Source organism: Harpia harpyja, chromosome 5 (assembly GCF_026419915.1).
Source record: "Harpia harpyja isolate bHarHar1 chromosome 5, bHarHar1 primary haplotype, whole genome shotgun sequence".
In the NCBI taxonomy this organism is placed as follows: Eukaryota; Metazoa; Chordata; class Aves; order Accipitriformes; family Accipitridae; genus Harpia; species Harpia harpyja.
In genome coordinates, this window is record NC_068944.1 from 39,323,242 (window position 1) to 39,899,957 (window position 576,716).

General features: G+C 39.3%; 4 protein-coding genes and 2 long non-coding RNA genes across 8 annotated transcripts; 2 read left to right on the top strand and 4 right to left on the bottom strand.

Annotated features, from left to right (window-relative positions):
• Positions 1-19,119: 19,119 nt before the first annotated feature.
• LOC128142188 (uncharacterized) lies at positions 19,120-24,426 on the bottom strand. The gene is made up of 3 exons (XR_008235293.1): positions 24,079-24,426; positions 22,759-23,033; positions 19,120-19,378 (listed from the first exon to the last, which is right to left on the bottom strand). It is a non-coding gene; the product is annotated as an uncharacterized LOC128142188 (long non-coding RNA).
• A 7,124-nt stretch (positions 24,427-31,550) lies between these two features.
• On the top strand, positions 31,551-425,529 carry NKAIN3 (sodium/potassium transporting ATPase interacting 3). 2 transcript variants are annotated; one of them, XM_052788441.1, is made up of 7 exons: positions 31,551-31,825; positions 224,315-224,452; positions 233,841-233,921; positions 329,770-329,967; positions 399,203-399,263; positions 418,698-418,781; positions 422,467-425,529. In XM_052788441.1, the coding sequence occupies exons 1-7, from the start codon at positions 31,772-31,774 to the stop codon at positions 422,478-422,480; spliced, it is 630 nt and encodes a 209-aa protein (XP_052644401.1). In that variant the 5' UTR covers positions 31,551-31,771; the 3' UTR covers positions 422,481-425,529. The 2 variants fall into 2 exon arrangements, with proteins under 2 accessions (XP_052644401.1, XP_052644402.1); XM_052788442.1 differs by lacking the exon at positions 418,698-418,781.
• Positions 425,530-443,993: 18,464 nt separating this feature from the next.
• Positions 443,994-459,643, bottom strand: GGH (gamma-glutamyl hydrolase). Its single transcript, XM_052787705.1, has 9 exons — positions 459,451-459,643; positions 458,799-458,913; positions 457,474-457,524; positions 454,218-454,302; positions 450,797-450,935; positions 449,803-449,909; positions 449,609-449,699; positions 448,190-448,327; positions 443,994-446,078 (listed from the first exon to the last, which is right to left on the bottom strand). Exons 1-9 carry the CDS (start codon positions 459,590-459,592, stop codon positions 445,957-445,959), a joined length of 990 nt encoding a protein of 329 aa, XP_052643665.1. The 5' UTR covers positions 459,593-459,643; the 3' UTR covers positions 443,994-445,956.
• A 190-nt stretch (positions 459,644-459,833) lies between these two features.
• TTPA (alpha tocopherol transfer protein) lies at positions 459,834-478,036 on the bottom strand. The gene is made up of 5 exons (XM_052788268.1): positions 477,762-478,036; positions 468,828-468,981; positions 467,352-467,545; positions 464,663-464,773; positions 459,834-462,670 (listed from the first exon to the last, which is right to left on the bottom strand). The coding sequence occupies exons 1-5, from the start codon at positions 478,008-478,010 to the stop codon at positions 462,491-462,493; spliced, it is 888 nt and encodes a 295-aa protein (XP_052644228.1). The 5' UTR covers positions 478,011-478,036; the 3' UTR covers positions 459,834-462,490.
• Positions 478,037-483,479: 5,443 nt separating this feature from the next.
• LOC128142401 (uncharacterized) lies at positions 483,480-502,241 on the bottom strand. Its single transcript, XR_008235382.1, has 3 exons — positions 502,150-502,241; positions 501,992-502,024; positions 483,480-485,160 (listed from the first exon to the last, which is right to left on the bottom strand). It is a non-coding gene; the product is annotated as an uncharacterized LOC128142401 (long non-coding RNA).
• Positions 502,242-503,190: 949 nt separating this feature from the next.
• YTHDF3 (YTH N6-methyladenosine RNA binding protein F3) lies at positions 503,191-528,404 on the top strand. 2 transcript variants are annotated; one of them, XM_052786979.1, is made up of 5 exons: positions 503,191-503,543; positions 505,669-505,693; positions 511,110-511,195; positions 512,587-514,179; positions 525,729-528,404. In XM_052786979.1, exons 1-5 carry the CDS (start codon positions 503,520-503,522, stop codon positions 525,750-525,752), a joined length of 1,752 nt encoding a protein of 583 aa, XP_052642939.1. In that variant the 5' UTR covers positions 503,191-503,519; the 3' UTR covers positions 525,753-528,404. The 2 variants fall into 2 exon arrangements, with proteins under 2 accessions (XP_052642939.1, XP_052642940.1); XM_052786980.1 differs by lacking the exon at positions 511,110-511,195 and having other exon boundaries at positions 503,460-503,543.
• Positions 528,405-576,716: the final 48,312 nt, after the last annotated feature.

Genomic DNA, 576,716 nt, shown 5'->3' on the forward strand with positions numbered 1-576,716 from the left:
TAAAGCTTGTTGAAGTACAGAAGCCTGTGCATTGATGGTGGTGTACTTTGGATTAGGCCTTAGTGCGGATGTGAAAAGACAGGTCTGTGCCTGAAGTGTTTGCAATTAGGAACACAGCATGTAGATGGAAAGATGGATGCAACAGAGAACTTTAAATTTATCTATTTATTTTTCATTTGAACTTTTCTCATTTGAGTGAGCAATTCATTCACAAGGTGTCTTATGCCAGCTTATACTGATAAATGCAAGAAATTTGTTTTGGAAGATTCTGAAAGCTTTTAGAGATAAAGCCTTTATTCGTTCTTCCAGCCTGATGTTCTGAGAAAAGGGTTTAAATCCTAAGCACTTGCAATTCTCCAGCAACATGCGATAGACTCAGGTTGAAAGCACTATAAAACTTGTTTACAAGGACTCAAAGAGTGAAAAATTGTTTCATTTAAAATGCTGCAGAGGAAGTAGCACCTGACAGCTCCAGAGCCTGATTTTTTTCCTGTCTCACAGCAGGGATAATGCACCAGCGTGGACATTCCTGTCACTTCAGAAAGCCCTTACGCCAGCTGTGCACGTGTGGGCCAGATAACACAAGAGGGATACAAGGCAACGGACAAAACTATTTCCATTCCATTCACCTGCTTCTTCCTGAGTTTTGTGGTTTTAAACATCACAAAGGAAGGTCTGCTCTAGTTTTTCTCCCATCACTGTCTATGTTGAGGGTAAGAACAATGGTGGGACAGACAGAGCTATATCCTGTATTCTTCCTCCTAAAGTAAGACAGGTAGCAAAGAGAGGGAGATGGATCTCATGAGTCTATTAACGTTGTGGGGCTCTGATACCTATTTATTTGCTTTGTCCTGTACCACTCTGATACATGGAAAAACTGAAAGAGCTGTTGATGCTGAAAAATGTTCAATGTCAGGTAAAGAAATCTGAAATTCTTGGTGCTTGTCTCACCCTCCTGCCAGTTGGCATGAATTTGGTCTGTGAATTGTGTTTGCACTAGCACAGATTAGATAAACACACAGGTTCCATGGAGCAAAGCCTTCCTGGTAACAAGTACAACATGGTGGCAGGTCTCATGTTCTGGGATCAAGGCTTGCTGTTATGCCCGTTAGACCAAACTTTGACTGTATATACAATAAAAAGATAATGTTGTGCAGAAATGGTCAGGCTGGTGTTCTGGACCCTGGCTCTGCCCACATGTATTAGTTATTTTGCCACTTGCTTACACCAATCAGACCTAGACAGAACATTGGTTTGCAGTGCTCTGCATCCCAAACATTGAAAGATAATGCTTAAGAGTGAGAGTCAGTGTCTCACAACTATTAAAGCAAAAAGAAAACTTTCACTGCCCCATTTTGTCCTTCTCTATGCAAGACACATAATGAATGTATACAACAGGCTTATTTGCATGCTTGCAAGTAATGTGGATTTTGTAAACTGTAGCATGTTCAATATATTCTGCTTCAGATCATGTAGGAGAAATGCAAGAAGCTGCATAAAACATAATTGCAGCTTGAAGTGAGGAGGGAGAAGATGGTTCTAGGAGGGCCCAAGGGCAGCATTAGTACTGACACTGCTTTTTTACTGGCTGTTGGTCTCACCACATAGGCTTCTCAGTACCTTTGGGTTGGGGAAATGGGTTGCTTTTTTTTTTCCCCTCAGTGCAGACCCATCAGCCATGAGATGGGAAACAGGAAAAAAAATCATGTGGTTTTTGTCCTCAGCAGATTACACTACCCTTGGTAGGTGAGGATGGCAATTCTGCAGGCCATCTGTGTGTCTGAGACCATGGTTCAGCTGGACGAAACTGTGACAAGAGTTGCCAGGGCAGGATATGAGGTGGGATATCTAATGCCTGCTAGTTCTTGTGCCTTATGTTATTTTCTAATCTGAATGAAGAACAAAAAAATAAATGCACACAATAGTATTGTGCATCTAAGACTCAGTTTTAGCTCTGCAGTTTCAATAACTGTACAGACCATAATGTGCTTTAGGATATGTCAGATGCGTTCTCATCTCCACTACGCCTGTTGTGCCCTACTGGGACTTTGCTGACCATCACAATTATTTGTACCATCCCAAATTTCAAATCCTCTGAAATCCACTGATTCCTACTGTGACAGAGTAGAGGATCATTATTATACACCTGCTCATATGCCTTTGGAAAAAGAAGAGCCCCATTAAAGGAAAGAGTGTTTTGTGCATGTCCAAGATCTTGCTTCCTTGTTCAGTCTGTTTCTTTCACATGTATAAGCACCGTCTACCCCTGGGCAGCTGCACAAAATTCATCACAGACCAGGTTCTTCTTGATGATTTGGTTTCCTTCTAGTAGCCATCTAGGGGCAAATGCTTCTCAAACCACTGGGTCTGAACAAAAACCCTACAACATTTGGAGCAATTTGGATTCAAAATGTTTGGCTTGGATCCATTTCTATATTTCACTCTAGAGCCCTTCTTCTTCATTAGGAGTGCATTAGCTGTAATATTTTCCTTGCGCCACTTCTGGTGCCTACTCTTGCCTGTACAAAAACTCTAAGAAATTTCGTGATACTCTGAGCATCATTACTGCAACCAATGCAGAGTGGAAACCCTAGCTGAGCTGGTCAGCTTCTTTCTGCTGATCCATTCTGACAGCTTCTAGAATGTTTTCTGAGGTGTTAATTCTCCTTGTTTTAGAAAGGCAGCAAAATCAAATGTTATCTAAAAAGCAGTGCTTGCGAGCAGCTCTGAGTTCTGAAAACAAAGTTTACCAACAATTTAAATCAGCAGTGCAACAGGTAATGAGAGATAAACATGGTATACTCTAATGTGGCTCTCAGCAGAGCTGACTCTCAACTTGGTTTCTCTGTGTGTTTCTTAATCTACCAGTACAGTTCCAGTGTCAGTTATGTTTTTGGTGGCTGACGCTGCAGGTCCTTACTATTTGTTTTACTTTGCTCATTTTGGAACTCAACATTTGCATTGTGAAACCATTCAGACTCATGAATTAAAGTGTCTCCGCAGAACACTCAGGAGCAATGCAAGTCTGCTGCATGGCTGTCATATAGGACATTGATTCAGTCAGGCTTCTGTCACACTTCCAGGCTATTTCCATTATATGAAGAAAAGAGAGTAATCTGATAATAAATACGGTTCTGTCATGTGTGTTTTCTTGGGTGGCTGCACAGGACAGACCTATAAATACCACCTTACATAATGCTGTATTATTTCACTACAGGCTGATCTGCATGGCTAAGTGCAGGACTGTTAGGCAAAGTTAGCACATCCACATTGTTCCACCTGTTTCATGTTCTCTAACATGTCTGTAGTCCTGAAGAGTGTGTGGTGGCTTTACATGCTGACACCCAGATTTCAGGAAGGGGAGGATTCCAAAAGGACATCTGTATGTACAGGATGCTGGATACTGCTGTGGGACCATAACTTACAGTTTTGTGACGGAAATGAAAGCTAGAGAAAGGAGAGGTAAGGGAACCTTCTCAGTACATATTAATTTTTAATTTATTGCTAACTATGAAACTGACTGTTGTCTCCATAAGAAAACATTTGGGTGAGATTCCCCTCAGTGCAGAGCATAACAAGGAGTATGTTAAAGGCAGACCAGCCACAGTATTTAAAAAACATTGAAATTTGATAGTTAGCAAGTTTTCAACCCTGGATTAAAATTAAACATTCAGATTAATTTGGGGCTCAAATTTCTAATTAGAATGCAGGGGCAAAAAGCAGGGCAAATCATCCTTATGTAAACATCTTTTCCCAAAGATCACTTCATTCCATCTGCAGATACCTTGCAATGCCTTGAGTTTAAAACAATAACAAAAATTATCTCTTGCAGATTGCTATTTAATCCTCCCTAACTCTTTTTTCTCCTTTATTTTTATCTGTATAGCTCTGTTTCTTACTATAACTTTCTCTTTTAGCAGGATTCCCTTTCTGCTGCTTATAGTACCAGTAATTTCCCCACCTAATATTTCCTTCTGCTGTCTGCCCCCCAGAGAACTCTTTTTACTTCTTATTCAGCTGTAAAGTCAATGCTTCAGTTTGATCAACCAGTTTTGTGGTCCCTGACCCTGTTATATTGTAAGCAGCATCTTAGAAACGCATTTCTGTTTCGATCACCTGAGAAATGTTCAGAACTACGTATGCTCGATCTTTAGGAACACCTTGATGTGTGGGTACATGAATATTTTCCCTTCTGGCTTGAAACGTTTCCAGGCTGCCAATTTTTAAAGTACTCAACAAACCAGTTGGAAGAAACAGATGATCTTTTTTGCCATTAACTTTCTCCTGTTATTTGGCAGAGTTGCCATCAATGAAAAAGAAGTGTAGAAACAGGAGGACAGATTGCATCCATTTTAGAGTCCCAGGATTGTGGCTTAAGAAGACATCAACTGCAATCTCCTTTTCTTTTTTTTATGCTTTCTCCTCCCCTACTTAAGTGTTCCTAGAAGAGTGTTCCCATTTTGGTGTCTTTCACAATCTTTTTTAATTAGGCACATAAGTGCCCATAAAAACCTTGTAGAAAACCCAAAGCACAGAGCAGCACTTTTATGTAACCCTACTGCCGGATGGCAAGCTGCCACCTCCTGCCCCCACTCATCTCCTCTGACTGATCATTTTGGCACTGCCTTACTTTGACATGAGACTTACTTAAAAGGCAACATTTTGCTTTTTGGAGTTAAATTTTCTCTGATTATAATTTTTCCGCGGATGCTTCCATTAACTTTGCTTAGGATGCTTAGGATGTATGCTGATCATGTCTGTACCTGTTACTTATTGGTTGGCATAATGTTGTTTCTTTGCTGGCACTGTATGTTGTGTGTAGTTGTTCTGTTGCTTTGACCTTGAAGTCTGGCATTTCAGAGGCTTCCAGATGCCACTTCTCCACATACTCAATAGGAATCTGTGGATGCCTCACTACATTTTTTGTGTCCAGTTCTGCTGTGGCAAGACTTATGGAAACTGATCCTATTGCACAGGTAACAGGAACACAGGCATTTCAAAGAAAGGCACAACTTGATATTATGTCTCGTTGTAATCTTATACTAATGATATATCTGAGGAGAAAGGTTTTGAAGGTGGCAGCACCCTAGAATATTTCTTTTGAATGTAAGATCATGAATAGCTGCACCTGCACTGCCCTGTAAGCACACCTACTTTGCTGTCTTGAGGCCACCTTTTCTGACCTTTCTACATATTGATGTATCTGGAATGCCAGAAGAACAGAGGACAACCTGGTCTTTTCAGAACCCTCTGCTGTGCCCTTTCAGGCCCTCTGGATGACCCTCCTTTGGGAGTACCTGGAACCTCCCTGGAAGGAAGTATGGCAAAGCCAGCACCAGTGCACCTCTTCTTCCATGATACGAGTTAGAGCACATAGCTTCCTTCAATGCTGGTTGACTGCACAGCCACACAGAAATGGTGTGCCAGGCAGGAGAACTTTTCTCTGTCCCACAGAACAATTCTACCTGCAACTCTTGCTAAAGAGCCTGTTTCATCTCCTTCATAGGCCAGCACTGAACCAATGCTTCTTCAGACCCTTGGCTTTTGAAAGCAATATAAGCCCCTTTCTCTACCCATACCTGTATCTACATATTTGTTCTCATTTACACTTTGAAACTCATTCAGAGATACTCTACTTCTGAGCTGGAGCATACACATGTATGAGTTTAGTTATTGGCAGACATGAAGATTGAAATTCTGTGTTTATTCAGCTAATGGGTGGAACATAAACATGTATTCTTATAGTGGTTGAAATGTTCTACAGCTGGAGGGACCATCGCTAGACTTGATAGGGTAGTTTACTCACAGTGTCTTTGGAATTGCCTGCTGACAGATTGGCACAATGCAGTTTTCTTTTTTCAGCTGCTTAATTACGTATAGTTCTGTGTCTAGTACCAGAGCAAGGGATGTTCTCACAGGTGAAGCAAAACTGAATGCACATCCAGCTCTTAGGCAGTTGCCTGAGTATGTATATTTACATGCAATACACCAGTGTCAGTGTTATTTGGTTTTGCTTTGAATGATCCTGGATGCTTAAGTTTCCAATGAAAGCAGTTCTTCCCACTTACATTGAAATTGTGGACCTGTTTTTTCTAATGCAGTTAGAGAATGACTGTGACTCTAATTCCAGTTTTCATGCTTTTGAATACCTACATATTCTCCTGTGACTTTGGCTTCAATTAGTTGTATTGATTCAGGTTTATAATTTTGCACTAACACAGAACTGTGTTAGAAGCAACTTCAAAACTAAGATTGCCTTATTGAAATTACATTGGTTTCGATGTGGATTTCAACAAGTAGATTCCTATGTTATCAGTTTATATGCCTGAGCTAATGGTAAACGAATCTTCCACCTTATGAATCTGATGAACATTGTATTCATTGGTTTTACATTGGTAACTGGTAATGCATTTGTTGTGGATGTGACCTCCCAGCCTCCAAAGTGGATCACAGGGATTTTCTCACTCAGAGGTGTATCTTTGTGTTTCATGTATGTGTCTTCCACAAACTAGTCTAATCCTTTTGAGACCATGGAAACTTTTGGTATCCATGATATCCAATGACAAGAATTTCAACTACACATAGTGTCCAGAAATCTCTCCTCTGGAGTTGGGGTGGGGGGTTTGCACCTTCTCTATACCTCTTATGATTTTATAGATCCCTGTCATAGTCCTCTCAGTTATCTTCTTTCCAGTTTGAGAAATCCAGGTTGACTTAATTGTTCCTTGCCTGACAGCCATTGCCTAATTTTCATCATCACTGTTGGCAATGATGCCACTCTTCCAGTTCCATTATGCTCTCTTTGGGTCTGGGATTACTGCCTACCATATTAGCGCATCACTACATCTTTTTGTTTTCTTTCCTACTTCTTTCCAAAGTATTGGTCATTTTTGCTTGGTTTTGTTTTTACCACTGTGAGGCAGTGAGATGACGTTTTTATAGAACTATTTACTATAACTCTGAGATTCTGTTCCTGAGTGGTAATAGCTAGCTGAGAGCTTCTCATTCGCTTTATAAAGTTAGAATTGTTCATTTTTTTCCTGGCATTACTTCACATTTGTCTCTATTGAATTTCATTTGTCATTTCATTGCACAGTATTGTGAAGTCCTGCAACTCCTCTTAGTCAGCCTTCATTTTTACTTCTGTGAATGATTTAAACTTTGTCACTTTGATATTCGTGATCATTTATGAATATACCAAATCATATTAGCTTGAGTATATGTCTCCTATGGGAACTCCATTGGTGACTCTTCTCTTTTGTGAAAATTAACCATTTGCTGTTCTCTTTAGTCAGTCAGTTAGCTATATGAAGACTTTTCCTCTTATCCCAAGGCAGCTTTTTTCTCTAGGAGCTCTTCAAGGGGGTCTTCATGAATGTCTTCTGGAGATCTAAGTAGTTATACCCACAAGACTGACATACCTCTCCTTGACTCCTTTGCAGAACTGGCAGAGATTTGTGAAACATTACTTCCCTTCACGAAAGTCATATCAGCTCTTCTCAAATATGTCATAGTATTCAGTCCCAGGCATATGCAGTGAACCAGGTCCTGAGTACCAAAGCACTCCAAAGAAAATGTGCTGGAGATAGTGTAATGATAATATCATGATGCTATTTAAATAATGTAGCATTTTTAAACTTAACAGAAGGGAAGAAATTGTAATATTAAATTTTTAACATGTTTTAAAATCTTAAGAAACTCTAACATGTGATGAGTCCTAAATATTATTCAAGAATCAGAGGTAAGTTGCAAAGAAATGAGGCTGTCACATCTACAAATAACCACCTCAGTATAAGTTAGGGCCAGAGGAATGCTGCCTGGGGCATCTCATCACCTGTGTAAGACTACTTTAATACAAATAAGGCAAGTAGATGCAATGTCTCGTGGTTAGCTCCTTTTCTTGCCAATGCCTGTCTCCTTTGATTCTTCTTCCCCCGGCATTTCTATCTTTGCCTGTGTATGTTAAACACTTAACTTATAAGCCGTAATACAAGCATTCAGAAATCCAGCTGAAAGGTCTACAAAAGTCTGTGTTACTGTATCTCCTTTAGCAGTCTTTGTGTACTTTTCCTGCTTGTTGTTTGGGCTAGAAGCATTCTGCTCTGTGCTTTTGCAGTACTTGGTGTAATGGGGTCATGATCTTTGAGCAGAGTTCCTGGATACTACTGAAAGTTTTTCAGGGTTTATCCAGATGCCCACTAATTCTATTCAGTCTTGCAGCATTTTGCGCAGTACAGCATTATTCCTCTGACGTTCCCTGGATACCTCCTGGATGCACACCATGTTTGCTGACACTGAGGCAATTTTAAGTGAGAGGTTACACCCTGCAATGCTTATTTCAGCTGTTTCATAATTGAGTCCTTTAGTACCGGTCCTGGAGTTTTGTTACTATCCATTGTGTCACTGACCAAAACTTTTTCTCCTCACATTTCAATTTGAGACAATATTGCGGTGCATCTGCTATTGTGTTTCAGTGTGGGCCTCTGCCTGAGCTTCTGCAAATTGGAGAGTCCTGCATGCAAAAGATGGATGCGAAATCTTCCTCTAACTTTTCCGCTGTGGCCTTATCTTGTGTGCTCTGTTATGCCTTCATCACCTGTTAGCCTTACAGACTATCTGGTCAGCATCCTCTTCCTTGTGTATTTGAACAAGATTTAATAATAGTTTTAAAGCTTTTTGAGAATTGTTCCTCAGACTTTTATTGGCCTGCCTAATAGGATTTTTACATTTAACCTGTCAGAGTTTGTTATTTTCTATTTTTATTGTTTGGAAATAATGTCAACTATTTTAAAGAAAGCTATCTTAATCTAATAGGCTTCCTTGGTGAAATGTTTAATCCTGCTAATCTTTCCTGGATATTTGAGGTGTCAGGAGAAGAGGAAGGAAGATTTTAGTAGATGCTGAAGGGGCTTTATGGTATCTCTACATACTCACTGCTTTAAGAATGCAGAATTGGTTTTGTGGTATCATTAAGCAACATTTTGAATACAGATTCTTATCAAAGAGAAAAAAAATAATACTGGACTTTCTGAGCATATATTATGGTTTTAGCCCTCATCCCCATGAGTGACTATTATGTAGATAGTACCATTTAAAGTTTCCAGTTTAGGAGCCAATGGACTAGAAAACAACAGCGTAGAAAATCCCCAGGACTATTTCTGGATACGAAAGGAAAAGACAAACAGACCCTTTCAGACAGCCAGTGCAATATCTTGTTTTCACTGTAGTAGCTCTGTCCTGTAGTGTGACAATCTGCCAAGCAGTACCAGATGTCCGAGCTGCTGCTTTGGTTTGCCAGTGAAGACAGAATCTATGGTGCAAATGTGCAGTTATTTACGTACCTACTTCAAACCTGAAAGCTGGCCAAATGAGATGAAAGACAATTCCTCTTTCTAGATGCTGCTCAAAATGTGTATCTGGTTTGCAGGAAGCAACCTGGCAACAAGCATTTGCTATTTTACCTCAGGTGCAAACACACTGGGAGAGGGATTTACTTTTACTGTGTGTGTGTACAGCAGCTAGCATGGTAGGGTCCTGATTTATGGCTGATATTGTTAGGTACTGTTGTAGGCTAAATAATTATATAAATAATTTATTGTAGCAGGAACTATGGCAGGGGGCATTCACAACTGCTTGTATAATTTCCCCTACTTGTAACCACGTATAACTACAAAGAACAGCAAGACTGAAGGCTCGTTTACAAGTTAAGGATAATAAGTGAGAGTACTCTATACTGTCATCACAGCTGTTTTGCCACTGGCTGTAACATTTCTCTCCCTCTCACTCTCCCATTTCTCTTCACTCATCTTTCAATTCACCTTGAAAGGCACCAAGGATTATGTATGGTAAATTCTGCTAGCTCGCTAAATTGGCAGTGGTGATACTAATAAACTAGCACTGTTACAGCTCAGTGCTGCTACCAGCAACAAAATCCATGTTCTGGTCTCCTGAAGTCTTCTACATTCCCACAACACTATTGCACACCAAAGTATAGCCTGATTTGATTTTTCTTCTCTGCACCTGCTTATTTTTCTGATAGGTAGCAGGGGACAGGAGTAAGAAATGATCCTTTTCACTATTTGAGAACAGAGTCCCCCGTCAACAGAATTTTTTGCTAGTTAAATACTGGTACATTTACCTAAATGGGGAGAATTTTCCCATCAGTTGCCAGTTTCAGAGCCTGTACGTACTGAAATTCTACCATCAAACTTGGAACAAGAACTATCATACAGTTACTGCAGCTTGTCATGATTTTCATTGCTCCCATAATCTATAGAAGGATTTTGTTACCTGCCCAAGAGAAAACGGTGAGTCATTACTCAAGATGCTGCATGTGCAAAAGGGAAAGGAAATTGAATAAGTAAATAACTAGCTTTTAAGGAAGCTGTTGAAAAGAGGAAAATAAAGAATTGAGAATGTTGTATGGAAAATCATTTCCCTGAAATTAAAAATGGTTTGCAGTGGGGAGAAGATAAGAAACTAATTATGCAAAGATTAAATTTGTTAATTTGCTAATAAACTATATAAACATGATTTTTCAGGGATCATACAAAATTTTTTTGAATTTTAAAATTCATGTGCCATAGATCACTGCATTAACTTTTAATAAATATAGACTTGTTTTCCTATTTCATGTTGAGGAGCCACTTATTTTTATCAGGAAATACTTTCTGGTTCTCAGTTGCTCCCTCACACTGACTCAGTTTCTATCAAAATGTGGCTTGGCAAATTTGAACAGCTGTGAGTGTAAGAATTCCCCCTTGTTTGTCCATACAAGCCTTGACAACTTTTAATTAAATGTGTGTATCAGCTCTCATAATGGACCTCTGATACATGATTGGGGCCCCTTGGTACTTCCATAATAAACTCAGGAATTTTTGCCAGGGTTTAATGATTTCAGGAGATACAGTATAACAATTGCTAGAGCACACCATGGCCTGTCCCCTGCCATACCCATGCTCAGCATTTCTAGGCTTGAAAATCTAGGCTGTATTTCTGTCTCCTCCTCACAAGTCTGGGGCACCAGAGTGAGGTTTTTACTGACTCCCAGTGCAATCTGCAAAAGGTTGGGATGCTGCAAAGTGGACCAGTTAAGACAAACCTTTAGGAAGCGATGCAGCCATTAAGGCAGAAGGTGTGCCTGCCTTTTCCTGGCGAAACTGGGTGGGTGGGGACCTCCAGAGCCCCTTCCACAGAACGCATCCCTCAGCTGTCCTTGTACAGCGAACTGTGATCTGCTTGGGGCACTCCCACAGTGCCTGTGGCTCTGTAAGAGGAGACGGTGACTCACAGTAGTTATGCTACAGTTATAAATCCAGAACAGCCAATTTAGCATCTTCTGCTGATGAGGCAATTGAGTACTGATCGCAGACTTTGCAGTGTGGTGTAAGTTCTGTGGGTTTTTTTATTAAAAATGAAACCCCAAGTATGGCTTGAACCAGGTGGAGGTTCAAGTCTGGCTGTGGACCAGCTGTTTGACTCCTTCCTGAATAGGAAAATAAAATAACAATTTCATGTAATTTTTACACTTGCAATTTTATTGTGCACAATTTACATGGGAAGCAGCCCCTTTCAAAGTAGCACAGTCACTGATACACATCCTCAGTGCTGCAGTCCTATGGCTCTAGGCTTGCGTGCAGCTTTGTTTCCAGGTGTAGTGACCAGAGACAAACCATTATGAATACAGATACCCCTTGTAACTGTACCAGGGGAAGCACTATAAAGATTAGCAACTGTAGAACGAAACATATTTACTTATATTTAAGAGGAGGCAGTAGGACCAAGCTCGTTGAAGTATGTCAATCAGAGAGTACTTGCAGGTAAATCCAAAGCTATATGGGATATAAAAATTCCCTTTCTAATTTAAATACTCCATTTTCATTGCTGTAAAATCTGATATTCAAGACCGTCTCTAACACAGGACAAGAATCATACCAAGTTACAAAGGACCAAAATGATGGACACTTTAGAGGCTTGAGAGTATGTATCTCAGGAGGTAAAGATGGAGATATGTAAAAACAGATAATGTGAATTCACTTAATCATTAAAAGCAGAAACATATTATTAGAAATTATAGCCTAGGTGCAATTTACAGCCCTTCCTTGCTGCTGCTTCTCTGTTTTGTGTTACTATTCACTATACTATTATACTACTACATGATGTTTTGGTTATGACTTTTTTTGTCTTAGGGAGAGAAGCAGAGAGATGGAGTAGCTATAGAACTCATATATTGCCCTTTGAAATCAGATTATGTATGTGGGGTTTTCTGGAATGTCCCCCTTTCTCATATGATACTCTACTGTACTGAGCAGTAGTTTTAAGAGACATAAACCACCTATTAGGTTTGGGATTTTTCTTTTTCATTTCAAAATGCACTCCCAGAACATGCTTGTACCTGTGTAACAACCGTAATGTAGCCATTGTCTGTTTCTAGCTAGACAATGTTCAGGTCTAAAGCTTGGTGTAATTTATCATCCTCACATTGAAACGAATTAATAACCCAGTTGAGTCACTACAATTCCTTTCCCAGACCCTTCACACTTTTCTGTGTGCCTTCTGTTGTATATTGCCTTGTTTTAAAATCAGTCTATTTCTTGTTGCAGCATTATCTTTTCCCTCTTTCACATATACTTCTTCCTTCTGTCAAACCTGTTTCTTCTGTGAATTATTCCTGCCTTGCTCTTCTCGACTGTCATCTTTCTTCATCCATCTGTACCAGATCCAGTCTGTGTCTTGTGCAGGGACTTACGCATCTTAGATTTTGAGCCATTTAGGGATAAAAAGATCTCACTTAGTTTAAAGTGAGTTAAGCTTCCTCAGCAATTCTGTATAAATGAGTAATAATACATCATTATTGACCGTATAATAAACCCACAAACACAGTAAAGAGATAAACTTGATGACCAATAGATCTTTTCTATCTCTAACTTTTATTAATGAGTCCTAAAAAAATGCACTGCTCATTAAGTCTTAATGCTTAATCATGCTAGTGTCACTAAATAGAAAATGTATATGCTCCATCTGGATTATTACAAAATGCAAGAGAAAGGCTAAACAAATTCTACTTTTAATTCATTCTTTTCTTTAGCACAATAAAGTAAATTAAAATCAATGATTAATTGTCTTTGGGAACATCATCATCAGGGCTGAATACATAAACAATGCACCAAATGAAAAGCTATTTAATCACATTCTTTCCTGTGTGTGTGTCAGTCAGTATATCATGAGCCAATAAATGCCATTTATTTTATTCAAAAAAGGAAAAGAAATGCATTTATTCAGTTTGAGTGTTTCTCCCACTTCAAACCCGCTTAATTTTCTTTGAAGTTTCTTTATTTAAGAAAATGTATAAAAATATTTTAAAATGTTTAAAAACATCTGGCATTGTATACAACTTTTGGCAGTATCTTAACTAGGCTGAGTGCAGTGCAGGGCATCTGTCTTCACACAATGAAACATGCAGAGTCCCAGGGAGTTTGAAATGCTCTTCCTCTGTGCCCAAGAGTGTACAACTAGTTTGTCCTTCCGCCAGATGCTTGGGTGTGTTTGGGGTTCTTTTCAGTTGGAATAGGAATTTCTTTTGACTGTTATTTTAAAATGGTCTTTCTCTTTTTTTTAATGCTGTATGTTAGTGCCTTTACATTAGCTATGTGAAGGCCCTCTGGTCATGTGTCTCATGCTACTCTTCAATAAACTGTCCTCAGCTTGCATAGTTGTACATGCCTATACAAGGATGCTGGTAATGCATAACTGACGTGCATGAGGGAATTACTGTTGTGAAGTGCTATTCTACATGTGGTTTTAAGGAGATTTGGTATATTGATTTTTGCATATGCATTTCATACAGTATTTCAAATAAAAATGATACCTGTATTACAAAAATGCACAGAAGAGACATGATTTATTGTCCTGAAATAGACTGATTTGGAAATGGAGAAATAAATTGCACAGAGGCAAACTTGATTGATAGTGTGGATTTTAGCTTGTTGATTTAGGAAAAGCACTTTTAATCAAGCAGGCGTTTACTGGTATGCAGGTCAGAGGTTTGAGCTTTTCTCCTCAGCCTACTAGTACTGAATCTGGTACAAAGTTTGATAGTAGAATGCATCTGTCAAGGTTCAATTTATTTCTTTTCATATCTAGGAATAGAAACGCAATTGTATGTCAACCCTGAATAGTATGGGAAAGAGACTCCAAAAGCTTAAACGGGGTTTGCAAAGCTGGTAGCATCTGATCATTCATCTTTATTGTCCCTCCCAACACAAACAGAGAGGGTGTGGAATCTGTGAAATTTATATTTTGTGCCTTTTGTGCATTTGGAATTTCAGTGGTTATTAACTGACCAAATACCCCTTTCCCCTTTAATCACACTGCTTCTTGTCTGTGTGAGGAAGCAGTGAGAGTCTCCTCGGGTTAAAACCCATTAAATAATTTTGTTATTTTCCGTTAGAGACACCTTAAGAGTAATTTCTTTTATGACGCCTCCAGAAAACTGCCATCCAGTAACAGGTAAGGTGGCTCAGTTTATGGATATTGGCACGTTTGTAAAATAGAAAAATTTTTGAGGCAAGAAACTTTTTTAGACATATGTGTGATCACGACTTAGCACATAGGGTGTTGAAACTGTGTGGAAGCTTTGTAATACACAACTGTAATGCAAATAAAAAATAACAACTTTTTCCCCCCCGACGTCTCTTAAATGGGACACAGACTGCATGGTCAGGTCAGGCTGTACATCCAGCTGAGAGTTTGCTCCACTGTGGCTGCAGCTACGGGAAGTCTGGTTTCCAGAAAGACACACACACACCAGCCCCTCCAGTTTTACCATCAACCACTTTATGCAATATCCAATTTACTTCTTGTGGTTCTTTTTTCCCCATGCTTCTTAGCTGACTTTAATCTCCTACAGAGACAACAAATCCAGCATACTGTCTGTTACTAAAAAGTTCTCTAAGAGATTGTTATTAGTTTGAATAGTAGTCCATCGTGCCATCTGATCAGTAAGGTGAAAAGCTTTGGCAGTTAGAAGGCACGGACACTGAACTCCTGACATCTCCTGAAGTGCGTATGGCTGAGAACTTCCCCGCCTCCCACCTTGTATAAATATGGACCATGTAAGAAGAAGGGGAACTGACTGATGGGTGTCCTGGCACACAGGGACTTTAAAGGACTAGAAGTTAAATGTCTTTCAGTACAAAGTAATCCTAGGAAAAAAAAAATCAGAAAGATAATGGGGAAGTGGAAATACAGACACTATAAAATCAAAGCTAAATAGAATTTACATTTGATGGTGTGTTTGGGCCTGTATGTAGTAAACTCTTTTTACTTTTTTGTTTGACTTGCTCGATACCTTCGTTGGCAGTATAAAGAACATGCTCTGATGTGATTGCTGAGGCTGATCTGGACCTGCAGCTTTCATTACTGAAGCTGGAGGGCCTGTCTGATTCTTTTCAGTTGGAATACATTGTGGCAAATGAATACATTGTGAAACAGGTCACATGTAAGGAAAGAGAGGGTAGAAAAGGGGATGGAGTCTGCCATTTGGACTAGTCAAACAAACTAGCTAACAGCTAGTGTTTTAGCTAGCTTTTGACTAACTGTCATATCTTTGAGATGTGCTGGTTTTGTAGAAGTTCAGTATCCTATATTGCAGCTTCTGTTTCAGAATCTCGAAACATTTGCCACTGTGAAGTTACATGCACACTGTTAACCTCAATAGTCCTGTTGTGTAGTGTGCTTCATTTCTTTGCACTTGCTAGAAACTACTGCAAAGTTGACTTTCCAGCCTCATGACAAGAAGTGAGCTCTAAGAAGGGTGAGGACTTAGAGGCCACAGTTCAACTAGGGTCCCCTTGTGCCACTGCAATCGTTAAAATTCAGTGCAAGTGAGAGCAGTCTGAAACATTCTCATTTGCTCTGCAGTCAAATCTGACTTTAGCTTGCTCAGGCTAGTGGCGGGAAGGCAGCGGAGAAGCAGTTGAGAATTGCTCCTCCTTTCCTCTTAACTGGTCATCACACAGCTGGCAGTACATTTCCGAGCATGCTGCCTCCTAGTCCTGGGCATATAAACTTGGGTTCCTGGGATTTCAAACATCCATAATTATGCACTTAAAATGTATTGTTTCCAGATGGTAATGCAACCAGTTATTTCAAACAATGAAAAATCCAGTGATTTAATTGTTTGTGACAGATGAGTAGGAAAGCTGAAGGAATAGAAACATGTAAAAAGAATGCTATATAAGGCCATTGGTAAATTTTAAATATAAAGAATTTTGGTAGAAAGGTGGGTCTATAGCCTTAAAAAAACCCCTTTCCTGCCAATACAGATTTGAGGTAATCGAGACATAAAAGTTTAGAATAATTTCAAACACTTCTCATGTGCACAGGTATGATTAAAGTTGTACGAGCAAAGGAAACTGCACATTTTTCTTCTTGAGTGCAGAATTTGGTTCTAAGGCTGGAACAGGGGATGAGCAGAATTTTTTCAATTTCATTGTTCCCTGCAGCATGTTGATTACAGCAAGAGCACCTTGAACTTTCTATGTATTTCATGAACCCAGAATCATCATCAGTATGAGAAAACACATACAGAACACATCTCTTCATCGGTTCTTGTCAGTAAATTCTTTTGGCCAAATGTGACAGTACAATAATATGATTTTACAAGTGTAAAGAATGTTGCTCAGCTCTATGGATCGGTAACACGCTGCACCCTTATGACCTACAGGTCACAGTGTTTAGCTGCCTCCAAGAAATATCCTCTTAACTTCATGCCATGGTAATTAAGACAATAAGGTCATCCTGCATTATGAATTCTCACTTTTTCCTAGTGCTGGTTACCCCCAGTAGCAGTGACAACAGTTTACCCATCTCAGGCCTTCTACCTGGTTTATGCTTTCCTGAAAACACATTGGTGTGAGCAGGCTACAGGTCAGCACACTGTCCCAGGAGTCCCCTGGTGAATCCTCTCGCAGCCCTGTGACCACCACAGCAGCGTTACTCTCATCAGTGCGGTGGGCTTCCTGCCAGGGCACTGGCTCAGGGGAACCCACCCCATCCCATCACCGACCACACAAGGAACTGTCAACCATGCAATTCCTGTACTCTTGACTGAACAAGTGTCTGTCACGTAACAGGGGTGACTTTTTGATCATGTGAGAGATACTCCATGTTCATGGAAGAAGATGGGGTAATTATGTGCTTTACATGCCATGCACAAGCTATGTGGCTTCTCCTGCCCAGATAGCCCTAGGAAGTGAACTTTCTATGCACTGTAACATTATCAGATAGCCATCAAGTGCTTGTATACTCCAAATCACAAGTGATTTCTCATTTCCATCAAGTACATGTTTTAAGCTATCACTGAGCAAGTGTTCCAGTATACATAAACAATAAAGAGAATAATTTTATTTTACTGAAAAGCATTTACTTTTCTTAGTTTTTTTTGTTAGCGGGCATATTTGTGAAACAGGAAAAGTCACACAGCCAAAGAGCGCACAGCTCGCTCAGAGCAGAAGCAGCCTGGAGGTGCGTGCGTTCACTCCTATTCTGTTCTTACAGCAATTTTAAATGAGATATACAGACTCAGGATTGTATCAGCAAATAAGGGCCGCTGGGACAGTTAAGAGAGTCACACATCAGGGATGATCTGACTACACTTCCTTTCCAGGCAGAGAAACACCAGCTGCCAGAAGAGCAATGGCATAAGATATGCTGTGCCAGTTCTCTGCATTAATTGGCTACCCCAGCTTTAGAGCTGCTTTGTGTCAGCAGCACAGTGCTAACCAGCTGCAGCACATATCTGGATTTGGTCTCCACATCTCTTCACAAAAGCTGCACTACTGACTGCACCGCTGTTGGCTTTTAAACTGCCTATTTACTACCCGAGACCTCATTACCAGTCAACACTCCAGCCACTCTAACAGTGTGGGTTTTGATTGCCTTGTCTAAGCCTCCGATTCAGTGTAGCTTGATCTGCTTTGGTTCTGTTAGCATAAGCAGAAATAACCTAACAAAGTCGGGATGGGATGCGATGCTTTAACATTGCAATTCTGCAAGCAGTATAGCATTGCTGCCAAAAAGAACAGCCCTGCCCTTTCCCAGTTCCCAAATTCTTGTTCTTGTCCCTGTGTTGCTCCCTGCCTGCTGCCAGTATAAGTATTTGCATTGCCAAGCAATGAACTAAATGAGAGAATGGGTCCACTTCAAAGTTAACTTGAAAGAAAAAATAGTAATGATTAATTTTAATCCAGATTAATTCCAACTGTTTTGCTGTTCAGCAATGAGAATGCCTTTGTCAGCCTAAAGAAGAGGGCAACTGGGAGGGCAGCAGTTTGTATTTAGAGGCAGATGAAGGGCAAGGCTGCTGTTCTTGACTTACACTTTTCATAGAGTTGTGGTATAAATGTGATCCTGTTCTCAAATGCCCTTAAAATGGCACTATTATTCTGTTCTTATTGCTCCTCATCTCTCAATCCTCACTTGAGGTCTTTTCAAAAGCATTCATTAAGGTGTTTTTCTTGGCCCTTGTCATCTGAAGTTTAACCTGGAGTACAAAGCTCTGTTCTCCCTGGATTCATCATGACGGGGGTTGGAACTAGACAGTCTTTAAGGTCCCTTCCAACCCAAACCATTCTATGATTCTATATCGATGTTCAACAACTGAAACATGTTTCTTGACAATACATAACACAGAAAACATACTTTGCATGGGGCTGTCTTTTCAGAACATCTTTTGCATGTGCAGTGACACTGGTTTCCTGGTAAGTGCCAACTTTTAACCAAAAAGCAAGGACTACTCCTTTTTTTTTGGCTCCCAGAGATGCACCTAGTCAAAAAGAGCATGATATTGCTGGAATCAGGAAGAATGTGGATGTGCAGACATGAAAAAAAAAAAGCTGCACAATTCCACCACCCAGATTTTAGGTACTTTGCTTCAAATCCTATTCCAAAAGAAAGACTAATGAGCGTAGTCCCTCACCCAGAGGAGCAGAACTTGTTGAATGAGAAGATGCCATCTTTTACACAGCTGCTTCTCTCTTACCACTTTCTTAAGAATTCTTCTTTTTTCTGCAGAAAAGAGCTATCAAACCTGGTAATGTGTTTACATAACAGCAAACATTTCATCTCAAATTATAGATTTATTTCAGGTTTCAATATTTACTGTAACATTCGAACCACAAGAGTTCCCTCACAGCCAGAAAACAGTGGAGCTTCAAGTGATGAGTTCCCGTGTGTCCCCGGCCTGGTTCATATTACCTTTCTGTTCCTTGGGGCTAACAAAACCCTTCACAGGCAAGAATGAACCACAGGTAGGTCAAATTCATATCCAGAAGTTCACTGCAGTTTCATTATATTACTGTTAAGTTCCATGTTCCTGCTGAAAAGATGACATTTTCTATTGAATAGTGACATTTGAAAATATAAAACTAACATATTACATTTTTTCTGAAATATTTGATTCAGCAAACAAGTGACAGACAGGGATATTTCTGGTTTCATTGGCTTTTGAAGAAACATTATACAAATTGCTATTTGCTCCCAAGTTTTAACCCCTTTTTTTCCTTTACATAGGCAAGTGGATAAAAAAGCAGAAATATGAGCCGTTTAAGACAACAGCACAAAAACTTTTCTGAGTTTAGTTTTTTTATGTTTACCATGGAAACATTCTTTGAGACATTACTTAAGAGCCAAACAGGGATCAGTTAGTGGAACACAGTCTCTGCCTTGAAATTTTATATGAATATATCAAGACATATCAGAAAACTTTCTTAAGGATAAATAGCAGACTCGCAACTTGCTAGACACGCAAATGCAAACGTGGCCCTCATTTCAGTTTGAAAACTTTATATGAAAGTCCACTGCAAAAGGCAATCTCGGACAGAAGCACTTAAACTTTTTAACACCTCTAGCAATCGCTGCGTCTGTATACAGCTTTGTTAACTACGGTATTAAAAATGAACTGGGACTCCAGTTAACAGTCACAGCACTGTAAATTTGTTGTGGCGCATTAGAGAATCTGGCCCGGTGCGTGTCACAGTTGTTTAATTCATCTAAGGTTGGCCGGGTGTCTTTTTTACTTAAATGTATTCACACCCATGCAAGCTGTCAAATTGGAATTACACTTAAGGGCTCAGACGGAGGTGCAGCTGCAGAGCGGCGATGGGGGCAGGGAGAGGAGGGGCTCGCACCACTCCCTCTCCTGCTGGCCCGGACTAAAAAGGATGCCTCCTTAGCTGTTGGCCTGGTCCTGTCTTCCCTGAGTGTTGACTGACGGTCTGCTTGACCTGGCTTCTGTCTGGAATTTACAGTTTCATGTAATCTTAAATGACTTAGGGATACCATTTTAATTTAGCAATGGGTAAAAATCAGGCATTGAAGAGAACAGCCTTGCAGCTTTAAATGACCGAGATACCATCTATCATCACAGCCCTGTTCTGTCTACTGCTAGAGCAAACTCTCTTCATTAGAGCTGGGAAAAGTATTTGTAGTAAAGCATTTATTCAGATAATTTAGCCTTTTATTTTTTTGCTTTTTTCCTATTGAAATTTATCTGCAAACAGTCTGATTTTTATGTGCTGGCCTATTATTCAGAGTTATTCAGTGAGTTCTTTATGCAGCTTCATTAGAGTTTATGCACTGCTCCTGAATTGCTCACTCTGGCCATTTTTCTCAAGTATGAGCCAGTCATAATTTGCTATTTGTTCAGGGGAACATTCAAATAAGTTTCCTAATGTTGCTTTCATTTTCTTCCGAGCATCCTGGAGGACTGCCTAACTTAGGGCAGGATCGTTGCTTAGAGGCATTCATGCTGTCCAGAGTTTTCATAAAAGTATCCCTGGTGACACAATGGCTTTCTGTCTCTGACACATCTCCTTCCCTTCACTCCTCGTACTGTCTTTGTGTTAGAATTTTTGACAGCTTTCTATGATTCAAAGGGACTTCCTGGTATCCTATAGGGTCCTGGTATTGCAAGTATCTATGTGTTATCCACTTCCCTTCATTAATTTGTCAACTCCATCTCAAAATTAATTGGCTTAATTTGTTTCTCCCAATAGCCTTGGGAAAGTTGTTCTAGAATCTCATTCCTTTGCTGGCTGGAGTCCTCCTAATTCCCAGCATAAAGTCGTCATCAAAATACTGCCTGCTACATTAATCTTTGCATCCCGGGACTGAGTTTTGGTTTTTTTTCTTTAAGAGCCCTTTTATAGCAAGTACAGAGTTTGATGCAGTAGTGAAAATTTCCAACAACATATTTAATTTTAAGCATAGCACTATAACTTTAAGGAGTGTCAAATGAATGCAAAACTATATGACTACATTTTCTGTATTAAAATAACTAACTAGTACCCAACTTCTCAGACAGTATTGGTCATCCAGGCTGAAAATTCATCAGTACTACCTTCTTGATCAGTACATAGTATGCTTGATTATGTTTAACAGTCAGAGTGTGTGCTATCAGATTCTGGAGCTGATTCAGCTTCCATTCAACTGATGTGTTACTGTTACCCTTACACACCTAACAGCTCTACTTTGTTGTGGGGAAGACTCGGTTTATTTTTCTTTATGCAAAGTAAGTTTCCTGTAATCACTTGATTCCTGGAGTTGGTCTTACACAACTAACATATATTAGCAAACGTGATAAAATCATCATACTTGGTAACATGTATTGCCAGTATGTATGGATATTGAACAGCATGCTTACACACTGGCAATTCAAAGTCTACAACAGAATTAGTAGGTTATGGAAATATATCTGCAATGTGTAGGGAACTGATAGAGAAAACCAAGAAGGAGTGTATTTATTTACCTCTATGCATGGATCGTTAACATGGAAACTCATAAATTCTGAACTGTCTGTGAAGATTTGTTAAAATCTCTAAAAATAATGTCATAGGCTGGTCTCAGACAAACCATGAGCCTGAAGAAGAGGTTCGCTTTGAAGGTTAGGGGGATACTTATGTTGTAGACTTTAGGTTATTATAAGCATCAAATTGCAATACAATTTAGAGACAAGGCTAGGAGCCGAAGTTCCCCACATTGCAAGTGGTAGAAATCTTGATAGGAAAAAGTCTCTTTAGTTGTTAAATAGACTAGAGCCGAGAGTGCCTCTCACCTTCCTCCTTCCCACAGCTCCTAGAGAAGGATCATTTCAATGTTATGAAGGTTTACTCACTGCACAGGTAATCCAGTAAGTATAACAAAGGAGACTCCGGTCTGTAAATTCCATGTAAGTACATATATGACAGTGGAATATTGTCATTTTATTATTAATTCAGATATTCAGAGGCTAATTATGTTCCAAGGAACTCAGCTATGGAAACTGAAAACTGAAAATGTATGTATTTCAGAGCGACACATAATTATATACTTCTAGTTTGCCCTGTCTATCTTGAATTACTTCATGCAAATCTCATTTTCAAGGATTATGTATAAAGTAAAATTAGATGAACCCTTAAATAGCTAATATAATATAATTATGGAATTATTGTGTGTGTGCATAGCGTGCACATAAGATCCAGCTGTTAATTAGTAAATCAGATTGATTTAGCAAATAGAAATTTGTTCTGATGAAAAACTGGAAGGAGGGACAATTACTTCCTAGAAAGTTATTGTTTGTACTATGAACTCACTGAAAGGAAAAAATGAACATGGCAAAAAATACTCTTATGAAAACACCAATTAAGTCATATAAGTAGGAATTCATTGCTCCCAGAATCTAGTCTGATGGCTTTGTACAAAAAGACACGAGGTGTTTACCATGCATATGGATTGTGTAATGGTAAGGCAGCTTTATGTAGTCAGATCTTCTACTTGTGTATATCACTGCATTTCATCTGACACTAATGGAGTTAGGGTAGTTTGCATCAGATGCAGATCTAGTTCCTTAACCTTTCTTTTGAGGGATACAGCTGGCTCCAGAGAGTTAAAAATTCAGTCAGACAGCATACAGTTTCCCTGAACCAAAATTCCCCTAGTGCATCTCCTTGGATGGATGCTGTTCATAGGCTTTATCCAAATGGCAACCTTGCACTCTGTCAAAAAAGAAAACTTGAGTTAAAATATTTCAGCTTTGTAGACATAACAAAAGAAGATTTTTTAAACTACAAATATAATAACAATAATTTAGGTAAATTTTGTTATTTGGCATCAAGCGGACAAGTCAGTTTTGCCTTTCTTATGAAAAGCTGACATTTAATGCCTGAAAATAGCTGGAAAATGAGTGTGAATTACTCAGAGAAAAATATTGCCTCTACTAAAGCTGACAACAGAAACTTTAAACCAATTGCATAGAACAACCTGTCATCTCAGCCTACAAGCCCTATTCAGGCCTTAGCAATGTGTTCATTGCTTCCCAAAGTCCAGTTGATTTCAGTGGGAGTTCTGAACGTATCCAGAGCAGGAGGTACTGCCCACATTTCCTACAGTGGCAAAACCTGTGCTGTGGCCTGTGATGGTTTATCACTGATCCCCAGATTCAAAATCTAGTTCACCAAGTCACAAAAGCTGAGCAGAGCATGAATGTAGCAAGTGTCACAAGAATATTTCAGACCATCCTAGCATCTAAAACCCTTTGGTTGTGAATAACACAGCTGGTATCAGTGCCGCCTTTTAAAAACATAACGCAAGAGCTCCAGCAAGCAAAGGAAAACAATCCATGCTATACCCCATTTCAGATGATATAAATTCAGCTTTGCATTTCAAAGGACTTTTCTATACAAACATGTACACGGTGAGAGAGCTGAAACATTTTTAAACAATGATGAATGGATCACTGAAAGTGTTTGTCATCATGCATCTGCAGCTGGACACCTGATAAGCCGTTCATGATTTCAGTGGGAAAAAAAATGCATGTTCTCCTTTGCATTTATTCTCATCAGGGAAATGTCAGCAAAAATACTCTCAGTGTATCTGCATCCATCTAAAGAAATGCTTCACCAAAAAGTATCTTTTATTACCAAGAAATACTCTGAGGATAGAAAAAGCTTGGTTTATTGTGTAAACGCCCTTTATCCGTCTTTCAATGGTTGTTTACAACAAGCTTTGTTGTAAACTCCATTCTTGTAAACTCCACTGTACCTCGACTCAAGTTTTCCCATATTAAAATTGAGGATTGTAGCAATGTTTATTCACACTGAATGGTTCAAAATGGATCACTGACCTGCAAACAAGAAGAAAGCCTTATTATTTGTCAGCTTTTTGTTCCTGCAGTTAATATGAGAGACAGTTGCAAAGATCTTGTGCTTTATTCTAGTCTGGCTGTTACTGGCTAGAGGGATGTGGTAGCATGTATTATACCAAAAAAAAAAAAAAGAAAAGGTAAAGACAGAAAAAACAAACCCAAAGCTGAGCTGGAGTCTACTGCTGACAAACCAGAATGAGTTATAGGGAGTCAGTCTGTGTACTGAAGGCGCTCATGTTTTCAAAACTGCTTTCATATTGTCAGGGCACCGCCAGCCCTGCCTGTCCTGGCCACCCCCCTGGGGGTCCCCCCACCCTGCCCACGGCCCAGGACCCCGTGTCAGCACCCCAAGGGCTGTCAGTCCCTGCCGCAGCAGGGCCGGTCTCAAGGTCCCCACAGCCTGACCCTGCCTGGCCATGAGCCCGACCTCTGGGCTGATGTCCTGTCCTGGCATTGACCCGTCCCCAGCCCCATGGACCTGCCTGGCCACTGAGGGGCTGTGCCTGACCCCGGTTCCCCACACTGGGCCTGAACATTTAAAACACTATTTTTAAAATAAAAAACATCTTTCACAATGAACATATCTTTCCATTCCATAAAGTACTTGCATTTTAATGAAGAATACAGTTTCCTAGAGGCAGGTGTTAACATTGAAATGGAAAATTAGATCATTGTATTGTGTATCTGCCTTCAGAAGGATAAATTGAAAATAGGATTTACTAAAAACACTGATAGTATCTTGAAACCCTCATTTGTCTTTAAAGGTATATTAAATTTCATGGGGTTTCTAGTTTGCTTGAGGTATTTCAAGACTGCTTGGGGAATACACAGTGGAATGTTTTTCTAAGCTATTACAACTGCATGTCTGCCTAAAGTGTGACCTGTTGATAGCTATGTGGAGGTGTATTTTGATCCCTGTAACCTCTCTCGCTCTGGGAAAGCTTATAAAATAATTACAAAGCTTCTGATTCCCAGTCTTTCTGCATTAAATGCCAAAATTAAAGGTGAAATCTGAGGCCACGGGAATCTGTTCTTAAAACTCCGATTCTGCAGACCCTGAATGTACTTACCTAATCTCTGCACAATATCTAGGGCTACTCTCAGTGTTTAAAATTAAGTAAATACACAAATCTTTCCAGGATTAGGGTTATCCTCTGACACTCATTTTTATCAGTAATTTCCTCTGAATGATACTCATGATCAAAGATGGCAAAGCCAGGCATGAAGGAAGTGTTTCTGCTACCATATGTGATTATTACTGTAGTCCAATGGGCATAGTTAACAAAACACACCTCCTTAAGCCGAGGTCAGTGACCAGGTAAGTTTGATGCAGGTTGAGGAAAACTCCAGCACAGGCAGACAAGTAAATGGCTTATTAGATGGAATAGTATACACCATTAAAGAGCTACAAGAAAAGTCAAATATTATGAATTTCATCTTGTCCTCTTGATATGAGATCCTTTAACAATGGTTTTAGTTCTTAAAAACTAAAATGTTCATATCTTTTATTCTGAAGAGTATAACCTACCAAGGACTAAACCTATAAGAAATGGAAGTCTCTACTACATAGTTGTAATATCTCTTACAGATATTTGTGACGATATTTTTCTATAAATGTGAACCACCTTGGTTTTCTGCTTTGAATGCAGAGAGATTAAAAGCACAAGCTCTGACGGCCTACAATTAATGGCTTTAGCATAAGGAATCATACAACTATGTCAGGGTATGGCCATGTCTACATGAACGTATCATAAAGCTTTTGAGTACATGCTTTCTTTTCAAGCACACTAAATTTGCATCCATACAGCACATCTTGTTAGGCATTAAGCTAGTCCACAGGGCTTTTTAGTGCTTAGACATTTTTTCACCTACTTGGCATGCACAGTGCTATATTAGGGCTATCTTCATTATGAAGCTGGAAATGAGTTTCTACGGTTATTTGACTATCAGCTTCTCTACCCAATTCATGGGTAGAGAAATCTATAAAATACAGTCCTTCCTCTTTGCTTTGTACATTATATTATTCTTATATTGCATTCTCTGATGTGTTCTAGAAATCCTATGCCTTCTCATAATCATACTTCATTTTTAACCTCCTCCCAACCCAGGTTCTCTCTCCTGTATCTCTCCTATGCCCAGTGCTTTCAGCTGTAGGGCAATTACATCCTAATAGCTTAGTTCCTTGTGCTCCTATGGAAGTCATGTTCTACAGCATTCTCTTGTTAATTAACATTTTTTTACTGCTTCCCTGACCAGGTAACAGTTTTTTGCTTGTGGAACCTTATACTCAGGAATAAATTTGCTTTACACAACTGTCCTTTTCATTTTGAGATCAGTTTTGGCTAGCTAGAGTACAGAAATTGCAAAATAATTCAGGAACATCAGAAAGCAAAGAGCAAAATTTTAGAGATTCATAGGCCTCTGAAACTTCTCTGCAACTAAGCCCCATGCAGCTGCTCGCTCACTCCCTTCCCCGTGTGGATGAGGGAGAGGATCAGAAGAGTAAAAGTGAGAAAACTCATGGGTTGAGATAAAGACATTTTAATAGGGAAAGGAAAAGCCATGCACGCAAGCAAAGCAAAACAAGGAATTCATTCACCACTTCCCATCGGAAGCAGTTCAGCCATCTCCAGGAAAGCAGGGCTCCATCACGCCTAACGGTGACTTGGGAAGACAAACGCCATCACTCCGAACATCCCCGCTTCCTCCTTCTTCCCCCAGCTGTATATGCTGAGCATGACGTCATATGGTCTGGAATACCCCTTGGGTCAGTTGGGGTCAGCTGTCCCAGCTGTGTCCCCTCCCAACTCCTTGTGCCCCCCCAGCCTCCTCGCTGGTGGGGTGGGGTGAGAAGCAGAAAAGGCCTTGACGCTGTGTAAGCACTGCTCAGCAGTACCGAAAACATCCCTATGTTATGAACACTGTTTTCAACACAAATCCAAAACAGAGCCCCGTACTAGCTACTGTGAAGAAAATTGACTCCACCCCAGCCAAAACCAGCTCATTCTCCACCCTTGGCAAGCAAGCCCCATGTGCCTGGGCTGGCAGACGGGGCATCCAACGTGGGGCTCGAAGGGTTTGAGCTAATGACGGGTTTGAGATAATGACAGGTTTGCTTGGATCTAGCAGGTGCTTGATCGAATTTATAGCTGTTATTGCTGTTCAGCTATTAATTGACAGGCTCCTGTGCTTGCCATGGGGCTTGCTTGCCTTGCTGTATATTAGAGTCTGGTGCTCATTAGTGGCTGCTTTTTGCTTTTGCTGCCTGCTCTACTGCTGCCCTGCTTATCATCTTACTCTGTTGTGCCTGGGAACACTTTGATAACAGCAACGGCGATGCGGCTGATCTGGCAGATGGCCAGGGCATCACTGCTGTTTCTGTGCTGCTGTACTGGACAGGCTGGAACTCCAGTGTGAACTCGAGTTAAAGGGACTGTGACCTGTGGATGAATCCACATGGGAGGAGGACTCCCTGAAGCATCTGTGGCCATGAATAAGCCCATGCCAGAGCAGGTACGTCTTGAAGCATCTGTGGCAGTGGTTATGTGTGTGCTGCAGCAGGTATACCTCTGAAGGGACCGTGGCCCAAGGATAAGTCCACGCTGGAGGAGGTACACCTCAAAGCATCTGTGGCTGTGCATGAGGTCATGCTGGAGCACCTCAAAGCGTGTGGCCATGGATAAGCGCACAACAGAGCAGGTACTCCTCTGGAGGGACTGCAGCCACGGTAAGGCCAAATTGGAGCAGGTTTACCTCTGAAGGGACTGTGGCTGTGGGTAAGGCCATGCTGAAGCAGGTATATCTCTGAAGGCATTGTGGGCCATGGAGAAGGCCACGCTGGAACAGGGGCACCTCAAAGCAGCTGTGGCTGTGGATAAGTCTATGCCGCAGCAGGGATACCCCTGAAGAGAGTGTGGCTCGTAGATAAGGCTCCACTTGGAGCAAGTACACCCCTAAGGGACTGCAGTCTGTGGATAAGTCCAAGGCAGAGCAGGAGCAAGGGGAGGAGTTCAATGAAATGTTAAACCCTATAGCCTGGCCCAGAGGAACCAGGGATGGAGATTGTAATGGATACACCTTTAAATTGCTGTAACCGATGATTTGAGTTGCATGTTATAGGAATTACTATAGCAGGAACCACCTAAAACAGTGGAGGACGAGTCTTACAAGAAGCAGTGGAAGTGCAGCAGTGACCCGACCTGAGCTGGTTTGGTGCCCAATAACTCCATGCAATACACGATCTCTCCTGTCCTGAGTGACCACCATAACAGATGGAGCCCAAAGTCATGGACTCGATGAACTCCATGGACATTTTGTGGACATTTTATGGGCATTATATGGACATTTCACAGGGGTGGTCCATAGATTGAGGGAATGATATCTGTGTCTTATATCAAAGGATGGGAAGGAAGGTGGTGGTTAATGAGGTTGTATTAGGTAGTGTGGCACCTGAGCATGACATAAATGGTATGGAATAAGAGGTGGAGAATGTGCTGGTTTTGGCTGTGTGGGGCTTAGTTGCTGGCTGATGTTAAACCACAACATCAGTGAAGATGGGAATTTCCATTTACAAGGATGGGAAGAATGCAAGTGGTTTGGAAAAGTTTGGGTTGGTTTTTCGGGGTTTTTTTTTGCTTTTTAGATGTCACTTCTGAGACTTACTTTTACATGCTCTGAAAGTTATCATCAGCTCTGGAATTCAAGTTCAGTAACGCACAGATTAGAAATTGTGAAGATGGGTGAGTTAAACTGTTTATACAGAAATACCCACTATTGGCTTTCTCTTTTTTCTGTTTTTTTTTTTTTTTGTTTGTTTTTTAAAGGAATTTTCCATCTCTAATAGTCTGGAAGACAGCTTGAACAGTGCTTGCCTCTGAAACAGTAATACCCACTTGGTTCTGCAGGCTGCTAAAACAATAGCTTGGACAGGTGAAAAGTGCCTTGTGTATCTTATCCAGGTCTTCAGAGAGTTCTGCCTTAACAAAGAACATGGGTTAATGTCAGCTACTACCCTAGTACTGGAAGGTATCTTCTTGCTTGCGAAAAGGAAAGGTAAGGATTTAGCTCCTTCTCAGAAGAGCACTACCCCTGGGGAGAAATAGAAGGGGAAAAGTTATGGACCTCATCCCACTGATGTACAAGCAGGGGCTGAATATGGTGAGTACAAGTAAAATCTCTTCAGCACTAGCTCTTTTATCTGCTTCCTCACCCACCCTGCAATTCTTATTATTAATCTCTGTATTATTGGGCTTAAGTAAAAAGCATCTGGTAGTGTATTAAATACTTCAGTGAAGTGCAGAGAGATGATGCCTGCTCTAAGTTCTCTGTATAGAAAACCAATTATCCATAAAATTTACCAGTTCAGGCTGGCACAATGTATTTTTGGCAACTATCACCTTTTCAATTTACTTCCATATCTTCAAGTATTCATCCTTCAAAATATGTATGTTCTCAGAACATGTAACTTTAGTGAATTTTAGCCCCAGGTGGAATTTTATCTTAAAAGCCATACATAGAAATATAAATCTCAGGCTGTTTTATTTAAGTTTTGTGTGTTGTGCAATGTGGGTTATATTTCACACTCCTCACATACATACCTTGTCAAATACATATCCTGGATGAGTGGAATCTGGTTCTTACTTGTCTTTCTTTTGTTCCTTCAGTTTGGTATATAAAACTATCTTAATGCTTTCCTACTTAAAAGGGAAGTGGTAGAAAAAAGCAGCTTTCCAAATCTAATCTGACACAATACTATTTTGCAGTAGTTTTGTAATTATTTGACTATTGTCACTACTATTTAATGCATACATTAAAAGTTGTATGTAGTTTGGGGATACGATACTGTGTATTTCATAGAGACATTAATCAGATATCTTGCTAAAATGCCTTGCAGAAGGTAGTTGTTTTTTTTTTTTCCCTCAGGGCAAGCTTCAGTGTTCTTTGGCGGAAGTCTGTGTATCATGGAACAGCAGCTCGTAACAGCCTGTAGGAAAGCACTGTCTGGTCAGCAGAACATGGCACTTTTGCCTTAATGCCTATAAAAAATAATCTGATTTACCCATACTTTGTTGGAGATGGAAAAAAAAAAAAAGGTAGTTGACACTTCATCCATGTATCAAAGTATTTTTACGAGACAGCGTGCATATTTGTATCTATTACTCCTCCCCAAAACATGACTTGTCTACCACCAAAGTGCATATATAGATGTAGGGAGGGCAGCGTCCTCACTGACCCTGTTTCTCTCAGCTGCCCACGGAGAGGCTCCGGGAGAGCAGCGGCTAACCACCCCTCTCCTCGCACGCAGGAATTCTTTGCAACTCTCGGAGTCCATTTACCTCTGACGAGAGAGAGCGTCGCCGGGGCCGAGCCCCTCTCCCCCGAGGCCCTCCCCAGCTCACACCCGCGAGGGGCAGCGGGAGCCGGCGGGCTCTCTTGGCACAATGGCGTTGCCAGGGAGGGAAACCCCCTCCCCCAGCGCCGCCCGCCAGCGGCCGAGGAGGGGATTAAACAACCCGAGCGCCGGCCTCGGACACCCAGGCCCCTCACCGCCGCCGGGGAAGCCAGCTCGCCCTTCCCGCGCTCCGGCGCCGCGCAGGGGGGCGGAGAGGGAGGGAAACGGGCTCCCTGAGGTACCTCCCGTCACCCGCTTGCCACCCGCCCTGGGAGCCGGCACCCAGCCTCTGCCTGAGGGACTCCCTGAGGAACGGGGGCCCGGCTGCCTCCCCCCCGCCCACCCTGGGACACCCCCCACCCTCCGCCCCCGGCACAGCGCAGGCCGCGAACAATAGCCCGCCGCCCGCCCCCGGGCTTCCCCGGCCGCCGCACGGGCAGGCTGCTCCGGGGCCGGCCCCGCCCCGCCCCGCCCCGCCGCTCGGCGGCCGTCGCTCCCCTGCCCCTCCCCGCCTCAGCCGCCCAAGTCCCTTGAACTTTCCCCGGGCGCTCGCAACAAGCGGCCCGCGCCGGGCTGCCTCGGCCGCCGCTGCCCGCACGGCCCCCTGCCCCTCCCGCCGAGTCCCCCCGCCAGCACCGCCTGCCCGCGGAGCCTCCAACAGCCCCGCAAGCCGCCCGCCCGGGGAGCCTCCGCGCCCCTTGCCCCGGCCCGGTGCCCTGAGGAGAGCCCGCCGCCGCCCCCGCTCCTCTCCCCCCCACACCTACTACGGCGCCCCGCTCCCCTCCCGCAGCCGCCCCCCGCCCTCCCTAGCACGCCCACCCGCGGCACCCCTCCACTCCACCCCACCCCACCCCACCCCACCCCGCCTCCCCGCCCGCGTTCCCTCTGCCCACCCCCGCTCCGGTCCGCACACGCCCACCCCCGTCCCCTGCCCCTTCCCCAGAGCCAGACCCGCGCCGCGCCGGGCAGAGCCCCCTCCCCGGGGCCGCGCTGACCTCCGCGCCCTCCTTCCCGCCGCCGAGGAGAAACCCCCTCAACAAAGGAGGGGGAGCAGCGAAAGGCGGGCGACGCGCACACGCCCGGCCGCTCCGTCCGGATGCGGTGAGCCCCCCGCTTCGCCTCCGGGGCCGCGTCAGCGCGGGAGGGAAGAAGAGGAGAAGCGGCGGCTCTCCGGCGGCGCGGCGCGGCCAGCTGCCACCATGGGCTGCTGCACGGGGCGCTGCACGCTGATCTTCCTCTGCTCGCTGCAGCTGGTGAGTGCCCGGCCGCCCGCCCCGGGGCACGCTTCGGCTTCGCGGGGGGGCGGGAAGGGACGGGCGCTCTCCCCCTCCCCGGGCACGGCCGCCGGGGCGGCACGGAGCGGCGCCGCCCCGGCTGCGGAGCTGTCCGCGCCCTGTGCGAGCGCAGGCGGCCGGCCCCGCTCCCGCCGCCCCGACGGCCCGCCCGCTCCTCGCCCCCCGGCTGCCGGCCCGTTAAGTTTTGCGGTGCGACGCGAGGAGGACGCGGCGTGAGGCGAGAGCGGCCCCGCGGCTGGGGAGCGGGGAGGCGGCGGGCCGGGGCGGGTGCCGCCGTGCCTCAGCCCGGGCGGCCGTCAGCGCTCCCTGCCTGAGGGAGAGAGACTCCCCCGCCCGGGCGTCGCTTCCAGGCGGCCCCGCTCCCCGCGGGTGCCGGGCAGGGGCTTCCCCCGTCTGCGGAAAGTAGACGCCGAGGAGAAGAAAGAGGAGGACGGTGCCCCCGCTCGGCCGGCAGCCGGTGCCCGCGGGGCGGACGGCGGCTCGGGGCCGGCGCGGCGGGGCCCGGGCCGGGCCGGGCACGGCACTGCCGGGCGCTGCCGCCGCGGGCCGCCCACCGCCCGTGTCAGCGCCGGGGGGTGTGTGGGTGGGGGTGCGTGTGCGGGAAAAACACCGTCATCGCCACCTCTTTCCTCTTTCTGTTTTTCTTAACCTTCGTAAAAGCGGCATCTGCCGGCCCCCTCCTGTGACTTTTCTTGGGATTCCTTGCCTCTGATCAAATATTCCTCGGTGTGCAATGGAAACAACAGAACGGTGCATCTTCTTCTCTTTGTTTACTTGAAGTTGGCATATTTGTTTCAGAGAAAAGAGTTGTCGAGACAAAACACTGCCAAACAGTAATAATGCTTCCTCTGGCTCATTAGCCGGATGGTAGAATAATGCTCTTCCTTTAACAGTCGTCCCTGGTCCCGAGAGTATTTTAAAAGATTTTTCTCTTTTCTAGTGACTCAGAGTCATCATTTTGCCACATGATCTTTCTTAAGATGAGTGCTGTTCCTTGTGTGTGTGTGTGTGTCTGTAAAGAAGAAAAGTGGGATGCATTCACTGTGGGGTTTTTTTTTTTTCTTAATTTTTTCAATTCTTTGCTAATCTTTCTAGTGTTCTGTTACAGCACTTTGAAATCGCTTCTGTTTCAGTGGTAATACACTTAAATGCAATACGTACAATTACTTCATTTGGAGATCCTCATTCATTTTCATGGCTTTATGCCAGATTTGCAGCCTGTGTAAACTGGTGTACCTCCATTGTTTCCAGTGTGAGTCTGGACTGTATTCAGATGTACTTTTTAGTGTGGCGGAGCTAAGTGTGGTTTAAGTACTTCAATGGCACAACCTTGCCAAAAAGCAGAGAAGACGTGTGATTTGTACTTTTAGTGTGAGGAAAGGTTTGTTTATACATTTCTGGCCTTTTTTTTGTCTTGTTTTCCATCAGTTTTGCAGATAGTGTCCTATTGACTGCAGCAGAATCATTCCTGATTTACTTCAGTGCATGCGGGAGGGGAAACAAACCCTTTTTCTTCAAATATATGTCTTCGACAGTTATGAAGGTTATAATAACTGTATTTACTATTCTGTAGAATTACTTGGAGGCTATAAAAATTGAAGTAAAGTGTGAATAGCCACCATAATCTGCAGAGAAATGCATATAAAGTCTTTCAGAAAAAGATTCATATTTTATAAAAGACTTATCAGATGATATAACAACTTCCAAAAATGACTTTAATGTGTAGTTTTTTCTACTGTACTTACCTGCTTTATAATAATGTTCCACTGTCAAATCCATGTCTTTCAGGCACTGATAAATGTCTGTATGGCAAAATGCTTTCATTTTAATTTATTTTCATTTAAAAATAAAAGTCATGTTTTAGAACCAAGAAGTAATCTAGTAGACATGAACTTAAAGCTCAGGTACTTTCTGTGATCTCAGTGGTGGTAGTGTTCAGTTTATGTCTGTAGAAGTTGTCGCCACAGGCGGTTTTAGCTCTTTTTCTAACATCTCAGAGGTCATGAGTATAAAGCATGCACAACAAAACTGCATCCCTGGACTTCGCTGTGATTAAGCGAGATTTATTTTACCTTGTGTCAATTTATGGAGAGGTGAAAGAGGTATTATTGACTGTGGACAACATTTAGATTAAATGTTACAAAACTCAAAGCTCTTGTAGTGCTAATTTGGAGCATTTCAGAAGTACTGATGATTTATATGACTTGAAGAAAAACTTTAGAAAATGAGACAGATGGGCACGTATTTTAAAAAAGGAAGTTGTTCACCTTAGTCGTATTCTGGTCATGTCAGAAAAGGGCCTGGGAACAGTTCAAGCTTAACCTTAAGATTAACCTTTAGATACTACCTGAGAAAGAGGTATCTTATAAAACACAGTTGGCAACACCCTTTATAGCACATGTGTACTATGTAGATTCTCTTTGGTATAAGATTATGTGAAATAAAAAAGCCAAATTCCCGGAAACATGTTCAAACCAAAGATTTGGTTCTTGTTCTAAAGAAAGATGCGATGTTTAGTGCCCTCAAAGCACAGTTTCTCGATTCCTTAAAACTGTCGTCTTCTCTAACTTTTGCCTAGGCTGCATGTTTATGTGTTGCTGGGATGAAGAATTACAAGGTGAAGAGAACAACAGTTATTGCATGACAGTCGATAAAATGCCCTTTCTCTAATGATAACACATTAAGTGTATTAACTTCAAGAAGATTCGTTTGTAATTTTCACTGCTGTTTGTCAGTTGGACAAACAGTAATAAATGACAACAAAAGTAGTTTTCAGTTATGTTTTGATCCATGAAAGTGTTTATGTTTGACTGACAGCTTTTACATTTTGTAACAAACACATTTTAATGTTGAATTCAGTAATCTCAAGGACAGTCTGTAGTTAGTCTTCTGTCATTTAGTGATAACCCTGTTCTTAAACGTGAATCCATATCATTATGTGTAATACAGGATTCTGGAAAAAATCACCAAGATGGGAGGCTAGGTAGCACCGGTTCAGGAAAAGCTGTTAGCTGCATGGTTTCCTTGAACCTCTGCAGGTGGATTCTGCTTCTGAAAGCCAAGGGAATTTTGCATAAGAACTACATTGTGCACCCCAAAAAAACCCCTGTGATCTTTTACTTCCTAACTGAAGCATTGTCATATGCCATTTCCAAAGTAGTCAAGCTAAGAACTCAGAAGTGTCTGTGTATTTCTGTGCATAAATATGTCATTAAGACTATTAGGAACTATGTATACATCAGGAAAATATATCATGAGGATATATGAATCCTTTGGATTACAGCCATAATTCTCACTGGTGCCACTAGAAGTCTCAGATGTTGGCCTTGTCTGTACTAGAAAATTAAAGCAGCTGCCAGAGATGGTGCCTGTGCTAGTATAGCCACCATGCCATAAAATACTGCAACATGAAAATGTTTGGAAAATAAATTCAAAAAATATTGAATTCCAGAAGGGGTAAATTGACAACGAATTGCAGAGAGATTTAGCTGTCTGAATCCAATTGATGTTAATATGTGTCACACAGTGAAAACCTTCATGCTACTTTGAAAATGTGTTTCTGAGCAACTACCGTTGCAGGATAATTTTGTTTCAACTTTTATAGTAAGTGTAAGTTTTTGGTACCTAGAAGTACACAGATATACAAACACAAAGAACTCTAAATAATGGAGATCGTGAATGAGATTTTCAAAGCAGCGAAGGGAAGATTAATGGAAAGCATGTGGCTAAGTCCCCTTCATTGCTTTGACAATGTCATTTCATGTGTTTATCCTTGGACTTCCCTGCACTGTGTTCGTTGTTTAGGTCTTGATTTCGAAGTGTATGTTTTATCAAGTATAGTTAGGATAAAATAGGCTGTTCCCTATTTAAGCTGTTACTTTCCAAGTAATTTAGGTGTCAACAGACCACACTGGGAAATGATTCCAGTGAAACACAGCTTCTGCGTATTAATGTTTTGACTAGCAATGGTTTGGGGAGTGCAGTTGGTCATTTTAACAGACTAATTCCTCTTTATATTCAGAAGATTTATGTTTGTGATTGCCATTAACATTAATTATACTGATGTATGTAAATCCTTATGCTTGGAGATGAGACTATATCCATTAGACTGAACAGTAACATTTCATCATTTGTTACTGTACATAGCGGAATTTCAGCAGTTATGTGGGGAAGTGATATATGCCACGCATAGATTTTAATCTCATTTTAAAATGCTTTATAAATCTGGAAACTCTAATTTATGATTTTGGCTCTCAGTGCTTGTATGTTAGAACTGACAGATAACAGTTATTCAGTTACGGGATTCAAGGGATTTGATAAATTTGAGAAAGTAAAATCCTTGAACCAGTAAATTGCTGCATCTTTTTATGTTGGTAAAAGAATCACTGGCCCATTGATCTGGAGATGAAGCATCTGTCCACTGATAAAGGAGGAGGAAGTATGAGGGGGTGCCTATTGTACTAGCAGGGGTGGAGGAGGCTTGGGATTTTAGCCCCGAACAATGCACTGGCTGCAGGATGTTGCCCTTTCTGTTAAGGCAGCTGACGTGGGGATGGTGTTTTGCTCTGCTAACTCATACGACATCCCCAAAATGTGTAACTGTTGCTGGCGGCTCTGCCTAAGAGGCTGATACGCTTGTTGTACAGGTGTATAATTGCATTTAACATTAAGATTGGAAGTAATACACTGCATCCAGTAGAACTACTTGAGTTAAATCTTTGCAGTCCAAAAAATGTATGAGACTATATCATTTTTAGGGTCTCTCTCATCAGGGACAAAAGAGTAACAACAAGCAGTAAGTGTTTTTTACTTTGTGTTTTTGGTTTATTTTACAAAATTCTTGGGAGATACCTGTTGGTAAAACATACATTCCCAGTGCATCAGCACTGCAGTGTTTAACCACACCATGCACCAGAAATTCAGCCTTAGTAATGAAATCCCCTCCTGACAAAGCTACACGTAATACTTCTTTCAGTTCTGTGATCCAAAGTTGGGAATTCAAAACTTAAGGAACCCTGAACTGTCAGAGCTCTCTGAAATTTCTGAACTGGGTGAATGTCTTAAAGAAACCATGCAGCTCTTGCTTGTTTTTATGCTCTGTTAACCACAGCAGGCTATTTTTCTACAATTCCTTGCTGCTCTATGACTGACAGTCAATTGTCATACAAACATTTAATGAATATTTTTACAGTGATGAAGTGAAAGGGTTAGAATTTCAATTATAGTAATGGCAATTAGTTCACTAAAAATTGGGAATTATATAGCTATCCTTCCTGTCTAAGATCAGTACATTTTGGAAATTATTAAGAACTTTGGAATATGCTGCTGATCTGCTTCTAAATATCTGCTGTGTTCTGCCAAGACACAATTCTTGGGACTAGGAAACAAAGACTGCATTTTTGGAAATCATTGAAATTCAGAAGGATGGTACTGTTGAATCCAAATGGAATTTGGGTAGGACTTCCAGAACTTGGACACACAATACGTTTATGTTTAGAGATCATATGGAATCTACTGCACTTGTAGTTGATTACGTGGTGTTTAAATCTTGCTGATTTAGTGAGGTTTGGGTCTGAAATAAAAAGTTGTAAGGCTAGATAATCTTAGGAAATGTTTTCAACCTGTATGTATCTTACATACATCTTATAGGTATAAAGTGCGTCTTTTTAGTTTTGGGCCCAATCTGGTAAGTTGACAAATGAGTAATAAAATACAATTCTTTAATTTTTCAGGTAAAAGTGTTGCATTTTGGCTCCTCTATGATATCCAAATTACATTTCCACATAAATAAATGAATTTGATTAGGTAAGCAAAGAGAGAGTCAAAGCAGTTGCATGGATCATTGACCCTGATACTGCACACGAAAAGAGGGTGGAGGTTTTGGACTTCACTTGAATAGGATCAGAATCAATTCACACATTCAATACAGATATGGGAAAAATGGTCTCTTCTTGGATGTGCTCAGTGAAAAGAGGAGAGGCAGTGGACCCAGGATGCAACAAAGGGGAAATTCTGATTAAATATTAGGAAAAAAAATTCACAGTCATACATTGGATCATGTTTTCCAGAGAAGTTGTGGAAACTCCATCCTTGAATAAATTCAAAACCTAGCTGAACATAGCTCTGAAAAACCTGATCTAACTGAAGTGTATCTGATGTTGAATTTGGCCCTGCTATGAGTAAATGTTTTCTCAGATGAGCTCCAGAGATTCCTTTCAACTTAGCTTGTCCTGTGATTATATGATCTTACTAGAGCATAAGGAATAAGGGCCTTCAATTCTTTATTAGGAGGGTATTTAAAATACACAGTAATTTGGGTTGTTTTAAAATAATTAATTTCTTGATTTGTTGTGGGCATAATACTGTGGAAATAGGTTTGATATGGCAATAACAATTGTAGTCTACAGTTGTATCTCTTGGTATCAAACTTCAGTGTTAAATTAAATGAGAAGTACCTCTGATGGCCTTGTAATTTATTATTTTGCAAATAATAATTCTGTGATACAATGTAGTATGTCAGATCTTTTGAACTCATTAGTATTGAAGCAAAATATATTTTATTCATTCAGTCCTGTAATTAATTGCTAAGCAGTCATTTTGGGGCTAAAAGCCTGTTATTTCTATCTGTACAGGGAAATGAATGCATGTTTTTGGTTCTAGACGAGTAATATGAAGGAGCAGTAATAAGTGACCGTGTGGTTCAAGAGACTGATGATATGATACAGAGTTTTTCACCTGTAGGTCACTTTTTGAAATTCATTGCAAGTTAGATGAGGGCAAATGTCATTATGGTTTATATGAAATGTTAGCAGTCTTGATACAGCATCAGTATAAAAATATAATCTCCATATTAATCCTACTTTCCACCTTTTATGTTATACTAGGAGGGTCAAGGTTGGTGGCCATGCTACTGTGAAGACCAAAGTGATCTTTTTGCTAATGTTTTCTTCAGGTCATCTTTACAGGGGTGCTAGCTGGACAGCGTAATGAAGTTTGCACTGCCTTTGTTCATACTGGACATGGTATCTTTGCTAGGGATGTCAGCATAGGGAGGCATTTGTAAGCTTTGTGAATCACATTAAATCAAAATGAAAAATAATGTTAATTGCACTGATTTTGTGTAAATTTCCTCTTTTTGATTGGTCAGAAAGAAGAACATTTCTTACTTTTTATTTAGTATATTTTGCCTTGAAAATAGAATTCAGGCAATAGCAAATGGAAAATGTCTCACTTCTTTGAATCTTGAAGCAGCTCAGAGTTGTCTAAGATGTTCTAAGTTTTCTCCTCATCTGTCAAGAACAGTTAATACATACCTTCCTAAAGGGTATGCCAGCAGGTTTCAGATCATACACTGCTACACTTAGCAAGACCTGCAACTCCTTGACAGAGCAGTGCCAGCAGCACTATGACACGTTTTAGTATGTCATGGGCTTTTTTTTTTTCCGTGTGTGACCAGCAAAATCTTTGTAATCTCGCTACGGATCTGTGCCTTTGGTAGGTCTGTAAAAGACAGTGGTAAGCTGGATTTAATCACTGTTCTCTGATCTCAGGTACATACAGAGTGCTTAAGACCCTGGTAATAAAAAGGTAGTAAAAGATTTTATTTTAGTCTTTTTACTTTTTACTATACTTCCTTATCATCTTGTCTTTCTTCAAACACAGCCATACCTTGCATGTAATCTCAGCTCAGATGGATTTTTTAATGCTGTGGTGATTTGGGACTCATTCTTACGAGTTGCTGAATGCCCTCCAGCTCTCATTAAAGTTGCTGAAAGTCATTCTTTTACATATAGGCTCTTTATAGTGATACATTCAAGCAAAAGCAGCAGTGAACCCCTTCTACCTAGTGAATGCCAGCATTATAGTAAAAGGAGAGGAAAAAGAAGAGTTTGCTACTTGATACAACAACCAGTTTCTGCCAGACAAATATCCCTTACGGAGATTAATATCACAAAGTAGTAAAATTGAAAATTTTATGAAATGCAAAATGAAGATAATTGTAAACCAGTTATTTATGTTGAGGGTGACTCTCTTGAATAATCACAGTTGGTTCTTCCACAGATCTCTCCAAAGGGGGTTGAGAGAAAGTTTTTTTTATTTCATTGGTACAGAGTTTTGGCTGAGAGTAAGTATAAATATATATGAAGAGCATATGTTTGACAATGAGCCAAATGGAACTTCCCTGAGGAGGGTTTTGACAGACACCAAAGAAGCTACAGATAAAGCAAAGGAAGAATAATTAGGAGATGAACCATGAGCAGAAAGATCCTGAAATGCTTTTGTAGTGAGGGACATTATGCGGGAACATGGGATGAAAAGTGTAGGAAGGTGCAATTAGATGAATGTAAAGAAAGTGGGACATGGAAGCCCTCTTCAGCAGACAGATGAAAGTTGGCTCTCTGTGTGGGAGGAATTCTTGTCCAAGGTTTCACTGAAAACAAGATCTTAAGAAAAAAATTTTATCTGTCTTTTCCAACATGCTGCTGCTGATAAGCCAGTTTCTCACTGTTCTATTGTAAAGTTACTGTGTTAGTGTCAGACCTTTTGAGTAAAAAGAGCCAAGGAAGCAAAACCATATTATTATGGTATTTTCTAGGAGACTGGAATGAATGGCAGTCTTTCTCATCCAACTTGAGTTTTTGCCTTTGGTTGAGCCTTGAATACTCTGTGCTGTTATGGGAACGCTGCAGCTTCACTGCCCTGTCGGCAGCTCCTGGAACCTCACATGAGCAAAGTGCATCTGTAGCTTAGGAGCGTGCAGCTGAAGCTCAGCACAAGCTGCAGGGGAAATGAGTAGACAGGTAAATCCTTATCAGCCTTGTGCATCCTTACAAAAGAAAAAAAACAAACAACTAAATGCAGATTTTTAGATGGATTGAAAAGAGTTCATAATATGTCTAAATGCATTTTGGAAATGGGATTCTGTTAAAATGGAGTGCATAGAGAAAAATCCTTTTGGAAGTTTAGTCTCCACAATCAAAGAATAAAAAGCTGAAGAATTCTAAAGCTGGAAACTGGAGTGCATTATAATACAGGAATAACATCATAAAAATATATAGTTCTACATCTGCTTGTGAGCTGTTTATTTTTTCCTGCTAAAAGCTTGCTGTATCTTTCTACTGCAGAGTGAGCAGGGTGTTTCATTTCTCTAATATGTATTTTTTTCGTGAAATAAGTAGACATCATCAAGGTAAGTGTGTTTAGATTTCAACTGGAACAGAAACTTTGCTGCTCCTGCAGATCGAATAATGTTCATCATAGAAACCTGAAAAGACTCTTTGCCCTCTAAGGTGGATGGAGCTACTCAGAAAACTAAAGAGAGATGGTCTCCTTGTGGATATCCCCTGAGCTACTGAAGATTCTTTAATCAGTCTATAGTCAGCCAGCTGTACATTTGTAAGATGCCTGTTTTAGTGTACCCACTAACAAGTGCATTCAGGAAGCCTTAAAAATGGCCAGATTTGGAAAATATTTTTGCCAATTCCCACTGTTTCTAGTTAATTCATATGTTGGTGAAAGTCGCAGATTGGTGCTCAGCCTCATCCTTCTTATAAACCGTTTCTTTTCTCATCAAGATGGAAACTCTTGGCTCCAATGGCTAGCTGTGAAATGATACGCTATTTCCATTTTCCTGTTCCTCTTTTTTGTTGAGCCAGATGATTTGTTCCCAACTCTCCTCTCAACTATTTCAGAACAAGTTCCAAGTTCTGATCTTCATCTGTTTTATCAAGGTAGGATTCAGACCCTGTTCCCCCCAACCCCAAATCAGTCAAGACTGTTAACATTTACTTGTGGATGTAAATGGGCCCAGTGAACATCAGGTTTAAGTTTCTCCCCATCCTGAAAATATCCTTCACTTCTGTGGTTGAATTCTTCCATAACTGTGGCTAAAAATACTGCATCATTCTAGAGAACTGGAAGGAATGGCAAATGTGTTTGCAGTTACAAATGACAGATAGAATTCCTCGGTTAAAACAGATAGGGTAATTAATGCTGTTTAGCAGAGCACTTTCAAAAACAAGGATGAATTTCCAGTCTTAAGACTCTACATGTGTATTTCTCTAACTTCTCTTCCAGAATTATTAAGAAAAAGCAAAGGCATGCAGAAATGCATTTATGCTACTGTGGTCCATTTCTCTTCACTTGTAGGAAAATCAAGTGTGTGGTTGTTATCTGATTGATCTGCATCTATACAACGTGAGTAAGATTTCTTTTAGTCTAATCCACAGTTACTTGTGGTTTTTCACATCATATTGGTTGCACAACATCATAAAAAGGTCTAGTTAGTGCAGAAAAGAAGGCAATGTCAATGAATGACATGTGATAAATGAACTAGTAGTATCATTTACTGTAATGCTGTTGTCAGAGAACTTGCAACAGGAGTGTTGGAATGGAATGGAGAAAGTGCTTCCAAGTCTGAATTTACAATGACAAATTAGACGTATGAATGACAGTAGCCTAAATCCAAACTTCATTCAAATGTCACAAATGAATTTAAGTATATCAAAGTATATTAGATGCCATGAATGGCTTTAAGTTTTATTACTAATGTATAATTTAATCATAGTGGTTTGATGAGAGCTGAAGCTGACTGAGTTGTGCCAGAAGTAACCACAAAGTGCCCAAGTTTATTAAAATTGGATTGATGAAGCCCTTCATTTCTCTAATATGTATTTTTTTCATGAGTTAAGTAGACGTCATGAAGATAAGTGTGTTTTGATTTTAATTGTAACCAGTTAGATCTGTTAATCTGTGTGACTGTAATCACTTGAATGCACTGATGACTCTTCCAAAATGTAGCCTGTGCAGCTGAGATGCGGTGTGCTGCCTTGCACAGCAGTAATGCGAGGTGCCTGAAGCCTTGTCCTTAACTGCAGGGTGGAGCAGCCACACCAGGTTGTCACCGAGTCCCATCACATAGGTACCTGCACTTTGTTGCTTGTTCTGTTGTGGGACAGGTGCATTTTTGTATCCATGAAAGGTTCCAGGTTTCAGCATTCAGCCAGTATGTGATACTTACTTGCACTGAAAGCTGAAGAACTGTTTCTGCAGAGCCTTGTGGCCAAAACAGTGTCAAGGTTAATCCCAGATCTCACTCAGCAACAGAGATTCTGGCCTTTTGCTTGTACAGGTAATAATTTAATTAATTGTTATTTATCTTTCTTACGTATTTAGTTCCCTTGGCCTATCTGACCTGTGAAATTCTTGGCCATGTGAATCTCTTAGTTTTCTGTGAGATTTCTAGGCTGTAGTTAGATTTCTAGGCTGAACTGTAATTAGTGCATGTGCCAGACATGCCGGAGTGCTCAAATACTGCTGGGGTTTCACTCTGCTTATTCATCTGTTGAGACACTGAAGTAATTAATGCCCCAAATCCGGTGCTGGATTTGCACTTTTAAAGATCATATGAAACACATTGCAGCTGAGATTGGCTCTGGACTAGGATGTGTATCTGAGATACACCTTGCCTCAAGTGCTTACAGACCAAAACAGGTAATGGAGTTAGAAAAGGAAGCATGCAAATGTTTTGCTTTAGGCCCTACAGAAAGTCTCTGGAGCCCTAGTTCAGGCTGTTCTTCTACTTAGTGCTTCTTCATGTTTCTGCATACAGTTACCGTAATTCCTTTTTCATATTGGCCACAACTGACTGTGAGCACGTTAACATTTTGGTAGGCAAGTTCTCAGTATTTGGGTGGGCTCACATTGAAGAATACATTTCTTTTTAATTCTGTACTGTTTGCAAAGTGGTTTAGAGGTGCTAGAATTCATTGCAAAGACAAAAATCTCTTTCTGTTTGAGGAGGAATGTAGTAACTATGGATTCTCTTTTGGAAAGATTATTTTAAGGTGTTGACATATTTGAGTTGATCCTGACACTATTAGCTCTCCTGCAGAATGAGACTTGCAAATATCTACACTTGCACTGACCACATGCTTAGTTGGGGATTCACCCTTGTGTTGTCACCTCTGGACACAGGCACTTGGAGAAGACAGGAGTCAGTATCTTAAGGGTGTTCTGGAGAACAGGAAAATAAATGAGTGTCCCCAAAATGCTGGAGCTGACCATATGCATACAGGGAAGGGACAATTTTGAGTCAGGGAAGTTTTGTTTTCTTTCTGCTGATAGATGGAAGCACCGTTTAATTTGCACTAGAAGAACCGTGAGTTCATGGTTTTCTTGGTATGTTATCTCTGTCAGCCCATTTGTTCAATTTTCGGTAACTGGAATTGGCTAAGAAATTACAGCATATTCACTGCAACAGGAAGGAGAAATCCTAATCTCTTGGGAGGCAAACCTTCGTTTTTGCATGTACCTTTTTCTCTGAATGACAAAAGCACATCTGACAGTGAATTCCAACTATCTAGGCAGAAGAGTAATTTCCAAGGCAACCCATTCACATTCAATTCTCTTCCTCTAAAAACAAAGCAATAAATTATGCTGGTGTTTAAGGGGTAATCTCTGTGGCTTTAAAGAACATAAACTATCGGACACATACCAGTCTGACTGTGCTAAGTGTTGAGCACCTCCTCTAAGGGAGTGAGTAACCTCATCTCCCATCAAGAACAGCAGGAGTTACGTATACTCGTGTCCTTCCACTCAGGCATCACTACCCGGAGGGATCGAGCTGTAACCGAGGCATCTGTGCCACTGACTGGGCTCGGTAAGTGCAGGCACTATTAGAGGGTACCATTAGATGAAGTCATTGAACCATTAGGAAGCCTGCAAAAATGAGTACCCTCTTCTAACCTGAAAAGTGTTGTGGTTGAGAATATACCCATTGGACATCCTCAAGGGAAGATTTCTTTCGCACATACTGACTCTGTCAGTGTTACCAGCCAGCATCTCACTAGCACGAGACTTAGCTTTGTAACATTTCACGGATCTCTACATCATGCTGAGTAGTGCTGGTCATCTATTATTAATATGCTTGCATTTTTTTGCTAGGCTAGAAGTGTCTTATTATCTGTTTTCTTATTAAATCCTCCATTACTTTAAGATGCTTTCAAGGTCTGTTCTGCTCTCATTTTATTAGTTGGGAACAAAGGCTTTTCAAATGTCAGAAGCTAATATATGCTGATTTCTGGATAAGCAAGAAAATACCTCAGATTTTGAGGCCATTTTATTATATAATGATGTCTTTAAGCCTTATACACAGTTTTTATGGAATATTTCCCTTTTTCCTATTTTGAGTGCATATGTATATGCAGTTACAGTTTTGCATGAGAAATACTGGCTCTATGGCAAGGTGAGACTTTCTCCTGTTATCGTAACGCAGTTATTCTTTGGCATGCATATAGACTCAAAGAACTCTTAAGTTAGAGAAGTAACCTTGTGTTTGCTTACACAAGTCGATGGAGACAGTTGCATGTTCATTCTGCTTTGAGATGGTGAGAGGCAAGCCAGTTTGCATCTGGGAGCCGTGGAGTTAGCATGGTGTGGTGCCTTGGTTAATGAGCCTGCAGAGAATATTGTAGCTCAGGCATAGTACAGTGCTAATGCATTCACAAGGCTTCTGGACAGAAGCTGGCCTGTATGTGGACAGCCTGGAGTATAGGCAAAGCAGTCAGACCCACTCTGGAAAAGATACGCACCTTGGTAAGGTTAATACTGTTACAAAGTGCTTATTCTCTAAAGAGATGTTGTTATCTGAGTTTCTCAGCTACTGACTTCGAGGTATTTTGTGTTAATTCTGATGGAGGAATTGCTACCAGAGAGCCAAAAGGAGTTGAGATGATGTTGTCACTGAACAACCTTAAGCAAAGTTTGGACTCCAGTGATTTCCATCTGCTAGATCACCTATCAGGATGATTAAAACAACCAAATCAGACACTGGAAAGTTATTGATTAGCATACAGAAGAGGGAAGAAAAAAAAGAATAAGAGAAAAAAAAAAAGAGTAAGAAAGACATTCTAAGGATATTGAAACTGAATGGTTACACTAGATATATTTATTTGAATCCATTTTAAACTTCCTGTGAGCAAAGAAACCTGACTGAGTTTTGTCAGACCAAGTCAAAACTAAGGTCAGATTCTGTAGTGTAGGCTGGGGTCACAGCCACCCTTTGACCAGCTCAGAGAAGTAGCTGATGTACACACACCATAGGTCCCTTTTTGGACTGCGTGCTTCATTCCTTTCTCATGGGGGAAGGTAACAGGGCCCTTGTATGTGGGTCTGGGGTATAATCAGGATATTCACCTGAACATGGGAGCTGGGTCAGTGACCTGTCAACCAGCCTCATTTAGATTTTTGCATTGATCAAAGTAATAGTAATAATAGTTACTACCCTGTCTGAGGCCAGCTGGCCTAAAAAGAGGAGAGTTAGCAAAATGTGAGGACACACAATCTTTGACATGCTCAGGATGTGAGGCAGCTCTTGCAAAGAGATACACTTGGAGAGCAAACTGGATCCACCAGTTATTGTTTTGTTTGATTCCAGCTTATTGCTTTGATGAGAAACTGATTTGTTCATCCCAGTCAGGTTTCTCTCTTGTCTTGGTTATTCTTGGGCAGCAGAATGGAATGGGTCATCTTAATCCATAATGCTGTTGTAATGTGATTTTAGGATTGGGTGAAAGGTAAGAATGAAGAGGAGTATCATGACAGAGGAGAAGTACACCAGCAGAATCTCAGGAGTGCTGCATTAATATCCTGCTGCTGGCGGTTTATCTGGAGTGGTTTTGCCGTTGTCCCCCTGTGGCTGAAGCTCAGCAGAGGGACAGATTCTTCGAACCGGGTCAGAAATTGCATCGTGCTTTCCAGAGTTCCCCTGCAAATCTCTTGCTATTTTGATTTCTGGAGTTCTGTTTTCTAAAACTCTACACAGGAGCTGTTGGTGGAATAAACCTTCCCCTTATTTAGCTGATGCAGGACTAATTTTAAGTGCACCACTTTTGCTCTGTTAGTATCTAGATTCATTCTTAGCTTACCAGTCAAATGCCTAACACAGACATTGAATTTTACCAATAACCCTTCCTGCTTAGTTGATCTATTTCTTCTGTCCTCTTAGCAGGTTATTTTTAATCTTTTGGGAACTCTGAACTATTTTCCACAGCTATGCTCAAAAGTGGATTTGTAGCCTTTTACTGCCATTGCTGCTAGCAGACCTTGCTTGAGGCCATAGGGAAGTCGAGACAAAGCCAGGGAAGAAACACAGACTCATGACTCCCATGCTCATGTCTTGAGCACAAGATCACCATTCGTCTTTTATAAGCCTTTCTTGTCTGGTGCTTTCAAATTCTCAGGAAAGTTGGCACTGAGATTGAAGTGTTCATGCTTTTTCATAGCACAAAGATAGATTTTTCCTTGGGAAAGTTCGGTCATGTCATGCTTGTCTGTTTATGACCAACAAGGTGTGTGGTGATGATAAAACTGAGATTATTATCACTTGCTTTTTCTATTATTAGAACATGCAAAACTCACTTTCTCTGGCTCTCTAGCCTCTGTAAATCCATTAACGTCAATGGAGTTATGGTCATTTGTACTTGCTGAATATCAGTTTTAAGAGATGACAGCTGAATACTTGATGGTAAGTGTCCTTCACATATTTGAAAAAATTGCTTTGACAATGAATGTATATTTTTAAATATTTCTTACCTCCACATTTTAATAAAATGCTTAATAGGGTTTGAGATTATAATGGTGTCACTGGTTTGAAATATGTATTTTTTTAGTAGTTGCTCATACCACTATCTTCATTAGGGGGTTTGTCTCTCTACGCATTCTGCCTCTTTCATCCTTGTCCTATTTTGGAAAGTGTAAAGATTTCAAATGCTGTAGAATCCTCAAAGTTTTTAGCAGAAGGCTGTTGTCACAGGGAAGACTCATGATAGTCCTGTAACTTCTGACCTTTCCAGAACATGTTTTTATGTCTCCTTTGAAGCAGCATGGAGGGGTGATGGTAAGGAAGTTGAAGATATGGCCAGCAGAAACACAGGTATGTTCAGGAAATAATATTTCCTTCATTATTATTGAAGGAAAAAAAACACTTCAAAAAAATAAGGACGTGACCCAAAACGTATTGGAAATCAGTGGAACAGATCTCACTGATTTCAGGTTTCAGAGTCAGCTCTGCACATAGTTTTCTGCAATGCTTTTTGTGTTTTCTTTTTTCAGACACTTAAATGCACTTTATTAGAGTTGCTGCAAGAGGCAAAATTTAGGCTTCCCTCACTGTGGTTTATTAAAAATCTCAACCATAGGATTGCATTAACAGAATTCTTTGCATTTAGCACTCTTACTTGACAGGGTAGAAACTTACTTCTGTCTAGAATCATTGTCTAAAGACCTTTCCAGAGGTGTCAGGAGAGGCATATTTCTTCTGCGTTCTTCACCTTTCAGAAGAAAGGAAGAGCTGTGAGCCATTTTCTGAAAATGTAAGACAAGGTTTTTGAAATACGCGTAATATCAGTTCTTATCTCAAGGAGTGGTAAGAACTGGGGCAGTGGGAGTATCAACAAGAAAGGCGAAACATTGTTTTAACGATGTTTTCAGATTCAGGTGCACTTTTCCATTTATGCAGGTGAGGAAAGCTTTGGCTTGGTTGTTCTCCTTTTGAAAAATAACAGAATACTCTCACTGAATTTCTTGGGAAAAGGGTTACAATTCTGGTTTGAACAGTGCACATTTTCCCCTACCCTGTCTCATTCAGGAATTATTTTTGCTTGCAAAGTATATATATTATATGGGTTAAACACTGCTCCATCTTTACTTTTTCATGAAAACAATAAATTTCTCAGGGATTAGGGGTTCTGTTGCAGGGATGTTTGATCAAGAACGTATCATTTGTACAGTGGATTCTGTCTTGAGGCAGATGATCTCTTGTGGCTGCTTCTGACCCTGATTTCAGAAATGGCTAAAAGGAAATGCGCACCAGCTGAAGAAAAACTCGTAAGGACTTGCAACACTATGTTGGATATAAAGATCATATAATAAAGACCCTGGAACATGTGGATATTGTAGTGATACATATCGCTTAGGTTTTGTCTAAGTTGCAGGCTGCAGTCTTAGCAGTACTGGCATAGCTTCATTACAAGAGCCTTTTGGTGTAGATGTGACATATGCCAACAGGATTTTCTTTTTTCCTATAGGCTGTTATACCACCTCTTTAAATGTATAAGCTTAGCTAAGACAGCTCTTAGCTACTGATGCAACCATGTCTGTATCAAGGGCTTTGCCATCCTAGAGCAGTTAGCTGTGGTGTTGAAGTTTTCATGTGAGCTAATAGAAGTACGGGGCAGTTATGGCACAACTTTGTGATGTAAACTGGATAGTACCTGCCTATGCAAAAGTGAGCAACGTATTCAGCAGCTATCAGTTCTAACATATGAATGTGAAAGCTGTCTGTGCTACTCCTATTCCATGCAAAGTTATAAGGCAACTCTTTTTCCTTTTAAAATAGTGACTTAAATGGTATGTTTTGAAGAGTGAGAATCTCATTAATGGCAAGCAGAAAATTGTGCACATCATTTGAACACCAATAATCAGAAATGCCTTTTGTTAATTATAATTAGGTCAAATATGTTTGTTTTATGCATGTATTATGTTGCTTTAAAAAGTAATTATCAAGGGTTCTAAAGTGGCAGAAAAAAAACAGCCGAAAGGATGGGAGGAGAAAGAATACATGTCTGCTTTTGCATGTGAGGGTCTTGTTTCTGTTGCTGTATCATTCCAGCCTTACTCTTTTAAAGTATCATCTGACCTCTGATAAACATATTGATTCCAGGGGCACTCCTTGTTGCTCAGATTCTAAATAAAACAACTCAGTCTGCTGGGGTCAGCTTCTTTGCTTCTATGTCTTTAGTCTGGAGAGCTCACAGTTTCGCACAAACTTGATAAAAGGCCTATGTCTGCTGAATGTCTGGTGGTGACTTAGAAACCTGTTTTCTCAGTCTTGGATTTTATGATAGTTTTCTTCCATATACATGTTGTTCTGTTGCTATTTACTGAATGTACAAGGATGACCATGCGTTAGACTACCCAAAGCCATTTACTGAGTGGGTATTTTTCACATTTTTCATATTGAATCGTATTTCATATTGAATCATCCCAGTCAGCACGGGTTCATGAAAGGCAGGTCCTGCCTGACTAACCTGATCTCCTTCTATGACAAGGTGACCCGCTTAGAGGCCGAGGGAAAGGCCGTGGATGTTGTCTGCCTGGACTTCAGCAAAGCCTTTGACACCGTTTCCCACAGCGTTCTCCTGGAGAAACTGGCTGCTCATGGCTGTGACGGGTGTACTCTTCACTGGCTAAAAAACTGGCTGGATGGCTGGGCCCAAAGAGTTGTAGTGAATGGAGTTAAATCCAGTTGGCGGTGGGTCACAAGTGGTGTTCCCCAGGGCTCAGTATTGGGGCCAGTTCTGGTTAATATCTTTATCAATGACCTGAATGAAGGGATCAAGTGCACCCTCAGTAAGTTTGTAGATGACACCAAGTTGGGCGGGAGTGTTGATCTGCTTGAGGGACGGAAGGCTCCACAGAGAGATCTGGACAGGCTGGATTGATGGGCTGAGGCCAATTGTATGAGGTTCAACAATGCCAAGTGCCGGGTCCTGCACTTGGGTCTCAACAACCCCATGCAGCCCTACAGGCTTGGGGAAGAGTGGCTGGAAAGCTGCCCAGTGGAAAAGGACCTGGGGGTGTTGGTCAACAGCTGGCTGAGTATGAGCCAGCAGTGTGCCCAGGTGGCCAAGGCGGCCAATAGCATCCTGGCTTGTATCAGTAATAATGTGGCCAGCAGGACTAGGGAAGTGATCATCCCCCTGTACTCGGCACCGGTGAGGCCGCACCTCGAGTACTGTGTTCAGTTTTGGGCCCCTCACTACAAGAAAGACATTGAGGTGCTGGAGCGTGTCCAGAGAAGAGCAACAAAGCTGGTGAAGGGTCTAGAGAACAAGTCCTCTGAGGAGCAGCTGAGGGAACTGGGGTTGTTTAGCCTGGAGAAAAGGAGGCTGAGGTGAGACCTTATCACTCTCTACAACTACCTGAAAGGAGGTTGTAGCGAGGTGGGTGTTGGTCTCTTCTCCCAAGTAACAAGCAATAGGACAAGAGGAAATGGCCTCAAGTTGCACCAGGAGAGGTTTAGATTGGATATTAGGAAAAATTTCTTCACCAAAAAGGTTGTCAAGCACTGGAACAGGCTTCCCAGGGAAGTGGTTGAGTCACCATCCCTGGAGGTATTTAAAAGACGTGTAGATGTGGCACTTGGGGACATGATTTAGTGGCGGACTTGGCAGTGTTAGGTTAACAGTTGGACTTGATCTTAAAGGTCTTTTCTAACCTACGTGATTCTATGATTCTATAAAAACTCAAGTTAGAGGAACTATCAAACCTCAAGTAAGCCATTACTGAGGCCTCAGGGCAGTATCAGCCTATTTTTGTCTAACCTAATCATAAAAAATGTCTAGTTATGGAAGTTTTGTCATTCTACTACTTAAGTTGTATTACAACTAGAAAATGTGTCACAGTGCCTCCCAGTGACATAGATTTACTTGGGAATGTTAGGACAAGTGTCCCCTTCTCTCATTAGAAGCTTCTGGACCCATGGCATGGCTATGCTGCTCATTCACACTGCTGTTAGATCCAGTCCTGGAGTATGTTAATCTCTTTTGCTGCAATTTAAGACAATTATTTCCACTTATTTTCCCTATTGATGTGCAACTTTCTTCTCTACAATAGCCCTTGGTGGTTTTGGTTATTCTGAATATCTCTTTCCATTGTTTTCTTCAGATGGAACAGTTCAAATTCCTCTTTGGTTATGCTTCCTTGTTCCTGATTGTTCCTCTTGCCCTCCTCTGGATTTTTACCAATTGGTCCAAGTTGTTCTTGAAATACGCTTCCCAAATATGAAGCCACGCCTCGAGCTGAGGCCTCTAAGTATAGAGAAAGAGTTACTGTATGTATTTTACAATTCTTACTCTTATTGGTACGTCTCTCTCTCTCTCTCTTTTTTTTTTTTTTAAGTAGTGGGACACTGATGAGTCATTTGGTTTATCTACTGTAAACTGCAGTCCTTTTCTTCAGAGCAGCTATCCAGCCTGCTGTTTCCAATCTGGTATTTATGCATATACTGGTTTACACTGTATTCGTACCTACTTGCCATACTGAATTTCCTTCTTCATCTTAGACCATTCATCAAAATAATTTTAAATACTGTCTTCCCTTCTAACATGACTAACAATGGTTCCTGCCTTCACGTCATCCATAAACTCAGTAAGTATATGTTTTATTCTAGCAGCCAAGTCACTGCAAGATAATCTGTAAGATAATTTGCTCAGAGGAACCAAGACAAACCCTCCAGCAAGCCCAGTTAGTCTATCTGTCAATGACCATTGGTCAAAATTCTGCTGTTACTACAGAAATGGCTTTGGCTTTTACAACTTCTTTGAGGAACCATTCTGCTGATGGATCCTGAGAGATGATCTATCTGAGAAAGTGTAGCAAGAACATCTTTGCTAATCTAGCAAGGGAGGCTTCAGATTATGCTCTGGGCATGAGCTGGCAATGTGCACTTGCAGCCCAGCAAGCCAACCGTATCCTGGGCTGCATCAAAAGAAGCGTGGCCAGCAGGTCGAGGGAGGTGATTCTCCTCCTCTACTCCACTCTTGTGAGACCCCACCTGGAGTGCTGCATTCAGTTCTGGAGTCCTCAGTACAGGAAAGACATGGACCTGTTGGAGCGGGTCCAGATGAGGGACAAAAATGATCAGAAGGATGGAACATGGCTCCTGTGAAGAAAGGCTGAGACAGTTGGGGTTGTTCAGCCTGGAGGAGGCTCTGGGGAGACCTTATTGCCACCGTTCAGTACTTCAAGGGGGCTTATAAGGAAGGTGGAAACAGACTTTTTAGAAGGGCCTGAAGTGATAGGGCAAGGGGTGATGGTTTTGAACTACAAGAGGGTAGATTCAGACTAGATATAAAGAAGAAATTTTTTTACAATGAGGGTGGTGGAAGATGAACAGGTTGCCCAAAGAGGTGGTAGACGCCCCATCCCTGGAAATATTCAAGGTCAGGTTGGACGGGGCTCTGAGCAACCTGCTGTAGTTGAAGATGTCCCTGCTGACTGCAGGGGGAATGGACTAGATGACCTTGAAAGGTCCCTTCCAACCCAAACCATTCTGTGATTCTATGTTCCCTGGTGCTTGTGGTCAAAGTCTAGAGCAAAGTTTAGATGTGGGGGGCAGTAAGGAAGTGCCTGGTGGACAGTAACACTTCCCCTGTGAAAGCAACAGGACTGGGGGCCCATTTCAGGTGCCAGTACATGATGGCAGCCTTTGCACAAGTGACCATGAGACTCTGGATTTTAAAATCCTGAGAGAAGTGAATAAGACTTGCAGAATTATAAACCTAGTCTTCAAGACAGCAGATTTTGACTTTCTCATGAATCTGCTTGGGAGGATCCCATGGAGATGCGCTGAAGAGCAAATGGGAGACAGGAGAGCTGGTTTATCTTCAAGCACAATGAGAGGGGGGAAAAGGCTGTTTAGAGGGACAGTGGTTGTCTCCATCCTTGCAGATATTCAGAACTGGATGTTACAAATAGGTTTTATAGGAAAGAAGTTCTTTAGCAGCTCTGCCTCAGCAGTCCACCAGTAATTCATATATAAGGAAGCTGGAAGAGGTTTTAGAAGAATAATGAAGTGGTTAATGCAGATATTGCCAGTGGAAAAGCCCACATATTTGGAGAAAAAAAAATACTCAAGTGGCAATTTAGACTTTAATTAATTTTCAGTGTCATGCATTTATTTTCTTTCACCTTAGGCTGCTAAATAAATATTCTTGAAACCTCACAGTTAATGATGAATGTTTTCTCTTGTTGGCTTTGTGAGTATCTGCTAGTAAGTCTTTACAAAGGTATGTTCTAAAGTAATTTGCAGGAGAGATCTTCCCCTCGGTTGGAGTTTAGCCAGGAACATTGCTTATAATATACTGTTATAATATGGTGGGAAAACATGGTAAGACTTACAGATCTGCTGTAAGTTCCTAAGGGAAAATCTTGGCACTACTGGACTTAACGTTTTCATAGGTGTTTTCTTCCCTAATTCCTCATCCTAGTTTTTGAGAAGTTCAGTCACACAGTTTATTCAGTTTGAAAACTGTATTGTATCTGTAGTGTGGCAATCTTTAGGGGGCTCTAGGATTTTTTTTTTTCTGCATGTCGAGCACAGCATTTTGACATTGCGTCCTACTGGTTGGGGTTCTTTGAAGGCTCAAAGCCCACTGGAGTTTCAAAATATGTTTCTAGTAAGGGCTTATTTTTAATTCTCATCATTATTTCTTAATTTTCAGGATGTGCTCTGTTCTTTACAAACAAATAAAAAAGACCAGCGTCTTGTTAATGACTTTAAGGTCAGCATGTCACCCCTTTGGACCTACAAAACAAATGCTGATGCTGTTGCAAGGACCATCACAAGCACCAGGTTAAATACACTAGGAACTACGGGTTCTTTGGGATCAAAGGTTCATACATGATCCTGATCTTTCCTGACTGGTGAAAAAACAACCATAAATAGAAGCGGTCAAAGGAATAAATGAGGACATGTGCTCTTTTTTATTATCCCAGTAATTCAGATCATTCTGCTCAGTCAGTGGAGTTCAAAGAGCCCAGTTTCAGAAAACTGACAATTTACTACTTAAATTTTAATCTCTTAGTTTGTACAACATCTGGCACTATGGGGCTGGAACACTGAGGCACATCCGTAATAAAAATTCATAGTATTTTCTACCTTGTGTAGATTAGAGTCTATGAACCATATAAACATATAAGGTATGCAATATAGTGGTATGTTCTGTGTCAGTAAAGGTAAGGTGTAAAGATCAAACTTTATACATCAACTTGTGGAGTGTCTCCATTAATACATTGGTTTAAGGAGAAACTACACTACGTGGTCACCTATTTCTAACAGTCAATAAAATGTGGTCCCTGTGGGATATCTTACATATTAATGATACCTCACTGTTCAGCCAGATGTTTTAACAGCTAGAAAAGCAGCAGGATTTTTGGTAACTACTGATAACAGATCTGTCAATATTTTTCTTTTTAATCTTCTTTTTAATGCAAACTATAAAACTTGATGCTGTTGCCATACAGAGTGAAATATTACATATTGCCCTACTGTATTTTTTTAACTTGAAAAAATTAGAACTAGTAAAGAAACAAAAGTCAAGAAAAGCTTCTTTTTTTAATAGGCAAAAATACCATTAGTAAGAATTTTTTTGGCAGAAGATCATAGAATCATAGGATGTTTTGGGTTGGAAGGGACCTTAAAGATCTAGTTCCAACCCCTCTGCCATGGGCAGGGATACCTTCTGCTAGACGAGGTTGATCAAAGCCCCATCCAACCTGGCCTTGAACTCTTCCAGGGATGGGGGATCCACATACTCTCTGGGCAACCTGTTCCAGCGCCTCACCACTCTCACAGTGAAGAACTTCTTCCTTACATCTAATCTAAATCTACCCTTTCAGTTTAAAGCCATTACTCCTTGTCCTATTGCTACATGCCCTTGCAAAAAGTCCCTCTTGAGGTTGCTTGTAGGCCCCTTTAGTTACTGGAAGGCTGCCATAAGGTCTCCTCGAAGCCTTCTCTTCTCCAGGATGAACAACCCCAACTCTCAGCCTTTCTTCATAGGAGAGGTGCTCCAGCCCTCTGATCATCTTCGTGGCCCTCCTCTGGACTCACTCCTTCAGAAATTCTGTTGTGGTGCTTCTCTAAGAGTTGACATCTCTTGACATACCTTCAGTCTTCTCTGTGGATATCTGGATGACTTCTGCATTGTGTAAAGTGACATACTTTCCTCTGTTGTCATATTATATGAATCTCTAGTCTTAATGAATCATGACATATACAGTACAGGTGAAGAACACCTAGAAGAAAGAAGACAGCTGCACAAAAATTGCCAAGAAGCATTAAAAAGCACTGTCAAATTCAGTTTGTTTGAATTTTATGCAGAATATTTTAAACTGAAAAGTTAAATTTTTACCTAGTGTGAAAATTGTAATTTATTCAAAAGTGTGTCTGTGGTCTAACGGTTATTACAGAGAAACTTCAGCCATCCATGTAAAAAGTATGAGCATGTACATATGTGGAACAGGAAAACAGAAGTTTTTTTTTAGAAGAATGTCACTAAAGCTAAACAAGTTACTGTATGTGTGTGTGTGTGTTTGTGTGTAAACACAGTTTTTGGTTGCTTTCTGCTGCCTACCTCCCCATGTGGTTGACTCTTGGGAAGGAATTGTTCCTTGAGGAATTGTTCAGTCAATCCAGAAAAGCAATGGTATGAGGGATTGGGGGGTCTGGACTTGTAGAAAGCCCACCTGTTTTGTTTCTGATAGGATTTTAACAGTGGATTTTCATGGAATAGTTTTATTACTGTTGAATCAATATTTTTGGATTAAAAAGTCTTCCACTGTAAGATTTTTTGACCAGTTTATTATTCATGTGCAACATTTAGACTGCATTACTGCAACTGTCTCTAATAATTCCTTAACAATCAGCATATACTTAAGCACAAGCCTGTGAGCAGCATCTTTGATAATATTGAATGCAAAGTTCAAACATGAATTTCAGCTGTCACTGGATGGGCTGCTATCAATTCTGGGTAGGTTCAGCATTTGAAGCAAATGTACAGGGAAAAGATTCCCATACTGAAAAACAAACTAGTATTTGTTATCTTGTGTAGATTAACAGGCACAAAATTCAAGAGATTCATGTAGCTGAAGTTAAATGGATGCAAAAATGTATCTAAGACTGGGCTTTAAGCTATGAATAATTGTGCCTTACCAATTTTATCAGTGGTTTTTTTTAGTATAAAACTGTATTTTCCCTGAAAGGGATTGATAAGCAAATTGTGGATGTGACATAAGGGCTAAATAGTGAAACCACTTCATACTTAATGTATCAATCTTACCATAAATTGGCTGGAGACTAGTGTCTGCAGGAAAATTACAGTAGGCACCAAAAAACCTGGCAACTGCATTTTCAAATTTATAGATGGAAATAAAAAATAAGTAATTGTTGGAATTCTATGTTGTGTGATATATGCTTGCCTAGTCTTCCTTTTCTTTCTGCAAAGGGATTAATGTATAAGTATATGAAAAAAGACAATTTTTGTGCATTTGAGCTCATAAACAATTTTTCATCCGCCTCTTATTTCTTAATGTTTTCTTTAGGACTTGCAAATATTTATTTTTAAGAGGTTTCTTAGATTATTCTTTACTATATGTGGCTCTCATTCTTTCTGTCTCCTATTAAATGTAATGTGGAAGGTCAGACTCTCAGGTTGCAGCAATAACAAGGGGATGTATTTCAGTCAGTGTTGGATGTAGTTTCTTTTTGATGTGAATGTAATTTACTAGGTTTCATATATCCCATAAAATAACTCATGACAGCTACATGCTAAAGCAGATAGCTTTTCTTCCTTCCGTAAGCCTTTGACTTGGCTGTTCTCTCCACTGCCTTTGACTAAATACAAAATTTGTGCTAACTCTTGCCCAATAGATGTTCAGAAAGTATATTACGAATGTGGCAGAAACCCGTGAAAATATTTTCAGGGATCAGTTGACTCCCAGGTGGTGTTCATGCTGACAGAGATGGAGATGATTTATGTGAAGGTTTGCTCCTTCTGGGGGCAGGACCAGTAGTTATTTCAGCATGGGTGAAATGCCTGTACTTACTAGTAAGGTGATGGTTTGAGATACGTGATGACAGTGGCTTCCCCCTTCTCCCCTTAAAATCCACCCTGTCCAAAACTTCCCTAGCCTTTTTGCCATCACCTTGACAGGTAGTCCAGTGGTTCCCCACTTTTTTTTAAATCAAAGGACTGTGTATCCTTTCTGAAGAGGCAGGAAGTTGTAGAGTGTTACCACAATTCTCATGATTCAAGACCATGCTGAATACTTTTTTTTTTTAAATAATCTTTTCCCTAGTTTTGCTTGTTTCTGTGCTTATGTGTAGAAGATCATGCATATATTCAAAAAGCGAGTGGACAGGGTACTCCAGGGCATGGTTTAGGGGGCATGGTTAATGGTTGGACTCGATAATCTTGAAGGTCTTTTCCAACCGAAATGATTCTATGATTCTATGATTCTATGATATATAATTAAAACCATATATATTCCCAATTATTTTGTAGACAATTTTCTGATGCCTTTTGAACCACCAGCTCTGCAAGTTCTCTCTAGACTGCTAACACAGTTCTAACAGAGCAAAAATGTTCACACTGGAAATAATGATGAACTCTATAACAATAGCAGGGTTATAACAGAGTTTATTTTAGCTATACACTACATTTTAGTGAAGTTTCCAGAGTGGCCAGGTGTGAGAGAAATGCAGTATTAGAAGATTATAAACTAGGAAATATGAATAAGGTCAAAACAAAAGCTGGAAACAGCATGCTGAGTACATTTATGAAGCTGAAACTATTCAGAAAATCGCAGGCAAATTGGGTTCCCCTTGCTCTATGTGGGGTGGATTCCCAGCATGATTTTTCATTTATGGAAATTGTAGAAGCCTAAGGAGTACAAATGCACCATATACCCTCTTTAGTGAGAGAAAATTTGAATGAACAATGCATGACTTGGTCAAACATAAGGACAAAGTGGAGACAAAAGGTATGTTTTTGCATTACAGACCTGACTTCTTTGTAACTAGTTGGTACTAAAGCAGCCTCCAAAACCTGTTGGTTTATACATTGCTTTCTTCTGATTTAGTTAAGCACAGGCAAACTATTTTTCAGAGCTGTTTTTCAGAAACTATTTTTCAGGGTGCATTTATGATAGGTGTAAAACTGCAGATATTTCCAGTCATGATTTTTTTTGCAGTAAAGCAGGTTTATCCATGACTATGACAGTTTGTATATTGCTTGTTTAGTACCTTCTTGAAGACAAGCAGACAAGCTACTTGGGCAGTAGAATGGAGAAAGCAGGTGTTACGTGTTGTGCTTCGATAATCAGCTTCACTGTAGTAAAGCCAGAAGGACTCAGAAGTATAAAAATTAGATCTAACAGGAATACATTCACCATAATGGTTAAACATTTGAACATATGAGAAGAGCTGGAGGCTGTAACCGGGTCTTGTAACATTTTTCAGTGAGTGAATTCAGTCTTCACTAGTGTTACATCTGATCTACAGCTGTGTCAAGGGAGCAGTGTCAAGGGATGCAGCATCTGTGTACATGAAGATCCAACCATGGCCAAATTCTACTCACTTGCGAAAGAATTCAAATGAGTAGTCTTTATGGTGACAAGTGTTACCTTTTCCTGCTAGTTTAATTAATATGCACCTACCATTTTTTGTATTAATTATTAAATTTCTGTTCCACTGTTGCAATCAAGTAGTTTAAGACTATTTCTTGGTAATTTGAAGTTATGTATACAGTCCAGGTAGTGCTAAGAAGGAACTAATTTTCTTGCTTTTGCTGTAAGTTTTCTTTGAAAATATTTTAAAATTGAAATTCAAAACCCGATTTTGCATGTTTTCTAATTGTTTGAACTGAAAACAGCAGAGTTAGCCATTGGTTATCATTTTAATATTGTACTGGAGTTCTCTTTGAGCAGAAGTACTGTATCTTAATGAAAATGGCATTACATAATATGAATTACTTAATAAACACATTTTTCATGAGTAATAGCAATTTTAGTTGTATTTCTTACCAAAGTTGATTTTAATCAAGTGAATAAGATAAATACGCTTTTTTCTCTTCAGTTTCTTATTCTCTTCTGCCAAATATACACATACAAATACACATACACATGTATGCGTGCATGTTTATTTACTTTCTAGCTCATACCATTACTTGCTGTCACATAGGTGTTAACTAGCATGGTCAGAATTTCCTGTTCTTTTGTTCTGGTTAGTTTGTAGTAGTGCTGAACTGTATGGGAACGTGGGCAATAGAGAAGGTTAATGTATCCCCTGTAAATGTCACAGTTTCTGACACGCAGGTATATTTTGAAAGGCTATTAATATTTGTGTCTGGATCAAGCTGATAGGGTCAGGTCCAGAAACAGTTGCAATAATGCTTATTGTCTTCAAGAACACTGATGATGCTAGTTGGAGAACCTAGGTGAATGCTGGAGCTTTTGGTTGGAGTTGGTTTTGGTTTTGTTTTTTTAATTGGTTGGTTGGGGGGGCGGTGTTTTTTTGGTTAGGTTTTGGGTGGTTTTTTTTTTTTTCTTTTAATACTTGTATGCATCCCTTGAAACTCTGGCACTGAGATTCGATGCAATGACTACCAAGGTCAAAGATCCAGGGGCCAAGTGGCAACTTCTTTCAAGAAAAAACCAAACCAACAAACAATAAAAAGGTTCAAATGAGTGGGTTTTTATTTTTTATTTTATTTGCATGATAAATGCCACATTGCCTTGCTTTCTGTCCTGAGACATACCTGTATTTTTCCATGAAGTGGTGATGAGTCTTCAAGATTTAAAATCTTTGGAAAGTAAGACAAATATTCTGAACTAATAATAATCACAATTACTCTCTTGTATGGCATGCTTTACTGACTCACTATAGTTTTCACATGGCAAGTATTGGTGGGATATAGTTCCTTAAGGGGGTTAAATTTTAACCTCCTTACCATGAAGTGGTGGGTATTTGAAGATTCAAGTGCACTGGATACAGATATTCATAAAACCACCATGAATATAGGCCCCTGTTATTCTGCACAGATTCTTGCATGGAAGAGTCCTGTTGTACTAATGGAGAACTGGACACTTCTCTTGAGCTGATCTCTTCCCTAAAACCTATTAAGATAGGTGGATTTGGATATGGGGATGCAAGGTGAGCATAGGGCATATACAACCTTCACATTGGTCTACTGGAAAACATTTGGAAATTCAGTACATTAATGGATTGTAGACTGGCAGGCCAAGCTTTAGGCTCTGGAACAGGTATGAGTATTGCTGGACTTATGGGTTGCTGAAGTTAGAAATGTTTTGGGGTGAATATCCAATATTGACTAAAACCACAGAAATACCAATTCTCAGTGAAGAGGGTGTCCAAAATATGGAAAAGAAGATGGATAAGAGGGATGTCTCTATGGATCAGAACTGCTATTTTTTAGGCTAGTGTATGTTTACATACCCTGAATCTTCTGTAGTTCTCCAATGACAGCTTTTTATTGCTTCTTAGCAGCTTAGTATGACTTAGGCAGAAAGCAGTTGATGATGCATGAGAGAAAATGGTATCCACTAGGGTTGTTTTTTTTCCTCTTCATTTTAACACACTGCATATGGGTATCTTCAGTGTCCCATTTTATGTATTTTTACTATCAGTGCAGAGAAGTGGAACAAATGTGAGCAAGAATGGATTTCATTTGCTATTCTACTACCGTTATCCTGTTAGTACTTTATTACTTACTGAAAACCTATCTTGAAGTAATGGTATGGTGCTGCTTAAGAGCAAAGATGTGATTAATGGCAAGGTTTTGATCTTTTTTTCTGTTGTAATGGGGGAGTGCTAACTTAAAGCAGAAGTTATGTCATTTACCTTACTCACTGGGAGTTTAATGTAAGCAGCGTGGAAGATGCCTGCTGTTTGCAGTAGAGCTGATGACGTTACTTATTAGACATATTTTCTTCCAGTGGATGGAGGCAAATTCTGCACATAGAGATCTCAGTTTTTACATATCTATGCATTATTCAGGCTAAGTGATTAAACAATTTATGTGGATGTATTTCAGGCTCTTGGCTGTTTGGAAGGCACTCATGGTGGTTGCTCTAGGTATCAGAGCTACATGATCAGTTGCCTAATCACACGGGATAATCTCCATTTCCCAGCTGGATGATCAGACCTTACTGGGCATGCAACAGTGATGAAGCAATGTGATAAGGTCAACATTGTCCTTTCCTTTTCCCATCAATCACTGATTGACCTTTCCAATTCCCTGAGACAGTGGATGGCCATGGCTAGGACAGCATTGCCAAGTCTTTGGGGAGGTTGTTCTTGTACCTGCTGAAGTGGTCACTTTGCACTGAGGCATTCGCTGTGCTGGAGAGATACCAAGAATTGCATGGAAGTACATTATCCTGTCACTTGTGAATGATGATGTTAACACTGGAAAGGGTTCTGGATGTGTTTTCAGGGCTGCTTATACATTTCAGTAATTGCCCAAAATATAGCCATCAGCCTGGAGAAAAGCCTGAACTGCAGGTGGTCTGATAAGCTCCAAAATATGGATTTATGTTCTTCTGTGTCCCCAGCAAACTGAATGACACAGATACCCCTGCTTCCCTATCCTCTTCTAATCCTTCTTTTCTTCTCCATTCATACAAATATTCACTGTCAGAGTCAGACTAGGTGACAACCTAGTGTTTAGAGTCATGGGTTTGATTTTTCAAATGCTGAAGAAGAAGGAATTGAGCTTGTCTCCTATAGCCTAGGCAAGTGCTCTCACTGCTCTGGAGAGGAAACAGGGAACTCCCGAGGATGATTTAAAAAAACCAGTGATGGATGCTGCTCTGCAAAAGTGACTCTAGAAAGTGTGAAAGCTCCAGTGTGAACATCCAACTCTGAAGTACCCAAATTAGGATATTTCAGATCCCTATAGTTTCTGGATTCAAACTGATTTAGGCATGAACTAGATGTCAAACACTTCGTCCCTCTGTAAGAAAATTTGGCATAAAGCAGAAAATTACATTTTAAAGCACCAAGGGAGACCTAAGGAAGCAGCTGTGGCTGACACTGAGGTTGGGCATGTTGCAGAAGCACTAGACAGACAGCGATATATTTCAAAAGTCAATTTTCTTTAATGATAACAAAATGTAACAGTCAAATTGAACAGGAATGTTATGTTGTGTTGAGATATGACAGCCGGATTGGACAGGAATATTAGGCCATAAACACTGTGACGAACACAACTTATTTACAGGTTCAGGATGTCAGCTGGGAACTATCACTACATGAACAATAACCAAATCTAAACTTAGAATGATGACTCAAAATGCGCAATCACTCAGCGATACGGCGAGGCACTCAGTTCCAGGAAGTTTCCTTAGGTGGTGTCCCGATCTAAGGGGAGAGTCTCCAACTGCAGACCCACTGTTCTGAGGAAGACTGGCTCAAAGGGGTCTTCTGGTGGGCTCCATTTGTACCCTAAGTCGAATCGGGGCTTGTGGTCATCTATGGTCAGCGGTCTAGAAACTTCTCTTGACCAAGGCGTTTCATTGTCCGAGGGCCTTGTCAGTTGACCGAAGGGCCTTGCCTTTCCTATCCTTGACTGAGATGGTTGTCACCGGTGGCTGAGGTGTGTTAGTGACCACAGTCACCACGACGGCCAGGTGGCTCAAGCCCAAAACCCCAGCTTCTAGTTTTAACTCCTTCCTTTCAGCGGCTGAGAAATTTCAGTCTCAGTCAGGGCGGGTGTACCTGCCACAGGGAATAGTCATTAACATTCCCAACAATACAGAGTTTATCAGATTCAGAGTTAGGCATCAAAATCCTCACAGCACTTTTAGTCTGTAATCTTAGAATTGCTGATCTAGCTGGTTTTGTATTCTTAAGATGTTTCCTTTGAAGGCAGCAGATCTTTAGGGGATCACAGGATCACAGGTCCTATATCAGGATTAACACTCAGTTCATAAAATTAGTTTATTGAAATCAGTTTTGGCATTACATATTTCCACAGTGCTCATGGGGAAAAAACTTTATCAACAGAAATGTTGCAGAAGCAATGAAAAGGCAGTGCAAGGCTGACTGAAAGGAAATGTAGCTTAGAATCTCAGGGAAAAACTGTGGGTGGTTTTGCTTCTCTGTCTGACCAAACTGACCTTGGGACCTTCTCCAGTACTTTGAACTTCTGCCCACTGGTATCTTTGTACTTTTTCCCCATGCTTCTCCTGTAATTTCTGGATTCTGGAGTGCTCTTTCATAACATACAACATCCTTGCATCATCCCATCAAAAACTCACCTTGGCTTAAGAAAACCCAGTATAAGCCATAACTTACTTCCTACCCACCAGGATATATATATGTCTGGTGTAAGGAGCTGAGGAATTGTCTTTCCCTTCCTTTCTTAGCCATACTTGTACAACACATGCACTGCTTCATTCTTAATCCTTAGCATACCATGTAAACTGCTTTACTGAGGTCCATGGTTTACTATTTATGCAATTACTTATATGCTTTATATACAAAAGCAAATTCCATGTCAAGTTACTTGCATACCACAGTGAATGCGGAGAGCAGGGCCAGCAATTCTTTGCTCATTTCCAGCTGTGTTTCCTGTCGTAAGCTTAAAACAATTGTAGGTTGGATAAAGTAAGACCTAAAAATTAAAGCAGATTTACATCAAAGCAGAATTAAATAGTCCAAGAGCTGCAGCACAAAACTGGGCTATCTTCTTCATCATTCATGGCACCTATGTGGCCCATACATGCCATCAGGTAAGAATGTACATCTGGGCTAGGCATAAGAAATTATCTTCTTTTTTGCTACATGATTTAGCATGTTTACATGTGGATATCCATATATTTTAGATCATTTAAGAAAGACTGAAAGGAATTAAATATTTTTTCATGCTTTTTAAATAACTGGTGCATGGACTTGAGCTATCCCAGTGTGTATTATTGTCTGGCTTCATTCCTGTGGTTTATCTGAAGTATACTACTGATGTTTTTCAAGAGAAAGGTTTATTGATTATTATGGTGCTCTCAGGGAATCATTACTGTCTTTCTAGCACAGGTGCCTGTAACCTTTTGAGAACTGACTTGTATTTAGAAGAATTGTCATCTGTTTGATCTCTGAAGAGCCATGAGAGGATTAGAGGTGACATGGACATGGCACTTTTTTGATAAACAGCTTTTGATTGAGCTGAAATGCATTTTGCTGTGCTTTTAATTATTTAAGATGCACTTAAAAATGCAAAAGCAAAAAGAGAAGGAAATCTGAAGAAGCTATTAATGACCCCAAAGCAAAAACAAAACCAGAGCATATAAAGGAGAAGAAACAGTCTCCTGTTAAATAGTTCTAACAAAGACAGCACCGTTAAACAAGCTCTGTAAATTGTAACTATTATTTTTTTTTCTCAGAGAGATACAGGAATTCACCAAGACAAGAATCCAAAAACTTGATACTGGCTGCTGAAACCTAGTCTGATAGAGTGTACTCAAACAATTTAGAAGATAATTTATTTGCCCAATAAGATGGATTACAAAAGTGATGCTATTTAGATTTTAGGATACATTTTAAATCTTTGCAGCAGTTTGTAAACATTAATGAGTTAATTCTTGCAGCCTGAGTTGGGTATATGTATTTTTAAGCATAGATAGGCTATGCATAACTTTGGTCAAATTCACAGGGTATTTTAATCTGACATAAAAATAAATATAAAAATTCAAAAATTGAAACAGGTTATGTAGCACTTCATAAATAAAACATGATAAGTTTTCAGTGACTTAAAAACTGTACATCAATGTTAGTGGCCCATGAAGACTGCAACATAATGAGAAATGATATAGAAGGGAGCCTTCTCAAAAGACTGTTTGCATATGAAAGCTCCATCTCTGGCCGAGTGAACTTTTCTAGGCAAGTTTTCTGCAGGCTTATTTAGTATCCTAATTATTAAGCTGTAGTACATGAGACATTATTAATTGATGTCCTCTGAGTGGTATCTAAAGCCACTTAGTCCAGCTCTGTGTTACCAAATTGTCTTTGCTTTTATTAACACAGTTAAAAATGACCAAAGAGGAAACCATTTTTTTTCATTCAGTAAAAAACTGGAGCAAATTTGTTTTTATATTGATCTGTAATAATAATGCATGTATGTATTTATTGGAACTGTCAGCAAGGCAAAGAAAGGTTTTTGCCCATTTGTCATCACAACTCCTTTCTGAAGTATAAACAGAATGATTTCTGCTTTAGAAATAGAGAAAGGAGTGTGGGGAGATATAAATTCATTAAGGATGAAGTTTATGTTACAATTTTGAATTTATAAAAGTTTGATTAAGAACAGTTTTGTGTTAATTTTGGTGAGAGCATACATTACTGAAAGCTTTAGTATTATTTATCTCTACATTATGTAAAAGTAACAAAGTCAAGTAATAGCAGGTGCTTTTTGGTTTTCTGAGGATAAAACACTTTAGAATTATTTGTAAGCAGAGTAGATATAAAGACTTTGATTTTCAACCCAGGAAATATCTTAACAAGTTCTTCTGCAATAAAGGCAATACTGTCTCTTGTCTTAAAGTCCACCATTATCAGAGGTTAAGTTCCTTCTTGAAATCTACAGTAAAGAGCTCTTTACTGTAATTACCTTGAAAACATGAAAGATGAGAATATTAACACATTTGCAGCTTTGGGGCACAGATTAAGAGCTTGTTTTCCATCTCTCTGTCTTTTGATCTCTGGATTTGAAATGCATAGAGAGTAAATCTAAGTAATATTGTAAGAACCCTGTCACAAATGTGTTTATCCCCTTGGGAGACAACAATTAGGTTAGAAAGATTCCAATTTAATTTCTTAATTTGCCAAAAATTTACTTGTTCCTGTTACAAGCGTGAATTGATTGTTTGGAATATGTAAGAAGCCTGTAAATAAAAGTTTGACTTTTTCCATTTTTGTTTTTGCAGTTTTGAAACTGTTAAATAAGCTTTTTGCATTTTTTTCTAGCTTTGCAGAAAGTTAATAGGCATTTTATGTCCTGAACATTATCTATGAATAGAAATTTAATCTTAAATTTTCAGTAAATAACATATGTCAGTTTTAAAATACATGAAGAGAATTAGTGCTTTATGTTGGAAGAATGTTTTCTATATATCAGATGTTCATGTAACCTTTAGAAAAGACAGCACTTCAGTTTTCTGAAGTGTAAGGAAACTATTTATACTTTTATTCCATATTGCAAACACTGGTTGAAATAAAACAGAAGTTGAAGGTAAAAGATATACAGAGGATTATATATTGTTTTAAGTATATACAATATATATTAATATATTGGTATAAGAACTCCAACCAAATAGCTTAAATAACTTCAGTAGAGCCGGGGCAGAAGCAAAACTGACGTTACTGAATGCATATGTTTTGTATGATATGGAGGATGTTTTTCAGGTTTATAAGAAGGCCATTTGTTTTTTGCAATATTTTAAAACAAAAGAATTCCAACCTGGAACAATATCGCATCCTTGGTGTTCACTTTGGTGCAGCTGCCATTTTCTGAGCATTAAAAAGTAATATGGACAATATCTTCTGAAAAGATGATCATGGAGACTTTCAGAAGTCTGGGCTGGCCTGTAGCCCAAAACCAAACCCTGTTTTGTTTTCTTACAGAATCTCTTGATAATCAAGAGAGTCCCTGATCTTGGTCTTATTTTTAGAATGTCCATATAACATAGTGGTATGACCAAAAGCATCCCAATTTGGTGGATCATTACAGGTGAAGGCACCTAAGTGCAAGCAAGATCTGATCTCAATTTGAGTCAGCTGTTGGGAGCTCAGTACTTCTGACAGACAGTTTACAGGTAGCTAAGGATCTAGAAACCTAGATCCAGTCACAAGTTTGTGAAGACTGTCGCTGTAATACAACATCTAAATAATAGTGAAGCTACGAATCAACCAAAAAAGGTCAACGAGGCTGAAGCATAATGCCTACATGCAATTGGATCGAATTAAGAATGCTTAGGTGACCACAAAACTCAGGTTTCCTAATGTTTCAGGGCATTCAACAGCTAAAATCAAATGTATTTGAGCATTACATTACATTAAATTTTAAACTCTTTTAAGTAGATTAAATTTATTTCTCATTTTATTTCCATTTGGCTTTTAAGAAAAAAATAAAAGCAAGTTCATTATTGTCTTTTTTTTTATTGCTGTAAATAGTTAATTCAACAAGTAAGTTAGGGAATATTTTATGTAATATGTAACTGAATAGGGAGAGTAAGTATTTGTACGGCTAGTATGTGGTCAGGTCAATTTAAAATACTGTTTCTACGGAAACAGTGGAAATTCTTATTTCATGTGACCATTCAGGGTAATAAAACCTGATCTCACAAATATTTATAGAAAATGTACAGAAGAAGGTGAGAACATCATATGAAGAATTCATGTATAGAACTGAGGAAATATTTTCAGGATATTTCTTATTCTTATTACTTCCCTTGCTGTGAATTCTCTTAAATTCAAAATCCCCCTCCCTTAATTTATGTGTAACTAAATTACACATAGCCCTGGTTAATATTTCAAAATATATTATGGAATTTCAGTGGGTCTAGCAATAAATAATTAATTTTTAACCTTTACATACATTATATTTTCAAAATATACTCAAAGTATATTTTGTATTTAATACTTTATAAAATACCATTGTATATGAATCTTAATGTAGCCCTGAGTTGTTTTTTTTTGCAGTATACAAGAAAAGGCATTTAATGTCTAAGTATAGTTAAACACAAACTGGAGTTTTGAAGCTGAGAGCTGGGCTTGTTTCCTAAATGATCTAGAAGGGCAATTATCTTTTACAAACGAAAATGTTGGCAATTGCTGCAGTAAGTGGCTGTTGGGAAGCCCTGTACAAGAATTGTCGCCTTCTTTGGAGCATTTTAAGTTTCTTTATTTAGACCCAGTAGAGAATTGTTGGAAGAAAAAAACCCCACATTTCAGTTCTTAGCAGCCATCTCCCTTAATTGACTGGTTATTTCTGTCAAACAGAGGTTTTTAGTGCAATGGAGTGACGAGGCTGAGGAGCTGTCAAACACTCTGTTTCACAGCAAATGGGTTCGTGATGGATTAGCCCTGTGCCTCCTACAGGAGCGTGACAGGCCCGGATCACAGGAACTGAGGTCCTCTGCCACCATGCAAACAGGTCAGCATCCCAGGGAGAGCAATTGGGATACCATCAACATCCAGTGGTCTTCAAGGCATGAATTCAGATCTGGAAACAGTCCCCTGGATAACTGTCCTTTCCAATGTACTTCAACACAAATGAACTTTGTATTATCATTACTCCTCACACATAAGGTTGCCTTGACCTCAAAACTTTGTTTCCTCTGTAGGCAGATATTGGTATTTCTCTGATCTTGCTTACTACTGGCAAATTTTAATATCCCAGTCATATTGCTGTCTGTCTTTTGATATGTCTGCATCTTTTATTCAGGAGAGCTGTTTGATACTGCTAATTTGTGGTACATTAACTGTGGGCTCTTTTATTGTAATGATACTCAGAAGAACAATAACCTCACAGCACTTTACAGGAACCCAATATCATGTGTTCAAGTGACTTAATTGCAAAGCTCATGTTTTTTCATATGATTTTGTCTTTGTATTTAAATATGTATAAAAGGTACAATAGTCTATAAGTGATATATGTTACAAATCAAGTAATGAAACCACATCATCTCGTATATAGGATGCTATTCAGAGAAGATTAACACATTATAACTACCCTGGGCTTGACATTAGTATGTTGTATACACAGGAACTCTTACTTTCCTATTCTGTCTTTTTTTGTTTTCTATGTGGCATCCTCAGTAAAGTGTCTTGCAGTGAAGTCTTTCAGTCTCTTAACTCAGCCTTTTGAGCTTCATCTTCTCCTATCACCCATCTCCTTTCTGCAAAGAGGGGGAAGAAGCTTCATTTCTAAGGAGACCCTTAATCAACCATTCTATTCTCATAAAAAAAGTATTGGTATTGCTTTCAAGTTAGGCTGTTTAGGTACAATTCGCTGTAAGTTTCCACTGCTGAAACAGAGGGGAGTCTCCCTTCAGGGCAGCAGTTACTTTATTATTCATGGCTCCATGCTGGCCCCTTCCAAGAAGATGCCTATTCCCAGTTGTCAGGTTTCTTGGTATGATGTGGAGGTCTTCCATTATATGAATCCCCAATGGTCAAACGTTTGGGTTTTTTTTCCCCATGAGTTATACGTAGAGAAGTATCTTCCTAGGTTTTGAAACGTGCTAGTTAAACTTACGTCACCAAGGTCCAAAGGAAAAGCATCCATGAAAACTTGCATGCCAGAGCTAACCACCCTGCAACAGGATCTAAGTGGACTGGTTACATTCTTGGAAGGAGGAACTCACATCAGCTGTGTAAATTCCTGCATTCTAGCTCAGTGGGAAGAAAAGCCTTCCAATGCTACCAAGGTCTTACAAGACCTTGTTTTCTGTTGTACAAAGGAACGAGTTAGACTATCACCATGGTCCAGTTTTTGTCTCCCTCAGAGAAAACCACTTCCTTGCAGGATGCTAGCAGATTCTGACTGCATCTTTATCATGGACATTAAGCATATACACATGAAAAATAACTTTTTTTTTTTTCCTTTGCCATGTGGTACTCATATGTTTCTACAAGATATTTAAATTGATAGGATTTTTTCAGTTTTTTTGCCTTCATCTGGGATTATTAAAATATGTTATACTTTAGGTGTCCTCTTTTCTGTGCAATAGCATTAAAATCAGTTAGGAGGAGATAGTTACTAGTAATACTATTTGCCTAATCTACAAGGTTTAGAATATAAAGTATTGCTGTGTGGCATCTGAAAGACATTTGGTACAGCCATATGGTAACAGGGGATTCCTTCTTTGGATGAGGTGCTGCTAAAATGTTTGCCAGTGGGTTGGTAGAAGGGAGAGACTAGCAGTCATCAGCACATTTCCAGACGACAAATCATTTAGGCTTCTTAATTCAGGCTTCGGGAAGAATGAATGAAACTCAGTGTCGTGAAAGCCTGAGAGATTCAATATAAATACATGCAAAGCAATGCACACTGGACGGAATAATTTGAGATGCCTTGGATCCAAATTCTTTGTGTCCACACAATTAGATAGTTCTAACAGCCTGGCTTGTTCTTTTTTTTTTTTTCTTAATCTCAAGGAGACTCTATGTCACTTTGCTTTCTAGAACTAGTACTCTCATGGTACTTAGCAGTAATTACTAAGGGTACTAGACTAGTACCCTTGTGGTTTCTTGCTAATAAGGTAGCTTCTCTAACACCAGCTTCTCTCAAAGGAGGCACTTCATCAGCAGGATTGTTTGGGAGCTCAAATTGGAGGCATGGCCCTTGAGGAAACATTTTGGAGCCTGTGGTTCTTGCACGGTACACCAAGTGTGCACTCAGCAGCAGTGGCCAAAGGCGAACGCATGCTGAGCCAGCTACCAGAAACATAGGAGCAATTGTCAACAGGACTCATTACCTTAACATTAGTAGCTCAGTTATATAGGTGAGTTACTGCTTTACTAAAATAGTGAGATGGCTGCAGTTCCGTACTGTTCAGCTGAATTAGCAGGCAAAATTTAATAGTGAGCTACTACACAAAAGAAGCAAAGGGTCACAGAGAAAGCATCAGTGGACGAAGGCTGGAAGCAATGTTTACCTAGGGAGATCTAATTGGTACTCAGGTGGTTAGGAACAGGGATGGCCAGTTTTAATTAGTCCTTGGAGACCTGAGAAACATGTGGCAAGCTACTTACTGTTCATTTTGGATAGACAGAAAATACAAAATGCCCAGCACTACACTTGAGGCTGTAATTAAGGGTTACCATTTTTCATGCTGCTGTTTACTCAGTCACTAATTGGCACAGCCATGTATTTTGATCTAAGCAAGGTTTGTTTACCTAGCTGTTATTAAAGTTTCTGGTTTTCAGTTTAGACAACAATAAATCAAAACCATGGTAAAAGTACAAGAAAGACACGGACATTTTGGAGTGGGTCCAGAGGAGGGCCACAAATATGAACAGAGGAATGGAACACATTTCCTATGAAGAAAGGCTGAGACAGTTGGGGTTGTTCAGCCTGGAGGAGGCTCTGGGGAGACCTTATTGTGGCCATTCAATATTTCAAGGGGGTTTATAAGAAAGGTGGGGGCAGACTTTTTAGTAGAGCCTGTAGTGATAGGGCAAGGGGTAATAGTTTTGAACTACAAGAGGGTAGATTCAGACTAGATATAAGGAAGAAATTTTTTACGATGACAGTGGTGAAAGACTGGAACAGGTTGCCCAAGGAGGTGGTAGATGTCCCATCCTTGGAAATATTCAAGGTCAGATTGGACGGGGCTCTGAGCAACCTGCTGTAGTTGAAGATGTCCCTGCTGACTTCAGGGGGGATGGACTAGATGACCTTGAAAGGTCCCTTCCAACCCAAACCATTTTATGATAAAAAAAATCAGTCAGTTTACCTTCATCAGTCGATTTTGTACTACTGGAAAGCAGTTCAGGGCTGATGACCTGAAGCACTCCTCTGTTAAAATTCTGCATACAAAATGGAGTTTTACAGCCCTGCATTGAGTTGCTTCTTTTCTCCTCCTCACTCCTCTGTCATCAAGGAAATCCCAGGAATTATTTAAAAAAAAAAAAAAAAAAAAAAAAGCTAAGATTGTGGTGATGGCTTTCTCTTTGATATTCCTGTCCCAAACTAACCAGATATATTCTAACTTCATAACCAGCTCCTATCCAAAATAAAGTTTTGCTGTGTAGGGATATTTTTTCTGAAAGACCCAGAGGCAGTGTACTCAGAACTGAAATCTCATATACTATCTGACATAGCCACCAATTCAGTATCATGCCAGCTAAAAGAAGTTTTTCTCACAGTAGGTTACCTCAGCATGCTCTAGCAAGGAAAAAGCTCATCATTCCTGTATGGGTTTGTTCATGGGAAAATTATAATTGGTGAAATGTGGAATAATCTATTACAGATTTACTATAGATTTGATTTTAGAAATCCCTGTATTCGTTTCTCATGAGTAATATTTAAACTTCAGTTCTACTTTTGTATCTTTAATACTGCATCATTATAATGTATGTAATAACTAAAGCATGGGCTTGTATGGGCTAAATGATATTAATGTTAACAGAAGCACAGCTAGACAAACCACAAGTGTGCTTGGGTATGCTGTCTGAAACAAATGAAGCGGAAGTTTACTACTGTGAGTTTGCAATGTGAGATACAGTAGTGTCTCATTTGATTGCAACTGATGTTTAGGCATGTCCACTGGGTGCAAATAAATCTAGACATCTTTTGTTTGTACATTGCAAAAAAGGGATCTGACTCTTTTTAGTGTATCCTGAGGGAACCGGTACCCTGTTGGTACAGAAGGGAAGGAAGCACAATGCATCCTCTGTGTCTAAGATGGTATGGGTTGGTTTTCCCATCCTATACATGGAGGGGGTAAACCAAGGAGGGATGGCAGCACTCTGAGGCATAGTTCCTAGTAAGGCACTCTCCCTGTTTGCTATTTCTTTGTGAGACTGTACTCAAATTTAATGTGGTACTATAGTTAGGGATTTTGAGGCATTTACTGGGAAAATATTTCTGCTGAAAAATATGTTTTCTGGTCCCACCCCCCCAAGCACACCTGTTTGCAGAAAGAGTCTGGTTTAGATGGAATTCCTATACTGGAGGAAAAAAAAATTAGTTGTGAAAATGTCTTCTTTTAGTACTTTGAAAAGATTTTAAATGAACAAATAGCAGAATAGTGTTCGTAAGCCTTAGGCTGAGAAGTCAGCTCATCTTGTGCTGTCTGCTGCTGATAAACCATAGTTTCTCTCTGCTGTGTAGTCTTGAATGAACACAAACCCACAGATCACATGTACAGCATTGCATAAAATATCCCTTCTGGGCTTTCATCTAGTAATAAGAGTACACAACAAAGGTATATGTAGTAATTCTGAATAACTTCTGCACTTTCCTACTCAAAGTCTCCAACTTAAGGCTTTTTCTTAATGACTTAGTCTGCCAATGGCATCTTAAAATCTTTGTTTCAATTTTTCCCTTTGGAGAAAGTCCTAAATGGTTCCTTTCCATCCATCCACCCATCCAGTCCACCAGATCTTCACTCTCCCTTGAGAAGTGTTGCTTTCATCAGCTGGTCAACCTTGTAGTCACCTGTTCTTACTCTTAGTTCTCCACCTCCTGAACACTGAAGAACATTAGACAGATTTCTGTCTCTCTCGCATGCGTAGAAGTCTCCTAAGTCACTCACAGCAGGAATAACTACTACAGATGTGCTCTTGATTCCAATACTGGCAAAGACTGTGGAAAACCAGAGGGAGATGGTAGTTTCTGAAGTATAATCAGTCATTATAAAAAGCAGAAAAATAAATTGCATGATTTTGCAATAGCTCCACAATTAGGCTATTGCTGTATTTACCTTTATATTCCTATCAGATGAAATCTTTGTAAGAAGGTGTGGCAGAGTCTGGGAGGGCAGGAAAGACATATGGTTTTGCTAGGTTGGGGGGTCAGAGGAAATATTGTTTAGGAGAAGTTTAACAAGCATGCTGGGTGTACAGAGCTGTGATTCTTTCCGCTATTTGCTACTTACACTGTGACTGTGTTTACTAGTTACACTATCACTATGGCATATTTTTTTCAAAATTAACAGTAATAATGATTTTGTACTCCAGGACGGGTATTTCCCTGAAATGTACGTGGCATTGTGGGTTAAATAAGAAAGTAAATTATGCTCCTTCAAGATTATGTCAAATCTGCTGGAATTTCTTCACTGTTGGTTGAAGTTCTTTTTCTGTCCCTACAAATGTACCTATCACCGAATGCAATAGTTAAGAAAACAGACAAATTTTCTGATAGAAATTTTATCTGCTTCTAAAAGTGGGGAAAAATGCTGCAGAATAACTGAGACAATATTTTTTTTTAAGTTTATTTCAAATTTTCACTTGCATTCTTTTCATAAGGACTAGGACCTTTTAGAAACCAGGAAAAATAATAAAGCTTCATTTTAATGAGGACACATGGGTTAACTGATGAACTTGATGAACTGATGAACTGGAGCATCATCCATTTGCAGTTTATGCTTACCTCATTGTATATTTTTTCCCTTTGCTTGCGTAAGTCTGATGTTTTGGAACTCAGCATTGTCCATATGGATGTCTGTGTTATTGAAGAGGTTTTGATTGTGCATCTGATTTCTGTATCGCAGTTTCAGTTCCAGCCACGTGTCCCCCAGTGTGCCAGGAGAATGACACAAGAGCGCTCATGGCATGACCATAGCATTTCACTGTCACCTTCCATGGCTGCCCTGTTGCATGAAAGACAGCTACCTGCAGGAGTTTGAAAGCTTCCAGTATTTATGTATGTGTACAAGCACACATTGAGGAAACGGATTTAGTAATTTGCTCCTTGATAGGAGTTTTCTATGATTTGCTGGTCCTGGGGTGGTGCCATTCAACAAGGAAGCATAGGTGATTTGACTTTACTCTTTGGGGGTTTTTCAAGTTATTGGAGCTTTTCATGTGTACATGAACAAGGTCAGAGATTATGGCAGTATTTATGGACTTGATTCAGAGGGACAGCATACTCATTGTCTGTCAGGACAGGAACCTGTAAAGTAAAAGGCTAACGGATATGCCAAGCTGCTTTTGTTCTTCCTGTGTGTTTGTTCTGTGTTGTAGTCTTACTTGTAATTGTAGTTTCCACTCTGGTGCTGCGTAGTACTTCACTCTTTATGAGTACATTGCAATCTGTCAATCTTACGTTGCATTTTACTTTCTCAGAGAACTGTAAGGAAATATGAAAAATTTGAAATCAGGTTATTTACAGAAGACAATTCTAAAATATTTGTTACAGTCATGTCCCTGCTTGTTTTCTACTTGTGGGTGCTCACCAGGCTGTTGTATTGGGCCCATGACTTTTAAGATCACTGCATCTGAGGAATATTCAGAAACTGTCCTTATGTTTGGACTATGGGATACTGCACTTCCCTGTGGTGTGGAGCTCTGAGACTGGCTGCTGTACAACCAAAGATCAATGGTGAGAAGTCAGTTCCTCTTTACAGAGAATACAAATACCCCTCCAGAGCTCTGTGCTCATGGACATGCTGCATTACTATTTCACTTTGTAAGGGTCTTATGACAGTGTAAGCCGTATACACTCTATCATGCACACAGTACAAGTGACACTGAAAAATGATAGATGTCGACCCACAAAATCTTCCTCATTTGGCTTCCTGACAGCCTGTTTGGGGCTGCTCAGTGTCTTCTGCAGACCATGCTCCCCTCACTGGCTCGTGGTTGCAGTTAGAGCCTGCTTTTCTGTAGCAGTCTCATACTTTCTCCTTGAAATTTTCCCTCCTCCAATCTTCAGTGAGTTAGAGTCACTAGAAAAGCAATAGCCCTGGACTGGTGGTCTTGGTTGTGTTACTAGGACAACATTGTGCTACGAGGACAGGATCAATCAATTGCTGATGGGTCTTTCAGGGACAGATGAAGGGAAAGACACAACAAGTATCATACAGGAAACCCTTTCAGCAAGGTTGTAAACAGGAAATTGGGACTTGAAGTAGATTAATTTCTGTGTAGTCATAGTTTTGATGCATTTTAAGGATGCCACAGGCTAAAGCTTCAGGATAAAAAAGAATTACTATTTGTTGGGAAAATGTATCCAAATACATTTTTTCCAGTTTTTGATTTAACATTTCTTTTGAAAGCAGCTGTAGTCTTTGGTGACTAATCCTGTGACAACTAAAATGAAATGTGTAGAAGTGCTGAATTATCTCTGTCTCAGCACAATGAAACTGGACATACTTGCTAGTGTGAGTAGATCTTTTCCCTTCTAATTTTCTAAGGTTATCACAAGAGTCTTGAAATATAGCCTATTTGTGCAGGTCTAATTTCCAGCCAACTCAACCCCTACTTCTTGGGTTTTTTTAATATGTTTTGTACAAAAAATAAATTAGGTATTTGGAAGGAACTGTCGTGGTTTAACCCCAGCCAGCAACTAAGCACCACGCAGCCGCTCACTCACTCCCCCCCCACCCAGTGGGATGGGGGAGAAAAATCGGGAAAAGAAGCAAAACCCGTGGGTTGAGATAAGAACGGCTTAATAGAACAGAAAAGAAGAAACTACTAATGATAATGATAACACTAAGAAAATGACAACAGCAATAATAAAAGGATTGGAATGTACAAATGATGCGCAGTGCAATTGCTCACCACCCACCGATCGACACCCAGTTAGTCCCCGACCAGTGATCCCCCGCCCCCACTCCCCCCAGTTTATATACTGGACATGACGTCACATGGTATGGAATACCCCGTTGGCCGGTTTGGGTCAGCTGCCCTGGCTGTGTCCTGTGCCAACTTCTTGTGCCCCTCCAGCTTTCTCGCTGGCTGGGCATGAGAAGCTGAAAAATCCTTGACTTTAGTCTAAACACTACTGAGCAACAACTGAAAACATCAGTGTTATCAACATTCTTCGCATACTGAACTCAAAACATAGCACTGTACCAGCTACTAGGAAGACAATTAACTCTATCCCAGCTGAAGCCAGGACAGAACTCACTATATTTCAAAATACCCAAGTGAGCCTTTTCCTACAGAGATCATGCTATTTAATTGCAGATAACATTGCTGCAAAACTGTGGCTCTTTTTCAGGTTTTGTAGTTTAACATGTTCGACAGGGACGGGTCCCTAACTGAGTAAAACCAAACAGATGGCTGCAGGTGACTGACCTTTTGCTCTCATGTGTTACTAATTTTCTCTACTTTGGAGGGGAACTAAACAAATGCAATGCTGTTTTGCTGTTCCACATATTCCATATACATGGTAAAGGCAGGTGATTTAAAATCTACAATGTTTTCTCTGACTTGTGGCTGAGCTGAACACTTCATTATTTGTTCTTACATCTTCCGTTTCCCACCTGTTACTTTTTTATATATATATATATACATGTTGTACATTGTCTTAGTAAATTTCTTGGAGCAGGTACTATGTCATTGCTGATTGTTTTGGTAATGCCTTCAGTGAAGAAACCCCTGTTTTTTAGGTGCTTCTTCATTAAAATAAATAACTTTACGCCTTATAATGATAAACCCCTCTATTTACAAGAAAGATGAAAAATAGTGTCTGAAAAGAATGTTGATAGTTTAATTTTAATTGGGTTTGATTGGATTATTTGTTAGTTTGAAAAAAATCATAAAGTATAAACTTTATGTCCAGTTGTCAAGCCTGAACTCTACTTCAGATTATGTGGATATAATCTGCATATGCACATTATGCTGCTTCAGGCTTGGATATTCACAAGATAGAATAAACAAAAATTAATAAAAAAGCATATAATGTAGGCTGTGGGTTTGGGCAGGGGTTTTTTTTGGTGTTATCAGAGGGCTACTCTTTTAAAGCATAAGGAGATCATCCTGCAATTAAACCCCCAAAGTTTCTACATAGGAAATGATTTTTTAAAATTGTAGATCATGGCGATTAGCCTAAGTACTGTGAGTTTAGTAGGTACTAACAAAAAAGGGGGTGGCAGCTTTTTTTGAGTGTGGAATTGTTGATCTAGAGTGAGGATACCAGTCCGGTGCCTTGAAGAGTGGTTTTGGAGCCAGTTTTAGCATTTGCAGTGATGACCTTGCACAAGAAGTAGCATTTGCAAAATTTGGTGATGGATGAAGCCAGGAGGCATTGTCAAATCAAAGGCAGCATGGCTGAATGGAGAGAAATGGTTTGAAATGCAACAGTGCAAAATGCGAGACCTTGTATTTAGGTACCCTTATTGGGATTTACTGCTCTTAACATAGAGCTACTTTGTTGCAAAGAGCTGAGGAAGAGAAAGACATTATTTTATCATTTGCTAAAAAATGTCTATAAGCAGTTAGGAAAAAAGTGCGCTAGTAACAGGCTGGTTATGACGACCCATAAAGTCCCTTTCAATGTTCCTGTATCAGCTGCTGATTTAACAAATGCACTTACTGTTTGAAAACAAAAGTGAATACAGAAACATTTGCTGAATACCTGATGTCTTTAATATAATGTATATAGTTTTACAAGCAGTATTTTGAATAAACTAGCATGTAGTGCGTGACGGAATATTGGCACTTATAATTCATTCTTTATTTCTTCTTGCTTAATTCAGTGTTTCTAAATGGAGAATTATCAGGTGATAATATTCAAATGATTAATTTTTTTCCCTTCATATACTTGCATGCTAGAAAATGCACATACAACTTTATGGCTGCTTCGGAGAAGACTCTGCAGCTTGTAATTGTGAGACATCAAGCTTCAGGGAAAGTTACATAAAAAAGAAAAAATCATCCAACTTTGGAATAATAGATGGAATGTGATAGGCTACCCTATTGCCTGGAGCTTAGTGTCTATGTTTCTGTATTGATTGAAACACTTTAATTTTGCATTCTGTCTCAGTTACAATTGTGCATTGAATACTGCAATTCTAAGGAAGAGACTATTCTAATGAAATGATTTTTTTTTTTTTAAGTGAATTGTTTAATGATACACGTTTGTGTGATTACTTGGAACTCTTAACTTATTTTAGAGCTCCAGCAAATGAAACACAAGATAATTTATATCATATAGTGGCGTTCATACAGAGTATCACAAAATGATTCAGAAGGAAGTGACTTCTAAACAACAGAGACAAAGTAAGCCTTTAAGGTGTGATTTAAGGAGATAGATTGCCTTTGTGGTTGAGAAGGGAGGACAGGATTAAATTACAGACAAAGGAGGTAGAGAAAGCAAAAGCATGACCTTCCCAGCTGGGGAGGCATGAGGGACACCAAAAGGGGTGAGTGGAACACCATGAGAAGAGGGGGTGGGTGAGCGTGAGATCAGAGCGATCAGAGGAGAAGGTCAGCAAGAAGTTTTACATTACAGAAATATGTTTTTGAAAACAATACAGCTTTTTTTCCTTTAGGTTCAGAGGTGGACAGGCTAAAAATGGGAGATACATCTTCTTGTCTCACAGAGTAAGATATGTATTTGGCTGAGGCGTTTCTGGTGTTTTTAAAGCTAAGGGTAGAGAGGAGGGAGGAAAATAAAAAAAGAATGGTGGTGAGCTGGGATGTGTTGAAGAAGGCAGTCCTACAAGCCACTGCTTCCTCCCATGTTTAGTCCTTAAAGAAAAATATATCTTATCTTTGGCTATTGTATATAGTTTTCTTTCTTAAGTATCAGGGAGCAAAAGATATAATACTCCTCTGCTGTTTAGCCTCATATCACAAAATACCTCCCATCCTATTCTTGGCTAAAAGTAAACATAGCATGAGAAATATTCAAGCACAATTTATTTTATCTGTTGTTTCTGGTAAGATACCCTGTGATAATTCACTGTAGAATAATCCTTGAAATAATTTTTCTGCTGTCACTTCGAGCTGTTGAGGGAAGCTCAATGTGATGGACTTTGGGAGTTGGATTTTTCCAGTTCAGTCCAGCAGATCCAGGTTGCTGCGATCCCATGCTCCTTGGTCCCAGCAGTAGAAAGGCTGAGTGCATATTCCCAATGCACACACAAAGCTAGCCACCAGCAAATTAACACACACAGGGGGACAGTGCTGGGTCTGGCACCTCATGTGTAGTTGTACGCTCACGCGACATGAACAATACAAATGTGCTGATCCTGTTCTTTGCATCTGGCTAATAAGACTCCAAGCATGCTAGTACATCTCACGCTCATGCATCCATACATAAAGACACACACACACACAGATGTCTCCAGGCCTGTGGTTCCTGAGAATAGCCCACTCTCAGGCTCTCCAGACCATGCTTTTTCTGGTAGCTGGCTCCCAGACCTCTTACCCTACCCGTTGGCTAGTCCAGCACAAAGTTTGCTAACACCTCACACATGCACTCATACACAGAACAGAAAGCACATTTAGGTATAGTTACAGAGAAAACAGTTAGGTGTAGAGTTTAATAAGACAGGGTAGACTGGTGATCAGGTGCTGGGCTTGGCCAGACAATTGTACTGACCAGCAGCTTGCTTACGCTTGGCTGGGCCCTTTATCTCCTCTTCTCTCCATTTCTCCATGCTTGTTCTGCCTGCCCACTTTTATCTCTCTTGGTCTCTGTCCTTGCCTGCTTCCCAAATAAAAAACCTGTCCCTAATTATTTTTCCCTTGCTAATCCCAGTTGCACTACATCCATACCCAAATCTGATATTACTGACAGCATTACCTAGGTCTTCTCAGCCTCATATGGTATCACTAATATGGCCACCTGCGTACTCTTGGCCTTGCAAGACTCTTCTCCTCAGAGGTCCCCAGTACTCCTCTCCACTTCTCGGAGAAGTTTGGCCATTTCTCACATAGCTTCCCCTTAACTAACCATGCAATCCAACCATCCTTCATGGCACTATCTGTACCTTCTGTCAGCTTCTCACCCTGGTGTTTGTTACTGTCCAGCAATTTCTTGTGTTATCTCCAGAGTTCCTTGTGTTCTCTTCACTTAGCTAAACATCAGGTCAAGGACTGGTCATCTACCTGCATACCATAACAAGAACTTCTACTGAAAACAAATTTACTGCAGATTCAGGTGGGACAAGGTTCTGAAGCCTTTTGTATCAGGCGAATAGCAAGGATGAATGAACATCCCCCCACACCCCAAAAAGGCATTGCAGCTTTAGACTGCTTGTTCTTCTATTTGAATTTTGTGTGTATCTGGGAGTAACTCCCGTAGATATATCTGTAGATATAGACGCATTTTCACTTTCACTGCCTATTTGAAGTGAGATCCTTGTGAGAACCTGGTGGCTGGTATAATTTTGTCTTTAATGTATAACCATACAACCCTTTTTTCTTAATCACGTATAAAACATTATTTTTCAATGTGGTGTAAAAAAAAGCAGTTATACTTCTGACATGTTTACCATTCAGTGTGTTGTGATATGCTTTGGAAATGAGGTATTTTTATCATTATCAAAGGGTAATGTTGGCATTATACACTTTAAAGGTTGCAGTTGTACATCTGTTCACTTTAAATAGGGAGCAGCGCATTCTGTAGTATCTGTGAAATTACACGATGGTCATCTTTGTATTGTCAGCTTTAAGCAATTTGCAGCTCTCTTGAAACTGTTGGTATTTAATAAAGTAGAATCTTCTACTTCTATCTTACTTTATAACAGTTTTTCTTCACACATTCTTGTCACGAAAAACCTGGCACATAAGCATATACTTTCTGCTGTCATGTGGTGGAATTTGTAATTTGCCTAGGAAACATAAACTGTTTTGCTTTTAATGTACTTTAAATAGCTATCAAGCATATGTAGAAGATAAACTATATACATCAAGAAATTCTGCCCTTGGTCCAGCCCACTGAATGGCAATTTAAGTTCTGTTTCACTGCTCAGAGAAGCTTATACAACTTTTACTGTTTTAAAAAGATCCCTTGAATTAGATTCACTATGTTCTTTGAGAGCATGGGCTATTTCATCAGAAAATATTGAGGAACTTTTTGCATGACCAAGTGCTACAACTAATGGAAAATATCTGCTGCATGTGTTTATTCTGAAATCTAGAGTACCTCAACCCTTCAGTAGAAACATAAACAAGTATCCCGAGGTCTACCAATGTCTGTATAGGATGCTGATGAGAAATTTTCTTTGTAAAATAAGTCATTAGTCAACTTTTGCTTTCTGAACAAAAAGTTTTAGATTGTGTGAGTGATATAGTAAATCACTCTGGATAAGTCACTTTATTGAAGTCAAATTGGAGATTTATAAATAGAGAATAATTTGTATTTAATACTGATCGTTACATGCCTCATCTGGAAAGTTCGGAAAAAAATTAGTTGTTCAGCTATACTGTTGTTGAAACACAAAAGACACTTAAGTAGTATTGTGGTAGGTTTATTCATAATTGTGTTGTAAGACAAGAGTTTCTTTCTACTTAGGAAAGTAAGTGCCCAAGGGCACGTATATCAGAAATTTCATGAGAATTCTTATCAATGATTAACAGCTCGAGGGTGAAAAATTCGATCTCACCAGTGGGAACCTTGTAGATAGGAAAAGCTGTATTCACTAAAAAAGGAGATGCTTTCTCTTATATTCCTTCAAATAAAAAAACAACAACTCCTAACAGACTTTCTACAAGGGTATGTGAAATATAGTCTTTTTGTCCAGTCATCTTTGTCAAAAGCTTTGGCCTCTGTGAATGCATTTGACTATGTTTTGAGAAAGTACAAAATCATTCGGTAGCCTCAGACCTGCTAAAAAACTAGGTTTCTAGGTCTTAGCTTTTAAGATAGTGTAGAAAAGTGCACCATGGTGGAACCTGAATTTTATATGCTGTTTCTGAATGAAGAATTAAGGCAAGTCTGCTTTGTGTGATTTATGTAAAAAGGCTTCTGATGCATTGTTGGCCCTCAGTAATGCAAAAGTGTGCATATGCTAAGATAAATGTAAATGCCTGGCAGAATTCAAGAACAAGATGAACTTGTGTTTTACAGAGGACGCCCAATGCCTGGTGTTAAACTGTGAAACTTTGTACATTCCCTTTATGCTAAATTAGGCTCTTTCTCATGTAATTCCACCTTATTTTATTGTCATTCATTGTCTCTTTGCTCATGCTCTCAGATGCATTTATAGCATGACTCTCATGTGGGTTGAGTAGCATCCTGTACTTTAGCTGGTATTTACAAGCAGGAGACTTGCTTTATCGGTTGTCAATTGATTTTTCTGTTGTTCATTTTCATCCTTCTGCTAGAGGAATGGAAAGGTTGAGCAACGTGTTAAAGTGCAGGGATGATGCTTCAAGAGAGGGGTAACGGATCACGGTGGATCATTAAGTGGAGAGTATATTCCAGTCAGATAGAAGAGGTTGAGGAAATTGCAATCACAATACTGAATTAATTTACATGAATACTGGCAGCTGCTGCTTTGCTGCTTTTAGTAATTTTTCTTAAGACAGAAGACACTTTTCAGAAAGGCTCATGGAAGAAGTAGAGCAGAAGCAGGATTCAGACCTGGTATCACAGAGCTAGACCAACCATACTGGAAGAAATGGGAATCAAGTTTGGCTCTAAGATTAGGCCTCTCAGTGCATCTGGTTATATTTTGAAAATCATTAGGTGTTTCATACGCTAACTTTTATGAGAAGGGCAACACAGGCAGTGTATGTGCCCACCAGTAGAAATGAGAGGCTGCACCTGCTGACATGCTTGCATTGGATAGTAGGAGTGAAGCCATCCATTCGTGCCTGCTGTTTCCATGCTGTTTCCATGTTCAACTTCCTCTTCCTGCGTTGGAAAGTACAGAGAGAAACACTCAGAAAAAACTCCCAATGCAGGTAGTGACTGTGTGAATGTCAGAGAGGGGGCACTTCATTTCCCTCTGCCTCAACAAAAGAAAAATCCAGGGAAGCAATTCTACTCAGTTGCATGTCATTCCCTTCTTTTGTACCAAATTTGCACACAGTCCATTTCTTTTGTTTAAAACCAGTCACCTATATTGCACAATTTTGGTAACCCTGAAAAGTAAATTCAGATCACAAATCCTCAAAGCAGTTAATAAAATCACTGCAACAGACCTCCCACTGAATCCTGCTGGGGCTCCTGAGAAAAATAATTAATCTCAAACCTACTTATTTCAACATTGTTCACTCACTGAACAAATGTGTGGAAAAAAGACCTTCCTGAAATAATTACCTAGTTCACAGATTATGGTTCTGACTGAGAAAATTACTTAGCGATAATGGAGACGCCAGACCAGTTTTCTTATAATTTTCCTAGTGTAGATTCCACAAAGGGAAGAGTTAAGCACAAAAGCTGATGTCACTGAGAAGATGTATTATTACTATCGTTATTATTTTTATTTTTGTAGCGATATTTAGGAGCTTGTATAAATCAGGTTACCACTTTGCTAAGCATTTTGTATGCAAATAGTGAAGAGATTGGCTCTTCCTTTGCAGGGTTTACATCATAAATAATGAGATGAGGGATCCAGCAAATTAATGAGCAGCTGAGTTCTCTTTGAGAAAAAAAAAGGATTAAAATTGTGGTGCTTTGTCTAGATTGTTTTCCCTAATTTTGAAGTATGCAAATTTTCCATTGTTTTTGCAAATTTTTGGGGAAGCAAAGTTCAGTTCTCTCTTGCAAATTTATAGCACAATATAAAAAGTATGGCTTGTGAGGGGCTAAAGGTATGTGGAAAGGATTTTTCATGGCCTTAGTGATTCCTTCACCAACAGTGAAGGCTGCACTGATCAGAAAAAGTAACATGAGCATAGCCCCGTAGCTGGGCAAGTTGTGGGCCAGTTCCTGGCCAAGCCTGTCCATCCACAGGGGAGGAAGCAGAGCAGCCTCTGCAGCATGGTTGCATTCCCAGTCTGCACAGGTGAGCGAGAACTGAAAAAAAGGTGGGAAATGGGCGGAACCTTGGGTTTATGGTTGTCACTGTACGACATAAGAAACCCCTTGTGCAAAGATTTTCAGAATACATAACTGTTGTCCCATTGTGGGAGATCTAACACCAACACCTTGCATCAGCTGTAGAAAAAAGGCACTGCTGCTCGATCAGGTGTTCCTCTCCGGTCCAAGCATAAGGACTTGGTACTTGGGTACTGTTGTTCACTTCCCGTTTCTTATCATTCTTGTCTTTCTTGCTGTACTGTCTTTCAGAAATAAAGTAGAAATAAATGGACTGGGTTCTTAGCATGTCCATGTGACCATTTGATATCTGTCTTTAGTGGGGTGTGTGGTTTGATTTTTGAGTAAGAGCATCTTTCTCAAGAGCAGTGTCTCTGCAGTCAAGAGCTCTGTGCCCTGTTCTGATGAGCCATCTGGATGTTTTATTTGACTTCTAATAAATTTCTCTAAGGTTTGATTTTGCCCTCATCTAAAGAATGGCAGGTAATTCTTACTGTGCCAGGGAAGTCTGTAAGGAGGCTTGATATCCGAGACTAGGCAGCAGTGTAGCAGAGCAGGTTTAAAACCATGGTGTAGTGCCTGTTCACTCAGCGGCAGAAGCTTTGAAGATGAACAGTGTGATATGTGACAATACCCTGCCGGCAAAGGTGTCATGCCACATGCTGTTTCTGGCTGTACCAGTCAGCAAAGGAGCTCTGATGGCTGCAGCCATAGGTGCGTTGGCCAGTGTTTGTGTGCTGAGTTTGCCTACAGGCACCGTTAACTGAAGGTAATTCTTCTTTTAACAGGCTTAGCTATTCTGAAAACGAATTGGACTACACCATGGAAAACATTTCATTTGGAAATATTTATTTGTAGGCAAGTGAGCTGTGAAAATATAAATCTCTTGATAAACTCTCCCTGCTGTATCAACATTGATGGTACACAAGGCAATTTCTTGCTGTGCTGTGTTCTTTCATGGGAACCAGAAAATCCCAGGAAATACTCAGTTTGTCTTTAAAGCACAGCACTAATGATCTTGTAACAAGTTTACATCTGACACAGGAGCAACTTCGTCAGTGTTTGCAAATGTTTTATTCCTCTTGCTAAATAAGTTCTAGCAGTAACTCATTTGAAATTTAACAGGAGACTTGTAGCAGCATACAATAAATTAACTATTAATTCAGAGGATCATTTTTTGAATGCTAAAATTTCAAAACAATTAACTTAATAATGATTTTTCTTATTGGTTCCATCCTCAACACATTAACTGCTCATTACATCTTTGTATTGTCTATTGATCCATCTATTATACCAGTTTATTCCATTCTCCTGCTTACCGATTGCACCCATGAGCCTGAATTTATTGGAACAGTTAAATGACATTTAATGCACTGTAGCTGGGAAACAGAGCCAGTAGACAAACCTATTATTATACTAATGGAGTTTTTTGAATTACATCTCACTAAGCTCAATGTTATCTTCCATGGTATTCTCAAACCCAATGACAGGTGGGATAGTTTAATATCTTCTGAGCTGTGTACATTTCTGACCTGTTTGCTTAATGAACCTGTGGTTTCAGACATTGTTTTCCTTTTTTTATAAAGAAGCTTAAATGTTTAAAACAGTCATAAACAAAACAAGCAAGCAGCAAAATTGTTCTGGACGGTGGAGGTAGTTTTCCTTTCAGACATCAGAGGAAGCAGCAGTATACTGCCCCTATTTCTGAATAAATCAGAATAAAATTAGTCAGAAAAATCCTTCTAGAAACACAAAACAATACTAGTATAAATGAGGATGACTCACCTAATTTCTGTGGAATTATGTGGTTAAAAAAAGAATCCTGTCTGTGGATTGAAAGTTACATCATTTCAGAGAGGTAGGAAAAACCCCACCCCAGAGGGACCTTCGCATGTCTTTGCTGAGAAGCAAGAACAAATGCTTTAATGTCTAAGTAAAGTAAATAGAAACGTTTGATCTCATATATTCCTGACTTAAGTTGCTGTTGATTACCTTTGGCAAGGACTCAGTATAAGTTTGAAGAAGGTTAAACAAACACCAGTCCACCAAATCTTTTCCAATTCAGATCATTCCTCTTTTCTTCTTATGAAATTCAGCTGGCAGTCACATTAGAGGCAAGGCAATATTCACGCCTTGGCACCCATTGTCCTGTAGATAAACATATGCAGAATGACCAACCTCATTTTGTCCAGTGAATAAGCAAGCAAAAGCTGCCAGTTGGCAGGAGATGAGGAAAACTAGTTCCTCTGCAGTTGAGTAACTCCCTTCGTGTTCGCTGGGCACGTGAGCAATGAACCACTTAGTTAGGTTTGGCTTTTTAGCTATAGAAAGATGATGGCCCGCCTTATTTGTGGTACCATCAACAAGAAAACAAATCTCTTTGAGAATATGAGGAGATTTACTTGTAAATATAGTATTAGCAGTATTAGCTTAGTTCTTGCTGGCCTGATGGAGGCAGCCATGCAGTCAGGCTCTGCTGCTGAGGCCCAACATACTATGCAGTTAGTAAAATCCATTGCAGAGGTGACAAAACCTCTCCTGAGTGCGAGGTATCCACGCAATCCTGACTCTATTCCTTTGTAACAGAGTTTTTCATTCTCTCGCACTGTGCATTCATGGAAGCGGTTTGAATCCCCCTCCCTCACACAGGGGCAGGCTCGTGGCTCCTCTCTGGTGCTGGAGCAGGGAGGCTGCTGGACAAAGGAACTCGAGAGCTTTTCCTTTTCATGATCCAGGGGAACAGAGTTACTCAGGTCCTCTTTCGTTGATGAGCTGGATGAAAGAGGGGTTATTGCAACAGCCACAGCCTACGTGGCGCTGCCTGCCTGTGTCCTTTGTCACAGAGCCTGAAAAGAATATATTACTGGAGTCAACAGTTGTCTTGGGTTGTCAGTCAGCCCTACAGCAGCCTGTTTGGAGAGAGTTGAGGCTGGAGAGTCACCTTCCCCCCATCCCCCCAGCTTTATTCACGAGGAGTGTTCTGCAGAGGTGTCAGGAGAAGCCACAAGCAACATTGGAAAACAGACGGGAGACCTTGCTTAGGATTCAGCAATAAGCTGAATGAGATGACAGAGCTTGATCTGCGCCTTTCTGAAAATCAAATAGATGTACCCCATGGATCACGTGTCATTGTGAAATAGGATGCACCTGCCCAAGACTATTTCACCTTTTCCAAAATCTGTTACTTTCACTTCTGCAATTGTTTCCCTTCCTGTCACACACATTTTACTGAAATATCACATCTGCTCTCCCAGTAATAATTCCCATGAAGGCATTTGACAAGCCCTTTAATATCTGAGGTCATAGCATGGACTGTCCTGGGCCTTTTAAGGAATTTACTCCTATGGGACTTAGAAATGACCAAAGGAGATTTACAGTCATTCTTTACATGTATAGAGAAAGCCAGTCTTTGAGTAACCTATCTCAAATTAGCATTACTGGCAGCTTGGCAGGGTATTAATAATGTAATTACTTTTCCCAAAATCACCTGTGCTAATTTGAATGTATAAAACTACTTTTTTCCCCTAAAGGAGACTTAAATATGATCTATGTGGATACGTTTTGGGTTTGCACTCCAGATTCATTCGCTGTTACTTTTAGTTGAAATATCAACAAATGAGGTTGTAAGAGCACATATCTTTTCAGTAGTCTGTCAAGAGCAGTGTCACTTAATGTTAGGAGTATTTAGATGCGGTTCTCTCTGAATCATTCTGATTTTTATGTAAGTAAGAAAGTCCTTCTGGAATTTGCACAGAATTTCAATGCAGTCCGGTACTGGAGGACATCCAAGATCAGAAGATACATCTAGTGAAGACATTAAATAGCTATCTCAGCCTAGTAAAATGACAGAACAGATTTAAAAAGGATGAGGATCCTCTTAGTGGCTTCTTGTTTTCCACTTTGAATTCTTGCAACTCTTGGTCTCCAATATTTTTTCTAACTTTAATTTCTATACTGTTATGCCACTGGGAAATATTGGTGTCAAGAAAATCAGCATGGCTTATCTGTGACATTCAAGGTGACTTTTTTAAAAAAGGGTGACAAAATGTCTAGCAATCACTGTAAATCTATGTTAGCTGAATTAGAAAATAGTTTCAATACCAGGAACTTGGCAGGACTTTGACCCAAATTATTTCACTGCAACCTTGGTGATAAGAATAAAAAATATATTAATCCAGGAGAGGGCTGAATTATTTGTTATAGGCAGTTTTATGTAGAGTTTTTCTTTCTAATGAACAGTTCACCAGCAGATGAAGCACAGCTTATCTGTTATATTTACTTCCCATAAAAGTAAGTATAATATAAATATAGAAGTATAGACTTCTGCCTTTGATGACAGTACATTTCTTCCATTTGCTGTAGAGCAGCTGGTGTGGTTTGCCTTCCCAGTTTTTAAGAAAAATAAGAAGTGATCAGTCCTCCATTTCCTTAGAGCAATAACTGAAGAACAGACCTGGAGTGTTGATGTTCTTTTTGCAGAAGATAGCATTGATCCTACAGTTTGTGGGTGTCATCTCAGCTGTGCTGAGGAGACTCAATTTTTACTGACTTCATTATCAACAGTCATTGATTTTTGGTGAAATCAGCTAATGTTCAAGATACTCAGCACGAGGAGATGCTTGATACCTTTCGGGACTGAACTATTCCCGTAACCCTAGATTTAAAATGCCTTTTTGGCCATGAGGGAGAATGAGATATATGACACTTAATGGCTGTTGGGTAGATGCTATAGGCAGCATTCTTCTCTCACATAAGCACAAAATATTTATGTTTGTGTTTGCATATATAGTGCCATTTGTGAATGGTGAGTATGGTCATTTCACTTCATTTGATTAATTGCCTGAGCACCAGGGCTTTTCCCAGGACTTTTCAGGTAGCTCTTGTGTATTCCCTGATTGGCACATCTGATAAATGCAGTAATTAAACTGTATGGTACTGTCCATGCGATCACTTATTTTTATCTGTCCCATTTGCTTATCTATGTCTCCCCCAAAGCTCTGAGTGTGGATGAGAGAACTGCTGAGTGTTCAGTAAGGTGATATTTATGTGTCTACATATGAAATTGACTAAATTTGCATCCTTTCACTGCCACCCTTACTCACTCACCCCAATCATGAACCGGCCCATTGCATTCAAGAAGCAGCAAATGTAATTCACACTCCCAAATGAGACTCTTTCTGCTATAAATGTATCCCTTTCTGCAGTATACCTTGTTTTCCTTTCTGTCCTCATGTTGAAGTGGTATTTAGATGCTTTATTTGAGAAAGCTAATGATTTTCTCAACTCTTTCCACCTTTTTATCACCATCACTTCCAAAGTCAGATGGGCCAGTCAGTTTAGGATAGACACGGTTTACCTGAATTACAATTATAAGAAAATTCATGTGACTAATTTTTCATCTTCATTCTGCAGTGCTACCCTCCCAAAGCCAAGGGCAGCCTAGAGGGTGTTGTAAAATAATAGGAGATGTCTTCATGTAAGCTTCATTAGTTGATTTGTTAGAAAGGGATATTCTCTTCCAGCATTATGGCCAGTACAAAATTCACCTAATTTGTCAAATTGAAAGTGGTCATAGGAATATTTTTCATAAGGGCTTGCCTGAGGAGTAAACACTTTAGAGCAAGGCAGGTTAAGTTGCCAAGTAACTAAGGAAAATAACTGAAAGGTGCAGGGCAGTTGAACATGAATCTTTTGTTTACACTTTCTTCTTTTATTTACATTTTTATTTTACATTTCTTGAAATAAATTCTCAAATTTGGAAGGAATTGTTCTGTAAGGTAGATGTAGATACATCCCCATTTCAAAACTGCTGTCTTGCTTTTGGTGATATTAGCATTTCTTTTATTAACTGCTTTTCTTCAGATCTGAGCTTGCTCATCTGGTTTCACATCTTCTGTATGGTACCTTTTTTGCGATTCTGGCTTGTGCAAAATCCATGTGCATGTCTTCATCGCATAAAGGTTGCAAAATAGCCACTGTTTTAGCTTGTCTTATGCTGAAGTCTAGGACTTTCTTGCTGTCTTTTGTTCCAGCTGTAGAGAGTCAATGGGATGCCAAAATAGGTGAACAGTTATCACATCACATGAGGTTACCTTTTTCATACTTTTGGCATGGCTCTGGTCTACAAGAAAGGGAAGGAGTTTGAGGAGAGTTGTGAAAATGCTGGGGACAGTAGTGGAACCACCCTCACGGGCTGCAGCGTCCCCCCTGCGGTTCCTATGTGGCACTGCTATTGCTGCCTTGTGAAGCACCGAAAGCCATCAGGCTCTGTCACTGCTGAGTTGTCTTACTTGTATTAAAGTCCATCAGGAGTAGGGAATTCAGTGCTTAGACCATACTGCTCAACAGCAGGTTAAAAATGATGGTGCCACTCACTTCTTGTGGGTAAAGGCATAACAGGAGAGGGATTATGGGAATCTGATCCAAATTCCAGAGGCTGAGGGAAGATACACCAGAACCTCCCACTATAATAATAGAAATTCCATAATTTGCCATTGCTGTGCTGAGGTTTGCTGTTAGCATCTCTGCCAAAACAGATTATATTTACTTTGGAAAATTAGATATTTGTGTGGGTGCAACTGAAGAGAAATGCATGAAGCAGCTATAGCAAAACTGTGTGGATGCACAATTTGTAGAATAGCCATTCCCGATTAGTCAAATGGAAGATTGCAGTGCAAAATAACTTTCAAGCTTAGACAAACCATTACACATACTCTAATGTTAATATCATGCTGAACTTTCTGAAGTTCATAAAGCGTATTGTTGGAACTAATTAATATGCTGCTTTTTTTAATACTCCAAAGACCTGAAGTTAGTAGTTTGATAATTAGACTGAGTTTCGTATTTAGACACAAATTGAAAACGATTAGAAATGCTGAGGTACCATGCAGGTCAAGTGTGCACCATTATTTGAGCTATTTAATGCATTTTAATGGTAGCTGATAAGGTGCAAAGTGCTTTGTAAGCCAGACAGAGAGGTTCTTTTCCATTATACATTAAATCTGTAGGCATAAATAGATTTACATTTTTCTAATTCGGTTAAAGAAACTGAAACCCTTCATATGATGCTACAACAAGTAACCGACTACTGCTGACATCAGCATCTCCTCATGACTAGGTGTGTTAAGCTTTTCAGGAATGAGTTGTCATTTTGTACTTTGTGCTAGTGTGAAAAAGACAGGTGATTTTTAACAACACTACACCATGTGGAATAGCTTTGCAGAAAGCCTGTTTTCTTTAATTTTCAAGGGCTTAAGTTAAGCTGCCTTTTTCTTCTGCTGCCTGCTTTCAGTTCCATCTTCATCTGCTGCCAAAAGGTATTCAGCTCTGCCTGAGGTCTGTGTCAAGAACAGCTTTCATGCAATCTTCTGTCAAATATAAGCTAAGGATGGACATGCTCTGCAGTAACAATAGCAACAAAGTTTCAGAAATCTTAAAATATAGCAATAAAAATTTCAGAACAATTTGTGTGCTGTCTGTTCGAGACTTGAGTTTTTGAAGTTTTGGACACTCATCCCCTGCAAATCAAACCCTTTCAGTATCTCAAATAATGAAAACTTCAGGAATGAAAGTTGTAAGAATAACCTGGCATTTTGGAAAATGTTGGAAAAGACTTTTCTTCCAGCACTTCCAACTACTCCACCTGCCAACCGTTTCTAGTAAATTTTCCTTAGTATTAGCATGTCTCCAGTGCTTAGAACTTACATAGTTTTCTGAAGGGCTATGTTGCAAGTCACTATGGGAAGAGGAAAGGATAACAAGTTCTCATTTGTTGCAGTGGTGTTTTTGCTATTTTCAAGGAGGAATGAAAACTGATGCTGACCTGTTCTGAAAACAGCAGCTTCTGAGGAGACAGACACCTCCAGCCCTAGGGATATCATGATACGGAAGAAAAGAAGAATTGTTTCCAATGTCAAATTGTACGGTATTTAGAAGCAGGTCCCCTTTGGGTAGGTTTTTAATTTAAATTGCTGCAAGGGAACTTCCACTCACTAGGGAAATAGGTCATGTGTAGACTGTCTTTGAAGAGAATACATTCCTCCTGGGGCCTTTTTGGTGCGTGTAATGAGGAGAAGCTCTCACAGCCTAGTGGCAAGTGTGAGACAAAGGGAATGAAAAAATTCTGGTCCTGGTTTGACTATCTTTTACACCTGTAGAGGATATTTAACAGAAAAGTTAAGTGTTATTTGGTCCTACAGTATAAGACTTACATGATTTGTATATTCAGGGTCAAGTTTCTAGACTGTGCTATCTTTTATCCTCCTACAGGTGTGTATTAGTTGGCACAATGCTTTAGGGATGCTGAGATGATTAACAGTTAACTTCCTTAACCAGTTTTATTTAACTGTGAGTGCAGTAAAAAAAATCTCACTTGTATCATTGAGAGCTTCATGCAAGAACCAAGTTGTTCCCCTCTTTGTCTGCATAGGGCAAATGAGAATGTATGATCCCAGAATGACCATGAAAATAGAAACAAGTGGAGTCTAAATAGTGTTTTCTAACCCTTTACATGATGGCATTCTTTGCATTAGTACATTGTGACTAGGGCTGCGTATGCATCATGGTTGAATAAAGAAAGGATTTGTAATTGGGAAACAGTTGAGAGATATGTCTTGAGGGGAAGTCAGTGAATTGCAGCTAATACAAACCCTTCTTTCACCAAGCCTGATCAGTTTTTGTTGTGTGGATACTAACCTTTATGACGGTAGCAGAGACCAAGCTGTCAGTTGGAATGCGGTGGTCAGTAACTATTGAGGTAGTGGGGAGAAATGTCTGGAGGTATTAAAAAATATTAATGGTGGAACAGAATGTGGGATCCATGTGGTTATCCATAGCTGGGGGAAAGAGGAAAACTCTGTGCTCTGCAAAAATGGGAGCAGAAAGGGCTCATCTTCAGGAGCTGAAATTTAGTATGGTTTGAGAGGTTGATGTCGTATGCAAAACCAACAAGGAGTGCCAGGTCAATGCCATACAAGGACAGATTCCAGATTTCAGTTCTGCTGTCTTACACCTATCAGAACAACTACTATTAAAGACAAAAATTTAGAATAGCATTTGCAAATAGATTTTTTTTTTCTCGTGAAATGGAAGACTTCTGTGTTTTTTTTTTTTAAATGAAAAAATGCTTAAAACATTCAACTTTATCCCCCTATTTGTATCTGCAGTGAAGGGAAAGACCACAGAGCTGTTCTGGATGTTGTAACTTTTTTCCTTCTTCTCTTTCCCCCCCTTAATATTTTTCTGATGTTTCTTAGCTTTTTTAATTTCTTTCATTCATATATTTATTTATTTATCTATTTTTGGTGAAGCAAATTTTTTTGGTTGACTTACTGGTCATCCTAGACCATCATGCTTAGATTTGCATTGAGTAATTTACAATCCATGGGGAAAAAAAAAAAAATTCCTTATCTGTGATTTTTTAAAAATATTTTCATTGAGATATTTGTTGTTGAAATTATTTGCTGAATAACTTTTAGGAGCAGCTGAAGGTCACTGGCTAGTGTGGAAATAGCTTGTGTAAACATTGCAAAAATTTGGCAGTGCATATGAATTTGTATATACGTATTCACGTTATCTATGTTTATATCTGTCAATAAGTATTGCCTTTTTGACTGCAAAACTTTAAATCAAAAGTACAGGTTCTATTTGTTATAGGTGAATAAGGGATGATACAGCATTTGACATATTCAGTTATGCTGGCAGTAAGTCTCGTGTACAGAGAGCCCAACAGAAGTTGGCAGTACCCACAAGTCTTTTGAATTTTGGCCAGTCTATACAATGTATTTGGTTTAAAATAACTATGGGAATTTTGTGTTAGTTGTCTGATGTAAAGGTTTTAAGATCACAGTCATGCAATGATCTTTGCAGAAAGATAACAAAGGAGATCACTGTATTGTAATCCTAGTGTTGGATTAATGGAAAAAAAATGGTAGGAATATATTAGTGCTATTAGTGCTATTGTTTGCAAAGTTTTTAATTGTCATAAGATATCTACACATGTTTAAATCTGCAGATTTAGAAAAAATAATAAACCTCATTCAGCTTTTTTATCTCTATAGCTTATCTCAGTCCTTCCACAGTATTTGTGTCCTCAGTGATGTACACAATTCTCTCAAAATCTAATATCATGAAGTGTGTAATTATGTTGGTGCACCAATAAAAGTCAGATCAGGTCATGAAAAGAAGTTAGCTCTTCTTTCTAAGAGAAAGACAGAAAGTTGACCTACGCAATTCATTAGACCTTCTGGAGGAGAGTAGCGAGTGATGGAAAAGTAATAGTTTCCAAATGGTAGCTCTGGGAATATTGAGAGCCACCAACAAGAATGCAAACAGCTGGGAGTTCAATTTATGCCATTCAATTTCCAGTCATTAATATGCTTTAGTGTACAAGAGTAGGACATTTAAGGACAAATATTCTTGTTATTATGGTGTTTATAGGGAAATATTATATATAAAGGCCTGAGCTGATGTTTTTTTGAAAATGCATACAAAAAAGTTCCAAGTCTTTGAGGTTTCGCAGGGAAGTTTGAATATTCATGATGTGGCTGCTTTACTGCTTTTTTATTCTTAACTTACAGTTTAATGAACTATAATGGAGACAAGCATGGAGTCAGATCCCTACAAATGCAGAAGAAATGTGTCAGGGAGAGAATACCCTCTGCTTTGATGCCGCATGGATTTCGCGGATGACTTGGGGCCACGGAGGGAATCACTGTGCAGCACACGGATGCAGTTCTAACAGTTTCTTTTCCACCACTCCCAATTCTTTACTACTCTCACACACAAACTAAAGATGCTTCCCCTGTCTAAATAGAAAGAAACACATTCATTGCATCTGTCATCCCTGGTATATTCAGTCATGTGTTTAATCAGGTTCTTACTTCTATCTTGCTGTTTTTCAGCCCAACTGAAGCAGCAGAAAGCATTCAGTGATGTACATAACAATGTGGAATTGATGCCTGCTGGATTGGTGTCTCACCATTCTTCTCAGTTTGACAGTTTATTATGTTGCTTTTCTCATTTTCTCCTGCACATATATTCCTCCTATATTTCTCTGTCATGTATACACACCCTTCATACCTAAAACCGGATGACAAGAATGTATACTGAATATGTAAATAAGTTAATAATTTCTATATTTGGTGCATTTTATTCCATTAGTGAGGGTATTAAAACAAATTAGAACATTACTTAATATGGTGTAAAATTATTACCACATTGAGCAGTAAATTAACAAGATAAAATTTGCAATAATGCCTTAAAGGTGAAATGTGAGAGCTTTCAATAAAAAAAGAAAACGGGGAAAAAAAAAATCCTTCCTGGTCCTTAAATCATTATCAGAGTATATAGACAAACAACCGTGACAATTACATTTTATTACAGATGCCTTAAAGATCTCTTCCTTCATTACTGCTTTATCAAGGCTTAATTGGGTGCCCATCCTCACTAGACCTGATGAAGCTTATGCAGGGAAGATGGCTCCAGGAGGGCAGACCCAGAAAAGCGCACTGTCACTGGGTGCAAAACTTACCTCTCATCTTTGGGCACTAGAAATGACCTCCTTTTCCTTATCTTGTGTAAGGTCGAAGACATTTCTGACTACAGAATGAGACTGCGGACTCCAAATCCAGAGATGCAGGCAGCGCAGGCGATAAGGTGCCAGTTCTCCCAGGAACCATGACAGTCAGCCTCGTACCTTCAGTGTCTGTGACAGGGAGGGAGGTGCAGGCACTCGCCATCACTCACTGCTGAGTGTCTGTAAGGTGCCAAAGATCTGACAATCCTCCTAGCAAGCCTGAAGTCATGACCCCAGCGGTGCCTTTCTTATTTATGTGTTGGCGGTTTTATTTTAAATACAACTCATACTGTAGTTCCAAAGAAAAATGCTGCCTGAGAGCTCGAATTAAATCTAATCTGAACAATATGGCAGTTTATGTCTAAACAATGTATACAATACACCAAGCATGCACACGGAATACACTGATATGATTTTAACTATCTTTTGGATGGGTGTAAAGTCTGTTTTCCGAAATACCAAGGCAGCTTAATACCTTCTAAAATGTGACCTTAAAATTTATGATCTTGTATTCTTAAGTCTGTGTGTGAGCATTGTTACCTTTGAAAGAGGGAGGCGACGCGTTGCTTGGATGCATTTACAAACATGGTCCAGGGTGCAGGCTCAGGCTCTGCCTCTGGTGTGTGGTCATCCCTTACCACAGCTGGACAGCTGTGACTCTGCCTGACTTATGACACTATTTGCCAGAAGTCCACTTAGGAAAAAGACTAGGTAGAGGATTCATTATTCTCATTTTATCTTGACTCCTGTGGTAGTTAATATGATCTCAGTAGAAATTGTTCCCGAGTCAGTAGTGTGTTTTTCAATGGAGTTGACTATTTGTTTTCCCAAAGACTCAGAGTTTTTAATGCCGTTGTGATGTCTTAGCCACAAAATGTCCTTCATACAGAAGCCACAGGATTTCCATGATTCAATTCCTTTTTCTAAGTCCAGTAGGCTTTTCTAAATCACAGCATGTTTCTTAAAATGCATTTGAGGGTCTGTAAAGAAAAGGGCTTTGTTCTGTGGTGCTTTGTTCTTGTGTATGTATAAAGTCCTTTGTTCCTACATGTGTTCTTTATACCAGCATGCACGCAAGTTTTTATTCAAACTTCTGCGTTGTTGCTGTTCTAATGCAGGCTTCTGGTGTTCAGTGAAGATTTTGTTCTTTATGAATAAATTCAAGTCCTAAAGGTATCCTGCCTGATTAAGAGTGCACTTAACTTAAAAACAGTAACTTCTTTCCCTTGTACAGAATAATTTTAGCAAATATTTACTGTGTAATGGATGCACAGAGAAATGAATCAGCCAAAACCTTTGCTAATATCTTGTCCATTCAGCATTACTGTTTATTGCAAGCACAACTCCAAAATATGCTTGAAATTGTACAGAAAGATAAAGAAACAGTCTCTGCTTGAAGAAGCTTAAAACCTAAATAGATCGTATACAAATGATAAGACGTTTGTGTCTTAAACTTACTTAAAACTTAAAACGACTTAAAAATGAGAGGCACTTACTGACACAGCTTCTGTCCAAGGTCCAGAGAAGGGGGAAAGCTAAGGTATAGTGGTAGCAAATGTGTGTGCGTATTTAAAGGGATAACTGCAAAGAGTCTGTTACAAAACTGATAGATTTCTTTTGATAATCTAGTGATAATAATTTTTATAATATCTGGCATGTTGCCTTTCCTTTGTAAATTGAGGTTGCAAATTAAAAATGTATTACCTAGATTGACAAGCAAAGTGCTTCCTGATCGTAAGACTTGCAGCCAGTAATGTATGGTTGCTATACCTCTTCGACCTGTACAGGAAATCAACAGAATCTGCCTGACTAGGAGAAAGATTTGGACTGCAAAGCACTAGATGTGCATATTTATTTATTTAATATCTGTTTTTTTTTTAACATCTCCCCCACTGTGGCAGCATCAGGCTGTAGAGGTACGCACTTGTAAACCTATTTGCAGATGTTATTGTACATGGTTTGTGGAATGCACAATTTGATGTAGTATGCTTCTCTTTGCAGATGTCTTTGTCTGAAGGATTTGATTGAATGAGTTGTCATATCAGGAAACTCAGTAAGTCAATTTGTTATACTGATATTCCTGTAAAATATGTGAGGACCGAGCCAAGTCCTTGCTGTCTTCCAAGAGGTGTTTCAACAGTCCTGTCTGATAAATCAGATTGAATTGCATTCAGTAAGTGCTGTAGCTTGAATTTCCTTCCACTCTAACTTTAGCTAAACTATGAAGGCAGGATTATACAAAATTGCATCACAAACCGCATGGCTTGAAGTATGAGAAAATGGAAAGGAAAGAGACAGAAGAAGATAAGGGTATCTTTGATAGTTATCAGCTATGCAGCCTTTGGTCCTGTATATCTGTAAAGAGTGTATATGGCTGAAGTCTTAAGAAAACTGCTCTGTGAACAGAAGGAATAATTAAAATGTCACCTGTACAAAATTATGAGTGGAAACAGTACTGCCTATTGAAATATACTTAATTATTGCCAGGCACCTGGCAATTTCATTCCTTTCCACTGTAAAAACCACAATATCTGAACTGACTACGAGTAGAAGCAGCAGGTAGCTGTACCGTGTTAGCTTATATGAAAAAGATCAAACTGTATCTGGCAAGGCTATCACTAAATGGCCTTTGTATGTTATTACATTATCAGTACATACTGTGAAGGACTGGAGTGCAGAACAGTACCGGAAGTTGTATAATTCCTTTATTGCATCTGAATCAGAATCTGATGGATAAAATGGGCCCATTTGCAGTCCTGAGCAACAGGTCATTTTAAGGCTTGCTAACCCTAAAGGAAGCCTGTGAGTCTTGGCCTAGAAGTGGGAAGAGAAACAATTTGCAAACCATCTGAGGAGCATGAAACTGCTTTCTGTGTCTGCAGCTGACCCTTCTGATCCTTACTTGCTCTTTGACATTAGCATCTGAAATAATAGTTTTGCAAAGAGGATCTAGGCCTGGGTAACCCAGAATTAACTTTCTGCAGTGCATGGACTTGCTGTAAAACTGAAGTGCATCACAGAAGAGCTGCAGCTTATTCAGTGTTTTATGTACTATAGGTAATTTTGATGATGGGGTTTTAAGATCAACAAGTACTTGAATAGAAGAACATAGTTCTGGCTTCTGCTATTAATCACTTTATGGCCTTAGATCTAAAATTATTATTTATCATTAGGAGGAATTCTACTCATGATGCACAAAGTCTTTGCTGCCTTACTCATTGTTTAGGCCAGGGTCACTCTCTGCCTGGAAGAATCCACCCTCACTTGGACCTAATCCAAAAGACCTTAATACAGTTTGTATGCAGCTTTTCTTTAATTTTTGTTATTTCGGGTAAATAATTAAAGCTGGTTAGGAATTTCACAATATGGATATTTTGGAATGAGAAGAAGATTGCGTTGCTGAAACTATGGTTTTCCAGGAAACACAAGCTGCAGTTTCTCTTGCAAGTGAAAGGCTGATTTGACTGTATACACAGAAATAATCATGTGATAAGGTGTTCACTTGGGACGTGGGAGATCCTGTCAAAGCCCTGATGAGAATCAATCAGAACGGAAGGTTGTAGTTTGGTCTTCTCCATCTTGGGCAAGTGCCCTGAAGACAGAACTATTTATTGTCCTTATGGAAGGATGAAAAAGGTGTTGGTGGAATAAATCTCTCGCCCTGCCCCCAATTTCATGGAAACTTTTGAAAAGTCATTAAATAGATGCAATTTTTGGTCAGATTTTAATGGGATAAGACTTTGCGTTTAACTCCATCTTTTCACCAGTTTCTCACACATATGTATCATGCCCTACTTCTCTCTAGAACTATTATTTACGTTCTTCCAGTCTCCTCCCATTGTGGTCTTAATTGTGTTTATAACTGTATGCCACTGAAGCTGTAGATGTAATTAGTAAGAACGATTTGGGCAGAATTTAGCCCATCAGACAGGCCTTCCTTTTGCTTTTATTTCTGAATGGCTTTCTTAAGAAAGATAAAGTTGAATGTATCTTAAGTGTGTTGAAAGTATCTTATCTGAGTGAGAGAAAAACAAAGATGTTCTTAGAGCGTGTTGATAAAATGTAGACAGCTAGCTAACGTAAGCGGGTAAAATCCTTTTCCTTTAAACACAGCTAAGCCAGTTTATGCCAGCTGAACTTCTGGTGTAAACATAGTTTTTTCTGTTTATATATAGTTCTGCTGATCATAAAAGGAATTGGAATAATCAAGCCTGAATTTTTGATGCTACATAAGAGGATCTGCACCGTTTTTCTCAGTGCATATATGCTTTCCCTGCACTCCTTACTTCCCAGTGCTGATTGCAGAAGGATCATCTTTACAAGGGAAAATACAGTTTTGACCTTCTACATCCATTTAATTTCTGCCCTCTCCAACGGGATTTCCAGCAGGGCTGCCAGGTGTGAGTTAGATTTTCATTCATTATCAGGAATAAAGCAAACACCGTTACATCAGTATCAGATCATCAAACAGCTACCACGCAGGAGTTACACTGGGCTTTTACTATCCTGTGTCACTGCACTCTAGTGACCTGAAAGCTAAATGGTTTGTTTTGCTATAAAGCCACTCAGCATCTCCTCTTTGCTTTTCGGCTCTGGTGAATGAAATCATGGGCCACATTTAGAGCTCATCTCTATTGACCAGGTCATTGTCCCCAGGCAGCTGTTGTTTGCGAAACTGCATCGTGATAAATGGGACCTCAACTTTAAAGCTGCAGCCCAGGGATGCTGTGTGAGGGGGAGGTCTGTTGGTAGCCCGTGCTGCTGCCTGCGTAGGGAGGCTGGCAGATGCGTGCAGAGGAATTGGTCCCTTGGCCCAGCTACTCAGGCACCTGAAGTGAAGAAGGAGGGTTCCTTAAGGATTCTCTCCTAGAAGGAAAAGGCTTCCAAAAAAGTTTGTGCAGCAGAATGATTGTTGGAGAGGCAGGAACGCAGTGAGGCCTGGGAGTGGGCCCAGAACACAAAGTCACAGATGTCTCTCCAGTGGATCACTTGAGTCATGCCCAAGTCATGGGGGCAGTGGAGCATTTGATTAAGCCTTCCCTGTGGAATTGCTTTTGAGTGAAGTTTAAGGCAGGTACCTGAGCACAGCTAATACCTCATTTTTGATTTCTTCTGGTTACATAGCATCTGGAGGAGATCAGAGAATAATGTAGCTTCTTACACCATCAGTTTTCATTGGCATCCCTTGCCTCTGACCCTAGTGTAAACCTTTACTGTTTCCCTTCTCTTTTCTACTCTATCTTTCTGGCTTCTGCTGGGTATAAATAGATGGTGCTTCCAAGGACTGTCAGGTACCCACTAAAGTACCATGAATGGAGAGGCTTTGTTGGTGATCATTCCTTGCAATGGGCTTTGGAAAGATACGTGCTATTTCTCTTGTACTAGTTTGTCCTTCCTTCGCTCTTTTAGCTGGGCTTCCTTATGACCTTTTGTATTGGCTTTGTGTGGCAAGGTTTTGGTAGCGGAGGGGGTTACAGGGGTGGCTTCTGTAAGAAGCTGCTGGAAGCTTCCCCTGTGTCCGACAGAGCCAATACCAGCTGGCTCTGAGACGGACCCGCCGCCGGCCAAGGCCGAGCCAATCAGCGATAGTGGTAATGCCTCTGTGATAACATATTTAAGAAGGGAAAAAAAAGTTGGGACAGACGGAAATGGCAGCCGGAGAGAGGAGTGAGAACATGTAAGAGAAACAACCCTGCGGACACCAAGGTCAGTGAAGAAGGAGGGGGAGTAGATGCTCCAGGCACTTGAGCAGAGATTCCCCTGCAGCCCATGGTGAAGACCATGGTGAGGCAGGCTGTCCCCCTGCAGCCCAGGGAGGTCCACAGTGGAGCAGATATCCACCTGCAGCGCATGGAGGACCCCACGCCGGAGCAGGTGGGTTCTTGAAGGGGGCTGTGACTCCGTGGGAAGCCCGTGCTGGAGCAGGCTCCTGGCAGGACCTGCGGATCTGTGGAGAGAGGAGCCCACGCTGGAGCAGGTTTTCTGGCAGGACTTGTGACCCTGTGGGGGACCCACGCTGGAGCAGTCTGTGCCTGAAGGACTGCACGCTGTGGAAGGGACCCACGCTGGAGCAGTTTGTGAAGAACTGCAGCCCGTGGGAAGGACCCACGTTGGAGAAGTTCATGGAGGACTGTCTCCTGTGGGAGGGACCCCACGCTGGAGCAGGGGAAGAGTGTGAGGAGTCCTCCCCCTGAGGAGGATGAAGCGGCAGAAAATAACGTGTGATGAACTGACTGTAAACCCCATCCCCCTCCCCCTGTGCCGCTGGGGGGGTTGGTAGAGAATCCGGGAGTGAAGTTGTGCCCAGGAAGAAGGGAGGGGTGGAGGGAAGGTGTTCTGAGATTTGGTTTTATTTCTCATTACCCTACTCTGGTTGATTTGTAATAAATTGAGTTAATTTTCCCCAAGCTGAGTCTGTTTTGCCCATGACAGTAATTGGTGAGTGATCTCTCCTGTCCTTATCTTGACCCACAAGCTCTTTGTTATATTTTCTCTCCCCTGTCCAGCTGAGGAGGGGGAGTGATAGCACAGCTTTGGTGGGCACCTGGCATCCAGCCAGGGTCAACCCACCACACCTTTCTTACCTATCCTTTTTTCACTCTTCCTGGTTTCTTCAGTACTTTGCAGAATTTGTTCACTTTTCTCCCCTTCCTCATCCCCAGCCTCTTCTAACAGAGCCCTGTGACCAAGTAAGAGTTTTAGAAAGAAAAAAGAAGGGATTTATTTGCCCTTTTTACATTTAGTTTTCTACTTTTAAAATTTTTTTCTCATTTTTAGAATTAGAATTAGTTATTTTTCACTATCATTTTATTTTCTCTTTACTCACTGGAGTTATTTATTTGAAAACAGAGAATTTAGAGAAGTAGATATGGGTAATTGTTGCAAGAGTCAGATAATTGCATTTGTCGTACTCTGCCACATGATAGGTTTGGCTTGGGAAATCCTGAGTTGGGGCTGGAGATGTCCTGTAATCAAGAGCAGATGATAGCAAGATTGGATGCTTCTATTACTCCTGCATCTCCTCTAGAAGTTGTCTGCAATGCTACACAAATAAGGGAAAGAGAAACCTTTGTAGCGGAAACATTTGTTTACTCCTGGCTGTTAGACTTTGAAAAAACAAATGTATTGTACTTTCTTTTAGCCTTTTTGAATTGGAGCATCCTCTCTCTTCCTTAGTGTGCCCAGCCACTTGGATTGTCTTAAAAAGACCTTTAAATTATCTACATATTGAAGATTGCTTCCCTTGTTCCTGACAATGCCTCTGAAATTTTGTTTCCTTCATAGATGGCCTCTTATTTTCTGTCTTGTTGATCTCTGCTCTGAAAAATGAGGCGCGTGTTGAGTTTGTCCTCTCTGCTCCTAGAAGACATTGAGAGGAGATTTTTTTCCCTTATTGATCCTTTAAATAACACTTTCTCTCCAGTCCATGCAGTTTAGCTGATCAATGATGTGGCACAACAGCTATAATGTGTGAGTTTGTAAGAAAACCACATGCTAGAAATGGTTTGTCTAGCCCACTCACCAGACTATTATGTATAACTTCTCAAATAATCCACAAAACACCAATACAGTATTCATGGGAGAAAATCCAATTGACTCCATTTCTTCTGCATCATTAACAGACTAAGCATGCACAGATATTTATTTAGATCACATAGCATGTTTTCTAACAAAGCAAAACAGTGATGTCCTCTAAATAGCAATGACAACAGTGCTGCAGAACATACAGATTCCGCCATTGTATGCAGGGTGGAATTCTAATCTGTACTCAAATCAGTCACCATGCTCTCATCCTCGGTATCATGAAGGGTTTGCTTACAAAGTGTATTTTCAGTGCAGTGCTAAGGTATGCATTGTCAATATTGCCCTGAAGGCTGAATCCCTTCCTTAAATTTTGAAAATACAGACTTTGTTTAACAGTGTATTGCTTATCAGCTTTTGCAGAAGTGGTGCTGTAAGATGAACCCTTTTAAGGCAAATATCATCCCTGAAAATCACCTCTAATACAGTTTTATATACAAGGTGAGAGCCTTCCAAAAGACTGAATCAAATTAATTATCTCTAGCTATGTAGCACTGCTCCCATCTTACTGAACTGACAGCTGAAGTGAAAGGCACGCTCAGGCTCCACACAGCTGCTACATTATTCTGCATCTCTGGAGGAGTCTCAAGGGTCAAAACCCAAGAATATCTCTGCTGTCAAAGGAAAAAATGGGCAGAACTTTCAGCTTTCTGAAAGTTCCTAATGCCCTTTTGCACTTTGACCCATAAAATGGGGTTTATTGGCAAGTTGTAAAGGGATACAGCCTTAGATATATTCTGCTGCAGATTTAACATTATTGCTGCCCTTATGCAGCTAATAAGCAATGTTGTGGGAATTAGGACACTGTTGCGGCCAGAATCTTGCTAAGTGGCTTCAAAAAGATGCTTCTATCAGCTTAAATGAATAGCTCCTGCCTACCCATTGTAGTTTAATTAGTGCGTGCTGCCTTCAGAGCTGGCCTAGTGCTAACTGTATGGGAAGAAATTTCACCTGCAAATACTAAACATGCAGTTGGTGCACCTGCTAATACCAAGTTGCAGGTTAAAATGCTTTCTTAGCCAGGGCTCTGAACATGGGTTGGAACAGGCAAGAACTGATGTAGAAGTTATTGGAAATTCCTAGAAGAATGCGGGGACAGCCTGTGTGATGTGGTGTTGTGGGTTCTAGGAGAGGATGTCATTAGAGTGACAGGAAGGTCTTTAAACTTACTAAAACATGTGGGAAAGAAAATTCCTTTCAGATTGAAGGGAAATAGCTAAGAGTGAAGGATTCAGAACTTCAATAGTTAATCTTTTGTAGAATCAGGGCATCAATTTCAAATGAATTTGCCTGGTTTAATACTCTAAATAAATACATTTAGATACATAGAGATATTAGAGGTGTATTGCTCTGTATATATATACATAGAGATCATAAAAGTTAAAATTTCAAAGTTGCTCCTTCTGGCAGCCTGTGACTTTTTCAGTTTGTTTTTTTTTTTTAAAGAAAAACACCTCAAACCCTAAGCCCAACCTAGATTAGAAAAGCCTTTTCAGGATCCTGCATTGTGTTCCTCTTGATGATGGTGGCACCTGTTAACCCCTGGAAGTATCTGAACAACACATGCCAATATTCACTATCACAGATTGTGGTTATAGTCCACATAATAGAATTGTGTCTTTCTCAAAGGCTCTTGATTCTTAGCACAAAGATTAGTGACCTCTGAAAATACCGTGAAAAGAAAAAGTTGTGAGGTGTAAGTCACGTAAGGTGCAACCAACCCTGCAGTGCCAGCAAGAAAGAATGAGAGAATGGTGCAAAATTACAAGTTGAAGAATTACTTATAGTGGGCTCCTGAAAGATATGCACACATTCTCCACTGTGTTGTGCATGAGTATATATACAAATACCTGAATACCAAGGCATTCAGAGTTCGTGTGGTATGATTGATCATAGCCATCACTCAAGTCCTAAAGGACAAGTAAAGTTTTTCTTTGACATTTGCTTCTGTACTCAGATCTGACAGAGAATTCATTTTTATAGGCATTTTTCTTTTTCTGCACTTCGTGAGTGGTTATAACCCAGAACAGAAAAAAGCAGAAGAAAAAATGAACTAGAATATGTCTAGAATCATGGAACAGTCTCATTCAGGAAGGTGCTATGTAGTTCTGAGGGAAACTATTTCAGAGGTGGTTATGTGGTTGAAGGTTTTTCAATGGTGAAAATTGCTGAGATTTTTGTCACTTTTTTTTTTAATAAATGAGAACAGGATAGCTCCAGAAGAATCTAATACCATCAGTATTTAAAATTGCTTCATAAAGTACAAAAGCCAAGCAATAAAGAGACTTGTACTGTAAAGTACAGTAGAGGATGGGTCATGAACAGAGGAGTAAAAACACAGAGATGATACAGGGCCATTTCCCTTGGCCAGAACAGTTTCTGTAGGGCAGGCAGGAGAGGGTTTTTGCCAAGGCCTGTAGTGACAGGACAAGGTGCAATGATTATAAAATGAAAGAGGGTAGATTTAGATTGGACACAGGAAGAAATTCTTTATGATGAGGGTGGTGAGACACTGGAATGGATGACCTTCAAAGGTCCCTTCCAACCCAAACCATTCTGTGATTCTATGATTCTGTGAATACCAGTCCTTGATTTCATCAGGGCCACTGAAGGAATGTAGAGGGACACCTAGAGGAAAGGACAAGGTGCTGGGGCAGTATATTGAAAAGCTCCCTCACAGCACCTCAATACTGAAGGATAGTAATAATCAAAATATTAAGCTATGAATCACAGCCATACAGCAGAAGATCCTAATAAGATTTTTCTCCCTCTTTAGCTGAACAAAACTGTGGAATTATTGAACCACTTAGATAAGAACTGAGCACTTAATTGATTATTTTTTTAAGTCAAAAGGAAGGGAGAATTAATGGCAGACTAAAGTTGATAGCACTTCTCAAAATTTATTCCAGTGTGACTTGGTTTTGAATAGAACCTAGAAACCAGTTTTGATTTTTTTTTTCCTTTTTTTCAAGCATCTTGTCATAATAAAGGCCAGGCTGAAAAAACAGAAGAGATTATGCCATGTCCACATTCATTGGGCCCTCACAAGTTGTTCTGGAACAGGGAGTTAGCAGCCCTCTCAACAGACAGGTAATTGCTCTATTGCATTTGCAGTCAGCTAAATAATACATAGCTACCTTATCGGCAGACACCTTAAGCCCCATTTGTCAGGAAACCGGTAAAATACCTTCAAAAGACAAGACTAAAATTCATGGACTTAGTAGAAATGTTGGTGTTGGCACATAAAATTTTCCCCATGCCCTTCTCCCAGCTGAAGTGGTCCTGTGTTGCAGTTGGTAATTGCCTCTCTTTTTTCTCCCTGTCCCATAGGACAAACAAGCTTTTCATCTGTCTCCTTGCTAGATTTGCTCTGCTTCACAGATGCCAACCATACTCTTCTCGCAATCAGTTATCAAAATGATTAACATAATTAAGTTAAACTCAGTGCAATTGTTCCCAAATTGTATTTAGCCTGAGGGTTGTTTTGCCTTGGAAGTGGAGCTGGTATTTCCAACCCCCTTTTTTTTTAAGTATTTTAGTTGCTTTCCTTTGATTTCTTTTTTTCTTTACAGATGAGAACTCTAGATGACTGTAACTCATTTCATGGACCTGTAAAAACTCAGCATCAGAGGTAGTGACTTGCCTTAAAAGCACAAAGTCCTTTTCCTCTGAGCAGTGCATGGAGTTATTGATGAGATATTGTTAAGGGTTTATAATAACTGATCAGTAGTATAGCAACTCAGCCAATGCAAACAATTACTGCTGTGGTCTTTAGAGCTATCAAACATATTTTGTGGGTGAGGTTTTGTATTTCTTTATAGGCAGAGAACAGGGAGAACAGTTTTTTAAATGTCTGTGGTTGAATAAAATTATGGCTTCTCCTAACTGAACTGGCTGCTTAGACAAAGAGCAAACAACATGAGTTTTAGAACATGAGTTTTAGAACAGTCACATCGGTAAATAACACCCCTTTTTGCCTCTCCTATTGACACAGATTAACATTAGCCTAGTTGTCCCTATTTTTCATAATTACTTGTCTTTCAAATGTGTTTCTGTTCCAGAAGTACCACAATGCTTCAGTAAGTCATAGTCCTGTTGTATTAATAGCTGAAGAGAGCTGTACTGAGACAGTCCCTGACCTGACGTTCTGGTCATTTAAATGGAAACTGCATCAAACTCTGGTGATTGTACTAGTGTAACATAAACTGACATGAAAGCAATTTTTGCAAAACTCCATGTAGAACATTATTTTTGTTAGTGTAGCCATTTCAATTAAAGGCAGATGGAGTAAACTGAAATAGCTTCATTTATATATGCTTAAGCTGTGTAGGTAGATGACTCTGCACTGATGGAACAAAGTATCTTAAATTGCAAAATTAATTAGAAGAACAGAGTGTTGCAATTAATCTTACCCTATAACATTGCTGAGAATGAGCAACTGCAAGGGAGAATATGGAAGAGGAGGGAAAAAGAGAGACTGGAGGAAAAATGTAGTGGCTATTTGAACTTGCTTTCTACTAGTTAGTCACTACTTCCAAATCCGATGGGGTTTTTTTGACATGTGAATGATGCTGCTAATTATGCTGGCTGCCTGTTCAGTCAGTCTGGGCTTGTGTCCCCAAGTGCTGCTGTTTGGTGTTACTGTGTAGAACTTGCATTCAATTATTTGCAGTAATTTGGGGCACAACTCATCTTCTAGATGATTCTTCATGCGACAGGGCTTGAAGTGGTTCCTTTTGTTTAGCAAAACAAAACTGAATTCTAATGAGAAAGTTAATGTATTGGAAAATTACTCCAAATGGAATAAAATCGCATTTTGCTAACTAATTAAATTTATTTTTCATCCTTTAACATAAAAAATATAATCATTTCCAGAGCTTGGTATTTCTTTGCTTTCAAGGCCTTCGGGGGATGTATTGGCACTCACTCTGTCTTCCTTGCTCTCCATTCAAAAGACTGTTTCAAATGCAGACCTATTTTCTCTGTCTCACTTCTCTTTCTATTGCCTGGTTTCTTTGTATTAAGGACTCTTGCTTTCCTTTGCAATCTATAGTACTTTTATGCCATAAATCTTTTTTTCCTTACACCATTAGAACATGTAATCTAAGTTAAATCAGTGAGCTGTTAAACATTTGATTTGAGTTTTCTCTGATTTTAAGTTCTTGTGTCAGTGGGAATCCTGAAGAGTTCAACATTTTTTACATTTACTATAGCTTACCATTAGTTTTGATTTCATCTTGCAGCTATTTACTTGGAGAAATAAGAACACTGGATAAGAGGTCCATCAAGGGAGTCAGAATTGCCTTTAAGATTTGAGTGCTTCTGTGTCACCTTCTGGTCTACAAATGAGTGGCTTTTGGCAATTTTCTTGCTGGGCCATAAAGGCAGCAGGTAGAACTCAGAAATCTACCTAACTTACTACATTGTAGAGCAGTCATGAGAAAGGGTCTGAAAAAAAATCAGTGCTTTGATTCAGCCAACATACTGAAATTTGAATGTTCAATTATTGGCCTGAAAACTTATCTGGGAGTCCTGTAAACCCAGGCTTTCTATAAAATGCTCCTTGTTGCAGCTCTCTTACAAGTATCATGATAAATAAAATCTTTCATTATACTTCATTTTCTGATGGCCTTCAAATTTAGTCAAAGTTAGAAGATCATTGACAGGTGGTGTTTTTTTAAAAATACTGAACAACTTTTTTAAAAACCAAAAAGATATATAGTTTAGTGGTGTTTGAACACAGGCTGCTGTCTGAGTACATGACCTAATCTCTTGCTGATTACTGATGTTACAGAGATGTCTGAGTTGAAGAGATCTTTGAATCTTGTATCTAGTCTTCCAGTCTTTTCTTGCTTTTTCCCATTTTATGGCCTAGCATCATGAAGCTAGAGAATGCAAACTACCATGAGTCAAATGCGATGGCAGTTCTGGGCCTCCAGGCTGGTCCCTCTGATTTTATGGGCTTCCTCACACGTGAGAATGGATAGGTTCCCGAAGTCTGGGACCTGTCAGGGCTGAAGGCTTTTGGTTCCCGTCATGAACAACATAATGGAAGGACTTGCTTCCAGGTGCCCTTCCAAGATCTCAGCATGGTCTGGCCTTGCACAGACTCGTGGCAGAGAGACCTCTCAGAAATTGCTATTCAGCTGTTGGGTGTCAACCTCCTGGCTCTATGCAGGAAGGCCTAGAAGTCATGAGAGCCTCCAGGACAACCAGGATTACCAGTGAAAGCTTATCAATAAGGTAATTCCATGAAGCACTTCAATTTTGGTTAAAGACCATTTTTAATGAAACACATTTTTCTAATTGGCTCTTGTGTTAGGTGCAATTTTAGCTTTTGATTTACTAAACAAGGAACAAGTCCAAGGCTTTAATCTACCTTTCAGACTAAATAGTATATGATGGAAGTTTTAAATGAAAATACCATTGGATTTGGATGTACTGCAAGACCCTGACATTCTCCTCTTGCATTGTTTGTGTATACTGGCATTTAAAGATTGAGAATGCTGTTCCTTGAGGATATATTTTGTAATCTCAGCTCCATTCAGGAGCATCCAAAATTTAGATTATTCCAAAAGAATAAGGAGAATGAAAAGAGATGTGTAGTATCTTTGACTCTTGTCCTGGTTTTGGTTGGGATAGAGTTAATTGTCTTCCTAGTAGCTGGTATAGTGCTGTGGTTTGGGTTCAGTATGAGAAGAATGTTGATAACACACTGATGTGTTCAGTTGTTGCTAAGTAGTGTTTAGACTAAGTCAAGGATTTTTCAGCTTCTCATGCCCAGCCAACAAGAAGACTGGAGGGGCACAAGAAGTTGGCACAGGACACAGCCAGGCCAGCTGACCCAAAGTGGCCAATGGGGTATTCCATACCATGTGATGTCATGCCCAGTATATCAACGGGGGGGAGTGGGGGTGGGGAGAACCACCGCTTGGGAACTAACTGGGCATTGGTCAGTGGGTGGTGAGCAATTGCATTGTATATCACTTGTATATTCCAACCCTTTTATTATTATTATTTTTGTTGTTTTATTATTGTTATTATTATTGGGTTCTTCCTTTGTGTTCTGTTAAACTGTTCTTATCTCAACCCACAAGTTTTACTTTTTTTTTCCAATTCTCTCCCCTGTCCCCCTGGGGTGGGGGGGGGGAGCGAGTGAGCGGCTGTGTGGTGCTTAGTTGCTGGCTGGGGTTAAACCACGACAACTCTACTCACTTGACTCAACAGTTTTTAAGAAAAACTAATGATATAAAAGAAATCACTGTGGGTATATTCAGACATAATTCACCAAGTAAAGTAGAAACTCTATTGTATTATATGTCAAAACAACACAGCATCTATAAAGTGCTAACTAAGAACTGATTTTCATATTAAGAGATATTCAATCCCAAATGGGGTTTTATAATTGACTTTGTAAAAAACCCATCGAGACTTTCTTTGGCTTTGGCTTTGAGTAGCACAAATTTATGACTATTTCTTGGAAATGTAGCTTTTTTTTGTTACTTGCCATGATGGTTTAAGGGTTTCAACTCAAATGAAGTGTTGTGCTCTACAAAATGTCAGTGATTGGATTCTTCCAGAACTTTCTTGCTCTTTCAATGCTTACAGACTATTTCTGCAATGTTTCTCTGCTTGCTTCTCTAATGTTGGCTGCTATATGTATTTGTAATATGGAATGGAAGTTGCTTAAATATTCATACAACATTGTCGATTTACCCTTTTCTCCTCTTTAGCCTCTATTGCCCCACCAGAGACCCTTCCCGGGGGGAGCTGGGGATGCTTCACTCCCTGCCTTCTTGCTTCAGCATGAGAACAGGCCAGAAAGGGTTTACTCAGAGGAATTAGTACAAGGCCTTCCCTTACCTTCTTCTGAACTGTAATTCACCTGCATATCCCCAGCCCTTCATCAGGTTCAGCCAGACCAGTTTTAGTGTGAAAAGCTACTACAAGCTTTCAGGTAGCTCTGCTGTTAAAATTATTGCTACTGTTGCTATTTCCAATAAGATTATCAAAATGTCTTAATAGTTACTTATCTGACCTTTATTCCATTCAATTCTTGGGGTAGTGAAGTTTAGAGAGCCTGATGAGGGGAAGAGAAGAAGAGGCTGTGTAGAAATTTCACCCCTCTGTCATGAATACGACAGTGTAATAAATGCAGCTATGCATGACTTGCTGTTTTAATTAGTGGCCTGTTACAATACATGTAATGAGCCTAGATGGAAGGAGTCCTAACCTAGCTATTATCGTGTACATTGGGCTGAACATTTCTCTGAAATCAGCTTAAGTTTTGGGCCTTTTTAATTTTTAAAAATTAATAATTAATTGGAGCAGTGGTTAATTAAAGTACAGCAGTGGTGTTAAGTTAGCTGGCAAATCCTTTTTTCTAATACTCTAACGGGAAGCATATGCTTTGGTCACATTCCCTGGTATTTAGAAGAGAACTTCCAAACTGTCTTCATTAGCTGTTGTTTTTATTATGTGCAGTTTTCTACAAGAAAACAAACCAGGAAAAGAAGACATTAGCAGATGCAAATTGCCTCTGTTCCTTTCCATAGCTGTAGGTACCACAGACTCAGAGGTGTCTGAAACTTCAAGCGAACTCTTCTTAACAGGATGAAGCACCACCTTTATTGCCATTTAGAGCTTTTTCTAAAACCAGTGGGAATCTGTTAAAGGGCACCCTCTGATGAACAGTACCGTATCAGGGGTGATTGCCAACTTATTGGCACCAGCCTGACCACAGCTTCACTGCTAGCATGTGTGAGCAGTAATTTATGTTCAGAAAGTAAAGGCAGGGAAGCTGTCATGAGAATAGTGGGGTTTAGTTTTGTTGTTCAGTAGAATCACAGGGGTTGTTTCATTGATGTCTAATAGCCAGTTCTTCTTTTGAGAATAGGGTGACCAAGGGAAGGTTATTTATTATTTTTAAATTTATTTTAGCTGTGCTACCTTATTCAAAGTCCCAGTAAAAATTTAGACTATGTTCTTCTTAAGCATCCAGATTGTGCTAGACCCTGGATAAGGAATCCCAACAGGCTTTGAATCCTTGTCACTAATTTTTAGTGAACTTTGTGCAGGTGCATTTTTACATCTGACCTGAGACATCAGAGTTAGGTTCTACCTGTGTCTTTTGAACAGAATTCAGAGAAAAAATGGGGGGGGGGAAGAGCAGAGAGGGTACAGAGCAGAAAATATTGAGCAGAAATGTCTCAAAGAAGTGGTAGATGGATTTCAGTAGCAGCAGTTGTGACTGTGGGACATCTTCGGGGAAGATGGTAGCTGTATGTAGATATCAATGCCAAAGAAATCTTATATTGAAAGAGTAAGTCATGAAAGTAATCAAGTCACTCATAATGCATGAGCACTAAATAGCAGTATCTGTGTGGTAGTCCTGTTTTCTTTTACAGCTTTGGCATTTGCTTCTAGTACTTTGCGATTCTCCAAGAACTGCTGGATAGCTTTCCATTCACACTGGCTTGCTCAACATTTGAGAGTCCTTGCAGCTTGTTGGGAAAAAACAGAGATTAAATACAAAGTGTAAGACTTTACTCCTTCTTTAACTCCAGTTGAAACTAGCTGGATATCATTTAAGTAAAAGTATCTAGATTTGGACCAGCTATAGTCTTTGGCACTCTCTCTGAGCAGCGTCTTGAACATTTAAAGAATAGTCATACACACTTAAATACTGGGAAGTAAGGATAGAAGTGACATGCCCAGGCAGATGTTGTAAGTCAGTGGGTAGAATTGCTGCCCCTGCTTTCCCTTCTGTCTTAGAACACCACCCATAGTTTTCAGGAAAAGAAGGAAAGCCACCAAAGAAAAGCTGAACAGGGCTGTCAGTCCTGGTAAAAGTCTGTGGAGGGAGTAGAGAAAGGAGAAAGGACCATCTCTTACTTAAGCTCCAGGGTTGATAATGTGAAATAATATTTATAGGATGAGATCTGTAGGTTGCTTTAGTTATAGTGACATGGGACAGGTATCAATTAGAGAAAATTTCCATAACATAATTAAGAGATAACACTTTGCTGCTCTCTTTTTTTTTTTTTTTTCTTTCACTTGAAAGTTCTCCATTGATTTTAATTAAGCTTGTCTTGGACTCATGACCATAATCAATGTGATTTTTTTTCCCAATTTAACAGCTAGCTTTGCTCATCAAGGAACTTTTCCCAGGTGTAACATGCTCTAGTTATGAAGCTTCATTCTGTGCTATTCAACTACTACTTCCTAGAATGACTTAAAAATGCCTTCAGAATATAGGGCTAGAGCTGGAGTGTAATTTTTCCAAATTAGTAAGTGCATGTTCTCAATTTTCTGTGAATGCTTTATTTTCCACAAAAAGCAGATACTTTAAATACTAGGTGCCTATTGGAAAACACCTGAAAATACCTTTTTTTCCTATGCCATCTTATTAAGAGAAAGGGAAAAAGGGGCACTTGCTAAACTCTTACTTGTAAATTTGAATACTCATTGCAATTTTTGTCATAGCAATTTGAGCAATCTACTTAGAGTTTCTGGAATCAGCATAAGTGCTTTTAATCTACCATAGTGTAGAGAATAATCCTGCCAAAGGAACCATTCTGGATTGTTAGTTAAACCAAATTATGTATGCTTGAATTCTGAGGAAAAAATGTTTCCTTTGTAAGGAATTTTTGAGTTCCCTTTGTAAGGGATTTTTGAGTTCCCTATGAATGTTTTTGCTAAAACTCACATCCTGATCCCTATTTCTGTAGTGTCTCATCATTCCTATAGCAGGAAGTAACACCTACTGCCACTGACTTTCAATAGTTTTCTTCACTTTGTTGCTTGAGGAATTTCAGGCAGTGACCCATAGTATGGGCTCATGTCCTTCATGTCTGATTAAATTTATCTAAGAGACAAAGGATCCACTAGATGTGCAGATAGTCAACAACTTTGTAGTGGAGGACAGCATGCTAATAAAGCCCTTATGCAAGTAGTACTCAGTTCTTTTGAATATGTGGCTATTAATTTCCTCATGGAAATACTCAAGAGCACTTATCTGCATAATCAGTGCCTCACAAATATTAACTAATTTCTTCTCACGAAACTTTAGTAGGAGTTATTTCTCAAGTAACTCAATTTTCTAATTTTTTTTTCCCCAGGGTAGATATTTCTTTCCATTGGAAATTTCTTGTTGTTTAAAAAAAATAGATCCTGGGAGTCTCTTACCTGAGTACCAAACACGGGAAGTGGAAGAATAAATGGTTACCTTGAAAAATGTAGATCAAATTACTTCCAAGAATATCCTTTAATTCAGGTACTTTTAAACTTCTGAATATTTGCTGTAACATTCTTTCATAAGACATAGTGATTTGAAGCTCTTTATGTTCACAGACTGAGTATTTGAATAATTTTTAATATGTATAGTTTAATAGCACTGTGAAATAAGGAAGTACAGTTACTCCCATTTCACAGACTGTGAAGTATCAGACTCTCAGCTAATGGATTTATATTGCTCTGGGGTCTGAGCTTCCAGCTCTGCTTGGTACTCCACTGAGCCATATCCTAAATTTCATCCAGGCTAACTTTAAGCACCTAGCTGAAGTGCTTCAGCAAGAAAAGCCTAATCTTACTCTTCAGTCAATGGATAATTAGAGACCTCTGTATAGCACAATTTATTACGTTTAAAGTGTGAGGTGCCTAAATGCAAATGAAAGGTAATGTTATGTACTGACTTATTGCCATTGATTGCAGAGGGAGACTTACCGTCTTCCCTTAAATTTAGCTAAGCTTAGTACCTGAATTGCCTCAGCAAGTAATCCAAAACCAGCAAGGAAGATTGTGAGGAGCAGAGACTGACAGCCAGCCATGGGCTAGAGCTATTGGTATGAGACCTTTGCCCTTGTCTTCTAATGCAGCTTTTGTATAGTGTAAATATAAGGAGTCTCTATGCCAGCATTGCAAAACAGATCTGTCTAAATAAACGAGGAAGAAAATAAATCCCTGTGACCCTGACGTACTTCTACAGGCCCCAGAGGCTCTTTGATTAAGTAAAACTGTCACCTACCAGTGTTATCATTTCACTTTCATTTTACTCATTAGTCTTTCGTACTGCTAACAATAAGACATATTTAATGGGTATGTTAAGTCACTTGTAGCCCTTTATCTGTAGATTGCTGGCTCACCTCCAGCTGCTGTAAAAGTGATTAAAACATGTTATCATCTCATGGCTGCTCAGTAGCTGAGACAGTCCAAGTCCTCCACTGGTGTATGAACGCCCACGTCAGCTAGGCTCAAAGGAGTCTTCATCCAGTTTCTGCCAAATTCAGAGCCTGGCTATGACATGTGGAAATAAGTCAGTGATGCCGCATGCATCAACTCTGATCCCCATTTCTGTCCTGTGTCCAATCTGTGCCTGAGAGGAGCTCTTTGTTCTTCAAGGCTACCAGTCAAGGAACTTCTATGGACTGAATGATACCTAATAAACATTTTTTGCAAATCAGGAAAAACTTAACTTTTAGCTTTTAATTATTAGGGATCATATCTCAGTTAAAGGTCACTCTGGTCCCACAGCTCTGGAGGTTTTGTTTGCTGTCTAGGATCGTATGGACTGCCTCCTGGAGCTGCCACCGGGACGTGTTCAGTGTTCAGTCCCTTCCCTGGGAGCTGCTACTGTGAGATCAGAGATTTGAGGCTTCCAAGGGAAAGCTGGGTATTCATGTGTTGGATGGATCTTGGCTCCTGGCTCTTAGCAAAATTCCAGTTGAATCAAAGCTTCACAATAGGGAGGCTGGAGGCATAAAGAAGCTCTACTTAAATTGACGTTTTTAGCATTTCCAGATTGCCTACCATGAATTCAAGAGCATGGAAACCTAGGGAGCTTTCAAAGAGGCTTGGCGACTTTAACAAAGAGGAAGGGCTTGATCAACTAGATGAGTTAAAATTTCTGGATTTGTAGTTTTCATGATGAGAACCTGAGGATCTGGATCCTTATGCTGGTAGAGGAAAAATTGAAATTTCCCCTTTGAGCTTAACAAGAATGAATTATTCTTTGAAATGTCAGAATTCCCTGTGAAAAGGGAATTTTAACTTTTGAGCAGCTTTACTGTAATGGCCTATTCATCAGCTTCTGAACTAGTTGTTAAATGGCCAAGGAATGGCCTTTTTTATCTTCAAAAATTCAGTTCACTTAATTTTACTCTACCTTGGCTCTTATAAGTGCAGTAGTAGTTTAGTTTCTGCTTCTAGTTTTTTAATTTCTCTCCGACTTTCAGCTAAGGGAGGATGTGTAGAGGAATCATAGTAGTTCAGGTGGAAGAAAAATGTGTCAGCTGTCTGAATACAGAAAGTATTAATTAAGAATATGCATTATAAATACACTTTTTTTCTAGAAGGCCACAAAATTGGTTGGCTGAAGCAGATAATTTTTTTCTTTGCAGTGGGAGTTAGGAAGCGATGTAGATTTTAGTGCTCAAAGTACTGTGAGATTAATTATAGTCCTAAAACCATCAGACTTTTAGGAAACAGAACCTGATCCTTGAAAAGAATGAATGGCTCCTGAAAAGAGAGAGTGCAATTCGAGTATGCTGGTAAGAGGCTGAAAAAGAATGGCTTCATCTTCTCTTAAAAAAAGACTCAGTATCTCACAGGATTAGGGTCCTTATTCTTGTTAAGGATATGCATCTTGAAGAGTGAATGTGAATTGAGATATGGCATGGTTGGGAGCAGGTAATATATTCCTAGGTCTGTTGAAAGGCATAAAGCTTAGTTTAAAAATAATTTAGATAAAGTTTTATTAATAAAGAAAAAGTTGAAATGTTTATAACATTTACAGAAACCTTTTGGTATATTAAGTTAAAAAAGTTATTTTGCTTACTGAACCTCTTGATTATGCAAAGAAAAGCACCAGTGTATTATATTCATTGAACCATTAAATGGGAGTCCAGCAAGTGATTAAAATTAATAGGTCAGCATGAAACTTGGGTGGATGCAGAGGAAAAAGCCCAGGGTGACTAGCTGTCAAAATGCTGCATCTGTTTTTCAAGGTGAATGGTGTAGCCCAATTTTTTTATAATAGTCTTCCTATTTGGGCTTTATTATAATTCATGTGCACTTGTCATCTTTAAAGGGTTAGATTAGAATTAAATGGGAAATGTATAACTATTCTTTGTAACAATATGCCATGGAATATATTGCTAGTTAACTTAAAAAATAAAATTGATTTCCTATTCAGTGGTGGTAGTTTCTTGAACTAATAGGTAAGGCATAATAGGTAAGTTATGTTTGCATTAAAGACCTACACAGATGTTTGCTGTAGGTTTGATAGCTTGAAAGCTGTAGGAGAGATTGTAGAGCCAAAGGAAACATACAGAAGAAGAAGAAAATGAAACAGCTATATGTGTGCTGCACTCGGTAGAAATGAACAAAATGAAATAGTGTGATCGCAGTTCCCGATGCTATCTGAATAGACCGATGCTTTGGCAAATGAGAAATACGTAATGTCAGGCAGGAAGATGTGGTGGGTTGCTGCTTACTTCATTTATAAATTTTTTTGAGAAGAATGGTGGAGCTCCTGGGTATGAAGATTTTTTAACCCATTTGCTGCTGAATAAATGACAGATATGTCTATTAGATGGCTCCACACTGTGCTAGTGAATTGTAGTGGCCACCGCTTTTGGTGAAATGCTAATGGAACATCTGCAGCACAGCAGGGTGCAGGCTGGGCCTGCAGTGAAACGATTATACTTTGCTGCAGGTTCTAATCCTTATTAGTGAGTATTTTGGAGTCCTAGCTCATTTACCTTTCTCATTTATGACAGTAGACAGCTTTCCTATTTCTATTATACCTTGTTGTGGCTAAGCCTTACATATGTGATGTCAGTAACTCTGTATATCTCTTCTGCATTCCAGGGACTTCAGTTAAACTTTTGGTATGAATAATACATCTATTTTGAATTAAAATGAAAGAGCACTGGATAGACACTGAATATTTTTATATCATGTTCTAAGTCAACAATCTGAAACAGGCACTAAATTGTGAAAAGCCTGACATAGTTTAATCCTTTAGTAACAAAAAAAGGCACACAGCTCCATGTCTGAGTTTAACTGAATTCAAATGACAAGACTGGATTCTCATCACAGTTAAGCAGGTATGAGTCTGAAATAACTTTCCTGAGAGTGTTATTGTGGCTTTACACTAGTGTAATGGAGAATTGAATATGGATTTTGAACTTAAATCCTTTCACCTCTCACTTAAATTTAAAAGTAATTTTCCTGAGCCTTTTGCTATACCAGTTCTTAAGTCTGGACAGCTTATGCCAAGTGCATGATCCATTTGAGTGACAGCAGGAATACTATCTGGAAACTAGGCAAGGATGCCAGGCAAGTTTACAGATGTGGGTAGTACTAACTTAACTCATGTTGAAGCCTTCTGTGAACACACCTGCAGTGCACCTTGTCTCCTTTTGAATCACCACAATATTCCTTCCTAGTGTAGTGAACTGCCTTCATTTTAAATCATGTATATTGCCTTCCGTAACAAACCACAGACTGTTGGTGTTAACAGGGTAGATGGTGATGCATTGATTATTGGTTTGACCTAATTAACTCCATGATGTTAAACAACAGTCAGTGGTAGAAATAGCTCACAAGTCTGTCTTTATTAAAGAAAGTCATTGCATTCAGATCCTGTAAAATGGTATTTTGCTCCTGCTGTGCATTTTTCACTATAATTCTTAGGAATTCATTCAAATTCATCTTTGAACCTGAGATGCCACATTGCACTGCTGGTAGGAGGTGGATAAGCATCTCTTGAGGCACAAGTCCTAAAGTCTTCTCTTTGCCCTAGAGGGATCTTGTAACTGCAGACATGGTCTTCTAGCATACAAGAGGAGAGGCTGTGTGATGCTTTGAGGTGCAGAGCTGTACCTGGTCTAAACTTTGCATGGCATGGTGTGCCATCTTGATGCGGGCCCATTGCAAAACCGTGCAGCCATGCAGGAGAAAGAAGAATTTGTTTCAGGAAATTCACCCCTTTCATTGGTTGAAGTATTTCACTTCTGAGGAAACAGGAAGATCTCAGTGTGGCTGTTGAGCTGCCTTAGGTCAGGTAATCTTGACAGGATGATTTTGTAGGCAAAGCAATAAACCTACTTTTGTTAAAGCACTTGGCATGGACATTGGTAATGAAGAATGTGGCCCTTCATCAATATTTAATCTTCATTATCCAGCTGCTTCATGCATGTATATATATGTATGTATGTTTATATACATACAATCCTTATGCTAAGGATGCTTATGTTAATGTTCCTTAATAAATGTTAAGGAACTCAGAAAAGGCTTACCCACAGCTTACCTACAACCTGTCTGAATGATGGTGCTGTTTATTTTCAGACATGTTTTCACTTATCTCCCATTTCTGCTTTCTTCCCCACCTTTGTAAATCCAATCTTTATAAATCATCTAGGAGGGTACAATACTGTCACTTTTATCAATTTAGCTCAGCTGAGATCCAATGTACTATACATTGGCACAAAAATCTATCAGGGCTGGTCCTTTCAGGTATGTATTAGCCCCCGAACAGACTTAATGAAGTAAGGGCTCATTAGGAAGAGGTAAGGTAATTAGGAAGAGAATTATCTGTGACTTGCAAAGGAAGTTTCCAGGCTTTCTCATTTTTTTTTTACAGATTCAGAATTGCTGAAGAAATAAAATAATTTTCTGACCGGGAACATTATGCTTCTTCGAAAAATAATAAACGTGGATTATATTGCTATACAAGCTGTGCTTTATTAAGGGTAAAAATAATACTGTGTAATTGTGTAGTTCATTTTGAATAGAAACCACAAAATTATTTGCAAAAGTGACTGTGTTTTGCAAAATGGAAAATTAAGGACAGAGGTGTTAAAGACCTGCATTTTAGAAGCATGGAGGATTTAGAGATCCACTTGAAGTCTTGGTGAGCTGTAAGTGCTCAGCACCTCTGAAAATCAAACTTGTCCAAGTACTTAGCCAACCCAAGAACAGAATTAGATCTCTTCACCCTCTTGTCTATGTTCAATCCCTTAGACCATGTGTATGTTCCAATATATATTTAATTACTAAATAATTACAAATCCATATGGTAATTGGTTTTAGTTCTCTTTGATGTGGATTGTGAAGAATTATGGGTAAGTGCCAAGTGTCTTGGGAGGTCATAGACGGTCTCGTGGGACTGTCGCCATGGCAACACTGATGGATGCAGAATTTCCAAGCAATGGGTTTACAAAGGAGAGGGAAAAAGACGACTCTTACGCATTGTGCAGGCTGTCAGTATCTGTTCAAACACAGGGAATACAGATGGAATGCTTCCTAATAAAGTTATTATTGTATTGTCTCAGCATAATAATGATGCACTAAAAACTATTGATTAGCAGCTGAAAGCTAGAAGTAAAGTCAAAGCAGTGGGTATGTAACTCTGCCATATCCTAATTTTCTTTGTAGTTGCTATTCTATCTGTCCTGTGACTGCTGCAGTGTGGCTGTGCAGCTAAAGAAGCTAATGTTGGAAAAGCGTTAAGGTTTTGGTTTCATTTGTATTTTGATTACTGAGCAAGTGGCCAAGTCTTCAAGTGGCCACTTAATTCCTGCTGTGAAGACTAACCATGTTTAGAGATGGGCAGGAACTTTTTGACAGAGTCTTGGTCTTCAAAGGCACCAGTTTATTGAAGGCCAAATATTTACATGCTTTTATAAACTATCAGCAAAACGCAAGCATGAGAACCTTCTGAGTTTTCTAATTTCCAGGAAGCTGTGCTAGATGCATTGCCTCCCAGTCAGCGATTTTAAGACTTCCAGTCTCCTTCCTGCGAGCTGGGAGGTGGGGATGTAGGGATCTGGGAGAGCCGGAGCTCCAGGGAGGGCTCTTGTAGATTCAGCTCTGGCTTTGGAGCAGGAAGCTCCAAACTCCCTCCCTGACAGGGGTCTCAGGTCTCCCAGGTTACTGATGGTGCAGCTCTGGAACTGGAAGACTTGAGGAGCCTCAGTAATCCTGAATCCTGCCTGGGGTCATAGTTCCTAGACCTGCTGGGTTCCCACTTCTTGTTGATCCAGGGTGCTGCAAAATCTGGTGGTCTTCCCGGCTATTTAAGTACTGTGGTTTGATTAGAATAAATGGTATTTTTTTTCTCCTCCTCTGAGGAGTTTCAGGAAGTCTAGTTTCCGTTTTGTGTCAGAATAGATTGTGTCACGATTCTGCATGCAGATCTCCCATTTTCCTCTAAGCAAGATTTCTTTCTTCTGCCTTCTGCACTGTCTGCTCTGAGGGGAAGGGAGAAGGGAGAGGAAACAAGGAGAGCAATAGCTTCATCTTTGTAAGGGGGGAATTCCCATATCGCAGTGAAATGCAACTCCAAAAAGAAATAAAACAAGGAAATGGACAAGTAGGATTGAAAATTTCATTTGCTAGCTTCGGATTTGGAGTTGCCCTGTGCTGAAGAACAAGTGCAAGACCCAGCTGTAAAGTGTAAGGAAAAACTGTCACTCCAGACCATGTGCTGACCTTTCCCTTTCCTTATTATATTTATTCATTGAAGGCTACGCTTGGCAATCTGCAATGCGTAACTTTTGTTCCTGTAAATCTAAATGGTGGCCATAATGTTTTCTTTGTTGTTTTGCTTCTGCTTCTTTAGATTTCAGCCTTTTATAGTGAGCTCTCTTTATATCTCTAGAGACCAACCAAGAATTGTTTATCTGAAATCCCCTATTATAAAGATAATGTGCCAGTTTAAAGTGCACTGTATTTAGAGATATTTGGACCAGTGATTATCTACACATTAAAGTCATAAAAGAGGAAAATTAAGAGATAAACACTGCAGGAGGTATATAAATGGATACTTAAAGGCTTTCAAATGGTCCTTCTTGCTTTCATATTCATATTTCTTAGCACTTTATAACTTACAGCTGGCAAAATGTTTGTCACAGAATGTTTTGCCAAGAGTTAAATCCATCTAACCCTCTGACCAAGCCTCCTAAACTAATAAACATTAAGTCCTTAGAAAGCATATTTGTAGGGCAAAGACTTTATTGTTTCTTTTTGCTTCTGTGCACAAAGCTGTTACTTCTCTATTTGCTTTTCTGTCTGTCATACGTTCTCTGAAATTTAACTGATACAAAGCTAATGGTACAGGATTTTTTTTCAGTAAAACCTTGGAGTAAAAAATATAATCGAATGCCCTAATCCTGGATATAATGTGTGTCCTGTGAACTGGGATGTGTGTGTGTTGGAGATAGCGTCACTGTTAGTCTCATCTGCTTTGTGGGAAAGCAAACCGCTGGTCTTTGAAATGGCTGCTATAGATACTTGGATTTTGAAAAGACCACCACATGAGTTTATGGAATCATAAATAGGACAAGAAGGGATTGCAAGGCTTCATCCACTCTGTCTCTTGGGTATGATACAGGACCAAATAGGCTTACTCTGTTCTTGATAGGTATTTACCTAGTGTGCTCTGGAAACATCCAAGGGTGGTAATTCTACAATGCTTTCATGCAGTCTGCCTCATTGCCTGACTGTCCTTGCCACTAGAAAGTTGTACTTTCGCCTCAAGTCTTTTCTGCTTGTCCCCTGCTGCTTTATAAGCCATTACTTCTCTTTCTATTCTCAGAGTGGATAGGGAGAGTAAAACATTGCCTTTCTTTTTACAACTGCCCTTTATATATTTGAAGACTGTTATCCTGCCTCCCCTCAATCTAAGCAGAGTCCTGATTTTTCTTGATCTTTTGATCAAGTTTTCTAGATCTGATCATTCTTGCTGTTTGCTTTTAATACCTTTTGGTAGGTCCACATCTTTCCTGAAGTGTCAAGCTCAAAACTGTGCAATGCTGCAGAGTGTGTTCTACCCATGCACAGGTGAGCAGGAGATTGATTAACTTTGTGTCTCACTGATGCTGTTCCTCTTTTATGCATTCCAGGTAGTGTGAAACTGTTGGCAGCAGGAGAAGGGAAAGAGGAGTTTTCAAAGGCCAAATGTCTTTCACCTTTCTTAAACGAATGGTCCATCAGACAGCATTGGGCTAATCACATGAGTAAGACACAGAGGATTCTGACTTCAATAAATGCTATCATTTTATGTCATCTCAACATTTGAAAATACATCGAGGGAATTTTAATGCATTTTTCTATCTGATTTTAATTTAATATAGTTTCAGATCTGGCTAAGTAGAGATAAGTATGCTGGTTATTTCAAAGTTTACAAAGTTGCTAGGTCAGTATTTTGCAGCCAGGGTTCCATAATAGTCATCATAACACTAGAGCTCTAACAAAGTGGAATATGCAACTGTAATCCATGGAGAATTGTATTAGCATTTCTGCATTGCTAATTGTGACAATACTAACATACTTCAATTTGATAAGAATTTCATTAATGCAGCTCGGGCCTGTGTCCTAGTTTCACATTGCTTTAATATTAATGACAACATGCCTGAGACTAGATCACATTTAAACGTCAGTAGAATTGGTGGGTGGACCAAGATGAGAATAAATTATTCACATACAAACAAGTGCATTAATGATTTTCTGTAAGACTTTTAACTTTTGGGAATGGCACTTGTATACCTGACAAGAAGCACTAAATATGTCTGGCAGGAGAAAACTGCAATATGGCTGATTTTTTTGTCAGTCTACAGGGGTAACATTTGTCTATTTAGCTTTCTTGTGTAAAGGAATAATTTAAATCTAACCTCAGACTGTAAATATCAAAGATATTTTAAACAAAACAGGCTTTTTAAATCAATTTGGGGAAAGGTCACCTATAAATATTTCATTAGCCAAATTCATTAATTTCAATTACACATAGATTGAATCTAATCCAATCACTCTTCATCTCAACGACAATTAAAATATAAAATGGACTGAATCCACGCTGTGATATTTGAAGCCAACAATTAATAAAATAATATATCAAATGAATTTTACTGTGCAGTGTTGCTTTTTATATGAAATACATTGATATTAATAAGGACAGGTCAATTTAATTCCTATTCAACCTTGCTAGTCTTGTAATGATATGTTTGGCCTGAATATGAAATTTGGCCCAGTTTTTTTCCCAGGTCCCTTTGATGTAATGATATACAATATGCAAAGAGAAAAGCAAAAGAGTGATACAAAGATTTTCTGTGCTAGCAAATCTAACAGAGAAGATGAAATACTGAAGACCTGTGAACGAAAGACATGACAGGCTTCTTTCTTGTACTCCTCCCAGCCCCCACTAACTGTGTTTTTTGTCTGAATGAGTTATTAGTTTCTCCCCGAGTTCCCTTCATCTGAGTGACACACTGCATGTATAAGATATCAGGAATGTGAAGCAAAATGTAGAATTAGCCTATTGAAATTATGCATCTGTGTTCAGCTTTTTTTTCCGTGTTCAGATTTCATGTTTAGATTTTCTCAGCCTGACTGTCGTGTGTAGCTGTCACTGAACTGTCACTTACCATTGCCTGGATAAGTGTTTTAATTAACTCCCTGTGCCCAGGAAAGTGGAAATTTCAAATACTACAGTTTTGAGAGGGCCAGCTCTGGACTGCAGATACATCCTCAAAGTGCTCAGCTGAGAGCTGGGGGCAGACTGTCCTATAAGCCATCTGAACTATTTTAAAAAAGAAAGAGGTTATTTGTTTTCAAAGATATTAAATGTAATACATATTTTCTTCATGTATTGCTTAAAACTGTATTGCACAGTCGGTGGGATTATGAAAACCGTGATGGAAAATGCACTGAAGTCAATGGGAGTCTCTCCGTTGGTTTAAGATCAGACCTCTAAGAAGAGCTCTGTTCTGCCATGGAGGATACATTGGCCTCACTCTCCAAAATGCCAGCTATGGTGGGACTGTTGCTCTGGGATCCAGTCCTGAAGTGAATGGAGCTGATGTGCTGCTGTATCATAAACCCAGATTTTGTAAAATCTCCTTGCTCCATGAGTATGTTGTGACACTGATTTCTGAGAGGAATAAGACATATATAGTTACTTATGCACTGTGTGTGAATACCATCAGGCTTCCACTTCCAAGGTGACATTAGCGCTGAATTTCGTCTAAGGTACAGATGTACTCCTGAGAGAAGACACACCTCAGTTTTCTGTGCCAACATTGTAACTAATGAAGTGGGCAGCAGTGGCGGGGTAAAGGATTCCTGGTGTCTCTGGGATCCATCATGGAACTCCAGAGAGTGCTAATGGTGACTGGAAATGAAGTGGGTGAAAGATGGTTGGGATGAGCTCTGCACTCAGCCAGTTGGACTTGCCTGTTTCAGACTGGAACCAGCTGGACATTAAACTTCTCATAGAGTTGTTAGGGAGATCCTCTGTTGCTCTCATTCCCACCTTTATTCTGATGTTTATCTGTTGTTTTTTAAAATGAAGCCTTCATTGTCTTTTCAGTGATCAGCTTTGATGGAAGCATTTAAGTTTGCCAGCAACATGGTCTGTAAAGACCTGTTAGGTAGGACTTCTTTTATTCCTGAGCTCTGAGTTGCAAATGTCTTCCTGTACTCAATGAATTGTCTTGCTACTTTCAGAAATATCTGTAGAGAAACCAGTTCCATGGGTCTCTTCTAGCTTAGTGTATTGATTAGTTATGCACGCATAACTGTAGCAAGATAGTCACAAATGTGTGTGCTGATTGTGATGATAATTTCTCATTACAATGTTGATTTTTCTGTCTTCCCAAATTAGAAAAAGGGCCAGGAGTGATGCAAAGGAGAAAAAAAAAAACATAACAGTCAGTTCAGCCACATAAATACTTTAACAACTCTATACTAGTATTGCACAAATCTTGATTCAGCCAGCAAAGTGTAAAAAGTAAACATGTAGTATGCTATGAGAAGTAAATTAGATTTTAAAAAATCAGGTTTAATATTTCAGAATGAGATTAGCGCAGGGAAGAAGACTTTTAAATATGATTATAAGATAGCTGCTATGGGTTATTTACTTGATTTGGGATGTTGAGAAGAGGAGAATGTGATACTAATCTTTAATATAATTTAAATTTTGGGGAGGGAGTTCAAATACTTATGACATTACTGATTGTGCTGAAGAGTGTAGAAAACAGGGCTTTATCCAATATGTAAATCTAAAAAAATGCTTGGCATAGGTTACAACCTCTGCAATTATTTTTATGAAATGCCTGTATAAAAGGAAGCTGAGTTGAAAGACTCTCAGTCATTAGCCTAATGCTGCAGTAGCTGATATCCTCAAACAGTTATTTTACCATGTCTAAAGATTTTCAGTGTCTGTTCTCATTGGTTTATAAAAATCTCTTCTTATTTAAATGCTTATTGATATAGTGAAAAGTGTGATAAGGTCTCAATTACATGTCTTAGGTCTAGAAGACTGATATGTACACAGTGTGTTTGTCCACAACCATAAACCAACATAGTGTTTGCCCTTAGTCTAGAGACATCAACACTTGAGATAATTGGAACTGTTAACTGTTTCGGTTAGAAGCATAGATTTAAGACTAATTACTCTAGGCTGAAAGATTATTTCACTGATGACCATGATAAGAAAATTATATTTCCTTCACTGTGTTGATGATTTTGTTTCTTGTATAGTTGAAGACTCCAGCTCCAGAAAAGGAAAAGCTCAACCTTGCCAAGACATAGGTGAATATTTCTTCATAACCTGACTATGTTTCATGAACTGACTGAATCTTACTTCAAAGGCCTGGAATTATGATCAGACCTGGGCTGTCTCAGATTACAGAACTAAGATGTATACAGTTCATCTGTGGTTGTACATAAAGAATTTCTTCTCTTCTGAGTGCAGCTTTTGTCTGCATAGTTTACTTACATATAATGGACAATTACTCTTTTGAAATCACTTACAATGCAGACTAACCGACAGAAATATCCTTTGAGCTGAGATTTTTATTGGCTGAGTTGCTACATCAGCTCAGTAGTTTTCTGAATCTAAGTCATTATCAAAATCCAACATATTTAGTTTTTAATCTAGGGTACATCTTCACCTGAACATAGAAAGTTCTGAGAAGTTTATTGATGCTTTGCTAAAATATTGACGTAATAAATAGATATGCCTCCTTCTTCCCCAACTAAAGGACCCAATGAAAAGCATCAAGGTGAGAATGGTGAATCCAAAAATAAACACTGACTGTGAGAAGTAGCTGACATTATTCCTCTGAGAGATCCATGCGTTTTTAAGGTGTTAGTCTTTGTTTTAGAGTGCTTAAACTTAATGTAGTGGAAATACTGGTTAACAGAGTAAGTTAGTGATTTCAAAACTGTAGTTTAACTACAGTTGCCAAATCAATGTGTAAGAGACAGTATCTAGAGCAAAATGAACAAATTTATCTAGTCAGGGACGCTCATTTAATTATCGACTTGACCTGGGATGTTCAGATTGTTCTTGATACTGAATATCACTTTTACATATAAGGGGCTATTACTGTTTCACTGTGGCACAGTTTCTAGCCTGCTGATTAGAGTACTCTTGGGCAAACAGTCTGTCTGAATCCCTGTGGGCAGGAGATGACTGTTCTGCTTGTAAATTAAACAGCTTTTTCTGTTCTGGATACTGTTTTGAGTCAAATCACGTCCACCGGTATATTTCTGAGAGCAGGACCCAATGAAGGGTCTCTAGAAGGTGTGGGTAAAGCACTATGTGCATTAAGGAACTGCATTATTTTGAGCAGGACTGTGGTGGGGTTATATGTAAGGAAGAACCTTTATGTACAGGTCATGCCAAGCTGTTCAACACTGACAAAATACTGGGGCACATTTATCCCAGAACACAGCTTTAGCCACCTGAGGAATTTTACTAGCAAAAACTTAGATGATAAGTAGGTGTTCAGGGTATCTTACACCTGGATATCAACACCCAAGTTTTGTAAAAGAACAGTAAAGTTCTGTTTATGTTATTCATTCATCAGGTTTCTGTTCCTGGTTTTGATCAAGCAGTGCTGGGTGAAGCGTCCGAGGTAGAAATATGTGTGAGATACGGATCCTAGCAGGCTGAGGAGGTTTCAGTCACATTTCAGATGAATAACCAGTGCAGGTTCTAGTGTCTTATTTAGACAGATGATTGCCCTTCTGGTAATGGTCTTTTGAAGGGATACAGGAGGAAGACTGAGGAATGCCTTTCTTCTGTTTAAGCTGCATAACTGTGCAGTAAGTAATGTGTCATTGGATCTGAAATGAATTAGTGATGCATGCACGGGAGGAGGGAGATTGTAGACCCAGAGTATGCATGTACTGAGGCTGAAAGCAGAAATAGCGTGGAGAGAGGGACGATGTTTTCGTAGCCTTGATCAGCGCAATTTCTTTTGGTCTACACTACAGAATTTTGCTGGCCTAAGAAGCTGCAGGGTTAGATCATTAATTGTAGAGTCTAATGGCTGATAACCTGGGCTGCTGTTCATGAAAAAGTTTTTATATTCTAGAGGTAGTAAAAGGCAGTTCCTTATTCAAAGCCCTGGTTAAGCAAGAACATACTTTTTTTCCACTGTTCCACTGTGTTTGTTAGTTAAAATGTTTTGTTCTGTGCTTTCTCAATGAGGAAACTAAGCATTTTTCTTTGAGTTTGGCAGAGTGGTCAGGACTCAGTGTAACTTTTACTCATCACCAACACCTGAGCTCTCTTCAGTAGCCAACATGGCTAATGTTTGTCATATATTTCCTCAGCAGTTTCTTTATCTTCACCCCATGAAGCAATGGATCAGCAGTATCCTTCAGTCACTTCACTGTCCGTGATGATTGAAACTTGCTAAATTTCTTATTTTTAATTAAGTTCCTTAATAGATACACATTATGTATGTGCCAGATGTTGAAGCAGTATCTTCTGTTCTAGGAAAAGAAAGTAGTAAGACCTGTGACTTTTCATAACTATTCAGAAAGTTCATGCCCAAATTTCCAGTCACATTCCCAGTCTAGATGAGTTTTGTCTCCTCAACCTTGTGTTGTGCCACAGCAGATGCTGTCATTAAACACAATTGTCATCTTGCAATGTTACCAGTTCTTGAACTTGAAGGGACAAGGTCTTGTACCTGATTTGAAATCTCATGGAAATTGGTAACAGTCAACAAGAAAAGGGCTTGATTAGCTCATAGTAACATATTCTGCAGAGGACATGTGTTGTAGTGATCTTTACTAGTTGGCAATTCCTAAGCATTGAGGGCTGCATGTCCATCTGCATCCCATTACCATGGTCCAGCCAAGATATGATGAAAGTGTGAGCAACATGAGTCATGTCAAGAGTCATCCATGTTACAGTGGCAAAACTTGTGTTTCTAGGAAAGATGAAAAACATTATTTGCTGCTATAGAGGAGGTTGGTTTCAGGCAAGAAACCAGGAGTGAATAAATGAAGGGCTTAGTATCTGAAAGGGTAACCAAAAGAGACTGTATTGTGTCTTCTCTTTTTCATGACCATAGCAGTCTCATTTGGTGCAGTCTGAGCAAGGAAATTTTAGAACTTTTCTTTTTCTGCTTTCAAATCCTTTACGCTCTCATTATTACTTCAGAAAAGTTCTGTACTTTTATTCCTCTTGCAAAGAAACCAGTACTAAAATGAAGACAATGCTCCCCAAGTTATTTTATGTTTCTGAATGTAGTATCTAAAATAGTCCACAGAATTTGAATAAAGCCATTGTTGTCTACATTGAGGTTGTTACAAAAGAAAAGCAGAAACTCTCATGGTGCTGGTGTTGGAAACCTACTTTTGAAATTATGTTAGTAAATTATAAATAACTATGTAAATAATGCTTAAATTTTTATATATGATTGAATACCTGAAAATAAATAGATATTTCTGATTTTTAAATACATCTGTAAATATATTGGAGAGTATTTGTTGGAGAACATCATATACTATACTTAGTATCATTCTCCACTCTTATCAGGAAGAAACTGAAGGCAGGTTCAATGAGATTTAGTGTCTGGTCAGTATTACTTCGGGGAAGGGATTCAGACGTCATGTTCTCAGCTGACTGCACTAAGTCACTGTAATTTTTTCTATCCTATTTAATAAGTGGAAGATAAGAATAAAAGCACGTGGGAAGACCTGCAGTGAGAGCAGCAGTTCCTTAATTATACTTGTATCAGCCCTGGAATTTGTGTTGGAGTGAGAATAAGGAAAGTAAATTAATAGGAATTTGTATATGATACAAAATAAGCAGCAATAAAAAAATCAACAAAACAAACCCAAATGCATTTCTTTTACTAGACTGACATTCATTGAGAACAAATATAAACTTCTCTACTGGTGACTCAGTTTGATATTAAGTGATGGTACAAACATGTTCTGACCAGTTAGAGAAAATCATCAGCAGCAGCAACAGCAGTGGTAGTCTCCATGGTGACAGAAGACCTAACAACAGACCAGCTATTTAAAAGGGAGAATAATGCTTTTTGTTGCTTTTAAAAGAAAGGAATGTCTCTATGATGATTTGAACAGTTTTGAATCTCTATTTATTCACCTTTGGAGAACTAAGCATGCAGGACAGCAGTACTCTTACTTCTTTTTTTTCTTTTCTTTCCTACATCCCCTCCTCCTCCACATTTTTTCTCAAGACGCTATCTGGCAGCCTGCTTGGTGAACTTGTAGAGCACAATTCACTATTAGGTTTCAGATCATCAATTAAAAGACTTGAAATGGTTTCTAATTTGGGAAGGAAGTTCTCTAGAAAAAATATTTAGGCTGTAAGCATAAGTTTGTGGAAAAAGTGAGAGATCTTAGCCAGAACCGTCAAACTTAGGAACCTAAAAATAATTACTTAAATCCATCCTGAAGCATGTTAAATATTTGAAAGTATTTATGTCATGACCTAATTCCCATGTGCTGCAAGACAAACTGCCAAGGAAGACAGCCGGCCTGGCTGAACGGGGAGCTTTTGCTAGGAGTCAAGAAAAAAAGGAGAGTTTATCATCTCTGGAAGAAAGGGCAGGCAACTCAGGAAGAGTACAGGGATCTTGTTAGGTCATGCAGAGAGAAAATTAGAAAGGCAAAAGCTCAGCTAGAACTCAATCTGGCCACTATTGTAAGGGACAACAAAAAATGTTTTTACAAATATGTTAACAATAAAAAGACAGCCAAGGAGAATATCTATCCTTTATTGGATACAGAGGGGAACATTGCCACCAGAGATGAGGAAAAGGCCGAGGTACTTAATGCCTTCTTTGCCTCAGTCTTTAATAGTGAGACCAGTCATCCTCAGGGTACTCCGCCCCCTGAGCTGGAAGGTGAGGACGGAGAGCAGATTATACCCCCCTTAATCCAGGAGGAAATAGTTAGTGACCTACTATGGCATCTGGACACTCACAAATCTATAGGACCCGATGGGATCCATCCAAGAGTACTGAGGGAACTGGCGGAGGTCCTTGCCAAGCCACTCTCCATCATTTATCAGCAATCCTTGTCAACGGGAGAGGTCCCAGAGGACTGGAGGCTTGCCAATGTGACTCCCATTTACAAGAAGGGTTGGAGGAAGGATCTGGGGAACTACAGGCCTGTCAGCCTGACCTCAGTACCAGGGAAGATTATGGAATGGTTCATCTTGAGTGAGCTCACATGGCAAGTCCAGGACAAGCAGGGGATCAGGCCCAGTCAGCATGGGTTCATGAAAGGCAGGTCCTGCTTGACCAACCTGATCTCCTTCTATGACCAGGTGACCCGCCTAGCGGATGAGGGAAAGGCTGTCGATGTTATCTTCCTTGACTTCAGCAAGGCCTTTGACACTGTCTCTCATGGCATACTCCTTGAGAAGCTGGCGTCTCATGGCTTGGACAAGTGTACTCTTCGCTGGGTGAAAAACTGGCTGGCTGGATGAACCCAGAGGGTTGTGGTGAATGGGGTGAAATCCAGTTGGCGGTGGGTCACAAGTGGTGTTCCCCAGGGCTCAGTATTGGGGCCAGTTCTGGTTAATATCTTTATCAATGACCTGAATGAAGGGATCAAGTGCACCCTCAGTAAGTTTGTAGATGACACCAAGTTGGGCGGGAGTGTTGATCTGCTTGAGGGAAGGAAGGCTCTACAGAGGGATCTGGACAAGCTGGATCGATGGCCGCGGCCAATTGTATGAGGTTCAACAATGCCAAGTGCCGGGTCGTGCACTTGGGTCTCAACAACCCCATGCAGCGCTACAGGCTTGGGGAAGAGTGGCTGGAAAGCTGCCTGGAGGAAAAGGACCTGGGCGTGTTGGTCAACAGCCTGCCGAATATGAGCCAGCAGTGTGCCCAGGTGGCCAAGAAGGCCAATCGCATCCTAGCCTGTATCAGAAATAGGGTGGCCAGCAGGAGGAGGGAAGTGACTGTTCCCCTGTACTCGGCACTGGTGAGGCCGCACCTCGAGTACTGTGTTCAGTTTTGGGCCCCTCACTACAGGAAAGACGTTGAGTTGCTGGAGCGTGTCCAGAGAATGGCAACCAAGTTGGTGAGGGGCCTAGAGCACAAGTCTTATGAGGAGCAGCCGAGGGAACTGGGGTTGTTTAGCCTGGAGAAAAGGAGGCTGAGGGGAGATCTTATCGCTCTCTACAACTACCTGAAAGGAGGTTGTGGTGAGGTGGGTGCTTGTCTCTTCTGTCAGGTGTCCGGAGATAGCACGAGAGGAGATGGCCTCAAGTTGCACCAGGAGAGGTTTAGACTGGATATTAGGAAAAATATCTTTACTGAGAGGGTTGTCAGGCATTGGAACAGGCTGCCCAGGGAAGTGGTTGAGTCACCATCCCTGGAGGTATTCAAAAAGCGCATAGACAAGGCACTTCAGGACATGGTTTAGTGGGCATGGATGATGGTTGGACTCGATGATCTTGAAGGTCTTTTCCAACCTAAATGATTCTATGATTCTGTGATTCTAATACAGCATACCTACTGCCATTCCAAGGGTGTTTTGCTAGAAGCAAGGAAGTGAAGTGTAGTGAAGTGAAGTGAAAAAACTGTGCACACAGCTGTTTATCATTACGACAGTAGATTTACCTACTGGTGTTCTTACTTCCCACTTTCTCTTCTCACTCCAGTTCTGGTGAGAATTAGAGACTTTTTTAGTGGACATTTCTTAGCTTCACCTAGAAAAACCTTCTGGAAACCATTTCCAAACACCTCAAGGACGAGAAGGCGATTGGGAGCATGGATTTACAAAGGGGAAATCATGCTTAGCCAGCCTGTTAGCCTTCTACAATGAGGTGACTGGCTTGGTGGCCCAAGGGAGAGCAGTTGATGTTGTTTATCTCTACATGAATAAGTGTTTTGACACTTTCTCCCATAATATTCTCATGCACAAGCCGATGAAATATAGGTTGGAAAAATAAACAGTGATCTGCATTGAAAACTGGTTGCATGGCTGGGCCCAGAGAGTTGTGATCAGTGGCACAAAATCCAGTTGGAGGCAAGTCACATGGTGGTGACTGGACTACTGATAGGGGTCAATACTGGGGCCAAGCTGTTTAACATCTTCATTAATGATCTGGACACTGGGACATATAGTGTACCCTCGGGAAGTTCACAGACGCTGTAAAACTGGGAGGAGTGGCTGATGGAGGAGAGGGAATGTCCTGCCATTCAGAGGGACCTGAACAGGCTGGAGAAATGGGCAGAGAGGAATCTGATGAAGCTGAACAAGGGGGAATACAAAGCCCTGCATCTGGGGAGGAATAACCCTCGACACTAATATATGCTGGGGGCTGACTGGCTGGAAAGCAGCTTTGGAAAGAAGGACATTGGGGTCCTGGTGGACAATAAGCTGACCATGATCCTGCAATGCACCCTTGCGGCAAAAAAAGGCCAAAAGTACTCTGGGCTGTATGAGGATGATAATTGCCAGAAGGTTGAGAGAGTTGATCCTTCCCCTCTACACAGAAGTGGTGAGGCCACAGCTTGAGTGCTGAGTCCAGCTTTGGGCTCCCCTGTAGAAGGGAGATGTGGATTTAGCAGAGCAAGCCCTACCTTTACTTGGATGATGAGGGCACTGGAGCATCTGCCATATGAGGAAAGGCTGACAGACCTGGGCTTGTTCAGCCTGGAGAAAGGAAGGCTTAGGAGGGATCCATCAATGTGAATAAATGCATGATGGGAAGGAATGAAGATGAGGGAGAAAAGCTTTTCTCAGTAGAGCCCACTGACAGGACGGTGTGTAATGGGCACAAATTTAAAAAAATAGGAAATTCCACTTGAACTCAAGAAAATGCTTTTTTATTGTGAGGGTGGTTGAATGCTGGCGCAGATTGTACAGAGAAGTTGTGGAGTCTGCATCTGTGGAGACAGGGGTTTTCTATTACTTTTCTTTCAATCTTCCCTTACCCTGCATGTCCTTGATACATAAAATACATATTGATGGAGCATTTAAATCTGTATGAAGTACTGTGGACTCTTACCAGTAGTGAACTACCCCTGACTTACCTGGTAGCATTTCCAATGCACAAGGTAATACTGGGTTTATTATTTCATTGCAAAGTGCATGACTGGGTGGTGCAACGTGATGCTGATAGAACTGCTTAATGACACAGCTTCATCCTATTCCCACATATTTGCACAATTTATATTTGTGTAAAACATCATTTCTGGCTGGTGGATTCATAGCCTCTGCCATATGACAACAGTGCAATCCTGGAAATTAGATGATAAAGGACAGGCCTGGCTCTAAATAGGGGCAAATTAGGCACAGTGCTTATGGTGGAAAAAAGCAGACAGACCACTTTATCTAATCACAATCCCTGAAAAGTCAGATTGTCAGCTAGTGCTACCATTACTTTCGAGTAATAGATGAATGAGGTGTTATCTTCTGCTGAAGTAGGGAGAGAGATCCTCACAGACATTGCTTCAGTTATCCTTTATATTTCTGTGACTGCCTGCTGCTTCTCCTTCTTCTCCTTTCCCTACACTTGTTTACCTAAAAGGAGTGGCCCAGTCCTTGCCCAGGTCGTGAGGCATCTTCTTTCATGGCAAAGCTCATGTTATGTATCTCAGAAGCCTTGAGCTGGCTCTTCGTAAAAAGAAAGTAGCACTCTTTTGTGTCTCAATCTTACTGTCTGTGATGGTGTCACTATTTGTCATATTAATAGCAAAGACAAATCATTCTAGCTTCAAAATAATTTTATGTTTATTGCTCTAACCTTGTTGGAAGTATCAGTTGCATTATGAAGACCAAATTTAGAGATGTTGGCCTCAAATACTTCAAGCGAAAATAATTATGAATGCAGTTTTCACAACTTCAGTTACTATCCTTGCTCTTAGGTATAAAAGATGATCAAGGTAGGAATTTATATGGATGCAGAGACATACTGTGGCATAACTAACTAGCACAACCAATTTCTAACACAAGTTCATACTCACATATTTTCATTCATGATTTTACAGAAGCTTGATTAATTTCCTCATTTTTTCCCTACAGATTTCTGTTCCCTCAGATCCACTGTTGTGGCAGAAGTCTTTTATCAGTGCACCACTTACCTTAGGATCATTATTACCTCAAACTTCAGGTATTACTGTGGCTAAGATTTTCTCTCCACAGCTAGTGGTGAATGACTTGGATGTTTCTTCCTGTTAACTCGTATGCTGGTATGGGATCATTCTCAGTATGTAAGAATTAAGTGCTGAGGTCTGAACACTACCCTGCCAGTCAGTCAGGTAAATGCTTTTTTTATTAGCCGAGTTAAGCACTGGTGAAATCAGTAGCATGTTCTGTTTATGGTCTAGCCAGGAGATGGCTCTGCCTAGCCGTGCCTAAGGGATATTTGTATTTCTAGAGTGAGGTAGGGGTCAACTGATAGTCTTGGGAGAGGATTATGAAAACTTGATATTGTAATTAATTATCACATTCATGAATCATGGGTAGTCTTCAGGTGAGTGTGAATACAAAAAGGAATTCCTAAGGGAAAATGGGTATATGCTTATAAATCCTTTTGGAGATGGTCCTCACTCAGTGAAAGTGATTAATGGGATGAAGGTCATGGCTGAGAACTGGATCCAACTGCCCAAGAATCCCAATAGCTTTTTAACTGGATGGAGCAGAAAGGAAAGCTCTCGGAGGTAAAATGAAGAACAGATGGATTTAAACAGTTCTTTTTTACATCTCTGTAAAAAGAAAACTTCTTAAATTTGTTTCAGATCTGACTTTAGTAATTTGTTAATAAATTGTTCATAAGATAATTTTATTCTTTGTATTTCTTTTTTATGGTTTTAAAAAGGTGATTTAAAGTGGTGGGTTATGCAGTAGCATTGCATGGACACTGCAATATCCTGCAATAGTATCCCACAATAAGCAGGAGACTCTTCTACTGTCTAGTACCCTGCCATGTCGTACAAGCTCAGAAATACTGAGAAGTAGTAGTGTTCTCTGTGAAGGTGTGTGGGCTGTTTCAGCATCTGGTCAAACAGATTTCTTGTTTGGGAGACAGAGGGACAAGCATTAGCCAGAGAAGAGCTGTGAAGAATGTAGGAAAATGCTGGAGCCCTTGGGATCTCCTGCATATCACTGTTTAGGTGATGTGTTACAAATATGCTGTGGATATCCTGCAGTTTATCATCAGCAAAATTCATGAGTCCTATCTAGGTGAGTGCTAGACTATCCTATCTACTTAGCTGCATAGGAGTCATCTATGGGAAGATCAAGGAAACTAATCAAACAAAAGCACCACAAGTGTCTCCAGCTTAAGTATAAGAATAATGTAAGTAATATTTGTCAAAGGACAAACAAGGATTTTGAGAAATACTTAGTTGGAGTGCTCTCATAAAATGAAGTGCATGCGCAAACTTTCATGGTATCAGGATTCTTCTGAAGAATAGAGCAGTCAAAGAGAGCAACAACAGAAAAGGGTGTGAGAAGAATGGACAATGTCTCTCTTGCCATGTGTCTGAGTTTGAAGGTAGTGGCAACACAACTTACATCAACTTAATGCCTTTTTGTGGAATAGCTGTGTCCTTCAGATGCAGTTTCAACCTCTCTCAAAGAATGGATAATGAAGGCAATTTAATTTTCTTATTTTGAGTATCCAGTTCTGATTTTTGATGTGCCTACAGTCTTTTTCACATTTTAAAGATATCCAAAGTTAGAATTCCATGAATTCATCTATGGGCTAGTATATTTATTTGGTCAGTTTTCCATTTTAAGGACACTGACATAAAAGGCACAAGCAAAGAATGCAGAGAAGTAAAACAGAACAGCAAAATCATGTTCTCAGAACAGCATCATAGTTAAATAAACATTTTAATAACATTGCTTTTTTTCTGTCGTCACTTTATTCTTTTTGATGTGTCAGGCACATTCAGAGCAAATTTCTGTACAAACTCTGGTTAACCCAAGAGTTCTTACCATGACACGTACACTGTACTGGAGTCCATGAGCGTGCATTTGCTACTGCCTAAGGGGCAAGAATCCAACAGCTGAATGCACAAATACACATTCTTCTTTCAGATACGTTAAAGATATCTGATGTCTGTCTGTGTTCATCCTCTCCACAGTCTTGTATTTTAAATCATTATTTGCTTGTGATATATTGATTGGTTTTTCTCTATTTTTTATCAGCCATAATATTTTATGTATTCAGGTAACTTGACACTAGAATCTCATTTATTTTCTGATAACTGTTGTTGGTAATTACTGTGAAGACTGACAGTAATAGCGGCTTAGAGTTCTAATTATCTTGGTTTTAGAGATTAAAAAAAAAAAATTGAAACAACTTTAATAAAAAAGTGAATTAACTTTTTCTGCGAAATGTAACCGTTCCGATTATAGTTGACAAGTAATTTGCTTAGATAGTACAAGAAACTCCAATACTTTTGTGTAGCTGTAGTAACAAATAGAGGGAGATTAATTCAATACTCAAGAAAGTACAAATGTTTTTCTTAATGACAAACACCATGTGATGATAGATTTATTTCAAATCTTTGACTGTATCTTGGCTTGACAGGCTATTCATCAAAATTGACACTTGGAAAAGAGCACTGTTTGGAGGGAAAATTTAATCACTCTTGAAAGACCACAGACACTGTTCTTATGATAATCAGAGGTACAGTAGGTTCAGAAACCCATCCAAAAATGAGCATTTATTGTCTGTACATGATATGTCAGGGACTTATGCATTCACAAAGAATGTACTTCGCCTCTCTGAGAACAAAGTCCAGCTGAGAACTTTCATCTAGTTTAATTTTCAAGTTTGACTTTTCTTCCCAGAAGACCTTGTCTCTGAATGAGTCTCTACTCAAGCCAGCAGAACTTGAAGAAGAATTTTCAAAGCATGTGTCTGACCAATATTACTTTCCTATATCTCTACAAATATTTTTAATGAACTGCTTCTGTGTCAAAAGAAGATGATGCCATGCCTTTTAATTTGGTGACCCAGAAAACTCTGTGATGTTGATGTGACCCAAGGGCTTGTGCATTAAAATTAATCTGTGACAGACACTGCATATTAACATGATACTTGATGCCTTGTCATACTAGTTTTAGACTTTATATTTTTCATGCTGTCTCTGATCCTTTCTGGAGGGCAGAGTTCGTGCCTTAAAGGAAATGCAAGTGTGCACCATGCACGTTGCAAACCTAGACAAAATTGCTTTTATTTCTGTAAAAGCACATACTTCCGGTTGCTGGAATTGCAGAATGGCTAATTCTAAATGTGGATGACTGTCAGCTCCAGATGATTGACCTGTTTCTGCAGTTTAAAGTGTTTAATGAGACACAGATAAGCAGGATGCTGGTTGCCTGCAAGTTTTCCTTTCAAAAGCATTTATCACATTGTTCCAAAGTGAGACTTTCAAGTATCATTCACTTAAACTGGCCTCCAACTCAATTGGCAATTGCTGTCTTTAGCTTCCTACCCCTGGCCACCTCAACATCCACATTTAGCAATAGGTGCCTTTCTTTCCACCTATGTACTGTAGACCTACAAGATGGATGAGGTGAACAAAGCTGAACAGAATCTTACCATTTCTAGTAGGAGCAACACAGAATTTTACTTCTCTTCTGGCAGCCTGTGCTAACTTAATGTGTATGAGCCTGTCCCTTCTTTCCCTTTTTTTTTTTTTGCCTTATGCTGGCAGTTCTCTCATCCAGCAGTAAACCAGTTCAGCTTACTGATAAGGCATAAAATTAACTCCGTGTAATGAAAAAAACCTTAGTTTGATGCCAGCTCACTGGACTGAATGGGCTCACAGTCTGTCACAGCAGCATCAGCTAGTACACAAGAAAAGGACTTAGGGTGGCATAGGTACCTGCGCACCCACAGCCTAAAGCTAGTCCTGTGTGATAAGCTCATATTCATTGTCATGACAATTGTGACATTGTTTGTGAGTCAGTGTCTCTCAGCAGTTGTGTAAGTATTGGCTTGGTTATTCAAGTGGCAGGAAGATTCATGGTTCTATCTTTAAATGAAGAAGGTTGAAATTGTAGTGGAGAACATCTTGATACTGACCCTTTGGGATTCCAAGTGTTGTAAAACTATGTGCTGACCTTCTTTTTGTATGGATTTTGTCTGCACAGACAAGCAGTAGACTGGCATGCTATGTGGACATAGACCAAAGATGATTAGTTGTTGCAACAAGTCCCACACGCAGTGGTCAAACTCCCTTACCCTGTGAAGAAAACATCGATAATGGTCTCAAATCTTTACAAATGCCTTAGACTTTGGGAACTCATGATCTAGTAGAATTTGTGGTGGCCATTTAAAAAAAAAGCAAAATCAGGTGGCATACTGTCAGGCTATTGTGTAGTATGTTATTCCATATGAAATTAGAGTTTAGCTGTTACATAAAATGGCATTGTGAAAGTCAACCCCAACATTGCTATTTCTGCATGATGTTAACAGATAACAGCAGATTAGAGATTTTATTTTGGGAGTGTTTAGCTTTATTTATTTTATCAGCAAGTCCCTTTTATACTTAAAAAAACCCCCTTCTTATGAAAGAATTTAAGGACTTTTGTTTATTTTTACCATTGCAGAGGACATCTGGAGGAGTGGTTTCAAGACGAAAATTTACAGTCACCCCAGTTTTGAAAGTTAAAGTCAACATACAGCTAAGTCACCATATTTTTACTCAGTTGTCACATATGATGTCCTCCTGAGAAATGTTGGTTTGGGATATGTAGAATACTTAAAAAACCCAGTGGTGTCTTAACTGTATGTTATTTGTGTGTGGAAAGGATGGTCACTCAAAATGGTAGAAACAGCATTCTAATTACTTAGATGATGTAGGTCTTCTGATTTGAAGCATAAGCTGCATTATAACATTGTCAACCTGCAGAACAAGAGCTTCTTGGTGAACAAAGTTACAGTACAGATTAGTACTGAGAAACCAGAAGTGAAGTACAAACTGGCAACATGATTTAGTAATAGGGGAAAAAAATGGTCAAAGAACTTCTGGGGCATATAACAGTGCTACAGTTTTATGGAGACCTGATAGACCCAACCTCTAGGAAGGTATACAAAGTGCATAATGCACTGGAAGCTTTTCTTGTTGTGTGTCCTGGATAAAGGTGGAGCCAAGTGCTTGTTAAAAGAAAAGGATTTGGGCTACTTTCCTCCATCCCAGACTATCCTGAAGAAAAATATAAGGCACTTCAGTAGGCACATTTTTTTTTACATTGACCTGTGATGTCATGTGGACACGAGGAGGGTACCAGCCTAGGCACTGGGGTGAAAGGTGGAATGGTTGCAGCTCCTATTGTGCCCATGACCCAGGATCCATATGCACAGCTGAAGTGGGCGAGATATAGTCTTGGTCACTCCCACCTTGGAGGTAAATTCAGTGTGCAGCTGGATGGATGCACAACAGGAGAGTGGTGTGTGGCCAGCACACTCCACCTCATAATCCACATGTTCAGATTTTGTTTCTTAGCATTCTGTGAACTTGTGAGGGTTGTGGCTCAGGTGCCTTATAGGTGCCTTTCGATTATGATCTTTGTGCAGTAATGATCCATATTCACTTATACGGCACTATCACTTGTTCCCTTTTTATGCAAGTGAAATAAATTTTCATGATTTAACCTTTCATGTCAGTGTTTCCATGATCCATTAACACTGTGAACTGTAAATCCATAATACATAAAGATGACACTGTTTTTTAAAAGAGAAAACCAGCTTATTTTTGGAATGGAGAGCCTAATAACTTTTAGAGAATTAAGTGAACAAATCAGGCACTGGAAAGCTGAGATGGCAACATCAAACAATATAATGAACAGAGCAATCATTCTAGGAACAACAGAAGAACAGATAAGAGTGAAGTTTATCTTTGCCCTTAGGGAAACACTATGAAACAAAATACAGGATTGCCTGTTTTCATTAGTGAGTTTAAAAAAAAGAAAACGCCTTATCAGTTATGGGAAAGAAAATTTGTTTTGCTTTTTAGATTAAATTTCCTGAGGCCAGAGAAATATATAATGTATATTAAAGTTAGTACTTAGTGGATTTTTTCTGTGCACAGTCTTTATTTACTTTTGTTAAAATGAGATTGTAACACTGAACTTTGATCAGTAGATTCTGCATCTGTTTGCTGTAACTCCAGAGTGTATGTGAGAAGAAACTTTGGGGATGAAAGGCTTTAGTACTTGATGAGTTAGTTAGTTAGACTGATGGATATTATGTCCTAATCACTGAGAATCTGCAGAATCATATACAGTCAAGTTTTAATGCAGAAAAACTGCGCAAAGATGAGTTTTGACAAAATTTTTCTAAAATCTGAATTTCAGATTTAAATCACTGGTTTGAATTTTCTTCAGTCCAAACTAAAGGAACAGCTTACACAAACCTCTACAAAATAAGCCATATTCATTCACATATTGGTATATTGCACTTTTTGTCTTTCTGACTATTAACACGTAAGCTCATCTACCTGAGGTCTCGTGTAGCTAGCAAGCTACAGCAGGTATCTCAGTAGTAGACCATGTCTAAACATCATAATTAAATCAGCATTAAACAGCCAAGCAGGCTCCTGAAAGTGCTCCTCTGGCTATGTTTCAACAATCATAATTCAGGAGAGTGGTTTTCTCTAAGTTATATTTGATCTAATTTACTTTCATTAATTATTATACAATTAGTACATGAAGAAATGCTAAATTCTTGCCTCAAGCATCTCCCAGTCAAAAGGCCTGACCAGTTCTTACTCAAATTAATGGAAAGGCTACCATTGGCTTTAATTAAATTTATTTAGAATTTTAAGACACTATTTCTGGGATTGTTGGAATGAAGAGATGGTAAAATGGAGAGCTGGTGGGCTTTTCAGGCTTCTTAAGAGGCAAGAGGATGGGAATGCCAAGAGCAAACAAATGGCATGGGTGAGACACAGTTCTTCAGTGCCAAGTTAGGTAAGGCCTGTCATTTGTATCAGTACGTTTCCTGATACTGATCCCACTGCTAATATTTTCTTCCCTGAGTTTTGAAACATGTCCAGAATGGTATTAGATAACTTCATCTTCTGTCTTCATCTCCTATCTTTGTACAAGATAACAACAATCTTCATTATAAGCCTGCACATAATCAGTTACAAGAAAACCACATTTAACTCCCTAGAATCATTCTTGTGATTCTCCTCTTTTTATGTTTCCCCTTCCTTTTGTCTGCAGCTGTTACCTAGGTCTGTAAACTCTTTGGTGCTGAGATCCTCTTCTGCTTTATGCCTGTAAGTGCTACCATTCCAGTAGACAGAAATGGAGCCTAACTTTCATCTGTGCCTGCAAATGTTGCAATAAGAGCATGCTTTTTCAAATCCTACCTTTACCCAGTAAGAGCAGAAGATGGTAACTATATCCAGGTCATTATCCATGAATATTTTTATAAATAGAAACAGCGAAATCCATTCGATGAGTTTTGAAATCCTGCACTCAGTCAATGTTCATAAATTTTTGAATGGATAAAGAGTCATTTGAATTTATTAAAGTATTAATGAACATCATTGACTAAGTTAACATGAAAATATGGGGAACCTTTCGTAAATGAAGAAGCACTCATTTATATGTGAATACCAATTTTCCTGTCCAATAATGTGTCCCTGCTGGAACATGTAAGAAGTACAAATAGTCATCATGTTAGGAGACACAATACTATTATTTTAATGAGTAATACAAAAGCACAAATAGCAAATGTGAAGAACATTGTGAGGAGTAAGATGTAAATGATATAAGCATCAGTAATATTTTCGCATAAAGGGTACACTGAACTATTTTGTTTTAGGAAAAAATTTGTAAAAATCTATATATCCTTTAGAAACAGAAAAGAAAAGCAGCTGAATTTAGTGAATAAATTTTATTTTTTAATAAACTTCTTTACTGTTCCCAAATTTTAAAAAGGTGAGGGAAAAAAAAAAAGGAGCATTACCAGGACTATGGGGTTAAATGGATCCAATGAGGAAAAAGTTTAGGGAGATATTATTGTTAAAAACCCCCACACTTTTAGAAGTTACTATCTTCATACTAGAAATTTGGACTAGTAACAAACTGTTACACAGAGAAATTGTTGCTCAATACCATCTGACATTTTTACAGTAGTCTTGATTCTCCAGTTGTTATTCTCCTGTTGCAGTGAAAGGTTCAAATTATATTGTTGCCTCCAGATTTTATACTTGCTTATGAATACTGCAAATAAAAATTTTCATTTTCACTGACACTTATGTTTGTTCCTCTGTTCATATAAACTCAAAGACCTCTTGCCAACTTTGTATGTTCTTTAGTGGAATCTTTTATTTTTTTTTCCTTGCCCCTGTTGTACCTTCCTGACTGAATGTTGAGTTGGATCTGTAGAGTGTAGAAAAACAGGGAGTGGATGGGAAACTCCTTTTCTGAAAGGTGTATAAGTTCTTAAGCATTTACAAGACTAAGCTTTTCTTCATTTGGGAAAACTTAATTATCCTTTTATTTATTCACTGCAGCATTTTTGTGTACTTCCTTTACTGGTCACCAACAGGGCTCAGAAGATAAAAAAATTAAAATATTACATTTCTATGACTTTTTTTAGCTGATTAAAAGTACTTAATATTCTTCAGATCATTAATAAAAAACCAACAAAACCAAACACAACCTCCTGCCTCCCCCCCAAACCAAGCAGCCAGGCAAAGCAAAGCAAAGCGTTATACTTTTCTGCATTTGGAAGAAAACCTAGAGCCTAGTGACCTCATCTTCATTTCAAGTTCACTTCTTACTGATACGGATGAGAAATGACACTGCTGAATATTTCTGAAGATTAGATCATGTGTTAGTACCAAAGTTGGAGCTGGATGAAGAGATACTTTTAATGTGTTAAGTATTCTCTAAGAAATCTTCAAGCTTTTTGGTTTGGTTTTTTTTTTGAGTGTTTCTTCTACCTTGCATGCTTCATCACTGCTCTTAAGGAAAGAAGCATGTCCTTCCCCCTTGCAACTAGTAGTGTAGCTGCAAAAGCACATAGTGGAGATATGGTACTCAAATAATACCTACCTACTGGACTAAGACCAAATTTGAAGCATCTCTTTCAGTTTCTACCACACAGAGTTCTCTATTTTTGTATCAATAACTAAAGATTGACTAAAGCAAGAAGCCAGGATAGGGATCTCCAACATCTCGTAGACAGTAGGACCTCACTTTCTCACTGTCTTTAGCTGGAACATTTTCATTTTACTCTTAAAGCATGTGAGACAGGCACCATGGCCCAGAGGGTATCACACTTAACAGGCATGTGGGTACATCAGGCTCACATTCCTACCCCAGTGAATAGTTTGTTAGTTATACAAGGTGGAACAGGTCATCCCACCTACAATGACCAATAACCTGATCGTTAAACACATGCCCCTGGGCCTTCAAAACTAGTTGAACATTTTGCAGCCTGTGTTAGGCAAATTTTCATGTTCAGGAGCAGTAATTTTAATGTTGATCATAATGGCTGTATGGGGTATTTTTTCTCTAACCCTGCTGTGGACATGGCTGGGAGAAAACCCTTAACAAAACTGAATTCATGTTTTTGCAGAGAGTTTCATTTTCATCAGATTGGCTTCTTCTTGGAAAAATGTCTTCCTGAAAATCTTTCTGAAAGCAAGCACTGGATACTTATTGGCATGAATCCTGCAGGAATTTAAATGGTCCTGTGAAGTAGGCTGGGTTTTATACCAGTCTCCCCAGGCAAAGGAGAGAGAGTTACATCTCCCGTGGAGTTTGTGGATAACTTAGTAATAATAGCTGGATTTTTGACTGAGGAGCACTCTCCGAAGGTTTAGCAGGTAGTGAGATGTGACCCCAGCCGGTGACACTAACTATAATTGCTTCATGTTGACTTTGTGCTGCCTCACAGGTTTTTGGGGGCCTCCATCTGTTACTCCCCACATTGCAGGTGGATTGCCATCTCCTTGGGGCAGTGATTACCTTTTCACAATATGTATGCTTTGGTTTATACCAAAGGGCTAAGCAAGTCCCGATAGTGGCTTTTACATGCATCTGCAAAATAAATAATGGAGCCCCAACAGTACAAAGTATTTTCTGCCGGGACTATTTGCTGGTGATATGAGAAACCTTGTTACAGAAATGCCACGGGAGCTATTCTGTTTTGCCTCTGCCTGTGCATCTTTCCTCTCTCCAGTTTGTTAGGAGCATGGCACTTGTCTCAGATGTGCAGAGCGATTCAGTGACTTGCTGGTATTTGTACAATGAGCCAGGGAGAACACATGAGAAGCAAAAAGTAGGTTTCTCTGTTCCCTAGGCATAGCCTTTACAATACATATCTCTCTCACCACTTCTCTCCTTTTTCCTCCATTAGGTACTCTTTCCCTCATGCGGCTTAGCTCAGCTGACCTTTTTTCTCTCTTGTTGCATGGGGATATGGGATCTATTAAAACTGAAAAGGAGGCACAGAAATATCTGAACTCCTTGTGTTTTGACATCGTGTTTCTGGTCATGGGATTTTTAGAAGTGAATAGACTATTCTTTTTCCGTACAAAAGGTATAGTAATTTCCTACTTTCAAGTATGACTCATGTAGGTAGAGTCAGGATGGCTTACTATTCAGAGTGGTTTCTGATTCTCTGTTTACAATTTTATTATTTCTCTTCTTCCTTCTTCATGTTTTGCTTTAGATTTTTCTTAAAACCCTGACTTTATTTTGTTGTTTCTCCAGGTTTCACTGTCATGTAAAAATAATAAGAATACTCATCCCTCTGTACCTTAGTTGCTGTTTGGGCTTTCAGGTGCGTTTGGTGAAGAAATCAACACAGTCTGTAGTTGTTTAACATACCCGTAACTGAACAAAATGGTCAAAAAAGGCAATCCTACACTTTACAGATATGCTTTTCAGTAGACATGCTCATGACTAAAACGCAACTCTGCTCTAAAATTTATTTTAATCAGGGCAGAGGCCAAATTCTCTTCTGATTTGTTACAGCCTCTTTCCCCCAAAACTCCATCTCAGAACAGGCACAGGATTTCACATTGCTCAAATGCTAAAAGGGAGAGCTTGTAAGGCTGTGCGCAACAGTATCCTGTGGGAAATTTCACCTAAATTTTAAATTCAGAATTTTAATTAAAAACATGTTTAAGTTCTCTTAGTTTGCTCCTTCTTTTCCAGACTAGCTAAACATGACTTTGCTGTCATGCTAGCAGCTGGCTTCAAGATGCTTTGTTCATAGCAATTTGTTATGATAAGTCAAATATATTATTGAATATTTGACCTGAAATCTTCTATGTTGTCAGTCTTTGCCATGCATTGCTTGCAATGTTTGTATCATAGGAGGGTTTTTCAGTATTCAGTCAGCATGATAGACAAGGATAAAAAGTGGTATAGTACAGAGCTGTTATCAAATGAAAATCTGTTTCTGCAAGGATTTGGTATTTTATTTTACTAACCATGTGCAAAGTCAGATACTGTGGTGACAGTACAGTCAAGATGTCTAACCCTGTAGTATTCTGGGACAAGGTTCTTCTTGGCAACAGTGTACAACTTCCCTTTAAATAGCAGGAATTGCCAAATGGTGACAAGTAGACTTAGAGAAGAACGTAGAGAAGTGCGAGCATGCATTTTAGAGTTTTTTATGCAAGAGACGATGTGTTTATAATCAAAACTGTGAAGCAATGCTCATTTGTTATGTGAAGACAGGTTTATTTTTGTTCTATCATTATGAGTGATAGCTGTAAATTGGATTCAGTCTGATATCTTGATTCTTCTTTTTACATAAAAAGGAAAATTAAATTTTTAATACAATTTGCACAATGAGTAATAAAGTGGCGTGGGAAACAGAGACCAAAGAACTGTCATATGAAAGGAAATTTTATTTAGTCAGGTTAGGATCTAATTTTGAATCTAATCAATAATGACAAAATCCCTGAGGACAGGCAAAAAGCTAGAGTAAAAAAAGAAATTTCTTTTACACAAAAATCTCTTTTAACCAGGAGACAGTTGGAATAACGCCCAATTGTATATACACGTGATCAAAACCTATCAGTTCTGCATTTGTTCAAGGTACAATGTATGTGTTCAAAGTCAAACCAGATTTATTTTAACATCGTAAACATTTGGGCATAAGTGTATAATCACAAACAAGGCCATTGGTGCTAGAGACTGTACCATGCAGGGAGTGACTGGAGGTCACAGCTACCTTGTCTGGGCATATTCTGCCTGCAGGTGACATACAGCAGAACGAGTATCCATGGGAGTAATGGGGACCTGCACATACGGAGCATAACAGCTACTTAAACTGTGGAAAATACTTTTCCTGACTTCACGTGGTATGTTGAGTGGGTGGGGAAGGTAGAAGGGAGAATGCTGAATTTCATGTTTCTGTCCCCTTGAACATCCAAGCCTCCTGTAGCAAGAGGTACTCCCTCCCCCTGGCCCCAGTGCCTCCTACCTCTTTCCCTTCACCTTCATGAGAATGATTTTTGCAAGCATCTGGCCAAAAGTGGAGGAGAGGCAGGCTATACTTGTGGTAACCCGGGCTGTGTTCAAGGCACAGGGCCAGCCTTCTGCCTGCCCTGGCTGTGCCCGAGGTGCCCCGCATCCTACTTTGCCACAGTGGAGACCCAGTTTCTGCTCTGTGCAGCCGAGCGCCTGCGTTTTTGCTTTTTACTCTGTAAACTCTTTGAGACTGGCCTTGCCTTCTAATGAGTTTATATGTGAATTCTCTGTATGAGCTTGTGGATATCGCACAATACACTGTGACCTCAGCAATAGCCTCTGGATGCTAATGTAAGGAGCTAATTATCATGATGATTGAGTCTTTCTTAAATGTCACTGTATGTGTTTGCTTTGTACAAGCAGACAAATGAAATCCTTAACCTGGGCTATTCAAAATCTAAATGAAGACACAGAGAGGCAGGATGTACTGTGAAGACTGAGGAAGGCTTTGTCTCAGAATTTAGTATGTGCTATGTGTTTGCTTCTTCGGGGCACCAAGGAAAAATTACTCTTCAGGAGAGATGGGGTATGAAAAGACCAGTAAATCAGGATGACGTGTAAAGTACAATGAACAAGAGGAACTGACAAAGCAGGAGAAAATCTTGTTGAGGCTTATTTCATTGGCAGGGTTTATTAGTGAAGGGGAGGTAGAGGATGAAATATGATGGGCTCTGATATTCATCCTGTAATTTAGTGTGTGCATGTGCACTACTGTGTTTTCTTCTTCCCCACATTATGCATAATTCAGATATTCCATTCCATTCTGATAAGGATTCAGATTTATAACAGTTTTAATTTCTAATCTACTCCTGGTGCCTATTATGTCTATATATTATGTCCATATATTATGCCTATTATGAAAAGCCCATTCTCTCAAAGCCTGCATATATGCTGTTCATGGTCTGTACACCAAACATCTGTTGATATGCTTAGGAGATAGGGTTTGCAGCTCCTGAATAAAAGCCTCTGGAACATTCTGACACTTAATGCATGGAAGTTCAGCACTCAGACTGATTGCAGGGTATGACCCTGAAAGCTTTAAATGACCTAGTAAGTATTTACTGCAAAACCATCAGGTAATGGGTGGAAATTGGCTGAATGGCCTGTTTCACCATTTGCTAGTATAACTAGCTCTATTTAGTATTGGGAGCAAGAATAAAACAATATTCTACTATTGATACTCAGATTTTCAAAGATTACTGTACAATTTTGATTCCTCCTCTCTCCACAGTCCTATCCTTTGGAGCCATAGTGTCTCATTTTTCTTATTTCTTTGGGCAGTAGGGACTGTCTCCTATGGCTTTATTGAAGGGACCATCTGAATGGCATCTATGTTCATAAAGTTAAGAGGGAATGCTAGGTGTGTAATGGTGTCGTGGTTTAACCCCAGCCAGCAACTAAACACCACGCAGCCGCTCACTCACTCCCCCCCCACCCAGTGGGATGGGGGAGAAAATTGGGAAAAGAAGCAAAACCCGTGGGTTGAGATAAGAACGGTTTAATAGAACAGAAAAGAAGAAACTAATAATGATAATGATAACACTAATAAAATGACAACAGCAATAATGAAAGGATTGGAATGTACAAATGATACGCAGTGCAATTGCTCACCACCCGCCGACCGACACCCAGCCAGTCCCCCGAGCGGCGAATCCCTGCCCCCCACTTCCCCGTTTCTGTACTGGATGGGACGTCACATGGTATGGAATACCCCGTTGGCCAGTTTGGGTCAGGTGCCCTGGCTGTGTCCTGTGCCAACTCCTTGTGCCCCTCCAGCTTTCTCACTGGCTGGGCATGAGAAGCTGAAAAATCCTTGACATTAGTCTAAACACTACTGAGCAACAACTGAAAACATCAGTGTTATCAACATTCTTCGCTCTGAACTCAAAACATAGCACTGTACCAGCTACTAGGAAGACAGTTAACTCTATCCCAGCTGAAACCAGGACAAATGGGAACTAGGGAGGTTGTTGAAAGACCTTTGGATGGATGCGCATTTTTTTAAGTACATATGTTGCGGCCCTCTCTGAAAGACTAGCTTCAAATATTGATAGAAAAATAATAGTTTTTCATTATCTTATGGGATAATGATTAGAATTTGTTTAAAAGGATAAGAAAATAGACTTTTTAACATAACCATTGTAAATGAAGTTATGTATGAAGTTCAAAAACTCAAATATATCATTACTCTGACAGACTTAGGAATCCTAATGGAATTCAATACAACTATATGCAGTTTCAGGCATTTAAAATACTGAATGTAAAACTACAAAGACATAAAGGAATAATTTGTATAAGATGCCAGTCAGAGTAGAAATACATGTTGTACAAATTTTTCCATTTGTCATAACTGAAGGAAAAGAGAAGAGACGTCAAAACACACTTTTGGAAATGTGGTTTATTTTAAGGGCAAGATAAATGAGTTATGACTCATGAGGTCCATAATGAGAAAGAGAATCTTTCACCTCAAAGTCCTTCATCTAAATCCCAGTCCAGGTTGCTGTAGTCGCTATCACCTGAAGTCTGCTGGGGATCTTTTTATCCTGATGATAAAAACCAGCATGAGGTACTTAAAACAGGAAGATAAGCAAGTGGATAGTTGTAGAGACTTTGTTACTTTCTGATGTCCTGCAGTAAGCTAAAACTCTTTTGAGTATCACAGTGCTACCTCTCTGATACATATTCTGTTTGTCCAGCATTTTTTATGTCTAGATTTCTACATCATAATCTTTATCACGGTCACTGTGAGACCAGAGGTCATCCATGAGAGAAAGTATGTATCCAGTAATTATTGCAGGTCATTTAGAGCCAAATGCTTTGTTGTACAGACTTGCTGCTTCTCCTTTCTCAGGCACGGTATAAGGCAGATTGTCACAAGCAAAAATCATGTTTCTTTTCTGCCATCTAAGGTTTGAATTCATGGGTTTGAAGCTTCCCAAAAGTCCAGCTGAATGAAAGAAGGCCAAAGCTCTGTTCATTTAGTCTACAGCTAAAACTTGCAGTTTGCTAAGAATGTCTCTGTCCTCATGATCTGCTGCTTTAGTCAGCTTGCTGTATTCTGATTTCTTTCCGTGTTAGACTGGAAACATTAACAAATGGGGAAGGCATAAAATATTTAAAGCCTATAAGGCACTGCAAACATCAAAATGATCTGTTCCACATGTGTGGCATTACACTAAGTCTTTTAGGGCAGCATTTGCAGCTTGTTAGCTATAGCCAGAATTGCTGTTTTGTTATAATTCACTGAAGTCCATCACGGAAGTAAAAATAAACTTTGGAATATACTTTACAATCCTAGTCTTCCTTTCTCACTTACTTTTGGGTAATGCATGTTGGATTCCAAAAGAGAGGGTAAGGGATTTACTGCATTGCCTAATAAGTGACTGAAAATGATTGAACTGGAAGTAAACCTTGGAAAAGCTCTAAATCCCTCCACTCATTTGGCTCTTGCTGTTTCTGTATCTTGCTGAGTTTGTTTGTATGAGCTGAAATATTTTTATTTAACTGAATAGGAGAGTAAGTCAACCTAAGGTTATAAAACTTCCGTTTGGGCCTGAAGGAAACTCATTAATGTCCACAGCATGTGGTCCTCTCACACTAGGACTGCCACCTGTCATCGGCTTAGCCTGAAAGCTTTGACTAAAAGAAATGTGTGGGAGGGTACGTATATAAATTGCAGAATAAAAAGAGTATTGCTGTCCCTAGGGAGGAAGTGGAGAATATTGAATCAAAATGTCTTTTAAGCTTCCTCCGCCCACTGTCCAGTTAAAGCATATTTAGAATTTTGTGGCTTTTTATTTTCCTTATCTGCAGTCTCTCCCTGTGCTATATCTTTGGGCTAAGTTGACTGGAGTTCAGAAAGCAGAAAAAAGTAGTGGCTTAAAGTGTGTAAGAACCTAATAATGAAAAATGAAGAAGAATTAAACAGAACTGTAATAAGCCCCACCAACCTGGGGAAGTCCCTTATTAATAAATCAGAAGAGCAAGGGATTCAATAAATGAATCAAAATATGTGACCTGTGTCATTACTAATAACACTCTGCTTAAAGGAAGGGGTTTTGTAGTAGAAAGTATTGTTAATAAAGAAGGCTCTTTGCGACCATTGGGATTTTTTTTCGTAATAACAGCGATGCCAGTTGGCACCGGATTTCCTAGGTAATTTTCTACATTTCTAATGAAGTACCATACCGAAGCTACTGTAGGGACGTGTGCACTCAGGTTTTTGTTGCTTTTGTTTTTTCAATTACCCTCTTCGATGCAAAAGGTCAAACGATAAGTATTTGACTTGGCTGAATCTCCTGTGGGTTCACAGTGGAAGTTCCAGCTTGTTTCTTACCAGAAATGGGTTCCAGGGAGGCTCTTAGCACAGCTGTAGCTGTCAGATTGCACACGTGGAGGTGCAGCAGAGTTTGCATGGGTGAGGTTTCCTCTACCCGTTTCACAGAGGGTTCAGCTAATAGGTCAGGCTCTCAAGTGGTGTAAACCTGTATTGCTCCAGTCTTATTGTGGAGGTAGAATGACAGGTGCCAGCTGAGGTTTTTGCATCCTTAACATCCATATGTACATCAGCAGAGGGCTGATAGACCTCCAGGCTCCAGCTGGCATGTCCAGCCCTTTATTGCTGAGAGCTTGGTGGTGCTACAGAGGTTCTCATCGATGTCTCAGAGCTTCAGCCTTAGCATTTCTCTGCTGTACTGCAAGGTATTTTGCCTCCTTTCAGTCCCACAAAGAAACTTGCTTTCTCACTGTTACAGGTGTAACCTGATGTGTTCTCATGTTCCTTTAGCATAGGTTGTAACTAGGGCTATCTGAAACTTCCACAGAAGCTTTGGTGTAACGGTGGGTTGCTGACCTGCCAAACCTGAGGTTGGACTGTATGTCCTGGCTGCACTGAGTTATTCCACTATCAGCAGACTTTTCTACCAAGAGTACTAGAATTTGATGTGAAATTAAATTAAGATTGAAAATCTTTAATTTCTTGTTAAAATTAATATTTAGTCCTATATGGTGGTGGACCAGGGATGGCTATTCCTAGTGTCCTGACCCTTTCTACTGTTAAAGAGCATACTGTTTTCTGATTTGTTGCTACCTGAGGAGAGATGAACTGATCAAGCATGAGAACTGAACGGAAGGCAGCCACAGTCAGTCCTTTTGCTTCTTAAAAAGCCTGTTCTCAGAATTTCTAGTTCACTGGAAAATTTTTTGGGGGAAAAAAGGTTCCATTTGGATTGAAAACAAATTCTGAACAAACATAAATGTTTTGTGAAAAAGCAATCCTGCATTTTAGCCAGATTTGTTCTGAGTAGATCCCCCTCGTTCATGATGTAATCGCTTGTATCTCACATTTTTTGTACATTGCAGGTAAAAGCCAAACCCTCAGTTCAGTTAATTGACTTCAGTGATATTCCAGAAGGTACAAACCAAAGCATATTGTGTCTACTTGAGAACTTCTTTTTAAATCATTCATTCACTCTACTGAACACTGCAGTACAAGCAGAAAAGGAGGAGAAAGCTGCTGTTTTCTTCTGCATTCTTTTTTTTTTTTGAGAGTATGAACTGGATGTTAATCTCTGGCACAGAAACATCTGAATATTTAAAGAGAAGAAAAGGTTGCTTAGACACTTTTCTGATGAAGCTTTTTTGCTTTTATTTTTCTGTCCTGTTTAATTGCATTTCTTTTTGCGAGGAAATTTTCCTTTGAGCTTCTTTCATATGGCATAGAAGAAGAATGAGCATGACAGTTTATTAACTTTACAACATTTCTTGGCCTCGTTTTCAAATATGAAGAGGAGACATTTTTTGATCATGTAATTTAACTGCCGTTATCTTTAGACTTATCTGAGTATGAGGCACAATATGCCTAGTTACATGCCTTCATATTTCAACATCATATAATTAACAGCCCCCTATGTGATAATTATTTAGGAACAGATTCTTCCATGTTAGTCAGATTGAGTTGTATGTTACTGAAAAGTAGTCCCATTCAGGGGAATACCTTACCCTATTGCAACAAATAAGATGTTATTTAGTACAAGAACTCGACCCAAAATGATTGTGGAGTGAGTCATTAGACAGAATCATAGTGTTATTAAGTCAATAGCTTGTTAGGAAGATTTTTTTGCCAGCACATCATGACTTACAGTTATTCCTCCTGAAAAATAACTACAGAAAATTTGCTATTCACTGAAATAGTTTGGATCCTGCAACATTTGGGACAATACAGTTATGTAACTAAACTTAAGACATTTATTGAATAATCTTATTCAGATTCATAAAGATGAAACCTATATATATCCAAAGGTGGAGTGCAAAGACTTCTTTCATCTGGTTAAGTAAAGTACTTACATAGGTGTGTTCTTTTTCATAAAAATCATGTTCTCTTTCTCACTAATAAGTCTTTGCTCCTCATTCTACCTGTAATTAATACAACAGTTGCAGGAAGAATTTATCACCGATTCTGCTTTTCACCAAGGAATCACAGTTTATTTACTTAAGGCAAAGAAATATTTAAAACCTAGCAGATTACCTTATATTTCAAATTGCCCTTTGCTCATCTACATAGCATGTACATAGTACATAACATAGTATCTTGTTATTTCTGTATGTTAGACAAATGTTCAGAAACCACCTGAGTAACTGCAGTATTTTCACTATTGATCATATAGTGATTTTCTGTCCCCTTTGTGTGGGTTGTATCTCTATGAGAGCTTCAGAAATAAAAATAAACAGCATCTATTTAAATCCATTTATGGCCAGTGCAGTTGTAAAAAGGTTTAGAGAATTGTATGTGTGTCTGTCTGTGCACCTGAATTTGTCTATTACAATTAATCTTTACTTTTCTGTCCATTAAAAGTTGCCAGGATAAATTCACATTTTCATCTTTTCTGTTCATTGGTGCCATTTTTGTATTTTATTCACTAAATTTAGATTTCAGGCAGGAAAAAGGAAAAACAGAAAAATGAGGGTACTAATGTCAAGGAGTTGGTGGATATAGTGTTTATAAGGTGTGCCAGTGTGCAGAGATGTAGATATCCTGCTGTAAACTTGGATGTCTCTGTCCTCAAGTGTCTGTTAATGTCTCCTCATATCATTTTTCGTCAGCCATGATCACCTTGTAGCAGTGGACAAAAGCACATTTCACACAGCACCTTGATCTGAGAAAACTGCTGACATAGATATATTACTGATTTGGTTTTCCTTTTCTGTATTTTTGTCTTGTCTGAATGTTCTTTAAAAGTTTGATGGAGATTCAAACTTACTCTGTGAATCACTTTTCCTCTGTCCAATCCTTAGTGAACAATGGGTTTCTTGGAGAATTAAATCAGTCACCAATATTGGGTTGACAACATGAGGGTCAGCATCTCTATTGATAAAAGGAAGGCAAGTGTTGATGCAAGAGCTTTATCACATTTTATATCATGTTATTATGACTTATTTCAACTTCTTTAAAAGGAATCTGAACATACTAATAGTGACAAGTTACATTTTTAGTAATTAAAAGAGTTTCTTGAAAAAAGCTTGAAAACACTCCAAAAATGTGTATTAGGGAATATCTTTGTGTGCGCATGTGTGAACAAGTATCTTTCTTTGCAATTTCCCACTTTCATAATTGGTTGCTGAAAAGGAATGCTCTGACGCGAGAGGTCAAAACTTCCCTTCTTCACATTACTTAATTGCAAAATAAGAAAAGGTCCTCTAAATATCTTATTTTCAGTTTTTTGATTTTTTTTCTTCTTTCCTTATTAATAATTTTTCAATTTCACCCAATGCTCACCAAGTCTGTTAGCCCAATCATGTTAAAGTGTTCTTTGCTCTGTAAGTAGTAATTTTTACTGCTCCCATAGTAAGAAAGTATACTTACTGTGAAGGGTGATGAGAGAAGGTGGTGCTACAAAAACACAAAAGAAGTTTCCACAGGTTTTAAAGTGGGATGAGGGTGTCTCTGAAGGTTGTAGGCTGAATCTACATCTTGGAAGTGTCAGAAAAACTCTTCCTAGTAGTTGAGTAGTTGTGTGAAGAGTGGTCAGAACGAGAAATGAGTTAACAGTCCGTCTGTAATAAGAAGTCTGTTTGTGTTGCTTTTCACTGAAAAAACAAGAACTACACAACTGCTTGAAAGCACACTAGAATGACTGAACAAGAAGAGGCAATATAGCCATAGTCCTTGGTATCTATTGCTGCATCTTGTCATTGATGGTATAAAGTGATCAAACTGCTTTGTTGACTATTTCTACTTTTTAAAAGAAATTAATGTTTTTTAAAATTCCAAAATAGAGAATGCTGTGATGCTTTCTGCATATTAAAATTTATTGTTGTGCAGTGCTTTGCTGCTGAAGGATACTTACTCCATTTTTGTGGGATTTTTTCGTGAAAGAACTTGTTACTCATTGCGAGCAAAGGTGGTAGGTAAGGATATAATAGCAGAGAGAGAAATGCAGATGAAAACTTTGCTCCCAAGTATTTTTCCCAATAATTTAATATAAATTATACAATATTAAAGACACAAGATGTTCTCTGGAGCTGGAATGTAGTTATCAGTATGTAGGGAGAAGGCATGAAAATGGGGGTGGAATATTATGGGGAGTTAATGAAGAGAAAGGTAAGCAGCAGAGAAGAGTCACAAGGAAAGCTGATGTAATGAAGAGAGATGTTACTTAAAGCCACAGATGAGAACTTTAAGCATGGTGTAGATGAGAGAAGAAGCTAAAGGATATTCAGAAAGTGGAATGGCTTGTTGGTTATGAATATAAACAAGTAATTCAGAAAAAAACTAGATTACCTATAAATCATGGAATCATACAATAACTGATGTTGGAAGGGACCTCTGCAGATCATCTAGTCCATCCCCCTCCACCCCATGCTCAAAGCAGGATCAACTAGAGCAGATTGCTCAGGACACTGTCCAGTCAGTTTTTTAATATCTCCAAAGATGGAGACTCCACAACTTCTCTGGGCAGCCTGTTCCAGTGTTTGACCACCCTCACAGTAAGAAAGTGTTCTGAGTTCAGATAGAATGTCTTATTTTTAAATTTGTTTCCATTGCATATTGTCCTCCCACTGGGCACCACTGAGAAGAGTTTGGCTCCATCTTCTTTACTCCCCTATTTACTTGCTGGCAACGCCCTGCCTAATGCAGCCCAGGAGGCTGTTGGCCGCCTTTGCTGCAAGGGCACATAACTGGCTCATGTTCAACTTGATGTCCACAAGGAACTCCAGGCCTTTTTCACTAAACTGCTTTCCAGCTCTGAGCAGTTGTCCTCCAGCCTACACTGGTGCATGGGGTTATTCCTCCCCAACTAAGTTGAGGTGGTGTTGAGTATTTTAGCCTTTTCTGTGTCCTTTGTCACCAGGTCCCCTGCCCCATTCAGCAGCAGGCCTGGATTTACCCTAGTGTTCCTTTTGCTGCTGATGGACCTGTAAAAGCCCTCCTTCTTCCCCTTCATGTCCCTTACCACATTCAACTGCAGATGGGCTTTGGCTTCCCTAACCCCATATCTGCATGCTCTGACAGTGTCTCTGTATTCCTCCTGGGTCACTTGACCCCTCTTCCACTTCTTGTATGCTTCCTTTTTTATGTTTGAGTTTAGTCAGGACCTAGTTGTTCATCTGTGCAGGCCTTGTACTGGCTTTGCTTGGCTCCTTGCACATGGGGATGGACCAATCTTGGTCTGGCAATCCTTGAAAATCAACCAGCTGTCCTAGACCCCTCTTACCTCCAGGATCATCACCCATGGGATTCTTCCAAGCCCATCCCTGAAGAGGCCAAAGTCTGTTCTCCTGAAGCTGAGGGTTGTGATCCTACTATTTGCTTTGTTCTTAGCCCTCACAATCCTGAACTTCACCGTCCCATGGTCACTGCAGCAAAGACTGCCCCCAGCTTTCATGTGTCTGCCTGTTCTTCCTTGTTTGCAAGTGTAAGGTCCAGCAGAGTATCTCTCCTCTTCTGCTTCTTGATTGTCTGTGTCAAGAAGTTGCCATCAGTGCACTCCGGAAAGCTCCTAGATTGCTTGTGCCCCTCTGTGTTGTCCCTTCAGCAGATATAGAGGTAGCTCAAGAATCATTACTTTTTACTGTTAAATATGGTGACAGCTCCTCCGATGTGGCTGCTGTGTTGGATATTGGATAAGCATGTAGCATGGAGGTGATTTGTGTCTCAAAGGATAAGGGGAAAGTTTGTGGATGTAGAGAGAAAACTTAGGATAGCTCTTAAGCTGAACACAATGAAACAATGCTGAAGCCATCAGCAAAGTATTGCCTACTGAATTCAGAGAAACAGGTCTTTGTATAATCTTTGTGGGTAAGCAGGATCAGATTAAACACACCAGACCCCCCCATTAAAGTCTCCTCAAAATGCAAACATTTTACAGAGCTCTGGAATTTGGCTAGCATCCAAAGGTTAAAAAAAAAAAAGTTGTGATTGCCCTTTGCTATATTCTTTGTGGTTTCTATTCAAAGCAGCTAATTGATATTTTGATTTTCTTCTGCTAAACAATACACTGGATAAATAACACATTGGACAAAATTCATCTCTGATGTAATTCCATTAGAATAGGTTGACTATAGTGAAGTAATATAAGGGGTGCATTTAGCTGATAAAATTTACATACTCTTACAAGGACTTGATGTTTTTCAAGCTGTGTAATTGGGAACCAAACAATTACTACAATAGGTCAACAACTGTCTATTCCATGAAGTGCACATCACATTGTTAGAGAAATTATAGGTGGTTTTCAATGCTGCTGCACAGTGCTTTGTGAGATTAAGCAAGGTCACGGAATATGAAAACCTGGAAAGCTTGTGATGCCTTCCTTATCTATACAGATGTACTTTCATCATGAATTTTAGCACTGTAAATTTAAATGTTGGGGGTTTTTTTCTTGCTAGTTCTGTTTTCAAAGTGTTTGAGAGAATCTCTTCTTGAAAGGTTGGTTGCCACTGAAGCAAAATATACGGCTGTCTTAGTGAAAGAAGAATTTTACAAGATAATGCTTTTCAATCTCCTAACTGTACATTTCAGTCCCTCATAGATTAGTAATCTTATCCTACTCCAGACTGCATGAAAAGACTAAATAGGAGAGACTTCTACTGGGCCTAGAAGATTTTTCTTCTTTCAGTCTGTTCCCTCAAAAATTGGATAAGTTCACTCATGACAAAACTCAGTATGTATCAGTAGACTGCTACCAGGGCTGCATATATCCACATATTTTCATTCTGAGGGCACTTCCTCAGGATACACAAGTCTTTCTTTTATGCTTTTGTAGACTTATTCTTGAAGAGTCAAGAAGGAAGTAATGATAAACTCAAACAGGAAGAATCAGGAAATAAATGGCCAGAAAAAAGGGATAAGTTAGAATGGGTCATACTAATTATCACATTTGTACAGAAAAAATGAACAGGCATCTAAGAAACAAAAGGAAGGATAATGACTTAATTGACTTCTATGTGCCATTATTCAATTGTCATTTCAGGCCTCTTGTTTCTGACTGGGGAATGCAAAGCAGTAAATCGAACTCAAGGTTTGAAACTAAAGCAAGATCTGTCTCGAGTGCGGCCCAGATGATGAGAAAGGCAGCTGTCCAAAAAACCTACCAAATCAGCTCTTATTTTCTTTAAAAAACATAAAAGATCTCCTTTACTTTTAATGTCTTGACTTCCCAGCATAGTCTGAACCTTGTTCTGAAGAAACAAGCATAGCATGATTTTTAATAGGCAGGATGAACTATACTTGGGAAGGTCTTAAGTTGAAATGGGGCTAACTGTGATGCACGAAGATCTCAAGTTGTGTGTTTTGGTCATGCAGGAAGTAAACAGCAGGTTTTTTACTTGTAACATAAAAAGCTGTAGCCTAGAGATCAAAGGATGGCTAACGAGTAAAGAGCTATAAGGAACATGTTATCAGTGTGAAAGGAAGAGAGAAGTGTTTAGTAACAAAACTAGTTATTATGTAACAGAATGTGATGATTTATTAATAAGTTGTAGATGCGGTTTTGTAATAGTCCAAACAAACCAGAAAAATATTTTTCAAAAACCCCACATAGATACATAAATATATTCCTATCAGTAACATGATTCCTAGTCCAACTTGCAGAATATTTCCAAGTTTATTCTTGCTGAATCACTTCCTCGCTTGAGAAACTAAATCTAACTGGTACCAAGTTGATGCTCTTATTTCCTAGAGACACATACCAGCCAGACTGGTATGCAGGAGATTTATGGTAAATAAGAATCTCCCCAAAAGATGAGGAACTACTTTGTATATTGATCGTGTTGCAAGGAGTCCTGATCAAGGACAGTTGAGCTGAAATTCATCTGACTCTAATAATTTATATGGATTTTGTATCACAATGAAAAGTAAAGATTGTTGGTCTAGCACTGCTATAACATGTTGTGTTTAAACACTCAACATAGAATTTAAATGTTTGATACATTACATAGGAACTGGAGTGCAAAGTATATGCCCAGCTAGAGCATACTGTTATCAAGCCCATCTGTTCCTGGCAAGAGCTAGTACATAAGAGTGCTTCTCATCTAATTTAATATACAGATGGATTTGCACTTGCCTTTCATAACGTGTAACCATTTTTAAGTGTGTCGTGGTTTAACCCCAGCCAGCAGCTAAGCACCACGCAGCCGCTCACTCCCTCTGCCCCACCCAGTGAGATGGGGGAGAAAATCGGGAAAAGAAGTAAAACTCGTGGGTTGAGATAAGAATGGTTTAATAGAACAGAAAAGAAGAAACTAATAATGATAATGATAACACTAATAAAATGACAATAGTAATAATAAAAGGATTGGAATATACAAGTGATGCACAGTGTGATTGCTCACCACCTGCTGACTGACGCCCAGTTAGTCCCCGAGTGGCGATCCCCCCACCCCCACTCCCCCCATTTATATACTGGGCATGACGTCACATGGTATGGAATACCCCATTGGCCACTTCGGGTCAGCTGCCCTGGCTCTGTCCTGTGCCAACTTCTTGTGCCCCTCCAGCCTTATTGTTGGCTGGGCATGAGAAGCTGAAAAATCCTTGACTTTAGACTAAACACTACTTAGCAACAACTGAAAACATCAGTATGTTCTCATACTAAACTCAAAACATAGCACTGTATCAGCTACTAGGAAGACAATTAACTCTATCCCAGCTGAAACCAGGACAAAGTGGGCAGCTAGGAAAAAAAAAATTGCTATACTCTTTCATTTAGAAGAAATTGCAGTGGTCCCAGATACTTATCTGATGCAAATTTTTACGTGTATAAAAATATATAAGTCCCATTTTCCTGAACCATAGAAGACATCAGTGTCTACTTTAGGCTAGAGTTAGGCTGATCCCCTAGATCTAACATCCCCAATACCTGTTGCCTGAGGCTTTTCAGATGAAAACTGATCTTTGCTTTCTGGTCTGTGAGCTCCTCAGTGGGCCATTCTACCAAGCGCTGAGTGAGGAAGTAACATGGACAAAGACTTTCTTAGGAATTTTTGCGCTGTAACTGTTCTCATTTGTCACTCACACTGTTTTGACCACAGATGTGAGGAGGAGAGGCCCAACAGTCACGAGGTTATGCAGAGCCTATTACTAATATCTTCCCAAGACTACTTGACATCTAGAGAGGGTCTGGAGTTGCACGGCAAGTGTTGGTGGACATGGCGGTCCCCAGATCTGGCTGGTCCTCTTTTCCTTCTTCCATTGGTTCCTCCTACATCTGCCTCCCTACTAGTTGCCACTCAAGAGCATGGGGTGCTCCTGCCATATCTCCAGAGCCTCCTGTTCCCTTGCTCTGCAGTCTGAAGCCTCTTCATTAGGAACTGTTGTCAGGCCTGTTAAGGACTGATCCTGTCCATGAACACCTCCTGAGTTGACCTTCTCTCCCTCCTCTCTTCTAAACACTGCCTCAGGCTGATACTACAGCATGTTTTCTAGGATGGCATCCTAGACAAACAATGCCTCTTGCCTGAGGCAATGTAGGGCTGACATACCAGAGGCTGGGAGTAGAAACTGGAAGAGAGCAAGGCTTTTGTGCCTCACCTCTGTGGAGGAAAGAAGAGCAAGTCTGTGACTCCAGGACTGTCTGCAAGGTTACAATGAAAGTCTACTGCCTACAGATATCCACCCTTCAGCCCCCTGGTTCTCTAGGGCACAATTTTCTATGTAGTGCTGAGATTTACCCATTCCTTCTCTAATTTTTGAGAGGGACTGGTGAAGGTGAGCTCTGAGCAGGATGACCTACCTCAAACCTGATAAGTTTATGCCATGGCCAGCAACGTGCCATGGGAGTCTTTCTTCTGTTATCTGCTAGCCTTGGCAGCTGGAAAAGGCAGGACAGATAGCGGTGCTCTCAGGTGCTCAAATGGAAGGAAGGCCTGAGGTAGTGAAAGTGAAGAAAAGTAAGAAAGAGTTTCCATTATTGTCATGCTTTGTTTTTTGAAAACATGTTACTGCTTCAAATGTCCCCAAAGATGGTGGATGAGGCTTTTAAGCTCAGTGAGGGCATTCTACCACTGTTTAATATGAACTTGTTCCACACCAAGATACTCCCCATCCAGCTTGGACAATGGGCTGATGTGTTGCCAGGACTCTAAAATTAAACACTATGGCTTTTGGTAGTCAGCTACTTGAAACTCTGCCTGATTCACAGTCTTGCCTGCATCTTCATTGTGCCTTGGGTTATAGTGTGGCATGCCAGGGACTTCACAGCAACATGTTAGCAAACAGGACAGAGCTTCCTTCCTTTTCTGTTTCTCTCCCTTCCCGGGGGCCTGAAAGTTTCTGGAGTAGAAGTACATCTCTTCTGCACACCAGACTGAGGCTAGGTGGCTTTCATGTTTGCCAAAATATGAAGGAGGGGTATGGTCCCAAGTTCTACCTCAGCTGCCAAACACCTTCTATGCCAAATAGATAGATCTGTCTCTCAGCCTGTACGCATCCTAAATTTCCATTGGACATGCAGCCCCCAGTCCTGGGGAAACCGCAGTGCTTTTGATCTTTGTGGGCCTTTCTGCACACAGGGCCACACATAGGAAAGCACAAAGCACATCAGGGAGTTGGAGATTGACAGTTTCAGAGCCTTTTGCCAGTACATTGGTGTCACTATTCACTGGAAGACTTTGTCACAGTGGAGCCTGCTTCTTGATTTGGATTCTTGTGATTCTCTACAGTGCACCTGCCAATCAGTTTCATCCTAAAAGAATCCAGTCTACACACACCAGGACCCTTCCAAGAGCTGAACAAATACATAATAGGTGGGAATGATCAGGGGATTCACTTAATTTTGCTACTGCTCTGAAATAAAAAACGTTAATATAGATGTACCCATAGATGATGCACCTTTTCACCATGGGAATGCGATTGTACTTATGATGTTCATTAAGATTTAACCATGTCAGTCTTCTTTAATCAAGTCTACCCATGGTTATATGTTCCTTCTCTGGATCAGTGGTGGAGAACTATTCTTTCTTTCGAGTCCATCAGGTATTTGATCCAACTGTTTTTGCTGCTATAAGATATTTGACTCAAGGGAAGGGCAATACTGAGAGCACACAAACTAGGAGCAAGAACAGTGGATAAGGAGTAATTTGAGTCCATAATGTAAGAGTGGGGGCTGAGGTAGAATGTCAAGCAAAATCCAGTTCCGTAGGGCCAGTATTTCTGGGCAATGTGGTTTTTAGCTCATAATTGTATTCTGCTTTGCAAACTTCTTGGGAAACTTACTCATTTTTATATTTTTTAGTGGTCTAAGAAGAGAAAGGGAGAATTTTTTCCCATTAGCCAATTGGATGTCTTCTTTTTGGTATTGTAAAAGACACAGTGAAAGCTTACTTAAACTAAACAAGAAAAAAATGTGGATGTAGGATAACACTGATGGTTACCAAACAGAAGTCTACATAATTCAGTTATTGCTTTTATCAAATTTACTTCCAACAGCAACAGCAGGATTTGCTTCTGAGCGGTGCCAACAGTTGCTCGAATTCTGATAAGTTCATTGCCATGAGCACTATATCTCAAACACTGGGATTCACAACACTGAAAAGGTCTTTCTTACCCGTATTCCACTGTGCAAGATGAATCTTGCATTAAACATTCCACATTTTGCATACAAAGAAAGACCCTTACATTTTACTTAATCAGGGAATCGATTCAAAACTTGTTCTTTACACATGGCTGATTACCTCAATAGATTGCAAGGTATTAAATGTGTAAAATAGTCTATAAAACAGCTCCAGCCAATTAATCCTAATTTCACAACTCCAAAGCGGAGTTTTGAAAGTACCTGCAAATACTTTGTTAGCGACCTTTCTGATGTGTGTACCCTACCTGTCAATACCATTTATTACTACTGCTATTTAATTCCTCTTTTATTCAAATTAAATACCTTCCAGCCATTCAAAAACTGAATTATGTTGCTGCTTCTTGCAATTGTCATACTAGTTAATTAGCTCTTGGCATGCCTGAGTGTCTGAAGAAATTGGGAAAATGATTTGTAATTGTTCACTGAAGTACAAAGAGGCACTTAAAATAAATAAAGCCACATAACTGCAGAAGAATAGATGTGTATTTCAACCTAATTTAGGTGAAAGTTTTTATTTTATCAGCAAAAATTAGAAAAGCTCATTTATTTTATATGCAAGCTGTGTGTTCACCACCTCTGCCTGTACCTGAGCTTAGCAAGGCTATAAAACATAAAGAAAATGGTGAAAAAGAAAAAATGGGATTTTATAGAAGCAAACTGCCAAATAAAATTTTAAAGAGTTCCTCCTGTCCAACCTCTGACATTGAATTAATTCTTGCTAGTTTATATTTTAAGTGTGATAAACTGGAGATATTTGAATATTATAGCAGCTGGTACCTCAAGATCTGTGAAACCCTGAGCTCCCAGCTCTGGGTCTTAGGACCTCTTAAGGTAATTTTGGGAGTCTTCATTGGCACAAAGCAGCACTAAAGCCAACCCAGGTATCCAGAAGAGAATTTCCCCATAGCCTTCCTTCTGGTAGCTGTGGGACTTGAGAAATACAAAGGTAGCAGACAATGCTTTTTCCTTCCTCAGTCTTGTTCCTCACACTTGTGAGTGTGAAGGGGAGATCCAACAAGCTCTCAGTGAATTCCCCTGAGTGATTTTGTCTTACCTGTTGCACATGGGATGACAAGGCTTTTGTTACTACTTTAAACAGTGTCATGTTTGCAATGGCCAAGTCTTATTGTAAACCAGCACACAACCGAAGTTAATTTAGTCAAAGAAGAGGATTACACTGATCCAGACATAGGTCAGTTCAGCGTGATCATTCTCCTTTACAGGAAATCCCAAAGCACCTCGGTTTGGAAAGGTGGTTTAGTCCAGCTGCTTGTTAGACAGCTCGTTTCTCCTTCCATGTGCAGGATGCACGGTGTGCACGCGGGGAAGTGTAGTGTGTATACGCCAAGAGAGAAATGGAGCCTGGGAAGTAGGAACTTCTGAAGTCCTGTTGCCTGGTAGCTTGCTGTTTAGCAAATGTTCAGTCTCCCAAGGAGTCATGTATGTACAAATAAGGGTGCCAAGTGCCTTGTTAATGCAGAATTTAATGTACTGCAACAGTGGTGTCAGATAATTAGCTTGACAGACTAATAGATTTTCCAATAGAACTGATTGTATAGACCTTTTTTATATATTATTATTATTATTATTATTATTATTATTATTATTTAGATCAGGCATTGTAGCCTTTTGATGAAATTAAAATGAATCTGGAAATAAAGACTCAGAGTCTGTAGGCATGCTTGTAATTTTGGTCACCTTGTGTAAGAATTATCTCTGGCTCACTTCCCCTCACTGCTTCCCTGCTCACTGTAATTCAGATTTGTTTGAGAAAAATAAGCTGCTAGTGATACATTAGTGCTCATAATTTGATCAAGAAAGGCAGTGCAGTGTGGAAAATGAATTTTCACAAACAGTAGCCATTTCAAATAACTTTGCATTATTTACAGTCGAAATTTTTCAAGTAACAAGACATCTCTTCTGACACTAATTTTAGTCACTCCTACTCAATTTACGACTCTTTTCTGAACAAAATTACTGTGTAAAATATAGCAAACATACTTTTGATTCACACTCTGTCTATGCTTCAAAGCATAAGGCAATCTAATTAAAATGTTTGTTGTAGTTGTCGAGGATCCAAGGTGCTGTAGCTGTGGCCTCCGGAGAGGTGGGCTGGTGTCTGCTGCCTTCCCTTATGGGATACATCTCAGGACCAAGCTCATCCTGCTCACATCGCAGATGAAAGCCAGTTATAATAAAAAAAACAACAAACCATAAACCAAGTATTCGGCCTGTAACGGAGTAGAGAGAGGATAAATGACCACAAGTGATGTTTATTCCCTGTTATCTCATTAGCAGTTTGACTTTATCTACATGGCACAGGAAGAATGTTTTGCCATAGGCAAAGAGTGAGTTGCTTTCCTAGAGTCACATTTGTATTGCTTGTGTTGAGACACCATTGCTTGGCTGGGGGTGCAGGGTAGGTGTGGGTGCAGGTGTAGCTGTAGGTGTGAGCTGTAGGTACGGTGCCTTAGCAAGTGGTTGTGTGACAGTGAGCTGGGGAGCTCCAACCAGTTCAGGTGGTTAGTTCTGCATAAAATAGTTATCAGTTACCTAGAGTTTTAACTGGGTATTTAGATAAACAAAATATATTCTGTGGAACTTTTCGACCAGGTAGGTTTAAGGTACAAATGGAGTGTGGCAAGGAACTATAGAAAGAAATGTGGGCACATCACCACGTGGGCAGTGAAAATGCAGAGGTGTCTTCAGGGCCCCTCTTGGAGCTGCTGGAAGGAGCTGAGGCAGCACAGTAAAATGTCCCCTTAGTAGATCTGGCTTAAAGGAAAATAACCAGCAGATGCGTTTATTTGAATTACATCTCCCAGGACAGCTTTAGCTCTGTTTTTCTTCCTAGTATTACTTCTGGCGTGAAGCAGGTTTTGAAAGCATGCCTGTACCTTTGTGGTGACCTGTAGAGCAGTGCAGGAAGGTGGGCGACTGCCCATGAGGGAGTGTGAGCCTCCTTCCATGGGCAGGCTTTCTCTGCAGGTGGCGGGGACATTGCCTCGCTACATAAAGCAGAAAGTCTCTCTCAAACTTAGTCCTCTCCTTGCTTTGTCTCCTCATTTTTCTTTTTCCTATCTTTCTCCAAGATTGCACGTCATGTACTTTTTTCCCTGCTGCAGTCTAACAGGGTCACAGACAGTTTAAAATGGATTGCCGCACCAATACAGAGGAATATGAGAGACAAGGGAGAACACTCTGATGGAAGGATGAAATGACATGTGGTTTGGCTACCAGTGCAGAGACAGCTTTGATTGAAGTGAAGCACAGGAAAGGCGTAAGAGCAATCACAGGGAACTATTACAGATCTCTGAGGGCAGAATGAAAAGGCAGACTAGGAAATGTTTATGCAGATGGAGGCAGCGGCTTTGTGGAACGGCTAGGACACTAAGCACAGGGGATATGTTCAGCACTCCTTTGAGTCAAAATTGTAGTGTTCCCTGTAGGATTTTAGTGGGAACAATTTCAGAAAGGATTTTCGTGGACTGCATGAAAGCTTTAAGATGCTACTGGTACGGATAAGTTAGACGATGTGTTATTGCTCCATTAATAGAGAAAGAAATTTGTTAGCAAGGGTGATAAGCCAGGCAAAAACCAACACAAATGGATTTTCTGCTGGGTACAAGTGGAGCAGTGTCAGGGTATAACCATGGCAGCTGCTTTCGCTAGATACAGCTGCTTCATTAGTCTGCCCCATATGCAAATCCTTACATATTTGCAGTGCCTTTGGCAGGCTGGGGGAACCTGGAGTCCAAAGCGTCCTCCTTTAGGTGAGCCCACAACTCCTCTGGAGCAGCTGGACACTCATGTAACTCCATCTGTACAATTTACTTCTGCTCAGAGTCTGCCCCATTTACTACAAAATATCTGGTGAGCAATTTCTGAGGCGGTTAATATTGCAAGGGACAGTAGTTAGTGACCGCAGCAAGTCCATGAAGAAAAGAAAAGAAATAAATGTTAAAAGGTCTGAGGCATCAGTGTGTTCAGAAAGAATGTTTGTGAAAGAAATAAAGATGGATAGGAAATCAGGCTTGCTGAAACTTCTGCATATGTTTTCAATAATCCAGAATGAACTGTTATATTTGGCAGAGCGCCATGGAAATCAGAGGGTATAATCTTATAACTAGGAAATTAGGAACTATAAAATGCTTTAAGTACACAAGAGGGAATAAACATATGTAATAAATTACTGTTCAAACGAGGAGAACTAGCAAGACAGCTCTTAGGCAAAGGGTGAGAATGAGAATAAAAGTGGAAACTAACTGAATCTTTCTATTTCCTGCAGAATTTTCCAAACCACGCTTTCTTGGCTATTTAGAAAACTTTTGAAAACAAGAAAATATTTGTCAATGGCTTGGATAGCTTAAAAAAAAATGGCTCTCATGATCTCTTTCCCTGCAGTTCCTATTGGGCCAATGCAAAGGATTTTGAATTTACAGAGACGTATAGATAGAGCGTATATTTACCATCTCACCATATTTAACTGAGGTGAGACGCAACATCACTTCAGTGCAGATGGCAGGGTTACATGGCTGTCTTTTAAGGCAGAGGATGCCATGTCCTAGGAAAGTCTTATTTCTTGTACAAGCATGGATAGTAAGTAAATACTTTCAGGAAATTAGTTTGAAATGCATACTTTAGTCTGATGGATAATAGAAGTTGAGGGAATTTTGTGTGATGCCAATATTTTGGGGTTTCATGTTTCAGGTACTTCCCTGATCAACTCCTTTTGTCATGGCTAGTGGTGGAAAAGCAGAAGAAAAGCTGAGTTCTGGCAAGTCAGACTCAAGTGTGTCATTGGGTTAATTCCACAGAAATATCCACTTATTTGCAAACAAGATAAAAGCAATGTGTAAAATGGGAAACTGAGATGTCTGGGGATGTCTGTTAATGCTAGCCCTGGATGAATTAAGCTGGAGTACAGGCTTTAGGTCTCTGCCTTCCATCTTTCATCCAGACTCTTCAGTTAGCTGTTTCTATCTGTGTGACAGAGGTCAAACAGATAAAAATCTGCCATTTTTCGGGAGAAACCCATCAGAATAATATTATCAACCACAATTTGACTAAGGCAGTATGAAATTCTCAAGTCAAAACAGAACCTTATTTTAAAATGAAAATTGGCAGAATGACCTAGGATGATTACAATATTGTGATTGTCTTTATCTCTTTCTAGTGGGAGGCATTCCTAAAATTTGTGTTAGCTTTTATACTAAGCCTCAAGTTAGATTTGGAATGAGATGGTAAAGATATTGGATGCAAACTTGTCTGAAACAAGGCTATTTCCATCTCATCTTGATAACTGAAGGCAGGGAAAATAATCTTCATTACTACTTTTTTTTTTTTGAGAGAGAGGTTTGCACTATTTCCACCTTTTTCACTTTACAGTTTCTGGTCTAGTGGCTTCTCTCAGTTCTCCAGTTCAAGCAGCACTTTCCCTTTCTGTGGTGCATGTGAGAGTTGAAGCAATGTTTTAGAATAAAAATATGTGTAAGTGCATTGTACTGATTTCAGTGTGTATCTTGGTGAACAATGTTTCTTGTGAGATGTAGCCTGTGTGATCAAGTTTTATATCTAAATAAAGGCAAAGAAGAAAATTTGAGTTCATTTTAACTCTTTATGGGCTGTTAAGCATCCGATTAAATGCTTGCCTAAATCAGGGTTGTAACATCCAAATATGTTGGACATCCTTCTATCTAATATATGGTTGTAGCTTAAATGGATATATTTACTAGATACAATCATTTTTTTTAAGTAGAGGCTAAGTTCTGTAAAAGCATATGGTAATCATTATCACAAATATAAATACCCATTTCAGTGATAAACAAGATGCACTTCTTAAATGTTGTCCAATACTGGGAATTCCAGAAGTGCCTTATAATTATGAAATTAATAATGAAGCTGCTGTTAAGCTGTCTTGATGTTGCACCTTGGAAACCTGTCCTCTGGTTTTGATGCCATGGTATGTGTTACACCCAGCAGCTTCAACTAAGCATTTTGTAGTGTTTAATTACCTACTTCAAATTATATAGAGAGTAGGAGAGAGGAATGAAGACAATAAATCAGTCAGAGATGATTGGTGTCCTACAGAAGAGAACTTTGCTGTGGGGGCTTTAGCAGGATGGACTAAGCAGTTAAAGAATGACTTACTGGCTAGAAAAGCAGACTCCATTTTTTTTGACTAATGGCCCATGGTCCGCCTTCATAATTTCTCACCAGCTTGGTCATAGTCATGTGAAATTGAGAAGTTCGTGAATGGTGGTGTTAATACAGACTGCAAACTCACGAAGAACTATTTAGTCTGGTGTCATGAGCTGGGACCACAGTCTGGTCTTTTCTATTTCATGTCGGTAATTCAGGCTACAAGCTGAAGAACTGGTTTTATTTAAATTGAAAATAAAATTGAAAGTGCACTGAAGACCTAAGTTTGGAGCACAAGATGATTGTAGAACTTTACTGAGGTGTTTACTTTTATAGTAATAATAATATAGCAGGGAATAATATCTATTCATGGTTTTATCTAAATGTATGCATCATTAGAGTGTCAGAAATTACCTAAACACAAATAGTCCATACTATTTTAACAATATAACATTTCTTTAAAGCTGTGAAAATATACCTTAACAAAATTTATCCCAATGCTTGATCTTTTTTCTGCATGTTTTTTTATAACATTTTATATAACAACTTATATTATTTATAGTATTTTTATGGTTTTTATATTTTTTACTAGACTAAAAAGAAAATCTATCAAAGTACCCAGTTTAGCAGAACATATTTTGCATTTGCACATGCATCTTTTTGCTTTAGAAGTTTATTCTATGCAACTTCTATCCAGACTTCAAAAGGTATGCTGTGTGACCTCTCTGATCAATTACAGTATAACTCAATCAATCAGTGAATAACGGCTAGGAAGTATTAGCACATACCTGTTTTGATCCATTTAGACATTAAAAAATGACATAAACACTGAATACTGCACACATTTAAAAGAATGGAAATCTCCTGGCATAGGTGCCTTAGACAAAAGACAGGTTAAGCTTCTCTAATAATGTAATCACTATGAATTATTTGCTCCATCCTGCTCATTGTACAATGTTTCTGATGGAATTTTCTGTTGCATAAAACATCCTCCCTCCTTCTGTATATATTATGGCAGTTGGCTTAGATCTCTTGGGAGAAATAAAAATTGATATTTGTTTATATTCTGACTTCTAAACAGGCAGAAAGAAGCTGCCTAAACCAGATATGCTGTCTTTGATGAATTGAAATGTAAGTAGAAGTACAGAAAATGCTGGTTTAGCTTAGCTCAATTCAGTGGCTCGTACTGTTGTACTCCAGTGGCAACGACAGGGGAATGGTGTGTCAGAATCCTGCTTGAAAGGTTTATGTATAAAAAAATTATGATTTAAAAAACTTGAGACCTCCCCAAAGAGACAAGGAATATTCTACAGATACAACAATTGAAAATGGGGCAAGACAGGAACTTGAAAAAACTGCAGAAAATGAAGGATGAGATAGTGAAATTTTGCTATAAAAGAGGGGAGCCAGAACATGCCTGCTGGGTTATAATATTCCAGCCAAAGCTCAGACCTCCCCTTATGGTCAGAAGTATAATCGCTACCGTATGTCAGAAGAGTTTCAGCAAAAAACGGTCACAGAAGTGTGAATGCATAGTAGAGGCATCACATAGCACCAAGAGAGGAAATGAAAATAGATGTTCATAGTCCCAAGGCATGAACACTGTCTTGAAACTTTTGATCAATTGCGTTCTGTGGTGCTCATCACAGCTCAGCTTCAGAAGGAGCCAAACATGTCTATTCTGATTGAATTCATGAATTACATTTGAGCTGAGAAAGAGGGAGAAAAATCAGACTTTATAGGGCAATCGGCAGAACAAAATCTAATATCCTTCACTGCAGTTTTAAACCAGTGCCTAGTCCAAGAAATAATTCTTAGCTACTGTGCAGTGATAAAATTAAGCAGTAGTTCAAGCAGAAAATACCAGCTCATCTTGATTGCAGGAAGTGGTGACAAAGGCATGGATCAGCCTAATCAGCACCTACAGCCCTGAAATATTTTTTTCCCTGGACATTTATTTAACCCCTTACTCCTAGGCAGAAATGACTTGGAGATCCCAGGGCTGCAGCAGTGGTATGTGCTATTCTGTTCACAGCGTCTGTCTCCTGTAGTAACCTGGCAGCTGCTCCCCTAGTTCTCCACACCACCCTCCCTACGGCTTCCCTCTTTATTCCTCCCCATCTCTGGCAGCCAACACAGTGCGCTCATGCTGTGCACATCTGGCGTGGAGCAGCATCCCCTCCCCTCATCCGGCTGGCACAGCTGCTGCTTCTAAATGGGAGCTGGCCAGGCAACTGCTCCTAATGATTCCCCTGACAGCTCTTTTCCAATTACTGATCCAGCTTTCCTATTCACCACCTGCTTGATTTCCCTTCCCCAAATACCCTGGCTGCTCAAACCCACACTCTGAATCCTCTGCTCCCAGCAGCCTGCACACTAAAGCCATGCTAATGCTGTTCTCCCTGGGCTGATTCCCTACACCTCCAGCTCACTGGTTCCTGCTATTATCATCCTTGGATTTAAAACAGCAAACCGGTGAATGGAAGATTAGTTCTCTTGCTCCCTGTTTTGCCATGTTCTGATTCAGATGATATGTCTGCAGGTTAATACCAGAAATAGGGCAAAGCAATGCTGAGGTTCTGAGTTACAAAATAAAGCTTGGAAATTGGGGTCTTGAGCTGACTATTGGGCAACCACTATCTCTCTTATCCTGTGAAAAAGATCATTCTAGTAGTTGTGCCCCTATGTTGCAGTGGGGGCTGTCCCATAGGTGCAGCCAGTCTTCTTATGGTTCATTTGTGTAGCAACGACTTTGGGCAGTAAAACTATGAAACACTGAATTAACCACCTTACCACTTTCTGAGACTTAAATCTGATGCAGACTTTGTTCTGGAAATGCATCTCCATTCACTCTTTTACCACAGAGCATGGCTAGTCAGGAATTTTATGATAATTGCTCTCCTGTTTGGTAGGGACTGCTTTCCTTTCTGTTTTCCGTTTTGGGAGGAAGCACATTGTATTCCATAACTGAGCTTTTTTTCTCAAAACCAGAGAAACCCAAGACCCCAGAAATACCTGGAGCCTGGAATATTCAGCCAGGATATGGGGATGCCCATGTTCAGTGCTAAGTTCAGAGTCGGGCTAGGGAAGCAAACATCAGTATCTCATATTCTACATAAGTCCATCACTCCAGACTAAAAACTTAGGCCTACCCTTTGTATCTTATCTTTTGCACTTTGAAGTATTAAAGAAAAGAATTACTGTGCCAGACCATGAACGTGATTGATTTCATCTGTGTTAGGACAGTTCCCTTGGATGCAGGACAGCAAGATCTAATTCTTGAATCCGAATCAGGTCAAATCTAAATATGTCTTCAGCTCCCATATCCCAGGCTAACTCCCTGGTTGCTAGATGACCACTAGCACGGCATTTGCTATCCCTGGGTTTTTCCAAAATGCTGGTATGAGCACAGGTCCTTCCAGTAGAGATAAGGAACATTTTTGAAATCCAAAAAAAGAAAAGTTTGGAAAAATATTTCCCTCCTAACACTACTGCATATGTTTCTCCTGCCTGTGCTTTTAGGGCATGCATTCCAAGCCTTGAATGGTCAATAACATTTTATATGCATTGGTGAACTGAAATGATTAAAAGTCATTTATATATCCAGAATATAACAGACTGTAACTTTATAACCTTTTAAAGGCATATGAGGCAGTGCAGTAGGAACTCCAGCACTGTTGAAGGGGTCAGTCCCTGGTTCAGAAGCCATTACAGAGGATGAAGTGGGGACACAGGCGTTCTGGCAGAAGAGAGTAAAAAGAATAGGGACTACTCTGTGGAAAAATACAGAGAGCAGGAGGACAGGATGATTTTCTTCAAAGCAGCCTTTGTTGATGCCATCAAACGTGACTCAAATGAGTAGACCTAATTCTAACATCTTCTGCTTTTCAGTTCCACTGACTTCCTGTCATTTTTGTGAAATTAGTTTCTTAGCAGGGAATGTTTCAATTTTCTTTCCCTCATTCCCATCAGTCTAATGATTCTTTACCATCTTAATAAGTACAATGAATGTGCTCCATTAATGGACAGGGGCATTAGAGAATAATGTCATTTCTGAAAACTCTTAATACATTTCACAATTAAGAAGGCATTGATTCAAGGTCTTTTTCAAATAGGAAAAACCCAAGTCATTTCCCTACCGACATTTACCGCCCCATGACGAGTGAGTATGCTAGTAAGAAAGTTTCTTTGATTTTTTCACGTGTTGATTCATTTGGTTGAATCAGCTTTGCCTGATCACAGAACCTGGCTGAGATACTCTTCTGCAAATAGCAAAGGGCTATTTGTATCAAGATTTTATTCCAAATTTTGAATTCCAACTCTCAGAAATAGAGAAAAAATGTAAATGCAAATGACTGTGGTTTCAGATATGTGAAACTTAAATCTAGTACTATCAAGTTTTTGAAGCAGTAATTATTCTGTGTCACAAACTTGTGATGTACTCTTTGTTCCATAGTCCTCTTCCATTTTATTCTAATAAGTGTTTGCTTCCAGTGCTCAGCTCTGCTTAAGGTATGAATCTGAAAACATCCATTCAACCAAGCATTGCCCCTTTGACAGCAAAGGGCATGTTTATCCAGTCAAGTGCAGACAGTCATGGCATAGTGAACTGGTGAAACATGAACTAGATGTAGTGTTAAATTCATGTAGACACATCAGCATGTGATTTTGCATTGCTTTGGAAGACCTTCCTTTCAGGTCTTTCAGGACTTCATGCTCAGGTAACTCAACTCAAAGCATGAATGGAGGTGTCCGCATGTAACTGTGAAGACACATTCAAATTGCTTTTCTGAAGTGACAATATGTAATAGTCCCACTGAAGCCAATCTGCATGGACTTGTGTGCAATGCAAGTAAGGATTTTCATATGTGTGTGTCCTGGTTTCAGCTGGGATAGAGTTAACTGTCTTCCTAGTAGCTGGTACGGTGCTATGTTTTGAGTTCAGTATGTGAAGAATGTTGATAACGCTGATGTTTTCAGTTGTTGCTAAGTAGCGTTTAGTCTAAAGTCAAGGATTTTTCAGCTTCTCATGCCCAGCCAGCGAGAAAGCTGGAGGGGCACAAGAAGTTGGCGCAGGACACAGCCAGGGCAGCTGACCCAGACTGGCCAACGGGGTATTCCATACCATGTGATGTCATGTCTAGTATATAAACTGGGGGGGTGGGGGCGGGGGATCGCGGCTCGGGGACTAGCTGGGTGTCTATTGGCATGTGGTGAGCAATTGCACTGCGCATCATTTGTATATTCCAATCCTTTTATTATTGCTGTTGTCATTTTATTAGTGTTATCATTATCATTATTAGTTTCTTCTTTTCTGTTCTATTAAACCGTTCTTATCTCAACCCATGAGTTTTACTTCTTTTCCCAATTTTCTCCCCCATCCCACTGGGTGGGGGGGCAGTGAGTGAGCGGCTGCGTGGTACTTAGTTGCTGGCTGGGGTTAAACCACGACAGTGTGGTATTGGAGTCTAAAGTTTCAGGTTCCTTTTTTAGGATCTAATTCATTCTTACTGGAATGCAGAACTACTGGTTAACTATGTATTATGCTTCTTTCTTTTTCATTGAAAGCAAACTTTGTGTCTACATTAGGATTAGCATTAGTGCTTCTGAAGGGAATATCCTGATTATCTCCTATTGAGTGCACTTTGCTTTCTGTCGTGAAGCACTCTCAGAGTACATGAACTAGGTTTCCTTCAGATGAAAATAAACCAGGAGCATTTGCTCCATGAGACCAGACTAGTTCAAAGTAAGCCCCTCCATGTGGTATAGACTGGATGTTTTGCTCAATAGACCTGCTTCTACTACACAGCATTGTTTGCTGTATTGCTTCTATTGCACACACAACCTTATTTGTGCTAGTAATGGACAAGTTACTAAATGGACAAATTAATGGACAAGATGATAATTTTTTTCTTAAGTATTCCTCATTACAAGGCACAGAAATCACTTATTTCCAATCTCAGCCAATACTGCTGCATGGGATTTTTAGACTATTTGATATATCCAAGTAGCATTGCTTTGTTGTTTTACTTGTGTCCCTGCCAGCTGCAGCATATGTTTATTCTTGGACAATATTGCATGGGCTGGAAACTTATCAGGTACCTAAGGGCTGCCTTTGACTTATCTAAAATTGTCATCGTTCATAGCATCCTGATAGCATCAGGAAGATAGATAACTTATGATTTATGTGACGAGAAAGACCAACATTTATTAATGTGGAACATCACTCACAGCAACAGACCATTTCACTCTGTGAACAGTTAAAATAAAACCCAGCCATCTGGAATACTCTTGGCCAACCTCCTTTAAACCCATTAGCAAGACAAGGCCAGTGCTGGTGGTTTTCCCCATTCCCTTTCCATATGTTTTAGGTTCATGATATGCAGTGGGCTAGAATACATTGTGTATATCTGCACTTCATTTGTTCTGTGATTGTGTAAAATGAGAAGGTAACAAGACATTCCTGTTTTTCTTTTTCATGGTTAGTAGGGATTAAATTCGTTATTTACTAAGACTTCTAGAGAGTTAAATTAATGACTCATTACACATGAAAACTGGAGCTTTCTTGCCAAAAGCTAACAAGAATAACTGCTTCATCTGAGTATGGGTGTCTCTCAGAAGATTTTTAAGTTCTGAAGAATGGTCTTATGAAAGCAGTAAAAATATATTCTCTAAATAGACAAGCATTGGTTTTAGGTGGCTAATTAATATAGTTTAGGAAAAAATGGGCATTTCTCAAAGGAATATATTTGCAAAGAATCAATTGATTGATTTAATAAAGCAAGTTTTATTTTCCTATATCAGAATTTGTTGTGGCTTCTGCTTAGATCTGTCCTACTTTTTTTTGGTTAGTGCCACTCTCAGGTTTTAGTATTCTGCCCATGGCTTTGTCTTTGGGAGTTGGGTCCTTCTGAGTGTCTAGACACATCTAGACATTATTGCCATTATCCTGGCAGTATTACTGTTGGGTAATTAGGAAAGTGTAGTGATCCCCATGTAAAGTGTCTAATGTTGAGATACAGTGTGGTGAAATGATATGCTCAACATTACGGAAGGACATAGTACCAAGAGCTCAGAAAAAAACAGAGGGTTTTTTGAGTTCAGGTTTAAAATGTCATCAGTAGGACCAATACTTTTTCCCTCTTGGCTGATATCTCTGGTTTCTGGATTCCTTCTTCTTCCCTCTCTATCTCCTGTTATGTAATTTCTGGTCTATAATGCCCTCCTTTTAAACTCCCATCATTGGTTTTTCCTCTGATTTCCTACTGATTTCATCTACTGAGAGGGAGAGAAAAAAAGAAAAGTATATCTTGACTTTTTCAACTTGTTATACCCTATCTCAGCCATGCTTGTTCCTAAGATTTTGGATCTTTTTGCACAGGTACAATTTCAGAAAAAAAATTGGAATATGAAATATTCATTCATGTGAACATGTGCAAAGGTCCTTTAACAGATGTGAAAACCTCTTCCAGATGAACAGTTTATTCTGCAGTACACCATGTGGCACTGCATACTGTTAAAACAGATGTGCTATCAACATAGTTTAGTGCTCCAATGATTTATTATCTGGGGTTCTCCCACAGAAAGTCGCTTCCTATCAAAATGTAATATAAGAGCAGAAGTGTTCAAAGTCCTCCTCTACAATGCCTATTAAGTTCAATGACAAACCTGCTTAAAGGAGGAAGCAGATACCCTGTCAAGATATCATTGGTAAGCTTAATTTTTATAGATTGTAAGTATGTAAATGAAAATACTCCCAGGAAGTCCCAAGAAGTGCTCAAGCCCTGTTAGAGAAACGTCAAAGCACAGTGTTTTTATGATTTGAGCACTTATGGTGTGATAGTGAGATCTCTTATGTCCCACTAAAATGTGAGTTGAATGAATTTGCCTCAGGTTATTCAAGGGTCCTGTAAAATAGCTCAGACCTTCTAGCTAAGTGGTTTCATCCTCTTTACACCTCATGTTCAAACCTTCCTCTGCCTGTATATGAAAAGACATTGATTCTCTGAATGCTGTAAATAAATATTGTGTTCCATAAACTTTGACATTAATGTATTCCCCTCTCTTTACCTAGCTAGGCTTTTGTTCTCAGAGTGCAGTATGCTGATACTTTGTGATCTGGTTGCCTGCTGACCATACAGAAAAGAAGGAATATTTTGATTTCCTTGAGTCTGTCCTTTCTGGTTGTCACAGCAAAGTACCGGATTTGCAGTGATATTCTTGGATTCACTCTTTTCGGAGTGAATCCAACCTCTGTTTCAAAGGTTAATACAGCAAATCCCATTGTGCTGTTCTGGGACTGAAAAAGAAAAATCTTCCTGTGTCAGAAATCATTGTTTCGTGATGTGTTTCTAAGTGCCTCCTGCAAGGTGTAGACCTTTGATTGGAGTGTCTTGGTTTTTATAATTAACATTAATGTCAGAGGTGTGGTCTTGAAAATTTGTGTAATTTGTGTGTCTTCCAACTGATAACATGTGGTGTACATGTAGTTCATTTGCTGTGTGTGGGGGAAGCTATTTTATATGGTAACTTTTTTGCACTTGTTATAAATAAAGTTCATCATTTTCTGTAATGTAGTGAAGACCATTGGGGTAAGTCGCCATGAAACCTCATCTTTGGGATCAGCCTTTGTTGAATTCCCATACATGAGAAATATGCTGTGAAATCCAATAATTCATTCCTCTTTCACTGCTTATTCTCCCATTGAGTGAGCCTAGGGCCACTTTACCTCTCAGTACATGGGTTTGATGGGCAATGGGAAATACTGTGTCTGCCCTCCCAGTGCCTTACTCTTCCCATGTTTTGCTTCTTCTCTTCACTCCTTTCTTAGGTTCCTATAGGCTTTCCTGGGAGAGTCACTGAGATTGTGTTACTACTTCTTCCACTGTCTTTTCAGTGCTTTTTTCTCTTTCTGTATTCAGTTAACTAGACAGAAACATGGAGGCAGGCTCCTCACAAAAACATGTGTGTGTAGCCATTCTGCCCCCTACTTGACTTGAACTATTTATTTATTTTGCCTGTTCTTCTGAACTCTTGGGCAACTCTGAATGTGTGGAAAATCCATGTAGTATCTGTGTTTTAGAATATATATCTTGCCATCTATCTAAGGCCTGTAGGCTGAGCCTGTGTAAGTAAACTCGGGCATACTGAGGAATGCTTAGTGCCGAAAACCCTGGTGTGCTCTGCTAGTATTTGATATTAACTTTTTGTAGAGAGATGTATGTAGAGAGGTGAAAGCTCCATCTCCACTCTACTCCAAAATTGGAGGTGGCCTTGCTATGTTGCTCAAAGAAAATGAACAAAAGAAATGCATTGCACTTTATTGCCTTCCCTGAAATGTCCCTGAAATTCCTGGGGTAAGAGACCCAGATGGTGTGAGATCTCTGGTCAACGCCTATCTCTAATTTATAGAAGTATGCAGGAGATCTCAAATCCCAAATGAATCTCAAGAGCTTGGATGTAACTTTCACTGAGGAGTTTGCACTTGCTTATGCAAAGATGGCACATCACATTGCTACACTGACAAGTAAACCCCGGGCCAACCAGAGTCAATTGAAGCTCCCTGGTGTCCAAGTTTTGTGTTCGCAGTATACAAGCCTACACAATTAACCTGTGGACAAGGACGTGCCCTTTGGCTATGTTGATAAATATTTATTTGGTCTCACTAAGCCTAGTTGGTCCCTGGTGGAGTTAGTCAAAGTGCTTTCCCTTCTACTAGATAGGTACGTAGCAATCCATTTCCTTTTCCTCTTTCCTCATGCTGACACAGGGTTTATTTTTGGGGGGGGAGATGCACTGAATCCTTTGTCTCTTTTTATGTGTATTAATATATTCAGCATTAGCTCAGTTTTCTACAGACATTTTTCTATGTTCACTGTTTCCGTGAAGTTACATGAAGTCACTGGTTCCACTGAAGTTACATTCTCCTTCAGTAGGAACAACAAAGCTGAAATTGCTTTTATTCTGATTTTTATGAGTGAGGACTTCTGGAAGACACGGGGACAGGACTGTGACTTCTTTGTCCTTCCTGGTGCTAAAGTGCTGCTGCTTTTCCCTCAGATAGTTCAAATGTGTCAGCAGATAAAAAGCCTTTTCTTGGTGAGATCTGTGAGACAGCAGACATCTGACTTGAGGCAGCCCATTGCAAATACCAGCAAGGGAGCAACAAGCCTGTAGAAAAGACATGCACACAAAAAGGAAATGTGAGAGAGAGAGAGAGAGAGCACATTAAGTGACATTTGGAGACATACTGACTGGTGACTGTTGGTGACTGTTACTGCCAGGGTTATGTTAAATGGTGTAAACATTGCAAGAAAGATTCTTTTAATATCTAAACCAATTTTTCATAGATGCCAGGTCTGATACTCATGACTGGGGGATTGGTAGTATTAAGAGTATGAGTATAAATTGGCATTACAGAGAAGTATCTGCTTCTTCATCTTCTGTGGATGACTTTTTGTAATTACAGAATCATAGAATGCTTTGGGTTGGAAGGGACCTGTATTGGCTTTGTGTGGCAAGGTTTTGGTAGCGGGGGGGGTTACAGGGGTGGCTTCTGTAAGAAGCTGCTGGAAGTTTCCCCTGTGTTTGAGAGAGCCCATACCAGCCGGCTCTAAGACGGACCCGCCGCCGGCCAAGGCCGAGCCAATCAGCGATAGTGGTAACGCCTCCGTGATAACATTCTTAAGAAGGAAAAAAGTTGTGGTGGAGGAAAACGACAGCCGGAGAGAGGAGTGAGAACATGTAAGAGAAACAACCCTGCAGACACCCAGGTCAGTGAAGAAGGAGGGGGAGGAGGTGCTCCAGGCGCCGGAGCAGAGATTCCCCTGCAGCCCGTGGGGAAGACCATGGTGAGGCAGGCTGTCCCTCTGCAGCCCAGGGAGGTCCACGGTGGAGCAGATATCCACCTGCAGCCCGGGGAGGACCCCACGCCAGAGCAGGTGGGTTCCCGAAGGAGGCTGTGACCCCGTGGGAACCCCGTGCTGGAGCAGGCTCTTGGCAGGACCCACGGACCCATGGAGAGAGGAGCCCACGCTGGAGCAGGTTTTCTGGCAGGACTTGTGACCCTGTGGGGGACCCACGCTGGAGCAGTCTGTGCCTGAAGGACTGCACGCTGTGGAAGGGACCCATGCTGGAGCAGTTTGTGAAGAACTGCAGCCCGTGGGAAGGACCCACGTTGGAGAAGTTCATGGAGGACTGTCTCCCGTGGGTGGGACCCCACGCTGGAGCAGGGGAAGAGTGTGAGGAGTCCTCCCCCTGAGGAGGATGAAGCGGCAGAAAATAACGTGTGATGAACTGACCGTAAACCCCATCCCCGTCCCCCTGTGCCGCTGGGGGGTTGGTAGAGAATCCGGGAGTGAAGTTTTGTCTGGGAAGAAGGGAGGGGTGGAGGGAAGGTGTTTTTAAGATTTGGTTTTATTTCTCATTACCCTACTCTGGTTGATTTGTAATAAATTGAGTTAATTTTCCCCAAGCTGAGTCTGTTTTGCCCATGACAGTAATTGGTGAGTGATCTCTCCTGTCCTTATCTTGACCCACAAGCTCTTTTTTATATTTTCTCTCCCCTGTCCAGCTGAGAAGGAGGGGGAGTGATAGAACGGCTTTGGTGGGCACCTGGCGTCCAGCCAGGGTTAACCCATCACAGGACCTTAAGGATCATCTGGTTCCAACCCCCCTGCCATGGGCAAGGACAAGTTCCACTAGACCAGGTTGCTCATGATACAGATTATGAACAAAGTTGGACTGCTTGTATTAAAATTTAAGAAAACTCACAGCAGGATCAGAGATGCTTTGACCCCTATTCTCTCTATATAGTTTTATAAAGCACCTTTACTTTTTTTTTTTCATTCAGGTTCTTATAAAAATCCTGCTCTGCTCTTACTTTTCTGCCCTTGACATCATTAAGAACTTCACAAAGGGTGTTCCTGTGATGAACGGTGATTTTTCCTTCTTTCTCCAAGTGAAACTGCCAGTTCTGAAAACAAACTCTGTTTGGAGTCTTCCATCGCTCTTGAAATAAAGACCTGTCCTCCTTTAAACCTGCCCTTACACATCTCCATTCTGGCCAGTAAGAAAGATCCTGCTCCTTTGCTGGTTTCACTGAGAATAAATGTAACACCAACTTCCGTGCAACATTTTGACCCAAGCCTTATGAATCTCTTAGGTCAGCCACCTGTTCCCAAACAACCTTTTCGACACTAGTTGTCTAAAGAGAAGAGAAAGCATGGAAGAAAGACTGGTTCCTTCTCTCTGCTAACTTGAACTGCACTAAGTATGACCAGTCCCACCTGATTTTTGCTTTAAAAATCAGGCTCAACAGCATGTGGGAAAGGTAAGGGTAAAGGGCTGAAGAGGAGGGGGGAGTAATAAGTGGAAGAAAGGAAGGAGAAGACAAGGAAGATCTACTGAAGGAAAGGGAATCATTTTAAGGGTCACATTTTCAGAAAGGAGGACAGTGATTTCTGAGGAAAAATAAATTCTCCCAGTCAAACACATTTGGCAGCTTCGCACTTAGGGCCATCTTCATACCTGTTGCAGTCTACTGTGACATCTGCCCTCATGAGGCTTGGACATTTATACTGGTGTTTAAGGATGCCAGGCCTTGGCTCCCAGCTGTGGTCAATGGAGGGAGGTAGTCACAACAGCTTAGATTAGGCAACCCCCAAAAGAATTTTTATGTATATGTCTTTTGATCAGCTAATTTTGATCTGTAATACAAGGATACTGTCTGACATAAGCAAACTTATGCTTATCAGCAAGTCTGATATGTGTGTGTAATGTATTCTGATGATTTATATAGAATTGCCTTAGAGTATTTTCTGTGCTGTTGTGTAACACTTTGTGGAATAAGCATATGGCAGAATTTTGTCTTTTGAGGATTTTATGGAAAACATCAAACAGACTAAACATTACAATTTTGTGGTCAAGTCCTGAATGTGGCTCTTAATAACAGTTCTGTCAGCTGTAAAGAAAGCACCTTACACTTACCAGTAAATATGCATTTAATAAACAAAAAAACAAATAATTGCAAACAGCATTTAGAATATGCTAAATCACTTTAAACAAAGGCTATTAGTAAGTCAAATGTTGTGCCTTCTATTCCAATGTGTTGCTGTTGCCACATTCTGTTTCATTTAAATATGCATATTTTGGTATGCTAGTATTCACATAAACACATTATCCTCTAATCATCTTTCAGAGATAATTATTCAGTACCTATTTTGATTATAATATACAGCATGAATCACTTAATGGTTTTAGAGCTGAATATAATACAGGCACCTTAGTCTCTTTTCAGATTCTCCAACTTTCTTTCAGTAAAACTCTAAGCATTTTGAAAGTGGAATTTTAGTTCATTCATTGACCTGTGCTGCTGACTTTCTTCTAGTGAAATAGAAGCCAACAGAGATATTGAAGTGAACAAAGAAAATATCCGTATCTTCTCTATGCTTTGCACATCGTAAGAGTCACTTTTGCCTATTATCAAACACGGATGGTGAAATCCCCGTATTAGTACACCATGATGAACTTTCACCTTATTATACCAAATCACTGCTTAATGGATACTAATTTAAAAGGTTAACTGTTAGTTAAATTTTTTTTCTCAACACCTTTTAGCCTATGGGAGGGAAAATGTTCCACTTCCATAGGGATACCATAATGTCATCTATATATTAGATCAACTGAGGCATTCCCTAATACATAATATCTGAAAAAACACTCACCTCAATTCAAAGAGGTCCAGAGAGTGGAACCCATCTCTCAAGAGGCCTGAGCCTGTTGGTGCTTTAGCTCACAGACCTAGCTGTGTCCCGTGTTACTGCCATCCTTCCCTCCACACCCGTGTTCAGTGCTGGTTGTCTCAGTTCAGAGACAGCAGTGTTTTGGGTATGGTCAAGAAAGGAACTGAATTTTGTAACCACAACCTCCTGCAAGGTCAGCCGGCTGAGCTGCCTTGCCTTTCTCCACACAGCTGCTGAGACACATGAGTTGGATCTTTCCCTTTCTCCAGGCTTTGCAAGGAGGTTTATGAGCTCTGGAAGGAGGAGCCGGGTTTTTTGCAGGTTTGTCTTCCAGCTACTTGACTCTAGTGTAGGCTTTGATGGAACCTCTGGCTGGTGTTTTATGAAATGGGACTCATTGTTTTAGCCTTTTCCTGCTTAAGAAGATGTCTCTCTTTCTTACCTTATTTTCTTGCAATACTATCTTTGAGACCTCTGGTCCTGTCTCAAATTTCAACATGCAGTTGAAATAGTCCATGCAAGGAAAGGAGGAGCAGAGATGGGGGACAGACACAGAAACATGCTTGCGCATAAGGTGGTTACACACATTTCCTTAGTAAATCACGTTAAAAATTAGATACTGAAGTATAAAGTGTAGGGTTTATCTAAGCAAAGTGTTACAGATATGCTATTCTTATAACACTGTCTGTTTGTGATATCTTCTAGTATAGACACCTAGTTAATTTTTTAAGATTTAAAAATACTTTTAATTTTGTTTGGAACAGCTTTTTTAGCTCTGATTCACCAATGTGCATATATATATATATATATATATATAGTTTTTATCTGTGTTCTTGAAATAGACTTGAACATAGCATATAGCTTTGCATGCGAGAGAGACATGCTTGGCAAGACAAAGCAGGTCATGTGAATAGCAAGAATGGCTGCTGGTCTGCTCCATCAGAATGATTCCTAATAATTTTCTGCCTATGTGTGTGCATTGGATGTTTATCTTACTAGAATAGTAATAGCAATTCTTAACTCAGAGTACCTTACCCAAGTGTTTAAGCTGGTTTCAGAAATAATTTTCTTCTCAGACTCATCACTGTAAACCTCTCTGATATGTCTGTACTGCCATACATTGATTTCTATAAAGTGTGTCCCATTCATGGTGAAAATAACCCAAATGGAGAGGCCTTAGCAATAAGCCTCGCTTAAGATGCCGAGGAAAACGACCGGCCTGGCTGAATGGGGAGCTTTTGCTAGGACTTAAGAAAAAAAGGAGAGTTTATAATCTCTGGAGGAAAGGGCGGGCAACTTGGGAGGAGTATAGGGATCTTGTTAGATCATACAGAGAGAAAATTAGAAAGGCGAAAGCTCAGCTAGAACTAAATCTGGCCACTATCATAAGGGACAACAAAAAATGTTTTTACAAATATGTTAACAGTAAAAAGAATCCCAAGGAGAATATCTATCCTTTAATGGATACAGAAGGGAACGTAGCAAACAGTGATGAGGAAAAGGCCGAGGTACTTAATGCCTTCTTTGCCTCAGTCTTTAATACTGAGTCCAATCATCCGCAGGGTACTCCACCTCATGAGCTGGAAGGTAAGGATGAAGAGCATAACATACCCCCCTTAATCCAGGAGGAATTAGTTAGGGACCTGTTACGCCATCTGGACACTCACAAATCTATGGGACCTGATGGGATCCATCCAAGAGTACTGAGGGAACTGGCGGAGGTCCTTGCCAAGCCACTCTCTATCATCTATCAGCGTTCCTGGTCAACAGGGGAGGTCCCAGAGGACTGGAGGCTTGCCAGTGTGACTCCCATTTATAAGAAGGGTCGGAGGGAGGATCCGGGGAACTACAGCCCTGTCAGCCTGACCTTGGTACCGGGAAAGATTATGGAATGGTTTGTCTTGAGAGCACTCACACGGCAGCTCCAGCATAAGAGGGGGATCAGGCCCAGTCAGCATGGGTTTACGAAAGGCAGGTCCTGCTTGACCAACCTGATCTCCTTCTATGACCAGGTGACCCGCCTAGTGGATGAGGGAAAGGCTGTCGATGTTATTTTCCTAGACTTCAGCAAGGCCTTTGACACTGTCTCTCATGGCATACTCCTTGAGAAGCTGGCGTCTCGTGGCCTGGATAAGTGCACTATTCACTGGGTGAAAAACTGGCTGGCTGGATGAACCCAGAGGGTTGTGGTGAATGGGGTGAAATCCAGTTGGCGGTGGGTCACAAGTGGTGTTCCCCAGGGCTCAGTATTGGGGCCAGTTCTGGTTAATATCTTTATCAATGACCTGAATGAAGGGATCAAGTGCACCCTCAGTAAGTTTATAGATGACACCAAGTTGGGCGGGAGTGTTGATCTGCTTGAGGGAAGGAAGGCTCTACAGAGGGATCTGGACAAGCTGGATCGATGGCCGAGGCCAATTGTATGAGGTTCAACAATGCCAAGTGCCGGGTCGTGCACTTGGGTCTCAACAACCCCATGCAGCCCTATAGGCTTGGGGAAGAGTGGCTGGAAAGCTGCCTGGAGGAAAAGGACCTGGGCGTGTTGGTCAACAGCCTGCCGAATATGAGCCAGCAGTGTGCCCAGGTGGCCAAGAAGGCCAATCGCATCCTAGCCTGTATCAGAAATAGGGTGGCCAGCAGGAGCAGGGAGGTGACTGTTCCCCTGTACTTAGCACTGGTGAGGCCGCACCTCGAGTACTGTGTTCAGTTTTGGGCCCCTCACTACAGGAAAGACGTTGAGTTGCTGGAGCGTGTCCAGAGAATGGCAACCAAGTTGGTGAGGGGCCTGAAGCACAAGTCTTATGAGGAGCAGCCGAGGGAACTGGGGTTGTTTAGCCTGGAGAAAAGGAGGCTGAGGGGAGATCTTATCGCTCTCTACAACTACCTGAAGGGAGGTTGTGGTGAGGTGGGTGCTTGTCTCTTCTGTCAGGTGTCCGGAGATAGCACGAGAGGAGATGGCCTCAAGTTGAGGCAACGGAGATTTAGGTTAGATATTAGGAAAAATTTTTTTACTGAGAGGGTTGTCAAACATTGGAATGGGCTGCCCAGGGAAGTGGTTGAGTCACCATCCCTGGAGGTATTCAAAAAGCGAGTGGACAGGGTACTCCAGGGCATGGTTTAGTGGGCATGGTTAATGGTTGGACTTGATGATCTTGAAGGTCTTTTCCAACCAAAATGATTCTATAATTCTATGATTCTATGATTCTAAGTGCCGTGCAGGTGCTCCCACAATTCGTCTGCATGGAAATTCAGTCAGTGGCGAGGCCAGCAGAGGCAACGGTAAGTCGGCGGCTAAGCGCTAGATGGAGGTGGACCGGGAGGTTCCCGCGGCCGGGGAGCCCCGGGGAAGAGCGGAGGGACCCGCCCGGAGCCGGCGGCTCTCGCGGGAGAGGCTGACGCGGCGTGCGCGTTGCCGGGGGCAACCGCGGGAGATTTGAATGGCCCCGAGGGGCGCCGGCCACCAGGAGCGCGGCGGACAGGGCCTGGCGCGGCAGTTGGCAGGGTGTGCAGGCAGGGCGCAGCCCCCCTCTTCCTCTTCCAAGCTTGAGAAGGCTACTCAAGCGGTGGACGTCAGCCCACAGGGAGACCCAGGTATGGTTGCCACTCGGGGGAAAGCCATTGTTAGGAAAAATGTGGCGATGCAGACAGAGCTCCCATGTAAACATGCAGATGTCCAGGTGTCTGGCTGCAGGGAGTGCCTGAATCTATCACTGATGACGGAGGGCAGCGGGGATGCCTCTTGTGTGAGGCGTGACCAGGTGAATGATCTGCTCGGCCTGGTGGTAGAGCTGAAGGAGGAAGCGGAAAGGTTGAGGAGTATCAGGGAGTGTGAGAGGGAGATAGATTGGTGGGCCCACACCTACCATCCCTGAGGCAGAGGCAGCAGATGGAGGCTCCGCAAGAAGCAGAGGTTCCCCTGCCCTCTTGCCACCAGGCAGGAGGGGACCTAAGAGATGGAGGGGAATGGATACAGGTCCCTGCTCGGGGAGGCAGGCGAATCTGCTCCTGGTCTCCCTCACCTTCCCAGTTGCCCCTACTCAACAGGTATGGGGCTCTGGAAGTTGAGGACCAGGTCAATGAAGATCAGGGTGTAGATGAGGCCCTATCTAGGGAGGTGCCTAGGCTCAGTTGGGCATCCCCACACATTCTCACATCCTCTGAAAAAAGAAAAAGGAGGGTAATTGTCGTAGGTGACTCCCTTCTGAGGGGGACAGAGGGCCCAATATGCAGACCTGACCCATCCCACAGGGAAGTCTGCTGCCTCCCTGGGGCCCAGGTAAAAGACATTACCAGGGAACTCCCCGGTCTGGTTCGGACCTCTGATTATTACCCATTGCTGGTTGTGCAGGTTGGCAGTGATGAGACTGCAGAGAGAAATCCAAAGGCAATCAAAAGGGACTTCAGGGCACTGGGACAATTAGTGGAAGGATCGGGAGCACAGGTAGTGTTTTCCTCAATCCCTTCAGTGGCAGGGAAATATACTGAAAGGAACAGGAAAACACACCTGGCTAATACGTGGCTCAGAGGCTGGTGCCATCGGTGGAATTTTGGGTTTTTTGATCATGGGGAGGTTTACGCGGCACCGGGCTTGCTAGCGACAGATGGTGTCCAGCTATCTCAAAGGGGTAAAAGAATCCTCGCTCATGAGATGGCGGGGCTCATAGAGAGGGCTTCAAACTAGGTTTGAAGGGTGTAAGGGATAAAACTAGGTGCACCAGAGATGAGCCTGGGGGCAGCATGCCGATGTTAGGGGTGGATTCGATAGGCCAGCTCAAATGCATCTATGCCAATGCACGCAGCACGGGCAATAAACAGGAGGAGCTGGAAGCCATCGTGCAGCAGGATAGATATGACTTAGTCGCCATCACGGAAACATGGTGGAATGACTCCCATGACTGGAGTGCTGCAGTGGATGGCTACAAGCTATTCAGAAGGGATAGGCAAGGTAGAAGAGGTGGTGGGGTGGCTCTCTATGTTAGGGAATGTTTTGACAGTACAGAGCTACACAATTCTGATGACAAGGTGGAGTGCTTATGGGTGAGGATGAGAGGGAAGGCCGATAAGGCAGATATTGTGCTGGGAGTCTGTTATAAACCACCCAACCAGGTTGAAGAGACAGACAAATTGTTCTACAAGAGGCTGGCAGTAGTCTCAGAATCGTGTGCCCTTGTCCTTGTGGGGGACTTTAACTTTCCAGACATCTGCTGGAAATACAACACAGCAGTGAGTAAACAATCTAGGAGGTTCCTGGAGTGTGTGAAAGATAACTTCCTGACACAGCTGGTAGGTGAGCCAACCAGGGGAGGAGCCTTGCTAGATCTGTTGTTTACGAACAGGGAAGGACTGATGGGAGGTGTGATGGTCGGAGGCCGTCTTGGGCTTAGCAACCATAAAATGATAGAATTCTCAATTCTTGGTGAGGCAAGGAAGGTGGTCAGCAAAACCACCACTATGGACTACCAGAGGGCAAACTTTGGCCTCTTTGAGGCACTGGTTGAGAGAGTCCCTTGGGAGATGGTCCTGAAGGGCAAAGGGGTCCAGGAGGGATGGACATTCTTTAGAAGGAAATCTTAAGGGCTCAGGACCAGGCTATTCCCATGTGCTGCAAGTCAAACTGCCAAGGAAGACGACTGACCTGGCTGAACGGGGAGCTTTTGCTAGGAGTCAAGAAAAAAAGGAGAGTTTATCATCTCTGGAGGAAAGGGCGGGCAACTTGGGAGGAGTACAGGGATCTTGTTAGATCATACAGAGAGAAAATTAGAAAGGCAAAAGCTCAGCTAGAACTCAATCTGGCCACTATTGTAAGGGACAACAAAAAATGTTTTTACAAATATGTTAACAATAAAAAGACAGCCAAGGAGAATATCTATCCTTTATTGGATACAGAAGGGAACATAGCCACCAGAGATGAGGAAAAGGCCGAGGTACTTAATGCCTTCTTTGCCTCAGTCTTTAATACTGAGTCCAGTCATCCTAGGGTACTCCGCCCCCTGAGCTGGAAGGTGAGGACGGAGAGCAGATTATACCCCCCTTAATCCAGGAGGAAATAGTTAGTGACCTACTATGGCATCTGGACACTCACAAATCTATGGGACCCAATAGGATCCATCCAAGAGTACTGAGGGAACTGGTGGAGGTCCTTGCCAAGCCACTCTCTATCATCTATCAGCGTTCCTGGTCAACAGGGGAGGTCCCAGAGGACTGGAGGCTTGCCAATGTGACTCCCATTTACAAGAAGGGTCGGAGGGAGGATCCAGGGAACTACAGGCCTGTCAGCCTGACCTCGGCACCAGGGAAGATTATGGAATGGTTTGTCTTGAGTGCACTCACATGGCAAGTCCAGGACAAGCAGGGGACTGGGCCCAGTCAGCATGGGTTTACGAAAGGCAGGTCCTGCTTGACCAACCTGATCTCCTTCTATGACCAGGTGACCCGCCTAGTGGATGAGGGAAAGGCTGTTGATGTTATCTTCCTTGACTTCAGCAAGGCCTTTGACACTGTCTCTCATGGCACACTCCTTGAGAAGCTGGTGTCTCATGGCTTGGACAAGTGTACTCTTCGCTGGGTGAAAAACTGGCTGGATGGCCGAGCCCAGAGGGTAGTGGTGAATGGGGTGAAATCCAGTTGGCGGTGGGTCACAAGTGGTGTTCCCCAGGGCTCGGTGTTGGGCACCATTCTGTTTAATATCTTTATCAATGATTTGGATGAGGGGATTGAATGCACCCTCAGCAAGTTTGTAGATGACACCAAGTTGGGCAGGAGTGTTGATCTGCTTGAGGCTAGGGAGGCTCTACAGAGAGATCTGGACAGGCTGGATCAATGGGCTGAGGCCAATTGTATGAAGTTCAACAAGGCCAAGTGCCGGGTCCTGCACTTGGGTCTCAACAACCCCATGCGGTGCTACAGGCTTGGGGAAGAGTGCATGGAAAGCTGCCCAGCAGAGAAAGACCTGGGCTTGCTGGTTGACAGCCGTCTGAATATGAGCCAACAGTGTGCCCAGGTGGCCAAGAAGGCCAATCGCATCCTAGCCTGTATCAGAAATAGGGTGGCCAGCAGGAGCAGGGAGGTGACTGTTCCCCTGTACTCGGCACTGGTGAGGCCGCACCTCGAGTACTGTGTTCAGTTTTGGGCCCCTCACTACAGGAAAGACGTTGAGTTGCTTGAGCGTGTCCAGAGAATGGCAACCAAGTTGGTGAGGGGCCTGGAGCACAAGTCTTATGAGGAGCGGCTGAGGGATCTGGGGTTGTTTAGCCTGGAGAAGAGGAGGCTGAGGGGAGACCTTATCGCTCTCTACAACTACCTGAAGGGGGGTTGTGGTGAGACGGGTGCTGGTCTCTTCTGTCAGGTGTCTGGAGATAGGACGAGAGGAAATGGCCTCAGGTTGAGGCAAGGGAGGTTTAGATTGGATATTAGGAAAGATTTCTTTACTGAAAGGGTTGTCAGACATTGGAACAGGCTGCCCAGGGAAGTGGTTGAGTCACCATCCCTGGAGGTATTCAAAAAGCGCATAGACAAGGCACTGCAGGACATGGTTTAGTGGGCATGGATGATGGTTGGACTCGATGATCTTGAAGGTCTTTTCCAACCTAAATGATTCTATTGTTCTATGAAATGCATTTCAGCTATAATTGAAATAGTAATGCAGCTTCTTAAGCAAGTAGCTGCCTGCTTTGTATCTGGTCCCATCTGATTACACTGACATTTTGACATCTGCAAGTTTTCAGCATGTATCTTTGAAAAGCAAACCCATTTTTTTTAAGACTGTGCTATCATGGCTGTGAAAAATGCTTGTTTCACAGGACACACACAATATATGGTGATGACGCTTTCATCAGGTTAACATTTCTTTCTAATCATGCCATATGATTATCACGCCAAAAGAATATATGTCAATGCCAGAAAAATGAAAGGAGCAAAGGAAGAAAAGTGTGCTAGCACACTTTTACAGTCAGCCAGAATTATGGATTTTACAATATTCTCTGATATTTTTTTCTTGTGATGTTAATGGTTCATTCTCTATTTTTCAATTGCTATTAAAAAGTTGAATATAAGTAAAGATTGATCCAGATAGAGAATCTGTCTCCTTCAGCCTGAAAAAAAAAAAAGGTCTATTAGATTTGTATTTTGAATGGAATCATTTAACACATGTTTTCCTGTAGCTTGTCCATAGAATTAGTCAAATTATGGTGTTGCAGCAGACTTTAGCTAAAATGTTAGTTGTTAAATGCTTTTATAGTAATGCTTTGTTCCATATATGTGGAAGGTGCACTTTGAATTAAACTGTTAATGTAACAGGAAAAGATAGTTCATTACAGTAGTAAGAGTCTTTTTTTTAAAAAAAAAAAAAAGCATAGAGGCAATGACCTCTTGTATCAAATTATTATTAAAAAGAAGAAAAAAAATGTTTAACAGCATTGTCTATAAAACTGTGCTAAGAATGATGTTTCCATTGGTCAATGAGTTATAGTTATACAGATACACAGTAAAAGATAATCATAGTAGAATGAAGTTCATTCCTCTGATGAAGGTTAACACAAAGCTTATATGTCTCTTCAGTACTTACTCAAGCCTCATTTTGAAGGGTTAAATTGGAATTTAATGATGCAGAAACTGCTCCCTCTGGCTCTATGCAGAGGAATGGATTTCAACTCCCTTAAGAATATCTCAGAACGACCACGGGTGATTATTTCATCTGGGGAAGGGCACAGGCCACAAATGAAGCATGATCAAATAGTCCATAAATATGATATATAAGTGGTATATTGAATGAGACTCCAACAAGTCAATCTACAAAAACTGTATGATTTGAAAATAGCTGAAACCAAACATTATGTATTGATTAAGCACGGTTTAGAACACAAAGATAGAAACTTCTGATGATTTTCTAAGCTCTAGTCCAAGGCAGAATAAAAGATTTAAGTTGTTAAATATGGGACTAGTTCCTTGACTTTACTCATTGACATCATTGAGCCTTCACAGTGTCATTAGTGAGAGGAACAGCCTCAGGTCCTAATCTTATCATTTTAAATGAGATCTCATCTAAATCAAAGGAATCTCTTCACTCTCTGTCTATTGTATGTTGTCTAGAGAGCAAGAACTCAAGTTTCAGAGTTGCCTGTAGAAATTTATAGTTAGTGTGCTAAGGCACTTGAGGGATGCTTGAATGCGTCCCCAGGCATTAAATCATTAAGGAACACCTCTGAAACACCAACCCTGTATTTTTATGATCATCTTCAGGCTCTTCTGCTATCCAGCTGTGGGCAGCAGGGTCATGACAAGTATTTTGAACTTTCGTATAAGTGTGTATCTGCTCATACCTTGCTTCTATTCAAGAGTATGAAGTGAGTTTACAAGAAAATTTTGACTTTGTTATCTAACCAAGGTTCTTGATCTAGCACACAGCAAACATAAAATGTTTTAAGATCAAAAAGTAGTGCTGCTCTGCAGATTCCTTCAGTAAATAACTATTGCCCAATGGCTTTTATGGGAGATAATCCAATCAATCCTGTACTTGTATAATAGACAGTGCTCTCGCATATGAATGATTTGCTCTGCAGAGATTTTGTTGACCTTAGATTGAAACAAACATTTTGAATGTCCCCCTGACTTGAAAGAGTTATTTATTGTTTACAGTGTAGATGTTTTAGGACATTATTCAGATAGAATTTCCCTGACTTGGGGCTTAACATTCAAGACAGCCTACAAGATAACAACCCGGAGAAACTGGAAGGACACTGAATTTGGTTTGAATCCTGATGAGCTGCAATGGAGAGTCTCTTGGCAAAGCCTGTCCTGAGGAGCTGCACTGTCAAAACAATTTCAAAGTAATGCCCATAGAATTTAAAGCAAATCAGACGTGTTGATAATAAAATAAACAGAAAATGAACAAAAATATGTGGTTTTAACTCAGGCGTGGTTCATGCAAGATTCATTGTGAGCCTCAGAAGAGGGAAAAGATGATTTTCTGGCAGACTAGAAACCTGTGTAGGCAGTCTAATTTCACTCAATAAGTTAAACTCAGGGAAGCAGCCTTAGTAATGAAGTTTTATATGATTCAAAGAATGAGACAATAAGGTCTTTTCTCAGATTGCCTCCTGACAGGAGGAAATAATTACAAAAATACACTTGATCTCTGAACAGATGAGGAATATAGTTTGAGCTATGAGGAACAAGAGAAGGAATGCTGAAGAGAGATGATTTCTGAGTCTTTCCTTCCCCCTCTAACCTTTTTTCACTCCACATATTTTCTTTTAGAGCTTCTAATGTCCTAAATCAAACATAATTAAAAGAGCAGACTATTTTAGAAATTTTTTTAGTGTTGATTGCTTACAAACCCCAAAATATATAAGATACAATTTATTTATATTTTTTGTGGAAAAAAACAACACATGAGCAAATCCTCTTTTATAGGGTATTGTCATAATGCAATTGATTTAACAGAGCTGTGATATTTACACCAGGCAAGGATCTGTCTCCTGGGATTTAATTCTTCTCTCATTTACATTGTTTTAAGCATGCCTAACTACTTAACATTTCAAGGGGTTACTACCGTTTTGACACAGTGCTAGACTAAAATCAGGGTGACCTTTTTCTTGCTACAGTAGAAAGGTATGTGTTTCCCAATACCACTTCTGAATAACCATAGGACAGGGAAGACTTACTCTTCAGCTTCTCCAAGGTTAAATATATGGGCTGTCTTTGAAGTAAAACATAAGCAGCGTGTGACATTTTGGTGAGAGACAAACGAGCCTGATACCTCTGGGTTCACTTTGAATGCCCTGTAAGACTGGCCATATATACATCCCAGACCACCTGTTCTTATTTATTTTAGCTTGTTTCCTTGATTCCAATTTTGCTTACAACCCTTTTTGTCTAAAATTATGCAGTTTGCTAAAGTGTACGCTTATCTCACAGTATGAATTCTTCAATAATTTACATGAAATGCATTCTTGTCTGTTCTAGGTCTAAGTTAATTTACATGACATTATATTTATGCAAAGTCTGGACATTTCACATTCTGTATCACTGGGCTACAGAAACAGACCTACTTTTTGAACAGAGAAAATAGTCTGGTTATGGTTATATTTTGCTGCTCTCTTATTAAAATTTGAAAATAAGAAAGTGAGAATTTAAAGGACAATGCCACAGAATAGGTAAAATATATCTTCTCATCTAAATAATTTCCAAAGGAAAATCAACATTAGGTATATAAAAGAAGTCTTCACGTTAGCTGCATATGCCATCTTTGCTACAATCTTCAGCTACTGATCTATTTATATATAGACAGATATCTCTGTATATACAAACCCTCCTACCCTCAGTTTTTCACATATCACATCCATTTCAAAGAACCATATTAACACTTTCCAAATACAAATTTTGTTTGAGCTGCCTGTATTAAGAAGATGCCATTAATGTTTGAATTATTGAAGGCTGGTGGAAATTTTCTGATGTGGCTAAAACAAAAGTGAAAAAGAATCATAGAGCATGTCCATTTGGAGAGATTCCCACTGAACTCTAGGAGGTTTCCATTGGAAAAATGAGATAACTGCTGCCTACTTATATCTGTGCCTGCCTTCTCACCCAGACCCCTTTCTGTGTGTTAGTTGGTGAGGAATCTGGGACCCAGTAGAGCTTCCATCCTGGCAGGAACAGGGGAATATTATGGTGTTTCAAAATTGAAAAAAAAAACCCAAACAAACCCAAACAAAAAAAAAACCCTAGAAGTTGTTCTTCAGAAATGTAATTTGACTTTCTGTTTTGCTCCATCTCCATCCTCGTGTATGGAAAACAAAGACTTGATCCATTCCTTCCCTTCTTAATTTCCCATAACAGTCAGACACGTGTATCTCCTTTTATCTCTCACTGACACTCCAGAAACAACACTGCTCCTTCAGCTAATGTTTTTTTTTAGTTTGAAGGAGAGGACCCTCTGTTTTCACCAACAAAGGCTGCAGAATGTCTCTGAAAGCAGCTAAGGACACAATGAGACAGGAAAGCTTGTTTGGTTTCAGACCTGACCGCTCTTGCACATTGGTATTACCTTGGATAAACTGTGTTTTTTAAGCACAAGCTTGAGCAAACAATGGTATGTAAATTGCATCAACCTACAAATAGCTCTGGGAGGCATTGTGCCTCATACCACAATTCAGAATAATTGCTTACTAGCTTCCTCTTACTCTTGGGGGATAATAACCAGCTGCTTACCTCTGTCTGTAGTAAAACTACTAAACATCAGCAGAGAAACCCTAAAATAGACGTACACTTGCTCATCTGCTTTGTTTAGCTGTTAAAGCTTTCATATCTCTCACTCCTTATTTGATACATGACATGCAAGTCCTTACTTGCTTTCTACATTTTTGGACTCTTTATCTCCAATAACCATACAAAGATTTAATTTTTATCTCCTTGCACACATATGAAGTTCGAGCAAAACTGCAGCACATAATCGTCTGATTTCCGTCCCCCCCCCCACCTCATTTGTGGAATGGAGTTAGTAAAGCCTATTCACACTTCTGAAACACTTAAGAAGCACTGATTCTAAATTATATGTAGTATATAAAATGTATTTACACTGTGTTTCTGTTATAATGCCATAATGGTGTAAAGCATCCTCTCCCCTATGTAAGAATCAATCTCAATATGAATAATGCTCAATGATTTTTCCGTGTGAAAGGGGTAGAACTCTGTAGTAGGCTATGGAAAGATAAGATGCTAAGAACTTGATGTAGTTAATAGCTTGTGTCACTCTGTGCCATAAAATTGGATATATTATCCCTGAATCATTACAGGCAGATCTAAACCCCTTTGTGATTTCACATGGAAATATACTAACTGAATTAGTAACTTGTTTTGAAATTTCCAGTGCCAGTTAAGAGGCATTTGCTTTTTGGACATATATACCCCCATTTGCCCCAGTTTTGAGTTAATTATTGATTGACTGAAAGAGTAATTCAGTGACAATACTGGCAAAATAGGGATAACTAATTTCTTGGAAGTACATGACCCAATAGGAATCATTTAAGAACTAGGTCAAAAGAAAAAACACAATTAGCCTTCAACTTGAGAGGTTCTTTTGGTTTTAACTCCAAAACTTCGGGTTAACACCTGCAGCCTGAGGTAATTGCACCAGCGTAAAATCCCCTTGTAACATATGGCATTACCATGACTTGTCAAAATAGGCCATGAGGATTTTCAAGTTGTTTTGCTTTCCTTTTAAAGGCTTTCAACATAACAACTGTGATATTTATACTCTTTTATTCTAAAGACCATTTACCCCATTCTATAGGAAGCTGAGACTGCTCCACGCTTGCTCCCAAGCACATCTTGACATTTTGGAAATGAACACAGGTCCCCAGAGGACATACAGTGTGCTCAGATTGAACAGCTGTTCTAGTTAGCAGTATATACAGTCAAATTAAAACATATTAATTGTATATCAGGATTAACATAGACTTAAATTTCTCTGAAATCAGAGCCCACAAGATACCAGTCCTTTTCCCTGTCACCTTCACCAGTACCATTATAGACACTGATGAATATGCCCATATTAATTTCTTCAACCAGCACCAGCATTGTAATTCTACAAGTTTAAAACCCAGAGTTAGCTGTAATGGAGAGTGGTATGCTGAGCACTACGCCACAAATCCTCATAATGAATGTTAATAATGTGAAAAGTTATTGATAAAATTGTTCTTATGTGGGAATTATAGATGTGCCAAAGTTAGCATGAACAACTATGGACGGGACAAAAGGGTTTTCAACAACCCACAACACTTTGGTAGTGACGACCCCTACAAAATGTGTATGTCAGTCTCCAAAGGGATCCTGGGCAGTGCCTAGTTTCCCTTTTCTTCATCTTCTTCATCATCTCATCATCACTCCATGTACTTATTTCAACACATGAGAAATGCTGCCAGGAGTAATAGTATTGGCTTACTCCCATGGGGTGGGGAGTGGACTTGGCTCATTCTGCTTGATACTGTCATCTCAGCATGGTTTTGTTCTGAGGTCTCATCACGTCTGGGCAATTCTTCCAAGCTGACAAAACTTTCTTATTTGCATTGTAGGACATTATGAAAGAGAGGTTTCATCTGTTTATCTTTAACCATAGTTATCCAGTTTGAAATCCAGAATCCAGATGTGAATTTAGTGGCTGTACAGCTAGTTACTAGTGGTGCCTGCTGGAATATAATTCCTTAGTGCTGATGGAGTTTATATCTTTAAACAAAAGCAAGTATTCCACTTACTTAAATACATTCTGTCTTAAACTTTAAATAAATGGGGTTTTGCTGTAGCCTGATGGAAAATGAGCTGAGACTGGATGCAGACCTTTCAATAGGCTTAGTCTCTGGATTAGATGTTTTACCTTTGTTTCTTCACTAGCTTTGATTTTTCTCATAATGTAGTGACAGGACCAATTTATTTACATATGGTATTTTTACAGATACTAGACCAAATACAAGGTCCTATAACTTTTTCATAATTCATTTCAGGTGAAGAATAATACATCTGAAATGCAGACCTTTGACTGTAATGTGTTTCCTTCAACTCGTTTGTTGTCTTTCCAAACTGTGGTTCAGATACTTGCTTAGTAAATATTGTCTGGCATTTTACTGCATTTCCATGGAAATAGCAGCAAAAAAGTGGAGCAGTAAAATTAAAAATATGGCTCTGAGACCTATAGTTGTACATCTTATAGTGTTAAATATGATTTTTTAACAGCAGCTATTTATTTTTCACCCCATCTGCCCTTTTCTGTACACACATACTCATACTCACCAGAGATTTTGTAGTAGTTGTAGTTCCCCTAGGGCTATATCATGAGGATGTCAGTAAAATATAGGACCATATACTTGCTAACATAAAGCAGTTTATAGCAATCGAAAGCCTGGTTCACAATTGGTTATTGATTGGTACCTTGATGTAGTCTTTCCACTAATATGGAAAGAAAGGAAATTTCCTGAAAAGGAAAGAGGAAGCAATAGCTGTGTATAAGGGGTGCTTTTCCCCCAGTACATCTTCTCTTTATTTTGCTTAGCTCAAGAGGTGCAGCAAGCTGATACTGAGGAAAGATCAAAGCACAGTAGCTTTGTAATGTTCTACTAGATTGCTCTTGGGGCTATTTTATAAAATCGTAGAGCAGAATAGTTTTTAACAATTCTACAAGTATTTGTCATTTCTGTAAAAAGGACTAGAGAACTAAATTTATGATATGCTACAATGAACAAGACCCTGTACCTAGAAATGACTGAAAATTTTCATTTTCACATCCTTTTTTAATAAGTGTACAACATATAAAAAAAGAATAGCTATATGGTGGTCACATTATACAACTTACAGGGATTTTGGCTAAACCACAGAATGTACATCTTGGGCTTTGGGAAAGAATTTGTCTTCCTTTTATTTTCCCTTAAAACTCAAGAAATGAAGATCTGTTACAAGAAACAACCCACTTCGCTTAGCTTTAGGTTAACACAGAAAATACTAAATCTAATGTAACCAATGTTAGCATTTGAATGTGTATACTAGAAAGGAAAATGAAAGTACTTCAGGAAAAGATCGATATATATTCCAGTATGTAGCAATATATGTCTGAAGCTAGAGGTATCAGAAAATTGCTAAAATTATCAGAAGAGTACAAGGAAGAAAACTGTGGCAATGGAAGGAAGGCATGGAAATAAATATTAACGTGTTTAGAGTAAAAAGGGTGTTAACAATGACGTGGGTCTCGAGCAGTGATAGAAAAGTCACTTAAAAATGTAGAAATGACGGAAGTGATAACTCAGCATTTCTTCCCCATCTTTGGTAAAAAAAATCCAAAGTAGTAAATGATAGAGGTGTTTGAAAAGATAATAATGATAAAACATGTTTTGAACCTGTGGTAATTCGAGAGGATGTCTAGCACTAAATATTAAAATGATAGAGATTTTGAAAAAAGTGTGTCCCTGTATCTTGCATTCAGACGTTTCAAAAGAATTAGGTGAGGAATTCTCTTAGGATTTCCTCTTGGTTTTCACCATATTTTGGAAGACCAAAGAAGTTCCAGAAGAGAGCTAATGTTATGTAACAATTTAGAAGGAGTTATAAGAAGTAAATTATTTACTACTATATTCAATGCTTCGTAATGTGCTTAATTGGGCACCTTATGAAACTTCAATCAAGAAATTAAAGTGTTATGGAAATTACGTGGCATATCTTAAATACACTAAAAATACCTTAACTCTAGTTCTCAAAATGTAACTATTTCCTCAGGGATTTCTGTTTAAGAATATTATGTTTAAAGCCTATATTCCTAATGCTTTATTGCAGTAGCTTTTAAAATGGGTTAATCACGTATCTTGGGAAAAGAACTCTAACTTATTATGTCTGGCATGCTTTTGGCCAAGATGGACTTTATCTTGTAACATGAGGCTAATTGCAGTGCTTTTCGTCAGTCAAAGAAAATATCTTTGAGGAAAAGTTTATGTGGTAGTTTTGAGTAATTGTCTTATGTCAAGTTATCATTGTGTCTGCAGAATCAGACCTTCCCATTTAAGTAAGTATTTCCTCACATCAAAGTGGATAGTTAATTTCTTGGAAAAGAACTACTACATTAAGTTCTTGGAAAAGAACTACTACTACGATGTTAATGCTGCACCCTAGTTTAATCACTGAACAATAATCTTTTCCTTTAGAAGACAGTATAAAAATCTTGTTGATTTCAAAATATTCTTTTATTTCAAATGCAAGAGTTTAATTCTTAGTCAGGCATTGTTAGACTTTACCAAATATGAGTCAATAACTGATTTTACAATGTTTCTGAAAGCAGGTAGATGTGCAAAGTAAACAAACACACAAAAAGAAAATACACTGAAGAAATAAAATTAGCAGATACCTAGAGAGTTGTATTTGATGTAAGAATTCAGTCTTTGCAATAAACATGTCATACAGAGCCAAAAATCCCTGCCGGCAGAGCTGTCTTCAGGCATAGGAAATTGCTTGGGGTTGCAAGTAGCCGTGGTCAGAAAGGGCTCCCTGAACAGCTGGTCTCCACCTCCTGCCTGCGCCTTTTCCTTATCCTGGTGCTGCAGCTGTCTCCAGGATTTGGATTCTGTGGGACACCAGCTGCCGTAGGTTGGTTTGTCCTAGGGCTTGGTGGTGACAAGAAGCCACAAGCCAGCTCTTCCCCCTGGAATAAGGACCTCACAGCTGGTGACTTGATTCAGTGCTGGTGTGGGGACAGTGTGTATTAGTCTGGGTGATCCTGTGGGTGCTGGTGCTACTGGGAGGACATCAGACATAACCCTGCCCTCCTCACACGTGCACATGCTTCGCTGAACCTAGCAGTTCTCCTGGGGGAAGAGCTTTTGGGTTAAATTACTTCCCTATTATTGCAGTATTGTTATTTTCTTACTCATACCATTTGCAGGGTTTCCATTGTTCAGAAAAGGGAACAATTTTGAATCTAGATAGACTGTATGTATGATCAGGCCAGACTTTCAGAAAGAGTTCTATACAATTGCTTATGTATCCAAACAGTTAGGGACACTGAATAAATTATATATATATATATATATATGCATTTTTTATAGATATATGTTACGAACTAGCTCCCTGCATATTAGGATTTTTGCACGGGCATACATGACTTGCCTTCGTGTCTGATGCCAGCCTTCTCAGACCATACACAGCTTTATGGGGAGAAGTGCAGGAGCCTGTTGTAAGCGTCTCCTTTGTTTTAACCACAAGACTATTCCTTAATCATAAAAGAAATGTTTGGATACTTTGGGATATATCATAAGGGAACATGTAGAAATAGAAATCAAAGAACTGTATTCTGCTTCCAGCTCTCAACGACTTGATTGAATGGCTTCAAGTGAATCATTTTCTGATAAATGATATATTCCTATTTCACTGGCTTCTATTCTCTGTAAGACCTCTTACAGACTTTGGATGGGGAATGCAAAATGATAACTTCTAATACCATGGAAAAAAAGGAAGTGAATACTGAAGGTGACTAAAAGTGTAGTGCAACAACATAATCCAGTTACATAAACTTTGTAAACAGTAAAAAATCGCACTCATGATTTAGTGTTCCCAGTAGACAGACTCAGCATTTTTCATTGACTTTTGATTGAAATCTCGGCCCTGTGGTGTAATCTTGTGTGTGTGTAATGGGAATAAGTCCTCACTAAAAACAAACTGAAAGATCTTTATTCCCAGAGAAATGCTTAAAATAAGACAGAAACATGGAATGTGAAGAGAAAAAGATAGAAAGGTGATGGTTCCTTGTGTGTTCCCGAAGCCATGTAGCATCTCCAGGCTTTCAATACAAAGTGACAGCTTTAATTTACAGTTGAGCTTGGAGAAATTTTTATAGCTCTGAATTTAATTCTTTTATGTGGGAAATACAAAGAGCTTATCAGAACAAGCACATTTTTTAAACCACAAGGCACTTTAGTGTATATACTGTGAATTCAGAAGTAGGATCTTGAATTTACATTTAGAGAAAATATACCATAAATTGGATTATTAGAGGGTCAAAATGGAGATAAGATTAAAAGTATACCTGAGGACATACATATCTTGTACATTACCCCTGTCCTATTATTCCTGCCCATTCTTCACTTTAAGAAATTAATTTGCCTTGGCTATGGAGAGAAATAGGAAGATGTGTATCTTAACTGGTTAAACAAGTGTTCGTTGCAGAATAGGCAATACAGCTAATAGTTATCTTAATCTGTATGATGTTCTATTGGGTTTCCGTGGCAAGGTTTTGGTAGTGGGGGGGCTACAAGAGTGGCTTCTCTGAGACCCGCCTCTGGCCAAGGCTGAGCCCATCCATGACAGTCGTAGCACCTCTGTGATAACATGTTTAACAAGGGGGAAAAACCTGCACAACAGCAGCTGGAGAGAGGAGTGAGAACAGGTAAGAGAAACAACCCTGCAGACACCCAGGTCAATGAAGAAGGAGGGGGAGGAGGTGCTCCAGGCGCCGGAGCAGACATTCCCCTGCAGCCCATGGGGAAGACCATGGTGAGGCAGGCTGTCCCCCTGCAACCCACGGAGGTCCACGGTGGAGCAGATATCCACCTGCAGCCCATGGAGGACCCCACGCCAGAGCAGGGGGATACCCGAAGGAGGCTGTGACCCCGTGGGAAGCCCACGCCGGAGCAGGCTCCTGGCAGGACCCACGGACCCATGGAGAGAGGAGCCCAGGCTGGAGCAGGTTTTCTGGCAGGACTTGTGACCCTGTGGGGGACCCACGCTGGAGCAGTCTGTGCCTGAAGGACTGCACGCTGTGGAAGGGACCCATGCTGGAGCAGTTTGTGAAGAACTGCAGCCCGTGGGAAGGACTCACGTTGGAGAAGTTCATGGAGGACTGTCTCCCGTGGGAGAGACCCCACACTGGAGCAGGGGAAGAGTGTGAGGAGTCCTGCCCCTGAGGAGGAAGGAGCAGCAGAGGCAACACATGATGGTGATGAACTGACCACAACCCCCATACCCCTTCCCTCTGCGCTGCTGCTGGGGGAGGAGGTAGAGAAAATTGGGAGTGAAGTTTTGTCTGGGAAGAAGGGAGGGGTGGGGGGAAGGTGTTTTTAAGATTTGGGTTTATTTCTCATTATCCTACTCTGATTTGACTGGTAACAAATTAAACTAATTTCCCCAGGTCGAGTCTGGTTTGCCCGTGACGGTAATTGGTTGAGTGATCTCTCCCTGTCCTTATCTTAACCCACGAGCTTTTTGTTATATTTTCTCTCCACTGTCCAGTTGAGGAGGGGAGTGATAGAGTGGCTTTGGTGGGCACCTGGTGTCCAGCCAGGGTCAAACCACCCCATATGTATATTATGTTAGAAACATAGAATTTAAAAACAGGAAGCCTAGTAAAAGGCCCTGCAAGTGCCAATTGAACTAAAACACAGGGTACATCCATACTACCAAATAGAGAGGGGAAGGAAGACCAGCAGCCTCCTCTGGGCTCTCTGTGGTGTGCCCGTGGTGCAAAGGCATAACTGCTCTTGTTGTGTGCGGTCTTCTTCTTTTCCAAGAGTCTGAGGTAAGCTTGAAATAAAAGGTGAAAGCTGTATTGGAGCTCCTCAGAGTTATGTTGTTACAGCATGAAAGAGATTATATGTATTTATTGTCTACCAGTGGTAGGGGAAAGATGGAGGTTGGGCACTAGAGTATGCAGAAGTGCTTGAAAATGAAAAGCCTCCTGGGGCCACTTGTGTGAGTGGTATTTTTAAGAGCGGGTCTGGAAGTCAGCTACCATGAGCAAGTAATCCATGAGAAAGTTGAATTACTTTTGAGAAAGTGAGTCTGGATTTTGTCCTTACCCTTTTAGTATAGGGGAAGTAACCTATTTTCTGGATAAATATTTTGTGTGCTTCCAGGTCTTCAGCTGGATATAAAAGGTATTTCAACTGGAGCAGCTGTTTTCTGACTTTTGTGGAATACATTATAATGAAGGAAATATGACGAGTTTAGGGTAGAGAATGAAGGTAGTGATGACAGCCTCTCACTGTATTTTGTACGTAGTCATAAGACAGAGATAAAGGTTGATATTTTATTCATCTCACTGAGTTGCAATAGCCTTGGAAGTAGTAATAGGTTGCAGTAAATTATCCCAGGAATTCAAGAACATTCAAGAACATAAGAATGGCCTTACTAGATCAGAGCGAATACTTAGGTAATCCACTTTCTTATCTGTAACAGTGCTCAGATTTTTAGGGAAAGAGTGCGAGAAACTTACAGGGACTTCTGGGGGATTTTGACAGTCAGAGACTTTATGAAAAGGCAGTGTTAATACATTGTCAATTTACAGTCAAAAAGGATTATTGTTTAACTAATTTTACCAAAGAATTGCAGTAAGAAATATTTTAACCCTTCTTAGCACACTGTGCAGCTGACTCTTGAGCATGAAACTGCTTCTTGTTCCCCACATTTCTCTTGTAAGGAATAAGGGATGGAGCGGTAGCAGTGTGCAAAGGGCACAAAAAACAATATAAACTGCATCTTTCCTGGGTCCTATGGCTTACTTTCATTCTTCAATGAAAGTAGAGGCAAGTCATTGAAATTCATCATTGCTATTTGTCTCCAAAGTAGCCCTAGAGCAGAATAGATAGACATCAACCCTTAATTAAGGCCAGGAATAAAAGGTCTGTAAGGTATAAATTAACGGTGGAAGTGTCCATGTTGTGGCATATTTCTGAATAATAATCTGTTGGTCACCTTGTTGAGCATTAAATAACAAAACATAACTTATATGATATATTTGCTGTGCGTTTTTGGAATCCAAACTTGTCAACAAACATAAAATCACCAACAGTTTAAGGTGTATATGGTTTACCTCAAACTCTAGGAATCCATCAGAAATTCCGAGTACACAGGATGGTGGGTTATACCCTAGGTGACTCAAAAATGCAACAATCATTGTCATTAAGAGTTTACAGAAGAGTATGTTGGAGGCAGACACGAGATATGTTGGTCCTGAAAAAGTAAAAGGAAGACCTGCGGATTTAGTGGGCAGCGTGTCCCAGAGGAGACATGTGAGTGTGCAAAGAAGGCATTATGGCAAGATAAACAAGAGACGTGGCAGCTTAGGTGGAAGCAGGAATAAACATGTTTGCAGCCTCTCCAACTTTGAAGTTACAAAGGAGATGAGAGAACAGAGATATCGGGGGCATGCCTCACATGGAGTAATACGGTAGGTTTTCATTGTATCAGCTTCCTCCATATTACTCCCGTCTGCTGAATCACTGCATTAAAGAGGCTTCTCTTCTGACAGTGGATTTTCAGGAGCTCCTGCAAGATAATGAATGTTTATCATTTCTTGCCATGGCATCAGATAAGTCAGGCTTGCCTTGTCTTTATGCCTATTCCAGCGGTGATAAGAACAGAGATTACAGCACGCCTTCCCTGGGGTCTGAAAACTCCCTGTCAAAGACTGATTGCTCAGCCCTGCTGAAAACTGGTGTCTCTCGCCAGGGAGATGAAGCTGGAATAAATAAGCCTGCAGTGACTGAAACCCACTGGATATATAAGCATGTCACCGCCTAATGTGGTTACTGGTTTTCACAATGATACCTAGCATTACATTTTCTCTCCACGGTCTTCTCTTTCTGAACTTGCACAATAAAATTAAATGAGGCAGAAGGTCTGCAGCAGTATTTTTTCCTGGGTTTAAAGGCTTCCCTTCACATTTTGTACTAATCCAGCTAATTTTGGTAGATAAAATGTAAGAAAGGAAGCCAAGTAACATACTTATCCACTAGGTCTTTTCAAAGATTCTTTTCACTAACTTCTAAGAATGATTTTCACAGCAGTAAGATCTTCAGACAAATATTATAATAAAGGTGAAACATACCTATCTGATAGTCATAATTTTGCTCATTGCATTTTCTCACTGTTGATTTGTGCTCAAAAAAGAGTTTGGAATCTTCTGATTAATTTCCTTTTTTTGCTGAGTGATGAAATCAAGTCATAATACCGGAATTTCAAGACCACAACCCTACTTCTACTGGGAAACAGATTATTGTGCCACGGTGACAGATATCTGCCATCATATAAATAGTACAACATATTGAAAGTCTTGAAGTATGTAGAATTTAGTAAAGTCCAGTTTGGTGGAGATATTCTCTCCAGCCTTACACTTGTTGTGCAGGTGAGAATATTTTCTAGCACTGCAAACTATGTGCAGGCAATTTGTGTCTTTTGCAGAAAACTAGGCAAAGTAAATGTTCTAATGCGTGCTTAATGCCCTGTTCATAAAGGAGACAAGCGGCATTGCAGTGTTTCAACTGCATGTGCTGTCATTAATATGAACTTCAATAGTTGCATAATAAGTATCTCTAGATGATATAATCCAAAAGTCTCACTGTGGTCTGTAGTCCCAATAGTTCTGGTATAACAAATGCTAGAGATTTCTGGTAGCAACTGCTTTTCCCAAGTGCAATTTTTTTCAACCATAGAGCCAGCAATACTGTCTTCCTCTACAGATGCTTGAGGTACATTTACTTCTCAATCCTTATGTTTAATTCACTGATCAATTGATTGGTTGGTCTTACATTTTTCTTCACTGCAAGTATCTCTAATCAGATTCTGATTCATCTGACATTCATTTCACTTAAGTTAACATCATGATTTTGTGGAGGAAATTGCATAGTGCTGCGATGCTGCAGTCACATTATAAAGATCTTCCTTTATCTCATAGAGCTGAGGGTGAATTTTGGCAGTTCTACCCTTTTAGCACAGTTACCATTCATTTATGTCATCCTGTAGCTCATAGGTTCCGGAGTAACCCCATCAACTTCATTGGCATTACTGCTGAGGATGAGGGTTTCAGGTTCTGATGCTGATATGACTGCCCTCAGTTTTGCCAGGGCCTTTGCTCTAAACTTGTCTTAGCTTCTTATTTGTTACTGTCTCCTTTTGTCCTCCTTATGAAATGCTAACCTGCTTAAGTTTATAAATTTGATCCTGATTTAGTCCTATCAGGTCTGCCACAGCAATAAAAATAGCATGTTTTGAAGACAGAAACATACCTTGGAGTTTCTTGTATTTGCACAAAGTTACCCCTTTTCCACAGATACTGTCATAGCACATCCGCTGAATTCGCTAGAAATCATATACTGAAAGGCACTGAAAAAGGAAACACTTTTACTGTGAGGGTGACCGAGCACTGGCACAGGTTGCCCAGAGAGGTTGTGGAGTCTCCGTCCTTGGAGATCTTCAGAAGTCATCTAGATGTGGTCCTGGGGAAACTGCTCTGGGTGGCCCTGCTTGAGCAGGGGGGTTGGAACAGGTGACCTCCAGATGTCCCTTCCAGCCTTAACCATTCCATGAAACATTTTTGCTCTACTAGCACTCAGCTAGGACTTATGCATTAACTTTAACATTGGTCTTCTGTAAAACCATCCAGTCTCTTTGTGTTTCCTGTGGGGCAGTTTATACAGTTTCAGATGATAGCCGGGAGGTATTTGCACAGCATCTGTTACAGTAAGGATTATGTCTGAAATGGATTGTAAGGTCTCTCTTACACAGCATTCTAGCTCTGGTATTTTTGTTATCCATAAACAGCCTATGCAATGCAAATAGTCTGTAGGATACATTACTGTGCTCCAGCTCAGAAAAGTGCAGCACAAAAGTGTGATATTTTATGACTAATTAAGGCTGTTGCATTCTTACCTCAGTTGTATAGCAACATTACTTATATAGCGTTAACACAAACACCTCCTGATGATGCACTGACAAATGTTTAGGGAATTTTGCAAACCTTTGGGATCAGTACCCTGAAATCCAAAGGAGAAATCTTGTACCATGTTTATTGCATGACTTCAGACCAGTCTCTCTCTTCCATTTTGCCTGTGTAGTCTTGCTGAACATCTCTAGATAATTAGGGATAATTAATTACCTCCAGCCTTTGAACAGTGCTGGTGTATTTCATGACATTCTGGTAGCTCCCCTGCTTTCCTCAACTTGTTTGTTCTGTTCCAGGCCTTTCAGAGACAATTGACAAGTTTGGGTATGTCTGTTTGCTGGCTGAGCTTAGGAATGGACAAAAGAGCTGCTGGAGAAGGTTTGACTGATGAGATAAATAGAGGGAACACTGCTGAGATAAATGAAGAGCTCCACTGAATATCACTAGCTATCTTCATTTTGTAGTGTATACTGAAATACCAGCAGTGAGGCTAGTGGAGAGCAGCAGGAATTGTGAACATAAAGGGAGATAATTGCTGCATCTGTGGTTTGAAGGGCCAAGGCTAGATAAACTTTTTGAAACACTGCAGGCCAACTGCTAAATCAGTGTTGTTTGTCAATGAGAGGTCATTCAAGGGAGAAAAAGCAGAAGTGGAGGATTAAATGGAGATAACAAGATATGGAAGTAAGTCACTGAGAGATGAATTAAGGTCTGTTAAAATCAGACTAGAAATATTAAGATTAAACAATTTGCACACTTATTTTATGAAAGAGTTCCAAATATATCACATATGAAGAAGTTTTGCACTTCTTTATGTATACCTTTGAGTTTCAAAATGGCCCTGAAAGATATCATCCCTACTTCTAAATGCTTGTTTTTCATTCAGATCATAATTCATCCCTCTCTCTCTTATGAACTATGAATTACCAGTTAGTGCCAAGGAAAAGTTGAGATGTTTTTTATTTGATACCAAATGAAAATAAGTATTTCCACTGGAAAAGGAACAAATGAGAGTTCATCTGCACACTTAGGAGAACTCTGGCCATGCATGTTCAGGAAAGATGAATTCAAGGTGAAGCGGGTGAGCTATATTGCTGTTTGAAAGATGACTTTTTGGGATGGCATTCCAGAAAGGGTAGTGGGGTCAAGCCAGTTTAGATACAACCTAAACAATTCTTAAAAGGAGTAATAGAGTGGAGTTGCTTTTGGTATCAGGGAACTGATGACCCAAAAGACACCTTTTAGTCCCCTGTAGCTCTATCACAATTAATCTTGCAGCATTTTCCAGAAGGAGTCACCAATCAGTGGCTTTGCGAAGAGTCCTGCACTCAGCACAAGATACCATCCTTATAGCAGGGCACTTTCATATTTAGGACCTCATTCTGCATAATGTACACAGTGTTCCATGCTTGACAACTTTCTAGTAAACTACATATGTAGTTATATATATACTTTGAGAATTTAATTCTCCATTCAGTGTGAGGATGCTACAAAATCACAGAAATTAATGGGAATTTGGGGGTTTATTTCTACAAGAGAATGGCCAGATCTTACAATAAATTTAAAAGAGCAGGATTTAAAGCCGGATATTGCTATTTTGTCACCCACCTCTAATTATAGTTATTTTCTTCCATGTTTGAGAATAACCTCAGACTTCCCATTTTTTTTAATCAGAATGTTCTTATATGTCTAAATGAGCCGTAAATGCCCTTTTAGCCTACCTGTCTGTATGCTATTTACATGCCACTCCCTATTTAGGGGAAACGGGGTCTGTTCATACATCATTAAGCTTACTTCCCTGCCCTATGAATGTGTTGAAATGGCACACTGAGTACACTTTTGCAGCCAGATAGCATTGAACCCCGCTTTTTACATTCACTTTAAGTGCTCTTTAGCATTCTTATTTCTAAAGTAGCAAAGTAACAGGATTCACATGTCGGCCACTAACACTAATTTGGGCATTAACACAGTACCTTTCTCTTCCCAGTTCTCCCATAAACCTATAATTCTTATTTCAGTGAATTTAGTACTCACTTTCCTCTTGTTCTTTTCTTCACAGGAGCACATAAGATGTATTGGATAGTGTGGGACCTGAGCATGACATAATGGTATGGGGTGGAGAATGTGCTGGTTTTGGCTGGGGTAGAGTTAATTTTCTTCATAGAAGCTACTATAGGGCTATGTTTTGGATTTGTGCTGAAAACAGTGTTGATGATGCTGAGATGTTCTAGTTCCTGCTGAGCAGTGCTTACACAGCGTCAAGGCCTTTTCTGCTTCTCACCCCACCCCACCAGCAAGGAGGCTGGGGGGGCACAAAAAGTTGGGAGGGGACACAGCTGGGACAGCTGACCCCAACTGACCAAAGGGGTATTCCAGACTGCATGACTTCATGCTCAGCATGTAAAGGTGGGGGAAGAAGAAGGAAGGGGGCGACATTCGGAGTGATGACATTTGTCTTCCCAAGTCACTGTTAGGCGTGATGGAGCCCTGCTTTCCTGGAGATGGCTGAACACCTGCCTGCCGATGGGAAGTGGTGAATGAATTCCTTGTTTTGCTTTGCTTACATGTCCAGCTTTTGCTCTACCTATTAAACCATCTTTATCTCAACCCACAAGTTTTCTCACTTTTACGCTTCCAATTCTCTCCCCATCACACTGTGAGGGGAGTGAGCGAGCGGCTGTGTGGGGCTTAGTTGCCGGCTGGGGTTAAGCTATGACAGAAACAATGCAGAAAGCTTTGTAAAATATAGCCCCCTATTGGAAGTTAGTTATTCATACAATAAACTTTGTTGATGAATTACTTTAGATAACACGAGGTCAAAATAATTTGTCATGCTGCTATTCAGTCCTATCCTTTTCTTTCTCTTAGTGGGAGAGGTTAGAAAAAGAAAAGAAAACAGTTGCCCTACTTTTTATTGACAGCAGCTGGCAAGAGGATGCTCATGGGATGCTGTACATGTGTCCATCCTGCATGATCAGATACTTGATATTAAAGTATGGTACTTGAAAGAGAAAAAAAAGATTCAGTGCAAAGGGTATTCCATATAGAACCATTGGTGGCTCACATCCAGCCGGTTACTTGGATCCGTAGCAATTAGGAGATGCAAGCTGGTATATGCCAGTCCAGATCCTGCATTATGTTTTGAGAGTTTGCAGGTTTTCAGCACACAGCAGGCAGAACTGCTGGAAGCATTAGACATTCGTGATTATACAGAAGAATGAAGAAAGAGCAGCTTTGTATTTATTATTTTTTAATAATGGGCTTGGACATCTTCTCTAAATGTTGCTGCCTTAGGTTCAGTTGGTTCAGTTATTTCAGTTTACCTTCCTAACAACAGTGTAAATTGACTTACTCAATTATAACGTCATGAACAGTCTCACTTGACTTGCCTCAAAAGGGGTGAGCTGAGCTGCTTGTGGGGATGAGACAGAGCTCTGAAGGGAGAAAACAAAGACAACAATAAAGAAGACTATGGAAGAGACTCTGGTCAATTTGATACTCACTAAATATCTTTTCCTCTCATCAAAGAAAATAGGCAACAGCCTTTTCAGCATATGGAAGTAGCAACTGCATCCTCTATCCTCACCACAACCCTTCTTCTTGGTGAAATAACTCATGAGGTGGAAGGATATTGTTGCTATGCTGTAAACAGGGAAGGACTTTTCTCTGTTTTGTGTGGCAATATGAAATGATCCAGTATCAAAGAGTTTTTTCATCAAACCCATATGCAATGAAGAAGTCAAAGGATCGATGATTGTTTCTAGTATGCTTGAACTTGGCATTTGATAGCTAATGAATGAACTGCAATGCAGGGATTGATTTAGATGCATTGTCAGAATTCTGAGCTGGTGCTAAACTGCTTGTTTTCCCCTTGTGTATCTGGTGAATCTAGGCAGATGCAGTCTCTCATTCTTCTATTTTTGCATAGTTGGGACTCGGGAGAGGCACTAGAGGGAAGATTTCTGGGGAATAAAAGGAAAAGTTATTCAGGCAGACATCTGAACTCCTCCCTGCTGTGCAAATAGGCTCTATGCTGTGGTTCAAATTAGGGGTAGCAGGCAGCACATGATTTTTATAACCTTGCTGCCTTGGCTTAATACTTTGTTTTGCCTAAAGAGAGTTGGTGATTTAAGATATACTGCCTCTTTGAAACCACAAACTAAATCTTAACAGAAGATGCACCATCCTGTGGGAAACCTTACGTTTCACAAGATCTGGCATGAGTCAATTTGTGCCATTTGATGTTTTATGCCAAAGCTCATATCAAACCATTTGATTCAATTAAACTCAGACCTTGAACAAACTGTCCGACTTGTCCAGCTCTTTGGGAACTCTGAACATGTGTCTTCCTTAGTCATGAAAGGAGAGATTCATCTGGTTTAATTTCTGTCTTCTTTGGGAGCCTACATTAAAATCCAGGGGTTTATATGGCATTAAAGAGTCCTTGAGGTATTTCATAAGAGTGGAGGGTTGTTCTTTGGCCAGAAGGAGCACACCATTCATCTACTAGAGGCTCTAAATACTGTTTTATCTGTTTACCTTACAGGAATTTCAGTTCAACTCATGCCTTGCAGTTTGGGTGCCCATCTCAGCCTCTCTCTTTTCACACACTCACAGTCTGTCTGTTCATGCTGGGGATGGGTTGGGTACAGATCCTGCAGCAAGTGTTCCCAGCTTTTTCTTTTTCTCTCTTTTTTTCTCTTTTTTTTTTTTTTTTTGGCTGGATACCATACTCATCAGAATCTAGGAGGGATCTAGGGCTGTCAGCATCACTGTTATCAAGTTCTGGCATCACCAGTTACCTCCTTGCCTTACCTACTATGCCCTGGGAATTCAAAGCAGTAGTAAACATGTTTGTTTCTCACTATTGTTAATTAGTCAGGCAGTGCTTTACTCCACCATTCTTAAGCAGTGATTAAGGATGCCTGTAAAGGTACATAGATTTACTGGGTGTGTTCTAATGTGCAAATAAATGAAAAAACCTTACAATTATGAGATTTTAGGATTTTAAGATATGAAGGGATATAATGGTATGGCAAATAAAAGCTTTCTTTTGGATTAAACCCACTGCATACATAGCTTGATATAATTACAAAGACAACAAATTTTAATTTGCTTTTCCCTTTTCCCTAGCATCTTGTGACATGGACTTTATCATTCATAATAAGACAGAAATCTTTAAAGATCTTCAACCTATAACCATTTCTTACACTGTCTTTTGCTGTATGTGTGCTGGCATTTAAATGAAACAACCAAGGGAATCTTAAATGCCATTATAAGCACGTTCATTCCAGCTGTTTGCAGGATTGTATAGGTCAACCAGCCAAGGGGCTTGACTTTAGTGTTTTGGGATCAGTTACAGCTTCATTGGAGGGTTGAAATTCAATCTTAAATCACTGTGCTGTAACGAGTTGGCGCTACGGGGTTTTACTACAATAGTTGGCTTCTTCCCTATGATGGCTACTTGTAGACTGTAACTGCATTTTTACAGTGTCTGTTTGGTACAGATGTAGCAGTCAGCCTCGGGTATATCACACTGGCACCTGCAGTGTTCTGGGAAGTGGGACTATTTCATGCCACCTTTTCTATCACTGCAGTCAGGCGACCCTGCAGAATAAATATTAACAGGCTCTTCCTTCCATGCTGATGAGATTCTTAAATAATTTACTGTTGCCTTTCTGAGCCAGGTCCTGCAGCCTTGATGCAGTCACAGCTCCTTTTGACTTCTGCAGGAGTTTTGTCTGAGCCAAAACTGGAGGCTCAGGCTCAGTTTGGTGAAAGTATGCAACACCTTCATATCAAATCCATCACTCAAAAGCTTCCTGCACATCACTGGTGTAGCTGCAAGGCTTTTGTAGTACACATAATTAGGAAAACATTTTTCCTTTAAGAATTACCTTTGTTTTGTTCCTGTCTGATAATGTTAAATAGTCCTATTAAAAATACATATATACATATTTGTTAAGATATGGAGAAAATGAGCTAAGGAAGAGAACCTTTTCAGCATCTTATAATTACATTTATAGATTTCTAAGATCTGGCATTTACTAGCTCTCCTTATTATACTATGGACCAAATTCTCCGGTGAGATCAACTTCTTTGCCAGTCATTTAGTGGTGGCTGGTTCTGAGACATTAGTACAGTGTATTTGCTTTCAAAAATAATTGAACATATACTGCTCACTACTTACCTGTCTTTTTCCTTAAGAAGTTATTGAAGAACTGCTGGTAAAGTATTGATGAATGACACTTTTTTTCCTCAAAAAAATACTTTGAATTATTTTGCTAAAATATGATGTCTTTTGCAATATTATGTGCTAACACTACCATCATCCTCGAATGAATTCATTCACTAAAGTGCTTACAAGAATGGTGGAAAGACCATTACCTAATTCTGAATATTTCCCATGTGAGCTGAATAGTTGAGTAAGAGTAACATACACTGTTGAAAGGCAACACAGACTCTCTTAAAAAGGACTTTTTTTTTTCATACCTGCCTGCCTTTGTTTCTGTGCTTTGGCTTTCACTAACCTTGGCTGCTACTCTTTTTTTGAGCTCTTTCAGCATATATATTTCTTTTGCATTATATTTTATCCAGTCTTACAGCTACCCAAGTGACAGCCAATTACCTATCCATCTGACCAACACTGCAAAGGCACTTTTGATATTAGATCATCAGGTTTTTTTTCTTCTTTGACAATTACTTGTCAGAAAGCCAGCAGTTTCTCTTTTGCTCCATGAAACTGAACTTCTATAAACATTAGTGATTTACTCAGAACCTCCCTTGAAATTCAATAACCTTCATGCCACATAATCTTATAAATGTATTTAGTGAACTGTTATAAGGGATTACTGTCTGAAAATCACCAAAAAGCTAGTATTTCACCTAGACAAGTGAATTCAGATCATTAAAAATCTAATAGGAATCTCCTCTGTGGTCAGATGATTGATTTAACTGTTACTGAAGGTATAAAGAAGTGATTTAAGTCAAATTTTAACATTTCATTGTGACACAGACTACACTCATCTTTGGTTATGAAGCCTCTGTTGAAAGGTGGTAAGTCACAGGTAAAGAGGCTGTAACCTTTAGCTGAGGAACAGTAACTTCCTAAATGGCGTTCTTCAGCCAAGAGCGATCATCTGACACCACCCTTCCACTTCAGATTTAAATGTCCTCCCCTCCGTTACAGACTTGGCATTTCTCTCATGTTAAAGCTTATGTTCCTTCTTACTGAAGTCAAGCCTGTCTCTAAAATTCTGAAATTACAGCAAGAGTATAAAATTTGTATAAAAAGTGTTTTATGCTTCACCAATCAGTCTTTGACACAACTGATTTTTTTTTTTTTTTTAACCTTCTTCTTGCTTCACCTGTTAGTTTTCTGTTAGAAATTCTGGATTTTAGCATTTGGTAAGTCAATCTTTTACTCTCCAATGCTGGGGTTTTAGCTAGACTAGTTTGGTAGGTTTTTGATGTCTTTTTCCCTTAAATTAGAAAGTGCATATTCTCCAAAATAATGTAAAAGTATGATGTGAACATCGTGCATTTGCCCCAAGGTTTTGCAAAAATATTTTCTCAGTGGAACATCTGTCAAGAAAAAGGAAATACATGCCTAAGAGCACTGGAATTTGAAGACAGGGTTTAAGTCAATGTGTCTAGTGATGACCTTGATCCAAGGTCTTCTATATTCCAGCCAAGCACCCAAGCTATAAGGTGTTGTAAGCGGCTCCCACTGCTCCTGTCCTGCCTCAACATTGCCCTCGTCCTTGTGCTGGTGTGTAGCTTTTTGGGGGTGCACAGCGATCTGAACAAAAAAAGAAGGAAGGAAGGAGGGAAGGAAAGATGGAAGGAGGGAGAGACGAATTGATGGGGTGGGGTGGGATGGGATGGGATGGAAGGATTGGAAGGATTGGTTGGGAGGGAAAGGTGAATGCAATGCTGAGCTCAGCAAAGGTGTCCTGGGGCTTTAGAACAGAGGGCACTTAAAGCTCCAGGTGGAGTTTCCTGGAGGAGGCTTAGGAACAGGTTCAGTTTTTAACAGTTGCATCTACCAAACTGGACTGAACTGTCTGTAATTCAGCATGGCATGTTGGAAACTAGTGGTAATGGTAAAAGGAGCAACAGTCCTCAGCATTTCCTCATGTCCAGGAAACTCTTTCTGAAGCCACAGTTAAATTTATGGCCATACAATGAAGCAGAGAGTTTTGGAGAAAACATCTTTATCCTTAGGAGCAGTAGTTAGTATGGATGATGAGCTGTGCCCTGGCACTTCTCCTGTGATAATTATTAGCAGTATCAGCCAACTCTAAGTCTTACATGCATAATTCAAATGTTTCAGATAATTCCTGACTTGAACTTAGAATGTGAATGCTCTGGACTGTAATTTTTGGATTCACGATTTTTTGTGTACTGTTTTCATTTTTGAAAGCTGGGGAAACAGTGTCCATTTGGGAAGTCATAATAATTTGTGTCTTTTTTTCCTAGTTTTTAAATTGTTTTTATTTCTAAAAAGATTTCAAAACTGTATAGTTTTACAGCTCTGCAGTTATTTAATTTTATGATTGCTGTTATATTTCTTGAATACATGTTTGTTAGATATAAAATGGATACTTTTCTGGTTATTATAATTTCTAGGGACTGTCTTACATGACAAATTGAAGCAACTTTTTAATATTAAATGCAGAGTAGATTATACATTCCCAATTTTGTAAACACAGTAATTTATAAGGTATCAAATTTGCAGATATTTCTATATATCATTAACCTTTTATTTTTATATTAAGCTGGTTTTATATTTATATCAAGCCACTTTTAGGTCTTGTCTAAAATGATCTGTTACATTATGAAGCCTCTTCTTGATCCAGTAACTCCTTCTGTTATGGATGTAGATATATTTGTTCATCTCAAACTAACGTGTCATTTATAAAAACTTTTCCATTAAAATAGAAAAGTGGCTGTTATCCATGAGGTTTCTGACAGAAGATAAAATTGAGTTTTTACACTCATTTTGAAAAGTTGACTCTGTAACTCTGCTGTGGTGTCTCATCACTCAGACAGCTTCTGATATGTATTTTCAAGTATAATAGGACCTGAGCATTTAGAGGAGGGGTTTACTCCATAAGGGGCATTTGTTGAAGTCTGCTCTCAAAGATTTTTTTTGATCTCTCTATTGACTAGGACCACCTTGGTGATTTCTTTCTGTAGATCCTATGCAGCATTGCTGATTGCTGCCTCACTCTTTATTTTGGTACTCCTTCACCATAAACAGCATATGGGGCATTAGGGCTACAGCTGCCCTATTTCTTCTGTTCAAGATGTTCCAAATGTGCTGCACATCAGGTTGATCCATCTAGGTGGAGAAGCTCAAAATTCAAACGATTAGCTCACCTGAACTTTTTGCTGCTCTTAACACAGAAGGGCTTGGGCATGGCCAGAAGAGAAAGTTCAGTCTGTGTGACTTTAATGCAGCCCAGTCTTGCAGCTTCGTACCTTCTGTCCTGGTTTCAGCTGGGATAGAGTTAACTGTCTTCCTAGTAGCTGGTACAGTGCTATGTTTTAAGTTCAGTATGTGAAGAATGTTGATAACATTGATGTTTTCAGTTGTTGCTCAGTAGTGTTTAGACTAAAGGATTTTTCAGCTTCTCATGCCCAGCCAGCGAGAAAGCTGGAGGGGCACAAGAAGTTGGCACAGGACACAGCCAGGGCACCTGACCCAAACTGGTCAACGGGGTATTCCATACCATGTGACATCCCATCTAGAATAGGAACAGGGAAGGGGGGGCGGGGAATCGCCGCTCGGGGGGACTGGCTGGGTGTCGGTCGGCGGATGGTGAGCAATTGCACTGCGCATCATTTGTAGATTCCAATCCTTTCATTATTGCTGTTGTCAATTTATTAGTGTTATCATTATCATTATTAGTTTCTTCTTTTCTGTTCTATTAAACCGTTCTTATCTCAACCCACGGGTTTTGCTTCTTTTTCCCGATTTTCTCCCCCATCCCACTGAGTGGGGGGGGAGTGAGTGAGCGGCTGCGTGGTGTTTAGTTGCTGGCTGGGGTTAAACCACGACACCTTCTCCTTGCACTTTGCAGAACGAGGGACATGGGGAATGTTTGATAGACTTAGTGAAACAAAGAGGTAAAAGAACAAGACAAACGTGGCACATCTTCATTAAGTGATCTGATACAGTCCCACTAGAGCATTTTACTGCTAGTCCTAGTCTCCCGAGTTGTGCACTTCACATTACAAGATTGTCAGTGCTGATGATGACTAAATAACGAAGCGCTCCCTTGGCAGCAGTAATAAGAAATATTATGTTTCCTTTTCCAAGTGTTGTTATGATAAGAAAATGTTATTTCCTATCAACTTTGATAGATTTTTATAAGTCCTCATGAAAATTTGTCACACAACTGCACATAGGTTTCACTAAAACCAGACCCCCAGTATTTACTTTGCCAAAACTGAAACCCTCCTCTTTTACTTGCAAGAAAGGTTTGGGTTTTCATTCTGCTTTTATGTTAATCATTAAAACCCAGTATTAAACAACAGTTTATGATGGACACTCCCAAACATTGTTGTCTTAGTTATCCCAAGTAGTGGAGATGCCAGCCCCTCCCAACATGTGCTTGTTAGGAAAGTGATATGACAGTAAACCCCCAGAGGACCTCTCCAGCCTCGAGCACCTCTGCCCTACTAAGTTGCTATCTATCTGTCTTCTAGCAATGGGAGAAGTTGAGCCAGCTAATTTTGGGAACCTCTGCCTTGCCTTCAGGGTTCAGGTTTTTTGACTTTTTTCAGAAGAATCTGAAAATGGTGATGAAAGCAGAAATTCTCTTGGGAAAATTTCTTGTTGAGAAAAACAGCCTCTGTATCATCAAAATGTTTTTGGTGAAACATTTCAAAATACTCACATGCACATAACTGCAAGTGAAACTATATCTGCCACAGTGTCTGCTCCTTTCCAACTGCATCACGTGGCATAGATTAGTCTGGTGGCCACTTGTGGCTACTGAGATTTTGGATCTGTGCAAACACAGATAATACTGGCTTTTCATATCTGTGTAAAAACAGCCTGTAATTGTGCACAGCTACCAATTGCCCTCCCTTTATTCTGATGATGTCTGTGCAGTGAATACATAAATCACAGACTGGGTTAGGGACTGCATTTATTCATTTGCACAGAGCTAAAAGTCTGTGGCGTTCACCTCTGCTTGGGGACTCTGTTGGGTGAAATACTAGATGTAAGAACAGCAGCACTTACATGCTTTCTCTGTTCAGTGCATATTGCTCGTGGTATAAAGAAAACAGAACTTAATATGTTTCCTCTGCCATTATCATGAATTATTAGGTTTTTAAATTCTATCTGTGCTGTCTGCAAGAAGGTTTTATAATTTAGAAGAGCGTAGCAATCTGAGCAGGATAGACATGCCTCCTACCTCTTTCTTTTCTTTAGATTTTTTTTCCCCGGCTAATGTATTCTGTGGGCTTTAGGGATGAGACAAATTACTCTGTGTTGGCGACAAGAGCAAAATAAATGAGACTTAGCTGCACAGGAAAGTCCGACTGCATAGCCCGATGGTGAAAGCACTTGTTAGTGGGGAAGGAATGGTGCTGTATGTTTGGTGTCCTGCTCCCAGGACTCCTTCGGTGGTTTACATGCTGTCACTGTATATAAAAATAAAGAGCAAGCCCTGCAGGCAAGAAATACAAGCAACTCTCCCAATCCCAGATAAGTGCCATAAGCAGTAAGCTGTAGACTCATGCTTCTGCTTGTGCTCTCTTTTTGACTCACTAAATACAAATTTTTATTTTTTCGTCGGTGACACAGCTTCAAGGAGAAGCTCTCCCCCTTGGTATCCTAATGGATAGGAGGTGCGAGGAGAGGAATGGATACCTTGGTAGGCAGCAGGAGGGGAAATTGAACCTTATTTCTCTGTGTTTGTGGTGGGTGCCTTTACCACAGTAATTCATAAAAAGACTAATTATTTTTTATATGTGTATGTCTATCTACGGTGCATGTACACATTTGCACAATCATCTTTGGGAAGATACTTGTGGCCACTCTGCTATTTTGTGGGAGCCCAGTCCTGCTAGACATGCTCAGAGCTTGCTTGGCAGATATCAAGGAGGTACACATGAAGGCAAACTTTGTATCTGATCCAGTTTAGGCATGAGCTGAGTACCAAGCCTGTTAACATGGGTCTGTTGGCAAAGTGCAGTGGCTGCATTTGTTGATGTTGCAATACTATTCTTTCAGGCATTTAAGGTGCTGATTGATGTGGCTCTGAAAATTGCTTCTAAGGACCAGTTTAACAAGGGACACATACTAAAAGCTTCATTCAGCCTGTGCTGTAAGCTTTTGTCTTTCAGACAGCTCTAGGTGTTACAACACTGCATAAAATGTCTAAGGGCAGCCATCTCTTGCAGCGATCCATCTGTGTGAAATGAATTTCCTCAATACCCACTCTGGCCAAGCCCTATGCTCGCTACACCAGCAAATTCACATGTGCCTGGGGAAGAAGCCAGGTAGCAGCATGCCACTGTGGGTGATAGTGAGCTGTTAGAGTCCACTGTTATATTAACCAGGCTCATTGTGACCAGCGGTCTTCCCAGACAGTTCACCCATGCCCAGGGACCGTTTTGAGAAGGTAGGTATGTAGTTTGCACACAGCTGCCCTGTTTCAGAGCCAAGGACACTTTACTGGAGGCAATCCTAAGCCAGCTGCCTTCAGTGCAGGGAGCATTATAGGACACACTCCATTTACTGGTGCAGGTGAAGACCTAGGCTGCAAGAGAGTTTTAATGAATGTCAGGGGAGAGGTGGCTGATAAGTGGATTCTAGTCTGATTTGGCAGCTCCGTCCTCTGCTCACTTGGTAATGTCGGGGCTCTGGGAAGAAGACACCTTGTGTCTGAAGAATGGTAGTCTGTGAATTATTTAGGTGCCTTGCTGACCCTGGAAGATCTCCACTTGTGTGGTGTGAATGAAACAGACTCTGGCTCTGGTCATGGATGTCAGAAATGTCTTCCTGTGTGACATAGGACAGGATTCTTGGTACGTTGTTGCTAATACCATAAACTGTGAGTTCTGCCTGTGCCAAAGAGTTTTTGAAACTCTCTACCATCTCTACCATGGGATTTGGGGCACCCTCGTACTGTACTGTGTGAGGTATCCTGTGGTTTAGAGAAGCTAAAGGCAGGGTTATTCCCAAATGTGAGGTCACCTGAATTGCCTGAGGGAGCACATTAGGGAGTGGTAGAAAAAGCAAGTGACTCTGAGGTGTCCCTAGTGAAGTCCCAACTAGGCCATTATTGTGATTCTTGTGAGTCTACAACAAGGTGAAGACATTATGAGAACGACATTGGGGTCACCGTTGTTGTGTTCCAGTTGGAACATCTACATACTTACAGGAAGGTGACAGCCACACTGTTAAGCACTGAAATTCCATCTGAGGTCCATGTAAATATGTCATTTTCTAGATTTGGTCATTAACTTTTCTAGTTCTTTTCCATATCTAGGGAAAAAAAACCAAATTATTGATCCAGATGGACAATGAATTAAAAGAAGAGAGGGCAGAGTGTGACAAAAGCAAGGTAGATGATAGCTAATGCCATATGAGCCAACAGCTTCACCCACATGGGAGTGGTGTTCCCTCTGAGACTCTCCCTTACCTACAGCACAAAAAGGATAATTTCTGCTAAGACAGGAACATCTTACATGTCCAAGAGGATAATATCATTTTAACATTGTCTGCTGCGTAATAATTTTTCATTTATATGTACTGGGCCAGATGTTTAGCTGACAAAAGTCAATGTAACTTCACTGATTACAGAGGAGCTGCACCAAGTTGATGATTCAACCTTTGTTCATTTAATTGTTTAGATTTATCATATTTATTAACCCCAGCAGAGAATGTGGTTTTCATGACTGGTGTAAGGGATTATTTTTGTACAGAAAAGATGGATTCTACTCTTAGTGACACCTAGCTGCATCTTGTAGGTGAGGATTGAATCTGGCCATTATGTGTAAAATGAAATATTTTATGTGAAATACCCACCTAAGATAATACTTTGGTTGGTATTCATAGGCCATGCTTACTCCATCTGTTTCAGTTATAAATATTTTAAGTGCATAATTCAGTAAATTTTAGGGTTTGTAACAATGTAGTAAAGTCAAGTAGATGTGTAATAAATTCTAGCAAGCACAGAAACTCAGTTATTTCTCAGTAGGATTCTGTTTAGCTACTCGAAAATATCTTGCTACGGCTGGAAAAATATTGAACCAAGTTTAAGCTTCAACAAGTGTGCTGCTGAGAAAGTTGATTTTAGTATCTTTAGAACAATAGACTGGATTGTCTATGAGCAGCAAATGTATTTGCAGAAGAATTTTAATCTGGCTTTTTTTTTTCTTCTTTTTCACTTAACATTCAGAAATGCAGAATTACCTAAGAACCACATGCTGATGCAAGGATAAAGGTTGATACTTTTTAGCTTCCTCCATTTCCACACCCAACTAAATCCACCCTTGAAATGCCATGAGGACAGTGGGAAGAGAGCCATTAGGCTGCCACTGTGTCTTTCTGATTTGCACTTGCCCAAAGTAACCTAGCAGCTTTTGGCAGCATGCAGATAGCTCACTTGGCTGTTGTTTTTGAAGCAGCTTACTCCAAGGTCTTCCAAAATTTTCTACAGCCTTTCACTCCCTGAGCCTACCTCCATGCCTCAGGTAGTGAGGAGGTCCCAGCAGTCTTCGGTAATTCAGGCATTAGAGAACTCCCAGGAACATACCGAACAGCCACATCTGGGACTCTTCAGAGCCTGCTCTACCCCTTTCAGTCAAAATCTCTCTCCTTTAGGAACAGATTGAGGAACTTGCACTCAGGTGTAGTTGAGACTAAATCTAAGAAAACAAGGACATAAGGGAGGGAGGGAGCATGGTGATAACTTCAGTAACAATAGCAAGGTTCGCATGGCTTTGCTCAATCTAGGTGAGCTTCTGTTTAAGACAAATTTTGTATTTAAGTAAATATTGGCAAGCCTTAGAGTTTCCAGCATACAAGAATAAAATAAAACTTGTCTTCATCTGGTTTGTAGAGGTATTTTTGTATTATATGAGGGTTTTACAAATATTTTCTTAAAGTTTTTCCAAGTGCTTTTTCATTAGAAGATCCGCATGTTGACTAGTAGCTATCTTCAGATACCAGTGTACTGATAATGCTGACAAAGGCTACACCCAGGAACCGTAGTTTCAGAATTTTGCCGTATTTTTCTCTGGTGAAGCCTGGTGCAAATAACAAAATATCAGGTGTTCTGTCTCACCCATAATTAAACAGTGGATGTTCTGTTTATGTGTTTTCTTACAGCTGGCAGCATTAGAGAGACAGATCTTTGACTTCCTTGGTTTCCAATGGGCTCCTATCCTTGGCAATTTCCTACAAATAATAGTTGTCATTTTGGGTTTGTTTGGAACCATCCAGTTTAGGCCTCGATATATAGTCGTGGTAAGTCTCATTTATTATCTATTATTTTTTTGCAATTGGTTTTAAAACCTGTCATATTACAAAGCAGAATTTTCTTGGTTTCAAAACACCAGATGGTATTTCTGTAGAAACTTTAGAGGTCTCCATGTCTTTTTGCAGATTTAGGACTACTGAGTGGCATTTCTGAGATTTTGGAAGCTATCAAGAATGGGTAACCTAGGAAAAGTACTGCCGAAATTATGACCGTGATACAAGTTCTTAGTAAGATTCTTTAAAGAATGAAATACCTAGATGGGTCATGGGAACATCTACAATTAGACTATGCACAAGTGAAGAAAAGAAATAGAAATTGTTGTTCTCTTTGCAACAGACAAGCAGACAACAGACGGCAACAGCGATTTAAAAAAAAAAAATTGTAATGGTCAAGTCCTTTTAAACAGGAAGAAGCAAGGATTGTAGAAATTCCTTTGGTCCTGTGACCCATGGGTTCCAAAGAAATTTCCTTCTCGCATCTAACATTGCCAAGACCTGTATTTATGGTCTTGACCCTACATTGTTGTAAATTATCTCTGATATTTGTAATGAAGCTTCACAGATTTTTTCCCCATGTTCTCAACATAGCCAGGAATAAAAAAACTTTCAAAGCTGTGAAGGAAACTGCCAACAAAAAATATCCCTTTTCCTCCTCCATAGTCTCTCCTGAATGGATGAATATTATGTCTTTACCTGGCAGTGTCTGTATCTGGAATATTTCAGTTGAGTTTTCAGTAATGGATTTTAAGAGTCTAAAGTTGGTTGGTTTGGTTTTTTTGTCACAAAAGAGTGCAATAAATGTCTACTGGGGAAAACTCATTAAACAAATACTTAAAAAGCTTCATCTTTTCTAGTCAAGCCTGGAATCCTGTAATTCTTTGTCATGTCTTAAAAGAAAAAATGAACGAAAAGTGCACCCAAGATTCTTTATACTCACATTAGCTAAGCTTCACAAGCAGACTATAAGTAATTGAAAATGGATTGATGTAAATAATAGCACTTTTATCCTTTACCTGTGGTTGGAGAACTCGGCAGCAGTGTATATACATCCATATATTGATGACTCACCTTTCTGCTTCATGTTCTCCATTTCATACGTAAGACATTGGAAGCAAGTGAGGGTAAGCATCTGTAAAATTATGTAGGAAATTCATGTCTGAAGTGCAACACCACAGAATCTCTTGCCCCTCAGGTTCAGCACTGTTGTTCAATGGTGGAAGCTGTGCTTTAGTTTTCAAATGAAACACAACAGATGTTAACTGTTTCTATATCTTTTCCAGTGTAAATGAACATTTTAGACTATATTAAAGTTGTATTAAATTAGAGGTAGAAAACCTCATAATTAAAGAAAGAAGCACCTCAAGAAGATACTTTATCCTCAGATTTAACTGAACTCACATTCTGATTTAACTTTAAGCATATATTTACAAGCTCATGCTATAGTAGGTGCAAATACTCACTACTTGGGAAGATCAAGACTTCAGAGCAGCTTCTATCCTTACTAATGTAAGGTTCCCAGTGAAGCAGGAATAGTTTGAGCCAATCCTGAAGTCTGAAGAGTGAAAGTACACAAGTTGTCTGGAACCAGCCTTACAGCTCAACACCAGCAGAAGGGGGTGGCTTGCATACCTCCCTATTCTCACTGCTCTTCTCCCTGGCTGTATACTTCACTAAACCCTCTCCACCAATTCCGGCAGCAGTTAACCGGACCCTTCAGTAAGCCCATTCCACTCCTAAGCTGTCAGAAAACCAACCTAGCAAAAAGTGGAGAGTTTTTTGCCAGATTGGTGAGCTGAATCCAGTCTGTGAGGTTCCCAGTGGGTGCCAGGGCCAACGCAAGGCAGGCATTGGGACTGTGTGGTTATGAACAGCAGTGCGGAGGCAGAGGGGAAAGGAAGAGATGCAAGACTTCCCTTGTTGCTAGCTGCAAACTTGTCAGTTCAGCCTCTTGTCTAGCTTCACCCTCAGGCTGAATTCAGTGAATACCTCAAGCCAGCATAACAATAATCCTCCCTTTGCTCAGCTGCTACCGTTAGTCCCTGTGCTGTTTCTTCATTTGCACCAGCACAAACATCAGTTCAGCGACTTGATAAACTATCAAACCAGAACAGATCCAGCTGAAAAGCAACCATTTTCTTTTCCAGTGTTTTTAAGTGTGGGTCAACTCTCTGCCCTGTTTTGCTTGTTCCAGCAGAGGGATGGAGGTGCGAGAGGGCAAATGGGAGCAAGTAGCCAGAGGAAGGGGAAAAGCGCATGGAGTCTTTCTGCAGCAGTGCAGGGTTACACCAGCTTAAAGTGCTCGTTGAGCTATAGCCTGAGGATCTTCCAGTCTTTACCTAATACATGCTCCCCAGAAGCCATGCTTCCTAGGGCTGTCCATCTGCAGCTGGGCTTTGCCAACTGTCCTGAGAAGCCCTAGAGGAGTCAGTGGTACAGACAGCAAAAAGACCCCTACCAGTGCCAGCTCCAGGCTGTCTTCACTAAGGCAAAAGGGAATCCGAAGACACCTCTCCCAAGGAAAGACATAGACTGCCTCCCCGCTTCTGAAACCCTTTAAAAACACAGTACACCTGTTACAGTGGTAAACTTTTACTGCTGGCTTCAAATATAAAGTCTGTTTAATGCAAATCTTCAGTAAGGTCATGAATTTCAGTATTAAACACAATGCAGAGAGATTCCTACCCAGGCTCTAAGTGGTGAACTGGGCTCCAAACTCATTGAGAAGCTTCATGGGCTTCTGAGTCCATAGCTGCACCTTCAGCCACGTCTAAGTCCCTGGATATGTTAGTGGTTGGTGTCCCACATTAGAGCAGAAATTTGGTACTGTGGCTTTGACAGAAGAAATATGTTGGCTCATGCTTTTATGTCCTCTGATTGCTGAAGCCTCTGGTTTAGATTAAGCTAAATCCAGTTTAACTGGAAAAGTAACCAAATACTTGAAGAAAAGTATGCTTAGCATCCATTGTCTTTTCCTTAAGACTTCCCTGGAAATCAGCTTTGTTAGTGCAGATGATCCCACTGGAATATAAAAAATTGAAGTAAAGGAAGAATCATGTCAGATACAATAGTTTGCTTCTGTAAACTGTCTACACAAAATTGATCTGGCACACGTGGGTGCAAATTGTCCCCATAATATTCTATTGTACTCTGGTAGGGATCTTGACTTAAGCTGACCAGCTCTAGGGTCTTTGGTCTGACCTTAAAAGAACTTCTTTAATCTATCTTCTGTGCAATGAAGGCTGTGCCTGAAGGTTTCCTTGACAAGAGAAGTTACACAAAAGCTTTCACTTTGCCATCCTTTGCAGCATATGTATGTCATGTTCTCTCCCCTCAAATTTAACATGCGGCAGGAATGGGAAAGTAAGTGAATAAATGTATTACATGTAGGGCCATAACTTGAAGCACATCTATACTGCAGTCAAATATGAGACTATTTCTGCAGGCACAATTGAGGAGGCTTTTGGTCCAGGTACCTAGAAGCCAAGGAGCTCAGTGAGGGCTGTGACAGAAGCTGGATAAACACAAAAGCAGTTGGATGCTTCTAACTCTTCTACTGTCATTGAACCCAGGCTAGCTAATTTGTCACTAGCATTTAATGACTACGTAAGCTGCAGTCATTTCTTTGACAGCAGCATAGGCATAGCCATTGTAGATTAAAAGTCTGAATAAAGAATTGAGGTTTGTTTCATAGTTTGAGTGATATAAAATTTGGTCTGAGAGCTTTCCACCAAAAATATGCCCCACCCTCTAAGAGCTGCCACACAATGACTGAGTCATGAAGCATCTCTGTCGAATACAATCGTCATTCCAAGTAGATAAAGGTAGTGGCTCATGTTCTCTGGCTATGGTCCTTCAGATACAGGACTATAAGGATGGTGATTCTGAAATAAACCTGGAATGTCACTCGCTTATAGGTAAAATTCTGAGGCCTCAGAGCTTAGAAAACACAGAGAGAGAGAGGGAGCAACAGCATTAACTCCAAGTGTCCTAATTAGTATAAATTCAATAATTATTTCTAATAGTTTTTGTATTAATTAGTAATCTAGATCAATTCTTGTGAACAATTTGTCCTGTCACTAAGTGGATATGCTATTTTCACTACTGAATATTTTGTGGCTGAATTAAATCAGTACAAAGTTCCCAGGAGACATAAAAGTGCAGAGCTGATTCCTAATTTTCCCATATTAGCTCATTTGAAACTTACCCAAACATTTGCAAAGAAGAAAAACCAGCTAAATTTCAGTTCTAACTACGCTGTAACACACCTGTCACGCAGCTCCAGAGCTCTGCTGTGATTCATTTCCCTGTGCATGCTTTTCCTTTCTTAACAGAACTTGCTATCACCAGCAAGATTTTCAGGCTGTTAAAATTGATTAAAGATGATGACAAGATACTTGTTAAAGCTGGGGTTTTTTCCCCTCTCCTACTTCTGATATGGGACTTCAAAAGCCTTCTGAATGATGAGTCATGTAGCTAAAATGGCAGAAACCTGGCCCAAAGCTGAATACAAATGTATTAATGAACAGTGAGAGATGAAAATAATACACTTAAATAGGAGGAATATAAGGTGGAAATCTCTGCTTTACTTGCCTTAATTTATTGGATTAAATAATATGATATATAGCCAATGTGTACACCTGAAAAGCCAGGATGCAGTTTCTTAAAAAAAAAAACAAAAACCAAAAGCAGAAGAAAGGCTATACAGGATACTTTACACAGTATTCAAGCAAATATTATACAGACACTCAAAACACGTGTGAAATATTAGGCATCCAAAATTACTCCTTGAATATCCTTCCTGGTAAGTCCTGAGTTGTTACTGTTCCATCACATTGATTTATGCCACTTTCCTTGTTGTCTTTCACAAATATGACTTAATAGGGCTCTGTAAGTACTGATGCCTCTGAGGCACAGCCAGGTATTACAGGGGCACAATCTGATGACTCAGTAGTTGCTGCCTTTCCTTTGAAGTATCCCTGAGCCAACATTTATTTCCCCTAATGCCAAGACACTGTCAGAGGAGGTGCTGCACTTCGAATTAACTATACACTTGAGATAGTTTATTCATTAAAGCTAAATGTATCCCACAATGCTTCTAATATTCAAACTTAGAAATTTCCCTTTTCTCTCTTACCTTTCAGTTTAAGAAGCCATCCTTTGCATTTTTCCTTAACCCTTTCTTTTTGTGACATTGTGTCCATCTAATACCAATGATTTAACTCTAGAAATGGTCGTATTTCACTGGTATATGAAAGGTATCTCTGCATCAGTTTCAATATGACCTGTAGAGTCAAAAGAGGTATAGAAATATCACTGTTGTAGAGAGGCTGGCATTAAGAAAGGGGATCTGAAAGGAACCTGCTGGGTTGAACAATAATTTAATAGACATTTAACCAGCAAAGTTTAGGGAGTACTCTCTCCACATAACTCATAAGACTCCAAATGCTTCCTCACACCACATAGTATACAATCCTTAGAGCAAAACACCAAAAGCAAGAAAGTATACAGTGCATCATGGAGAGAAATCAGCAAAGATTATCACCAGTGTCCTAGGTCCTTCTAGCAGAAGGAATCTGTTAGGTGAAAATGTCCAGGTGATTTTTAAGTAGAGCATCATACGGGGTATAAAATAAAAAACCCAACTCTTCTTATTGCTTCAACCTGTGTGGAAAATTCCTTCTTCATGCCAGATATGGTGAGGGTTGTGATGAGACTAGCTGAGCCTGGGGGGACTGAATGTGGCAGGCCAAAGAACTGGGGCAGGAATCCCTGGGTGTGGGAGAGTAAGAAGGAGCAGGCACAGCAGAACCATCAGGGTAATGCTCAGGACACAGGGTGGGAGAGGTTGAATGGCAGGTCAGGTCACGAAATGGGTTAGGTGGGGTGCCTTGGGAGGGAAATGAACTCTGAGCTTCAGTGTGAACCTGATGCTTCAGACCCTAACCACTCCTCCTCCAACAGCAAATGTCTGCCAGCGTGTGTGACACCTTCCCCTGCCTGTTGTCCCTTCACAGAATGGGCGACAACCCGGGGCTGCAGGCAGTTTCTCTGCCAGCTCAAAGGAGAGGTCTTTGTAATGGATCTGAAAGTTAAGCCTCATGTAGCAACCCAAGCAGGTGTTAGTGTGATGCCACATAATGGAATGTTGTTATGGTTTGGGGTTTTTTAAACCTTGAAGGCATATACGTGTAAATTTACACACATAATGTTCAGAAAGTATTACAAATTTTTCAGGAAGAAACACTCAAAAATTAAGAAAAGCTGTTATTAAAGCCCTCCTCTGCAATCCTAATGTGATCCTTTTATATATCTGCAGTGTTGAACTGCGTGGATGCATAACAATTTTTTTCTGAGGGGCACCTCAGTTGGAATAGAAGGGACAGACATTTGGCGGTTTTCTGGTGATAGTAGCTATAGAATAGAAACTTGATTTGCAGAAAACAGAAGACATGGGAAGAATGAGGCACGTGACAGCAAGAATAAAAGGATTGCTTTTGTTGTAAAGCCTGCTCCGGGTAGCTGAGTTTTATCTCTGCTCTCAACTACCGAAAGCTTTTTTGACACAAAGCAAGTCACTTAAAAAACTTCTCACATGCTTTGTTTTCCCTTTGTGTTCTGGGTTCTTGTCTTGAGACCTTCTGGTCTGATTTGCACAAGTGCTGAATGCTCAGCCACAGGGAGCTGAACACTGAGCTTATAAAGCGCTGTATAACCCCAAGTGTTCTGAAAAATGAAGGATTAAGCATCTCAAGTTGGATCCCTATAATGTATGAATACTTCTGAATGTAATCTCTGCATGTATCAGAACATCATTCGCATTCTGAGAGCTGTATCGTTCCCTTACAACATAAAATAAATTAGTTAATGTTTGTGCAGCGCTCACACATTACAGTGATGAGCATCTTAGAAAACCTCATGAGGAAATTAATATTCTGTCCTCAGAGCAGGGTCTGAATGACAAAGAGAAATGAAGTATTGAGTTAGCTGTTCACAAAATGTATTGAGTAAGGTAGGGTCTTTTAAAATAAAAACAAACCTATGATGAATTAATTAATGTTTGCATCGTATTGCACATTCACAAAAGAGAAAAATTAAGATGGCAAATATAACCAGAATCCTGACATTTCCTGATTTTGCTTTCTTGCTTTTGCTGTCTCAGAACTTTTCTTTTAATGCAGTCTTCCTTAAGTACCTATGACACTATACAAGGAAAAAATTCTGCTACCTGCATATCCAAAAAGATGTGTTTTCAAATGTGGACAGTAACTTTCTTACTTTTAAAAATTATATAGTAGTAATTACTGAATATCTAGTTATTATGTTCTTAAAGCAAATGGAGCTTAAATTTATATTCCTGCAGTTCAGTGATAGTGCAGGAAGAGCCTCTCCATACACAGCAGCTGGGTTTCAAGGTGCACACCTGCTTTGGACCTGCACTTCTCTTTCAGTAATCCTCACAGTGGATAAGGAATGAAACAAGTCCTGACTGTGTAAAACAGAGTAGCTTGGCCTGGGAAAGCATGTTCAAACAGTTTTTGCCTGTGTGGTTCAGAGTTGTCACTGGTGCCCGTGGGACAGAATGAGGCCAGTAACAGATTTGGCTTGGCCTGGCAGATTGAGTAGGTTTCCTGTTGTTGTGATGACAGATTTAATTCATGGATAGATAAAAAAATTCTTTCTTAAATAGGGGAATTCTCCTGAATATTCTGAAATCTGCTTTCTATGAGCAGCTGTGCTTGTATTAAGTGTTCACTAATTTTGAACACTCTGCACCTAATGTTCTGAGGACCTACGCTGGAAAATCAGGAGCTTATGATGAGTTACTACAGAGTCAGCAAGCGTGGTAAAATGTGATATCCTCTTTTAAGTTAATCTTATTAGTAGTACAGACCTTATACTGCTCACAGACCACAGCAGCTTTGTCTATTTTATAACAACCCAGCCTTCAGTTGCCACACTGCCCTTCTCTGTGAGCAAGAAGAAATGGCCCAGGAGTGTTACTCTCATTTTGTTTATTAATGACCTGCTTCTTATGCCGTAGCCATCTCCAAACTGCCAAAGTACATCATAAGAAATTAAATTAAAGCAGTTATCCTGTTTGGTGTACAGAAACGACTGTATGCATGTGGGGGTAATCAAAGTGGGGAAAAATTCAACCCTCTTCACCTGAACCTTTCATTATACATCACAGGGAGGGGAAGGAAGAGGGGAACATAGCCCAAAACTGCCCAAGAAAGCCAAGCTGATGGCACCCGTCCAATGGAAATGGGATCTAGCATATTGTAGATTAGGGTGTTGAGCTTTACTGAGTATATTGAAGTAAAACAATAGCATATTAGCCTCACCTGGTCACAGCTAATTAGACATGCGAAGGCACTTAGCAGCAGTTCTCCACTGTGAAGGTTATAAGCGCATAAATGTAAAGTGGCAGGGCTGCTGCTCATTGCATTTTTCAGGTGGGTGTAGCTCCAGCGTGGCTGAACGTGCACCTAGCCCCTCAGACAGAAATGCTTCTGAGGGGTACTGCTTGGAGAGTTAACTGGACATAGTTTGCAGTTGTATATAGGTAAACAGTGCATCTGTGAGGAAATAGTGTCAGTCAATTATGCTGACAATCAAAATACAAAAGATGATTTAAGGTAGACATATTAATCTCCCATTCATGCTGTGGGTGAAGTATGAGTTCAGTCTTGCACTAGGGTAGGATGCTGGAGAACCCAGAAGAGATATGGGTATGTTCACCTGTTAAGGGTGCATTGTAGGATTGGGTTCATGGCCACGAGGACTGGAGAAGTAGTGAGCTATTTTTCATGTAATTAAAATATCTCTTCCTGAAAGAGTCTTAAGAGACCAGCTTTACCCTTTACCTGTTTGGGTTTTTTTAAAAAAATCCAAATTATCAGATCAATAGATCTTCTGTTTTATTTGGTGGTGTTTTTTTCTTGTGTCTTTCTTCATAATATTTAAATATTATTTTAATAGTATTTGCTTATTTAAATTATTTTACTATTCTGGAATCTCCTTTAACAGAGCTAAATCATGATTTACAAATGACTCACAGTTGCCCCAAAAACAGTGTTTAAGTCAGCATTTTGGACTTAATTGGTATCAGTAGGATAGTGTAAAACTGTAAAAAAGAAATCTCTTTTATTGGTGTTTATTCAGAGCAGCAATGAATATTGGATTTGTAATTTCCTATGGCTCTTAGGGGACTTCTGCAGGGAGACCTTTTCTGAACTCTCTGCACTTGGCTGTTCCCAGAAGAACAATGCTTATTGATATCAGGTTTTTTATTATTGATCTGCTCAGTATAAAGTCTTTTCATCTTCACATTTTATTTTTCTGTCTTTTTGCTTTCATCTGGCTTTGTGTTTAGTACACGGTGTGGACTGCCCTGTGGGTCACCTGGAATGTTTTCATTATCTGCTTCTATTTGGAAGTAGGCGGACTTTCGAAGGTAGGTCACTTATCCTTCTTCAGGTTTATGGGAGGGTGTTTTAACAGCAGGACTCTCAGATTTTAGAAGGCTGGAACCATAGAAGAAAAATGTGGTTGTTTGAACATACAATTTGATCTTCAGATTTCCCCTCCGATGAGAACTCCAGTGTTTGAACTTCTCTGATGATAGTAAATAGTCATGGGTTTGAAGTACATAAATGCAATGAATCTGAATTACAGGTGCCTTCTGAAGTACCATCCTGGAGGGGGAGTGGAAGGGGGGAGGTAAGGTTATTCAGTGGAAAATCTGAGGTTCTTTTTGATTGTTGAAAAACAATGTCATTTTGGTTGAGTTTTCAAGCATGTATGAAAAGTGTATCTGAATTTCCAAGACTGCTTTGAAAGCAGCTAAAGAAAGTTACTAAGAAGGTTAATGTAACAACTTGTTGAGCAAATTGGTCTCATGGTGAGAATGTTAATTCTTTAGAAAAGAACAAATGGCAAAGGATGACTTTTTTTTCAGATCTGAATAAAACTTTCCTTTACATGACACTCAGTCCTCTAGGTCACTGATTGTTTATTCAAACCTCTGATTAGAAGAGAAATGTTTGCTGGAAGTATCGAGATACATGTTGTTTTTGTACAAGGTAGCACTTACGTTAGCGTAGGTTATATTTAGCATTGTATCTACAGTAAGTTCCATACAACATCTGCTGCTTTTCATCCTCCTGTTGGACGTAGATGATATTGATCTTTGTTTAACACATTCATACTTGAATGATTCCAGGCACAGTATGCCCATAGTGCATGCTGATCCTGGTATTATTAATAGAATAAAGGTCCCCATTACTGATTGTCGACTTAGTGATATGAACTACATCACTGTTAATTCATGCAATGTTTTTAGAGTTGTGAACTCCACTCAGTTCAGATGGGAACATTTGCGAACTACATACTTTTTTGGGTTCAGCATTAAAACTCATTGCTTTTGGCTGACAACAAACAGAAAAGTGGTGAAACTGATTTAATAAGAAATAAAATTTAATTTACTCAGTAAAAATTCCATTAAAATTAAAGCTTTCAGTGATAGATTCCTTTGGTGATAAAATTCCATAGTGAAAAGCTACAACAGTTTATTTTTTCTCCAGATATGATGTAGTTCACCAGAAGTCATAGGCTTGATGAGGAAATTAGTGCACTTCATAGATGATCAAAATAAATGATCATATTGGTATGTTCTGACTTAAAAATCTATTAGATGAACAGAAGAGCAACACATGGAAGTGATGAATGCCCAAAGTAATTGTTCATTTTCATTATACACAGAGTTTGTATTTTTTCAATCAGTTGGGTGATGACTGTTTTTATAGCGACTATTATATTTTTATGGATAACTAGTGGTTTTATCTAAGTGCCTAGGAAGTGAAGCAAAACTTTTAGTCTGGCCCCTGAGTTTGTGAAAATTTGAGTTGTCTTTCCGTTGATTGCAAAGGATTCTCGTCATACCCTTAGTGTAAGGGGATTATAAACCAGCAGGTATGAATTGAAATCTTGTATCTTCCAGTTTCACCACCGTGTTTCATTTTTAGGTCTTCATACTTAACATATATGACAAATCACAATGCAGAGAAATAGCAGCACAAATATGACTCAACAGTTGAGGAAAAGGCCTTTTATTAGTATGCACTTCAGCTGATCTCAGAATTTTGGTGGCATTTTTATCCTGTGGTTTATAATTACAACATTTGAAAAGTAGTTTCTCAACAAAATGGTAGACACAAAATTATTTCCATGGAAGTTAACTGCTCTTGTATAGATTACATCAAAGGCAACAGTATCAGGACCAAGCTAGTAATGATAGAATCAAGAATTTTGTTCAGTAAACCATGGAATTTGGGGTTTGTTTAATGCTGTTTCTGAAAACCATGCTAGAGATGATGCGGTCATCCAGAAACTGAGGTCTTTTTGCACCATATGCGTTGTCGTGGTTTAACCCCAGCCAGCAACTAAACACCACGCAGCCGCTCACTCACTCCCCCCCCCCACCCAGTGGGATGGGGGAGAAAATCGGGAAAAAGAAGCAAAACCCGTGGGTTGAGATAAGAACGGTTTAATAGAACAGAAAAGAAGAAACTAATAATGATAATGATAACACTAATAAAATGACAACAGCAATAATGAAAGGATTGGAATGTACAAATGATGTGTAGTGCAATTGCTCACCACCCGCCGACCGACACCCAGCTAGTTCCCCGAGCGGCGAATCCCTGCCCCCACTTCCCAGTTCCTGTACTAGATGGGACGTCCCATGGTATGGAATACACCGTTGGCCAGTTTGGGTCAGGTGCCCTGGCTGTGTCCTGTGCCAACTTCTTGTGCTCCTCCAGCTTTCTCGCTGGCTGGGCATGAGAAGCTGAAAAATCCTTGACATTAGTCTAAACACTACTGAGAAACAACTGAAGACATCAGTGTTATCAACATTCTTTGCATACTGAACTCAAAACATAGCACTGTACCAGCTCCTAGGAAGACAGTTAACTCTATCCCAGCTGAAACCAGGACAGCGTAAAATCCTGGGTATTTTCACATCGATGGGTATTTGACACTGACTTAACTGGGACCCACATTTTACTCAAGGTGCTAGCTTAAAAAATGTCATCATTGCTTTCCATGAATATGCTCCTGTGTTGTCAGGCATGATAGAAATGTGCTGTCACGAAGGTACATTAGTGTCATTGGCAAATCAAACACCATCAGAAGCTTTTCAAGGATGGCTATTTTCTCAGCACTGAATTCTTGGCAGGGAATATTCAACTTTTTTCTTGCTATTGTTCTAGTTTTCCATTTAAAAAAAGGTTTTGTTTCTGAAATGAATGCAGATTGATTCTAACTTTTAAATTCTATTGATATACTATCAGGGAAAATTATGATGCTGTCTGGCAGCTGACTGATTTCTGTTGGTCTGTTTGTTTTTAAGCACTATCATGTTTATATTTGCTCTGACCAGAACCAGAGTTAGCTGTTGCTTGGAGTCCTGTGAATTTATTAGGTCTTCAGTTATGAATACTATCAGAAAATATAACTTGGTGCAATATTAAATGGCATTCCTTCCAATGAAGGAAATATTTTTCCTTCAATTATAACGCATAATGTTCAGATTTTCCTGGTAAACTGATTTTTTTTTTTTTTTTTAAAGGATCAGCCTGGTATTTAGTTTAAAGTTTATGGATCTAGTACACCAAGATCTTTAAACTTTTCTTGATAAGGAGTGATGGAAACTTCTGCCACCCATCCTCCTAGTGTCAAACATGATGTATGTGACTTCATCCTTTCCATTCTTTCAGAAGAGTATGACGTTTCTTCACAAGAGTGACATGGAAAGTATATTTTTAGTTGAAAACATTTTTCATGTTTTAAAGTAATTTGAAAAAAAAAAAAAAGGTAATTTCAAAGATAGCCAAATTCCCACCAAAGTTTGTTTTTAATAATCTGGAGGGCTAAACTGGTAGACCTGAGTGGAGGAAGCTGGTGGGGAGGGGTAAGCTGGGAACTGAAAGACTGTATATATGGCTTGTCATCAAGGGTCTCAGTCCCTGCTCCAATAAATATCATATTATTTTATACAAAGAGGGAAACATTCACAGACAAGCTTTCTGTGGAAGCACTCCCCAATAACTACAGTATGGTAATTAGGGCAATCTCCTGGGAATAGGATGATATGGATTCAAGTCTTCTTGGGTGTGAAAAGGAAATAAACCTGGCTCTCCCACAGCTGTGTTGTAAGTAGAAAGCTAATGAGTAAAGGTTTCCTCTTTAACTACCTTATAAACAGCAAATAAGTCAAGCTCCTTTTTCACTTATATTACAGATGTGCAAATAAAATTTTAATGCTTTTTGCAGGGCTAAAGAAACTATTTGATTAGAAATAAAATAAATATATAAATCTTTTTTGTTTCTGTTAACTTAGGTTTTTGCATTCTTTTTTTCATTTCTGATTTTAGCAGTGAAAAAACCTGCCTGTATGAAGAATGAAATTTGCCTGTATTTTTCATTTACTACTTTTATGAAATTGAAAGCATAAGTTTTACTGTTAACCACTCTGTATGAGAGAAACAAAGCCGCTATTGTAACATGACCTTTTAATCCTCTGCTGAAGGATGACAGATTGCTACATCCATACATGAGCTCACTAGTTGTTTGGATCTTATTCTCTGTCTTGAAATGAAAATGTGTTCTAATTGCCCCAATTGAGAGTATGGACAATTCAAAACATATAGACATAAACACAAATCTCAAGGAATAAGAGGCAAAAAAAATTTCTCTAAAGAGCATTTGAAAATAAACATTGATTGTATCTTACCTCATACAATACCAGAAGCTGTTACTTTGAAGTTTTGTATGTTCTTCTTAAATATGGACAAGAGAACTTCTAACTTGTATAAGCCAGCCCTCCACCCCCAGCAATACGTTCTTTTATGTACTTCTGTACAAAGGAGACTTCATTTGTTTAGTATGTACAGTTAATATTTCTATCATTTATATCCCTCCAGTATTTCAGATCCAGTATGAAAATAGCTGTGTTTATTTGTATTTATCATTTGCTAATCAAACTGATACTTTTTGATAGACCACTTTTCTACCACTTGTTTTATTTTGAGTTAGTGACATTTGTTTGCATGTGTTAATGCCTTTATTCAGTAAATGTATAGCAGCATTCCAGTACTGTATACTCCTTTCCTGTTTTTTTATATACCTTACCTAAGCATCTGGGCAACGTTGATGAGCTCTCTTCTGTGATGTTTTTGCTTGTTCTGCAGTTTTTCTGTGCCATGCTTCTTTAGGATGAACTTTGCCTCATTCAGGATTACTTTAAGTTTAGCTCTCAAGGTTGAGCTCTCTGTCAACTGACTCTTTTATTGCTTTTGGCCAAGGATTTGCATGACAAACACTCATACATTCAGTAGAAAACTACTGCTAAAACATTATCTGGTCCTTAGTTTTAGGTATTGAATATTGTAGGTGAATATGAACTCTCTAAGGTGCCTGTGACACTAGCTTCATTAACCTTTCCCCTGAAGTCAAAGGAAACTTTGTGTATGTTAATTAATAAAACAATCTCTTTTCACATATTTTTTTCTAGTAATATTTACTTTTATCAATAGAAGTTCAAAGTCTGTAGAGCTCCCAGCCAACTTTATTAAGCTGGAGACAGAACTATAGGCTGAATTCTTACATGGATCTGTAGTTGGAGGATAGAATTATAACTGTTAAAATTAATGATTTATTCCATCTGAGGACAAAATGGACTAATAAATTACTTAGTAAAACGCTGTGGGAATGGAAACCTAGTACTCTTTTTCTAAACAAAATATTGTACATCAGAATGGGGGCTAATTATGTGGACTTTATCCTGGCTACTTCTGGAATCCAATTTATTCCATCTGGTGCATGTCAGTCAATCCTTAATTGTTGTGCAATTATATCTAATCACTTCAAATAGAGTAAGTTAAACTCAAAACCAATGCTATTTTGTAATTAATAGAGATGTAAAGGTATATGCTGGGGCTTGTGGTTTTTCTGGGGTTTTTTGTGTTGGTTTTTTTTAATGTGAAATGAGAGCATAAGCGTTGCTTGAATTCAGGCTAACAATATGAAAGAAAAAGTGATCCTCATTCTAAGTTGTGCTGATGTAAGTGAGAAAACAGAGTCAATTATTTTGGTGTAATTAACATCATAATTAGCTCTATGGAATAGCCCACTCCAAAAGCTTGTGGACAAAGTTGGCAGCATCCATAAAACCTGCATGGAAAATCAGCAGGTGGAGGGTAAAGGACTTCCTTAATCTAAGCAGAAGACTGAAGGTAGATCATAGTACATCTACTCACATGTAAGTGATTTTTATGTGGAGGAAAGTGATCAGGTTTTTTCATATCCACTGGGAAGAAGGGCAAGAAATAATTTGCTGAGCATGTGTCAGAGAAGATTTGGTTGGAGGTCAGGAGAAGCTTTTTAATAGTAAAGGCACTGAATAGGATCTAAAGCTGTTACAAAGCCTCGTCACTAGATAATTTGAAGAATGAAGTAAAGGAGTATCAGTGTGGGGTGATCTAGGTAACTCTTCTGCCCTGCTATTTTTAATCTATAGAAATAAGCCTCTGTCAAGATAAAAACCCAAGATAGTGTCTGTGGATGGTTTAGGGTAGGAGTGTTAAAAATGAAAAAGTGAGTACAAGTTGAAGACTCAAAACCTCATCTTTAATCAAAGATGTCATTATCAGAGTGTCGTTAACTTCGGAAGGGGTGGCATTCCAGCTGGGGAGCTTGGGGTGTCTCTGGCTTTTTTCCCCAGCAGGTGTGTAGTGACACGGAAAATGGGGAACCCCAGTGGAGGCTCCGAGGTGGCTGATGTCAGTTCTTGAGCGTGCGCAGGTGGGCTTTTGGTGTTCAGCTGCGTGACACCAAGTGGGAGGCAATGCTATCATTGCGGTTCACTCCTGATAGAGATTAGACACCTGTTACAGATAAGACTCATGTGCTTTCTGTTCTGTTGATGGATTTTTAATTGAACACAAATCATTGCCTTTCACAGCAACACATCCTTCACTGAGGACAATGTGAGAGTGATAATAGTATGTTTCTTCACTGCTGGACATTGTGCATACATTCATGTCCAACTCAGCTGAGAATTTCTTCCCACACACCTCTGATTCATATCAGTTGCTTTTGGTCAGCATCTCTCTTGGGCCTTGGGAGACTACATACCCATTACCTTCTTATTCTCCCCACTACTGTATGTCCATTTGCTTCAGCTGATGCCATCAGCTGCTACTAGCTGTGATATGCACAATAATGGATCACGCTGAAGCAGTAGATGTACTGTAATTCTAGACATTCTGCAATTTCTAGACATTACAAATGACTAGTTTTATAGCAGTAGTTAAACATAATCTCTTCATAGTGTGCGCTAATAAAATTCAACTTGCAGAAATTAAACCTGATGAAAAGATTGTTTTCATTTCTTTGAGGTTTGGACCCTCTGCTGCCTCCTCCTTCCCCAACTTTATTATTCCAAAAGGGTTTAAACAACTTTTGTTTTAAAAGTAAGGTTCCAGTATCTTCTCTGACATGGAAAAGGAGGAGTGCTAATTAAACACCATTTAAGTAAATCCAACTAAACTAATATAAAGGCAAACAAAAACAACCCCAATATAAGTTTTAATGCTTGGCATTTACTCTTTTCTTTGAACCAGCTCTCAGAAGTAAAAGGTTTGGGTTTTGGTTTTTTTTTTTTTAAAAAAAAACAAACCAAAACTAAACAAACAAGTTTTTAGAACCAGTTGCCTCCTTTTTGTTATTCTTGTGCCCTTTCCTACAATAGAGGTTCCACTGAAATGTGTTTTGCTAAAATATGAACTTCTAATGTAACCTTCCTTATGCAAGTTGCTCCTCCCATCCTGCTGCTCTCTCACCATAAAGAGAAATAATCTCCGGGTTCAATTGTATTTAATACTTTTCCATAATGTTCTTTTCGAACAGCAACCTTTTGCATTTTTAATTACTTTGGTAATAAACCTGGAAACCAATTTACTGTGAAGTTATGCAGTGTAATATTGAAAAGAAACAACAATTCAGTGCTTCAGAATAATAGCTCTGGCCTTGGCTGGTATTAGGTATTGTTAATCATAGATTCAGTGTCCCGGTGGTATGCCATTCAATGGTATTTGCAAACAACATTTTTTGATGTTGTGTTAGGCTGACATCAATACGTGCAGGAGCAGAAGCTGCTTGTGGTAGCTTCTGTTTAGAATACAATGACTGTTTCCATGAAAAGTTAGAAAATGATTAGCCATGAACTGTGAATTCAAAATGGTGAAGCTATGGAAAAACGCATTGTCTTTTTATTTGCAATTTACATTTCTCAACCAAAAAAAGGAATAACTACACATTCATGCTTGCCATTTGAAAATAAAACTAAAGGAATGCTGCCTGCAGAGTGCTTAAGAAGATGACTTAATACATGCTCTCTTAAGGAAAGAAAAAAAAAAGGGCAAATTAAAGAGCAGAAAAGTATTAATCTGTTAGTATTCTAATATTTAAATCGGTGCGCATTCCTCCAGTTCAAAATTTTCAACAATGAACTAGCCTCAAAGACTTCTATTTTAGCTGAAGAGGCTTTGTGGTTGTTTTTTGATGTTCCAGATTTCACGTAACCAAAGTAATTTGTTATTCAGTCTGTTTCACTCTACTGTGTAAAGCTGTAGCATCACGTAAGTTTTAATGAAATATATGCCTACTCTTGGAAGGAAAATTAACATGCAGCTAGGTTGGTGGCACAATTTGAGCATAAGGTCATTCTGTAAAAAAAATTATGTGGAACAAATGGGACACAGATAAATGCCACCGAAACTGCAGAATGTGTCATTCTGATGTTAATTAGTTTGTTTAGGTGATACGATCACATTGCTAAATAACTTAATCAGAATTACATTCCAGATGGTGCAAAAATTGAATTTCATATCCTTTCAGGTGACATTTACAGTGGTTCATAATATTATCTACAATCAGCACCATTAAAATATGTTTTTCAAACAGAATTGGTGTTCTTTTATAACGCCTTGATGCTAAATACGGAGGTTGATATTTGGAGTGGAGGCCACCATCATCATCTTTGATTTAAAAACTGAGATGATATTTCTATGGCTTTTTATTAATAATCCATTTAATATCTACAGTTGATTGGCTTTGGGAATGATGGGTGTGATATATATGGTTAGCTAAGTGCTACACAGGCAAACTTATTAATACAAACATCACATTCATGTTTGTTTGAGTTCATTAGCTTAATTTCTAGGATCTTGAACACTTAAAAAAAAAAAGCTAAAATACAGCCTCACAGGGAGGAGGTAAGTAGCTCAAGTAGCTCACAAAATTTCTCTAAAGACACCTTTGGATATGTAAAAGAAATTAGGATGGAGTCCCAGTCTGAACTGGGTCCTGTGATGCAGGAGTGCATGCAGCAATGGCAAGTGATGCAGAGAGGGTAAATCCCTGAGTACCTATAGTATATCTGTGCCTGAAGCCTGTACCAAAGTTTGAAAAAGGATTGTATAGAATAAGGAATTGGAGCATATAAGGGCAGGAAGGACCATCCAGTCTAACCTCATGTATCTGGAAGAAGTTGAATTAATTAGCTTATTCATGGAGTGAGGAAGGGAAATTTCTCCAAGTTGTGGTTTGGTTGTAAGAAAGTATGGCAAATCCATCTGCAGACAAGGGTGGACCTAGGTATCATTGCTCAGGGTATTACTTTGTCTACTTATTGACAATGATGTGATCTATTTTGTAGTGATTGTTATGCTCTTATTACAGAAAAAGGGAAGACTGCTGTGAGGTTTTGATTTTCTTCTTTGTAAATGTGATGTCCTTCTGGCAAAACTGCAATGAAACATGTTTTATTTCTTTAATCGTATTCTTGTTTAGACAATGGATCAACCACATCTGCTGTCTGTCCAGCAACTTCTAACTACTGACAAGAGTGACTGCTGTGTACAGATTTTGACCCTTACGTAAGGCAGTATACTTATTTCAATGCTAGTGTAGTCTCTATTTATTGCCTGCTAAGGTCAAATTGATGGTTTTTGCTAATAATTTCTACATGCTGTTTTTCTATTATAGTGTATCCTTTGGAATTTTAGTTCATACCTTGGCCAATTAAGGAGTACTTCCTGTGTATGGGGAAGCCAGTCATTTCATCAGTCTTCTAATAAATATTTGCATTCAGTTGATATCCAGTTTTAAGAAAGTTTTACTGTTTTGAAGGGAATTTCACACTGATTCATGTTTTTGTTTTTTTCTTCCATTTGAAGACAATGCTTGCTTAGAAGGAAATGTAATTTTAAATAAGTTTTTTGTAATAATTTACATGTAAGACAGTCCTAGACCTTGATGAAAGTACAGAGGATTTATTGTTGGTGATATTAGAATATGAAAAAGTTCTTCCCAGAAATGATGATACCGAACTGCGTGGGAGTTTTAAGTATGCCAAATGCTTCTTATGGGACTTGATAATACTGTGACTTCAGACTATTATAGAATCATTTAGGTTGGAAAAGACCCTTAAGATCATTGAGTCCAACTGTTAACCTAGCACTGCCAAGTCCACCACTAAACCATGTCCCAAAGCACCACATCGACGTGTCTTTTAAATACCTCCAGGGATGGTGACTCTACCACTTCCCTGGGAAGCCTGTTCTAGTGCTTGACAACCCTTTCAGTGAAGAAATTTTTCCTAATTACCCAATCTAAATCTCCCCTGGTGCAACTTGAGGCCATTTCCTCTTGTCCTATTGCTTGTTACCTGGGAGAAGAGACCAGCACCCACCTCACTACAACCTCCTTTCAGGTAGTTGTTGAGAGCGATAAGGTCTCCCCTCAGCCTCCTTTTCTCCAGGCTAAACAACCCCAGTTCCCTCATCCGCTCCTCATAAGACTTGTGCTCTAGACCCTTCACCAGCTTTGTTGCTCTTCTCTGGACACGCTCCAGCACCTCAATGTCTTTCTTGTAGTGAGGGGCCCAAAACTGAACACAGTACTCGAGGTGCGGCCTCACCAGTGCCGAGTACAGGGGAACAACCACCTCCCTGCTCCTGCCGGCCACCCTATTTCTGATACAGGCCAGGATGCCGTTGGCCACCTGGGCACACTGCCTGCTTATATTCAGCCAGCTGTTGACCAACACCCCCAGGTCCTTTTCCGCTGGGCAGCTTTCCAGCCGCTTTTCCCCAAGGCTGTAGCTTTGCATGGGGTTGTTGTGACCGAAGTGCAGGACCCGGCACTTGGCCTTGTTGAACCTCATACAATTGGCCTCAGCCCATCGATCCAGCCTGTCCAGATCCCTCTGTATGTATTATGTAGATAGACGTGTTAACGTGGGCCTATCGTTGACCTGGAAAAGAAATGCAAGAAGCAGGCTATTGCTCATCAGGTCTAGATGTCACCCAGGTGACTGCACTTGCATTCTTTGGGATTTATTAACTCTACCTAATTTAGAGGAAAGGCAAGGGAGGATACAAGTTTGTTTTACTGTTCATAGATCTGCATTTGACAACCAAGGCAATTTTACTAACCACATAGAGCCTGTGTAACCACTCAGAGATTTCCTGGTTCTTTAAGGATTTTCTAATATCTCAACATTAGATGTGCACAGTCTTGAACTTTCTGAGTTAACATCTGCCTTAAATTACTTTGCTCCAAGGGCCTGGTGTTGGCATTTTGCCTTTGAGTTTTACAAATGTTGTAAGTTTGGTGGGCCTACCTGAACCTGACTTTCACCAGATTTTTCAAAAGAGAATCTGGAAGAAATTTTTACCATTCAGCTCCTATTGAGTGGTTCTTTCCTGGTGCACAATAAGGGGGACTACAGGGCAGTGTCCCTGCCTTACTCCCACACTGTTAATTTCTTTTGAAGGCTTCAGCAAACCGAAAACCTCCAGTTAATTCAATAGCATACCTTGGGTAAGACTTAAATATATTTCTAACATGTCTGTTTTGACAGTCTTTTCTTTTGTGGAATGCTTAATGTTTATGTTGTGTTAATCTGTCTTAATTAGAAGGCAGCTTTTGATTCTGTAGGTCATAGGAAGTAGTCTCTTAATCTTTGTGGTTTGAATCTTGGAGCAAGTTTTATCTCCTAAACTTGGTTTCCCTGTAATAATTTATTTAATTTCCATAAGGTGAATGGGTTTTGAGAACTCTTTTTCAATGCACAAGGGAATTGGAGGGATTGTTTCTTGTCTAGATTATTATACTCTCTCTCTCTTCCTTTTTCAGCTGTCCTTCAGGGAAATTCCTCATTCATGTTGATGATGTGACTGAGTCTATTATTCATGAGTATCAGCGCTCCTTTGAGCAGACTTCTTCAGTTCAGATTAATGGGGAAAGAGTGAGAGAATCCTACTGGGGATTTGGCTGCCCTCCTGCCCTTTGCTTTGCTAGGAGGTTTATTGTCAGAGTGGCTTTACTATACCAGGAATAATGCTGGGTCTTTTTGACCTATTCAGTCAAATGGGGAAGGCAGAAATGTTGGAAGAGAAGTCACAGCGATGGCAACAGCGCTTGCCTATGACTGTCTTCCAAGGGCAAATGCTGTTTATGAATAATTTGATAGTGTCTGAGTTATAGCAGCATTGCATTCTGTATACTTAAATTCCCTCTCCTCTTATATCTTTAGAGAGCATGTAGAAGTTCTTTAAGATGTTGTTTTGGAAGAGCCTTTTCATTGCAGAGGAAGAATATGTTATACCCGTCTGCTGAGAACTGCTGCTCTGTGTTACTGGTATGGATCTTCTGCACGCTTAGAAGCAGCTTCTTTCTTCCCCCCCCCCCCCCTTTTTGGTAGATTGAGAGATTCAGGTTTGATTTGGGTGTTATGGCTGAAGATTCTCCTTGTTTATCTCAAAGATATGCTGAGACAGTTTAAACTATATCTGAGCTGCCTGCTGGACCCTTTGTCTAGTTCTGCCACGAGGGGCATAGGTGTTATTCCTAAAACCCAGATTACTTCTTTGCAATAGATATAACACAACTGATTCATTTTACCTTTGTTTTCTGTGAATTATGGATGATATTTTTACTTTTCAGCATTATTTTCAGTTGGTTCAGTAGTTTTCCTCGGTTTGATCAGAAGTGACCAAACTACTGGGCAACTTTCATACAGCCACTATTGCCAGGACAGATGTTTTCCTTTTGAGCCATCTTGACTAAATTAATTTTTCTTTCTCTTTACCTGTTACCGAGGCATTCACAAGGTTCTTATTTTTTCTACTTCAAAGGTGGGTTGTTGGATAAAAGACTACATTCAGTGAGGAAAAAACTATGTACATGTCCAGCTGTGACGAAACTGATTTCCACTATATCTTCATCTGAAATATACTTGTACCTTGTTTAACTTCAGAGTTGTTCATGCTGTTTTGGGACTATTTTCATATGCTTCATGTCTATCCTGAGTTGCAACTATGGTTTGCTTCAGGGTATTTTCCGTCCTTATGTCTTGTTTTTCACATGAGCTAGCTATTTTTATTGTTAGATCTTGTAGGCGTGTAGACATTGTGTATACCCTGCAAACATTAGCACAGTCAGTGTAAATAGTCATTTTGGAAAAGCCAATGATATAAATTTCTTAATAATGGTTTTTTAATTTTTACTTCTTGATATTTTTATCTATTTTAGGTTTAGTTTGTATATATTTTACTCTTATGAATCAATTGACTACCTGATGATTAGTTAAAAATATACTTTATATTCTGGTTTTAAAACTTCAATTTCCATTAAAAAAGATTATATCACATTGTGGTATCATTTTCTTTGAAAATGTATTGCTTCACTCTATTACAATATGCTAATACTTGTGAAAATGTCCACATCTTAAAATGTGCTTGGGACACAAATTTACCTGATTTTAATACATAAAATAACCAAATAATTTTAAAAGATTGGTAGAGAGTTTTAAAATGTTCCTATATGTTAGCAATACCATCAGTATCCTAGGATTTCTTCATTCCTAAATGTCTAGGTAAGATCACTTTTTACATCTGTAACTAGACAGCTTGCTTAAACATTCCAGGATAATATTAACTTTTATCCAAACATTTTATTCTCTAGGATGCAGCTTCTAATTCTGTTGCATGACCTGTTGTCATGGTTTAACCCCAGCCAGCAACTAAGCCCCACACAGCTGCTTGCTCACTCCCCCCCAGTGGGATGGGGGAGAGAATCAGAAGGGAGGAAAAAAAGTGAGAAAACTCATGGGTTGAGGTAAAGACAGTTTAATAGGGAAAGCAAAAGCCATGCACACAAGCAGAGCAAAACAAGGAATTCATTCACCACTTCCCATCGGCAGGCAGGTGTTCAGCCATCTCCAGGAAAGCAGGGCTCTCTCACGGGTAAAGGTTACTCGGGAAGACAAAACACTCAGAACATCCCCCGCTTCCTTCTTCTTCGTCCCCCAGCTATATATGCTGAGCATGACATCATATGGTCTGGAATATGCCTTGGGTCAGTTGGGGTCAGCTGTCCCAGCTGTGTCCCCTCCCAACTTCTTGTGCCCCCCCAGCCTCCTCGCTGGTGGGGTGGGGTGAGAAGCAGAAAAGGCCTTGACGCTGTGTAAGCACTGCTCAGCAGTAATGAAAACATCCCTGTGTTATCAACACTGTTTTCAACACAAATCCAAAACAGAGCCCCGTACTAGCTACTATGAAGAAAATTAACTGTATCCCAGCCAAAACCAGAACACCTGTATTTTCCTGTTTCCAGGCTGTATCACTTTACTTGTGCCTATAATATAACAGATTTTGTTTCACTGATCCCAGCTTACCAAGTAGTCCAGATGGCCCTGTTCAGCTGCCTGCCTTTTCATTATTTACCCTCCTCCCTCTTTTTGTCATCTGCAAATATATCCACTACAAGCAATGATTTTATATTTACATCTAGATCACTGATGAAAACGTTGAATAACATCAGACCTTACATTAACCCCAAGGGAGTCCTGCTAGAAACACTCTTATTCAGCTATGATTTTCCATTGATAACTATGTTAATTAGCTAGTTTTTTAATCTATTTAATTTTCAGTCTGTTAAAAAGGTACTGCCATTCTAATTTTTTCAATAAGAATGTTTTGTGAATGCTGTATAGAGGTCTAAGTATATTATCTTCTTGCAGCTGCTTCTATCAACTCAACTTTTAACCTCTTGAAGTAATGAAATCGAGTTTGTTTAAGAGGTCCTAATGTCTTATGAAATCTTATTGGGTGGAATCAATTATACTGCTTTTGCTGGTTCTCAATCATCTGGTTTTAAGTCATCTTTCCCTCAGCTACTTTGGGACTGATGCTAGACTAACTGTCCTTGAACCATTGCATGTGCATGTTTTGAACCCTACATAAGCTTTAATACTTCAGTCTCATGAAGTTCCCAAGATTTATTAAAAAATAATTTCTTTACACTCATGGATCTTAACATCCAATGCTTTTGTGTGGCTGCAAGTTGTCCAGGCCTAAAAACTGAATATGATTTATAAATTGGTAGATCATTTACTAATGGTTCAAAAGGTGCTGCTTCCTCCTCTTTTCATGCTGTTCTTTACTAAATAAAGAACAGAAACATTTATTAAAGATGTCTGCTTTTTCTGCCTCTTTAAAATTTCACAGTCTTCATCTATTAATAGGTCTAGATCATCTCTATAATTTCTTTTGCTCCTAATAAGCTTAATGAACAATTTCTTACTGCCTTTAACCTTGCTAGCATAGATGCTACCTGACATTTTTCTTCTCCATTAAATATTCTCTACTATATATCCTCCAATTTATATTGACTGAAATCTCTTCTCCATTTTTATTCTGGTGTCTTGAGGAGCAGGCTGACAAACAGGCTGTGTTTGTTTGCCTGGCACCGAAAACTTTTGTACATATTGTCTGCAGAAATTTTAACAAAAGATGAATCTTTCATAATTAAATTCTTGTATATGTGTGCCTTAATAAATGAAAGAAAGTAGCCAGAAGAGGGGACAGAAGAAACTGTCTAGTGCCTCCACAGAGAAAAAAGTTGCTGCCCTTTCATTAGAAACTTTATAATTACTGTCTTTTAGTTTAAATTAAACCAGAAAAAAGACCACAATGGAGGAGAAGGGAAAGAGATCCTTCTTTTATCCCTTCCCAGTTTTTCTCCTTCACCCAAAACACCCTAGCTCTGGACCTGGAATACTCCTTATCTTACTAACCCCTGAAACTCTGTGTGCCACTTACCTAAAACCTTCACAGTCTTTCTCCTCTACTTGCTCAGTACCATGCACTTTCTCTGACTCCCTCAGGACAGTATGGTAAAAATGTATTTTCCCCTCACTGAGAAGTCTTTCCTGTGTTCTTAATATGCAGAATCTCTACATCCGCTTCAGAAAGCCAATGGGAGCAGCATACACCCAAAAGGCTTCTATAACCTAAAGCACGGGGGTAGTGTGTGCAAATTACACTGATTATTGTCCTATAACATTGTGTATTCCCACTACTTAGATTTCTGTATGGTTTTTTTTTTCTGCAGCTTCAGTACAGCAAGACACATGATTAACTTAAAATGCATGAGTAGTCTCATTAAACTCAATAAAATTACTCACATGCTTACTATGCATTTAAGTAGTTTGCAGAGTCAGCATTAAAATAAGAGGCAATCCATAGACCTCTCCACTTCTCATATATTAAAGTTTGGGAAAAGGAGGAGGCTTTAATATAAAAACTGAAAAGAAACCCTAAGTATTCATTAGGTACAAAAATCTTGTCTTATGCAATAAAGTTGAAATGCAAAGGTTTGATATATTTGATATATAACGTATTAAACAAATGCTGATGTATGGGTCTGTCTATATTATTCTATGCTTGTATATTATGCACATAACAATATTGCCTAAAAGTATCTCTTAACAGCATTTTCAAGTCATCTAGGTTGCATTTACTTGTATTGATCTTGTATATATTGCTGTGGCACCTCTTCTGTTGTGCTTGTGTTTTGTAAATTCTTCCAATACATAACATGAGGTGAGAGAAATTCAATGAACCAGAGTCAGAACAAGTCAGGGAAGGATATGCAGATGTATGAAAATTGTGTTAATGTTTCTTTTTTTAAGCAATCATCTGCCTTAGCTTACTATTTCAGTGCATCTCTGAAATATTCAGTGTTTTAAAAATGTTATAGTCCTTATAAAGAAGAATAAAAAATCACTGAGAATTAAAGTCATTCTTAGAACCCCAAAAAGATTGAGAGTCAAAGAAAACATTATGTTTGTGTGAAAAAGACTGCACGATATGTTACTTTTTATGATCTGCAACCCACCTAGCAAAGAATAATTCATTACAATTTGTCCTGCTCCATCGTATCACCAAGACTGTGAATAGTGTAATAAATAATTTTTCTGACATAGTTTGTCTTTTAATTTAGTACTTGCATTTCAAGTCCCTTTATTAGCATGGAAGTATTAATGTGTTCCTGTATTTAAGTGTTTTGCCAACAGTGAAATAAGTTAGTGCATCAAATAAGTATGATTTAATAGTTTGCAGGGTTGTGTTCTGCCTTTCTAACAGAATTATCACTCCCTTTTACTTGTAATTCCACTTGCCTTAATAGATTATTTTGTCAGTCCATTGAGCGGCTGTTTAATTCAGGTTTTACTGTAGATGAAAAGAAACACGGGAGCTTATGAGTTACACTATAATAAATAGAAAGTAATACATAATAACTATACATTGTACTGAAAACAAAATATAGTATTTCAATATCTGCAGATTTTTCTGCTGCTCATGTATGGGCTGTTGGTAAATACCACTTTTAGGAGAAAAAAGAGGATTTCTTTTTGTGAAATGTTAATGTTTCAAAGTTCTTGGCTTTCTGCTGAGATGGTATAAACTGACATAGCTACAAGAAAAAGCATTGAAACCCTGATCGTACAGATTAGATAAAAATTTGACCTTGTTGACTCAGTTATTTCTTTAAAGAAAAGGAATACATTTGTGTGCAAAGTACCCTTAAAGGAGAGGTGGGGTTTTGTTTCCTTTTCTGAGGAGGAAGAAACTCTGGAAGGCAGTGATGTAAAGCTAACTTGACACTGACAATGCGTTTTTAGGGATGCGGTCACAGGTTTCACATAGGCCTCTCACGGGCTAGAATGGAGCTTCTCCTTTGGAGACTCTGCCTCAGTGGCAATGCTGGGAAGTAAACTCTCTCTCTGCGAGTCTTGCTGCCTCTCCAGAGGGAGGAGATGACATCATCTGTGTACTTGGAACTTTTCCTACTATGCCTTTCCATAAATAGACCATACCTCTTCCCATCCGTGAAGGAAGGATGCTGCAGTCCCACCTCATCCATCTGCTAGGGTAGAAGAAATTTTGCTGTGATGTCCTTTTTCCATAAAGCACTTTCCACCAACTCATGCCATTGCTTTTCAGCCTGAGCTGTGTAGCTTTCCTCTATGCATTTCTTTTATCCCTCACTTTCCAGACAACCATTGCTTAGATATTTAACTCATGGAAGACAACCTTGGCTTCACTGTGTTTTTGAAAGGGACATGGGTGCTGTAGTATTCTGGATCACCAGAACAAGATCTTCTCTGTTGTAGATGCCCGTAGCCCTGAGGTACCTGAAGTACTGTCACGGTCCACTCAGTGGACTCGTGATGGTTCGTTTGCTACGATCTCGAAAGTGCAAAATTAAGGTGACCAACGCCAAAGGGGATAGCAATAATCACACAGTAAAACTTTATTGTATTGCCTGTGAAGAGGCACGCGATAGTTAAAGATGGGTGAAAGAAAGGAGAAAAGTAAAGTTAAGTTTAGAGAGAGGAGAAAGAGAAGTTATAGCTACCACCGCTGATCTCAAGACGTCCTAACGGTCCCGGGTCCAGCTAATGCTGCGTTGTCGATCGTCGTGGTCCTTGGTGGGGAAGCTTCGAATTTCCGTTGTTCAGAAGTCATCTTTTATGCTTAGTAACACACCTTGCTCCACCTCTGCCTCAGGAGTCTCCGCCCTTCTCGAGCGAGGCTATTACGCAGTCATAGGGTCAGTGTCCAAGGCGTGGTAAGTCTTGGAGGTGTGTTTTGGTATTATAATGAAGCAAAGTTCGTCTAAAGTTCATGATTTCTTCATCGATGTTATGGTAACAATTGCAATCCATCCTTTTTGGACAGTAGCTGTGCGGTTATCTTTAACAGAGCCTTGTACCGTGCGTTCTGTTCTTGGGATCGGCCACTGTACCCCAAACAGGCCGTTGTCAGATAACGTACTGTTCATGTTCCTGATGACGATGTTGAGACAATGCTGATTTTCTGTCCATACTGTTCATGTTCCTGATGACGATGTTGAGACAATGCTGATTTTCTTACCGACTCCTACAAGTACTATACAAAGACAGTCTAAAACATTGTTTGTATTTGTTGGGTGTTTGAAAAAAGTTGGCCACTTATGCTTGATGAGTGATTCCTAAAATGTATTATAGATCTTTGGTACGAGGATAGACTCTCAGTCTTATATTTGAGAAGTAAAAGTCGAGCATAAGATTTATATTTATCTAGTAAAAAGGTAGACTACAGGTTCGTGAAATCAATGACTCTCCAAATTGCCCAAACATTGAATGATATGCATGAATAATTTAAGACTGTTTTGTTAAATGTGCAAAAGTCAAGTTATCCTTGCAGTGAGACTCATTGTAAATCGCCAGCAATTTACTATGTTTCTGAAAACCACAGGCAGCAATTTACAGACAAGATTAGACCTGTTACTATACACATGTGACATTTTCTTGATTTAAACTGTCATTCTGAAAAGCTGTTAACTGACAGCCAGAGTTTGGAATGAGATTATAAAGTTTACTGAAGGACTCCTTACCACTGAGGTTGAGCTATATTTCTGCTAGGTTGGAGAACAGCACGTAGACCTCCTACCGTAACTGAAGTATGTATGCATGCAAATTACTGCTTTCAAGTGAAATTATACATGATCTTTTTAGACATTCATGTGCTGCAGTGGTGTATGGTGCTGTGCTGACATTTTACATCTCATAAACACAGTAATATATTTCTGAAATATCTTCTTCCTTCTGAGGTATGTCAGAAATTCTGACTGTAAGTGCTACAGATGGCTGGCAGTATAGCAATACACATCAGCTTCATCATTTTGTCTGCTCTCTGTAAGTGATGTTTATCAAAGTAGTTTCTGAAGATGATCTGTTGGATTCCAGAATATCACATTGGGCCAGAGGGGGGAATATTCATCTTGACTTACTCTTTTCTTTTTTTTCTTTTTTTTTTTTTTTTTAAATTATCAAATAAACTGGAAGTCTTCCTACCAACTCCGTTCCCATTATATTTCCATGGCATGTAGACATGTAGTACTTGACCTAAGGAATATATTTCATCATTGTCTTAACTACCTTCTCTTTGACTTCATGGAGCAGTTTCATTATAAGTGATACAATCTTTGTCTTTCTCTAGTGACCTTCAGAAATGAGCATGCACTCAGACATGCACTAATTTAGGTACCCTGATGTTCTCCAGAACTTATTTTTGACGTGAAATAACGCCTGCTAAGGTTCTCTGTTTTTTAAATAGTTGCAAAGTACTTTCTGGTAGTCACTCATTCAAAACCTGGCCAGTTTTGCAGGCTATTGGTCTGGATAGGTCCTTGGTATAAAGAAGTCATTGCAGTTAGTGAATCATCCAGGAACTGCCAAAACAGAAAAAGTGAACTTTAATTTCTTTTGCTAAAAGCCCATCTTGTAAGGTATGCTCTACAGGTATGGTAAATCTTTCCCAAAATTTTCACTGAAAGTTTCAATCTGAAACTTCCTTATTTGTCACGAGGCAATCAAATTCTTCTTACCAGGTATATGACATCCTTATATTTTGCATAAAAGATTTTGCATAAAAACTTTTTTGCATAAAAAATTAAGACAACTCTACTTTCAATATCTCTCTGAGGAGGAAGAAATCCAGTCAGCCTAAATTATGCCTGGAATATTGTGAACATGGTGTCCAAGTGAGTAAAACCAGAAATTAACAGTATTGACAGGAGACTTTCCTTCACCATTACCCTGTCGATACAGCAGACTCTTCTTCCCTAGCAGATGGGCATGAAGAAGGATGTCTTATAGTGCTGCTCATCTGGAAAATTGTTTGACCACTATGATTCAAAGACAGGAAACCATTAAAGTAGAAAGTGATCATAAACACTGGAGAACATCTTAAAAGGTGACCGTGAGGAGGTGCACTGTAACTTCAAATTTCAACATTTTCGGAAGAGTCTCTTGGGTAAAGAGTCTGAGATAGTATCATATATAAAGAGAGACAACGGAAAAGATGCAGACCACTGGGATCTGAATTACGTGTAGGAATGCATTGGAGGAGAAGATCCAGAGACAGTTCTGTATAAGCCATGGATACCTGAGAGCTGATGAACACTTACAGGCAGGTGGTAACAAGAGGCAACAGAAATGTGTGGCAAACCGAAGAGATTAGAGTAAAAAAAGAATGGACCTCCTTGTAAACCAGACAAACTACAGTTGTCGCAGGCAGGTGGCAGTTTGGTCTTCTAGGAACTGGGTGATGCCTCAGGCATTGCCTCTTCTATTACTCCAGCCAAACTGGTGAAAGGTTTCAGCCAGTATGCATCACAGGTAACACATCTTCGCTGATGACAGTGGATTCAAGCTTGTTTATATGGAATGAATGGATAGTGTTGCTGTATTAAGCAATTAATTCAATGTTTCATCTGCACTCTGTTGGTATCCATGTATATTAGTATTCACAGAGGGGTTAGGTGCTAGCCTGGGATTTGTGTACTTTCTTCAGTCATGCCAGGTAGACTTGCCTTTGGAAAATTCTGCTTTCAGGAAGTATTTGGAGAGGTGGAAAAAAAACAAGTGAAGAGACAAGCAAATAAAGCAAGCATCAAGGAAGAAATCAGTTCTCCTTCCTCTTACACTTGAACACCTTTGTAGGAAGAACACACTAAACCGATAAAATTGTAACACAGAGAGTAGTAGATATTTTGTTACAAATAGGTTCTTAAGAATATCATTAAAAAACAGAAGGGAAAAAATAGAATGAACTGAATTATTCTTCAGTAAATAAAAGTCTGGCTTCAGAGGGGACCTGGATTATTCATTGTACTGGACTAGACAGGGTGCTGAAAAAATGTCAGTTAACATCTGGGGATCTAACTGTCCCCAGCTGATATTTTAGTCACTTTTCCACTAGCAAAAAGTCCCTAGTCTCTGATTTATTGAAAAGACAAAACCTTATAGCAAAATGTCTTGCTGTGACATTTTACTTACTCATCTTTGATTTATAGTTCAGTCCCTCTGCCCAAAATGTATACATGCATATGCACAGAATGGGTCCTTTTCCAACTTGCTTTATTAAAAACCTTCTTTTTAGTTTCTGTGACATGGGTGTACTGTCCACATAGTTCTTTTTCCTTTGGTGGAACATTAGTCAAGTCTGCCTGCACAAGACCTTGTGGCAATGCGAAGTGGTAGAGGCCACGATGGTAATGGTAATGCACAGTGCTGCTGTTGTGAGATCTCCTACCTCACATGTACGTACATGAATTCACCTCACTGAGTGCTAATACGAGTTATGCAGTCTCCCAGGGAATTCAGTGATGCTGCTTTGTAAATAAGCAAGGCAAGAGTAAACTCTACCTAAAGCTGTCCTAGAATATTTTTTTTATTCCTTGTGTTTTGAATCAGCCTACTCCAAATTAGTATCTGCTTTCATCTTTGGTTTTTCTGAATGCCAACCCTCACACAGTTTTTCTCAAAACTGAAAGCTATGACAGTTCTTTAATAAATTACTGGTTTTCTTTCACCTTTCAACTTCCATGGACAAGAACAGAAAATGTCAGAACGCCATCACAGGAATTAAAAAAGTGAAGTGGTCAATGACTACAGATTAATATTAGCCCATTAGTCTGGTATTACCTGAGTTATTTCATAAGTCAGATCAATGTTACACAAGCTAGTTCCAAGTGGCCTGTGAAAACTTCCCTCAGCTTTTGATTTTTCAGAAGTGTGAAAGGCAGCTTTAAATTGCATCTACAATAGTAATTATTTTACCAGCAAAACCTCAAGCATGGAAGATCTAGGTAGCATGTTCTTCACAAGGTCGTGAGACGTGACCTGATAACAGAAGCATTACTGTGAAGTATGTGGAAGAAACACAGTTCCTTTGCTCATATTCTCTTTAAAAAAAAAAAAAAAAAAAGAAAAAAGAAAGCAAGCAACAACCTTCTCATATTAGAAATGACTGAATGCAAATTTCTAGCTCTTTTGAACTGTTATAAACAAGCTCTCTCTCCAGTGTTGAATCTAAACAAAGTAGGCTGCCAAATTAATTTTTGTAAACACATTTCAGAATTAGTATTAAATACTTTGTTCTCATGTGTGAGCTCATTTACTTTGTCTCTCTGATGCTCTGCAAATGCTAGTCCCTCCAAATAACTACACCTGGACTGTTTGCTGTTGGTCTCTCTCTGATCTTGTGCAATTCCTTATGTTGTCTTTAAATAGATACTTGTAAGTACCAAATAGAACCACAAAAGAAAAATAAGCAAGAAACAATCTTAAATTGCTACCATACGTATTGCCCTGTCTCAAGTATAAATACTTGATTTAAAAAACAGTCTGATTAAAAACTGTTTATTTAAAAGACTTGGTTTAAAAAACCTGATTGTAGCATTGTGGCTAAACATAGCCTAACAATACAGTTGATGATTCTTTTATGTTTCTCAATTTATACATGCACTGCATCTGTTTTCGATCTGAGGAAGGTGCAGTCAACTTTTAGCATGCATTTAGTATGTTTTTAAAATAACTTGGAACTCCCAGCTCCAAAATGTTGTGTAATAAAAAGTAATCCTGCAAAGAAACCTTGTTTTCTGTTAGTTTCATTACCATTTTAAATGAAAACATGTCAAAACAGTGCAATCAAAACAATAATAAATCATGAGAGTGAAAGTTTAATAATTAGTGACTTGTTTGAAAAGCCCTGGATTATTGGATGTAATTAAGAAACTGAGTAACATCTCATGGTATTCTCTATCAATGGAATATGTAAGTCACGTTTTAAAATGTTCTGGGACACATAATTTATAACTTGTTTTTACTGTCAGTTTCTGAGTCTTTGGCTTGTTTTATCTTCTTTTTTTTAGGAAATGCAAGGAGGATCTTATTTTATCTGCTTCCACAAAAAGAGCAGTAATGGAACAAGTGACTTTATGGAAAACTCAGCTTTGTAAAAATCACTTTCTTCTATCTATGGATTTCTGTTTGAGTATGTCAGGCAACATCTTCCCTTAAAATCTGAGTGCTCTCAGCCCTGTCATTTTATCACCAATTTTTATATTGGAAAACGTAAGCTGCTTTGACATCTACTTATCAAAAATTTTTGAGAGGCATGAGTCATCTGGGGTCAATTCACTAGGGAAAATGCTTTTTGATGAACAAAAAAGGTAAAAAATTGCTGAAAAAGATGAAAAAGCATATTAATCTTAGTAGTTTGGGATTACAAGATCCTTATGAAAATAACCAGGGCAGTTTGCAATGAATTTATGGAATATGTTGTAATGAACTAGTTAAGTAATTTTTTTCATGTGTTGCCTTTGAAATATTATGTGAAGTCATCGGTTCTGCTATGAAAATGGGACAGAATATTATGAGTGAAAAGCAGGATGTGGTGGTGGTTGTAGACTCCACATGAGGGTGAACAAAGGATGTTGTGGTATAAATTTAGTATGTTATTCTCTTGATCAAAACTTCCATTGCTCATTCTATCCGATCAGCGGTCTTTTTACACAATATAGGAAAGTGTCTATAGAGAGGGAGAACACTATAAATTCACTAGATGATTAAATTTTTTTTTTTCGGCAAGTGTTATATAGTACTTCTGTGTGAATCTAATTCAATAGCAAATTTAAACAAATAATATTGGCATTTTCTACATAAATATCAAGCCTCATATTACATTCTGGAGAGAAGAGAAAGGTAAAGAAAATGTATGAGACACATAAGCAGAATTCCTGATTAAAGTATGTTTCAGCTGGGACAAGCTTGTGAAGGGTTAAGGGACCCTTCACAAACCTGCAAGCTTGCAAGATACTGCTTGACCTCAAGCTTGCAAAATACTGTTCTCTAGAGACCATCCTAAGTCATAATGTGATTCCTAACCATTAGCTATCCCAAATCATGTCTTCACTGTTTTTCTCCAAAGCCAGTGGTTTTTTGAGGGCTAATTCACTAATTGTGTATTGTACAGTAATGATAAATTAGTGTTTGGAGGGGTTAGTGTTTATTTTTGTATAAGAAAACTTTTAATGCCTACATTTAGAATAGAATGGAATGGAATATTTCAGTTGGAAGAGACCTACAATGATCATCTAGTCCAACCGCCTGACCACTTCAGGGCTGACCAGAAGCTAAAACATATTTTTAAAGGCATTGCCCAAACACCTCTTAAACATTGACAGGGTTGGGGCACTGACCACCTCTCTAGGAAGCCTGTTCCAGTGTTTGACCACCCTCTAGGTAAAGAAAGGCTTCCTAACGTCCAGTCTGAACCTCGCCTGGCTCAACTTTGAACCATTCACATTAGTAAAAATAAAAAATAAATAAATAAACAACAGCCCCCCCCTCCCCCAAACAACCACCAAACAAAAAAGAGCCCTGATAGATTTTTCCATAATCAGATTCACTTGTATCAACAGGATGATGTGCCCTCACTTCACAGGCACGTCTACATATATGAAACATAGAGGGAAAGTTTATTTGAAATTTGAACTTTCTTATGTTTGTTGTATCAAAACAAGCCTTTTTGGATATGACTAATTGAGAGTAAGAAGCTGCTAGTCTAGTCATAATCTTCATTCAAAATGTCTATTGGTTCTAGAAATTTTTTTGCAAGTCTTATTAAAGCAAATGTTTTTGTTGTTTTTTTCTGGAAATTTTCATTTTTCAGGTACTTCAAAGGTCAAGAAAATTAATTTAGTTTTAGAAGAAGGCTTGAGTTTTTCTTATTTCATTCAAACCCATTTGCTCATCCAGACTGCCTTCTAGGTTGATATTATTGGAAGAACCTGTGCATTATTCTCTTGGTTTAGACTGCTCTTGTTTTAGACTTCTTATGATAAGCTTGGTGTGGCAGATCTCCATCTCCATGGGCAGTTGAGTATACAAGCAGGCCCTAGAGAGATGTCTGGTGTGGAAAGTTTGTGCCATTCAAAGAGGAGTAAAGAAAATGTCTGTTTCTTTTTTTTTTTTTTTTTTTTTTAATGTCTTTGTCTGAAAGTTCTTAAACTCCCTGATCTTTATGGAGGGAAATACCTGCAGTTTCAGTATTCCAGGTGCTGGCATCTAATATGTTGTTATTTTCTTTAATAAAAGCTTAAAGAACTTTTACTTTCTTGATCCACACATCTCCATTTGGATCCACACATCTCCATTTGAATTATGGCTATTACATTAATTGCCATTCAAGCCAGCTGTGTGTGTCTTTTATATAGGGAAGTGGTATATACAACATGTGAAGTCTTTTCTGGGGCATACTAAGTGGCAGCCCTACTACTGCTACAGCTGGAAGACAGTGAAAAATATAATTTTAATTTTCCCTGTTCCCCTCAGAACTCCTAAAGCTTGACCATTTCCCAGCCATCAAACTACTGACACACCTTTCCATACTGAAATTATGAATATATCAAACTGTGGTCTTAAAAAGACTGACATTTACATACTTTTTTTTAGGTCAATGATTAAAGTAATCAAAGGTGCCAGTTAGTCATTTGAGAACCACAAGATACGTTTACCTGAAAGGTCAGGTAAATGGAGGAGCTGATGCAGAAAGCTATGAGGTTGGGCATTAATTCTAGCAAGTTTCTTTGTATCGATTACAGAGATTGTGAGTACTCATTTGTAGGCCAGAAGGCAGATACATCTCTTTGCAGGCCATTTGTCTCCTTTTGTTTCTTAATTAATATCACAGATTTGAAGACTTGTGGTAATGAAATTGGCCTGTAATTAGGCTAGTCTTTAGCAGTAAGGTTTTGATATTTTAGGTATTTTCCAGCACAGTTAACAACAGTCTTGTTAAAATTTATGCTTGTTTTCCTTTTGCAAAGTTGCCTATAATTGAAATAGTTATAATGATGTGAGGAATAAACACATTCTCTACTTGGTAACCATTTTAGTGTTAGATTTCAGAGAAAAACACTGTTTTTAAAATCTCGATTTTTCTCTGGATGTCTTTAACCTGCTACTTTATACAATTACATTAATACCTTACATGGAAAAAATCTGGGGGATTTTTTTTCTTTATTTTGTACATCTGGCAATATTTTGCATGATGTAAAATATTGTATCATGACATTTTAATGCAACTTTTCTTGGCATAGTCAGTTTTCTCTGATGATTGTGCAGGTTTTTTCCAGAACAATGGAAGAGATGTTTTATTTCTTTTTAAGAGTGGGGGAAAAAAAAAAAGGCATAGCTGAAAAATGAGAATAGGGACAAGGACACCAATGAAATACATATTTAGACTTCTTAGTGAGTGTTTTGTGAGGAAGGTGTTCTGTTTGGTGTAAATTTTCTGGTTTGACATTCACCTTCAATTAGAAGATGACACATTCTTTTTCTTTTTTTTTTTTTTATATTTCTAATAGGCTGTGACTTCATGTTAAAAAGTAAATAATATCCTTTTGGTCAGTGTTGAATTCTGAGGAAGCTATCACTAGAAATCAATGACAAAATCCCATCTGTGTTGATATTTCCTTCTGTGTCCTGGATGCAGTCTTTGCTGTTCACAGACTCAGTCACGTAACCTTTCATTACCTCCTCATATTTACATCATATAGGTCACTAAAAAGAGTATTGCTTTATTTTAGCACATCTTTATTGGAGTGAATTATATTTACATCAAACAGATGAGAAGTGTAAGTCAGAAAACAGGAGTGGATTTGTTAGAAGGGTAAGTGATCCCTCTGTGGTGTTAAGGTCAGAAAATGTTTTCACATCATGAAATATTATTGCACATTTTGGATCTCCCCTAGGAGAGATGGATGTAGGCAGGTGCAGTAGGCATAATTGTTCACATACACAGACAAAAAAAGCATCTTTAAAATGAACGCTTACATTGTCCCTTTTTTTTTTTCCTTTGTGTGCTATTGTGTTCTTCCTTTAGGAAATGTCCAGGATACTGTATTATTTCAAGGTAACTGGAAGGGGTAGAAAATATTGTTGGAACCTCAACATCTTCTAAATAAACTACTCAGAAAAAAGGAATCTGTTAGAAAATGCTTTTGTGAAATCTGTGAATAATCTTTCACAGCCTATGACCTTATGTATACTCAAAGATAAATATTTCATATATCAACTCAAGCAATGAAATAAGCTATTTAGTCTTTCCCTGAACAACTAAAGAATAGGTTGCCACACTTTGGTCACATTTTCCAAACCCCATTGTGATTAGGAAGAAAGATTGAATATATTGGGTCCCTCACACCTGAGATTTAAATTGTTTTAAAACTGCTATAGCAGAAATTGCACACTAGTTTTAACTATAATGATTTATACCTCTCTGTTGTACATTTTACATTACTTTTTCTGTACATTTAAACCAAACAGTAGAACTGAGAAAATTTTCATAACATCTCATACTTGGCTGCCAAAGTAACTTTGCTAATTGAAAATTTCTTCTCAGTGACATTGCTCTTGCCATTTTGAAATCTTGACAGATTTCACAGTTTCTGTCTTTGCTCCATTATTTTTTCCTCAGGGTTTTCTGAAGATTTTTCCCCTTTTCAAACACATTAATATAATATAACAAGGCTCTTGGATAAATCTAGCAAATCAATTAGTCATGGCCCACGTAATGAGAGACATATCCAGTTGGTATTTTCTAGGCCAGCCAAGTGAAGCAAATACTTCAAAGCAGAAAAAAAAAAATATCCAGGAACAAATAGTGTCCAATGGTGCATCCTGTTAAGGGTAGTTCCACTTCCCAAGCTAACAGGTAAAAGGGAACTAGATTAAGAAAATGGGACATAAAATACACTTACTCAGTCACCACGTGCAGTCTTTTGAATAACCAACAGTCCTGTCATATAATCTCTTTCACAAACTAATCAATTTATTACATATCATGTGATTATATGATCCAGTGTTGTTTTATTTTGCTGTATCACAAAATACATGGGTTTTATGATTCGCGTACCACAATCATTTGCAGTTGCAAATTTTGGATTTGTTGGATAATGTGATGGACTTCTCTTGACACTACATATTTTTCATGATCTTAAGAAAACCCTTAACCATCTTGTCTTTTTTTCCTCTTTCTCTACACGTCAGCATTGTAACTGCCTTTCTTGTACAGAGACTTTTACCCAAGACCTCTGCTTTACAAATTCAGGACACCATCTCACCTAGCACAGGAGAAGAGCAAGGGTGGTTTTGAACTACTTCTCTCAGACTGAGATTTTTATTTCCAGAGAACAGCAAACAGAGCATCTTAAAGAGGAGCTGAATCCGTTTTCAGATGAGGAATTGGTCACCACCATGTGAAAAGTGCCTGTAATTAATAGTTGCAAGTCACTTTGTTCTTAGATTTAACTGCACAGAGGGTCTGTAGATAGATCTGATAAGGTTACAGCTGAGCCAGGGTGATTATATTGTTTATAGGACTGTTACAGTGTTACATTGTTCTAAAGGAAAACACTCTTTTTCTGTATTCAGAGATAACTGTAAAAAAACCCAAGAAAAATGGACTTTCTTCAGTACTTTCAATATAGAGTTATAACTGTTAATTGCAAGCCATATCTTTGCATGAAGTGCACCAAGTACATAACTTTTCTTCTTTCCCCTGATTCTTAGCCTTCTCTTACAATAGAAACATGGAAATTTATAGCTCATCACTTTTGGGATGTGTCGTGGTTTAACCCCAGCCAGCAACTAAACACCACACAGCCGCTCACTCACTCCCCCCCACCCAGTGGGATGGGGGAGAAAATCGGGAAAAGAAGCAAAACCCGTGGGTTGAGATAAGAACGGTTTAATAGAACAGAAAAGAAGAAACTAATAATGATAATGATAACACTAATAAAATGACAACAGCAATAATGAAAGGATTGGAATGTACAAATGATGCGCAGTGCAATTGCTCACCACCCGCCGACCGACACCCAGCTAGTTCCCCGAGCGGCGAATCCCTGCCCCCCCACTTCCCCGTTCCTATACTGGATGGGACGTCCCATGGTATGGAATACCCCGTTGGCCAGTTTGGGTCAGGTGCCCTGGCTGTGTCCTGTGCCAACTTCTTGTGCCCCTCCAGCTTTCTCACTGGCTGGGCATGAGAAGCTGAAAAATCCTTGACATTAGTCTAAACACTACTGAGCAACAACTGAAAACATCAGTGTTATCAACATTCTTTGTTCTGAACTCAAAACATAGCACTGTACCAGCTACCAGGAAGACAGTTAACTCTATCCCAGCTGAAACCAGGACAGGATGAGAAATGAAAAACAAGAGGAATTGGCAAGTTAAGACATAGCATAAGTGATCTTTCGATGTGTGTTGGGGAAACATTAAATATACTGTTCTCTATCCTAGAGTCACAGACAACATGCTGCCTACAAGAGTTTCCAGCTTTGCTTGTGGGCATAGGAAATTAAAAACATAAAAATAAAAGCTAGACTTTCAGAGGAGGCGAAGGATGATGTTGCCTACTGCTCTTTCTGTGTCAGTACAGTTGCCTGTGGTCAAGTATGATTGGGACCACTGTTTTGAGAGATAGCTCAAGGTTATATTGTTTCATCTAGTACATTCTAGGTTACAGCTCTATCTCTGACTTCATTGTGGAAAGGGTAAATGTGGAATATAAGAATAGTTTTTCTTATTGTATATCATCATTTTTTCAGTACTTATGCTACAAAATGACTGTTTCACATTGAATTGAGGTAATATTTAGAGCAATTCAGTGCTCTAGTAAGGGTTTATAATATTATAAAAAAATGCAGTATTTGTTATGATGGGCAGAGCTTTGTATGCCCATGAGAAGAAGCTCTGCTGATACGAAGAATACTTTTCAGAGGTCATTTAAAATTTTCAAGATAAGTAAATGGAAAACTAAAAATTTCCCAATGAAACAGCACCTTTACTTGAAATCTAATAGTTTTGACCCAGAAGTGCTGCTGCAGCATCTCACAGGAGTAACAGTCCAGCCTCGTGTCTCTAACTCTCTTTCTGATTTAGAGATCTGAGGTGACCACATCCCATGTTGAACCATGTTCTCCATTCTTGCTGAACCACTGTGATGCTATGATCTATAGTCAGCTGAAGGGAATAGGAGGAAGAAACAAACTAAACCTGCCATTAACACCAAGCTGATATTTCAGAATCTGTTCTTTTCCACTCTAAATTTTTACCACAAAGCTGATGGTTAGGGGTGTGTGTGTGTCACTATTTCTGTATATTAAGCCTAAGATATCACTAAACAGTAGGTATTTTTCACTCTCCAAGAGTGAACAGAGCACCCCCATAAAAATGCTTTTAATAGAGCAGTTTGAACAATGTGTTTGAACAATTCTGTAGTTTGATCCAGTTTTAAGGTTTCTCACCTTCAACTTTTTTTTTTTTTTTTTTTTTTATCCAAACTACTGGATAAAGTTGAAGTAGCAAACAATCTGTTTATTTCAGTTCTGTTGACAGCATCCCTATCCATATGGGACAGCTTATGGGACTGGGTACAGAGAATCATTATTTGCTGGAACAGAGCCCAGCCATTAGGAAGTAATTTTTAACACTGGCTGAGAACTAATGAACTGCATTTTAAAATGTCCTTTTTCAAATGCAGTAATTGGCACCGTTCCCAATGCTGACATTAGAAAAAAAAAAATTGTTAAAAATGTATGCACAACATATCATCCATATAGACACACATACTTTCACTATGCTAATATAGCATTAATGTGTTAAAACTCTTTGTTAAGTGGGGTGAGGGGGTTGATGCAAGAATAAGATGTGGTAAAGATTTTAGGAGCATTTTCTGCTATGATGTAGTGCTGCTTTACCAGAAGCAGATGCAGCCCTTGTGCACTGCTCCCATCAGCTGAGGTCCAAGGTGCATTAAGTAGGTGAGAGGTGTGCATTGTACACACTCTTATGTCAGCTGGATAAGCTTGTCAAGAAAAGAATATTTTGTGCTCTGGATGGACGTCGATGGGTACTGTAGCAAATTCTAAGTTTTCATGTTTTTTCTTCCAACACAAGATTCATCTGCTGAAAAGCATCAACCAGCAAGAGTGTCCCCAATTCCCCCAAAGCTTCAGTAGTTTGGTTTTTTAGAGGGTTTTTTTTCCCATTCTAGATTCACAAACTGAGTGAAAATGGTGATGCTACTGCCTGCTTTTTTTTTTTTTTTCCTCCAGTCATCAATGGTCAGAGCATACAGCTACCATGTGGGAGAGAGGGGTTGATCGTCTAAACTGCTAGTGCACAGATGGCACTGCCTAAGTCACAAGGGCTGTCTGCAGCAGGGCAGAACTTTAGAAGGGATATTTGAAAATGAGTAGATTTTATTAGTTACAGCTGGTAGTGAAGGGGCTCTGAGCAAAAAGTTTGTAGGGCTCAACATGAGAGGTGGCTCTGGGCAAAGTAGTCAGGGAACTGATGGTACAGGGACTTTTCTTAGTTTTACAGCTGAGCAGACTCTCTGTACTCTCTTTTACCATTTAGGTCTGCTCTGGACAGGATCTATTTGATTAAGTTCTAATATTTTTCTCTCTCAGAGTGGACCCACAGCTCCCATGAGGACTCTTTTTCTTTTGACACAAACTAAAATATCTCCTGTGCAGTGGCATGATTTCAAAATGAAAACATCCCCCAGAAGAGTGTGTACCTTGTTGTCAAAGGAACTTTCTTTAAAAGGCAGATGTTCATCATTTAAATCCCTCCTTTTGATCCAAAAAAGGGTAACAACCTGGATTTTATGTAGCCTGGCTGAATGCCCTAACAACATGTTTGCTCTAAATGGGAAAAGATTCTTATCTGTAGTCACTTTTGTTTCTGATGTTTTGGTTTTTCGTAAAGATCTGCCTGAACTAAAATATTTTGTGTTAAAGTGAAATATGTATTTGATCCAGAACTACTGTTTCTTTTTTTCACTTTGGAATTTAAGAAAATGCTTCAAAGTAAACCCAAATACTAATAATGGTCCTTTTTTTAAAGGTACTTAAAACCTTAGGGTTTTCTAACAGTGAACAGCATTTTCGTCCCTATCATACATTGTGAGGGACCACTGTTCAGGCCTGTGGTCCTGCATATGGTGGTTGCAACACCACCCTGGTCTGTAGCTTTCATCACTAACTTTCCCAGAAAGTTAACATTTTATTAATAGTGTGTATTAAAGTAGCACTTCAGAATCTCTCCTATGGAGCTCAGACTCCCTCTCCTTGTGCTAGGCAAAATAAAGGTGGAGTTTCTTTCTCCAAAGTGCTTACAATCTAATTTTAACCTATTAATTATATCAGTTTTCATTCAAAAAATTATTTTCTCCAACCATTCCCATTTTAAGATTAGTCTATACCTATTCTAAAATGAGTTTTGCTGCTCAAAATTAAAAAAATGAGAATTGTTTTCAAGAGTTGTTAAAATTTATTTGCTCTAGGTGAAAATTGCCAATGTAGAGCTCCTTTAAATAGCTGACTCTTCATTTTTAGGAACTGTTAATAAAACTTATCAGAGTTTCCATGTTTTAGTTGTTTATGTAGGCTTTTAATGTATGTTGCAATTAATCAGCTGTTATTAATGTATATAAATGTATATTAATGTATATAAAAACAACAGGTATCTTTAAATCTGCCTTAAAATTGTTCTGAACAGCTTCCTGATACATTTAGACACAAGCACAGCCTTAAATTTGTACATCATTTGTCTGGTTAGGGTGGTGCTATATATAGCATTAGGACACAAGAGCACTGTTTAGGATGGGAAGGTGTTTGTATTTTCTTGTTTTTAAATTAGATGCTGTTTGCAGCAGTAATCAAACCAGTCTCTTGTTGTGGTCGGCACAACAGACACACATAAATAGAAAGCAGATTATCTGGCAAAAAAGTTAAATTGTTTTTTTTCCTGTAAATCAGACCCAAACCAGTCAGTGTTTGGCATGGCGCCCAGAGGCGCAGCACTACTAATGTTGCCATCTTTTAAAAACCTATTTTTGCCCCTTTGTAATCATTGAAGATGCTCTGGCGCAGTTAGCTGATGTTGAAGTTGAGCACTCTGATTCCTGTATCTGCAGCCCCCTTAGTGTTTCGACATGATGTGGTATTTCTTACTGGTATTAAAAAGAAATGCTGTGTTCCCACCCCAGAGATTGCTGAAATAATCCTTCTGTAGATGTTCTCGTTACTTGCTGGGCTATATTTTAGCATTGATTAATATCAATAAAGAAGCCAAACCCACTATTTAAAAAGACAACGTATAAATACAAAGTGTTGTTGCTTTCTTACTTCTGAGAATCTATATCCACTCATACAAAATATTCCATGTTTTTACACCACACAAATGCTATATAAAAAACTTCAAAGGGAGCTGGCCTCCTCCTGGGGCATACATACCCAGATTTCTGAAGAAAAGAGTAGCTGCTGCAGTGGACTGCTTGCTTTAGTGTGCTTTGAAAAAGATATATTGGATGTCAAGCACCCTAGACATTGTGCAGCCATTTAGTGGGCTGGCAACAGTGGATTATGCTGTGGCATACCTGCACTATATGTCAGAGGAAGATGCTTTTGTGTATTGGTAAGATCTGTCTCCAAGGGAGCTGAGGATGAGGGCACTATCTTTCAACTCTCATGAATGGGAGAGAGAGGAGAAGATCGTAGGAGATCACATCTTTCATTCGTGTTATAGATTAAGTGCCACCAGTCAAATGCCTTGCAGGCTGCTTTCTCAAGCTTGGTTCAGCAACTGCTTCCTTCTTTGTTGGCTCTTGTATATTGTTTCAGCACTAAATAAATAGATAAGGATGCTAATTGCATTTAGTACCTCATTTGTAAAAAAGAAGCAATCCAAAAAGGAAGGCAGAAAGATTCTCCATGTGACTCCTGGATGGATACTATGTCTAATGAATTAAAACTGCAGAAAGTAGACACTGTATGAGAAGACAGAAAGAAAACTGTTGAAGTTGGTGCAACATAGTTTTGCCTTTTGAATGAACAGATATGACTAGACCTCTTCTACCTCCTTATGAAGACAAAATAATCTTTCATACTTTGACAGCTCCTGGGAAAAGTCTCTTTCCCTCCCAGTTAATCAATTGTATCGAATATTCACATGATTATGTTATTATGTTTTTAAAAGAGGGATGCTGCAATTAACACTGTCCTAACTGTGTGGGTCATATGTCTTAAGAAGCTAGGAGTCAGAAGCTGTGTTTTTCCTTAAGCTCTAAGTGGGGAGAACTCAGAAATACCTATACTTGTAGGGTAAAATCTATAGCAAACCTAGTGCAGGATGGAGATGTCAATAGTAATTAATTAGAGATCTAACCAGCTTGGAGGAAATGTTTATGGTACCTCAATTTGAAAGAGAGCAAGGAGTATGCGTGGTGGGGTGCTCACCACTCCTAAACAAGCACATTTGCAAGGGAAACCTAATGCCAGGTGTTTGTCTACCAGAAGTGTGGAAGGAGGGAAGCCAGTTAGCAATTCCTCATTAATTGTGAACTAATAACCCCCTCTCAAACTCCCCTCTCTCTACGGCCAAGCTAAACATAGAGGTTATGGCTGGTGTACAATCTATATCTACACAAGTGAGCATATACAGAGTGTTTCTGAGCCTGTGGGAGTGGTTCCCATGGCAGTGCGGCTGAGCATACCTTAGCCATTCCCAGCTCCCCCAGTGCTGAGACCCTCCGGCTGAATGCCAGCCATTCACGCTTGCTAAGAGCCTGCCCTCTCTCCTCAAGAGGTCTATGTCATGGTTTTTGCATCAAAACTGGGATGCCAATGCATCTTTAATAGCATTGCGTACTGCCTGCCGTCTTGAATAGTGGGCCTGCTTTTATCATGCCATACCAAGCCCAAAGAGCGTTCAAGTAATGAATGACAAAGAGGTATGGCTAAGGTGTAGGGAAGGGATGGATGGGGACAACAGGCAGTTCAGAGAACAGCAGGAGCCGTAATTCTTATCGTCATAATTCTTATCGTCGCTGTCGGTCTCGTTTCATGGACTCCTTTGTGCTTGGAGCACAAAACCTGGTTATCCTGAGACTGGATAGAAGGGTCAGATGTCCAAGTCTCCTGCCACACTTGGTAGTGAAATAAATGTACTACATGGCTATATCTTTCAAACAACCTTCATACTAGGGAATAAACCCTGTGCTGTAAATGAGTCAAAATTAATAATAAATACTATCAGAGGGAGAGGGAACTAAGGGAGAGAGAACCAATGAATTTTAAACTTAATCTAGAAAACCTCTTAATCTCACAGTAGAACATTTTTCTAATATACTCTCTTTTTTTTTTTTTTTTTTTTTTTTCCTGCTACAAGCGAGGGAGAGTGACTGGGGAAATTACCTGCAAGGCTGAGTCCACCCTGGAAAAGACTTTATACTGGCATAGCATTCATACTTTAGTGCCAGTAGCTACTATTTTGTACCAGCTTCCAGAACAAAAGAAGGAAGGTATTTTGGCAAAGGAACCTTTTCTTTCTAGCTGAGTATCTCAGGATTTTTGACAAAAAAGAAAAAAAAAGGTTTTAAGTCTCGGTTTGTCTTATGGGCTTACCTACCCTGGTAAATCTGTGAAGAACACTACAATTTTAATTTATACTAGCTACTGTATCTTAACACCCACTGTGGAAATCCTGGGCACATAAAATATGTAAATTAATTCAGTTCACTTAATATATGCCGACATCCACACCAAGAGTTAAACAAAAGCAGGCAGTGTGCAATAGGCTAGCTTATTTTGGAGCGAATTCTCAGAAAAAGGCATGTATTCCAAGAAGTCCTTCAGCTTCTGCTAAATAGGTGCATTAGCTCTGTGTGTTTTAACAATTCCATCTTGCAATTGAGTTACTAAGTAGCACAAAGTCTCAGCTCAGTTTTCCTGAACATCGGTTTGCCATCGAGCTACTTAGTGCAAAGCAAAACAGAAGTAAATGTGCTATAAGGCATTAGTGGATTACTGATGAATTTTTGTTATTGTGATTAGGCATTTTCCACTTAATCTCGTAGCTGCAGAGATGTATTAATGGCAATGAGTGCAACCTTTATTCTACAACACCAAGCTTACTCAGCAGCTCTTGTTAAAGAAATCTGCTTCCTGGGGATGGAATTTAGCTTTATGTTATAGAAATCGGAGGCATTATGAACATTAAAAATTCAGTCCCTACAGAATAATTTTTACAAATGTCTTCTTGGTTTCTGGAACGTTTTCTACTGCAAGTCATGAAATCAAACACTGTGGCAGCCTAAGTATGTGTAAAGACTTTTTGCCTTTATCCTGGGGAAATGAGGGTTGAAGAAGAGGAACTGTCATAGTTGAAAGTACTGTGAATGTTGTTCTTCCTATTCTCCCTCCCATCCCTCCATCTTTTTTAGATCTTAGACATGGAAGGCATCTGTCAAATGTAATACTCCAATGTTGGAGGTTAAGATTTTCTGTCAAGTGATCTATACTGAGTCCCAGTTTGAACTTTTCGGGGTAGAAGACTATGAGAATCTTCTAAAGTTTTGACAGACTTTTTCAAGACCCAGCAATATGAAGCCTTAGCCACCTGATGTGATCTCATAGCTGACCCTGCAAGGAGCAGGAGGCTGGAATAGAGAACCTCTAATGTCCCTTCCGACCTGAAGTATCCTATGATCCTGTAACTAATCTGGTATGATAGTCTGTCTTCCTTGCAGTCTGGTTAATAAACTTTGTAAGTTGTACTTCTGTGGGTCTTCATGTTGCCCTTGTCTCTTCAGTAATTTAGAGTAAGAGAACAGTATTAATTACCATGTTTAGGAGGATGCCTTCTGTAAATGCATTTGGTACCAGCTGGACTTCTGGAGACTCTGTTGTGCAAATTTTTCTTTATCATGGAGGAATGGGTCCATCTGTGATTTTAGCTTTCTCTTGCTAGGCTCCAAATGCTCCTAGGAGAAAGAAAAAGAAAAAAAACTAGCTGAGGCCTGTAAGATTTCTCTTACAGCAATCTGAAATTATAGGAGAGTCATCTCCCAGTGGTATAGACACATCTATGTGAAGCTTTTTTTCATTTCTATTGATTAAAGCTTCAAATCAATTTCTTGGTTTGTGGGTTGGTTTGTCTCTCAGCAATTGAGTGAAATGTGTTCTTCAGTCTCTCATTAGGCCAGTTCTCACAAAATTGTAAGAGCCCAGCTGCTACAGTATCAGCTGTGACTGAACAGGCGGAAATGATACAGGATGATGTGCAATGGAGTCTACTGCCTGCAGCTACCAGCTATTATGCAAAAGCTCTTCCTGGGCCCAGCTACTACAGTGTTTCTACTAAGAAAAAGATTGGTATGAGCGTGGCATCAGACCTTACTTCTCACGATGCAGCATGCCAATATAGTAAGGCCATCTTCACAGCTTGATGCCAAGAGCTGCTTATGAGTCAGACCATGGCAGGCTGCTTGTGTCTTCCCCTCAAAATAGCGTGAAACAACTGGTCACAACCCTCGATCCTAACTACAATTTGTCATTAAAAACCAAAAAGCCTCAGTAAGGACATTCACCCCCCAACCACATCTTGTTACTGGGTTTGGCTACGGCCATTAAGGGACCCGGTGCTGACTGAGGCAGTGCTGTCCAGCTCCTTCAAGCTGCTGGTACTGCTGTTCTGCTTCCTTCTGGTGTCACCACGCAGTGACCTACCTGCACCTCCTTTGCCACTGGCCAGCATGAGAGAAGTTTGTATGCCTGTTTTTGTGCCATCAGTCAAAGAATTACCACTTCGCTGTGGGTTTCACCTGGTCTTATAAGCTTTGTGGTCCGCACCGCAGCTCTAGGGATGGTTCTGGGTGTGGGGGAACGTACCTACCCTTGGTTTTACTCCTTGCAGGAGGTGTGACTGCTCTTTCACATCTCGGCCAGTCCATAATGGACAGGCTCCTGCTGGGAAACCTCTGACTCTGTGGCAACCCCATCTTCCCACCTCACCTGCAACCCCTTTCCTGTTGCTGGATAATCCATTAGCAACATCCAGGTAGATGAATAGCCTCTCTTAACCCTTAGTTGCTGGCACAACACGTGGCAGTTCCTAACACAAGCATCATAATAGTCATTAGTCATGTGTTCTTTATTTTTTGATTTACTGATTAGAAGCAGAGTGGCAAAAACACTGAGCGCTCGCAGAGGAGGTTAGTTCAAGATCTGCTCTGCACAAAGTGTATATTTTTGCTCGTGTTTTCAAAAGCGGGAAATATGCCAGATACCCCAAACAGTGTTGGTCTTAATCTTTTGGAGCTGGTCTTGCTTCTGTCAAATGGGAACAGTAACACTGCTTCATATCCCAAGTAAGTTGTGGAGGCAAATTTAAAGTGTGCCACCCCAAGCAGCATGCAGTACAATAAGTAGATTGTTTGCAGTAGAGATTTAGGATTATGCACTAAATAACAGATATGAAAGGAAGGAGTGAATAATTAAGCAAATATTTATTATATGGAACATAAATTCTTAAGGGAAAAAAAAGTATGTGTTCATGGAACTAAAGATTGTATCAAACTGCAAATGGGGCCAAGTAAAGACCACATAAGCAATTTTAATTCTTGCACTTAATAACTTTTTATGCTTGATTTTGCAAAATTCACATGCTTTGGACTTCCATGGAGGGGTTTGCTAAAATGACTAACTTTGTAAATTAGGTTGCTCAGTGGTGAAAATCAGAAAGAACTACTGTCTTTAAAAATAGCACTAGTAAATAATACACTTTGCTATTTGGGGGCTTATGAAGCATTAATGAGATTTGTAGGAGTGATTGTTATTTTAAAAAATCACAGCAATTTATTGTTGCTAATTACTCTCTTGGCACCACATGTATTTAAGATTAATTGGAATGTCTGTACTCAGTAATGAGGTCCCATGTAGTTTACACTGACTGACAACATCTTCTTTTATCTGGAAAATTACCACACTGGAAAATCTGTAAACAGGGCAGTAGCTCTTGGCAATCAAATTTTGAAAGTTTGATACAGTAGCTATGGAGTTATGATAAAAAGATCAGACAGTTCCAGCAGTTAATAATAACAATAAAAAAAAAATCCACAGGAATTCTGTCATGAAGGTATAACTTACACTCACAGAAATGGATGTTTGACTCCTACGTAGTCAGACTTAGCATTCAGACAGAGACCTGATTTCTCAGTATAATACAACATCATGAATTAAAACTGAAGCATTTCTCAAAGATTTATTTTTATCACTATTTTGCTACTGTAAATTTAGTCATCTAAGGATGGATGCTGGAAGAGCAATCCTTTCATCTCCATCTTGAAAAGCTGTGAATAAATAATCGTAGGTGTTGATGACAGAGAGGCTTAAGTTGTAGTGTGCTACAAGAATCTTTCTGAAAGGTTTTGTTTGTGTATACATGTATGTGCATGTTTGTGCATTTAAATATTTCTTTGGCAGCTGGCCTTTTTCTGTAGTTCACTTAAAAATGGGAACTTTGTGTTGTTCTTTCTTGGATGAATTTATCAGGTGGGGCTGATAAAGAATCATGTATTACAGACTTCTTTGTCAAAGAGTGGGAAATGACTGCTGGTGGTAGAATTCATTATTTGAACTGGGAACCTGGTCTTCCCAGCCACAGGCACCTTTGTGGTGCTGGAGACAAAAAAACCCCCAACCACCCAAAAAATACCCACCCAAAAAATACCGACCCAAACCCCATAACCTTGGTCACTCCTGCATTACAAAATTGAAACCACACTTAGTAACTCTGTAAAAAAAATAGTTGTTTTCTGTGAGCTCCTGATCTTCTTATAGAGTTCCTCAATTAATGAGGAGGGTTTTTTGTGAAGCTATAGAGGCGCAAATTTTCAGGTAGGGTTTGGAAAATTCAAACATCAACCATTTGTTTTGGGCACTTTCCATTTCCATATATTATGCAGTCAGTCTGTAAAATTTCAGTTAGAATTGTCCTATCAATCAGAATTGTCTCGAACTTTTCTTAGATGAGCCCTTGAATAAAACCAACAAAGCTGTAACATTAATGACCAACAGATATAGTGGTTTATTATATGCAAATTTTTTTTCAGTGTTTAATTTCATAATTTCTCACAGATTCACCTCCCTGCTCAACTGGGGATTAGATGAACTGTTAGTATGGAAGTTACAGCAAAATTAACAGATATACTATGAGTTGTACTTGCTTGGAGCACTGTGTATCCGAGTATTTTTGTTGATGCTTGAATTAATTTGGTATTGCATTTTAAATGGGAAAAGCATGGGTATTTACACTGGTGTTTAATGACACTGCATTAGTCTCAGAGCACAATTCTATTCTATTGATTTTTTTTTTTAAGGGAATGGGGAAGAGAGGAGGTCCTGACTGTTCTGGTGATTAGTTACACATCTTCAAGGCATTTCGAAACTAAACCATGCATAAGGCAATGTGTGTTGGTACACATTAATTCTGAGTCGTTCTGCCCAAAAGAGATAACAGCGTGCATGCTCCTTTTCAGCTGGCCAACACCCCAGCATGAGTCTGTGCTGTGGCTGAAACCATGGTTCTCATTTCTGGGGCACTTCTGGGGGAATTTGCACTTTGGGGGTTGATAGAAGAAGCAGTCATTGCTTTCCCCAAAGCCTGCCTTTGCCCAGAGGGTGCAAAAAAGAGCAAAACTCCGCATATGCTTTTTTATAGCCCTGCGCATCTGGGCAAGAGCCAGGGAAAGTCTCTCTCTTGATTAACAACGCTGTTTATTATATGCCAAATGTTTCTTTTCTCCTTGGTAGCAGCACTCTGACCTTGTTAAAGTGGCTCGGAAAGAGTGAAAGCAGAGGGGCTGTGTGACTTTGTGCACAGTGGCTAAGCGTGGTCAGGTGCTTTTCCTTGCTGGCAGCTCCCGTTGCAGGCAGCCAGAGGAACCAGGGAGAGGCATGGCATCCAGCTAGGTCAGTCTTGTCAACCATTTTGTCACTGTGTAATCTTAAAGGCTGGATGCAGCCACCAGAGCTGTAGAAGATCAGGACCTATCTACATCCATACTTCAATCTTGCTTCTACATTTTTAAAGCAATTTTTTTTTTTAAATTACAGTGGCACAAATGGAGATAATAACTAGATGAAAATGCTACAAACCCTCTGCATTTCCACTAATGAACTAAGTCCAAAGCTGGCACCACATCCTATCTTAGCTATATATATTTCCTACAGGTTTTTGTGATGGCTGTTGGGTGCTCCTCAGAGTTGGTCCAAACCTGACAAGTGTTGTTGAAAATGACCTATTAAAACTCAGAGATCAGAACAGAAACGAGAAACTCCAAAACTTCTCAGCAAAAAGACATTCTGAAAGAAAAATATATTTCAGAAGAGTGACCAGGTTTATGTTTTGTTATGTTTTTTTTTTAAAAAAAAAACCCATATCCTAATCCAGAACAACTCGTAGGACAAGTCTTGCAGATTCCCCAGATGTCCTGGCCCAAAATGATGCTATTCCCAGGAAGCTGAGCACCTCCTGGGAAATATAGAGGAGTCATAGCAATCTCCTGATAACAGGCAACACAGAAGTCCTGATAATCCTGGCTCCTGATGGGAACCTCAGGACTCCAGTCCTTCCAGGCTCCTCAAAGTCTAAAAGGTCAGGTTTACCTATCTCTAAGGCATTTTAAAGCCACTCTATAATTTCAAATGCTTGGGTTCCTTAGTCCAGGGTTCTTTCAGCATTGTGTAGTGGTGCTGCCCAGTAGGCAGAAATTTTGAGGGCTCGCATAACACAGTGACTTGTGATACAGAAAGTCAGAAAACACAAAAAGTTATTAGCAGAAGCCTCTGTGTCTTACCCAAACCAGTATATTTCTGTACATAATAGCTTTAGTCTGAATCATTTTGTCAGATAATTCCTGAGCAGTTCCACTGTGTGGCTGTGCAATGTGAAACCACTGTACATGCATCCTTGAAGTGGAGTCTAGCAATGCTGCTGTCATTTTATATTGCGGAAGACCTGAGGGTTTTTAAAGACCAATTATTTATTTAGATTTTTTTTTTTTAATATCTTTCAAAAGAATTGAGTCCAGCACTATGTCAGAATTATTGGTAAGGTCGAGTACTGTTAACCCAGACAATCAAAAGTAACGAATCAAGACCAGAAAAACAATGAGATTTCAAAATAAAAAATTAGTATTATTAATTTGCCTTCAGATGCCTCAGATGTCTTTTGTATTTTCATAATGTCCTCTATAATAACAAAGGCTAAACTCTTGCATTTTGAACAAGGTACATTTCTTAGATATTCTTCTGCTGCAATGGTAGCCTAGCGTATTAATATAAAAATATATTAATATATACATCATATATATGTAAATAATAAAAGAAATGTTGCAACTACTGATAAAGTCATGGTGAATGGTTACAGAGGGGGTTAAAATAAGCAGACCTATTGAAAAGAAAATAGAGGAGATTCAAGAAGAGGGCACATTATGACTGACTGCTGTATCACAAGGTGCGTGGGAAGCAAGTCAGATGTCTCATTTTGCCTTGGCAGTAGAGTTCTGTCCACATAAAGCACTGACAGAGACAGATATTGGGGAAATGACATAGATCGGTCATCACACACTTCTACCCCACAGATAGCTCAAAGGCTCCAATGATCTGTAACGCAATACTGAAATTAAAGGTATACAAACATTCCTGTTGTCCCTGACATCTGGATGAAGCTATCCAGGTCCAGAAGCCTTCACGGTAAGTGCCAGAGTCTATTAGGAGAGCTGCCTGCCGAGCTGTTCCAGTACAGAAAGTGCTCCCAGATGAGCAACGCCAACAGGTCTATTGAAGCTGCAATAAGGAAAGTTTCTGGTTCCTAGTAATGAAATGAAGGGATCATTAACTTAGGTGTGCATGCTTCTAGTGAGAGACATTAGGAGGCCATTGGCAAGCTGCACTTCTTAATCCTTAAATTTTAGAATTGCTTGTCAATGCCTTGGTTTGAGTATTACCTCAAAGAAACAGCCAGTTTTTAACTCAGATGAAAATCAAAGCAAAAGTAGCAAAATCTCCAAGGGGAGCTAATAATGTAGCACACCTTTTGTCCTTCATCCTCTGAGATGTGTAAAGATTGCCTCCTAGTAACTTTCCAGCAACAAGATTTGAAAAAACTCTGCTTTTTTCACACTAGAAATGCCTGATTTTCAGGTCCAGACCCATGTCAATGATTCATGGTTTATTAATCCTTAATTCTGATTGCTTCTTTCCCAGTCTCCAATTTCTTGATTAGTATTTTGTCGTCTTCTTTATTTGTAGATGAATTGGTACATTGTGTTTTTGTGTGTTCAGAATTATGAAAGCTAGAGAATTGAGTTTTTGAGTTAATTTTGCAAAGTAGTGAAACCTATAACTGGTTTAGGATCTTGAATGAACATGATCTTAATCTCTTATTAGCTTCTCTAAGAGTTTTCATCTGAAAATTTTCCCTCTGTAGGTTGACAGCTTCATTAGTACCCATCACCCAAACAAATCAAGCTGAGCCAGGTCACTCCAAAATAATGAGATTGTCTTTTTATTTTTCTGAAGTACTCCTCCTCTTTCCCAGTTATATTAATCTTTCCTACAATTAGCACCTCTTTTTATGCATTCTGATTTTGAAAGCTGAAAAGTAATGTTATTAATTTTATTTTAAAAAGATGCAGATTTGGGCATTTTATGTAAAATGATGATGCTTCACCTGTTGTTGCCTCCTTGGGGGTTCCCAGTGTAAGGAAAATAATTTGAACCATGTGGAACTCGATAGCTGAAGGCATTAGAAAAGAAAGTAATGTCACCCTTTCAGGCATTTCTTCTGAGAACTCCTTAAAAGCGAGGAAATGAGTGAAAGATGTGTTCATTACCATTATGATCTTAAAGGGAAAAAAATTCCTGTTTTTATAGGTCATAAGGGTAGATAAAGCAATGTTTGCGTAATATGTAGTACTTTGTACTAATATGTAGTTGTTCAGATGCTTATTTTCTTGATGTTACTTTACATACCTTTAGCCTTGTAGGAGTACTCTCTAGTAAATCCAAATAGGAATGAGAGTAACTGGCTATCTATCTGCTGTAAATAGGCTACTCCTATAACTCTAAGTCTTTTTGACAAACACAGGACAGCAGATCCCATAGCTGCAGTTATGAGAAACAGTGGATGTCTTAATAATGTGGGGGCTTTTTAGTCCAAGAAATGGATGCTTGATTGCTGTTCCATGAACAACTTGTGGAAAACATGAGGATTCTTCTTGTTATGTTTTGACTTAAAACTAAAAAAGAAACAAAGCAAGAATCCCCAAATGACCATTTGCTTCTTAAAGCAATCATCCAAGAAAAGACTCATTGTCTGCTTTGTGTCTTCCAACATTTGAAATAAAATAGGTAGCCTGGCAGCAATTCTGCCTTGTTATGCTTCTGAAACAGATTTCACGCCATCTGCAGGTCTTGTGCTTACATTAATAACACCTTATCCCTTACATATTGTCTGACTACTTGGTTTTTTTAGTGGGACTGGTAGTTGTAAAATGCATCAATTCATCTTATGTAGGTCGGGTGCTCTCTTGGGGGGCAGCCGGTTGCATAAATGAAAGCTGCAGCTTGTGCATATTTCCATGGCTGTGTTCAGTCACCCCCTCCCTCATAACTCACTTGGGGATATGGATTCCACAGTTACGCTTTTCTTTTCTCAATTTGTTATGGTATTTGCACCTTCATTCTCTGGAACCAAATAAGGGGCCTCTGAACTGAGACATTGCTACTGCTTTGGGGATCTCTTGTTTCAGGAAACATTTATCTTTTCCTTTTTTCTTTTCTTTTTTTTTGGTTTGTTTTTTTTTTTCTTAACACAAATTGCAACTCAAGCTGGAAAGGCTGTTGTAAAAATGGTTTGAAGATCATCTATCTATATATTTGCTATGAGCATGAACAGCAGTCTTTGTGAACTGAGATAACAGTGCACAAGCATCTATATATAAGCTCCAGGATTAAGAGGGAATTTCATCTCTTGTGCCCTGTCAAACAATGAAGCAAGTGTATTTGCGAATCTTTTATTTTCTAAAATATCAAATGCGGACCACTTTTGGAGACAGGATACCGTGACTGACCAGTAAGTAACTAGACCTTGTAAATCAGATCTTTTGTACCTTACAGTGTTGAAGGTGGCAATGGCTCAGACAGGTGATCCATCTGCCAGAGTTTAAGTTACTCTACATCCTCTAAGATGCAGTAACAAACAGCATAGCTTTTCTTATCTCATAGATTAGGTAAATTTTCTCAGTTTAAGTCAACTTCATTCCTAGTTTCAGTGGAAAAATTAAAAGGAAAAGCAACTGGGCTGCTTATAACGCACAAGACTCAAAACCCTTGAAGTAAAGTTGCCAAACTTGCTTGTGGTTGTCACTGTTGTTGGTTCCTATATTGGCGAATGATACCAAAGAGTGTACCACACACCTTCAGCAGATGCTTACAGTTGGATTACACTTGTTCCTTAATTTATTCCTTCTACCTGAAATAAAGTATCAACATGTCCAGTTTTCTATTTTTATTCATTAATATGATTTTTTTCAAGAATATGTGGGTTTAGTTCTTCTGTTTGCTAAAGAGTTCATTCAGTGAACGTTAGTGTCCTTTTAAAGAAACAGAAAAAGAGGTCCAATGCAAAACCTAAATTCCTATGCTGTTTTTACCCTGCCTTAAACAGGTTTTATAGTGAGTTTTATATGGATCACTAGCATTTGCCTGTGTAAATTTCAACTGTATACATCCATTTTGAGACTCTGATGAAAAATTAAGAAGAAATCTTGACAGACAATTTTTTTTTTCCTGCAGCTTTAGTGCCATCATCTACCCTATGAATTGCATTGTGATAAATGAACGACAAAGCTCGGGAAAGTAGGTGTGAATGGTTACTTTGTCAGCTCTTGTATGGCAAATATTTATGCCAGAACTGGTGCACAAATGCATCTCTGGAGAGGAAAAAAAACATTCCAGGTATTTAAAGTCTTGGGTCATCTCAGCTGAAACTCATTGCCTACTACCTGGTTGAATCTGACTGCCATGCTTATGGCAACATAAACATGAAGTTTGATATGTGTAAGCTGGAAAATATGTATAAGTGCAGATGTTTTATTATTTCTCACAATATAGACCATCTTTCAACCAAACACTTATATGCCTGACTTCTGAGTTACTGTTAAATCCAGCACATTCTTGAATGCCTTGATGAATGATGACCTCAGCAATGAAATGTGCCAAATACACAGCAAGCAAATAAGACAACAAAGTATTTCACTTGAGAAGAATATATGCTAAAGTAGTGGTCCCTAACTTTTGCTGGCCAATAACCAGTAAGACAAGTAATGTACTGCAGCAAGCATCATATGTTGCTCTCCTTGTGGGACTTCATTTTCTTTGTTTTAATCTCCTCGCTTGTGAAGTACACCAGGGGGTTTTCTGGGAAACATGCTTGTGCAGTCCGTAAGCTTAGGACCTACCACCAAATGGCTTATGTGTACTACGAAGATTTTACTTGCCACTGATGCCATGAGTAAATATTTCCACTCCAGATCACAACAAATGGCATTCACTTATAATAATTTCTGTGAGGATGCCTAACACTGCTTTTCCCTGTGTACCTTTGCAAGTGCCTTCTGAGCTTTGCCAGTTGAGCTTGCCAAGGCATGTTGTTGGCAGCAGTCATTTTCTTTTTCAAGATGAGTTCTTATTCCTCCTGGCATTTACAGTTTTATATATGAGAGCACAGACAGTGTAGCCTTGAGGTCATTGAATTTTATCAACTATATTGTTTCACTCCTTCTGCTCCGGCAGAAGTGGTAATTATCACATGCTATTGTTCCACCATAGTAAGAGACCTCAGAGTCATGATATACAGCTGAGCACAGCCAGTTTACATTAAAACTAGGTTTGAGCAATTAAAAATTACCCAATCTTTCCTCCCTAGTTGAAAACACACTGTAGGAGTGCTGTTGAAGTGTATTAAACCAATGTATTAAAGTAACTCTAAGTGTCCTCATTCTAAAATAGTTTTACTGTTCACAGACACCAAGTAATTTTTATGTAAACTACCTATTAAAACACGAGCTATTCATCACCATAGAGAGGGGTGCACTAGCTACATTCCCTAACAAGATCAGTAATGCTTTTTTTTAATTTATTTTAAAGCCCAAAAGCAAAGTATAAAACCTATGGGTTTTGTTTGTTGTTAATTTATGGTGTTGTCTAAGAAGCATCTAGGATTCTGTGAACCTTTTTTATCTGGAATAAGTAATTGTGGCATTAAAATGTAATGCTTACAGTAAAAGTAGTGGTAAGTTATAGGAATTCAGGAGTAAATTAGAGTATTCTACAGGAATGCCAGAAGTCCATAAATGATGTAACAAACAAGAAAATTATGATAACTGATAAAACCTGTAAAGACAGAAAGGAGACAGTGAGCTTAATTCTATGTTTGCATTCTCAGTCCTAGCTTCGTCTTTCAGATACAGACTCGTGATGGGTTAACCCTGGCTGGACGCCAGGTGCCCACCAAAGCCGTTCTATCACTCCCCCTCCTTCTCAGCTGGACAGGGGAGAGAAAATATAACAAAGAGCCTGTGGGTCAAGATAAGGATAGGAGAGATCACTCACCAATTACCGTCATGGGCAAAACAGACTCAGTTTGGGGAAAATTAGCTCGATTTATTACAAATCAACCGGAGTAGGATAATGAGAAATAAAACCAAATCTCAGAACACCTTCCCTCCACCCCTCCCTTCTTCCCGGGCACAACTTCACTCCCGGATTCTCTACCAACCCCCCAGCGGCACAGGGGGACGGGGATGGGGTTTACGGTCAGTTCATCACACGTTATTTTCTGCTGCTCCTTCCTCCTCAGGGGGAGGACTCATCACACTCTTCCCCTGCTCCAGCGTGGGGTCCCACCCACGGGAGACAGTCCTCCATGAACTTCTCCAACGTGGGTCCTTCCCACAGGCTGCAGTTCTTCACGAACTGCTCCAGCATGGGTCCCTTCCACGGCGTACAGTCCTTCAGGCACAGACTGCTCCAGCGTGGGCCCCCCACGGGGTCACAAGTCCTGCCAGAAAACCTGCTCCGTGGGCTCCTCTCTACACAGATCCGCAGGTCCTGCCAGGAGCCTGCTCCAGTGTGGGGTTCCCACGGGGTCACAGATTCCTTCAGGAACCCACCTGCTCCGGCATGGGGTCCTTCACGGGCTGCAGGTGGATATCTGCTCCACCGTGGACCTCCATGGACTGCAGGGGGACAGCCTGCCTCACCATGGTCTTCCCCACGGGCTGCAGGGGAATCTCTGCTCTGGCGCCTGGAGCATCTCCTCCCCCTCCTTCACTGACCTTGGTGTCTGCAGAGTTGTTTCTCTTACATGTTCTCACTCCTCTCTCCGGCTGCCGCATACTGTCTGTCCCAACTTTTTTTCCTTCTTAAAAATGTTATCACGGAGGCGTTACCACTACCACTGATTGGCTCGGCCTTGGCCGGCGGCGGGTCCGTCTTAGAGCCGGCTGGTATGGGCTCTCTCAAACGCAGGGGAAGCTTCCAGCAGCTTCTTACAGAAGCCACCCCTGTAACCCCCCCCCCCGCTACCAAAACCTTGCCACACAAAGCCAATACAGACTATAGACTTCTATGCAAAACATTTTGCATGTAACAGTCACTAAAGTATTTACTTTTTCAGCAAATACTCCTGTTTTCTCCAATGTTTCAGCATTTTTTTACACCATTACCATTTACACCATTATGCGTCTGAGTTATATGCATAATAGCACTATATTTTGGCTCCTGTATATGTTTGTGTATGTATGTATATATTGATAGATATCTATGTGCATCTATCTATCTATATATAAAAACATATATCCATTTACCTGTATAGAGGTGTAGAAGACCACGTCATAAAATCTGTGAACAGAACAAGAAAAAAAGGAAATTGTCTACCCTAACTCAGGTACCTCAGATTGTACAGAGAAGCTATTTTGCAGGTCCTGTTGACAGAAGCTCAGATACAAAAGCTGCAGTGATGACAGCTACAGAAGAACAGATCAGGCAGGACCTACAGATGGCCACTCAAACCCCAGCATTTAAGACATATGGCACTCATATTTCTGTTCAAGTTTTTCTAGGCTGCATAAAGTATGGCTTTATACATATAACCTCTAAGTTTTTGCTACACTTAGAGGTGATAATCAATGGACTTTGTGGAAGAAAGAGTGGCAGTCTTGCTAGTGGTAACAGCAATGATATGAAAAATGTTTAAAATTGTTTATCCAATTAAAAATTTTTTTTCAATGTTTCTCCAGTTATTCCTAATTTAAATTTGCTGCAGAACTGAAGATCAAAGAATCTAAATCAGTTGAAAAATAGTGTAGTAAGATATTATTCAGTAGAAAATAAAACTGCAGCATAACAACTGTGCCTGAATGGAGAGCAATGACATTTCTCCTCAATTAATCTATCCTAGTGCCCAGGCAAATAGCGCATCAAGCAAATCTCGTAACTGCGTAAACAAACAGTGACACTAATAGAAAAACAACTTGCTGCAGGAAAAAACATCATAAAAACAAATGTTTTAAGAAAAATAACAAACAAAACACATCAGAGTAATAAATGTTGATGAAAACAGAATTAAAATTATAAATACATCATTCTCATAACTCTTTTCTCAGAATAAATCAGTTTAAGCAGCTTCTAATGTAAGAGCTAATAACATAAATATAATTAAAATAAATAAATTCAATATATTTACTACTGGAGATAAAGCATACAGTCTCAGAAGACCTGACTTTCAATTATATTAGCTTGTCTTATGTTTTTCATCAGCTTGGGGGAGACTTAGGAAGTGACTGGATATTTTAATAAAGTTGTGTTGCTGTAGCGAGAGAGTGAAAGGGTACTCAGGGCTGCGTAGGCTCCGGCACAGAGCTGGGGATCACTATGCGGTGTCTCCAGCTGGAAGAGCTTTCCTGTGAAGGCAGCGTACCTTCTGCTATAGGGTGCAGGGCAGTATGCTGGTGACCACCACCCCTCAGGGTTCCTGCACCATCCAGCTCTGCCTCACTGCAGCAGATGAAGAGAGTTCAAATGTCTCCTGCCAGGGTGTTTTCCTCGTGCTCAAATTTGAGACTTCTGGAAAGGAAAGTCAGAGGCCCAAGTACCAGCTGATGTGGTAGGTTCCAGGGAATTCTGGTCTGGATGGATTTCTTAGATGGAGATGGTTGCTGAAAGGCACTGGAGAAAGGGCAAGCAGTTGTTGTTGAATGGGCAGAGTTGCTGTCATTCCTTGTTTTAACAGAAAATATCTTTATCTTTGGGGATTTTTACCTAGGAAATGCTGCGGCTTTCAATATCCTGACTGGTGCCTGCCCTCCTCTGCTCTTTTATGGCGATGGCAGTACTTCAAGTAAATCCACTGCCTAGTAAATGCATTAACCCAAACTCTGGTAGTATACTGAGGGCACCGGTGCAGGTGCTGTACTAGGTGACTCACCAGAGTAGGTACTGGAAGACTTAGGATGCTTTGGGAGAGAGGACTTCCAGATGTGGTCACCACATGGGCCCAGTACACCCAATTTGTCTAGGGATTGCTCTTCCAGCTGAGGCTCTGCCAGTGCTCCAGCAAAGTGCTGCTGCATCCAGATACTGTGGAAAAACTAAAGAACTTGCACACACACCTGACAGTCCCAATGTAGACCCCAGCAAGACGGGGGAGATACAGGCAGTGACCACAGCAAAAGTGGAAGGGAAAAAGGAAAAGAAAGAAAGGGAAAAATGTGCCTTCTCTGTATTGTTCCATGTGTTCTCACTTGCTTCAGTTTTTTTTTTTAAATGGAGTGATTGGTATCCTGCCTCCTCCTCTCTCCCATTCTCCGAGAACCAGATATTCTTGATGAAGAAAACAAGTAATCCTTTTGGATAGTCACCAATGTTTGTAATCACTTGGTGCCAGAATTTTAATGAGTGGCAGGTTTGCAGAATATATAAAATTAAATATTGGATGTTGAATGTGTGTCCACAGCATGTTGGTGATTATTGCTATGTATGTGTGTAGTTGCTTATTCATCACTTATGGAGGAGTGTTTGAAAATAAAGATTTCTGTAGCTCAGCTACACAGATGGAATTAGCTGTACAAGACCTTTCTTTTAAATTAACAATCTTTGCTCTCCATGGAAAGAAAAGGCCTCTATTAGTACAGCCTCATCTTAGTCTCTTCTTATTGTCTTAATTGAGCCTTTGAACTGCAGTCAATAAAAGATCACAGCAAATACAGTATCCAATCAGATGTATATTTTTAAATTAATCTACATTTGAATACCTTCCCTGATTTCCCACCAGCACCTGCAAAAGAAAAAAAAAGGGGGGGGGGGGGGGGGGGAGGAAAAATGTTTGAAAAGAAAGGGAATACATTTGCAAGTTTAATTTCCCTAGGGAGAAGCAAGCTTTTCAGAGCAACTTTGATATGTTTCTTTCTCCTTTGTGTAACCTGTAGTTTAATTTTTGTTCACATTTTTGCATTCACATTTGCGTGATAAAAGAGGTTCCACTTTTCTTTTAAAGATTGTTCCAGAAAGTCAAAATCATTTGTAGGAGAAGACCAGTAATGAAATGAAAATTTTAAAATTGTCTCCCTTTTCATTAATTTGTATATACAATCCACTATGATTTCCAATGCTTTTACTGATATGAGCAGACAGCTATGTTTTTCAGAAGGTTGTATGAAATATTATTGCATTGCTATTTGCATGGTGATTCTGTAAGTTGAGTTTGCATTTTTAATGGAATGAATCATCCCAGAGATGGAATTTTTAATCTTCAACGTTGAAGATATTTTCAACTAATTTTCTCCAACCCAAACAGATGTTTGGGATGCTCAGCATCCCTTCTAAAAGCTTCTTGCATGCCATCCATCCTGCAGCTGGGAGTGAAAGGACATAGAAAATCTTTGGAGCAGAGTAGAAAATTTCTCTGATCTGTATTTGTTAGAGCTGGAGGCCTATGGTTTATTTCCTGCTCAGGCACGTTTTACACAGGGATTTCCTAATTTGCTCTTGACCACTGAGAAAGCAGAAGCAGCACTACCTAGTAACATATATACATCTATACATTATTCATATATGAGATTAGATGTTTGCTTATCACACAGGATCTCTGTTTTGCTTTCCTGTGGTATACCTGTCATGTAGAGATATGTGGAGCTTAGTCTGGAGACCTCTGTTTTAACATGGTTTTTGTCTTTTCATGTGGTGGCTGCCCCTCCTGCTGGGTTCCTCAGCCTCATCAAGTGCAGCAGGAGGATTGTCAGGCAATATAGCAAACTGCAGAGCAAAAACCCAGTTTATATTATACCTCAGGAAGCAGGAGCACAAAGAACTTTCTAGCTGTCCAGAGCTAGAAATCCAAAATTTACTAATCAAAGCTTCTCTCTACATTGTATATTCCAAGGCATTACATCCTAACTTAAAAACATAGTTATAGACTCCAGGTGCACAGATATATACGTACATACACATGTCTTCTGCCACCAAATATCGCCTGCACACCCTTGCCGTGTTTGGAGTAGCTCCAGCTTGCAGGTGACCTTTTGAAGGAGATGGCATATATATGGCTATTTGCAAGCCCAGCTTCATCTGAACTGCTGGCCCCTTGTGTCCTTTGCCTGCCAGCATTAAGTATTATCCAGCATTATTCAGCATTACTCAGCCCCATACTGGGTCCTAGTTGCCAGCTTCTATCCTAATTATCAACTAAAATGTTATAATTCAATAAACCTATGTCATATACTGATTAGCATTCTCACCTACGGTAATATGAATTTTATACAGCATAATTCTCTGTGTTACATGTTATGATGATGCAAGTAGTCTGAATTCTATCTGTTTAGATTCTTATGTGGTATAAAAACCACATAGTACCTGAACAGCTCATGGTATTTCATGAGTAATGAGTGGAGAGACCCTTTGCTCTTTCTTTTCCCAGTGTGGCTGAAAGAGGAATAACTTGGGTAACAGAGACATTTTGCTTCCTTGTAGCTTTTAGTAAGTAGAGGTAGAAAGATAGGTGAGTGTGTGAGAGAGAGACAGGGAGAGGAAAATATATTTAGGGAAAAATGTGAAAGTTAAAGTCTTGCAAATGTTCTTTTCGTGGAGCCATCTGATTTCCTGCTTGGTTGAGCTCATGTTCAAGTTTTGATCTTTCACTTTAGAGAGTTTTCATTTTTTCTCCTGAGTTTAAACTAAACGTTCAAAAGTTTAAATTTTAAAAGTTTAAGCTCTTCCTCAGTTTAACAGTTTTGAAGTGTACTTCATGTCTAGCTATGCAGAGCTTCAAATATCATAAGAGACATCTTGGTCAGGGGCAAAGAGTATAGGGGAGGTAGGTTCAAAGTAACCTGAGATACCCAGTAGAGAAACTAATGTGTATACTGTCTGATGGTAGTTCTGTAATTCATATTATTTTTTTTTGCCAGTACCAGTCAAGCCCGACTGTCACATGTGCAAGGATTTTTGTTTCTGTTCTCTATTTAATTGTATTGCATGAAATCCTCTCCCCAAGTTCTGTTTCTGGACATTCAAAAGCACTGTCTGCTTGCAATTCAAAAGCAGCTCCCAAGTATCCTGGTGTTTCAACCATGTAGATGGAGATTCTGTTCCTAGCGGGGGATGCTGTAAAGGAATCCTGTTCTTCAAAGATCATTTTTGTCTCAGGAAATCCCTTGCTTCAGTGTTTTGCTAAAAAAGTAGTAACACTTCAGGAACTTTCTTTGGTTATTAAGAAAACTAAGAGAAAGGTGGTTTGTTTTTATATAGGGGAATTAAGTGGTTTTAATTTTAGAAATCAACCTGTGTTATCTTTGATAACTGTGTGCAATAGCAGATGAGCCTTTTGGTTGTTGCAGAAAAAGGTTTGATGTAGACAAAATATTGCCTGTAGGGATTCAGTCTGAGTGATATGAGACATTTAAAGGTTGTTCCCAAACACCCTTACAGCCTCTTTAGAAGAGGACAAATATACTTGGTGTTTGTCAGTAGCTAACATTGGAGACCTCTTGGACACTGGCATGGATATATACCTTGCTGCTCTGTAACAGCAGGTCATGCCTTTGGATCAAGCCCTAAACGCAACTGAGAGAGTGAAAGGCTAACGTACACTCCTGGTTCCCAGGTTAGCTCGAGACTAAAAGAGAGAATTCATACAGTGCAAGAATTACTTTACTCAAAGCAAGCATTGCTGGTTACACTGGCCCCATGTGTTGCTTCTCCTCAAGAAGGTCAGGGTCAGAGCTACTTTGAAAGCAGATGGTTTTATTCTATGGCCGTTTTTTGAGGGGGGGGTGTTGTTCAGGTGTTTCGTTTTTTTTCCTGATGACTGTCAGGTCATTAAGGATGATGATTTTGTGTTATTCTTCAGTCCTTCCTTTTGTGCTACTATACTGTGTAACAGCAGTTCACCTTGGGCAAAGACCCTTGCTGCTTTGTCAATAGTTTGTATTTCCACAACATTGATTGCAAAAGCCTTTTCCACTGTAAATTTCACACACATCCTATGGATACACTAGGTATGTGCGAAAATTTTAAATGTTGAAAATGCATAAATTTTTTAAAGAGCCTGGTGTACCCCTGAAAGAAGTAGGTTGTTGCAATAATTATTTTTCTCACTTAAGTCTCTTTTCCTATTTGATCAATGGTTTTATCCTATCTGAAAACTAGACTGAAGGTTTCTTGTTTGTTTAGGAAATTCAGCAATAAAATGCTTATTGCTCACACATTTCTTCACTTTCTGTTTGCTGGATAGTTTTTCCATTATGTCCTTATTAGTTATAAATTGTAGAATGACAGGATTTTCTGCATATTTGTGTTATCACACATTTTAAATTCAAAATTTACTGCATGAATAACAGTTACAAAATAGACTGGCTAGGATGTAGAAAAAGGTAATCTTGAACAGAAACCTTAGCACGTAATTTTAAATAACCATTTTTCTTGCTGTTTGTTTTTTTTTAATCTACTCATTCATATATGTACATATGCCCACAGAACCAAAACCAAGGCTTAATAATAGGATCACAAGAAACATTTCATCTCATAAGAAACAATTTGATATTCTGGTGTGATCTTCAATGCTTCTAAATTACTGCCCAACCTAAAGCCTTTCTCTTCAATCTTTACTGTAATAAATGCAATAAATCCATATCTTCCACAGCTTTTCAAATTTTTTTATCCACAATTCTTTACCTGCCAGATGCAATGGAAGTCATATCAGCTATAGTCATTCCTGATTTCTTTACTTTTCCAGTTTGTATTTTGAAAGGATTGTCTACTTTACCTTAATAGACAAGAAGGTTCATTTATTTGTGTAAATCTGTCCTGGTTTCAGCTGGGATAGAGTTAACTGTCTTTCTAGTAGCTGGTACAGTGCTATGTTTTGAGTTCAGTATGCGAAGAATGTGGATAACACTTATGTTTTCAGTTGTTGCTCAGTAGTGTTTAGACTGAAGTCAAGGATTTTTCAGCTTCTCATGCCCAGCCAGCGAGAAAGCTGGAGGGGCACAAGAAGTTGGCACAGGACACAGCCAGGGCACCTGACCCCGACTGGCCAACGGTGTATTCCATACCATGTGACGTCCCATCCAGTATAGGAACGGGGAAGTGGGGGCTGGGAATCGCTGCTCAGGGGAGTGGCTGGGTGTCGGTTGGCGAGTGGTGAGCAATTGCACTGCGCATCATTTGTACATTCCAATCCTTTTATTATTACTGTTGTCATTTTATTAGTGTTATCATTATCATTATTAGTTTCTTCTTTTCTGTCCTATTAAACCGTTCTTATCTCAACCCACGGGTTTTGCTTCTTTTCCCGATTTTCTCCCCCATCCCACTGGGTGGGGGGGAGTGAGTGAGCGGCTGTGTGGTGTTTAGTTGCTGGCTGGGGTTAAACCACGACAAAATCCAAATATCATTTGATTTCATTTAGTATAATTAATAATAGGAAAACGGCTTGTAACTTTTCCTATATCAGCCAATGCATCAGGATTCTCCCACCTACCCCGCTCTTAAGCAAGACCTCACTTTTTAAAAAATACAATACTTTTTCACCAGATAGGAAAACTGTATACTACTGATAAAATAAATTACCAAAGCAAGAAAAGTATCATGTTTATATGGATAATAAAACTATCCGGTGTCAGAGCACATTAACAAAAATGCTGTTGCAGGGCTTATAAGTGTGATGTTTCAATTTGTAAAACTGAAGTAAGACTAGGATTCAATTTTCATAGGTGGTAGTTTATTTTCTAATAAGGGGCCTGTTGCAATTTCACACACCTTCCCTTGAAGTCAGCCACTAACTACTCTTACAGGGAAAAAAATGCTCTAGGATAGTTCTTTTGTTTTTGTGATGCTGTGTTGGTAGGGAAGAAAAGCAAATTAGTCCCCACTCTGAACCAGCAAATGTTGGGAGTTCCCAGTGCATCATGTCACTGGTTGTGAAGAGGAAGTAAATAAAGAAAAATGGAGTTTTAGGTAGAAGACCAAGCCCAGATGGGGTGGGGGCATAACACAAGCAAACTAAAAGTAGCAAGTGCCGTAGTGACATCTTCAATATTAAATATTTCTCTTTGGGGATTATTTATTTATTTTACAAAGAAACACATCCCACTTCCCATGAAAACAGACAAAAGCATTCAAAGGAAGTACAATTTTTGTTGCAGTTAATTTTGAGAAAGAACTTGTATTTGGCCGTAATGAATGTGCTAAAAAGTTAGAAGCAAAGTACATTACTTGTCTATAAAAGAACTGAAAGTTAACTAATGAGATTAAGGAATTGTTGGCATGATGCAACCATTCCCTGCCGGTTGTGTGCAAAGGAACTTGCTGAGAATGAGTTTTCCTTCATTTTGTTCACTTAACAGGTGGATGATTGGGTTAATTTGACTTAATGATGCATTACAGCACAGATTTCTTTCCTTGCAGTCATGAACAGCTTCCCTCTATGAAAGGGATATTGTGGTATGGTCTGCTGGACAAAATGAGGAACAGTGCCCTCCCAAAGCCATCACACACAATTTACTTGATGTTTAGTGCTTTCTGATCAAGATTTAACAGTACATTTGATCACGTAGAGGTAGAATATTTCTGGTTGAATATGTGAAAGTTTTCATGCTTAGATGCATTTGGGCAAAAGCCTATGTGCTTTTACTCAGTGATTACACTGTGTGCAAAAACTCTCGTCTGTCCATAGGGTGTGATTGGGAAATGTCAGTTCAAGGCAGCAGGGGCCTAATGCATAAGTTAACATTTGGCTAAGGCTTTTTAGATGACTGAAAATACCGGTTATGTGACAGCGTGGAAATGTGTTAATGATAATTGTTTCCAAGGTGTTGATCATTCTCGTCCGGCCTGGGAAAGCAACTGATGAGTCCCACTAAAACTGAATTTGTTACATTTGAGCCCTTTGTCTGTTGTTCACAGTTATTGTAAATAAAAGTGGGTTGGGTTTTTTTAAAGCTATTTATGATGATCATTTCCAGACCTGATGTTTGAATTATCTTAATTTGAATTATTTCTGGAAAGTTCCTGTTAAATGGTTCAGACACAAATACTGATAATTAAATAAGTTGTAAAATAATTTATTCCAATAAAATGTTAAGTTCTCTTAGGTACAAAGCCCTTAAGGAAAGTTCTGGCTGTTCTGTTAATCTTCCAGGGGTTTTTTTTGAAAAAAAGATCATGACATTTTAAGCAGTATGGAGAACACTTAGGTACTTGCCAGGAAGAGAACTGTGTTCAGGATGTGTTAATTATTTTATACGGAAATTATTTTTCTTGAGTGCATTTCCAATATCAAGGGTTGACTGAACCATACTGGTGATGGGGCATGGGGTGGGGAATGAGAGGGGGAAGAGGGAGATGAAGAGACAACTGCACAATCTCTCCTGCACAAGGTGCAACCAATGGGCCTCTAATGTCTCTGGTCCTTCTCATCCCTGTATCAGTTCTGCTTCTGCTATGACTACTGCTTTGAAAGCAAACCTTTCCGCATAAAGCCTGCTTTCCGTATCTCTGAAAGAGTATCTGAGCTGACCTTGAGAAAACAAGACCATTTTGTCATGTTACTTCTCTCCATGATTATTCCAGCCCAGTATGGCAAAGTGTTTCCACATATCCTTAACTTTTCAGAATAAATAGTCCTGGAACGGACTTGTGGTCTTTAGGTATTGTACATGAACAAGCCTAAGGATTGTCTGCCATAAAAGGAACAATTCAGCATTGTCTTTCCAAAACTCTCAAGTTGATCTAACTGAGCTTTAAACTGTAAAAAATATTCACTGAATGGAGCAAATAGGTAAGCAGGTAGTTCTCATTCTGCATGTGTATCAGTCTGCAACCTTAAGAAAGGCTTCAAGGCTGTCCCACCAGTTTGGAGAAAACAGTACTCGTGAAAGAGATTGTTCAAGAAACAAAAGGGAAAAAAAAGTTCCAACTATTTATTTTTACCTATATTTTAGTGAAATGATACTTTAATATCATTTATTATTTGTTTGTGTATGCATATGCTTGTACACTTTAACATCATTTATTATTTGTTTGTGTACGCATATGCTTGCACACTAAGTCAGTCTGTCATTGAACCGGTCATTGTAACAGACAGTGATTTCTGATAGCAGTGAAATACAAGGAGATTGTGCTGGGTAGCTTTACATCCTTAAACTGAACCAAGATATGGTGTTGACTCTCTGGGCATCTTCATAGATCTTGAGCTCTTTGTCATTCCCAGCAGCAGTTAGCTAGTCAGCTTTAAAATAGCTAACTTGGGAACAGAAAATATTGCTATAACAGCAGCATAATGCTGAAAGTGAGTGAATCCTGCTGTGATCATCCTTCCCTGAGTACTGTGTACCATGGTTCACAGTGCTGTAGTTGCTACCTCTAATCTTAGCACAAGATAGATCCTGCAGATGTTAGCCTTCCACTGTGTCCACTCGTTTTACTTGTTTGTGAGCTGTGTTAATCTATTAATGAAACTGGAAAATACATTGACATAGTCAGAGCCCCACCTTCAGACTGATCATTATGTTGCTCCATTTTAATGAACAGTTATATTACAGTAAATGTGCTTATCATATACATGTTAACATGTATATTTGTTTGCTTAGGCTTTTAAATAAAATCCCTTAAAAGCATGCAGAGCTAGTTTATTCAATTACCTTTTAGTATAGCGCATGAACTCAAAGGCCATAGGTGACTTCAGATCATAGCTTTAGAAGTTGCTTTCCTATGCTTCTAAATAAATCTCCAGGTCCTTCACAGAGGCTGTGTAACCCATTTGTATACAACTTTTGAACATTTTCTGTAAAATGGATCCTTCACAGGACAAAGTGAAAATGTTCCACCCTGCTATTTCTGAGACTTAATAGAAGATTATATTCTCTAGTTCTTTCTGACATTAATTTAAGTAACATTTTTAACTTTCCTCTAAGTGAGAAAACTGTAGAAAAATTATTTGGGGTTGGCTTGACTTGTTTGTTGGGGTTTTTTTCCTAGTTTATCTTCTGAAAAAAAAAAAATATTATGCATTATGCATGCAGCCCTCCACATCCAACTGTTGGACCAGAGACCAAGATCTGGCTGCTTGTATTCATTGACTTTGCTGTCAGTCCTGCTTAACCCTGCTTTCTTTATTGTAATTTCCATTCGGATGAGAAAGTCTTAGTATGCCCTGCAATGCAATGTTCACCCTAATGTCTCTGCTATAGAAATACGTATTGCAGGAATAGCAAATAAATTAACTTGAAGCAGAGTGAAAAAGAGAAAGATTTCCAAGAAGTGCTGGAGTGTCCAGAGAGTTTATGTTATGCTTTCACTGTCTTCTTTCATTTGACTGCTTAGAACAATCATTATTTTGCATCCATTTGGTTGGTATGGTTGTATGGAAGGAGCTGTGCTATGATGGATGGAGCTCTCTTAAATCCTGCTGAGCTGGGGTATTTAACTATTGGGCCAGCACATTACATTTACTAACAGCTGTACTGTGGTAAGTCAGAGCTGCTTTCCCCTCCCCTTTTCAAGCTAATAAAGCAGAGTATAGGGGGGAAACCTATATAGATTTAGAAGTAATTTAAGAGGTACTTTTTGCTCCTGTACAGGCTAAGCATGTCAGACAGATGATTTCACAAAGGTTCTGTCCTCAGAGATTTTCACTCAGAAATGAATAGTGCCCTTCTAACCTAAACACGGATCGAAGATGAATCCATGACAGTATCACATATTATTGGATGGAACTTAAGAGACCAAGTCTTAAGATTCTGAGTACTTTAATGGAATGAGAAAAGTAGTGCCATGAAAGGACAAAACAATAATACTTTCTGTTTTATGGATCCTTTCCTAGTTCTTCCTTCTAAATCATATCACGTTGACATTTCAAATTAAAATACTAGGTGCTTTACCTTTAGATAACTTGTCTCAGTCTCTCCATGTTTCTGCATTCAGGGGAAGCTGCAGTTGCATATTCTGTAAGTCTTCTGAGTGATATATTTTAACTTTATTTGAAATGTCACGAGTCTTTCTTCCATGATGATGAACATGGAGTTTTCTGTATATTTGCTTCTGAAGCCCATTGCCTTCAGTAGATTTGTATATCCAGAATGACTGAATTTTTTGTATTAAAAATATGTAAATCATTAAAATAATTATATTTTAATTTAAAATTAATTAGAAATAAAAAATATTAACCTGCTTCCTTTCATTGATTTGATAATCTTTGCAACCTGGGATGTATATAATTTACAGATCTTCAAAGCTGTGTTAGGTAGCAATAGCTTCATTTTATTCATAGTGAGAGTTAAAGTTAATTTCATATAGTTGGGCTGTTTGAGGAAGGCACCAAGAAAGTGGTCTGATTTTCAAGGGCATGGAGCACCCACATCTTGAATGTATTCCAGGGAGCTTCCTGTACATCTTCCCTACATCCTAGATTTTGGCTTCTGATCATAATTCTGATCCTAACTAATGCTAATCAAAGGGCTGTACAAAACTGGCTGGTGTCAGTGATAGGGATGGATTCCTGCATTTTCCTCTCCTCCCCTTTTTCCCCTGGTCAGTGCATAAAACTTTTAGCCTTCATTTTGCTCGGCCTAAACATGCCAGTCTTCTGGTCTCCTCTCATGCCGTACTTCCAGATTCCCCTGAGCAGCCCCTTAAATCTTCTTTGCATCTGCTCCAGCTTCTGAGCATGGGTGGTCTGAACTGAACTTAGGTAACCTGACCAGTGCTTTTTGTCAGAGCCTCCCTATTTCATTGGGAATTACCTCTGATGTATCACAGCTGCCTTTTCCTTTTTGCACTGACATTTCTGAGTTGTTCCAAAATATACTAGCACGTCCAGTCCTGCTTAAACTCGGGCATTTCCAAATGATCATTTTACAGCATGCGTATTTTGTCATTCCCTAAATGAAAGACTTTGGGACAATTGGATTTCATCTCTTACTAAAAATCCAGTTGATTCACACCATTTATTATTGTGATTCTCTTTTTTACTGATACCTTCTACTTCTGGTGTGTCCCAGAGAGTAAATTTTTACTAGGCCATACCTACTTTTTGTGCCAGAACCTATACAGACATCTATTAATAGTGTGACACTAATTGTCATAATCTTTGGTATCCCTGCTAAGGTTCTGTATTATGTTATTTTGTAGCAACAGGATAAAATTGTGCATAGAAAAAGGCTGATAGAAAGAGTGTCTTTGTACTTCACGAGGACTGAAACAGAAATGAATTATTGCAACCTCCTGGGGTCTGACCCATACCTGGTAAGGAGGAAGGTGATGGAATTTCTTGGCATCCAGTTTCAGTGTAGTGTGCTGTAGGACTACTCACTCCAGCAATACCAAACCCCTCTTCTGACTGTCCCCATGAAATGTTCTTAATCAATAACTATTTTATACACAGCTGATAGGATTTTGCTAAGTCAAATATCTTCCCAGGAACCAGCTTCTGGTGGTGAGGATGTTTTTTATGAAGTCCCTTCCTCTCTCTGAAAACAGATCTTGGGAGGCAGGCTTTTATGGGATACTATTCAAAGCGAAGACCTTTCTAGCTAAAATTTCAAATTTATGTGAATTTCAGCTAAAAAAAACCAAAACCAAAACCCAAAGTTACCTATACGTGAGGACCCATTTGCTGAGATATGCATATGATCATACAAATGTGTTCTGCATGTGTAAAATTGCCTAGAGGTGAATGCATGTGCACCTGAAGCTGATGACAGCCTAAAAGCAGAGCTTTAAACCACCTCTGCATTAAATAACATGCAACAAACACAACCTAGACTGGAAGTAGTATAAGCACTAGACCTCAAAATATACAATAAAGATATTATTTTGTCTGAAATTGTGGTTTATTAGTTTTGAAACTCTTAGTTTAAGAGTGAATCTTATTTCCCTTGGATCCAATTCATCTCTGTTCTCTGAATAAGAAACAAGAATTGGGTCTCTGAAACAATTGCTGTTGTGTCCGCCACAAATTACACTGGGATGCTGCTAATTCCTTGCGGAGCACAATGCATTTAGAGCCTCCTTTTTTTTATTGATTCTTTCTGTTAGTCTGCACTGAGCCCTACAATAGAGCTACAGAATTTCCAATGTAATTTCTAGCAGTATTATTATTATTGTTGTTGTTGTTGTTGTTGTTGTCATTATTATTATTACGTGACCTCTGAAGATGCAATATTGCCAGAAGAAACTGAAATAATTGTGGGTTTCATCTATGGGTAATGATCTGTTTTCTTCAATTATTTTTCTGTGAGGTTTAAAGCAGCAATCTGTGGCCAAGCAAATCCCAGTGTTCTCTCTGCCTTTTTTCTGAGTGCCTTTGGTTTCCATATACTTTAAACTATTCTCTGATGTGGCCTTCTGCTATCTTTGGTTCTCTGGAAGCAATGTGGTTCTTGGCCACAGAGTTATGGAAAAAATAAAAAAAAAATTCAGAGATTACAATGAAAAAGTCCAAGTAGTTTAATTTGTCAATTATCATCAACTTGGCCTTCACATTTAAGCCCTTAGGTCTTTGTGAACCAGTATTTACACCACAAAAGCCGCCCTCTGCATATATGTGCATGCAGATGAAACATGTTCCTTCCTACCCAATTTTAACATGCAAATGGTATTTTCACATGCATTTTTTCCTTTTTTTAACATAGGCTGTGCACCCAAAATTGAAGGAGTATGGATTAATGAAAATTACACAGGGAGTGAAGAAGTCCATTAACAAAACCTAGTTAAGTCCTCTGTCCATCTGTCTTTAACAATGTATTCTCTACACAGTGCTTTGGGGTTTTTTTAATTAGCTATGTTAAGAAGCAGAGGTTTCTTAGTTTTCCTTAAGAATCTGCAATGCTACAAAAAACATTTCACTGCTTTATTTCTGTTTCACTCTTTCTCACTCAATTAGTGTGTAAACATTTTCAAGGTTTACACAAGGCACAAATACAGACTGGGCGATGAGTGGATTGAGAGCAGCCCTGCAGAGAAGGACTTGGGGGTATTAGTGGATGAAAAACTGAGTATGAGCCAGCAATGTGCGCTGGCAGCTCAGAAAGCCAATCGCATCCTGGGCTGCATCAAAAGAAGCGTGACCAGCAGGTCGAGGGAGGTGATTCTGCCCCTCTACTCTGCTCTTGTGAGATCCCACCTTGGGTACTGTGTTCTGCTCTGGGGCTCCCAACATAAGAAGGACATGGACCTGCTCGAGTGGGTCCAGAGGAGGGCCATGAAGATGATCAGGGAGCTGGAACACCTCCCCTATGAGGACGGGCTGAGAGAATTGAGGGTTTTCAGCCCGGAGAAGAGAAGGCTCCAGGGAGACCTTATAGCAGCCTTCCAGTATCTAAAGGGGCCTACAAGAAAGTTGGAGAGGGACTTTTTACAAGAGCATGTAGTGATGGGACAAGGGCTAATGGTTTTAAACTGAAAGAGGGTAGATTTAGATATTAGGAAAAAATTCTTGTCTGTGAGGCTGGTAAGTCACTGGAAGAGGTTGCCTAGAGAAGTTGTGGAAACCCCATCCCTGGAAGTGTTCGAGGTCAGGCTGAATGGGGCTTTGATCAACCTTGTCTAGTGGAAGGTGTCCCTGTCCATGGCAGGGGGGTTGGAACTAGATGATCTTTAAGGTCCTTTCCAACCCAAACCATTCTATGATTCTAAGGTCTGTAAACTACTACCATCTTCCCGCCTGCACAAACTGGCTAAATGCAGGGAGGGAGGGAAACTCACGCTTTTTGTAGGACTGACATTTTACTTAGAATTTACATTAAATAATAAATTTTATTATACATACTTAGCCTTTGTTTTCTACTCTTTTGTATCACCTCCTCACTTTCTATACTGCATAACACAGCTCCCTTTAAATAATTATTTTCCACATTTTTCTGTCTATAGTATATTATTGTCTATTTTTTAAAGACTAGGCTGGTACTTTACTCTAGTCTCCTTCGTCTTCAAGGAGGAATTTCTTATTGTCAGGATTTTTACTCAACATCCTTCCCCCTGCCCTGCCCCCCCCAGCTTTTCATCCTCCCTTGGAGATTTTCTGTTTCTTTTTGGCTGAGATACTTATCCCTTGATTTCTTTCCTATCTCTTTGTGGTACTTCTCCTTCTACTGTTAAGTCTTTGCACTTTTTTTCTTCCCCTCCCTTTCTTCCTGTTTTTTTACTACTATGCCAGCAGACAGAGGATGTAAAGGAAACTGTTAGAAATTGTCACCACATTCCAGAAGGTGACAATGGAACGATGTCTCCTTGCTTTCCTTTGTTTTGATGTAGTTCCTCACAACATTTTGGAGAGTCTCTGTGCTGTGTGTAGGGGAGAAGGTGAGGGAGAAGGGCTGCCCTCCACCTCCACACGCGAGAGATGTGCTCTGTCAACCTGAACTAGGTATGCTGGTAATTGGAGACCAGCTCTCAGGCACAAGCGAGTAGGGGGAAGGAAACCAAATTAGTTGGGGGTTTGTTTGTTTGGGTGGGTTTGTGGGGTTTTTTACAACTGTGGATAGTGTGGTGTGGGATGCAGGGTGATAATTTAATACTGAAGGTATTTAGGCTTATTTATTACATGGTGGGTCATACTGTCAAAGGTGTCCAGTGAGAACCACCTGCAGCTACAAGAGAGACTGGGGGACCTGAGCGGTGATTTCATTGCCACAACATCAGGACTGGAAAGAGTCGGCAGCCTCTTTGATTATTCCCAAAGAGCAAATTCTCCTCTGGCTTTGCCAGCAATCTCTGCGCTAGTCATGTACAGCAAAAAATAACCCAACTGTCGTGGTTTAACCCCAGCCAGCAACTAAGCACCACGCAGCCACTCACTCACTTCCCCCCCCACCCAGTGGGATGGGGGAGAAAATCGGGAAAAGAAGTAAAACTTGTAGGTTGAGATAAGACCGGTTTAATAGAACAGAAAAGAAGAAACTAATAATGATAATGATAACACTAATAAAATGACAACAGTAATAATAAAAGGATTGGAATGTACAAATGATGCGCAGTGCAATTGCTCACCACCCACCAACCGACACCCAGCTAGTCCTCGAGCGGCGATCCTCCACCCCCACTCCCCAGTTCCTATACTAAATGGGATGCCACATGGTATGGAATACCCCGTTGGCCAGTTTGGGTCAGGTGCCCTGGCTGTGTCCTGTGCCAACTTCTTGTGCCCCTCCAGCTTTCTTGCAGGCTGGGCATGAGAAGCTGAAAAATCCTTGACTTTAGACTAAACACTACTTCTTAGCAACAACTGAAACCATCAGTGTTATCAACATTCTTTGCATACTGAACCCAAAACATAGCACTGTACCAGCTGCTAGCAAGACAGTTAACTCTATCCCAGCTGAAACTAGGACACCAAGAAAGCGAACCATTCTCTGCTGCATGCAGCCTGCTCTGGAAACCGCAAAGGGCTTCTCTGTGGGAACTGCCACTCTTGCCCCAGTTCCTCCTTGATCTGGGTCTGGTCACACAAGGAGCAGCCTGGCGTTGCATCTCAGCTCTCCAGCTGACTAGCAACTGGTCAGAAATTTCTGACAAAAAGGTTCTCTAGCAGAAAACATTCCACCCACAGGATGAAGTTTCAGGAGCATATGGACTTCAACTGACATTGTAGTAAGATTCTTCTCAAAACTTTTCATTTTGGTTAGGTCAGGAAGTCTCACTTTCATCTTACTGCTTCAGGTTTTGTGTTACTCTTATATGACACTGGTTTACATAAATTAAGAAAGGGAAAGAAATTATTAAAGCTAATCCAGGTTGTTTTGATGTTTCTAAATACAGAATATTTAGAATGCCATTCTATTTTTTGAAAATTCATTATTGTTTTTTCTGCTTGGACAAGAGGAATTTCTGGGGTATCAATTTTTCACCAAAAAAAATAGAAATTTTATTTTTGATTGATGAGCTTTTTTATACTTCTTTAGCACAGTTATGTGTGTCTAGTAATATTAACACATGGATCATCATTTAGATTTGAGCTTTCTGATTCCTGGCATAGACCTCTGCCACTGTAACTAGCAGAATAACAGCTAGAAAAAGTGTTTGGAAATCTCAGTGGATCAGAACTGGAGTGGGAGAGGAGATTTTGCCCATGGGTTTTGCAGGCGAATAGGAGTTTTTGGACTCCACTCACAGGCAAAGAGGTGACTATGCTTCAAGAAGCACAGAGCTCTGGCAGGGTGAAGTGTTTGCCACTTTCTGCTCTGTCCTCCCCAACCTGTCTCTTCTCCCTCCTTCTTTTTGTCCTCTCCTCCTCATCAGTCCCACTCCACCATGCAGGAGCCTTATCCTCTACCTGATTTGTACTCCCCTGACATCTCTGTCTTTTCCTGCTTCCTTCGGTGTTGCATTTCTATCAAGACTAACAGTCTCAATCTCACTTTTAGGACCTTTTGTTCCCTTCTCATCCTGTCTCCCTTATATAGTATCCTTCTAAGTGACTCCCAGCTCTCCAGCTGCACATAAATCCATTTCCTATGCTGCTATTTGAAACATATTCTAGTCTGGCATCTTACCTGAACTTTATTGCTGATAACAAACTCTCTCTTCCAGATCATCAGTGAACACATGAAATATTACAGAGACAGATTACTTTACATACGCTTGACAAGAAAGGTACTTTGTGAGGGTTTTACATTTTATTACATGCTTTTCAGCTGCTGAAGATTCTGGAAAAAAGAAAATTAAATATAATTTTGCAATGTCACAGCAGTTAAGTCAAAGAATAGAGCATTAAAAGCTTAAATTTAGATCAATCTGGCTAACAATTCCACTTCCATCTTGTTTCCAAAACTACTAAGTAGTGGCCAGTATTTAATTTTTTTTTTTTTTTTTTTCCCACAAAAGACCACAGAAGAGTCTGCAGCACAGTGAGGTAATGAAGAGACAGAACAGAGGAGAAAGAAATTAATGTGCTCACAAAAGAATTTTAAGTACCTTTTTGCTAATGGCTCATCTCAGTAATGTAATTTTGTGAAGAGATGAGCAGGTATCAGAGAACACAGAAAAGTGATTCTGTGTTTGGCAGGACACATGGTTTTGAAGGTCTGTGTAGCTTCAAGGGGGATGTTTTTCATCAGCGTGAGCATGGGAAGTAAGAAAGCTTTTTGTATAATTGGGCCTGCTTTCCTAGGTCTATTTTTATCTGTAGTGTTCTCTCTCCTCTGCTCACCTCTCTCTGTATCCCTTTAATCTTTTTTTTCCTTTGCCTTTTTTGTGTTCTTCTCCGCTACTGCTACCTTCTCATATTTGCTAGTGCCCTTTCCTTCAGCTCTAGCCCTCTTTCTATCCTATCCCATAAACCTTCTACTAGCTCGATCCATCTTCCTCTGCCGCAGTATTATTCTTTTATTTGTCTCCACTTCTAGTTTGATTCTGTTACTATGCAGATTCAGAACACAGGTGAGGAGAATAGAAGTAGATGTTGCTGTTCTTCCTCCTCACCATTAATTTTTCCCCTTCCTCCTCCCTTTCCCTCTTAGCTGTACTTTTAAAACACCTTTAGGTTTCTCAATTGGAGCCATTAAAAATAAGTTTTTGCACACTCAGCATCAAATGTTAGTGATGTCTGTCTGTTATTCCATCTTTTACAGTGCACACAGAGACCGTAGGATTTACAGGAAGGCCAGGGAGATAAGCCTTTGTAATATTCCCATATCAGTTGCCTCAGTTGCTAGGAAAGGGAGCTAGAATGGCTTCATGCTGTTCCTGAAGGAAAACAGTGATGAAATCCACAGTTGTCTGAATGAGGTAGAGAAACGATTTCAGATCTGGGCTACTTCATCAGCAAACCTGAGTGGCTACAAGAGGGAAGTGAAAATAATCTCCTCCTCAGTTGCAGCAAACAAAGGGTGGTGTTTCAGGAGGGATCAGAGCCATTGGGACAAGTATGTGGCCATGACATTTGGCAGGTATAAATATACATAAGTGACATAAGGCTCAGGTGCCCCAAATCTTTTCCAGCTGAGGTTTACTCTGTCAGCCTGCCAGGATCCCAGCTGGAAGATTGTACTATATAAAATAAAATTAAATAGATTGTTCTTGGCCTTATAATTCTTTGTCTCCAAATGGAGTCCTACACACTGGGACTGAGACCTCAGCTCTGTGTCCAAGATGGGAGGCATGGCAGGGACATAGCTTTGATCCTTTCTTTGCTGGCACAAACCCAGAGTCAAACAGTTTTCCCCAAAGAAGTGTAAGAAAAGAAAAATAAACTGCATTGGAAAAAATGTTGGCTGTGTCAGCTATTACACCACAAAAGATGCTCTGATAACACAGTTAAAAAAAAAAAATCACACCAAACAATGCCCCCCCCTGCCCCATTCTAGAGGAACAGAACATTACATGGTATTGTAGAACTCCTATTTTTGATTTAAGAAATCCTCCACAAGAGCACAAGATGAAGGGATCTGGATACAAGGAAATTTCTTGAAGTAGATCTATACATTCAATCACGTCAGTGCCACGATGAACCCAGAGTAACTAAGTTATATTTTTGCAGTTTTTGGTCTTCTGTACTGCAGCTCTTCCATCTTCTACAAAGCTCTGGGAAGGGTTTTATGGATAGATATGGGAATAGGTGGAAAGATAATCATGTGGACCTTTCTGAACTAAAACTCTATTGCATAGGTGCCTGTCGTTGTAGAAAACCAATTTTGATAGCTCTTGTGACCCCTTCAAAAGTCCTTTCTGGTTTCTGTTGAAAGTGGTTACAGGATAAAACAGCTCGGGAAGTTTTTCCTTCTGAGCTTTCTCATCTGGAAGGTACACATTATCATCACAGCTGTGGTAGGAGTTTCTGTAACTAAAATTGCTAAAGTAAATTCACTCACTAAGAGGCATTATCACTGAATTTTTTTGTGGGGAACTTGTAGCATCTCTTTGTAATTCAAGAAGCTATTTTGGAATATTATTCTTTTTTAGTGCACTGCTTATGGCTCCTTTGTTAGTTTGGATAGAGCATCAGAGATGCAGAGAGGGGATCTGAATGACTTAAATCCATGCCTTCTTCAGCTGTTGGCCAAACGTTTCAGTGTTTCAGAATAACTCCTAATAACAGCAGTTATTTAGTCATGAAAATAATCATGATTAAGATTTGGGTTGCTAGAAACTAAGAACTAGTTTGAGATGCTCAAAAAGAACTTTGCATTCCCTGCCCATGTACAGCTCTGTCTGTGAAGCGCTTGGTGCATTTCTCTCTGACAATGATCTTAGGTGCTCGCAATGGTACTAAAAGTCGTAGCCCTAGCATTAACACGTGAATCTGACTTCCCTCATTGTGCATAAATCCTATTTCATATCAGTAACAGCACTGAGGGAGTGCACTCCCTACTTGCTCTTTCTGGGGGAGGAAATTATCATTCTTTGGCCTTACATTTGACATCACCACTGAGATAGGGTCCTAATTACGCAGCCTCACTGCCTGTCAGCTCTTATTTTTCTATACAATAATGTAACGTCTTCCTAATTATACTGTAAAAACTGATGACATGGTATCCTTAGTAGTACATAATTACCTGGGGTTTTTTCTGTATTCTAGAAGTCACCATTTTCATGAGCTCTAAGAACTGCAGGTTGCATGATAATTAGTCACTAAACAACTGGATTATTTCAAACACGGCTCACAAATGTTCTGCAGAAATAGTTAATTGCTCAGGATGTATAAAGCATTTCTCATGGAATTATTAAAGATTTTTTTCATGTTTATACAGGCATTGAAAAATAAAATGGGTAAGAAAAATTCCCCTAAGTGCTTTAAATTAAAGCCATAATTTCTCTGAAATTTAGTTCAGCAGTTACTTATTGCAATAGCCATTTAGAAAGTTAATTTAAATTTAATTTTAATAAATGTAATCTTTGCCAATGTTGATTATATAAAGATGCTGCTGGTAACATCAAATTATACCTGATTACTTGAAGATGACATTCTCCATCATTTTGTATTCATGGATCTGAGAACATAAGTCTGTTGGTAGATCTTTACAGGTAGTGTATGCAGGCAGTCCTTTGTCATCCAAAAGGAGATATACCATTATTTATATAGAGATAAGGTCCATATCAGTTAGTGTTTGATGTCAGAGTTGCTTTTCCTTTATCTGAAAATTCCTGCTGGTACAACAAAAGTTATTTGTTAAAAACAGTTATTTTATTTTTCAGTTAGCCAACAATCATCCTTCTGTTTGCATCCATAGGGCAAGAGACAGTGTTGTTTATGGATTTTGTACAAAGTTAAATGTAATACCAGGCAACAGAGGGCAAGTTTTCAGAGTTTTTTAAAAATGTAGCTAGAAGGTCAAATTCTCACCCTGAGTATAATCATAGAAAAACTCCAGTCCATGTTCCTCAGGGAGGAATTCCTGTTTTGGTTTTGTTTTACTACAGTGAGTCAAGAAAGAGGTAATATATAAGATCACAATGTATTATTTTCCTATTTTGTCCAAGAACTTTTTGAAGGATTTAGTTTTCATAGCAGTGCTAGGTCGATTCATGCCTCTTTACCAAGCACAACATGGTGAACACAGACACTGCTGCCAGGAAAAGCCAGCAAATTAGAGGGTGTGGTACACATCAGACTGGAGTATATGATATGTCTACTATTGTGAATGAGGAATTCTTTTGTTTGTTTGTTTTATTTTGAAAAATTAATTTGGAAAATTGTTAGGATGTTGATCTTTTTTAGTAAATCCTAGGAGGCAGCCACGACATTTATTTCTGGACTCCAATGTGGTAGAGAAATCAAATACACTACTGCTCTGTCCATATGTCACTTAATCTCAGCAATTTCATAGCTGTTGCATTTCAATTTCATACCCATGAGCTGGATTCAATAGACTAAACATAACCCTACATCATATCTTTCTCTTCAGGTATGCATAAGAGCTTTTTTTCTGAACTGTTCTCGAAACTTCTATCTTTGAAAGAATAGTTCAGTTATCCTAGCGTAATTAATTTCTCTTAACATTTATGCCCCCTTGGCAACCATTTCCATGAGGACAAATATTGGTGGTAGCCTTTTTGTCTTAGGAAAACATGACTTCATACCACAAGAGAGCAGCCATTCTGCCAGATTCATGTCTACATCTTTCCCTATGCAGATAAAGCTGGATGCCGTTCAGAGAAACAGTGAATTTTGATTTGGTTTCACAGATATTTCTGACTATTTCTGAATACACTAGAGATGATGTTTGACTACCTGACTTTGCTAATCCAATTTGTTTTCAAATTACATTGGGTGAAAAGGATTACATCTCATTAGAAAAATTAATATTATTTTCCTTACTCATTCTGCAGATTTGACTCTGGAATTTTTAAGTTAGAAGTGATGAAAAGTTAGCGAAGAATAGTAGTGAATTATTGAGTAATTTATTTTCATGCTATTTTTAAAGGAACGTTTGAGATTTTTTACTATCATGTATTCATCTTCTGTGGCAAATACTTTGAAGTCAAATTTCTCTTTGGACTTGAAGCGAACTGTCATTGATATTTCTTAGCATTATCCACTGCCCTCTGTTCACTGAGAAAATTGCTGACTCTTAGACATAGAGTATTATTTGGGTTTGGGCTTTCATATTTAACACAATTCTGTAACTGGGACTAAGTGCAGAATTCAGACAGTCTACTTGCAAGAGTAACTGCAGCTATTAAAATAAACACACTCACAAAATATTGGCTGGTGGAGATTTCCATTTTTCTTCACTTTTATGGAGATTAATGGTATGATTTCTGTGCCTGGAAGCAGAACAGGAAGGAAATGTAGGAAGTGAATTCCTTAAAGCATTAAGACTGCTTTTCTTAAGAAAATTGGAAAGCAATATCTTTGCAGATTTTGTTTAAAACCTACATGTAGTAGGTCTGCAAAATTTTATACAGAAGAGAATGTTAGGGATAGATCTAGTTCATTATAATACAAGGAACAGAAAGGATTATGCACCCCCGAGGAAAGGATCTTTTCAGTTTGATAAATGCAGCATAAGTTATTCGCTACAAAATGCCAAGTCATTCTAGAATTACACAGTTTTTTGTGCTCCTGTCTACTTTAGGAGCGCAGATTACTTACCCCTTTTGTAGTTTGGAAGGAACCAAATAATTATGAAATGGTTATTTCATCGATACTGATAAGTTGTGAGTACACAAAAAAATGACTTTTTTTCCTTCATGTGGTGCAAATATAAATGTATGTCAGTTATGAAGAAAGTATTCAGTCCTTCCAGAAAGTCTTTCTGGGGATAGCGGAGATTGTGGGTTATAAAATGTCTGATACACCACAAGAAGTAAAGTATATATGGAAGGCAACAGAGATCACATTATACAAAAGAGGAATGGCAGCCCGATGGAGCAGTCTGAAAGCAACAGGAGTTTTGGTGTTGGACCAGCTCTAAACCGCAAACTGGAAATCTTTTGGCCATCCACACAGAAGGACAACAGTGCCACAGTACCACATATTTTAGGGCTATAAGCCTTATTTGCCCTTTCTGTGTGAAGGTGAATTATAAAGCTTCTCTTAAAGAGGAGGCTTGAAGAACATGACGTTTCCATGGTTTTTTTCAGCATTTTACTCTCCTGGGAACAAATTAGCCCCATATTCATTGGTTACTGTTCAGAGCAATGTGGCTGGAGGCTTGCAGCCTTGTGGGGCTGCCCAGCAAACTACCCTTTGCAGTGCTCCCAAACATCCTTTGGCTTTCTTCTTAAGACCCTGTTACACTCTTGTCAAGTGTCCAAATCCAGTTTAGGTACTTGAACAGATTGTCCTGGTTTGGAGTACCTGGTACCCAAAACACTTAATCCTGTCCAGCTACTCTGCTGGGCCCTTAGAACAGCCTTTTCAGTTCCTTAATCATTTTATTTCTCTTCTACTTTAGCCTCTATTTGTCAACATCTTTCAAAATCTGAAGAGCTCGGAACAGTGTTATTTATAGCTGGAAATTGGATTAGGTTTTCACTACTAAAATAAAAAGAAATGTCCATCTGGAAAAAACTGTTTTATTAAAGTAAAATATTATTATTAATTATTACTAATAAAATTTATGAGTATGATTACTACATTTAAAGAAAACCAAGCTGTTGCCTGCCTCTTAAATTACTATATTTCAACTTTTCAGTGTGCTATTTAGAAATATGAAGTAGTCACCTTATTATACACCACCTTCCAGGATTTGAAAGCAACTTATACATATAAATGGATTTAGCCTTATCAGTACCTCTAAATGATGAAAAAAAAAAAAGCGCCATTTATTAAATAAATGCATCTAGTACAGATCCTGTCTGCTGGATTTAAAGTCTTGATTTACATTTCAAAACACTTTGGAGGATTAATCAACTCAAACTAGTCTAGGCTGATTATGTGGGCTCCTTCCATCCTCAGCAGAAAGAGGGAGAGACATCCTCCAGAGGCAACTCACACTACTTTTAAATACACATTTGTAGGAACAGCTGCCCTTTAGAGGTACATCTCTCTTTCCAGGAGGGATAGACAATTGGGTGAAATGAGGTACTTAACTTTTAGACACTTTAGACCTGCTGAAGACAGGTGAGATTGAGCTCTTAAGAGAAGAGTCTAATCATTAGTTTCCTTTTGATGCCCTGTAAAAGAAGTCCTAGTATGTGCCATTGAAATACTTTAGATAAATGGTGAATGGACTGCATGGCTCTACAAATTAGATCCATCTAATGAGTAGTAAGAATTGGTAAAATTAAATGTAAGCTTTAACTAATTAACTGATAAAGAGAGGCAAAATTCTCTTTTTATCTCTCTCGCCTCTAAGATGCCTAAGATGCTCTCTTTGTCACTCTCCTTGCTATTAATTAACTCAGAAATTGTTATCCTCCATAAAAATCTTTCTCTATTTTCTTTATTTAAAGACAAAGATTATTATCAAGGGAAAACAATGGAAGCCTGTATCAGTTCATCCTTCCATTTAAATATTAATTTGGATCTTTAAAAATGGCTATTTGTTTGATATATAGTAATTGGAAAGTCAAAGTTTCAGTCAGAGTGGGACTGTTAAAGAGTAACGCCAGATATTACTTGCCTGCTGTCACTGAATTTGGTACCCTGGGGAGACCTTCTAATTGGAGAAGGCTAAATTATTATACCAGCTGATTATTTTTGTGACAAGTCATATTAGCTACAGTGCACACCTTACTCCCAGGTCACTGACTTGAATATCTTTTTCTTTTCTACTCAGTTTCATTATCTATGCAGTCCTCTGAACTAAGCGAAACAGCTTTAACAAACAGTTACTCTTTTCCTCAGGTCCACTATCATAATCCAATCTTCAGCAGTTAACAAATAATCTTTCAGTCCCCCAGTCTATATCATCAGCAGTTAGTTTTCCTTCAGTTGAGTTAAAGGATGTTGATTTTTTTTCCTTTCTTAGACTTGAACTAATGGTAGCTTTTCTTTTGCTTGTTTTTTGTCTTTGTTTTTTTCTATTTTTCTTTTGCCTGTCAAGAATGGGGTTTATTTGCATTTACAGCCATATGGATATTCAAGCATCTTCTGTGAGATTTTAGGGAAATTACAGTGAAACCTATAAAAAATATGATGTAACAGCTGACTTATGGGCCAGGGACACCACAGAACCAGCATACGAGAAAGATCTCAAACTTCCAATACTGTATGTGCATGCTGGAGCCTTACTAGGGACAAAACGCACATGAATGAAGAGACTGTGATTGACCTTGGGCTCTCTTGAATAACGTTTTCAGCACACCTGAGCCCATGATTGTCTCAGGTTGTACCCTGGTCCTTGGGGAATATGCACACAAGTGCCTTAACGGGACTGCAGAACAAATGAAATTTCATTGCTGATACAGAACTTATTTCCTCCATAGGATGAATAGCCATGAAATGAAAATAGGGCCCTACAGGGCCCATTACAGGGGTTTTTTTTAGAAACTCTTTTAAGGTTTTGAACTGGGACCTCTATGCAAAGAATTATTTTGGGGAGGGTCAAGGGAGGAGAAAGGACTGTAGGGCTGTCCTGTGGGGATAGTGCCCCCTTTACTCATACAAAGAAAAGAGAGGACACTCTCACATTGTGTGTTATAGTTGCTCAATTACCATTCCTTACACAAAAATAAAGTGTCCTCTGCAAAACACAAAAGTTCCTTATGAAATAAACAGGCACTTTCTTTCTTAAATCTACTCCAGGTTGTAAAAGAAAATGCAAGTTTCTCAAGCAATTCTGCCATTTTTTCTTTCTTATGAGGATTTTCTTTATCTCCTTCTCCTCACAAGAAGAAGACAGAGTTGTTTTTAGAGGCAAAAATGGACTGCAAGAGTGTTGGAAACTCTGGCTGAGTTTTCTGCTGTTTTCAAACTTATGTAGTTTAATTTAAGAATATGGCAAAATAATAGCCAGTAAGTCTGTATAGCATGCATCATTTTACTATCGGACATCTTGGAAAACAACACCAGAATATTTGCCAATTTTTTTGTATTGTCAGAAATAAGGGGACTCCTTCATATACGCCGTGACGTCCTCTTCACTTACAGGCAACACTGGATAAACACAATGACTTTCATGAAGTCATGTGATGATTTATTTTAGCATTTATTTTTTAATATTACATGGCTATAAATCCTGAGCAATAGGAATGGAGATATTCTAAAAATTAAATTCTATGGGAGATAAAATATTACATATGGGAAATTGAATTTGATATTTGTACTACAGAAAAATTGTCTGAAGCATTAATGCCTGGGACTGTACTTTTTGTGTTGTGACCATCACTAGCACTTCCATATTACAACTAAGGACAAAAACACAGGAGACAAGCTAAAAATATCTCAATGAGACAACAAAAGAAAGCATCTTAACTGTGTTGAAGATCTGTCTGTCATATGGATCTGTTTCTCCACCTTTTCTGCTCTTGGTGTTGCAACCTGCATATTGGGAACTGGAAGGTCACCTAGCTGTGGCTTTTATAAAGTATAGTGTTCTTGTTCTTAAAAACTAGCTGGATTTTTTGAAAGGATAAGTAGCAGGCACAGTATTTGAAATGAAGGGAGGGAAAGCAGCCTACCCACTGTGAGTAAGTGTAGATATTCTCACTGCACGTCCAGTGAAACTTGCTTTCTGAAGTGCAGGCTGTTGTGCCAGGGCAGATGTGGAATCTGGGAAATTTTCCAGAGAAATCATTAAAAAATGAGGTTCTCAACATTAGCTGCTCTGTTTGCCTATTTTTCTTTCTCAGACTGTCACTAGCAACACTGAAGACTACACTTGGTGATGGACTGAGAGCATAAACCACTCGCAGAGGAGCACTGAGGCAAACACTGTGTTTTCCAGTACACTTAAACCATTCCTTAGCAATCTGTAGCCATTTGCAGAGAATAAAAGAGCTCTTTCACTGTTATTGCACCATTTGACTCTGGGAAAACTAGCCACATTCTGGAAAACTGAAACTTTAGGCTTTTCCTGTGACATCTGAGAAATGATGCAGTGGGAGTAATTACATGATTGCTGCTGGTACTGATGATATCTCCTTGCCTGGCTGGTACTGCTAATCTATTTTACATTACCTTCTGCTTCAGGAAAAAAAACATGCCTAAACTGAGGAGAAAGATGTTAATGATGGCATTGCCTCCAGCATTTTGTTTGTGACAATGTCCTACTGATGATCCTGATACAGATGGTGTCTGTCAGGTGCCACTTTTAGATATTTCTGAAGAACTGGAGGGACAAACAGACAGAGGATGGGACAGATGCCACTATTCATTGTACTTCTTTGGAAAGATCTTTATAGAAAGTCCAAATAATCCTGCTTTAAATAAGTGGTTTAGGATTTTCTTCAAGTTTAGAGACTATGTCATAAAACAACCTCACCTCTTTGCAACACAAAGAGTTTTTAAAAAAATACTTGACAAGTGCATTCCATACAGGAGATTCCATTAAGAAGGATTATTTTAGCTGGTGGAATAGGGAGTTACAAAAAGATTGCTCGAATTAGCCTGACACCAAGATTTGGCAAAAGCGTAAGATCAATCTGGAGCTACTTTTCCCCTTTCTTAGACAGCCAGCATGCACGTAAAAACTGAACCTAAGCAATTCATAATAAGCAGGGCTGCAATGACCTTGGACTAACTAATCAACATTCTGAACGAAGCATGATTGCAGCTTTGGTATTTTATACAGTTTACAAAATCAAATACTGAAATAAGAGAAATATATGTGATATTTGCAATTTTATAATTGCAACTAATTTTATCTGTAAAAATTAGTGAAAATACTTCTCTAAATCCACGCTAATATCCTGAAAGCAAAAAAATCAGAAAACAGACCTCTCTGAACATGACAGGGATTAATTATTAACAAGATAATATTAGCATCACTCTGTATCTTTCCAGTCAGACACCTGAAATTATTCACGGCAATAGACGATGCTGTAAAATATGATGGTGGTAGTTATTTCACTGTAAGTCTAATGTGCAACAGTAAACCTCAGCCACAGGAGATTTTTAAACTTTTAATAATTACTCTATGGTTATAAATGACAATAGCATTAATGCCTAGAAAGTTGCTACTGCAGAAACTCTAATTACCTAAGTAAGTGATGCTGTCATTATTCGTAACTGTTAGTGTTTCTTATTCTCTTACTATTGGCTTTTCCAGGCTAAAATCCAATGCCTAATTTCTGTTCTTCCCTGCCTACCACAGTCCCAAGGCCAAATTCTTTAGCAAGCTAAACGTTCTTCTCTGCATTTGCTTCAGTGCAGGTGCATCAATGCATTTCATTCCCCATTTTCTTTAGCAGAGAATCTAAGCTAGGGGGGAAAGGAAAGGAAATATTCTAGGGAAACAAACTTTTTTGCCCCCTGTAGCATAGCATTAGTTTTGAATCATGTTTTCTCTTCCTTTGTTGTTTATGTAATACAGAAGGGCTCATAATTATGCATAACTTTCAAAAAGAGCCAAGTGTTCCAGATGAGTGTGCGTATATTATAACAGGAGGTACTGTTCCATACTGCCACAGCCTCATGTCATGTTCTGGAGCAGTAATTCCCATGACTATATATTTTGTTTGCATATTGTACCATGGTAGAAAATAAATTCTCTGATTTATTTACAGAAGAACATTCTTAAAATACTGTGAGTTGTAGTAGATAATAGTTGTTTTCATTTATTTTTGTTTACTTCTTTAGGCATTAAAAATGCACAGAAAAAGCACCGAGTCTTTGGCACAATTTAAAGCACCAAAGATTGTGATAGGAATAGCAATCCAGCATGGTGGCTGAGTTGGGGATGAGTAGGGTCTGGAAGACAAGTATAAGTTTCAACATAGGATATGGAAATTTAAGCAGAGACAGAAGCAAAAGTAATGCAGCTGGAGTGAAACTTTAGCTCCAATAGAATCAAGAGAGAAACATATGTTGGTTTCCATAGACCAGCATTTCACCAGATGTGATCCATGTAATTTTTGCAGCTGTTTTCTGTACAGATCACAGTACGCAAAATGGACTATATTATGAAAATAGAGCAATAAAGAATAAATGATTCATATCTGCTGAAGTAAATGCTAGAACAAGACATAAATCTAAAAAAATATAATGACACACAAGAACCCTGATGGGTCCTTTAGGATAATACATGTGGCTTTAAGTAGAAGTAATGGTGAGGAATTGAAAGAAATGACACTGGAAGTGAGTATTACAAAATACTTCTAAGAGTTAAACTGGGACCTGTCTTCTGATGACTTCCCTGCTTCATACTGGGGAGGGGAGAGGGTTTGCTGTTACATAGAGCTCAACAAGATCAGTCCTAAGCACTTTCATTTTCTTGTATGCTTTCTCTGTTTTGTCATTCATCAGTTCCTCCTGGTCATGGCAGACCAGGAATCTGGTATTTTTCAGACTTCTTTAGACTTTGTCTTATACCTCCCCAGCCTGCAACTTCTTTTTTTTTCTCCCACTATGAATTTTTTTTACTTTCTGATCTTAAATTTGTCATATACTTTGTAGGATAGCAACTATTGTTTACAGGTTTTGGAGTGAGTTTCCCATTCTCTCTTCCTTAGGTCACCAGTTTGTAGCTGGTTGTTTATTTACAGCCTTTCCTCTTTTTTTTGACCATGTTTATTCCCAAACCCTAGGTTAGACTTTTGTTGCTTTTCCCACAAGTCTTTAGGTATCAAAAAGGGAAGTAGGAACTACCAATCCCCCTTGACTGGGAATACGTACAAAAGACCTGAGATTAGTTTTCTTGAGAATCTGCCTTTTCTCTTTCAAGACACCTTCTCTCACTCTTTTGGGGAGCCTTCCATAGCCCAGTCTTCAAACATCCTTCTCTACCCATAAAACTCAATGACAACATGCATTTTTGCTGCTTGTTCTTATTGCAACAGCCAAGGCTGGCCAGTGGGGTGGACTTCCTCTCATGGTCTTTGATCAACCAGCAGCAGTTTCTAGGATTTTAAACCTCTTGCCTCATACAAGCTGTCTGTTTTGTTCCAACTTAGCTTGCTCTTACAGGATCTTCTTCAAAGTCCAGCACCCAGGACATCCTGCCTGAATGCAGCAGGCAGGAAAAGGTCAGTCTATGCCTCTTGGTTCCGATGGGGCAAGCTTTTTTTTTCTTTCCTTTTCCTTTTAACAGGTACATAATATATTTTGATATTTTGAAAACAATTCACAATTTCTGATGGCCATTCTCCCATAAATGTAGTAATTTCATTGCTTGACAACATTCAATCATAACACTGTTGAAACCCTAGTTAATATGCAATATAGGTAGTTGTATGAGCAGTGGAAGTAATGATGCCTCATTTTATATTTGTGCTTTGACATCAATCTCCCTTATGGTTTCTCTGATATCAGAAAAAGGCAAACTTTCCCTAGGGTCCTTCTCTTCCTGGTTTCTTATTTTAATGAAATCTTTAGGGAAGTTAATATACTTGTGACCTTTCCTCATTTGCAAATGCGTTAAAATGCCCCGAGGTGATTGAGAGACAGACACATGGACATACTGAGATGCTATGAGATTTCTTTCTTTAGGAAACCAAATGAAAACCAGATAGGATCAGACTAAAAAAGCATACCTATTTATTATACACCTGTGAGTATTGGCCATTCAGGACTGATAGGTCCAGCATTTCTCACTAGGAATGTGCTGCAAATGTTCAGTTGACCTGAGACATGCAGCAAGTTGGACAGTCTGCATAATGTATGTTTGATGTTCAGTTGCTCTGCACATGAGCTGCAGTCACTTGTTTAGGATTTCCAGAAACTTGATACATCACTATATCAGAATTTAGTAGATTACCACCCAAAGCAGTACTTCGTCCGTGTATATTGGTGAAGCTGTTAGGTACAGATCAAACAGGCTTTCTCATTTCCTTGAAAGTGTCTGTAAGGACGACAGGCAAAAAAATTCTTTAGTGGACTTTGAGTCATACCTGCAGTGAATCGACAACTGTAATTTTGTTAGGGCTCTTTATATGACATCTGCAGAGTAATTTACTCTTTGATAGACCATTTTACAGTTTACAGGGAGTAAAGGCTTGGGCTAAACAGCAATACTACTACAAGAGTTAGGGGTGAAATTTTAGTTTTAATCAGATTATTGAAATGGTATAGTCACCATCATAGTCATTATTATGCTTTATATTACAAACCTTCCTTATACCATTATGGTTTGTTCTCTATACAGTAGCATAATAAGAAAGACTATTAAAATGCCTTTATAGCATTATAATTTTTTCTATGGCAGTGGAAATCATGCCAATTTAATTATATCAATTTAGCTGAGATTGTACCACTCTGTGACCAGGCTTTGGCTGTGGCAATCTGTGTGATTTACTTCTGTGTGATTTACTCATGTTATGTTAATAGGAAATTTTTGGTTTGTCTGGATTTGGGTTATTTTTTTGCTTTTCATTCATGAGTTAGCACAATCTACATGACTAAAGTTCTTAGCGATTAAAGGTTGTCCAAAGAATTGTCTGTGCCAGCATTTAAAGTGAGCAGGAGCAAACCTCCTTTGTTAAGAGCTGTTTTCTCTTTTTTCCTTTAGTAAGAGGACTCAAAAGAATTTATTCTACAGACATAATCCATGTATAAAGTTTGTCAGGTATTATGCTTTTTATTTCAGGGAAAACAAATTGTTTGCTGCTTTCTTAGGTGTTTTGTAGAAAACTATCTTTTTTTTTTTTTCCCTCACTCCTTCTTGGCCTTTCTGAGATACATACCTTAAAATTTAAAAAGTTGTGGGAGGGATTGTACTTGAATTGAGTCTAAATCATATAGTGGAGGTGGTCTCCCCACTTCTAAGAAAGTGCACCTTCCACAGAAGTAATCAGCTAAGCTAATCATAGCTATTGAAACATCCTTTTGCTGACAAGTCCATCTGTATAAACTTTTTAAGGTAATCACAATAACTTTATTATTCTATCACAGCATTATTGACTTAGGCTGACAAATCAGGCTAACACAACTTTTGAAGAACATAGATATTTTCCTCAAATCATAGGAAAGTGAATTTTAAAGTAGCAATTTACTAATACAGGAAGAAAAAGAGAGTTATGCCTCCATGAATCATAATGCTAGCATTAGGGGTTGTCCTCATTTGTACCAAAGTTTCATTCCTCTCCTTATATAGCATTACCTGAATGTACTCCATTCTGGAAGTACATTCCAGTACAGCTCTTTTAGGGATGTAAGAGGGTATCATTCCATGACAGAGCCTTTCAGTTTGTTTCCTTTCTGCCAACCAATATTTTAAATTACTTAACATGTGTAAACATGTTAACACCATAATCTGCTTATGACATTTAGACATTGTTTCCTACTTTTGTTAATCTCTCATCACATATTTTTTAAAAAGTTGAATTAAGAGTAGTCATCTACATTTTTAAAGTAGTTAATTTGAATGACTATGAAGCCTTACTTTTGACTTAGGAATTTAATGGTGGCCTTAGAAGATATTACTGACTCACAGTGACTTCAACAGTTGCTCATTCTGCTATCACACAGGAGAGGTTGTGCTACCATATACACTTACATAAACTGTGTTTATTGGAACCCAAATCAGTGGAGTTATTTCATAGAAGCATAGAATCACAGGATGGTTTGCATTGGAAGGGACCTTAAAGATCATCTAGTTCCAACTCCCCTGCCATGGGCAGGGACACCTTCCACCAGACCAGGTTGCTCAAAGCCCCATCCAACCTGGCCTGGATCCCTTCCAGAGATGGGGCATCAACAACCTCTCTGGGAAACCTGTTCCTGTGTCAAATTTTAAGTTACACCAACAGAGCATGCAATCCACTGTGCTGTTTCTGAAGAGAAAGCTGAGCAGTTTGGTTGATTATAGGATTAGAATTTCTTTTCCACAAATATCTTGATTCGTGGCTTCCAGCACTCAGCAGGCCACAATACCTCCAACAGGGACAATTTGCTGGAAACTGAATGGCAACTGTGGACTTACAGATTTGAACTGCAGTCCACAGATTTTACCTCTGTAAAATACAGTGCAGTAAAGTTAGCACTATTTTACAAGACTCTTGCTTTCTGAACCATGCCAGGAAAAATAATTAAAACTTCTTTTTTTTTTCTCCCAAGTAGAAGCTGAATTTAATAAAATGTAATAACTGAATTGTAAAGTTTTTAGAATCTTTTGAAAACCAAATAGCTTTTATCAATAATTTTTTTACAAAGAAATTCTAACTATATCACTAACTTCAGGTTAGACTTCAGTAAAATCATGTGAGGGGGCATTTTAAAGGTGGCATCTCAAACATTTAATTTTTTGTTTCAAATTTGGACCAATTTGAGTAATGATTTCATAAAATCATGTGAAATAAGTGTAATATTTCTGTAAGAAACAGGGCAGTAGCAGAATTATACAGTATACAGATTATGTTTAAAACTGTGAAATTAGATTAGATCTCTCCTTAGAAGTTTTCCTTTTCATGAGTTTCTAACTAGGCCGTATTCTTTGTTCAGAGATAAACCTTGAGACACATGGTCTTTTTATCACTGGTTTTTAGTGCTCTCACTTTGGAAGTGCATTTTCAGCTGAAAAATTGCTTGCTTCCCAATGCATTTAAAATGAAACAGAATATGAACATTCAGGGGGGTTTGTTTGGTTTGTTTATTTTTCCATTAGGATATTTTCATTTTCCATGTTCAGGTCATAAGTCTTTACTGTGTAATATTCACTTTTCCCATTGGCAAGAGAAAAATTCAGAAATAACAATTTCATTTTTTAAAAGGATTGTCAAGTTCAGATGTCTGCAGATGTTAACCTTGTTTTCTAACCTGCAAAACTAAGTGCTCCCCCCTCCCCGCAATGTTCTGCATGCTGTGAAAGGCATACCTGATTACAGTATGTGGGTGACTTAGTGCCCTCCTTGTGTTTGTATGAATAATTGTATTTTTTTGAAACAAAAATTTCAAGTTGGCAAAATCTATTTTGATTCTGAACAGGAAAGCAAAGTTCAGTGGAGGCATACTTATTTTCTAGGTGTCCATGTCAATGTGCCTTTATAGCTACCCACCAGTAGCTATCCTGTCATCTCAAATCCTTCTGTTTTAGAGCAAAGTGGTGTGTGCTTCCTTGTCCCAGAGTTAGGTTGAAAGGGATCTAATTCAAAGCTGTCTGAAGTTCCTGAGGGTCTGTACAACCACTGGCTGCTTGGCCATATCACTACTATGCAACTTAGATTTAAAACCAAATCCATGAATGTGTAGATGTTAAGACTTGCAGTGCTGTAGATGTGAAGACATGAGAGTTATCTAGAAGTACTGAGAGGGGGTAGCATTTGGTGAGATTTTTCCCCATTATCTTTCCTGATCCTTAGCCTTGTTAGACAACGTCCAAATACAGTGCGCTGAGGCGGCTGTCCTGGGCAGGGCTGATTTCTATTTTTCCCCACAGCCGCTGTCACCTAAGCTGGCACTGCTTTGATGCCCACAGACATGCAGCCTGCACTCAGCCAGCAAGCAATTAAAGCTGACCCGTCCCCTCTCATCCAGCCAGCCCTCAGCAGTGCTTTAAGAAGCAAAATTGTTCAGTCTTGGGCTCTGAGAAGAGGCAATTACTGAAAGAGCAGCAGTGGGGAAGTCTGTGAGGGCCAGGGAGCAGCAAGAGGTGGGAAACTTTCTCCCGTCCTACTTAATATCTCCACATCTCAAAATTTCCCTGCTTTATCCTATCTACCGTGTCCCCCCAGACATGCTTAGTGCTGAATTTGTCTATATCTTTGCTATTTAGCACACAAACATCAGCTGGTTACAAGCGAGGAATAAGCTAAAAGTAAACAATGTCTACTCTCTTCATGCTCCTCTTCCTCTCCCAGAGGCTGAAAAGGAAATTCACCTTTAGAAACATATTCTTAAAACAGCGGCAGTTGCACCTGCGAGTAACATTAACATCCACTACAGTTACCTGTGGACTGTTTTCACAGACTTAACTAGAGTTTTACAGCAAAATATGCCACGTGTTCAAGAAAATTTTCCTCTATGCATCAGTACGCTACACAACTCTATATAGGACATACTACACTGGAAAGAAATTCTGTATTATCTCCAAGATGTATACAATTAGGCTAGTAAGAATATACTCACATGTTCTTACCCTTCTTACCCTTTCCCTCTCATACCTTTCTTATTGCCTTTCTTGCTGGCCCTAATCCAGCAAATATATGTAGATCTCTAATGTCAGTGTGATGCTTATTGAAATTAAGTAACATGCATGCATGCCTGTCAAATCAACTCTGTAGCTTTGCAGACTTCTCAGACTTTCAGCTGCCTTCTGGAGTTACCCTGACATCCTCATACCACTGCTTTTAAAACCAGTTTTAAAAATAGAGACACTTACAAAGTGAAAATGCTGGTTGTATTAATAATTACTATTATTCATTGTAAAGATTAATGATCTCCAGAGTGTATTGGATTTTGTAGATATTCAGCAGCTTGCAGTAAAAGGCCTCATGCTGGCAATGTTTTGATTATTTTTTTTCCTCAAGCAAACTGAAAATTCTTTTTCTATTATATATGAGGAAACTCTTTACATAGTAGTCTTGATTTTGTATTCAGTAAGTATGTAAACTGATGTTAATATTACTTGTCCTTTTACAGTTGTGTCCTGCTGTCATTCACAACTCAATCAGCCTATCTAAAAATTGATTATTGTTCTTCCTTTTGTCTGTTAATATTATTTCAATTTTGACAGTAAAATGAAACTATCATTTCAAATATCAATATGCGCTTACATCTTTGCAGTGGCCTCATTTTGTTCTTATTTATTAGAGCAGGATATATTAAAAATTGCATGATGAAGGATTACAGACAAGTTTGTGATGTTAAAGAGTGAATGGATCATTAGGCTTCTCTGTGGCTTTATTCATGTCTTAAAGTGACCGGATTTATATAACATCTGTTAACAGGACCATTAAGTAATCCACCTAGACTTAAAGTTCTTAACAGAGCCTTTTATAGTTCCCTCTTGAATTGAAAATACATTTCTGGGGAACATATTCAACCATGTTGATTAAAGGAACTTTTGTGAGAAATTTCTTCAGAATGAAAAAAATATAAGTAGACTTAGCACCTCACTGATTTCCTTTGGCATGACAAACATGAAATTATCCAAAAGTTACTGGACACCATCAGATCCTTCTGATTAATCTCATCAAAAGAACTTGAGAATTTTGATTATGATGAGTGTAGACCTGCTCTAGAGAGAGTATGTCAGAGAAAAAAAGGGGTCCTTGTTCCTGAAATAGTCTTTTGAAAATCTCAAAATGACTGGAGAGGACAAATGAAAACTCTCTTTTGTATGAATGTCTGTGAGAGTTATTGAGCTTTGGAGGTGGATTAGGCTGCAAATTAAGTTAATCTGACTAAGGCCAGGGTACAATGCATTGCTGAAGGAGATGATTGTTAATTCTGCCTTCTTTGACCATGGTTGACAGCTGTTCTCAGGAAAGCACTGTTGAGTCATTAAATTGTACGAGTAAATATACATATACTTATTTTAAATACTTATGTAAATATATAAATATATGCATACTGTGTATCCATAAATAAAATGTACAGTATGCATGTATTTATATGTTTACATAAATACATAAAATGTTTTAAGAAGCCTAAAACATGGACTAATACCTACAGTCAATCTGAAATGAATAATTTCAAATATTGTTAAATAATAACTCATATTAACTGAGTTCTGCTACAGCAGATTCTCCTTTCCATAGTCATCGGTCCTTCACTTCTTCTGCTAGGAAAGGGAGGATTTCAAATTTCATCTTCTGACCTTAAAGTTTCCATAGGGACTGTCTTTGCTTTTTTAAAAATGTTTATCAAATTAGTTTTGGAGACTGTCATTGCTCCAGCTGAATGTGAGCGAGGCCTGTGATTAAAGGATTGCTCTGCTAAAGCCAAGGTCATTGGCAAACAGCACCACAAAACGTGAGGTACTGGCAAAAATATGATGACCTGATATCACAGACAAATATAAACCAAAAGTGTCATGAGGAAGTATATGTTTCTAGGAGCATCTTGTGCTTCACTGAAATGAAATTAGTAAGAAAATAGACCCCTAGCAGTTCAATACACTTCTGCTGCTTATTTTACCTTGTCTCATTTTGTATTGAGTCTTCAGAAGGGCTTCAGCAGTGCAGACACTCACTTCCTGGCAATCTGTTAGTGGCAGACAGTTTTATTCTATGAGCTGTATAGGAGTTCACTCAAAAGATGCAGTGAATTAGCACATCGGTTTTGTTGCCCTTTGCACACACTCTAAAATAAAATTAGGATATCCTGACAGAAGTTCAATGAAACCATGCAGTTTGATTTAAATATCAATAAAGTTGAGTATTTCTTATGACTTCTGTCTTTTAAGCTTTTGGGGTACACTTGGGTCATTCTCTTTGATCAAACAGTTAAAAAACAGTTGGTCCTTTCCTATACCCTGACTGATCCATGATCGTTTGAGATGGGCAACTATGGCACATGGTGCCCTGGATAGCCATGATCTGAACTAGAGATGCATCCAGATTCTAGGAGCCCAGCTTTAAGAAAAGCAGCAAATAATGCAAGTTACAGCACAGACTGGAAGTGCCTAGCAGTAGGCCTCGTGATTTTTGAAGCTTTTATTCTTCAGCTCACTTTCTTGTTACAAGCCAAACTTCTTATTGTAATCGCATGTCCCTGGGAATGGAGGCTTTAGCAAAAATGCTGAACATAACCAGACTTGCCATAAAACAACAAGACTTGGCAATATTGTGAGCAATTGCATTGCTTCGAGCAAGCAAAGCAGTGAACACAACAGCAGTTGCTTAAACTGGCCTATTAATCTTTAAAAGTGTTCCTGGATGCAGGTAGGAACATTCTGGTTAGTCTCAAAAGAGGGAGTAATTTTTCTTGTCAGAAATTTTAAAATTCAAGTGAGTTTTCAGAAGTCTTTTTATGGTGCTTTTTAATGTCATTGGAGTCTAGTACAGACCCTTAAATTTAGGACCCACTCTCTCATGCATCTCCAGCATAGCATTTATCTGCTTACATAGCAAGGGATGTTAACATATTCATATAGTTGGGACAGAGAGACAGAGCACAGAACCCACCAGAAATGAAGGAAATTATTAAAATTAACTGTACTATTATTGTGACATTGTATTCTTAATCATGCCTTTATCCCCATGTTTTGTCTTTGTTCACAACCACTGTGCACAAAATACAGTTATTTGGATAATAACGAAGTTGAATCCTGTTTTGGCTAGAGGCTACATTGCATCTGTTCCTCATACTAGATTATGTGGGCTTTTGGCACAAACTGTGTCTCCTATTTGCATACATTTCCTAGTACAGAACTAAAACCCCAAGAAAGGGTCAGTTTTGTAGGATTTGTCACATTAGGGTGTCCATGGTACCAAAGACAAGAGAACTACAGAAGAACAAATAGTTTTAGCATGATCAAGCCAGGCCAGTCCTATCCATTTTAAGTGTAGAAATCCAGTCCCCATCAACATTGCAAGAGTCTTCTCAATAGGTATGTACTTCCTTAACGAGTGTATTTGTCAAATGCTTGGAGGCTGTACACAGTGGTGAGATACTGAGGCACATGAGGCTGATCCTTTCTGCTTTGGGAATCAATAAATAAAATATTACAAAATAGTGTGGGAAGAGCTTTATATAGCTATTGAGGCAGTTTATCTTTGAGGGAAGGTATGTTGGTGACAAATTTTGATTTTTGTGATATTTCAAATGTACGCGTAACTCCATAGGGATCTCAGCAATTTCGTTTAAAGACAACAGAAAAAAAAAAAAGATAGATTAAAATGTTCTTGCTGAGACTCAAAATTGCTTTACATTGTAAACTCCTTTTTCAAACATTCATAGTTTTATGAACCTTTTGGACAGAATTTTTTTATGGCCTATAATCAGAACTTTTTCACATTTTTTTGTATACTAAGACTTTTTCAAGCCTACTTTTACCTTTCCTGGCTCTCTGCCCTGAAAAGTTTTCCTATAGCATTTGTGCTGGTGGCTATATGTGGCCTGCCAACGATGTTTCTAGTTCTTCACTGTTACAGTTACATTTCAGTCTTGTCTTGATTCTTCGTTTCAGTCCAAATCAGATATGGCTTGAGTGAGGGACTCACCAGCCTGCACAAACCCTTATCCTATTCCCAGTTTTCAAAACTTGAAGCAGTGCTTGCAGTTTGCCATCACTCCAAACCCATGTTGTCTCACACCTCTGGATCATCAGAGGGAATAGGTGAGAGCAGTTTTCAAGCAAAGTGCTCAGCTTAATCACATCAAGGATTCCATCAGAGCACAACAGCTTTTCTGGGCAGTCATGAGTTCTTTGTGCTCATGTTGAACTTCTGTGATCATGTTGAACTTCCTATGACAAGTGATGAGTAAGGCTCCTATTGATCCAATCACCCTGTCTTATGCCGTTCTTTCCTTTGGGCTTGGAGATTATTTCTGCTGTCCCGTGTTACCTCTCTGGGCTGTTTCTCAGACAGAGAGACTGCCACAAAAGGAAGGTAAACCACGGAAAAGGCATAAGCCATGGAGCTGGGATTTTCACATGGATCTGAATATTGCCGAAGATCAGAGCTCATCTTTAGGGGCAACAAGTTTCAGAAAACAGCCCCTTGCTGGTTCTTATGACTTCTTCTTGTGATTAATAATAACACAGCATGAAGTAGACAGCAATATGCTTCTCTTGTTGACTTCTTGCCTTCTGGCTTTCTAAAGACATTTCACTTTGCTAGTAAGTTTGGTAAATCTAATTTTAAAATTGCCTGTTTTGCAAAGCAGGAAACAGATCCCTCAGCATGTGGCAAATTAAGCAATGCAGAGGAACTACTTTTAGCATTTAGGTAGATCATCTGCCTGGTTTTTAAATGAATTTCCAAAAGTTCTTTTTTTCACTTAAAAAAAAATAAAGTAAAAGCTGACAACACTCTCTATAGCCCAAGGAGTAAAATTAGTAAAAAAAGGAGAAGACAGTACTGCCTAACTCATGTCTTTTTTTGTAGGGGTGGGGGGTAGCCAAATGGTTAACAAGTGTTGTTGAGTCAATAGTCAACGTTCAAAAATTATCATCCCAGTCAAGAAAGTGTGGGAGCTAGTGACACAAGTTTCCCTATTTGTCAATGGACTTCTTCAGTATTATCTGCCCAGGCCTTCAAAACCAATTTGTTCAGCGGCAGTGAGAGGAGATGGAGCGTAACTGGTCACATGCAGAGCAAGCCAGGATCAGAACCTGTGGTTTCGGGAAATAACAGGGTGGAAAACTAAGGTTATGTTGCCAATGGGGGTCTTTGGCTAATAGCTGATGCTCATGCTTCAAAGTACTTCTACAATTAGAGCAGGTTTCGTTAACACTGGAACACATCATTTGTATCTAATGAGGATTAATGTCTCCTGGAAATTGGATGCTAAGGAATGTGCGTGTCCCTTGTCCATGCCAACACCACTGCACCTTAACTACAAGCTTAATTGGGTGTAGGGAATTACAGGGAAATGTGCTGGTTTTTTCCTGGCATTATGCATATTATCTTTTATTACCTATTGACCAGGTGTTTGATTGAAAATCTTTTCTCCTCACTGTTAAAAACAGAAACTGGGTAGCAAGTCAGAACTAGAGCATCCTTGTTACTCTTAGGGAATATTTATTGCCTCAGCCTAATTAATGTTCATTTATAATAAGTATTATAGTTTGTATCAATAAAATAAAAAGTGTTAGGGGGGGCTAGGTACCACACAAGCAACAATAAAGTCAAGGTCTCTAGCATTATGCTTTGCCAGGCCTTTGTGCTCTTGCACCTTTCTGTGAAATTTCAAGTGTTGAATGCTGTCTTGTGGAGGAAAAAGTGCTTCTCCTCCATCCTACTCAACATACTAATGTCTTTTTTATAGTTTTCCTAAGAGTGTATTATTTTTCAGATACTAACAAGGAATGAAAGAAATATAAAATAGCATGTCATAAAGCAGAAACATACAGTGGAAAAAAATATTTCTGCATGCATAATCATTGTGTCACAGCAGAATATTTGTTTGTTATACAAGGCAATCTTGGTGTGTTGGTTTTTTTCCTGGAGTTTTAGTGTCTTATTTTCTTTACGTCTGGTGACTTTAGTTAGTCTTAATTTCTCATTAATTTTTTTTGTGTTGTTGGTATAGGCACTGTACATAAAGTATACACAAATAAATGAAAGGAATATCATCCTTATTATTGCTCTTCGGTTTTAAAATAAACTGTGTTATGCTATTATCTGTTAAAATGTATCTAGATTCACCACCTAAAAATAGAATCATAAAATCACAGAATGGTTTGGGTCAGAAGGGACCCTCAAAGGTCATCTAGACCAACTTCCTTGCCATGGGCAGGGACATCCTTCACTGGATCAGGTTGCTCAAAGCCCTGCCCAATAGAAAATGTCCACTTGAAACCAAATGTAGAATTTAAGCAGATACAATGAAATTAAACATTGTGTACAAGCACTTAGAAACAGTCTTACTGGGACTTAAAGGGATTACATCTCACCTAAAAGAAAGTACCTGCCATAGCAATGATTTCCAATAATGATCAAAATTAATCCTTGGGCTGACAGCCAACACGAATCCTACACATAGTTTAAAAGCTTAAAAATCCATAGACAGTTAAGTGGAACTTTACATCAGTAGGGACTCTACATCAGTAGAAGTGTGATTACGGGCTGTTCCTACACTCAGGAGCAAAATTCTTACCACAAATTTGAGTATTGCTTTAGTGCTGACTGAAAAAGGGAGGAGTAGGACACAGGATTTCCCTTCCCTCTATCACTTCCATAAGTCCCATGTGATTTTCCTGGAAGTTCTTTTATCTGTGCTCTGCCCACTCTTTGTTTATGGCATCTGTCTGAGAGGTTACCAGCTGAGGAAATGTAGTTTACCAGCTGATGTATGGAATTAAAGTCAAAATATGTGTCATGAGTGTGAAGCTCAGAAGACAGCAATTTTCCATCCATTATTGAAATTTCAATTGTTAAATGAATCCCAACTGGATTTGTCAAAGAGACTACTTGATGTTTCTTGTACAGAGCCTGAAATTGAGTCTCTTGCTATGAAGCAGCAGCATTCTTCTATAAGAGATAAGCAGTTTACATTACATCACCTGCTGAAGATTAAGCATTTTATATGGATTTACTTAATGATGGCTTGTGACATTGGAAAACAGTACATGATCTATGGAAAATCTTCAAGTATCTGCTTGTACTTTCTGAAAGAATTCTAAACTTTCATTGAACATAAAACTGAGAATAAGCCACTTGGGCAGCAGATTTTTCACCATGCACAGTGTTTCCAAGCACTGAGATCACAAATACTGAAACACCATCAGAAGTTCACTGATATTTAAAACCTGTACACCCAGGCAAAGAGTTTCTGAATTTTCAAAACTTCTGTAAATGATGATAAAGATACAGATTAATTTTTTAACGCCTGGCACATTCGACTCACTTTATGGATTAAGAATCTTCAAGAAGTTAGAGAAGAGTGTGCTTCAGCTGCTAAAAAAAAAATTGATTTTTGTCAGGCTTTCTTTTATTGATTGGCAGCTTAACATTTATCAGCTCAAACAGCTTACAGCTGCCATTTTGTGAAGTGATATTTTAGAGGTCAAGCTAATACACCAGGTGGTTTTGTTTGCATTTCTAAAACTGATCTTTGCTGGGCCATCATAATCCGCTTTTACCTGCTTTAAGGACTCAGAACGTATACATAGTGAAAAGTAATTATGCAAAGCTCTTCTCCCAGCCTTTATCCATAATTTCTTAACAATAATCTTTTTTAAAAAAGCAGCAAGTGCCCTGATGACATCTCTTTTGTTTTTAGTCAAAGAATTTTAACTATAATATTGCTGTTTCCTTCTCTCACTGCATCAGCAGCAGCCTTGAAATATGAACATGACCATCTAGTTAAGCATCTCTAAACAGGACCATCAAGTCAAGCAATTTTTTTTTAATCACCCCAAGAAGCAAACATAACAGTATTCCAGAAATGAAAGATTTTATTTATAAAAGGTGTTTGTACTGACCACATGCCAAATTCTTACATTTTAAATGTGTTAGCAACATTTAGCAAGCTGTTTCCCTACGCAAGTTTACCATTTTTCTGTGCCATTGGCTGTGAACTAGCCAAGCACAAATACTGAAATGGGGCATAATAATAAAAACTTAAAGAACAAAAAAAGGAGAAAAAAAACCCTTGAGAGCAGAGAACACTGTGACACCAATGCCACGGACATCACAATGTATTCCCATAGTTGTGATAACAAAGCATTACCTCGCAATATTTGATACACACTAACCCACATGGCAAACCCATATTCCTACACAACAAAGAGCTGCAGAAATAGATGAGAGTGAATATGTGTGTGCTGCTTGACAAATGGCATTTCTTTCAGTTGACAATTGTTAAAAGCACTTGATAACACTGTGCAATCTCTGGCATTGTTGTACACAGAAAGCGTCAGCTGTTTCCTATGACTATATATTTATAATTACATTTTCATTAAACTGAATTGTCTGTCAACTTCTGATTTCACAAGTCATTTTCATGTTGCAGCTAAAAATTTTCTAGACCAGTATCAAGGAATGAAACGCAAAGTCAAAAGACAGGTGCCTCATCAACTGTCAATAATGCTCCAGCAAGTTTGCATTTTAAGGGTAAAGAAGTTATGGAGAGCAAAACAGCAGATCACGAAGGCAGGTTTCTTACTGCTAACTAGCATTAACAGAGGATGTAATTCACCCATTAATTTTCAGGTATGGCCAGAATAAAGGCAGTTAACAGAGGAAAACAAGAGGACTCCTGCAACTGGGATCTGCACCGAATGCCCCTTTGGTCAGGACAGGGTCAGGACTGACGGGACAGATTTTTGGAATGGGATTCAAAGGTCAAATCAGTGTCACGGCAGTGCTCACAAACTGGCATGTATGGAAATGGGGGTATTTTGTGGGCATATGGCTGACAATTTTGCATACATTTTTTACAATTGCCTTGGAGTTGAGAATGGGAAACATGGAAACATAAATCTGAATTATCTGAAGTATCAGTATAGCTCAACTCTCATTTATCTCCAGGGAGGAGGGGGTTTTTTTGCATTTAAATGGTATCCATTCAACTTCAGTGTATTTTACTTGAGCATGACCTAAAGACCTAAATCTGTTGTTAATTCAGATGAATTTTCCTGTTTGTACTTCATAGATAAGCTGTTAGAAAATCTTTAGTACATTAGTATGTTTGCCACCTTCACTGCTCCAAGTGGAAGTGGGATGATGTTTACTAAAATGCACAGACATACATACTGTGCAGGTTACAATGCAACCAGTACCCATTAGGGTAGATTTAAGGCCCGATCAGACAAGCTGTGGTTGAGGCTGAAGATGATTTCAGTGAAGAGAAGTTACTGCTTGTATTTTAAACCCAGATCTGTTCAGAGAAGCAGGTTTCTTCACTAAACTGAGGAGACGGTAATCTGGATGGGGGACAGAGGGGAGAAAAGAGAGCAGGGTGCTTGGCTGGAGACAATCTTTCATTTGAACCTTTGGCAGCTGGAACAGTCTGTGCTTCTACTTAAAAAAATAGCTATAATTTATAGTTAATATTTTAAATAAATATGGTGGAAGTTTGTTTTAGATCGTCTCCAGTACCATGGGGTAAAACTGCCTCTGTTGCCTGTTAAAAAGATTAATTCTTAAGTGACATTCTAATCAAGTAACAATGAAATTGCTTTTCAGGCTATAAGTCCATGGAGACATAGGATATGCACTGTGTTTTGTACAGTACCTGGTACGATGGTTCTTCTGCCAGACAGAAGCCCCTATGTGCAATTACAAAATAAATGATACATTTGCAATTTCCTCTCTCGCCTTTAATGGCCTACATTCATGTTAAAATTACTGGGGTGAGGGGGAAGGCAAGTTATTTATCTCATTTTCCTTATAATAATTGAAAACATCTTTTATTTCCCTTGCTTTACCTTAAATAACACAAAGTTAGAGGTTTTCACACTTTTTCCCTCCCTCTCTCCTAGGAAACCGATCTCATGACCTTTAACATCTCAATGCACCGCTCTTGGTGGCGGGAACACGGGCCTGGCTGCATACGAAGGGTGGTGCGTCCTTCTGCCCCTGGCATCCTAGAGGATTACTCCTACGTCTCTGTGACAGGCTGCATAATTGATTTCCAGTACCTAGAGGTCATTCACAGCGCTATCCAAATACTCCTCTCCGTAAGTTCCTGTTTCTTTTTGTATTCGGATTCCAGCAGTCCTTTCGCATGCAGCCTGCTGCTTTTGGGTGTCTCTGTCCTGAAAGGGGGATGTAGTAGTTGATGGATAGCAGTGCAGATTTTTAATTGTATTTTCAATTAGAGAATGATATTCATGTTATTAAAATGTGCACTGCTCTTTTCTTTCCTTATATCTCGTAAAGCACTGTACAGGCATAGTCCCATTCTGGCCTTTGCTGGGACAGGTGAAAATTAACTTGAGTTCTTGGCTCACGTTCATTGAGACTTCTACAGCAAAGGAGAGCAGACTTGTCCAAAATCAATTTGCCTAAACCTTTCTGAATTTCACAATCAATGGCAGTATTTATTCAGCCCTGAATGTAAATATATTTTACATGATACATGGCCAGGTTTCTTCCCAAAGTGAGATATGGATGTAACACTTGAAAAAGGCGAGAGAAATATTAGGAATTAAAGTACTCATTTATATTTAACCATGTTATTTGTTCTTTTCTGGAACTCTGCGTAATCAGAATAATCTACCTCCATGATCCACATTTTGTAGTTGCAATACCAGTCAAAACCTGCAAATACAAGAAGTCGTTATAAAAAGTCTGCAGTGCAGGGAAGCGCTGGGGCTGGATGAGTTGCTTTGGGAGCAACAGCCCAGTCTTGGCCACAGCCTTTCTTCAATCTGATGGCTGCTTCTGCTTCTGCTTAAAACATTGTTTGGCATGAGCTGCGTGTGATGTCCTAGAAGTGGTAGCTCATTCTCTACATAGCCATGTGTAGTTGTCGTGGTTTAACCCCAGCCAGCAACTAAGCACCACGCAGCTGCTCACTCACTCCCCCCCCACCCAGTGGGATGGGGGAGAAAATCGGGAAAAGAAGCAAAACCCGTGGGTTGAGATAAGAACGGTTTAATAGAACAGAAAAGAAGAAACTAATAATGATAATGATAACACCACTAAAATGACAACAGTAATAATGAAAGGATTGGAATGTACAAATGATGCGCAGTGCAATTGCTCACCATCCGCCAACCGACACCCAGCCACTCCCCCGAGCAGCGATTCCCCGCCCCCACTTCCCCGTTCCTATACTAGATGGGACGTCCCATGGTATGGAATACCCCGTTGGCCAGTTGGGGTCAGGTGCCCTGGCTGTGTCCTGTGCCAACTTCTTGTGCCCCTCCAGCTTTCTCACTGGCTGGGCATGAGAAGCTGAAAAATCCTTGACTTTAGACTAAACACTACTGAGCAACAACTGAAAACATCAGTGTTATCAACATTCTTCACATACTGAACTCAAAACATAGCACTGTACCAGCTACTAGGAAGACAGTTAACTCTATCCCAGCTGAAACCAGGACAGTAGTACATAGCAACTGGCCCGCCCCAAGTGGGTGCACATAGGTCTGATACACCCCAGATGTCTAGACCTATTCTATGCTCATGGCTCGTGGTCCTAACCATGGCCACCAGTACTTGTCAGACAGTGGGAGAAGACATGTAGTCTACAGTCCACACCTACTAGTCAGGTGAGCTACCTGGTCTGAGCAACCAGAAAGGCTGGTAAAAATTTTAATTTTTACATTTTTCAGGGTAAGGACAGTTGTCTTTTGAAAGAAAAAAATCAGTGTATATGGTTACATCTATCATCCTGTCCAACTGTCTAGAATGAAGTAGTCTAAAAGTTCAAGATAATTTCTCTGCATTACTAAATGCCTTTTGTAAGATGTCAAGTGCTTTTTCCTTGCCACTGCTTTTAATCAAAATTTGATAAACTTGTATCTTACAGCAGTGATTAATGGACTTCCACTTGACAATCCAGGTCTGAAATAGTGCACTTGGTTAGCGCACCAGTGACATCACATGCACCTACACAAGCCATGTGTCTGCTCCTGGCCTATCAGCTTCTCAGGTACCAGTGACATCACAAGCACCTACACAAGCCGTCTCCTGACTGTCATTCAGTCAGGCAGCAAAGACCAAAGTCTTTTTGAGTCAGGATCTTTTCCAGTGAAGACAAAATTACTTCTCTTGAGGCCCAGTCCTGTGTATGTCAACATACCTTATAATTTTTCTGTGAAAGCAGGCCTTGCAGAAGAATTTTGCACAATATGTCTACAAAGTTTAACTGAATGCACCTTCCTTACTCTTGTGGGGGCCTGATACTCAAAGCAGGTTGCTTCTCCTATGAGTTCTTCATTTGCAACAAATTCCCCTTGCAATGCAGTGTCGTTCACTCTGCTTCAGTGAGCCTGTACAAGGGAAACTGAGGTGTGGTTGGTTTAATAGAAGAAAACCATAAATATTTCCAACACTTCCTCACTTCTATAAGACAATATGTATCATGTTAGAAATTTTTCTAGAATTTTTGTGATTAGAAACAAATTTAGTGTTCAGTGGAAATACAGCTGGTTGTTGAAATCAGGAACTGTTTTCTTCTCGGCTTATCAGTGCAGTACAGTTCTGGTCAAAATTTACCAAATGACAGGAACACAAATATTAATATTAGGATAATAGAATAAGAAAATTAATATGTGCAAACTAATAGAAATATGAAAATGGAGAAGTATAAAAATGATGTAATAATTATAAAGCATAAGATGTCACAGGCCCTCCCTTTCTTGTGGAGTGATTGATTGCCTGGAACAATCATAAATAAATTCTGGATGCAATTCATTGCAAGTTCAAAATATGCCAGGAACTTACAAGGCTTGACTGTGAATTAAAGTTACCAGTTTCAGATGCTGCTTTTGACTGATATACACAATGTTAAAATTAAAATCCTGTATGCAAAGTAAGGTTTTCCTCCAGTCTTATTATCTTGCTATCCCATCTATGACGCATTATGATTAGTGTACCATGAGTCTGTACTTCAGTTTCCATTCTGGATTGTAATTTAGGCTTGTTTAATTTACTGTCACACAGGACAGAAGCCACCACCTAGATTATCAGACTTGTTGCAGGTTCCTCCCATATTCTGAATAGTGTCGACCTGAGGAAGTTCCCATTTGTTTCAGATGCATAACTGCTTTCCTAATTGGGGTACCAATTTAAATTGTTAGTTAAAAGGTCATTTAGGTTGTCTTTTTACAGTACTGAAGAATTGTAGATCAGAAGAGCCTTCTTTTTTTCTTTTCCTAGTAGCTAGTCCTAAAAGTAGCCTATTCCTTTTTGGACCTTACAACCTACTTAATTTTCATAACATTTTTATGTAGCAGTAGTAGCGTAACAAACCATTTTACAGCGTAACAAAAACTTTATTGGCATAACAAATCATTTCATCATACTAACCTTTGTCCAAACGACTGGGAAGGTGAGCACTTGGTAGGGAGTTAGAGCCTCTGTAAGAAGAAATCCCTCCAGGGGTAAATATTGGATACCTGTCGAGATATATAACTCACTAGCAGCAGTTCTCCATTTTTGAAAGGTGACTTTTTATTGAAATCTTTTTTTTTAACTGGTATAAAAATTTTTATATGCACAGAATGCTGCAGCTGTGACTACATTAGAACCTGCTTCAGGGAATAGGCTCGACATTCATTTATTTAATTCTAACATAGTAAGGCTCTTTTTGTATTTGCTTTATAGTTGTTTCTAAAAAAAAGTATCTTTTATTGGTGAAACAGTAACTTTGTATCTCATCCTGATTCTGGCTGCCTATTGAAGTGATTGGGAGCTGAAGGTGTTAGGCATTTCTTTACATTGGGGGAAAATCAAGAGAAATATGAGAGAGTGGGATGCAATTAATAGTAAAGAAGAAATATATTTAAATTATGTGTTTAAACTCTACATTTTTTTGATATGTAGGGAACAGTACATATTATTTTGAATGAATAAATCCTTCCACACAACACCTTTAATTTTAAAATGCAAGGCAGATCACCTTTACTGAAACCTGAATTTTTGGAGAACAAATGGATATTACAGTCAAAATGGTGACAGTTTAGCAACTTTGAGAAAGGCCCTTCATACAGTCTTTTTTGTTATTTGAAAATAGATAATGCACGCTGAGACTGTTAAATGCCAGGTAGACACTGGGTTTTAAAGCCTGAGATTTAAAAAGTTCTCCAAGTGATTGCAGAGAATTTTGTATTAGACCATGAACCTAATACCATAGTAAGCTTGTCCACAGCTACACTGTCAAGCAGAGACCTCCCAAGCTACGGTTCACTGAGGTAGCTCTGGAATTAGCAGCCATATAAATTCATCAGCACTGAAAAAGCAAAACAAATTAATTTTCCAGAGCAACAGGCTGACACAACTCAACTGCTTCTGGGGACAGGAGCTACTACCTTCTCACAACACTGCGTTGCACAAGGTGAGGTTAACTTTCTGTCTGGGTCTCATCACGTTACTCTTCACTGTATAGAAGAGCCATACCCAAAATCTAGAACTCTCAAGGAGGGAAAAAAAAAATAAAAGAAAGAAAGGATGAAAGAAAGGAAGAAAGGAGGAAAGAAAGGAGGAGAGGAGGAAAGAAAAGAGGAAAGAAAGGAGGAAGGAAAGAAGGAAAGAAAGGAGGAAGGAAAGAAGGAAAGAAGGAAAGAAGGAAAGAAGGAAAGAAGGAAAGAAGGAAAGAAAGAAAGGAAAGAAAGAAAGAAAGAAAGAAAGAAAGAAAGAAAGAAAGAAAGAAAGAAAGAAGGAACTCTAAACCTGAAAACACACAAAACATTCAAGCTGTTTGACATGTTGATGCTGACAAATGGAGGACATATTGAAGAAAAGGACTGGTTTACTTAGCAGAGGTCCACCTGTTGCCTCTCATAAGTGTCAATTGATATAACCTGTGGGTGACTGCTGGGCCTACAGATGAGGAACACTGTCGTGGTTTAACCCCAGCCAGCAACTAAACACCACGCAGCCGCTCACTCACTCCCCCCCACCCAGTGGGATGGGGGAGAAAATCGGGAAAAGAAGCAAAACCCGTGGGTTGAGATAAGAACGGTTTAATAGAACAGAAAAGAAGAAACTAATAATGATAATGATAACACTAATAAAATGACAACAGCAATAATGAAAGGATTGGAATGTACAAATGATACGCAGTGCAATTGCTCACCACCCGCCGACCGACACCCAGCCAGTCCCCCGAGCGGCGAATCCCTGCCCCCCACTTCCCCGTTTCTGTACTGGATGGGACGTCACATGGTATGGAATACACCGTTGGCCAGTTTGGGTCAGGTGCCCTGGCTGTGTCCTGTGCCAACTTCTTGTGCCCCTCCAGCTTTCTCACTGGCTGGGCATGAGAAGCTGAAAAATCCTTGACATTAGTCTAAACACTACTGAGCAACAACTGAAAACATCAGTGTTATCAACATTCTTCACATACTGAACTCAAAACATAGCACTGTACCAGCTACTAGGAAGACAGTTAACTCTATCCCAGCTGAAACCAGGACAAACACTCACAGAAAAAACACCCCTGGAGAGTCACCTGGTTTTCACTACAGTGTAAAGTCAGGCAAAGATGTGATATAGAGAGATTAAGAGTACTGAATCTTTTCCATAGTGGACTTAAAAGCAGTGAACATACCTGCCTAAGGTAAAGTCAGGCACTGATCAATGGGGAATAACTTAACAGTAACACTACCAAGCACAAAACATAGCCAGAAAAATATATTACTTTCTACAGAATATAATGAAGTTGTAATATCACAAGTATAATAAAAAACACTCCTGGCAGCCAAACTGGGAATTGGATACTGTGGTCACTGTGAGTCTGAACAATTCTCCCACAGGATGGACAGACTATATCTATACACATAAATAAAGCATGCCAAGGAAACTGGGTACTGAGGCCAACTGGCTCAGATCAGTTCACGTCTCCACTAACGGTGTCAGTCTCCAAAACAGGCTGGTGCATTCAAGCCACCCACTAGGAATAATCCCTGGGATTGTTCTCCTGACCAAAACTGTGTGGGGAGAGTGCTGGCTGGAGCAGGCCAAACTCATGTCCGTGTAGCACCATGAGTGACAGCTTGCCAGTGCCAGGAACACTCCCAGGCATGCAGGAATTCCCTCCTATTGATGCAGCTGTAACGGGCAAATGTCCAGCCACAATTCATTCTTCAGAGTGGACCGAGGCAGGAGCTGGCAGGAATGGCCTATTTAGCTAGAGGGGTGTAGAAGTCAGTGATTTATACCAACATTTTATTTTTTTAAATCTTTACCAGAGAAACTTATCCACTACCTTTTTGACATGGTAGAGAAAGATATGTTTTCCTATGACATCTAGCGGTTACAGTGACATTTATGATAATACACAATGTCAGGCAAGCAATATTGGACTAATCTCATGAATTGTTATTCTTATTAATATCCCCTTTTGAGGTTAGCTAATTCCACCAGTGATGAAACTAGAGATAGTGGTGGATTTCCATTCAGGGGCGTTCCGTCTTTTTAAGCTCTTCTACCATCCTTATGCAGGAATGTGTCAGCACCTCCAGCCTTGCATTAAACAACATACCTTTGTCTCATGTCTGTTGTTTTGCCACCTTCTCCCCAGATGCAGAACGAGGCATGGAGCTGAGGCTTTGTCTGGATAAGGATTGAGTTTCCATGCAGTTTCTGAATGTTGTTTCACTCTTGAACGTGTGCCCTCTTGATGTGCAGACAGAAAAGAAGCTGAAAACAGCTCAAACTTGGGGTACAGATCTGCAAGGCTTGAGACGTTCTTTATTTATTGTGGCAATTCATTTAATTTATATTTGGCCTCATTCTGGCCCCCAAGAAAGGTCTGTCTTTTGTGTAAATGGTGGAGTGAAGATATTATCAGAAGTAGTGGGGCTGCTGACCATAGTTTTAGTCTGAAACTTTCTATGGTGCTCTAGAGACCATTGGGGCCAAAACCATTAAGAGAGTTTGAAGATAAAGAAGTTGGTCTTCCTTCAGTATCGGTTGCCTTGGTCTGGAGCATGAGTTCACTCTGCTACCGGAATGCATCTGGTATAGGTACAGCAGTGTGACAGTGCGGAGGCAGCTTGCACCGTTGTATAGTAGTTGGAGGTGGATGACTTCATATCTGGGTATATCTAACTATGAGTCTGCATGCAAGAGATGACAAAACCACATGTAAATGGTCACTGTTTTCCAGGATTTGAGTTAGACAACAAAAGCATATAAAACATAACCTCTAAAATACATGTCCTGTGAAGATGTCTTCTCAGTGCACCTTTCAGTTCCTGAATCTATAAATAGTGTATACTTTCCATGTATACCATGTGCAGATGGTTACTGAATATCTCCAAGGAGGGAGACTCCACAATCTCTTCAGGCAACCTATGCCAGTGCTCAGTCACTGTCACAGTAAAAAAGTGTTTCCTGATATTCAGAGGGAAACTCCTGTACTTCAGTTTGTGACCATTGCTTCTAGTCCTGTCACTGGGCAGCACTGAAAAGAGCCTGGCTCTGTCCTTTTTGTAGCCTCCCTTCAGGTATTGGTAAGATCACCCTTGAGCTTTCTCTTCTGCAGGCTGAACAGTCCCAGCTCTCTCAGCCTTTCTTCATGTGAGAGATGCTCCAGTCCCTTAATCATCCTTGTGGCCCTGCCCTGGACTCTCTCCAGTATGTCCATGTCTTTCTTGTACTGGGGAGCCCAGCAGTGGACACAACACTCCAGGTGTGGTCTCACCAGCCCTGAGCAGAGGGGCAGGATCACCTCACTCGACCTGCCAGCAATACTTTGTCTAATGCAGCCCAGGGTATCATTTGCATTCTTTGTGGCAAGGGCACATTGCTGGCTCATGTTCAACCTGGTGTCTACCAGGACCCTCAGGTATTCTCTGTGAAGATGCTTTCCAGCTGGGTGGCCCCAGCATTTATTGGTGCATGGAGTTGTTCTTCCCCAGGTACAGGACGTTGCCTTTCCCCTTGTTGAACTTCATGATGCATGTTATGCTAAAAAAAAAAAAAAAAAAAAAAATTAATATTTCTAGCTCTTACCTCATTTTCTGTAAAAATAGTACTTACCTGTCTTGGTATCTTACCAAATGTTTCATAATTATTGATGTAAATTGATGCTGAACACTTTTAAAAATCTAATCATTAATATTCTTAGACTTGTCATCCTTACATTTGCAGGTTCTCCTTTTTTAATTAACGAGGTAGGATGATTTCAAATATTTTGAATTTTTGTTGGTATTATGACGTCTCATAATAATGCAATCATGCCTGTTACAAAGATCATTAGTTCCTCTTATTTTTGAGGAATTAATTCCTCTTAGTTTTTCCTCACAAGTCTCTCGATGTGTGTTCTTCTCCCCAGAACACAGAGCATCACTTCCATAAGGAAATGAAAAACAATGTGATCTGGTTACATTATTTCTGGATATCTGTCACCAGTCAGTGCCTTGTACTGACCCCATGCAATTGCCTCACTGTCGTGGTTTAACCCCAGCCGGCAACTAAGCCCCACGCAGCTGCTCGCTCACTCCCCTCACAGTGGGATGGGGGAGAGAATCAGAAGGGTGAAAGTGAGAAAACTCGTGGGTTGAGATAAAGACAGTTTAATAGGGAAAGCAAAAGCCACGCACGCAAGCAAAGCAAAACAAGGAATTCATTCACCACTTCCCACCGGCAGGCAGGTGTTCAGCCATCTCCAGGAAAGCAGGGCTCCGTCACACATAACGGTGACTTGGGAAGACAAACGCCATCACTCCAAACGTCCCCCCCTTCCTCCTTCTTCCCCCAGCTGTATATGCTGAGCATGACATCATATGGTCTGGAATACCCCTTGGGTCACTTGGGGTCAGCTGTCCCAGCTGTGTCCTCTCCCAACTCCTCGTGCCCCCCCAGCCTCCTCGCTGGTGGGGTGGGGTGAGAAGCAGAAAAGGCCTTGACGCTGTGTAAGCACTGCTCAGCAGGAACAAAAACATCCCTGAATTATCAACACTGTTTTCAGCACAAATGCAAAACAGAGCCCCATACTAGCTACTATGAAGAAAATTAACTCTATCCCAGCCAAAACCAGCACACTCACTTTGTGAACTATTTCTGCCCTGCTGTCTTCAAAGAATCTGCTAAATGTTATTTAATATGAAAATGAATTATGACATTTGCTAGACTTAAATGCTTTTTTTCATCAGAGAAAAGTAGAATTTAATTAACAACTGTATTTAGCACAACAGATATTAAAATGAGGTTATGAGTCCCGTGTAAATAATTAATCAAGGGAAACATTGTGACTATTGAGCTATAGAGAGACTAAGATCAGGGGCAGTGCCAGAGTGACTTAATGAAGTTCAGATCATTGACCAAGCTTTTACTACTGAGCCATAAGTTTGAATACTTTTGGGGTTAATTTGGATGGCTCTTCCTCTATCCCTGATGTTAAGATTGCCTTCCCTATGCCGTTTGAAAAGCTCTAGGAATTGCTCCATAAGAGGTTGCAGAGCAGCTTTTGCCCCTTCCTTCAGGCAGCCAGAGATGCAGTTTGGTTCATATTCAAAGGGACAAAAGGGTTAATGATATCAATGTATAATGTGGTTTCTCAAGGGCACTGCTGCAGCCCCTTTTTTCTCATTAGCTATGGCCCTGTTATTTTTATAATTGGACAGAAAAGGATGCTAGGAAGCATATCATGTATGTTGTTCTCCAAAGAATATCCCTGTAGGGGCTGACACCAGTGCTCAGCCAGGTTCCTTGCTCTCTTTCGATTTCCTCGAGTGACATGTGATTGATGAAGAAAGCTGGTTGGTATCAGCATGTGATAGAAAAACATGAGGTAATTTAGTGTTAAGGGCTAGAGGAATGGTACATGAATAAAATACAGTTGTCCTGAAGGTATTACATCTTTTCTTGAATTTTTGCTTGCAAATTTTTCACCTTTTTTTTAGGAAATAGTTAACGTATCTCCTTTTCCATAATAAACAATTACACAAGTGGCATGGAAAATTAACTTTGCGTTGTCTGCAAAGCTGAAGTTCAACATTACTCCAAAGAGGGTATGAAAGATATACCTATTCTTCATCATCATCATAGTCAGGAACACGTGTCTCTTAGCCATGTGAATAGTGAGTTAAGGTGGGCTGTTGGCTTCTCAAAGATTCATTTGTAAGTTTAAAGTCATCACCAGATTATTAAAATTCAGAAAAATGTTTTCAGCCTGAGCAATGTTACAGAGGAGCTGTCAGTCTCTGGAACACACTGCAGAGAAGACAGCTTGTGCAAATGGCTTTTGATGTTTCCCCTAATTCTTCGTAGTAGTTGCGTTACTGTGTTTTTATGGCAATCTATGCCTTGTGCAGTTCCTCCAGTGTTTATAGTATTAGATCAGGGATACATACAGCCCTTTGCCAATAACAAGCCTTCAGTGTTAAAAAAATATAACCAAGAGAAACAAAATTAGTGAGAGACTGTATCTGCACCTACGTTCTAGAAATGACCTTGTCCTTTCTTGTTAGATTTAGTTAGACTGCATTATGCATGGTAGTGTGTAGGTAGTAAAATACACAGGTGTATTTCTCTAATTACCAGTCTGGGTCAATAAAGCCACTACATGAGACAGAATCAAGAAAAATCTGTGTTTTTTCCATGTCAATTGTCTTTTCTGGGGGCATCTTCTTTTTCAAGCAGCTCATTTAAAAGGAACTGAAACCACTGATATTATAGTTATTTGCATGCTCATTTATTCATTAACTGTTATGGTATGGATTTGTGAAAAGGAGTTAGGCAACTTCTGCAGCAGAGCTGGCTAAAGGTGAGGGGATAGGGGACAGCAACTTAAGCACTGACAATATAGTAGTGCCTTCACCTTGTCAACTAATCAATATGAGAACTAAATTGCTCCAGACATTTTGCAGTACTTGATATAGATTTGTTTTCCATTTTACATGAAAATTACTATGGCATTTTTTCAATATTGTACAAAAATTTTGATGAAATTATATGCAGGTATTATGAAATACTTTCATTTACATAAAAATATTTAGACTAAAAATAAAAGTTTATAGCTTTTTTTTTATTTAGTTCATTAATATTTCAATAAAAATTATGCAGAAACAGTGGAGATAAATGGAAGATTTGAAAAATATCCTTTTTTTTTTCCCTTTCAACTTTTGCCCAAAATTACGTCCCCTGTGGCAGGAGCAGTGTAATAGACTATCTGTCTGCAACTTACTTACTGTAATTCTCAGTTAGATACTTTCATTCAGACCCATTTCCAGTATTTTCAAGTTAACCTGAACTGACACTGAACAGGGAACTGCAGCGGTCTGGTGCACAGTAAACTTGGTGGTCGCTGATTCAAATACAAGGCAGCTTCCCTGCAAATAAGCAGGAGAGGTGGTGGAAAGGTAAAGACACGTTAAAGCCTACAAGTTTAGAGCTGAGCAGAATGCTGAATGTTGCACTAGGAATTTGGAAATTATAAGAGAATGTGGAAAGTGTAACAAGGATTAGCAATTTAATCATTTTTTTAAAGAGCAAGGAAATCCAGCATTTTGCATTTAGAAAAATTGAAGCAGTATTTCCTTTGTACATTAGGGATATTTTTATTGACTCTATTGTCTGAAGCTGTTAACTGTTTGATGGGCTACTGAGACACCAAAGATCCTGGAAATTCAGAAAGCCAGAGCACGGTGCTCCCAAGGACGTTTATCTTCATGCCTCTTGGGACACTCCTGAGCTTTCAGCAACCTCTGTGGCAATCAGTCAGTGATAGTTTCCTCAGAAACTGGAATCAGATTCATACCTTTCTGCCTAGCTGCAATTCAGTGCAAACAGCTCTGCTCCATCTCCAGCAGTGTGCTGCATCGGGTCTGCTCTGTTTGCAAAGCTGATAAACCAACCAAGGAAATGAACTCCTTCTCTAGGCTAAGTGTTCGCATGGTGATTGACAGCTCTGGCTGAATAGGCTTGACTTTGTTGGGTTTGTTTTATTTCCAGAAAACACAATTTTAATTGATTTTTAGATGCAGATGTGGTTTTAAGTAATGAAAAAGTATTTTACTAAGAGGGTCTGATTCCTTAGTCTACATCTGCACATGTAGTATAAGGGACACAGGCAAATCAGAGACAAGCCTCGCCCTACAGTCTCACTGATCCTAACAGCAATAGATCTGTGCTCACTGATACTCATCAGAATGATTCCTTCTGCATATCGTAGTTGATAACTATGTGACCAGACTTTCTTATATGGGGGAAAGATATTCACTCATTAAAACCTGTCTCTGTGTGAGCTTCCACCAACAGGACGTTTTTCTTTTAATCATGTACTGAATTCACAGCCTAGCTCTTCCATTAAAATTTGTTGCCTGAGTGTGACCTGACTGCAGAAAGAATTCCTCTTTTCTCTTGACTACGATCTCCGATGATTTGCAATGCTCTCTGTTTTTTCCTAGGGAAATATGAGAAGACAGAGCAGGGATTTCACTAAACAAGCAGTGAAACAGCTCATACTCCTCAAGCTTTGAGGGAATGATTTGGTTTTCACTGAGGAAGAAAGTCAATGTGCATATGTACTCCTCTCAGAACAACTCACAGAAAGACATACAAGGTTTTCTGGGAAAATATATTTTGATTTAGAAAGACTGCAATCCAGAGTAAGTTTTAAAAGGCCTGTGTTCTGTAAGTGCTGCCTTCATAAGCTTTTATAGTTAATGCTTCTGGCCCAAATGCTGTAATATAGCTGCATATCTTTCCCTGTTCTTAGTTCATCATCTAGTATTGCAGAAACTGCTGTAAAACTTCTTTTAACTGTTTCCTTTATATTTCTGCAAAGCAGAGCAGGGAATCCCACCTGCAGGTGCAAGGTCCAGCACGGGCTGTGTTTCCCCAGCACCCATGTAGGTGACAGGTTTGGAAACGGGACGTGGTGGACTCATTACGGGGCTTTTTCATCCTCTGCTACAAATATCCGCTCAGCTCCTTTCAGCTCTCCTGGGGAAGGTGCTGGGCATGGAAACAGCCCAGTTCATGCAAAATCCTCTGACACAGCATGTAGGGAAAGGCACTGAGTCTATATATGTAATATAACCCACAAGATTCACTCACACAGGTAGCAGACAGCAGTGTTTAGGTGACACTGCAATGCAACAAGGAAGACTAATACAAATTTTGTACATGAGTATAGCCAAGACGCATGTTGATAAGTACCTAAGAAGTGATGCTTTACAATATCACAGTAGCAATTCATGTAGAGTTGCCTGACAAATTTGCCTTTTTTTCAGTTTGAATTCTTTTTTTCAGTGGTTGTCAGGCTTGCCTAAGGGAGTAAGCACTTCTATTACTTTTATAGAAAAAAAGAAATGAGTCTCATATCATGGAAAGAAAACCGACAAACACAGATGAGAAGGACGGGGTCAAGGTTGTGCCCTGTAGAGAAATTCCATGCGGGGACGGACGACAGCACACCAATATGATGATCAAAGTCACCAGTTTATTGAGCATAGCAGATCATTCTTATACAATTCTCTAAGTTCCTTAAAAGCTCTGATTGGTTGCCGCATGCAAGCATATAGTGTCCACGCGCATAAACATAAGACATAATTGGTTATACTAACTCTGTACATGCGCATAAACATAGGACATAATTGGTTATATCAACTAAAACATGCAAAACTTGTCTCAGTCTAATTGGTCAAGATAAACTGCCGAATTGAGGTTCTTTGTGCCAAGTTCCCTTTATCGTGGAATGTGCACCTGTGTTCTTCTAATTGGTAACTTTCTTTTTTTGTCTTCTTGTTTACCCCGTTCAAGGCCTTCTAAAGGCGTCTGGAACGCTCTTGAGACTGTTAGCTAAATATGTGTCCACAACAGTGGCCAGGCATTAAGTATATATAAGGATTTTTGTGTTCTCTGAAGGTTCAGAATAGACAGAGATTGAGTCAAATGGATGCTTCAGGCATTTCTTTGCTGTGGTTTGATTATGATTTGAACAGGTAAGATTGCTAGTGGTCTTGAAAGGGAGACTGATGTGAATTACATTCAGCTCGTAAGTTTCTGTCTGCTGTCAGTAACTATTCTGAGAGAACAAAATCACCTTAATGTAGAAGCCTAAAAAGCAAATTTCATTTCTTCTTACATTGTATAATATGTAGAAGGCCTCAGTTGAAACAATTGCCCACGTGGAAGGACAAAAGTGATGAATAATGGTGTTGCTTCAAATTTCTGATGTTAGTCTGAATCAAAATGATAATCAAATAAATCAGGTGTTGCATCTACTAGATCTCTGTCTGAATCTATGATATAGGTAAAGATTTTTCAAGAAATCATGCCTAATGATGTGGAACTTTTCTAGCTTAACTTTCCATTACCTCCTATGTAAATTCCTGCTATGTAGATTAATTGATAATCATTGTGAATGACAGTAAAAAGTGGTAGATAATTAAACAGCCTCTTAAAAAAACATGATCATTTCCATTTTTATTTGTGATTAGTTTAATTTATTTTTATCTTGTTTATTAGCTTATAATGCACCTGATATATTCACACATGTACATGTATACAGATTCAAATAAATAGTTAAAATATACAGATCAACATAAAAAACTAAAGCTACGTTCTGGTCACTTATACCAGATAGCTTGAGTGTTTATTCAAGTAATACACTGAGTTCCAGAAATAGTTTTCAAGAGTGAAATTCTGCATGGTGGGTATTTCAAATACCCTCTGCATCACCTGTAGGCTTTTCTTACAAATTTGATCTTCCTGGTAGCTCTCATCACTAAAGGCCAGGGATTACCAAGCTCCCCCTTCCTGGACACTGATTTTTTACTCAGGCAAGCAGGAGTGAACTGGAAAGACCCAAGTGTTTCATTATTCCTTCTTCTTCCTTTCCTCTTCCTGGGACCATGATTTCACCAGTAACACTACATGAAGGTGCTCTCCCTAAACCAGCCCACAGAGGAGCAGTAGCTTTGCTTGAGTCTAGAACACAACTGGCCTGCAAGCTTTGCATTTCTTTTACTTCTCCACTCATTTCCTTATTTTCTCTACCACTTGTGCAGTAAGTTCTGGCTTCACTATAAAGGCATCTGTTCCTTCACTGCCGTGAGTTTGTCATTGCTGTAGGCAGCTGAAATCAATTTTCTAAATATTTTGTTATGGGTACAAATAACCAGGAGTGGGAGCGAGTTGTGGGAAGCCATGCCATACTGGGGTTTCCCGCCACTGACCTCACATTTAAGAGGCTGTGCTAGAAAGAGGAGCTATATCTTCTGGCTCTGCTGTTCATTTCTACCTTCTTTTGCACTTGTTTATCTTGTTTTGTCTGGAAAGAGTCTTGCTTAGACTTTATTAGCAATAACAGCTACCCCAGACCATTTCACCTAACCTGCTTACTAAAGTAATTTACTTCAGCTACCCCCTAAACATCCTCTAAAGATCCCTTTCCCATGCAAAATGCAAAACAACATCTGGGACTATGGATGTGTCATGTCCCATAGTCATTCATCTGTCTCTCCACAGGACCTCTGTAGCCTAGACGGGTGGTGGGGCAGGGAGGTGGCACTGTGGCGAGACTTGCCAGGGGCACATCGCATGCCACGTCTCGTGTGTTCAATGAGGGCAGCTTGACCCGTTGCATTAAGGCTCACCTCTTCATTCTCTCCCAGTCAAACCTGAGGGAAAGAAGTACAGGATTTTTCTTTTTTTAATTCAAATTCTTCCTTAATATCTTACATATCAAATGTTTTAACAGTTTGTATTGCTAACTCAGTACTAAAAAAGATATACAAAGAGGTACAGTGAAAAATAAGCCAATCTTAATATGATGCAAACCGCCAGTTCACATTTAAATATTACAATAATGACCAAAGATTTTATTAACATCTTACCCCTTCTTAGGTTCAAAATACCTTTTCTATCCACATGGCAGCACTTACAGGCACTGCTTAATGCTCAGTTCCTTACATCCACAAGACCTAAGAATGATTTTGAAACCAGCCCCCTAACCTTGTCTCTATCATCAGCCCAAGACAGAGCAACAGTTCTTGTGTAGGAGAATAGCAACCCAGGATCAATATTAATTGTCCAGGGACAACTTTTTGAATGTTTGTTGGCAGTATTTGCACTTTTTTTTTGTGGAAAGGAAACATTTTAAATAATATTTGAAGGTTTGAAGTTTTTGGCTTTCTCCACTTTTTGTGGTTTTAATCAATATTATTTTTTTTGCTAAAACTAGCACAGAACTTTTTCTTTAGTACTTTATTTACTTAAAAGCTTGTAAGAACAACAGTCTATGATAGATTAAATTGTTCTATTACTTTTCTCCAAAACTAAGCCTAACAAATCTACTACAATTGAAAACAAAAGATTTATCTGCATAAACTACATAAGCATGGGTATCAGCGAAATTCTGCAGACATTTGAAGCTTCCCCTATGTTCTGGAAGTTTAGAACTTGTGAGTTTAGTGTCCACGTGAGCAGGAAATGAACCATCAAAGTGATTCTTCACCAAAACCAAATTATAAAAGAAAAAGAAAAATCTCTGTGCTCCATTTGTTATTTTTAGAAAGTGCTGGAAGCTATGTTTAATTCGTTTGCGGACCCGAACCACAGCCTCATTTAAACACATTTTAGTCTTCAGTAATGAAAATCTCATTATTTGTGCCAACGTGTTGTTCACTGATAACATGTACCATATCTGCCACATGCTACCAAGCTTTAACAAGTGATACAGTACAATAATTTATCAATATACAATCTGGGACGGGCCCTTCCAACTGGAAAGCTTAATAGATATAATTTTCAAATATAGTAACTGTCTTGAGGAATTTTCCTATTACAAGATTCTTTTTGGCCTTCATTTTTTTATTTTCTTGTGCAAATCCTACATAAGTGATGTAAAGATGGGACCTTCATCAGGGCTTGTACCAGAGAGTTTGTCTGCTTTTTCTAAGCACAGAATTTTTTCTAATGTTAGCTAGAATGCTAATATAAAATTATATTGATACAGTATAATGTGTAATTATCTTAATATTATCATATGATATATAATTAATAATAGTAATAATATAACTCTCTCTAGCAATCTTACCTAACTACAATATGATCCAAGTAATTAGACTCCAAGGAAAAAGCACAAAAGACTTCAGGATATTTTAATCTGCTCATTTTTCCACAGTCAGCTAAAGTGGGGTATGAAAGTCATAAAAAGAGCAGTTCACCATTCCCCTCTGATGCTCTGCTTTCTGTATCGCTCGTACTCATAGGCAGGACATCCTCACGTTTCCAAAACACTTGGTGTGCATTGCAGAATTTCAATATCCCTGTCTAGACCAATGGACCCAAGAGGGCCAGAAAATGAGTTTGAGCATCATCCTCCATTACTCATCCTGTGTGAACGTTAGCATCGCTGTTGTGGCCATGTTGACCACCAATGCTGGGCACAGCGCAGGTCAGGGACTATGCCCACGAGCCAGGGTGGACTGGCTGTGCAGGGGGAGGGATGGGGAGGAAATAGGTGCTGAGGTGTGAGCCATGCCAGCCACACCACTTACCCTGGGACAGCCAGGATTGTGCCTTGACCCATTTTATTTACTCCTGCCGTGTAGCCCCTGGAAGCAAGACTGCTGTGGAGTTTCTTTGCTTGGGCTTTCCATCATTCACCATCACAAATGGGACACTTTCATGGTGTTTGTGCCTGATGTAGTTACAAAAATTGTTCAGGGTTTGGAACTATTTTGGTCTTTTTTTTTCCTGTTCCCTTGTTTTCCATGCCGCCTGTCCAGTTTTCATTGGTACAGGGAGGCTGCATTGGCCAGTTCTGAGATTACAAACAGCCCCGCATTAGTGAGGAATTAGGAATTATACTCAATTTCACAGGAATGTGACTGCTTGGTACCATGTCAGTTATTTCATACAAACACACTCTTCAGCTCCCACACCAAACACGGGGGGGGAGGTGGGGTGTCCAATTTACTCTTGTAATAGAGTGCCTGAAAGACTTGGGTGTTTGCTTTTGGTTTTAAGCCTCTTGGAAATACTTCTTACTTTACTGGTTTGTGGATTTTGTCCCCAGATGATGGTGATGGGACTCCATGGGAGGTCTGTAGACAAAAAGCATAAATAACATTGAAATCTCCCAGGTGCTTGGTTTTTCATGATGTTATATTGGCAGATTCTCATACCTCCAGGCTAAGAATATTTTATAGCCACCAGTGTTTTCTCCTTTGGCCTGTTAGTTTCAGTCTAGAGGTGCTGCTTGAAAATAGCTAAATAGGGATTTTTCTTTTTCATAGGGGAGTCATTCATTTTTATTAAAATATTGTAAACTAAGACCACTAAAACACACCACCATTTTCACCAGAAATAATTCCAGTGAAATAAATGGAAATATACAGTTGTAAAGCTGATGCAAGTGAAAAATAAGCCCCTAGGTGCCCATTGATAAAGAATTTATATAGGAAACAATGAATAAGGAGAAGATTGCCTAGACCTTGCAGTTTCCAGGACTTTCACATATTTCCTAGCAGCATTATTGAACCTAGGGCACTCATTACAATAAATAGCGTGTTTCCAGACACTCATTTCTTTGTGGGGTTTTACAGAGGGATTAGAAGGTGTATTCCCTCTGGTGAGAAGGAAAGCATCCACACATTTGCTATATAGGGTGTCTGATTTCATGAAAGACCAAAGGAGTGTCACCATGATATATTTATTTCTAACTAGCAACCACTGCATATCAAGCCATCTGAGGGAATAATGTCATCTAAAAAAGGCTTTATCCACTTGCATTTATTTTTGTGTTTGAAATGCTTTGAACAGAAGTGACACTGAAAAGCACTTGATCTATAAACCCTTCCATACCAACTGTTCCAGCTTCATATTAATATTCTCGACCTCTTTTGGGGGGGGGGGGCGGGGAAGTCTTTCAGCAGTAGATGTCAACGTGGGAACGTGGGAACTGTATCTTTTAGGGACTCCTTTAGAGCCTGAACAGAGATTCAAAGACTTCAAAGAGGAAATGGAGAGAGCTGGCAGATGAAGAGGCACCAGACTTCTCTCCTTCCTGTCACCTGGGAAAGTTCTACCAGTGAATGAAGGAATTTTACAGTTGCAGCCATTTCTCTCCTCCTTTGAGCAAGCCACCCCAGGTACCACATTGGCCCATGGATCCTGCAGCCAGGTGATAAGGAAGCTGGGGACAGACTGCCTACTCTCAGGCCCATTTTTCAGGCTCAGGGACCAAAACAGGCAAAAATGTCCTGCAACTAGGAGTTTGACCTTGCTTTTGTCGACACCTGCATTGCAAGCTGAGTGACAATGACTGTCACGTGCATCAGAAACAATTACATTTCTCTTGCTGCCCCTGCTTCAACACCAACACCTGCTCCACAGATTAGGGGACCCCTGATCTACAAAGGAAGAATTTTTGAGAGTGGTAGAGATTGATGACTTCCATCCATTGAGAAACTGAAGCACTTTATCATGTAAAATAAGGCAAACACACACAGAAAGTAGAAATATCCTCAAATGAGTTAGGAACTTTGTAACTTACCCTGGTGCAGATGAGCTGGATTTTTGAGGAAGGTTGTACAGAGAATAAAGTATGAGCTTTGATTCTGCTTTTACTTGGGCAAAATTAAAAATGCAAACAAAGCAAGTGGGATGTGGGATTATCTGTACAGCTTTGAAGTGGCAGTTGGAGTGCATCCATTCTTATGATCCAACATATTCAAAACAATAAAGATAAAAGTAATGCTTTACATGGAACATCATCTGTGCCTTTAGCATATGCAAAGACTTTGCCTTGAAATGTTTTCCACATTTCCATGGTGAATTAAACCCTTTTTTTGTTGGAATTCCTTTCATTTGAGGAAACAGAGGCTCTTGAGAATGAAAGTGCATCTGCACAGTACAGACTCACTTTCCCACTCCTTTCATCTCTTATATTTCAGTTTCTAATTTGTCGCTGAAATCAGCATTTCAGTCTCTGGCTCAGATTATGATTTTCTGATAAAAGAAATCTTTCAACAGCAAATAAACTGAATAGTGGGGAACAACCAGAATAAATACAAAAAGACAAGATGCATTTAGGGATGAGCCTGACTGTCTACACCTGTCAGAAATAGCAGACCTTGCCAATTGCCCCAGTCATGAATATCTTAAATTGAAATTTACATCCTACACCTGAGCCATGTTCATTTTGAACATACAGTAACATAAAGCAAAGGCAGTGTTCCTTTCCTGAATCTGTAGAGTTGTTTTTGTGGGTTTGTTCTACTTGGTGATACAATTCCCTACCAGGAACAAAAATATAGGATGTATGTATATAATATATTGATTTGTCCTTACAGAATACATTTGTGTGAATATAAACCATGCAGTATATAGTTTTGTCCTTGAAGAATACATGCACTTCTAACCTGTAAGATGCCAGGTCCCTGGACAATTACAATTCTATATTGCCAAGCTCAAATTCTAGGTGCTTCAAGGAGCTCAAGTAGAAATTTAAAAAAGAAAAACGTGTTTTGTAATTGTGTTCTGTCAGATAGACTATATAAACACAGGAGCTGGGCTGGTTTACATCAGAATGCATTTGGTTATTCACTACACAATGGGTTGAATAATCCTATAAATATTTATGAGTAAACCACAGAGGATTTACTCTTTCTTCCAGCATGTGGAGATTTTATAATGTGCACTGTGTTAATTCAAAGTAAAACCTAATGTTTTGGTTACTACTTAATACATCTAACAGCATGGCTATGCGTCACATATGGATACACTTTAGACAGTTACTCACAGACAATATTTTGGGGCATAAGTCAGGAGAAACTAGTCTATGACCACCTAATTCTCAAAGCCAATATACGCAGCATATGTTGGGGTTGGAGAGGATGTAAGGTAGGAGCTGCTTTGCACTTTGACCTGAGGCAGCATCAGCTGGGCTCTGTGGATTAGCAGTTTTTAAATGAGTAGTTCAGACTCAGCAATAATCCTAGTGGAAAGGAATGGAGACAAATAAAAAAAATGAGGAGAATCAAATTAGACTTTATTGGCTGGATTTTTATAGGTACAATGGCTTTAAGAATGCCAACTGCCAACTTGGTGAGCCTTATGGTCTGCAAAGCTGGCCAATTCATTTGATTTCCGATACTATAACATGAACAAGTCTACGCTCAGTTTAAATTCAATGTTAATATCTTTCAGCTGAGAGTAGTTTCCATGCTTCCCTCACCTACCTTTTCCATGACTCACCTTTAGCCATAAAATAGACTGCAATCTCTCTTTGTAGAGCAAGAAATTTGCTCCCTTCCCACTTTTCTCTTACCTATCAACTTTAAGACTTTTTTTTCATTTGTCAGTTGTTTTAAACTAAGGGTTAAGCCATTTATGTTCCTGTTTTGCAATTTCTCTCTGCTGCTATCAGTCATGTCACATATGTTCCAGTCTGAAAAGTGGACATAGGCAAATGTCATTAACTCTGTTTTCTACTGAACCCCAAATAAGGTTCTGCTGAAATCAGAACGTCTTATTCTGAGCATGAGGGATGCCAGGTGATCCCTTGTGCAAGCAAATGGAAGATTAAGGTGTCCAGAACCCATGGGAACAGAATAACATTTGATGAATAACCTTGTCACCGTTCTTGCAATATTATCCTTAGTACTGCTAGCATGAATTTATATTAGTATTTCATTTCCGAGGAGAGTTGGCTTTTACAGCACATCTCTCAGCCATGCCAACTTGCTGTGCTGTGGTTCACATCAGGGAGACATCTCCAAGTACATGAGCTGGATTCCCTTTGCATGAAACTGAACTGGAAGATGAACTCCTGGAGGACACATCAGACATGAGAACTGCAAATGGGCATTCAGCTGATGGGATCAGACCAGAGCCAACCCAAAAGTTAAAGCCAAACAAAGACAGAAGAACCTGATATGTGTGTAGTGTGAGTGTGAGATTCTCAGGTCCAACTGTTAGACCGTACAGTTCTGTGCCTGTTGGTCTGCACTGCTTGCTAGTGTAGACACAGCCCTGGTCATCATTGTCGTTAAGGTTGCCTAGCTTTATAAAATATTTTCCACTACCATATAATTCTACCAAATTTGAAACATTCTGCCTAAAATTATCCCTAGTATGCTAATGCCTGAAGCTGACTTAGCTCAACTAGCAAAACTTTTTTGAGAATGAGACCAAGATAAAATGCTCCACCCTGCCAATTAGAAAAAAAATGAGGAGATCCTTGTTGTAGAACAGGAGTTTGAAGTCTGCGGGGAGGAAGAGATGAAGAGGAGTCCTCTGACATTCAATATTTTTGTTCTCTGACTACACAGAAATCTGGTGGAGTCCTGTTTCAGTAACTTCTCTTAAACATGTCACATTCCTTCTCTGATGATTCTATTAATGCAGAGCAGGCCCAGCCCTCAGAGCTGCCTTGCAGTGTCCCCATACGTGAGCTGCAAAGGCCCAGCAAGCCTTTCACTTAGAGCAGCTCCTCCAGGAGTGACCGAAAGGCATTGCTTTTTGATCTCACGCTTTTGCTGATGACTTGTGAGGAGGCAAGGTAAGCAAGGACCGATAGAGAAGGCAGACAAGTGAAAAATGTATGAGGAAGCTAAGTGATAAAAGAAGAGGGGAAATTCTCCACTTCAAACATTAGGTGTGCTCTGCAGAGAAGACATATAAGCTGACTCTAAGCAGTACATTCACATCCTATATGAAAACACAGATGCTCTATTTCTTGTAGACATTTTGATCCATCCTTCACAGTTAGTGTAAGCACCTTTCCATATCAGTACCTGAACTATCGTGCATGCCTAATCCAGCTTGACATTTCTGGGTTAAGTGTTAGCTACAGTTAGTGTGTCTTGACTCAAGTGAAAGAGCATTACTAATTAAGTACCAATTCTGAAATATCCCAATTCTCTTAACTTTATTCTTCTATGCATTTATGTGGATGGTAATTGACACTGGGCTATTTCATACCTGCTCATACTAGGACTAATTGCTGCTTACTCTTTTTCAAGAAAAAAAAGAATGCACAGGCTCAGAAGAATTGCTAGTTGCTGCTCAGGTGATATGTACTGTAAAATTTAGGACAAATTACAGTATCTTTATCATTCTTTTTTTCCTTTGTAGTGTCTTTAGTAACTTTTCTCTCATCTGTCTGATTCTGAAAAAAATGCTGAAGATCTTCAGAAGATGATGAGCACCTCCCAGATCAAACTCTTTGATGTAAATATGTTGGCTGAGTGATTCTGTTTGTATTTGTCCACACAGGTAAGCACAATGCTGGTGCTTAGCAAACAGAAACACGAACATCTGCCAATGAGTAAAATAAGGCAACCCCGGAATAAGGGTGCTCTGTATAGCTGTGGTCAGACTCCTTGTATGCACCACATGATACTGTAAGGTGGTTTTTCCCACTCTTCCCTCTCTCATATTCAGTGGTGAGCAATTGCTTGAATGCTTTGCTTAGGCTTTATCCAGTGATATGTATCTGAAAATAAGTAGTCTGTTTAAGAGAGAGTGGGTCACCGCTTTCACCAGTTTATTTGCCTGAGATTGGGCTACTGTCATACAGGCACAAGACATGGTCAGTGGTAATTGGAGATTTTCCAGAGCTTCTTCAGGATAATTTAGTGGCAAAAAAGCTGGTTTAGATACTAAGACCAATTTATTTTAGAAGTTACAATCCTGAATAAGCAGGAACACATTGCATCTGACTGTCATTTACTAATTGGCATTTTGAGTTTCTCAAAACATTCGTTCACTCAAGTTTTAGTGGTGTCTTGTCTGTGAATTATGATTTACAACAAGCCAAAGCGAGACATGTGGGACGAAGCAGACAGAACACTGATGCCTGTCAAACAGGCATATACTACTGCTTTTTAACTATCCAGCGAAGATTTAAATGAGCAAGGAGCCTTCAAAGAAAGCATCAATCTCAGTAAGCAGTAAAAAACCTACTGTCATTAACACAGTTTCAACTGAGCAGACATGCTCAAAGCAATACTGAAGATTTTGAGACCGGACAAGTACAAAGCGTCAAAGGAATGTACACAGACTAGAAATTCCTCACGGCTTTTTGTTAAGAAGCACATCACGAAGAGAGAGGACAACAGTAGTCACCTAGAGAAGAAAATTATCTGGTTCTTTCTCGTCATTAATATCTGTGATTGTGCTATCATGACCTGGGTCTATTAAACTGGAGAGAACATTTAGTGGGGCCAACTACTAGCAGCAAATAATTACAAATAAATTTTTCCCACATTCATTCATGAATCTTAAGTGAATAGACTGTGATGTTTGTGATTTTGTTACAGAAAGTTATTCAGGAAATCTTCCACACAAATAAATTTTAGGCAGTGAGTTGCCTGCACAATTTTTTGATTGTACTAATTATAAATAATTATCAGCATCGGTTATTCAGCCTGTGTTTTAAGCCCTGTTCTCTAGTTATATGAACATGACTGTAATAGAGAAGAGGACTATTAAGATCAAGTGCTGGAAGCCTTGATTATCTCAGGGAATAAAAAGGAATATTTCTTGTGGGGATCAGGATGTATCTGAACTTCTGATTTCTTGTGAGCGAACTAGGATTTATTTTCATTGACATCTTTTTCTTTCATAAGTCACTTCTGTGCCTGGGTACAGTGTGTCATCTTCATGAGCATTATCACACTTCCTTTGGAAACTGCTGGTTTGCCCTTCGTGCTAACAAGCCTAGATGTTTCCTCCCCCAGAAGAAGTGATGTGCAGTGACCATGCCTTCTCACGGGTGTCCCACAGTACCTGGCTTGCCAGCTTACCTGTGTCTGCCACTAGTGCTCTGAGACCATCCCAGCCCAGTGTCACCTCCCTGATGAAATGTGGGTGTGCAGCTGGATGTCACCCCTTGCTGCTCTAGCTTGTGGGGTATATGGATACTTCTGGATAGTCCCATATTATGATTGCTGGTACCAGCCCTCTCTGGAGAGAGGGTAAGTACAGGTCCCTCTGAATGATTAACAGTCACTTAGCAGGATTGACTAGCAGGTCTGCAAGCAGAATAAAAAAGCTGGGACAGAAAGCAGTAACATAGTATAGCAAAGGAGCTTGTGGCAGGTTGGAGGAGTGCTAGCAAAATGATAGGGCCTGTGGGAGACTTCATACTGCCTAAAACTTGTGTGAAGAGCTATCACACATCTGTTGGAGGCCCAAAGATAAGAGAAGACTACATTCAATCAGCACAGTGTGATATTAATATGATTGTAAGAAAGGCTTAAAGTATTGGTTTGTGAGAACGATGGCATTACCACTTTTCTAATCATCTTTCTGTCCTCCTGAGCATTCAGTCTCTTTTCTCTCACCCTGCTCCTACCTACTGCTCAAAATGGGAGAGGTATTAAAAAATATACAAATACCTAGATGTCCCCCTTCCCTACGCATGCAACACAGCCAGTGCTTAGTGCTTTTCTTCTCAACCCCTACATAGGATTTAGGTTTTTGGTCCCTCCTTTTCTCCATGCCCAGGGTGAGGGCACTTCATGGGCTGACAAGAATAACATTCAAGGAAAAAAGAGCATTTATGGCAACAGACAGAAAAGAAAAAGTAGCAAAGGAGGGGGGTGTCTTGTGGTTGCATTTAAGGATTCTACTTTGAGTGGACGTCAAATATTAAAAGACAAGTTATCCACTGCGTGTTGGTTTGCAGGTATGAAAATGAACACTGCCAGTGCCCTGTATTGTCTCTGCATCCAGCACAGAGTCCACACTGCCAGGCACTGCTATACAACTCTCCTCATCCTGCTGCCAACATGTCTTTCTTCCTTCCTCCTCTGCATTAGCTCTGGAGTAAATAGCAGTAACCACCATTGCCTAGTTTTCTTGTTGCTTTTCTCCAAAGAGCTCTTCAGTGCCTTTTTTGAAAGACATCTCCAAAGAAACAACTTTAAGGGATGTCCAAGGAATTATTTGCTTTGCTTTAAACCTTTACACAACAGATATCAACCCACCCATCTGTAGTTCATGGAGACATATAGGCAATTACTAACACCTGCCTTATCTAACCTACAGCCCATAAGGAATTCCTCAGTTCTTTCCTCCCATTATCATACACCACACACACACGATTTGCTTTTACCTTGCTAACACACATTATGCATTTCACAGAAAGACATATGTGTGAAACCATTGCTCAAGCTCCCAGGGCTCTGGAAAGACTTAGGAATATATAATTATGCAATATCTAAGAAAAAAATGATGATTGGATGTTGACTTATTATTGTCTTTGTATCTTTTTCCTATGAGAAAGTAGTCTATGTATGTGGTTAATTTACTGCAGACATAGCTGCGGGGGATAACAGGTAAGCAAACAACTGACCTGGGCATATGGCCATGGAAACAAAAACCTGCTCTCAGTTTATCCTTTTTCTAGTCTGCAATGCCTATTAATATGGCTCAGCATTACATATGTTTGCTAAAAAATTCTACTGCTTGCAATGCTTACTTTAATACATGTAATATTTGTTTATTAAGACATCACTGAATATCTGAAAAAAGTTCCATGTTATTTCACGAGATCATCAGGTCTCACTTTCTGCATGGAGGCAAGATCAAGTAATCTTTACCATCTTTTATAGATGTTTGTACAATCTGTTCTGCAAAGTCTGACCATGCCAGCATTTCCAGTCTTCCTAGTTAACACTTTTCATAACTAGAAAGTTTTCCTACCTAAATTTTCTTTGCTAAAAATGAAAAGCATTTTTTCCCCCACATTTTTGATTCAGTGAACAAGGAAAAAAATTACATTTCTCTCTAGAATATTTTTTCACATATTTGAAAACTATTATCATACATCCTGCTGATTACCGTAGTCGTTTCTTCTCCAGATTAGCTGTACTAATTCTTCCAGTTGTGACTTTAGGTCACTCTTGCCAAGCCTGTGATCATTGTCATTGTGCTCTGGATTCTCTCCAATATTTCCTGAAGTGTGGTGCCCAATAGAGAACATGGTAGCTAAGGTAGACTTCAACCACTGATGTCATCCTACCTCATACTTGCACTAAATTCACAAAATGCATCATTTAAAAATTTCACCCACTATATGGTGAGTTGAGTTGAGCAGTGAGCCTGATTTATATCTTAGATAAAATGACCTTCTTTCTTCATGGGTTGCTTCTGCTCTCACAGTGTGACCACAGAGCCTCCCTAAGTCTGGCCCTCTTCTGTCGTGCCAGTCTAAACTTTGATCACGTCTCTCTGCTGGCATCTGTGAGGCTGTTTCCCCGGGCAGCTGCAAAGGTTGTACAAAACTCAGGCAACAGAAATCAGAAACAATAGAAATCAGAAACAGAAACAACAAATGTATCTGGTAAGAACAAACAAAGTTCTAGGTGCATGATTCCTTCTTTGTGTCTGAAAGCTGAACTGATAACAGATATTATCTTGCCTCATGTATTATTTTGCTACTAAGGGAATCACTGAAAGTCACTTTCTTCATTCAGAGACTCCTTAATACAAAGTAAGCATTGTGTAGCAATCCTAGAAAATGCCATTTTCCCATATTTTACATAGCAGCCAGAGGCAAATGATTTTTCAATTACTTTTGCTGTAAATGAAATATGCAGAAGGTATAAATTCTCTCTTAAGGAGGTCAGCGTGGGAATAGAAACAGTTGTGAGCCAGTAAGAGATATGTCAGTACTACTACCATAGTCATCCCTTAGTAAATATTTGTGTGAAATGTATTACACACCAGTCTAATGCAGCCTGAAATGGCACTGCGGAACAGAAGCAGGCATATTCCTCCTGCACGCTGGCCACGGTTTGCCTGCTACCTCATGTGATTGCTCTGTGAGGCTGCATTTTGCCAGCTGAGCAGTGCCTGACTTTGGAGGGGAGCTCATCAAAATCAGCGAAGTAACCACACAACAAACACATCACCCAGTGTGAAGAGAGGTGATGCAGTCTTACCCAAGGGCATCTCTTGGGGGATTTTCTTCCCTGGCAAGGCACTGCTGGTGTCATCGCTTCCCCAGCACGAGGTTATGCAGCCATTACTCTGTTATTAACTGGTTTAGTCCTACGACCTCTCTCTATTCAGTGTTGACATACACTTGTCACACAGTGTGTCACCATGCTTACACTGTTAGTCAAGGATCAGTCTCTTCTCTGGCTCACTGCTGAGTTTGGAAGACAGGTAGAAATTAAAAGAAAAGTCAAGTAATAGTAGGGTTATATAGTGAACAAAGGTGGGATATGAGTCAGAGACATCGGACTCGCAGTTGCGTTTCATACAAGCTATCAGTCTGATTTGGAGTAATTGATGTTCCCTTTGAACACAAGTGCTTGAGAGAAACATCAGGTGAAATAAAAAGCTCAGACCAGCTTCCAGGCTGCTGGGAACTTGCAGCAGGCTCCGGCAGCCTTGCAAAGCAGCAACAGAGAGGGTTGTGAGCAGGTTAAGGAAATCAAGTCAAGCTGGCTATTTGATATGAGAGTCAAACATACTGTCAGAGATGCAGCACCATTGATCAGTCAAGCACAAAGCTGTGCTGATCTTATTGTCTGGACAACCGGTTGTTTTCCTACAGGGGCTCTTTGAGACAAGGAGTGCTTTCCTTTCCTCAGTTAACCACAGTCCTATGTCCTAAGTCCTCTTGATGAAGCTGTTACTGAAAGGAAGATGAAAGCGTGGGCACAGCTGGTAGAGCCTTTGATACCGTTTGTTAGGATGAGGCATTGCAACGGCACAGAGTGTAAGGTGGCAGGCAATTAAAATCAGTTTCATTGAGAAAACATGAACGAGCTACTCAGACTCTGCTTTTGCAATCAAGCTTGCTCACCATTATAACACTGTGCTAATGAGTGCTTCACAGGTTTGAGCATAGACCACCTTGTATAATTTAATAGGCATCATAAAAAAGTCTAATTGAGCACCCACATGCTTCAAATGAACCTGTGGGACCAGTGTCTGAGGAAGACCTGCAGGCTGAAATGAGGCTGGGAAATGATCCCAGTTTGAACTAATCTCATTATATTGGTGCTATCTGAAAGTGTGATTCACATCCATGCAGACACTTTTCTTACATTTATGGTTTTTTCTGCCTTATTACCTCATTGTAAAATGCTTTTACAAGCAGAAGAAAAATGAGAGGGATATTGCACTTTGCCCACCTGTATCTTACCTTTGTTTTGTTCAAACACTCATAGGACTATACAATCTGCATGTGAATTGCAAGCTGATACATATCTTCAGGAAAGAAACAGCAATGTAAATAAGTGACAATTTTCATAAGACACTAATGGCATTGCAACTTTACATTCATAAATATCATCCTCCTTGGAAAAGCAAACTTTTGCAGAAATGTTTTTGCAGCTATTATAAACTGCCACACTTTCTTGGCCTTTGTTTCACTGCTTAATCCAGTTGGGTCCATGGACCAAATGCAGTCTGCTCCCAAAATATTCAAAGAAAAAATTCATATTGGCCTGAATGGTTAATATAAATGAGAACATATATTCACAATAATTCTAGTATTTCCTTCAGTCTGTACCTTGTTTTTGTGGTTGAATTACACAGATATGAGCCCTTAGAAGGACAATATATGTTACATACTATTATAATTTTAAATAATAAATATAAATATTATATATATATTGTAAGAGTTTATTTATAAATGTATACAGTTATATAATTACTGAGGAATTTTAGGGTTGTGGAAAGGTATTTAAAAGTGGGAAGATAATTTTCCTAAAATCAGTTCAAACTGTGCTTTGCTACAACAGTAAGTAATCACACTCTAATTATTTGTTTTGCTAGAGGGCATAATCTGGCTTTGTTAGAAAAATCTTGCTCCCTTTTTGGCTAAACTACCAAGTTTCAAAATGATTATGACCTGTAGTTTGCAAGTAGAGTTGACTGTAAAATGGAGAAAAAATTAAATTTATAACCACATTTGTGTAATCTTATTTTCAAAATTGTCTTTACTCATTTTAATTGATTCATATCTGTTATTTAAATGAGGAATAGTTTAATGGTTATTGGGGTTTTGTTAGCTTAATTTGGGGTGAGATCTTTTTCAAAGATCGGTTTGGAAAATTGCTTTCGGAAAAAAAGGTATATGCTTAAAATGCATTTCCCTATTTAAAATAAATTAGCAGAAATTTTTAGCGTGCATAATTCTGTTTGAATAATCACCAGATGTATTTGAAAAGACTTATTTTCTTCAGATTAAATCAAGATACACCATATAGAAGCAGCAAGCAGCATCTGCTGCTAAATTTGCAAATCTCTGAAACTTGTGATACACATGCCTAAAAAGTAAAATTGTTCTTTGTTTTGGTCAGTTTGATAAAAAGACCTGTTAATTTAACCTAAGAAAAAACCAACAAAGGACCAGACTCTCCAGAGATGTTCAACAGCATATTCAAAATTGGGCTTGAACTGCATCCCAGTTCAGCTGTGTACCCTCCCCGTTATCCCACTGCTTGCACAAGGCTTCTCCTGCCTGGCATCTCCTCCCACCGGTCTTCCCCGTCCTTTGACTTGCTGTCACATATACTACTATACTCACTTTCCATTCTAGCCATCTTTTCTAAAGGGCAGCCTCCAGTCCCTGCTCTATTCAGCTCCCTTCAGAAGTTAAAGGACTGTAAGCATGAGGTTGTAAAGGGAGAAAACAGGCAAGCACCAAAGGTTTCTCATTACAAAAAAAATCTCTAAAAGCAGCTCAGTGGGTGTGCAGGTGAGTCCTGGCAATGCCTTGTGGAGAAATTTAAGACATTACTACCTAAAACACACTGCCAAAGGAATTGTCTGCTGGAACTTTTTGTGAAGAAACCCACTAAAACACTACTGAAATCAGGGAGGAAGATATCTCCAAGTGTTGAGCACCTCCACATTCCCAAAAACACTGCTGCCATTTCCATAAAACAGCTTTTTCTGTGAGATCGTTCATGTATTTCTCACAAGACTTCCTTTTCCCAGTTGAACATCTTTGTTGGAATCAGGGCAATCAAAAGTATCAAATTCAAAATATGATGGCCTTGAAAATCTACCAGAATTGGATTTAGCAAAACCTTTGAAGTGACCCTCGCTTCAGGCTTTTTTAGGGGTAGGTCTCTGATCAGCTAGTTTGCCCCAAAAGTCATTATCACTGACAAAAGCTGCAGAACGGGTCTAGGACAAAGTGAAATACCTGCTCTTTTCATCACTAATCCCTTCTTAGTTCTTCAAGATATTGAGCAGTATGGGTTTTTTCTTATAATAATCCAAGACACAGATATTTATATATGGTACCTGCATTTCTGACCACACACATTTTTTGCCATTAATACTAAATTTTGAATATGCTAGATCTTAATCAGGCATTTTTTTTTTGCAGCATTTGTAACTGGCCAACTTTGCCTAGTTGACATTTTCTTTAACATGAAAATGAAACAGCAATAAAGAACTAGGGCACTGTCTGCAAATACCTCCTGTGTTGCCCTAATGAACCCAAGGCACTGTTCTTCAGTCAAACAGCTGGTTAAAACCATCTGACATTTTGTTCTGGGCACAGCAATAAATTGCAACAAATCTCTCAGCTTTAGCAGAGAAAGATGCTTGGGGAAACTGGAGAACTCACTGGCTCACTGTCCTTGAGAATGAATGATCAGAGGAAACTGGAACTATCAGAAAATATTAGGCAACCCTAATTTCTCTGTGCGACCTCACTGATTTTCAGATGGAAAATGGTGAACCTGAGCGATTTGTCACCCTGTGTCTTGCCCTGAGTGGTGACGTAGAGCCTGAGTTGGCTCTGCCCTCCTGCCCTCTTTCTGTCATTGCTCTGTTTTCTCACAAGCAAAGGTAAAAATTAACAATCCATTTAAATCACAGATGCGAAAATAACAGTTCCTCTGTTCAACATCCATACAGGGTCAGAGAAGTCTGCTTCAAAACATATAATCCAATCCTAAATTATGTTTATAATATTTCCCATTGTTTAACATATGGGAAAAAAATCTGATTCTCATTCTATCTCAGTATCACAAATATTTTATGATTCTTTCATCTGTTTAATCTTTAAAGTTTATTTGCTTACTTATATAATATATGTGTATATAAAATATTCTGATATACCTCTCCAGATTAACACTCTGGAGCCAGGAAATGTTGCTACAGCTGTAAGAGGAGCAAAACATGAGTGCTTGCTCAGAGCACACTGAAGTGCAGAAAGTCTAAAGAAATTCTATTTACTCACTGTTGTGATATCTTTGAACAAAATTCTTATTTTTCCTTCTTCAATTTTGTACCTCATGAAATATATATATTTTTTTTTTATTTCAGCACCTCACCTAAACAATGCATAATGGCCAACAACTGAAAATGAAAATTAAAGAAAATGAACAAAAGTGGGTTAATCTGCCAAATTTAAATCTGTGTTAATAAATTTGGTTTTCCTTATTAAGCAGTTTTACTTTAAAGGTGTTGAGGAAAAATTCTTTTTATTATCACAAACTAATACATTTTAAGTAAATCATACATAAAGGTATAGAGCTGTAAATTTGGAAGTCTGATGTTATATTCCCATTTCTAGAGTATTGGGTGGGTTTTTTCTTATTTTCACCTTTCCACATGTGAAAACTCCATTTCTCACATGCATATATTTATTTCTTTTCCTCAAAATTTCTCTCTGTTGGCATCTTCTCATACTGAGATGGAAGATTCTAGTTGTGGTTTTATCGGTGCTGTATAGAAAGGGCTATCAGTGTCCTAGCATACACTGTTTATGCGTATCCAGCTCAAAATCATACCGGCTGCCTTCGTTTCCCAGCACAGATTCACGTCCAATTTACGACCTGTATCTCCCCTTAGTCTCTCCGAGCATTATTGTTTTCCAAGTATTTCCATCAGAAGAGTTATGCTTTAGATTATTATTTTCAGAATGTGCTGACCTGCTTTTTTTGCCACTTGAATCTCAAGCTCCTGTTCCTGCCCATATTACCACCTTATTCCTTGTTATCCTATTTTCTCTGTTCGTAGCTTTTCCTAGTTTAGCATAATATGCATATTTGGGAACCTACGTATCTGTTTTTCTACACCACCAACAAATTAATTTGATCTTTCCTCTGAATAAAACATTAACCACTGCACTGACTAGACCAGGTGGTTGCTGCTCTGGGGAGTTCTCTGAGCCTTGCTCCAACTTACTGCCTGTATTTGGACCAATAGAGTAGAAATAAAATTATGACTTCACTTAAGATTAGTACATTGTTTTTATAAATAGGTCTAGGGTTTGGGGCTTGAGTAATTGAATTTCTGAGCATGTAAAAATATTCTTTTTTTTTAACCTTCTAAGGCTGTTTAGAAGAGTAAAGCAAGGTCAATTTGTTTACGGTGCAGCTAATTTTTGAAATTTTGTCACACATGGATTCATTCTGCTGCTAGTTGGGAAAAGTGAATAAAATAATTAGCTAATGCACATATACATTTATTTTAATAATTAATATGTTTATTACATGCATTCACCTCGTAGTGTGTATTTTAATTCACAATATCAAACATATTTTGAATAGAAGTTTTTCAGATAGAAAATACATATTAATGATATTGTGATGCACAAAGAGCTATAAATAATCTTATAGGCACTTGTAACATGCTGTTCAAATATTAATGAAATCATATTAATTTAATTCCTAACCTTGCTCAATTAATCTTAAATGGCATAATGCTAACAGTCTCAGAAGAATAAAGCCTGCACAGATACTGCCAACAGAATAAATGAAGAGAAGAGGGGCACGTGCCATTTGTTTAACCGCATAACTGAAAGCTCCCTCTGGACTGGAGAGAATAAAGGTCTAATTTTCTGCCACTAAAAGCCATTTTCTCTTCACAGAGAGCTGAAGGATCTACTAGTCTCTATTCATCCCTGCTGCAAGACTTCATTAATATCTATTTTCTGAGAACTCCCAGCTAACAGTAAAAGGCTTAGGCTGTGGTAGAAAGGCTATGAGAAATATTACTTAAGGAATTAACATGCATTTTTAATGAGCATGGCCTTGCTTTATGCTCATGTACATCCTGTGACAGATTACTCATTTCAGTCTTATTGGAGCATGCTTTGCCCTTCCACATACTGCCCTCCAGTTTTGTTGCTATAAATAGTTGTAAGTTCATTTTTGAAAGCAAAGAAGTCCAAGAAGGCTAAAAAAGGGGGTGATTTGTTGTTCTGATAAAACACAAAGAAAAAATAAAACCATAGCCGTATCACCGTTTTAGATAACAGTGGAAGAGAACAGAGGAATTTAGAACAGTTATAAGGGAAGAAGTAAGAAGATCAGTTTGTGTGCAAGTATACTGATACAAACATAAAAGGAAGGAAAGGGAAACTAATCAAAACCAACTTTAATATTTTATATCAAAGTAACTGAGATAATATGGTAGTTGAAAAAACGGAATATGAAAGTAGCTTCTGCAGAAGCGGTGCAGCAGTTTGGCTTTTGGAAGTGTCAACACTCCTGAAAACAGAGACAGAGACATAATATTACATGAGCAGGGAGTCACACCATGGACGAAGAGATATGTTTGAGAGCCATGACTGTGGACAACATACAAGAGACTATAGGAATTGATAGGGATGAGTAATGAAATGAAAAGGTATGGGGACGAGGAGAGACTGTGAGAGCACCAAGTGGAGGACCAAGGAGGTAGCAGAATGGGTAACACCGAGACACTGAAGCCAGCACAGAGAAGCAGCCAACGTCACAATCACAGGGTCTGAGACACAGGGAGTGATGGAGGGTGGAGCAGAGAACATGGAGAGAACTCATTTTTTTAGAGGAAATAAAATAGGTAGCCTTATGAGAGATACAGGAACTAATATGGGACAAAGAAAAAAAACCATGTGTCCTACCTCTGTGTTTGAACCTCGCCAGAAGGATCCATCATATCACCAAACTATAGAGAAAAGTAGTAGGATTGCAGAAGTAGGGTATGCAATGTCTGTTTGACAAGAATAGGGCTAAAAAGTGGTGTAAAGCAGTAGCCTGTGATGTTTAGAGTTCCCATTAAGGAGGGGAAATGCAATATTCATTTTATTGTAGCCAGCAGTGCCTATGCTGTTTCTCTTGACAGCCTCTATTTATTTGTCTTGAATTTTAGTTGAGTAACAAGCTAGATGTCTTTGGTTCTCCACAATGTACGTGGGAAGAGTCGCCTGCTTTTATCTTCTAATTCTTTGCCCTGAGAAATCTTGGTTCAGGAATGCATTTGAGTTTAAAGGCTATTTTCAGAGAAAGGAGGTCTCTTGGCTCTGAAGAAAAATGTTTTATCTCCTCTTTAGCAATACAGCACTGTGGCAACTGCCTTTCAAATGTTTAGACAGAAAGTGTATCCCAGAGCTCCTTCAAGAGTTAAGTAATCCAGGACTGCAGAGAAAGAAATGAAGAAGAAGATGCTTTTTTGGCATCCCTGGGAATACGTTAGGCATGCACAAACTCAGGCTTTATTGAAATAAGTCTGATGACTCTGACTCTGAAAACAATGGAAGGTATGAGATGGGATTGTGGAGCTGGAGACTCAGTCCTAGAAATCTTGGCTGATGTAAATAATCCTTAAATATGTTCATAGACTTACCAGCTTGAATTATGTGGCTCTAGTTACAAGTGAAATGCACACGGGAGAAAAAAACAAAATGAGGGTTAGAAACACAAAGCTTAAAATTGTATCTGGGCAACTAAATTTACCAGTATGTATAAGGAGATTAGACCAGCCTGTAGTCCTGAAACTGATTGATGGTGAGTGCTGTTATTTTTTAACCTTTTTAACACGCTTTCATTTTTCTTGTGGATTTTTAAATGGAAAGCCTCCAAAGAACAAGTTCCTTAGGACTATCAGGAGACATGCTGAATGCAAAACTACTAAATACAGAGTTATAATATTCTTATTAGGAATGGTCAGTTAGACTTCAGGAATATTTTATTTAACCAGGCTCAATGGTAATGGCAATCTATATCCACTGATGTAAATTATTAGCATCTTCTAAAAGCCCCTGATAAAAATTGACAAGCTAGACTCTTGATAAAAGCGTAAGATATGGATTCCAGAGGTAGGCATAGGATAGCTGCAAAATGAGTTAAAACATCATAAATATAGAATAAGGATGCAGAAAAATTGAAATATTTTTGTCTTTTTCAGTAGGTCATTTTGAATCCCTTTCCTTTCTCTCATTAGTTGATTGTGGCTGTGAAAAATCTGCCCCATTTTTATTACATACATATTTAAAGGACACAATTTTGAAAGATCAGTCTGTATTTCTGTCTGTGTGGTTTCATGCACATGTTTAATTGGGGATATATTTTTCTCCTACATACTAAGTAGTGTGTTCAGAATTAAAACAGGATTGATTTTCTTTTCAACACGGGGTTTGCTTATTCAAATGTGGTCAATCAATATAAATGTATTTAAGCACAACAAAAGCAAAAAGCAGAGACATGAAGAACCACATAAATGCATACAGTAGGAGGGCTAGGAGATGACAGAAAAATTCTCTAAAATTAGTTGTATATGCGTGTTATTTTTAGTCCACTCTAGGTAAATTATTCTGTTCATGCTAGATAGTAACTCTAGAAGAAATATGTTCATAAAGGAAACTTGAAGGAAAACAAATCTGGAACAGGTGCCTGAAAATTGCAAAGCCATTATCATATTGAGAGCCATGACTGTGAGAAATGGTCCAACAGTCACAGCTGAAGAAATAAGAAGACAGGAGCTGTTTAAACAAGAATTAAGTGACACCGTGAGGGAGTGAAGGATGGTGAAGTCCACTGCTAGCAGACGAAACAAGCATTGCAAGTATTAATTCTGTTCAGCCCTCCTCCTTTCATATATCAAGATAATTACACTGTAAGTTGTCTGATTAGAAAAAAGAGAGAATGATTAAAGTTCAGAGTTTGACTGAACACTTGAAAATCCTCAGTAGGCTCTCTAGCAGCCCATACTTTCTGCTTACCATAATAATAAATGTAACAGGCTATGCTTCTTATTGATTTCAGGAAACTTTGTATCAGCTCTCCAGTGTAAGAGGGTACTACAATCTCACTGTTACATGTGTTAGACATCTGCAAAGTAATCACAGGAAATTACAGGGTAAGGTGGTGATGGCTTGTAACACTTCAGTAATGCACACTGAAAATGCAGCTCTTCTAATGCTTCTGTACGCTCGGTCAGACCATTGCTGTCTGGAGGCCCCCAGAACAAAAAGGATGAATTGCAGTATGTTCCTACTTGCACCACTGTTAATGGTTTCATTTCAAAGCAATCTACAGTCTAATTATTAATAAGAATTAAAAGTCAGGAATGCCAATTTTGTGTGGCATATTTCACTCATACAAACCAAGTGCACATTGGCAGCAACCACATTTGAAAGTAAGCAGCAAGACTTAATGAAAGCCTTGGCAAACATTTTTCTTGTAAATCAATGATTAAAAATAGTGGGCTGGATTTATCAAAAGAAGAATAAGTATTGTGCCAGATTTTCATTTTTTTGAAATTACATGGCAGAAATGAATCTTTTCATATGATATTAAGGCACAATGGCTAATGGCCAAATTAGCCAAATTCTGTTTCCAGAAAACAGATGCATGTGAGGATACAGAACAGTCCAAATCAATGTATATTTACGTATTTTAAATGGCATTTTTACAACAAAATCCTTATATATATGCTCTTTGTTCTATTTTTCTCATATACTACTCTCACTATCTCCTTTTTTAGGTAACTATGAGGAGAATATGATCTCATTGTTATAAAATGTCAGCCTCTCAGTAAATTCTAGTGTCCATCTTTTCTCTCATGAAAAATACATAGCTCTATGACTCTTTATGCACTCATTTATTTATGGTGTAGGGAAGCTCATACTCCCCAGGCCATAACAGCTCACTCTCTGATTCTCTACTGGGCATGTTTCTGGAGCACCAGAGTTAGGTTTTCCTGTTGTTGTTGTTTTGGGTTGGGTTTTTTAAACCAATGAACCTCAAGGAGAGAGGTTAAAGGGAAGCAAAGAGACAGTCTGCTTGCTTTCTCTTTCATTTCCTATTTCCATTTTTCCTTGGCCGGCTTTCACTGCTAATTGTCTATCTAGTGACTCCTCAACTCTTCTCCAAGAACATCGGATACTCAAGAATAGACTAATCTGTACTCTTACACTCTACTCTGTCTTTTATTGCACTTGGGCTTCTGACACATATTTCTAAATGTTCTTAAGATACATTGCTGCTAATGGTCACTGACCTGCATTTCTTATATGCATTATGAAAAATAAAACTGAATGAAGCCTTAGTGGAATGCGAACTATAATAGTTTGGGTTTGGTTGGTTTTTTTTTTTTCTTTTTCTTTTTAAAGGAAAGAATTTGAAGTGAGAAGTGCAGATTCATGTGGCATTTTCACAGCCATAAATATCTTGTCCCACTGATTGCAGTGGAGTATTTCAATCTCAAAACATTTTCCTGGCCAATTTTCATTTCTGTTCTGTATACTTCCAAGATTTTCGCTTGGCTGTATAAAGAAGTGCTAGCTTTCAATTAAAAGATACTGCATGTCTATCAGAAGTGACTGAATATTGCCTCTGGCTATCAGGGTATCAAAAAGACAGCTATCTGTGGTTTTTTGGGTTCGGTCCAGGTTGCTGGCTTTCTAAACCACTGCAAGTAACTCTGTAAGTGAGATAGTTAATGAAAATAGCAATTATCCTTTACTATGTCTTTCAGGAGTATATGGCAAACCAATCCCTACTCTAAAGTGTCATTCTGCATTAATATGAGTTCTTTTATCGTGTGCCAGGCAATACATTTTATGCCCTTAGCAAAGATAGTGTCTTTGGTACTGAGAGAACAGCACATAATACTACATCTCGGAAGAAAAAAGCTATGCCAAAAGGAGAGTATGGGCTTAATTCTCACTTCACACTTATTTTACATTGCTGTATTTCTACTGCTGTTAGCTGAGCAGCCTTTGATTTATGCTAGTTTAAGCAAGATTAAAACCAAGTCCTCTATATCAAATGTTGGCCTTATGTATCTTTTTATTATTTGTACAGAAATGAAAAAACATACAATTGAATTGCTTAGGTATAAAGCTTGTTGTTTTGGCCAAATTAGGGGTGTTTATAATTAGCACCCCAATGTAATTTGTTTTCTTTATAGGCAGATATTAATTTTCTTTCCTAAAACCGTGTTTGTCTTATTTTCTCTAAAATTGAAATATAGATAGCATATGTTTCAGTATGTATACATTAAACTGATATTACGTCAATCAAAAATTGAAAGATGCAAATGACCTTTTTCATCGTCTGGCTGATTAACACAATCATCTGGTATATGTTAGTGAATTGTGATTTTATAGATAACTCCTATGTCCATCCATACAGTGTATTTTTTTATATTTGTCTTGGGCGAAGGTGTAATAGATATATTTTCTAGCTCTAAGACTATCCATACATTTGCAACTTTGTGAAGAATAAATCTGATTTTTTTATGGAACTTGAGCAATTTTGAGCTTTCTTACATTTGCTATGAACAACAGAAAAATATGTAAATGAGTGAAGGAATAAAGTAGGGTCGATTTGCAAAGACGAGATATAAAGAAGCTGATATAAAAGGTCTTTTATCTAGTGTAATGCAGCGCTTCTGAAACAAATTGAGCCTTTTAGTCACCATATGGCACTTTTAGAGCCCTATTATTGTCCTTATATCCTGGACCTCTACTCTAACCAACCAAATTTCCCCTCACATCGTGCCTTATTTATTTCATTATGTGCCATTCACATTTTCCATTTGACCACTGATTCAGATGGGAAGGAAAAAAATGATTCATCTCATAAGAACAAATGAGGATGTTAGCAGAGACAAGAGAAGTAAAACTAAGCAGCTGTGTCCTGCTTTTTTTTTTTTTATTTACAAAAAAAAATCCAAACTGCTTTTATCCGGTAGAAAAACCTAGAAGCAAAGTCAACTACCTTGTAGAGAGGTACAATATCTGTTCTAAGCATACACCACCTGAGATACTAAAGTATAGGTCTAAACATAAATCTACTGGATTAAAAGTAGTCACAATAGGTATCATGATATAAAACATATAGTTAGAGAGTTTATAATAATACATTATAAAATATATGATTAGAGAGTTGAAGAAGATGGAGGACAAATAATGCCTGATCAGGGGAACTCTGAAATAAATGTGACTGTTTCCTTCTACTTGAAAATAGACTCTCAGTCAATTCTATAAAGACATGACTTATGAAAGCATTTTCATAATCTGAATATCTGTTGGAAAATGAACACAGTCATTTACTTCCAGGGAAAATTCCACACTCATTCAAAGTCATGATGAAAGAGCATCAGAGGAAAATGTGATTTTGATCCATATTTTAATAAAAAAAAGAGAGAGGGGGGAAAACCTGAAGGCTGAAGACTCTTTGAGATTGTAGGTCATTTATTTGAAAGGAAAGCTCTGATAAGTTAAAGAGAGTTAAAGAGGTAATGTACCCTTTGCATAAGGACTTCCAGAGGTTCTGTGTCTCTTCTGCAAGTTAGCAATTCAAAGTAAAAGTAAATATGTTATGGATTTGACAAAAAAAAAGAGAAAAAGAGTCAAGCATCGAAACCCATCCAAAGCTTCAATTCAATGAAAGTTTCCCTTGCACAAACAGCATGATAGGGTCATGAATAACGAAAACATACAAGAAGTGAAAATTCAAGACAAGTGCTCTGCATGGCTAATTACTACCTGCGGGATGCAGAGTGGGAGCCTCAGCCCTCACAAGACAGGACTTTCCAAGTGGGGGGAGCCCCTCCAGGCAGTGACTCCAACCTGCTTTCAGAGCGGGAAAGCCAATTTCGGAAGACAACGTTCTGACCCAACATGCAGCAGATCCCTGTCTCTTTACTGATGTAAATACTTGTGCTGGCATACTTTAAATCTTTTTCTTTGCTGTTTATTATTTTAAAACTTTTTTCTTCACCTTTTTCTAAAGCTTGCATGTTTCTACCATCAGCCTCACAGCCTGTGTGCCAGCAGCACAGCTGAGAGAAGCGCAGCAGATCATGCCACAGGCAAACAGAAGACACCAAGGGGGATTCAGGATGAGGAATCCACCTCCCTGGTGATGGAAGCACCTGGGTAACTTCAGCCTCTGTTGCCAAAGTCTCTGGGTGCTAAAAAGCAAAATATTTTGCTTTTTTCTGTATAAATGAAAACAACCAGTGTCTTTAAATCACTCCTCTCACTCCCTTGTCAGATAAGAGATAAAGAAGCAGTTAACAAGGAAAGGGGAGGAAGCTAGTTCCTAAGATGGGAAATTATTTTTAGACATCACTGTTGTTAGCAAAATGAGAAGCAGGAATCGGAGAGAAGTTAAGAGTATGGATGAAGTCCTGGTGCTGGTGAAACAAATCACAAAACTCCCACTGTTTTAAATAAGAAAGGAAATCTTTTTCCTTTCTGTACAGATTTTACCACATGCACAAAATATACATTCTCCAGTGCCTTTTAAAAATAAAAATGCTGAGAGTTTAAGTGATAACTGTAGTTTAGATTAATTAATGAAAAGGAAATAGCACATCAGTCTCCCATAAATATTCAGGTACCATTTCCTTATAACAGCAATAATAACCATAATAATAATAATGAAAGGGAGAGAAGCTCTTCACTCAGTACATCTGTCTGCTGCTGGGAGCATGGCAATCATTACAGAATACTGTATTCTACTCACTTTCAAGCTAATTCTGCTGCCTCACAGAGTTTCTTATGTTATTCCCATACCCCAAAGTGCTCTCTCCCTTTTGTGCATGTTCCTTGGCTGTCAGTCCTCCTATAGTGTCCAACTTCACGGAGGCCACGCAAAGTCTTAAAGCAAGTTTTGGCACCATATCTACTATAGAAGCTTCTCAGCAAAGCAGGCAATGTCTATTGCAAGGATTTTAGACTCTGTGAAATACAGATAAATCCTCTTAAATATATAAATAATTATTTACTCACTTCGCCCTCCATATCTAAGTATTTGAAGGCATCTGCCAAAAACTCTGGACAAAGGTGAGTTTCCACTCTAAATCAGTTTTGAAATACAACAATGCAAAATAATTTGGGAAAGTGCCCTGAGACCCCTCAGACTGTTTGACCTGCTGTATACCCAAACATGAAGCTTGTTCTGGCTTTCCATGGCTAAATCTGCATGTGAAATACCATATTGTTTAGCTCTGTTGTGGTGAAGCTGTGAGGACTTAAAATATGAAAACAGGCTTTATTAAGGGAAAATAGCTTCAGTCTTTAAAGACTGAGACTAATTCCTCCACACAAACACACTATTTAGTGGTATTCTGAAAACCCAGTCGCTAATTCTGTAAACATTGTATGAGATAATCCTTAGGAAAAAACATAATTAACAGGAAGAGGGACCGTAAAAACAGAGCGACTGGGCTAAAAAAACCCAAAAGGTTCATTGGAAGCCTGGGAATTTTGAAGGAGAGCCTAGTATTGAGTTTTGAAGCTTCAGCAACATTCAACCATTTGGAAGTGCTGTGTAAAAACTGTTATTTTTACATTCTTCTCTACTATATTGTGAATCATCCTCAGATCATCGTTCATTGAGTAAGGAGGGTGGAAACCAGGGAAATAATAGAATCATAGAATCATAGAATTATTTAGGCTGGAAAGGATCTTCAAGATCATCAAGTCCAACCGCTAACCTAACACTGTGAAGTCCATCACTAAACCATGTCCCTAAGTGCCACATCTACACATCTTTTAAATACCTCCAGGGATGGTGAAGGACATAGGGCATGAAAGGCAGGAGAATTCCTACTGCATGGCTGGCTAAGTAGTCAATGAAAAAGCAGCTTGGGGAGGCTTTTTCTGTTACTCTGAATTATGATTTGGAGTTTCTAAAGGCAGAGGCATTCAACAGTGCATCGGCACATTAGCATCTGTGCAATAATTTGCTCTACAAATGCAGTATTGATTTCTTAGAAGAACATAGCATATACCTTCAGAAATTGTGGCTATGTAAAGAGATTTTTGGCTTTCTGCTTTTCAATCCCTTGCAAAGGGTTCCACAACTTGAAATGGGCTCCCTGGCTACAGAATTTATTACAGTATAGTTCTGCTCTTCTCTTACCCTTTAATTTGACCTTTCTAGATGTAGTCTAATAATTTTCTGTCCTATAAAGTTAATTAAGAATTGAACATTTCCACCTGTTAAAGCAGTAAAGTGCAGTTGTTCTTTTGCTAGAACATATTAATAATGTCACTAATTGAGATAATAATTATCGTGACACAGGATCCCTCATTTTGTTCTGAATGAGTTTTACCTATGGGAGAGATAGGCTATGACCTGACATGGCAGATGTAAACTCTAGTAATGAGAGAACATGTTATTAATCACCCTGTAAAGCCAGGGAGACCCACAGCAGAAACAATTAGCTGCAGACACGAGAGGTTCTGTGGGGCTGTAGCACCCGTACACTGTTACTAGGGTCTTTGATACAATCACCCAGTTAATCTGGACAATATTACCTCTGTGGTGCATCCTTATTGCCCTGACTTTCCTATGGAGGAGTACAGTGTTGCAGTGGTTCAGACCCCTGCGCTGTGTTGGGGAGACAGGGGTAGGTAGGTCGTGTGGAGCAACCTCAGATCGGTCTCTGGAAAGCCACAGAAATGCCTTTAGATGCAACTGGTTTTTAGACTAGCTTTTAAGAACAGCATGAGCCTCAGCAGAATTGCACTTCTAGGGAGCAGCTGCGAGAGACATGTTTTCAAAGCCTCCTGTAATGGGATGCCACATCCCTAAGAGAGTGGTGCACCCTTTCATTTGGTTTTACTGATACAATAGGTGAAACATAGAGGGCACAGTGGACTCAGTGGGATGATTTAACAGATCTGGGAAGAAGCAGCCATATTTCTTTCATGTTGGATCAGCTTCTTATTCACTATATCACAGTACCTCTCAGAAACACCACCTGAAGTGTGTTTATTGGTCATTAGATTAGATTGTCTTCTGCTTTGGCTTGGAAAAATTCTGTGTGAAGTACTGTCAGAAGTACTTTGTAACCAAGAAACAGAGATAAGGATGGGTTAGAGATCTGATTTGCACCTCCGGGTTTTGCCTGTCCTACTTACTTTAACATGAAATTTTGGGTGTTGGCTAACATGTGACATGGGCTCAGGATTTAGGCTTCTCTTATTCTGCCAGGCTACAGTTAAACTCCAGTATCTAACCTTTTTTTGGTATGATTTTAAGACCTCCTGTCTCTTTGGGCCTTTATCACAAAAATTCTAAAATATGTTCATGAGTTATCATTATTTGACTTGGTATCTTTTAATACACTGTGTACCTTTAAAAACTGAAGCAAAGTCTAAGTGGTTCACTGATGGAAACCTGTAAGCTGATACCTCTTGGTCCTTATTCTTGTTCTGTGTGACACTTGGGGTTGGGGGGGGATGGTTTAATAGTTATGCTTCCATAACTATTAAATGAAAATTTCAGAATGTAGCTGCATACCTAATATAAGGGTTAATTAGCGATGTTTGTACTTATAGAAGTAAGCCCAATTTTTGCATTTCTGTCAAAGGAAGGGATTGGAAAGTATCTATTCTGGACTCATTCTAGGTTGACTAGCTTCTGTCCATAGCAAAACAGGGATAGTCATTTGTCATACTCTGTCAGTAATGAAATGTTAAAGATAAGTATTATTGTGATCTTTGTCTATAGGTAAGTCTTGCACAAAGTGTTAAAATAAATATTTGCTAATCCTTTCTCTATGTGCCTTTCTTTTCAAGATTTGAAGTCTCAGCCAGGTTTCTTCAGCAAGGTAGGGAAAATCAAAAGCACAGCTTCCTATGTTAGAAGTGCATTATTCTTGGCTACAGTTGCTTTGCTTTAATGTGCTGTTACCTTCTGCCTGAATTCAGTGCACTCAAGCATTCTCTTGATGTTCATAACTGCTGCTGCCTACTATTCAGATATCTTCATCAATCTCTTCATGATTGTTCCTAAGGATTTTTTTTTCCTGAGGATCTAGGCCGTTCAAAGCCCATTGGTGTGTTAAAAGCCTGATTAAACTTTCAGTATATCTGACAGGCCTAGCTGTGGGGATTCCAGATTAACCATCTGGAATCATTTGATCTTAAAAAGTATTAAAATAATGTTTCAATAAACCCATGTTTGAATGCTACCATGTTTATAATCCAATAAATGCTATCTCACTATCAGCTTTTATTCAATGAGAAAATGACTTCTCACTCATCTGCCTCAGCTGCAATACTTAGGGTTTTTTTAGCGGTTTTGCAAATTTATCTTAGCAGGTTTAAATATCCACTCTATACAATAGTGTGCCATATTTTTATTGAGCACTTGCTTAAAATACGTTATAAAAGTAACAGTTCAAACAGTTATTGTAGGGCCTGGTAAACCCTCTTCCTAGTTTTTTAGGAATACAAAAGTTTTTCCTGTACCACATCAAAACAGTTTCTATGGTCACCCATTCTTCTCTTAATGAATCAATTGCTAGGGCAGTCCAGCTGGATTCAGCCAAGATCAGTTGTTCTTCCCTAGGGATCCCAACAGTCTCAGGTGTGCCTTTCCTAAGGGTTGCCAACCTGATCTACTGCTAGAGTGAGATGCCTTTTAAAGGAGAGAAATTGCTTTCCATCAGTGCTTTTCGTAGAATTTAGGTGAGCTTTGACTGCAGGATGCTTTAAATATATAAATCCTAAAACCTAAAAGTTCCTTCTTTTCTTGGTCTTGACTTGCTGCTCTGACTACAAGTTAGCTTCATGAGAGCTGAGGACAGAAAACAGCTAACCACCATGACAGAGGGTGTCCTTGAGCTCTGCAGCTGGAGACACTAACCATAACAATCGAAGCGTGCAATCTATATGCAATATAAATAAATAACTTTCCAGTAGATCCTCCTTTGAAGGGGAAAATAAGCAAGGCAATAGCATTAGAAAGAACAGTTAATCTGAAATGTTTGCTAAGCTGCAGATTCTACACAGCTATTTCCATAGCGCTTTTGGGAGACAACTGGCCTCCTGCAAGCAAGCAATAAGAAAATATAAGGAAGGATTTTGCTCTGGTTTAGCCAGTCCTCTTTCTCACGCTACCTCTAGTTCACTTTTAGTATCTCTTCTTCTTTCCCCTTACCTATATTTTCTGTCAATTTTCATCATGCACGTAAAACCTTCAGAAGCAAGATAAGCTAAGCTAACTGTTAATGTCTATTGCGTATTAGTCATGTTAAACTAGCTAAGCTGGGCAGAAGACAAAACTGCAATCCTAAGAGAAGATAATGTTTTCATATGCACTGCACCAACTGGAATTCTTTATTCTTGCTAGTCCATCGCTTTAAAAAAGAAGGATATTTTAAATAGATGGAACTGGGTCTGTAAAGCACTTTATTGGAACAAAGGATACATTGTACTAATAAGATGTTATTAAAAATATGGGAAATGCATGGTAGAAGAGTTGTTTACCTAACTGCCTGTATGTCAATGTTTTTTTTTTCTCTGACTGTAACTCAGTACATAAAATTACGTTCATGCATTAAATCTTTCTTTGAATTAATTGTCTTCCACAAGTAGGAATTCTGCTACAGTAGGGATTAATTTTTATATACCATGATATAATAATTGCTTTTCTGCATGGCTCATCTAAGGAATTTTCAGATGAAGTAAACATTTTTAGGAAGTATTTGGGAGATATATGATGCTACAACAAACAGGAAACGAAACTAGAAATGCCAGTCAAACTATCTCATTTCCCAGGGTTCTGTACAGGCAAATAAGCAGAGAAAATTCTTCCAGCCTGGATTATTCACCTTCTGTAATGCAGATAGGACTTGGCATAGGTACAAACCAGATACAATTTGCATATATTGAAAAGAGAAAATAAGAAAATTAGCAAAATGCAGTGAGGAAATTGAATTTACTACTGTTTACTGCAAAAGTTACAGCTTCCTTTTCTGAAAAAAAGATAAAACAGGTGTTATTTTGCCAGCGTAACCTCTTGATCTGTCTTTGAAATCTGAAATGGATACAGCTTTCAGCAATTTTTGTGTTGAAATGTTGCAATTATAAAATATTTTCATTCTGTATACTACTACCACTTTTTCAGTATGGTAATTACTCATGTTTATACACTACATTTTAGTCAACTAGATCTTAATAAATCTATACAAACCATATTCATAAAGGTCTTCACAGTAAGAACCACCGCTCTTGTCACCTCCCCACCTAACTCCAGCCATCATTACTATTATTCAGCATCTTTCTCTGCTCTCTAAAAGGCAGTTGGACTGTATCTTAACATATTGTAAGGTAAGATTTCACCTCTTTTATACTCTTCAGCCAAGCTTGGAAAGCACAGCCTTTTAATTTTGCATACCCTTTCAAAAAGACAGCCAGGTATGCACTGATGCAAGAGTAGGACAAGTAGTCAAATCCTGATCCTTCACTGGCCTTTTGATGTATTCTGATTCCCCAACCAATATGCACTGAGAATCAAACTGTTCTTGAAAACAAAGTTATTGAATACACACACAGCCAGGTACTTCCGCTTTCCATTCAGCTTCCTTCACCTCCTTCTTTGGAAAACAGACAACTCTCACTCTGCCCTTCTGCTATTTTTCGTAGATGACCCTGAGAAAGTTGATGCAGGAAAGGATGTAAAAAGGTCTCATGTCACTTCTTTGATGGTCCAGACCAAAGAGAAAGATACTGCCTGAACTCTGTTGTCATATTTCAAAATGTAAGACATAAACAAAAATATAACTATCCTATTCCTTATTAATACTATCTTGTAATCAAGTCATTCCTGATTCTTAGTCTGGATTAAGATTGTCCACCTTCTTAGCTAGTTAAACATCCCTGTAGGTACATGCAGGACAGGGGAGACTGCCATTTCAGACTTTGGCTGAAAGTGTTGTTTTCCCAGAGTCTGGAGGGTGATCTCCATAGCCTGCACATTATTTTTAGTACAACACATATCTTTCACCCGTACCACTTAGTTTTCATCTGAAACTTGTGTTCCCTGGTGTCTTTCTGACCACAGCACAAAACCACAGCTTTTGGAAGAGATTCTCTTGTGTCCTATGGACCAGTTCTAGGTTCCTGCGCTCCTCTGCCTCTTCTGGGAAGAAGACTTTAATCTAAGTACAACCACCCTTAACCGACATCTAATTCAACTTCTCTTGGTAGTCCCAAGCTGTAATATGTAGGTAGGAGGAACATCAAGCATTTTGTACAGTACAACCATACACAACCTAATCACATTTGGATCAATGTAAGTGAGGTAAAGTTTAGACTGTGAAGAAAAACTTTCTAGAATACCTTTTATTATTATTATTATTATTATTATTATTATTATCCCCAGTTTGGAAGATATCTTGTGCCTTCTAAATGAAAGTATTTGGTGTCATTGTAGACACCTTATGCTATCCAACCAAGTTTTCAGCTGGCTATTTTAAATGCCTAAGACATCTGCATATGGTAAATGGGTGTGAAGTGGGACCTACACGGTATCAACCTCCTGGAGTGGCAACTGGCAGAGTACTTTGTGATTCCTAAAATTATGTTAGATATGTATGTTTAGACATTTATCCACCTTCTGGATAGCTGTAGGCATCTGGCATCTGGCTGGCAATGTCTCAAAGGTGCTTCCTAGAAAGAATTACAGAGTTATTCTCATGTACAGCCCAGGGTCCAACAGTAATTTACATTTTTTTAAATGTTGAAGATGTTTACTATTTCATGGTGGTGATTTGTTTAGCCTATTGGGAAGGTAATATCCCATCTTGAATAGTATCTTTTCACCATCAGAGAATAATACCCCTCTGCACCTTATTTCTCTTTTCAGCTTTGAACAGATTTCCTGTGTGTCATATTTCTTCCACAATAATTGAATCTTGCCCTCATAGTAGCCAGCACAAAACGTGAAGTGATCAGATTCTGGTTTGCATCTGATCCGCTCTAGTTATAGCTGTCAGACAAAGTTATGCCCTGTCTAGATTCATAACAACTTTAATGATGTTTTTCATATACTGGCCTGAAAAAAGACAGTTCAACTGTCTCAAGATTTTCCCTTACAATGGGGACTCAAGAAGAAGTATGAATCATTATTGACACACTCAAAATAATCTGTCATGCTGCTTTAAAATACTAATGAGAAAACCCTTGAGCCTTTTGATATTAGTAGTTGTTTCATGATGTAATTAAATTTGAAAAGCTCTGTTAAGATTTTTATCCTCTGACAGTAACTTATTATTTCTAGAATAAAATTGTTTGATAAGTGGTTTAGATGGCAACAGTGTGAAGAAGCCCTTTGCACTTAATCTTTCTATGAACAATGTGAGCTAACAATACACTGTAAATGCAGTCTCACGGATCCAGAAATTTTAAGGGAGTGTGTAATTTAGTATCATAATCTTTCCACAGAGGCCATGTTTTCTAGATGTTTGATCATACTTATAATTCTCATCTGGACTTCCTCCAATTGGTTCTCATCTTTGCTGAAGGGAAATCTCCAAAATATACACAATCTGTCAACCGATGCCTTCTAGAGAACTCCTTATTCACCTTGAAATTAAGTTTTGCATCCCAGTGTGCTGTCTGTTTTTTTTCCCAATACTGTGATATTATCAAGTCATAGTCTGGGTGTGATTCATTATTCTGTGGAACTGCTAAGTAGCCTTTTGTTCACCCTATTCTGTCTTCGAGTACTTCATTATTCCCACTTAAATATAGTAATTTGCACTTGGCCTTACTGAATCACATCCTATTTTTTTTCCAGACCCTTTGCCAGTTTGTCAAGATTATTTTAATTCTAGTCTTGTCCTCCATGGGGTTTGCAGCCACTGCCAGTTTGCTTCCATGTGGAAGTGTAAAGGGCATAATATCTCTTCAGATAACCAAGTGACTAATGAAACTACTGGGTAATGCTGGACCCAGGTGGAATTCTATGGAGCCCCAGAGCCCCATTCAGCTACCATCTCTTAATTTGATGGAGAACAATGTGTAGCTATTTCTGAGTGCAGTTGTTCAATCTATGTAACAGTACTTTGATCGAAGCAATATTTTCATAGTTTGCTTAGAAGAATGCCAAGCAGTGTCAAAATGCTTACTAGAATCAAGATATATCACACCTGTTGCTCCTTCCCTAACCACAAAGCCCATTATCTCTCCTGAAGAGGAACAGACGTGATTTAACATGATTCAGTTTCTGATAAATTCATATTGACTATTACTTATCACCTTGTCTTCTTACTAGTATGTTTATTTACCCACTAATAATTTGATTCCTTGTTTCAGTAAGTTTATAGCAAATGGAGTTAGGGATATAATTCTGTGTGTCTTCTTTCTCTTCTCTTTTCCTGTCTTTGTGTAAAGAGATAGGGACAATCTTTGACTTTCTGATTTTCAGCCTCTCCTGTTTTAATCAAATTCTCACAAGTATGTTCTAACATGCTTGAGATTGCTTTTGCCAGACTACTACATGCTTTGAGGTGAATTTACCAGGGTTAGTAAATCTGAATTTCTTCAGATTTCTAATTTATGCAAATGATCAATAACATATTCTTCCCTTTTCTTACCTGTCTTTCATTAGTGTTAGTGGCATTACTTCGCTAACCAGAGTTACTCTTTCTACTGAAGAAGGGGATAGAGAAAAGACATTGGATTTTAGCCACCTGAAGGCCATGGCTCTGTATTCATTCCCTTGAAGGCACTGCCATTTAACATAGCCAAACCTTATACCCAGCTGCTCAAACCCATGCCTCCAGTTGGCTGGAGGAGAGGTTTGCATAGCTGCAGAGGGCTGCCCAGCTGATTGACCTGCCCATGCCGGAAAATAATTACTGCTGCCACATGCACCTACAGCCGTGGGGTCACATCACTGAGGACTGTGACAGCTTGTTGCCTGAGCTTTCTCTTTATTAGTAATGTGCCACTGAATATTTTTTATTATGCTGTATTCTTCTTTTAGTTTTATCTTGTATCTTAACCTTTCTGAGTTTGTCCCTATGCCCTTCTGTTTTTATTATATGTTTGTCTCTGGCAATCTGTATGCAGGTCATCCAAGAGACCATTATTGACCCAAATCCATCACTTTTTGTGCTTGGAAAAGTTTGTACTTGTTCAGTGTGTGTTCTTCCAGTCAGTCTGACTGCCTTCTTGAACTTCACTTTCCGATACACCTGTTTACTCTTAGAAGCTACCTTCTATCTCGTGTCACTGGAGTCTGGTTCCTGGGTGTTTACTGTCCTCATTCCACTGTTCTCCTCCTAGAATCGTTATCTCTAGTAGTTCATGGTTTCTGTAGTGCAAGCTGTCTTCCCGTTCAATGTTATTTCTTATAAATGTTATCAATCTTATTCATTATAAGATAAAAAAGAAATCTAATCCCTTTCATAGGACTTTCTGCATGAAAATGAGTAAGATCATACAGATTTTAAAGTTTTCTTAGTATCAGTTCTTACCTCTAAATGAATGTAACTAATACTTAATTTTTTTTCTTCACAGTGATGTAAATTTTTGGAGAAACCATACAGAAGACAAAATGACTGTGTTCTTAAAACAAATAACAATATTTATCTAAGAATATTAGAAGTTTACAAAAATATTAACAGTTATTAGGTTTGCATTGGGTTCCCCAAATTGCTAAATTTAATAATTTTTAAAAGTTATATAAGGATTTCACAAGCTGAAATTGTCTGTTCATTTTCCATGTAGAAGATTAATTTTCTGCTCCCTGACAATCAGAAATATTTCCAATTTTAAAAGAGATTACTGATATTTTAGCATTTCATTATACAGTAATTTATGATCTATCAAAAGCTATTTTGAGAAGTTTCTTCTTACCTTAAATTAATACATTAAAGATTTTTAAATAAAGTTGTTGGACATCTATATTTTAATTTTTTCACCAGTAAAGATGCACAAGCTATTTTTTTTTGTCTTAAAGGAACTATCTGAAAATTATTTCTTTGTTTAGATTGATCTGGGGAATTGTATTATACTGTTTTCTTTAACTCACTGTTTATCCACTCTGAAATATCCCTGTCACTTTGGACACAGAGTCAAGTGCCTTGTGAATATCTTCTTTAACTGTGCTTGTGTTCATGATCCATGTTGCAATCTGAGAGGACAACTTATTCTATAAACTTCTTATGGCTTTTGTTAAAGCATTTAACAAACAAATAGGAGCTTAAGCAAGAACATTATTAAGATAGTTTACTTCAATTCAGCTAATGCAAAGGATGGAATATATGATCAAATCAAGACTACATTTAAGATTGAGTCAATGAACCAGTGAGTTCTGTTTCTCACATCATCCAGTTAATATGCTACCAGATAACCAGATTGAATGCCACTGGCAATAATTATTTGTTATTTCTTTAGAGGCCGTTGTCCTTCATGCTTAGACCCTATCAGTGATCAATAAAATTTAAGCATTAAACATGCAAAAGATGTAAGAAGCCACAGGTCACTGTTTAGGTATGACTTATGTATTGGTGCGGTGACTATTGCACTTTGGCTATTGGGTATTTCCCAGAACAAATAGAGATATCCCTTGGCTCTGTCATGGTGAAGCTATTTTACCACTTCTTGCTTAAATCTCATTCTTACCAAATATTATTGGTTTGTTGCCCTGTTCCTCTTCTCATGTAGTAACATAGAATCTTTCCCCTAACTTAAAATAAATAAAGGTCAAGTTCAGCATAATACAAGTTTTTGGTTGATAATTATTTTTAAATATGTAATGTATGTATAATTTAGAGATTAAAAATCTTTGTTGTTTAATGCTGGGAATTTTTGGAAGTGTCATTTTGTAAGCACACACATTTTCCCATATACACATGTAAAGACTGAGCCATATCCTAAGAAAATACAGTGAAAAATTAAGGAAGAATGAGTTCTAGTGAAGCTTGAGTCACAGAGTTGTGAATATCTCTAAACAGGCAGTAGGATTTTACCTGATGAATATGAGATCTTCAGGTTTTAGTAAACTTACCAAACTCCCTTAATTAAACCCTCAGGTCACTTTTTTTCTGGACACCCTAAATGGAGAAAGAGGGGCATTGAATTTTGTAGGCCAGTCTATAAGAAAATAACATATATAACAAAAGAATAATTTTCTTCTAAGTACTCTTCACCTGGGGGTGGTTTTCTCAGGCAAGTTTTCAGGACCAACTAGTTGATATTCTGGATTATGGATACAGTTCAGTCCTCTCCCACTGGACAGACTTTTAGGGCTTCGGTCACAGAGGAAAGTTGCTTCTGTGCACAGCTTTTCATTTCAACGTATCTGCTAAGTTGATCATGGACGAACTAATCGTCCAAAAATCTGAAAAATACAAAGGGCTTATAGGTATGGTTGATACTTGGAAGATTGATGTCAGTTTTTGAAATAAGTTTGTGAATATGAGTCCCACAGTCAGCTAAATAGTATTTTAGAAATGTAACGATTAACGTAACACTTCCTTTCATTTAAGAAGGTATTTTTTTTCCCTGCAGTTGTTTCAGTTCTTACGTATTAATGACTTTTTACCAGCAAAGATTGGCTGACTAGTGTGGCTTTTTGACATTTTAAAGACTTCAGAACCAAATCCATAAAGTATTTTGACATTTTGCTATAGCCAACTTACTCATAATTAAACAATAAAAGTTTTCCTGGCCCAGCTCCAATCATAGCCCATATTTCTCACAATGAATAAAGCTGCAAGGAAATCTTGGATTACGAACTGCTGAGAGCAATTCTAAAAATCTAGCATGATGTCTATTCTCAATATTTTATGTGGAAGTATCTAACATTACGTCTTCCCTTTCATCTGGAATGGGTAGCATACCTAACTGAATCATTTCATATGAATTCCAAAACCTGAATGCAACCAAACTTCAATTAATGCATTTCAATTCAACAAATAGTGGGTTGAAATTATAATAGATACATTAAGCCTAGAGCTAATATTTTAATCTCTTTCCCATTGTGTAAGTTAGATTTCCATACTTCTAATTTTCCAGCTATGTGTTTTACAGCTGAATTTAGCAAATGTAAATAGTAATAAATTGACATGTTTAATGCAGCAAACATGAGTGCTTAACATCTACCGGCAATATTGCCTGGGACTTCCTGTGACAACCCTGTTGTAGCTGAAATGTTGTTTTTCATAGCCTTCAATGAACATTTTTTGCCTGAATGTGCCTAATCAGCTTTCGACCCATGTACAGGTCTCAACTCTTCAACATGTTCTGGGCATTGAGTTCCACGGTTTAATTCTGATTCGTGTGGAAAATGTCCTTCCTTCAGTCTGTGATGAAAGGCAACCCCTTAGTCTGTGATCTGATAACTTGTTTGATTTTCCATTGTTCTTATATAATGAAAAGTGGGATTAATTATTTTTTATTCATCTTTTCCAAGCCATTCTTTTTTGTTTCTATAATTCTGTCATCAATTGTCTCCTTTCCAATGGTGAATTTGTTTAATTTCTCCTTAGTCTAAAGCCACCCATATCTTTGATTATCTTTGACACATTTCTCTGTACCTGTTCTGATTCAACTACTTCCTTTCTGAGATGAGGAGAAAGACCTGTGCATAGTACTGAGGATGCAGGACACAAGGAATTTGTACACTGGCATAATGATGTATTCTACTTTCTTTTCTATTGCTCTGCTACTATTTGATTCTCCTTTCTGACTGCTGCTGAGCCTAAGCTGATGTTTATAATGAACTATTCACAAGTTTTCCAAGAGGTAATAACAAATTTAGAGCCTATTACTGTACATGTGTAGTTATGGTTGGTTTTCCTTATGTGCATTACTTTGCATTTATTGACATTGAATTTCAGCTCTAATTTTATCACCTAGTCACTTAATATCATGAGATCCATCTACAACATTTCGGTGGACTTTTGTTTTGCATTATCACCAAACTTGATTGAGTTCCTAACCCTATTTCCCAATCATTCATGAATACTTGAAATGCATAGGGCTGAGCGTGATTCTGTATAGGGCACTATACATAACTTCCCCCATTGTGAACACTGATCTAATCATAACACCATTTATATATCCTTATACTTTGGGGGTGCGGGGTGACAGCCAAGAGGGAAAACCACATCCTGGGGTGCATCAAACACAGTATAACCAGCCAGTCAAAAGAGGTGATTATCCCGCTGTATTCAGCCATTGGTGCATCCTCACCTTGAGTACTGTGTGCAGTTCTGGGCCCCACAATTTAGGAGGGATATTAAGGCCCTTGAATGCATCCAGAGGAGGGCAACAAAGCTGGTGGAAGGGCTGGAAGGAATGTCCTATGAGGAGAGACTAAGAGCTTTGGACTTGTCTAGTTTGGAGAAAAGGAGGCTGAGGGGTGACCTCATTGCTCTCTACAGCTTCCTGAGGAGGGGGAGGAGACAAGGAAGTGCTGAGCTCTTCTCCCTTCTATCCAGGGATAGGACATGTGGGAATGGTTCAAAGGTGTGCCAGGGGAGGTTCAGACTGGACATTAGGGAGCCTTTCTTTACCGAGAGGGTGGTCAAACACTGGAATAGGCTTCCTAGAGAGGTGGTCAGTGCCCCAAGCCTGTCAGTGTTTAAGAGGCGTTTGGGCAATGCCCTTAACAAGATGTTTTAGCTTCTGGTCAGCCCTGAAGTGGTCAGGCAGTTGGACTAGATGATTGTTTTAGGTCCCTTCCAACTGAAATATTCTATTCTATTCTATTCTATTCTATTCTATTCTATTCTATTCTATTCTATTCTATGAGATTAAAAGATGAATCTTTTTTGTTCCATGACAGCATGTAATTCTTGAGAAGCTGCGGTTAGGGATCTGGTCAACAAATTTTTGGAGGTGCAAGTGCTCTGTATCAATTGGATCACTTATCCCCAAAGGGCTTTAACATGGGACATGGCTTTCCCCTTCCATCATCTTTCATTCTTCACCATTCTGTCATATATGTCCCCGTGTCCTCATATTGAATAATTACAGTTTGTGCCAATTTGCTTATTACAGGAGCCAGACTGCCTCTCCTTTATTTTCTTTTTGATGAAAATTGGCTTTTGTAAAAGTTAACATTTCAAAGAACTGTGAGAGTTGTCAATAAAATGGACCTACCTGAGTTGCCTTTAAATGAGCTAGCTCTACTTCTGCTCACAATATAAGTGAATTGTAACAGCAGAGGAAAGAGTGCCATAAAGTTTAACCTCCCAGATATTTATTCAGCTAGTCTGTGCAGCACCACATGGTTTAGTAGGCTTAAACTTATTTGTACCTACAACGAAGCAAAGGAGGAGGGTTCAAGCAAACAGCCAGTCCAATGGAAGCAGAGGAATGCTAGAAATGTACTCCAAATGCCCAAAGCTGCCTGTTTTGGTGATGCCTTCAACCTCCCTGATGTATATTAAGGTTTATTCCAAAGACTAAGGACATACTCCTGAGGTCCTGGTGTCGCCCATGTACAGGGGGGAGATTTCTTGGCAAAGATCTGTGCCAGCTCTGGATGCAAGAAGGAGGAGGAGAAGTGGGCTAGCATTTTCTCTGCTTGACTTCCTCTCCTTCAGGCTGCGTAATTCAGAGTCTATCTTCATGTCAGAACAAGACCTGAATAAGCACCATCACCTATGTCCTAGATTTCTTTAAATCTGAGCTTGTTTTCTGGAAAGAAACTCTACATGCTGTAGCCAAAAGCTCAGTCTAGATGAGCCAGAGTCAAGGACTCCAAAGACACAGTTAATACCTGTCTCTGGTCAAGACATATTCTCAGTGCAGCAAATTCTGCTTTGGCTCCTTTTGAGATTGCTTATTTACCAGGTGCAGACTCTCTTGCTGCATTTGCATTTCTTTGTAGCAGTAACCTCAGGGTAGGAGTTAGGGCCAAATCTGTCTCCCATTTGCTAAAACACCCTGACAGTTGGCTCTGGGGCAATACATTTGTTGCCACCCATACACCCAGCATGTGGGGGCATCCTCACCAGCCATGTGGGGATGCTTATGGTGGTTTTGTACTGACAGTGGGAGACAAAGTCCTTTCTAGAATGGCTCCACTATAGCTTCTGTATTTGCACGCCGCCTCATTACAGGCTGAGCTTAGGCTCCTTGGAAAAGAATTATTGATTTTGGCTGCACCCTCGGCTTTGGGCTGCAGAATCAGACCCAGATGAAGGTAAAGGGAGCAGTGGGATGCAGTGTCAAGTGAAAGCTGTTGGTAAGAAACAGGAGTGAATAGGACACGAAGCCACAACATACATACAGGAACCATATACTGCAAGCAAATAAACTGTGCCAGGGACATGTGGTATAAGAGATCACAGTGGGTCAGATATGACTGGAGAAACAGCTTCTGAAATTCAATAGGCATTGATAGAATGCGAAGCTTCATTGCAATTCTTGATAGCTTTTCTGCCCACTGGGAATCCAGCATAAAAGCCTTTTAGCACACAGTTTAACTGGGAATACCTGAGCAAACTGATAACATTGCTGCTTTTATGGTATTCTTGTTTCTCACATATCACAGCAGACCACTCCACAAAGCATTATAATGACGTGTATGTGTGTGTGTCTGTGTCTGTGTGTCTATGTACGTCCATCTGCACATTCAGGTAGCAGCTTGAAGGAATTAAACAATATTATCCATAGTAAGAAGAAATACAGTGGGAAGGATATCCATAAAAGAAAACCAACTATCAAACAAGGATTTTTCAAAACAACCTGCATTGCTGGTTTTGAGTTCTTTGTGTTGCACAGTTTTAGATATTACAGCTGAGTGAAGAGTCTGCTATGTTACCTGCCAAATACATAAATACAGCCACATTTCTGATTATAGTATTGTTCCTTCCAAAGAGCAAAACCAGCTCAACTGGCTCAAAATCAAGTCATTTGTTCTGTAGTTTGAATACAGCACATTCATCCACAAGTGAAAGCACACGTGGTAGATCATCTGCTAAATATCCTGTTAGGTGGAAATTGATTAGGAAAAACAAAGTGATGATCAAGAAGGAGTTTCTTATCTTCACCACTTCTATCTGTGATATACTATTGTTCATCACTGTAGTATTTCAATGAACACACAGAAAAAGGCAAAACAATATCAAAGTCTGGTGGATGTAGAAGTGATTTGTTTCATTTTTCATTTTCAAGAATCAAAAACCATCATCTGTTTGCCTGTTCTGTCTTTTCTTACCTTCTTAAAGATGGAGGTAAACTTTCTTTGCCAAGAATAGACAGACATCATCTGTGGTCCTCTAAGGAAGATAAGATTTTAAGAATTTCCAGTATATATTTACACATCCAAGAAAAAAAATCAATTTTTTTTTGTGATTTTCCTTGTCTGTATTGAACAAAATATTAATAGAAAAAGAAAATTGAACTATGAAATGTCCAAAAATAATTTGGAATTGAGATCCACAGAGAGAAATACTGTATGCTGCTTTTCCAGCTCCCCCTGCAGACTAGATTATAAGAAAAGTTTTCAGACAATCGGTGCTCATCCATGCTGCCTTATATGAATTTCTACACTCTTGTGAATTTTAACCATGTTTTGGTTATTATTCAAGCCTTTTTTTTCCCTGTGATTTAATTAGTGCCAAGTCTAAGCTGGTACATGTCTTTCAGGCTTCGGAGCTTACTTCTGAGGTGCATTTCTGTGCCTACCACCCCTGAAAATCCTCTCTGAGGGTTCCACTAGGGGGGCTAATATGAGCAACCTGGTATAGGTAGAGATTAGATCTTACTTTGCAGTTCATTAGATCATATAACATTTCCTAACATGAGTTAATATGATGGCTTAGGTTTTATCTGTGGGTTGCTTTTTGTTGTTCTATTTTTCCCTGAGGTATGCTCTGGCATAATTGTTGTTAGTGAAAGCTTAGCATGTTTTTTCATACAATTTTCAAGCCATGTTTATGGATTAACAGGAGCTTGAATAATAATGTGTTCAGTCTTAGCTCTTATTACCTAGGTATTTAAGAAGTATCTATAAAAGTGATTAGACAATAGTGGGAATCAGACTGTAGTAATTCTATTCTTACATTCACTGTCACCCCACTGAAATCTTGAACTAGTTATTTTTGTTTCTGTGCCACAGTTTGTCTGTCTTTAAATGGCTACTGCCTCACGGTGATATAACAGTTTCATACATGTGTTATTTACATTGTGCATGAAGGGAAAGAAATGATTCACTAGAAAATAAGTAATTCTTACAGATTGCAATGCATTGTTGGAATTAAAATGCATTCTCTGTGTCTATTGCCACAAGAAAGTGGAAATAATACTCTCATTATGTGTCTTCTCATCTAATAAGGAGGGAAAAATATCTTTTGGCATTCTATCAACAGAGGACATCTTTCATAATTGCAGTATAACCAGTGGAAGAATTTTAAAAGGAGTATTAGCATAAAAAATGGCCAAGATTTGCAATATTCTGCTGTTCTGAAAGGAGTTTACTTTGGTACTCCCTGCGTGCATAATTGGCTTCCCTGGGATTCAGAAACCTTCCCAAGTACCTTGTCACATGCCAAAGAGATTTACATTGGCTCTGGTAACTGGCGGACATTTCTTTCATCCTTTCTTCTGATTTCATTACCAGCTTCCAAAGTGGTATGTGCAACTTGGTGGAGGTGAATTCATTACCTGACAGATACCTTGAAGAAACACTTTGGGTTACAAGACACCATCAAACCTGAATTTCTTTGCTATATCAAAAGCTGTGAAATATTGTGTCATCTGCAAGTAGCTCTGAAATTATCCTTAACACTGACAAGTTAAGGCAAAAGCAAATAAAAGTAGTTATTTAGAAAATATAAAACCAAATAACACAAAGTCAGGTTTTCAGAAATGAAGGAAGGTCATCTTTCTGTCTGCTTATTGTAAAATTAGATGTAAAGAGTTTTCTCACTCCTTGTTATTCAGCTGACAAGCTAATTAGTCATTAACCTAAATATGAGAACTTTGACACCATTCTTAGGAGAACTTTTATTTTCTTTACTACTGGAGAAAAACTAGATCTAGAGAAAGTCTTGCTTGTTTATCCAGTTCTTTTCTGGTGATTTTGTTAAGGACCTACCCAGATGTAGATCTCCTTTCTCTCCCTTTTCCTTCTTACCACCCTGATCCCTTTCACTTTCCATCATTTTGTTCTTTAACTTTCAAGTTTTGAGGTTGGCTTTACTTTACACTATTGACTTTCACTGTATTCAGTTGAATCATTAACAAGGAATTAATATATTGCAAGATAAAACACTGTATTCTAGCCAGTCATGTTTAAATACTGTGTTCAGGGTTTTTACATATTGAGACTTTCATTTTATTCAAAATATAAAACTGATGTATCTATCACATGATAGACAACCAAATAAGTAAGGATTAAGGCTTGGAATTTATTTCTTTCTCTTGTGCGAGTGAAATACAAAGGTTCCCAGATCCCTTCTGTGGACATAACTCATCTGGAGCACCAGTACCACAACCTAGTCTGTTAGGGATGCTCTGACGCTATCATTAGGCTACCAGAGTATCTAGCTGAAATTCTGTGACCTACAAAATTATACAGGAGTCTGGATTACACAGTTTGTTCCAAATCCACCATCTTTCTGTTCTCAGAACTTACAATATTTTTTCTAAAGGTCTTGCAGCAAAAACAAAGCAGAGAGAATAAGCCATAACCAAACTAAAGAGGGAGAGGGTGAGAGAACATATGATGTTCTCGCTTGTTTTTCTCAACTCTGACAAAGCTGGGACACACTTTGGCAACATCACACACCAGTCTTCCCTCTTAAATGGTAAAAAGTCCTTTTGGGCAACTGGGCAAAAGGGGTAATTATATGTTTATGCTGCTGGAGAAATAAATTCCCAGACCAAGTGTAGGCAAAAATGGTTCTGATCTTGGCCTGGGAAAATTAGGTTGTCAAATACAATTTTTAATTTAAAGACAAAGGGACACTGTGAAAACCAGGATTTGAGAACTGTGGATACAGGGTGGGACTTCAAAAAGCAGGTTAGCTAAATGGTATAGTCTTTTCCAGCATGCTGCTCTCCCCTCCCAGTGCTAAGTAGATGGCTTTCAAGAGGATTTATCTCCTGCAATATTAGCCAACAGCAACCTCTATGTATTTTAAGAATGGGTGTTTATTTTATTATCTCTGCTCACTTGTTTCTCCCTGATCAATATAAAGCAAAAGTACTCATAAGCTCCTGTCACCCACTTTTAGAGTCCATAACACATTTTAAGACCTATCAATCAGAGTTGCAGCCTCTGGGACCCCTCCACTACCGCTGTAAACAACACAGTTGGCCCAGACCGGCTCTGGGTCATGCTGATGAAATTGGTAGACAATGCCCCTAAAGCCTGAATTTTACTAAAGTCAAATCCAATAGATTTAAAGAAGATGAAAGAAAGAAAAAAAAAAAATGCTTAGACAACGCAGTGTAGTTCAGATGTTGCTGCTACCATATTCTGCTATGTTTTCTGGACATTTTCCCAGTTTGTCTGCTTTTATGGTTTTAGATTTCTAAGTACTTTAAGGTTGGGGCTCCTACTGCTACCGCTGTAAAATGTTGTGCACTTCATCATTTAGTTCTAGAAAATGAGAACATACCTTTCAGCCTGTCTCTTCTTTAATTCAAAAAACTGCATTCAGTTTTGAAATTGCCTATAACTATATAGTTTTACAGTATCTTTCTAATAAAATATATATAATCAAGCAGTTATAGCAGATAATTATATACAGTCTATAATTGGATAATTATATACATTAGTATATAGTATATAATCATGCAGTTATAGTGAATGGTTATTATTATACTACAACTATATACTACTGTTACTCTTGATCCTGGTTCCTTTGTCATTGTCTTGAAATATGTGCAGTTATCATTTCTTTGTGCCTGATAATCTTAGTCATATTTCTATCTTGATGACTCATGTATACACACAGATCCTGAGATAATATCCTGTTTCTCTTATGTATCTCCCATTCTGATTTAATGCTTTTCTAGTCTGTAATGGAAGAAAAGGGCTTTACAGTCCTCTTTGCAGAGTATTAAAAATGTTAGTGGCAAGTAGGTTGCTAAGAAGATGAACTACTCATGTTTCACCCTTTCCTCAGAATTTGTTAGCTCTCCTGAAAATGCTAGTCAGGAGATAGTAATAGTCAGGAAGTTTTGTAATTTAATGCATTTTTATCTTTTTACTCAGTAAATTCACTTTTGCTGCACAGTTTCCATTTTATAAGTTAAATTTCAAGACATCTTGTCAAGCTTTGTATCCTACACCCTTTTTATACAAAAAAAATCAATTTTAAAAGTTTCTTCTCCTTTCATACTTCCTCAATCTTTGTGGGAAATTGGGTAATAGTGAAATAAGTTGCAGAAAACAGGACTTGTGTTCACCAAGTTACAGTTTTGAAGCACCACAGAGATAGATAGGAAATAATGTTCTTCAGCTGTCATGAGCAAAAAAGAAGTCAAGAAAAAGCCATATTCAGTGAGATGACAGTCTGGGTGGACTGGGTGTGTACAAGGAAGGATGTGAAGCACAGTTGTCTTATCTTTTTGATTGGAGAAATCTTCCAAATCTAGTTTACCTATAACATTGCATACATCCTCTGGGAACCAGGACTACTGAACATTTATTTAGTTTATTTGGATGGTCCTATTTTGTTGTAATAATATCTCTACAAAACTCTGCATAGTAGCTTAGCAGTGATAAGTGTCCTATTGTACACCTGATCTTGAAGATTAACCTGATGATAGCCAAGGGCACTGCTTCATGTAATCTTAGATAGCTGGTATACACTCACATATCTCCTTTGAACCAGTGGAACTGCAGTACATGAAGCAGATAGGAAAGTAATCACATACTGTGTGAGTGTATTTAAAGGCCATAGCAGATGACGACAAAACCAAACAGAAAGATTTAAATCAAAATTATCTAAATCATCAATTTTAATCAAAAATATTTCAGTCTGCAGACAATAACCTTGATTTAAATAATCACTTCTAATTTTATTTTGCATTTGTCCTTGTTTTCCTCAGGAAAGGTTAATCCACAATAACTGGTAACTATTAAAATACATTAATTTGCAAGTAAATATATATTTTACACTCAGTTTGGTTCTTATTTTTAATAGGATATATTCTAGCAATATTCATTTATTAAAGCAATTATATGTCACAGCATATATTTGCTCAGATTATTAGGTTTTTAATTTCTTACATGTTTTCATAGTTTCTTACAGTTTAATGATGGACAATTATATAATCTAATTTCAATTCTATTAAACTAGGCATTTATATTTCATGCAGGTGTCCATAGCTTAAGCCTAGAGATTTTAGTTAGACTGAAGCATTTAGGTCCTCTAGAGAATATACTGCCTGCACAGGAGAAAAATAACAGAGACTACTACTTCATTTCTACCTAAGACTATCAGCAGAAAATAAATTATGCATCAAAAGCCTTGATAATAGCATCATATAAATGTACCCATGTTCCACTAATAAGAAATGCCTTTGTGCACTCCACACTGAAGTCTGCCAACTTAGCCTAGGTGACAATTGTTTCCCACACCCTGAGCCTGCTCATCACTATAATTTGGAGAATGTGAGCAACATTTATCAGCTAGTCATTGAAGAAATAAGGGTTTTGGTACAAAAATACTGGTGGTTCTGAAAATACTGGATGGCCACGTCCAAAGAGTTATGGTTCAATGTCCAAATGGAAACTAGTAACAAGTGGTGTCCCCCAAGGGTCCGTATTGGGACCAATGCTATTTCATATCTTCATTAATGACATAACGGGATTGAGTGCACCTCCAGAAAGTTTGCTGATGACACCAAGCTGAGTGATGCAGTTGATACACTAGAGGGAGGAGATACCAGCCAGAGGGACCTTGGCAGGTTCGAGGAGTGGGCCTGTGCAAACCTTATGAAGTTCAACAAGGCCAAGTGCAAGATCTTGCACCTGGGTCAGGGCAATCCTTAATATCAGTACAGACTGGGGCATTAATGGATTGAGAGCAGCCCTGCAGAGAAGGACCTGGGGATCCTGGTGGATGAAAAACTGGACATGAGCCAGCAAGGTGTGCTTGCAGCCCAAAAAGCCAACTGTATCATGGGCTGCATCACAAGAATAACGGCCAGCAGGTCAAGGTGATTCTCCCCCTCTACTCCACTCTCGTGAGACCCCACCTAGAGTACTGCATCCAGCTCTGGGGTCTCCAGCACAAGGAACATACGGATCTGTTTGAGCAGGCCCAGAGGAGGGCCATGAAGATGATCGGAGGATTGAAAGTATTGCGGTTATTTGGCTCCTGGGAGACCTTATTGTGGCCTTTCAATATATGAAGGGATCTTATAAGAAAGGCAGAGAGAGGCTTTTTACCGTGGTCTGCAGTGAGAGGACAAGGGGCAACAGTTTTAAATTGAAAGAGGATAGATTTAGATTGGACATAAGGAAGAAATTTTTTATGATGAGGGTGGTAAGATACTGGCATAGGTTGCCCAGAGAGCTTGTGGATGCCCCATCCCTGGAAGTGTTCAAAGTTAGGTTGGACTGGGCTTTGAGCAACCTGATGTAGTGAAAGATGTATCTGCCCACGGCAGGGGAGTTGGACTACATGATCTTTAAAGGTCCCTTCCAGCCCAAACCATGCTGTGATTCCATGAAATGTCTGAGTATTTTATGTATTGCTTATTCTCTCCAGAGCAAGTTGTGTATCCTAACCGCTGTGTAACTGGATGAAAGCAGGGGACAACAGCCTCTTCACACAGTTTCCCACTTGATTTTCTGCAGAATAGCACTGACAAGTGTCGTGGTTTAACCCTAGCCAGCAACTAAGCACCACACAGCCACTCGCTCACCCACCCAGTGGGATGGGGGAGAAAATCAGGAAAAGAAGTAAAACTCATGGGTTGAGATAAGAACGGTTTAATAGAACAGAAAAGAAGAAACTAATAATGATAATGATAACACTAATAAAATGACAACAGCACTAATAAAAGCATTGGAATACACAAATGATGCACAGTGAAATTGCTCACCACCCGCCAATCGACACACAGTTAGTCACCGAGCAGCGATCCCCCCACCCCCACTCACCCCAGTTTATATACTAGATGTGACATCACATCGTATGGAATATCCCATTAGCCACTTTGGGTCAGCTGCCCTGGCTGTGTCTTGTGCCAACTTCTTGTGCCCCTCCAGCCTTCTTGTTGGCTGGGCATCAGAAGATGAAAAAACCTTGATTTCAGACTAAACATTACTTACCAACAACTGAAAACATCAGTGTTATCAACATTCTTCTCATACCCAACTCAAAACCATAGCACTATAGCAGCTACTAGGAAGACAGTTAACTCTATCCCAGCTGAAACCAGGACAACAAGTGCCTTCTGAGACAGTTTACTAGTTTACTTGTGGCTGTGCAGGCAAGACAGGGAGTCCCCTGTACAGTGCAGAGATCCTGGAAGGTTTCCATGCCTTGAAACTCAACATTTTCAAGACAAGTCCACCTTGCCATCTAGATTGCTCTCTGGATCAAGCCAGAGTCTCCCATATATACTTTGAGGTGTTAGTGACCTTTGATGCTTTGGACATCCTGTTCCAAGCACTTCATTGGTCCTTTGAATGATTACTGAAGCCCCAGATGAGCAAATTAAGTATCTTCCAGCTCATTTGCATCACATTTTCTTTTGTTATCAGGGAACACACATTTAAGTCTATCACTTGGTGCCGGGCCAATAGCCAACATTTCCAATATCAAGAAACTGGGCAGTAGACATCAGTCAGCTCACTGCAAATTGGCAATTAACATGATGGCTAGATGGGTTCACATGAGCATAACATTATTAATTAAACAGCAGCTGGGTTAATCAAGATAGCAAAAGTAATTTGTTGGAATAAATATTTTATTAGTGTGTCCATCAATAAAGCAAAAGAAGAGACTTTAATTAATTCATTTATAAAAATATTCACACTGTGGTGGCTGTAACTGTTTAAGGATCTGGAAACAGGTCTCATCAGTAGAAGGGTATATTCCCACTTTATCACTTCGTGTTAATTGTACTGTAGGTATGAGTTATCCAACTATAATTACTAGTATGTTAGTTACAAGCCAAACACTGCTGTCCGCCTCTGAACAGCAATACCTGACGATGCTAAAAGGCTCTTTTTCCTCTTTGTTGCTTTATTCTTTCAGAAATGTGCATTCTGCCATTTAATTACAGAAAGATATTCTTGGAATATGGTGGGTTATGATATCTCCTGGCATGATTAGACACCTGATCTTTCTTTTTCCTAAAAAAAGACCATGAAATTGAGAGAGGGTGAATATATTTTTTTATTTCTCCTGGTATTAATAACTAAACAGATGGGGGGAAATGGTATATTTTAAACAAGTATATGCCATAAACACAACAGTTGGCAGCGATTTCTATTTGACTGAAGAATATTTATCTACTAATGCTGAGAAATGTAAAGAAATACTGAGAAGCAGAGAGAGGCTGATGATTTTGCAAGAAGGTCATAGATTAGAAAAAGTGTGTTTCAAACACTGAACAGAGTGGGAAAAGATTTACTTTAAGAAGATCTACTGAAAGAGCAAGATGTAAGCTGTTAGGACTGTTAAAACAATCAGAGTTGCCATGTCCCGTACTTTTTTGGAGGGAAGACCTCTTAGAGTATTTTTCCCTGTTGCTTTCTTCTTTGTGGTTTATTACACATTAGAGTGGAAGTCTCTTTCTGTGCTTTATCCACCTGTCCAGCACCTTAGACATGTGTGAGAAATTTGCTGGAAGCCCTCTCAGATAGATGTTTTATATAATATGCGTGGATATGGAGTACACATGTACATATAAAGAAGGAATTGCATTCATAAAAGTAAAGTTAATTTAATACAGAATACTAATAAGAAGAAAAAAGAAAGAAATACATGATTGGAAAACAGTAAATAATTCTAAACATTTGACCTTCCTTCTCAAACTTTCAACCCACAAGCTGTACTACAATTCATTTTTATCATGTTCATTATTTACTCAGCAGTTTTCCTCTTCAAAATATTTCAGTCACGTTTAGGGAAAAGAAACAAACCCAGGTGGCTTACACAGTCAAATTACACAACACAAATGGTGAACAGGAAATATGGTAAATAAACAGGTGACATTCCCTCATGAAAAGCCACCTGTTTTCTGGTATTTGTGTGGTACTAATGCAAGAATTATTTAATCTATATGTAACGTTCAGGTGGCACAAGCAATATACCTCAACTATGGTCGTTTTTTTGATCTCTTGGAAGCCTTTATATCATGTTGCTTCAGTTGTCATGCCTGAAAGGTGCTCTAAACTGTGAAGTTTAGGGAAAAAAATGTGCTTAATCTGTCAAGGAGTCTGTAAGCCCGTGCTAGTCCTGGAGGTGCAGGGCAGCAGAACCACAAGATCCCATTTTCATTAATAGCGGGAGGCTGGACTCCTCTTACCCACGCTCACAGTCTTCAGCAGGTAAACGCGGGCTCACATTGAGCCAGCCAGCCCCGCCGTGGCTCTAGGTACCACCCAGCTGCAGGCACCATGACACCAGGCACAGCAGGGCTCGGTAGCTCAGGCACAGCTTGCCCCTAACCATCTCCAGTGAGCATCTCCTCTAGAGCTGGTTTGCATTTAGCTGGCTCAGAGCATCAGTACAACAAAGTGGTGTCCACCTGATAGAGGCTGTGGCAATGCCGATCGCCCCAGTAAATTGAACCCTCAAAAAAGCCAGCGAAGCTGCCGATAGTGCGGTCTGCTTAGAGCGAGAGGAAAGTTGGATTAAACTCACTTTCCTGAAGCACCAGCTAGGTGAATGCGCTGGAGAGGAAGCTCTGACAGGACTGTGCCGCAGCGCTGTGACAGCTCTCATTCACAAGTAACTCAGCTTTAGCATACTGTAGCTTAATTCTCCGTGGGGAAGATTAATCCCTTGGAGGAGGATTAAGCTACAGTGAACTAAGGCCACTTTATTTCAGAATGGTAAAGGCCACACAGGGATTTAATGTACTTTATCTTATGTGCATTGATTTCACAGCTTTAGTTAATTCATCTTAACTTCCCTGAATTCCCTTGTGTGGACAAGCTTTTTGTCTGCAGAGAGGCTCTTGGAGCTGCTTGTAAAGCTCCTTGTGCAGCCCAACCAGAAAGCGGGTTGGAATGATTTCTGTGCCTCTGAAGGAGCTTATACCTGTCTAGATACTATTAAATTACCTCTTTCTCAGATGGTTGATCTGTAACACCCTTAGAAGAACTATTTTAATTACATTTTTTGAATGGACCAGAGAAAAAGGAGTTTTCTTAAAACTAATCTCTGGGTTATTTTAGAAGTCTCTCATGAACAGTCTTTTCAAGGCTTTCAGCGCGAACTGTGTACAGCTACACAAACAATATTTTCTCAAGCATGGACATGTCTGGGCAGTGCAGTTTAATAGGTTTCCTTGCCCAGTGGGACTTTCTTCTTCCTTGGTGGTGGTCATAAGAAAACATTTTGTCTATATGGAAAGTGAAGAAGCAGAGTTTCTGTTCTCTGATCCTAAAGATCTTAATCCCTTCCTCATGATGCCACAAGTGACACAGATCCGGGTTGAGGAGGATGTTTTTGTGGAAGCTGCTGTTAAAATAATGGCATGATTTTGCTGGTGGTGTCCTTTGGGGAAATGAGTCTGTTAATTTCTTGCATAGTTAATGTGATTTACTGTTAGGCCCTTGTGATAAGGTGTTTCCTGATGCTGATGAATCATAACCCAGCTTTACTGTTCAGCTACATCATGACAATTCACATATGAAATTAAACTTTTGCCAAACAGTTCTTCACTGGGACACTTTATGCAATACAAAAAGACATCTCTTGTGGTATCCATACAAGCTTTAACATGACTTAATTCTGTAGCAATCAACAAATATTTTATCTTTTTAATACATAAATTATGTGCTTAGAGGGCCCACGTTCATGTGGACAAAGTTATGTGAGAACAGAGGTACTGAACAAACAAAGGAATGTAAGTAATAGCTGAACGTCAAGGTCCAAGTGTTTTCCACCAGTATTACTCAACAGTAGTATTCATCAATACTGATCTCAGTGGGAATGGGAAAAGATTTTAAAATATAATGCAACATGAGCAAAAGAGAGAAAGTCTCTTTAATTTAGCTGTTTGTGACCATTTACACTGAAATTTACATATAAGTACAGGAAATGGAAGCAAAAAATTTTTAAATTTAGCTGTGATACCTGTATTTATATACCATTGTACTAAAAGCTTGATAAGTGTTCAATGTGTTTAATGATTGCTTTTCCTCTTCTTTCATACAGCTTATTGGATTTGTGTATGCCTGTTATGTGATCAGTATTTTCATGGAGGAGGAGGACAGCTGTAAGTACTGATACATACCTCTCCATCTCTGGAGCCACAGTACCTGGGGTGAGACTTAGTCTTGCATTAAATACCAAGGCGAAGAACAAAGTTTGAAAAATGGCAGAATCTGGCATTCATGTACACAATCAATTGTGCTCAAAGACATACTTGTTTAGGTACTACCACCTTATCTAGCTGTCAGGACTGTACTTACTAAACTTCTTCATAGATATCTGTGAACCACCTGCATGAACCAGTCACACTGCTGAAAATCATGTAATCCACACTGCATATATATATTTATGTAAGTCTTTATGCATGTACATTTAGATTTAAATCAAAGGTGCTGAAGCCATTTAGTCTGTTTTTCCAAATGACAGCTTTATCAGCAGTAAAATTAATGGAGATGACAGACCAAGCCATTTGCAGTATGCAGTATCACTCTGATCAATAATTAGGTAGACCTGTTCAACACTTACAAGTTACTAGACCATGCATCCAAAATGCTGACCCTATGTTCTTAACCTGCCTTTATCAATAAAATCCTTATATACATACCCGTATTGTTCAAAAAGTTTGAAAATGTGCACACCTTTAAAACATTATTTCTCAAAAGTCATTAAATGGGCATTGGAAAAATTTGAATATGCTGAACATTTTGGTAGGATGCTGTATGAAAAGAGATTGTGAGAATTGCCTAACAAGGTTACCATACCCACATGACTAGCATAGCATTTGGTAAAAGCAGTATTGAGAATGGAATAATATTAGATGAGCAAAGAGGATCAAATACAAGAGCAAGCCTATTTAAAAAAGGGACAATGTGTGATCATGGCAGTTACTTCCTCTCATATATGAGGAGTTAAGCAGTAAAATATCTACCTCTAGGGAAAAAAAAGAGGAACAAATGTCAATACCATTTTATGGCTATAGGATAAATAATACACAGCCAAATATTTATTCATAAACTTTTATTCATAAATCTTAACATAGTTGTTTTGTTTCTTCACAGAATAGCACTAGTGGGTGAAATGAATATAGTAGAAAACATTGATTCAGTTTGTAGGAAAGCATTTGATAATATCTGGAAAATCTTATTGAAAACATAATTTAAGTAATTCATGGCTGTGAGGTAAAAGCAGACTTTTTGATTGAAAACAGTGTGAAGAACCATAAACAAAATACTTTTCCATTGCTACAAACTGTACAACGTTCGGTTCTCCATCATAATGCAACAGACATTAGTCTCAAATCTATTTTAACACTTTCATTTAAATTTCTGATAGGAAGGAAATATATCAAAGAGATTCTCAGATAAAACTGAGTGGGAAGAAGTCATAAGCATGTTGTGCACATTGTGTACTGTGAAAAGGTACAAGGAGCCTGGACAAAGACTGGTACTATGAAGGAGAAATATGAACACTTGGAGAAGGAGCATGAATTGTAGGTCTTGAGGAGGAGGAAAAGCCCAGACAATGTTCCCTTGGAAAGCTGGGAATTGCCAGTAGTCAGTAACCAGTAACACAGGGTAACAGCAGAGGATAGCATAGCAGCAAGACGGCTGTATAATTTGGGAAGTATAAATGGAATCTTTGGTCAGTGAAATCCAGAGACAACTCCTTTCCGTATAGCTGTGGTGAGTCATGACAGTAGCTAGGGCTTCATATGGATATCTGGAAACTTCGTTTATGAGACAATTACTAACTAAGTTCCTGGAACAGGGAGGCTTCATTAAATGATTGGGAAGGCCAGCAGACTGATAAGGAGGACACAAACTACATTGCTTTTAAAAGAGTAATAGTGTGTGTATACGCACACCCACATGCAAACACAGATATATCTGTACCTGGGAAGACAGACTCTTCACTTTTTACACAAGTATGTTATATTATTGTTGGTTTTGTTTAGTCCTTTATAGTGCACTTCACACATCCGTGTTTTATGCACGTGTGAGAAAGACAAAACTCCCACCAAAGATACAACGTGCTCATGGAAAATGCAGTCACCTGCTAAAGAGTATATGTGGTTTATATTCAGGGTCTCACAAGAAGGTTATTGTCAAGTTAAGGACCTTGTTTACTTAGAAAATGTGTCTACTTCAGAAGAGTTGGGGCAAGGTCTGTCTTTGACATCCAAGGCCCGATCCACTTTCCTCTGACTGTGAGCCCACCTTACTGTCTTTTGAGAGTTTCGTGCCATATTTTACCAATGGAAATTTAAATCACTGAGTATGCTGACATATTTATTAACCAGTAAAACACATCAAGTGCTAGGGTGATCCAGTATGTAAAACTACTCAGTGCCCTTTCTCCACAAAGGAATTTGTGTTTAATTTCTGCTTGTCTTCCAGAACTGCCGATGGCAATCTGGTGTTTTGTTACAAGTGAAAACCATCTCACTCATCTTGGAAAATATGGTGTAATTTAGTTCAATGTTGTCCTTTGTTAGGAATGGGCAAGTTTCACATTTTCACTTGTACCTTTACATATAATCTTCTAGACTCTGGTGTGAATAGATTTTTTTAGTTAGCAGAGGATGACCTGGGGCAGGGCTGGGAGCGGTGCACTGGAAGTGGAGCTAAGAAGAAGAATAGATACATCTAGGAGATTTTACAACCAGTGGAGGGAAATAATTTCTGATTTGTTACTTTTTTATTCCCTTCTAAGACCCTGAATCGAATCAAAAGCAACTAAATAGCCCTTTAATATCTCACTTTCTGCTAATTTGTGACTTAATGCCCATTTGTGTTTTAGAGTCCTCTATGCTTACAGAGAAATACATTAAACACAAATGGCAATCATAACTCATTCATGGCAATCCCACAGATATGTTTTAAATGAAGAAACGTCTGTGTAAGGCACAGTGGGAAAAGAGTTTGGTCTGGTAATGAGCTGAGAAGAACAGGACTTACTCTAGAAAAATTCACATTGTTAACTTGCAGCATAATGAACAAAAATGTATTTAAGTAAGTACAGTGGTGCTTCAAAACAGTCAGGTTAAAAGTAGACCGAAATTACATTAGGATAAAAGTCCAAGAAACTGCAACGAAAGAGCAATTTTACACATTTTAATATAATGCAGCAGATTCTTTTCTTAGGTAGATGCAGCTATTCTATCATATTTTTGCAGTAGTTTGCACAGAATAAATCCTCAGCCATCTGAGAGTCAAAGCCTCCCTAATTAAATATACTCTGCAATATTCAGTGCATCAAGTTAACCCCAGTTCTTGGTCTGAAACCCATCAGGCAGACTTAAAAATTAATAAAAGCTGCCTGTTTAGCCTCTGTGCAGTACTTAAATGGATTTTGAGCCTGACATTTTGGCTGATGGACACTTTTCTGAACAGTAATAATGCTTGCGGAAACATTTATTTCCAGCTATTGCTCACCTTACCTACGTTTCAGACTGTAGTTAACTTTTACTTAGAAGGAGGATGATAACAGGTCAAAAGGAATGAAAAAGAAGACATGTAAAAGGCACACTGTTGTAGTGGGGTTAATACCTTCCATCATTCATCCTAATGAAAAAGTCTATTTATATCTCTTCCTTTCATTTTTTCATTTCTTTCTTTGTAGATCTATCAATTTATATAAGCCCTTTTGAAGGAACAGAATATGTGAAATCTGTAATCATAAAAGCCTGTCACTATCCTGTTTGTGAATTATTTTCTCCTAAAAATGAACTCAGAAGCTTGTTGCCCCCTTGTCAGAGTTGCTGAATGGTTTTAATAAAGCAGAGTCTGGAGACTAGGCAAAATACATTGTTAAAATCATTATTAAATTTCTAAATAGTTTCTGGACTTTTTTGAGAGACAGTTGATAGCACTATTGCTGCTAAATTCTAGTTCATAAATATGACATTGACACATGTCAGAACTGATAGTTCTGTACTGTATGTGAATTTGTGGAGTGGAAGCTGTGTTGCATATAAATTGCTTAAGGAAAAAAAAAGTGAAATCAGAGGAGAAGATCTGCCACAAAACTGCGATTGTGATTTCAGCATTTATCATAAAAACAAGACCGAAACACTAAAAGGTCAGTCCAAGGAAACTCAAACCTCTTTTGTGCATGAGCAAAAAATAAAGGAAAGGGCTTCCATTCACTATGAAGGACAGCTTTATCCCCTAAATGAAACCACAAGAACAAAATTAACGAACAAAAGCTTTTTTTTTTGGTCTCTCCCCTATGCTAGTTGTATTCAGAGCTCAGCTGTACTTTCAGAACAGAGAGGAAGGTGGATCTGTTTTTAAAAAAGAAGAATTTCCCCATACTATGGTATCAGTAGGAACCTCCATATGCCATCATTAGACAAATGTAAAGCAAGATACATTATTATCATCGCTGAAAATCTACTGCATTGCCTTATCTGACATATGGCATTACATTTATACACACCATTGAGCATCTGTTGGCAGTAGTCAAACTAGAGAGAAAGAACTTTTTCTTCACATTTAATTTAATATTTGTAGTTACACAGTAGGTCCAGCAGTGATAAATTTCTTATAAATATGTTATTTTTTGCAAATGAATGAAGAACTAGCAATAGCTAATATTAGCAACAGACCTATATATGTTTGTATGTGTGATTACCTTTATATATAAATATACAAGTTTCCTTAACTAAGGAATTTTTGGGAACTCACTACTAATATCTTTACATCAATTGCAATTGCCCATATGGTTGAGTCCATTTACCTTCTAGAAAAGAGAATTTTTATCATAAAATGGTTAATACCGAGAATGACCAAGAAGGACCTACGCTTCTGTTGGGCAATACAAGAATCAAACATCCCCAGACAATGACTACCCTAAATTACCTCACTGAAAATGAGGACTTACGAAACTTGCCAAACAGCAGCCAGCAGCGCAGATCATCACTGGGCTTTAGCACTCACTACGCTCACCTTTAGGCCATAATGACTTGAGATACTAAAACAAAATGTGTTGTTACTCACCGTTGGATGAATATGCTTGACACAGACTTTTAAAATGATAGTAAGTTTTACAGCCTGGCACTGAAACAGCACTATAGTTGCCAGGTTGACAGCATTCTCCTGGCTTTGGCATTTCTGTAAAATGGCAGTGACTATCAATATTTCTGAAGGCTTGAAAAGCAGTTTGCATCTTTCTATTCATCTGGACAAGCAACCCAAAACCCCCAGAATTTTGATATACCAGTTTTGGTAAAACAACAGAATCAGTTATTTTCGCCAGGCATAGACTATACATGTTGCTAGGCACAGAACTGTAATGGATCCATAACCAAAATATATTCTGTAAGTGTTCATCCAGCTGAACAGTTTTCTAAAAATAAACAAATGGGACTCCTGCAGAGGTGAGGAGTCTAACATAGCTGTCCTCAAATGTGGTCTGTGGCATCTGGAAAGCCGGGAAGCCCTGCTAGCGCCATAAAACCTCTGGCCGATGATAGGTGGTTCCTGCTGCTCCGTGCACTGAGGTGCTGCCCACGTGTCGGGGTGGCTGGTGCCAGGGAGTGACTCGTCCCCTGCTAGCAGCTGCTCTCATCACCTTGCAGATGCCCACCGTGAATGAAGGAGAGGTTGAAGTGCAATCAGAAATAGCACCAGGAGTATCCAGGGGGCTCCATCGGTTCAGCTGTTGCCGAGGCCAATCCCACCAAACATTTAATGGAGACAAATGTCAAGTTACAGTTTCTGTAGACTTTACAGGTCTGTCCAGCTGGAGTTTGTTGATTAGATGCAGACTCACCTATTTACTATCCTACTTATACCTGACTCCATTTTCTCCCGTACTGGAAATATAAAGGATAAACCTGTTATTCTAACAACATTGTACGGTCTTACAGTCCCATTGGTGTCCTCCTGTTTAGCATTAGCCTGAATGTGTGAATTAACTGAAAATGCATGCTCACTCCTACTCTAAACTAACACAATGAATTGTGAAGTATTTAATGAAGGAAGAAATACAGCAGGGACATTATACTATTTAAATTACCACTACATGCTATTTCAATTTTTTTTTTTTTTACATTAAGTTATCATACAGTGCCCGAGCTAGCATTTGTTCTAGTTCCTATGAAACATGTGCACAGATATAATGCACACAACCAAGGGTATAACCTCTGAGGTGGTGTAAAATAAAACCAGTTAAACAATATAAATACTAGAAACTAGAAAAAATCTTGATCTTAGGTAAGTAAGTCAGTGGCAAAAAAAAATTGCAGCAGAGGCATGATTCCCCCTTCTTTTTTTCCGTTTAAAAACCGTAGATGAATAATCCATCACAGGAAAACAACTCAAAAAAAAAAAAATAGACCCATGCCACCCTCTGCTTTTACATTCTCCTAGCAAAATGTACAAAATAGTCTTAATTTCCAGTTGTAATCTCCATGGACTGTTGCAGAACACCTTGTTCTAGCTGAGAGATTGTCTTTAAATAATAGATACTGCACAGTGTACGACAAGGGAAGTCTTGGCTGTGGAATATTTCTAGCAGTAGCAGAAGTTATCTGCCTGAAAGTACCATACATTTAACGTGGAATGCAACTTATCCAGATAGGATGCAGACAAAGCACGAGAAAATGGCATCATCTAAATGACATGCGTAAACTAATTCCAGTTTTTCCTTCATAGAGCGCAGCATACTATAAGGTGTGACTCAAACAACTTGAAGAAATCCCTCTTGAGTTTCTATACCACTTCAGTAAAACATTTTAGTCTATCTTCGGTAAAGAATTAATTTCTTACTGTAGGGTTGCCTCTAATTTTCACTTCCTGCTCCGAGTTTAATTATGACTTTAAACTCGGACTAACTTGCCTGGCAATAGGTATGAAGATAATAGTCAAGATGCCACTTCCATGCAAGCCTGCAGCTCATTTATTTTTCATTAAGGAAAAGGGTAAATCACTCAAATTATAAGAGGTCCTCCAGTGCCTTCTCACAATTCTTCCCATAAGCACAAGACAGAATTTTTTTCCTGAAATTCAGTAGGAAAGAATCACCTCAATCACTTTAGCACAAAGAATTATTATCAGATATTCCCCAGAATATTAGTAGGTGAGAGCAGTAGTGGTGAACACATGGTACCGGTTTGAAATGTTCCTGTGTGGGTGAGAAAAACCCAAGTACCCAGAGCCATCTGCCTGGTGCTACAGATAGCTCATCAGATGATACATACTCCCCTCTACTTCATACATCAAAATGATATTTGGTCATCTTGATCAAGTCGGAGTTATCCAGTCATTCTTTTTTGTATAAAGTTGAGGGAGAGTTTAGGAGTGTAAAATTTAATATGTTTTGGAGATCTCTTCTGTACCAATGAATTGTGTGAGCTTTCAGATACCAAAAGGTACAGAGCTGCAATCACTAGCTTCCATCCATGATTTTGGATTCTGACTGTAGAAATATGCACATATATATAATGGTTTAAATGGGACTTCAGGAGTACAGGTGAAGCATTTAGAAATATCTGTATGGGAAGCAAAATATTTTTTATGTATTATTTGCAGAAAGTACTAACACAGTTCTCTGAACAGAGAAATGTGTCAGAACAGTATTATGTCATATTTTGGACAATTTTTACCTGTTTGGATAAATATATACTATATATATGTATATATGTGTACAGATGGATCCGTATATACATATGGATGGATATGTATTTATATATATACATATTTTGTTTCAAACATAGGTATATACAGACTCCCCTTAGCTTTGAATTGGTTTCCACTCTGATAACTAGAAAGGAAAATTTTTAAAGGCTAGTTCACAACTACTTCATAAATTTCTGTTTTGCAAATATAAGTCATGTTAAGTGTTTCTGCCATTGATTCTGAATATTCAGACTAGATATAAAAAGAATTTTTTTACAATGAGGGTGGTGAAACACTGGAACAGGTTGCCCAGAGAGGTGGTAGATGCCCCATCCCTGGAAACATTCAAGGTTGGGTTGGACGGGGCTCTGAGCAACCTGCTCTAGTTGAAGATGTTCCTGCTCATTGCAGGGGAGTTGTACTAGATGACCATTAAAGGTCCCTTCCAACCCAAACTATTCCATGATTCTATGATTCTATGAATATTATATGCCATATCCCATATATATACACACACATACACACATATATATACATAAAAGACAATTAACTTCAAATAGGAATATAATTATAATCATATAATTTTCCTTAAACTGGGGATCATACCTTCCTTTAAGATTTTTTGGTTTACTACTGTAATAAATAATATTCATATTAAAATGGGATTATTATTCTGATTAGAGGGGATATATTGTTTACTGAAAGTTCCTTGACATTTCTTAGGTCTGTTCATTGCTTCCCTACTCCCAAATACTCAGTATGCCCTTCTTTTAACTAGCTGATTTGATTCAAGCTTCTACTTAGCTAATTTAGTATTGATTTTCTTTTAGTCTCCACCTTCCACCCCCTTGGCCTTTCTGTTTAAATTAAATCTTCTTTTAAATGGATGCTATCCCAACCCCCAGATGCCGGCACCTTAGCCTTTTCACTTAAATTGCATCTATTGTTAAATCAATCTTATTCCAGCATCCAGCATCCCTCTCCTGAGCTTTCCACTTGACATCACATACAGGCCTAAGTGGTGCCCATTCCTGTCCCTATCTTTCACCCAGCTTCTCCATTAAAATGAAACCTCTTTACAAATCCATTTTCCACTTCCAGCACCAATCTTCTTGCTTCTTCATTTCTAAATGGCAACAGCTTTGTGTCTGGTTTAATTTGTGGAGCTTGAAAAGAAACTTTTCAGACTCCCACTCTTCTGTGTAAATGCCATTTTCCCCAAGTCTTAATTTTCATGCAGATGGGTTATCCTGATTTCTGGGCCTCAGCTAAAGTAATATTCACTTCATTGTTATTGTTGCTTAAGTGATAATTTCCCAGTTAGCACGTCACACCTAAGTAGTGTGCCAGTGTGATGAGGTGGTGTACTGAGCCAAGGACGGTACAGGATTAATCAGGCTCTACACTGAGCCATAAATTATCTTGGTTATATGCTGATAAGAAACCTGGGGATTTAGTGAGCTGAACGTTACAACTGAGACAAATACTCCTATGGCTTCCCGTTATACATATCTCAACATTTTTGACACACTCAACAAACTTGTGGATGAATTAGCAGTTTAGGTGGCCAGAGTTCTCAATGCCTTTTCCTTTATGCCCATGTCTGCCTTGAGAGAGTGATGGTGAGGTTTCATTTTAGAAGAAAGAAATGTCCTCCCTTTTTCCTTACAGACAAAAACCTCAAAAATGAAAACAGATCCATGCAGACCAGCTGAGCTGGGCGACTGCCACTGAATTTTCCTGAAGATGAGGTTTACTCGCAATTCCTGTCTGTCAATACTAAGCCTTGAAATACAGCACTAAAAAAGCCAAAGCTGCTAATTTTTTGTTTTAAGGAAGTATCCATGACAAAAATCATACAATCTGGGTCCCATTGTATGTAATGGATCCCAGTGTATGTAATCATACATTATAGCCTTAGAGGCTATTCAAACAACTACTTTGCAAAACAGCTACTGTATACATTCAAAAAGAGATGGCTAACCAGCACAAGTCAGCGAAGTACCTTGAACCAAGCCATAAATTTCAGGTCATAGGTAATTTTGTGAGGTCATTTTGTTTGGTAATGTATACTTTCTCAAAATGTGACAAAATCAAAGAAGTCAAATAAGAATTAACTATCCACAGTTTTACTGATCTTTGAAAATCTCAGCTCTAAATCTCTTAAATCTAAAGGCAACCAGCATGTTCCACCAAGAAAAGTTGTCAATTTTGTTTGGAAACGGAAAGGATAACAATTTTGATTATTGATAAAATCAAAGCAAGAGAAAGATCCATGCAAATAAAGTATCACAAGGATTTCTTAGAAGGACCACAGTCAAGGACCAAGAGAAAGGAGAAGATATTAAAATATTAAAACTAATATAGGGTTTTTTTGCTAAACCCTTTTCTTTAGCCTGTTGAAATTTTACCTATTCTTTAGTTCTTTTTACTGTGTCTCTAATGTCATCACACCTTCAACCCTTCATAAAATAACCTTTCTAAGTTCCTGCTATTTGTAAACCTGGACTTGTTGTCTATATGTTGTACTTTTCAGATTTTCTAGTTGTACTATTTCAATAGCCCTAATTATTTCAGGATATAAGAGAAGCAAGATTTATAGCAAGAGGTGTTATCTTACTAAATTGGGTGATATAGCTGATATGGTTTTCCAGCTGGGCCAGCTGTTCAAATAAAATATAATACCTGTTCCTAAAAACCACATTTTTCAAAAAGGCTACATTATTTTTATAGTATTTCGTCTGTGTTGTGCGCTATTAGCTCTATATTATAACAAGTCTTTCTTTTACCGGTGCTCTGTGATCTGGGTCATAGCTGGACTCACTTTAAACTTCATTTGACATTCTTTTGGCTTGAATCAGTAAATATACAGTTGGTTTTGTTAGCAGAAATTTAATCTCAGTACATCTGTGATTTTCTCAATATTACAGGTTAGGGGCAGCAAAACCAAGTAGTACTATGTGACTCTCATATGATGACTCTTATTCCTTGGCATTGATTTCTAGTAATTTTCTTTTCCTCCTTAATCATGACAATGTGTTATTTTGGAGGACTGAAATTCGAGAGTTACAAGATTCTCATAAAAGTGTATTTTTTACTTCATCTTTCTTCAGGGAGAAGATTTTTTTTATGGATGAGGTCAGTATTGCATTATCTTTCTTTATCATTTGCAGATTGATTCACTGGTGGCTTCAAACTGAGTATTAATCCTGCCACAGACTCTGTTCCTCTTTTGCACATTCATCTTTCTCCTAATGCGAAACAATACCAACTTTCTAACAATAAGAAAACCATTTTCCTAGCCATCACATTTGCTGACACGCGTGATATTCCTTTTTTCACTCCATCATATATGAGATGACCACTGGCCATTGTAAGCTCCACTTTTATAATGCTCTACATTTTTAGCTCTATTTTCCAAGCCGAGAATGTAGTCATAATATATTTTGGGGTTTTGAGGAAATAATTTGTGTTGGTGACAGAGATGGTAATGCCAAGAGAAATATTACGAGATCAGCAAGAAGACTTGAAGGTGAAGACAGAGCAGGACAAAAGCAATAACTATATGAGGTGCAATAGGTTTCCCCATTTGCAGAGAAACACTCACAGAGACAAACTAGTACCTGTTGATGCACTTGGGTGTGACTAAGTAGTAGACTTAGCAGATATATCCACAATGGCTCTGAAATAGTGGACGATCAGATATTCTGGAGCAGACTAAGGGTACCATAGAGGACTTGATAGTGCATTTATGGGGGCTAGAGAAGGCTGGATTGACACTGATCAACAGAAGGGTTATTTTCCTGGCTTCCCCATCTTGAAAAGCTAAAGACAAGAACGAACAGAAGATTAGAGCTTGCTGGTTTGTGTTCATCCACAGAGATAAAAGATTGGAAGAAGATTGAGAATCTGGAGATCACAGAAGGAGTTAATCCACTTCTGATCTGTACACTTGAATTCAGACAAGGCACAGTAGGACCACAAGCTTACGTGCTGGGAGGGAGAATGTGGGATTTTCTGCTGGTATGAGGAGAGGAAGGCTCCAGCAGTGCTGGAGGCAGTGTTGTCTGCTTAGCAGAGAAAAAAGGCAGTTTGGAGTTTAAAGAGGCTGAAACCCTAGCAGATGTGTGGTAGAAAGCCTTGGGGTCTGCTTTTCCAAGGGTTGAAGCAGATCACCACCAAGCAAGGTGTAGCTGTGAGTACAGTGTAGTTGCAGAGGAGGGAATGCATACAATGCCCTGCACTAAGGAGCAAATGTCACGCGGTGAAGCAGGATTTCTGCATAGGATGTCACTGACGGTCATGGGGGCAAAGGCAGGATGATAAATGAGAAGGAGGATGAGGAAACAGAAAATGCCTCACCTGAAATGGAAAACAATGTTACACAGTGTTAATATGCTTGATATCATAAAGTGGAAAATATCACCAGACCAGTATTCTTCTGGAAAAGCTGATACCTGACCTCTCAGGCTACTGGAAGTACACATTTTAGCATGTGTGTCAAGTTCAAGACTCCAAGTCTGTCAAGGTAAAGATGGTAGTTCTGTACCTGGATCCCAGAAAAGTCAGTTACTAATAAAGGAAGGAAGGGTCAGGGAAGAAGGAGACTCTCCTGACTGACAGCAAAAGACATTAACAGGCAGAGATGTTAAGCAGATTTTAAAGCAAAGATCTGAAAATAGGTCTATAAGGGAAAGACAAGAAAAATGGCAACGTGGGCTGAATGTGACAGAGCTTTAGTCAGCCAGATCTTTGAAGTGGATGTGCACACTCCCCTTTATAGAAAACTCCCAAAGAAAACTGCAACACAAAAAAAAGGCAGAATTAATTGGATTATAAACTAGCATACTTCTTAAATGGAAAACTCAAAGTTACTGGATCAAACAAAATAGAAATGAGAGGCTTATAACATTTCCTCCCTTGTTGCTCTCCTGAACATCCTTGGCTCACTCCTGTTCACTCTTCTTAAGACAAGTAAAGATACAAACACTTGAAGCAAATAGCATGTCACAGTGGGTGGCAGCAGCAAAGTTCAGGAACAGTTTTGCATCCCTAGGAAGGTGGGAACAAAAATCCAGAATCACTCAATGATAAAAAGAATCCTTCCAGTCCTGTAACCTACTTCTAAAAATAAAGTTAATATTCTGTTGTGAATAGATGATGTGAACTTTCTTCTATGCACAGAAATCCTTTCCTTCAAATGTCCTAAGTGTTCTGATGGGCATGGCTTTATGTCATGTATTCAATCCTGTAAATACTTTGCTCTAGGAAGTTTATCTTTAATTATTCAAGAGAGTTGAACAGGGTCTGCATTATATAAAGGGAACATTGATTTCACATACTAAAGCATCTGTGACTTGTAGTTAAGGTTAGAAACATAAGTTGTGATATTCTCGGATATATAATAACCAGGCAGATATAAACACTTAAGTGTTGTCTCAAAAATAAATAATTGGATCAGACTGACAAACAACTGAAAAAAAAAGAAACTGGTATGGATACAAAGCACAACAGGCCAGAACTAGAGCCCAGTGGGACTCAACTGATAGGAAAAAAATACCCAACTTGAAGGAACAAAACACCTAACTTGTGACTTAGCAATGAACTGTAAGTGGAATAGACCAATTCCAATCGGTCCTAGCATCTGCAGTAAACATTTTTAAAAGAGCTCTGTAGTTTATGGTATCAAACTCAGCAGAAATATAAAAGCACGCTAATACATAACATATATCCCTGAATCAGAATACCAAAAAAGATCAAAGCATAACTTCAAAAAGCAGATTCAAAGTTCTGTCTCTTCTGAAGCCAACTTGGACACATTTATGGTGAAGATCATATGTTTGGAGGTGTGATTGAAGCTGTAGCAGCCTTCTGTACAACAGTCTTTCCTCTTGACTACTTGAGCTGCCATTTTAGTGGATTGACTCAGTATGTGTTATGAAAACTCAATGGCAATGTTTCTCTTTTGGTATTGTGTAAATGTAATTGATAGATGTAGTTTCTGGGCATTTAATATCTTTTATGCATGGAATATTTTTCCTTTGCTAGCTTAATTTGTATATAGGCAGTATAATAACTTTAATGGTAAGAAAAAAAAGGAATCCCAGAGCATTCTGCACCAAAAGGTCTTAGATCAGAAAAGGTGCCAGAGAGGGGAAAATCAGTAATTAGTGAAAACAAGTGAGCTAAGATTCTTCACATTTCTAATTTTCTTACTGCATAAAAATTATGTAGGAAGTTGTAATTGGAATTGTTTGCAATTTACTTTGGTCATATGCAGAAAGAAGGCTACCCTTCACTGAATTTGAAATCTTATTCTAGAACTAGCAATAGCACCTTTAACTACAAGCCTCAGAAAAAAAGCTTTCTTTTTCTGAAGTGTTTTTAAAGACAACTTCCATATGCTTTTTTCCATAAATAAATAACAAGTCATTTAGTTATTAGTCACTAGACAAGTATTTTAGTCATCAATACAAAAATTAAGAAAACAATGTTAGTATTCTCATTAAAATGTTAGCATTTGCATTAAAACAAGGAACAGAAAAATAGTGACCTGTATAGGAAGAAAACGTATCATCAGAAATATTTTGTTTGAACAGTATTGCTGATGAATAACATAAGTCATAGCCAATTATGCTGAGATGTATGGGATGTTTGCTGCCCAGGCTGATTTGCTTTGCCGAAAAGGTTAGGCTCTGATAAGTATTTAGAGAGACTAAGATAAAACATTTTAAACCAAAATGGAAAACTGTTCCTCATCAGCTTGTTTTGCATATGGGTTTGTGGCTAGCACAACATCACGAAAAACAGATGTTTGCTGAAGCCTAAAGGAAAGAATTCCTACATATTTGCATCTTAAAGTTTATCCTTTTCTGATACTAAATTAATGATAATAAACTTGTGATAAGTATTTTTCCTATAGACCTTATGTGTGATGACTGTACTTTTCCAGGGGCTTTCACCATGTAGTGGCCAAGGGTCCTTGATGACCTGAAGTGATTGAGAAATATTTACTTTAAGAAAAAAAAACCATAATCAGGCAGGCTGTCATTTAATCTCAGTAATGGGATGGTATGGCTGTAAATAGCTTTCAAAGGCATGGCACAGAGAATATTTTGGAAAGGTATTTTCATATTTGGAATGACTCGGGGATCTGGGATAAGAAGGTTTGAGCCACTTTCACTTTCTAACAACTTTGATCTTCCTCATACTTTTTTCATCTTACTGGGCAGTCATATCCTTGGAAAATAAAAAAATCTCTGAATATCCGATAATAAAATCTTGGATGTCACAACACTGATACAATGAGGGGAAAGTTCAATAGCAAAGATCTAGTTAAAATTTCTGCCCTTCTTAAGTCATCTTGTGAGAGGATGATTCTTTCAGCACAGTCCTGCAGAGAAGCATGGTACTCGTGTGTTACAATGTAGGGCAGTTTTTAAATGATGATCTATCTCAATAGGGGGAGATTAAGAAGAAAATCTAGTGCAAAATCTTAACAATTATTGTGGAACCCTGAAATATTCCCCTTCTAGCTTCCAGTAATAAAATTTTATGTAAAGGGTTGTCTCTTAGTAGTTTTCTACCACTTTATCCTGTTTTAACCTGATTACGATCTAGTACTTTATAGAGACAGAGCAGCAATCACAGTGTCACAGACGATTACTGATGTCTCTTCTTCTCCCTTTCTTAATTGTCTTGCACACATTTTCCCTCCTTTAGTCCTCTACATAAATGAGAAGCTATTCCTGGGATGTGTGATTCTTCTGCTGCATAACTTGAGGCTTTGGTGCTCAGACTTAGTATGAAGAGGGGAAAATGGATAGTATAGGCTCCAGACAGATAGCTGGGTCAGTCTGGCTGGTTCTGTGAAGGGTGTAAGAACAGCAGGTCTCTTGAGAATGGAAGGCAGCTGAAAAAGTAGAGACCCTAGAAAAACCCCTTGCTTATCTGGAAAGTTTATATAAGCTACAAGTGCAAACACTGGAAAGTCCAAAGTTTGGACTTTATGCATCTACCACTGACTTCTTATGATCAATCCCCTATTTTTACTTCCTCTTCCTTGTTGACTTTGGCTCCTTTTCTTACTACCTGTCACTTACGTGACCTGGTTACACCCTCCCCAGTTACACACCTTTTCTTAAAGAATGCCATTGCATTAATATATTGCCATTCAAAAAATCGCAGCACAAGGAAAATAATGCACTGCAAAACAGTATTTAGAGCCCTTTAGGTTAAGAAAATCTTCTGTACGTAAAAACACACGATCAAGTAGCTGCTAGCCTGCCCCTCTCTTGGAAAGGGGACAGCTGGAGGTACCAGCCATTCAAGTGGTCAGTTTTGGGGTTTACCCTCATTTATAGAAAGGAGAGGCAAGCATCAATAGGATCTAAGGTATTCCAGGCCAAGAGGCTGAAGGATTTACTAAGAATTGTGCTATCTGCATATTGCTTTGCTCTGTTCATACCCTGTACCTCCAGACACGCTTAGAATTTGCCAACTTTGAAAGGAGAAATTAGTAGTATACCAATGGGCTGACAAGCTCTGGCAGCTGTTTGCACAGGGCCTGCCAGCAGGTCAGTGGGACATTGCCAGAGAAGCTGAATTCCAGATGAAAGTGTGGGAAAGGAGAAAGGATTTTTTCACATCTCCGATTCTTCTGTGCTAACTTCAAAGGAAAGCAAATTTGAACTGGCATATGGGCGAACGCACTGGATTAACAGTAGTAAGACAAACGTAAATGTCATCTGTCTAGAAAAGAATAAGCCTCAAAATTACTGATGACAGTAGATACACTTTCTTCAGCCAGCAGCATATTGCACTTTTCGCACTCAGGCAGATTATGACAACTGCTCCTCTGATATGGCCCGTGAGTGAATGAACATCATTTTAATGGGCTACCCACAGTGGACAGCCACCACAGATATGCACTTCCAAGCCCAGCAGGTAGTGAACTCTAAAGGAACATTTCACACTGGCCATTAAGTATCCAGCATGACCACAAAATTGAGGTGACACAAGGAGAGAGCAATTCCCTGGGAATATGGATCATGTTTTGCAGCCAGCTGCAGATAAAGTAACTATCTTCTGCTGTAACCTGCTATTATCTGTGGGGTGCTAAAAAATCCTCTGCCTAGGATTTTAAGTTTCTCTCTGCATGACTGTAGTTAATGACTGGACTCCGTGGGGTGTTCCTTGTTTAGTGACTGAATATCCCTACTGCTAACAAGTTGTGGGGTTGTTGTTTGTTTTTTTCATTTAATGCATAGAATTATAGAAGTGTATAGAAAATATTTTTGTGTGTGTTGAACTTTCTTCCAGGCATATGCAACTTTCTGAAGTTAATTATTGTAGTCCTATGAATCTCTGGCAGAAATTATCCATCATCCATTAACCAGGCCAGAAATAAACAAAATCAATTATTTGATATCATCCCTAAACTAATGTTCTCCCCTTGGGAAACCTATAGAAATGTTGCTGCTGTTTACTTTTGGTCATTTAAACAGAGGGATATATGCATCTGAAAAGTTCAGTCAATGTAAAGTTGTAAAGTATTTGATCAAAAAGTTGGATGTCTAAGATGCCTGTTTGAACTGAAATGTACATAGTAATGTCTTTATATGGAATGAAAATAAAAATTCAAATTTCTATATTTAATGGCCATTTGTGGTCTTAGTCCTGGAAAACTACTAGATAAAAGTGGTGAAAATACCAGTTAAAATCAGACTGAATTTTTAAAACTAAAAGTAACATAATTTAAACAGCTGGTGATGAATCTTCATATTAAAGAGCTATCAGCCATAACATAGAGTGCATAATGAAAAAAGACACATTCCATTGTCTTTTGTGATAGAGCAGCTTCTTGCCTTGAGAATTAGCTTCACATGAATTTTAAGTCAAACTTCAACTTTAATACTATATAACACATCTTGGATTGCAAAAGAGAAAGCCTCGGTTAAACAGGTTTGAGCAGCTCATCTCAAAACTTGTTGGATGGTGCTATTAAATATATTTTCTTTGTCCAACAAAGACACATCTATGTTGCCAATCATTAATACATATTGACTTCATTTCTTTCTCCAAAAGATTTGTTGGTAGAAGGACTAGTTACTTTAAATTCTCTCCCTGCTTACAGTTGCAGATGATGCTTGTGACTGCTGAGAGGAATGATGTGTGGTTCTGAAGTGCTGAATTATCTCAAAAACATACTTTCTAACTCCTTCTGTCACATGTCCTCAGTAAAAAAATAAACTCCTTCAGAGAGCAGGGAAAACTAAAGTATATAACCACAGGAAAAAAAACCAAACCAAAACAAAACATCACTATGGACATGATTTATTCTAAAAAAATGAATCAGTAACTGTCTTACATTAGACATCTAGATATTTTAAAAATCAACTTTTACAAAAATATATCTGCAAATATGTCTCTCTGTAAGAGTTTAGTCCCATTAGTGCTTAAGTCAATTTTGATGTATGCTATTTTATTTAGTGACAGCATTCTGAAGGAGAGCTGAAACATGAAAGAAATACAGTATAAAGAGGAGGTGCAGATAGGCTAAGGCTGGCACTTGGGCTGGGCCACCTCTTCAGCATTATGTCCTCAGACAGTTTTAAGAAAACAGTCTTACGGTTAAGGTGATGCTGTATGATTGAAGTACATCAAGTTCAGTTTTCAGCCAAGCTACCCCTTTCCTGGAGCCATGAGGAGAGGTAACTAAAATCAATAGGAGCGTTTTCACAGATTTCAGTGGGTAATTTCATCAGCCCTTCAATCTCTAAGCCTTATTTCCCCATCCCCTCATCCTGGTGAGCACTCTTTCTTTCTTTGTTTATCTAGTGCATACATTGCCTGGGAAGGGGCTGTTGCTTATTAGGTGCTTATATGGTGATAAACACAATGAGGATCTAAAGTCTGCTTAGGACTTTTGTATATACGCCTATATATAAACAAATGAAGGCTGTTGCTTTCCATGTGACCAAAGAATCCTAATGTGCTCTGAATTTGTCAGCTCTGCACAGGTCTGCAAAAAGCCCTTCTAAATCTACAGAAAAATAACCTTCTGTATGAACTTGCTTTTAAGATTTCTAGGATAGCTTGGATGTGTGGCTTCTCGAAGCTGCTTAAAATCTTACCAAAAATAACGAGATACAAGACTCAGACTAAAATGTCTTATTTTAAAATCATTATGACCACAGAAGGAACTAAAAACTTCTCAAGAGCAGATATCCCCACATTATTTCTGACTCAGAAATCCTGAGAGAAAGTGGAAGGATTCTGAAAAGGCTTCCTGTCCCCACAAGTTCATCTGGAGAAGACGCTGCTGCTTTTTCACATTCATTTCTCACCTGATTATTCTTAACTCAGCGGATGCACCTTTGGTTTTTGTTGGTGCGTTACATTCCTGCAAGTCCATTGAGTCATAAAAGTTTAGGTGAAATTAGGTTGAGGAGCTAAACTGTTTCCACTGCCTAAATTTCTAAACCCTTCAAAAGGAGTTGAAAGTGAATTATGGAATATATGCTGAGATTGCCCTAAAGAGAAGCAGCTACATTACCCCACAGTGGTTTCTGTTTACATACTCTGCAGATCCGTGAATGCTCCTTTTGCACGCACACTGGCAGGAGTGTGCACGTCTGGTCAGCCAACTGCTCGCCTGTCTTGCCAGGCACAGGGCTAAATGCACCCCAAGGAAGACAGAGCACAGAGCCCTCTGTAAGCAGTTTCCACAGCATCTTTACCTACTTGGTTTATTTCTTGTACGCAAACCTGTGCATGCGCTTACTATTTTTTTTAACATAATTTGTCCATATTTCTTTTTCAGTTGACATATTTTCATTTCCATTTGTTCATTTCTGGAACTGTTGTATTTTCAGTTGATTTCATAGGCGGACTTGACACATACTCCTACCGACAGCCCCCCCAGGAACATGTTGAGTTAAAGCCTGTAAAGCCTGTAGGTAAGGTTCTGGTCCTAAGGACCGCATTAATCCTTCTAACTGGACTGAAAGCTAACCTTCTCCTGAAATAATTTTGGCATCAGGTTACTAATAATTTAATTATATTTTAATTAGAACTTAATTAAAAATTAATCCACATAAAACATTCGAGTAAGGCCACTTTGTCATTGATGACATATCCACTAAAGCAAGGATTAGTAGATATCACCACGTCTGCCACGTCGTGCCTTGGCTTAACGCAAGGAGAGGCTCTCAGTGAAGGATAGAATTGCTTCCTTGCTGACTTTTTAGCAAGAAAAGAGCTGGTTTATAGCTGCTGTAAACCTTAATGAGATTAACCCATTTATGAAAAAGCAGAAGCTTTTACATTTGTCTAGCTACTGAACGAAAAATGTTTGCTGAAAAACTGCTAGTCAGCTTAAAATCTATCTATCCGTAGAGTCTCACTGGAAGTTCATTATCTCTTTGCCATCACTTATTTGCTCCTGCCATGAAAATCACATTTTCATAGACTCTTCCTACTCTGCTACCTAATGAATAAGTTTGGATGCATATCTATTCTTTTTATGTGTAATAAATTAAGATATGGGGAGACATTACGAGTACATATATTTTGGCAGAAGCTCAGATAACTTCAAATAGATGATATTTCAAAGTATTACTGGTAAAACAGAAGATGCTCATTTGGAAATTCTTAGATGCTTGTAAGTTGTTGCTGTGATGCTTTCTGTTTTTAAATTTACCTTCAGGCCTCTCATGCATCTTAAATGCAACATGAGACCCACAGGCAGCTAATTGACTGAAACTGATTTAATGACTTACTGTATTTTACTTACCAGTTAACAGAATTAAAATGGGTTTGAAGGTTTTTCCTGGTGTATGCATGTGTGCATGTGCTGGGAGTTTTAATTTAAAGTGGACAATTGCTAACCAAATGTTTTGAGTCGGCACTTGACACCTGAACATTTCTTCTGACTTTATTAATTTTTGCATATTTTTTAAGTACATTTTATTCATGCTGCAGCTTTCAGTTTGTAGAAATAAACATGGAAAAAATTTTACTCAAATTTAGTGAGTAAATATTGTAGGATTATGAAGGCCCAAAAATGAGAAGAGCCCTTTCTCAATATGACTGTGTATGTTAGAACAGGAAGAAATATCACATTAAGACAACAAAATGAAACAATGAACAGTTTGACATGGCATTAAATACATCTTCTACACTGGAATCTGCATTCTCAGTAATATTTCATTAAATGCCAATTTTGCTGTATTTTCTGTGGGAAAGATGACAGCAAAATGGGGTTTTGACCCTTCTGAATAAGCTGCTAGACTGAAAAAGTGACATTGGTATCCAGGAGGAAGAAAGCCACAGCTACAACATTTACACCTGCACCTCTCCATAAAAGATTTTAATCTCTAAACCTGCATTCAGGTTAATTTTAAACTATTAGGTGAATAAATGTTTAGTACTTTCTTAGCAAATTTACTATAATTAAAGGAGAGGAAAAAAAGACATTTTCACAGAAGACTTATAAATATGTTCCTGCAGAATATGTTCATTTGTTTTGCAGTAGAAAAGTCACAGAATCTGAGAATTTGTTCTTTGATAGCAGATTTTGGTTAAGTAACTCAAAGGATTTGGGGGTTGTTGGTGAGCTTGCAATACTGGAGAATAAATGGCACCTTCCCATTGCCCATGTATGGGTATTGTACAGCTGGGAGGACCCTCTCTAGCCTTTTTATTGCTGCTAGAAATATAAAACTGGAAGACAAATTATATCGTGTTTTCTTCTTTATTGATGTTTGGCTTTATGCACTGAAAGATACAGAGAGGATCTTTACCTAAGCAGGGAGGAAAAATACTATCAGTGATCAAAGTCTGAATTAAAAGCCAAATTGCTGGAAACAATTTGTATGGTCAGTGGATTGCGCCAGAAATTTGCAGATGTTTGGCCCTCTGCAGCACATCAGCCTTCTTGACATCTTTTGATAAGTTAGTTGCTATCTGTATCAGTTATATATAGTCTGAGAATCCAGAGTATCCCTAAGAAATGTGACTTCTGGTATCCAGGCTGTGAAAAACTCCATTTCTGTTCTCTTAGAATTGAACATGAATAATGCTTGTTAAATATATTCAAAGCCTTAATAAAGGTTACAGATCTTTTGTCATCCTTACAACTTTACTCATGGGAAAAATTAGCGTGATGCTTTTTATAAATGAAAGCTTGGCTATATTTCCCTTTTTCTCATCCCTTTCTCATCCCTTTATGTCATTCATAAATTAACCAAACATAGCCCATTGAAAAAACAAGGTTTTGTGGCCTCATGCAAACTATGTAGAAGACAGTCTGTTTTTAACAAGTACTCATATTCAGCATAATGCCTACTTAGTGCTGCCATAATTATTAATGATTAGCAAGGCTAAGATTAGTTTTCCTTGTCACCCCTGAGACGAGGCTAAATTTGAACTTGTTCTCATGGGGAACACTTTTTAATGCAAATATGAATGATCATAGCTTGTCTGTTTGCTCTTTGTTCTGCCTATAACTCCATTAGGCTACTGGACAAGGAGAAGCAGGATCTTTGCCCTCAACTGTGCAGTTTCAATTAAGATATGTGTAAGGCAGGAGACAAGAGAGGGAGTGGAAAAAAATCATCATGTTCTCTTAATGGACTAAAGCATATGGACCATAAAGAAGACTACTGTGTTTTCATCTGTTTCAAGCACAATATCAACAGCCAGGTCACTCAGTAGTATTTAGAATTGCTTCATGTACTGCTACACGGAAAAGAGAGGAGCATGGGGATTAGAAGAAAAAAAATAAGAAGTTGCATTTTGGCTTGCATTAGGGTTTTTAATCATTATTATTATTATTATTATTAATGGTTTGCAGAAGTTCAAGTTTATATGTGCTTTATTCCTGTTTGGATGAGTACATCTGATCCAGTGCTACTATAGCTTTGGGCAACCCTGTCTGGACAGACACCAAATCCCTAATTCCAATTAGGGATGTCCCTAGCATTTCTAGGGACATTGCTAACTTCTGCTCGTGGGACTGATTCAGTGTCTGAGAAACTCTGCCAGTGGAGCAGTCACCACTACGTGATGGGTCTGTGTGGTCCTGTCCTGTTTGTATTTTCTCCTGAGACCCTACCCACTGTGAAATTGCTATGAAAGACCATCATAGATTGTCCAAGATTACACAAGTGAACATGGTTTACAGCGAGTCACGTGAGAATACCTAGATTCAGCAGGCATGTGGTTGTGGTGAGGACTATAAATAGTGTAAGAAGTCTAGCTCAAATGCCCATGTTTGTAATGAGGTCATGTCAGCATTTTATAACCTGGTGAAAATACATCTTAAATTGTTAAAATATATTATGCTAAAAAGAATCTATTATTATGTTAGCTTTGAACATGTTTCACCACCTGCGGGATTTTTCCCCAAATGTGTTTTGCCTTTGTGGTATCCATGATACAAAGCTACTGCTTTGTACCCAACTATTCATTCTTGACCTTATATGTGGGTCATACAGCTGAGGAAATTAGTGACCAGAGGTGATGTATCCACTTGTTCATTATTTACTAACTGGTCAGCTGGTGTGAATTTACATCTCACAAATTAGAAGATAAACAGAATAGGTTTTAATTTGTAAGTAATTCATATATTCTGCTTTTTAGGTCGAAGTAAGTAATGAACATGGACTCAAGACTTCTGCTGCTGTAGCTGAAGAAACAGACTTTAGAAGACCAACCTTGTGACTCATCGTTCTGGAAGAAACCCACCATCCGTTTCTCACGGCATGTGGATTCTTCTTCCCACAGGCGCAGTGTCATTATCAGCGTTGTTATTTCGTAGATCCTTGTAGATGATCTTAAATTTTTGAATAATTTACTTATATGGACACTTGTAAATTGTAAATTTTTTCTTTTTTAATTTCAATATTTTTACAACATTTAGTCTTAAGGCATGAAAACAAAACAACCTGTGAAAACTAGGAGAAGGGTGCGTCTTTCTCAAACAAGTCAGTATTTTTTGACTGATAGAATCATACTGTGCCTGGTCAAGATTGTGTCAGTAAACAGTAATTTTGACTCCAAAATATGCAGCAGGAGTCAAACGCTAACAGTGTACAAGAGATCATTTCAATGCTGTATTTAGAATTCACAATGTCCACTCCTTGCATTGTTTGAACAGATGTTCCAGCACTAATGTACTCATCTAATTATCACAATTCATATATGGCTCCTTCTCCTTTCCTAGTCTCTTTTGCCCTGAGCCCACCGCTAGTAGCCCTCTCTGATTTGAAGAGAAGTAGGATGACTGATCTATGGATGTTGGTCTTGTGGAACCCTTACATCCAGGGCTCTTTAGATGTCTATGATTTGCACATTTTTAAACTCTTTTCCTCCCTTCTCCCAGGAAGAAGCCAAGCATGAATGTACCGTACAAGGCACCAACTGAAGCCTTAGAAGCCTTTGGGGACTAATTTTGCTCTTAATTTAAAAGTAGACAAGCAAACCTGAAAATGTGTGTAAAAATTTGTAAAGTTATTTGTAAATAATTCTAGACAAAGAACATGTATGTAACTCTGTGGTATTTTGTTTTCTATTCTGTCACCACTAGCATAAAGTGATACACAAAGCTATTTTCTCTGGGGAACTGGCAGTCTTTTTAACAGAACACTGTTTCTTTCTTCTTAATTACTATATATAGTGCTGTGCACAGTTGTATGCCCCAGGGAGTTACATCTCTCCACAGAGCCTACATGCTTCAGCATTCAGCAGAAATTTCATCAGGGTTTTGGGGCTGTTTCTGGTTTTGCGCTTTCTCATTTTATGGTTTCTTTGGTGGGACTGTCAGGAAGGACGTTCCTTTTGCTATGTGTATCTCTACCTCTCTACCAGAAGCTGAACAGAGGTCCACTAAGTTCCTTCATAAATATCCTAAACAGTCTTCACCTGGTAATTCCTGGTCCAACAACATTTAGATCCTAAATTTGCAGTCTTCTCTTGAATCATCTATTTTCAAGTCTGAGCAGATGAGAGCTAGAAAAAGGCTTGTCTTGATTCTTTCCCTTCTAAAGTCTATTTGTGTTATTTAACGATACAAACCTAATGGGGATGCTAATAAATACAAAGGAGGTAGAGTCTCATCATTTTTAGGTGATGAGGCTCTTGTGGTGCATCCACCTGTTTCCCAGCTAGTTAAATCAAAGACCTCACCATCTTTGGAGAAAACACAGCCTGAACATAGGTTAACCTTCCCTGAAACTGAGTATGAAGTAAGTGTTAAGACAAAGCCAACAGAAATGACAACTGAATACAAAGCCAACAGAAATGATGACTTGAACACCTGGCAGTGTTCAAGGCCAGGCTGGATGGGGCTTTGAGCAAGCTGGTCTAGTGGAAGATGTCCCTGCCCATGGCAGGGGGGTTGGAACTAGATGGTCCTTAAAGTCCCTTCCAACCCAAACCATTCTATGATTCTATGAAAACCCTTTTTTAGTATTCCTAGAACTGAATATACCTCAAATGGTATGTCTTCGTGTGTGAAGTCAGACTGTGCCAAAAAGAGGGATGCTTTGTATGAAGTTAATGCCATCTGTCCTCGTGTATTTGTGTATTCCCTCATACACTCTTTTCCCCTATATTCTAGAATACTGCGAAGTACCAGGTTTGTCCCATCTTGAAAACCTCATCTTAGCACTAAAAAACTGGTAGTTTGTCACAAAACTAATATGAATAATAGCATTTTTGAGGCATTATGAAGAAGATACAATGTGAATTGCTTTATAGCTGTAATATTTTAATAAGGCGAACATATTTTTATCTACTTCTGTAATATTTTACTTCTGCTTAGCACAACAGATTACTCCGTTTCTTTACATGATGCCTTAAACAGCAATGATATCTACCTAGCCAGTGCTTGCAGCCTTCTGTGTTTGTGATGGCTCCAGAACTTCAGAGACAGGGATATCTGAGCACTGTTCAGTGTCTGACAGTTTCCAGAAGCTGCCTTGCTTCAACTTTCTCAAGTACAATGAGAACCCAGGACGTGGTCATCTAGCATAATGATTCCTATGATCAACACAGTTCCCATTTGGGCTTTACATTTCAGCATTAATTTCCCTGCATTAATTGTTATGGGCTGGCAGATTAAAGGCCTCCAACTGAACCCAGCGCTACCCTCAGGACCAGGCAGGAGGAAAGGGAGGGAGCGATACATCCCCACTGGTTGCACAGATTCACACTCTGTTCTGGCAGAGCTTTGGAAGCATGTATTTAATTTTCTACCAAGACAGACATGCCTGCTGGACCGTGGTTTTCAAATTTGTCTGAATGTGTCTAAACCCTGTCTTTCTGTGGGTCCTTCAGGTTTTCAGCTTGCTAATGAAGAACTGTGTACACACCACAAAAATTCTGCCAAGAACGAACCTGACTTCTCTTCCATCTGAAATATCGATCACTTTTTAGCTGAGGAACACAAACCAGTATATCTCAAACATGCTTAAAATCTCAGAATCGTTACCAATACAGCGAGTCTGCCATCTGTCTCACTTAATGAACAGAACAACCCTGATTGAGAGGAATTTGTCTTCATTAGAACAAGCCAAAATGCACACTGCAATGCCAAGGGAAACTGTCATTCTTTTCTAAATTGAGACACAAAAAATAGTACCAATCAATCTGTACATGTTGGGGTAAAAAATCTTGAGAATAATAAATGGATTTGAATGTTAATTGCTGTGTCCTCCAATACAGTAGAGTATATTGGCTCACATTTTTGTAGGAAGCCTTGAGCAATAATTCTTTTATTTTTGCAACACATACTTTCAGTAAGGTGTTAGGTGAGTCGCAGATCAGCCAGCTACACAGGAAATAAGTGTTGGCTTTCCAGATAAACTTGGGTAGTTTTCTTAAGCTCACTGTAACATGCAATTTCAGGAAATGACTAGGTTTGTACTGCAAAACAGAATTTGCTGACAATCCTAAAACCTCAGAGCAGATTATCAGTTGGTATGAACTGTTCTGGTGGCATTAATAAGTCATAGTGTAACAACTTAGAACAGCTGAAGATCTGTCCTTCAAACTTTTAGACTTTTTTCCTTTCTCCAAGTTTCTGCTCAATTAAAGTTTTACAGAGACTCAGATTTGCAACAGTACTTTAACTGATAGCAAAACTGGAGATCTGACTGCAGAAATATGGAACTATATATTCTTTAAGGACTGAGCCAGGTACCACCAGTTTCATAAAAAAGCAGCTGATGTCTTCAGGATGTGAAAACAGGAACTATATCAAGTAATTAACAGGTTTTTGCCGGGTACAGTGACATAGAGTGATTACATATTACAATTTCTGGTGTTGCTGGAGGAATTATTGGTTGGGCTGATGTCCCCAGCTCTTTCCTATCCGTAGAGATATTTTACACAAAAATTTGAAACAAATTTTTTGAAGTTCAGTTATGATCTGGAAGAACTCTCTAAAATTAAACAGTTCATAGCCTGGATTTGCTGAAGGGTTTTTTTAGTGCTAGGATATGACATTAACTAGTATAAATAATTTTCAGTAGAGCTCTGCCAGTTAAAACCATGGGAATTATGCCTGGTTTTACTTAACAACTGCTTGCTTTCAGTAATGCAGAAGATGGTATTAAGAAGATGGTATTTACCATATATTAATAAGGGTATTAGAGTTTAAGCTAGTGGTATGGTTGCTGGTTAGCATGCAATAAGACTACCTTTTCTTCTTTAAAATCTGAGCACACATAATTGGGCCACTCGAAAGCCTGTAGTCCTGTCCCCAAAATGGCAGATTTTAGCCCAAACAACCGGTGGCTTGTCTCTTTCAAACACCTTTGAGTGCAGGCTTGCTTTGTTTGCAGCTGCTGTGCAGAGTTCTGCTCCATGTTTGAATCTTGAGTTTCACCACTCCATCCAGTTGTCCACAGCTCAGGCGTTGCAACACCGTTGTCACCTCCGAGCATCACCCTGGCAGGTGCAGCCTTTTTTCAATGGCAACTGCAGTGTGCTGCTTTGCACCCAGCTGCCTGCTTGTCTTTCACTTCGGGATTATCTGGTTGAAAAAGCCAACCCAGCAATCTATCAAGTTCCTGTAACAGACTTTGACAGTGGCAAACAAAATTTGACTTCCCAAACTAATTGGCTTGCCTCCTTCCAGTATCGGCCTCATCTAGTTTAATTATAACAAATTACAACCTGGGAGCTCTTTTACATACTGAAGAAGTTTCTTTTCAAGTTGGGAAAATGTTCCTTCCATGTGAAGCTCCAATGTCAGCAGGATGTTTTTCGCAGACGAATTCAGCTCTTACCTGCTATGCTGAGTGTTTTGACAGAAACCTGTTCTTTAGTGCCCAACACAGTGGTGGGACTGTGTTGTTGCCTGCCAGAACAGGGCTTTTACAGCAGGGTGGCTGGGTTACACCCTAAGGTCATGTCAGAAGTTGATGGGTTGGAGCTGCATCAGGTGGAGGGTGCCCTCGTCAATGCAGTCTTAAAGTGGCCTCTCTCTCCTCTCTGTCCAGGGAGCTGACTATCCCTGCAACCATAACCGGGGATCAGCCTGAAAGATTCATTAATTTGCCGGGGGTTCAGGAGTGAACTAATATATGCGTTATGGACAATCAGGGAATTCAGATCTGGGAAAATGGGCACGTAAAGAAGATATTTCATATCAAGATTACTGCTGCAGGGTTTGCCCCTTAGAGCTGTCTGCATTGCACGCTGGTGGTATGCTCATAGAGTGTCAGAGCAGCCCTGATCACCCGGGAGTACCAGCAGCACTCTGCTTCACTGGAAGGGGGCACTAGCCTGTTCAGGACCCTAAATAATTATTTAGCAGCTAAGGGCACAGATCTAGCCTGTGCTGCTTGCTGTTTGACAACTACATATAAGATGCACCATTTTCCCCAGGCTGATAGGCAAATGCTGATAAATGATGGCTTCTTGCCGTAATTTCCATTTCCTTCACACAAGTTGTAGTTTGAATGTTTCTCTTTGGTTTTAAACAAATTAAACATCTGGATTTAATTCCTGCCTCCACATGAGTACCTGCTGGTCAGTCATACAACAGTCCTGGATGTGACAGCTTTGTGGAACAGCTGCCCTCGCATGGTCTGTTGCCTCTCAAAACCAGCAACAGACTCTGAAGATAGTCTTACTAAACAGCAGCCATGCGCAAATAATACCAGGAAGGAAAAAAGATTCTCCTTATTTTTCTTATCCCCCTAGGACCCAATAACACTTCTTTAAGCCTTCTGTCCCAGTTTCCTATTTATTTCACACCAGCCATATGCAACCATGCTTTCAAAACACTCCTGTAAGTCAGCGCCAAGCAGACTCGCTGAAGCTGAATTATAAGTTGGCTGAATGCAATTCCAAGAGTAATCTAATTTCTCTTTTTCCACAACATTGCATACCTGCCCAATTAGTAGAGCATCATATACAAGGAAGGGTTACAGCGTTTCCCAGCACATGACATATTTGGAATGAGAACTGTGTCACACATGAGCAAACAAATCAGCTCCCCTTGTTGGCCCATACTATTCAATAAAACATCACGAGGGTGTACTTATCCTGCTTTATCTGCACAGCCAGAACCGGAGTGGCAAGCAGGTAGAGAGTCCCAAGTGCTGGGGCAAATGCAAGCCAACAACTTGTTTAAACCACCTTGGTCTGATGTTAATAATCCTCACTGCAATGTGGGTTTTTTCTTAGCAAATAAAGCTGCCTGGCTTACAGGTTGCAGCCAGATCCTCAGGTGTGTGATAACCAGTAACCTTCTATGCCACTATTACACATATATATTCACAGTCATGTTTTCATTTCTAAAGGGCTTATAATTCAAATAAGTCTGTTTTCCCTGAAGTTTAGAGGAGGCTGTGTATCTAGACTGCTGTAGGGAGTGTCCCTTGGAGTGTTTGGAGACCAGAATAACACCTATGGAGACCATTGCCTACCCATGGGAGCCCCCCCAGGACCTGTTCTGGTGCCAGCACTGGCTGGCAGCTCTGGAGGAAACCCAGAGGAGCTGAGAGCTCCGAGAGGAGCAGGAGGGTCTGGCTGCCACAGCCAGGTCCCAATCCCAGGCTCTGCAACCTGCAGCAGCCTGCTGGGAAACAGCCCTGGGAGACCTCATCGGGCACCTCCCCTGCTTTGCTCAGGACCTGCAATTAACTGCATTTAAACCCAGGGCTCGGGCCGTGGTGCTCACCTGAGCTGTGCTGTGGCCATGCCTGTGCCTGGCCAGGGACCTCCCTGACCCCAACTCGCCAACGCCGCTTCTGGGCTCTGCCTCCTCACCGCCACCTTTTCTGGTGATCTCTGGATGGTGGCAGCTCTTTTCGTTGGGCACGGGGTGACAGGCCCCCATTGGTACTGGCAGGGTCCTGCCAGTCTGGCCACTAACTGCAGCTCCCGGCTTGCCTCCCCTAGCCAAGAATCCCCTTCCCGTTGCCCCCAACAAAGGCTCACATAACGCCTTTGTCCTGGCCTCGTCTCTTCCATTCTTCTACTCCTCTCTCTGTGGGCTGCGAAGCAGAGGATTGGGATTCTTCCTGTATAAAGTATTCTCCACTGACAGCTTAAAATGACTTCCCTTTTGCATCCCTTTATTGTAAGGTGCTCCAGTGATCAAAAAGAGACAGCTGTAACAGAGACTTTGTTTGCTAGGGAAGCAAGACCCATGGCATATAGTCCATTTCCTGATTTATGGCTTGCCAGGGAGTTCTCCAAATCTGCAGGAAGTCTTTTGTGCTGGGTTCTATTTAGGATTACAGAATCTTTGGCCTTTTTTCTTCAAGCAAGCAAATACAAAAAGCTGTGCTCAAGAAATGAGTTTCTGATATGCTTTTGATGACAAAATATTAAATTCATGCACTGTGATAAAGATGTTCTTACCCAAATTAAGACTCCACCCTCTTAAGGCAAGCTGTGTATTTGGAGAAGTATTAAACTCACGTATGTAGTTAACAGTCGTGTAATATGTATCTAATTTAAAAGACACTTCTATTAATCTGCCCAGTTAGTAAGAAGTTAGACTTGTGGCTATTCTTAACTCATCAAATCTATTTCACATTACAATAATCTGAAAGGAAAATCAAACCTGGAGAGGCTAGCTCTGTGAAGGAAGAGAGATTTGGGGAAGAAAATAAATCAGACTTACAAAGGCAGCACGCTAAAAGCAAAACTAGATAGTGGAAAGCAAACTAAAAAAAAAGAAAAGAATTGTGATTTTGTTTTTACCATCGTCATGTAGTAATATGTTCAAAATGGTTGTTTGCTGGAATCCAAAGCAGCACAACATAGACACACACAAAAATGTATCTTTGTCATTGCTTTTGTAATAGTGTAGGGTTTCTAAAAGCTCAACTAGTTTTACAGCCTGTTTTTCACCATTAAAATCTAATATGCCAAGAAATATGATGTACAAAGGAACATTAAAAGGAAGGTTTGACTGCTGTTCTGCTGTGCATGTTATGCCACCTGATGGTTAGTGGCAGAAATACCACCACACTCTCAAGAGTGCTGTTTCAAAAATATAGCAGAGGAAAAAAAGTAGCACATCTCATTTATTGGTACATATTGCTGAAATGTCACAAGTCCCACTGGGATCAATCATTGCAGAGTGCTAAGATCAAACCTGTGAATTATATATAATATATAAGGACAAAGAACTGCAAAACACATCTCCTCTCAACAGTTGAATTTGCTGGTTTACTGCAAATATATAGCTAACATAACATGTAATCCAAATCTGACCTGGTACTATCCCATAAACAACTCCTCCTGTGGAGCTACATTCCCATGTTTAACTTGTTTCAGTAGGTTGCCATTATCTGGAAGCACACAGTGTTATCCACTCCAGGAAGTATCATCTCTTTGCCTCTTTCACTTCAGTAACAAGAAATATTATCTACTTACAGTTGGATAACTAACATGGAATTCCAGTCATGGATGTGTATAACATACACCTAATTATTGGACTTGGATTTTAGCATGACCTAAAATTCTTAAGGCAAAACCAAATCCAGAACCTCAGGAGAATATGATTTTCATTTGAGTCAGGAGTTCATAATGTACACTAGCAAAGACTGGATTACATTTTTTCATTAGAATAAATTATATAATGAAGTAGAAATGGAAGATGGGTGAATCGATGAGACCTGGAGTGTACAGCCAGCTCGGTGATGCCTAGAGTCTCAGCTACACTAAAGTTACTTTGGAGAAAATGTTTGTTAAAACCAATGGGTTGGACTCAGATGGCTTATGTATGAGTAAAAATAGATTAATCTCACTTAAGGTTAGGCATTTTTATATGAAATATCTAAATTAGGGAGTCCAGTCACCTGACATTATCAAAGGAGCAGGAGGAAGGAAACTGCGTCTCTCTTGCTCCAGTATGGGTTTTGTGGCAATCAAGCTCTTAATTTGGGCACCTCAGTCCAACCCAGAGTCAAGCCAGAGGAATGTGAAAAAATGTACTTCCAAATCCTGTGGTTTTACTTTCCTGATCTTTCAGTGAAGCATACTCAGCTTCAGACAGTTCAGAGTATGGTCAGCTCCTGAGGATCTGAGGAAATCTAGATAAAGCAAAAACATTTATTAATTAGGCACACACATGCCATCTTGAGAAGTGGAAATGAGGCATCAGAAATTAGGCCTTTTGGCTTTTTTTCTATGACCTGGTTAACTCACAAACCAGATAACCCATCCAGGACACATGAGAAACGACTACGCATAGTTTAAAACTCCTCTTCTAAAGGGTACTGCAGTTTTTCATCATGACAGAGGATAGAGAAACTTTACTTGGTTTATCTCTCAGCAAGAGACTTGTATGCTAACTTTGTAAAAGTGAATGTGAAAGTCAGGCACTATTTGCATTTGAATATTCAAATTCTCTTATTAATGTAGTTGTTTGAAAAAAGGGCTGTGCCCTATTTTTATTGCAATCTAATTCAGGGATAGTAAAATACTTTTGGTTTGTATGTCTAGAAAGGCTATGGATGGGTTCTCTCCCTCTTATGCAGGGAATGCACTTGTTGGAGCAGTAATCTGCAGTACAAATTTACTGATGCATTTAGGGATCATCCTCATTTCTCTGACTTGCCAGGAAGTTCATATTCCCAAAGGATGACTTACCATGCAAATAAATTAAAATGCCAGCCTCATCAGAAAAAATACTAGTCATTTCCTGGTCAGAAGCAATTGTTCATTACAGCAAAACAAAATACATTTATTGGTAACTATGCCAGTTTTTAAACTTAGAATGCAGAAATATCTAATCACCCTGAAACCTCTTTCTGGAGATTGCTTAAACAAGGATGTCATGTGTGGAGCAAATGCGACATTGGAGTCAGAATCTTTGGAGAGTAAAAAAAGCTATAAATTGTGCATTCTTCCCCTACTTCCAGTTTCTGGGGTTAATTTGGCCAGCCATGAATAATGCATTACAAGACCAGCTTCCTACCTTTTGAGATTCATTCTGTTCATCCAGTGTAACTATTATGACTCTCAGTCTGCTCTGTGTGACATATAATTTTGCATAACATCAGTCAGTATGTTGGAAGTGGGGGCTCCTTAATAGAGTTTCAGCTTCCAAGTTACATACAGATGACTCCCTGGAGCTGGCTGGAATATACACTCCAAAAGCTATCTTCTGAAAACACTCAGGTCCTCTATAATGACATTTAAAATGACTGATGAATACCTGCTTGGGCCAATGCATTAGTAATTAATGGTGTGTAGATATGTCTTTGTCCTCCTGGAGAAGAATAAAGACTTGGCTTTCTCAGTAGATGTGGCTACTTACTTTATTTTAACACAGCTGTACTCTGAGGTCCAAGCCTTACTGGCAAACCAAAAAGAAAATGCAGGCCTTTTCCCTTTGTGCTAGGGAATTGCAAGGCATTCTGCTAGCTGTATCTGCCACAGAAGCTTTAAGGAAACAGAATTTTCCTGGGATTTCTCTGAATAAGCAACACTGCCTATTAGTGAGACCTCAGTGTAATGGCCCGAATTGTATTGTGGCTGTGAAATGGAGTCCCACCATGGGACTGGGACTGTAATGTTCAATCTCTCGGTATCGCACTCCTCTGTGAAATGCAAACAGTAATCACTATGTAGCCCTTGCCCACAGAAACAGGATTTTACTCACATTTGACATTTTATTTAGCAGAGCCACTGACTACAAAGTATGATGTTTGGATGGCAGCCATACTAGTAGTTCCCAGGTCACCTTCTAAGATTCAATTTCCATTGACTCCAGATGGGAATTATCACGTAGTTGCAAAGAGAAAGAACCAAGGCTGTGCCTCCTTCAGAAAGCAAACCTGTGCTGGCACCAAACGCCTTCTCTCTTCCCCTCCATCCCCCCCAAGTCTAGTCTGACAACGGGGGGACGGGGTCTACCCACAGCTGTGGTTGATAAAGATTAGGGCAGAGCAGCTGCTCAGGCTCTGTATTGCCTCGTACACTGATGTAGGACGGGGTCTCAGGCACCAGCCTTGACCACCATTGCTGTGGCATTGTCACTAACCCCTTAGCATGGTTTTGAGTAAGGCCAGCTCAAAGTCCCAGCAAGGCTAGCCCAGACTGGGAGAAAGCATAGGCTGGGGACTGTCCCCAGTAGTCAGTATGGATGGGTACACCCTGCTTCGAGTTTTAGCCGCATGTAAATGAGCTGCACTGGGCCCTTTGAGCAAAAAGTTAGAGCACAGGCCCTGGCCCATTTTATTTTCTGTACTGACGTAACCACAGTGATGGTTCTCCCTAACTTGTTCAATATGCTGTATGTCACATATGTACATATTGGAGCGGGCATGGCTGTGGTACCACCAACCGCTTTGCAAAGCTTCATTGCCTGGAGCACACACCATCCTCAACACCAAATCACAGGGCAGGGGCAGGATGCTCACAACACCCCCAGGGCTCCTCTTCCTCCAGCCTGGATGGACAGAACATGGGGAGATCTCTGTACAAAGTGGGGGTTGCATTTTGGCTGCTCTTGACCTCAGAGTGGGTGGAAAGCTCACAGGTCATAAGGTCTCCCTTGCCTTCTCTTGAGCACTTTATTTTCTTCACTTTATGGACACAGGTATGGGGGAGGCAAAATGAGGTGTGAAGTGGTGCGCGAAGAAAGCTTTGAGCGCGGGTACATTTGCAAAGAAAAGAAATAGAGAAGGCAACACCAAAACCGTCCTGTGAATCATGCCACTTAACTGAAGAGCTATAAAGGCTTCACCTCTTTTAAGGGAAAACCAAGGTAAGGACAAAAAGGAGGGAATGATATGGCATGTGACATGAATCATAGAAAACAGTGCAAAAGATGAGAACTTTGAAAGGTGCATCAAAGAAGAAAACGTAAGAAAGGGAATATTCCATCTTCAGAGAGAAGAGGTAATTTAGAAAAATATGCCAGTCAGAGAAAGATTAATTCCATGGGCTGTGTGAGGAACAAACACAACAGAATAGAAAGAGCTGTGCAGGAAACCAACAGAGAAGGTGAGATTCTTCCATTACATTTAGGTTTCTGATGGCTTTTCTCAGGGCTTGTTATGGGTGTGTGCAGGTTGACAGTGAAGTTGCCCACTTTTTTATAAAAGTGGAAAGTATTTGTACTTCTCTAAGTATGAGGATTATATATAAAGGATTGTGCCGCTTTCTTCACACACAACTTTAATGGGTGTTCTTTACAGACAAATTAAAGAATTGAAGTTATTAGGAGCTGTACATGAATGCATATTGCTGTAGGGCATGGGGTTTTCTTTTTCATTTTCAGCTGGATAAACTAATTAAGCATAGCTGAGTTCAGGAACTAAAAATAACATGTTGTCATTTACAGGAGTGGGTTTTATCTATGTCTTTTTCCCTCAGGGGAAAAGTGAGAGATGTTAAAAAAAAAAAAAAATTATCAACAAAAAAACCCACAAACTCCTCCATGAAATAGGTTAAAAGACTCAACTAGAAATGTATTATTCTTCATTGTAGTCAAAAGTGCTCCTGAACACTTAAAGCAGTTTAAAAGCACAGCCAGGAAATCTGACACAGTCCCCAGGCTTTGCTTCCACTTCAGCCCTCAGTCAAAACGTAACTGAGCAATAGTACTCCCTGTACCTGCTGCTCTTAACACCACCTCGGGTCCTATTGCCCTCACCAAAACTCAGTGCTGTGTTGGTTTGCTGTTGTTATTTTTGCAAAATCAGACAAAACCCAGAAGAGTTTATTAAATGGTTTTCCAAAGGAGACAAAAAAACTTTGCCGAAAACCACACTGCAATAAAGCAGTGTACTATAAAAATATAGTACAAAGGCTGATATAGTGCAACAGAATTTAAATTATAGGGATCCTTTGTGTAGGGCTACTGCATGGCCATTGCTCCTGGATGTGTGCTTTCTCCCCATCCAGAAATTACACCTGCTTGGTACTATTTGGGATCATCATCTGAGGACTTGGGGTATTTCCCAGATTTCTAGTAATCTCATAGTCTTTTGGGGGGTTTGGCTTGTAGCGAGTGTTAGCTTTGACTTGGCTGTAAACAAACAACCCTTGATTTGTTCAGTATGAATATATAGACTGTTAGGGGCACGTGCACCTTGCACACAGCGTGTTTAATGCTATATAGCATGTGCTTATTTGGGTGACTCTGCAGATAGCCATAGGAAAGTCTCTGTCTTTGAAACTGGCCCCAGTGACTGTAATAAAGATCATTACCAATGATCATAGACACAGCAAGAGCTGAGTTAGTGCCCGCTGGAGTGACAGGCAGCCTATCCCTTCAGCATACTCAGCAAGCTCCAGACACTGCTTGCACTGGATTAAATCTCTGTCCAGTCCGGGAAGAGACCATCACACACTGGAGTGCTTCTTTGCACATACGCCAGGCGCTCTGCATTTGTAGTCCACTTGGTGTAATACCTGCATTCTGTACATTAAGTGGATAAGGTGTGACCAGCATGATTTGCCATTTTATCTACTTCCTCTTTTCATGCTCTGCTGCATAGGAGACTAAAGGGTCATTAGGAGCAAAGAGACATAAAATAAAGTAAAATAAAATAAAATAAAATAAAATAAAATAAAATAAAATAAAGCTTACTTTCTCATGCTGACTTCTCTTAGTTTGCAGTGGGGCTGTGATACTGTGTGCAGTGCACATACTGCACTGTGCAGCCAAACACTGGAATTCAAATTGGAGAGGCTGCTGTGTGACCAATAACATACACAGCTTGCCGACTTCACTGTGCTCTTCTGCTGTGTCTCTGCAAGAAATAAGGAGGAGGGAGGGTTGTACAAACACAGATGGCAAAAGGGAAAAGTATGAGGAAAACAGGAGTGCATAAAATATACCTGGACCTGTCAAGACACTTGGATAGTCTCCACAGCCATTCTTTTGTGTCCATGAGCTTCTGTAACTGCTCACCCACCTCTTCAGATGTGCCTAGCTCACTCTGCTCCACACATCTGCCTTGAGTCCCGGCTACTCCTGCAATGTGAATGGGAAGTGCTGGTGCAGCTGCAGGTAAATAGAAGCCAAAGTCATATAGGGTTTGACCTGAAAATTGGTTGCATGCTTCACAAATGAGAAGTTGCACGCTCCAATCTCACCTTTTACCTGAGAGAGGTGAAATCTTTGCTGTGTGGCACCAACGACTTCCCCTCCATGCAGCTAAGTGGGTTGACTGATGGAGTTGGGGGAAGGCAAGCAGTGCCACGTGCACAGGTGGAGGATCAGCTACCACCTTTCCTCAGATAAAAACATTTCTATGCTGTGATGGGGCCTGGTATAGTGAAATCATGCTTCACTTCTCAGAGTGGTACCTTCCCACCACCACATTTTCCCTCAGGGGGCTTGAAGAGACCCACAGAATTGGTGCTACATGACAGGCTCCTTGCAGCAGAGGGTTAGGGCCTATCCCCCTCGCACGTGGCCTTCTCCTGGCATTTTCCAGGTGGAAGCAGATGATAAGCACTGAAGGTCAAATGGTAGCTACCCACCGAACACTGCTATTTCATCCTTGTCCTGATCCATAAGGCTGAGAAGAAATCATCTCTAAGGATTTACATCTTTCAGACGCTGCAGCTGGCAGGCAGGCAGATGACTGAAAGCCACAGGTACTTGTTCAAGAAAAACAAGAGTCAAACGGGAAGTCCAACGCCTGAAGTAACTCACAGTGTTAACCGACTGCAACTGCCATGTCTTGCTTCAGCTTGCATCCAGGACCTAAGGGCTAGTTTCTTTTATGGCACTGATGTATTCCTTCTCATTTCCATATGTCTGCTGTATTACAGCAGCTGTCCCAGCAAATCCCAGCACGCTTGTTACTGTACAAACGTATAACAGCTTCCAGCAGACAGAAGGCACAGTAGGTAGGAAGGCAAATGGAGGCAGAGAGAGGACAGCAGCTCACCACCAGCTGCATGGCGGGTCTGGATGAAGCTGACCCAGGCTGGGCTTCCTCCCACTTCTCTTTGCAACCCTGCTTCTGCCCGGGAAGGGCTGCGGGATCTTGCCCTTGCAGGAGGGGAAGAGGCAGCACGAAGGCATGGTTCAGCTTACTTCAGTGTGATGGAGGGTGTGAAGCAGGGGGCCAAGGTGGCCAGCTGGGATGCTCACCCAGATGAGTCCCTCCCTGGGCTGCCTGACGTCCATGTCAGCAGACACGGCTTCCTCCTCCGCCTGAAACTCCTCGCACGCTGTCACGGTCTCCCACTCACCCTGGCACTGTTAGACCGTGACCTTCACCACACTGGGATCTAGGCTCCAGGCTGCTCTACAGCCCACCAGCTGAGCAAGGGCCCCATCTCCAGGTGGAGATTTCTGCAGTGCGCTGAGGAAATAAACGAGGTTACGTGGCCCGAACGTGTTGAGAAGGAACCAGCCTGGCTGCTGTCACTCGGCCAGTGTTATTTATCACACCAAAGCAGTCTGCAGCTTAGCTGTAATGATCAAAATAAAGCTGTTGTGGACAAAAGAGGAAAGAAGATTGGGCCATAATCAGAAATGTCTAGAAAGCATTAGCTTTTTCTACTGGAAATTTTCATGAGCAAATTTCCATAGTTAATGGCATCAAATGAAAATGCTTTGCAGATGCATAATATACCAAGGCTCAGTGAATCTGAGAACAGCAGATGGCTTATATACATCTGAGGAGTTTTTTAATATTAAACAAATAAATGAAGATTGGAGAGGAGTGTCAGTCACGCATCTTGTTGGATGTTTAATCAGGCAGATGAGACATCCCAAATTTTAATTGCCTCTATTTTTTAGTGCTCCGGTCTAATTTCAAATTGCATAAATGAAGCTCTTCAATTTTTCTTGTCTGGTTTGAAGTCTTGGTATCTAGATTATAATTCATCAATAAGTTCAACGGGACACAGAGAACAAGACAACTACCAAAAATCCTGCTACTCATGAAAGTATGAGATCATGTTTCTTTTTAATTACTTCTCATATAATTAATCATCCATCTCTCTGGATTATATTCTTCAATATTATAGTCATGAGTTAAAAAACATGCAATGAATTCATGGCAAGCTTAGCAGGAGATAAGCTGTGCTAAAGGAATAAAAATGATGTGTGGTAGTGATTTAGAGGCTGTAGCAAAGTCCATAAGAAAAATGTCAGTTTACTCCTTCATTTACCATATGGGGTCATCTGTCTTGTAACTAAACACTGAGCAGGACAATCAAGATCTGTTCTAAAGACAGCTTTTTTTTTTTTTTTTTTTTTTACACTCCTCAACCTGGGGACAAGTGATCCCAGGAGAGATCTGTTTCATGTCAACCACCACACCAAATAGGCTGTCTGGGAATTCAAAATACACACCAGCTTTGTTAGCAATGCCACTGCATGGATGAGCATTCAACTCCAGTGAGTGCACGGGAGGTTTATCATGGTCACCACCATCCTTCTTGGATTACGCAGGCGCAGGGCAGCAGCAAGCAAGCATGTCCGCTGCTGGGAGGGATATCCACGGAGCAGAGGATGGGGCTGACACCACGTCTGCAAGCCTGGCTCTTTGCTTCTTTATAGATCATAGGGATATGGACAGCAAACTGAAAAGGTGAGCAGGAGAGGAAGCACTGCTACCCTATCAAGGTCCCAAGCAGCAGAAGAGAAAAAACATACCCTTTATTTGGACAACAGGGTATAATTTCTAAGTAGAAATAATTTCATCGTGCTACTTAAGTATCAATTTTATCTCTTATGAAGACTGAAGGAAGACAGAACATTATTTGACACCTTATGACCTTTCTGAATATCACTTTAAGTCCTTTGTGAACAGCACAACAACATGGCATGTTTTGCACACGTCTGCGCTCACTGGTGGGGTAGTGTAGAGTATAAGCCTCGGACTTGCTCTGCTTTTAGGAAAGTGAAACTCTCCTAAATTGTTTAAGTGTGAGTGAGACACGACAGATTGGGTGTGATTGTGAAACCCTGACTTGTCAAACCTCATCTGTCACATGACTTGTATTCTTCCCACACACAGTTCTGTGGCCTCACTGCCACAGACAGCCAAGCCACAGATGGAGGCATTGCTGGGTTTAGCACCAAAGCCCTGGTGTGACCATCACCATCTACACTAAGCCTTTGCAGAAACGGTTGCCAAAAGGGTAGCTTATTATAAAATAGCCTGGACTCTGCTATGAAAATGCTCAAGTGAGAAATCTGGGAAAACAAAAGATGCCCAGCAAGCCCTGCTGTTCAAACAGGTGTTTTTGTCTGGATTGGTATTCCCCAGGCTGATGTGATATGATTCATCTTCTCTTCAAACAAAATTTATTTATACACTTTCATCTGTACCATAATTTTGCCCCCACTGCTGCACTAAGGTGCAGCTAAAAGCCACAGTATATCCACAGTGCAAGTTTTGCTTCTCTTTGTGTTAAAACAGTTGGAAATTAGTCCAGGTTCATTCATTTCATGTGCCTCAGACCCCCTGGGTGTGGAAAATAAAGAGGAAACCACTGATTCTGAATGGCTTTCTTCAGGAAGCCTTACAAACACAACTAAGGGAGGGCAAGAGCATTGATAGGTTAAGAATAAAAGGACATGAAAGTCCTTTATGTTAAAGTTCTGTCTGCCTAATCATAGCTCAGGCTAGGATGGCTTGAGTTGCTGCTTCAGATGGCACAGGCTGCTGCTTCTGCTGCTCGCTGCTTCCTTTCCAGCATCTCCTCCCAGCATGGTGCAGCAGGCTGGGCTCCAGCTAGCAAGTCCACTGGCCAGGGAGCTACTGGGCTTGCTTAAGCATTTAGTGCGTTCATGAAGCCAATTCCCTCATTTGCAAGCATCTGAAGTGGAACTGTCAGTAATTTGGGAAGACTATGACAGCTGTTCCTGGAAGTAGCGACTGCTGGCTGGAAGTTATGGTACCATAACTAAGCTCCCTAAGGAGCTGCAAAGTAGCATGGGCAGCAAGAACCAAAGTGGGAAAACTACGGGGATGTGTTCAAACTCATCTTTGGGAGGGATGAGAAACCCAAAGCAAAGCTTAAGAGCCTAGGGATGAAGGATGAACTAGCTTCTGTTTCTAGTAAGAGGAAAATAATGTTTTCAGTTTAGTGGCATAAAGAACAAACAAAACTGTTGTGGGTGTAACTCCAGAGACAAAAGGTTTACGGGTACTTTTGGTTGAAAGGGTGGACTGAGATGCTTCTTGCAAATATTAATGAGAAATAATCAGTACAAATTCCTCTAATTAAAGCAAAGCAAGTAATAAGGTTCTTCAGGTTTCTCTCTTTTCCTCTGGAAGTATAAGACATGGTTAGATCTGCTTTGAGAGACTGCAAATGGCCTCCATCAAACTCCATCAGTGGTACAACAGTATAAATGCTAGTGATTAATTTGGAAGCCTAGAAGGATTGCAAGGACTAACTCCATCCAGGGTGAGAATGGGTCTGGCCAAAATCTTTGGAGTACTTCCATTCTGCCAGGGACTCTTTGGAAAAATCTCAGAAATTGTCTGTAAACTATTCATTGTACTTTGTGTCTCCTCTGTAACACTAACATTATTATTAATAAAATGTAATAATAGTATTATTATATTAATTACTAATTGTTGAGTAATTAGTCACAATAATATAAGTCTCATTGTCTTCTGAAAAGGCAGGCCCTTAGGAGTTAGCCTAGTGTGAGAGCTGCTGAGTAAATCCCAGTGAAGTACAGGTATGTGGAGTTTAAACTTCCCAGTCTGAAGTTGAACTCAGGTGATTACAACCTGTTTACATTGGTGCCTCAAGAAGGTCACAGGGAGAAACTAATTTCCTAATGTGCTCCTAGCTAGAAAAGTGCTATTTCAGGCTTTCTGGTTTTGCTGATCTACTCTTCAGAAAAATACTAAGAAACTACACACATATAAAACCAGCTCTTGGACATGTACAACTGCAAAAACACAGTGAAATACCTTCCAGCCTAGATCATCAAAGGAAGCTTGGGAGGTACATAGTCCCAAGGCTAATAGTACTCAACCCAATTGCTTTGATGATCAGAAGCAACAATTACTAGAATTTACTCCTTTTGGCCTTTTGTTTTGCTTGCTTTTTGCTTTTCATTACAGAAAGCTTGGTTGCAAGGGATGTTTGTTCACTACATTTCTGAGAATCACAAATAAGAGAATTTGAGGGGTTTTGCTTAAGTTTGGAGCAAATGCCTTGTTCAAGTGCTCTTTCAAATACTGATAGCTATTTTTAGATGGTCTGGAGTTTTTTTGAATGGAAGGGTCTTAGAAATTTTTGGTTATATAAGAACTCACAGAGAAAGTTGGCTCTTAAAACATACTGCTTACATTATGAAACAGATATAAACATTATGAGGAAGTGATGAAAGCTGGAATAGTATCCTTATCAACAGGTGGCTCTGGGCAGGATATTCCTCACTATTTGCCCTATAAATAAGCACTGGATTAGGAAAAAGCCCTGCCCTGGGGAAAGACACAAGGCTAACAAGGGAAGGTAATTAATCACCTCATAGTATCTGGCAATCTGTCTTCCATGTAAGTACTCAAACCAAAATAATTTCAACAGGCATTTAGAAACCTTAATGGGACTTCAATGCTAGCCAACTCCTATAGCTTTTCTGATAATACCACCACCAGCTACATACAAGTGAACTCCACAGAAGGAAAAAGAAACCAACCCCAGATAAAATAGAATAAAAAATTAATTACTGCAATAAAAGTGGCTGTGAAATCTTCTCGTGTACACCCTCCCACCTCAAATCCAAACATTCTTAGAGTATGCACTGGCATGCAGTCTTCAGCTGCCTGATCACACACACAGCTATTTCTCTCCCCTTGCTTCGTAAGGGCAATGCAGAGATAACACACAACTGGGAAACTATTCATTATTGTTCTTCCTGGTTGTTCAAACTGTCTCCATACTTTCCTCGCTGTTCCAAGAAAATAACCACCACGTCCCTAATAGGCCACTAATTTCTGTGGAAATCTGCCCAGAAGTGCAGTACAGTCTAGCTTTCAGTACCATTTTGCTGAGTGACACCCACAGCAACGAATAAGGTGGAACTGATGATGAAGGGAGAAAGGCTAAAAATTAGCCTAAAAATAAGCTAGTCAGCATTGAACTGGGAATAGGGTCATGGCCTGCTCGGACACCAGTCTCTTGCTTTGGATTCACTACCTTGCTAGGAAATTTTGCACAGCTGGCCAGCCCAGAAGCGCTGGGGTTTGGGGTGGGTTGTTTGGGGATTTTTTCCCCACAGCACAGCTTGTGGGCTAGGCTCTTCCTCTTACTCTTTAACTCAATCCTTAGAGTACTTACTCAGGATATTTCTTCCTTGTCATTTCTTCCTTACCTGAAGGAATTCAGACTGGTCTTTCCTACCTCCCAGGCAAAGGTTTTTCTAAGCTCCAGTTCTCAGTTCTTCCCATCTAAGCTGTCCTGTTTCGGATGAACTAGTTTTGTATTTATAGAAAAAGGAACCAAGACAGATTCTGTAGCTATAGGGGAGGAACAATCACCTGAAAATAGTGATGTCATTCCAGTCACCTCCAGCTGATGCTCAAGTGTTTTAAATATTCACTGGAAACAAGATTTAATCCCAGCTGAATTAATTCTATGCTTGTGTACTCTCCATTTCTCTCCTGCAATCCTGCCAATCTGGCCAGTTACGCCAATATGTCTGCTCCCTTCTTCTTCCCCCACATCCCAAATACCCTGGTACATAAGTAAATACCACAGTACAGTAAATATCCTACTCAACATGTCACTTTAAACTTTTGAGACACCACCACACCCGATTACAAAATTGCATGAAATACTGGTTCTTGTAGGCCATCTGGTGGTAAAAGCAGAATAGTACAAAGAGAAAACCACTTCAAACTTTTCCTTCTTAAAGATGATTTAATATATTATCTGCAAGACACACAGGGTTACCTTCCTGATCAATGGATGTTTTTCCCACACAGCAGCAAGATGATTAGGCTCATAAGCCATACTCTGAATAAGCTGAGAGTATGGCCACAGGCTCCTTTTCTTCTCTCTGCAGCATTAATCCTAAAAGCTATGTTAGAAGTTCTGCCTGAGCAACAAAAAAAACATATTGCAAATCATATAGAGCAGAGAGAAGGTCTACTGAAACTTCGTTAAAACAAATTTTTAAACCCTCTATTTGGTGAGTGCTAGCCAATTCTGGGTTCCTATAGTTTGCTTCTGACTGGAAGAGAACTTGATGGAAGATTTCAGGTTTTATAAGGAACAGACAGAAGTTCTCATTTCACTGAACACTGCAGAGAGCAGTTGCTTTGCTTACAGCTCTGAGAGCACCCCCACCAGCTCTGCAACCCCCTCCCACCTTTGCAGGAGTTTGGCTGCCAGTGCACAAGCAAGCTCTGACACTATGCACCCGGAATGAGCCTGCTGTGAAAGGCTGCATCAGAAAGAGCTGTGGGCAGCCTTGTTGAAAGCTTCTGCCCCCTTGACTCAGCAGCTGCATTTAAGCACATTTAAGCTCAGGCCCTGGGCATAGGTCCCTGCCTGAGCTGTGCTGTAGGGATGTCTGTGCTGGACCATGGATCTCACTGATCCTGACCCTGACTTGCTGACATGACCATACCAAGTAGACACAGGTTACAGTAGCCTCCTGATTTATGACTGTCACGGATGGAAATAAAGACAATGACTGTTAATGCTTTATCCATGGTATCTTAAAGAGAACAAAACCACACATCTGCTTGAATAAATGTTTATTTCATGTATCATAGGAAAATCATGGATACCAACAAATAAGGCTTTACAAGATAAACGGTATCAAGGAAAGACACATACAAATTCACAATAAATCCACTGCTCTCATCATATTACACACAATATTGCTTACAGTTACACACTTAGGAACTAATTACTACCATTGCAATTAGCAGACTTTTCACTTGCAAGATTGATCCCTGGTTTTAAGGCTAAATCCTGTCCTCCTTACTTAGGCAAATTCTTAGAGCTATTCCAAAGAACTCAGTCTGAACAAGAAGTACATGACCGGACTTGGTTTGTGAGTACCTTAGCTGCTACAATTACATGCAACTGTAGAGCATAATCCTCTTTTTACACTTGGTTCTACTCAGGAGTCAGCTAATATAGTTAATATAATAAAGTCACCTATATTTAAAACAAGTTCCATTCCTGAATTTGGCTGATCTGACAAAGGTAGAAATAATCTGCAACATCACATGTTTAAGCTTGTAATTACCTGGCAGTGTCTTCCTGGTAGTCACAGTTAATGTTTCCTTACAGTTTTTTAACTAATGCAATTTCACATTCTCTTACGCAGTTGTTTCATGATAAAGAACAAGTTAGAGAGTCTTTTACTTGAAAAACCTGAGAAACATACCAGCTTTCTTCAGATACGGTGCTTGAGAGTATAGGGTACTACAAAACAGAGCTGAGGTATAAACCCGAATTCTTCATAAACTCCAGATCCCTGTTGATGTTAACAGAGTTTGGAAGCTGTGCAGTAGAGGAGAGTTATAGTTGATTGTCTCATCTTGGTTTCTTTTTGGACACCACACAAAACCACTCAACAAAATTTTCACTAAGTGTGCAGCAAAGCAAAGAAAAAAAAAGAAAAAAGGTATCACAGTGTATTGAATCCAACTGCTATTATCACATTATGTCAACATTAATAGGTTTCTCATATACACTCATCTGCTGTTTGAATTCTAGCTGCATTAAACTATCCAAAAGACAGAAAGAAACTACTGCCTTTAAGTTAATGGCAAACTACCTCTTGACTCAAAGTGAGAATTCTATCCAGTAGCTACAGGAAAAGTCAGATTATGTAAGAAATAATAAGGTTTACATTCTTTTAAATACAAAGAAACAGATGTCTGCATCTTGTATCTGTCTGCTGACTCCAGTTACTCTCAAATTCTTGGAGGATATACAAAACTGAATTTGAAAAGAACAGCAAGTGGAATCAAAACTTAACTATGCCCTCCAAACCTACTTATTTTACCTGATATTTGCAATGCCTAGTTTACACGGCATCCTCATATTTATGTAGACTTCACAAGGTATAAGCACTCCAAACAATGCTGAATGTACAAGAGAAACAGTTTCACAAATGGGATATAACATGTGCTTTTCAGGCAAAAATGTCTCCTTACTATCATGCCTCCTTACTATTTTGGTCAATTTTTCAAATGACAAAATAGTCCCTGTCAAGAACTTGGTTACATACACATATTTACAACAAACCCAAGAGTCTCATTTGTTAGATCATTTGAAAAGGATATGATTTTACTAAGCAATGTATCTAAGCCTCTAGTGTTACCATAGTCCACAACATTTTACAAAGATAACTCTCATATTTTAAAAAACATGAATACAGTGTTCTTCCTTGTACTAAACGTGATTACTTCCAAGTTTATAAGCATAATCAAGACCTCTTCCCTGGAAGAAAAATGCATTTTTCTGTAGCTTGCCTTAAAGTGTGATCCAAGACAATTATTATGTTATTGTATGTAAATTTTTATATTAATGGTCCAACAGTGCAGAAGAAACACAGGATAAATCATTGTAAAGGAAGAGAACTGTTCTGGCTTTCTGTCACATGCAGTGCACTTTATCAGCTTAATTACACAATGCTGGCAAATAATTCCATTTATAAATAGTAACACTGCACCTTTGACACTATACTCAATCAAAAAAATAGATTTGCTGAAATGAAGAAAATGTTCCTGTATAAATTGGAGTATAATTATAAATCAATTCTTTTGTTTCCTCATCTTCACTGGGGAAACGGTGCAGGCTCTTCCGGGCTGTAAAACATTGTAAAAGTACAGATCACTTTACTGTTACCCTCCTTGCCAGTGTCTTTCTTGGCAAAGTAAGTTATTCTGTGTAACATAACAGCAAATGGAATTACAGTAACTTGTATAGGAAAAACTGTGAAGATACATCTTCAGAAAGTTGGTTACAGCACATTTTATTACTGGGGAGGGAGAAATTTAATTATTAATTTAAAGCCAAGACTGTACAAAATATTTATCCATTATGTACTGGCAGTATCTACCAGAGGTACCAGTACTTGTAATACTGAAAGAAATGCATCAGCATATCAGCCTACCGAAGGCTGCAGTGTTAGCATGGACTGTGCTGGTGAGGACAATGAAAACCGAATCGTTGTCTGGTTTATCATGTTGGCAATTCTACACAAGTTAACATTAACGATGGATGGATATGAAAATGATATTTCAGTAGAATGGTTTAGTTATTAAGTGATCATAGATGGGTTTATTTTTGCCAGCTGAAAATAGTTTACTTTTTTCACCCCGTAGTTTATTTTTAAAGTTAAGGAAGACATTCTGCCTTACATTAGCTGAAAACATCAATTACTCATTGCCACGTCATGATACGAAGTGCTTGGTAGGAGCAGCTGTACACAGACTGCGGAGGTAATGAAGAATAACTTGTGATTTGTATATGAGATGGGGTAGACACATACAACTGGCTGACACAAGTTTGCTCTACTAGAACTGAAGGTCAACAGATCCAAAGCTAGTGAGATATCTGTGTGGTACTATGCACAAGCTCATTATATGTGTATACATATATAAAAGAACTCACATGCACTGTGTCTGAACAGGACTTATAAACAGAGCTGGCACTTATTTTGCCACATTCACTTGGATAATGGCCTGAGCAAGGTTACCTCTGCCGATAAGACACTGTGCAGACAGATACTAGAGAATGTAGCAAACAAAACTAGAAAACATGCTGCATTCTAGTATTATGACTACAAAAGAAAAAACAGACTCATACTATACTTTCTCCTATTTTTCTCTTTATTTTTGCCTTAGTCTCCTGTAAGTACCCTATCAAAATTCTTAAAACAAAAGCTTATGGATACTGACAAGGAATTTTACATGATTTTGCTACCTTTTCGCAAAGGGGAGTAGGACTACATTATGCAAAAAAGAGCCCTGAACTTGCACAAAGCACAACTCTTATTTCTACGCTCTCACTGACCAGGTCAGCACAAGTTGCATTTCTTTAAGCCGCTGTGTGTTTTCTCCCATTAGGTGACTCTTTTGGTTAGAGAGCAAATCTAGAGACCAAACTCAATTAGGTTGTTGATTATGTTCCTCACAGTCCCAATAGATCAGGTAAGACAATTTCACAAATAGTCAATTTAAAATATGAAAATTATTATTTCAGCAGAATGGTTTAGTAAGTATAAATAAAGGAACAAAGTAAGTTTGATCCTTTCAAATACTCTTGTATTTATATCCTGCTTATTTATAGCAAATAGACCAGAAGTGTCATAAATTATCAAAATTTTACACACGAGTTACTTCCAGCTTCTTAGGGTATAACCAAACATACTAGAAGCTCTGTAAAATTCAAAAACTTCTTGTGCTGTCTATAGTATGTAACTGTTGGGCACCATATTGTACCCCTTTGATACATCTGTATACTGCCCAAGCAGTATTTATAATCTTGGTGCATATATTCTGCAAGCAAAACTGAGAATACATTGAATGACTGTAACTCAGTTTGGAACTGAAGAAACCTCTAGAATTATGAATGGAGTATTTTTTTCATTTCACTGTCTTTGTGCAAGGGAGGCTAAAATGCTACAGTGATCATTCGAAATGGTAGAAAGTCACAGTACAAACAATGCTTTTGAGCCAATCTACTGAAAAGAGTTTGTGGAATTCCTGGCCTTTTGATGTCACTTTTACTAAGCCATTCTATTTCTAGTAGTCCTTGGTTTTTTAATAAGCCTATAAAGCTTGCAGAGTAATCTTCTCAGAAAGCAGTAAGAGGTACTGAACTTTGACAGCTGAAAAAGAGGTCCATCATCTTCAAAGATTTTCACTAATGCTTCACTCTAAAAACCGACATTTATAGATAATAAACTTTTTACCTTCATTAATAAAGAAGTCAGCTATATAATACGCTGCTCTTATAGCTGATGGGGAATGTGGAATGCCTGGTGAATTCTTCCACTCAAAAGGATTTTTCTCTGGATGCCACTGGACACCATAAATTGGGTATTCGTATGCTGCAACAAACACAAAGCACGTAAGCAAGGTCTATGCCTTAATAATTATGTGCTTAGTCTTACTGCAAAAGAAACTCAAAGGATAAGCTACAAAAATACCTCACTTAACAGTTTCACAAAAGCTTAAACAACAAGTTGAAACTCTGTTAAAGTCACAGTAGAACTGAAGGGAAAAAATGGATATTGTAATAGAAAGGTCTCGTTCCATGCAAGATTTTTGTACATCGCTTTTTTGATTATTCATTTCAGAATTTTTATATATACACACACACTAAAAAATAATGTTACAAGTGTACCAGTCTCAAAACTTCCTATCTACTGCCAGCATCGCTCAACATACAATATTCACAGCCATGCAGGGTATCCCCTGCAGTTCCGTGGGACAGATCCAAGTCTTAGGATCTCCTTAAAGGCCCAGTCAATCCAGAGGCAGCTCGCATCTGCTCTGTGCCAGGCCCGATACACACAGGGAGAAGCCAATCCTTAACTCTCTTACAGAGAACAGCAGCAAAGCAGCTGATGACTGCTCTGTGATAAACCGCGTGCAGGCACGGGAGATGTCTGTCATTAGCCTAATTAGGTTTTCTGATCAAACTGCTATTCTTCACTTCTGGAGGACAGCCAGTATGCCCTACAGAAGAATCCCATGGGCCGACAGCTGGGCCTTACGGTAGAGCTGCTAGTAGTGCACTGATCAAGATAAACCACTCCCTAAAGAGCTAACTTGTTTCTTAAGCTGAGCAAGCCTAGTGCAAAACATACACGACACAAGACGAGTAACACAAAAGGGTTTTGGAGGAGGGCAATTACCAGTATTGCTGCTAAAGTAACGAGGGATGTTGCTGTTACCTCAGTACCCTGAATTGTTCTTCCCATACAGGAAACAGATACAGAGCATCACAGGAATGCAAGCATAAGCAGACAGAAAGCAAGGTGCAGCAGAGGCACATTGCACTGTGAAGGGATTAAACTACTACAGGACGAGTGCTGTAGACTTCACATCACAGTACTCAAATATTCCAGTGCTAAAGTGTAACAGCATATCTGGAAGGGGAACAGCAGGTGAGAGAAGTAAGTAATTAGGCTCACAGGCATGTACTCAAAAGATAAAACATCCCCACAAACAGAGTATGTTCTTTACAGCCAGGGCACTGACAGGGCTGATGCTCACCCTGCTATTCTAACAGCAAGCTTGCAGTTCAAATTAACATCAGTGTCACAACACCTCTAAAGAACTAGTTTGTTACAGTCACAGTTTACAAAGGAAATTCATTTCCCTACCTTCCATGGTAGATATAAACTCCACTTCTTCAATGGTGTTAGTGGTCAGAACATTATAGAAATTACGAAGCTTTTCATTCTTTGTGAAATTCTGTGATAAGGAGGGGGGAAGAAAAGAGGTGTTATTTGCTCATTTATTTCTAGTTTTAACAGAGCAAATGCATTTGTGTTTAGGAAATAAAATGATCAAATACCTTCATGGAGAGGCTCCACATATGAAAGTTTGATGTCAACGGCTCAGTAGCAAATGCATGTAATACATCATCAGGGAAATTCTTGAATAATCTACTGTCTTTTGCAGCTATTACAAAGAAAAATGAAGAAAGGATGTTGTCCATTACCCAAGCTGCTAACAGATGGACTAATACTGAACATGAGACAAATTTAATAAAATACTGCATTAAAGTAAACTTCTTTCTGTGGTATAACTTTGTGATTTTAGAATACGCTGCAAGGAAAATCAGTGAAATAACTACAACAGATTTCCAATATGCTGTTACCACTGTCCTTCAGTCTTGAGCCAGAGAGGACCCAACTTTGCTACTTAAGTTCTCACTAAAATAAGCATCATTCTTTGCCACTCATTTCAGTCACTTTTCCATTCACAATGAGCACAAATGACAGTATTTGTGAATGCTACATGGCCGCAGATGGATTACTCACAAATTAAAGGATAAAGTATCAACAGAGGCCACATTTTACCACTGCTGCCAAGTGGCACAGCTTTACCTTAAGGGATCTCTCCGATTTCAGTACTGTACAAGTGGGACAGCAATGCTAATATTCATCATTAGGAAAGATGCAATTTGAAAAATTTTTAAAAAATTTAAAAATTCACCTGCTCTCCAAGTTTGATAGGTTTTGGACCCATTAAATTTGTTCAGCTCAGTAACAAAAAGGGACCTAAACCCACATTATTTTTGTAGGTCCAAATTATCAAATGACTCAAAGAGCCACAACTATGGTTTTTGCTGACTGCTGTTGGTTTCAAATGGCTTGTGCTCACATCTCTTTAGAAGTGATAGAGTTGCACTGACTTTATAAAAACAGTCATGGCAACCTAGTAACAAAGAATTTAACAAAATAATCATCAGAAACCTCCCAAACATTCACCCCTGCATATTTATCACGAACAAAACACAACACTTCTCAGCAAAACTCAGACATGAGATGTAACGGATTATTCACCTGAGGTAAAGTTCAGAGGGAGTGCAAAACCCTGTGTCTTGGTATTAACAAGTAAAACTTCGCCACTTGTGAGATACGTAAGCTCTTCGTGTCCAAGACATGTTCCCCATACTGGGAAATAATCTCCTTTATCGTTAGCCTTCAAAATAAAAAGCAACAACATAAGGAAAAAGTACTGAAGATTTACAGAAGGAAGACTGAAGAGAACTTCCTACTCTTTTCGCTTTCTCTTGTGTAGGTGAGAAATAAAACTACTACAGTAGTACAAATTGCAACCAGAGGAATTGTAACAGTTCAATTACAATTGAAATAAACGCACTCCCTTAGTTTGCCTCCTAAAATATGAAGGCTAGGGGATATACACATGTCCACTGAAGCTGTAAACTGAGCCTAATGTTGATATTAATTTGACTGTTCTGTTCTACCAATAAGTAATACTGAGAGCAGCCTATAAAGAAACCACAAAATGGCAACATTTCTATAAAAAAGGCAATCATAAGAAGGGGCACAAACCAATTTGTCACCATTTTGAGGGAAACCCTATTCATTACAATTCATACTTTTATATGAAGTGCATTATGATCACACAGCAAGGGCCCTCTGCAATGTTTGTATGCCTGTGCCCACCCATCTGTATTAAGAAAACATAAATCCTATTACTAGCATGGCTACAGTCTTCAGTAACATACTTATATGCGTGTTTAACTAGCAGGTTTGGACCTGTGTTCCAGAAAGATAAACTGTGAATTTAAGCAACATGAAAAAGTGACAATCATTTTCAAAAGAATAAAAATTGGGAATAAGTGCAAAAACAAGAGAAGAAAGCAAAAAGGGGAAAAGGAAATCAAAAAGAGAATACAGCTACCTTCCTGTCACTTAACTAAGCCCACTGTATATACACACAGTGGAAATTTGCTTTTTTGTATGGTTTATTCCTGATACTAAGTGCATATTAGAGACCGGGATGTTTCAGAACTCCTGTTTCTGTGAAATCTGTGTAGTCTTTCTTAACTTGTTTATAAACATCTTTAAGTTGTGCACACTCACACAAAGAGCTGCTGCTCAAAAGCCATTTCTGAGAAAGCTGAAATGACAGGCTTAAAATAAAAATGTTACCCTCCTGCATTACTGGTGGCATTATAATAAGAGCCCATATAACTACTACTTCTCAGAGCAAAACATGGAAGATTTACAGAAAGAAGGCTAATAGTTCTGCAGAGTTTTCATGACCACCATCATGCATGGCTAGAGACACAGAACTTGCAACTCCACTGTCTTTTCTTCCTGTAAGTGAGGAATAAAACCACTAATGGCAAAAAAATGGGCTACAGTTTAAGAACAATTACAACTGAACTGTAAATGTTTTGTGCCCCCACCCCCCTTTTTTTTAATAAACATTAGCCTGGAGGCTAAGCATATATTAAACAACACCCAAGACATCACATTTTAAAAACTATTTTAAAAGCTGGAAAACAGTATTCCATTTAGGTTTTTGCCTAGCTAGTAAAATTCTATTGACTTGGATGGGGATTAGCATTTTGCATCTTCAATTCATATTAAAGCAGAGCCAGACCAAGTAATTTCTCATTGTGAACATTTGAAAATGAAGGGAAAAGGACCCCTCATACACTTTAAAAAAAACCATAAAATTCAGTCAATTCTGTACCTGCTAATACACTCTTGAGTATTGTAGCTCACCTTACATTAGTAAAATTGCCAAAATTTTATAGCGTTAAGTCTCAAAAGATGAAAATCAAAGCACACAAACATCACAAATAGCACAGAAAAAACCCTAACTTATTATTAAGGGTTACCTATGATGAACCAAAAATTGTTTTCTGCCTTTCACTCACCTGAAGTACACATACCATCAAATAAACCTGCCTCTCCAACCATAAAATTATGACATAAGCAATTCAGTTAATCATTGTGAAATGTCAACAGAATTTCATAATAGTAGCACAAACCACAAGAAACCGTCACCCCAATACTGAATAGCAAGACACAGACGGCACTTAACACAGTGAGCAGTTTCAGAGAGACAGATGAGATTAATCATCTTACAAAAAAATGAGATAGTCTTTGCAAGATTCAGGTTTAAGGTGACTAACAATCACCACAAATAAAGACAGACAAAAGAAGAACAACACTGGTGCCATGAGGATCAAAGAGTAGGAAACTTAATTACTGAACTGCAACAGCCGACTGGTCCTATGAATGCCACTGCTTGCACTTTCTTCGCCTGCTGTTGGAAAGCTGGCAGTAAGGGTAGAAGAGGAATTCCTCACTGCCAGTGAGTGCTTCTACCATGGCAACGGTTTAAGCACTACTCATAACTGGCTCTAGAATTGGGCAAAGTTTGCCAAAGTATGACTTCTGTGACAATTTTAATCAATGTTAGCTGAAAATAAAAGAAGTCAGTAAAGAGGAAAAAGAAAGAAAATTTACATTTTTATTCAATGTGAATACAGAAGATCCTTAACAAATCATAAGGATTGTACATAAAGCTCAATGAATCTCCATTCCTTTCCACAATGCAAATTTTACTTCAAAATGTGTTGACTAGTATCTGAAAAAAACCCACCTCTTATGCTCTAAGAGAATTAAATCTTCAATAAGGATTCAGAGCCTTCCTGATGTTCTTTGAAAGAAACAGCTTTCCCAGAAATTTAATCTTTTCTTAATAAAGCTAATGATCATATAAATATTTAAAAATAATTAATACAACTTTTCAAGTATTCTTCCCACGTTTTTTTGCGTTATAAGTTAAGCTAGTGTTTACTTCAAAATTCTGCTATGTTTACAGTTACCAATGCAAAGAAATAGGTAAAATGGTATAACATGCTAATGGAGATCCCTCTTCTGCACCTCCAAAGATGTATTTAAATCTACTCATAGATAAGTGAGAATAAAGGTGTTTCACTAGCTATAACATACATGTGAAGGGAGGCCTTAATGTTTTATTATTGTAAATGGGTTTATTTGAGAGTCTCTCTATCATCCATTCCGAGTCTAAACTTTAGTCATAAGACTTCTACAAATGATTACATATGTATATCTTTGTTCAACATTTAATGTCAATGGATACTCTGCACTTTTGGAAGGCATTACTGTTACTTTATTGCAAGTTCCACACAGCCATAAAGGCCTAGGTATAATGAATAAATGATACTGTTCTCACCTGAAGAACTTGGGAGTTTAAGACCATGACACAACATATAATAGCAGAGGGTGTCAGAAGTCTGAATCTTAAACTATTAAATGATTTTTTTAATGCAGAAGCCAGCAATGAGCTACTACTTATCGGCTTACAGTTAACACACTGGATGCCAATGGAAAAACTATGAAAATATGAGCCTCCCTGTCATTTTGATCTCTGAACAGTGACAATAACAAGAACAGACCATTCCTTAGTAATTACCTCTAATGCCTTGTGGTAAAATATCTTAGCAACCCTGGAATATTCTGAAGTCTTAAGATCCACACCACCTCCTGGAAAAAGTACCCTGAAAGGCAACATCCAAGAATCTGATTAGCAACAGTGATCAAACTAAAACCTGGACAATGTACACGGAGAAAGGTCTGATAGTGGTTTTAAGGGTAGGATTCAGGTCTAGGTCAAGACACCTACATTTCAGGAATCTGTAGATAGGCATCTAAGCTTCCATTATGGACTGCAGGGATCTAGCCAGAAAAGTCAATGGAGACTCGAAGAGGTTTTCTAGAGCAGACACCTAACTGGTTGGTAGGTTGAACAGCCTTGTAGGCTCCACTGGCTGTACTGCCTAGCACTCCATTAATTATGAGTTGAGACAGCTAGCACACACACAGACAGCTAAGCTGAGGTGTCTTAGTCCTTAACTGAATCATATCCTGAATCTCAGTGTTCTTATGCTGAAGAATGGTTACTATCACAAAGTAGTGACCAAGCCTAGTGCAATGTAAGGAAGAGCAGAGTAAACAGAAAATACACAAAATAGCACACAGATTTCAGCTGGTAAACAAAAGGGTTGCCTGCCATGACTCTGCCAGATCCTGTCCTGACTCTTACCTGGCTCTCCCTACCACTTTAAAATCCTGGCCTCAATCTTAATTCATCCTGTTCAATTTCAGTAAGGAAGAATAGTGGCCCTAGCGGAGTGACCTTCTTATTGCAGACAACACAGATCAAAAAGTTCCCATTAAAAGGGAGAAAAAAAGTATGTTTGGCTGTAACCTTTGGTCACACAGGATCTAATATAGCCAAAGAAAACAAAGCAATCTCGGAGACAATTTCAAAGAAAGTGGACAATCTTTTTCCACCACAAAAAAAAAAAAAAAAAAAAAAGGAGACTCGGTACAAAAGAAGACAACTCAGTAGTGTCCAGCAGAGATTTCACACGTACACGTGATGACATGGAAAGTAATCAAGTACCATCAGAGACAGTAACATGAAATAAAGGAACTCTCTTCTGGGTGTAACTGGAACAGTACTCGCAGAACCGGCAGAACTGAATGTGTGAGCGCTCCCCAATCCACTGCAGCAGAACCCCAACTAGATTTACTCAAGCCACATCCTTCAGTTGTCAATTTTTTACCAAAATGGCTGAAGGATTTCCTCTACGTTTCTGTGCTCTGGAAACGTCAACCTGTATCAGTGAGATACTAACAAGCAGCTAGAAACAACTAACATCTCAAATGATCCCAAGCATTTGCAGAGCGAGTGTGCGTTTAAACCCTTGTGACCAGGTTTATTGTAAGGTGAATGACGCACAGGATCTTGCAAAAGCCACCAAGTAGTTGGTGGAAAAGAAGAGCAGTATTCACAAAAATTTAAGTCCGATTACTCTCCAGTGCCAATATAGAAAATGAATACAGCTGAAGGTATTTTCAAAACAGGCCAGATTATAGATTTCTACAGAGATCTAGTCAGACAAATAAGGCGATCCTTACCTGGAAGTGGTAGAAAATTCACTCCACCTGTTCCTTTTGTTCAACCCCCAAACTGGCCAATACTAATTAGGAAAAACAATTGTCATTTCTGCTAATGCAAAAAGGAAGTAACCCATTAAGTAGCAATGGTAATGGCTTGACATTGTCATAAACAGATTGAAATGCAACTACCTGTATTCCAGTATCTCTGATTAGAGCTGATGATGTTCACTGTGAATTTCAAAGGCTATCTCAGGAGTACATTGCTATATTCATAAAATTCTGTCTCTACTACCGTAAATTTCATTATTTCAAGAAGGTGGCATTTAATAAGAAATAATTTCCAACTGCAAAGCACCTGGAGCTAAGGCCTCACAACATGGAAGATCAATATATCTTCTTCTTATTCTAAGTTTCCACAGAATGGAAAGTCCTTCCCTCCAGAGATCTTACTTGTTTTTTTACACACAGCTATACTGTGGAAGCCATTAGCTGACAGCGGAGGGCAACAAGAGGAAATATAAACCATCCTTACCCACCTATATAGCACAGACCCAACTGCCAGTCACTGCAAAGACAGAAGGATAAGGGAACTGGATCTACTTGCCTAACACCCTCTTCTGCATTGAGGTAGGTGGTGAGGTAGAAGGAGTGGGAGACCCCATTGGTTAAAGTCCTGGCAACCAAAGAGAGGCTGGCAACCATAAGAAAGCGATGAAATGATTCAGTTTGTATCCAACATGAGCCACAGGGGAGAAAGTATCACTGTCTTATACTTGGTTATACCACAAGACTGTAAAGCCTTTGTGCACAGGGCATGCTATGGAGCATAAGAGGACAATGCTTTCCCCAGACAGCCACAGGTCTAAACCTGCAAGTTCTACACATGTTGATTAACATTCTAGTATATGCATAAGCTTAACAAAAATATTCATGGTTTAAGATGCTCATCTCATGACTACAAGTAGCCCAATCACATGCTATGGGCTCCCACACAATCAAGCCTGTGAAGCATAGCATCAGCTGATTTAACTCTTCTAAAGCACACTTTTAGCACAAGGCAAACATAAAAGGTTTTGACTTTGCTTAGTCCACAATTAAAATGTGTTAAATTAGATCACATTATCCCACATTTAAAATGTAGGAAGAACACATTTCTTCTAGGCAAACAGTTGCCATAGGTCGGCTGAAAAGTTTGTCTGACAAAGACCTAAGCCACAGAATCACAACAGGCAAGACAGGCCATTCAAGTAGCAAGAGAGAAAGCACCCAAAGAGAAAAAGGGTAGAAGAGACTGGAAATCAGAAACTTTTATGACAGAGGAGATACAGAGAGGACTGGAAGAGGAAAGAAAGGGTAGAAAGAGGGATGAAACACCCAGCAAGTGCTATTAAATACCAAAATTAAGGTGATCACTCAAATAAGGAAGAGGAAAAAATTAACAAAGCGGAAGTGGGCTATTTCACTTGTAAAATTGTTAAGCACTATAACGTCACTTCTGTCTGCCTACAGGCAAGCACAGGAGAATGCCAAGATGAGCCTTGGTACTGTTGGAGATTATCTGACATGTGCTCCTCAAGGAAGGAAAGGCAGCAGACCGACATCGGATGAAATAGTGCGCTCTCCGTCTTAGGGCATATTTACATGTCTGCAGCGCTCAGCACAACCTCTCAAGAGAGTAGAAAGGCAGTGTTTTTGGCAATACAGCAGAGCTCAAAACCAGAACTATCACATCTTTCAACAGAAAACCAGTGCTCAAAACTTACCCATTAATAGAGTGGAATATTTTATCATATTCTTCATCTGAAAGATTTAATCTGAAACACCAAGAAAATAGTTACAGAACACACATGAAATATACATATTTAACGACAAAAATATTATTGTTATTGAATGGAAACATGAGATGCAGGAAATATGTAGAAAGCATGCTTTAAACAGAATAAAATAGACCCAAATCAAATGAAACAATTCACTTGAAACAGCTCAGTCCACAAGATTGAAAATAGGGCCCTGTCAGGTACCATTCAGGACTAGTACTCTGAGACCCCTTTGCAGATACTCGTTAAATTGAACATTTACATGAACGGCATGGTGATTATTTCCTGCAGACCGGCAACTCCGGTTTCCAGCTGACTCTAAGAAGGGCAGAGCTGCAAACAGTGTGTCACACCCATTCTTCAGCAAAGATATAGTTGAGAGGTAGAAAGATGAGAAAGACCTCAGCATCAGCAGAACATCAGCAAACCAGTATGACAGCTCTACTGATGCAGAACTGATACACTGGGTATATTCAAAAAGTCCAGCTTGGCTGCATCTAATTTACTTGCCAGAATCAGAAGCCTCCATTCACCGATGAAGCTTCTGGTCAGCAAACATTCTGAAAGCTCCACCAGCTATGTAAGGAACACTGGCTTCTAATTCAGGCACTTAACTAGTGCCCTTATTGGACTGTGTAGATACATCCTATTGTGATTTTCTGCAGCTGCATTAGTATAGTTTTTAAGTTCTGACAATTACCATTTCAACATCTGATTTCAGTGCATTTACTATTTTATAGCTAACTGTTGGCTATGAAGCATTGCCAGTTCTGTTAGTACTCTGCTACTTTTTACCCAACAACAAAATACAAGAACACATGGAGTCAGTGACCCATAGTTTGAGCAGAACTGGATTTTGGTTTCTTCAAGGAGTACTGATAGCCTTCCTCCGTTACTTGAATTCTAGGACTACAGAATGTGACAAAAGATAGCATGTATATATGTATCTAGATAGCTATGTGTGTTTGTGGGTCACTACACATTAGACTGAAAGTAGCTAACCTCAAAAAACACTGATGCACACTATGGAGGGTAATTTTACAGGTAAAAAAATAATATTTTTCAAAGAAAGGTTATTATCATAAGAAGAAATATTAAAAATTACATGTTCCAGTCTGGTTTTATTCTGATTTCTAAAACTGTGGCATCTTCAAATAGTCTTTGAGGACCTCTAAACACCCAGAAAAGCAGCACAACTGCTTTCTGTGCCTCTAAGATGATACTGCTACGTTAAACAATTATTACCCACTTGTAAGGATACAAAAACCTACCTTATTGGCACAACTCGGGCACCAGCAGATTCCAAAAACTTCACATACGAAGCTGCAATATAAGAACTTCCAAATTTGTGGAACTTCTTGAAGTGACATTCCTGCGACAATATCCCTGAGGAGTCCAAGAAAGAAAATTAGCACTATACAAATAGCAAATGCTACACACCGAAAGAAAAATTAAACTCCAATTTCCTAAATGCCAGGTTACAGAGTTACATTTACTGCCTGAAAGAATTAAAAACACGAGACAACGGGGCATCTATGACGATGCCTAGTCACAAGGTACCAAATAAACACACATTATCTGACTAAGACTTAGCTCCCCTGCCTTAACTATTTAGTACTACAACTTCTCTTAAGTAAGTTACTAAGATTTTTAAACAAAGTATGGACAGAGTAACGCTATTTATAGAAGCTTTAACCAAACCTGCGCTCCGGGAGGCCTTTCGCTCCACACGGAAACCGGCAGGGTTTCCATGTCGGTTGTAGGAGCCGTTCCCTCCCCCGGGACGGCGACGGCAGGGTGCGAGGCAGCCCTCGGCCGCCGTGTCACGCTGGGCCGGCCGGTAATCCCCGCGGAGCGGCCGCCAGCAGCTGCGGCACCGCCACCCCCTCCTCCCGGCTGCGTCCCCCCCCCGCCGCCCCTTACCAATGATGGGTCTCTCGTTGCCCTTCGCCAGGCGGCCGCGCAGCACGAGGGAGGCTGCGGCGGCGCAGCGGAGCAGGAGGAGGAGGAGGAGGAGGAGGGTGGCGGCGGCCGGGAGGGGAGGAAGCCCTGCGCGGCGCCCCATGCTCACGCCGCCCGCCGCCCGTCAGGAGGGACCGCGCCGCTCAGCGCCCGGCCTGCGCCGCACTGCGCCCGGCCCGCCTGCCGCCGCGGGGCACGCTGGGAAAGGTAGTTCCGGCGGCGGGGCAGCCCCCGCCCGCGGCCTGCGCCCGGCGGCGGGAGGCGGCCTCGGTCCTGCCGAGGCCCCTTCTCGGTCCTCCGGGAACGTGACGCTTGTAGCACTAAACAGTGACAGACGAGGCTCGTTCAACTAGAAAAGGTTTATTAATATAACGGTGTTAATGTGTAAAAAAATTAAAAAACATTGCGCACTACATTGCGCTTATAGTCAGTAGAAAATTGTACCTGCATCATCATTTAACAGCAACTTCCTTTTTTTAGCGGCACTCCTGATATTCTTAGAGAAGAACAATGCGCTTAAGAGATTTTTACTTCTTTGTTCTGATGATTCTGCAGCCCAGAGCTGCCACACCACCACCCTTCGCACCAATATGTCTTCCATTCGTTACGCAAGTGTCCTAACGATCTCCTGTCCCCATTATGAGCAGCAACTGCAATTGTACCTTACGCAGAGTTGCTACCTTCTACATAACATGTAAACATTAACTAATAATTAACATGGCACACACGTTACCATTTAATAATACATTCAGGACATTTCTGAAGACATTTAGGACTTTATATTCATACAGCTGGTGTAGTCCAAATGACGACTAAAAAAAACCACAGCTACGTTTTATCCATGTGCATATACATATGCAATCAAATGAAGTCTCTGCTGCATAAAACAGCAACGATTAGAGATTGGTTTCATAGGAAAAGTTTAAATCTTCCTGTTCACTGAAACACGGTTCATTCCTTTATGCAGTTTACACTCAAGAATTAAAATTGTAGGAGCGTCAGATTAAGACAATAGCTTCAGTTCTCCAGTTTGTAAATGATTTGCAACTTGAGTTACACACTTGAAGAATTGCCAAATGCCTGACTACTTAGTCTATTTTCTTATAAAGAAGAATTAGCACTTCACTGAACTCCTCTATTTACGGAGCTTTTACATTGCAAAATAGTCCAATCTGAGAAAAAGAAAGATACATGAAACATGTGAATATATGAAAATGTATCTGGAAAATGTTTCTTTAACTTTAGGCTCCCTCCCTATCAAAGATACCCTGAAGGAGAAGAATGAAAAATGCACTTGAGGAAATGAGGGAACTGGAAGAAAGGAAAAAAAAAAAAAATCCTTGTCAGTTTTGAAATAATTTTGTGTCTGGCATTGACCTTACCACAGCGGAAGAAACTACAACCAACAAGTACTCTATGGGCCTTTCATAGATGTTCCTCTTGTTAATAAAGAATAGCCTCCAATGGCTTTTGCAATAATGCAGTATTAATGATAATCTAAAATAAGAAATTTCTGATTTAATAGGACAGTCTCATTTCTCTGCCCTAAGCATATATTAATATAACATCCCAATGTCCTAAAGATTCCAGAATAACTGAAGTTAGCATTTCTAGCTACCTGAGGAACAAAGCATTTGTTACGGATTCCTGGAATGCTTAAATAAATAGTGCTTATGCAAAGACCCCCTGGCTTATTACAAAACAGAGTTAAAAATGGGGTAAATGAACTCTAGCAGTTGGTGGACTAACAGATTTTAACAAAAAGCTGAGTGAAAAGTAAAATAATGTTTTAGATTATTAAATACTGGGGATTGCAGGGTGATACTGCTATGTAACGTGAGTGATAGCTTTTACACATGCAGTGGTCATATCTGAATAATGTCCCTTAAAAAAAAAAAAAATCTGTTTTCAATAAGTATAGACAGATTTTTTTTCATTATCCCTACAGAAATAAAGAAGAGGGCTCAAAAGAAATTAAAAATCATTCCTTCCAGTGCCCAACAGAAGACATAGACTGGCAAGTTGCCAATTACTTTTCTGAAAATAAAAAGATTCCCAGCATCTCCTATGCTGAGGTCCAAAGTGACCTACAAGCACCCTTAAACCATACAACAGGCATTTCTGAAGTTCAGATGCCCAAAGGATAATCTACTTCACCCTTCAAAACAAACAGATACTGCAAACAGCTAAGTACTCGACCTCTGTAGCACTCTACAGTAGGAATTGAATTAAAGATGATCATAATCTCAGTCGCTTATTGCTTGTCCATGGACAGTATCTCTTTGAAGAAAGAAAATCAGAATTTTCAAGGTTGTTTTGACACTCTTACCAGTTGCTCCTTCTGATTCATACTGTCCCTTGAAGAATAGGTACATGGCGTTTCCCCTATAGTCCTCTGGAAGATTACTGTATTAATTAGCACAAAAAGGGAAGCTGCACAAGCAGCACAAAGATTAACACAGATGTCTCACTATTGCTGACTAATTTTCAATTTGACACAAACTAACAAACCAGTCTTTTTTCCTGAGAATCAATCCAAAAAGCAGCCTCTTTTTACTCCTTGTAAATTAGCCCTGTAGTCATACTTCCAAAATAAACTAGTCTACCCCATTCATGTTCTGTTCTTTTTTGTATCGTATTATTTTGACAAGCCAAGATACAAGAGCTATGCATAAGGTTCTGGACTGCATCATTACAGATGAGTCATCTCCAAAGACTTAACAGGAGCAGTATCAATCCCTGATATCCAACACAGCATTCAGCTTTTCGTCATACAAGTTAATCAATTACAGTATTGCAAATATGCAGAATTCCTTAATCTCTTCACATGTACATACTGATAGAATCCAGTTAGTATGAAAGTGTAGTCAATATAATACTCAGTGCCCTGCAAAGACATACTGGTTTCATTTACAGGAATTTCAACTTTACATGAAATATTTTGTATTAAACTTATTTCCACTTCCAGTGTTCCAAGAATTGATATAATACTGTAATAAGGTTATTCCTGGGCAACCAGAGAAATGCTCTGAAGATAATCTGCAGATGCCATTATAAAGTCAGTCCATTCCTTGGCCAGCTCTTCCATGGAGACTTCCTCCCCTCCATATTCCTGGGGGAGAATGCTGACCGGGAAATGTTCAGTCAGACTCTGCACGTAGTTATTTCCATGCATATACACCTAAAACAAAACATGAAAAGAATTTACTTGGGTATGAATGCTAGACTACTGAGTGAAAACACACAGCAAAGAAACTTGGGGCAAGAACTGAAGCTACCAGCTTGGTTTGACTAAACAAGTGTACTTGTTCATAATGAGCTCCTTAAATGAAGAAGAAAGTACAACATAATTGAGTTTCCCATGGGTGCTCAAACTCTGTCCTGCTCAATATCTGCAGTTTGACGAAGCATGGACTACAACCCAAGAACTGCATTTTATGCAGCTGCGAGCACAGGAGCCAAAACTAACTACACGCTTCTTCCACACTGGCTTAGCAACACTGATGAGGGTACACGCTACATCCACACAGCTAAAGTGAGCTAAACCATGGGAAGACTGGGGTTTGGTCTTGTCATGACAGCTATCATGCACTTACTTTTCGGTCATTTCCAAGAAAAGAACAGTGTTTGGCTCCTGGTCATTACTATCTGGTCCTGCCACATTTATTTAAAAACAACTTTATGTAGTACGTATGTAGGTTCAGACAGGTGCCAAGAAGGATATTCAAAACAATCTATATCTCAGTCCCTATGTTTCAGTTCCAACTGAAATTAGATCCTGGACTACTCCTCCACTTTAACCCTTGTAATACTGTACTTTTTGTTCTTCTCTTTTTGCTTCATTGCAGCTATTTTGAAGCCTTGTTCATTACTTCCAGTCAGATACTTTTATAGGCCTCTTGTGAACACTTGACAAGAATTTTCTGCAATTATTATTACACAAAGACTACAAGAATATGCACTCCTGTAGTAGTTGGGTGCCTTTTATCTAACACTTCCTCACCAGAAAGTAAAAGAATGAATGAATAGTAATTATTCCTATGAGGGTATGGGGAACTGGCTGAGGTTTTTTTTCAGATCATACCTCTAACTAAGCCAGGAGACAAGCCAATCTGCTTCTATTCCATTCCATGAACTGCGATATCTGGTTTGTTTTCTTTTATGCCTTTACTCTCCATCTACCCTCTTTTCTGTTTTTTGAGTTCTAGCCCAAGGTATTCTGAGCTAGATCAGGTGACAGGGGCTTTTTTCAGAGGTATTAATGTGAGAGAAGTGCCATGGCATCAGGCACTTTTTAATCATCTTTTGAGAGTGAGGGACTGCACAAGGCTGGCAGAAAGAATCTTGCCTCTCTCCCGTAACAAAATACACATGCTACAAAAAGGGGACTGGCAAATAACAGCTCACAGTGACCAGAAAAATCTGGATCTACTGTCCTGGAGTGCCATGGCTACTGCAAATGCAGAAGATCCATGTGCTGAGACAAGGAGGCTTCAGAATGGGAATAACAATAGGCAGGGCTGATTACTTTGTACCTTAGTCCTGCTGTTAACACTTCACAGTACTTCCTTTTGTGCCAGCTGAAACCTCCAATATTCTTCCTATGCTACAATAAACCAGAATTCTTGGCATGCTTTTGCATGCAAATACAAACAAGGTTTTTGGATTTAAAACTGCAGAACAATTTAAAACAATTAAGGAGCTATTTGGAAATAAACTTTCAACTTCAGCCTGACCTATGTTTGATGCATAAATGCCTCTGCAGGTCTTTCAGAACTAAAAAGTTGTCATCTTCTAATTCTGTGCAACTTGGAGCATAACATCACTGTTCAGTGACAATTTCTGTCATTTATAGGCAGAGTGCTGGGAGATCCAGGACCTATGTCTTCCTAGTTCTGCAGAAGAACTGCTGTGTGACCTCAAGCAAATTATTTAACCTCTCTGTGTCACAGTGGTTTTTATCTTTAGAGCGGTGATAACAGCGACCACTTACAACTCTCACATTATCGATAACTGCAAGCACTTTACAATTAGATTCTGGAGGCCTGAATGGCACTAACAGACAAAAATGATTTATGCTCTTCAGTGCTCAGGAGTACCAGATCCTAAGGGAAGTGCTACAGATTGTCATGTAAGAGTTTTGTGGCAGAAAAACATATTTGTGTGCACTCACCCGATCTTTTATTTTTTCAGTGAGAAAAGGCTTAATTAGAGCGAGGACTGGGTGGAAGAATAAAGGCTCATTAATCAAGTGGATGCCTCGAACTTTTAGTGGAAAGGAATCCTGTCAACATACGTGAAAAACAGTGTAAGAAAAAGAAAATATTATTGAAAACATTCTATTGTTAAGGACAAGTCTGTGAAAACTGTCTAGTCCATAGGTTAGAGAATTACTCCTGACCTTGCCAATTCCTGCACTTTGGAGTCTTCTGAATCTACACTGCCCCAACAACACTTAGAAAAATCCTATCTTGCTCCTCCCATTACAAGGAAAAAAAAAAAAAAATCAGTATGAGGGGAGGCTGACTATTAAAAAACCCACCAAACAAACAGACAAAACCCTCATCAATATGCACATAAGCAATGTACACGAAGCTTGTGCTCAGCCTTCCTCAGAGGTATAATTTTTCACAACGGAGATTCTGCTGCTGATTTACCAAAAAGCAATCTAGCCATGTGCTTTCATTGGCAATTCACAGCCTGAAGGATAATATGTAAATATATAAAAATATAAACCACTGAAGCTACTAAATTTAAGTTAAATAAATTGTATTTATAATTTAGAGACAAGCCTTGAAATTACTGGGAATTTGCTCAAGCCAGAAGTTCAGCTTTACAAGATTACTGTTGTAATGAAAATAAAAGTTATATCTGCTATACAGCCTTTATAATATGACATACTTCTACTTGCATTCAAGATTCATTTAGAAGTACCAGACCTTTGAAAGTTAAAAGAAAATATGGCAGTGCTCAAAGACAGCATTACACAATGGGGAAAGTACAGCTTCCATTCATATCCCACCTGATACTACCTCTGCAACCAGAGGTTTTCTGCTTGCAAAAATGGTACTTCTCGCTAACACTTCTCCCCAATAGTATAGTAGCTCTTCTCACATTATTGTTTAATGCACTTTTCTATGGATAAAAAAAACCCCAAACCGCACACATTTCTTAAGTGCAACTCCCTTTAGATTTTAATGTATGATAGAGACCTTAAAACTACCAGATTATCGGTTTACTGCATGTTATTATGTGTTATCATATACTTAAAGTCTACTATCATGTTTTTCACAAAGCAATTCGGTTTTGCCTGGGGTAACAAATTTTTCAAGCTAATGTCACTTACTAATCTTACTATGCTTTCCATTCCTTAGTACATATTTTCTTTCTATTAACTTCTGTTTCTTTATAGAGGATAGTAATTTGCAAGCCACATTTCTTAAGGTAAACATAGGGTTAAAACTAAGGTTCCTTAATTTTTACTTACAAGCATATTGAACAACACTAAGACAATCTCTAGGTGAAATATATGAACCCAGTTATAGTGATGAAAGGAATCTGAAAAAAAATGAGTTAAACTTTTTTCTCTTCTTAGAAAAGAATACTGGAAACACAATAATTTTTTCTGTCTTTTTTCAATAGCTATAATGAACGTCTAGAAGCTTGAAAAGCATGCAACAAATCTGAAATAGGTCAAGATGGAAACATCACGTACAAAGAATTTCCTGGTCTGAGATAATGGACTGAAACCTTTAGACATAATTGCAAATCATAGTCTACTTCCCTTCTGCTCTATTTCAAGGGTAAAAAATTACCAGCAATTTGTTTACTACCTCGGAAATCAACTGAAACACTGTCACTAGTCCTGTTCTCATGAGATCTGGCCCAGGATCGTATGAACATGAAAAGTTCTTATTCTAGATGTGAAAAGTTGGGAATACCTGCTGGTTTCACTGAAGTTTTACAGTAGATATCAAAAAGGAAGAGCAGCTGACATTCTGATGATATTAGTTCAATGACTAAGCTTTGACTGAACCTCAGATATGTACCTTACCAAATCAGAACAAGAGATTATCTTCCTGGCTCATTTCCACATCACAGCCTAGCAGTTTTGTTATTACTGACTTTCAACCTAACTTCTGAAGGAAAATGGGATTATAGGACTACACTGTCAATTCTCTGTCCCATTCTTTTTTTCTTTCATTCTTTTTTTTTCCCCTCTCAAATCCATTGGCAAAGTTCAACCGAATTTGACAGAATAGAACAAGTCTTAAATACAGTAAAGTTCCTACAAGTTTTGTGAAAAATACGAGGTGAGGCAGCAGTGAGTTGCTCATGTTGGGGGGCAAAAGCAAGCAGAACATAAACATTATACATTCTGTTGGTAGCAGATGGAAGATCATGTAGCAACATCCATACTGGTAACAAGTTAGTACTGTCTTGCCCTTAACTACTCTTAGCACATGCTATTTCTCATCTTCTCTGAGTCTCAGGGAAAAAAAACTTTGAATGTTGAGTTAATGCACAAGAGAATGGAAGAGAAGAGATTAAATGGGGTAAGGAACACAAATCCTTACAAATCTGAGCTTCATCTGCTCTTACACTCATGAAATTTTTGTGTCGTAACAGGCTGGTGGAGTTCTTATAAAACATCAGAGGTTAAAGGGCATTTAGTGCTATACAAGAACATACTTTAAGTCAAAACAAGCACAACCTATGACTTAATGGATTTAAGATTTTGTTCTTTAAAACTGCATAGACTCTAAGAAGGACTACGGAAGGAAAATTTACTATAGCTTAGAACAGATGAAAAATTGGGAGTTATAACAATGAAGCAGCATAAAGCAGTATGTCATACTTACTGTGAGAACACCAGCAATTTTCTTGGCCACTGCTGGACTGATTTGAAATGCATGAGCAAATCGCCACCCTTGAAGATCAAAGATAGCCTTGACTCCGTTCCGCTGAGTCTCAATCTCCTTTACAATGAGTTCAGATGTGATGAGACTTACACGAAACACATCGTATGCTGTAAATAACTTGGGATCCCATTGTCCTGAAGAGTAAATAAATTTATTTGTGCATTACCACAAGAATACCACATACACCTGTACTTTTGTCTGCTACTGCTTCTAATGTCCTTCTCAGGAACAAGAAGTAACCAGCAGTATCAAAGATCCTGAAATAAACCAATTTGCCAGTACAGAAGTTATTTTGTGTGCCTGTTCTGTCACTCATCTTTTACACTCTTTTTGTAGATGGTACCACCTAATGGTAGATGGTTGTAGATGCCACCTAATGTAGTATGTCCAACCTATGTCCATAGCCTCCAGTACAAGGTTTTGACAGGAACAGCTTAATTCACTAACAGTCATGCTAGCAGAAACTACACATCACCAATCCAATCAATTCATATAATTTTTCTTCAATATAGTAATTCTGCCAAGATTCAGTGAATCTCACTTGTTTTTCTGAGGCCTGAGCAAGGAATTGCACGGGATGAGCCTTAACCCTAGATGAAAGCTTCAGAAAGCACAACTTTCTACTAGATCAACCGATAATAAAACAGTTCTTTGAAAGTTGGTAAAAATAATGTCTCTGTCCAAAACAAGCACAAAGAAATATGGTAACACATGATCATTTAACTACATCTTTTTTTAAAAGACTTTTGGCAGTGCATCAAACAAATCAAGGATCTTCAGAGTCGTGTTAGATAGGGCTCTTTGGCTACGTGTGAACAGTGAAAACCCAGAGAACCTCTCATCCATATCTAAACCAAACATTGGTATGTGACTAGGTGTACACATTTTTTTCTGTTCTCTCTCCCTGCTCTGTGCTGCATCTGCACAAGTACCAGAGTCGTAGCACAGCTTTGAAAATTTGCATGGAAACAAATAATTGTTGGGACACTCACACCCAAATAACCACATATTCTTACAAGTTTTAGGCTTTTAAGCTTAAGACTTCTTTTGATGCAGACAAGAATTCCACTAAAAAGGCAATAAGTTCTTCATAAAGGATTGTACAGCTTTAGCCATACCGGTATATAAGTCAAATCATGTAACTGTTACAGCTCAATAAACTCACTTTTATATTAATGTAAAGGTATTTCTGACAGGGAACATAAATATGTTACCTTTCTAGTTAAGACATTCTGATATTATCTAATTTTATCAACCCCTGGTGTTGCATTCATAAAATACTTCTATTTTGCTGCTGAAATTATGATAATTAAAAAAACCCCACAAAACAAAACAACAAAAAACCCCCCAAACCAAAACAAAAACATCAATGCCACAGTCAGGCGTGAAACAGGTCCAAGGAATTTTGTCACTCACCAATTCTGTATATTAGAACTTTGCTTCCATGTGGGTCCCTTGATCTCAGGACTCCATGATAGCCAGCATGCAAAAGACCAAGAATAGAAGATGGTTGTAAATCTGCACTTATTTCTGGGCATTCAATTCTCCACTTCTGGTAATTCTTCAATAACTGGAAAAAATAAATGTGGATGTCAGGTAAGCATCAGGTATTACATGAAGAGCACAGTTAAAAATAAGTTTTCAACATGTGGTTACAGTCAGAGGTTTAATTAATTAAATTAGCTATCATTTCATTGTGTATTTTAAGCAAATCACTCCTAGAAGCGGAAGGTTGCTATACTGTATCAAGTAAGTGAGTTACAATGAATTAAATTCTGTCAAATTGTTAATGGACTGCAGTTGTCATTTTGTATCAGAAGAGAAAATTGGAGTGTGTAGAAAAAGCCTGTAGTTTCTATGTCAAATACATCTAAACCCCAGTTTTCTTATTCAGGTTACATTTAGGGTTATTCAGTCTGATACTGCATCAGATTCATTCAGGTTTTGTTGAATTTACACATGCAAAATTTTACAGAGGAACATTCCGATTTACCCACCCATCCTCCCCCTCCACAAAGTATGGGCCCATTTTGTACACACAGTCATTAATAATTTTCGTTTACTATTTGAAAAAGACATGATCATCAGCATGTCCGAAGAATATTTTCGAAGTCCCTCCTACCCCTCTGAAATGGCAGAATATAACAATGTAGTGGGTCCGTTACCCATTAGACAATTTCCCTCCTCCAGTGTGGAAATAACGAGAACCTGTTCTGCTAAAACAGAGATCCTGTCCGTTATCAGGGACACGATCACCCTGGTTCCTAAGGCTGGAAGGCAGCATCATAAACTAGTATGGCTAAGGCACAGGAAGGGCCGTGTGTTGAAAGACTATGGCCTAACTGTAAGGAAGAGTTAATTAAAGGTGTTCTTTTCTGAGGTAACATCTATGTAGAGGACTTACAGGTGATACTGTGAAAGGTCATCTTAGAGATGGATCGCGAAAAATTAAGTTGGTGATGCAGTAGTTCTAATTTCCAAGTCTAATTACTTTTTCTCCTTTAATATTAACTAAGTGGTGGTGGAGAAAATGAACTACTATGCTCTGCAACTAAAATTGATTTAAGACATTTTGCATAGGTAAGCGGGAAGCTGTGCAAGACTACCTTCTAAAGAGCTTCCTCTCAATTCATCAACTAAATTCTGCCTCTGCTGTATCACCCATGCTAATTCTCTAGCACTGAGTTTGAAGGGTAGAGGGAGAGCTCTGGCAAGTAATTTAGATTTGGTATTACAATTTCCTAAATAGTGACAGTTTAGACTTCTAACCTGAGACCTTCAAAGGAGCTAAGAGAATCAGAATTTTTCAATATCTTGTTTCCAACAAAGTGAAATGTAGGTTTAAATCTTAAAGGTAGAACACACAGGCTAGCCTTTCAAATTATTACTATATTTCATCAAACAGGAAATAACCATCTGATCCTCAGCACAGTTTCACAAATTAAACATGGTCACTACAATGAAAGCATCGACCAACAGTCTTTTACTTCTGATAATCTGTATTAACAGAAATTAATTTTTATTAATTTCTCAATTACTCCACATTTCACAACAGAGGCATTAGAGTTAAAAGAACTGACAACTCCAACTAATAAAACATAAACTTAAATAGATACAGGAAATTTGTAATTTATGCAAGAATCATTTCTTCACCATCTTCATAGAAAGAATGGGCAGAAGGAACCTCAGTGGATACTGAATTCATCCTTTGGAACTATCACAGCATCAGCTATGCTGATGCTTACCTACAAACTCTTAAGAGTGGAACCTGAGACTCACCCATATCATGCTTATGTTAGATAATTGGTCTTATTTCTTACCCTTCCCTCTACTTTCAAGTTTCTTGTATCATTTTACATAAAACATACACTTTTTCTTCAGCTTAAGGCTTTTCTTCTCAGATTAAGGTCTTGAATTATTTTGAAGGTGTCACGAGGAAACTGTTTATAAGGCACTACAGTTTGTCAGCAGAATTTACTTACAAATACATGGTATACTGATCAGAAATTGTCTATATCCTTCATGGAAAGAGCACCTATAAATATGTATTTATGGGTACAAAAATTGAAAAGTTCATCTGCCACACTGGAATCCCATTTGATTTGGTAATGAGGAAGTTGGTAAAAGCCTCATCCTAAATCATACACCATAGAAACAAACATTTATCCATTAGGAGAATTTTACTAGAAGCCTTTTGACTGCATTAAATTGGTTTGTCTATGACAACTTAAAACCAAACAAATAAAAAAAGGGGGGGGTGGGGTGACGTAGGGAAAATAAGTTAATTTGTGGAATAGAAATTCACTATGATTTCAAAAATAGTCCTGATTAGGTACTCTGATTATCTCACTCTGTTAGTACTTGACTCTCTACAAAGGGCACTGTTTGAGCAATCCTAACTGCTTTGTGCCAACCAGACAGCACTGTCAACATATTATGTTCTTTTCCTCGGTCTTTCCAATACAAACACTTAAACAGCAGCAAAATACAAAACCACCCTCAAAACAACTATGCAACCATCTCTAGCTTTATCATTTCTCGCTTTGCTTCTAAAATCTGTTGTACCACAACTTAATGAACCTAACTAACAAATACATAAATATTTTAAACAGCTCTTTGAAAAGCTGCCTGCCAAAACCAAGATGAGAATAAAAATGATACATTCATTCAATCCCCTAAATAATCCTATCCTGTCAGTATAGCTAGTTTCTTATTTTCATGAGTATTTACATTTTCCAAGTTGGAAATTGCAAAGGTTTAAGTTCTGGACCTTGGGAGAAAGGAAATGGTATTCACAACTTGTGACATACTCAAGATCCTTAGGAAAGACGTGATTTACCTAACTGGTGAGTCCATAAAGGAGTAAGTACGTGGTTGGAATACTTCTGACACCTTCCATGACATGGGCAAGTTGGTACACCTTTTTACATAGACACATAACATGGCTAAGCTCCAAATGTACTTCTCTTGGCCAGAAAACCACGAATGCTGAAGAGTTCTCAGATTTTGAAAACCATCTGATCTAATCAGCTGAAATAATTTACAGCGGAAGTAAAGGTTAGCATTAGATAATCTTCCATAGCATCTATAGCTAGTTTGGGGACATTTTCTGTAAATTTTTACTTATGGAAACAATCCCTTTCCTAGGAGCTGGACATACTCAAGTCAGACAGAGCTACTTACATGAGTAATCCTCAAACATATAGAAGAATTAAAAAACTACCAGTGGGTACTTACCATTTTACTTTATTTTGAAAATTTCTAGTTTAACATTGTTTAAACACAGAAATTCACATAGAATATTAGAAAAACATGAAAAACTTTTTTTTCAATAAAGACAGCAAGGAGAAACATAAATATTACATATAATAAAGTCTGGAGGTAGACAATGAAGTAACCTAACATCAGGAAAAACAGGAGCATTCATTACCTTGTATAAAAAATAGCTCATGCACTTTGAACACAAGAAAACATCTCAATGTATAATTATCTGTGTTTACAAACTGAATAACCTAGTTAGCATCTGCTCAGTGTCTGAAAATAGATGCAAGTTAACTTGATAAATAGGAAAAGCTGGATGAAAACCTCCAGTGTCTGGAGTTAAGCATTAGTTAAAAGGGTTTTTTCCTGAGGTCTGTTGGGGACAGTTCCAGATTTCTGAACATCAAAAATGATGAAGTTACTGATTAATCCATGATTCATGTGCTACAAAACAAAAAAAAGTGAACTTAGTACTTTACTTAGAATTAAAAGAACTAAACACACCATGCTTCTTACAGAAACCAATGTATTTGTATATGTAAATTAATTATGTTTTTTCTTTATTAATAACAATTTATTCACATTAACAAGGATGCTAGACAGAATTAGGCCTCTACTGTGTCAGCAGTTGTACGAACTCGCGTGATGTTTAGGGAGAAAAAAAGTTTTCTATTGGCAATCTTTGATGGAGAAACCAACAGCTCAAACTTTAGAGTATAAGCACACACACACATATGTATATACACACACCTTTATGCACATATATATGTATTTTTTATATATGTGTATATAGCAACACACAGAATTTAAACATATGGTATACACAAAGAATTTAAAATATTTTTATAGAGGCATAGAACTTTCCCAATTCCATATGCATTACCCTCTTTGCCACTTGGGAAAAGACTGGCACATGCGTAATTTGAAACATTTGGCTCAGCACAAAGGGAAGACTGGCTGACTGATTTGTGTTTCCTCAACAGCCAGGCCAGAGAGCCTAATAGGGGCTCTTCCATCCTTTTTGAGGAATCCCTCTGTATTGATGGAAGTTACTGCCAAGTAACTGATTTAAACTTGGTATTTGTATTTGAATGATGTGAAGATGCTCAGAGATAATGCCTGAGACTCAGCAATATGTTTGACACTAGAGAAAACAATCCTTCTCGTACATCATAGTTATTCTAAGCAACTTATTTGCGGTACAACATACTAGGAAGTCTTAATTCCGCCTTAAGTCAAATGCAGAGCAAAGACAAAGTCTGGCTATATACCTTTGTATCAACCAGAAGTCCTGAAAGTATCCTAGATATTTAGACAGTTTTGAGTGCCATAAAAGCAATGCTTACAAAATTCTAAGTGGTATGTTATGAAAACATCTCTTGGCATAGAGTTTCAATGTTGCATTTTTAGTGAACTTAAAGATTTTCATTCTTTTCACCAGAGTATAATCTATTTCAAGTACAAAAAGACAGTATCCCCAAGTCAATAAGAATTAGCCTTATACAAGAGTTGTGGGATGCAAAAAGATTTATGGAGGAAAGGAGATGCTAGTTCTCCAGATTTCACATATCACTACTGAATCTGGGTGACAGTAGTTTTGATCACAATGAAGTCAAACATACATACATAGCTGGTACATTAAAAAAGGGATATATAAACCCATTGCTTTAGCAGAATTAATGAAGACCCGTAACCCCGCTTCTCAGTTTACAGCATATATAGTAGGTAGGTGGATCTGTACAAATTAATGAGCAAAGAACATGCTTGGCTCAGGTATGAATTTATATCCAGACTGAAATCTTTTGCAGCATTATCATTTCATCCATACCTGTATCTCTAACAGGGATTACAAAGGCACAAGAGATGCTGTAATGATATAACACTGTTCCTTCCGAGCGTGAATTTTGGTAGGTAGGTGTCCTGGTTTCAGCTGGGATAGATTTAATTGTCTTCCTAGTAGCTGGTACAGTGCTATGTTTTGGGTTCAGTATGAGAAGAATGTTGATAACACACTGATGTTTTCAGTTGTTGCTAAAAGTAGTGTTTAGTCTAAAGTCAAGGATTTTTCAGCTTCTCATGCCCAGCCAACAAGAAGGCTGGAGGGGCACAAGAAGTTGGCATAGGACACAGCCAGGGCAGCTGACCCAAAGTGGCCAAAGGGGTATTCCATACCATGTGACGTCATGCCTAGTATATAAACTGGGGGGAGTGGGGGTGGGGGGATCGCTGCTCAGGAACTAACTGGGTGTCGGTTGGCAGGTGGTGAGCAATTGCATTATGCACCACTTGTATATTCCAATCCTTTTATTATTACTATTGTAATTTTATTAGCATTACCATTATCATTATTAGTTTCTTCTTTTCTGTTCTATTAAACTGTTCTTATCTCAACCCACGAGTTTACTTTTTTCTTCCCGATTCCCGTCCACATCCCCCTGGGCGGGGGAGTGAGTGAGCGGCTGTGTGGTACTTAGTTGCTGGCTGGGGTTAAACCACAACAGTAGGGGAGTATTACCTAGAAGTCTCATGGGACAAGAAAATTTCTTATTTACGTATGGAAGGTTTGTTGTGGTGTTTGACAGTCATTGTTAGCCTGTATCAAAGGACTTTGTGTTCATTCCTAGACACAAATCTCTGCCAGTATTTCATGTAGCCTGACTTAACACTTTCTTACCAACAACCTTCATGCATTTGAAAACCTTTCGTGGAAGCTATCTGCTTAACTTCATCTCTTCTTCTGGAGCTTGTACTTAAGCGGTTCGGGTTCACGCATACATCTCCAACCACTTTCTAAGATAAGGCATTGGGCCAAGACTAATCCTTCCTGTGATTCAAAATGCAGAAGACGAATTCTCTTCTAACTTGAGAATAGTCTGGTACTGAGCTTAATTGAATAATCATTGGCTTTAGAAAATACAGACAGTTCTAGCTCTTCTTCAAGTTCTTCAATTCCAGCTCCCTGTTTCAGTGGTGGATTTCCTTCTAGCATGACATATATCGATAAATCAGTACTTGAAAGCAAGTTTGGAATTGCCAGTAGAAAAGTGTAAAAGATTGCTGTTGGAATGAGGCATCATAAAGGATTCACAAACAGAATGTCTTGCCACAATCTACCCGAATATTCTTTTCTGAAGCATTTCCAAATGTTGATAAACTGAAATCAGATAAATCTGTGTCAAATATTAACCAGGGATGCATCAATACACAGTCTGGTCAGTTGCCAGGCTCTTGATTCGTATTTAAGGCTAAGTATAAGCCCATACTAAGAAAGATGCTTGACAAGAGCTTGAAGACCTCCAGTTATAAACATTGACTGAGCCACAAACTTTGATTACGCCTTAGCTGCTCTGCAAGTATTATGCAGTAGTACACAGGAGCCCAGTGGGCAAAAAGGGACCGTATCAGCCTGAACTCCAATCTGAAAGGCAACATCAAACCAGGAGAGGAGGGAGCAGCCACTGTCTGGACTGATGGCAGGAGGGCTCTGTCTAGGATGAATTATTAACATAACTTCTGCATGAGGTCAGACTTGGGTTAGATGAACATACATCTTATGACCACCACAGATTTTTGCACAATAATTCTCTTGGGCTTTAATATAGCAACTGCAGATAAACACATTCCTCAAAAAAAAGTACTTATTTTCTTCTTCCCATGCTATAAGAGAAGTAACCTAGAAATCAGCGTCAGCTGGTATGTGGAAGATTAAGTACAAGTAGCTACAGCATTGGGAGACTTGAAATTCTAGATGGAAAGATTAAATACAGGTGGTTTTTGAACATCAGAATCTCTTAGTTCAAAGAAGGGTCCAAACAAGAAATTTGGAAACTTAGAAGCCTGTAGAGACTCAGAAATTCTGAAAAGATTCTAAAAAGACTTAGCTTTTCCAAAATAGGTCCCCAGCCCTAGAGGGCCAAATCTCAAGAAGAATATAAGAAATTTGTTACTTCTTAGACTCCATCTCTAAACCTAGCTTTTATTCCTCACTCTTGAAGATTAGTTCTACCTACAAGACATCTCACAATTAATCACAAGAAAGCGCAGAAACATATGGGCCAAATTCTGAAGTGCCACTGTCCTGTCTACGGGATTATCAGTAACAACCAATTGCAATGCAATTAGGAATGCATATTTAGGAGCACATATTGTCTTCATTAAGCCCTACTTTTTGGAACCAAGGAATACAGGAAAACAAAATGGCTTTTGTTGGAAAAGCAAAAAAAGGCACAGTTCTACAATTGTTAGCACATGTCCAATATAAACAGTCTTATGAACTTCAGGCAAAAGTAAGATCCGTAAATATCCAAAGGAATCTGGCTTGACTTGCTGCTACCTCTGCTGAGGAGGAAAGGTTTAAACCTATGTTGCAAGTCTTATGAACCAAATGAAAACAACACAAAATACCATTTTTAAAGCTATTTGTGATTAAGGGCTTAATTTAATTTGTCACATTCTTGTTTAGCTACCCTGATCCTGCAATATATCCATATGCAAACAATCTTCTCTTATGGTAAGTAAACTTGGAAAATCTACAGTGCAGAGAAGTCAGAAACTAAAAGGTGAGGTCTGTTGGGCAATGCTGTGTCATCAGCATCAAATTCCACTAAAACACAGTTTCCAGTTAGGACAAGTGAATGAACGCTTTTGCCCTGGGAAGATTTGGAAATACTTTCTGTTCAGAAGGGTTAGTGGTTGTCAATCTTTCTGAAACAAAAGAAACAACTGATAACAATTTGTACTTTTCGGTATTGAAAAAACGCACACGCTGTCTGTAAGGCAAAGAGCCATACAAACAGCCAGGAAAGTACCAAAACTCTGACCAAAGACTGAAAGGAGTGTTGTAAATGACTAAACTCCAAGAAGTTTTTACTCATAGCTTTATGTTAGAGTAATTCTGAATCTGTAGGGAAACTAGTATCACTACTAGTAGCTAGCAATCTGAGCCTGATAAGCATGATAAGGCTGTCCTTTAAAGGACACCGTTTCCTGATGGGAGTTGTGACCTTACCACACTTACCGTAACCTCCACCTTACGTGACTGTACCGCCCTTACCGCAACCTTTCTGTTACCTCACCGAGGCTGCACAAAGCCAGCCACAATACCGTACGTTTATACGGCGCCACGCTGAAGACACGCGTGACAAGCCGTTAGTGACACCCTGAAACTCGCCACTCGGCCTGGGCCGACCCAACCAGCGCGGCTCGCCCACCCGCCGCCCGCAGCCCCAGGCTCCGTCCGCCCCCAGCAGTAACCCCCCGCCTCCTTCTCGATCCCCCGACCCACCCGCCACCCTCGTGCCTCGGCATCCCCCATGGGCCGGCGGCGACCCCCCCCCCCCGCGGAGGCGGCGAGACCCCCCGGAGGCTGCGGGGCCGCGGGGTGCGAGGCCCGGTGGGCCTGCGGGACCCCGCCCCGCCAGCGGGCGGCTGGGACGCCCCCGGGCCGGGTCCGGCTGTCCGACAGCAGCCGCGGGGGCTCCCCACGCAAAGGGAGCGGCGGCCGCCGCCCCCTCCTCCCCCTCCCCTCCCCTCCCTCGGCAGACGGCGGGGGGCCGCCGGCGGCGCCCGCTCCCCCCCGGCCCTCCTTACCCTCCAGGCCAGCTCCAGGTGGAAGTCTCGGGCGCGCAGGAACCTCACCAGGAAGGAGTCGGCGAGGGGCTGCGTCCAGCGCTGGCCCGGCTCTGCCTCCGCCCGCCGCCGCAGCTCGGCGACGGCGCTGCGCACCCGCGGCGAGTGGTCGGGAAGGTCATTGAGGCGCCCCGCGCCCGGCGGGCCCTGCGACATCCCGCCGCCGGCCGGCTCTGAGGCGACGGCCGCGCTCGGCCCCGCCGGTCCCATTGGAAACGGAGCCGCGGCGGAGCCCTGCCGGGCTGCCTCCGCCCCTGGCGGGGCTTAACCCCTGAGCACCCTCCCGGAACGGAGGGGAAAGGGGAGGAGGCAGGTGTGCCGCGTCCTCAGCCGACCCGGCTGCGACGGTTGATCGTTGGGGGTGGTTTCTTCACTTTTACGGACCTGACCAGTTTTTAGAATTTTACGCTTTATGCCCATCTCTCGCTTTTTCGCTTGCAGCTCCGAAAAGGGGCTGCACCTGCTCCTGCTCCTGCTCGGGGGCGGGCGGGGGCAGGGGGTGCCCGCACTGCCCGCCGCAGGCTGGTCATCCCGGACCCCTGAAAACCGCTAAGGGTGGTTCGCCTTTTAGGCGAATCCATCTTCAGATTTTAAATGGCGAAAAGCTGAAACCTCATTGCAGCTGGGAACTGCTGTGCAAAGGAGAGATGGGCGTTGGTGGAAAACTGCCTTGGAGAACCTGATCATTAAGGCGAATATGCAGTAATAGAAATACATCCACTCTGCCTGGAGAAAGGATGCTGAAATCGAATTCAGCTCTAGTCCAACTTTGCTGCCCAGCAGCGAGTTCAATTATTGAAGGGGAAGAGTTCTATTATATTATAACCCTTTCCTTTTATTAGGTTTCCTTTGAGGTCTCTCTGGCCTACTTAGGCTAAAAGCCATACTTCATTTAACATAAAATTTATAAGGCATTCTTAGGCCTATTAAAAGGTTTATAAAACTTTGTTCCAGACTATCTTCCCCTTCTCTGGCTTCCTACATGTACGCTTAATACTTACTTACTTTTTGATCGGCATTTTGGTCATATCTAGCCACGTCTTGGACTTTTACATGCTGCTGAAATGTCTACAGGTGTCCCCCTTAGTTTTCCGAATGTAAAAAAAAAATCTGCCTAACTAAATGCAGATAGGTAAAGAGTGGGAGAACTGTGAATAATCTTGCCAAAAAAAGAGGTTAAAGCAGGAACTCAAGGGACTGAACAGGAAAGATAAGCTTGCAGGGGCAAGCAAAGGATAAAAATTGGGAAACAGGTGGGTGTAGCGGTCAAGAGTATATGGAGATGGACATGTAGAATGGCAGGGAGGTGTGAGGAAGTATCGACCTGCCCTAGATCAAGAAGAAAAAGCAAGCTGGAAATAGAAGAAACAAAGAGAACAGAATGTGGAGAGGGCAGTAACAACCTTTTGTTTCTGTACAGAGCTGGACAGAGCCTCCATGGGAAAAATGGCATGTAAACGTGTAACCCAGCCACGGGTGGCAGGACAAACACAATGGGATATCACGGCAAGGTCATACAGTGTTTTTAAACACCGCTTCCTAATTTTTGAGCACTTAGTTTTGCTATCTCAGTATTCTTATAGCTTAGGGGTTTGTCTGTAAAAACAAAAAGGGTGAGAAAATACAGATACTTTTTGTTACACCTTTCAGCTGAGCAACTTGCAGCTTTTAACTAGCTTTTCTACAAAATTCGGATTGCTACTTTGGCTTCATATTTGACCAAAGTTAGTTTTACTAGCAGTTTCAGTGATTTCCCTCAAGACTGAGTTACAAAAATATCTGTAAATTTAAGGTTTCTATTAAAAATTCCACGAGGGAGACTGTATTTGTAACACTTATGAGAGCTCCTACCTCTGTCAGTGAAGATGTGATATCATCAGGGCTTCGTACAGAGGAGCCAACATGTTGAATACTTGACCCTTCACCAGAGCAATTAAGACCTGTTGCAAGATGAGGCTTGTACGTAAAGTTTTTGTTTTCTTTAATTACATCTGGAAAAGAGCTCAAGTACCTGAAAGCTCTGTCTAAATAAAATATGCCTGTTTGTTTGTAAACTTTGCCTTTTTTGTGTCCTTGGACCATGATGATTACTGCTACAACAAAGACTTGAAATTGTGGCAATATCTCTTAGATGTTCCCTTTTGGTGTGTTCCTGTGCCAAACAGACTTTTCCCAGGTAGCTGGAATTTGCACTCTTTCAGCAGAAGCTTTACATCTGTGTAAAACCCACAGCATACTTTAACAGGTCTTCTGTGGCAAGTGTTCAAGAGTTGTGTAGGCAACTGTCTTAGATTGACTGTAAAATATACATGTACCTGTGCTCCTTTCTTTTACAGGACACTACAAAAATCATAAAAAGTTTTTGAGTTTCAACCCTACAGTAGCAGTTGTATGTTCTTTCTGTGAATCATATGGATAAATAGAAGGACCTTGTCTTTCACGCACACGCATTTAAGTAGCATTAGTACACAAATTTCAATAGGATCAAGATTAGAAGTTTAACTTTCATAGATGCTGAACACTTAATTTCAGTCACTGAGGATAGCAGGTAGTCAGCATCTCTGTACATTAAGTTCTAGTTAAGAAGTTGCTTAAACTTGTGCAGAGAAAGCCATCATGGAATGTTTAATTTTAAGGTCTTTGATTTTTTATTAAGAATTCACACATTTCAAAAGTGTAAATGCAGAGGTATGAGTCAGGAAATCAAGACAATAATTGGGAGAGTTGCTTTACAGGGTGCCAGATGGCTTGCTCTTTCCTCTTGCCTTTCTCCTCAAAGAAGCATACACCAGCTAAAACAAAATAACCCTACTCTACCAAAAAAATCTAAGTCCAAATATTTATTCTTCAAGCCTATCACATATTCCAGCATGGATAGGCATTTGGGAAGAATTATGTTACCATTTATTAACTAGAGAGACATGAAATTGCATGTCACATGGAAAAAAATATTATTTATCACTCTGATATTTATTATGTACAAGTAAAAAAAAATAGTCCTGTACAAGAAAGTAGACTCCTGTACAAATGCAAGCTTCCAGTGAAATCCAGAGCAGACAGTGAAATCAGTGGGAACCCCAGTTTGTCATGGGAGCCTGTTCATATAAAGTACTTTGGAATATTACTGTGGAAGAAAGAAATCTTTCAAGCTAAGCAAAATTGAATTGAGAACCTATTACTGTGTCTGAAGGCTGACCATTTTGTACAGCAAAAAAAAGTGTATAATAGTTGTCATTCTTCTCTGAATCAATATTGTGGGAATGCCTCAGCATAGCAGTGCTGGAGATGTCAGCCCTTCAATGCAACTGAAACCCTAAGGTGTAACAGGTCTAGTTGTTGCAGTAAATTCTTTCTGATTTTCGTCTGAATTTCTCCATGATCCATCCTTCTTGTTGTCTGTCTACTCACTGGTGCTGATAGCATTGCTCAAAACTTTGGCAAACCTTTACCTATTGTACTAGGCCTAAAAGCTTACAATATACTGTCTAGCAGGGTTGGTTGGTGACTCAGTAACTTAGCAATAGCCTTTAAAAGTCTTACTCTATAATATAATTCAGCAATCTCAGCAGACAGTTGATGGTAGGTACATGGCAGAGAACTTGTCTTTCATTTTACAGCACAATAGATTATTTGCAAAACCATCTTGGTGTAAAAATAAAGTTAAAAAAAAAAAAAAGTGTAGTATAAGCACAGCCTGAGCTTCTACTTAAATTAAATCTAGTTTATTCTGCTCTGTAAGACACTGCAATCCCTGGTGTGTGAAGAGATGATGAAAAACATTCATGATCAGGAACTGGCAGGGTAACTCAAGGACTGAGTGAGTGATGAAGGGGAAAGACTTTGATCCTGCTGTTTTGCTGTAGCAAGAGTATGAATCATCTGCACCAAACCATTTGCAGAACTGATGGTTTATTTACTGCCAGATTTACGGGCATCCCCTCAAAGTCTGGGCACGTCATGGAAGCAATAAGGGCTAGCTAGACCCAGCCCTGTCACGTGGCTGGGAGAATATGCATTGCACTATATATGTTTAAAGAGAAGAAAGACTTGTGTACCTTCCTTAACCCTCATCTCTTCCTCCTTTCAAATAAATCTGTGCCCATACGTATGGGGAAGGATTTACCGATCGGCTGTACATTTAATTAAAGACTTCAGGCCGTAATTTCACCTTTCACAGGTTTCCACCTATCACTCATTTTTAGTTGAAATTTAACTAACTAATTTCATGGGGTTTTCATTTAAGAGCTTCTGTAAACTGGTAGTGAGGAGAAGCCAAAAAAAACCAAACCAGCAAACACAACAGCTCTTCAGCAAATGTCTCGTTATTCCCTGCATCTGTGTGTTTCACAACTTCTGTCTGTGACCATGTGTTTGGTCTGGCTGGCTGTAGTGTCCCTCCCTGGGACCTCTGCTCACAATTTTTTGCTGCTTTTGCAGCTTGTCAACATTTCCACTGTATAAGCACACAAGTGATAAAAGATGCTAACTCAGGTTGCTGGGGCTGACAGCCACTGAAAAGCTGTGAGCAAAATCAACAAGCAGAATCGATAGGGTGAATATTTGTGCATTCACATGCCTTGTCTTTCCTGCATGCATTCCAGCATATGGTTACTGCCTGCAATATAGCTGCAGCAGCAGCGGTCTATGGGTTATGATTTGCTGTAGCAAGTTCCCCTTTCCTTTACCTTTAATGCCAATTACTCAATCAAAGCATGTTGTTTCAAAGTGTAGTTCTCGGCTGCCTTGTACTGAACTTCATTGGACTCTGCAGCTACTTCATCCTGTCAACTTTTTAGTCCTGTTTGTGGTATGCAGCAGGATATGCAGGGTACTAAATACAAGCCCTGACACAGAAGCAGTATCCAGTGCCCTGATTTAACAAATTTTTGCCTGCAAAGATGACTTTAAATGGAGTTTTACTAGACAGGGAATTAGGTGCTGACTCTACACTATCAAGATGTGCCCATCTCGGAGTCCTGCACTGGAATTCTGCACTAAAAAAGAAAAAACCCAGCAAAAATAAATAACAGTTTTGGCAAATAAGGTGGCACTGCAAAGACTACTAAAAGCAATTTCCAGGGAATTAATTAGTATGTGGTAAACTTTGTTCAATGGAGGTTGTGAAGCTTCGAAGACATTCACCTCCCTCAGAAATCTGTGAAGTTTAAAGATTCTGACTAAAGCAGAATCAGACCTACTGCATGCTTTTCACATGAGAATATATAGCATAGATTCTCTGAGACACTGGTAAAACCATTTGAAAGCTAAAGCCTGTCAATAAAAACTTAACAATGAAAAGAGCACCTGCAAATACTGAAAAAAAATTATCCAGGAGCACCATGAACACATTTGGGCATGCAGAAATATAAAAACTAAGTATGCATTACTTCTTTCACTTCCATGCCAGATAATCTGATGCATTTTCCTGTCCTTCTTTTAGTTTTGTGACTACTGTAATACTATATACCTCAGCAAGCTAAATGCAAACTTTTGTTTGGGTCTTGCATTTTATTAGGGTTTAGGTTTTTATTTGGCCTACGCTTTAAATAGATCATCTCTCCTGATGAATTTATGGAGCTGTCATTCTGCTTCTAAATAGGAGTGCTTCTAAATAGGAGAGAATCCAGTATATTATATTGTAAAAGAATGAGAAACACACAACACAGTCATTCTTCCTAAATTGTTGGAGTTTTATACAAGAATATATTGACATCGTTGGAGTTTTATACAAGAATATGGCTGCACAGATCAATTCATACAATAAACAAACATTATGTCGTATCTAAAATTACAACTATTGCTTTTACAATGCAGAAAATGCAGTATTGCAATTTATTTTTTTCTTTTTCCTTTTTGAAAAATATGTTTATAAGTATTTTCTCCTGTGAAACCCAGATTTATTTATTTTTTAAATCATGCTGTTAATCAATTCTGTTAGTAGATATTTTAACAAGCAGTCCTAGGACACATCAAGCCAATTAGATGTGACCAAACCACAATCCTGTTTGAAACAATGGGCATCTTCTCACCTAGACAAGCTTTGGACTGCCAAAACATAAGTACTATAACCAGAATCAGGCCACTATAACAAACTGCTGTGTAGAATCTATGCATTGTTTACATTATGCCTGGACTAAACTAATAACTTAAGCCCTCACTCCTCTTTATGTACTAAGCATCAATGCAGCAGGTATTTCCCAGGCCTCGTCCCTACCACTAAACAGGTTTGTGAGGTGGAGAGGAATATATTGCATTATTGCCTTTTAGTCTAAGTGTATAAAAATAATTTACCTTGTCATGATTTAGATACTTGGACAAAAATCAGGCATCAATAAATGCTGTGTCTCTACTGGAACTGTAGGTTCTGTACTCTATAGGTACAGCACTGGCTTCAACTCTCTAGAAATATTCTTTACAAATATTCTTTTGAGTAGGTGAGAAAAATAGCTACTCCTCTATCCTAATTTTCCTTCCACATACTGGATTAAAAACTGGTCTATGCTGCCTCCAATTGGTACTGTCTCAACACAAAGAAATCTTTCAGAAGAGCCATTGACAACCTAATTTTATTTAACACCAGCTTCTCTGTTTCAAGCTGCAGATCAATCGTCTCTACTGAGTTCCATGATGTACTTTTATTGAGCATGTAATAGCGTTGTCCACTGCCTTGATGACATAAAGCTTCATGGGCCTGGGCATCAATATTTTATTTACAAAAGAGCCCTAGTGTGAGAAGTCAAGCTAGAGCCACAGCCTGTGGACAGATTTCCATTCCTTCCTCCTGACACAGTACCCGTCCTGCTGGCTGATCACCTGGAAACAAGATGAGGTAAACCTGAGGGATGAGAAATACTATCCAGTGTGAACCAAGACTAAATGACAGTGCATCTCCTGTCGCATGTCACAGAGCTAATCTAGACTGGAGAATCTTTTACGGGGTAGGCACTGATGTCAGCTCTTCAATACAGCTGCTGCCACTGGGACACGTCAAAATTTTTTGCCCTTTGCAAGACAGCAAAATTGGGGAGGTCCAGAGAACAACTAGTTTTAAATAAATTTTGTTGATGCCATTTCAGAGGAAATGTGTGGTTTTCAAGAGAGTTCTTCCAGAAGCTGTGTTGAGAAACTACTGTTCAGTGTTGGCTATTGGAAGTTAGCAAGTGACTGGTTTTAGATGATGAAACCAACGTGGCCTGGTTTCCAATGGACCTGTGTTTTAAGTTTCTCCACCATCCTCAGCAGAGTAGTGCCAGCTGCCTTCCCTGTGTGGTTTGTTCCTGGAGCCGAGGCTAGACCCTCTGTCGGGCTGAGACGGTGGTGCTGAGCTGGCTGTGACCACCACACGTGCTGATCAGTGAACCTGAGGGGACAAGAGGGAAGTGAGGACAGCTGAGCTCATGCTGCAGCTCTCAAGGGGAGGCAGAAGGTGCCCCTGCCCTTTCTCCAATCCTTATACTTTGTAAGGACTTAATACCTTTGGGCCCCTGCCTTTCTGTCAAATGTAGTCACCATTAGCTGTTAGGTTGAAAAATTATGAGGGGGAGAGACAGGCCAGAGCCTGACTGATGGACAGACAGATGGGCAGGCAATGTGATCGCATTTATTTCCTTGAGAAATCAGATCTGTAAGTCTTATGCAAAACTGTGGAATGTTTATTGGTGGGTGGGATTTTCAAAAGCTCCGAAGACCCAGAACTGCAAATTTATTTATGCACCTCATCTTAACTTGGATAAAAGGAGAATTAAGTACCTAAGTAACATTAAAAGTCTAACCTAAATTACTTTAATAGGATTTGCTGTATCACTCTAGTAGCCTTAATCCCACTTGCTGTATTTGAAATGGTAGACGATAGGAGTTTTGGCACTGATTTAGAAGAGTCTATCATTTTATAAAGCTTGCATAAAAGCAATGATAATGCCTGAAAACCTTGAAAAATTTAAAGTTACAACATCAGATGCCTTAATTCACAATCATTGTCTGAATGGTAAAATGTCACCGGGAAAACGAAGCCTTAGATTGGTGCCAAACAGTTAACACCGAAGCAATGTTCCTACAAATTTTTACATTGATCCAGGCAAATAAAAAAAAATATTGGATGAGAGACCTCCCAGTTAAAACATATAGCATGTCAGAGAAGAAGACCAGTGAAACGTTGCAAAGGCACACTCAAGGCAAGCCTTCATTTAGTTTGCATTACTTCTACATGTGAGGTGTGTAGCAAAGAGCTATATGCTATGGTAGATAAGGTGTACTGACACTGTCAAAACCTGTGAGCAAATTCTGGCTGATAAATATTTGCGAGAAGGATTGCAGGGGAAAGTGGGCAGAGTGACTACAACTACAAATGCGATACCCGTGTCTGCTGGGCATTGTGAAAGTAAGACTGGTGTGCACCACTATCAAATTTAATTTCTCCTGGTCAAATGGAAAGCAGATTCCATCAGTGGGTCCAACATCCCACCCTCAGTATTTAGTTTTTCCCAGTAAAGTTGCTTTTTAAGAAGAAGACTAATTAGTTTTAAATAGTTATTTTTTTAAACTGAGAACGAGGGCTTTTTTATATGTTTTTCAAATAACCAATTTAAGCTAGGGATGTAAATAAAACTGTCCAGAGGACAACTATCCATTTACTGCATTCCAAGATTACAAAATTTGCTTTCATTTTCTACTGTAAAATCCAAAACCTAGGAGAGCATACCGTGTCAAAATATTTGGATTTGGATTTAAAATGTCTGAGGTATATTTAGATATTGCACTTGCAGTGACTAGACAGTCAACATCGGACATTTCAGGAAAAAACTTAATCCAAATTGGTAGATCTCTGTGCAAGCAGATTGGTAGATCTCTGTGAAAGCTTTGAGTTTAAATGAGGAATATTTTCTGCAAAGAAATGGTTCTGAGTAGTTTTACTGCAATGAATGGCTTGATTTTCAAAAGTGCTTAAACTGGCACAAAGTACCAAACGAGGATAAAGGAATTCTGAAAATTATAATGTTTATTGAGACGCTTATCTCTAGGAACTTACAAAGAAGTTGGGCAGAGACTAAGCAGTGCAAATAGTTTGACCCATTTAAATTCTAAGCATTAGGCCATTATTTGCCCATCTCCCTGACAGTAAAACCAAAGCTAATAAATAACCACATTGCATCATCATTCCTTGCTACCTTCAGGGAAATCCTGTTTACTTAGATCCTTGCCTGCCAAGTGAAACAATATTTGAGTTCTTGAATGACACATGAACTTTAATCCAGGTTGGCAATCACTGAGTATTCACTGACTCAGCTGAGTTAATAAATGAATTAGGTATTTTTATTCTTGATTTTCTTTACCATTTCTTCAGTGAATTCAACTAAAAAGAATGATAATGCTGTCTATATTGCCTATACTAATCATATTCAGAGTCTCTATAGTAGCACCATTGAAGGAAGCATACTAGTGCCATTTCTTTCTTCTGTCAACGTTTGCCTTTCTTTTAGTGCATGAAGGCAGCTAGAGGACAGAGCTATCCTTAGACAATGAAATAGTCCTTCCCTGTGATGTCCTTTCAGCTGTCCAGGCAGGGGCACTTAGTATCATATTAGTGAAATTAAAAGAAAGGCATGAGCACAGAAGGACTGAGAAGGTAGCTTCATGATGTGGTTAACCAAAAAGGATGCTGTGATTCCTAAAAAAGATGTAAGATGAATAATATTATGTATGCATTGATGATATTACTACTGTGGTTGATGTTACTGCATTACCCTTTTCTCTTAGGTTCTGTGCAGACACAGAACAAGTTGGTCCCTGCCCTCAGGCAGCCTGCATATACATATAAAAAAGGCACAAAAAGACAGAGTTAGAGGATAAGAAAACAATGAAACCATACTGGTCGAAACAATACGCCTAAATTATTGCATGTCTGCAACCTAGGTCTTGAGAAGCCTGGAAATGTCCCAGACGAGTTTCAAGGAGGGACTGAAAGGAGAAAACTCCTTTTGTAGAGCTTTTCCCAACAGTGAGGGCAAAAGGGGGCCTGCACCTAATTCTAACTCACTGCTAAAGAAAAGCTGGTGCCATAGGTTATATGGCAACAGTAAAAAGTGCTTTGATTTGAGGATAAGCATCTTAGGTTTGATGTGATAGAGAAATGGGAGGATAACGATGCACACAGAGAGCTAACACTTTCAGATGTGCACAAAAAGCAATCTTTACAGCAACCTCGTGGGTAGGTGTGAGCAGGGCAAGACTGAATTTGACAAGACCAGAAAAAGGTCTCAATAAATGAGACAACCATATCACGAATGAGAACTCCAGTTTTGTGAGTAGACAAAGAGAATTCTGTCCTGGACACATTATGCAGAGGGAATTAGTAAAAAAAGAGGTATGAACTAGGGATGAAGATACAGAGGAGCCTGACATGTTCAGGTATAGCCAAAATGACAGGCAGAGAGATGACATCTGCCACGGCATCAAAGAGGAGGCAGAGAAGGGTTGGGCTGCGAGGGGGAGACTGTTGGCTAGTCATCCATGAGAGGAAGCCAGGAAGACATACTAGTATTTTAGTTGCCAATTATAAATGTTTTGGAGGTGAGAAGTGGATGTGACAATCCTAAGAGTATGACCAACTGCATAGAAAGAAATGGTATCTGATATGTATCTGAGAAGCCAATATAACCACAAAACGGAGCACATACCATACTCTATCTCAGGACAGTTATTAGTCAACTCTGTGTTGTTGCAAAGGGGTAAGGTATCTCATCTTTGATTTCTAACAGAGTTATTTCCATCTCATATTAGCCTATTTTTAGACTAAGTGGGTAAGTGGGTAAAAGGTTTTGCTTCCAAACAAAAATAATATGGTCTTAATGCAGATCCCTGGGATGGCCTGTTCCTAACCTTCTTCTATTTGGAGAACCAGCCATTCACTCCAGCTTTTTGTTTGCTTGTTTGTTTGTTTTCCTTACACATTCAATGTTTAATTTGTAGCAAACCCCATGATTATTCATCCTCTTTAATCATCTTCATTCTGGGAGAGACCCTGTTGAAAAACTATAGAAGCTATGCTTTTAGGACATCTTTACCTGCTATTTTACTAGGTTTTAAAAAGCCTGCAAAGCGCTTTTCTTCCCTTTTGCAAAGGCTGTGTTGGTCTGGCTTTCAATCAAGGTATACTTCTGCAGTTCTGTCATCAGACTGACTTCTCTCTAAACTTCCCATTTTCTGTCTTACAGATCACCCAGAAAATGTTTCTAAAACACTGACATTGCTCAGTTGTGTGGAGTTATACCAAGAATGAATTTGGCCTAGTTTAAAACTTATAGCAATTTCAGAACATGGCAGGGGAAAAAATTCCTTACTTAACCTAAACATTTTTCTGGTTAGCTTGCATCGGAAAATTTACAAACTAACTGAAGAAAACATCGCTTGTCCTATCTTAGCACTAAATACTAAAAAAGCTGTATTTTCTTCTTTTCATCCTGAATTATTGCTTTTAGTTCTTTTTACAAGAAATTGTGACAAACTAACTAAACCACTTGTTTAAACAAGTGAAAATTTACATAACCTTATGCCAGTGAGGTAGAAATGAACTCTTTCCTGTTCCTAGCAGAGGTCCTACGAAGGCGAGTAAGATCTATTCAGTGCTTTTTCAGCTCTTGAACCTGAATTCTCTCCAAGTTACATTACAGCTGATAACAATAAGTGCAATGTGAAAGCACAGAGATCAGAGTATGTTCCTTCTGCATCTGGATGCTCTATCCTGAGCCTGGCACAGGGAGTAGCTCTCTCCCTGCTTTAAGGACTCACAGAGCCAATGGCTTCTTTCTTGCCTCTCTACTGAGATGACTGCCTACAGTTCTGGCCCTGCCTATGCAGCAGACTCACATCACCATGAACAAATATTTTATCAGTCTCCTCTCATGAAAATGAAACAGAAGTGGTAAAATACAAATTAGGTTATTAAAAACCCCCACAAACTTAATAAATATGTAGGCTAATTAAACATTAAAATCAACTGTCCTGGTTTCGGCTGGGATAGATTTAATTGTCTTCCTAGTAGCTGGTACAGTGCTATGTTTTGGGTTCAGTATGAGAAGAATGTTGATAACACACTGATGTTTTCAGTTGTTGCTAAAAGTAGTGTTTAGTCTAAAGTCAAGGATTTTTCAGCTTCTCATGCCCAGCCAACAAGAAGGCTGGAGGGGCACAAGAAGTTGGCACAGGACACAGCCAGGGCAGCTGACCCAAACTGGCCAAAGGGGTATTCCATACCATGTGATGTCATGTCTAGTATATAAACTGGGGGGAGGGGGGCTGGGAGGAATCGCTGCTCAGGAACTAACTGGGTGTCGGTTGGCAGGTGGTGAGCAATTGCATTGTACATCACTTGTATATTACAATCCTTTTATTATTATTATTATTGTAATTTTATTATCATTATTATTATTATTAGTTTCTTCTTTTCTGTTCTATTAAACTGTTCTTATCTCAACCCATGAGTTTTACTTCTTTTCCCGATTTTCTCCCCCATCCCACTGGGTGGGGAGTGAGTGAGCAGCTGCATGGTGCTTAGTTGCTGGCTGGGGTTAAACCACAACATCAACTAACCCAATCAACCCAAATGTGACTTCTGGTTTAAAAGAAAGACTTCAGTTTTTGGCATTATACATATTGAAAAATGAAGATACTCAGATATAGGACTAAAACTGGTGTTAAACTTTAGCAGCAACAACAAACTGGAGAAAGAAAATAGTATATATATATATAAAACTTGTGTATCTATTTCAGAACTACAATAACAAAGAAAAAGAAAAGGAGGAAGGCTTTGAACTGTCAACTTCATATTAATTGAGGGTTGCACTAACATTTTCTAATCTGCATATTTCAGATTACTGATATCAGCATTATTCCAAGATGCATTGCAGATAATCAAGCCTAATTTTTATGTTCTATAAATCATCTTTGCACATAATGCTGAGTTTATGATTAATTTCTTCTCTATATATTTCCAGTGACCCAAATCCTTCTTTTTTTGTCTGAGATCAATATCCTTAGGCTGTTTCTTTATAGACTATATTTTAAACATGAAAAACACCTGACATGATGTAGGCATACTAGGGGTGAGAGATTAGCTTCTCAAGTACATCACCCTAGTTTATGTATCTTACTCTGCTTCCCACCCTTGTGGTGAAAAGAGCCTTTGTGTTTTGGCCATGAGCAAAACAGACTTCGTTACACCTAAATGACATATTACATTTGATTGCAGTGCATTTATCAACAACTAGGTCTGAATTCTCTGGGTTTACATGTGCACCCTTTAGAGACTCTTATAATAGACTGTCTAGAGTCTCTTCCGCTGGCAATTCACGCATGCTTTTCTTCATACGCTGCCTCATTTTTTTCTATGAATAACAGAAGCCTGGCTTACTCTAAATTTGTCCTGTGTCTCTTAAACTATTCCAACTGTGGTTACTTCCAATTTCCTAATCCTCAATATCTGCTAGTGCAGCACCTCTGATTCCTGCCCAGCCCTCAGCATTACCTTCACTTTCCCACCGGGCTCCCCCACTTCAGTTCTTCCAGCTCCCTCACCCCAAACCTGAAGCCCTCTTAGACCTGCCCTGGCAGTCAGAGCCCTCTCATGGGTCTCACCTTTGCTGGCCTGCTTCTCAGGCAAAACTTGCACGAGCTGTGTGAGTGTCAGCACTGCATGGGTGCAGCCCGGACAGCTGCCCTCAGCCACCTGCCTGCCACCGTAGGCAAGCAAAAAGGATAGGAACAAGTTCATCATGTTTCTCCCCTCTCCTCCGTCTATCCCCCGCTTGCCATATGGGTTAGAGGAGTTTGCTCTCCTGGGGTCTGCAAAGAACCGAGAAATGCCTTTTGAGGGCCACTTCCCTCAAAACCACCTGTCAAGTGAAGCCTGGATCACCAGAATTTCACCTTCGAGGCAGAGGGAGAGGAAATTGGAGTGGCCTGAGGGCTGAAGGTGTCACAGCTTCTCCTGGCAGCTGGCAGGGCTCCAGAGCTCCCACCAGGGTGCTGGGCAGGGGTTGGACAGGACTAACACCCTCTTTGATAGAGAAGCAATGTCAGGGAGAAATAATTATGCCAGAAGCTTTTACTGTCAGATTGAAAGGCAGGGGAATTATCAGGCAACTGACTGGTGCATAGCTGACCAAGAAGTCTGTAGTGGCTGTGCTTTTTTTAAAGCTCTGAAGTAGTTGGTTTACATTAGGAAGAGTGATTGCACAGCAAATGACTAAAGAATAACCAGAGAAAACAAACCTTGGTCTCCACGAGGAATTTGGCACAGTGTCCGTAATTCATACCTGCATAACTGGCCATATGTGCCTTCCTACCCCTTCCCCTGGCCACACGCACTAACATCGCAACAGTCTTCCTTCATTTCTGGTTGGAAGTTAAACTTCTTCCAGAACTGATGAAGCACTCAGGTAATGCCAAGCTTCATCTTTAGCTAATATATTTAAAGAACTATTTATCCAAATCACTTTGAGTCTGGACATAAACTTTTTCTTCAAGTGCCAAAATTACTAATGGAAAATGATCTATTTTGAGAGTACCAGAGGTGAAGAAACACTGCAATTTATAATGGAGAGCAGTACATCTCCACAATGGTGAACACCTAGTTTTATTTCTGAAACAGAAAACTCGGTTTTGGAAAAGGAGGAACCCAAGCACTTGGATAGCAATCTTATTCCTGTTGCCAAGAATATTCCTGTTGGAGTTCTGACTAATGAATTACAGTTTAATATTTCACAGCCACAATAAATTCCAGTTGCCCCTAGATTTCTGAGATGGGCTTGGCAACCCTGGGCGAGCGGTCACATCGGGGTAGCTTATTTAAAGCACCACCTAGTGGATCTGTTTAAAAGACACCAAACCCAACCAACCAAAAAAAAACCAATTAGCAAAATATTTTAGCTTTTAAAGGTAGGAATGGCAGCTGTCAGTCCCCCCTCTTTAAATGTTGCTATTTGATTGCTTGTTAATAGCAAGTCACAACAGCTACGAAAAACATTAAATTAATAAAGGGGAAAAAATACTAGTCTGTTGAGCTGTTCCATGTACAAAACGTGGCTCTTACTGAGCCTCAGCATAGGACATTCTCTTCCCAACTCATTAGGCCCAAAAAACATTAAGAGATAAGTCCTTTAATGATCAGAATTTCCAGAGTAAAAGGCAAATTAACTTCTGCTTTTAAATGAAAACAAATGAGAGAAAGACTGAGATGTCATGATTTTAATAATGACAAATAACTAACCAAAGAAAGGAGCTACCTCTAATCTTGTTCACTGGACAGTAAAATGTGGCTATATAATTGTATAAGTATATAATTGAAAAAATGTAGTATATTATGCTTAGAGACACTTGATAGGCCTACTGTCTGAGCAATTTCCTAAAATAAAAATAATATAACATGAATTAATACAATAAGTTTATTAATACCTTTATTGTTTTTGTTGATTTAATTTAAGCATGGAGGGATGGTTACTTATTTTAAATTCTGTGTTCGATCTGAGCATTGCATCGTAGCGTATATAATTCATACATTAAATATTACCTATGAAGAACATTCTTCAGCAAGACTTCAGACTTATTGTTGCACAAAACAGAGATTTGATTGAAAATATTAAAATATTGAGATCTTTAAAGTGATGGGTTGTCAGCCTAAAGTAAATTGAGTTTGTCCTGACTCAGGACTGGGACCAAATCTTGAGCACCTCAGTACTTGTGCCTTGTCTAATTAGGGGGCTAGCCAGTGCAGACCTTGTCATTAAGATTAGGGAATAGAGATGGCCATGATCAGCTAACTAAAATATAAAATAGAAAGAATACTGTGAAGTGTCATTAGAAAACAATAAAAGAAAGTACTGTCATGCCAGAATCAGCATAACTATTTATGACACACAGTTAGTGATGGCCGAAAGATCAAAACTGTGGCAAACAAATTAGTGAAAGAACTGAAAGCAGAAACCAACATGAAGAAAAAATAATCCTGAGCTCTCAACTCTGGAGACACTTTTGAGTGGACTAGAATTAATGGTGTTGATCCAGCTGATGATCAGAAATTTGATTACATAGGTTAATGGAAAACCTCAAAAAACTGGACAGCTTCTGTGTCTGGAATGAACTATAAGGTTGTAGAAAGGATTGTGTATATCTCTTTGATGAGGTTATTAGAATAAAAATGGATTCACAATAGCCAATGGGTTTTGGGTTCCATCATGCAATTATTTCAGTCAGATGTACTTGAAATTTATTTATTCAGTTAATCTATATTTAGAAAAAAAAAGCTCTTAGTTCTAACTTTTATATATTGTACATTGGAAGTATTTTCCACCCATTTTATGCTAAAATCACAGTCTAGATTTAACTTGCTATTTTACAATAAGGCACGACTGAAAATAGATCAATTCTTACAAGGAACAGAGAGCTACAAGTACTGATAAAGAACAGATGTTTTGTCATTAATGAGGAAATGTAGTTACTTTTAGTTGACTGAATGGAAATCACCGAAGTACTATGTACTAATTATCGCAATTTTTTATGTTACCCAAGTTATTTTGGTCTGTATGTAGTACATTGCAAGAGATCTCTGCTTTGAAACAGAAATTAAGTTGCACTCTTCCTACAAATAACAATCGGGGAATCATACTTTGGTGCTTATTCACGGTATTCTTCTGTAAACATTTGAATATTAAAAAAATATAAATAACATACTTATTTTGTGCGTAAGCATATCAATAATTTTATACTGGGGATGCTGAGTGGCTATGCTGACAAAGTAGGTGTAGGGCTTACACACTTCAAAGAAAACAAAACTTTCTCCTTCTCCAGATTTGTATTAAATATTTTAAAGTGACGCAAATACAAAATGTCAAATGTTCTGATTCATAGATCTTCTTCTCTCACATACTGTGGTCAAGGAAATAGTCAAATGGAGAAATTAACTAAATTCTATCAGCCTTTGGTGATTAATTCTTTTTATTATCATACTGATACAGGGTGGGTGGCTGGATTTTGTGCTTGCAAAGGTAAATTGTAATGCTGGTTTAGCAATGCAGACCTAATACATAACATAAATCATAAAGCTGCATTATGCAGCTTCTTTATTTTTGTGGGTTGAATTCAGCTTGTTGTCAATGGGCACAATCCCTCTGACACTGTACACTGATAACAGGTACCCTCTTGCATTGCTCGGGGAGAATGGATGTACACCTTTTTTCCTGTTTTTTTGTTCAGTGAGAGACCATGGCACTTGAATTACACAGAGAAAAATGGCAGCCTTTCTAGTCAGTCAGAACTGTGCTTCCAAGGACGCAGAAACTCTGGCTTGTATCCAGATCAGGATTTAATAACAAGACTCCAGCAGCCCAGGAGGTAGATGCTTTTAAGGAGATATGTGCAGCATGTCACCCAAGGACAAAGAATGTTACCATAGTTCATTGTAGAAAATTTTGATTCTAAAAAGGTGATTCTGAACACTAATATATTTCTTAAATAAAGATGGCAATATAATCTACATAATCATGCATAATGTTATGATATAAAGTGATATATATAAAATTAGCATATACCTTAGCAGAGGAACATCATACAGATGCAAAAATGATAATTATTGTAGATATCTTTAAGGCAAATGTCTTTCAGGAACACAGTTCTTCACTTACTGCCTTATTGCATCCTTACTTTGTGGGGGTTTGTTCAACTTTCTTGGCAAAAAAGAAATGTGGAGAAATAACCCAAAATATAAAAGTATGGCCTGAAAAATACTGCTTCTGATAGGAATCATACCATACTGGTTTAAACTATGGAGCACAATGGAGATTTAGGTAGGTGGTGTAGACATTAAACATTCACATAAATAACGAATTTTAACAACATCCTACAATTATATAAAAGGTTTAAGAACATTAACAGGGGACTCCTCTTGCATAGACATACGTGTATAGATAGCAGAGTCTAGACATAGGTACAGGGTTTGGGGAGAGGGATTGCTTTAACTTTCTCAGGATCTGTCGGAGCAAGCTAGCTTGGAGGTAGCATTGGAGATAGCCTTCCAGTTCCTCTTCTTCTGGTTAGCAGCTAACAACTCCTGCAACATTATGCTATGCAACTTTTGAATGTAACCACTAATAAACTGCATAGCAAAAAAGTATCTAGGAAAAAAATGGAAGCATCACTGACAGTAGGATTTTAGAAAGTTTTGTAGGGTTATAAAACTGATAAAAATTTTCCAAGTTTAGAAATCAGATTAATGGAGTGGGATGTGGAATGGATGCTGGGAGAAGAGCCAAACCCCTCATTCTACCAAAGAGCAAACTTTCAGGACTTCTTGAGCAAGAATGGAAAACACAGAATCCTGTGAGAGAGACATGAGCTTCTTCCATTAAAAAAAAAAAAAAGTTTTAGGGGGAAAAAGAAAAATAGGACACTCCTGTGACACAACAAAAGCCAGGCAGTAAACATATTTCATTTATCTAATGAACTAATCAGAGTGCAGGAGTCAAAAGGCTGTAGTCACATGCCGAACATGACTTCAGAAAGGTTTACAGGCATTTTCCACCAGGCTGAACAGAAAAATATTAATAAGGTGGTAGAATAGTGTATCCTTTCCATAATCTATTTAATCCTTTTTTCCAAAATAAGTGCCAGATTTATGGAATGGGTCACTGTCTCAGCAAATGCACACCATGTCTCTTTGATATAATGAACTTTGTTTTAATTACAAAGATATTCTTGAATCTAATGTCAGAGGTGGGAATCACATAGTTTGTTTTTGAAATAATTATGGAATCCAGTTCATGACAATTTTTCTTAAACATCAGGAAAATTATAAACTTAAATTAAAATTAAAGAACAGCATTCAGTGCATATTGTCAGGCAAGCAGCTTACCATCTGAGGCTTAGAACCTAAAATGCTGTCTTCGTGTGTATTACCTACAGCTCAGCAAAGCCAAATCTTGAAACAGGAATGAAACACGTAAGCAGCTGTGCTGGAGTACAAATATCACAGGCTAAATGGAACTAGAGAAGCTTTTCTTACTACAGGTCACCTAAAAATATTTGGACAAACCATAAGGTATCCGAGCACTGTCTGTACAATAGTTCCATGCTTTTTCTGGTTTGGCATATGAAATAACTTGAAACAGGGTGGGAACAGGCCATGGGCTGTTGTCTACAGTGCACTTTAAGAAAAGAGGGTTGCCACTTCCAGGAGTGTGTGTGTTTTAAAGCCACATGCAGGAATTTCTGCTTTTTTAAAATTAGAAAATTGTTGGGTTTCCTAGATGTTATATAGTTTGCTAATGAACTGGGAAAAGTATGGTCTTAAAATTAGTATGATGTGGACCAGAAGTACCCCAGCTATATAAACTATGGCCACTGGTAGTCTCCTCTAGCACAATGTTTGGTTGTTACCCTACCCTCCGGGCTGTAGTCAGCATGATGGCATAACCAAGCTTCAAACATGCAGTTACGATGACCAACGTTGTACACCAAAAGGGAGATTGCTCTATGTGATTAGAGCAAAGGCAGCAAGAGACATTTGTTTTACACAAAATATGAGTGAAATTTAGATTAAAATTAAACTGATGGACAGAGAGGGTTTAACGGAGAGAATGTCAGAAATAAAGGTTATGTATTTTTTTTTTTAAGACTGCCTTTCCTAAGAACTAATGAGAGAAGATCTGTCAGCAACTAATCATAGCTGTGGACCCACCCTACTGTGATATTTGACTACATGCTCCCTTAAGCCAAATAGTTAGCACACACTGTTATCCAATATACTAATACTTTACATTAGCACATATCTGGAAAAGAGCTTGCCAGTGTGGAAAGCTTCTGTCTTACCTCATGCTCCCAGATAATGAAGCCCACCAAAAATAACACACTAGATAACAAAGGAAATAAAATCAAAGTATCTAGGAGGTGAATTCATTGTTGTTTTAAAGACAGCATGCACTAATTTAGCTGTTTAACCCTGTCACAGGGTTAGCTATGAACTATTACATTCTATTTAATTGTCCATCGATTATAATTTTATTCTATGATTATTTACAGTCTTTCATACAATTTTGCAGTTCTTTCATACAATGTTTTCCTCCAAACTCTTTCATAAGTGCAAGCCTGTATTTCCTCATTCCCAAGAAATGCATCAACAACATTAACATTGCTGGAATTTGGGACCTGCTTCGGCCTTCAGCATAGGATTGAACTTCACACAGCGTGCAGAGCATGTTAATTACCACGGACTAAATCATATATGATAAAGTCTTGATATATTCCTATATTTAATAGCTCAGAACTATTAAATCTCACACACACAGAGGGAAATTGTTTATCTGCAGTTGAGCTCTGTTTTTCACTCCTTTATAGCCATGTTATGAGGACTTTTGCTGATGCAGTGATCCTTCATGCCAGATGAAGTTGGGCATCCCAGTCTCTTGACCCCAGAGCCAGGGAGCACAGGTGCAATGCCAAGGTGCAGCTGGAGGTGTGCTAATAACTTGGGACACTCTGGAAGGCATGTTCCTCAGCAGTGACCTATACCAGAACTTTGACTTTGTTTCATGAACCATTCACAGACTCTCTCAATCACAGATAATCACGAAAAGGTTGGTTGGTGGGTATATCTGAAGGCCGCCTAGTCCAGCTTACTGCTTGGAGAAGGTCTATCACCAATGCTAGATCATAGTCCACTGGTATTTTTATATTTATATATATATATATAGGCAGTAAAAACAGAAGAACACTAGTAGCATGTATTTTCTACTTATTTAACAAGTATTTTCATGATCTTTTTGAGCTGTTAGGCTACACTGAGAAACAGAGGCATCATGCTATTTACAGTTTGTCTGTTGTCTAGTATTAGTTTGCAAGATTCCTGGGGACACTTTCTATCTGTAACCAAGACTTGACAAAGCACCTGTTTTACAGTCCAGTGACAGCCTCTGAGATGTATGAGAAAATAGTGGTTATCTGGACTTGGTCTTTTTTACATTTACTGGCTAAGAAAAGAATCCTCGCTACATTTTCTGAGCGCCTAAGAACTTGCGTCTTAAATCTCAATAATTTTCAAAGAAATTATTACCATAAAGTTTTCCTATTTTTTAAAATACATATGTTTTTCTTCTGGTTTTGTCCACTGAAGCTGAAGGGAAAACGTATCTCAAAAGGGTAAATGTATTCATCCTTTTGCCTTTCAAGTTTGCCATTAAGTTGGCACAATCACTATGCTGAAAGCAGTAATGGAAAAAACCAAAAGGTTTTGTTGAATGTAACAAGGAAGACTTTGATAAGGAGTTACTGATTTCATGGTTAAACAAAGGGAATTGTCCTCCTCCTGAGCTTTGTTGTAGTCTAGAGCTACATTTCTAGAAGGGCCCCAAGACCCTTTCAGGGTCTTTTCAGTATGCGTTTCAAATAACCACAAGGAATTGGAGTCCTGAAGAGAATGCTACTGTTGGTTGGCGCTCCCTGTCCAATTAAGTCCATTTGGAAAACTGCTGGCATAATGGCTTAGACATAGCTCCATCTGTAGCAACTCTGCAAGTCATGCACATGGATGATGCAAATCTTCAATATGATAATCTGATGGCAAAGGTTGGTGGAATCAAACTATCATAGTTCAGATCACAAATTATATTCCTGAACGTAACTATTAGATGATGGAAAATTAGAGGGGGAAAAAAGAGAGGTCTAAAAGCATTTTGAAAAATGAACCATATGTATTTCCAAAGTCTCTAGAGCCACATAAGGCCAGAACCTGAACTATAATGTTACAGACCTAATTGCCAAGAAGCATTCCAGCAAGTCCTCAGAGGCCTGCATTATTCCCCATCTCTGCTCTCCTCTCTTGCTCTCCCCTACTCCAGTCTTGTGAGACCCCACCTGGAGTACTGCATTCAGCTCTGGGGCCCCCAACAGAAGAAGAGTTGGAGCGAGTCCAGAGGAGGGCCACGAAGATGATCAGAAGGCTGGAGCACCTCTCCTGTGAAGACAGGCTGAGAGACTTGGGGTTGTTCAGCCTGGAGAAGAGAAGGCTCCGGGGAGACCTTATAGCAGCCTTCCAGTACTTAAAGGGGGCTTACAGAAAAGATGGGGAGGGACTCTTTATCAGGAAGTGTAGTGATAGGACAAGGGGTAACAGTTTTAAACTGAAAGAAGGTAGATTTAGATTAGATATTAGGAAAAAATTCTTTACTGTGAGGGTGGTGAGGCACTGGAACAGGTTGCCCAGAGAGGCTGTGGATAACCCCTCCTTGGAAGTGTTCAAGGACAGGCTGGATGGGGCTTTGAGCAACCTGGTCTAGTAGAAGGTGTCCCTGCCCATGGCAGGAAGGTTGGAACTAGATGATCTTTAAGGTCCCTTCCAACACTAACCATTCTATGACTCTATGATTCTAAAAAGGTTCATTTGAGCCTAAGACTTTGCAAAGCTTGCAATGCAGACTGGAATCCTGCTGAACTTGCACTTTCTTTAAGGATAATTTTCACTCTACCACGTTCCTAATGGTATAGGTAAGAAGGAACAATGTAGAATCGCTTCTCAGCACAGACACCAACATTATAAAAAACTGGAAATATTTGCAGCACATTGGATTTTTGTCACACAAACCACAGCAATCTTTAAAAAATGAATTCAAAATTCCTACTGCTTTTATTTATTCCACAACTACATTGCATATTCAACTGAACAGATGCTATAAAGTCACTAGGGGCCAGCACTTTCTCAAAGGCAATCCAGTACTTCTATAAAATGAGCAATGTTTAAACCCCCAAACATTCAAAACCAACTGTCAGCCTCACAAAATTAATGCCATTGGGTCAAAACCAATGGGATCTTAAACAAATAATAAACTTGAGTTCTCCTTTCCTGACACTCGTTTTCAAAGTTCTTGGCTGCTTACTTTCAAGACTTCTTTCTCCAAAAAGGAAGGCCAAAACCATTTAAAAAAATGGCACTTTAATGTCATTTTATGATTCCAAAGATAGGGGGTTAAAAAACATACACTTCCTAGGTCTCAGTATAAAATCCTGAGAACTGGCAAGGTGCTATAAACCAGATGGTTTAAAGCCCATTGTTTCATTGGCCCAGATTCCCTAATGGACTTATGTGGCAGATTCTTATCAAGTGTTTCTGATATCAAATTTAGGTCTCTAAGACCTAAGATCAAAACTGAAATTTTCAATGCCATATTCAACATGTAACTTTGTGGGACTTACCCATGGCCAGTAGTCCCTGTGACCTAAGAAATGCTGAAATCTGGATTCTCTCCTTAGTAGGAAGAGATTAGAACCCACATTTCTCATGGCAGTATTCTCATCACACCAAAACGTGTTCTGGGGTTGTAGTTATTTCACTGTGGTTAAATGAAGTTAAGGATAGAAGATGCCAGGAAAACAAAAAACAAACAAACTCCCCAACAAACCAAAGGCAGAAATTAATGTCTAGCTTATTGGTAAGGAGACTATCTATCTAATGTGGGCCCTCTTTCCACATAAGTGCCTGTGCTCTGTTTGACTCACTTTTACTTTGCCTACTCAATCTTTATTTTTTTGTATGCAAACTAGAACCACTTCACCAAGAAGTGAGAATCCCCTCGTGCCATAGCTGCCTATGGAGTAGGAGAACAGGAAAAAAGGGAAAGAAATATGACTTGAAAGACTGAATCTAAGGGTCTACTTTGTAACTGTGGTGCTACAGAGGTGGGGGTGCAGTCCTACTTGCTCTGATAGTGTTTTAAAGGCATCCTATCCAAAGTTAAGTTTGCAGATCTACTAAAGGTCAACTAGTTCATCCAGGTGTCATAAGAGATCAACTTTAACCTCGCCAGCCACAGTTTAAATCCATGATATTTTGTCCTGTTTGAAAGGACAGAAATTATCACTTTTTTATGCATAAAAATACTTGATTACTTTCTTCGTATCTTCTCCTTCTAGAACAACCAAGGCCATTTCTTTCAATCTTTTCTTTTAGACCTTGTTGCTTCCCTCTGGACTCTAACATGTTTCTTGATGAGTGATTGTCAAAATTGCAGGCTGCACTATAACAGAGTAAATGAGCACTCTGCAAGCATTACCTACATCAATTTGAGGTAACTTCCAGTATAATGTTCAGTTTTTGACTATAGGACGAAATGATTATCCACTATAACCTGACTTTTTCATCCAGAACTGTTACTTACCCAGTTATTTCCCAGGATCACTTTGTGCAATTGCTATTTAAAAAAAAAAAAAGAAAAAAAAAAGAAAAAAAAAAAAAGGACATCCATCACTTTGTGAAGAAAAAACACATGCACAGAGTTTCAAAAGGGACTTAGACTAAATGTCTTGAGGGATGTACCTTCCCATTGCCCTGACAGGTGCATTTACACAAGTGGCATTGGAGTTAAGGCATTCTCTCCTCAAAACTCTAAGCAGCATATTAACTACGATTAACTACGATTTTGAGATTCATGCTTATAAATACTCAATTCTCCCCTGTGGCATTGGTCACAGCTTTTACTGATGGCTGCTACCTGAAGCCCCTATAGAACTGCTGAACTTGTGTTTACACTGCTTAAGGCCTGCATACTTCATTAACGATGGAGGTGAAAGCAGCTATACACAAAAAATGCACCTGACGAACCATTGTTCGTTCTCCCACCACACCTGTACCAAAGCGCAGACTTCCAAGCACAGGCCAGCGACAGGGCTAAGCGGACAAGGGCTGCGCGATAAACGTTACAAGCAGGTAACCCCGCCACCCACGAGCTCGCCCGGCCTCCAGCCCCAGGCCGGGCCCTGCGGCAACGCCGACCCCCCCCAGGGCCGCCGCCCACAGCCCCGAGCGGAGGTGCCGCGGAGGAGGCAGCAGGGCCACCTCTGCCCGCGGCAGCACCCAAGGAGAAGACGGCGGGCAGGGGCGGCGGGAGGACCGCTCGGGCCCGGGCCCGGGCCCGGGCCCGCACCCACCGCAGGCTGTAACGGGCAGCAACGGCCACCAACCGCACCCAGGCTGGGACCCCTCACAGCACTGCCAGCCTCAGCCCCGCCGCCGGCTAGCCTACCATGCACGCTTCCCTTCCTCCTTCCTTCCTTCCTTCCCCCCCCCCCGCTCCCCTGGCACACGTGCAGCGGAGCGGAGGCGATTAACGTTATTTATCGACCCCTCCCCACGCATTCCTCAGCAATCCCCCTCCGAGCATGCGCACCCCGTGGCTGCCGGGGGCGGGGGGGAGAGCACCGACTCCTTCCGCCTGCGCCCCACCGCGCGCACGCGCGCTCGCCGCCGGCCCCATCCCCGCGCCATGGCAATCGCTGCCGGGCGCGCGCGCGCGCGCGGGGCTGTTTCCCTCCCCACGTGACATGGAGGCGGGGACGGGAAGGGAAAGGTCAGTGGCGACGCTGGCGGAGGGGGAGCGGAAGGTCAGGGCGCCGCGGAGCGGAAGTGGGAGCCGGAGCCTGTCCGCCATTGTGGGGAAGCGGAGCCCAGAGCAGGGGGGGAAGCGGCGCTGCGTCCCTTCGTCCGGCTCCGTCCAGCGGGAACCCGATCGGCGGCGGCAGCGAGCCCAGGCGGCGGCGACAATCAGGCGGCGGCGGGGAGGAGGAGGAGGAGGAGGCGGCGGCGGCGGCGGAGGCGGCGAGCGGCGCGGCGGGCGAGCGGCCCCGGCGTGCGGAATCACTCGAGGCCCAGGCGGAGCGGAGCGAGGGGATCGCGGCTCCCCGTGAAGAATGTCAGCCACCAGCGTCGACCAGGTACCGGCCGCGGAGTGGCGGGGGGGGCGGCCGCCCGCTTCCTGCCCTTTCCTCTTCCCCGGCCCGTCGTTAGCCCCGGCGGGGGGGGGGGGGTGGGGGCGGCGGCGGCCGGGCGGCCACCTGCACCTTCCCTCGCCGCCGGGGCGGCGCGGTTCGCGGCCTCCTTCCTCCCTCCCTCTTTCTCTCTGCGCCGCCATGGGGAGCGGCGATCAATCGGAGCCGGCGGCGCCCGGGATGGCGGGCCCCTTTCCTAGCCCGGCAGCCCCTATTTATAACCACTGATCCGCGCCAGAGCCGCTCCGCCTCCCCGCCCGCAGGGCCCGCCGGCTCTCAGCCCCGCGCCTCCCGGCCCGCCGCCCTGCCGGCTCGGGCCCCCGCCCGGCCGGCCCCCTTTGTGCTCCCGGCCCGCCGGCGAGCCCTGCCCGGCCAAGCCCCTCCGGGCGCCCGTTTCCTCTCTGCGCTCCAGCAGAGCCGCGGTGTCGGGCTCCCCGCGGCGCCCGGCTCCCTCTCCTCGCCCCTGCGCACCCCTGATTCTCTCTGGCTCCTCGTCACCGCATCCTTTCGCTTCGTGCCTTTCTCTCTCCTCACCCACCTCCTCTCTCTTCGGGCCTCTGGTTTCTGCTCCTTCCCCGCGGCCTTCGTTTCTTCCAGCTGTTCTCCTCTGTTTCCCTCCGTGCGCTGTGCTGCACTTTTTTAGTCGGTTCTTTGCGGAGCTTAGAGTATGTTTGTTTTTTTTTAATCTTTGTTAGGCCTCTGCTGACCTTTATTTCTGGCTGGAAGCTATTTTGTCTTGGTCTCTGCTTCCTTCCTGGGCCTCTGCCACTCCTCAAAAGTTTTGGCCCTGTAGTCCCCTGCCCTCTTTTATTTTCTCTCTGTGCCTTTAATGTTTTGTTTCTTTTGTCTCTGTGTGTGCTCTCCAGTTTCCTTTTATGCACTTATTTCTAGCTCATTGATCTCTTAACTTTTCACTGCTCTATCTTCCACGAAGGCAGGCTTCTTCTTCCCAACTTTTTTAGTACCATGTCTGTTGTTGGTCTGTGCATGCCTTTGTGTCTGGATTAGATTCGTCCCAAAAGATGAGTTGGGGTTTTTAAGGTTACAGAGACTTTTCTCTGCTTTGGGGAGAGGGAGGTGACTAACCAGTGCAGCTTTAGGTGGAGCAGTGTTAAAACAGTCTTATGATAACTCTGAGGCAGGTGCACATGAAAGCAAGATGGAGGTGGTTGCCTTCTAAACTTTCAAACCTCTGAATACTGAGTTTTTCAGGACTAAAAATTGTTAGAGAGTGACGGAGCCTGGAGACTCACTCGTGCTTAGTTGTACATATGTGAGAAGATTAATTAGATTTTCATGGGCTAGCATTTGTTTTTGTAAGCTATTTTATTTTGCTATAGAGGAATTAAGGATACTGTAACTTGTACTGTTACAGTGATTCTTAGTGCACGATAGATTAACAGTGTTTTGTAATGATTAATCCTAAAAAAAAAAAAAAAGTCCTCCTTAAGGTATTATTTCCTTGTGTGAAAGCTTCATACAGACTGTATCATTTTCTCAATGTAATTGCCTAGACAAGGAATGCACAACTTGTAGTTCAGCTTACCGTATCACTGTATATTCTTTTGTATATCTAAAAAGCAAGGCATTGTTGGTTATTCCCTGATAAGTACCCATCAGTCAACTTAAAAGATGACATATGATAATGAAGTTCTAATGAAGTTCTACTACTGGCAGTAATCTTAAGCTGCTAACTTTCTTTGTTCTTTTACTCTATGCTTTGTTTATTGCTTATATTTCTTGGGGAGGGGTGGCAATCAAAATTCATCTGTTGTTCCAGTTTTCAACACCATTTAGGCTTAATGTGCTGTAAAAGACTAGATTATTTCAATGTTTTTTGGTGAAATTTTTTCAATTTTAGAATTATTTTGTTGGGGGTTTTGTAATATTTTATATGACATTATTTTATATAGTATAATATTTTTATAATAGCATGTTTTTAATAATATTTTAAGCTGATATTTAAGTTGAAAAGAGCAGAATTGGCAAATAAATGGAATTACCCTGAAGTAAACATTAGAGGATTCTAACTGAACTTGCTTTGCTTTTTTTTCCACTTTCCTATATACAGAGACCTAAAGGACAGGGAAATAAAGGTAAGTTGATTTCTTGTATTTCTGTATAAAACTCTAATTTTGCTGTTTATGGAGATTAATATGTCTTCAGACAATTGTGGGATGAGAATGTAGCTATAGGATGTCTTTTATTTCAGAGCAAGATGACAGGAAATTGTGTGCCAAAATGTTATTTCCCAGCTTTTTTACTGTGGCACAGTGGTACATCAATTTAAATTGTTTTATTTTGCAAATGAAGATTAATGTCAGAAGTCAGATGATAACATAGCTATTTCTTTTTAGCTGACTTTGGGATATGCTCGTATAATCTCTTTGAGAGTACACCTTGGGCCTTTCTGTGCAGTGAATAGAATCAGTGTACTAGAATCATCAGGAAGAATCTTTTGAACAGCTTCCTTAGCTTGCGAGGCAATAGCCATGTGACTATTTAGTTACTCATATCTGTGAGCAGAACACATCACCTTCCTTATTCTCAGAAATTTGGTGGGCTTTTCTCTTCGTTTTAGCGTCAGTATAGAATATTCTCTTGGTGTTTGTAGACCTTCTGCTTTTCTACTTTTTTCATGTTTCTGTCAACATCTTAGTTTTTAAATACCATATTCAATGGGGTTTCTTCTCTCCCACAGAAACAAGGAACTAACTAAATATTCTTCTTTCTCAAATTCTTGGCAAGTCTGTCGTAAACAGCATCTCGGATTATATCTTGCAATTTATTTCTGGTCTGGAATTTGTTATCTTTGATATAAAGACTAATGTTCTATTTGGGAATTCTTTTTGCCTGATCAGTACACTTGTGTCCATTTAATTCTTCGGTGCTTAGCAAGCTGAGCTATAGAATAGCATGCACACAGCTATCTTCGTGTGTTAATATGCTTATTATTTCTTCATGCAGTCAGGAAGCTGGTGTGTTTTGTTTTGGGTTTTGGTTTTTTTTTTTTTTTTTGAGCTCATATACTCTTTGCCCCCGCTGTTCATTATCTGAACTAATCTAATTCTTCTCTGTGAACTGTCACTTAAGGTTATCTGCAGCGTACTTATTCTATTATTCTGTCTACGTGCAGATTGTCTGCCTCTTATTACATATATTGCTTACAAGGTAGCACATGGTTCCTGGATCTTGCTGAATTTGGCCTGTTCCTTTTAATTTCTCTTCATTCAGGGAAAAATAAACTTGTTTACCTCCTCAGACCTTCTCAGTTTGGTCATTTTTGATTACTTGTTCTCTCATATTCTAATACTTTTTTTTTTTTTGTTCCCCCAAACTGAAGCTTTTAACTATTTCTTTGTGTCTTTGAAATAGTTTGTGTTTATACCTTCCTACTTGCCCTTAAATGAGAGGAAAAGTCAGATTCATTTTAGCAAGTAGTTTGTGGCTTCACGTTCTTTGAATTACCGTGTCTCGGTTTTAGTGAGGTTAGAGATGCACCTATTAGAGAATCATACAAGTAGTTTTTGAACTATACTCCGTATGTATGAATTGCAGTGAAAGTATTAAGCATTTCTGGGTGTTACGTTGCAGCTTGTTTAGTAGTGAAAATGCACAAGTCAGCTTTACTTTAACTTATTTATGTTAGCGTATTTTTGTGTGCTATAATTTGTAAATGCTGCAGAATGTTTGAATCAAAACACATCTCAGTTTGCTATGTAACGATGAGATTTTTGCATTTCTGAACTTGGATTTTTATGGAGTGCATCCTTTTAAATAATGCATACTTACTATGTATTCTTTTGGTGAGACTATGACCTAAATGAAAACTATAGTGAAACAAAATGGTAATCTCCTCTATTCTGTTAAATTATTTGGTATAACGTCTATTTAATGAAACTGCTATGATTTAGCATTATATTAAAGGGCTAGGAGATTAACGATGGTAGCACAGTGTAGCACGAGTGGTTCGCTTTGGGTTAGAGACTTTTTCAAGAGGATAAATTAAGTCTGTATCAGCAATCCTTACTGACCACATGTTAGCAGACAGCAATCTTTTTTCAGGTGTCATGATAGGTCCCAGCTTAAAGGAGCTTCGATGGAAGATGTGATACTGAGTTAACAGACTACTCTGAAGTTGGTTCTGTGCATAAGAGTAATAATGTTAGGGTATGGTAAAAAGGTTACTGTCCACATGTCTAGCAGAGCATATGAGAGGATGTGAGTGAGCAGTGTAAGGGGTGTACGCATGGAAATAGACTACTTTTCATATTGAAACAAAAAATACTAGACCTGCAAATGACATTGGGAGGTAGCTTATTTGTATTGTCTAGGAGAATGTTTTTGATGCTTTATTCTAGTCAATTATAAATTGGTATACAGTGCTGTTTGCCTTGACCAGAATTTGTGGGATTGAAGTTCTAGTGTGTAGAACAGTACTGTCCACCTGTTGTGTCAGATGTTAATGTCGGTATTTCAGAGATTTGAATGAGTAAAATATCCTGTCTTGAAAGTTTTCTTATCCTAATTGTCAAATACTATACAGTTGACATAAAACATCAGAACTGACATCAATCAAATGACGTCTTACAGTGGCGTGGTGATAGGGAGAAATTGGCATTCCCAATACTCCTTCCCCCCCCCCCTTTTCTTTTGTTTGTTGTGCCAGTGTATCACACCTGTGATAGGAAAGTGCTGACTTGTGTTTACATATATATATATATATATAAAAATTTTGGTTTTGTAGTAGGTGTAAACATAAGCATTAGGTTTAAAACAAGAATGAAACGTTCATGTTTCATTTAGTGTTTATTCTCCACATTAATTAAGGTGTAACGGCTTCTTCTAATGAAAATTTTATTCTTATGCCTTTGGCCATCATTTGTGCATTTTGCAAGTGGTTATTCAAAGGGTAGTAGCAGTTAAAAGAATATAAGCTTTAAGTTCCTTTATTTGATGAGTTGTTTTTTCCCAATATCTAATTACACTGTATGTTTTCACAGTGTTTGCAGAAGTATACAGTATTTTCAGGATTGGATTGATACGGATATTTTTAGTAACTGTAGATTAGTTTCAATTAGTATTCTTCATCACTGCCCTGTTAAGTTGGAACACTTAATGTGAGATTTTGGGAATGAGGCATGCATCTTAATCTGTTTGCTGTTGCTAAATGTGTGTGTGGGCTACCTTCTTCATTATTAACACGTTATGTAAAGGTAGAATGAAAAGCCAAAGAAACAAACTTCTAGTAATGCTATTTCACTGGAAAATGTATATATTTACTAGGAAAGATGTCGGTATAGAACTCTTGTGTCACTGACTTAAGATCTTAATACAGAATAAATAAGAAGGAAAATAAATTTAGAAGAATATTCTGTGTTAGTTGTAATGGCAGACCCCCAAAAAATTCTGTCTTAAGTGACCTTTAGATACCTCTGAAACAATAAACACAGCAGATGCATGTTTTATGAAGATTAGCTGTCAGTATGAGGAGATTAATTTTGATAGGATTCTAGTCTCGACATGCAGCTGTTTATTCCTTTATTTGTGGTTGCATGCGTTTAAGAAACTTGTATGCCTCCATCTATGTTTTTCATTATAACAGAATTCTATTTAACATTTGTGCTCTCCATAGTATTTAGTCAAGTCTAAGCAATGGGCATGGCATGGACAAAAGATTTTGGGGCTCATCCCATGTGTGACTGGGCCAAATATAAAGAAGAATATAGCGTTCCAGCTATTAATATGTTACCATTGTGTGGAAATTCAGGATGATTAATGACCTTAACTGAAACTCCTTATTTGGGGGAAAAAAACCAAACCCAACACCTAATGTTAATTTAAATTTGGTATTTAATCTAGAAATACTGTTCTATCAAGTTTTAAAACCCATTGTGCTCACCATTGCTGGTCATACTTGGCTGTAGCTAGTATACAAATGCACTGTGCCAGTTTGTAATAACTGAAGTGTCAAGTGTTCTGACTCTTAAAACTCCAGGAAGACATTCAAAACACAAGTTGCTTGATTTTTTTTCCCAGATGCTTGCTTTGAAAAAAAATCTTCTGTTGTTTTGTGTTAAATTATGAATTTTCAGCTCTTTTTACTGTTGTCTGAAATTAATAATTTTTTTCCAGAATTTTGGTTATTCCTGTGATTATATCTATCCCTTTGTCATTTTTTCAGCTAGCTTCATTTCCTGAAGGCAGTTTGGTTTAGAGGTGTTCAAGTCAAATGTGAAAAAAATTGAAGTGACTTGGTCCAGGCACCACTTGGTTTGCAATGTGAACTTTGGGTGGCAGAACCGCCCCCCCTGCCCCAATGAAACAAAAAAACCCCCACTCTTAAACACTACTTCCAACACAGTTGAAGGTTTAGTTACATGGTTGTATATACCTTTCAGAAGTTTTTGCTAGAAGAGGGAGACTGCAGAGTCAGCTCTTAACTCAGTGTCTCCAGCTGTCAGAAAATCTGCTGTTTTAACTTTTGCTACCATGGTTTCTCAGTGCACCTTACTGATCATTCTAAAACTTGTTTGTTTGTTGTTTGGCTTGTTTGTTGGTTTGGTTTTTTTTTTTTTCACTGAACCTGTTTGATAAATAACAAAAAAACTTGTATTTGGAACAGCAGTAATTTATTTTTGAGAAGAGGTCTTCATCTTCAAGTTGTATAATTGCAAATTGCTGGTTTAAGTCCCTGCTCTGCTTTGCACCATGGGAAACAATGGAACTTAGTAGAAATTTGTGCAACTTGACTTTGTTTGAATAGTAGCCTGGGGGAGGGTGGAGAGACGCTTCAAGTAATCTGGGCAGCTGGAAAATCCCAGGTAGGTGTAATGCCTTAGATGAAATTAAAGGTAATAGGAGGCCAAGAAGAGCAGGTAGGAAGAGATTCCAGTGTATAGTGGCATATATGTTGGGAAAGGATTGTAATCACCCTTGGGGACGTTAGCTCTTGTTTCTGTTTTGCTGTGTACCCTCTGAGCTTCAGAGATGCCGCTAATGCAGTACAGTCTAATATTTACGTAGGAAATACAGAATTAAATAGCTGAATAGTAGTGCCCTTTATGGTTGTCTTGGTGGGTAACTGACTTTCGTCCTGGCAGGATGATGTTGTATGTTGCAACTTTCCCTGAACCTATTGAATATGTCTGATCTGGTTGGTCTGCACATTTGCACTTGGTCTGGTACTTCTGGAAACGCTGGATTTACTGCCTGTGCAAATAAGGTGTGCCTATAGTTTTTCCTCTGTCTATGGAGCTCAGGAAAGAATAGTCAGGAGTAGTCTGCTCTGGTTGCCATCTTTCCAGACCTCTCCTGAGACTGATTGGGATCATCAATAGAATGAGCCATTTTCTTTAAATTTAGCGAAGTGGTGCTTAACAATAATATGTTCAGTCTCAACAAAGCACAAGTAGAAGTATTTCAACGTGCAGGCGATTAAGGAGTGTTGTCAAGATTAAAAGCACAACATAGATCTTCCAGAGAGTATACCTAATACAGATTTACTTTTAGTTTCAGTACAAAACGGTTCGATTCATCAAAAGGATGCAGTAAATGATGATGATTTTGAGCCATATCTAAGTAGTCAGACAAATCAGGTAAGTGAACATTGTTTACTATCTTGAATTAATTTTGGAGTTCAACTGACTTCCAGACTTCATTAATTTTTGGATGATATTTCTTAGATAGCATTACTTACTTGCCTGAATATCCACTGAAATATAATTTTATATCTTGTCTTGTCTTATCATATGATAACTTAAACAGCTAAAGTCTTTAATAATTCTGGAAAAGATTCAGTTAAAAAGCATGCTCTGATGTCTCCTGCTCTTGTGTTTGTGCTCTGACTTCAGAAGGATGCAAGTTACAAGAAGCTTGAGGGAAAAAAACCCAGAAAACAAAACACAAACCCCAAAACAAAACCCCACACCTTACATTTACAATGAAATCATCATAAATGGGATGCAGTTCAAAACAACAGTTTCATTGGCTCTGAGAAAATAGTAACTGCTTGGATATGATTTCCTTTGAAGTTGGTAGAAGTAGCTCACAGTTGATGGCATAATAGATTGAAGCTTAATATTATTGGTATAACTCTTCTGCCAGGAAGTTAATGACTTGTTTTCAGAACTGTGAATTGTCTCTAGTCAAAAAGTTAGTACTCATTAAATTAAGTTTGTTAGTTATAGTGGTCTTGAGAGGGGGAGAAAGCACAAATTATTAAAAGGCATTGAGAATTTTGCTTGCCTTCCCATTTTTTTTCAAATAATACAATGTTAAGGAGGCATCAGGTAGAGGATGATGATGTGCATTTTTTTCCCCCAAAACAACATCAAAAGTCATGTGGGGGTTGTCCTTCAAATGTCTTGGAGCTTTATCTTCTCAAGAAGTAAATGCTGTGATTTCCCAGGAGTCTTGGGAGTGGAATTTGAATTTAGCTAGCAAACTTTGTTCTACTAGGCCACAGATAGTACTTAATGCCCGTTCTCAATAGTGTGGAAATGTTACAGTTTGATTGTTCTGCCTGAAACAAACAGGCATCCTTGCATCCTTTTCACTATAATATTCTGGCAGGTGTCTCCAATTAGAAGTGAGAAATTTGACAAAACTAAGAATAGCAAAACTTTAAACCATAGTTGCACCTATTTTTCTGTATTTATGAAACTGCAGTTGTTATGGCTTGTTTTTTAAAGTAGCTTGTTATTTTCTTGATACTGTTGACATGGAGGCATCTTAAGCCTAGCTCAGTAACTGAAAATAAAGATAAAATATTACAAAAAATGGCACTCTTCAGTGCTTTGAAAAGGTCTTTGGAGGAAAAAATGGCCATATGTAACAGATACCTTGTTGATCTTTTAGGTTGGGAGGAATGGTGGAAGTTACAAATGCATTCATATAATCCTGAAAAATGTTTTGGACTGTATTACAGGGTTTTTTTGCCCTGAGCATAATTGTCTATATTGCTGATTTTTGTTTTATTTTCTTGCAGAGTAACAGCTATCCACCAATGTCAGACCCATATATGCCTAGTTATTATGCTCCATCCATTGGATTTCCTTACTCTTTAGGCGAAGCAGCATGGTCAACTGCAGGCGACCCTCCAATGCCATACTTGACAACTTATGGACAGATGAGTAATGGCGAACACCATTACATACCTGATGGTGTATTTAGTCAACCTGGGGCATTAGGAAATACCCCTCCATTTCTTGGGCAGCATGGATTTAATTTTTTTCCTGGGAATGCAGACTTCTCTACATGGGGGACAAGTGGATCTCAGGGACAATCAACGCAAAGCTCTGCTTACAGCAGCAGCTATGGCTATCCACCTAGTTCTCTTGGGAGAGCCATAGCAGATGGACAGGCTGGATTTGGCAGTGATACTCTGAGCAAGGTGCCTGGGATTAGCAGCATTGAGCAAGGCATGACTGGACTGAAAATTGGTGGAGATATGACGGCTGCTGTAACAAAAACTGTAGGTTCAGCTCTGAGCAGTACAGGTATGACAAGCATTGCAGCAAACAGCGTGCCCCCAGTTAGCAGTTCAGCACCTAAACCAACCTCGTGGGCTGCCATTGCAAGGAAGCCTGCTAAACCTCAGCCGAAACTCAAGCCTAAAGGTAATGTGGGCATTGGGGGCCCTGCTGTACCACCACCACCTATAAAACACAACATGAATATTGGAACTTGGGATGACAAAGGGTCAGTGGTAAAAGCACCCCCAGCCCAACCAGTACTGCCTCCTCAGACTATAATCCAGCAGCCTCAGCCATTAATTCAACCACCACCACTGGTGCAAAGCCAACTGCCTCAACAGCAGCCTCAGCCACAGCAACCACAACAGCAACAAGGACCTCAGCAGCAGGCCCAGCCTCACCAGTTGCAGCAACAACAGCTGCAAAACCGCTGGGTAGCTCCTCGTAATAGGGGTGTGGGCTTCAGCCAGAACAATGGAGCTGGTAGTGAGAACTTTGGTTTAGGTGTTGTATCCGTCAGCTCCTCACCTTCTGGTGTGGAAGTGCATCCAGTGCTGGAGAAACTAAAGGCCATAAACAACTACAATCCCAAAGATTTCGATTGGAATCTGAAGAATGGACGTGTGTTTATAATCAAAAGTTATTCAGAGGACGATATTCATCGCTCCATTAAGTACTCTATCTGGTGTAGTACTGAACATGGTAATAAGCGCTTGGATGCTGCTTACCGTTCCCTGAATGGAAAAGGCCCACTCTATTTACTCTTCAGTGTGAATGGCAGTGGACACTTTTGTGGAGTGGCTGAGATGAAGTCTGTTGTGGACTACAATGCATATGCTGGTGTCTGGTCTCAGGATAAGTGGAAGGGGAAGTTTGATGTCAAATGGATCTTTGTCAAAGACGTTCCCAATAACCAACTACGGCATATTCGCTTGGAAAACAATGACAACAAACCGGTTACCAATTCGAGGGACACTCAAGAGGTACCCCTAGAAAAAGCCAAGCAAGTGCTTAAAATAATTGCTACTTTCAAGCATACCACCTCAATCTTTGATGACTTTGCACATTATGAGAAGCGTCAAGAGGAGGAGGAAGCCATGCGTAGGGTAAGAAATCAATGTCATTATAGTAGCTCTCCTGTTTTTTCTGGTTTTGGAAACCTCATTTTTCATACAACTGGAATTTCTGTGTGTGAGTATTGAATCAGAAAGTGGTGCTTTTTATCCAAGGTGTCTGTACTTGGTATAACTGGCTCTTAATGAAAAGATTTAAGTTCTTGTAACTTGTTTTAACAGAGGCATGTGTTTAACCACGATACTGACATAGGCCTGCATAAGCAGACTTGTGACATGTTTTACCCTTCAAAGTAAACAAAAACTGAATTGAGTGTATTACCTGTAACTGAAGTCTTCTAATTTACATTTTTATGGTTTCTGGATGTCACAAAAAGGACCTCAAGTTACAGGAGAAGCTTACTTTATTTGACATAACATTTCAATTCAAATTCTGCTTTAACAAAATGTTAACAGCATGATTACTGTGAAAAGCAGGTTTCCCCCTTGATTCAATTTGTCTTTTTTACAGTTGTGAAACATGGAAGTGATACAGTGATGACTTGTACAGTGTCGGGATCATTTTTTGGACGTTTCTGATAGTGCATTTCCTAAAAAAAGTAATGTGTAGTTCATTTCTCTGAAGAAAAGTATACCTATGATAAATCTGTAGAGAAAGGTTTAGTTTTGGAGGTATTTCAGAAAACCAGACAAGGGAAAAAGGCATTTAATTTAAGCTGTTTTATAGGACTTGTCTACTTTGTCTTGTGTGTACTCTCCCTACTAATAACATTTATGTTCACCATCATATTTACTTTTGCTATATTTGTTTTCTTTCCAGACTTGCTAGTAACTGTAAATAATGATTTGTCTCATGGTTAGAAACATTTCAGGAACTATTGTACCAGTTAGATGATGTGCAAGTATTCAGAAAAGGGAGTTTGCATCAGTGCAGTTGGTGGTAGTGCTCTCTGTTCATCTTGTCACACCATGTACTGAATAAACACCCCCCCCCACCCCCCAGAGTCTCTAGGGCTTATGCTAATTAGGGGCCTTGTGGGATGCAAAGTCCTGAATTTGTTCACTTCTTGAAGCTGCCACAATTCTGGCTGCATAAGAATTTCATATGCATCACAGCCCCCTTACTTCTCTTAGGTTTCCAGAACTGCAGTGGTTCTACCTCTCTTGTACATTCCTAATCCTTCAACACACTTTACATCTCCTATAGACCGGTGTTGTGCATACCCAAAATCAGTTTTGTAGTTTAATTGCACAGCTCTGCAATAAATTGTCATGTTGAAAGTTTTTTATTGTTTGGAGGCAAGATGAGTATCCTAGTTGGGTGTGTAATGCCTTTTGAATCTTTTTTTCTAAAAAGAAAACTGAATATGCCCTAAATCAGTATCGTTACTTCCATGCTATCTTGATGATGGGAGGATGGGCTGCATTCTTAACTAGTATTCACTGTAAGGGGAAAACTTTGACTTTTTCAGGCTTTATTACAACCTCATTGTGATTTTGGTAATGTTTCAGATGGATTAAGATTATCCTGTTTCTCTGTAGCCGTCATGTTTCAGTATGTTCTTAATTTTTGATGTTTTAAGACTCTCCACAAATAACTGGTTTGCTTCCGAAGTATCTACTTTTGTGAAAAAACTTGTCAAAGGAGTCATAATTCAGACATGCCCTAGCAGCTCAGGAAGATAATGTGTTTTATTTGTGGTTTTGTTCCCTCAGTAGTAGATGAAAGCTACAAAATGTAATGGAGGGGGTAACATAGATTATTTGCAGTGTTTCTATGTATGCTAAACTTAAAATTCAAAGTACTAAATTCATCATTTAGTAGGTCTCTAACTAGATGACTGTGATTACGCATATTTGTGTAATAAAGTAACATTGCTGTTTCGTTTAATATCTTCAGGGAAACATATAGTATCTGTATGACTCAAGTACTGAACTCTGCATTTCTCTGTTAAGTTACCTTTCCCAATGCTATTGAGAGAAAACATACTTGTCAACATACTTGCATAGTAGGCACTGAGTCTTCTACAGCATTGTACAAATTGGTTTTGTGACAAATTATAAAAAAATACTTCAGAGCTGCCTATCTAGTTGAGAGGTTTTATCTTCGTAGAGGGATTTTAGATATGCCTGAGGCAAATGAATATGTACTTAAAATATAGGAAGTCCAAATTAAACTAATGACAGCTACTGAGAGATCATCTTTTTCATTCTCTTATGATTGGGTGTAGATCTTATACCTCTGGGTTTCTCCTTTTATCACACAGTATACAAACAACCTGTCTTTAAATTGTAAACATATAATTGTTAACTCTTTTATGATTCAAGAATAGTTTGGAAATGCAACAATCAGTATTGTAAACACTGGTTTATGGTTAATTGAGTAATCCTTTATTACCTAGTGCCAGCTAGGCTTTCATGGAGCTGTATTTAAATTCACGCACTTTCTGCTGCCAGTAGAACTGTGTGAATTAAGTTCATCCCCGTTTTCTGTGGCAATCACTTTGTTTCCAGTGTTTCGGTCATGAAAAATGTGCTTATTGCTGTTAATAAAATATTAAATACATAAAGCAGCAGTAGTCATTTATATGTTCCTTAAAGTTCAGTTAATGTTTTGTTTTTGCATAGCTGGTAACAAACTTTCATACAGGCAGTGATCTGGTAAACATAGTAAACAGCATATAATTTATGGATTTAATTTACTCTATAACTGTTCATCATTCCAGCTAACTTATTTTAAAATAATTGGTTGTAAAAGTTTTTAATCTTAACAACTCAGGGGGATCAATAATTAATTTGCAATATGACCTAGCAGTACATTTTATTAAAATATGGCAGTATACTTGTAAAAGTGCAATGAATAATCTGTGGTTAACAGAAGAAGAAACTTCAGTAACTTTGCCATTTGATAAAGGTTACTTGCAAATGACTATGAATAGTCTCTTTAAGCTTAAATATTAGAACTCTAGTGTCTGTCACTGTTTGATGTGACCCTGGTGTGGGTAAGGTATCTACAAGTGGGGTTGGAAACAAATTTGTGCAGTAATCATTCAGAGTTTTCTTACGGCTCAGGTTCCAGTGTCCTATTTTAAACATGCAAGTGCTGTGATCTTTCACCAAAGGAGCAAAGAAATCAGTGACGTTTTTCATGAGTTCTGTCAGTAGTATATTAAAATAATCTGAAACTGCATTAGTCCTTAGTTTGAACTACTGCTGCATGGTGTAAATGTGCATATTTGCGTGCAGATTATTTAAAAACGTATTTGATTGTCTTTCAACAGAAGACAGTAGCAATAAGATCTAAAAAAATGGAACAGAAGTCTTAAAACATGCCATTTAAGAGCACATAATGACATTAGGAAAATAAAAGGTATTGAAAAGGAAAAAAAAAAAAGAAATGTGTGTTAGTTGTGCACCTGATCTTCAGTAAATACATGGATCAAAATGAAATGTGTCTCTGAGTAAAAATGCAGTTGTTGGAAGATTACAACTTCCTCACCCTCAGATGGTGGCTTGTTAACCTGCAACTACTTGTTGTCCTAGGGCTTCTTTAGGTGGTCTTTAGTGCAGAGTTCTACTTTTGTAGCATATAATGGAAAAAAAATCATGGTTCCATGCAACTGTAGAATGCTTTAGATTATTTTCTTCATGAGATAGTTCAGAAAAATAACTAATTTTTATCCGTGGGAGAAGACAGAGGAATTCAATATATATTTGTGTTTATCTAATTTACATTTGGAATTTTTATTTTCAGGAAGCCTTTAAATGGCAGGTAAATAAACATTTAAAATGTTAGCTTTCTCCTGTTGTACTACATATCTTGTAACAGGAATGCTGATATAGCTAAAATTTTCTGACTCTCAAAAGGAGTAATTTCTTTTTTTTTCCCCCCTCATTCTGATACTAATGTAACTTTTGTTTCTCTGATAATTGGGTCATAATCAAGCTGCAGTGTTAAGAGGTCTAACTCCTTTCCATTCCAGGACACTGCTGACTTTATGCTTAATTTGATATTTCTTGAAAATATCTTAAAGGAAAGAGGGAAGTGAGAAAATGTCCATTAAGAGTGAACTGTAGACACTTCGTCCTCCCCTTACCCCCCAACCATCAACTCCTAGGTTATAATGTCAAAGTCAGATATAGATACATCCACAGTCCTTGTACAGGTCAAGGAAAACAGGTAGTTGACGAACATTTTTAATGTAGTTAAATGATAGTTGTACCAGATGACTTTTTAAAGTTTGTGTCTTTACATCTAAAAGAGGTTCAAAACAGTAAATGAAACAGGTTACGTAGTATCTTGAGAAACTTGTGCTTTTCCTGTATGCTTTTGATGTTTCAAGGGCCATTATTTTGCAATTTCCTTGAACTTGATGTTTATCTACAGTTTCATCTTCATAAATCAAAGTGATATAGCATGCCTCATGTCTGTTTTAAGAAAAAACAATATGGTCAGAAAGTAGAAACAGAAGTTACATTTTTGCTCCTTTGATAATCATGAGATGAGTATGTGCCCCTGGTCTCGGGAGAAGAGGATTACTTGGAGCTTGAATAATTTTAGACGTACTGATCCAGAATTTTCATCCCATGATGCTGTGCTTATTTACTATGTCTTCATTTGCTTTTGCATCTTTAGTCTTTTGGAAACAGTTAAAAATGACCTGCAGGTTCTCTTGTTATAGACACATAGATTTCAAATGTGCCTGTTTTCTGTGCATTTGATAGAGTCAATTGTTTCTGTTCAGAGGTAGGGTTTAGAATTTATTACAGGATGGGGATACTATGGAGAGGTCTGGATGTTAAAATATGGTCTCGCATAGAGTGACTCTGTAAGAGTTTGAGTAGTAGTGTGGTCTGCATTACTCTAGCAAGTGAAAAGATGGTGCAATAGGGAAAGTGCAATACTGGACTGTTGAATTAAAAAGTTGGAATGTAATTAAACTCACAGGTGGTCTTAGTTTATAGCGACACTTGCATGGATCTTGTATTGTTTTTCTTTTTGGTTTGAAATTCCTACTTGCAAAATCAAGCTTATGGAGTCCCTTCTTACAGAGTGGGTTTAAATTCTTGACTCTGGGACTTGAAAGACCAATTTCTCCTGTAAAATAGGGACCCCTATTGGAAAAGCTAGGTATATCAACCTAATGGTCTACCTTAATGCTCAAGAGACCAGTCATTTTTGGAATCTAATTCTTTAGTGTTCTTAAATATGAAGACTTCCTAAGACAAGACTTCAAACTTGAATTGAGCTGGATCTGTGACAGCTCTACCTTTTCTAAATGCTGTGTCTTTAAGTTGTAGTTTTTAAAGCAAAGGAGTAATTCTAAATCTCTTCTTCTAGAGCAAAAGCAGAACCTTGAGTATGCATGAAGAGCTGTTAAAATTCATGCAGTAACCTGCTTCCTGCTACATGTCCTCAGATTGCACTGCTCTATTAAGAACAAATTTACTGGAACACTGATGCTTTTCCTGCAGTTTGCAGGAAAGAAATATGCCTGCATATTGCAAGGGAGTTGCAACCTGTGTGACTCTCCATACAGTACTTCAGCCTTGCTTCATGGATTTGTACCACAGGGCTAGTTAGCAGAAACTCCAGTGAACATTGCTGGTGGTGCTTTGCTGGAAAAAATGGCACTTTAAAACCATGCAGATCTTGCATATCTAGGAAAGCTGTTTCTGTAGATTCAGTTGAAGTAGGATTGTTTAAGTTTTGTATCAAAATTGATTGGCTTTAACCTTCAGATTCATCTAGTTGAAATGATACGTTACAAAATTTGTATCAGATAAGTGGTTTGAGCCCAGTTCTTTGTGAGCAGCTTTTCAGAGGTCTGCTAACGTACTTAATATTGACAGGTAATTATAATTACTGTTTTGCTTCTGTACCTAGAGATTATAGTCAGTTGTGAAAAAGTAAACATAAACTTGCATGTTCGTTGCACTTTCATATAGAATATAATGATAAACCAAGATAAAATAAGTTCATGTTTCCTCATGGCAGACTGAAATTTGAGTTACGCGTGTGCAAAGAGCATGAGACTTAAAGAAAAATTGTCAGAGAAATTCTTCCCCAGTGTATTTTGTAGGCCCTGGAGTGGATGTCATTTCCCTTCCAATGCTGCTATAGATTTCTTAGCAGAGCAATTAAATAAAATCATCTTCTTGTTGCCCATGGGCATCTGAGAAAAATTAACAAAGGTGTCAGAGTCATCTTTCTGCTCCTTTTGCTGGGACAGTGATCATCACAATGCAGTTTCCATAGATGTAGTTAGAAGCTGTCTGTTTTCAGTCTTCAAAAGCCGATGTTACGCTGTGAGCATTGTTAACAATAATGAGGATCTACAAGCTTGATTTTTTTTACTTTTTAATGAACTTGCTGAAATGGCTGTCTTGTAGCTAATTAAAATCTGATATTTCAATGTGTAATGATGTACAGCACTGAAAGGAAGCACTTGCTACTTGTAGTTAGAATTGGCCGATTCATCACTGAAAGTATCTACCTGGGAAGACAAGACTGGAAGGGCTTTTCTGGCTCATGGAGTTCAAGCTTGGTTTCTGCAGAGCACTTCCTCATTGTGTTTTATCATATGATATCTTTAAAGTAGTTGGATTTTTTTTTTTCCACCTCTGCCTTCTGAATGTTTGTACCTTGTTATTTAGTGTGCTCTGGAATTTCAGATGTGGATTAAGTTCTTATTGCCTTTGTTGTTACCATAATAAAATAATATGGTCTGTCCATGTTTCACTAACAATGCATGTGTCTGCTTAAATTTAAATTTATTTACCTTTTTACTGTAACTTGTTCACATTTTTACTATTGCTAAGTATGTTTCAGAGACTGAAATAAATAAAATGCCTTCAAAACTAATAAGAAGAATAAATAATTTAGAAGGCTAGGTCTTGTAGTTTTTTAGACTTTCTTAATGTTTATATGCCTGAAAGCCTTATTTACTCCCTGGAGTTCAAATGATCTGCAGCAGCAAGGTCTCAAGATGAGTATTAATTCATAAGGCTTACCAGAAGGAACTGCTCTGGAGTTGTAAAACATTGTTTGACTTCCTATGTTGACTTTGATTTTTTAATTTGTGCCTTGTATTTTTCATGTTGGGATTAGAAGAAAATGAGTGTTTAGGGAGGGGATGGCATCTCCACAGGAAAAATTTCTAGGTCCATGTAAGGTTTTTAGAGATCCTTCCCATCTGATGCTTCCTTCCCATCTTCCCAGAATTCCTGGAAGTGCTTCTTGGAAAAATGTATTTAAATATTTTTATCTGGTTTTGAGGTAATCTCTGTCTTCAGGAGATTTACCCTCTCTAGTTTGGAATTCAAGAGTGAGAAGTTAAAAAGGACCTTTATTTTACAAAACTTCAAAGTTTTAGTAATGTAGTTTATATTAATGGCCAATGATATCCTTGTCATAAATGGAGAAAACTATTTCTAGCATTTTTCAGTTTTCTCAGTAATCTGTTTCTCATTGTGGTTCTCAAGCACTAAGGTCAATGTTTATGCTGTCATAGCTGTAATGGTACACTGTGGTGCAATAAACTGCAGATTATGGCTCATGCCATTAGTAAATGAGATTTCATGAACTTTGCTGTGGCTGCTTCTCACCACCTCTACAGCTGTCTGTTATGCCTCTACCAGGTGTTCCTGCCCACGCAGCAGAGTTGGCAGAGGAGATGTGTGCCTGTGCCTCACTTCACAGAATGCAGTCTGACATGTTAGCTTACATTGCAGATGAGCAAGGCTTTTAAGTTGAAGATTAAATCGCAGTTTGCAGTGAAGCAACTAAGATGTGCTACACGTTCCCTTCTGAAGCTGCTGGGAGAATGCTCCCTCTTGGGAGAGGGGCAAAGCAGACAGCTTCAGGCATAAACATTTTAAACATTGCAGTAAGATGCAAAAGTTTGGCAAAATTCTAGGGTTTTTTTGCAAGTATAGCCAGTTGTGCTGGAGGTGAGTGTGCGTGTGGGAACTCTGCAATTTGCCTGTGCAAGTTTGCAATCCTGGATAGCTTTCAAAATGGACACCTTGAAATGCTTGCACTTGATGAATTGCTATAAAAAAGCAAAAGTCCTTCTTTCAAATCCACCTTCCCTCACCTTGAGCTTCAGTTTGTGGGATCTTCAGGAAAAAAAAATACAGCTGAGGACTGTAGTAGCTTGTTGGGTTTAGGCTACCATTTACATTTTTGCTACTTACAATCAGGCTTTTTCATTTACCTTCTTTTTTGACAGAAAAATTCCATAAGTCAGTGTTACGGGCATCTCAGTAGTTTCTTTCAAATCAGATCAGGAAACATTTTTGTTGCTTTGAATTTTGAAATTTTGTTAGCATTGAGATTTCATTAAATCTGAGGATAAATTGCAGCTAGTTTTCAGCACAGGATCATTTGATTATTGCTCTGAATTCAGAGAACTGAAATTTGGAAGTAAGTCAGCCTCTCACTTCAGATCAAGTTAATTCCATATTCTTGTACTAGATCGACGCGTGTTTCTGAGGCCCAAGCATTTTCAGGTTCACCTTCACTTAGTTTTGTCAGGTTGTGTCAAAAGTTATTTGCATGTGTGAAAGCTGCTCACCACATGGTCTGCAGCTGGCAAGTACCTTTAACCAGCCGATACATTCCCACATTGTTCTAATTTGAATGGTACTTAATTTCCGCATCCTGCTCATAAACTCCCTCTAAAGTTGGGTAACCTCACCCTGGTGAGCTCTGAAGTGAAGTTTGGCAGGGAACTTAAATTGACTGGAGAAGCTTTTTATCCAAGAGCATTGCAAGAGATGTGGCAAAGGTTTTGCTCGTCTGAATGTAATAAATGAATAAGAGATGTTGGGTGAAAGGCAAATGTTAGTGGAATCCAGTCAGTTATGCTGGAAACTTCCTCTGCTCTGGTGGTGGAAACCCGCTGGGGATAAAGTCTTCTGCTAGTTTGTCTATAATCACTGTTTATACAAAAACAATCAATCAAACAAAAGCCACCCAAAAACTCAGAAGGGGAATACTTTTTGAGATGGGAAGAGGCAGTGGTAGTGACTGACCGACAGCTGTGGGGAGGATTAGTTTGCTTTTGAGTTTAATACCACTACCTGCATTTTGAATAAATCAGGTTTTCTCTCTGTCTGTTTTGCTGTAGAGTGCCAAATGTTACTGATACCAGTATCTGAAGAATGTACTGTTCACTTGCATTAAAAAATGTCAAGTTTGTATGTCTGCTTTAAGTATAAGTATAGTAATATGTAACTTTGAGACTACAGGAAAGGTGTGCTGGTGTTACTTTGAAGCCTTTTTCCTCTGTGGATTCAAAATGGACTTGAAATTTGTAACACCTCCTTTATTTCATTCACTGGAAGCAGGTAGTCAGGATATCATTCCCTTTCTATTTTGAATTTTTATGAACTTAAATGCCTTTTGAGTTCAGGGGCTACACAAAGCACATGGTCAGTCCATTTACTGTGCAGCAGTTTGTAATGCAGAGAGGCTTTCTACGCAGCTTGACTCAGTGGTTACATATGTAATACTTGCAAATGGACTGGAATAGGTGATTTTATCTGTATATAGGTAAAATTTAAAATTGTTAAAATACTGAGATTTTATTACTTAACATCACGGTTTCATAGGCTCCTACTTAATACTGCAGTAGTGTTTCTCAGCACTTTCTGCAGTTCTTTCAGCTGAAGTCTGCTAATAGTAGAGGAATAATCTGAGATGTGCATGAGCAGGCTATTTTTGCATGCCTTACATGCATAGTGAGGCATGAGGCCAGTGATATTCTGTTTTCAGCCTAGATGTGCGCTCTTATCAGTCATTAATACAAACTGATATGTTACTATCAATCTTGCATTTTAAAAATAGTACCTTACTATGAAAATATTAGTCATGTCTCTTTGAACTAGGAAAAAATGATTTCTGGCAGAACAGCACAAGTATCGCTCTCACTTTAAATACACTGAAGTTTTGCCCTAGAGAATGTCCAATCTTAGATATACAGCTGCTGGGACTATGAGCTGCTTATTGTGAGCAAGAACTCTGTGTGAGCTTTACTTTTTTGGTGTTCATCTTGATGCAACTCGGAGGTCTGTCTTGGAGAGGACTAGATCATCAGCTGTACTCTAATAACCAGTATAAATGTTATGTATCCTCTTTCATTATGGTGTCTTTTTGGCAGAATTTATTTGGGTTCATATGCTAATTTGCAGTTTTCCTAAATAGTTTCTAGCATAATAAAGTTTCAGCATGGTATCAGATAGAGTGGTTTTGAAGTCATTGTTCAAATGCCTCCTGGTTTATTTTGGTTTTCCCTGCTATGTTTATGTTCCACTTATAACATGCTGTGTAATGCATTAGTAATAAAAATACTGGAAATGAGTTTTTTGTTCTCTTTTAAATGGGGGAGGGAACCTACCTCTCTTCCATGAAGGTGTTTTAAAACATTTCTGTAACGTGCTCAGTTGTACATATTAAGAAAGGAAATGCTAGTGGAAGATAAATTCTTAGTTTCTTAGAGTCAAACTACAGTGTCTTTTTACAGTCTGGAAGATACATAATGAAGGTAATGAGATATAGTTTATTGATCTGTTTTTATTTTTTTCCTAGAGGTAGTCATAATGTGTATGTTTATCTTAACAAAGTAGAGAAAATGGAGGATGATGATAAAGCACTGAAAATGTTATTTACTCTGTTAGACTTGTAATACAGAGGAAGAATTTGTTAGTCCCTGATAGAGATACAGTGCAGTTAGTATTTTTAGCTCTTAACCGTAGAAAGTTGTTTATCATTGTTTGTATTACACAGATGACATTACGGACTTTGTTCCTTTGCACCAAATGCAACATCTCGCAGTGCTGTGAGGGCTTTGTAGTGAATATGGTTTTGACTGTGACTCACGCTTGCATTCAAATGGGTTTTTTTCCAGCCATTCCTACCTCACTGGGTTTGCATTTTGTTATTAAAAGTAATTTCTAAAAAAAGTATGGATGGCTTTTTTTTTTTTTTTAATTATTTTTCTCGCCATTCGAGCAGTGTGTTTGTATGGAGGAGGAGGTAGTGGGCCAACTTGTTCCTTTACCTTTTGATCTTAAGTACATTGAAACATTTTACTATAGGGGGCCTTGAATGAGATACCTGGGAATATGAGCTTTACTCTTTCAGGGATATAATGGATGGAGAATAGTATATTTAAATATTCACGCAGAGCATTTTTGAACAAGTTAAGCGGAAGATTTAGGGTACCTCCTGCCTTGTTTGTAGGTCCTTTGGTCTCCTTAGTTCACTTTGTGCAATATATTTTATCGGAAGTGATTTGAAAGTAATGTTATAAAACCTTTTCTTTTTGATAGCTGTTTTTTTGGAACATATTTGCCTTTTAGTTTGACATATACTTCTGTGTTTCTTTTTAAGAAGTTGACTTGAACTAGATATTTCATGTTCCTGAAAAAAAGTGAAGCTTTTTCCTTGAAGGCTTGTTGCCTGATTTAGAGAAATTGCAAGTAATGCAACTGCTCTAATGAGAGGAAAGCAGATAATGTTGAACTGTGTGTATTAACATGATTTTCCTTTGTTTTGTGTTTTGTTTTTTTTTCAGGAGAGAAATAGAAACAAACAATAACTATATGGAGATGTCCTGCTAGAATTACAACACTAATGATGTAGACTCTGGAAACGCCTAATATGTCTAAGAAGACGTTATTAAAGCTTTTTTCTGCTTAAGGTGACATCTTTGAACACTTTAACACAAAATTGACTCTTCTTGTAATGGTTCTCATCAGTGCATCTGCCCTTATACTCTCTCACCAAACACACTTGAGAACTGTACCTTCGTCAAGCACTTTCTGTCCTGAAGCTTTTACCAGTATCTGCTGTCTTTTGTATTTATGCATCCTAGCTAAGGCACAGGAGACCGAACGAATGCAAGGATTCATTAACTCTTTGAATTTGTTAAATACTAACATTTAACCATTAGAAGTGGTTCAATGATGTGAGATTCACATTGCTTCAACTTAATTTTTTCTTTGTTGTAGTTTTTTTAATTGTCAGTTTTTAGCTATTCAACAGATTAAAAGCAAATCATGCCATATTTAGTCCTGGAGTAAAACTCAAGTCTAAATGTTCATGTGAAAATTATTGTAGTAATCTTTTAATATGGCAAAGCAACTTTAAGCTGCAGTTTAGCCAAATGAAACGTAACAAAATTATATTAGAATGACATTTCCCTTGTTTCAAACTGTTTGGTGTAAGAGAATATTATATGCAGCTTGGTGGACACCACCAGTTAATGCACATTTCTTTTTTTTTTTTTTCTGTAACATGTATACTGAAAAAAGTGCATTTGTCTGAGGAACTGTTTGTTTGTTACCACTCAATGAATCTCAGTTTTGAGTAAATGTACCTCAGTCTAAATCAGACTTTTTATGACCTTTATAACTACATTTAAAATAATCTTTAATTCCTATTTCTGGGTGTTTGCAAGCCTGACAGATTGCTATCATGAAAGTGAAAATTTACTCCTCTAGGTGATTCACTAGCTAAATAAACATAATTCTTGTTTAGCAAGCATATACTCTGTTTCTCAAATTTTTTTGTTTCATTGTCCCAACATCCAGGTGTTTTTTCCCCTATTCGAAAATATTTTGAGAAAAATACTTTGATCCATGGATATGACATTCATAGCCATGTTAACATGATTTTTGTTAGAACCATGCAACAAGAATTTTAGAATACATATTAAACTGGGTAATTCTATACTAGTTTTTAACTTCTAAAAATTATATCTTTTGTTTCATTTTATATAGCAACACATTCTATCTGCTGGAAGAGAATATTAAAAAAATGTTAAGCGGGTGTATTGACTGTACAAAATACTGAACAGCCTGTACCAAACTCCAGGGATAGCTTTCTCTTTTTAGAACGGCAATGTAGAAGTCAGATATGTTATAGCTTAAAATAGCAATACCACATATTATTTGAACGTGTTTCATGTCTTACTGTCCAACACAGATGTTTATATTGTGTTTTGAGTCCTTCATTTACAGATTCTGGCAATCAAAGTTCTGGAACTTAAGTGGCAAAGGTTTGTTTTGAATACAGACTATTTTGCTATATTTTACTTTCGCTCTTCTTAAGCCCCTTGCACTCTTCTAACCTTGCAGACAGAAAAAGTTCAGTACACACTTATTCCTTGCTCATTATTTAAAATATTGTTTGAGACTGCGGAGTAGCAGATATGAATCTTAATTTTTACCGCCAGTGTTCTGGAAGCTCAAAAGTGAAGCCACTCCCATATTTTTGAGAAAAGAAGCAATCTCACTTAAATGCAGATGTGTAACAAATAGCAAGTGGGGTAAGGGAGGGATAAGCAAGGTGCATATTGTAAGAGGAGACTAGGAGATAAAGGTTTCAAGCCCAAACCCTATGAAATTTGGCTTGAGCCCAAAAATTGCTGCTTCCATGCAATCTGTTTCTTGCTAACAGGTTTTATAGCTATTTGTTTCCCTCTGTTGGCTGACTTATGGATTACTGCCTATTATTCCAACTGTCATTGATCAGTTGAAGTGGCAAAGGTCAATGTTGTGAGTCCAAAAAATGTAGTCCTTCTGATGATCCTTCAAAGGATCAGCATGTTTCTCCTTCTTTGTTACAAAAATATCTTGCGAAAATGCACATAAGTTTCCAGTTAAAAGAAAGCTACTGTTAAGAGTCAGGCATTCAGGAATTGATTGCATGTGCAACCTTTAGTTTGCTTCCACTGCAGTATTCATATTTTTGCAGGCTTTGTTAGTATTTCCTGCTTTACCCCTTGCCTCTTTTATTCTAATAGCATGAGCATTGCTCTTGGATTGAATCAGGTTTAGTATAAAGTGGGTTCATCACTCTGTTGCAGACTTTGAAAACTTGGAAAATGAGACAGGATTGCGAGAGAAGGAGGTGATCACGTTTAGAGAGCTGTGACAGTTCTTACACTGTTCCAGGATTGTTAGGAAATCTACAAATAGAAGAGTGTCATTGCTGATGGTGTTAGTCATGTTGTGACCGATTTGCCGACTGCTGAGAGTTTAGTATGTGCAGCTGAAATTAAAAGGAATTTTATGTGCATATAAAGTTCTGTAAAAATAGTATATAACATTGTAAAATCAGCTATGGAGTGCTGTACTAGTTAATGGACATGTGAAACTTCTAGCCTTCAGCTTCCTTATGCACGAGTTCTTTTCCTCCAGAAAGAAAAGGAATGGTGCTTAATATCTCAAATAAATGTAGAAATACATTTTTTTGGTCTGATTTTTCAATACAGTGAAGTTGTTGTAATGGCTGCTTGCTAACTTGCTAATGGAGGAGTCAGTGGAACCCCTTTTCTGTTCCTGATACCTCTTCCTTTGTGTCAGCATTTGTTTTCCTGTGATCCATACTGAGTCAGTTCAAGATGTTTTCTGCTGGTTTAACAGTCTGGGCAGTTTTCTGTGAGGTTAGATGTTTAGAAGGGAGATGGTGGGAGGGGAAAGAAGGAGGTTTGTCCTTTCAGAAGCAGGTACTCAGTGTTGAATAAGCTTAGCTGCACTATAACTACACACCTGTGGGTTGGTGAACCGGAGATGCAGCAGAATGTTTAAAACCAGGAAAGGCTCCCAAGAAAAAAAAAAATCAGTCCTGTATTCAGTGTAAGATTTCAGTAGTGTACAGTAAGATATGATGTTATCACACACATTAGTGATACCAGGAGGAAGAAATACCGAGTATTTTGCATTTTGACTACTTTTTCCACTTTGAAGAGACCTGAGAACTCATGTAGTAATGTTATTGCTGAACAGCTTATCTTACTAAAACAAGTGGGACAAATTAAAGTTGTATGATCTTTGCTAATCTGAGTCTCTCTTGACTTTGTAACATCAGCATCTTTAACATAAGGGGTTTTGTATTTGACTTTGACAAGAAATAACTCCTGTCAGTTGAATGCTCAGGTTGCTGGCTTAAGGAAAACATGGGCACTACTTTATTTTGAGGGACTTGGATTGGGAAAAACTTGATATTTACAACTAGACACATTTCACTGCTTCATGTCTTTTGCTATTCTAGGTTCTTCTTTTTGGATACTCTGGCAGTTTCATAGTGCACTGTCTGCAGAATTTAGATGCAAAAGCCCCTTGCCAAAATGATTCTCATCCCAGACAAATCTGTGGCACCGAACAAAAGATAATGTTGAGCTCTTAGTCGAGTGCAAAAAACCATAATATTTAGGAGGAAGCATCTTAAATATTTTTCACTGTTTAGTCAAAGTTCTATTTTGAAGTTGCTTTCTATTTCATAGCAGAATTTACACACTTCAAATATATTCCTTAAAAAAAGAAGTTTTAAATAAACTGTTTTGATGTGCAGGTGTCAGTGCATCTTTCCTAGCTAAAAGTGAGTTGAAGCAACAGTGTTTTGAAATCTGTAAGTAGCAGTTACCTTAATTTTTCAAAATTGGTGGCTCTTTCACCTGAAAGATATTTATGTACTGCAGCTGATTCTAGTGCAGTGAAAATCCAGTGTGGACAGTCTTCAAATTCTCTGCAGCGCTAATTTTTTACATTAATAATTCTAGGCATTCAAATGCAAACCACCCTTTAGGAATGGATTTTATGTTATTTTCAAAGCCATTTGAATTCATTTTTCCTACCATTTTGTTAAAGAAATACACACAGATTTTCAGTGTCTTTCTTATCCTTTTGCCAGGTGAAGATCCATATAATTTACTGAGAAATTAAGAGAGATTAAGAGAGCAGTTCTTTTCCATTCAGTTGCAGCAAAACCTTGGTTTAAATTTTCTGGGTTTTTTTTGTGTGCATTAGAGTATGGTAACTTGGATGAGAATTCTTTGGCATGAGAACTGACCATTTAATCTTATTTAATCTGTTTGAAAGTTTCTGTGAAAGTAACATGTTCACATCGTTATTTATTCTGGTTTCAGCCTGACACATCCACCATAGTTTAGCGTGGGAGGGGAAGGAATTTCTCTATGGGTTTGACCTCATATAAAATTAAAATATTAGTGTACAGCTGGCATGTTTTCCTCAAAACATCTGTTCTATACTGTCTGTTCTACTTTATATATTTTAATAAAAAGTGCATTTTAATATGATGAATATGGACCTTTCAGTTCACAAAGTTAAACTTGTATCCAGTCCAGGCTTTTGACAGTATTTCTCTTTGCATAATAATCCTGATGATTTCGGTGTCCAGGGATGTCTAAGCCAAATATTAATAATAAAACTTGCTGTTTGTTAATATAAGGGGATGCATAATGTTTGTGTTACCTGTTCTTTTTTGACCTTGTCCTTCCCCACAAGTGGAAATTCGACAAACAGAAGTCAAACACCAGTTGGACATCTCCTCCAATCAATTTCCCTACGTATTTCATAAGAAACTGTTTTACCACACTGCAAGCAGAGTGCAAATGGGTGGGTCTTCAAGTATCTTCCTCCAGAAGTCTGTTCATAGTCAGACATTCAAGAGGCAGTGAATGTCTTACTCCCGTCTAAGTAAGCATTCCTTCCCACTTCCCTACGCTTTCTGGGAAGACTCCGCTGTCATGTCTTTTGTCTGCTGCTTCCTTTGGATGCCCATGAGGGAAGCCTGGCATTGGATGCTGTTTTCACAATCTATAAAAAAGTTCCTGACTTCATTTGTTTCCTCGTCTGGACAGAGGAAACCTCCTGGCTGAGTTTAGCTTGTCTCAGTCTGTTTGCCACAATGTAAATAGAGAAATATTGCTTTATTAACTGGATTAATTCAGTCTCCCATGTGGTGTATGCCTTTTTTTTTTTTTTTTTTTTTTTTTTTTTTTTTTGTAATATGTTAACTCTGCAGCATTTTCATTCAGAAGGTGGAAAGGGACATGATTTCATTGGAACTTTAAAGGGCATACAGTTATTTAAATACAAGGATCCACTCTAAGTGTTTTGAGTTTTAGTGGTGGTGATAACTGATGTGTTAACGGTGAGAGTTGATAAGCTGTTTGCATATCCTGTGTGCAATTGCACTATCTTAATACTGAAATAACTTCCTTTGCCTGTAAAATTAGTTTGTAACACTTCAGAAACTTAACTTTTTTTTGTTGTTTTGAATTTAATCCACTCAGAGATACTATAACATTTCATCTGCCTGCACAAGTTTACGTGCATCTTGAGAGTGAAGTGGATGTTCATGGAAAATGAAACAAGATACTCTGGAGTGATGACTGTATTTTAAGTTGAGCTTGTGGGCTTTCAGATGAACAAGCTGTCTTCATTTGTGCCCTCATACGTGAAGCATTACACTTTAATCTTGAACTCTGAATTTATGCATCCTTTCTTTCCTCTTCTGCAAACATCTTAAAGAACCTCAGATGTTAAAAAAAGAAATCCTTGCTTTATGCTTAGTCCAGGAATGACAATTTCCAAACGAAGCATTTGAGCAAGCTAAATGGAGGTTTAGCTTTAGTTTGAGCTAAGCTATTACATTTCATTAAAAGGGTAAGATAAAAGGTTGTGGATCCTTCATTATCTACTGTAATTGTATATCTAATGTTTAAAAAAAAAAACCTGAAATTTTATTTTGCAAGCATTAATATATGCAGCTGCTGTTCAGTATTACCCAAGACTCTTACAAGTATTTGCATCAGTTCAGATTAGCAGCTGTGTAAAATAGAGGATGAAAGGAATGAGATCTCTTTTTCCAGGAATACAGAATTGTTAAATTGGTAAAATTCAGATGTTTGTGCTCTGTGACTGGAATACATTGGATGTTAAATCTATCCCTCTTCTACTAGTTCTCTGGAAAACATTGCTGCTAAATTCTTATAATAATTTTTTTTTTTTTTCACTTAAATTGGCTGCCAATTTGTTCTCAACTGCTTAAATGGTTTGCAGCTTAGTTCTCATGAGATGCTTCACTGGGTCTTGTGAGTGTGATGCTTCATCAGAAAATGTGTAAAACTGTATTTAATTTCTTCAAGTTAATGTAATTTAATTGCTATTAACTTGAGCTGTATTCCATTCAACTTACTATTTTATGATAATGCTTGGTCTTTCAGTTGTATTGATCTTTAATTTCAAGAATACTACATGCAGAACAATTCAGAGGAGTTTTTAGTTCCTGAAATTTATGCTTATTTTAAATGTTAATAAATAACTATCGTATCTGCTCTTTGGGTTGCTAGTGAGTATTGCTGATTTTTTGGAAAACTGAAAGTCGAAGGTGGAGACAGGAATACTTGTCCTGGGAAGTAGATGAAATGCTGGAACACCGACGAGAACTAAAAGTTGTACAAGACAAAGGATGTTAAAGAGCCAAGAGAGTGTTGTGAGGTTGATTCTTCAACTCACACTTCAGTGTAGCTTTTCAGATGCTGGAAGAATCTTTTGACCCAAGAATTAAAATTAAGTATGTTTACATAGTCCAGTTGAACTCCTAATTCGGTCTGCTTCGGTTTTGGTTGTGAGTTGTTTTTTGTTGTTGTTGTTTTGGTTGTTTGGGCCTGGGGATTTGTTTTTTGATGTTTGGTTTTGGGTTTGGTGGGGGGTCTTGGGTTTGGTATATTGTTGGGTTTTTGGCCTTTTTTTTTGTTTTTTTGTTTGTTTGTTTGCATTTATCTCATATATATCTCTTCCACTTTTCTCTTAACATTGTGATTTTGCTCTTGGCCTTACATCAGTTTACAGTCTTAGAGTTAACTTGTGCTCCAGTATAAGGTTCCCTATTTCACATTTTCTTTAAATAAGCCATATATTTACCAAGGCTTTGAAGATTAGTTGTGTTCAGTGCATAGGCCGTTCCCCTGCCCCAAGTCACTGTTGCTGTTTACTGCACTTTCCCAGCTGATTTCATGGTCAGTGATTTTTCTAGTCTTGGTTCTTTTAAGTTGCTTATCTGAAGAAGTTATTCAGTTACTAGTTTATTTCTGTGAATAATTGTTAGTCTGTGGAGCAGGCTATACTGGTAAGTTGCATCATTTTTTATCCTCATACTGATTAAATGACAAGATAATGAAATATGATTAAGTTCTACATTAGATTGAAGAAAATACTGAAGGTTTCCCACACAAGCTGTGTTTTGAACACTTGCACTGCTTAACTCTCTTGCAAGTTCTAGTTAGCTTTTTCTGTGCCAAATCTGTCTTAATGGTGTTCAAGACTTTAGGTAGACTGAAAAGGTCTCTGTTTAAAGACAGCTTTTCTGCAGCATTACACCATGATGGAGTTTCTCACTTAGTGTCTTTCTTTAGATCTAAGAGTAAGATTGTGACTGTTGAGTAACTTGAATCTCATTCAGTGAGCCTACTTGCTTTCTCTGCAATAGAAAATTCACTTGAAAGGACACTTTGACTTTCCACCTTCTTTTTCTTCTGATGTTTTCCTCCCATTCCTTGCAATTCAATTAATCATACCTATGACATGTAAAAGAACAATGAGCTGTTGGTTTATTCGGTTGGAACAACTGGGAGGGATAATGGGGAATCTTTGAAGAAAATGAGAAACAGATGGAGTTGTGTGATATTTCCACCTGCAGGGAGCAAGCACACCAACGAAGCCGAAGGTAAAAGGAAATTGAGGAAATGCTGTCCAAATGTACTCTGTTACACTATGCATTTGTATGTTGGTTCAGTATGGAGCTAAGTTTGTGTTAGGGGTTTTTTTTATAATTGAAGGAGTTTGCTGATCTTAAACCTACAGTTCTAGTGATTACAAAGAATAAAAAGCTGTTCAGTTGGGAGAAATTCAAAGTTTGAAATCTTTTTTTTTTTTTTTTTAAGTTGGAAATTTTTTTTTTTTTAAAGTTGGAAGGTACTTCTCAGTCCTTCCTTCCTCCTCCCTCTTCAAATCCCCCAGAAAGATCTACAGGCAGTGCAGGAAAAAGTTTGTGTAATGCAGACATTTGAACAAATTAGTCTTGAAGTTTGGGAGCTTAGAGGCAATCTACCAGCCCATGAAGGTCTGTGCAAAGAGAAGCGTCAGTCCGAGGCGCTACTACCTGGGTGACCTCGGAAGATAATGCAGCTGACTTTTCAAGATGAGTGTGTGAAAAGAGACTTGAAACAGAGCTTACACCTATATCAGATTGCATCAAATGAGTTGCTATTTTTTATAATTGTGCTCCTCAGAAGTTAAGGTACCACTGAGGCAGAGACTTACCAGAGACCCCAAATGAGACCATCTCTGCTACAGAGTATTTGTCTTTCAAACACATGAGCAACAGGGGAGAAAAACACCCAATGGGTACAGATTGGGAATTAATGATTTAATAAGGCACTGGGATAATAGTGTGATGAGGTGTACAGAACAGAATAGCTACTTATTGTGCTGTACTTTTAAGTCATTCAGTGTGGTAAGAGTTATTTAACATAAGCTAGCTAATTTTTCTTAAATCCTGGTACCAAAACACTGCTGGAGAAAGAGAAATTGTTATTAATTTGGCAGTCAAAACGTAATCTTGAATGTGATATTTAAAACGTTTATTTCTGCAAAGATCAGTGTGTGCAAATCTCTTCATATTTTTAGAGAAACATCTTCAACTAGAAAGCACAAATGTAATGCAGTAATTCTTACATTTATACCTAGTCAACCATCAGCAGGCATCAACTCATCTATATTTAACTGATAATGTAATAATCGTATTATAATAAATCACATTTTCTACGAGAGAGTTGAAGGACATGCAAAGGGTGAGACACTTGCACTGGACTCTTCACAAATGGATGTCCCTGGACTTGAAAGCTTGTGATTAAGAGAGACAGGAAACAGGGAGAGTTGAGGGAAGAATGTGTTGGCAGCAAATATATTTTTGTGTGTGTGTGCGTGTGTGTGTAGTGGGAAAAGGGTTAAATAGAAATCAGTAGCAGTGGGATACATGGAAACTCTAGGGAAAGGGCACTGAAGGTAGAGGAGTACTAGGGACTGAGAAAGTTTTAGTGGGGGAGGTACAGCATGAACTGTGGATAGAGAAGGTGTAGAAATGGATGCAAAGGGATCTTGAAATTTGTTGGTAGTAATTGGGGATTTTTCAGTCTTAAGACTGATTGAACTGGGAGAAAAGAACTGTAGCACAGGTATTTCATCACGCAGGTAGGAGGAAAGTGTTGAAAGTATGGGTGCCTGCTCCCAGGATGGCTGCAGTTCTTTGGTGGTTGCAACTCTGCACAAAGGTAAGAGCTTGACCTTGAATCAGTTCTGCTTGAGGAGGGAAGTCAAGAGGGAAACATACAGGTTGGTAAGTAATTTACCCACTAATCTGATAGTAAAATGTAAAGAAGGTTGAGCTCTGTGCAGCTTTTCAGAGACAAGAACAGAAGTGCTGAGTCTTAGGGAGACCACCTCTGAGTACAAAAGTTTGCAGGAGAGATTTAAGACAGTTTTAACCTTCCCTTGTCATCTAGCTTGCATCACTGCTAATAAAAAGCTCACTGTTGGCTGATTTGTATCCAATTTTGTAGTTCTCACAATCTGTATGGGACACTCTGATATTGCAGAAAGTTCTGTCGTCGTGTTCTTTTTAAGCACAAAGCCTCACAGACTTAAGTCTAGCACAAAGTCCTTGGTCAGTAATGTCACCAGGGTAAATACCCAATACAGATCAAATTAAAATCTTACTGTAATGTAAACCCCCCAAACCGTGTAGGAGTCTTCTACCCCACTAACTCTAAAGAAAACCAAAATGTGGGATGTAAAAAAGATGTATTAAATTGCACTCAGTTCATTTTCTTTTTCCCCTGATTCTTTCTAAATCAAAGTACTTTAAACACCTTTTCATATGTCTTAGTACTCATAACATTGTGCTCAAAAAAGATAATAATCAATACATGAAATATGTAAATAAAGCTGAATTTCATTTTATTGCCTGAACTGATACCCAGAAAGTATGAAAAGATACTTCAGTCCTAAGTTTCAACAAGTTCAAGAAGTTTGTTGCAAAAATATTTTGAAATTTCAACTCAGCCATTTTTGCAGATATTTTACGATCAAAATCTTCCCACAAATTGCACCATATAAGAATGGATATGCCAGTTAGACTAAACATCTGGCTAATCTGATATCCTGCCTCTGAGCACAACCAACTGTGAACACTTAAAGGACAGTGTAAGAGCAAGGAAAGCATTAGCTGCCTCTGGCATGCTCTCCTAGCCTCCAGCTAGCTGGTACTTTCTAAATCAGGACCCTTTCTGGAATTTTACTTCAATGAATTAGTTCAGTTGCTTTATGATTTGTGAGTTATATAAATACCTCAATGCAACTTGAATAGACTCAGAAAACCTTTAAAAGGAGGAAAATTCTATAGCAAAACATCAATTTTTTAAAAAATTATTAATAAATCTGCAGTAGAAACATGACTCATTTGACAGCCGAGAACAAAAGAGTCCATTGAGAACTTTCTCAAAATGACTAAGTTAAGCATGGGTTTTCTCTGTTAAAAAAACCCTTTAACCAAATACGAAAAATTATCAAGATGATAAATGGAATGTTATTCTACAGGCGAAATGGCATTTGCTTTGCAAAGTTGAATCTATACTGCACATGACAGAAGTGTGGTTGGAAAGTTTCAGTTGCTAGGTTTGTCTAGAAGGACTATCCACAGACTTTCCACACTCTGTTTTCCCCTGGAAAAATACCTCAGAGCACCAGCAATCAGTTACCTCTGGAGAGCATTTGGTCGAAGTTTCCATCTTTAAATATGTTTGGTATTCCAAAGGAAGCACACTAAAGCAACCTACAGGAGAACTAAATATAGGAGTTAGATGGGGGCAGGTGCTGCACTCCCACGGAATCAAGTGCTTCTGTCCCTGTACAAAGACAAAATGTGCTTGATGTTGGGTTAGTTACTGGCTTGGGTTCGCTCTTTCCCATTGATTTCTTCCCTCACACTCATGTCAGCACCTGTGGGAATTTGCATAGGAAAACCTGTTCCCAGGTGAAAGTTGGATCCTTTGCTTTTAGCTGAAGTGTAATTGCTGGAGGAAATACTTTCTGAAATAAAGAAACAGTGCTTAGGAATCCAGGTTTTCCTTCCAGGAACTTCTGTTTCCAGAGCAGAGGAGATGCTGTTGGATATTACCTTTTGTATTCTACAGATTTTAACCTGAGTATTCAGCCTTCTTTACAGAGATAGAGCCCTTTTGTAAGAGGTTGAATTTCAAGCGTACCATAATTTGCACAGAGCTCAGATTATTCTAATGCTGGTATAAAGATGTCTTTACCCAAGTTAATTTATTACTTATGAGAGAGTTAGAGCTAGGATGGAAAAAGTCCTTTTTATACATTGTGGTCATAGATTGTTGTCTGTGCAAGTGCTCATCTAGTTGTCAACTTTGTTCTGCACTCTGCTGCCTGCCTGCCCGCTTCTCCTGCAGAGCAGTGTCATCAGCACAGCTCTGGGCCAGAGCAATGAGCTTTGCTACTCCGATTGCTCTCAACCAGACTGACTAGCTCAGCAGCACCCCTTGCCTGCTGCAGGCTTCTGACTCACAGCTGGGTCGTGTCTGGTGAGTTTGGAGCAGGATTAGTTCAAACGTGCGAGAGTCTACTTCCACTGGGCCAGCAAACACAATGATCACCCCTGTGGTGGGTTGACCCTGGCTGGATGCCAGGTGCCCACCAAAGCTGTGCTATCACTCCCCCTCCTCAGCTGGACAGGGGAGAGAAAATACAACAAAGAGCTCATGGGTTGAGATAAGGACAGGAGACATCACTCACCAATTACTGTCATGGGCAAAACAGACTCAGCTTGGGGAAAATTAACTCAATTTATTACAAATCAACCAGAGTAGGGTAATGAGAAATAAAACCAAATCTCAGAACACCTTCCCTCCACCCCTCCCTTCTTCCCGGGCACAACTTCACTCCCGGATTCTCTACCAACCCCCGCAGCGGCGCAGGGGGATGGGGAATGGGGTTTATGGTCAGTTCATCACACGTTATTTTCTGCCGCTTCATCATCCTCGGAGGCAGGACTCCTCACACTCTTCCCCTGCTCCAGCATGGGGTCCCTCCCATGGGAGACAGTCCTCCACAAACTTCTCCAACGTGGGTCCTTCCCACGGGCTGCAGTTCTTCATGAACTGCTTCAGCATGGGTCCTTTCCACGGCATGCAGTCCTTCAGGAGCACACTGCTCCAGCGTGGGTCCCCCACGGGGTCACAAGTCCTGCCAGAAAACCTGCTCTGTGGGCTCCTCTCTCCACAGATCTGCAGGTCCTGCCAGGAGCCTGCTCCAGCGTGGGCTTCCCACGGGGTCACAGCCTCCTTCGGGCATCCCCCTGCTCCAGCGTGGGGTCCTCCCCAGGCTGCAGGTGGATATCTGCTCCACCGTGGACCTCCATGGGCTGCAGGGGGACAGCCTGCCTCACCATGGTCTTCCCCACGGGCTGCAGGGGAATCTCTGCTCCGGCGCCTGGAGCATCTCCTCCCCCTCCTTCTTCACTGACCCTGGGGTCCGCAGGGTTGTTTCCCTTACATGTTCTCACTCCTCTCTCTGGCTGCCGTTTCTGTCTGTCCCAACTTTTTTTCCTTCTTAAAAATGTTATCACGGAGGCGTTACCAGTATCGCTGATTGGCTCGGCCTTGGCCGGTGGCGGGTCCATCTTAAAGCCGGCTGGTATGGGCTCTGTCGGACACAGGGGAAGCTTCCAGCAGCTTCTCACAGAAGCCACCCCTGTAGCCTGCTCCCTGCTACCAAAACCTTGCCACACAAACCCAATACAACCTCGTCTGGTACCTTTGTGGGACAGCAGGTGCATCTGCAGCATGGTGAAATGAAAAGATTTGGTATCCACAATTTTCTGGCTTAATTCACTGATTAACAGTATTATAGAAAAGGAGGGGACGCGGCTGGATTTTTTTCTGGTTTCGTGCCTCGGACTTTCTGTTGAACAGCAAACTTCCTTTAATCTTCATGCCTTGGTTTCATGTCAGTCATGTGGGCACTTCTTGATCTAGCAGGGGTTAGGGAATAAATTAATTGAGCATGCAAATACTGTAAAGACAAGTTTCATGAACTTCTGTTTCAGACTTTCTGACACTCAGTTGATCCCAAGTCAGGATAATTATTCCAGCTCTGTAGGCAGCATTTGGAATAGATACAAGAGGAGCTTTGGGAGGCTGTGTTCTCTCTCCTGTCTAAAAAAGCACAGAGGATGGGCTTGCTAACTGCTTGCATTAACTAATTGTATTCCTCTTCTACCCCCTTGCTTTCCAGCATCAGATATGTTGAAGGGGCAGGTGTAAGTGTGCCAAAAGGTTTTTTGGCTTTGTAATATCAGCAGTTCTTTTATGGAAATTGCTCCTTCCAAGCCTGCCAGTCAGGAAAGTCATACCAGTAAGCCCAAAAGCATGCAGCAGTTGGACTGAACTGGAGGAAAAAAAGATACAACTTCTTACAAGCATGTGTGACAAAAGATTTAATCCAGAGGGTAAGAAAATGTGAGACCACTCTGTTACATCTGTGTGTTTGATAGCAGTACAAGGTGCCTTATGAGGAATCATGCTTTAACTTTTCTGGATGTTCTAGTTGACTTTTTCCAGTGATGCCTGTACATAGTATCTACCTCTAATAAGCTGCTTAAGTAATTTGTGCTTGCAGTCTAGGTAAATAAGACCAGACTTAAATTCACTGGATATGGGCTTTTATAGCAAAGAACCGTGATTGTAAGCTGACGGCATTTGGGAGATCTTAAATATGGAGCTATCAATATTATGTGGGCTTGTTTCACTTGAAATATTTCAAAAGCTCTTTCAGATTTTTCTTGTCAGGTTAGGATGGTCCACCTCCAAGCTAAATCTGGGATGTTAGAAGTATTATCTATATTTAGATGGGAAGAATTTAATGCGTGAGCCTAGCCTAGTAAAACAAGAGCACAAAGCCATTTCACTCTAAGAGGTTGTTAGTAATAAATTAGAGTGTTTGTATCGCTTTACAAAGAATAAACTAGACTTGCTTTCCTGTAGGTGAATTAGCCTGCCATAATGGTAAAAATGTACTGCGAAAAAGTAAAAAGAAAACAAAAATTGAAATCCAGAGGATGGTTTTGTTTTGCCAAAGATATGGGAAGAGTGGAAACGTGATGGTTTTTAACATGATTCCTGGAGAAAGGTGATTGAGATAGATGCAGCTGGTTATAATCTTTAGGCAAAATTAGACTGTAGCTGTTAGTGCTACCTTAGCAGTTTGGGGAGAGAGAGAAAGACTGTCTTCCACCAGTTTAAATGCACACAAAATGAAAAGTGGGTAAGTACAGTGTGGAACATCCAGAACATCCAGTGTGGAACACACATTTAAGTGTGTACATCTAAGTTTGGTTTAGACAGGGTGCCACAAATACACCAAGAAGTCTGATGCCGAGACCCGACAGAGAAGGGTTATGGCTCGTCCTGGACATGACAGAAGCTGCTTAATTTAGAACCATGAGACCATCAAACATTGCAGTGTGCGAGGGGTAAATATAGCTCCCTGTTTGGGAGGTATTGGGTTCAGAGTGGAAGGAAGATGGAAGCAATTGGGGCAAATTCTGTGACTAGTATGGAAATATTTGCTGCAGTCATTCCCTCAACCTCAGGCACCAAATATACTTTAGAGAAGCATTAGAGGAATGTGTCACCCGGCAGTGGCCAAGGTGACGGGAGCACCGCTTGCGGGGAAGGGCTGCGCTCGCCGAGCAAGTCCTGCCTTGGCTGCCTCCCTCCGCACATCATGTGCCTGGGAAGGTTTTCAGAGGTGGTTGAAAAAGTGAAGTACTTGAGTATTTTTCTTTCCTCTCAGACTTACACTTCCAAACACGGCAGAAAACTGTCGAGTTTTATTACCTTTCCTTTTTGTCCGCTGCTGGGAATAAATGACATCTTCCAGAATTCTTTATTCTTTCCTTAAGGTGTGGGAGAACAGATTTTTTGGGTCTGGTTCATTTGAGGGACCTGTTGACTTCTGTGGCTTGGAGTTAGGTCTCCGATGGAGTACTTGTCTGCCTCTCAGCATCATGGTAGGAAGCTTAGCAACAAGTCCTTGTCAGCTGTGTGGCAAGACACCCTGATGTTGTTGCTTTGCTACTCACCTGTGCCAGGTAACTTCCATCATCTGTCTCTCAGGGCTGGCAAAGAGTGAGGCAAAGTGCTTGCCAGAGGCAGTATAGCTCTCCAGCTTGTTTAATTGGTTGTGGAGTATTTTTTTGTTTTAGGAGAAATGTGTTCTGTCTCTAAGGCAGTTCCCATAGCTTTGAAATTTTTGTTTCTCTTTGGTACGGTTGGTTCATGCAAAGTGAGCTGGCTTCATTAGAGACAAAATCCCTATCTCTGTCTGCAATTAAATCCAGCTCGACCCCGAAGCTGATGATGAAAACGATAAACTATTCATAAACATTTTTGCCTGATACTATGTGTAGCTGCTGTGCAAACATGAAGGGATGCTATTGTTCCAGCCTCGATAAGCAGGTATTTAGTTGCACTTTGGGGAATTTAATTTCAGATAAAGGTCTCTTTGACTCTTCAGAGCTGGAACACTGTATGATGTGTGAAAATACCAGATATTCACTGACTGGGGAAAAAAAAAAAAATTTACAAATACAACGAAACTTCTAAGACGTGACAGCAGAGGGTGCCATTGAGATTTGGTTTGTTTGCTTCTCTTTTAAAGGAAAAAAACCTCGGACTGCAAGTTGTAGAGTGTTTTTTCCCTTTACATTTAACTGAATAGACAGATGAGAATTTGGGCGGGGGGAATCCATGCTAATTCAATACATTTTACACTAGTGTCACTTGCGGTACTGAGATGCTCCAGATATTTGATTATATTAGCATTCTGGGCAGCTTCCTAAATAAATTCTGAGAACGTAACTTTGTGGAGCAATCAATGACATTAGTTTGTCACATGCACAGGGTGTTTACTAGAATGTGCAATATTGTTTGTTAAAATCTGTACTGTAAACCTGTGTTATTTTTAACCTCTATTTATTACTGGCCTCATTTTTATATCTACTGAAATTTCTTTCTACTGTTTTGTATTTACTTCAGTCTATATATTCCCATGTGTTTGCACAGTGCCTGGAGCAGTGTGGGTTTTGTGAGAATGTTAACAGAAGTTTCCAAAAGCAAGCTATGTGTGCACAAAATGTGTTTCCATGTTTTCAAAAAAACTTATTAACAGATAGACTGCGGCAAATGGGTAAGAAGGAAAAGGCATTTAAATTCTTATTATTGACTCTTCTTATTACCTGCTAGAAACCACAACAAAAAAAATTGCCAGCTCAAAGTGCTACGTGCCATCTCCACAAACATACTGAGGCATGTGCTCCCTGAATCAAACAGTGCGGCATAAACTGTGGCGTGGGAGGAGAAAGCAGAGGTGGGAAGATGGAGTTAGCTGCCTAGAGCAGATCGATGCCAGTTGAGATTTTACTCCAGGCATCTTAGTTCCTGTAAACTAGAGCTAGATGGTAATGTTTGCCTTAGAAGCAGTGTTTAGCACACTTACTGCTTTTTGTTTGCATCAGGACTCTGCTGTCACACAATACCTGTTACCTAGTTTGGAATAGCAGCAGTAAGAGTATCACATATACTCTTCATGTTGATTCCTGTTTAGTTACCTCCTGAATGCACACCAGTCTCAAAAAGCAGGTATTCTTCTGCAGTCCACTAGTTATTTTTTTTTGTGAAAACCTCTAAGATACAAAGCCGATTTGATGTTTGAACATTCCTCATGTCTTTGTGAGGGGAGACTCATTTCATGCTTTTTGTGCCATCCCATCTTCACAATTGTTCTGGTGTACCTTCTAGAGCTACTGAATGTTTGTCAACAAACATGGGGGTTGGAATGGGCTTTGACAAACCTCTTTTTTTTTTTTTTTCTAACATTTGCCTATGTGGGCCGACAGCATGCAGATCTGTCTTGTTATCAAAGGGCATTGAAGGTTTTCAGTGTTTGGATATGAAGAGTGGAAACTTCAATGTCCCTTAAAGGATGGTTCATAGTCATTGTTCCAGTGCACAGAAATCTGTATAGATCTGTCAGATCTTTGAAATCAGTCCAGAGTTCAGTGCAAATTATGAAATATTTCTTTAATAATAGAACATTTAACAGAAGATCAGTTGGTTAAATCCTTTTCCACTGGTGCCTGAAGATAAAAATGCATTCAGGACCAATGCCTACGTTCTGAGTTTAGAAAACCTATGCTTGTTTATACTGACACAAAAATGAGAGTCCAGAGTTTAAATGCATCTGGAAGTGAGGTTCATGGACATGCCAGAAGCCCTAATTGCAGCCAGACAGCTAGATGCTGTTTTCATGCTAGCATTTCTGCTTCTATGCTACCTATAGAGCTAAATGTATTGTAAGGGAGGGACTCTATCACTTCTGTGCAGTGGTCAACCCCTGTATGTCAGCTCTAGCAGTGGTTTTAAAATGTAGAAAGTTAGATGGGAAACTAAGCTGTCAAAGGGTAGGCTCCTTGGAGTGCATCGTATAGCCAAATCTGTTGTCTGCAACTTCCAGATCCATGGAAAGCCCTTGTGCAGTAGGCGAGACACGGTGTGTTTGCCTTCAAGAGCTGCAGCACAGAGGCAGTGCAAAAAGGGGAGAATTTTTAAATAGCATTTGTGACATCTTAATCCTCTTCTGCTTTCTGGTGTCTGAGCTTCCTTAGACTGTCCCTGGACCTGGGTTGCTCTTACAGTAACCAGTGCCTCTGTGGTGTTGCGATGTGTTGCATTTGCATCTGGGAGAGGGCCCGTATTGGCAGTCAGGGTCCTGCTTATGCCAGTTCCTGAACTGCAGTAGACCTCCTCCCTTGTAGGGATAAGGTTAACTTGTCTGGTTGCTGCTAATTGAGGTAAAAGGCCTGCAAGAAGGTGGTAACCAGACTTATTTTAAAAAGGAGCTCTGCATCCTCTGTAAGCTTTGGATATCATTAACTGTGGAGTAAACTGCTGCTCAAAGAACAGCTCCTTGAGTCCTTGTGGCTTGAGGATAGGCCTAGTTCAAAATTTACTTTAGAAATTTTTTCAGGAATAGGAAAATATCAAGAGGGATGAAGACAAACATCAGGTACTGTTATACTGAGGACCTAAGACTTTTCTGGATCACCCAAGAGTGGCTTTTACCAAATGTTAAATGGGGTAGCCATGAGAATATTGGGGTGGTTTGTGCTCAACTGTGTAGTATTGTATTTGGAAGAAGCAGAACAAGGGATTTCTGGATATAGTGTGAACCAAAGGGTTAAGGTAAGCATTAATATAAGGTGACGGAGGGAGACACCAAAATGGTTTTCAGTTTTAAATGATAAGCAACATAACTGCACAGCACCCGTATCTGGTAGGGCTGGTGGCTGCCCAGACTCAAGAAAAGTGAATAAACAGGTCAATGTCCTGTGGAACTGGTAGGAGTGAAAGTTCCCCTTGTAAAAGACCTGCATGTAGAAAACTGTGACCAGAGGAGGCTGAGTGCTTGGTTCGATGCTGATGTCTGGGACGTCTCAGCTCAGAAGTCTAAATGTGATATCGCATGTTGTAGTATCTGTTGTATTGAGTGCATCTAAATTAACTTCACAAACTCTCACATAAAGAGATTCCAAAGCGGATGTAAGTCATGTGCATTCAAAACAATCCAGAAGTCCAGCTCTGATATCTATGTTAACAAATCACTGGGGAAGGGAAGAAATTCACACTTTCCAAGAGGATTCCAATACAGTTAGTGAGATGTGTGCTGTTAGATATGATCCTGCAATATTTCTGTACCCACAGATGACGATCACTTTCTTTAAACAGAAATTTTACATAGATAGAAATTCTTCTTGTTTTGATGAATCTATTAGTCTTTGTTCTAAACAACAAATAATGCTTCCAAGAAGAAATCTGTACACCTAGTGCTCTGTAAAGAAAACACAGGCAATTATAATCAAGATTCTGGCTATTCATAGAGTCTTAGGTTACTATAAGTACTCACACTGACTTAAAAATTAAAAAAAAAAAAAAATCTTATGTTTTGCCTGGATTTGGATATTTGCTCTGAAATCAGAACATTAAAACATGGATATGTTCTTGCTTTTGAATTTTTTGAAAGATTGAATTAACATCTAAACTCTTGAGATTTAGGCTTATAAAAATTTAGAGCTGAACAGAATGAGTGTTCTCTTCATTTTTTTTTAATTCAATAACTCTGCCACAGCTGTAATTTGATGGAATTTTGCATTGGACAGCAAAGAAGGAGCAGTAAGCTTCTGCCCTTAAAGACAGCTCCTTCTGAAATCTAATGGCAACAATTTATCTGCCTTCACAGATTTTCCACTGCTGTTCATTCAAATGGATGTGCAGAGGTCTGGGTACATTAGTTTTTAGGTTAAAGAACTCATAATTTTTTAACTGCCGTTTAAGACCCTGTTTGAATCAAAATTAAAATTTATATTCTGTATAGTAACTGTATTTCAAATCCTGTTATATCAGCTAATTCTTTAATTGAGATTATTGATGTTTTACTTAAATGTATGATGCCTGAAATTAAAGTATCATTTAAGAAGTGTATTTTATTTTTCAGAAGGCCACCAAGACCTTTTACAAGTCAAGTTACAGATATTCCTAGTCTCCTTGATGTTTTTAACACTAGAAAATTTTCAAAATAATAAAATGAAATTTGCAAAAGGTGAGACGTGTTTTCCTTTAATCTTCTTATTTTAATGTATGCTTATGGCATGAGAGAGTGCTTTCAACTAAAACAACCTTCATACCATCTTTATGGTTTTTTTTCACTCTTGCTCCCACACATTCATTCAAGTTACCCATTTGCTGGTAGGTGGTTGGCCATGTTACCGTCTTCCTCTTAGAAGAATTATGGCTATCATTTATTATCTATGGGTTTTTACAGTTGATTTGAAACAGCTCCTGAGTTGAAAATGCAAAAATCTAATAACCTGAAGTTATAAGAACTTGCAATTATTTTAAAGCATATTAGTTTAAAAAAAAAAATTGAAGAAATCATAAATGAGGAGAAAAGAAGGTTGACGAATTTTGATGACTATTTTAAAAAACATTTGGGTTAATGCACAGGTTTCCAATATACTACAGTAGAATTAACCTTTCTTTTTACTTTAGTAGTTTTGTTGATATAATTCTTTTTTTTCTGCAAACTAATTATGCCATACTTAGTTCCTAGACAGAGCATCAGTAAAAGCTGGGGCACTCTGGCCTGTCTGTCCATTGTAACTACTTTCTTATTTTTTTTTTTTTTTTTTGGTGACAGGTTGACCTTGTTAGGTTCCAGCTGTCATGTAGTAATATACATGACAGCATGGTATTATACACTACAACGACCTTCATCTTCCCATATGTAATTGTCCTTCCTTATTGTCGTTCACATGTCTAGATAGTTTTCAGTTACAGCTGCTAAAATTATGAAGTTGATGCTGAAACTCTGTCACTTCTTGCAAATGTAATGTCTGACCTTCATAGCTGTATTCTGCCATTGAGGCCCAAAGATAAACAACTCATCTTGTTGGCACATTTATTCCTGTGGGTAGATGTACATTCATGAGATCATCAGGTTGGAAGTCACTCTATGAACTTTGACAACTCAGTTGCTTATTAGCAAACATTTAAAAAAGAAAGGCAAAACCAACAAAGAACTGAACAAACCAGCTTGTGGGTATATTCAGAATAATATTGATTGGCACTAATCACTGAAAGTGTCAGTTAACTCTGGGGTCTGGTCCCTCATGGAACTAGTCTGTGGTCCATAAACCATGGTCCTCTATTGTAGATATTGAGCTGGTGTGTGCTGTTAGCTCTTTGTGCTAGATCTTCCTGTCCAAAATAGAATGTTGCTCTGATGCCTGGAGACCTGTGTTGCTCCTCAGAAAGGCTGAGATCTCACCTGTGCCAGTGGCATCAAAGGTTGCTGATGCCTACTACCAGATTTCTCAGAGGCTTTGGCCATGTGATCTTTTAATATTCTTCAATTTCAATATTATTAAAGAAGGCTGAATGCTACCTCAATTCCAGAGGTAGTTGCATAAAGTTTGGATCTGTTTACTTCTCCCAGAGGCTGCTACTAGTTTCAGTATTGAAATATTTGGTTGTAGTCAAGTTTCATTTAATTTGATTCATTCTGTCTTCAAAGAATTCTGAGTTTTTTGAAACTGGATCATTTTATGACCATTTGTAGATATAAAAACAATGAGCAGGAAATAAGGTTCTCATCTAAGAAGATTTCCCATTGGCCAAGCACAGTATGAGACTTTTTGCCTTCAGAAATTTGTTTTCTTTCTCTGATTAACTACAAATAGTAGGTCTTAAACCAGTTACTATTGAAAAGTTTATCATACATCTGATGTTACTTATTGCTATCATACTTGTTGTGATAGGTGTCTCATGTTACCTACTTGAAAAAGGATACTGATGATATGCAGTCAGGGTAGCTGCTTTCTAAACACTTGATCCAGGGACCTGTTACTTGAATAGTAAAGCACCACTTTTCAAAAAGTGGGATGAATAGCTGCAGTCAGTTGCATCGCATTGGGTGTCAGGTTATATAGTCCAATGGACAGAGTAGAAGCTGAAGTGTCATGAGATGCAGTTTCTACATTAGATTTGCTGTCATGTTATTAGTTAACTGTTTTAGGCCTTAGATTAGCCACTTTCTGTGTGGGAATGGCAATGCCTCACAGTTTGGAGAGTGAGCTAATTCCTCTGAAGGAACAGCATTAGAAATAAATAATCAATCAAAAATCTATACTTGCTTTGACACTGAGAAGGGAATTAGGAAAAAAATATACTTAATCTAAATAAACATTTGTAGCATTTATTACACTTTCAAAATACAGGGTGTAGTTTTGTACTTGTTTTACTATTGGGCATAGAGCTTAAGGGCATGAGTGGACAACAAGTGAGATACAGTATTTTCTGTTACACTCAAAACAGCTCCCCAAGGTTATACGAAGAAAAAGAAACTGCACAAAGGAGGAAAAAAGTGTTCTGACATTTTCAAGTTTATAATATTTGGAATATGGAAGATTATTTCTGAGTTCCAAAGCATGTTATTTACCACACTCAAATTAGAGCTCATGGGAACTTCAGAGGATGCACTGCTTAAAATATTATTAAAAAGAAAGTGTAATAAAAAAAATTAAAGATTAAAAGTTAGTCACAAATTATCAAAAAACCAAGGCTTTCCCCCAAAGCGTCATATCTTTAAATAATTAACTACACTCACGTTTGATCTTGACACTTAATTCAAATTCAGGATAGACTCCAGACCCAAACTGAAAGAAAGTGCTGATACTTTTCCTGCCCCATTTGCAAGATCTCTGCTCAATGCCACATTGCTTGTTTACTTCTCTATGATGCTCCATTTATCTAGTTATGTTCCATAACACACATGTTTTAATATTTGATCATGGAGGCTGGGCTCATGGGCGAAGAGAAGGCTCGATCTCTTGAGACTGCCTAGATCATAGGCCAAAAAAATTAGCTGTAGATATGCTTTCCTCTGACCTGAATGGGAATTAATGCTTCAGATTTAATTTCAGTATCCAATACCCACTCTATATTAGCTGCATGCTTTCTTTCTCTTACATTTTAGTTTGATCTACGATCTTGTTTCAAACTTCCCTCAAAAGATCATTCACCTAACTTACTCTTCAGCAAACTGTGCAATCTATCTCCACTGCTCCATTCCCTCTTTCCAGCCATCGCAGTATCTTCTCTAGCACTGTTCACTCGGTACATCTCCCGTGCTCGCTCTCTGACTGTTGATCTGTCAGTGTTGATTTCAGCTCTTGGGCTTTTCCCTCCCATCCTCACTTTGGCTTCTCCAAGATCACTGGAAGTCCTACCTGTTATAATTTTTGCTTTTCTTTTCCAATTCTGTGCTAGGCCATTTCCTATTCTGCTTCTTTCCCTTGTACTCCCGTAAGCAACTCTCACGAGCTCCTGATGATTTCTTTCTAGTTCTTAGCAGTGATAAGACTGACTTTGACTACATGTAATTTGGAAATCCAGTCTGGTTTTAGTTTTTATTCCTCTTTCCTTCTCTCCTTTTTAATTTTTCTTTTTTTAAATGAATGACATCTTAGTTAAATTGTATTTGTCAGAGACTGCTATTATTTCTACACTTGCAAACATACTCAGTGTTGTCAAACTACCTTCTCCTCCCCACCTGAAAAAAAGACCCTCAGTCCATCTTTGTGATATCTCTTCATGAATGTCCAGCAACTAACTCAATTCCCCAAAGGGTCTATATTTATAGCCTTTATATTTGTATAAACACAAACATGTTTTATTTTATACATACACACACATATATAAAAAGCATACATATAATATATAAAAAGCAGACAAACTTTCCTTTCTGTTATATATTCACACATCCACATCCCATTTTTATCTCTGAAGGCAACTTTGCTTTCTTACTTCATTCAGACCTATAAAGGGAGGTATATTTTTGGGTATCATCTTTGCCTCTCTTACATGATACAGCCAATTGTTGCAGATTTTTTGGTGTTTGCAAGAGGTGGTCTTTTCAATCGAATCACACAGGTAAAATTTTTCTAATTTTCTGGTCAGTTATTATAACATCTATCTGGGCATGAGAATTGCAGCCTTACTCTATTCAGATGTGCCGGGGACAGCTGAAAAGATGTGGGGGTTTTTTTCAGGCCACTCCTTAGACTTTGTCACTTCTTCAGCATATCACACACAAGCTTCATTTCACAGTTCCTTCCCAGCCTACCCACCTTCTTTCTTTCACTGTGAATATGCCAACTTTTCCCTCCGAAGTAGCCTAAGATGCCAATTTCTTTCTATCTTTTAATTTTTCATATAAATGCCATCATTCTTTTTCATGCTACCAATTTATCTCTGTACTCTCCTTCAAAATCACCTTCTCTGTGCCTTTGTAAAGAATTGTTAGGTGATGTGAACAGAAAGGCTGATGCTTACCAGCAGCATCTTGCTTCCTTGTACTTCCCCTGCCATGAGCTGAGGTTCAGCTGGCTTTTATACAGCTGCCCAGTTTAAAGTAGTCATCCATAAGTACTGTCTGCTGTCCATGGCAAGACATCAGGATGGCTCGCTGCATTCTGTGATGTGAACCCAAGGCAGCTCAGAGACACTTTTTGCCATTGCTACCAGGATAAGTCCCTGGCCAGCTGATGGATGAAATCCACCGTTTTTGACCTTGTATTTCTTCTTCTGTTACCTTAGAAACCCTGCATGGTAAGGCAAGGGTGCTTTTTTTTCTGTGGGTTTCTATATTGTCCTACTGCTAGAAGGAGTCCTGGTCCATGATCAAGTCTCCTAGATCCTGTCATAATATGAATAATGTAGATGTGTCAATTTATAAATAAAGTTTTGGGGTCGATGTTTTCTAAGGCACAATCTCATTCTAGTGAAAAATCCTGAAACCTTATTAAATCACAAAATCTACATTCTTTCCCAAAAAAGAATCCCAGAGTTGGCCTTGAATTGTTTGCTAATAATAATAATTATTATTTTTCTACCCTATCTAAAAGCTCATGCTTTTTGGTTGAAACATTTTAACCAGTTCTAGAGCTGTGAAGGATGCTCTGGTTTGGGGGCTGATAACTGGATTTTCAGAACTGAATGTTTTTCTTTCTCATCAGTTAATCCCAAGGAAATGCACAGAAAGGCTCACTGTTGGTGTTTCCATCTGTAGTGGTCAGCTGACCCACCCTTTGGCCAGGGCAAATCACAAAGCACTTGCGCTGTAAATGTTTTGTGTAAATTATGTAGCGCTTTGGTACTCAGAAAGCTACCAGGAAAGTCTGTAGAGGTCTCTGTCATGTATTGCTGTGTCTGTCACCAGAGACTCATGCATTTCATGGAAAACCTAAACAGACTAGTGAGAGGATGAAAATGTTGTGGTGTATTGACTTTGCATTGTACTTTGTCTTTTTGTTTCTACTTTTGATTGTATATCTTGACAGTTTAAAAAATAAAAGTATTATCCAACAGGTCAGTGCTTTTTAAATGTTGCCTGTATCTCCCCTAATAATAATAGGAGCTTTGTTGTTGTCTTTGATGAAGGAACATTTAAGACTTGGTTTTTCTTGTGGGAAGGGAATACTTCTAAAGAGGGAACAGTAATATTTCTCAGTGCTGCTGATGCCGCTGGTGGAAGGCAATGTGCTTTCCAAGCTTGGGATGTCTGGGATGTCTCCAGTGGTGAGGTGAAGGCAGGTGCCTTACTTCCAGCCATGCTTCCTTTTCCAGCCTTATAACTTCATGGTTAAACACTATTAATTTTTTTAATTTTTTTTTTTTTAAGTTAAACTTGTATTTTTTGTTTGCCAGCAGATGGCAGTGGTGTAGGAGTGTTTGAACATAACCATCAAAAAAAGGGCTTTGCTACAACTATTTGCAGGCTGCTGTATACTCAGTCTCTTCCAGCTGCGAGGGGATTATGGACATATTTCTCCTTGGTCTGCATAAGTGGATTCATCTCATCAGCACTTTCCGATTAATTGATACGTTTTTGAAAGAGTGTTTTTGGCAATTACTTTCTAGTGTGTGAAATGATACCGTCTTGGGTATTAATGAAAATGGATGCTAATGCAATAAACAGATGTCCTTTTTACATGGCCTTTCCTTAGTGACAGAGGAGCATTGAGCATCTTCAAGCATTTTTCCTTTCATGAATGGCCAGGTGAACATCTTCTGATTTGTAAATTAGTCTTTTAAAAAAACTGTTTGTATCATGATGCAGGATTTGAAAACGACTTGTTTTGGTAACTTTTAATTTCTAAGGATGCATCACTGCATTTATCAGGAGCGGCTTTATTAGAGGGGGATATAATGAGCTGTTAACTCCTTGTTTGCATGAGCGGATATAGGTCTTGCTTCTGTCTCCTGTGATTTGGTCCTGACTCCGCAGCCTCCCCCGACACGGGTCAGGGCTGGAGGGGGGTGCCCATTTCCACAATGTGCTCTGCTGGTGAGTCATGCCGGTCAACATACAGATGGCAGAAAGTAAGTATTTCAGCCTCACACTGAACCCCCCTACTCAACTGCTCTCTAAACCTGAATATACCTGCACTCTAAAAGTTTATTTGTTTTTGGATGTTAATTAAAAATGATAAAATTGCATTCAATGCAAGGCCAGAACTGTTTTAATTTTGCAAGTGCCAGGCATCCCAGTACCTTATCTGTGCTTAAGCCTTTTCAGGATTCAGAAAATTGAGTGTTTCTCTGCTTATGTCCTTGACACAGTAGGAGAGACGTGAGACTGACTAACATAGGCTGACAGAATAGGGTGCCTTATAAATTCAGTTGTTGCTTCTGCTCTTCTTTTTAGTGCAGCTGAAGTCTGGTATTATGATGACTCTCTTTTATATAACACCTTATTTCTTAAGTGCACCAAGCATTTCTCAAAAGCTCTTGAAGTCATCAGCTCAGCTTCACCACACCTGTGTCAGCAGTGTGCTTCCTAGTTTTTGGAGGGAAAAAGGCAGGTTGTCTCCAGTCAGGACTCAGGCCTTAAGAATATGGCAACAACTCCCAGAGGCTCTTTTGTTTTTGTTGTGTAAAGAAGTTTAAAACAACTAGTCTCTAGTCTACTGCATCTAGGCTTTCAATGTAGGTATTTTGGTCAGTTGGCTAAACAGGTGATGTTAATATCTACTACAGCTAGGTGTGTGAGTGAAGAAAACAAACATGTGTAGCTAGCCTTCATAGTCCTAGAGTTAATTTGGAAAAGAACTCACTTGTGAGACAGGCAGTTGTATAAGTAATTGACTCAAGTGGGAGGTCTTGCACAGAATTATCAGTATGGATGAAAACATGAAAATAACAGAGAAACTGAGAACTGTAGATCAACTTTTTGAATTTATCACCAGGAGTGCAGGAGGATGCACAAGAAAAGAAAAGAATAAAGCAACAGGAGAGGGGAAAGTAGGGGAGATGTTTAAATGAGGGGACAAGAAGTTCAGCAGAAGGTCAGTGAGGTAAGGACTGAATAAGTGTGATCAAAATATTTACAAGAGAAGATTTGAGGATCTGGAGAACTGATTGGCTATATATGGAGGGAAGCAGTGAGTGATGTTATCAAGGAAGTCAAGTAGGAGGTGGCTGAGATGACTGGCATTCTTTTTTCCTTCTGTAGAAGATGACATAGGTGATGTGTTTGTTCTTCCTTCATATGCCAAAAATGTACCTTGACTCTATCTGCAAGGAAAAGGTGCTTGAAAATTTCAGGCCACATATTGCAAGTGCACATTTCTCTGTAATGAATCCTAGCCTAACCCCGTTGAATTGTAGTAATTATATAAACATATTTTACTTTTAAGTGTAATTAAATATGAGACAAAATACTTCTGAGAGATTCTACATTAGACAGGACAGCCTTAATTTTACTGTCTTTTCTTTATCCCCTGGATTTGCTTCTCACGGCAATACAAATTACTGCCCTGCTGTGTGGCCACAAGATTTAAGCTGAGGGCAACCCACAGAAGGGATAGATTGAATCACTGATCTTACTACTTACTGGCATCTGAAATTTAAGAAGCTGTGGTTACTTCTGTTGTTGTTTTTAAACTTCTATGTTTAGAGAAGCAGTGATAAGTACCAGCTGCTACAAAAAAATGCTTTGGTCTTAAATTCAGAATCTTTTTGGGGAAAAGATTTTTCCATTACATTTTCACACTCATTTTCCTGGTGAGCAGGAGGCACCAAACAGTCCTGTTGCCAATTACCTTATCAGCTAATGCCAAGCATGTAATTACTTACGTATTGTGAAATTTATATATGTTACTGACCTTTCTGAAATATGCAATAGTTAGGCTCTTCAACTTATTTCAATGTTGAATTTCATGCAGGAGCTGTGTGGAGGAATTCTGACTTTCATTTGGTAGCCTGCAGGTCATTTTATGCTTCAAAATAATTGAAAATATGTAGAAAAAAAGAGGACTTGTCAAAGATTAAATCAGTTCTTAAAGGAAAAAAAAATCATGCTCAAATGCAGATCATGATTCGGTAGTTGTTTGTACAGCACTGAGCACACCAGGGTTCTGGGCTGGGGATACAGAATATGATTGCAATACAAATAAACACTGCTCACACCTTAATGATTTAACATAGTGCTCATGGGGCCAGCGAACTGTATCAGTCAATGCTTTCTGTAAATACTGAAAACTGTTCACGTGAATTATCAGCATGCTTGTGTAGCTCCAATATTGTTTGCTTCGTACTGTGCCTTTTAATTTTTGATGGCACTGCCATTTAAAGAGACAACTTATGTAGTGTATTACGGAGAAGGACGTATGTTGTACTTAAGGTGAAAATGGGTTCACTGCATCCAAGGTGAAATAAGAATTTGAGCATCATTTTTCTATTCACCATTGAAACTTATCCATGAATAAAAAGGAGGTACAAGTTTGCCCATAGAAGCATATATGTGCGTCTCACAAATATGGAGGCAACCTTAGCCCCCACTCCAATTAACAGAATAATGAGGGAGTTGGGGGGGGCAAATGTACTTGCTAATCCTTGTTGGATGAAAATGGTATGCAAGGTTCAAATCCAAAAGAAGAGAGGGGTAGCAGGTAGAAGATGAAGGTAGGAGAGGGAGGAGTAACAAACTGTCTGGTTTCATGGTCATTTCAGCTCCTGCCCGTGAGGAGCAGTGAGGTCTCACACCATCCAACATGATAAAGGGACTATGGGGCTGGAGAGGGCTGGTGCTACGCGAGTAAAGGGGCTGGGACAGGGAAAAATCTTTACAGTTGATGGAAGCATTAACAGCCAGCTGTCAAAAGCACTGTAAAAAGAAATGAGTGACATTGCAAATGAAGACAGATATGCTTGCAATGGCAGGCAATCATTTCAGGGAAAAGAAATGCCCTTACACCAGCAGGATAGGGGTAACGCTTTCTGTGATCCGGACAGGGACAGGGCAGGGTACAGTGACCATTAGAAAGAGATGCTGATTTCCTTTCATGGTGTTGTGTAAACGTACAATATCTGCGGATACCTGTTGAAATTGTGTGCTTGCAATTCTGTTACAGTTGCATCAGTCACCTACCCTTTTGCTCGTGATTTGTGAAGGAGAGGGAAGTTAAGCAGACAAGGAATGTTGCTATGTACTTTGTGTCCTGTCGATGGAAACCAGATTTTTATGAATCCAGTGATGCAGTAAACTCTACTAGAATATGCTTTTTATGATTACCAGAAATGCCATAACATTTCAAGGTACTAGCTTCTGAGGATAGATTTATATGATTGAAAAATCTTTGAGGAGAACAGATGTGAACACTGGAACCAAATGAGAGCATATATTTCTCACATCTGTCCCTTTAATTTTCAGCATCTTTGTGACTCTGTCTGGAATCGTGGGATGCTATATCTGTCATATGCCAACAGATGGCAACATTGTAAGTCCATTTTTAAAGACGGTTAGAAATAACCAACCTCTCAGCTGCTCCAAATTTAGTCAGAAAAAAATGAGGAAAATTAATTGCTTCTTTCCTTGGATGTAAAATGATTTTGTGTGCCAGTTAAAAAGACAACAAACTACCCCCAAAAAACCTCACCAAAACCCCACAATCACAGGTGCAGTTATTTGTTCCTTCCCTCATAATAATTCTTTCAACACCTCCTATATTTCTTTCTTTTACATACTTTACATTAAATTTAATATTCAGTGTTGTTTGACCTGGTTTTATTATGTTACCCTTTCACAAGTGTGTATGAAACAATGTTCGGTGATGTTTCCTAAGCCTTTTGAGATCCCAGAAGTAATAAAACTTTAACATAGATAGACATCTCAGGTGTTTTCTATTGGTTTCCTTAATATGCTTGTATAATATTTTATCAGACACAGCAATAGCAACACAGAAGTCACAGGGTGAATTCCCATTGTTTCACATTATACAGAAATCAGATGAGATGAGCCATTGATCCTGCTTGCTTAAACTATGATGCTTTATAATAATACTGAATGAAATTCAGACTGAGCCTTTACAATTTATGAATAAAGCAATTTCCTTGACTTGCTGCAGGCAGCTCACTCGTATCGCTGGGCCATGCATGGTGCATTGATGGGTTGGGAGGCTCATGGCAGCTTCTCCAGCCTGCTCAGCAATTCAGTGAGTGACTCCAGGGGGTAGCACAGCAGTGCTGGATGATCAAATGGGGTGGAAAGCGAAGATATCTCAGGAGGGAGACCTAAAAGTATTGTGGTAGAGGTGCAGCCTAATTGGTCAAAATCTTTAGGGGATCACTATCTCGTTTGAAATCGTGTCTCTGCTTCAGAGTTTATTGATTTATTTTTTTTCTGCTTGTGTATAGCTTTAAAATGTATATTGTACACCCAACACCTGCTTTTTAGTGTAAATAATATTCTAATTTAAATATGAAGTAAGTATCTTCATTGAAACAAAATATTTGTCATGTATACAGCCTTCACCTGTTTTCTAAAAATACTATTCCTTGAAATTAAATTTGTGAGCAATCAGTCTTTAGGGATAATCTGCACAAAATCTAAGGTAAGGGCATTCAGAGATGGGGGTAATGCTGAGAGCAGGGATGGGCTGTGGTTAGGGGTAGGAGTGTTGCTGGTGGATGGGCAGCCTCCAGGCTTAACCTTAGGTATTAGCCTAGGTGATATCTCTTCGTCTTCAAGTGGGCAGAGGCACAGGAGAGGCTTGTTTGTTTGAGGTTACATTTTTACAAAGAGATTCTGAACACTTAAAGGTGAAAAATCCTCTACAAATATGGGATAATTATTGCTATCATTGTGCCTGTTATTACGATGTGTGTGTAAGTTTCAGTACCTATTTGGAGCCCTACAACACAGTATCATTGAACTGAAGAGTTCAGAGAATGTAATCCAGGCAGGACTCTTGATTTTGTTACAAAGCAGAGACTAATGACACCACTGTAATTTGGCTTTAGGCCAAAACCTGATGCCTTTCATAATTAATTGGCTTGTTACCTTGCGAAGAAAAATGTGCATAGGTTGTACTAAATGGTGTCAAGTCAATCTTAGAAGCAGGCAATACAGTGTACCTCAAGTGTCTGCTCTTGAACTTTTCCTCCATCAGTAGCAGGCAAGTTAGTGCAAAAAGTACTCAGTATTTTTGATGTTTAGGACATCTGTGACAGCAGCTGCTTCCCTTCCCACTGAATCTTAAGTCTGGTTTGCTTCAAATATGAACCATTGACAGAGATACTGCCCAAACTGTGTAGCTGGCTTTGTAAATGTATTGCACTTAGTAATTAGCTGTTTCACCCGCAAGACCTGAGTATAACGTATGGGAAGAAGGTCTCTGTGGTGTGCCCCATACTACTTCTGGGGTCTACATTTCTGCCATGTCCCAGCAATGAAGGCTAAGGTGGTCCTTTCCTGTTTCCCTCCTGTAGTCCAGGTCATTCCCTTTGGGGGACCAACTGGTCACACTGTACTTCCCTCCCTGCTGTCCAGCTGAATTACCTTTAAAGAAAAAAGGTCTACTCTGACTACATGTTTGAGGACCAAGATGAGGGGAGCGCCCAGGCACCCAGGTTCCCCAGCTTCATAAATAATTGTCCTGCAAGTGCCCATTTCTGGGCATTGGCTTATGTTTCTAGCAGCTGGGGAAAAGTTGCTGTGTTTCACCAAAGCACACTCTCCTTCCATTGTGTATTTGATGAGCTGTGTCCTGGATTTTGTCTGGAAGCAACAAATCAGCAGACATTCTATTGTGATTACCAAGGCTTAATGCTGCTGTGCTCTGTGCAGGACCTACCTGTGGCTATTGAGCATCAACAGGGCAACTTCTACTGTGCAGCCTGAGAGCTGTGAGACTGCAGCCTGAGGAAACAACCAGCATCTTGAAAAACCCTCAGAAGCTGCAGCTGCTCGCACACATATTGACCTCAACCTTGTGGAAGCAGTTGTTTTGCTTCATAAAAAGCCTGCTTCTGAATTATTTCAGGGGCAGTGCATGATTATTTTGGTCTATGAAACCCTGTACAGCGTGGGATTTGGCCTTTTTAGAAAATATCTGGAGCTACTACTCTCGTATGGAACTGGACCTGAGGAATTGTGCAGTCTGTGAAATGTATAGGACAGAAGGGCATTGTTTATCCTGACAGGTGTCAGGTATGAGATCTGTCATCTGTGGTGCCCTTCAAAAGGTAGAGACTCGCTGGGAGACTGTGGGGAAAAGTTGCCTGGCAGGGAGCAAACTAGGCCTGAGTGCTGAGCTCTGTGGCATTTCATTTAGAAATTGCAGTGCTTAGTAATGTGCTCTGCTCTGCATATTAGAGGGTGTTTTACTAATATATTTTGTCTGGTAGTTTTGGTGGCTTTCTGGGGCCAAATACTGTGTGAGCTGGAAGACAGAAGGATCCAGCCACACGTCTGCTGCTGTGACACAGTACTTGCACATAGGCCATGCTGTGGAGGAGCTACTGGTAAATCTGTAATGAAACTGCACATGGATGGCTGAGTTGTACCAAAGAGACTTTTGGAGCCTGTATCTGGAAAAACCGAAGTCAGTTAGCTGACCTTTGATCAAGGCCCTTTTTCTTGCTAGCTTTCTCAGCTGATGCTTCCTAGCCCTTCACCCTTGACAGAAGGAAGGTGTCTTATCTCATCAAGGTGTCCTGGTGAAATATATAAATAACAGCAAAGTGCACCGGTAGTCACATGAAAAGACCTGTAAGCCATGATAGCAATGTCACCTCGACTTGCAGGATACAGACTGTAGATTTATGCAAGTATTTAATAGTGGCTTGCCAAAAGAATTGGTACTCTTTTCAAAAGGAATCTTTCTTTGTGTCTTTTGATATTTAAAGAGCTGTAATTACAATGGCAAAGCTTCGAATTCTTTTTTTTCCTGTCCTCTTTTACACATTAATTTATGGACCAATCCAACATTACAGACAAGCTAATGAAAGAACCATACACTCCCTTTATAATTTTTTCTTCTTTTTACAGTTTCACTTGTGTGGATGAATGCAAAGTAGTTAATGCTATAAATAAGTTTAATGATGTATCTCTTCTCTCAATTGCTGGTTGTTGATGCTGCAGTCCTGCATAATAGGAAAAGAAAAGAATTGAATTTAAATCTTTGTCTCTCTCTTTCTCTCTCATGCTCCGAAAGGTTCTTCCAGCTACTAAATACAAGTATTGCTCTCTTAGTTCTATTCTATATATTTAAAGCTCTCAACAAGATTCCCTCATCACCTCCCTTCCACTCCCTTTTTTGTATTTTTAGCTTTGCAAAAAGATAAAAATTACATAAGCCAATTTGCTTCAGCAAAATCAGCAAAATTTGGCAACCTCCTATGAAATGATGTCTTTTCAGCTGGTCAGGGTTGGTGGTGAACAACAGCAGATATAAAGAGGGAGGAAATTCTTGCTGTGAGATTTTTACTACTGCCTCATGCAGCATCCACATGTTGTCAGACATATTGTGGGGAAACCTGGGACTTGCACTCTTCAGGGCTGAGAGTGACATTCAGCCCTGAACAGCAAAGATTGTGCTTCATCCAGGTCAAGGAGCTTAATGACAATCTGGTTGTAGCCTAAATTGGGGAATATCTGGGTTGTCTTTTGGCGTTTGTTACAGGGTTTATTAGTCTGGGTGCAATCCACTGCTAACAAACAGGACTATACAGCTTCCAGTTTTTTTTATTTGGTTAGTCTGGAGCATAGACAGAACAAGCCTAAATTTGCCCTGAAACAAGACAAGTAGGGCTTCTACAGTTCCTAAGTGCTAATGTGGAAATCTATAAATAACTTCCATAAAACTTAAGTTAGCAACACTAACTGTAATGGTGTTGATGGGACACGTTGTGCTCTCTGCACAGGTAAAGAAGTACCTCAGTTAGAAAGCCTACAAGGCTAACAAAGCAGTTGATCTCATCCATCACACATTTTTGCTATAGGTTTGGGAACGATCTGCCTCTGATGGCCATAGCTATCTTGAGAGCTGGGAGGTAATTTCCACATAAGGGACATCTGCTGAATGAAAGGTCTAATTGTGCCCTTTTATCTAAGGTGGCAACAATAATATCTTTGAAAGCAACAAGCTCTTTCACAAAGGATTGTAAAAGATAGATGTTGCCCAGGGACGCATCTGTCTGTCTGTAATGCTGATGCAGTGGTGTGACAATCTCTTTCTTGAAGGGTTCAGGAGGAATATGAGCTTTGAGTTTGGGGCTGCAAGATGCTATGGGACCAGTGCTTTGCATCATGGCAAGTGCAACATAACATGGTCCTTCACCATTGCATCAAGGAGCTGGGCCTGACAGAAATGATCTGTGTCCCTTTAGACAGGGATCACACCGAGTTCCCTTGAGATGCAAGCTGATAGTTTGTGCTAATCCCAGAAGAGAGACTGAAAACCCCCAGGGTGCTTTGATTAGACAAGATTTTCCTTCAGAAGACTGAATAAAATGTTTAAAAGGGACCATCGAGTGAAAATGAAACCTCCTTCCCTTGGAGAGGTCCAGGTGTGTCCTGGAGACTATTCCATGTCCTTATCCCCACTCCCTCTTTCCCTAGTCCCATTGCTAATCAATTCTTCTTTTGTAGTGTAGGATAGCTTCTATGGCAAGGGTGGAGGCTGCCTCATCCCCTGTTGGCTAGGAGGGTGACACTCTGAATTTAACACCTAAACCTGAGGAATGAATACAACTAACATCAGTGAGCTGTGAGCAGGATATTTAACCACTGAGCTATTCCACAAAAGATAGGATATCTTCTTTCCTGCTTTTTCACACTACAGTGCTTTGGAAATAGAGGAGAGGTCTCCTATGTAAGGAAAGCAAGCAGATGCCTGCTCCTAGAAGTAGATCCTGGACTGGGGTGAAGCATAGTACCAAAGACCAAGCAATGGGTGGAGTTAATGAAGACCTAGGGGAATGCCCTTCTGGGTCCTTGTGTATATGTGTAAAGATACTTAATTCAGGGTTCATGAACAAGACAACTAAATACTGCTTGCCTTTTGTGGGTCTGCCTTAAAAGGACAAGGCTTGAAACAGAAAAATGAGAAGCCTGCCAAAAAAGCTAGTTGTATCTTGAACCAATGCCAGAAGAAATCCCAGAGTTCTTGACTTTCTTTGCATTTTGTTCAGGCCTGGGATACTAAATGTCCTTGGCCAAAAACATCCAACCGTGTTGTCTGAGTCCTTCTGACATTGATGAAACTCTAACAGAAAAGACTTAGAAACACTTCAAGAATGGCAAGAAGGAGGACCCAGGGAACTACAGGCCAGACAGCCTCACCTTGATCCCTGGGAAGGTTATGGAGCAGCTAATCCTGGAAGCCACTTCCAGGCATATTAAGGATGAGAAAATGGTCAGGAATAGTCAGCATGGCTGAATTCCAACTTGACCAACTTAGTAAACTTTTCTGATGAAGTGACTGGCCTGGTACATGAAGGGAGGGCTGTGGATATTGTCTACCTGAACTTCAGTACGACCTTTGTTACAGTGTCCTGTGAGATCCTCATAAAGAAGCTGTTGATGTATGGGCTGGATGAGCAGACAGTGAGGTTGATTGAAATCTGGCTGAATGGCTGGGCGCAGAGGATGGTGATCAGCGGTGCAAAGTCTAGTTGGATGCCAGTGACTACTGGTGTACCCCAGGAATCAGTACTGGGTCCAGTCCTGTTTAACATCTTCATTAATGATCTGGATGATGGAGCAGAGTGCACCCTCAGCTGATGACACCAAAGTGGATGATATGCCAGAGGGACCTCAACAGGCTGGAGAAATGGGCTGACAGAAACCTCGTGGAGTTCAACAAGGGGAAGTGCAAAGTCCTGCACATGGACAAGAACAACCTCATGCACTGGTACATGCTGGGGGCCACCCAGCTGGAAAGCAACTTGGCAGAGAAGGACCTGAGGGTCCTGCTGGCCACCAGGTTGAACATGAGTGAGGAATGCGCCCTTGCTGCAAAGGCGGCGAATGAGATCCTGGGCTGCATTAGATGAAGTACTGCCAGCAGGTCGAGGGAGGTGACCCTGCCCCTCTGCTCAGTGCTGGTGAGACCACACCTGGAGTGCTGTGTCCAGTGCTGGGCTCCCCAGTACAAGAGAGACATGGACATATGGGAGAGGGAGAGAGTTCAATGAAGGGCCACAAGGATGATTAAGAGACTGGAGCATCTCTCCTATGAGGAAAGGCTGAGAGAGTTGAGACTGTTCAGCCTGCAGAGGACAAGGCTCGGGGGGATCTCAACTGAAGGGAAGGTGCAAAGAGGACAGAGCCAGGCTCTTTTCAGTGCTGCCCAGTGACAGGACCAGAGGCAATGGGCACAAACTGAAACCCAGGAGGTTTGCACTGAGCATCAGGAAACACTTCTTTACTGCAAGGGTAACTGAGTGCTGGCACATGTTGCCCAGGGAAGTTGTAGAGTCTCCCTCCCTGGAGATATTAAAAAGCCACCTGGACACGGTCCTGGGCAACTGGCTGTACGTGGCCCTTCTTGAGCAGCAGGGTTGAACCAGAAGTCCTCCAGTGGTCCCTTCTGACTTCAACCACTCATTGATTATGTGATAACTCAAATGACTTCCTGAAATAAGACTTTACTGAACAGTCAGTCTCCTTAGAATCATAGAATCGTTTAGGTTGGAAAAGACCTTTAAGATCATGAAGTCCAACTGTTAACCTAGCACTGCCAAGTCCACCACTAAACCATGTCCTTAAGCACCACATTGACAAGTCTTTTAAATACCTCCGGGGATGGTGACTCAACCACTTCCCTGGGCAGCCTGTTCCATTGCTTGACAACCCTTTCGGTGAAGAAATTTTTCCTAATATCCAATCTAAACCTCCCCTGGTGCAACTTGAGGCCATTTCCTCTTGTCCTGTTGCTTGTTACTTGATAGAAGAGACCAACACCCACCTGGATACAACCTCCTCTCAGGTAGTTGTAGAGAGTGATAAGGTCTCACCTCAGCCTCCTTTTCTCCAGGCTAAACAGCCCCAGTTCCCTCATCCACTCCTTATAAGACTTGTGCTCCAGGCCCTTCACCAGCTTTGTTGCCTTTCTTTGGACACGCAGTCTCCTTCTTTTGGGGAAAAAGAGCATGTATTTAAATTGTTCTCATGAGATGTAATTTTCCTCATAGCATTTTTTCCAGATTTTTTATGTTCTTATGTTGATTATTGCAATAGTGATACTTAACTCTTTTTATAAGCCAGAAATGTTTTGAAATTAATGAAAATATTTAAACAACTCTTTCTGGTGAAAAGCAACTTACGGTTTATTTGTGTGAGATCTTTCATACAAAATAGAAACTAGGGAAAGTTTTCATTTCATCTGCATAACCATTATGTTAAATTGCACATTAATTTTTACATGGTAGTGTTCAAACTACTCCTGTTGCAGCCAGGGAACAATGGGAGAGCAGGTAATTAAACACCTGCAGAATTTCATAGATCTTAATGGAAAAGTGTGTAGTCTGGCAGATAATGTGTCTCTTAAGTTGCATAAGTAGAATATTTGAAGTACTGTTAAAGCAGCACTTTTATTGACATTTTGAACACTTTTTCCATCAATGCCATTACAGATTAATTATTTTCAATTTTCTTAAGTGCCAAAAAACCCATGTTAATCTGCATCAGCTCACATGGCAGAAAAGGAAAGCTCTGAAACATCTACAAATGTTGAAAGGTATATTATGATAATCATTAAATATTTAATTTTACCTTTAAATTCATTTAAGATCAGGTATCCATTAATTTTTCATTAGCAGGTCAGAATTTTTAATAAAAAAATGTGAAAATTGATGGCCTATATATATTCTGCTAAACATTTGTTTCATGAGTCATATCCAATAAAAACTTTCCCTGTTCCTTAGGATTTTCTTTTTTGAATTTAATCTTTTTTATGTGATGAAAAATGATGTAAATTTGAGAGAACTTTCTGAAGTGAAATGGGGGTAGCTTGGAAATTTGTTGTAGCAATCTTTTTTTTTTTTTAAGCAGCTTTAATATTGAGTCTTAAGGTCTGGAATCTTCTACATATTGAAAGGAACTAAGTGCCACGATTTTATTGAAATTCAATTACATTTGGGAGCCTAGTCCCTCTATAATCGTTTTAACGTATCAGTCAAAATTAAATTGATCAGTTGCGATAGCTGGTATGATAATTCAGGAGAATTTACTACCAGTATATGCTATTTCAGGAACTGTCATCAAGTTGAAAAGAATAACTGAAAAAAATCTAGAGGTATGTGAAAATGCATCCGTTTAGCCCAGGTCTTGTCTTGTTGCATATCAGAGTTGAATTTGATGAAAGTTTTGTCCTGAATGGCATTTGATTTGTAATATTTGAGAGCTCTTATTAGAATAAACTTTTTTGTGCTTTTTTTCTCTGTAGCAGTGACAAACCAAGTGGTTAGTAAGGCAAAGCTGCTTGGGCTGGAGAGTGGAATAATGCTGTTAAACTTTGCATATTTAGTGGCCAAGCTGAAATGAACTGGCTGTGCAGTGAAACTTGAAATATCCACCCACATTTAAAACCCCAGCTAAGCCCAAAGCAATGCTTTCAAGACAGAAGTGCTTACTGTGAAACCACAAGGCTTCCTACTCTCCCCCGCTTATCCTTCTGCGCTTGCGCTGGTAATCTCAGCTAGGAGGTTTCACCAGCCCTGCAAAAGGTTTTGTTTTGAATGTTGCCAGACTGATGCAAGTGTGGAAGCGCTGGAAATTGCAGTGAGCAATGAATGATGCAGTGAACTGGTCCCAGCCAGGTGGACAGACTTGCTGGCTTTGGATGATGTCCTGAGAATGGGCAGGTCTCGGGCCCTTTGCTCACTCAAGCCAGACGTGAACCATTTCTTTGTGTCCCATGAATGTCCGTGTGATGAACTTCCCACCCCTCATCAACATCCCTCTCTACACCCACCCAATTTTTAAGGAAAGTTGGGCTTGGCTGTAGCTTTGAATGCTAGCCTTTTACCTCCACCCCTACCTCTAATTCTCACACCACCTACTTGTGGCAAGCTGCGGGATAGCTATCATCACCCTTGTCGGCCTGGAGTGGAAGTGCTCTGGGTTAAGATTATGCAAAACCTATGTGCTGCTGCTCAAGCTCTGCAGGGTCTGCAGAGAGGCGGGCAAACTTTCCAGCTCCAGGCTTCAGAATGGCACATCGCAGTAGAAATAAACCTGAGGTAGCCTGTGCCTGCCTGAAGGCTTAGAAATGCAAGCGAGGAGATCTGAGCAAAACAAAATGCCTTTTTTTGTTAAGAGAAATGCCAGAATCGGGAAGAAAGTCAACAAATGTTGCTGTAGTGCTGGTTTTCTTCTCTCTCCTTCAGCTGTGACATGCCACTGGAGCCTGAACCTGGCAGCACGGGATTGTCTGGATAGCGACTCACAAACGGGTGTCAGCTGTTGGCTTCAGCAGGCCCTGGGACCCAGCAGCCTCTCCCACATTTATAGCTGCTTGCTGGGTGCAGTGGGCATATGGCACTGCTGCCCTCCTGCTCTCCTCCAGGGTCCCCTCTCCATTCTGCCAGCACTCAACAGCATACGGACTAGCGAGAACTCATCTCTGCTGCTCAGCTCTCTTTACGTTTCCTCTTGAGCTCTGTGCATTTGGGGGTTTTGTCCCTGTTGCATTAACAAAGCGCTGAGAAAGAGTTAAATAAATTGGGCAGCGCGCGTGTGTGACCGCGGAATTACGAAAAGCCCTGGCTCCTCCAACTCGAAAGCTGACAGGGGATTCGGGGGGTGCGGGGCTGCAGATGGCAGCGCGTTATTACAGCCGCAGGATTGACGAACGTTTGCTGCGGAAATCTCTTGCCCTTGCCACGGAGACTGACCTTGAAATGCTGCAGAATTCCTGGGGTGGATTTCTGTGCGCCTGTACCAAAAGCCTGAGTTGGTTGGAGGTGTTTGCTTGCTTTGCCCGGTAGCTGTAGAGATGACACTGTGAAACGGACTGTTGCAGACTACCTGAGCACTCCCTGTATTCCTGAGTTGTCTAAGGGAAAACATTTGATTGCTTGAGTCCATTTTTAGCTGTGGCTGTTCATGTGATTATCTTTTCCTTGTTATGGTTAAAGCTGCTTTTATGCCTCTCAGTATCTGTTCCTTAATCTTCTAAAAATGCAGGATGTCTGCGAAGGTGGGCAAAGAAAGAGAGAGAGTGAGGACAGTTGTTTCTGCCTGCTAAAATAATCCCTTCTTCTGCTGTTTCCCTGCTCATAACCATTTCTGTAACACAATGGTTGAAAACATTGAATTTAGTTTTTATATAGCATAAAAAATAGACTTTTTTTTTTAAACCAGGAAACACTTATTTTTTTGTCCATTGGTAACATTCCAAACAAAAAAAGCCACATTTATCATTGGCAAAACATTATAACAAAGTCTTAAAAAATCATAAGTCAATATTTCATGGTGATTTATGATGTACTCCTGTACAAACAACCTGAAGCAAGTTACAAAGGTAAGGCAAGGAGAACATTGTCATCTCAGAAAACTAACTGATAAGATTTCATAGAAAATAAGTCTCAGGAAAATATTACTTAAGAGGAACAGCAGGCCTTTAAAGAAGTTACTCTGGGGCCGCATGTGAAAACTGCTCAGTGTAGGGGGAGGCTAGATGTAGAGTAAAAAAGCAAGTGCAGCCAACTCATGAGTACTCATTTGACCTTGAGCAAAAGAAGGACCTGTGCAGAAATGGAAAACAGATCAAGTTGCTAGATATAAGTATAAAACAATAAGGTTTGCCTGTAAGGACAAAGTCAAAAGAACAAGATCAATAAATCAAGATGCACATTACATAGGTCATAAAGGATAACAAGAAATTATATTGTTAGCAAGACGACAAGCAAGAAAAAATTTGTTCACTGCTCAAAGCAGAGGGAAAGCTCTCAAATGTGGAGTCTGAAATTCTGGAGTTCCTTTTTTAGTTCTCACCAAAAAAAGACCATGCTCAGGTTATTAATACAATTAGCTAAAAAGGATGATAAATCAGAAGCACTTCTCACTCATAAAGTACAGGTTAGAGAGTATTCAGAAGACTTAGATCCATCCAATTTGAAAATATCTAACATTTATCTAAAGCTCCTTAAAAAGCAAGATGAAGCAATTTCCAAAAAATGAAAGGCTACCTTTGAAATCTCATGAATAGTAGTTGAGGTTTTACAAGTCTTGGAAAAGACAAATAAGATTTCTGGTTTTAGAAGGGGGAAGGAAGGAGCTTGTGAATTAGAAACCAATGTAATTTCAATTCCTGGTAAAACAAACAAACAGAAAATTATTATAATAGCTATTTGCAAGTGCCTAGAAATTAATGAGACGCAATGCAGTCATCATGGACAGTTGTTGGGAATAAAGTGCATCAAATCAGTCTAATATCTTTCTATTAAAGTGACACATATTCTCAGGAGAGAGGAAAAAAAAAGATATTCTAAGTCTTAACTTTCAGAACTCAGGCTTCTGATGTTGACTTGCATGATATTTAAAAGTAAGCTACAGATTCAAATTCTGGACAAACCTACTATAATGCAAGTGTAAACACTGAAAAATTGTGCTGAGAGTAGTTTGTTTTCAAGTTAGAACATTGTGTTTTGCGTTGGTTTGGAGGTTGTTTTGTTCCTGTCCTGAGTTTCAACTTGCTGAATGTTTTGATTTGTTGTGTGGCTAATAGAATGAAAAGTACGTTCCTTAAATCTATGGATGACATCGAGGTGGGAAGACGTGGAAATATCCTGGAGGAGAGAATTAGAATTTGAGATGAGCTAGGGGAAAAAGTAAGATACAATTCAATTCTGAAAATTCTACTTTTAGGTATGTATAATCAGCTGCATAAATACAAGGGGAAGAACAAGCTCATCTATAGAAAAGGATCCACAGGATATAGTGGATGCAAATTGCATGATTCAACAAGCTACCTGCTGTTGCCAAAAAATGCAAATGTGCCAGGATGTATAAATCTTATCTGCTAGATGTTGTCTTGCAAGATGAAGAGCATGCAGTTAGTTTTGGTCACTGTGTTTGAAAAAGGTGTTGACTGACAAGACAGAGTTTAAAGAAGGGCAGGGAAGATGTCCTCCAGAAAATATCTATACTGATGTCAAGGAAATATGCTCTCCAGAGAATAATTTGGGTTTCACTTATGTCTTCAAATATGAAAAAAATAGCTTCTTGAGAGGGGTTAGAGTTCCAATTGGCTTTTCTTGTATGGGTAAGGCAAGAAGTAATGATTTTAAGTTACGGAGAGGGAGACTTCAATTAGGACTCAAAGAAAAAAGTAAGGATAGCCAAGCCTGGGAAGAAGCTTTCTTGAAAACCCATAAGAACTTGTCATGAGAAGTCTGTAAAAGATTGGGAAGCTATCTGTCAGAAGCAGTGCAGGAGTAGTAGACTAAGATGAACCAGATGAAGCCTAGAGGCCTCTTCCAGGCTTACTTTTCTAAGTTTTCATATTTGCTGTTTGAAGGATGAAGTGTTTAGAGACAAATGAGAGTCTTAGGGGCAGGTCTTCCCTCCCACAACATACTGCTACACCCAGGCTTTTTCCAGGAACTGTCTTACAGTCATCTTATTTGGTCAGACTCCAAGGAATTGGCTCAGTTTCTTCCTGTTAATGAAAATTAAGTTTCTATACCGGCTTAACCTTGGGTTTTTACTGAGCAGGATATGTTAGAATGGGCCTAAACTTAGGCTAGTATGAGTGACAAAAACCTTTAGCATCGGGTCTTTGGTGCTGATAAGATTTATAGATTTCTACTTTTTTTTTCTTCCTATAAACCAGGACTGAAGTTCCTCTCTCCTCACTGTGAGGCAGGTATTGATTGCTGCCTCTTATATATGTAGCATGTTATAGCAGGAGTCAATAAATACCAGACCTTCTTCTATGTCATGCTACAGTAAGAATTTGGGGGAGGGAAGCAATGAACTACACTTTAATCCATACCAGATGTTTTGGTGATGCTTACAAGTAGGGAAATTTTCACTTACATGTCTAACATTTTCTCATGAACGCTTTGGATTTGTGATTTTATTAAAACAGTTTAACATCTACCATTGTTATTGCTGTGCTATCTTTAAGTAATTTGTTATAGAATGAGCCCATTAACATGACTCTGTTTACAACCTAACAGTTCAGCTGTAAGATTTTGTAAAGATGTTGTGCGTTAGATGTTTTTTTGCCTTTTAGTTATAAATAATAGATGATTTCTTTGAGAAGTACATTGCTTCTAATTTAATAGAAAATACTTCAGTAATTGAACGGGCTCTTTGAATGTTATATTGGCAGGCTTGAGAAAACCGTAGACTATTCAGATGAAATAAATAGAGGTACATATATCCTGTATGATGATAACCATTATTATTCTTATTAATAATACCACTACTCCCAGGAAATAGTACAAGAAAGACATTTTTTTTCCACAGTCCGATACGACTCCTTTCTACAGCCTTTTTCATATCTGGAAGAGATGTCATACAGAACAGCAGCCACACACTAGAGTCCAATGAAAGCGGTTATGCTGAGGAGTTCTGAGAGACAAAGGTAGTAATTTGTAGGAAGATAATTAAAGAAAATCTGCATGCTATCTCACCTGTTTGGCTTTTATGGTAGGGCATGCGGCTGGATATTGGAGCCCAGGCTCTCCCTTCTCTTCTACATTCCTGCTTTTGTGACAGAGGGCTCCTAATTTGGGGTTTTAGATACCTGTAGGAATAGGTATCTCACCTAGGTGAGATATAGGTATCGTCCTTTAAGAACAGGGAAAGATTGTGCCAATTGTTATTTTTAGGGTCGATCATACTAAAAGTCCGTATGCTCCCTTCGATCCATTCCTATATAGATGAGCTTTTTTTCCAGCAGACAAAAAAGTTTGGGCTGCTGCTGTTAAATGTGCTCTGCTTTCACTTTTGTAAATATTTAGTAAGCATTGGACTTGGGCATTTGCTCTTTCCTGTCCTCATCTGCATTTGATCCCCTCAGAGACTGGGAAGGGAAGGTGGGATGAGAATGATTTCTTGTTTCTGATTCTGCAAAATGCCAAACTTGCTGCAGCAGTACTGACATGGTCACTAGAAGTTTCCCCCATAGACAGTGTTCAGCAAATTGAATGATCATTTGTTTCTCAGCACCAGTAGGAAGTATGAATATATATTTAAATTGTGCATTTCTTGCCTTCACATTCATCTGCCGCTGTGACACAGGTCTTGTGCTTAACTTCTATGGTAAGCAATTTGGAGAAAATAGGAAGAGTCATATACATCCTGAATGGTTATTGCCTTTCCTCTGTTTAATAGTATGGCCAGGAAATGCTGCAGAGAGGTACTTTCTCTCCAATACTCAGTTTTTAAATCATGGTCAGAAAGCAAGTTACTAAGAGGTCAGATAGTGCATGGTGTCCCCGTAGGTGAGCTCCTGTGTGGTTAATACCTGTCTGTGAGCTGTTACTACCTCTTTCACTAAGTCACTCTGCATGGACCATGTGGTAAAAGATGCACATTCTCAGTCAGTGACTGAGAAATAATTGGCAAAGAGTGAATTTACATAGTACTACTAACTTGTTCATAGTGTAGTGAAACTCACAAGGTAGGCATTTTTTATCAACAGAGCAACCACTGCATATTAAAGGCTCCATGAAGTCAGAAATAAAGTCTGTGTGCCATATAAACACTTAGGGTATGTTCATTGCCTTTCCTTTCATTTTATTTGAGGTCCTAGTAAGATGTTAGAACCAGAGGTGTTTTTGCTGTATTTCTCTTTCTATTGGTACCAAAAAGGCAAACATTAATTTCTTTACTGAACCTAGACCAACATTGCTGACCTTCTCCATTATTTAAGCAGGACAGATACAAAATGCAAGGCCATAGGCTCCTCATCTTTAGTGCTTGAACAAGAGCCAGGCTATGTCACTTAATTTCTTTAAGTGGTTGGATCCTTTATGGCCTTTTAAGAATAATGTCACCCACTGCATGTGCTGTGTTAATACAGCTGAAGTATCAGAACCCACTTCTTCAAGAGCGTCTTTGTTGCCATATACTTAAGTCAGCAATTCAGATAACTCAAGGAAAAGCATACGCAAAGTAGTTGTGAGTCTTTCCTAATAACCTGTTGATTACTAAAGTCAGGATTGCCTGTGTGCTAAGGGATATACAGGAGCCTCCTGGTTGAAGTAGGAGGCACATGTACAAGTTTCTCCATGGCTTAAGGGAGACTCTTTCCAAGGAAATATCTTAAACTGAAATATTGTCTGGTCTAGGTTGGGATTTTTCTCCACTGTTTTTATTGACAGCAGGCCACTGTACAGTCAAGGAAGCCAAAATTATGGGACTGACAGATGAAGGTTTCTCCACCCACGAACAGGCGAGAGGCAGCCTGACTTGTCAGCCTGGGGCCTCAGGTGCTGGTCATCTTTCTGGGGATGGTTTCTCAGGGCACGTTCACATGGGAGAGTCTCTTCCACCAGGTGCAAGACCTGCAGACAGGAGCTGTGGGCTGGGCATCCACCCCTCCCCTAAGGGTGTATGTCCAGGCTGCAGGAGAGATTCCAGGTGGGAAGGGGACAGGATTTAGCCCCGCAGCATTTTCTATTGCCTGTTCAGGTGTTCCTCTACTCCGCATGCTGAGTTTGGTCAATCCCAGTCCTAGAGCTGTGGCTCCAGTTTCTAGGCAATGTAACTGTTAACCATGGTGATGCTTACATCCATGTGTGACTATGAATGTTGTACACAGGAGTATATAGACTCCTTGAAAAAAAATGAACGTTTTTTGTTACTGTGTGGTGATAACCTGTATTTTAGAGCATTAGTTTTAAACCCCTATGTAATTCTGAAAAAGGAAAAATAATGTCCCCATGATGATTTTGATTTCATTCCTGTAGTCGCAAACTCCTCATTTAAAAATGAATTGTCAAGAAATAGAAAACAATCAAAACAAAGCGTAACACAATCCTTTCTCTCCTCCATCCTTAGAATCTGAAACGAAGTATTTTAAGGAAAGCTGTCAAGGTAAAAAAGCACTGTCATTTGCATTCTTCTGGGAAGATAGGAATTTCTATACTAAAACTGCAGTGATCAGAGAAAATAATTGATTTTTCTTCTTTTCTTTCAGGATTTTTAGTTGTATGCATCTGTCTTCATTATGTATATAATGTGATTTCACGTTTTATATCCATATAGGCAGTTTGGCCCTGGTCCTCCAAAGTCATATCTTTTATATCTTTCATGACTTTCTTGAAACAATAGGAGCTCAGCATTACTGACACAAGGACATTTATTTAGGAGTAGAACATTGCATATCTCCTGAAAATCTTGGTATTGATTCAAAGTGGAAAAGGAATGTGTCTGCATTAAGCAGATTTAGTGGGCTGGGATTGCATTCTGTGACCTGTTTTCCTACACAGAAGTTGGCTAGTATATTTTACTTTAGTGTTTTAAAGTAGCTAACTTTTTGACTTTGGTTAAGATAACTGAATACTAGAAAGTGGGAACTAAAATGTCAGGAAGATTGAAAATAAGCACTGTATATCATTCTTTTTTCCCATATGGAATTTAATCATAAAGTATTATTTTATTTACATTTGGATTTTTTCCTAATTTTTTTCATTACACTGTTATCAGGACGTGAATGGTAATACAGCTTTTGAAATTTAATATCAAATCTAATATCCTAGTAAGACAACTGCTGAATCTAGTAATTTTCCATTTGGCTTTGAACAAACCTTACTTGCTGCTGCTGGTTCTTTTCTTTTCTTTTCTTTTCTTTTCTTTTCTTTTCTTTTCTTTTCTTTTCTTTTCTTTTCTTTTCTTTTCTTTTCTTTTCTTTTCTTTTCTTTTCTTTTCTTTTCCTTTCCTTTCCTTTCCTTTCCTTTCCTTTCCTTTCCTTTCCTTTCCTTTCCTTTCCTTTCCTTTCCTTTCCTTTCCTTTCCTTTCCTCTTCTCTTCTCTTCTCTTCTCTTCTCTTCTCTTCTCTTCTCTTCTCTTCTCTTCTCTTTCCTCAGGCTTTATGATGTTTTGAATGGTTGTTACTGAAGCTCTTTTGTCCTCAATCAATTAAATGTTATGCCTCTGTTTTGGGGATCTGATTATTGACAGTCGTTTCTTGCTGGGCTATCAGGTAACTTGACACCAACTATATGGTGGGACCATCCCAAGGCATCACCTTAGGATGTAAATCTCTAGTGACACTTTAGTGACTCAAAGGAGAGAGAGGATTAATGTGGCTGCAGTTTGGCCTGAGGTTTTGCAATTACTGCAGACCTGCCTTAGGTAAAACATACAGGCTATGTCACTGCAATGCTTAAAACATTTCAATCCTTTCTACAGAAAATGCATTTCTTTTATATTTCTATTTTTTTTTCACATTAATTACTGTTCTTTTACATCTTTTATAAACATTGTTAATTTTCTCACTGCATCACAAATTAACAGGGCTTGAGTCTTTTAATATTGCTTTATTGCCGTTAAGGAACTACAGTAAACAGCCAGACTCTCATACTGGCATGGTTTATATTTATTAGAAGACAACTCTTTGTGGTAAATCTTTGTCCTGTTAAGCCCTGATTAACTTGAATGGAATTAGCTTTTGTCCATTTATTACTTTTTGTATTAATTAGTACCTTGAGGCTTCATCTGAGGTGGCACCATTTGAACTAATCAATCTATAAACTGACTGTGAGAGAGGGTCCTTGCCTCTGTGAACACCCAGGCTGGAGAGACCAGACAAATGGTGGGAGAGGCAGCAGAGGGGTGACCTGACGTACCCACAGCACCTCACTGCTACCAACAGGGACAGACCCCATCTCCTCCTCTTTACCCCAAGCTCCACTCTCTTCCCTGCTGTTTTAGTGCAGTAGTTTTCCAAACTGCAGCAGGGCTGTAAGCGAAGAACTGGATGTCTGAATGACTCTGGAGAGCTCCAGCATGCTTACAATGTGCTCACTTTTGCCAAAACCACGAGTTAAAATTAATTCTGCAGAGGATTTCTAAAGATCTCTGGTTATAGTCAACACTTTTAATATTAAGTCAACTCTCCTTTATGCCTGTTAGATGCTGCCCACAGCCCTGGGACCCCCATGTTTGATCTTAAATTTTTCCCTTGAAATATTAATTTACTTGTGCTATTCTTTATGAGGTCTTAGATCTGGGGGCTTTAAATACTATTCAGAATTTGAACAGAGTGAAAGTTATCAGTATCTACATCCAAACATGAGAACTGTAATGTGCTACTTTTGTTACTCTTTGTCATTATTTTGCCTGGTAATGAATACCGACTTCCAAGGGCAAAGAGGTAAAACTAGGCCATGAAACACAGAGGAGAGATTGTGCTGCATGCAAGAGAAAAGGAGAAAAAAAAAATCATAAAGCCCTGGGTTTGTGAAAACTGCTCTCAATATATGTGGAAACAGTAACAAAATCTGTGATAAAATAGAGCTGACAGAAATGTGATTTTCTTTTTCCAGGTGGCCACGTGAATTTTTCTATACAGCTTTGTCATGTATTTTATCTGGTACCACCAGACTTCTTAACACTCTCAGTTCACTTGTGAGACTAAACAGTTCCTTCACTAGACAATGCTGTACTTTTTGTAAGAATCACATCATTCTCATTAATTTTAATGAGCATTTAATGCATCTCAAGTGTGTTATTTTTACATCCTGAAATTTGTGACTGTTGAAGGATTAGAAGCATGAATTTTTATTATTATTTGGCCTGTGCTGCACTGTAGAACTGACTGTTCCTGGCTAAGTGATGGAGCAGCACTGCATAAGGTATATCTTTATTCCTTCCGAGTGAAGAATTAAAGGTCTGGCACATCTGTGCCCTAACACAGATTAATGAAACATACAATTTTAAGGCAGTCACAAGGCTTTTTCAGTGGTGTCTTCTTTGGTTTAGCTGAGCGTTAGAAATTCACACGGAAACAAAGAAACTCAGGTTGTCAGAAGAGTATCATTGTCCTGTCAAAGCATCCAGTTCCATTAACGCTGTCCTTCCATTATGCAATATTTGCCTGTGTTTAGTTATTGTTATATATTTACATTTCAGAAAGATGGGCATCTTTCTCTTATCTCATGTCAAAGAGTTTTACTGACAATGTCAGTCTTTTTCCAGGTAGTTGACCACTTAATCAGAGAAAGCCACTTCCTTAAATTATACAGCTAGTCTTAGTACCTGTATATTAGATTATATTGACTTTATTGAATTTTTTTTTAATGTATTTTCATTGGCAGAACTTTCTGTGAATAGAATAAAGACCTTCTGAATTTGCTTCTTGCTTGATCAGGACATGCTGTTCTCCCCTTGCATTCCCCATCCTTATTTTTGATCAAACTCTAGTTGACCAAATTAAGAGTAGTAACAAGCCAACCAAAATCTAAATCCAATCAGCAGTGCAGATATTAGAAGTAGAGACTAATATCTGGGGGGTGGGGGGAATCTTCCCTTATTGCCTTTTACAGCTTAGGTCTGAGGCTGAGTAATTACTAGTGCAGGGTAATTTAATACTGTTTTATTAACACTGACTTACATCTCAGAGAGGAGTTCAGGGATCCAGGAGGACATCCATTTTCTGGGAAATACTGTCCCATTTAAGGAAGTTAAATAGTAATCTGCAGCTTAATTGCAACAACATAAAAGAATAAAGATGAAGTAGCATTTGAGCATGGAATAATTATTGGGTTTGTGGGTTTTTTTGATCTTGAGACCATGTTAATTAAGCTGTCCAGCACTTTGGTTGCACATGTCCTTGCTTTTCTGGCATTCTTCACTAGCCTGCATACTTTGCAGGTTCGAGGTTGGTGAGACAGGTGGAGAATAAAGTTTCTCTAATGGTTTGCTGCCACTGGGGTCCTTCTCTGTCCGTGGAGCTGACTATGGAAGGCCTCTGTAACAAAAGCCCGACACTGCAGCTTATGGCCATAGTATGCCGTGAAGTCAGAGTTCACCGATGCATGCGTTGTCTTGTATCCAGGGCAGCTATGCTGCTGGCAAAGCAGAACATATTAAATGGTTCCAAAGCAGTGAAACGTAAGGATTTTTTTGTACGTGAATTTTCATTTTCCATTAATGATAACGCATCACTGGCATTATGGTTATCTCAAGGTGGTAATGTTTCCCAGCTACTACACCCTGCATATCTCTGTAGTTGCCAAGGTTCAAGGCTGGGTTTAAACAGTTGTTTGGATAAAATCAGTGGTCACAGGTGATTTCAAGGATATGTTTTTCATGTAATTGGGAAGTATGGATTTGTCCCTCTAACATTTTCCTGTGAATGTTCTAATAACCAATATACCCTTGTTTGCAATGCTGACACTCAGATGCAAATGAGTACAGGAAAAGAATTCTCCCTGTACTGAAAGCAGCAGTCACAGGCAAAGATTATAAACAATCAATTGGCTGAATTGCAGTTGTAGAAAACATTTGTGGAATAGTTTCAGTTAACAAGCAGTCTTGTGAGAATCAATCTCTCAGCATTTTGAGCAGTGGCTCTATTAATTCAGGTGGGTCCAAGTGGCTACCCCCAAGTCCAGAGTATTTTGCCATACATCTGAAACTTGCTGTCTCCTCTGACCCTAACTGCAATGTGATCTGAGGGTCTGAAGGAAGTTTCTAGGGCTCATGTGAGCTCTGTTGCTACAGGGAAAGAGGAACATCATCTCCATG

Excerpts from the sequence above, each read along its gene's own strand:
- GGH (XM_052787705.1), bottom strand. The coding sequence starts at position 459,592 with ATGGGGCGCCGCGCAGGGCTTCCTCCCCTCCCGGCCGCCGCCACCCTC. Across the intron at positions 458,914-459,450 it reads CAACGAGAGACCCATCATTG|GGATATTGTCGCAGGAATGT; the intron begins GTAAGGGGCGGC and ends TGGACTCCTCAG. Across the intron at positions 449,700-449,802 it reads TGTGGAGCCTCTCCATGAAG|AATTTCACAAAGAATGAAAA; the intron begins GTATTTGATCAT and ends TCCTTATCACAG.
- TTPA (XM_052788268.1), bottom strand. The coding sequence starts at position 478,010 with ATGGGACCGGCGGGGCCGAGCGCGGCCGTCGCCTCAGAGCCGGCCGGC. Across the intron at positions 467,546-468,827 it reads AGTTCTAATATACAGAATTG|GACAATGGGATCCCAAGTTA; the intron begins GTGAGTGACAAA and ends TTTACTCTTCAG. Across the intron at positions 464,774-467,351 it reads AAATTGCTGGTGTTCTCACA|GATTCCTTTCCACTAAAAGT; the intron begins GTAAGTATGACA and ends GTATGTTGACAG.
- YTHDF3 (XM_052786979.1), top strand. The coding sequence starts at position 503,520 with ATGTCAGCCACCAGCGTCGACCAG. Across the intron at positions 503,544-505,668 it reads CAGCCACCAGCGTCGACCAG|AGACCTAAAGGACAGGGAAA; the intron begins GTACCGGCCGCG and ends TCCTATATACAG. Across the intron at positions 514,180-525,728 it reads AGGAGGAAGCCATGCGTAGG|GAGAGAAATAGAAACAAACA; the intron begins GTAAGAAATCAA and ends TTTTTTTTTCAG.
- NKAIN3 (XM_052788441.1), top strand. The coding sequence starts at position 31,772 with ATGGGCTGCTGCACGGGGCGCTGCACGCTGATCTTCCTCTGCTCGCTG. Across the intron at positions 233,922-329,769 it reads AAGTAGGCGGACTTTCGAAG|GAAACCGATCTCATGACCTT; the intron begins GTAGGTCACTTA and ends CCTCTCTCCTAG. Across the intron at positions 329,968-399,202 it reads CTATCCAAATACTCCTCTCC|CTTATTGGATTTGTGTATGC; the intron begins GTAAGTTCCTGT and ends TCTTTCATACAG.